This window comes from Sturnira hondurensis, unplaced genomic scaffold (assembly GCF_014824575.4).
Source record: "Sturnira hondurensis isolate 20B ecotype Veracruz unplaced genomic scaffold, ASM1482457v3 Scaffold0015596, whole genome shotgun sequence".
In the NCBI taxonomy this organism is placed as follows: Eukaryota; Metazoa; Chordata; class Mammalia; order Chiroptera; family Phyllostomidae; genus Sturnira; species Sturnira hondurensis.
In genome coordinates this window covers 10,773,746-11,304,042 of record NW_028088227.1, presented here as the reverse complement: position 1 = coordinate 11,304,042, position 530,297 = coordinate 10,773,746, and the positions used below count along the sequence as shown (strand labels likewise).

At 42.0% G+C, this 530,297-nt stretch overlaps 4 protein-coding genes, 1 long non-coding RNA gene and 1 pseudogene across 12 annotated transcripts; 3 read left to right on the top strand and 3 right to left on the bottom strand.

Moving 5' to 3' along the window:
• Positions 1-133,104: 133,104 nt before the first annotated feature.
• On the bottom strand, positions 133,105-241,260 carry FOXO3 (forkhead box O3). Of its 4 annotated transcripts, none has more exons than XM_037065002.1 (4): positions 241,138-241,260; positions 237,636-238,386; positions 148,021-149,456; positions 133,105-135,475 (listed from the first exon to the last, which is right to left on the bottom strand). In XM_037065002.1, exons 2-3 carry the CDS (start codon positions 238,251-238,253, stop codon positions 148,056-148,058), a joined length of 2,019 nt encoding a protein of 672 aa, XP_036920897.1. In that variant the 5' UTR covers positions 238,254-238,386; positions 241,138-241,260; the 3' UTR covers positions 133,105-135,475; positions 148,021-148,055. The 4 variants fall into 4 exon arrangements, with proteins under 4 accessions (XP_036920897.1, XP_036920894.1, XP_036920896.1 ...); XM_037064999.1 differs by lacking the exon at positions 241,138-241,260 and adding an exon at positions 239,479-239,662; XM_037065001.1 differs by lacking the exon at positions 241,138-241,260 and adding an exon at positions 238,517-238,626.
• On the top strand, positions 239,792-241,057 carry LOC119000152 (uncharacterized). The gene is made up of 2 exons (XR_005069253.1): positions 239,792-240,288; positions 240,655-241,057. It is a non-coding gene; the product is annotated as an uncharacterized LOC119000152 (long non-coding RNA).
• Positions 241,261-271,414: 30,154 nt separating the features above from the next.
• On the bottom strand, positions 271,415-463,604 carry AFG1L (AFG1 like ATPase). 4 transcript variants are annotated; one of them, XM_037064995.1, is made up of 13 exons: positions 463,273-463,604; positions 427,769-427,992; positions 413,852-413,903; positions 406,759-406,860; positions 402,208-402,338; positions 388,915-389,014; positions 372,496-372,554; positions 333,158-333,240; positions 305,410-305,480; positions 305,053-305,153; positions 277,642-277,782; positions 274,438-274,551; positions 271,415-272,014 (listed from the first exon to the last, which is right to left on the bottom strand). In XM_037064995.1, exons 1-13 carry the CDS (start codon positions 463,406-463,408, stop codon positions 271,886-271,888), a joined length of 1,443 nt encoding a protein of 480 aa, XP_036920890.1. In that variant the 5' UTR covers positions 463,409-463,604; the 3' UTR covers positions 271,415-271,885. The 4 variants fall into 4 exon arrangements, with proteins under 4 accessions (XP_036920890.1, XP_036920892.1, XP_036920891.1 ...); XM_037064997.1 differs by lacking the exon at positions 277,642-277,782; XM_037064996.1 differs by lacking the exon at positions 406,759-406,860.
• A 22,434-nt stretch (positions 463,605-486,038) lies between these two features.
• Positions 486,039-528,744, top strand: SNX3 (sorting nexin 3). 2 transcript variants are annotated; one of them, XM_037064992.1, is made up of 4 exons: positions 486,044-486,362; positions 521,335-521,430; positions 526,521-526,645; positions 527,994-528,744. In XM_037064992.1, exons 1-4 carry the CDS (start codon positions 486,201-486,203, stop codon positions 528,097-528,099), a joined length of 489 nt encoding a protein of 162 aa, XP_036920887.1. In that variant the 5' UTR covers positions 486,044-486,200; the 3' UTR covers positions 528,100-528,744. The 2 variants fall into 2 exon arrangements, with proteins under 2 accessions (XP_036920888.1, XP_036920887.1); XM_037064993.1 differs by lacking the exon at positions 526,521-526,645 and having other exon boundaries at positions 486,039-486,362.
• LOC119000328 (40S ribosomal protein S27-like) lies at positions 495,011-495,820 on the top strand (annotated as a pseudogene).
• On the bottom strand, positions 508,759-510,190 carry LOC119000326 (ATP synthase F(0) complex subunit C2, mitochondrial-like). The gene is made up of 2 exons (XM_037065302.1): positions 510,112-510,190; positions 508,759-509,390 (listed from the first exon to the last, which is right to left on the bottom strand). Exons 1-2 carry the CDS (start codon positions 510,188-510,190, stop codon positions 508,888-508,890), a joined length of 582 nt encoding a protein of 193 aa, XP_036921197.1. The 3' UTR covers positions 508,759-508,887.
• Positions 528,745-530,297: the final 1,553 nt, after the last annotated feature.

Genomic DNA, 530,297 nt, shown 5'->3' with positions numbered 1-530,297 from the left:
AGATGACTCAACTGTTCATGAAACACCTGTGTTTATAAATTTCGAGGAACATTGGTGTCCCAGATCCTTGCTTGTTGGGTACTTGAGGACAATTATTTGAAATATTTTAGAAATCATGTTATTCCCCAAACTATGATAGTATCATGTGACCTCCAAGGGCAAGAGAAATAATTATTGAGTATGTGGAGGAAAAACAAAACCATTTCATCTCTTCATTTAAAATTCTTTTATTTCCATAAAAATGTTAAAGTTGTGCTAAAGTACACATAAAATTTAACATCCTAACCATTTTTAAGTGTATAGTTCAGAGGAATATTTTTTTTAAAAGACCATTTAATGTCTTGAGTTTATCATATCTATTCTCATATAACTTTCTAACATGGAGACTTGTGAATTTTCTAGCAAAATCAGAACTCTTTAATATGCTCTCTGAGGAACTGTTAGTTAAACTCATTACCGAGGCAGGGTGACAAGGTGGCCTACCTTCTGTTTTTGAACATTGTAACAAATGAAAATGATGCAAGAAATAAAGAGAAACACATTTATGATGCAAGCCACTTAATTTTCCATTTTTAACCTCTAGCTAATTAAAAGTAGTAGGTAATGTTTAGTGGGTCTTGCTATATTCAAAAGGAATTATGTGTCACCTATCACATTTTTAGAACTTTTATTATGGAATGATCCCCATGCGTACAAAGTGAACAGAACAGTAGAATGAGTCACCAGCTTTAACAATTATTAATATTCTACCATTCTTGTTTTTATCTGTATTTCTCCCCCCCTACCCAATTATCACAATTTTTGCTGTTAGTTGCTTTGTGTAACTTTTACATATTAAAATATACAAATGTCAACTGTACAATTTAGACAAATGAATACTTCCAAGTAAACTATATTCCTATCACAATACAGACATTTTCATCTCCCCAGAAAGTTCCCTTATGTCTCTCCCTAGTTGAGAGACGTCCACTGTTCTGGTTTTTTTTTCCACTTTTATTTTGGCCTGTCCTAAAAATTAACATAAACAGAACCATACTTTTTTGAATCTGTCTTCTTTCACTCTACATAACGTTTGTGAGGTCCGTCCATGTTGCTGAGTAATTCTTTCCTTATTACTGCTGACCAGTGGCCCATCGCGGCCACACCAGTTCTCACAGGGGGAGGACCACTGCCAAATGGCTCGTACTGTCTGGTTCGTGGACACTGAGTTGTTTCCTGCTCCCCCATAACCCCCTGCCCAGTTTCAGCTGTTGTGGGTGGGGGGGGAAGTGCTATGAACATTCTTGTATAAGCATTTTTTTAATGGATATGTGCTTTCACTTTTTTTGGAATGGAACTGCTAAGTGTAAATGCAGCTCTCCATGAATCGTATGACACGGTCGAGCCATTTCCCAGAGTGGCTGCCCGACTCTGTAGTCAACGAACAGCATATGAGAGTCCCAGGTGCCCCACGTCCTTGCTGACATTCAGCTTTATCCATCTTTTACATTTTAGTCCTTCTGGTGGCTCTTTGTGGTTTTAATTTTCATTTTCCTTGAGGGCTAATGAGGTTGAGCCCTTTTGTTCGAATGTGTTACCTTTTGAAACAAATTTGGTTGTTCATTTTTTATTGTGAAGGTGGAGGAGTTATTTTATATATTCTGACACAAGATCTTTGTCAGATACACATTTTGTGAATATTTTCTAGTCTGCGCTTTGTCTACTCATTTTATTAATAATGTCTTTTGACAAGCAGAATATTTAATGAAAGCTAATGTAATAATTATTTTCTTTTATGATTATCACTTTCTGCGACCTGAGCAGTTTTTGCCAAATCCAAGGATGTAAAATACTATCCCGTGTTTACTTGTACATGCTTTGTGGTTTTAGCTTTGGTTCATATCTATAGTACATCTCAAAGTAATTTTTGTGTATTATATGAGGTCAAGCTCTGTTTTCAAAATATGTACATCCAGTTATGCCAGCACCATTTAAAAAATTCTTTCCTGTTCCCATTGAATTACTGCGGCATCTTTGTGAAAAATCAGAGGACTGTACCTATTTCTGGATTCTGTTTTGATTGCTATGTCTGCCTTTATGCCAATACCACACTGTTTTTATTACTGTAGCTTTACAGTGTATGTTTTTACATTGGCTGTGGGAGATTCCTAAAGCTGCCATAGCAAATTGCCACAAACTTAATGGCTTAAAAGCAACACACTTACTCACTGAGTTTTCTGGAGATGAGAAGTCTAAGGAGAGTGTTAAGGGGCTAAAATCAGAGTGTTGTCAGGGCTGCTCCCTCTGGAGGCTCCAGAGGAGAATCCATTTCTTGCTCTTGCAGCTTCTAAAGGCTGTGGGTGTTCACGCGCTCAGGCTACGGCATTGTGCTCTCTGCTTCTGATATCACATCAGGCTCTCTGGCTCTAACCCTACTGCCCCTCCTTTAAGGACCCTCATATTCACCCTGCCAGAGGATTATTGAGTTAAATTTTTTTCTATCTTATAATCATGAAATCTATTGATCTTCAACTTTCTTTTCTGCTAATGCCTTTGTCAAATTTTGGTATCAGGGTTAATGTTGGCCTCCTGAAAGAAGATTTGAAGCAGTATTTCTTTAGAAATATAGAAATACTGAAGTATTTGTCTAATCCTTTAGACAAAGGATTTTGTCTAAAGTCAGTGCTAATTTCCAGAAACTATGTATATGTTCCTTTATTTGGCCAAAGAGACTTTGCAGGTAAATTTAGGCTCTTGAGATGGGAGAACATCCTGGGTTCCTCTGGCAGGATTTCAGCCACCCCTGAGCGGGGCCCAGGCTGGGAAGTTATCTAAAGCAAAAGCTGCTGTAGATAGGCCTCACCAGGGTAGATTCTTGTCTAGTTTCTCTTGGCCTTTGCTTATTCTTCAGTGCTTTCTAATAGCCACTTGTATTACATTTTTTTTCTCCAGATAACATAATTATTATTTGGGAAAGCTTGTCTAACCAAAGTACTCTCTCACTGTTGGCTATTATTTTAGCATACTTTCAAGAGATTGGGAATTACATATTGAGAAACTCAACGTCACCCGGATGCTCATATCTGGAAACTAGCTGTGTGCAGGACAATGTACAGCACACTTTGGCTTCAGCACAAAAATGGTGCATGGAGTTTATGCATCTTCACAAGGGGCCTCCCCTTGACAGCTGCGGCTGACACTTCCGTTCCCATCTGCAAGTGACGCAGGACAAAGCAGTCTGCAGCAGGTGGCATGGGCCATATAACTTTGGAGGGGTGAGCAGTGAGTACCCCACATCAAACCCCTTGGCACAGCCAGCCAGCCACCAGCTCAGAGCCTCCAGGAGGAGACAACACATATGGGAGTGATGTCCGAGGCCCGAGGCCGCTGGGCCAGGAGCGGTACCTGCGCACACACTGTATACACCAGAAGCAGGCGGGGTGGGCAGAGCAGTGCTTTTAAGGACATAGAATTCCAAGCATGAAACCAGTGTTAACCAAGTTTACATTTGACACAAGAGGGAGGGTGAGTGATAGAAACAGAAGGAAGAGAAAGTATTCCTATTACTTTCATGTCTGAATTTCCTAAAATAACTTCTATTGTTGGTCCCCTTTATGAATTAAGATTCAGGCTTAGAGAGGCAACTGACTTAAGTGACTCCAGCATGTTTCATGTACCTCCACGATGATATTATAAATCACAGGTGGCAAACACAGGCCCCCAGGCCGAATCCTCCCCTCCACCTTGTTTCATCCCGCCCAGCATCTTGTTTCTACCCAGCAGCAGCACCGAGCTCCTTGCTCCTAGTTAAGGAGTAGTTACACAGTCCTAAAATTGCATTCGGCCCTTTGAAGGCACCCGCAAAACTGATGTGGCCTCTGATGAAAATGAGTTTGACACCCCTGTTATAGAAGTGAGAGGTCAGGTAGTTAAACCCTTTGCCTTTGATGGATGATAAAGCAGTCACTGAAGACATGCAAGGGACACAGAGAAGTTGCCATTGTTTAAAAACTCTAAGTCTCCTCTACACACTCAGAATCTATTAATCAATCAATCCTCCAGTCAGTTAATTAGAGTTTTAAGTGGGTTAAAAAGCCACTCTTAAAAAAATAAAGCCTATTCCTGGGAGGCTTATATATCAGTCATGCACATCATTGTATTAATTATTTTACTTCCATGGCTTTCCTCCTAATGGCTGAGAGAGAGATGTGTCATATTGTTTCTTTCTTTGGAAAGGGAAGAGAGGCGACTGTAGAGCCAGGGGACTTGGCAGAGGACCCTGGGGGAGGCAGGGTGGGCTTTAGGAACCTGAGAATATCATGGTTTCTGGAAGGCAGGAAGAGGAAAGATGCCAATTTTCAAGAATATATCAAAGCCTCTTTTGCCTGTTGGGGCCTTCTGAGGTCCTTTGCGGGGGCAACTCTGACCACGGTGACTGCTGTTGCCTGGCCCGCCTGGGGCGCTGCTGCCGCGGGGAACTTCCTCTCCACTGGGCCTGCCTTCCTCCCAAAGCTAGCTCCCCCCACCCCCCTCACCCCCCCACCCCCCCACCCCCCCCACCCCCGGTCGACGCAGGAAAATAACTCGTTTTGTAATACATACAAATGCCAAATCAGTATGTCGTATGCCTGAAACTAACATACTATGTCAATTATACTTCAATGAAAAATCACTATAAAAAAAGAGGAAGAAAGGGCGTTGTGCTTATAGACAGCTGAACCACACAGCCCTGACGGAGGGCTCTCCTGTGTGCTACGGGCTTCAAACACGGCGGCTACCGCAGCAGGCAGTGGGCTAATTCTACACAGAGAGCGCCACGGAGAGGCAGGGTGCAGTATCTGGGATGCGGACACTAAGGGACTAGGTTTTGATTTCAAACACACTGGGAAATTGGTAGTCAATCGTGTTCCCTTCTTTGCTTGGGTCCCCAGGAAGCTGTGGACCCAGATCCAAACTCAGAGGCTCAAGAACTTCTGCCATGCGTTTCTGTGTACTGACTTTGTCCTCGTCTTTATCGTACTGTTCCACCCATGTTTTTGCCCTGTCACTGTGTTTTGTTTGCTATTGTGCAGATTTGTATAAAGCCAACTCGAACCCTTCTGGGAGTAAGGTAGTGAAATAAATAAGTAAGGCCCCTTTCGGATTATCTTTCAATAACAGCCCGAGTGTTCCTTGATAATTTGGCCAGCACTGGAGCTGTTTGCTGACCTTTTCAAATGAGTTATGGAGAAGTCACAGCCTGACTTTTAAGAAGGAAAATACAGTTTTAAAAATGTGCCTGATGCTCTCCTGCCCAGCTCAATGCCGAGTCTCCTTTCATTTTTTTTTCACTCCCTCCTATCCAGGCCAAACTGGTCTGCTAGACTTTTTACAAATTCTGATTTAATAACTCTCCAAGTTTATAAATGGAGTCAATTATCTTCTAACTTTATAAAAGTTAAAATTGGAGAAAATAAGAAAATTTGATGAAACATTGTACTCCAGTTTGACAAAATAATTAAGGCTTAAAACAAAAAAAGAAGTGATGAGATTAAAAAGTGGGTTTATCTGTTAGGTGGTAGAATTCTGATCCCCGTGGCTTCTTACACAAGTACACAGACAACTTCCACAAACACTTCTGGCATAATTGTCTTATCACTGTCATTATAAAAAATTTGACCCACCATCAAGTAACACATATTTATCAAGGGTTCAGGATGTCATTCTTTTTTTTTTTAAATATAATTTTTATTTAATTCTTGTTCAAGTACAGGTTTCTGTCTTATAATCCCAACCCTGCCCGCCCCCCACCCCATCCTCCCCGCCTCCCTCCCCTTTCCACCCCCCACCCTTAGTTATTGTCCAGGTGTCTTTTATACTTGTTCATGTGAGTCCATTCCCTTTTCCCCTATGATTCTCTCCCCTCTCCCCTCTGGGCCCTGACAGCCTGTTCCATATTTGAGTGTCATTGGTCGTATTTTGCTTGGATGTTATTCTTTGCACCCAAGAGATTGCAGAGATAAGGAACCCCAGTTCTTGCCCTCCAAGAGCCCACTATGTGAGGCTGGGAGGTGGTGTGCGTGGAGGATAGACAGCCAGTGAGTAAATACATGTACTGTGAGACAATGAATGGACACCTTGAAGAGGGATGAACATTTGTGAATGCAGAAGAGGGCCTGGTTTGGGGGCCAAGATGAGCGCTGGCTTCTCTGAAGAAGGTTGTTTCCACGTGGGGAACCATGAGAAAGGACCGGGGAGGCCCCCCGAGGGCTGCCTTAGCGATCCTTGTGGTTAGGGTAGAGCTGTTTATTCTCGATTTTGCAGGAAGGGAGGAGGGGACTGAAGATCTGCCACTGGAGAGCGCTGTGTTTAATCTGACAGCAGAGAAATTTCTATTTCATTTTATTCAGACACCAGATTGGGTTTTGTGACAAAACCATAAAACTACTAAAAAAAAAAAAGTGGAATGAAAAGTGTAAGTCCTGACTTTATACTCCTGCAAACTGATAATGAACCAGTTTCCCCCTGAGATATCACGGCCTTGTTTTGATTTTACAAGGTACATAAATAGCTTGAATCGCAGAGAGAAGTAACCAGAAGTCAAATAGCATACTCGGGAGGGCAGTTCCTCTGAGCCAGGCAACGTGACATTTTAACCTCCCTTCTTTCATTTGGATTGCCTTGGGTCCGCCCCCAAGAAGGGTGCTGACATTTTAATAGTATCGTTACACAAGAAGCTTCCTTTGGTTTTACCGAAGTTTCCCTCTGACTTGCAGCTTCCCTGACGAGACCAAATTCCCTGTCAGGCTTAGCCCTCGAACTAACTTATTCCTTCACTTCTCCAGCCCCTAAAGTTGAAGAAATGAGATACCTCTAATTTCTCTTTTTGGTTTCTATTCTGAAGTTAAATCTTCTGCTCTTGTTATATTATTGATGCAGCATTTTATGTCTCCCAAATGCCTGCATGGCTTTCCCGTAGAATAATGCCTCTATTAGCAAAAAGGGTCATTCCAAGGACAGTTTCCTCAGCAGACATTTTGTTAGGAAAGGGAAAAATAACAGAGAGGTCGAGGGGAGATAAGCTATGGAACTAAGGCCAGGAAGCCTGGTGGAGAGAAATCATTAAACGAGATCTAAAATGTTGTCACTTGTATCATAATGTATATATCCAGGAGTCTCAAGGTCGAAGACAGGCAAGGCAGGGACAGATGTGAGGAGGAAAAGGAGGTAGTCTGCCTGTGGCTGCGGAAGTGAGAGCCTGAAAAAGAGGCACAAGTTCTTCCTCTCATTGCTTTGGCTCTCTCGAGCCAGGCCCCGTCCTGCTGGGCCACCCTGATTGCGGGAGCAGAGGGCTCTCAGGCTGGGGCCCCCCGTCCCAGGGTTTCTGAAGGGCCAACCCCCAACACAGTCCTGGACTTTGGAAAGGGGACAACTCCTCTCTCACCCACTGAGACCCAAACTCCTGTGAAGGAGAGAAGACCCTTTCATTCTGGGCAATGCCAGAAGGCTTACAGTACAAAGCGTGGCACGGAAACATTTTGATGAAGACTGGTGAATACGCCTTCCTATAGCCAAAGGCGGCTTCAGGGAACTGGAGACTCACACAGAGGTGGGCTATTATTGAGTGAGAGGGGGGGAGAGAGGGTGAAGCGGGAGGAAAGAGAGGGAAAGAGCGAGAGTGAGTAAAGGAGCGTTTGGAAAGTGGAGAGTCTACAGCAGAAGACAGACCTGGAAGGCCTCATGACTTTGGGGAGTCACCCTGTTACCTCCAGTGACACCAAGACAGGGCAAGCTATACCTGGAGTAGCCTGGGAAAGGCAGTGCTGGGTCACATGACCCCTCTTTGCTTTGTCATATAAGGTCACCCATTTATTACAGCTGGCAGTGTTTCAGCATGGGAGCTTCCACTGGTCTTTCAATCCCCCAGTGCTCTGAGGGCTGACCGCTGTGCTGGCGGAAATGAGGGTGTAGGCCCAGGCACCATCAGCCCTTCTTTCATGCGGGAACCGCCACACCAGAGCCCACATCTTGTCTTTTCACCTTGGTTTTGCCACAGAAGGAGCGAATGTATTTGCCATGCAAGCAGAGTTTACGTTTCTTCACCATTTTTCTGAGGGAGGCTCCATAACCAGTCCCGTATCTGCTGGCCATCCAGACCTTCTGGTGTGTTCAGCCACATCTCTGCAAGCAGACTCCAAGCCCAGCAAGGAAGTGACCCTCTTCGTTGTAATGTTGACCAATTGTATAAATTGACTTCATCCCCAGGGCATTAATTAAGCTAACATACAATTTGTTATTTTTTAAATCACTTATCGGCCAGAGAGTCATATTTCAATCATTGAAATAATATCAAACTGAGTGTGAAAAAGCAGAAATTGGGCACATGTCCATTTCAGGGTACTGCATGTGGGCAGGGTCAAGATGAAATTCTCACTTCTATTCAAGATGCAGGCGTAGGTAAACATAGCTCACCTCCTCACACAACCACATCAAAATTACAACTAAAGTATAGCACAACCATCACTCAGAACCATCAGAAGTAAAATTGAATGGAAGTCTCACAACTATGGAATTAAATGAACCACATTCATTCAGACTGGTAGGAGGGGCAGAGATGTGGAATGGGTTGGTCCCACATCCATGTGTGGTGGACACAAATTCAGAAGAGATGTCCTGAGAGCTAGGAGTCCCAACCCCACACTAGGACTCCCCACCCAGGATTCCAGTACCAGGAAGATAAGTCCCCTTATGGTCTGGCTGCAAAACACAGTAGGGACTGAGCCGGTAGAAGAAACTTCTGGAGTCCAAGTAGTTCCTCTTAAAAAACCCACACGTGGACTTACTCAGACTCACTCCCTCTGAGCTCCAGCACCAAGGTAGCAGCTTGAAAGCCACCAGTGGCATCCAGGGAGGAACTGGTGTCTGGCATCAAGGCCAGAGCTGGGGGACAGCTTTCTCTCAGACAGAAAGGCAGGCAGAGGCCATTGTCCCTTTGTTGCTCCCTCCCCCTACATAGCCACAAGCCAGCAGGTGGGTGCTATATCTGAGGTCCTATCAACCTAGCTAACATTGCTTGCCCTGCACTGGAGACCCCAGAGACTCTGTCCCACCCAACTTACAGGCACACCCAAGCTGTTAACCAGGACTCTACCATATGCATGGCTGGTCTTGGCTCAGGCACCACAACTTTCTAAACCCTATTAAATAAGCAACAGTTGACCTCAGTCATGCCCCCACACCTGTACTTCTTGCTAACTGGCCCTTGGCTTGGCACTAGCAGTAGCCAGTCTAGGTTCATAGCATGGATTTGCCTGAATCTCTGGGTCATAAGGCAGCTTCATTTTTAATTTTTTGAGGAAACTCTGTCCTATTTTCCACAGTGGCTACACCAGTCTGCATTCCCACCAACAGTATGCAAGTGTTCCCTTTTCTCCACATCCTCACTAACATTGCTGATTTATTGATGGTGGCCATTCTGACAGGTGTGAGGTGATATTTCATTGTGGTTTTAATTTATATTTCCCTGATGGTTAATGACATTGAGTATCTTTTCATGTATCTATTGGACACCTGTATGTCCGATACAGGTGTCCGATTTATTCTCTTCCTCCTTGCAGAAGTCTGTATTCAGGTCCTCTGTCCATTTTGTAACTAGATTGATTTTTTTTGGTGTTGAGTTGTATATGTTATTTATAAGTTTTGGATATTAACTCCTTATCAGATGTATAATTGTCAAATGTTCTTATACTCAGTGAGTTGTATTTTTCTTTTGTTGACAGTTTCCTTTGATAAATAAAACTTTTTACTTTGATGTATTCCTATTCTTTTATTTTTCCTTTGTTTCCTCTGCTTGAGGAAATATATCAGAAAAAATACTACTATGAGTAATGTCCAGGACTTTACTGCCTATCTTTTCTTCTATGATTTTTATGGTTTTGAGTCTTAAATTTAAGTCTTTAATCAGTTGTGAGTTTATTCTCATATGTGGTATTAAAAAGGTGACCTAATTTCATTTTTTTGCATGTATCTGTCCAATTTTCCCAAAACCATTTATTAAAGAGACTACCTTTATCCCATTGTATGTTTTTGCCTCCTTTGTCAAAAGAATGTATATTATGCTGCTTTGGGGTGAAATGCTCTGGAAATATCAATTAAATTCATCTGATCTAATGTGTTATGTAAGGCCACATTTTCCTTGTTGATTTTCTATCTGGAATAGAAATGGGCTGTTAAAACCCCTACTAGGACTGTATTACTGTCAGTCTCTCCCTTCACATCCATTAAGATTTGCTTCACATATTTAGGTGCCCCTATGTTTGGTGCAGAAATGTTTATGAGGGTTATATCTCCTTGTTGAATTATTCCCTGTATCATTATGTAGTGTTTTTCTGTGTCTCTTACTAAGCCTTTGTTTTAAAGTCTATTTTGTCAGATTGGGTACTACTACCCCAATCTTTTCATTTCCATTTGCATGAAATATATTTTTCCATCCCTTTCTAGTCTGTGTATCTTTTGTTCTGAGGTGGGTGTCTTATAGACAGCATATATATGGGCCTTGTTTTCTTATCCATTCTGCTACTCTGTGTGTTTTGATTGCAGCATTTAAGCCATTGCATTTAAAGTGATTATTGATAGGTATGCATTTATTGACACAGTATTCTTTATAACTATTTTATTGCTGTTGTTGTTGTTCTTCTTCTTCTGCTGCTTCTCCTTTTTCTCCTCCTACTCCTCCTATTCCTCCTCCCCCTCCTCCCCCTCCTCCTCCATCTCCTTCTCCTTTTTTAAGATGACCTTTTAACATTCTTTGTAATACTGGTTTGGTGGCAATGTACTCCTTTAGCTTGTTATTGTCTGGGGAGATTTTTATTTGTCCTTCAATTTTAAATGATAGCCTTACTGAGTAAAGTGGTTTTGGTTGTAGGTCCTTGCTTTTTATCACTGAATATTTCATGCCAATCCCTTCTAGCCTGCAAAGTTTCTTTTGAAAAATCAGCTGAGAGTCTTATGGGAGCCCCCTTGTAGGTAACTGTGTCCTTTAGCTTTTAAGATTCTCTCTTTTTCTTGAACCTTTGACACTTCAATTATGATATGACTTGTTGTGGGCCTATTTGGGTTCATCTCGTTTGGGGCTCTCTGCACTTCCCGAGCTTGTGTGCTTTTTTCTTTCACTGGGTTAGGGCAGTTTTCAGTTATTACTTCTTCAAATAGGTTCTTGATTCCTTTCTCTCCTCTCCGTCTAGTACCCCTAATATGTGGATATTGTTACATTGTATGTTGTTCCAAAGGTCCCTTAAACTATCCTCATTTTTAAAAATTCTTTTTACTTTATGCTGCTTTAATTCAGTGTTTTCTAAGTTACCTTGTTTTCTGAATCATTGAGGATTCAATCCCCTGCTTCATCCAACCAAGTGTTTTTTCCTTCTAGTGTATAATTTCAGATATTGTATTCTTCATTTCTAATTGGTTTTCACTTATGGTTTCTATGTCTATTTCTATGCTGCTGGCTCTTTGTTGAAATTCTAAGTTCCTTGATGTTCTTTTTTATTTAAGAAAAACTTAAAATGAACTTTACAATGCTAATTAACCTTTTCCACTGTTTGGCATCATCCTAGTTCCTATGCTCTGTATTTCCTCAACAACAATTCACACTGTTTGCCTATTGATCGCCTGTAAATCAAACCTTTTATAGCTTATTAAGTCACACCAGATCGACAAGGTTATTTCCACAAAGTCAGCGTTTTGGACAAACATTGTTTTTCCTTCTTGTCTGTCAGCCTCAGAGATGGAAAAGATTTCCCCGTGGAGGGTTGTGGACATCAGAGAAGACCATGTTTAAGGTTCCAGGCTAAATTTAGCCCTCTAAGCTGGTTGTTATTCCAGAACTAAGTGTGGGCTTACCCAGCTGAATTTTAAGCTGAGCCCCATATTTCCCTCTGTTTGGTTTTATGTTCAGAAGCATTTGGTTCTGTCACCAAAATTATAAAGAATTTTCTTGTGGTCTTTCAAGTATGTTTTAACCAGTGAGGGTGAGGACAAACGGCCTTGTGTGGATGAACATGGGAGTTTGATTTGAAGGGACCTGCCTGGCTAGTAGAGGACATTTTCTGACCCAAGTTAATTGTCTGAGACCAAGAAAGAAGGAAGGCCATTACTAATTTGCATTTAGAAAGATTACTACTGTTTTATGTCATTTATTCTTCAATAAAACTGATTTTTTTAAGCCTACAGTTTAGAAGCACTTTCAAAATTTGCAAAACTCTGAGCCTAAGTACAAAACAGTATACATAGTATGTTACCATCTATGTAGGAAAATAGAAAATATGTTTGTATTTTCAAATTATATATCCAGAAACATTTACAAGGACTGGCAATGCTAATTGCCCCTGGAGAAAAAACTGCAGGGCTGAAGGCCAAAGGATCATGCTAGAGTTTGTTCCTTTGTACTGGGATTACTTACAATTTTATGCTTTAAAAATGTTTTATTTGGACAGTGCATCTAGTACATTGACACGTAAAATCATGGCTTCATTATTTCATTATTACCACAGCAGTTTGTAATGTAACACCTTCCTATCAGAAACACCAGGGAAGAGCAATCAAAAAGCCACAAATGCATGAGAAGTTAGTTATCCACAGTGAGTTCACAGTGTGCACAGGTGCACACTGACACACTTCATATTTTTAGCACATAAGTATACTAGTTTAGTTTTAAAAACAGAGTATTAAGTTAAAAGGCTGGAAGCAAATAAGCCAAAATATTAATAGAACTTAATTTTACACCACGGGAATAGGTGTCACTGCTATTTTCTTCTTTATATTTGTGGGGAATTAAAAATTTTGAATTTGAAGTTTTCTCTTAAAAGTAGATTTTAACTGTGCATTTTTTAAAAGAAGTATCTTGAGACTTCTGGTCAACATGGCACCATAGGTAAATACAGCTCACTTCCTCACACAACCACATCAAAATTACAACTAAAGTATAGCACAACCATCACTCAGAACCATCAGAAATAAAATTGAATGGAAGTCTCACAACTATGGAATTAAATGAACCACATTCATTCAGACTGGTAGGAGGGGCAGAGATGTGGAATGGGTTGGTCCCACATCCATGTGTGGTGGACACAAATTCAGAAGAGATGTCCTGAGAGCTAGGAGTCCCAACCCCACACTAGGACTCCCCACCCAGGATTCCAGTACCAGGAAGATAAGTCCCCTTATGGTCTGGCTGCAAAACACAGTAGGGACTGAGCCGGTAGAAGAAACTTCTGGAGTCCAAGTAGTTCCTCTTAAAAAACCCACACGTGGACTTACTCAGACTCACTCCCTCTGAGCTCCAGCACCAAGGTAGCAGCTTGAAAGCCACCAGTGGCACCCAGGGAGGAACTGGTGTCTGGCATCAAGGCCAGAGCTGGGGGACAGCTTTCTCTCAGACAGAAAGGCAGGCAGAGGCCATTGTCCCTTTGCTCAACTCTCTCCCACACAGTGCCAGCAGGTGGGTGCTATATATGAGATCCCATCAACCTGGCTAACATCATTTGCCTCACCCTAGAGATCCCCTGAGGCTCCATCCCACCCAACATACAGGTCTACCCAGCTGTTAACAGTGGCTTTTCCATATGCATGGCTGGTCTTGGCTCATGCTTCACAACTTCCTAAATCCTATCAAACAAGCAACAGCCAGCCTCATTGAGTCTCCAGCACCTGTACCTCCTGCTAAGTGATCCAGCCCTGGCACTAGCAGTAGCCAGCCTAGGTTTACAGCATGGATTTGCCTGTGTATCTCCAAGCCCAGCACAAGTAGCAGCCATCTCAGATTGCTTTATAACTCATGCAGGGGGACTCAGGAAAAACACGGGTGGGAACTGACCTTGGCCTGCACCACTTGGGAAACCCAGAGCCTATGTACCCAGTAGACAGCTATAGACCACAGGGGACTACCACCAATCTGGCCCTGCACAGCTGATCCTCCCTGGAAGAAAAGGGTATAGGTTGGTGATCGGTGGTCAGTGGTCACGGCCAGTCCTTGCAGCTGACTGGCCTGGGTAAATCCCTCCCATTGATCTGCCAACAGCAATCAAGACTCAACTAGAAAAGGAGGTGTGCTCAGCCCACATGAAGGGTGCTCCCTAAGTACCCAGGGTAGGTGACAGGGGAGACTGTGCCACAGGACCCTACAGGACATCTACTACATTAGGCCACACTACCAAGACAGGAAGTCCTAGCAGCTCTACCTAATACACAGAAACAAACACAGGGAGGCTGCCAAGATGAGGAGACAAAGAAACATGGCCCAGATGAAAGAACAGATCAAAACTCCTGAAAAAGAGCTAAACAATATGGAGATAAGCAATCTATGAGGTGAGGAGTTCAAAACACTGGTTATAAGGATGCTTAAGGAACTCAATGAGGACCTCAACAACATGAAAGAGATCCAGTCAGAAACAAAGGATACACTAGTTGAAATAAAGAACAATTTATAGGGAAACGACAGAATCAAATCTATGATTTGGAATATAAGAAAACAAAAAACAACCAATCAGAACATCAAGCAGAAAAAAAGAATCCCCCCTGAAAAAAAAAACAAGGATAGGATAAGCAGCTTCTGGGATTACTTCAAAAATTCCAACATTCACATCATCAGGGTGCCTGAAGGAGAAGAGAAAGAACAGAAAACTGAAACTCTATCTGAAAAAATAATGAAAGAAAACTTCCTTAATTCGGTGAAGGAAATAGACATGCAAGTCCAGGAAGCACAGAGAGTTCCAAACAAGATGGATGCAAAGAGGCACACTTCAAGACACATCATAATTATAACGCCAAAGATTAAAAATAAAGAGAGGATCTTAAAAGCATCAAGAGAAAAGAAGTTACTAATCTACAGGAAAGTTCCCATAAGACTGTCAGCTGATTTCTCAAAAGAAACTTTGTAGGTTAGAAGGGATTGGCAAGAAATATTCAAAGTCATAAAAAGCAAGGACCTACAGCCAAGTTTGCTTTATCCAGCAAAGCTATCATTTAGAATGGAAGGGCAGATAAAGAGCTTCTTGGACAAGGAAAAACTAAAGTAGTTCATCATCATCAAACCATTATGATATGAAATGCTAAAGGAACTCACTTAAGAAAAACTCACTTAAGATCAAAACTACAAACAATAAAATGGCAATAAATACATACTTATCAAATGAATCTAAAAAACAAACCAAGCAAACAAGAACAGAGACAGAATCATGGATACTGTAAGTATTTTGACGATCGCCAGATAAGAGAAGGGTGTGGAGGTATGGGTGAAGAGGTGAGAGGTTTAGGAAGCACAAATAGGTAGCCACAGAATAGCCATGGGGATGTAAAGTACAGTGTAGGAAATGGAGTAGCCAAAGAGCTTATACACGTGACCCTTGGACATGAACAATGGTTTTAGATTGCCTGAGGGAGTGGGGACTGCTGGATGGAGAGAGGCAGAGTGGGTAAAATTGGGAAAACTGTAAAAGCATAATCAGTAAAATATCATTAAAAAATAAAAAGCAGTATCTTATACAGGAGGATGGTAAAGCAATAACATAGCGGCAATTCTCTGTGTTCTATATGCTGCCTCTTATAAGGAGCTTCGGGAATTCTCCTCGTTTTCACATATAGTTGTGTATCCCATGCGACGTTTTAGTCAGTAATGGATCACACGTACAATGGTGGTCCCTTTAGGTTATAACAGAGCTAAAAAATTCTTATCTCCTAGTGAGGGCACAGTAAAATTATTGTACAGTGCATTAGCTCACATTAACTCCTGTTTGTTGTGATGCTGGAGTGAAGAAATCCACTACACTAAGTCCTAAACAACGACGGCACATACCGTCATGTCCAGTGTAGGCCACTCGGTGATCATAACAACCAACCATGTTACTGGTTCATGTATTTACTCTATTGTACTCGTCATAGTTACTTTACAGTGTGCTCTCTACTTATAAAAAGGAACTTGCCATAAAACAGTAGATGTGCTTCGTCACCCGCAACCTCATACATCTTGTGTTTACCACGTCTCTCACCAGCATCGTTTTTCTTGTGCTTGATTTAATCTCACGTTGTTTTGTACAGCAATGTGCTGTACAGGCTTGTAGCCTAGGAGTGGCTGCACCACATACCCTCAGTGTGTAGTAGGCTGGACCATCTAGGTCTGTGTACATGCACTCTATGATGTTTCCACAACAATGAAATTGCCTAAACATTTCTCAGAATGTATTCCAGTGCTGAGAGGCACATGACTTATTTGATATCATTAAGCAATGACTCATATTTGCTCATGTCTCATCTTTAGATAAGCTCATTTCAACTCAACAAATGTTTACTGAATGCGTATTATGGGCCTTTAATGGGCTGGGTGCCAGGGGTACCAAAGGACCTCCATAGCTCTGTTTGTGTGGAAAATACTACCCTTTCTCCAAAAGTTTTCTGAAGCACAAAGACTTTTACATTGATTCAATGCTTTAAATAAAATACTTCTCAGTCATCAGCATTTCATGCTGACTCCTTCTGAAGTCTTCCTCCACAGGATTATTATTTCTGGTACCTTGCTGGAAGGAAGGAGGCTGGACAGGATAACCTTCAAAGGCCGTGAGTTTTTCTCTTTTACTGGTCTAGCCCTATTCAACAGCATAATACCAAGACCAAGTGACGGCATGGTAAAGAAAAAGATAACCGTTAATCTAGGAAGCTGGCAATCAAACTCCTTAACAAACTAAGCACAGCATTTTCTACTTCAGCATGTTAACCTCCAAGGTCAGTGCAGTGACTGTCAGTAACTCACTTTAAACTGTATCTATAATGGGACTAACCAACAAAAGGAACTTGGTAAACAGAGATTGAGGTAGAGGACGGGGATGAACACAGGTGAGAGAGGAAGCGTTGATGAGAGCCATTCACAGAAAATGTTTGAAGGCAGGGAGGGGAGCTTGGGGCCTCTGGGGATCCAGGCTTCACAGAAAGAGCTTCTGTTTTACAGTGTCCCCATTGAGGCTGTCTGGAAGCCCTGTTGAAACCTGTCCCTTCATCTTGGCAGAATGCTGGCCTTCGCAGAGTCAGGCCAACTCTGACTTAGTTTGGGATAGTTGGTAAAGCAGGAACCTGGAAGTAGAAAATAGAAAAATGACTCTGAGTCACTTGAGTGGTTTTCTTTTTACCTGTACTATACAAACCCTGACCCTTAACACACCTTTTTAATGCACTCTTGACCATGACCTTTAAATACACCCAAGCCGTGCCAATCCCTCCATCCATTAGTTCTCAGATTGAAAGCAGGGCACCATCTACTCCTGGAGCAATCATTTAACTGCCAACTGGCTCCGCAGCAAACCACACTCTGCAGTCTGTCTGAGCCCTCAGGGCTGTTCAGGAGTCACCTGCTCAACCTACAAGCTCCCTCTCCTCATCAGAAACATTTCCCACATCCTCCATTTTGGCTCCTTCTCTCTCAAGGGGTGATCTCATCTCCTTTTCCACTAGGGGAGGGGCCATCTGTTGTGTTTTAGCTCCCTCAGTTTCCCTTCTTTGTATTCAGGAATGGTCCTTTCTTCCATTTCCTTTTGTCAGAGATAGATTCTAGGATGACTTCCAATAATTCCTGCCTCCTCATATTCGGATCCTTGTGGAATCTCCCCTCTTCGGGTGTGGGAGGGGCCTATGACTTGTTTCTAACCAATACAATATGGCAAAGGAGATAGCAGTCCTGTGATCACATGACAGAAGGTTGTAACTTCGTCTTGCTAGCAGGTTTTCTCTATTGACTCTCTCCCTTTCTGGCTGATAGAATAACCCACCACTTGGAGAGGCCTACTGGGCAAGAAACTTGGGGAAGGCTCCCGCTGACAGCTGACAGCCAGCAGGGGAATGAGACCCTTAGTGTGATAATCCACAAGACACGGATCCTGCCAACAACAGAGGAGTGTGGAAGTGGATTCTTCCCCATCCAAGCCTCAGATGAGGCCCCAGTTCTGACCAACTAAATCCTCGACTGCAGCCTTGGGAGAGAGACCCTGAAACAGAGGACTCACTGAGCCATGCCCAGATTCCTGACCCACAGAAACCGTGAGAATGAAGGTGTTTGTTTTCAGTCTCCACATTCATGCTAATTTTTACACAGCAGAAGATAGCTGATACACTCCTCATTCTCTCCTTACTCCAAAATAATAAATGTCTCTCCAATCCCCTTCCAGTTCTCTGTTCCCTCCACACCTGTGCTTGACCCTACTTCTTTCTCTCTCTTTGAGGTTATTTCTCCAGATTCTGAGTTCCTTAAATCCACATCTCCACCCATGCTGTACACACATGCTCACAGTGGGGATTAATACACAGCCCTGCTGATCATTTTACTTAAATGCATTACCACCGAATACAAGTGCTGGCCTGATGTTCTGATTATGTTTTTCTAGTTTCCTTATTCTCCTAGGTCTTGTGTTCACAGATTTTCCTCCCTCCTTAAAACTCCAATGTCCCTTCCCCCATTCTATCTTTGAGCTGATGATCTTTGCTTCCTTTTTCTCCCTCTGGGAAATAAAAAGTATCAGGAGAGAACATACACACATAACACCCACGCACACCCACCACTGCATCTGCCAACTTGCCTGCACCTGTGTCTACACACTCTGCTCGCCCTCTTGTTTCTCTGAGCTATGGACCGGAACTGGATCTAAGACCAGTCTCTCTCTCTGTGCAGTCGATCCCACTTCCTTTCACCTGTCCATGTCCAGAGCGCCAACGTCCCTGATAGTTCTCCTGCGTCATCAATTTGCCCCTCTAACGGATTCTTTCCAGCAGTATAGAAACATTATAATTTCTCCCATATTAAAAAAGAAAATATTTTCTTGGACTCACATCTCTCTCTAGTTACCACTCCACGCTTCCTACTCTTCACCACAAAGTTGTTCCCAACAGTTGCTTAAACCCACTGTCTCTGATTCCTCTCACCTAATTCTCCTTTGAACCTCCTCAGCCAGGCAGCAGCACCCACTTTCCACCCCCAGGACGCTGCTCTCTTCAGGTCACCCATGACCTGGCTAAACCCAATGAATGATCCTTACCTCACTTGACCCTGCAGTAGCAGGTCCCCCTCCTTTGAAACCCTTGCATCACCTGTCTCTGGGACACCGTTCACCTCAGCTTCTCCTCCTTCTTTCTCACTGACCACTCATTCATTCTCCTTTACTGAGTGACCCTTTTCTCCCTTGCTTTCAATGTTGGGGGTGGGGGTGCTCCAGAGCTCAGTCCCGGACTCTTTTTCTCTGCATTTAAGTTCCCATGCAATTTCCTCCCTTTTCACTACTGATTTGCTGAGAATGCTCGGGGTATGCATTCAGCCAGGATCACTCCCCTGGGCTCCAAGCTCACAATCCAAACCACCTATGCTACATTTCCACTTGGGTATCTAAGGGTATCTTAAAATTGTCACGTCTAAAAGTGACCTCCTAACCTCTGACCCCAAACTGCTCCTCTTGTATGGCTCCCTTTCAGCAACGTCCAGTTTTTAATTCCAAAAGCCATGGAGTTACCTTGACCCTTCTCTTTCTCTCTTATGTCACGTGAAATTCATGAGTACATTATGTTGGCTGCACCTGCAAAATATAGCAGGATCCAACCTCTTCTCATCTCCTCCACTGCCATCATTCCAGCCCGAACCTTCCATCCCTATTACTGAAATAACCTCCGTAATGTTCTCCCAGCTTCTGCCTTTGCCCTCACTTATCCATTATCAATATAGTAATCACATTGGTCAGTTTACATTACACCTCTAATCAAACTTCAGGAGCTGCCCATGTCACTTAGAATGAAAGTCGAGGTCTGCTGATGAGGCCTTGTGTGATCTGCCCACCACCCCTGTACCTCTCATTATTCCTGTGAACCTTTCTACCACTGACCCCCAACTCATTCTGCCCCAGCCACACGGACCTCCTTGCCATTCCTCCAAACACAAGCATGTTTCCACCTTGAGGCCTCTGCCCTTTCCGCTTTCTCTGTCTGGACTATTCCTCCCTCGTAGACACAGCTATCTCGTACCTCTTTAAGGACTTATGGTCACATGCCCTGTCCTCAGCAAGGCCTACCTTGACTTACCCTGTTGAAAATCACAACACCCAAAGCCAAGTATTTGTTTTCCTTCTTCCATGATTTATTTTTCTCTTTATAGGATGCACTCTTTATTTCACTTATTTGTTTTGTTACTTGGCTGTTGTCTGCCTCCCACCTTAAAACATAAACTACTTGAAGGCAGAGACATCTGAACACTTCTTGTTCACTCCTATATCATTAGTGCCTGGCACATAGTAGGCACTCAATAAGTAATTGTGGAATGAATGTTCTGGTTGACAAGCGCTTAGCCTTGGTTTGGAGGTGACTGTTAGGGGTGGTGGGGACAAGAGGGAAGCAGAGAGCTCATGCTGCCACTCCCCGCCCATATAAGGGACTAATAATCTTTATCTGAATGAGCTCCCCATCTGTAGCTCTGATTTCCAACTTCCTATTTCTGGTGCCCAATTAATATGTCTATGATAAACGCAGAATGCCCATATTCTGAGTTCATGCTCCATGTAGTTCTCTTTTTATTTTTCTCATCTCCGAACGACCGGTCATCCAGATGAGAAACTGTGATCCATTACACTGTGCTAACACGTGCTGAGAACCAGTCCTGGGCCGCCCAGAAGGCTGGGTGCTCATCTCTCAGGGCAAGGCACGCGGCCCCTCCTCTCCAGGAGCCAAGTGTGGTGCAACAAGCACTGTGATAGAGAAATGCAGGGCCTACTGTTATTTTTTTCCAAAGGGCAAATGTCTATTTTTTATGATTATTAAAATGTTATACATGTATTATAAAAATTCGATTAAGTAAATAAATGAAGTAGGAAATGAAAATTACCTATAACCTCACATTCAAGAGAGAACGGTTTTTTGAACAAACAAAACAAAAACAGAGTGGTGGAAACAGAGGCTAAAGGGATGGTTGCCGGAGGGGTGAGGTGTGGGCGAGGGGTGGGCACGGTGAGGGCAATAGAGTCAATAATGCTGTGATAAGCTTGAGTGAGAAACACTAGAATTAGTGCGGTGAGTACACCGTGAGACATAAAAGTGTCAAATCATGATATTGCATGCCTGAAACTAACAGAAGCAATAACATTGTGTACCAACTATACTTAAATTTAAAATTAAAAAAAAAAGAACTGTTTTAACAGGTTGGTGTGTATTCCTCCAGACATTTTTCTATGCATATTTAAAGATAGCCAACATTTATTGAATTCTTTTTATGGACTAGATACCCTGCAGTGTGCTTTAAGACCAACTAATTTTAACCTCGCAGTGCTCCTCTGAGGTAGGTACTATTAATATCCCCATTTTATAGACAAGGAAACTGGGGTTGAAAGAGGTCAAATAAAACCCCACCGGTGGTAAGGTGTCTGTCTGTCCAGGCAGGCTGACTTAGGCTACGTGCCAACATCGGGGGCTGACAACAACAGAGGTCTGCTTCTTGCTTGTGCCGATGGACTGCGTCAGCCTGTTCCACGTTGTCTGTGTTCCAGGACCAAGATGAAGCCGAAGGAGCACCCTCAGTCTGGGAGTGAGCTGATCATCCGAATAGGAGGAAAAGACAACATGGCAGAAGCAAACGATGGCTCTTGAACCATCTACTCAGAAGGGGCAAACCTCATTCCTGCTCTGGTTTCCTTAGCCAAGCCGGTCACATGACCAGCCTGGTGTCAATGAACAGGAAAGAATAACCTTCCCTAGGAAGAGACAGTGAATATTTTCAAGACTAACACAATCCACCAGGAGTGCTAAACTCAGATTTTTAACCCAATCTGCCTTTAAAGCTTAAAAGCTCAACTACTATGCACATATATATTTTAAACTTAAAGGTAGGAACTCTGCTCACATGGTCAGATAACCTCCACTTAAATTATATATATATATATATATATATATATATATATATATAAATTATATATATGTACACAATTTATTTATTTTTACAGAGAGGGGAATGGAGGAAAGAAATATCAATCAACGTGAAAGAGAGCCCCAACCAGGAACTGAACCCGCTGAACCCGCAATCCAAGCAAGTCCCCCGACTGGGAATCAAACCAGCGACCTTCTGCTTTGTGTGACAACATCTAATCAACTGAGCCACACCAGCCAGGGCCACATAACCTCTTTTTAATGTAATATACACTGGACATCTTCTTCTGTTTGTTCAAACAGACTTGGAGTATTCTTCTTCTTCTTTTTTTTAAGGTCGCAGGCTTTTGTGTGGGATATCCACCCTTCCACCTGTTGAAATCCTCCTCATCCCAAAGGTCCAACTTGGAGGACTCACCTGGGGAAGGACTGCACCTCTCTACACCCTGGGTGCATTTGGTGGACGCTTCCCTTCTGTGCTGTCCGTGCCTTGTCTCACAGGTGCTTGTGTGCACACCTGTTTCCTTCCCAGGTTTTGAGCACCTTGCAGCAGGGATGACGTCTACTGAGAGATAAAGATTTTTGCCCTCCCATGCCTGGGCATGCTTGACAGAGGTGCGATACTGCCTGCTGATTGGGCAGCATTGCGGAATTATCCTCTCTGCTCTCTCTGTTAGTTTCTCTCTGTCACGTTTGTTACCTGTGCCAGTTCTTTTGTATTATTTACATTTAGTGACCCCTTCAGAATTTGTGCAGCATTTGTTGGTTAAAGGGGTCCTCAAATGGTTCTGCCTTCTCACACTTGTTAAAATTCCAGCAGCAATAACAACGTTAGGGAAACAAAATGGCACATAGGTGTTCATACTGCCCTTCTTCCTCCTTAAAGGAAGACTATTAGAGTAGAAACATAACCCAGATAAAATAATTGTTCTAAATTCTTATTGTGACCAAATTTTTCCCTCTGCTCTCTGCATCAAAAGTTACTGAATGAATGGCAGTCTTTAAAATGGAGCTGTCGAAACCGTGCTGGGACGCAGGCCTAAAGCAGCGCCCGGCTGCCAGGAGCATTTGCTCATTATCAGAGAGGAGGGTCTTGCCATATGTACAATCACACACAGCACTCTCTGGGTTGAAAGGCTCCCTTTCTGGTGCCCAGAAGGTTTCTTTTTTAAGAGTGGCAAGTAAAAACAGATTCCTAATCTGCATCGCAAACAGGGGACACCAGGCTTTGAAGGAGGGCCCTTCCCTGAGACAAAGGCCATGGCCATCTGGAAGGAAAGCCACCCTGCGAAGCAGATCTGCCGCGGGTTCTACTACACTAGAGTGGATTTGCCCGGAAACAGGCATCTTGCCATTATTAACTTACTCCGTCATTAGCAGTAATCAGTGTGTCCTCCTCATCTAATTCTTATTGAGCACTGTGTAAGTGGCGTTGCACAGCCTCTCCACGAGAGAGCCTAAGGACAAACTGCAGCCCTTCTGTCCCCAAGCCAGCTTTGTCTACGGGAGGTGCTTTGGAGAGGGCGTGAGCAGAGCCCAAAACAGCCAAGACTGAGACAATTTTTAAAAACATGCTAAGAGTTCAGGTGGACTATCAAGTCCTTCATGGTAAGAAGGTGCTCTCAGGGGCCTTACCCACCTTCCTCGTGGTCTGTTCCCTCCTGGGCCCCTCAAAGGCATGACCAGATTTCCGTTCTCACTCTGCATTCTGTAAGGCTCCCCAGCCTCAGTGCTCAGAACCTCCTACCCCAGGGACTCAGGCTCGGCTGTGACAAGCTCTCTGCCTGGCCTCAGGGGCCCTTATCACCACTCAGCATGCCACTTCCCGTCACGCATCCTGTGCCAGCGCTGTGTCAAGCTAGTCGGACATTTTTCAAAATGTCTTTAGCATCATTTCCTGAGTCTGAACATTTGCTCGTGCTGCAAAACGGCATCCAAGCTGAGAACTCTCTTTACAAGTTTCCCACAGGGTTATTGGGACCACAGACTTTCAGAGGCAGAAGCTAACGCTTTTCTCTTATCAGTGGGAGAGAGACTGCCCAGCTTTCCTGTGGAACCCAGCAGTTTGCAAACCAGAGCGGGTCTGTGTGTTTTTATCTAAGTAGAAACCTACTCTTCCAGTAAAAAGAAAAAAAATCATGTAAGAATTACCCTCTCCCCACATAATTTAGCATCAGATCATGGTGCACAGCCGTTCCTCCTTTCTCAAGGGCTGGGAGGGGGCAATGCGGATGCACTAGAAGTGTGGCCCGGGGCACAGGTCGTGGGCCCGTTAGTCTCTGCTTGGCCCCAGCCCAGCTCCCTGTGCATAATGCTGCCTGACAAGATTGCTCCTTCCTTCAGCCTTTGTCCTAACATTTTCAAGCCCCACTTGCTTACATCACCCTGGTTGGATTTAAATAGCTAGCTGTGCCATGTTCTCCTGGATACAAACCACCCATTGGCCACCGCCCCACCTGGCCTCTACCTACTGAAAGGCAGGAGGTAGAGCTTTGGGGCCAATGGCTGCCAGAGCTCAGCTGCTGCTGGAGTCCAATGGGTTTTCTGTCACTACGGAAGGGAAAAAATACAGAGGCACGAGAGTTCTGTCCTGTGCATGGCAAGGCTTGCCTGCCTGGGCAATGAACTGCATTGTGCTAATTTTTACTATGTCCTGGGCATAAAAGGAAACGATAGTGCACATCCTTTGTTCCCACTTGTTGAACCGCAAGCAAATTATAAAATCAAACTCAGTGGCTAACTGATGGAGTAATTTTAACTCAGAGAAAAAAAAGAATTAAAAGATGGATACGAGATCTCTGGAAACTGCAGTCTTTCTCTCTTCATTTTAAGGGCACGTTAGCTGCGTCCTTGGGGCAGTGGGATGTGGCGTAAATGATCGGGCGGAGTTGAACTACATCACATGCAACAACGAACACTTAATTATTCTAGTGGGTTTTTTAAGTAATAAATTATGAGTTTAGCAGTCTGCTAGGCTGCAGTCATCTTCAATAAAAATTCTTATAAGAAAACGGATCTAAGAGAAAACTGAGGAAGGTCAGAGTGAGACTAATATAACCCACTGGAATCACATCATTCTAGAATTTTAACTAAGTAAGTGTAAAAGCACCGGAGAGCCGTCTACACGAACAATAGGCTAAAACTTACTAGGCTGTGGTTAATACTGAAATCAGTGTTCAAAGGAGAACTAGAAAACCGTATGTGTGCAACCAGCAAGAAAAGGGAGCTCACTGGGAGCAGGGTCTGGAACAAAGAGAACCCTGGCTCCCTATTCAGAAAAGCATCACTAAAATTTTTGCAGAAGGTATGAGGTCTGTGATAAAGTGCAACAGAAATTATACATATATCTATCGTACATACACATGCCTTTACAAAGAGATTAAGTCACCATCAGCTTAGAGTTAAGAATACAACTGAAAGCTCATTCCATTTTATAAGAAACAAAACATAGCCCTGTGAAGTCACTTACTCATATGGCTGGATACTTGGGGTGGACTCCACATGGTTTAGGCAGTCACTTTTTAGCTCATTCACATCTCTTTCCAGCTCTCATACCTTTTCAGGCCAGGCCTGGGTACTCTCATGGTTTAGGGTCAAGCATGCCAAACGATTACCATATTTTGCTGTGTATAATGCACACCTTTTTGGCCCCATTTTTAAAAAAGATTTCATTTACTTATTTTTAGAGAGAGGGGAAGGGAGGGAGAAAGAGAAGTAGAGAAACATTAATGTGCAGTTGCCTCTCATGCACCTCCCACTGTGGACCTGGCTCAAAACACAGGCACGTGCCCTGACTGGGAATCGAACCCTCAGCCCTTTGATTCACAAGTTGACACTCAATCCACTGAGCCACACTAGCAGTCAGGGCAGCCAAAATTTTTGAGGGGAAAATAAGAATGCACATTGTACATGGGTAGTACTAATTCTGTATCTATATAAATATTTTTAATTCTTTTACTTATGTATTAAAAGTGTAACTCTAAAAGGCAATAACAATATCTGTATGCAAAATAATACCCTAGAGTACGATAATACAAAAATCAAGTATCTAAATATAAATAACTAAAACATGGAATTAAAAATTTTATGGAAAGATTTTTTCCCTGAAAGTCTGGGCCCAAAATGTGGGTGCGCATTATATGTGGCAAAATATGGTATATTCAGGAATACACAAGTGAGGGGTTAGAAAAACAATCCATGTTGGACTTCGTTGAGCCCACTAGATACTACACCTTTACAATCCTAGCAACATTTGAATTCAGGCTCCCATGTCTTAGAGTAAAATCAGATAAACTCCTTATTCCAGATCGCTAATACATAAACGAATGAGCAACTTTACACGTTAATGTTTCCTAAATGAAATGTGATTGTCCTTGCTGAGGTGTGATAATGCTGGGTACAGTGCTAGTTACATTATTCTTTATACTTTTTGTTTATTTAATCTAGTTCATGTCTTTTAAAGTGTGCATACCATTTGACCCAATGATCCTACTTATGTAGAAATTTATTCTATAGCTATGCTTCCATACAAGCATTGTTTGAAATAAAAAAAGACTGCAAACAACCTAAAAGTTCTTTAAAAAGAACTGGTGTGGACACTACGCTGTGGCCACGTGGGGAAACTACGCTGCTCATCATGAGAAACAGGCAGCACCGATGGGGGCAGACTTGCCTGGTCCACGACACATCATTAAGAGACAAAGCAAGGAGCAGAGCTGAATGTTCAAAATTCTGCCGCCTCTACTTTTTTTTTTTTTTGGAAGGAGTTTATCTCTCCACAGCTACACCCCATTCACTCCCCTGTTTCGCCCCCCAAATAAAAAGCAAGGCGGCGGCCTCCAGAGAGGGTTGGAGTGGCTGGGGGACGGAATTTGCTTTTAGTAGCATTGCCAGTGTCTTCCGGTTTAAGTCAGCTTTATTGACATACCATTTGATGAGTTTTGATAAATGCATGTTATACTCTTGGATTCTGTGCATGTATTACAAAAGATAATTTTAGGAAAAAAATACCTTTTTGAGCAAATTCTTCAGAAGTTTATGGAGTAAAGTCTTAATGTAAGATACCTTCTTTGGTCTAGGAGCCAGTAGCAGGAGGTGGCCACTTTGGGAAGATGAGTTATTCTGATCTTTCCTGAAGGTAAATGTCCCCCATCGTAGTGAACCGCCTGGAGAGGTATGAAGGCCCAGCCTGAGGGTGGGGGAGGGCAGTGGCCAGGAGAAGAGAGAGCCAGAGGTTTGAATGCTTTTACTTCTAGAAGCTAAGACACCTTCATCTGTGCTATGATTGGAGTGGTTCTGTTTTCCAAAATTCTCCCGTCAAAGCCTAAGCACCAAAGTGACGGTGGTGTCCGGAAGTGGGGCACGTAGGAGGTGATTGGGCGTCCAGGAGGTAGTGGGGGTGGAGCCCTGTGATAGGATGGGCGGCCTTATAAGAAGAGACACCAGAGCTTCCTCTCTCTGTTACGACGTGAGGACACAGCAAGGAGGTGACCTTCTGCAACCAGGAAGAGAGCCCTCACCAGAACCCGACCAGGCTGGCACCCAGACCTCAGATATCCCACCCAACAGAGCTGTGAGAAACTAATTCTGTTGTTTAAGCTTCCCAGTCTACGGGACTCTGCCATGACAGCCCGAACAGACCGTATCAACATTCTGAAATGCTGAAACGCTGGCCTATGGCCCAATGTTTTCAGACTCCTCTTAAGGCATTAATTTATGAGAATTAGTCTGTGTGCTCTAATGTATAACCCATGAATTAATAACAGTAAAAGCCAGTTTAATGTTCTGATTGTACCTCTGTCGCCTTAGGAGGTCCACTTTGATTTCACCTCAAGTAGTGTGAAGTTTATGATGTTGACTTGGTCAGAGTACTTTGGCCCTCCTCACCTCGGAGGCCTTATGAGGGACAAGCAGCAAAGTAGGGAGGATAGGGGCAGAGTCAAGGCAATGAGCTGGGAAGGCTGCAGAGTGGGACGTGGTGCATTAATTCCATCAGGGAGAGGCAGGCTAGAAGCCAAATGTGTATGAAGAAGGGGCCGAAGACACTGAAGCGGGAGGAAAGAAGGAAGGAAGGAAGGAAGTGGGGGAGGGAGGGGGAGGGCAAAACTATTGCCTAAGTGCCAGTGGGATTGTTAAAGTAAATAAAAGGTAAGGTAAACCTAACACTTAAATTAAGCAGAGTTAACATTTGTTTAATCTGAGCCTTTTGACAGTATGTTTAGAAGCATTACATGCTAGGCAGATGGGCAGAAGCGCTGCTCCAGGAATTCCTGAGCATTGAGAGGACAGCCCTCCGCACCTTCGGGTCTCCTCCCATTCACGTGGTGAAGGTCAGTGACTTTCCTGGTGAATACAGTCCCACCACCACCTAGCTGTGCACCGTGAGCACTTAACTCTTTGTGCCTCATTTTCCTCAACTATGAAACAGGTCTAATCTAGTTCTTCCCTCACAGAGGTACTGTGAAAACTGAATTTCATATTTATTATGTGCATATGTGTTAATAATATACAATAATGTCAGGCACACAGAGACCATATAATATATATTAACTACAATAATTATTAATATCACTCAACTACTTAGGGTTTCCCTACAGCTTCCCTAAGGCTTCCCCATTTAAAGTAGGTAAACCTGAAATTGTTGAGTGATATGAACAATGGGATCACCATTTTGCCAATGGCTCCAGCATTCTCTGCTCTGGGGAGTGAAGACATGTACAACAGTGGGTTGCAGATAATGGACTAATTAATGTTGTTTAATAACGATGGGATCTGTTCTACATTCTGGTGGCTGTTCAGTGAAGAAGCTTATCCATGGAAATGCCTGAGTACACTACACACTCAGGGATACTGGTCACTAAATGTGCTTACAGGAAAAGTCCCATTTCCTGTTACAATTACCAGTAGAGAACAGATTCATGAGAACAGCCTGGTGAGAGCAACACGTGCCGTCACGCCCCGAGCCTGAGGCACCTCCACCTTTAGGAGACAAGAGTGTCCCCACCAAAGGCAGGGTCATTCCTGCATCAATGCACTGAATTCTTCCAATGAACTCATCTATCTTATGTGAATTCGATTTAGAGAATACTGCCAGACAGAATTAAATATATTTGTTTGAAAAATTACAGAGAGGGTGTATTTAAAACAGTTCCATTTTGATTGAATCCATTTTCTAAGCCTTTATCTTTTCAGAGTTCTAGAGTCTTTGTTAGAGGGTGTGCCTCCCAGGTAGACTTTGCATTGTAGTATCTGTTGCAAGAAAGGGTCCTATAATATTTTTTTAAAGATTTTATTCATTTATTTTTAGAGAGGAAGGGGAGGAGAGAGGGAGAGAAATATCAATGTATGGTTGCCTCTCATGAGTCCCCTGCTGGGAACTGGCCTGCAACCAAGGCATGTGCCCTGACTGGGGATTGAACCACGATCATCTGGTTCGCAGGCCCGCGCTCAATCCACTGAGCTACACCAGCCAGGGCCAGAATGTTTTATTTGGGACCTCTGATAGCTGTCCAAGAGGACTGCTACAGAAGAAAAGTACGTGAAAAATCACCACAAACATTTCCACAAGCAATTGTTCCATCCCCTACCTGGATGATTTATTAATCTGTGTACTCTAGGGTTATCAAAGTTACAACAAAGGGATTGTGATGGGACCTCACCAATGAAGAGATCTCAGGTACTGTATAGGGATAATGTATGTGATGTCTTCGGTACTGACTTAGATTCTTATGTAGCAAATGACAGTCCCTCATGAAGCACCTGCCATTTATCAGGCTTTGCACCAGGCACTTCATATACAGCATACCACTGGTTCTGGAGGTCAGTGTTGAAGGGGTTACTTTTATAGGTGATGAAACTAAGATGCCGAGAGATTCATTGAGGTTAGAGTAAGGTGCCCAGGTCATAACTGTTTAATGGCAAAGCTGACATTTGAACCCAAATCTGGTTGACCTCAAGATACATGCTTTTGCATCCTACTGACCTATCAGTGCCAACAGGTAAAAAGTGTGATGCATGTGGTCTTTACCCCACCACCATTTTTAGAGATATTTCCTTAGCATAAATCCAATCATTTAAAAAATACTTATTTAAAAAAAAACATAGCCACCTTAGAGATCATCCTCTATTTCTAAAGGATATGATTAGAGAAGGCATAGTGCCTTCTTTGTGGAAATTATTCCCCTAGATGAAATCTCAGTCTTCCTTCTGAGATTTAATATTCTTTATGAGAAGAGTTAACTCCCTTACTTTGTATGAGGGTAGGAGGTGAGGGTGGGTAGGGCAGAGGAGAGCAATGGGGGAAAATTGGAGATAGCTGTATTTGAACAACAATAAACAAAAAATCATTTTTTAAAAAGAAAGAAACCCAGTGTAAAGAAAGATGATCTGAAAACATGCAGACTGTTCTTATGTTGGATATTTGACTGATAAAATTCTCTCCATGAACTTTTACAGAATTCTCCAAAAAGAAAAAAGCAAAAATTACAACAATGAACTAGACTATAGAATGGAAGAATAGCCAAAATACAGTTCACAATGAGATTTTTTTAATGACAGAAAATGAAGAGAATGAAAGAATAAAATAACAAAGTACAATATTTACAGAAGTCTTAGAAAAAATACTAGAGCAAATGCAATATTCAACTAGGTAATAGCTGAAAATATTCTAAAATTAACAAAAAACCCCAAATCCTCTGATTGAAGAGGCACAACAAACATCAACTACAATAAATCAAACAAACCTCAGATACATATGGTAAAACTGTGTAACCTCAAAAATAAACCTTAGAACAACTTAAAAACAACCTGTAAAAAAAGACACATTGTCTGCGAGGAAAATTAGACTCAGAGTTGACATCTCAACTGCAAAAATTAAGGCCAAAATAAAATACAAAGCTTTAGATAGGAAACCATCTTAAAAACTGCTGGCCTACAGTTATATACCCAGTTAAATGCTCATTCATCAATAAGAGTGAAATGAAGACATTTTTGGACAGGAACTGAGAGAGTTTCCCACTCACAGACCTTTATGAAAGAAGTACAAAGGGATGTACTTCAGGAAATAGAAAAAGTTAGCCCATGAGAAAGAATTTACAAAGGAATAAATTAGCAAAGAACAATCTGCAAATAAAATTAGGAAAACAATTACATTTATTACATTTACTAGGATAAAATAATAAACTATTTAGGAATAAATTTAACAAAAGTACAGAACTTGTACTCTAAGAATTATAAGACATTATTTAAGGAAATTAAAGAATTCCTAAACAAATAAAAAGACATCCCATGCTCATGGATCGAAAGACCTAATATTGTTAAGATGGCAATACTCCCCAAATCACCTAGATTCACTGTGATGCCTGTCAAAATCCCAGCTGACTTTTTGTGCAGAAATTGAGAAGACGATACCAAAACTCATATGTAAATACGAGAGACCCAAAGGAGCAATCCTGAACAAGAAGAAAAAGTTGGAGGGTTTACACTGCCAGATTTCAAAGTTTATTACACAGTTACAATAATAAAGACAGTATAATACTGGATTAAGAACAGGAATATAAATCAAGGGAATAGAGCCCAAAATTAAACCCTACATTTATGGTCAATCTTTTTAAAAGATTTTATTTATTTATTTTTAGAGAGAGGGGAAGGGAGGGAGAAAGACAGGAAACATCAATGTGTGGTTGCCTCTCATGCCCCCTACTGGGGACCTGGCCTGCAATCCAGGCATGTGCTCTGACAGAGAACTGAACCAGCAACACTTTGGTTCACAGGCTGGCACTCAATCCACTGAGCCACACCAGCCAGGGCTGAAAATATCATGTTAAATGAAAGAAGCCAGTGACAAAAAAGCATATTATGATACAATCTCATATCTATGAATGTCCAGAACAGACAAATCAATGGCTATAAAAGCAGATTAGTGATGGCCTAGGGCTGGTAGGATTGGAGGAAAACAGGGAGTGACTGCTAATGGGTATGAGGTTTCTTTGGGAGTCATGGAAACGTTCAGAAGTTGATTTAGTTAGTGGTTACACTACTCTGTAAATACATGGAAAACCACTGAGTTATAAACTTTAAATGGGTGAATTCTATAGATGTGAATTATGTCTTAATACAGATGTCTAGAAAAGAAAAAATGGAGAGTAAAGAATTTGATAAATATATAGTCAAATTGAAACAAACATTGAATGTATGAAATAATAGGATTAACAGGAGTTATGGAAAAGATGGAACTAAATAAAATACTAGAAATAATAATATGTGACAAGAGAGAATGAATGATTACAAAGTATCCCACAGTTCTTAATTCTGTTTAAAAAGAAAGCAAGGGATTGATTAATCTAGGAGACTGTTGAATGGTACACTTGCTAAATTTAAAAGTAAATATGCAAAAATAGAAAAATAATCATTTGAAGAAAGAAAATTGATCAGTTCTATAGAAGGCAAAAAGAAGAAAAAAAGAGCAACATGGTGAATGGAAAGCCTAAAATAAGATTAAAGAATAAATTCACTCCAGAATGTAATTACAATCATGGAAATAGACTAAATTCACCAGTTAAAAGGCTGAGACTTGAATTTAATTTAAATAGATCTAACTATATGTGGAGTTTTTTTAAATTGTACTTTCTAACCATTTGTTCCTAGTATTTAGGATGAAATTGCACTTGAATATTTTTCATTGTCTTTTTCCTGACTTTAAATGGGATGTTTCTAGGCATTCTGTTATTATGAATAAGATTTAGGCCTTTAAATAGATACTCTTTTACAGATTATAGGTTTTTCCTTCTATTCCTAGGTCACTAAGAAAAAATATATTCAGAATGTTAAGGAAAAATAGCTGTCAACTTAGAATTCTATACAGTTAAACTATCATTCAAGAGTAAGAATGAAATAAAAAGATATACCATTTATTACACTATGAAAAAAAACTATATGATGCCTAGAAATAAATCTAACAAAAGATGTGAAAAACTTTCATGAAGAAAATTCTAACGATTTATTGAAAGACATAAAAGATAACCTGAAAAAATGAAGAGATATAACATGTTCACACGTGGGAAGACAATAGCTTACGATCAGTTTTCCTACATTCATACTACACATTTCATAATCCTATTAAAAAGCCCTGGGGAGTTTTTCCCTGACTGGGATAAGCAGACCACAAAACCCATTCGAAAGAGTAAAGGGCCAAGAATAGCTAAAAACTATTTTGAAACAGAAAAAGAACTGACTGTTACAGATATCAAGCCTTTTCACAAAGTTATAGTAATTAAAATACTCTGGTATTGGCATTTGGTAAATAGATCAATGAGACAGATTTCCTGAAAAACCTCAAAACTCTAACCTATAAACAGAAATGTGGAACATGACAAAGGTGATATTACAAATCAACAGGAAAAAGTGACTACTTCATAAATGGTACTGTGGCTATTTGTCAATAATATTTTCAAAGGGAAACATTAGATTCATACCTCATAGGGTGCACAAAAATAAATCTCAAATGTGCTAGTGGAAAGCTGTAAGCATTTAGACAGACAGATATATAAATATATATCATATATATATATCATATATATATATGACATCCTAGAGGACACAAAGCAAAAAAATTATTACGGAAAAAGAAAAAATCGAATTGCATAATTTTGTTGAACTTCTTACTGGCCAATAACATCAATTAACAAAATAAAAAGACAATCCCATGCTTGAAGAAAATATCTGCTACCTACATTTCCAACCAAAGAGAAATCCAAAATACACAATAAGTTCCTAAAAATAAGCAAAAAAAAGGGGGGGTGGTGGTGGGAGGAACAACCAAACAGCAAAGAGTATGAAAAAGCAATTAGCAGAAGAGGACTTTTAATGGTCAATAGAAACATGAAAACGTGGCTGACTTTACAAGTAGTCAAGGAGATGCAGATTAAACACAAAGATATTATTTCACACTTATTAGAGTAAAATGAAAATATTCACTCTGACAATACCAACATTTGGTGAAAACGGAGAAATGAAAACGTTTATCTGCTAATAAGGGGGAGTGTGGAATGATACAATCACTCAAGAGAGCGTTTAGCAATGCCTGGTAAGGTTACTGCATAACCTACGAGCAACAGTTTCTCCCTTATGTGTCTAGGAGTTCCTAAGAGACACAAAAAGAATGTTCTTTCCAACACTCCCTGTAATAGCTGAAAAGTGGAAACAAGCTAGCTGAATTTAGGAGTAAAATGGGCAAAGAAAACTGTGGCTTATTTTGGATAAAATCCAAAACACATAGTGATAAGCTGAAAGGCTGCAAAGGAAATATCTATACATGTTATCTACAATATATAAAATTTAAAATAAATGAAACAATAGTACATATTATTTACTAATACTTTAAAGACACCGAATCTTCCTGGTTGTGATTCACATTTCCAAGGGGTAGAGAGAGTCTCCTAATCCAGATGTCCTAATACTACAACACCTAGCAAGTTCCTTGAACTTATGTTTCATAAATAATAACAGATTTTTTTGAGAATGATCGAGCCACTAATGAGAACTCAGAACCATTTACGTGCTATGTACAAAGAACCTAGACATCTGGTGTGTTCTGCTATCTGTGCCTCCCTCCTCCTCACTAAGGAACTGCTAAGAATGACCCTCCACCACGGGGCTAAGAGAACGGTTCTGGCCCAGCCCTCTCCTTCTGCAGGTCTCAAGTGGTTCTTCCTCACCCAGCCGCTGTGTGCTGAGAAATCCCTTCTTGCTCCAGATGTGTACATTCCTGTGCTCCCTTAAGCACTCATCGGAAGTGCAGGCTGGCACCCCAAGTTTTATCAGCTGATTTCTATAAGAGACTCCACAGCCCAGCTCTGCCTCTCTGGTCCATGCCCAGGGCCTGTCCTTGTGCCTATTCAGGGGGCGCTGCTGCCCTGAATGGACTGAGCTTTCCTCTGGGAGCTGCACTATCGGACAGGAGGCCTTCAAACTCCATCTGGCTTAGAGTTACAGAACTATAATCCTTCCACACACACACACACATATGTACACAAGCACACATTTCATATACACACATTTATATACACATACATACACATGCACAAACTTGGACACACAGAAACACACACCTACACCACTCCCCTTTTCTGAAATAGGAATCAGGGCTGCTTTATCACTCAAAATCCAATATTGTATAGCTATCATGTGGCAGATCTGATTTTATAATGGAAGGCTGTGGGAATAGCCGAATTTGCTATGCACAAACACACAGACCTCAAACAGCAAAGGACAAGTGTGTGACACCATTGGAACCACTATAATATAACAGACCCTCTCACCCAAGCTCAAGTCCCCTGAGTTTTCTTTTTTGCTTTGGGAGCAGGGTTGATTCTATTATCCTCTTCAGTTCTCATGCCATTATCCCTCTCTAGTTTATTTTACTTTATTATAATAATTTTCCCCATTGCGCCTGATTCCACTCTCATTTCCTCTCCCTCCCACTGCTCACAGGCATTCGCTGTCATGTGTTTGATATCTGCCCAGCCATCATTTAGCCTACTGCGTCTCTACTAGGGTGGCACAGCAAATGGTGTTTGTCTCTGATTCATTACGCTGATTCCTTTTTATTAAGCAGCCATAATAGATCAGGTGCATGTGGGACTGGCATCTGCTGGAGCACCTAGCAGACAAATGATGGGAACATCTGTTTGCTGTGACGGCCGGTCCAGAGCTGTCTGTCATNTTTGATATCTGCCCAGCCATCATTTAGCCTACTGCGTCTCTACTAGGGTGGCACAGCAAATGGTGTTTGTCTCTGATTCATTACACTGATTCCTTTTTATTAAGCAGCCATAATAGATCAGGTGCATGTGGGACTGGCATCTGCTGGAGCACCTAGCAGACAAATGATGGGAACATCTGTTTGCTGTGATGGCCGGTCCAGAGCTGTCTGTCATATTACTTTTTCGTACAAAGAACGTGGCTCATAATATTGCACTCTAATGAGGGAAAATGCCCTGTAAGTTGGGAAAATGCTCATTTGTCACGAATGCGTTGAGTGTGTCTGTAGGTGACTGACCCACGAAGACGTCCTTCAATGCCGAGACTGTGTCTGGCTGGCTGGACCCCACCTGCGGGTGCCCCTGGACCCTGGCCCATAGGTGGCAGTCTCCCTTCATCATGCCCGGACTGCAGGCCTCAGAAGGACAGTCTGTCATTTCGGTTTCTTTTGCTCTTTTCTTTCCTAACATCTAATGTTCCCTACACTCAGCTCCCCCCACCCTCCCCGCAGACAGGGTAGAGGCCACCCGACAGGGGTGGGCAAAGGGCACAATAAACTTTATCTGGAATCAAAGTCAGAGGGCCCAGTTGTGCCCACCTCCGGGCCCTGTAAGTGGCCAGGAGAACAGTCTTTCACTCTAAACAGAAAAGAAAGCCTTCGCAAACTGTCGTGTTTTTCAAAAGCAATGATGCAAGTATTTCTCCTCCTGTCCTGTCTTGCCCCACCCCTCTCTGCTGATGCATACCCCGAGATTTGGGGTTGATCCCTGGGGGTGGATTGTCGTTGGACCTTCTCCCCCAGAGGTGCCCCAGCCCTCACACAGCCCCTCACACAGCCTATTCGAAAAGACAGGCAGAGATGAGGGACGCGTGTGCATGTGCGTGTGTGTGCCTGTGCGTGTGAGAATCCTCCCGCTTGCTTCTGTGCAGAGAATTCTAGATGGGGAGTCAGAGGAGACCAAGAGAACAAGAAAGGGGGCACCACCTCTCTCCCCTGCCTCCTTCCCCACGGCCCCCACACTCAAGGGCAGAAGGCAGGTGGAACAGGACCTCACCAGAGCCCCTTGGGAAAGCCTGCCCAATGGGCTTCTAATCCACCAGCGCTGCACGTCTGCCCCCCCCCCCCCATTTATGGAGCCAAAGGGAGCTCCACAGGGTCAGATTGCACAAGGACTTGCTGGTCTGTGATGCCAAATGGAGTGGTTCATTAGCGACTGCAAAAACCGCCTCAACCAAAACTGTCAAATCCAGTGCTCTGTGTAGGTTTTGTGTATTCCACTTGAATTAGCAAGTAGAATACCTTTCTAATCTTGTTAACTCTTGGATTCTGAAAAGCACTTCCCCTAAAAAAAAGGGCTCCCTTGTCTGTGCTGAAAGAGGCTTTCCCTGCTTCTACGCGCTTCTCTGTCCCAGAGCAGAGACCTAACTAGATGTCCTGTCCTGCTTATTTCCCCAGAGGTGGGTAGGGCTCAGAGCCCGTGGCTCAGGCTTTGGGATAACGAAAACAGAGGATGTCCATCAGAGGTAACCAGTGGTCAGCCTCTTTGAGAGGGGGCCAAATTCATGTTTCTCCAAAGGACCAGAGCCTAGGGTACATGGAGTATGTGTGTGTGAGGGGGAGGGGAGCAGCGGGTGGTTGTGGAGGGGGGTGGAAAGGAGGGAATGGATGTGAAGGGGGTGGTGGGGACAGTGGAGGAGCTGGTGGAGATGAGGGGGGCGGGGTGAGAGAGTAGAGGGAAGGTAGAAGAGACCTGGCAGAAACGGGTTCAAGCTGGAACTTGACAGAGCGGTGGCCCTGACGGGCAAGCATCTGCCACCACAAGGAGACTTCTGCTGTGACACTGTGTGGGGTGTTTGGCGGCTCTGTGGCACACACCTGGAGCTACTGGGTGTGTTCTGAGGAGCCACAGCTGACGTCTTCTTGCTAGGCTGACTTGAGGGGAGGCCCTCCAGTCTAGCTGGGTGGTACGCAGATGCGCCTGGTGGCGGGGAGCCTGGGAGGGGGCAGCCAGCGAGGAGCACACACCCACGAGGGAGCTGAGGTCACCTCACCTTCAGCCCTGGTTATTTCTGAGGTGGGAAGACCTGGTCATTCATGAGACACACTCTACCAGAAAGGTCTCAGCGGCCACATTAATTCAAGACCCAGGAATCATTAGTTGAAACCAATATTGTAAAGAAACAGGATTTCAAGTTAATTTCTGTCAAGTGGATCTTAGTTGATTAGAATTCCAGGACAACTGACATTCTGCATCGCCCACTGTACACCAACATGGGGAATGGATGCAGAGGGTCTGATGACATCTTTCTTCTCTGTAGACTCTTTCCTTCAGAAAGCTCTACAAATTCAGATTTTCTTTTCTCACATGGAAGAAAAAACAACAAAACCCTGCCTAAAAGCACTACGAAGTCCTCAAATCTATAAAATAAAGCCTCAGCAGGACGTTTAAATTCTTCTGGAACAGGAGCCCAGCAGGCCTTCCCGCTCATCCCCCACCACTGACGTTTCATTAGACTCGTCCCAGTTCTTCCTCAAAGACAAGGAGCGTTTCCACACCTCCCCTGTCCCTGCCGTCCTTCGGCCTGGGTGTCCTCCTGTCCCGCTCCTCTCATCCAGATCCTGCGTTCTCCCCGGGCCTCCGATCTCACTTCATGAGGCCTGATCCATCTAGAGTCAGTTAACCAGCCCCGCTCTGTGCCCTCAGGGCCCTGTGAACCTCCGGGGCACCTTCCGCACACACAGCCCTTCAGCCGGCTGTGGGGGCCTGGGCCTGGGCCTGCCTTTCTCCTCCACAGCCTCCGGCTTCCCACGCGCACCAGCCGTGCCTCAGTGTGTCTCCTTGTGTTGCCCAATTAGTCGGTCTCGACAACAGTTGATAGAACCTGCAGTCAACTCTGTCAGCTTGTAAAAATAGACACAAATGTCAGGGCTAATCCCACCCCATTCAGTGTAAGAGGTACCACAGATTTACTTTTAACAGGAAAAAAATAGTAATTTAAAACTGGAAGTGAATTAGCTAATTAAGAGAAAGACAAAGAATGTTCAGCCTCTCTGGAATTCAAAGAGTTGTTTGTGAAAATAAGGAAATGCCAAATTTGGCAAATCAAATTAACAAATTTAGAAGAAATTACAATGGTCATTGTTGTCAGAGTCACAGCGAGACACACGTCCCCAGGGCTGCTGGCAACGCAATCAGGCCGGCCTCCCTCAAGGCAATTTCACAAAATGTCTCAGGAGCCTTAAAACCTCCATTCACTTTGATTCAGTAACTCCAGCAAAACTGCAAGGACACAAGCTGTGATGCAAATGAAGAGCCATGCTTATTACTGCGTTCGTTGTAGCCGGCATGATTTATGATGCTGCAAAGCTGATCATAACCTAAGTATCTAACAACATGGAAATGGTTCAATAAATAACGGTGGATCTGTAGAACAGTTGCCATGCACCAAGATGACTTTTAATAATACTTATTAACATGGGAAAATGCATATGATATCATAGTAACTGAAAAATAACTTATAAAACTGAACATGTATTAAGATCTCAAATGTGATGTTACATACACATGTGTGTATACACATACATATATGTACCTTTATATGTGTATATAACCTGTTCTATCTAATATGACAGCCACTAACCGCATGTGGCAATTGAGTACTTGAAATGTGTAGCTAGTCCAATGTGAGATACGCTGTAAGTGTGAAAAATATATCAGGTTTTAAAATATTGATAACATATGGAATGATATTTTAGACATATTTGGTTAAATAAATTAGTTTGTTAAAATTCATCTCACCTGTTTCTTTTTACTTTAAAATGTTGCTACCAGAAATTTTACAATTGCAAATGTGACTCACATTCTATTTCTACTGGACAGTGCCGTGTTAGGCAATTGTATTTAAAAAAGAAGAGGAAGAAAATTGCTAGTTGAGGTTATTCCGGGGTTTAAGAATCACAGGTGATTTTAGTTTTGTTCTTCAGAGTCCTCTGTGCTCTCTGTTGTCTCAGCGAGCACATGTGCCCAGCATTTCCCTTCTGTGGGAGAGCCTGCTGCAGCTCCCAGCCTGGTGTTGGCGGCGTGCATGGCTCCCTACGCTTTTCTCCATCACACTTAGCGGCTGAAACTACATGCTGACTGCTCTTTCAGTTCATGTCCGCCTGCTCAGCAGACCAGAAGGTTCATAGGTCTGGGACCCATGACTTTTTTGCTCACCTTTGTGTCTCCAGCACTTAGCTAAATACCTAGTATATAACTAGGTATTTAGTAAATACTGGTTGGATGAATGAGTAAACAACTTCAGAAAAAGGATTCAAAGCCAGAAAAACCCAAATCACTACAGCTATAAAAGCAAAGTAAGTCATCGCATGAGAGAAGCCGTTGCAAACTTTGGTAGAGGGATGGGCAGGAGAGATTTTGCGGTTGCTGCAGGCCTAAGATCTGAGGCAGTGCGTGCAGCTGATCAAAAGCCTCAGCTGCCGAGCTCTGAATCCTTCCAGTCGGGAGGCAGACTCTCCAGCCCAGCTGCCGCCAACCTCTGCAGAGAGAGTAAGGCACACCCACTCCAGCTGGAGGCAGGACTCTTCTGGCTGGCGGGCGGCTTTAACTCAAGAACTCCTATTGGCCTTGTCCGAACTTCCTTCCCTCTCTTCTTCTCAGGGGTCAGTATGTCAGCACCACCTGAGGGCTCTCCCTCCTGCCTGGGGCTCCCTCCCCATTTCCCCCAGTAAATCACTTGCTTGCCTACTCTTGTCTTGGGGTTTGCTTCTCAGGGAACCCAAACAATACATTTGCTTCCAAAGTTTAAAAATATACATTATTTACTCTTTGGAGGGGCAATGCATGCATACTGTACAAAATTCAAACAGGACATTTAAAAGGAGGATGGACTATCAAAGGAAAGTCGCTCTCACATCTTTTTTCTCCAGGCACTCAATTACCTACTAAATTCCCATTTCTCTCCCAGAGGTCAATCTTTGTTCCACTCTTCCATTTTATGTGTAAGTTATTCTCCTACACGGTTTTTAAGACATAAGAGTATGTCTTGTCTAGACTTCTACGACTATATACATTATGCCTCCTTGTTATGGCTCCGTAGCAGTCCTTTCTATTTGACTGCTTCTTCACTGATGAACAGTTAGGTCCTTCTGATCTTCTGCCATGGTTATTGTGCCATTGTATGTTTCTCCTCATTCATGGACAAGTACATCTGTCCGTGAACTCCTAGAACTGGACTTACAGGGACAAAGGGTTGAGCGATGTGAGATAGTCCTGCTGAAACAGACTCTGCAGAAGTTAGAGCCATTTGCACCCCCACTGATGTGACCTCACACACTTGGCAAAACAACATCTCGTTGATCTTTTCATCTTTGCCCATCAACAAATTAAAAATGCCTTGCTCTTATTATAATCCAAGTTGAGAATTGTTCATACTTTTAAGAATTATTTTATTCCTTCTCTGCGAACTGTCTGTTCACATCTTTTGCTCATTATGCTACTGGATGCATTTGTTCTTTCAAAATTGTGAGAGTCCTCTTCACTTCAGGGAACTGATGTTTCAGCTGCGATGTCGATGTATTGAAGTGCTAGAAATTTCCCGCTTCCAATGTGACTCTGTCCTTATTCTGTTATGGTGTTTTGTCAGAAAGAATTTTTTAATTTTGAAATTAAACTTATCGTTCTTAATAGCATCTACATTTTGAGTCATTTATATAGACCTTCATTTTGAGATTTTTAAAATAATTCCAAAGATATTTCTGAAAATAATTTTTTTACTTTTTAAATATTTAAAAATATATCTCCCATGTTTTCTTCTGCCTGCTGTCCTTCCTTCCTTTTTTTAAAAAATAATTTTACTCTTTCTTCTTCTATAATTAATTTTGGTGTAAGATGTGAGTCAGAAATTTGTGGGAGAGACTGACTAGTTATTAACCAAAACCACTTCCCCTCCTCTTGGACACACAGCTAGACTGTACCTCCCTCTCCCCTGGCAGTTAGTTGTGGACATAGGACTGAGTTCTGGCTGATGAAATGTGATGGAGAGTGATGCGACCCTCCTGGCCAATCTCTGCCAGTCTGTTCACCATGAAGAAGATTCTGGGACCTGGAGCAGTGCTGTCTGATAGAAATAAATGTGAGCTGTAACAGTGACACGTATATAAGTCATTTTAAATGCTCTAGTGGCCGTATTAAGAAAAAGCAAAAAAAAAAAAAGGTGAAATTAATGGTAATCATAAACTTTAACCTGCTATATCTAAAATATTATCATTTTAACAAGTTAACACTATAAAATGTATTAATGAGATGTTTTACATGCTTCATGCTATGTCTGTGAAATCTGGCGTGCATTTTATACTTACACCCCAGCATTTTTGCCCTGGCCAAATTCCAGGTGCTCAGTTGCCATGTGGGGACAGTGGCCAACATATTGGACAGTGTGGCTCTAGAGAATGAAGAGTTAGCATTCATGAATGACTACGAGAAAGATACTGGTACAACCAGTATCAGCCAATTGTATTTAACATGCACAAGAATCAACCTTAACTGTTAAATCATTGAGAACTTGGGGGTTATTTGTTAGAGCACTTGCCATGACTGTATATAACTAATACAGGTCCCTATGCTACTTTTTTCAGATGGCTTTAGTCCCCTTACACCCCCTCCCCCCAGCAATCACCACACTGCTGTCTGTGTCCATGAGTCCTTTCTCCTTTTTGCTCCATCCCTCCACCCCTAACCTCACCCCCAGCTGTCACCCTGCCCTCCATCTATGAGTCTGTTCCCATTTTCCTTGTTAGTTCAGTTTGCTCATTAGATTCCATATATGAGTAAAATCATGTTATCTCTATATAGCAAGCTTTTTAAATAATTTTTTATTACTTATAATAGATTTTAGTTGAATCTCTTAAATTTTTCAGGAAAACCATATTATCTTCAAAAAATAATAATTTTAACCTTTGAAGTTTTCATGAATCTCTAGTGTTTCCAATACATTATGAAATAATATTGTTAACAATACATATTGTTATCTATTTTCTGACTTTAATAGAATTGTTTCTGTTATCCTGAATTAATATATCAATATTCAGAGCTAATATTGGGTTATGATTTGACTCACTTTTGGTGCCATTTTGCTGGGTTTTAGCATCAATGTTATACTGGTTTCATAAACTAAATTCATACTTTTGATTTTTTCTTCATTCTAAGATAATTTAAATAGCATTGACATTACAAGTTCCTTAAAAATTTTGCAGAATTTGAGAAACTATGTAGGCCTGTTGTTACTTGAGGATTAGTTCATTAATAACATTTTCTAATCACTTTATGTTAATTGATCTGTTTAGATTTTCATTCTGTTCTGACCCATTTTGGCAATTTATATTCCCGAGGAAAATATGTGTTTCGCCATTTATTTGCATAGGCATAAGAAAAGCAGCCATTTCTGATCCAATTTCATTTTTCTCCAAATGTGTGGCCTTGTGGTGTCAGGATGGCTCCTGACATCACATCTCTGTCTCAGGGAAGGAAGAGAAGAGGAGAAAACAAAACACTACACTCACAACTCCCCCACTGACTTCTGTTTATATCTCACCAGCAACGACTGTGTCATGTGCTCCCTCCCCCAATTGCAAGGGACACAGAGAAAGTGAATGTCTAGAATTTCTTGGCCTCAAAGTAGACTTCAGAGCAGCAGGAAGAAGAGAACACCTGAGTGAGGACTTGCAGGGATTGGAAGAGCTGCATGTGTGTCCTGGAGAAGATGGGAGTTTAGCATGTGACAGTGTGAAGGGACTGGGGTCACAGTGTCAGAAGCAGGGCCCCTGAAACAGCCTTGGAAGACCAGAGCAAGAACCATGCTCTTACAAGTAACTTGGGTGATGAAGATCCGAGACTGGCGTGGCCAGGGAAGTGAACACTTGCCCTTCTAGTCGTCCAGCATCTGCCTCTTCCCTCACGGTAACCACGCCCTAACTCACCGTTTAGGAGCTACTACTAACCCTGTTCTCCATCTGTGGATTTCTGGAGGGGCTGAATCTGCCCTGACCCCCAGGAATTGGGAACCTGGCCTGGGCCTAAGCTAATCACTCCATCAAATTTCCCTAGGCAAAGTGATTGGTTTAGGAATGGGCAGCAACCCAATGAGAGCCAATGACATTTTCCCAGGTATTCTGGGACAAAGACACTCTCTTCTTCAGGGTGTGGACCTGGAAGGTATACAGTCCTGAGAGCTGCTAACAGTCATCTGAGGGTCACGAGCCTATTTAAGAATGGCTTCAAAATCCAACAACTTAGATTTCCCTTCACAGAAGAAGTAACAGAAGGCATAGCAGTTACTTTTGCAGATGGTATTGATTGGAGTAGGGGCGTGAAAAAGCTCAGTGTGCTGAAAATGTTCTACATCTTTTTCTAGGAGGTGGCTACATGGGTATAGACCATATGTAAATATCACTGAGCTGTACACTTAAGTTTTGTGCACTTTGTTATATATGTATTATATAATAACTTATTTTTCAAAAATAAAAAGCAAGTATCTGTATGGAAGAAGGCTTGCATATAGGATACTCAAAACTGTTCAGTAGGGACTAATTTATATATATACAGGTTGGGAACAAATATTCATTGAAGCTGGATGGCCTGTAAACTAATCTGGCCCTTCTGTTAAAAAAGGTACTATTCAGTTCAATGTGGATGGTATTTTGCTGAGCATCTGCAATGTGTTCTGATGTTATGCAAGGTGCTGGGGATACTAAAATGACAAAGCTGCAGTTTGTGCCTCAAAGGACTTACAGTCTACCTGGGAGACAAGCTGCCAAATAACATGTATGGTAAGGGTGAGGGGGAGGGTCCCACAGGAGCACAGATTGGGATGTCTGACCCTCTCTGGTGTGTGGTAGACTGCCATAGGTCACAGCAATCGAGTGTTCTCTTCTGCCTGCTACCGAGAAATCTTAGCAAGGGTAGGGGCAGGAGTAGCAGGAGGATGGGATGGATTTCATTTCCTCCTCCTCCTCATTTGCCTTTCCTCTCATTACCTCGTTAATAGGACAAGAGTCAGATGATCAGACAGCTATTTAACTTGACCGTGTACTGCTATGATTCTGAAAAAGTCTCTTCACCACTCTGAGTCTCAATTTCTGCAACTGCAGATGGGGCTTACAATGTCCACCGTACCCTCTTCCGGGCAATACATCTTTCATAAATCATATAAGAGAGAGAGGTAGGAGGATGGCAGGCCTGGGGGCTGCACCTTTTTGGATGGCTGTTGAATGGCTGTTGAGGTTCTGCTAGAGAAATCTTAAAATGTAGGTGGGGCAGGGGGGAGTTTCCAAGCATTTCAATGATTGTGAAGGTTAAGTAAAATATTTTGAAAGTGTTTATAGAATCTGAAGCTCTCAAGAGATGCTGAATTGTATTTGGGGACCCAGACAGATCATTGTAAAGCTCTTGTTTGACTGCAAGTGTTGTTTGTGTATAACACTCTTTGAGGGTTTCCACCCTAGGGAACAAAAGCACAAAAGTTTCACTGAAGTCGTCTGGTTTAATCCTCTTAAGAGTTATTGAAGCCTCTTTGAATTGCTCCAGAAGTAGTCAAGTACCTCCTTAAAACTGGAGGCCCTTTCAAATTTTCTTTCTATTCCTTGTTCTAATAAACCCACTCAAGCATTCCTGCTACCCATCACTACTACCCATACAGCAGCTGGAGCCAGAGATTTTGTCCAAGATTATGTACAATGCCAGAAGGGGCCGGACAAGGATTTTGCCAGAATGCGCCCTAACTCCACATGGCCAGAGAGCGCTAAGACTGCACAATCACGAGGGAGACAGGCTGTAAAGCACACAAAAACCACAGATTTTGATTGCATCCTGCAGGAAGAAGAGAACAGTGTCTGAGTAAGGACTAGACACAAAAGAAGTGGCAGGCTTGGAAAGGAAATCAGAAAGATCAGCTCTTAAACTGGTGCTGGTACATAACCCAGGACTGAACTCCTGAGGCTGAACACCTCGATGACCTTTGCCTATGCAGAGACCATAAGTGTATTCCTGACTTAGTGGATGTTCAGCTGGGCTGATGGTTGGGGCGGAAAGGAACAGATAGACTTAAGAGATGACCTGGATATTAGGCAAATAAAATTTGTGAGTGGTTGAATGTGAAGCATGAAGGGTAAAAAAAGAGTCAACTATGGCTTTGAGTCTGGGGAACTGGCAGACAAAGGGACATTCAGGTGGGATGATTAGGAGTTCAGTGTGTAGTTTAGTTGGAAGCCATAGTAGGTCAGCTATGGAGACCTTATTAGAGATTTTATAGTGTGTTGCGATTCCTTAATAAAAAATGTATGGGAAAGCCTAATAGAATTTCCCCATAAAATGTAAGCCAGTAGAATGTTTCTTACAGAAACATTCCTTTAGACATAGAACATAGGCTACTAGACACCTTTCCCCAGTTTTTCCTTACTAATGGATCTCTAATTTCGTCCGAGGTAGCAGTGAACTAGACTCAGTATTTCCCTATTTCCACCTCCCCTGCCAGAGGAGCATGGAATGAAATCTAGCCAATGAGACATAAGTGGAAGCTGTTGGGTGGGACCCAGCTAACTGGCACGCACGTTTTGCTCCTGGCCCTTCTACTTTTCCACTTCAGTGTCTACCTGACAGCTAGAGTTCCTACAGCCGTCCGAGTCTGATGGCCATGAGGATGGGAATCACACGCTCAGGCTGGCAGATGGAAGAAACCTGGGCCCCTGGTGGCCCTGGGAAGCCGCCACACCAAGCCTTGGATACCACCCTACAATTTCTGTGCAACATGAGAAATAAAGCTTCTAATATTTATTTCTGTCTCTTTTCAGGCTTCTGTTATTCACAGCCAAATGCAATTCCTTGTTGATACACCATCATCTTAAAAACAGTGAAAGACCTTCCATATCAGAATAAGTTTGAGATTCACAAAAGAAATAGCAAGAATAAGGCATTAGTCCCTGATTCAAAATAATAACCACCAACCCTATAAGCATGTCTATCATTTAAAAAGCCGAAAGGAAGCCTTTAGGAGCCTTGTGACATTCGTCACTTCTAACACAGCCCCTGGCCTGCTTGGACTTCGTGTCTAAAAGGGCAAGAGAACAGCAAGACTATCAGTATGAACTTAAAACTACCTACATGTACTTTTAGTGCCAAAGAGTCTAAGAAATTCAAAGAACATCTGGGCTTGTGGTGGAATTCTGCGAAAACACACCAACTCGTAGCAATCATATCCTAAGAAAATCACAGTTGCTGAGGGGAAGGAAGAAGGTACTAGGTGCCCGCATCTACATCTCCCTCTTAGCTCCCATAGTTGTTTGATTGAAAGCTAATGTCAGAAAATGGATGCTTCAGACCTGGCTCTACCCTCATGCCCAGCTCCAGCCAACCACCTGGCTGGCCGGGCCTAATGCCATTCTCCATAAAATACTCTCTGATTGGTCCAGCCCAATTTCTAAGTGAGTTCTTCCCCCAACCCCTCTGAGGGATGGAGCAGAGTCTTTTCTGGGGGATGGAGGATTTTGTTTATTTTTTAATTTTTTGAGTGGCTCAACATATTTCTTTCTTTACTTATTTTTTCACACATTTCTTTTTGGTTTAGGAGTGCACCCCTATAGGTTTGGCGGGGGCAGTAGCAATTCTCAGAGCAAAGGAGACTGGGCTGGGTGAGGGGAGGGAATAGAGACGAAACGCAGCTGTGGACTATTAGGAACACATGGGCCAGGTGTGTATGCTGGAGCTCTTTTCCTAACAAAATGCAAATGCACCCTTCAGGAAGGTACCTCAGCCAGAAGCCTATCTGGTTTTATCCGGAAGATATGGGCCTCATTTCTACAGTATTCTCAGCCTAAGAGAGCAGTTTCATTTTGCCAATAACTTTTATTGATTACCTAACTAGTTGTTTGGAGGAGAAATTTCTTTTCTCCAGGTTAGTTCAGCTAATCTATTAGATAACTGAAAAGGGAGGGGGACCTCAAAAAGAAAAAAAGAGAGAGAAACCTCAACCTTTAATTCTACAGCTCCCTTGAAGAAAAAAGGATACCACCCCCCCCCAAAAGGCAAGTTCAGAAAGTCGCAGCTCACCTGACACCCCCAAACAAACCACACACTCAAAGGTGGGCCTTCAGAGGAGCTGCCTCTGAATTTCTTCCCCACCCTAGAGTTTTTGGTACCTCCATGTCCTCAGCTGTGGAATGGAAATAAAACACACTCAAAGTCTCGGCAAAGCAGCATTTTTATCTCCGGGCATGTTCAGAGGGACAGCGGAGCCCGGAGACAGACCCGAAGTCCGGTGAAGAGAGAGTGCAGACAGACGCTTGAGCCCCTACCTGGGATTAGTGGACAGCGCGTGCTGATGACTTTCCTTTTACGGAGCATTTAGAGTGCGCCTCACACACATTCTCTCATTTTCTAGATTGCTGGTATCAGTCAGGTGACCCTCCCTCAGCTCCAGTCCCCCACAGGGCAGGAGCCCCGTGCCAGTCCCTGCCAGGAGTTCAGGCTGCTGTGCATCCAATGAGAAGGCACTCACCACCTCTCAAGGCCTCCCACCCCCACTTCCACAACTAAACTCTGTGTCCCTTAGGTCCCACTCATGGGCCTAGGCTCCGGCTCGACAGCTCCCCACGTAGGTCATGCACTTTCTCGTCCTCCTGACAATTATGTGAAGATCACCATTATGTCCCCCCACTGAGCAGCCAGTGCCCTTACAGGCCACATAAATGATTTCCCCACCTCTTACCCTGGCTCCAGTTTGTCAGTGACCCTCTGAAAGAGCCCAAGGCTCACATGTCCATGCATGCAAGCTCAAGGCAGGTCCTTCCAGGCCCTGCATCTCTGTTGGTAGAGCCCATTCTTGCAGTAACTTTTCTGTCAACCGCTAAACATATTGAGCCTCCAGGTAACTAAAACTCATAAATCTTTCCTGGCCCAAACATGTGTCTTTAGCGTTCCCAAACTCTTCACAAGAGTAAGAAAGATGTAGACCAATAACTAGCACTGCCACTCGTCCAATTATTGTTAACCCAAGTCCATGTCTGTCCACTTGCCTTAGAGGTTTCATTCCAGTGTTCTAACCAGCCTAAGACTTTCTAGAAATCTGTTCCGTCATTTGTCATTATTAGCTACAGTCTCCAGCTTTGTGGCATTCACAGACTTGATAGGCCAGTTTGTATTTCTTTATTCCAATCACTGCTACATTGCAATAAAAGTCAGCTGTGTATACCAGGAGTTGAGCAGATGTGATCAAATTTGTCTTAAGAAGGGTTTGTTCAAGGTCACATGACAGACTTACGTAGTGGAGCTGGCACTGAAACTCCTGAAACCCAGGGTGGAGATTTTCCCACAATGCCAAGGGGCTGCTGCCTGGAATGCTTGCCTCCCCCAGGGCCTGCCACACCCAAATGATGTTCACTGCCCACTCCACAGGCAGGGTATCTACACAGTTTTCAGGGTGAAAAACTGTTTATGATTTTGTGTTGACCGACACAGAGGACTGTAGTTGCTTTCCACTCACTTAACTTCTAGACTTCAAGGGTCTCTGACGGAACCCAGCTAGGCCCTCCCCCTCCACGGACCTCCCTATGCCTGCCCAGCTCACCACAACGGAACAGACCTGGTATGACCCAGGCATTATGAGACTCAGGCCTTCGTGCCCTTCCTCCATGTTTGATTCTTTCACCTGCTTTGACAAACCATTCAGCTTCCCGGAGCCTCAGCTCTCTCACCTGAAATGCGGACCATGCCACCCTAACTTACAGGGTTGACTTCAGCACCAAAGAAGAGAACGAGTATAAAGAATTTGTGAGAACTCTCCAAAGCTTAGTGGAGCACATTAGTATTATCAAATGGGTACAGAAAACTCCAAAATGTGTCAGTACCTAAAACTCATTTTTATAGCAGCTCATTGTATCCTAACTTACTTATTCATTTCTTTCTCTTTTTTACATAAAGTGCCAACAAAAACCAAATATTAAGAATGTTTGTAGGGAGAGCACTGAATAAAAATCAACTATGCAATGTTCTTTAGTCGCCTTGGCAGGGAAGTGATACACCTATTAAAACACACCAGTCAGGGCAGGCACGTACTCTGCTGATAACCCCAGCAGGCAACGACCTTGGCACCATGACAAGGGCAATATTTTCAAATGGATGAACTATTCCTGAACAAAGTGTCCAGTGTACGAGGAATAAACAGGCCTTTCATCAACCAAGCCTGTGTGTTTTCTACTTCCAACAATCTTTCCCAGAGACACTGTTGGGTGGAGCGGGGGACCAGGAAACAGCACCTCTCAGCAACCTGCCCCGTCTTGCTCATCCCTCCTTAAGAATCCTGGGACCGAACAGACCTCCAAACCTCCACGCATTCTTCTAAAGGTTTCTTGATTTCTTGCCTGCACTTCTTCAAAAGTAGAACTCAATGCTGCCCATTGCTGTCCTGGGCATACCTCAGGGTATTCCTGGTAAGAGAGCCAGTGCGGGGTCAGATTTTCCCACAGGGTAGAACAGAGTCCTGGGGCCTCACGAGCAAGAACCTGTGCTGGAAACTCAGATACAAAATCAGCCAGTGTCTGCAAGGCCAGCTCTGTAAGAGGGTGGACGAGTGTCCTCACACAGTCCAAAATAGGGTGCATGAGAGGCTCTGAAGACAACATGCTTGAGACAAAGTTTTTTGGGAGAGCAGGAGAGGACTAAAGTCACCAGAAATGAAGTGCACATGCAAGAATCAGCGGGTAAGACCTAACCAGGGCCAGGGAAGCTCAGCTGGCCCATTTAGGGGCCATTCTTTCACTCATTCCACAGATGTTTTGTTTTTTATTGAATGTATTGGGGTGACACTGGTTAACAAAACACACAGGTTCCAGGTGCGCAGTTCTACAACACATCATCTGAACACGTCATTCTAGTGAGATTTGATTGAGCACTTACTGTGTGCCTAACATTGTTCTATGTTCTGCAGACGCAGAGCAAACACGGCAAAGTCCTGCCCTCCTTACATTCTGGTAGGACTAGGCAAGCAATACACAAACAGGTAAGTAAATAGATAGTGTGCCAGGTGGTGATAAGTGCTAAGAGGCAGAGGGAGTAGAGATGCAGGCGAGCTTGAGTTTCTATCAGGGAAGGCCACACTGTTTTAAGTGAGTGTGACCAGAGGTCTGAAGGAAGTATTTAAGAGGGGGAGCTACTTCTATCTGGGCAAGTGTGTTCCAGGCAGGAGCACACTTGAAGCAGCAAAGGAGATAGTGTTGCAGGAAGGGTGCAAGCCCGGGAAAGAATCAGAGGAGACAGGGTGAGAGAGGTATTGGGGAGCCAGCTCACGTGGGGCCTGAGAGCCATTTTAAGGAGTTTGGTTTCAATTCTGAGTGATCTAGGGAAATACTGTGTGTTGGCAGGAACTGGGGCCCTGGAAAAATGAAGGAAGGGTTGGCAAGAAGAGCAAGATAATCTGATTTCCATGTGTAAAGATCTGGCTGTTTCCTGAGGACAGAATGTAGGCAGGAAAGAATGTGAGCAGGAAGGCTGCTGGGAGGAAAAGGCAACAATCTAAGCAGGAGACGGTAGTGTGGCTTGGACCACGGCAGTAGCCGTGGAAGGGTAAGACGAGGATCTGGATATCTGTAAGGCAAGACCTATGAGTATGATGATAATGGAATGTGGGAAATAAAATACAGAGTCAATATGAGTCCATGGTTTTGATGTAAGCAATTGGAAGGATGGGAAAGATTAATACTTTTCTGAGATGGGAAAGATTACAGGTGAAGCAGAATTAAAGGCATCAGGAGTATAGTTTGGCTGTGTTAGGTTTGAGGTGACTGTTAGGTGCTGAGTGGAGGTGTCTAGGAGACAGATGGACAAGCAAGTCTTGAGTCCAGGCTAGAGATGTAACTGGGGAATCACCACTCTACAGAGGCATTTAAAGCCAAGAGTGAGGATGATGTTAGCAGAGGGGCAAGTGCTAATAAGAAGGGATGCAGGACTGAGCCCTGGAAAGAGCTCCACAAAGGAGAATTAGCAAGGTATATTACACCAAGTTTAAGAATTTAAAAAGATAAATAAAAGAGGCCTAAAGAATGTATGAAGAAGAAGAACAAACTTCCTGGGCTGGAAGTCTGGCTCTAAACTGTGCGTCATTTTTCTCATCTGTAGCACAGCTATTCTCCAGCTATGCTTTTTCTCCTCCTACAGCATTCCCAGTATTTTGTGATATATGCTAGCATGAAACAATGGTAGTTGTCATATCATTTTAACTATGTATTGGTTACCTGAGTAGTATGCTATGATTTGATTCTGTTTTTATATGTTTTTCATTTGCTTTTCTCAGAATTACAAATTTGATGTTAAAAAAAAGAATGTGTGAAGAAAATGTCTCAAGAAGGAGCCACCGGTCCGCTTTGCCCAATACTGCTGTTTGGTCACGTGTGGTGACAACTGAGAATTCACTACTGGGCTTGGAAACGGGGAGGTCACCGGTAATTTAAGTGAGGCAGACTTAGTTCTGTGACAATCCCCAAATCACTGACTCAACACAATAAAAAGCTTATTTCTCGCTCCTGTCACAGTCCAATTGAGTGTTTGGTAGACTGACTTCTGTGTGGCACTTGAGGTACTCACCTCTCTCCATCCTCAGTGTGCGGCCTCCGTGGGCGCCTTGGAAAGGAAAGGGGCAGCCCGCCTGAAGCACCCCCACACCCCTTCCTCAGACGCCCAGCCCGCCAGTGGCACATTACCCCCTTCCCGTTCCTATGGCAAGGACTAGCCACATGGCCTCGTTTATATGTAAAGAAATTGAGAAACGGCATTACGATGTGTGCCCAGAAGAGGAACGTCTGGTACCGCCTGGCCAATTTCTGCCACAACGACCTCAGGAAGATCAGTCTGGGGACAGAGGGAGCAAAAGACTGACTGAGGGGGTTACGGCAAAAAGGGAAGGAGAGGAAGATGGTAGCTAAAGTGAGATTTGGAATCAAGAGATTTTTTTTTTCATTTTGTCTCCAGTTAGTTTGTATGACAATGAAAACACTGTCCAGTAAACGGGGGAAGGTGTGATGATGAAGAAGAGGGGACAACCACTGGAGAGGTGTCCTTGGGTTGGGGGGGGAGAAGAGGATCTAGCTCAGAGCATCCTAACTTCACGGTGCACAAGAATCACTTGGAAAGCTGGTTGAAACGTAGGTGCCCATGTCCTCCCTGAGATTCCAGTTCAGCAGGTCTGGAGAGGGGCTGTGGGGCTTGCGTTTCTGACCATCTTCCAAGCGCTACTGCTGCTGCCAGTCAGAACTGAGCACCACACTTTGAGTACTGCTCATGGAAGCCTGGGGAATCGTCCTGCACTGAGGGAAGGCAGAAGGATAGGCACGGATGAGGGTGGGCAGTGGGCATGGTGTGGAGGCACAGAGCATGTCAGCTGGTTGTTCTATCATCTCAGGGAGTCAGGAATCGAGATCGTCGGCTGAGAGTGGAGGGGGGAGTTGACAGTTTGAGGAAGGAGGAGAGAATAAGAAATCATTGTCTGGGAGAGTACGTGGGGTAGGAAAGTGAACTCAGAATGGTAGGCCCACATGGCAGCTATGATATGAACTTTAAGACTGGGCAGCCACCCCCAGCTGTGCTGGTGCAGACAGAGTGAATAGGGCATGGATGCAGCAGGGGCCACAGGTGCCAGGCAGGTGCAGTGAAGGGAGGGGTCGCAGGGAGCAGTACTACCTGGCAGGATGGTAACAAGGGGCCACAGAATCTAAGTGGGTAAGAAGGGCAGTGAGGTCTTGAGGGTGGGGTGGGTGAAGAACAGTGAAAAGGTGGTAGATCAGTTGACTGTAGATCTCAGTGAAGTGGACGAATCATGGGAAAGAACAGAACACTGAGCTGGAAAAAGGAATTGTGACCGAAGAGTGGGGTATTTGAAATTGGGATTATGGAGAGAGTGTGATTGTTGGTATAACAAGCAAAGTCAAGAGCATCGCCATGGGTATAAATGCCCAAGATGCCATAATAGACAAGATCACTGGAGCAGAGGAAGTCGAGGAACTGGACGGCTGCGTGTGCAAAGGATCACGTTTGTGGATGGCGAAATTACCACGGATTATCATCAGGAGTGTTGTTGAAAGCTTACTGAGAGCTATTGTTTTCAGACCCTCCTTACAGAATCTAGTGCTCCAAGGAGGGCGAGACATTCTGAAATATAAATTCTGGCCCCCAAGCAAAAATTCCCCCATGAGTCTCCTTCTGGCACTAATTGCAAACTAAACAGGTAAAGCAGCAGGGACTGGCTGGGGAAGAGGCTGGGCCAGCAGAGAGGAGCCTCACACTAGCCGACCGGTGTCGGCCTCCAAAGCGCCCAGCTTTCCCCGGCTCTTTCCCTGCCTAATTCGAAGAAGTTAAGGGTGATGGCGAGATGCTGAGACACCTGAGGTGACTCATCACAGCCCGTGAATGCTCATGTCTCTCCACACGTCTAATGTGGACTAGGAGGCTGCTAGTTTGGGGTGCCTTAGATTTCATATTTAACTACCGTGAGTGTTCTAGTGCAGAAAGACTAAATATAGACTTCGAGTTAGGAAATCTAGAAAGAATAGCAGAGCAGCGTCGATGGTTAGGGCTGGAGGAGCCGTGAATTGGAGTGAGGGACACTGGGGCAAGAGGGTGGTACCTTAGCCCGAGGACCCCACTCTGTGACCGGGGTGTGTCCAGAGAGAAAACAGCCACTTCAATACGTGATTGAGAACAAATACCCTTCCTCCATTACTTGCCTGAGCAGAGCACAGTTCTCTGAGTCCTCACTGGGTGGGAGCCGCACTGACTTCTACCCCCAGCGTGGAGTGGTTCCTCTCTCCCCTGGGTCAGACCCACTCCTGAGGCAGCAGGGGGACCAGACTCCCTGCTGTCTGCTCCATTTACCCTCCAGGCCTGAGGATCCACACACCAAATGTGACCACTTCCCCTGTGTAAGCAATCGCTGCACATCAGCGCGGGGGCGGGCGCAGGGATGGGGAGATGGGTCAATACTCTGACCACATGAATCCCGTCTGGGACCTTCCACTGGGATATGTAGCTGTGTATGAAGCAAGAGCTAGAGAAAGAAAGAAAGAGAGAGAGAGGATTTATATCCAAAGCAGTCTGTAATTATCTCTGGGGAGTTGGGTTATAGATGACTTTTCCATTTCCTATTTTCTCATCTGTATTTTCTAAAAGGAGTATGTGTGACTAATATATGTGAAAAACTCCTAATAAATGTGTTTTGTTGTTAATAACACTTAGTTGGATGAGTTTGCCTTGATGGTGGGGTGGGGCAGGGCGGGGTGGGGGGCACACAACCATATGAGACCAATCCAGGCAAAGAGCTAGAGACTCACCCTGCACATAATTAGAGCTGAAATCCAGCTCTTGGGGTGCAACAATGGCAAGTTAAGAGTTTGGTGACTCATTGGTGGCATTGCCTGACAGGCATGCCCTGCCACTTGCCCGCTTACAGCACCCAGAGCCCTAAAACCGAGAGGATGGAGAAGACAAAGTGTGGACAGAGGTGGCGGTGTTCTCAGAGGGACAAGACACTTCATGTCCCCTCCAGTCTGTGATTCTCTGTCTGGCCCAGATTGTGTGGACTGGAGTGTCCACATGAGACTGACCTGCTTATGAGCCAAGGGCACATTCCACTGCTGCTGGCCATCATAACAAAGGGGGGACTTGGGCCACCTTGCCTGAAGCAGACTTCATTTCGCCCACCTGGTCTGGGTTGTCAAATTCCAGAGCAACACCTTGAATGCCACATTAGCTTTGACCAAAGGTTTGAGGTCAGGTTCAAAGTCCTGTGGTCTAGAATAAACACACGATGACTTCAGTTCAAGGGCAGGCACTAGATTAAATAGTTAAATGAATAAAATGCATCTTTGGACATCTCCCTAAAAGGGAAAAGTGGCTACTTTGCACCAGGGCACCTCACTTTGTAGGGTACTGGGCAGGTACGGGCAGGTACAGGTACAGTCCTTCCCCATTGAGTTCCTGTCCCACAGGGCTCGCTCCCTGGACAGGCTCCCTGGTCTGGGCAACTCACACACATGCTGAGCTCAATGTGTGCACACCTCTCACCATGTTGAAACTGTATCTAAACTCGGGCCTCTTTCTAGAAAGGTATGGCCTTATCAAATAAACAAAATGCTAATGAGAAATTTTAGATTGACCTATAAGATACTAGTAGAGGAGAATTTGGGGCATAGGATGGAGGTCAGGAGTCCCCCTTAAATAATAACACTTTAATTATACTTTAAATGTGTGTCTTTCAACAAGAGTTGACTTACTGGAAGAATAAGCTACCTTAAATCCTTTAGGAGCAACAAGAAATTTTTAAATGAGAAGAACAAAGGCAGGAAGAGAAAAAAAATACAGAATTAGTAGAATGAAGGACTGATTCTTAGAATATATATCCATAGTCTTTCATGTGTTTTTCCTTCTCCATCCTTTGCAAGGGGGAAGATGATATTTAGCCCCACGAGAATGTGCTTCAAGTCTTAGTTTTAAAATATTATTTTCTAGGACAGCGGTTCTCAAAGTATATTCCAGGGAACCCTCAGGGGTGGGAGTGGGGGTTTCCAGCCCATTTTAGGTGATCCTTGAGGTCAAAACTATTTTCACAGTAACAAGACACAGTTTGTCTTTTTCACCCAGGTGACATGACTGCGTCAAAAAAGATTCTGTGGTCTAACAAACTTAGCAAACGCTTTTAGACTCTTGGAGAATTTATAGTGCCTATTAGCATATTAAAGGAGCTGAGAAATTCTGTAGTAAGAAAAGAAAAGAAAAACTGTTTAACTTGGTTTAATATAACGTCACAAATTTATCTGACCACGGAATTTATTTTTGTTTTCATCAGTCTATTTAATGCCTGTTGCTATCAGGGAAGTGTTTGTTTGGGGAAGTGTTCTTCTGGGGGTAAGATACTAAGCCAGTAATCCTCTGGCCAAGGAGTTTATTAGCGATTCCTAAGGTGGGCCCGAAGTAAATAGTCAAGGACGGGCACTAGTACGCCAGTATTGTGCAGCAGTCAGGAAGAGAGCCAGACTGTCTGAGTTCAAATCCTGGCTCTGCCGTTTACTAGCTGTGGCTTTAGGCAGGTTACCTAACCTCTCTACTTCCTAATCCTCGTGCATAACACGGGAAAGATTATACACACACACACACCATACACTGATGCCTTACACACAGGAATCACTACATAGGAATTAGTTATCACCTACTACTGTGCCAAAGGTGCTGGACCTAAAGCTAGTGGGCCACTAGCTCGTGACACAACCTGAGGCAGGTCACCTCTCTGCCGCAAACTTCAGTGTGCCCATGGGCTGAAACAGAACATGACACGAGGCAATCTCTGAAGCCCCTTCTAGGGCTGACAGTCTCTGATTCCACACATCCCTGGTGGAAGGTGGCACTAACCTGGAGCGTAAGAGAAAACACAGGAAGGTAAAGGGTGGTGGGTCTAAGAGCCCTCAGGGTCTGGGCAATATCAACAAGGGCTAAGAGGATCCCCAAAACAGAACAGTTGACCATGGAGGACAGGGTTGTCTGGTCTGGAGCTCTGCCTCCCACCACGCCCGCTTCTTACTCCCCCCGGGTGGGAAGGAGAAAGAAAGTGGGGGCTGCTGTTCATACCACCACCTCCTCCTCCACGGCCCCTCTCCCACTGCACCGGCCGCTTGAACGAGGGCCTGGCTGCAGAGAAGTGCAGGCTCCTTAAAAGGAGTTAAGAGCATATGAGGCTTTCAGCTCAACGGGCAGTTTTCGCTGCCCTCTTCTTAGGACCCTTTCCATCACCCCAGCCCCAGAGAAGCCTTTTGGACACCTACCCCTGAGCAGAGACCACGGTGGCTGCCTCTGTAAAAATTCCTCCGACGTGACTTCACCACAGTTGGGAATGAAGAGAGCGCGCAGTCTTAAAAAACTGATAATGTCTACACAAGAGAGAGCTTTGAATTGCTGGCAGCTGTCAGCCAAGGTAGACGCGCCCAACATACTGCTTGTGAGGCTAAATTGGGAATGTTTGAAGGCTTGGTTTTGTGCTTAAAAAAAGCAAGTAGCAGCTCAACCACCAGATGTCGGAGCACTTGACTACGTGGCTTGTGGACCTGGCACCAGCAATGCCTTTGCAGGTGACCGCACCTCAAAGAGAGTGATGACCTGCTTTCCTAAAACTGCTTCTCGGAAGGGAGCCCAGTGACTTTCCTGTTCCACTTGCACTGAAGAGGTTGAATTTGGGAATACCAGAAAGCATCTCTCCTAACTCAGAATGACTCTGGGGCTTGTCAGCAAAAAAAATTTCTGAGAACTGGGGCTTCATAAGAGCTCGGCTCCCTGTAACTAAGGCCTTTGAGTAATCACTGGACTTCTTTCTAAACCTGCTTTTTAATCTGGTGTATCAGAAATTGCTTTTGGTTACTAGTCACAGAGAACTGACCACAGTGGCTTAAATGCAGAGGTTTTCTTTATGGGTTTGTTATGAGAAATGCACACATGGATAAGTACCAGCCTTGGTTCAGTGGTTCAAGTAGTTAATGAGAATCAAGAAAATCAGGGCTGAGTCTTTGTGATTCCTCTAGTCTTTTCTTCATGGTCTCAACCTTGCTGTTGCAGCCCCAGCCATTACATACATCCATACCCCAAACCACAGAAGGCAGACAGGGTGGAATGGCAAAGAGAGCTTTCGCAGAAGTATCATCCAACAACGTCTGCTTTCGTCTTCTACAAGAAAGGCATGGAAACATAGTCTTATCACAGGGTCCATGCCACCTAGAATAACACTGGGACTCTGTTACTGAAAGACAATGGATGTCGCAGAGGAAACTAGCCCGGGCTGTTTGGGACTTTTTAGAGAGATGTGTTTAGACAAGAAGTTGCTGCCTAGACTGGTCTTTATGGGAGAGCTCGTTATATGAAAGAGCAGACATCTGAGGGAACCTCTGCTGACCCATGACACTGACTTCCAAACCTCTCTCCGAAAGGGGCAACACTGGCTCCCATCCCAGCAGAGCCCCCAGCTCCCAGCACAACTTCCTTAGGCAGGGAGAGCATTCAGAAAACAGGGAAATCTCAAAAGCAGCAGGTTCTTTTTGGGATCAAGGGCAGTGTGCTCAGCACCTCACACTCACACCTGAGTGTGAGCACTAACTCAGGAGGCGCACGGCCACCACTTTGTGGTGGAGTTGCGGGGGGGGTGGGATGGGGGCAGCAAATGAAGAAACATGGGAACTTGACAGTCAGAGAAACTGCTATTTGCATTACCCGCAACATTCTTATGTTGAAACCTAGTCTCCCCATGTGTGGAGGTGGAGGCCTCTGTGAGGTGATTAGGTCACAAGGGTTGAGCCCTCAGGAATGAGATTAGTGCCCCTGTGAAAAAAGGACACCAGAGCACTCTCTCTGCCCTTCCCCTGAGGGAGGACATAGCAGGGGGACAGCCGTCCAGGGGCCAGAAAGCGACTCTCGCCAGACGCCAGACGCGGACTCTGCTGGCATCCTCATCTTGGACTTTCCAGCCTCCAAAACTGTGAGAACAATTTTCTGTTGTTTATAAGCCACCCAGTCTGTGGTGTTTTTGTTATAGCAGCCTGAACAGGCTGACACAGAGGCTTGGGGAGTCAGCGCCAGGCACAGAGAAGGAAGTGGTCGCCACCACCCATGGTCGCTGCCACCAGGACACATAGAATGTGTCAGACATTCCATAGCTGAGAACCAAAATACCAACTTCTATCGCAGCAGGGGAAAACCCTCCCACTGACGAAAGAGGGGTATTTTGTCCCGGCCTTTCTTCCCGGGCTGTCTTTAGATCCGGGAGCCAAGTGCGCTAGCAGGACAGCTGCACTCTACAGGTCACAGGAGAGGGAGACACAGAGTGCGGGAGAATAAGAGTGGCTTGTTTTGTCCTTAGGTCTACACGTTTCTAACTGCTGTCCTGTGCTTCCTGCAGTTACCGTGTGCTCGCAGATTTTAAAATCACAGCGAACGCCAGGCTGAGCCGCTGTGGAAGAACTCCCCGCTTTGTTCGTTTTCCAGCGCTCCCCATCAGACTGCTCTCTCCCCTGCACATCAAGGCCACGGCCCCTCTGCCTCAGTGGCAGTGAGAAGAGCCCGTTTTACTCTGGTGGGAAGCTGGGAGAATTGCAAACTGACCTCTGAGCTTTGGGTAGGTCGTGAAAGTTTTAGTCACGAAAATTACTTTTTCCAGTGGTTAGATCTTTAAAATCCTGCCTCTGTCTAGTGGCATCTTTTAATCATGCAGATTATCACAGGCATACCAGAGCAAAGACTGACGCCATCCTGTCCTCGGAAGAGGCCAATCACCTGAGAAGGGATCCTGTAGTGAGGCTGGAGGCAGGCGACCTGAATCCAAACCCTGCTTCCGCCACTTACTCACGGTGTGAAACCGGGCATGTTGTTTAACCAGTCCGTGCCTCGATTTTCTCATTGGTGAAGCGGAGCTAATAACACGGAGGTGTTAGTATGAGGGGTCTACTTCCGTGTTCTAACCCTGGAAGGATTCAATGAATTGACCACCATAAACTGGTTAGTGCCAGGAGCAAATGCCAATTAGCATAATTAAATAACTCACCGCACATAATTGTGTACTTGTTTACCCATGTGGTTTTTAAGCATTGTTCCTTACAGACTAAGTCCTGCAGGGACCTGCAATATGTTTGCCCCGTTAGCTGCTGGGCGAACAAGAGGCCTGGGGCGCCACACACTTCTCTTGGCCCTGCACTGGGCCTGCCCCGCATCAGCATCCTCTCCAGCACACAGAGCAGGTGTGCTGGCCAGAGCACAGTCCCTGGCTCACCGGCACCCAACAGGAGAGGACCGAAGAGAGACCAAAGGACAGCACAGAACTGAAGGGGGCAAAAGATGTGTCCTCAGTGCAGAGCTTCTCTTTTTACTTTTGGGCAAGTCTGGTGGGGTAACCTGACACCGCAGCAGTCTATTCGAGTCATCCAATTATTTGTGCATCTGTTTGAAAAGCAGCCTGCTCTTGGGGACAGAGACGAGCGAGCAGGGCTGGCCCAGTTCCTCATGACACCAAACAAGCTAGCACTGCTTTTGGGAGCCCTGCCCAGCGGTCTGGCCTTGGAGGAGCTGCCAGCTACCCAGAGAGAGCTGGCCCTTTTCCATGTAATGAGATTGACCAAAAAAGAACAAAGTTGCTCTCGACACCTGCTCACCCTCTCACAGCTATGAAGGCCAAGAGGGGAATGGGTAACTGCAGACCACAGACAATGAAAGAAAGAGGGAAAAAAAATCAGCAGCCCTTAGTGCAGCATCTTCCCTACTATCTTTTCACAGGAGGGGGTCAGTGCAGAGTTGCCCACGCCTGGGGGGCAGGGGGCACTGGGAAACAGTGGGATGGCTCCAAGGGCGGCAGGTGGGAAAGGATGGAGGGATCTGGGAAAGCAGCCCCACAGAAACCTCCCTTTTGTTTGATCTAGCTCAAAATGGGTTGCTATGACTTGCACCCATTCTCACTGGTAATACGTTTTGCGAGAAAACGCAGTATGGACCCCTCTGCACGAGCAGAGTAACCTGGTCACATTTCAGAGGAGCTGCAAGGTGGCCTCAGGGCCTCTCACAGCCCAGCTCACAGCTGATGGGGCCTCCGGCCTCACCTTTGTCTACTTTGTTTGGCCTGAACGCCCAGGCAGGGCCAGCCTCCACAGAGCTGACGTGAAAGAAGTCACGGAAGACAAAAAAGACAAAGATACTGTGAAAAGGGGTGCTTATGATCACACCTGACTCTTCATTCACTGTTGTAATCACATCCCTAGAGGCTGCCATGATATTTGTAGGAGGCGCTCCTCCAGGTACCTGCCCAGCTCAGTCCCATGGGGATGGACAAAGGATGGCTGAGTTCATCCTGTGTGCCCACCCACATTCATGACTCATCAGACTAGGGGTGAGCCCTGGCCCAGGCTGACCCCATCTGAATTAGGACTCAAGAGAAAAGTCTGGGCTCCTGGCTTGAATGGAGGGATTGTAATCACAGGGGTCATGGGTGTCACGTGTGGTCCTGCAAGCCAGAATGACAGAAGGCAAACTGCAGGCAGAGAGAAAATTGAAACAGGTAGATACTCAGAGAAACCCAATGGCGGCTGCTGCCTGGGGTCCTGGCTCTTCAGATGCCACTTCTGGATCCAGCCTCACTTCCTGCTCCTGGTTTCTGAGAGGTTTCAACTCAGTGCCTTCCTTTCTGCTCCCTTACTGAGTTTCTATTACAGGCATGCCAAAGAGCTTCTGCGAAGGCAGTGGTTCACAGTTTACGGAACACTTTCACATGTTTTCCTGTTAGGATTTTGTTTCTCACACCGCTCTAGGAAGAAGGCAAGGGAGGTATCATCATCTCCATTTTATGGCCAAAGAAGCGTAGGCGATGACCGATGGATGACAGGTCAAGGTCTCCCAGGCAGAGAGGCGGTCTAACCTAGCCCCAGCTTTGCCTCCACCCTGCCCCCTTGACATCGGAGGTGTGCTTCCAGGAAAAGGACCCCTGGCCCAGGTATAAGCAAAAGAAATCTGCTGCATTCCTGAGCACAATCAGATATTTCAGGAGGAAAATAGGAGTTTCTGCTTGATCATTAGTCGCCACACCTTCAAGCCTCCGTTAGCAGGACCACGCACGCGCCTAACTTTGAAAACAAACTACGCACAGAGAGCAGAATGCGGAATGGACTTTTTGGTGGAGAATCCTCCTTCTTGTAAAAACATGTGAAGCCTGAGCTATTATATTATTTTGACGGTTATTGTACTGTACTTCCTTCTCTCTCCTTCTGTAAACGATGGGCAGATGCGTTACGGTTCTCTTCCTTGCCCTTGCCTAGTCCCCACTTTGACGTTCTCCCCCCAAAGGAGAGTAACTTGGAAACTGGCGGTATCCCCTGATGGCATGTGTGTGTGTGTACACAAACACACACGTGCCTCATGAATGCCATTTTTAAAAACAGTTTTACTAAGATATTCAGACACCATACAATTCACTTGTTAAAATTTACAATTTAAACAGCATGGTACTGGCATAGAAACAGACACATAGGTCAATGGAACAGAACAGAAAGCCCAAGAATAAACCCATGTCTACACAGTCAACTAACATTTGACAAAGGAGACAAGAACACACAGTGGGAGAAACACAGTCTATTCAATACATGATTTGGGGGAAATTGGACAGATATATGCAAAAAAAAGTGAAAGTAGACCACCTTCTTATACCATATATTAGAATAAACTCAAAATGGGTGAAAGACTGAAATATAAGACTCAATATTATAAAAAGTCTAGAAGGAAACATAGGCAGTAAAATCTCAAACATTTCTCATAGCTATCTTGTTTCTCCTCAGGCAAAAGAAACAAGGAAAATTTTAAAATTGGACTATACTGAAATAAAGTTTTTGTTCAGCAAAATAAGCCATTCACAAAATGAAAAGACAACCCACTAAATGGGAAAATGTATTCATCAGTGATACACCTGATAAGGAATTAAAATCCAAAATTTACAAAGAACTTATACAACTCAAAACCAAAATAACTAAACAATCCAGTTAAAAAATGGGCAGAGGACGTGAACAGACATTTCTCCAAAGAGGACATAGAGATGGCCAATAGACACGTGAAAAGATGCTTAACATCACTAATCATCAGAGAAATGCAAATTAAAAACCACAATATCCCTTCATGTGTATCAGAATGGCTATTGTCAATAAATCAACAAATAGAGTTGATTGGCATTCAAGCATTGGCTAGAATGTGGGGAAAAGGAGCCCACCCTTCAGCACTGTTGGTGGGAATACAGACCGGTGCAGCCACTGTGGAAAACAGTACGGATATTCCTCAGGAGATTAAAAATGGACCTGCTTTATGACCCAGCCATTCCATTCTGGGCATACATCCAAAGAAACCTGGAACACTAATTTGAAAGAATAGGTGCACCTCTATGTTTATTGCAGTGTTATTTACAATCACCAAAATATGGAAGTAGCCTAAAGTGCCCAGCGATAGACGACTAGATAAAGAAGATGCAGTGCATATATACACTGGAATATTACTTGGCCACAGAAAAATGACTAGATCTTACCCATCGTGACAGCACGAATGGATCTGGAAGGCGTTATGCTACATGAAGTAAGTCAATCAGAGAAAGACGAATACCATATTGTTTCACTTATATGAGGAATCTAAAGAACAAAATAAATGAACAAACGAAACAGAAATAGACTCATAGATACAGAAAACAGATTGAGGGTTGCCAAATGGGAGGCAGGATGGGGGTCTGGTGAAAAAGGCGAAGGGATCGAGGAGCGCAGATCGGCAGCTACAGAACAGTCGCGGGATGGGAAGTGCAGCGGAGGGAGTACAGTGGACCACGCTGTAACAACTGTGTGTGGCGCCAGCTGGGTGCTGGAAATATCAGGGGACCACTTCGTACAATAGATGAGTGTCTAACCAACACGCTGTACACCTGGAATGAATATAAAATAATATTGAATGTAAACTGGAACTGGAACATTTTTTAAAAGAGTAAAAAAATACAATTTACAGTTTACTGGTTTTTGGTGTAGTATACTGTTTTTTAAACTGTGGTGATATGTATATAATATAAAATTTGCCATTTAACCATCATTGGGTATAAAATTCAGTAGCCTTAAGTCCATTCACTGTGTCGTCCCATCATCACCCCTGTCTATTTTTCACCATTTTTTGAACGTCCTCACTCTCTCCCTCCCTCCCTCTCTCCCTTCCTCCTTCCCTCCCCCTTTCTTTCCTTTTTGTGTTGAAGGAGCCAGGGAAGCCCAGCCCCACGCCAGCCTGGTCCTCCCCTTGCAAGCAAGTCCCCTCATTGCCTCACTTCACAGCCCTGTTTAGAGGACACGGGCCAAACCTCGAAGGCAAGATGTTGACCTGATCACACATGCACCTCTGCCTGCCCTCAGGTCTCCGCATCACAGAGAAACATCCTCTTCTGGGAGGGTCCCTGGTTGCCAAGCTCCCCTGCTGAAAGGGGAGCTGCCTGAGAGCAGGGCTGTGTGTGCTCGGTCTGAGCCCCTGACCTGGCTGCCAGGCTCCGCAGGTCCACAGATGCCCTTGGGCCCTGCAGCTCTCCCCCGCCGTAGCCTGGACACAAGCACCCACTCCTCAAGCCACCTCTCTCCAGCTGAAGGTTGAATTCCAAATATTTTCTTCCTCTTGATCACTTTTGCTGCCTCCTGGCACTTCTCACTCGTCCTAACTGGTGTGAGATAACCTTCTGGAAATTCAATCCAATTGGATGTTAATATGAACTCGGCATTTTGATGCTCTCCCTTATAGCTGGGGAGGGGGCAAGGTGGGTCCTGAATGGGTGTTAAGTGCTGGATCCTTATTTCTGGGCACTGGCAGCAGGTACCCCCTCCTATAATCCACTCAGGGAAGAAGAAAAGGAGGAAGGATGGTGGGTTTCCAGAAAGGAAGACACGATTCTCAAGTGGATCCTTAGGCGGTCTCTACGCAGGACTGACTTATGAACCTGTCTGGCAACTGCCAATAAACCCCATCTCCTCCCCGACCAAAGCCACCTTTGGGGATGTCACCACTGTCATTCATCACGCATGTGGACAACAACAGCTGAGTCTCCTTGTGAGGATCTTTTATGGAATTAAATATGCAAGCCTGACAGCCCCCCAAGGGGGAGGTCATCTCCCTTGGTGTAGAATGGCTTTTCTCCGACTCTGAGTGATGGCATGCTGTGGCTAGGTGCCTATATTTTGCCTTTCAAATACTAAGTAATGAATAGGGCATATCTCATAATGCATCTGCAAGTATGTAGCTATTCTCATACTTCAGTGGCCTTTAAAATATTATCTGCCAACACGTGGACTATGTGCTAGTATGCAAATTAGGCGAAATAAAGGGAGTTCTTTGCTCTTGAAAAGTCATATTTATAAGGTTAACGAAATGGGTATATTACAGCAGGGAAGCAAGGTTAGAATGCAAGACTTTTAATGTAAGAGTTGGCAACGATGAAGATTCTCTGGTGTTTTCCCCGCACGAGATCAAAACTTTCATCCGTGCTGAGGTTACTGAGATGAAAAGGATTCCCGCAAAATCAAAACATGTAGAATCCTACTTCAGGAACAAGGCAGACATTCCAAGTTGAACGTGTTTGACTGGTAGTGACAAGAGCAGGAGCAGTCTTTTAAAAACATGACTTTGCATTTAAAAAAATCAAGTTCAATTAAATATTTCAGTGAGTTATCCATTTAAGACAGGAAAGTGGGCACCTTTATTTGGAGGATAAGATGGAAAAGACCAGGAAAATTCACTCTAATAAAGGGAAACACACAAACAATGGGAAACACTTACACACACACATGCATCTACACCCTTTCTAGAATGATGAACTACTCCATAAACAGACGGGGAAACAGTTGAACCCAGTCTGGTCAAAAACTGGGATGTTAGGAGTTAGCAACCATTGTGACTGTAGGGCACCACCCCGATCCTATGCATGTGTCTATTTAGTATTAAAATAGAAGCATAACTAAGTCTGTACTTGCTAAAGAATCAGATATCAGCGAAATATATTCAACACGAAGACAATCACAATGATTAAGCTATCAGTAATGACTCCAAGGGCACATCAGGATCTTACACAACTTGGGACCCCTGTCACAAACATGAAGTGATAACTGTCATCATAGCCACGCACCAGTGCTCAACGGCAGAGTTCCAACGGGAAGGATGTCGGATTAGGCAAATCTGGGTGTTCTGGGAAGGTTTCAGGAGGCCAGCCTTGGAGGGGCCCCCCAGCACACCGAGAAGAGAGCTGAGTCCAGGCCAGTTTTGCTTCCCACTGGGCACACCTGTGCACGGTCCCGGGTATGGGGTACATGCTGCGTAAGTGTTTGCTGAATAAGTATTGTGAGTGAATAACAAAGTCAAACTGAATTTTGTCTGTTGATAACTTCTGCTGATGCCCAAAGCTGAGATGAGTAACAAGCGGTCCCATGTTCTGAAGAGAGATGCAGCTTCCATCCCAGCAAGACTTGTTGAGAATGGGTCAAAATAAGAGCTATAAATATAGATTTGGATGGATTGTACTGAATTTCTATCAAGTACTGTGCGTTTGCTTTCCTTTCCTCTCACTGGGGGAGTGCTTCTCAGACCAATGGAAATGGCTCCGAGAGGACTGCTGTGAGCGTGGGGAGTCGGCCGACCGCATGTCTGCTCTGCTCAGGTCTTGCATGTCTGCTCTGCGGCCGCTGCCTTGGGGAACAAAGCTCTTGGGCAAGACCTGCACTTCCAGAGCCTGCGGGACAATGGACCCATATGGCCTTCCTAAGGATGGGAACTAGACTTGGGTGTTCTTGACAGGACCAGCCAAGGGCCCTGACTGCCAGGGAAACGTGAACTTATGATCATTGCTGTGGGGGGTATCCCATTGGCACTGGAGCTGAAGGAAAGTTGTAAGAGTCCACCAGAGAGGGCATCATTCCAAGTCCAGGCTCTGCAAGGCCCTGGCCTGGGTTGGGTGGGTGGGGTCTGAGGAACCCGCTGAAGCCCCTTATAAGAGAAAGAACCAGTGCCTGAGCATCTGCATTCAGAGGACACTGAAGGCTAGATTCCAGCAGACCTGGCTTCTTGCTCTCTTCCATCCTGCCTTAGGGAGTCAGAAGCAGCTAGTGAAAGGCAAGAAACGCAATAATAAAAGATGGCAGTGCAATCTTTTCATGTTTGGATCAGACCTGAGCTGCAAGGAGTGGATTAGCTTTGCACTTGATGGGAAATAATTTTAAATGTATTTTGGAATGAGTTTTTTTTAATACTCCAAGATGAGGACAGTCCCTGAAAGGGACTGAATAGTTATGGGATCCGCCTGAGATGTTGACCAGCGAAAGATCAGGTAGAGCAGTTTAGAAGGGCAGTGATGAGAGAAAGGAGGAGGAAAAAATAAGCTATTTCCTGGTTATGTCACACCAGGCCCAGCTGAATGAAAGAAAGCATGCATGTACAAATGGATGAAAGAAATCACTTCTGTGTAACTGGTTGGCAATGTGGCCACTGATCCAGTGCCCCCTGCTTACCCTACCTGTGTCAAGAGTCCAGATGACATGCTCCCCTTAGCTGCAGGCAGGTGAAACCTCTCCACCAGCTTTGGGGTGTGGCTGGGCAGAGTCACTGGGTCAGTGAGTCAGGGGAGGCTGACCTGCCATTCCTGACTTCTCCCAGGTGTACTGTGGGTTGATCATTCATCACCACCTTATCAAACACTGTAAATGCTAAATGTTACTTTGGCCCCAGTAAGTAACGACTTTCAGTGGGCGAGTTAGCAAAGTGCCCAGATGTGACACCGCCCTATGTCTGGAGTGCTCTGGGCTGCTCAGGGCACACCCTGGACAATTGGCTAAGAAGATGGTAAGTACAGAATGTCTCCTCCTGGGGTTCTGGGTGTCATGGAGACCAAGCCTGTGGGTGAAGGGTGAATGGTTTCTGCTCTCACCATTTCTCGCTAGATGAGCGCAGTGTGGGTTCTTGCAGTGGGGCCAGTGAGATTCACTTGGCAAGATCCCTTAAAATCCTGCCCTTTGAGTGGAGGGCTCACAGTGGTTCCCACAGCAGCATCCCTGTTTTTCTTTCGTAACCCAATTGCATTGCCCTGGAGCTGACCCATCACTTGTCTGTCTCTTCTGCTAGAGCAGGAGTTTTCTTTTATTTGTGATTCTACCTATGTGCTGGGCAAAAGAGACTCTCAACAAATACTGGCTCAGAGAATGAACTTGATTGGCTCTGATGGGGCTTCCTAAGCAGGTGGAGTTAGGTAGCAGGCCATTTTCCAGAGGGAGCCCTGGAGTACAGATCGGTAGTGTGGTTCAGCCATGGTCCCAGATGAAGCAGGGTGAGGGGCCTCTAGGAATAACCGCAAAGCCACATATCTCTGCAAACACAACCACAAGCTAGTTGCCTGGAGGCCAGGGCACCCTCTCAGAGCACAGGGCCCTAGACCATCAGGCCACCACCTCTGCTTCATGGCATTTATAGATCACCAGATGGTTTCCCAGCCATCAGCTCTCTTACCCTTCAAGGCAGGCCAGAGGGAGGTGGACCAGTCATCATCATCCATATTTCACAGGTCCAGAGAGGCTAAATGATGTTCCCAAGGGTGCCCAGCTACTCAAGGGGGACATATGATGACCTCAGGTCATGTGACCCCCAACTCTGTGAGTTTCTCACCAAACCTGGTCAGACCTACCAAATAAAAGCACACAGGACCCCCTTTCCGTTGCAGCACAGTGTGAAGAGAGATGTATCTCCATTTGCATGCATCCTGTCGAGGTTCCTTCAATTCTGCCCTGTAAGGGCTCACGGGGTTGGCAGTGCTCTCACTCCTGGGAAGAGCCATGCCACAGTCCCTCCCACTGGGTCCCCATGGTGGCCTGGAAGCCTGTCACAGAATCCAGTTCCAGGTGGGCCTCCACAGCGTGTGCTGCACCTGGGCAGGATGGATTGCTGAGAGGCAGAGGCATCTCTGGAGCCAACACACTTGCCTCACTGGAGAAGCCACCGGGCCAACACTGTCACACCTCACTCCACAGTGTCAGCTGCCAAGTGAGACCAGCTGCACTCTTCCCTTGGGCCTCTGACCCTCAGTCTATCATTTCCATGGGCCACAGCCAATCTATCCATTCTCTTTGGAGGTGCATCTCAGCACAAAGAAAAAAGGCTTGTGAAATTTAGCATGCTGGGGGTCTGATTTGCAAAGTTGGGAACAGAAGACAGAACAACGTTCAAGGATGTGTTCAGATCGTTAAAAGAAATGCCACAAGACGTCTTTCTAACGTTTAGCTGGCATCACCTTTTAATGTTGACACCAGCCGGGTGCTGAAGGTAACAGGCCGCGCACCGTCAGATCTTGCCCAGTTAATTTCTGAAAGTAAATTTAGGGGCAGAGCCTGAAATTACTTTTTTTTAAATGACAGAGCTATTTAGGCAGACTAAATGTGGCAAAAAAAAAATAAGTAAATATAAGTTCAGAGACTTTGATTTACCAAAACTCATTTTCAAAGCAAGAGGAGACATGAAAGGCAAAAAATTCTACTAAAATTCAAATAGTTTCCAAGGAAAATTCCTGTAACCTTGAAGAATAATAAAGGCCCATGGATATATTTGGAATTTCTGAATGGTAGGACTGTTTCCCGAGAGCATTTTAAACATCCCAAGCGAAAAAATGAGAACAAGGCCGAAATTGTTTGGTAAAGAGCAAAGAAGTCCTTGGTTTAAGAAAAAACGAGGGAGACACTTAAGTCAAAAACACTGTTAGGGGCTGGAGTTTCACATGAAATACGAACAACGGTAGCTTTTTGCCAGAAAACTCTTTACTCAGTGTCATAGGCCAAGAATGTATACTATAATCATCTACTTTTATTTTATTATATGAATCCTTACCTGAGAATATGGTTTTATTGATTTTAGAGAAAAAGGAAGGGTGGGGGAGAGAGAGAGAGAGAAACATCGGTGGGAGAGAAAAGCATCCATCAGTTGCCCCCATACATGCTTTTGCCGGGGATGGAGCTCACAACCCGGGTATGCGCCCTGATCGGGAACCAACCTTGCAGCCTTTTGATGTATGGTCCGATACTCCAACCTACTGAGCAACCCAACCAGGGCTATAATTATCTATTTTTTAAATCCATTTCATGCTGTCTTGCAACCTACGAGTTTTCCCTGTGTATTTTGGACCCGCCCCAGGTGTCGGGGTGGGGGTTCGCCTGCCAGGCACGCAGAGCCCAGCCCCTCTTGAGCCAGCAGGACTCCAGGCATCATGGTTACCGGCCCCACTTCTGCCCAGATCCCTGTCAGTCTTGAGCCAGTTGGGTGTCTCTGCCATTATTATTTATTCCCTCTGGCATTTCTTGAACCCCCTCAAACCTCAAAACTGGACACTCCCCTGTACCCTATGGGGGATACATGTTGGAGGGAGGTACATGCCTGTCCTCAAGTTGTTTAGACTCCATTGGCGTGGACAAACGTTACGTGGAGGCACAATAACAGCCAGTATCATCCAACAAACATAACAAAGCCCAAGCACTTTGTAAATTCTAAGGAGAGAACATTCGCTTCCATCCGAGAGGGCTGGGGAAGACTTCCTCACGCAGAGGCACTGCAAGGGAAAGGTGAGGGTGAACTGGGGATTGAGAGAGGGGGAGGTGGACACGGAGGGACACAGGCCCTGGAGCCTGGTGCCCAGGACCTCCCCCACCCTCATGTTCTCTGCTCCTGGGACCAAACATGCACTGTGAGGCGGGGTTGAACACCATCATAAGGACTCAGAGTTGATTCTGGAGGTAAGCGAGAACAAACCACTGGGAGCAATGAAATTATGAAGTGTTCAGGGACCCATGGCTGGGCTCGAGGGGACTGAGAAGCCTCTGAAACTGCATATATTCCTGTGCTCAGGAACAGTATGTGCGGGCGAGCACATCCGTAGCTTTTTCTAGTTTCTCAAAAAGCCTCACAGCTCTGAGGCCAAGTTCCGAGGCCATGCTAGAGGAGAGTCTCACCGCCGCCCTTCTCCCAGCTCCCCATCCACATCCCACACACAGGGCACCAAAGACACCTCGCACACTCCCTCTCCTGGACACAAACCAGCCATGAGAACAGAGACAGAGACTGGGGGGGTCTCAGCCTTGCGGCCCCCTGGTGCTCCTCTGGGACCGCCCTGTGTTATTGAATTTCCAAATTACCCAGGGTTGTTTATTTATACCACATTTTAATGTCAAATGCACAGAGAATTGCCGAGAAACTTCTGCAACAAGGTTCAGATTTCGAAATCTCCCCCTTTGGCAACATCACCTCAATTGTTTAAAGCAAAGCAGCAAACTCTACTCACAGTTTCCCGGTCACCACAGGCTCCTCCGGTGGCTCCGGACCAGACCCTCTGTTCTCGGCCTCACCACCACCAACCAGCCATCGAGAGAACTCCACCAGGCCTTCTCAACCTTGTATTTAGTGAGAGTCAATGTGGCCTCCTCCCCTTCACCTCACTCCTCTCGCACTTTCCTTAGTGGCCAAGCTGCAGGGCCCTTGGTCTACAGACCAGCAGCAGTGATGGAGTTTTCCAGAACAAAGCCCAGGCTCCACCTGAGATTAATTTTACAAGCCCTGCTTTATCACAACCACTAATGGTTGTGGCAAGGGCCCTCGGGCTGCTCAGGAGAAGCCCTGTGCCTCTGGAGCCGAGGGTGCTGCGTCTCCGCCCCAGGGGCTCCTGGGGGTGGGAGCGAGGTGCCATGGAATCTGGGGGAGGTGAGGGGAGCATTTGTTGGATCCAACTCAAGCCCCTTGTGAAGACTGTAGAGAAAAGGACCACACATAATGCAGCTTCCAGATCGGTTTGGCTAGTTTTAGAAGTATGAAGTCTAGAAACCCAGACTCAGAGATGAGTCTTTCTAGGATTTAAAACATGGAAACTCTACCAACAAGCATTTCTTACTATGCGCCGAGTGCCGGGTCAGACTCAGAGACTCAATAATGTGTGCCATCTGTATAATTTCGTCACCTGAGCCTCACTTCCGCTTGCACCCCAGTAGCTGCCTTTCCTCTCCCTCACCTGACTGTGACCTTGTGAGGCGTGGGCGCCCCAGTCACCTGTGGATGCCCCTCTCCCACACAGGCTCACCGTGCTGGCTATGGGTCTTGCGTATAGAGCGTGTTTGTGACTGCGTGCTAAAGAGAATTTCTTGTTCAAATGTTTGTTGAACTCTCATTATGTACAAGACTCTGCATCTAGCCCTGAAGACAGGCTTGGATAAATGAAGCCAGGTCCCGTAGTCCAGAGGACTTCATAGTCACCACAAGCATGAAGGGAAGAGCTCACATTTAGGGGAAATGACCTCAGAACTAAACAAAGGAGGAAGTAAACAAAGGAATGGGCATAGAGTGGTTCTGGCAAAACTGCTTGATTGGCAGGGCAAAACGGCTCAGGCCACCTGGGACTTGGGCAAGGACTTGGTCTACTTACTTCCTCCCCTTTTGGTAGCACCAAAGGGAAAAGACAACGGCATCCTGCCCCACACCCCACCTTCACCCCGCCTACCCACTCCACCAGGAAGGAGAATGTGCCTGGAAATGAGCCCCTGACCCTCTTCTCTGCCATCTCATCCCATCTCTGGCAGCGGGGACACTCACCGCTGTGGCTTTGCACAGGAAAACAGAAAGGCCAGGACACCCCACCACTAACACAGGGGGAGGGTGATTTGCAGGGAATGTTCAGAGGTAGAACAGCAAGTTTTTAGAACTTTCCAAAAGTTACACACACACACACACACACACACACACACACACACACAGTCTATTTATCTATCTACCTACCCAGCTGTCCATGTATCTATTTGCCCACCTACCTATTGCCCTTTCCACTTTGCTTCTAGAAGTAAAAATAAAGAAAAAGGAGGAATAAGGATTTATGGAATGGGAGGAATTGGGCACAGTGGGGCGGGGAGGGGGTGGGTGAAGGGGTTCCTGTTTTAATACAAACTGTAAGCCAAGCACCATAGCTCTCTCTCCTCACACTCTTTCTGGGAGTACACCCCACTTTGGTCTGCTTACAAATGCCCCTGGGTTTCATGAGAAAAATAAAACAAAACATGTATTACAAAATCTGTATAATTCCATCTAATTTGAGTTTGAGTAACTCATCAGTCCTACACTCATTGCCATGCCCCACCGCCCCCACCCCCCGCCTCTGCCCCGCTTTCTAATTTTAGACTAAGAGCATGGAACTCGACACCGGACTGTTTCCATTTACCATGAAAGGCATGTTTCTGCACAAACAGCTGGAGGGCAGGCTGGGAGACAAGTCGGAGACCGGCCTCGGAGAGCGTGGGCTCTGGGCTGGCAAGTCTCTGGAATTGCCCGCCATCCCAGCAGGAGGCAGGAAGCACTGAGAACGAATATGTGTTCTGGCTTCTTTCAAATGAAATGATTTAATTTTAAGAGTTCCAATTCATAAAATAGCCCCAGCTAATTTTCCAAGGAAAATGAGCATATTTTGTTTTTCTTCATTCTTCAAAGAATATTTGAGCTGTGAAAAGAATTTATACAGAATTTCCTTAAAAGGCATAACTGGGCAATGTTCCCAGGACCTTATAAAGAAATATAAAGGGGTGAAAAAAGCAAGTTTAATAGGGATATAAACTTTTTTTGTGATTTAAAAATTAGAGATCCGTTTACCCCCTGTGATAATCACAAATTTTAAAAAAACTAGAAAAAAATTCTTCACATGCTGTAGTCCATTAATATAGTTTTATAGAGTTAGAAGCTATCTCAACAGAAGAAAAAGCAAAGTTTTCCATTCTGAAGCTGACATTTTTATATCTCCATGGGTATCCTCTTTGTCCAAACTGTAGGTTGGGTCCTTTTATTGCCCCATATGCAATCAAATTATCAATATGTCCCTTTATGGTCATCGTATAAGAGGAAAGTCAGCAAACATTCTCAATGTAGTTTTAAAAAATCACAGAGAACACCCACCTGTTCAGTCCTCTGGTCACGTGGCTCTCACCTGCCCTCCCCGTCCATCACCTGTCCTCTTGTGGGGCAGCACGTCCCCTTGTCGCAAGCCCCAGGCGTTTACTTGACCTGCTCGCTTTTCCCTTCCAGGGCAGCTACTTCCAACAAAGAGCACTTTTCTCCCCCTGGGACCAGATCCCGGGCAAGGCACAGTCTCCCCAACTTTTACCTTCTACCTCATGGCTCAAAACAAGCAAGTTGGCGATCAGTACCCCTCTAATTTAAAGAGTTTACTGCTAATTCCTCTGTGGAAATGGATGGTGGGCACTGAAAGTAACAAGCACAAGGAAGCTGCAAAAGCTTAAGGAATCTCCTGGGCTCTCCTAGGCATTTTCCTGATTGGCCTGACTTCCTTCTTACGTGGCCTCAAGGAGCTTCTCTCAGTTGGTGTAGGATGTTGGGCAAACCTGTAGACGTTGAAGGCCAAGTTAAATTTGATCTGGCTTCTCTGCTGGAAAAACTGACCAGCAGAATTCTTGGCTATTGTCTGAGGTGCACCTACCCAGGATGCCAGACACAACCACTCCTCCATCCCGTGCCCGCAGCAGACTCGGCTCAACAACCACAGATCTGCTTCCCAGTGAGCCTGGGCACTGCCCCAGAGTCCTTCTTAACAAAGTGTTCTGAGTGGCCACTGGCAGCTCTTCACATTTGGCATGGAAGTTGGACTTATTTGTCATTCCTGTACTATCTTGCCTCACATTCTGGGTATTCTGAATGGGACACAAACATCAGCCAGTGACAAAGGTTTTCTCCACCTTCCAGTAAAGCTTGGCTTCTTTGCCCCTTGTCTTAAGGAAGGGTCATCCAACAGACAGCCATTTGGCCTCTGTGCCCCCACTCCCCTGCCAGGGTGTGTCAGCCCTGAGGTTTACAGCAAATCCCAACATTTACCCAATTACAGGCATACCTTGGAGATTTTGTGGGTTCAATTCTAGACCACCACAGTAAATCGAGCATTGCAATAAGTGGGTCATAATCTTTTTGCTCGTAGAGTGGCTAGCCTTCAATTTGTAGAAGAATACAACAGCCACGAAGTACAATAAAGCTAAGCGCCATAAAATGAGGTATGCCTCCGGTTAGTCCACACAAATTAGTCAGGGGCTAAATACCCGCCTATAAGAAATTCGAGACACTTGGCCTGATGCAGAATGAAAACCTGTTTCTGATTTAAAACTCTCCATAGTTCCTGATGCACAGTTGTGATGCGGATGGAACAGTTTATTCAAGTTAATAGGAAAGGCAGGTGCGCCCCCTTCTACTGGATCCTCATCAGAAGATTGATGAACCTGAGGAGTCGGGCTCCTGGCAGGTGGGGGCATTGGAGGAAGTGACTAAGGTGGTGAGTTTCCTTCATGGTCATGTCCTCCACTGAGTTTGTTTATGGGGCACTTGGAAGAAGTTAAAGCAGAGTGTACACGTTCGGTTGATATTTTTTTATTGTTGACATTATTACAGATGTCCTCAATTTCTGCTTCTTTGCCAACCTCCACCCAGCCCCGCCCTCCTCCCTGACCTTCACCCCAGTGTTGTCTGTGTCCATGGGCTATGCGTATATGTTCTTTGGCTAATCCCTTCACCTATTTTCATCCAGTTCTCCCCACTCGTCTCCCCTTTGAGATCTGTCAGTCTTTCCATGCGTCCACGCCTCTGGGTCTATTTTGTTCTTCAGTTGATTTTAATGCGGGCAGGTGGCTGGGTTGTGGAAACTTGGAGAGATTTGCTAGTGGCTACCCCACATCCAGGTCCTGTTGGCGCTGCTATGCTCTGACACGGCTCACACAGGGAGAGCCCTCTGAACGCATCAGTTTGAAGCTGCTGGGGGAAGGAGAGCGTTTCTCCTTCGTGAGCACGTGGAAGGATGGGCGTCCATAGTCACATGGGGGTGTGGTTTGAAAAGGAAACAGAAACAGCCTTTCTCTCCACTCCTGAACTTCCCTTTGTGCCACCAAGTCACAGAATTGAACCATGGCAGAGCTCTTGGGTGGAAATGAGGTCACGATGTAAGAAGAGAGCCATAGATCGAACAACGTGAATCACCCACAGGTTTCTCTGGCTGCCTCGGGAGTTTCAGCCTGGGGGCGTGGCTGAGTTATCAAACATCTGACCCGTGAGGGTGCCTCGGTGTTATTGGATGGACCACCTAGATGTCCTGGTATTTCCAGAGCCTTGGAGTGTTCAAATTGTCTGTGATAAGCCCAATGCTGTCTCCCTTGTATCATAAACCAGCTGGAATGAAGTTAAAAGTCGCCACTTCACTAGTGGCAACCTGCGTCCAGAATTAAGGCATGTTTCTGATGTAAAACACTCCATAGTTCTTGAAGTTAGTTTAGACTTCTAAATACAATACTCTCTTGGCCACATCTGATTAAAGACTAATTCTAGGCTTCTATGTTATCACCTGAAAAAAGTGCTTTGGACTATTTTTTATGATAAATATCTACATGTTTGTATAGCTAAAACCATTTACCATTAAAAATTTTGTGCAGCAAATGTGTACCACATAAGGATTTCAGGTGAAATAGTTTACAGATGAAAAAAGAAAAAAGTTAAACATACTCCTCTCTTAAAGTAATGCCTGGGCCTAACTTCTCTAGATTCTATATATTCCATGTATTTATTCCAAAATATGTATTTTGGAATACATGGAATATAAAGTGTATTTTATGAAGTGTATTTTCTACACTTTAACTTACTTTTCTTTCCATTTCCAGACAAATAATTTTATTTAAATTCAATCTGAACCTAAACCTCAGGCTTAGGTTCATAATTCCAGTGTGAAAGAAAGATCCTTCTAGGCTCATCGCCATTTGCCCGGCCGACATGATTGACACACCCTGTGACTAAGGAGGGCCCAGTCTTTCCTGTTCCGGGTCACTGGCCCCTCCCTCACTGACCCCTCAGGTTTTCTGAAATGGCTCACCCCCCTTTTTCTTCAAGGACCCCTGCCCTCACTGCAAGTGATCCTTTGAAATTACTATTTTAATGGATAAAAATAGAGGGAAAAATGAACTTCCCCACCGAGAGGAGTCTTCTCAGCACTTCCTTAACAGAAATACCTCCACCTTCACTCTGAAGCTCCTGAGGACTTGGAACCATTCCAGTGGCTCATGCCTTTCACCTTCCACCATCCTGCCCCCCATTCCTGGACAGCATGAAGTCCTGACCAGGAGACCCTGCATCCTCTAGGCTGAGCTCTCTGTCACATGGGTCTTGAGTCTCCAGAAAACTTAGCATTTTTTGTCCTTTGGTAAAACAGGAAGCATAAGAACAAGAGAGATGTACTGAAGAAAGAATCCCAGGCAGTACATTCCTGGTTCTGGCCCTAACTCCCTCTGAGGCATTAAGGCCACATCCCTTATCTCCAGTTTCACTTCCTCATCCCTCACAGGAGGTGTGGTGGGACCAGAAGACCTCGAGGCCCACCCAGGTCTAGCAGAAGAGAATCTACCCTCCCTCCACAGCCCCAGAAAGTGGCCTCCACAGAACTGGCCCTGAGTGGCCGGGCTGGCAGAGTGGCAGGTCCTGCTCCATGAATGGGGCAGGAGGGGCAGTGAGACGGAAGGACAGAATTCCAGAAGTCGGTGGGGCAGCCAGCTCGCACTTTTCATAAAAGGGCAGTTAAAACAACAAGGAGGGAGAAAAGACAAACACTGCATGACCTCACTTACCTGTGGAAGGTAAAAGGACAAGCTCACAGAAACAGAGGACAGATGGTGGTTGTCAGGCGACGGGGAAAGAGGTGGAGAAAATAGACGAAGGTGGTCAAAGGTACAAATGTCCAGTTTAGTAAGTCCCAGGGGTGCGATGTACTGCATGGTGACTGTAGCTAGCAATACTGTATTATATATTTGAAAGCTGCTAAGACAGTACATTTTTAAAGTTCTCCCCACAAAAATAAAATGTAAAAAGTACTTATGTGAGGTGACAGGTGTGTCACTAACCTTTTTGTGGTAATCATTTTGCAATATTACATATACAAAGCACTACATTGTAACCTTAAACTTACACAATGGTGCATATCAGTTATATCTCGGTAAAGCTTGGGGGGAACGACAAGGAGAGACATTTGTATGGCACTTCCCAGTTTAGAGAGGCCTTCGCTTACATTACCTCATTTAAAAGTGGAGAAGCACTGTGAATACAATCACTGTTTTACAGAAAATGCAACAGGCTCAGAAGCTACATGAGTTGTCCATTGTCACATGGCCAGAAACAGTACAGCAAAGCCTACAAGGCTTCCGGGATGGCCTCCTAGATACCTCTTTGACCTACCAGGCCCCAGGGTGCCCTACCAGGCCTCAGGCTGCTTTGTGGGAACAATTATTTTTTGGATACCTTTTTACTCTAAATTTGCTATTACTCCTGTTGTGTAATTCCACTCATCAAGCTTCTTACCCCGTCCTTGCAATTCAGTCTGCCCTCTGTCAAAACGTGTGGCTCTTGCGAGTGGGGGAGGCAGGCCACACAGTGATAGCTGCCTTCCCCACCCCTGGGAGTCCTGGTGCGAGACACGTATTCACTAGGATTTAAAGGGGGCAGTAGAAATAGAGCAGCATTTTCTACCCTTAAGAAGTACGTCTCTCCTGACCAGCATGGCTCAGTTGGTTGGGTGCCGTGCCAGGAAGCAGAAGCTTGCCGGTTGGATTCCTGATCAGGGCACAGCCCGTGTCACGAGCCAGGTCCCAATCGATGTTTCTCTCTCACATCGATGTTTCTTTCCCTCTCTTTCTCCCTCCCTCCCCCTCTCTCAAAACATAAAATAAATATTTTTTAAAAGTATGTCTCTCTGTTTATAAAAGCAAATGACAATCCTCAAGCCCCTTTAACAGGTGTCAGTATTCTCAGCCAGCGCAGCGGGCAGCTAGTGAGGAGCAAACCTTTTCCAGAACAGGAAATTCTGTTCCAGAACAGACTTGAGAATACTCTTGCCCCTCTGTGTGGCAGACGAGTTTCAGTTTAAATGATCTTCAATGTTCCTTGAGTATGTCCGAACGAAATACAAGCTATATATGAAATTTACTAAAAACATGTTAAACTTTATGGCTCATAGGTAAGTGCCTGGTTTTGCTGAAACTATATTGCCAGTGTTGGATTACACGAGATTTAGTGTGAGTCTGCCTTTGTGTCTGCCTTTGACCTTCAGGATGCCATTAGCAGAAGGTGCCTGCACAATAGGTATGTGGTGGGAGATGGCATGAATGACTGCAGGGCTTTCTGGCCCCTTCAGGTTGCCAGACTCATACTTAACCTGTACTCTGCCAGGAGCAACCCCTGAGTGCCAGCCCTAACTGCAGCTAGCGGAGACCTCTGCCTTTTCCTCTCAAAGCTAACGTCCATGTCTTGCTGGCCAAGGCCGGCAGGCTGTTTCCACCACACGCTCTGGGAGGCCCGCGTCTTGCACCTGCCCAGGGGCACTGCCTTCGCAGACACGAATGCAGGCGCAGGCCCTGGAAGAGCCCAGCCGCACTCAGGTCTTGGTGGACACCCAGATGACTCAGAAGATGCTCCTGTAATGGTGGGGTGGGGGCAGTGTCATTAGCGCAGAAACCCAGTACCAGTACCGCACTGACCCGTCACGGAGCAGCGGTCAGGCGCAGGGATGCCACGCCTTGGATTACAGTCCTACTCCTGCTCTGGAATGACAAGTCACCACCTAACCCCCTGCACATCGGTTTCTTCATCTAAAAGATGGAGACGTTAAGAATGCCTGCTCATCACACCCCGTAGGATTGCACCCAAGCAGCAGTTTTCAAAGTGTGGGCAGCATCAGCAGCCCCTGGGAAATTCTCTAAAAATGCAAATTCTCAGGCCCCACTCCAGACCCATAGAATTGGCAGCTGTGATTCGTGGCCAGAAATCTGTGTTTGAACAAGCCCCCAGTGAGCACGATGGCCCTGAAGTCTGAGAAGCACCGCAGAGCGCAGAGAGGCCCGATGCCCACACTGCCTGTGCATTGCCCACCCGCACCTCACTTTGAGAATCACAGCACTACCAAAATGTTACTCACTCTTTTAACACCCAGGCTCCCACTGAAACACAAATACCCCTGAGGTGAGCAACACTTTATGCTTTAAGGGGTATTGCTGTTCTCAACAAGCACAGCGGGCAGTTAGCGAGGAATAAACCTTTTCCAGAGTAGGGAGTTGGAGTTGAATGCCCTTGCTCCTCTGTGTGGTGAACAAGAAACCAGGAGGGGAAGGAGGAGTGGGGCTGGGAGCCACACGGACAGGGTATGTTCCCGCGTCTGTGTACCAACTACATGACCTCGGGCAAGCTACTTAAAGGGCATCCTAACTATGACCATGACTTCTGTGGGGTCATTGGGAGGACTGAATGACACAACACATGCAAAGCAGTCTGCGAAATGCGCGGTTATAGGGATTCAGTAAGTAATTGCCCATCACTAGTAGCAGGGTGTCCAGGCCAATGGAAGCCACCTCCCAGCACCTGTCCTGCCTTGCTCACTGCTCCCCCATCCCATCCCATTCCATCCCATCCTATCCCACCCACCTATTACTGTTTTTATTATTGTTATCACCAAAAACATCTTCACCCCTTCTGGCCCAGCACTTCCTGACCTTGGGCTTAACCAGCCTCTCCAAACTGGGGAAGGTTAACCACCAAGGAAGGGGAGGGGAGGATTTCCCGGAGGCGGCACTGGTGTGGGCCTCATTTTGAAGCCTGAAAGACGGCAGACAACCAGAGGAACAAGTCCTTGCTCTATGTCCACCCCCTTCGCTGCCTCGGGGGTGTGGCAGTGCAGCAGGGGGCGGAGGCGGGGAGACAGGGGCCGCAGCCTTTGTCCATTGTTCACCTCTGGTGGGTTGGGCCCACCCTGATATTATCTCTCAAGTGGCTCCTGGCACCTGTCTGTCCAGGTTCAGGCCTCTAAGATGGGTCACCAGGGCTTGGTTTGTCTTCCCTGGGATGACTCAAGGCCTGCTGGCCAAGAGTCACCTTCAGCTCCCCTCCCGGTAGTGACAGAGGTCAGATTCTTTCTGACTTAGCAAGGGCACTCCTTGAGGCTGCCTTTAGTCATCTGTCCATGGTGACTAAAGATGTCTCCTTTAATGAGCAGTGAGCCACACACCCTGCCCCCAGAATGGGGGTGCGGTGGCTTTCTAGGTGGCATGTGAGCAGGGCTGATTTCACAATGGCCAGCCCACAGGTGAGGGGCCAAGGGCAGTCTGGGCAGGACATGGCCTTGTGGACCTGCTTGGTCAGCCCTCCCCAACCCTCCCAACCAGGCTGCAACTCCTCCACACCCCACCTGCCCAAACAGCTGAAGGGTGGTGCTGCTGCGGGCATGGGCGGCAGAAGAATCGAAGAGCTGGGATACTGAGCGCCGATGATTCCTGACCCAGCCCGGATGAAGCTGCAGCTAGGCCAGGTGTTGCTGGACCACGCCTGCCCCATCCATCCCTCCCCTTAGAGCCCTGGAGAAGCCTTAGCCCCGTGCCGTGACCACAGCTTACACGCACCTTCGAGCAATGTCACCCAGCCAGTCTGAACTTTATCCGTGTAGCCCAGGACAGTTAAGGCACGTGTCTGGGTCACATGTGGCAAAGGGAAGGAATTTAAATTTGATTTCATGAGGCCAACTCCAAAAACCCATCAATTTTCTACTCCATTGTTGGTTTCATATTTTTTTAAAAAAACAGAGTTTCGAACATTTAAAGAGAATATCAAATCCTATGGGCCTCTCTGTACTATATTTTCAACTTCCTGTGACTCTATAATTATTTCAGAATAAAAAGTCTTTAAAAACCTGTATGGGGCCCCAATACAGAAAATCTACCAATGAGCTATAGCTGTGAGTCGGGAGAGCGGCCCCTGCTCTGGGGGCTCCTGGGCTGGGGCTTCTGTTTCTGGATCTGGTCGGTCCCACAGGTGTGTGCAACCTGTAAAACTCAGTCAGCCGAACATTTAGGATCAGTGTATTTTCCTAAACAAACGGAGCAGGAAGAGGGGTTGGGGTTTGCTCAGCTCGTCCCACCCACCCCCCACCACCTTAAGCTTCTGGCACCCATGCTTCTGTGCAACGCAGTCTGGGGTCTGGGCCCTGACTTCTCCTCCCATCACAGACGCAGCTGGGGCGAGGCCCTCGGCTCCCCAGGCTCTGCACTGACCATTCCATGGCCATTTCCCATGATCTAGATACACACTGTCCCCTTCAGTTCAAAAACATCATTCAAACGGGTGTGTAGAGGAGCTTAAGCCTGGATGTGGATGGCACCATGAAAGGACGCTGAGTAGAAGAGGGGACAGCAGGCTCCGGGTCTCCCGCAGAAAAGCCGTGGTCTCCGCTGGGGAAGGGCAGCCTTACACTGAAAGTACAAACTTAGAATGAGGGGTTCCCAAAGGACACTGAGTAAAATATGTGTGTGTGTGTGTGTGTGTATACATATACATACATATATACATACACACATATACATATATATGTGTGTATGTATGTATGTATTGGCATGCCTTAGCCGGGCTGTTTCTCCCTCATGCTCGGGGGATATGGTTAACATTTTTCCCTTTAATACACCAGTTAGTTTCCTCTGTCACCTGCCCACGACTGTACTTGGAATCAGCAGTAGCTGACAACACACAGCCAAGGGCAGAAGTTAGCCCAGTGTGAGGTTAATTGGACCAAATTGAAGCCATTACAGTTTAACAGATCCCCTCAGAGGTCTATGGGAGGAATGTTTACGTGGGCTCCCTCAAAAAAGTTTGGAAGTGAACTTGATCTTTACTCACAGCAGCGAGAGGCCCCCTCTTTTCTGTGTCAAACAGCCATGCCGCAGGCTGCTGTTGGATGAAGCCATTAGACAAAGGAGGGTCTTTTATGGACTCCTGTTCCTGGAAGAGGCTAATCCCTGGGAAGTTTAGGAAACGATAAAGACAGTGAATCCAACCGATGACCCGCCCACCGAGGAGCTGAGGGGAGGGAGGACCAGGCCTGGAGCTGTCAGTGTCTCCAACTTGGTGACCGGCCTTTCTGTGAAGTTCTTTCCAGTTCAGTAACAAACACTCCACTCAACCTCAAGGGAAGTGGAGTTTTGTTTTACTGAATTTCCAGGCTAAGAGGAAAATTCATTTTTGATATACCCTTTGTCACCCACCATACAGCCATGTTCTCTGTGATTCCAGGGCTGTCTCTGCCTTGGGCCCCCTCCTCAGAGGGATAAAGACAGGGAGGTTCCAGCTGGTCAAAGCACAAGTAGCCAATGGCAACAATTCTTCTCTTATTATGAATGCCAGGCCCCTTAGTCAACATTAACCTAAGGGTTCCTGTAGCCAGGATGGTAACAGCACGGTCCCTCTGGCTTTCTGGACATTGGTTTGTTGGGTACAATTGTGGGAGGCTTATTGGCACGCTAGAATTTTTCCAGAAAAGAGACCAGCATGGTAAACCTTCTGGGAGCTACGTGCATTGAAGAGAATGGCTGTGTGCAGCCAAGAGAAGAGAAGGCACCGGGCTGGGGCGTGGCTGCCAGGGAAGAGCTCTGGCCTCAGCAGCGTGGTTCCACACCGCACTCCTTCACAGGCTTTCCCCAGGGAAACTCGGATCTGAACACGGCATGTACTGTGAACTCACTCAGTGTGCACAACAGCTTCATGGGCTCCTAACTCATCTCCCCCTTACAGATGTCCCTCTCTTTGGGACATTGCCCAAAGGCACAGGGCTATCAGCGACAGAGCTAGAATTTGAACCCAGCCTTCTCACTAACCCAGGGTTCCTCAGCCTCAGTACGATGGACATTTTGGGTCCATTTGGGCACTGGACTTCGTATCTGCCCAGGGGCACCCTCGCCTTAGATATTGTTTGATTTTTAGCATTTCCAATATTTTCTAATTGTATTTTCATTTGCCTCTGTGCCCCAAAAGTCAGAAGCCATAAAGCAATGCCGACTCATTGAGGCAAATGCTGAAGAAAGGCCTGGGTTTCACTTAGCACTTTGCATGCACATCCTAAAGTGCTAATCCTCACAATAATCCTACTGAGGTAGACACTTTTATGCCCACTGTACACAGGAGCAAACTGAGACTTGGGAAGTTTAACAACTTGCCCAAGGTCATAGCTAAGAAGTAGTGGAGCCACGATGTGCAGCCAGCTCTGTCAATACCAGAGTCCCCATGCTTTTGGAAGGAGCAGAGATTAGGGCACATAGATATAAGCTCACAATAGGCACACAATATCCACAGTGACACACCAGGACGTGAGAAGCCTAAGCTGGAGGCTGGGGGCAGGGACGGAAAGTAAAAGAACTGCTGCCTCCCCCTCTGGGTAGACAGCTCAGTGTCACAGGCTGCGGTGATGGTGATGGGGCTGAGGCAGGGTTGAGGAGCACATTTGGGAGCTGTGAACGTGTGCCCCACCCCTTGTCCAGCTCAGGCCCTCCTGGTCCTCTCTGTCCTGGGCCACCAGCCTCTCCTATCTTCACAATGTCACCTCCAGTGCCCAGAGCAGTCTATTGACGCCGTCAGTCTGACTAAGTCACTCCCCCCACTCTAAATCTCCCAGGGCTGCCCTTCTCTCAGAGTGGGAGCCCACGTTGTCCAAGGCAGACTCAGGAAGCCCTCCTGGCTCCTGACCCTGTGTCCTCCACCTCCTACTCTCATTCCTCCTTGCTGTCCTTGAAATTCCATGCTTTTTCTCGCAAGCCAAGCTCTTCACATCAAATCGAGCTTTTGAATAGGGGGTTTGTGAGTGCCTAGGTCCTGCCACCCTTCTTCATGGTTTGAGCCTCAGGGGTGCAGTCATCTCCTCCACGATCTATCCCTTTGCAGGGCCAGCACAGTGCCTGTTACATTGTAGGACTCAGCTGATAGTTGCTGACTGCGTATTTAACAAGCATGTAATTTATGTTCTCATCTAAGTCACTGATGAAAATGCCAAGTAGAAGTGGGCCAAGGCGGGGGCAGGTGGCCGCCAGTGGACATTGACCTCCAGGTGATGTCAGGCCTTTAGTCTGCACCGTCTGGGTCATTCAGCCTCCCAGTGCCATCCACTGGCATCTCCACGCAGAGCGTGCACCTCCACACCTCCCAATCTCCTTCGACGAGAGCGCCTCAGACACCTGCTTGCTCACGGGTCCTTCAGCCCGTGCCTACACATTCCTTTATGCCCCAAGCCACAACCCTTTATAAAAAGGAAAAAAGCCTGATCCTGACAGCCCTTCCTACCTTTTAGTGGTTCCTCTTCCTTCAACTTTCAAGTGTCAGTTATTTTGCTGCTTGGTGGTCTGACCCTTAGGAAGCTGGGAACAAGCTCCAAACAAAGGGGTCCAGGACAGGTACAATTTTTCTCAACTTTACAAAAGTACATTGACATTCAATACACTGCAAAAAAATAGGATTGCACCAGTCGATGCTTTAGAGCAAATGTTTGTTCTCATAAAACCATCACCACAAGCAAGATAATGAACATTCCGTGACCCAGGATTCCCAGTGCCACGTGCAGTCTACCCCCCTCTCCACCCCACACTGAGGCAGCCACTGTCTGTGCTCCCTCCCGATAGACCAGTGTGTGTGCTTAAAAACCTCGCATAATGGACTCAGACATAGGTATTTCAGGGGGAGTTGTCATGTAGTGATTTTAAGATTCGCCCGTGTTGTTGCATGAAGTGATAGCTTGTTCCTTTTGAGCTGAGTGGCCTTCCCATATATGTATCTATCCCAGTTCCTTTATCCATTCACCTGTCCAGAAGGGTGGACATTTGGGTTGTTTCCCATGGGGGACTATTTCAAATAAGGCTCCTGTGAACATTAGTGTGCAAGCCCTTCTGTTGACATGTGCTTTCAGTTCTCTTGGATGGCTGGGTCACTTGATAGATACATATTTAACTTTGTAAGAGAATGTCAAACAATGTTTCAAAAATAGTTGTATCATTTGGCATTTCTACCACAGAATATAATTCCACTTGCCCCACAACCTCACCCGTACTTGGAATGGTCAGTCTTTCCAATGTTACCCACTCTGATAGGGGTGTTGCAGTATCTCCTCATGAGTTTAATTTGCATTTCTCTATGAGTAATGATGTTGAATGTCTTTTCATGTGCTTATTGTGTATTTTTATGTCATTTGTCATAAAGTGTCTGTTCAGATATTTTGACCATTTTTAATTGGGTTGTTTGTCTTTTTAAAAATTTAGTTATAAAAGTTTTTTATATAATCCAGAAACAAATCCTTTATCAGATATATTTGCAGTAAATAGTTTTTCCAGATTGTGGCTAGCTTTTTCATTTTTTGATCAATGTATTTGGGGGGCAAAAGTTTTAAATTTTGATAAAACCAATTTATTTGGTTTTATCAAAACCAAATAAATGGCCACATGTCATTTATGTGGCATGTTGAAGAAATCTTTTCCTAGTTCAAGGTCACAAAGACTTCTTCCTACACGTTGCTCTAGTTTTAGGTTTTACATTTAGGCCTATAGTTCATTTCAAGTTAATTTTTTTATGTGCTGGGAAGTAAGGTTGATGATCATTTTTGTAATATGCAGTATTCAATTGCTTTGCACTATTTGTTGGAAACTTTCTTTTCCCCCATTGAATTGCTCTGGTGCCTTTATTGCAAACCTATTGCTATATGTATGAGTGTATGGCCAGATTCCTTATTTTGTTCCAATCACCCACACATCAGTGTCTTTGCTACTACTCAGCTGTTTTGACCACTGTAGCTTTATCAGGTCTTAAAATCAGGCAGAGTTTAGTCCTCCAACTTTGTTCTTTTTAAAGTTAGCTTTGGTTATTCGTTGTCCTCTACATTTCACATATATTTTAGAATAAGCTTGCCAATCTTTATGAAGGATCTTCCTAGGATTTTGATTGAAAACATGGTGAATCTGTAGATTAATTTGGAAAGGATACTGAGTCTTCCTATCAACCAACTTACTGAGGCTTTCCATTCAATTATGTCTTCTTTAATTTCTCTCAGCAATGATTTCTAGTTCTCAGTATGAAAGACGTGGACCCCCCTTACTAGATTTATTTCTAACTATTTCATGGTTTGTGGTACTATTATAAATGAACTTGCATTTTCAAAATTTCACTTTCAAAGTGTTTGCTGCTAGTACATAAAAATACAGTTGATTTTCTTATAATAATTTTGTATCCCGCAAACTTACTTAATCCATTCACTAGTTCTGTTAATTATTTTGTAGATTCCTTGGACTTTTAGATGTAAACAATTATAACACCTACAGATAGGAATAGTTTTATTTTGTTCCTTGTTGATCGTTATGCCTTTTATTTCTTTTTCTTGCTTGATTACAATGGAGAGGAGCTCTAGCACAAAATGAAATAGAAGTGAAATGGGCATCTTTGCCTTGTTTCTAACCTTAGAAATCTTTCACCAGTAAGTATGATGCTAGCTGTTGGTTTTTTGTAAATGCCCTTTATCAATTTGAAGAAGTTTCTAGTTTTTTTACTTGGTGTCATGAATGGGTGCTGAATTTTATCAAAAGCTTTTTCTGCATTGACTAAAATGCTCAGGTGGTTTTCCTTCTTTACTGCGTGTTTACTTCTTTACTGCGTGGTTTTCCTTCTTTACTTCTTTACTTCTTTACTTAGTCCATTCAGGCAGCTATAACAAAATACCAGAGATTCAGTAGCTTATAAACAACAGAAATGTATTTCTCACAGTTCTAGAGGCTGGCAGTCCAAGATCAAGGCACCAGCAGATATGATGTCTGGTGAGAGCTCACTTCCTCACTCGTGGAGGCTGCCTTCTCCCTACATCCTCACAGGGCACAGAAGGGATGAGGGTCTCTTTTTAAGGGCACTGATCCCATCATGAGGGCTACCCCTTCAGGATCTGATCACCTCCCAAAGGCCCCACCTCCTAACACCATCACACTGGGGGTAGCTTTCACAGACAAACCCCTGAAAGGAATCCACAGGCCGCGGAGTTTCCCAAACACGTTTGATTTCAGATCTGTTTCACAAGTCGCTATCTCTTTGGTTCCAAAAGGACAAACTGTTGGAAAGCCTAATGCAATTTTACTTATATCTCAGTGGCACATTTTGAAACTTTCACCCCCTAAATAAAATTTTTTTTTAATTCACGGCCTTCCATGGAGCCCAACCCACAGTAGGCTATAAATGAGTAGCTTTGTATTATTGTTAGGTATGATTATCCCCATTTTACAAATGAGAAGAAGCCTGGGCTAGAATGCTAACCATTTCATGCATTTCATCTAAGTTAGTCATTGCAACAGTCTTCTAATATAGGCATCATTATCTCCATTGGATGGCAGTGGAAGGAAATTAAGTGACTTGCCCAGGGTCACATAGCTAATGGCACAGTAAGAAAGGCACTGGGGAGTCCGTAAGACGGTCATCTATCTGAATGCCTCCATCCACCCAAGGTGAGCTGGTCATTGGGACAGAAATGGACTGCGACGCAGGTGCCAGCTCCTCTAGGAGCACAGCACCAGGCAGGTGCCACTGACTCACCCCCACCTCCCCTCCCTTCCGGGTGGGGCTTGGCGGGAAGAGGAATGAGTGTGTAGGTGCTGCGAACTTTGAACTTCCTGAGCAAGAGGACTTTGTTTTCTGGAGAGGCAAGAGAGCGTGAGGACCTTTTGTCTCCCAGAACTGCGATTCTGGGCTCACAAACAGGACAGCTTTCAGCCTTGTAAGCCTTTTTGCCCAGCCCTTGTTGGCCTTTCCACTTAGATCTGACTAGCACATTTAGGAAGGAAGGAGGCAGAAGTCCTTCACTCAGAAGTTCGCCTGAATAATCTTAACTGCCCCGGCCCGGCCCAGTCTTAAGCTGAATGAGAGCGGCGAGAGAGGAAAGCCCACACCTTGAAAATTCAGGAAATCGTGGGTGAAGGAAAGTGAGGAAAATGTTAACTTGACATTCAAAAATCAGGAGTTGTTCATCAGGTGGTTACTCAAGTGTATTAATTGGCAAGTAAGTGCCAGGGTGTGGGGAGGAAAAGACCTCGCCAGAGGAAGCTAAATGTTACTTAGTAGTGATCCCGCTGAGACACAAAACAGACACTATCCTCAGATGTTTGTAGATGCGACTTCCAGTGTAATTTGTGGGTGCCTGGGGAACTCAGTGTGCCTTTATTTTGAAGGTGCTGAGCATTGCCACACTAGTTCGGGTTTACTTTTGAATGTTTCCATGTCGGGCAGGGGAGGGGAGGGACAGGCAATAGGTGTTAGCTTCCCAGCGGACTGATACTGTTTCTTTCTTAGCTATGAAAACAGTTTAATAAGTCACCTTGGGTCCAGTGGTCCACACACCAAATAGGATAAGGTGATGAAAGCAGCGATGGAAATGAAAAATTAGTCAGAGATTGCAGAAACGGACCTATAAAATAAATGGCACCAAAAGTCCATCTCAGCAGTTTTATCTCTGTAGGGTTCTGGGTCCACCTGGGATCCGATGGACACAGACACGAATGCACACAGCCTTTGTGAAGCTAAGGAGCTCGCTGCCCCACTGTGGCCCCACCTTCTGGGCATGCAGAACCTAGATTAAGAAACCCTAATCTTGGCATAAACCAGCTTTAAACTGGCAAGTGGCATCACGAGTCTACTCTTGAGTTTGCGATAATTAGCCAAGACAACTTTCAGAGCTATCTTTGGGACTGCTCCAAGAAATCATTTCATTTAATCATCTGCACTAGTCTATTAAATATTGGCTGTTCTGAAAAACTGGCCTGCAACCTGCCAATACCAGTGACTTATTGCAGTTGATAAAAGACAGTCTGGTTTGGATCCCATTAACCCCTCTCTGGCTGTGGAGCAAATATTGAACACGGGTCTGGTTTAATGAGGTAGGGTTTGGGATGAGATCTTCAAACGCCACCAACTATTGATTCCCAAGGCATTGTTTTGTCTTTGGCAAAGCACACAGCAAGACAGGCTGTGGCTTTGCTGTGCTCAGTTGGTGCTTCCCCTCCACTCCCAGGCCATGGACCTCACACGGGCTGTCCCCAGGGCCAGCCTCTGACCGTGAAACTGGTGAGCTTTAATAACGCATCACAGCTCTGGCTGCCTTTGCATTAGTTCAAGGAGCGATGGACAGAGAGAGGAAGACACTGACCAGCGGCGGAGTCTGTCATACCCACACGAGGAAGGCCCTTCTCCAGTCCTTCCTTCCGACGCTGCCCGGCCACTCAGGAGCAATGTCCTCCATCTCGGAGCGTCATCCTACCTGGACCAGTTCCTCTGCCTGGGACCCAGTGTTTTCTGAACCAAGAAGGGGCTGGGAGGGCTCCTGGCCCAGTGTATGTGGTGAGTCAGGTGAACTGGGTTGGATGAGTCTGGGAAGCTGAGGGTCACTGTGACCGTCCCTCACAACGGCTCCCCTCAAGGACCAGAATCAGAGTGGCTGTTGGGAATCTTGGCGTCCTTGTGAAGACAGTGGCTTGTGACCTTGTGTTTAGGGCACAGGGACTGAAGTCCACACCACCAATTGTTCATTCACACGCCAACTCACGGTAAATCAGATCTCACCTCACTTTAGTCTAGATTCTGGTCCACATAAGCATGTCGGGTGATTTTTAGGAAAAATTAAACAGTGAAAGCCCTGGCTGGTGTAGCTCAGTGGACTGAGCGCAGGCCTGTGAACCAGACGATCGCGGTTCGATTCCCAGTCAGGGCACATGCCTGGGTTGCAGGCCTGTTCCCCGCAGGGGTCAGTTCCCAGCAGGGGATGCACCAGAAGCAACCATACATTGATGTTTCTCTTCCTCTCTCCTTCCCTACCCCTCTAAAAATAAATAAATAAAATATTTTTAAAAAAATTAAACAGTGAAAATTCTTAAAATTCAAAAAACTATATCACACACCTCATTTCCCACCCTCTCCTCCCCTTGAACTGAGGAAGGACCTGAGTCCTTTACCTGGGGAATCAGTCACGCCCACCTAGCTGGTGATACAAGAGCGTCGGCCAGGAGCCTCCGGTTTAAGCTTTAAAAAGAGAAGTGACTGACTAGGCAGGTCGGGGCGGCAAGGGGACAGAATGAAAGAATGGTTGCTTTGGTATTAACCGGACTAAGTCTTAATATTGTCTAATTGCAGCAGGTATTTCCTTTCATCTGGCTTCTTGTTTCTCAAAAAAATCATAATGCTATAATGCTTCACCCAGCATTTCCATTAAGACTAGCAATTTAAATCTATTTCCAGCAGTCTGAATGGCTGTTTAGTGTAGGCTCGGTGAGGTTTCTTTCTATTCAAGTTTTTCTGGAAAATACTTAAAATGAGAGTTTAAAGCACTATTTTATTGATAGCTCACTAGCAAAGAGGAGGTAACCGCTGGAGTAATTTTTGGAGTCCAGAAGCCACCTTCACCCCCGAACTCTCCTTCCACAGACTTCCCACGCTGCCTCAACTGCTTCCTGGCACGCTGTCCAGGAAGCACCTCCAGAGGCGGCTAGGCGCACTGGAAAGGGAATAGCCTGGGCGTGAAACGAACCGACTCAAACCCTAGCTGCTCTACCACTGGAGAATTACGTAGCCTGGTGGAAACCCAGTCTCTCTCTACAGAAAGGAGTGCACGTGCATTAGTCGGGGTCTAAATACCAACACTGAAGACAGATGAAATCAAATGATACCTAACAGTTCTCAATGCACATTGGTTTCAGGATTAGGAAAACAGCAACTTCTGAGGATATAAGACAGGAAGAGTTTAATGCAAGGAGTTGATCACACAGGTGATGGGAAAGGTTAAAGAGCCAACCAGGGGACCATGAGGTGACCCAGAGATGAGCAGTGGCAGGAAGGACACAGGGAGGAGACAGTTCTCCAAGGCCAGGCACCAAAGTCACCGGAAGAAAACCAGGCCACAGCAGGGGAGCTGGGGTCAGGAGACAAGGCAGCTGCTGCCAGAGACAGCACCCAAGGCCGAGAAGGAGAGGAAGAAACTCCCTGTTTCCTCCCACCCACCAATCTCTTGCAAAAGGCTCTCCTAGGAGACACCTGGCCAGCAGCCTGCTGACTGGGCATCCTCGAAAGTGCAGCCTGCAGGGCCTGCTCTCTGTCACGCAGGGCAGCAGGGAGGCTGGGCAGCAGGCCGGAGGGCGAGCAGGCCCAGGCCCAGCACCGGAGACTAGACAGCCTGACCCTGATGCTGGCCTCCCCACACTGAAGCCTCCACTGGGCTCAGGGTGGTGTCCTGGCTGCAGGCCTCAGGCATTGCCCTGCTCACTGTCACGGCCCTCTGTCTCTCTACACTGACTCTACGCTTAATAGACTGCCCTCCCTCTTTCTAAGCAACGCCATGCTCCCTGGTGGCAAACACAGGGCCCTGCTCTAAGCCCATCCTGCGGGGCAGCAGTAGCGTGGGGGCAGACAGGCCTCCAGGGCTAACAGACGCAGCGCTGCCCTCAGGCCTGAGCTGGGGCGTGCTGCTCTGGGCCTCTCTCTGGAAAGGCCAGGGTTCCAAGAGACAAGGGGAACTGGCCACCCACTCTCCCCCCATTACCCCCTTGCTCTGGGTGTGCAGGACACCCAAATTCCCAGGGCAAACAGCCCGGAACATGTTTGCAGGGCCGACTGGTCTTTTCCCCACCTGTCCTCCAGGGCAGACCAGGCCCCCAGTGCGAGCACTTTTAGCCCTCAGGGACGGCGCTTTGCAGGGCAGTGGGAAGAGAAGGGAGGGCTGCGGCTGTGAACACAGCTTACACACCACACGAGTGGTGTGTCTGCACACCTGCATGTGACAGCCCCTCGTGGCATCTGGGGTGTGAGAAGAAGGGGGATAGGCTGCGCGCCAGGCGCTGGGGGTTAGGGCCGTCTCCCCACATGCCACAACATTCTGGCACAGAATTTCAAGGAGTTCTAAAATTAAACCTGGCCTTCCAGGTTGTTATGAAGGTGGAACTGTTGAGTTATGAGGATGGAACATATTTTTTATGTAGCAGTCGTTACCTTGATGTGTGACCTTCATGAATCGGGGGCTGCCACTGGCACTCTCACCACAGCCCCGACGCTTGTCAAGGGTGGGCCTGGGCCAGACTGGACTGGTTCTTGAACCAGATGCTGGGCTCTGAGCGGAGGCGGCTCAGGCAAAGAGGGGACAGGAGGAGGTCTAGGTACTAGATGCCCACAGGCCAGTGCTCCGTCCCCACCCGGCAGAGCTGAACCTGGCAGCTGCAGCCCTCCAGAGAGAACGCTTTGCAGGACAGGACATCCTCTGATACTTGTAAATGAGCATTTACGGAACATGGGGAATATGGCAGACTTTGTCCTAAACACATTCAATCCCACTGAAGTGGGTAACATCGTTATCCCTGTTTCACAGAGAAGCAAACAGACAAGGAAGTTAAGCAAACCTACTCAAGGCCCAGCCGGGACTCAGATCTGTGAGTCTGATTCTCAAGTGGGGCCCTTCACCGCACCCTGTACGGCCTCCCCCAACCCCGTGAAAACTGAGTGTGTCCAGGGTTTCCCTGAGTACTCAGGGGACACTGACCCCACCCCCCAGGCAGTGAGGGGCCGCAGGCTGCTATTCTCCCAAACATTTAACAGCAGTTCTCACAGCCCATCTAAGCCTCCTCTTTTCCTGGCAGAACATTCCATCTGCTTGCTTTTCCTCACATGACAGAACATCCAGGCTGCCCTTTAGTGGAGTCCACTCATCCTGCTTCAGGTGCCTCTCTGGAAGTGTGGCACCCAGACCTGAAACCCACGTTCAGGTCGTCTGACCACGCTGTGTGAGCAGAATAATGATTTCTGCCCATCCTGGTCACACACGGCAAAGACAGACCCTCACCGCAAACATTGGTGGAGCGTCTACTCTGTGAATGGGAAAGCGCTTGTCCTCGGAGCGTACCGAAGCAGACGCACGGGGGGCAGCTCATTTGAACGAGACGTGGTGAGTGCCAAGAGGAGCAGGGGTAGTTGGGCTTTCGAAAGGGCCCCGCCCAGGCGGAACCGCTCGACAGTGCACGGGGCACAAGCCGATCTTAAAGCACGCTCAGGAATCCACGGGCGCGCTAGAGCAGGAGGAAGTGGAACAATGCACGCAGGGTTGTGAGGTGTGCAGAGACAAGGCGCATTCCAGAATCTGTCAAGTGACTCGCTGCTGGAACACACCTGGGTGTGATCCTACCGCAGGACCTGGTCGCAGGCAGAGGGGAGCCGCGGGCCTCTTACCATGGCTTGATTCCTATTGACTATATGGTACTTTAAGTCTCCTAAAATCCTTAAGTTCTTTTCACCTTGTGTCATTGATTTATTCCACTGAAGTCCAAAACTCTTCATTTATCCCAATTAAGTTTTGCTCTAAGAGATCACGACGGTTATTTCAGTCTGCCTGGCCCCTGCTTCTATAACCAGACCAGTACCCTCTCCACGTTGCCTCCTCTGCCCTTTGTGCTATTGACAGAAATATCCAGACTAGCAGGCTCAGGCTAGAGCCTTGCCGCCCGGCCCCACAGACTTCCTCGGAGTTACCTCTTGTCGTCAGCGCTCCTCGGGTTAGGTATTCAACTGGCTACACGCTCTTCTAAATAAAAAAGCACGTCTAGCTCTCACAATTTTCCAGTTGCATCTATGAGAAAGTCACGAGGGACATTATCAGCTGTTTGACCAAAGTCCAGAAATACCACATCATCGACATCTCCCTGATCTACCATCCCAGCAACCCCATGAGAAGAGGAAATGAGGGGTGACCGGCATGACTTGTTTTGAGTAGGCCCCTGTCGCTCTGTACTGACCCGTGTTCCTATTTCTAAGGAGTGCAAACTGTTTTTTTAACAGCACCCACTATCATAGACCAGCGTGGGTATAGTCTGCAGAATCCAAAGTCCTCTCCTTTTTGTAAATGAGGACTTTGGCTCACCCAGTTCTTTGGGGCTCTCCCACATTGGCTACGGTCTGTGAAAGATTAATAACCGCCACGGAGCCAGGCGAGCTCCTGCGCTCTCTCTGGCCCCGGTCATGAAGGGCACCCGGACTCACTTCCATCGCCGGCAGGCTCCTCTGCAGGCTTCTCACCAACCTTGGGCTCCGATTCCAACTCAGGAGGGTTATTTTTCCCTTTTAGTCCAAAGATCGCTCCTGAAAAAGAAAAAGACGACAGGAGTTTGGTGCTTTGTGTTGCGGGCTACAGTTTGAACTTGATCTGGTAAGTACAGAAGTCACTGAAGATCTTTTGAAAAAAGGAGTGACATGATCCTATTTTAGGTGAAGAGTTTTCACATTTTGACTGTTTCACATCATTAGCACATTGCTCTTAGCATCAGCATTTAACACTAACAATTGCCAATAAGCATGACAGGCAGTGCGAAATACACCAGCTAAGGTTGATCAGTTTATCTTCAGTGTGAGGCAGAAGGGGGAAGTGGCTATGAGTCAGATGAGGACTCCAACAGACCTGGCTTTAAATACCAACTCCATCATTTAAAGTCAGGAGGCCTTAAACAAGTACCTCACCACCCCTGAGCCTCTGTTTCTCATCTGTAGAATGGGAATAATAATTTTACCCACTTCACAGGGTGGGTGTGAGGATGGAGATAATGAATGTAAAGTGCCTGGTTCCACTGACTGCATAAATGCTTAATAAGAGGTCCTTCATCGGAGTCCTTTGTCTGTAGAGGTTATGGTCACCTTGCAGGATTCCTGAGTTCCCCAAGACCAGGTCCAGACACCTGGAGCAGCCTGAGGAGAGGGGCAACCCCCAGATGTGGGCTCCTGGAAGCAGCTCCCCCCCAGACCTGGACGTAATTCCTGCTTGTGGCATGCCTCTGTGCAGATGGCCGCCCAGGCCCCAGACCCTGAGGGACCTGCAGGGGAGGCTGGCTCTGAATTCCTAGAGTCCTGATCTTCCTCCACCCTAATTAGCTCCACCTGGGTACACATTTTGTCAGGAGTTGCGGGGTTAACAGCTGGAAAAACCGGTTTTTAATATGTGCCCTCAGGAGTTAGTCTGGGTGATTCTTCAGTGGAGACTGGAGCCTGTGTGGAGGCTCCAGGCCCCCAAATTGGCATGTGTCCCAAGGCCCTGCCTGAGGTTCTGGCTGTTTCCTGCACTGTGGCCCATTGCCTCGCACACACCTGGGCCGCCCCCACCCCCAGCTGTGGGCGTGTGGAGAAGGAAAATGAACTGTGCCTAGGAAAGCATGGTTGGGGAGGCACCACCCCCCTCTCCAACCTACTGTAATCCCAACCTGCTCCCAGGTTGGCCTTCCCGGGCTGAGCAAAATGGCTGGGGTAAGAATGCACAGCACCACTCTGCCTCCTGACCTGGGAAGGGTCAGTTCAGGCCATCAGCTGATGCTGGCCAGAGGTAACCACATTTTCCTTCACTCAACACCTTTCCACCCAGATGCCCAGTTATTTTGTTGCAACATGAGTTCTCCCATCAAAGCTTCCACCCTGTCAAGAGTCCCCTAACTTCTCAAACACTAATGTAACATATTGGGCAAAATGCCAAGGGCTTCTACAGGATGACTCGAGTAGCCCTCACTCTGTGTCTGCAGTTGGGTACTGTTTGACCCCATTTTACAGATGAGGAAACTCAGGCACTGGCAAGCTCATGTACTTTGCCTGCGACCACATAGCTAACTACTTGGCAGAGATGGGAACTGAACCCTTAAAAGCTTGGTCTGCACTAGATTCTGTTTCCTCTCTTGTGATAGAAACTTGGGGACTTAAGACACCTGGCAGCGAAAAACCACCAGCCCCTGGGCCCCAATTTATTTCCTCTGTGGGCCTCGTCCAAGTAAAAATAACCCCAGACTCTCTAGTGACTGGTTAATTCTGACTCCTAAGACCTCCCCTGTTCGCACTGCCCTTCTCCATCCTCCCCTTGAATCCAGGCAGCAGCCGCAGCTCTTGACCACTGACACCTTAACTCTTTTTTAAAAAATTGTGGTAAAAAAATAAAACATGTAACATGAAATTTACCACCTTAACCATTTTAAGTATATGGTTCAATAGTATACTCACGTGGTTGGGAAACAGATCTCTGGAACTTTTCAACTTGCCAATCTATAACCACACCCATTAAACACACTCCCCTGTTCTCCTGTCCCTTAGACCCTGGAAACTACCGTTCTTCCTCCTGTCTCTCTGAGTTTGACTTTTCCGATACCAAACGTAAGTGTAACCACTCAGCGTTTGTCGTTTTCTGACTGGCTTCCTTCACTTAGCATTATTAGTCCTCGAGCTTCTTCCACTTTGCACCAAGTGACTGGATTTGCTTCCTTTTTAAGGCTGACATCCCATCACACGCACTGTCTTTCGATTACCCATCTGTCCCTCCATGGGCACTTGGGTGGCTTCCACCTCTTGGCTATTAGGTTGCTGCTATGAATGTAGGTGTGCAAACACCTCTTTGAGACCCTGCTTTCAGTTCTTTGGATACAGACCCAGAAGTGGGAATTGCTGGACCACACGGTAGTTCAATTTTTGAGGAACCTGCACACTGTTTGCCGCAGAGGCTGCACCAGTTTACATTCCCACTCACAGGGCACAAAAATGGTTTCTCCACATCTGTGCCCACACTCGTTGTCTTCTGTGTTGAGAGTGGCCATGCTGATGCATGTGACGCGTGGAGCCTTAACTCTTGAGCACGAAGTCCTCCACGGACTGACCGGACAGGCCTCCCCATGCCAGGATGAGACTCACACGTGGCAACCGGAGTTCCCCTGACATCTTCCCCTGTGGCCAAAGAAGCCAAGTGATTCTATCTGATGGCTGGGGACCTGGAGGCCGGTTTCAACTCAGTCTCAGAGAATCCCTGAGGAGCCTCCGCTGGCTGGGCAGTGTTTGCGGGGAAGTGGGTGCTGAGCAGACATTGATGACCGGAGGATGTAAGCTCCGTGCAGGCAGAGACACTTGCCTCGGTCATCTCTGCATCCCCAGCATTTGGCACATAGTTAGTGCTCAGTTTGTATTTGTCGAAAGAGCTAAAAAAAAAAAAAAAAATGGGTAGCTTTCTAACCCTGCAGAAAGCAGTCCTTCTAAGCTACTGTAGTCCATTCTACAATGGAGGCCCTCCGCAGACTGCTGGAGCCACCTCTGGTGGCTCCCGCACTCTTCCGTGAGTGCTGCCCCTCTCTCCTTGCCGGAGCCTTGTATATCTGGCTGCCAACCTCGGGCTGTTCCTGTCACTCCTGAGTCTCCAGAATGACTCTGGGCTTTGTCTGTCTGACGGTGCTGACAAGGAGAGAGTTTTAAAAGTCTGAGAAGTGCTGCCTCAGAGGGAGGTGTGGGCGGGCTGTAACACAAGGTTAGCTTTCAATCGGGAAAGAGAAGGGCACCTCTCCTCACTCCTCACAGGGGAGATTTTAAGGATCTCGGCGCTTTTTTGTGCCAACACTGAGATTTTGCGGTTCACCGACCCCACCCCCAGACACAAAGACACTTTGGTGGGGAATGGGAATGAGGGGGGTTCAGACTGATACAGACCCAACAAAATTTGTTTCCCCCAGTGGGGTACAAGGAGAGGGCAATGAAGGGGAGGAGCCTTTGGGCCAGCCCCAGTGCCGCACTCTCTGTCACAATCTGTGAGAATTCAGGGAGAAAACTCCTACTGTGTGTGTGGGACTGTTCTGAGTGCTTTACACAGAATAACTCATTTAACTGTCCCACTGATCTTGAGAGATGTGTAGTGATGTCATACCCATCGTACAAATGGGAAGATCAAGCTCCTTAGACGTTAAGTCACCTGCCCACAATCACAGAGTTGGCTGGGATTTAGATCCAGGCATGTGCATTCAGAGTCTGGGCTCTTACCTGTGAGCTATGCTGGCTCTCTTAGTCATTTATCAATTCATTTGTTAATTCAACAACCACTTATAGAGCTGACTGTGGCAGGTACCAGCCCCTCAATGAACAAAACACAGGCCTCACCCTCCAAGGCCGTCAGTCTATCACGGATGCTCCTACCGCAAGCCCTGTCTGTGAGACTGAGTCAGGGAACGTCGGAATCCAGACCCACAAGTGGTCAAACCAAATTCAGATACAAGGGGGACATCCCCCCAAAGTGGAACTATCTCCTGAAGGCAGGCTCCTTGTGGCACGAGCTTCCCCCGCTAGGTGAGCATTCTAAGAACCCATCTGCATCAGTGCACCAGCTGGCATTGTTGTGAGAGACTGAGTTCAGCTACAGCGAATTTTATTTGAAGACTCCTCAACACGTTTGCCCATTTCATGATGAGTGATTTACAAGCACACCTGAGTATTCGGCACCGTGCTGTGTATTCAGCAGTTTTTGACCAAAAAGCGGCATGATCCCCATGCTCCCACCCCCCATTCACCCGACTTCTCCCCTATTTTTTTGTTTGTTTACCCAGATGAAATAAGTCTTTAAACAAAAACGTTTTGCTGATGTGAAAGAGGTGAAACAAAACCCAGAAGCACTAAAAGGCAAAATCGACGAGTTCAAAAACTGTTTGAGCAGTGAGAGAAAACATCTGGATACGTACATTGCATCAGATGGAGAGTACTTTGAAGGTGACTGAAGTTTAAACGTGTAAGAATCAATACACAATTTTTTATAAATGAATTCCAGGTTTTTATGGGTCCCCCTTGTACAAAACCAAATTAGTGATTAAGGATCCTAACAAACTATTTCTAGGAGTCAAAATTTTGTCTTCTTTAAAGAAAGCAGCTCCAAGTGTTTTACAGATGCCATGGGCCCTGGGAAGGGGGTTGAGAACATCGAGGCAGGGCTCACCTGCCTGCCAGAGAACCAAGGAAAGCAGAGACTTCCTCATGAAACTTCAAATGAAAGCATTAGCAATACCAACTGAAATTAGTATCAGCCAGGTTCCTGCACTGGGGCCGGATCAAAGGGGCTTCTGAGACAGCGCTCAGCCTCTCTGTGGAGCCCCCCGGAGCAGCGCTGCCTCGTCAGCTCAAATAAACCCTGGGCTCTGAGTGGGCACCTTAATAGCCAGAAGGGTGAGCACCGTGCAGCCCACAGACACCCGGGACAGAGGTTCAACACTTCTGCGTGTCTGCGTGTCTGCGTGTCTGCGCTCTGCTGGTGCTGCCATGGGGCAGTCAGAACACCAGCCTTGGTTTAATCCAGGCCCGGGGCCCATGCAGTGAGTCACCTTCGACCTTTCAGTCTCCACATCTATAAAACAGGACTAGTGATGAATAACCGTACCTTCTGGGTGAGGTGGATGTAAGGGTGGAAGGAGAGGATCCTGCAGAGAACTTGGCACTGGGCATGGCCCCCCAAAATCATGCGTGTTAGCTATTGTTATTAAATGATCTTATTGTGCATTATCTGCAAATAAAGTTACCATTTACAAAAGTCACTGCATTTAAATAAACGTGCAATGGGCACTTCATAGGAGTGTTTTTCCCTCATTGCTCGAACTTCGAGCATCACCCCATCAGACGCGTCATGAGGCTGGGCCCATACCTTCATTTTTCACCACGGCCATAGCAGCAGCACCCACAAGTCCCAGCCCAGTCTCTGTCCAGTTGCTCACACCTCCTCCCTTCAACCCTGGCTTCCATCTCCATTTCGCAGCTTCAGAATTGGAGGGCTTTGCCCACCCCACTCCTCTGGACTTCCAGTTCTGAGGTTAACTCCCCCCAGAAATCTGACTTTGGGTGCAAGTAATTCAACAGGGAAGTGTTCCCAGAGGTAACCAGTAAGGAGGTGGGAGAAAGAGAGCAGGGAAGGAGAGAAGCCAAACAGGGGTGCAGCCTCAGCAGTCTCAGAGAGGGCGGCTTTAGACTGACCCAACGGGGCCGCTGCACAGGCACCAGAGTTATCCCTCCCTTCCTGACGGGAAAGGAGCTTGAAGTGTTGATGAGGGAAGGGCAGGCAACAGGGGTCAGAGGGCCCTGCTCATCTTTACTCCCAGTGACCTACTTGGGGAGAGCCGTGTTCCCTGTTGCCATGACAGTATGTTCTGTGGGTCTCAGGGCCTCATTCCCAGAAGGAAGATACCTCTGCTAGGGACTCAGAGAGCACCCTCTATGGCAACCACGTGGTCACCTGGGGGCTCCTCATGCTGGTAGATCATCAGGCAAAGAAAGGAGCTGCCATGCTGGCTAGCACAGGCTGATCGTTAACAGGAGGCGTGGTCCCTCTGCCCTGAGCCCAGAGGGAGGGCGTGAGGAACTTGGCAGTTCTAGGTTACTCCCATGCACAGTGTCCACTGTGACCTGGCAGTTACCATGACCACACCATGATGACCAGGTCCTCGGCCAGGACTGCGGGCTGGGTCACGTCGACTGGTAACCACCAGGCAAGGGTGAGGGTAGAGGAGGTTCTGTGTGTATGGGTTCTGCCTCCAGACTAGCTGCAGCAGTTAAGGGCTATGAACTGCCCCATGACCCCTGCCCTTGTGTGTTTTCCCATACCGTGGCCAGTCCCCAGCATGAAGACTCTGCAACAGGATGGCGTGAACTTGAACGTGGGATGCCTGGGATGATGTCTGTGCTTGGCCGGATCCTCCCAGATCCCCTTTTCTGGTTTGTTTCACAGGTGGCTTCATGGGGTGGCTTGTGCCCCAGCCCCACTCCTGAAACCGCTGTCTTAGGTCGAGGCCCCCACAGCTGGCCCCAGAGTGACATAAGGACACTAGTGGGGACTGGCGGGGACTGGGCAGGGCCTGGGAGGAGTGCAGGCCAAGGCTCCCAGCCAGTGGCCTCTGCCTGACCCTGAGTGCTCCAGCATGAGGTCTCCCAGCGTGAGGTTCTCCCTCCTCATAGCCAAACCAGCTCCAGGGCCCCCGGGGGCTTTTTGGGCCAAAGCACCACAGGGCTGATTTTGGAATTGGAAAGCCCATCAGGGCCTGTGGTGCACAACAATGGTAGAAATGATCAGGGGACAATGGGCTCTGGCATTTGCTGTTACCAGATCTACTACACAAATGCTCTTGGAGTTGCTTTACTCCCCATAAGAATGAATTGCGGTTAAAAAACGGAACCAAGAGAGGATAGCAAGCCTGTTCCAACAGAACAGATTCTTTTCCTTCTACCGGAAGACCACGGGTGCCTGGCCTCACCTCTGAGGGCTGGGGAGCAAGGAAAGGCTGAGGCACAGATCTGCCCTCCCTAACGCCCCCCCCCCCCCCCCCCCCCCCCCCCCCCCCCGGCTGTGTAGAGGAGAAGCCACCTGTGGACTTTTGAAACCGCAGCCCAGCATACCCCCAGGAGGCCTATTATTACAGGGGAGAAGGGAAGTACCTGCCCCTGGAGATTAGAGACTTGCGAAGTCACTCTGAACCCAAGAAGTGAAAAAACAAATCAAAATAGACAGAGAATTGGCATGGACAAGTTCAAGACTCGATTTATTTCTTCAAATTACACTTCCTTAAGTTTTGCTTGGGCTCAGAGTTGTTTGCAAGTCAGGCAGATTTCCAAGGGTCAAACACTGCTCCGAGAGCAGCTGCACTCGCTGGTTCATTCATCGTGCCTTTCTTTCCACACACGTCCAGGAGATTCCTGCTCCATAATCAGGCCCCAGGCTGGTGACATAATCAGGCACAGGGTTGGTGACAAAACAGACACAGGCCCTGCCATTGTGCAGTTTACGGTTTAGCAGAGGGGCGATCGCTAGATCAATAAATACACACATAGATCTGGAAGTACACATGGAGATGGGTGTTTTGAAGGAAAAATGTACAATGCCAGGAGAGGGAGGAGCAGCGTGAAGGAAATTAAAGTGTCACAGAAGATTGCTCTGAGGAAGTGGCATGTAAATTGAGGTTCACAAAATGAGTGGGAGTTCAACCCATGGAGGGAAGGAAGGAGGGTGGGGGTGGGGTAGCCTTCCTGGGCAGAGAGAATAGCCTGTGCCAAGGCCCAGAGTTGGGAAAGATGGGGGCCAACCTGAGAATCCAACGAACCTGAACGTGCAGACAAACCGAAGCAGCAGCCTAGTCTCCCCGAAGGACTGGAACAAAGCCTGGAGTGTGCTCCTTTCTGTACGTGTGCGCTGGGGGTGGGTTTCAGGAAGGGATGGAGCCTGAGGTGGTGACAAATGTTAGCCCCCAAAACTGCTCTGGGTAGGAGACTCAAATCAGTCCAAAACGACGAAGCTTCTGATTAAAGACAAGGCAGAGGAGTCTCAGCTCTTAGCAGTGCACAGCCCCAGGGGCCGCCACGCACACTGCCATCTCTGCGAAAAGTGAGCACAGTGGGCAGGGCACAGCCCACGCAGCTGCAATGAGTCTGGAAACAGAGAGAGTGGGAAAGAGGCTCTTTGGAGCAGTCAGTAAAACGGTTGAATCATTCGGGAGAAAAGAGGAGGTTCACTGAACAGTTGAGCTTTTGTTTTCTGAAGAATCTGGAGGCCAGCGAGGAGAGACAGCAGAAATGGGAGTGTGAGATGTGCTGAAAAGAGATTCTTTTTTTTCTAGAACAAAAAATATTGTTGGAGCTTTCTGCTAAGTGGATAATATTGAGTAAAACAGGTGAGATCCTACCCTCATAACGCTTACAGTCTCATGGGGGAGAAAAGACTAATTTAAATCATATAAAAACAAGTGTGTGACTGTAAGTTGAGAAGAGGCATGCAGGAGAGGGCCATGGGTGTGGCTGAGTGCGTGTGCCAGGGCCCCAATTAAGTCCGGGTGTGTGTCAGGGCAGCTTCCCTAAGGAAGTGGTATTTAGGTTGAGATCTAAAGAACAAGCAAAGGTCACTTAGACAAAGGGGGTAGAGTGGGGTCAGGGCGAGGACATTCTAGGCTCTGGGAATATTCAACGGCCCTGTGGCGGGGACACATGAAGAAACAAGAAATCAGGTGACTGGGGCACAGACAACACAGAGCAAGGAGAAATCGTTGAAAGGTTTAAACCTTAAAGGTTAAATCTTTAAGGTTTAAAGATTTAAACTTGAATTCTACCTACTTGAATTCTATCCTACTCCTCCACGGCAGATGGACAGAGGGGGCAGGGGAACAAGCAGAAAGAACAGTTAGGAAGGCCTGGAGTAAGACAGATAAGAGCTCATGGCGGCCCAGACCAGGGTGGTGGCAGTGGGGACACAGAGCATGGGACAGGTTTGAAATATAGTTAGGGTGGGTGAGGGGTGTATAACAGGACTAAATGGTAATGGAAAAAGTACAATAAAGATGAAATGTTCTTAAAATGAAATATATTTAGGGTGTAAATTTGGCAGGAAGTTGTGCTAGACTAAATGCAGAGCAGACTCTGAGAGGAAAGATTCATTTGATGTGAACTCCAAGAATACGTTTACCTGATAAGATGGACTTCCCATGGTCAACCAAGGGCCTGAATTTTATAAATAATAACAGCTTAGTGGCCATTTGCTGATGGGCTCCTCACACACTGTGCGCCAGAAAGAACCAAAGCCTGACCTCTGAGCTTCCGCATTATGTTCTGCTTGTCTATCCGTGGATCAGCGATGGAAGTGGGGTGGGTGGGGGTCCTGATTTTGTCTTTATTGATGCCAGTGGGCTGAGATCTGCCCATTCAATTGTTCAGTCACGACTGAAGATCTGCTCTGTAACGACCATTCGGGGCACATAATCATAGCCCATCAGAAGTGTATGGATGTGGATAGTTATGCATAAAATGAACCCGACTGTGAACCTGGGCAGAAACTTTCCCTCTAAAAGGTATTATCCTCCCCTCTGTCCCTGTGAAACACAAGTTCAATTGCTGCCTGAGTCTGTGTCTCCCGGGCTGCAGCCCTTTTGCTCAAGTAAATGCTTTTTATTCTTCATTACAATATAAAATTAGTTTTGGTTTACAGGGGTGTGAGCGATGTGAGGGGAACAGGTATCAGAGTTTCCGCCTTGTGGGGCTGAGCGGATGCTGGACCGTTCATCAAGTTGGGGTCCCTGGAAAAGATCTCGGTAAGGAATGAAGGGCACTCGTTTTGATTTTAGATGCTTGGGACAGATTGAGTTGGAGGTGCTCTTAAGACACCCAAATGGAAGCAACTGGATGAATAGATCTGGGCTTCAGGGGAAAGATCTGGACCAGAAACATCAGTCTGGGAGTCACGGGTTTTGAGGATTATTGAGGTCTTGGGCATGGATAAAACCACACAGGAAGAATATGGAAGTACAACACAAATGTGTATAAAGACATGACTTTGTCGGTCAAATTTGTTTGGAAAACGCTGGGTTAAATGTACTTAAACCTCGCTGCAGCGCTTCTCAAGGCCTTTAAAAGACCAGTGAGTGTTTGTGTTTCTAGAGGGGGCCAGCTAAGGAGCCCTGGGAATCTCTGAAGGCAGAGATACCTTAATTCAGAGATTCCTAAACTTTTCTGGCCACAGGCTCCTTCTCTCCCAGCACCTCTTACTGCCCTAGACCAGTCTTTCTGACAGTTACCGTGTTTTGCCGTGTATAACACACACCCACATTTTTGGCCCAAACTTTCAGGGGAAAAAAAGTCTTCAATTTTAATTTTTAAATTCAAAGATTTATTTATTCAATTATTTACTTATTTATATTTAGATACTTGTTTTTGTATTATAAAGGAATTTTAGCACTTATTTTTGAACATGTTATGGTAGGAGAAATTATATGTAACAAATAATTACACAACACAAGAACAGATACAAGGGTATAAGAAATTTTAATTAGCCCTGGCTGATGTAGCTCAGTGAATTGAGCGTGGGTCTGTGAACCAAAGGATCATGGTTTGACTCCCAGCCAGGGCACATGCCTGGGTTGCAGGCCAGTTCCCAGCAGGGGACTCATGAGAGGCAACCATCCACTGATATTTCCCTCCCTTTCTCCTTCCCTTCCCTTCTAAAGATAAATAAATAAATAAATATTTTTTAAAAAGAAATTTTAATTAGCACTACCCATGTATAATGCACGTCCTTATTTTTCCCTCAAAAGTTTGGAAAAAGTGTGTGTTATACATGGCAAAATATAATAAATATGGTCACCAGAGCACTTTTTTTCCTCTTTGAAAATAAAACCAATAGCAATAATTGGACAATGCATCGCACTTGACTGGGTGTTTTCATATCACTTCTTTTTCAACTCCCCAAACCACCTTGGTGGGGTGGTCTTAGCACCTCCACTCAGAGACAAGGATCAGATACCTTGAGTGGCAGCCCCAATGTTCAGGGTCTCACAGATGCTGAGGGACAGACCTGGCACTAAAGCCAGGGACCACCAAGTTGCCAACTCCAAAATCATGTTGTTTTATGACCCTAGCTGCTCCCATATACAAACACACAGTCCTTAACAATATTATTAATTTAATAGTAGGGAGGCCAATGCTTGGATCCTCAGAGCCTCCAACTGGTAGCTGAGGAGCCTATGCTTCTAACATTCCTTCTCTTAATAAGCTAAGCATGGTACACTGAGTTAGACCCGAGGGGGCCCACAGGGGAAGCATGTGGCTGTCCCATGGAAGTCAGCTTTAAAGCCTAAAGCCATCCCCCTATCATGCCAGCTTCTCCTTAATATTCAGTTATGGGTTTAACCCCCCCAAATGTATCTGAAACTTTAAAAAACATACTGATGATTTTAATCTTGCATTACCCCTTGGGATAATGAGGTCTATGGGTTCATTGTTCCTGCGGTAAAACCTTCTTCAAGCTTTTATGTGTTGATTGAAAATTAGGCTGTTGGAAGAAATAAATTTCTCAATTAGAGAGAGGATTATCTTTAGAGGTGAGACAAGCCCAGACTACCTCCTAACATTAGCACAGGGCTCATCTTTTCTGAGAGTTAAATATGTTCCTGTTAGTGATGTCTTTAAGTGATGTCTGGGAATTTCTCTCCTACTCTGTTACACAGGTATACAATGAACACCTCTTCATGGCAAAGAGGTGTGCTGGCTGTAGCAGGAAAACACACACTCCCCATCAGGATTTTTTAATTTTTTTCAATATGTAAAATTTTACTAAATTATAGTGTATATTCAGAAAGATACACAAATCATAAATTTTTACAAAATGTAACCTGCACCCAGATCAAGAAATAGAGTCTCATCAGCTCCCTCGAAGTTACCTGTGCGGCACCTGCTCTCATTCCTAAGGTAAGCGGTGTTCTGACCATGTATTAGTTTCCTATTACTGCTGTTACACAGTCCCACAAACTGAGTGGCTGAGAGCAACACATGTTTATTCTTACAGTTCTGGAGGTTGGTGATCCAAAATCAGTCTCAGGGAGCTACAGGCGATGTGTCAGCAGGGTGCGGTCCTTCCAGGGTCGCTGGGAGGGAATCTTTCCTCCCCTTTCCCTGCTGTCAGAGGCCACCGGCATTCCCTAACTCCTGACCTCCTTTCTACAGCTTCAAAGCCGGCATCACGGCATCGTTTCTCTCTCCTCCCTACCCCCTTCTCTCTGACACTGATCTTCCTGCCTCCCTCTTATCAGGTCCCTTAAAATCAGATTGGGTACACCTGAATAATCCAGGCACGGTCCCCATCTCAAAATTCTTAATTTAATCACATCTACAATATCTCTTTTACCATACAAGGTTCATCTGAAGGTTCAAGGGTTTAGGATGTGGACCACAGCCTACTATTTAGTCCACTACACACCCTAACATCATAGATTCGCTTCGCCTGGTTTCGAACTTTATATACATGGGAACATACACTCCTTTAATGGTGTCTTCCAATTTTAAAAAGTTTTGAATTTCAGAGCGGTCAAATTTACCCATTTTTTGCTTTAAGGTTAGTGCTTTTGTGTGTTTTTAAAGAAATGTTTGCCTACCCCAAGTAATGAGGGTATTTTACTTCCTCCAGCTGGTATATTGTCTCACATGTACTTTAACCTGGAGTGAACCTAGACTGAACTTGTGGGTGGTGTGATGTAGGTACCATGAAGGTCCCTTCTGTCCTGACATGGATGCACAAGTGATGCAGCCAGACTGTGCGGACACTGTCTGTACTTCGCAGCCTGCACTGCCACTCTGCATCACTCACAGACCTGTCTCCGTGCCGTGCCACACTGTCTCAACTACGGGGGCTTTAAAATAAATCCAGGTAACCACCAGCACGAGTTCTCCCACTTAGTCCTTCTCCGAGATTATCCTGGCTATTCTTGGATTTTTGCACGGTCGGGCAGATTTCAGGATTGGGTTACCAGTTCCTTGGAATTTGTGTGGGACGGCGATGCATCTGTAGGTCATTTGGGAGAGCATGTCTACGACTGAGTCCTCTAACACCTGAACGTTTGTTTGGGTTTCCTTACCTTGGCTCAATAATGTTACTCTTTCTGCACAAAAATGCTTCAAATCACCCATTGGATTATTCCTAGGAATGTAATGTTTTTATACTATTATAACACGATAATATTATTTTAAAAATTCATTTTCTAGTTTTTACTTTTTTAATTTTTTATTTGGCTTCATGTCTAATTTTTATTCTGAAATGTAAAGCTCCTCTGAATTCAAGTACAGCTGACACACAATATTGTATTAGTTGCAGGTGTAGAACATGGTGAGAGTTCACATCTATACACTTTACAGAGAGATCACTGCAAAAGGTCCACTAACCATACAAAGTTATTTGGTATTCTTGATGTTATTAATATTCTGTATGCTGTACTTTTCATCCTCATGACTTATTTGTAAGTTTGTACCTCTCAATCCCCTCAACCTTTCTGCCCGCCCACCCGCCGCCAGACCGTCTGGCAATGATCTGCTTTCTGAATCTATGTGTCAGTCTGTTTTGTTTGTTCATTTCTAGCTTTTTTGGATTCCGCACCTAAGTGAAATGAGACAGTATTTGTCTTTCTCTGACTCAGTTTCACTTAGGGTGATGCCCTCTAGGCCTCTCCACATTGTTGCCAATGGCAAGACCCATACCTTCTTCCCGGCTGTGGTGTATTCCAGTGCGAGTGCGCAGGCGCACACACACCCACATCTGCCTCACCTGTTCATCTGCTGAAGAGCGCCTCGGCCGCCTCAGGAACAGCTACTGTGAATGGAGCTGCCGTAAACAGAGAGGTGCACACACCTTTTTGAATAGTTCCACTTCTGGGGTCTTCTCTGAAGAAAAGCCCCAAGAAGTGGAGTTGCTAGGTCCTTCTTTTGTCTCTTGTTACATAGCTCTAATTTCTGTTTTCAGTGTACAGAAATGCAATTGATTTTTATATTGATCTTACCTCCAGCTACCTTGCCAAATTCATTTACTGATTTACATAGTTTGTGGATTCTTTTCTATTTTTTTCTCTATAGCTTTATCTACATAAACAATATTTATATACACACACATTCATATATATTTTTATGTATTGTCCATGATGCTAGTGAATAATGGCAGTTTTCTTTCTTTCCTTTTTGTCCTGATACCTGTTCATTTTTCTTGCTTTGTTATATAAGCTACAAACCACCAGTTCAATGTTGAATAAAGTCATGATAACAGGTATTCTTGTGTCATTTCCAAACTAGGGTGATTATGCTGTTTGCTATGGACTTATTTATAGTGACCCTTTATAGGTTTAAGAAAGTTCCTTATATTTCTAGTTTGCTAAGAATTACTTTAAAATCATGAATGAGTGTTAAAAGACATTTTATAAAAATGTTTTTCTCTGTTTCAATGATCGTAAGATCTCTTTTATGCTGTTCGTGTGGTTAAAGTACATCAATTGAATTACCTTAGTTTTTTGCTTTGAAATAATTTTAGACTTACAGAGAGTTGCAACAATAGTACAGAGTTCCCTTATATCCTACACCAGCTGCCTCTAATGCTCATTTGATATAACCATAGGACCATTACAAAACTTCAACAATCAGCACTGGTATAATATTTTTAACTATACTATGACTTTGTTCATATTTTTAAAACTTCAAAAAATATTTTATTTATTTATTTTTAGAGAAGGGAAGGGAGGGAGAAAGAGAGGGGGAGAAACATCAGTGTGTGGTTGCCTCTCACACATTCTTTACTGGGGACCTGGCTCACAACCCAGGGATGTGCCCTGACTGGGAATCGAACTGGGGACCCTTTGGTTCTCGGGCCAGCACTCAGTCCACTGAGCCACATTAGCCCAGGCTTTTGTTCGTATTTTATAGTTTTTTCCACTGATATAAAAAAATATATATAGCTTTTCTTTTTCTGTTTCAGAATCCCATATTGCATCCAGTTGTCATGTCTCCTAGTCTGCTCTGATCTGCGACAGCTCCTTAGTCCTTCCTGGCCTTTCGTGACCTTGACACTTTTGAGGAGCATCAGTCAGGTACTTTTTAGAATGTCCTTTAATTTGGGTTTGTCTGATGACTTCACAGGATTCAATGGGAGTTTTTGTTTTTGAGAAATGTACAGAGACGACGTGCTTCTTCACAGTGCATCACACTGGGGGTGCGTGACACGCCTTACTGCTGGCGACAGCATCCTCCATCCCTCGGTTAAACTGGCATCTACCAGCATCAATTGAGTTTTGAATGTCAAACTTCCCTTATACTCTTGGGATAAACTCAAATTTTTCTACTATATTTTCATATATTTTAAATGATATTTTCAACAGGTCATTTGCATCTATGTCCGGGTGAGTTTTGTCTGCAATTTTCTAATTTTCTTTCTTCTAATACCTTTGTCAGGATTTGGCATCAAGTTCATGCTGGCTTCATGAAACAAGGCAGTGGCTGTTCCCTGTTTATTCTTTGAGAGAATTTATGCTTGTGTAAGGTGTGTTGCTCTTTCTTCCCCAAATATAGGGAAAATTCATTGATGAAGTTACCTGGGCCTGGAGTTTTCCCTGAGGGAGGTTTTGCATCATAGATTGAGTAGATATTCGACTACATTCCTATTCGTCCTCGTCTCAGTTCAGCAGTGTCTTTTTCAGAGAACCCACCATTTCATACTTTCCAATGTATCGGCAGAAAGTTCTTTATCTCTCTCTGTATCGTCTTTGTATTCTCTCCCCTCGCCCAAGGATTCTCTTGTAACATCCGTAGGACCTGTGCTAGGTGCTCTTCGCTCCTGGGAGTGATGCTGTTTTCTCACGTTTGTTTCAAGAGGTTTGCAAGAGGTTTATCAATATTATCTATCCTCTATCCTTTTGTAGAGCCAGCTTCTAGTTTTGTTGATTCTCTCATTGTACGTTTGTTTACTGCTCCATTTATTTTCTGTTTTTATCTTTATTACGCTCTCCCACTTTCTTGGGTTGCATATGCTGGGCTTCCCACCCCCCACTTTCCTGAAACAGAGTCTCCCGTGACTGAGTCACAGCCTCTCCCCTTGTCTAACACACTCACTGTGGCTGTAAATAGCTGCCTGCCACCCAGAGCGGCTTTTACCGAATTCCACATGGGTTGACATGTTGCCTTTTCACGATCATTTAGTTAAACCATTTCCTCACGCTTCTTTAATCTACAGATTATTTCAAAGTGTATCACTTAACTTCTTGAAAGGTTAAGATTTTTTTAAGTGTCTTTTGTCATTGATTTCTAGCTGAATTATACTGTGTTCATAAAACTATGAATTCCCCCAGAGAATAGAAAAGAAAAGAACATTTACCATGCATTTCATAAGGGCAGTTTAACCTTAATACCAAACCAGACAAAAATATTATGTGTGGGGAGGGGAGGAAGAGAAGAAGAAGATTATGACAATCCTCTGGAGTTTGTTCAGGTTTGTTTCACGGACCAACATATGTTCAGTTTGGGTAAATGCACTGTGTGTGTTCACATTTTAGAAGAGTATAGCTGGTGGGCAGCGTGGTTGGTTAGAGGGCTGTCCCAGCGGGGACGGGGACGAGACTCATCCCACCAGGGCTGCGGGCCTGATCAAGGACCAGCCGGTGAGTGCATATGTCCAAAAGTGGAGCAACGGACTGATGTTCCTCTCTCTCTCTCTCTCTCTCTCTCTCAAAATCAATAAATAAAATTTCGAAAGGGCATTCTGCAGTTGTGCGCACTATTCAGTAAATGTGAATTAGGTCCCAGTCACACTTGTTAACTGGTTGTTCAAATCTACAATGTGCCTGTCCTTTTTTCCTGCTTCTTCTAAAAGGGGGTGAGAGCAGTGAGAGCTGTATTAAAGTCTTTATTGTAATTATGGATTTGTTTCTTTTCCTTTGTAGTTCTGGTCAATTTTTGCTTTATAAAATTAGAGGATGCATTATTAGGTACAATTTAGAATTGTTATATCCTTCAGATGAATTGACATTTTTATCCTTATGAAATGTGCTTCTTTGTAAAGCTACTTGCCTTAAACATTATTCTGTCTGATATTGGTGCAGACAAACCAGTTTTTATTTTTACTTAGTTAAAAATGCATTTTTTTCCTTTTCCTTTTATTCTTTTTGTATATTTGGGTGCAGCAGTGTGTTTATTTAGAATCCAGTCTAGGAGGACTTCCGCCAAGATGGAGGCATAGGTGGAAACACTGTGCCTTCTCCCACAACCAAGTTTGAATAAAACAAAGGTTTGGAGAAACAAAGACACAACCAAAGGACAGAAAATTGAATTATACGGAAGTCCGACTACATCTAACCGTTCAACGGGGACGGTAAGAGGGGCGGAGCCANTCATACATAACAGGTGTGAACAGACAAAAACATTATGACTCAAGAACAGCTCAAAGCCCCAGAGCCTATAATTCTAAGAGACCAAGAAATAGCCAACCTTTCAGATGCACCGTTCAAGATACTGGTGATCAGGATGCTCACAGAACTGGTTGATTTTAGTCACAAATTAGAGGGACATATGAAGGCTAAACTAACTGAAATGAAGGGAAATGCACAGGAAACCAATAGTGATGGAAAGGAAACTGAGACTCAAATCAATGGAGTGGTCCAGAAGGAAGAATGAAACATCCAACCAGAAAGGCATGAAGAAATGAGAATTCAAAAAAATGAGGAGAGGCTCAGGAACTTCCAGGACATCTTTAAACGTTCCAACATCCGAATGATAGGGGTACCAGAAGGGGAAAAGAAACAGCCATGAGTGGAAAACTTATTTGAACAAATAATAAAGGAGAACTTCCCCAGTCTGGCAAAGGAAATAGACTTCCAGGAAGTTCAGGAAGCTCAGGAAGTCCCAAAGAAGTTGGACCCAAGGAGGAACACACCAAGGCACATCATAATTACATTAGCCAAGATTAAAATGAAGGAGAGAATCCTAGGATCAGCAAGAGATAAGGGGACAGTCACCTACAAAGGAGTGCCCATCAGACTGTCAGCTGATTTCTTAAAAACAGACCTTACAGGCAAGAAGGGGCTGAAAAGAAGTATTCCAAGTCATGAAATCCAAAGACCTACAGCCAAGACTGCTCTATCCAGCAACACTTTCATTTAGAATGGAAGGGCAGATAAAGTGCTTCTCAGATAAGATCAAATTCAAGGAGTTCATCATCACCAAGCCCTTATTATATGAAATGTTAAAGGAACTTATGTAAGAAAAAGAAGATGAAAAATATGAACAGTGAAAGGACAACAAACTCAGTTATTAACAACCACACCTAAAACAAAAGCAAACTAAGAGGACAGCTAGATCAGGAGTGGAACCATAGAAATGAAGAACACATGGAGGGTTAGAAACAGGGGGGTGGGAGGGGGAGAAGGGGGGAGAAGGCACAGAAAATAGCATAGATGGTAGGTAGAAAATAGATAGGGGGGAGGGCGAGAATAGCGGGGGAAATATAGAATCCAAAGAACTTGAGACACGTGGTTATAAACTAAGGGGGGCAGAATGGTGGGGGAGGGAGGGTGCGGGTGGAAGGGATCGAAGGGGGGGTATAGAACAACTGTAATGGTATAATCAATAAAATATATTAAAAAAAAAAGAATCCAGTCTGATAATCTTTGTCTTTTAATTACAGTACTTAATCTGTTTACATTTAATATGCCCCCTGACATATTTTGTGTTTAAATCTACCATTTTATTTGTTTCCTAGTTGTTACAATTGTTGTTTTCTTTCCCCCTCTTTCTTCCCTTCTTTCAGATTCATCAAGCATTTTTCCACTGTGCCATTTCCCTCTTCTATTGACTAGTTGTTGATTCTTTTTTATCCTTTTGTTGGTGACCCTGGATGTGAAGGTTACAACATGCATCCTTACCTTACTGAAGTCCAATACAAATTAGTGCTTTTTTCAATTCCCAGGACGTGAAGGACACTGGGACACTTTCACTCCTTTTTCCTACTTCTTATATTTTCTATATTGTTGCATGTTCTAATTCTACATGTATTCTAATTTTCTCAAGATATTATTTTAGTCTTTCATAGTCAGTATTAATTTAGATTTTCCCATATGTTTATGCTTTATAGTGTTCATTCCTTTCTGCATGTTCTTGCTTCCGTCTGGGATTCTTTACCTTCTACATGAAAAACTCTGTTTAGTTTTTTTCCTTCAGTGTCTGTTGCCTAGCTGTAAATCACCTCAGTTTTTATTCAGCTAGAAATATCTTTATTTCACTTTCACTTTTGAATGATACTTTCTCTGGGTATAGAATTTTAGGTTAGCAGTTATTTTTTTAGCCTTTTAAAAATATTATCATATTATCATTTTTTGGCTTCCATTGTTTTTGTTGAAAAATGAGAGAGAAACATCAATCAGCTGTCTCTTGTACACACCTGGACTAGGGACCGAACCCACAACCCAAGTATGTGCCCTGACCAGGAATCAAACCCGCAACCTTTCACAGTTTATGGGATGACACTCCAAGCAACTGACCCACACTGGCCAGGGGGTGAACTGTAGGGGTTTCTGCCAGAAAAACTGTAGTGATAATTTGAGACTCTGGATATTGTAATCTTCCTCCAAAGAAGGTTTACTTTGTTTCTGGCTGACAGTTCACTAAAAAAAAAGTATCTTCTTAACCTAATCTGAGATTAAACTGATCCAAATCTGAGTTTCTGTCTCTGTGAGCGCTGCTAGTCTGCTTTCAGGCTTGCTGTACTACCAGTGTGCAGTCCTCCAGTGACCCAGCTGGAAGACCGGGATGTTGATGAGGACTCCTTTTGGAAAGCGTTGAGCCCCAGTTTTTATCTGCACAGCCCCGTAGAACAGCCAACAGTCCCGCCCAGCATCTCTGTATGCGTTCAGCATCAGCATCAGCACCAGCACCAGCACCAGCATCAGCACCAGCATCAGCATCAGCATCAGTATCAGCACCAGCATGGTGGGGAAAGGAGCTGCATGTGTTAAGCCAACTTACCTGTCTGTGTGTCTTTTTTCTCCAGCACCTTAGACCCTATCTTAGTAGCTTTCTGTTGCTTTCAGATAAATGTTTCTCACTCTTAAAAAATTTAATCTTTATTGTATTTTTCTGTATTATCATTTAGTCCCTTTTAACTCCCTCCCCTCAGCCATCACCACACTGATGTCCATGTCCATGAGTCCTTTCTCCTGTTTCTGCCTTTTAAAAAATACAGCATTTTCTCATTGTTCTCCGATGCAGGATTGGCCTGATGCCAGCTAGTCCATGCAGACTATAGGCAGAAGTTGTCCCTGATGGAGTTCATAACTAAGAACTGCTCTATTTTATCACTCTGGGTTCCTGCCCTTGAGAAAATTTGCTTTAAAACTCTGTCCCAGCTGCCATAATTAAAAAAACAAAAACAAACCTCAGTCTCAAAAAAAATTAATTCCTTGGGTATCATTATTTTTCAAGCAATATCTTATCATATCAACAATAATAACAACTAACAGTTTTATTGTTTATTCTGGACCCATACCCCAGCATCTTTACATGCATTAATTCATTTAATGGGATGCAATAATGTCTAACGCAGTCCATATTCCTCAGTCACAGAATGGTGAGCCATGGGTGAGCCATGGGTGAAGATGACATATAATTCAACAAACACAGCCAGGGCCCAACTAAGAAAAAAAGCTTAGACATTATCTAGGCCACCAGATTATAGGGAACACACAGGTGAGAAGGTAATTTATTGCACACGCCTCAAACTACTTCCCTACTAGTCTTTTTCAAGTGAGAACTCCTAAAATAAGTCAACTGACAGCAAAAGACTAACAATGAGCGAGTTTCCCTGCTACTTGTGTGCTTCCTAGTGCAGGTGATGAAATACCAAATGTAAATACTGGACAAGAAGTAACAGGAGGAGAAGAGAGAACAACCAAGGGCTATGTCCACTGTCCCTGGGTGTCAAGAATCAGCTTTATTTGAATTCAGCAGATACCAATGATTGCAGATGTGGGTCATGCACACGGATCAAGGGACAGATATAAGGACAGAAAGGGGGTGATATGGAATGGATGGTCCAAGACCCTGCCAGAGAGAAGTAAGGGGCTTGTTTCGGCTCTTTACACCAAATACCACACACAGAGCACAGAACGTGGCGATCCCAAGCCAACTTCAGCTCTCAGCCAGACACTCCCTGGGGCCTGACACTCCTTGCCCTTTCATACCCCTCAACCTCGACAATAAATTGAGTGAGTGGCATTCTTGCTGTTGGATGGAACTCTATTTAGCTTCTTCTGTACTCCAGTTTCATTTCCACCAGTGCAAGCAGTCTGGGGTGGTTGAAGCCTAGGCCATAGAATAAGCCTGCCTCAGTCCAAGTCTTGGCCCTAATTGCTACCTGGGTGACCTTGGGCAAGTTATTTAACCTCTCTGAGCCTCAATATCCTCATTGTGAAAGAGGGATGATGATAATAATAGTTATCGAGATGCTGTGTGATAATGCTAGTGAAGTGTTTGGCAATGAAATAAAAGCAAAATAAATGTTGGCAATGGCTACTGCTTCATTTAGGGGCCTGCCGTGTACAGGAAGGCCTCATGCTGTTCCTACCTATCACGTTCCTCATTTGAGAGGTGGCCTCAGGAGTGTTGTTGGAGAGGAAGGAAGAGGTGGAAAACACAGGGGCTTCCTTGGTTTCACACCTTTAATCCAACAAGCACAGTGCCCCTGAGGCCTGCATCTACTAGATCTGTTCGGAGAACTGTTGCAAAATGTATTCATGTGACTGGTCATCAGCCAGGTTTCCTGTCCTCACTCCTCCCTGGGAGGAAATTGGTTCTATTTCAGAGACATCAGAGATCTCCACTTCCCCCACCCATTCCCCTTCAGAAATACCAAGGCTGGGGCAGCCTTAGGCTAACCAGGCACAGACGTCGCCCGCCCAGTCTCGTGATCAGGAGTGCTCCTCCGTGAAGTTCAGGGGCCTCTGCTCACCCAAATCTCTTCTCAGTAGAGTATGAAACATCAATTATTTAGCTCTAAATGTGAATTGAATTAATGTGTCTTATCCAAGTGAATTTGTAATTTATGTCACCCTTCACTCTGGAATGAAAGGCTTGTGTCCCTACAAAATCAAGGAATAGCAAGAAGGGGACATATAGCAGATAGCCATCCTGTGAGTCAGACGACCCCCATCCCCACTTCTGCCTCTCCTGTGTGGCTTTGGGTAGTTTATTTCTCCTCTGCTGCCCTCAGCATCCTCACTGAAGGGTCTCAGGGGTCCCAGCTCTGAAAACTGTCTCTAGGCAAGTGGTTTCAGTCGGAGGCCCTGGGGCAGGCCCGGAACTCCCTGCCAGGCATTCACAGTCATCCCTTGCCCATCCTGAACTTTGAACACACTCAGTGTTCCCTGTCACCTGCCCCTCCCCCAGCCCCATGTGTGTCCCCCACCCTCAGCACATGTCTCTCCGGAGCCAGGCTCTGAGTGGGGGTGGTAGCCCAGCCCCCAGTCCAGCCTCACTGTGCAGCCCCCTGCCCCCCCTTCCCCTCCAAATCCCCATTTCCTGTCTAACAGATTTACGATGCGGTTCAAAGAAGGAAGGATGATATAACAGCTTCCCGCCCCCTCCCTCTCCCAACCGACTTATTGGAAAAGCCAGTTGAACTGGCTGGGGGCCAAGCAGTTTTGTCCTCCAAGGCCTCCCAAGTGTAAAAATACTCCAGGCCCCAGCCCTCCCGACTGTGACAAGGCGTCAGCGCCCAAACCCACTGGTCAGGCTTTGCTCGTGGGTGGGAAGGAGGCAGCCCTGCCCCACACTGGAGTCTAATTAAGTACTGAGGGAATAAACCATGGGCTTCAATTTTAGCTTTAAAAATAGTTCGGGCCAGGATTCCTCTCTCTGGTTTGAGCTATGAGTTCGATGTGTCCCCCTGCACCCGGGCTTCGAGAGGAAACTCAGCGGGGAGGAAAGGACAGGGCTTTGAGGAGCAGAGGGACCCTGTGGAGGCTCGGGGTACAGAAGCCAGTGGGAGAAGCAGACTTCAGAGGGAGGGAGGTTTGAGGCCAGGGGGTGGATTATTCTGCACCCTCCATCCCTACTTGACATCCTGGCCCTAGTGCACTGGCTCTCCCCCACAGCAGGACATCCAGGGGTTTGGGGTCCTTCTGAATGTATCTCCAGAGCCCCATGAGGCCAAGAATGCTAAGCTCTGGCCAAGGCTGAGGTAATTCCCCACCAAGATAATAGAATGCACATCACAGTTTTGTGCATAATCAGGCCTCTTGGGCAATGAGGGTGAGGAAAACATCAACAAGTGGAAAGAAGAGCTGCAGGTCAACTGAGTGTCTAACTGGCTGGCGTTGACTCCCGAGCCTCTTCCTGCCCACCTTCTCCACGTGGAAGGAGAGAAGCCAGCCTGCTGAGACACAGGCAAAGAACAGCTCACCGGACCAATGGAGGTGAAGGAGGGGGCGGTCGGTGTGAACTATGGGCTGTCCAGAGGGTCATCAGATCTGCCATGCGGGTTAACTCTGCAGTCACTCACTCCATTCGAACTCTCACACTGTATCATCCTTACCTGTCATTAGACCATGGTCAGGGGTTCTATGTTACCTCCTCCTCTTCCCATTACCCAACATGGAGCAGGTGCCTGGCTTAAATGTGTTCCTTTCTGGGCACTGCTTTGTAACATTCAGCTCTGAATATGCTTTATGTTGCTATGAACACCCCTTACCTCTGCATCAAAGGGGCACAGTCAAGAACAAGCTAAGTAAGTTTGTGGACAAGCTTACCCCACCTGCCTTCTGCATACCTGGGCTGACCCAGAGGGGATGGTGGGACTGGAGTGAGGCCTGGCAACACTGGTGGCTACGAAGACCAATGTCACGTGTACCTAACACTAAGCCAGTACTCACTGCTCCTGGGGAACAGTCAGAATAAAAAGGAAGAAGCTCAAAAGAAATCAAACTCGAAGGGCAAGAGTAAGGGCTCCTACCCGACAGTCCTCTGGGAGAGTTTTCCCAGCAGAAAGAGTTCCTAGGCAGGTGGCTCCCTTCAGCTCCTTCTTCTCCGGATTCATTCAATCAACTCCACCAGCGTGTTTGAGCAGCTACTGCAGCTGCACGTGGCAGGTGCAGCGGGGGCACGCCAGCCAGCAGCACCAGTAATTACAACAGTGATATGTTGGGGAGGGGACAAAGGGCCGAGGGAAGCCGGGCAGAAGGTACCTTTGGCTGCCTGGTGGTCATGGGAGACTTCCCAGAGCCAGTGAGGGGGACTCAGGCCTGCCTTTTCCAGGCCCACTGTCCTGCTTCTCTCTCTCCTCCAGTCTGGCAGCTCTGCCTGGGAAAGGGGCCCTGTGCTATGGGAGACAGGCTGTCAGAGAGTACGGTTCATTCTCCAGAGCACCTTTGGCACCCTGGTCTCCTGCTTTTCGGCTTTCAGGTGCCTCTGCAGGGCCCAGCTGTGCCTAACACGGCAACACGGCAACAGGGCAACACGGCAACACGGGGGCAATTAAAACACTGCTGAGAAGGGGCAGGGGGCGAAGGGGCCGAGGAGAAGCACCACTTTACCCTCAGGCCCCACCCTGTGGGTAACTGTCTCAACCCCTAACTGCGCTTGTGGAGGCACAGCTCAGTGTGGCCAAGCCACAAAGTCCCCACTTGGAAGATCCCATTTCCCAACCACCCTGGCCCAACATCAATAGCTATACTGCCCCACAAGGAGGGGCAAGCCATTTACTGCAGAACCACCAGCATCGAGGCTCAAAAATCAAGTTCAGATATGAAGAACTTCCCTCTGGAATGTAAAACTGAGCTCAGAAATAAGAAAAACAAAGTTTCAGCCCAAGTTTCCTCCAAGGAGACACCCTCAGTGCCCCTCCTCACAGCTGCCTAGGCCTCCTTCCTGGGCTGACCCCTCATTAGGAACTAATGGTCCCCAGCTGTGCCAGCTTCCAGGCCTCTGCCTTAACCCCTTGGTTTCCTCTGTTGCTGCCAGAAAAAAATTAGCGCTGAGAGGCAGAGGGCGCCCACTACACGGAGTCAGTGCTGTGCACATTGTATGGTTTCTCCTAATAAACCAAATTAGTAATAATTGCCACCAGGATGCCTTATGCACTTGCATTATTAGGTCTTCTGTCACCTCTCAGCTCTGCAATAACACAAGGGGGTAGGAACTGTTCCACCCATGCAGCTAGGGAAGGAGAGACGTGATTTCAACTTGGGTCTGCTCTCCTTTGCCCACCCTATCGCTTATTTTGAGCAAGATTTGATTCTCAAATGTGCTTTGTTCATCTGTAGAGGTTTGAATACTTTAAAGCCAGACTATTCTAGGTTGAGAATGGAAAGAACCGGGTTTTCTGCCCAACCAGGGAGGCTTGTTGACCTTGGACAACTACCAGCTTCCTTGAGCTCCTACAACCTTACCTTCAAAATAGGGCAAGTAAAAATATCTGCCCTCTTCCCTCCTGGGCTTCTTGGAAAATCAAATGGAGCCAGTTGGGCAAAAGCATCGTAAACTTTTTTCATGAGGAAGGACAATGACACCCGACAACTCCCCGCAGGACACAGAACATTCCACGGGCAGAGAAGCACACCCAGATGCTGTCAGACTGAGTTCTGGAGCCTAATATTCCAAGAGCCTTTTATTTCCTTTGTGACACACTTGAGTGGACAATAACCACCCAGGGTAGGTGGCAGGGGTGTCCAACCTGCGGCCCAGGGGCTGCGTGAGGCCCAGGATGGCTATGAATGTGGCCCAGCACAAAATCGTAAATTTATTTAAAGCCTAGGAGATTTTTTTTAGATTACGTGTTGCAGTGTATCTAATGTGTGGCCCAGACAACTCTTCTTCCAGTGTGGCCCAGTGATGCCCAAAGGTTGGACACCTCTGCAAAGGGCCCAGGGCCCCGTCTGCAAATGATTTCATGGATGTGGAGTTATTTTGGTTCAGGAGTTTAGCCCACATTTTGAGGCCTACTATTAGGCCTTTCCTTACTGTACAGAAATTAAATTCTTTTGTGAACAGGCCTTTTTCATGCTTGTTATTTCCACCAGTAAAATGGGGACAATTTGCAGGTCTCCTGCTTCATAGCAGTCTGAGATGGGAGGACATCGGGTTCATGTTGGGGGCCCTACGAGGTGTTACCTGTATCCACGACCTGCAGGCTGCAGCCCAAGCGTCTGTTCCCGTAACCTGCCATCTTGGAATTCACTCAGTCTCTTCGGAAGTGGTAGCTTCACCCTCGAGGGCATATTGTTAAGATGGCACTTTGTCTTTCTGAAATCCTTGCGTTTTCTCACAGAAAGAAACCCGGGGCCAGAGGCATGACTTTCTTTGACAACTGTAATTCTGAGCTCTGGAACCATTCAAAGAGAAGACAGAGTGTGAACCTGGGTTCAAATCTCAGTCCCATCACTTACCGTTTGTGAGATTTAGGGCAGGTGTAAAATGGAGCTGATAACTGTATTTACTTTGCAGAGGTACTGTGGGGTTTGAGAGATAAATGCCGAGGCATTTTTTTATTTATTTAGATTTGATTTTTTTTTTAATGAGAGGGAGGGGCAGGGAGGGAGTGAAGGGGGAGAAACATCAATCGGTTGCCTCTCATTCGCGTCCTGACCAGGGACCGAATCAGCAACCTAGGCGTGTGCCCTGACCAGGAATCGGTTTATGGGATGACGCTCCAACCAAGCCACACTGGCCAGGGCACATGCTGAGGTATTTAGAGGTGAAGCATCTCATGATGCTTCAAAAAGTTGGCAAAAATATATATATACATAAATATATAAAGCTAACATGGCAAAATGTTAAGAATTGTTGAATCTAGGTGATGGGTATATGAGTAATCACTCTTTCAACTTTTCTGAATGTTTGAAAATTTTCATATTCTTCAGGAAAAATAGACAATACTCAGGGGCCAGCAGAAGTAATGCCTGCTTGAGTGTGGTTGGCAGAGTAATAACATGGGCGTCGTAATTTATAGTTTTAATTTGAACATTTCACCTAAAATGTCATAGGGTGTGCTTGAGTGTGGTACTGTGTTACAGAATGGCATGCTTATGATTTTGTAATAAAATGGGGCGTTCTCTGTGCCAGACCCCGTATGCCGGACCAGTGGCACAGTGCCTGTGACTCAGAAGGTCCTAGCCGGTCAGAGAGAAGGAGGTGAGGGGGACAGGGCAGGGGCGGGGCAGGGGGAAAGGGCTGCAGGCTGGTCCAGTGCAAGAACCCAGAGAATAGTGAGGCAGCTGAAGCCAGGGACCCAGGAGCCCTAGCAACTGCCATCCTTAGAGGGTGTGGGTGTGAGAACTGCCCTTCATACTCCCATCTCCAGAGCATCGGGGTGTGGGGAGGTGTGGGAGAGGGGTGCCCCACTCCAGTCAGGAGCTCCTGGCATGTTTGTCTCCTCAGGGTTCTGCGGAGAACCCACTGGGCCACTGCCAGGTGCTCAGGCCCTCTTGGTAAGGGTGGGAGACATGGTAGAGACCCCATAGACCTCCAGATGGTTCGCAGTTGACAGAAACTCCGAGCCCCGCCCTGACATCCGAGAGTCTTGCTCAATGGCTGTCCTGAGCACCGGAGTGTAAATGAACAAGGAAGAAAGCCATGAGGCCTGCCCTTGAACCAGGCAGCTGGCCCCCTTCCTCAGCCCATGGCTAGACCTTGGGGTTCTTCCAGATCCAGTGGCATGAATCTGACCTGCTTAAAGAGAACACAGTTGTTTCCCATTGCTGCTGTCACAAATCACCGTAACTTAGTGGCTTAAAACATCACACATTTATCCTATGATTCTAGAGGTCAGAAGTCCAGAATGAGTCTCACTGGACTAGAATCAAGCAGGACTGTGTCCTTTGTGGAGGTCCTCGGTGAGATTTCGTTTTCTCATCTTTCCAGAGGCTGTGGCCCTTCCTCCCTTCGAAGCTCCCCTGTCCACCTCACAATGCCATCTCTCTGTCCACATGCCTCTGTCCCCTTCTCCTCCATCAGGGACCCTTGGGATTACACTGGACCGATGATCTCTTACTTTCAAGTTCTCTAAGAAGCAACCTGAGTTCCCCTGGCTTATAACCTAACACACTCAAAGGTGCTGGGACACGGACATCGTCTGGGGGCTATTATTCTGCCTACTACTGAGGATGCTCCTAAATGGATGAGTATTTTTACCCTTTGCTCCTGGGGATTCTGAAACGTTCAAGCACTATATAATCATGGACAACAAAGGCAGAATTTTAAGCCCCATCAGATTCTGACTCAGTACCTCTGGACTGGACCCAGGGAACTCAACTTCTAGCAAGCTCCTTCATGCCCTCCTGATACATAGGATCCAAGGATCACGTTTTTTTAAAAGTCTGCTTTCCTTGGTCTTTGGGTCAGGGATAGGGGCTGCATTATAGAAATCCAATTACAAACCTGTAAGCTACAATAGATGGAGCAACTCCAATGTTCTAACAAACATCACCGAGTTTAGCAAGCATTTGCCACGTGCCAGATTCTGTTTTAAGCGGGGTCCATGCACTACCTCATCTCCTCCCTGTGCTACCACGACCAGGTGGGGGTATCAGCATCTCTGTCTTGCAGATGAGAAAGTGGAGGCACCACCTAAGGTTACACAGGCCAAGCCAGACGCCTACCCATCTCCTTCCCTTTTTCTAAAGCCCGAGTTTTTGACCACCAAATCCAGCACAGGACAGGCACACAGTAGGCCCTCAATAAATATATGTTGACTTACAGAGTGAATAAACAGGTGTGCATTTTGTACTCATTCACCCCAATCCTCCTAAGAATCCCGAAGGGAAGTGTTATGATTGTCCCGAGGGAGGAAACAGGGATGGAAGCTTGGAGGGCACGAGGCCCCTCACTGTGTCTCCCTCCAAAGTCCACGCGCCTCTCACTGGCCTCACAACCAGTCGTCCACGTGTTCTTACAAAGGATATTTTTCTCATCATGCATTTATTATAAAAATATTTAGTGCTATAAAAGTTAAACTGGCTTTGAGTTCTGTAGTTACCAAGTGGCTTCTATCAACAAGAGCCTAATTGCATCACATCAGGCCCTGGTGGCGGCTCCGCCAACAGGAGGAAGGTTATTATCCTCCCCCAAAGATGGAGCTGGGCAGAGCCAAGGCTGGGGGAGGTGGCAGGAGCCTTTACACTCAGGGAGGTATGCAGAGCAATGAAAAGCCTCAAACCACCCAGGTACATTCTCTCTCACTCAGTTCTTCTGCATACACCTAGCAGGGCCACAAGAGTGCCGTGGGCCAGCACACGGATCTGCTGAGGAAATGCCATCCCGCCTATCCCGAAGACAGAAACGTCAGAGGGCTCCCTCTCTCACACACACAGCCACCCACCAGGTGACAGTTTCACTACGTGGGCGGCTTCCAGCCCATCACCTTCCCTGAGCCCTGCAAACCAGCAGTAACTTGCCCTGGCCTTGGACAGACGCTGGAGAGACTCACTGTAATGCCAGCCACGGTACAGGGCTGACATCTGTGCTGGGCACACCACCTCCTCTGCCACGGACACGGCGGAACAAACCACTCTCTCCCCACTCCCCGCCACACCCACCTCCTGATCCTTCATTTGTCTCCCTGCCACCTTTTCCCCTTCTCCACGTCTTCAGTGTGTGGCTTTGGAAACCTGGGGCAGAAGGGTGGGTTTCAGCAAGAAACCAGGCATCTGGAAGCTCGCTTTGGACTGTGCCTTTGTTTCCCTTCTGGAGAATGAATGTATCAACACTTGCTACCTTCCTGACTCACGGCAGCATCTGTGGTTCCGATACTTGCTTTGTGGTCCGTGAAGTGTGTGCCCCATTTCTGGGCTTGTCATGACAGCCTCGTGAAGCACAGTGTTTAAGAAGCAGACTTTGCAGATGAGGAAACTGATGCCCAGAGAGGGAAATGACTCACTCAAGGCCACACAGCGTTCAGTGGCAGAGCTGGGACCAGAAACAAGTCTCCCAACCTTCTCTGACCGGGACACTGGGGTTCTTTGTGCTAACAATTGTATGGCACACAGCACAGAGGACAGGGACCTCGAGTGTGACGTCTGCCAACAGATCATGAAGGACATCAAAGAAAATGAGGAAGAACCTTAATAAGGTGGTTACCTTATAAGCTTAATTGCTATGCAACCTAATTATACTGACAGGGCTCATCAATGGGTCAAACTTGATGCTTTTATAGGATGAAAAGCCAACACCCCCAAGAGTGTGGGCCCACGGCTGTGTATAAAGAGAGAGGACTTGGGAGAGGGCTAACTGCGAACTCACTGGTGTGTGCAATGCTTCCGGGGAGCTCAGGGGACCCTCGCAACCCGCAGTCCGGGCAGCCTCACTCCCACTTCACAGGTGAGAAAACGGAGCTGCAGAGAAGTGGACTGACTGGCCCGTGGCAAGGCTGGGTTCAAACCAAGATCGCATTTCAAAGTTGCGTTTCTCTCCCATAGCGCATGATCCTGGCTCCCCAGACACACAAAGGGCTTCTCAGTGAGATGACTTGGTTTCCTTTTCTGTCACAGCCCACCTCCTGGTTTCTGTGCTCACTAACGAGAGGCCCTCTTCTACCCCAGCTGCCAACCAGAATGGCACGGCAGAAGGCCGCCTTGTGGAGTGCTAGAGCTTTTTCTTTGGAGGAGCACGTTTCCCCCACTTTGGGGGAGAAGCCAGTGGACCCTCGGGTCCCCGAGCCCCCAGGGAACAGCCCTGTTCAGCAAACTGGAAGCTGCCCAGGGGCACCAGTGGGGCAGGGCCGGCTCAGGAGCAGCACGGCCCTCCCCGTGCCCAGCTGGGCCACCCTCCAGCTGGTTGTGCAATCTTGCTATGAATAGGTCTAGGTGTGTGGTTTGGTGCCAAAGAGACCAGACTTGTTTCCTTTGGGTGACAACTCCCCTCTGGAATTCTGGGAGGTGAGGGAGTGCAGCTGTGAGGTCAGGCCACTGACCCTGAGGCTGGGCGGTCCAAGCTGGTGGCGTGAGGGGAGGAGCCTGAGGCCAGACAGGATGGACAGGTTGGCAGCATGTCTCTTCAGCGTGCTGGCACAAGGATGGGTGTTCAACTTTGAGCGCCCAGGGCTCCTCCTCCGTCCCTAGCAGTGCCCAGCTGCCGAGTCCACCTCCTAAGCCCCTCTCCCATCCCCCACCCCTCGCTCTCACCAGGTCCTCATTACCTTAAAACAAAGGAGCTCAGAGAGAGGGACAGGGGAGAGAAAGACCTGCAATTTCATTTTTAAAACATTAAAATTATGAGGCTGTGGGAAGTCAGAGATTCTCATACTGTGTTGGTGTTGTGAGTTGGTACATTGGAGGGCAATCTGGGCAATCTCTATCAAAGCTGGAATTGTACATACACCCCCTGACCCAGCAATTCCACATTTGGGCACTAACCCTACAGATTCTTGCACGTGTGTGTAATATAAAGTTATTTACTGCAGTGCTGCCGATAACAACAAACGTTTAGGTAAACAATTCAGTGTTCTGCGTCTATCCGTAGGGACCCACTGGTTAAATGACTATGACACATTAGCACAGCGGAACACCACGCAACTAGAAAAGCATCTCCTCCATATGTGAGAAAGTCATCAATAAAGCAAGATGCCCCACAGGGTGTATGATGCACTGTTTGTGTAATAAAGGGGGGGTTAGAATCTGGATTTTTATTGATTGTAGGTGTATGAAAAATTCTGGAAGGACACACAAGAAACTTTGGAGTGGGAGGAACTAGAGAACTAGACAGGGATGGGAAGGGAACATTCCCTGAGCATATATGCCTTCTGGCTTTTGAATCATCTGAAGGCATTATTACCTTTCAAAATATCAAAAACACAGTGCAACAAAATGAAGATACTTCTGAAAAACATTCCATAATCCAACTGCTAGACTATAATGAATATATCCCATGCAAGGACCCCCTTCCTACTCAGGGAAGTTACCCAGTGGGTGAATCTTGGCCGGAGGGAGCCCCTGCTCCCCTCCTGGAGTGGGCCATGGCTACTGATGCCCTCCCACCAGCTGGGGCTGGGCAGTAGGCGGCTCCAGCGCTCTCTGACTGTGAATGTGGACAGAACGACTGAGGAATACTTACAGATTATTCATGGCAGCAACACTGAGGTCCCGAGTCCATCGTTAAAAAGCCACAAGTGTCCGGGACACAATAATTATTTCAATTTTTGCACTTTACCTCTTAGTACCTCTCTCCAGCCATAGTTTACCCAGGATGCTCTATTTCCACCCTGCTTTTAATTTTTTTATATCAATATATAAGGTTATAAGAGCAATAGAAAATCAGACTTCTGAAAGTGTAAACAATGAGTGTTTCCTATGCAAATGGTTTTCAGAATTATTGTTTTTTTTAAAGATTTTATTTATTTATCTTTAGAGGGGAAGGGAAGGAGAGAAGAAGAGAAATATCAATGTATGGTTGCCTCTCACGAGTCCCCTGCTGGGAACTGGCCTGCAACCCAGGCATGTGCCCTGACTGGGAATCAAACCGCGATCCTCTGGTTCGCAGGCCCACGCTCAATCCACTGAGCTACACCAGCCAGGGCAGAATTATTGTTTTAATAGACATAAATTTCTTTGTTCTGATTAGGTATTTCCTACACTATGATAATCAAGATGTTAACAGAAGAAAACCAAGGAAACTGAGTTATGAGGGCACAACTGGGCAGCACTGTCTGTCCTCCAGAGTCCTCGTAGTCAGTGGCTGGAGTCCACTTGTGACCTCCGCTCGGGCTCCCCAGTGCCCTTCTTTCCTATGGCTCCTTACCCCCTCCAGTCACAGCAGGGGTGGAGTAAAAGCTAGCCTTCCCACTTCCGCTTTTTTAAAGCTACATTTATGAAAGTAACACTCCCACTTTGGCAAATTAACATAGTACACCAGGTGGGGCTGAACGTTCAAGTCTCTTCTCTGTCCCCCAGCCTTCACCATTACCAGGTTTCGTGTGTGTGTGTGTTCTTCCCTCTGGACGGGGACTTCGGAACTTGCCTAGAAAGTTACAGGGGTGCTGAGTTATGAATTTCTCAGCTGTGGGGGCAGCCTGTAGGGCTGAGACCTGGCGCAGCTTATGCATGTGTTTATATGGTATGCCATATAAACATCATCATTTTCTGTGGGCAATACGTTGCAAAAATAGTTCTAAAATAACCATAACTTCTCATTTCCTCAACATCCACCTCCACAGCGGGCCAAGGGCCCTTCCCAGGGACCCACTCCGATTAGATCTGTCCCACTGGCTTCTCCAGGCAGACGGAGCAAGCTGGTCTGGAATCCTCTGGCAGCTTCTCCCTCTTGACTGACTTCTCACCTGTTTCCTCTGACTCTTTGGGCCCAAACAAGCTCACTGTTCCTGGAATATGTTAGAGTCTTTCCTGCCTCCTGCCTTTATCCCCGAGATTCATTGCTTCAGCTGTAAAGGCCCAACTCGTTTCTGCCTTTCAGTTCCAACGTTCACTTCCTTGGTGCTACCTGGGCTGACTCCTCTGTTTCGCCACCAAACCCTTGGCAACATTCACAGGATCCACTCACTCAAGAACTCGTGCCTCCAGCCCCTGGCCTGTCTTCCTGGGTCATAACGGGGTGCAGCACATAGTAGGCGCTGATGGAATGAATGAACAGAGGATTCAGAGGAGGGCCTGTGCCCATATAAGAAGAGTATTGAGATTCTTCTTCCCCGAGTGGGAATGGTGATGTTTTTACTGTTCACAGCAAGTCCTCAGAGTAAGGAGGCAAAAACACAAGGTTTTGAAGCCATCGCTCTGGGACAGGCGCTGGGCAGGCGCGCGCACGTGCACACACCTCTGATAGCTTTGGGTCTTATATTCTGCTGACAGTCTTCTCCTAACATGGAGGAGAAAAACCCAGGGGGTAGGACCCCTCTTCTTCCAGCTCCAAGTGTGTCTAGGTCTTGGAGGCCCACACTGTTGCTTCCCTCTGATGGAGACGGAGGCAGAGCTGGAGTGGGTGGGCCCTTCCTGAATGCTCCCCTCTCCACCTCCACGCTGCAAAGTCCCTGCTGGTCCCCACCACAGGCCCCTCCCACAGCTACCCTGTAACCATCCCTACCTTTCCATGTCCCGGGGGAGGGTGTGGAGCATCTGGCGGGTGGTGGCTGTAAACTCCACCTTCTTCCCCACTTCATTACCATGTTCCAGCCTGGTGTGGGTGACTTACTTGGCTGATACACGTCACGTTCGCTGGTTTAAAGGTTTGCCTTCATTAGGTGAAATCTGCAAAACCAAATCCCTTAAGGAGAGATTAGTCCACATTCTTCCTCTCTCAAACATGAAAGAGGCACAGGGGCAGGGAATGTGTCAGAACTGGTTCTTTATTCCTGGAGGAGCAGCGGGGAGCACGCACCTAGAGTACGACCCCCGGAGGGCAGGGCCCAGGTCCTAGTTCTCCTGGCGCCCAGCACACGGGGTCTGGCCCACGGCACACTTAAGATCGACTTATTAAGAATTGATTGTTAAAACTGATTCGTTTAGTTTTTACCTGGTTTGGGAGCATTCTCTACTGAGAATCTTGTGATAGCTAATGTTGAATTTCCATCTTTAACCTTTAGAGAGACAATCAAAATTGGGAAGCAATCTCAAAAGAAATGTTCTCCCGGTTGGCTTGGGTGTTAGAAGAGGGTGAGGTTGCGCCTGCACAGGCCGTGAAAACGGCGGTAAGGACCACCTAATGAAGGCACGTCTCTCCGCCAATGTAGATGGTATCCCAACAACAAACTTCAGTATCTTTTTTACCTACTTGATCTGAAATAAGAGTCCATCATGCGGCTTGGGGTTCTGGAACCAATCCAGAACCCCAATCCTAGGGGGTTTCTAAATGCTAGACCATTTTATAACATGTCTATTAAAAAACATAACCCAGGCTACTAGAAATAGTTGTACGATAGGGCGGAGTCCCCCTAACTTGACTGAGAGCCCCCCCTACACTTACACAGAGGGAATATTTATGCTGTTCTCACCAGGTGCCTGAAGTATTGTGTCTGACTTTCAATACGCAGGTGGGCACTGCCCATGGCCGATGTTGACTGGCCGGGCTCACGTCAGGACTCTCATTAAGGCCAAAACTTTGACAGTGCAAAACCTCCGACACTCTGAAGGCAGAGAATCTAAAACTTGCCTCCCCACTTAACAGCTCCTCCAGGCCACGTGACTCAGTGCACACCAACAGTGGCCACCAGCCACCATGAACCACGCCGCAAATCTGCTTGTATTAAATCGGTGGTGTGTGGAGGTCAAAAGGGAGCCAGAGAAAAAGTTCGTTAGCTTTGTTGAGTTTGAGATGTCGTGACAGAGCCGCTCAGCCTCGTGCCTCTCCCAGCATGCCTGCGAAGGCCTTCCACGGGAAGACCCCCGAGATAAACTCCGCTTCACCTCTGGGGTTAAAGAAAGGGGGAGGGGGAACAAAAGACTTCTTGGAGTAAGACAGAGTGTTCATTGATGCTTTATTTACATGCGTCACCATCTCTTTTACAAACTAGGTTACTGTTTTAAATGGGATACACAAGGCAATATCTACAAACACCAAGGGAAGTTAAGTACTGCATCTCTATTTCATTTGGAAAGGGAAAGATTCCCAAATCAAACTGGCTTTGATTCTTGAAAAGAAAGTCGGCAGAGTTAATTCATGGCAACATACGATTGGACAAAATCCTCGGTAAGAATGCAATGATAGTATCCGCTTTGAAAGGAGGATGAGGCGCTTCGAACCAGGGTACTGACTGCTTGACTCCTGGGTGTTGGAATGTGGCCATGCACCGTATTTAATCCTAGTTGTATGGGGTATGAGCAAGAAACTGAAACAGATAAGACTGTTTTACAGATACTGTATACAGATTTTCCCCATTCATGCAACTTTTTTTCTTAAAAAAGTTCAACGTGTGAAGCCAAAATGCACAATACATTTTTGAAAATATGAACTAATTTTTCTGGTCCTCCTTCACACCTGTTTACATTTCCCATGTACATAAATAATGTGCTAGGACAAGTATCCAAGAGAAGACTGATTGCCAGGCAATGAGATAATTTTAGAGAAATAAGTGACCAGACACACAATTTTTAAAAGCAGCCACACAAATATTTCTGAAGTGTGGCAGAGGCCTCGTCACCAATCATTTGTCAAAGAAAAATACATACAAATAAGATTAGACAAGAGGAAAATATTTCATTCACTCAGAATGCATAAAATATTATCCATGAAAGACTTAGATAAAAAATAATACACTCTCTTTAATTTCTTGGGCATCCGCTTTCAGGTCCTGTCAGACTCGGCTTCGGGAGGACTTCTTTCCCCTGCAGGGCCCCGCCTCCCCCGAGCTCCAGGAGAGGCTGGCTTCTTCGTACCTCTGAGCCAGTGATTGCATTTCTGTCAAAAAATTTGCTTTTGTCAATTTAAAAAAAACCCCGTTATGCCTAATCATACAATGTTCCCCAAATACAGCCAGAAGAAGGAAATCAGAGTGCATAGCTGTCAGGGTGTTGCTTCTGCATTCGGACAGGGGGTAACGTTTGTATTTCCCCCCGCCAGCCTGTGGCTTCAGCACTCCAAATGGAGGGCGCTGCTTGGCTTCTTTTCTCTCAACAGTCGTAAGAGATTCAAAGGTTCCTTATTCTTTAAATGGGAGGTCCATTAGGCAGCAGTGAAGTCTGTGCCTACCGTCTTTGACAGGTTTGGAGACCACCTGAAATGACACCCTGAGAGTGGGCATGTCTGCCCTGAGCAGCGAGCCCAGAGGTCCTCTCCCCGGGGAGGGGAAGTGACACACAGGCGAGGCCCAGACCCAACACCAAACACATAGAGTCCACCTGTACTATTACATGTGTATGCACAACATTCCTGTTGACAGGAAAGAAACTTCTGAAGTTTTTACACATGTGTTTCAGCAATCATTGTATTACAGAGGGTGTGCCACGGGAGACCGACCTCAGCATCATTCACAGTTAACGGGGTTCATGGAACCTGGCGGTCAGGGCCTGCACCAGGACAGCAAAAGCCTGTGACATATCATGCTTTCCATATCAGTCAATCTTCCAATTTCCCATCAGAAAGTGGAAGGTTCCCTAAAGAAGCTTATTTTGAGGCCAAGGGCTGCCTCAGGTAGCTCCTCTTTAGAATGCAAACACGAGAGCAGCCAGGCCCCAGAAGCTACTAAGCATTCTGCTGAGATGCTTCGATCAGAAAACTTACTTCGAGGAACCCATGACACTCAGAACTCCACATGGTGGCTAACAGTGGTCCTTCCTGAAAACAGATCTCAGTATGAGCAACAGAGGGCTCAGGGGAACCTCTGTCTAGTGTGCCCACTTTAGAACCTGGCTGGTCTAAGGTACCCTGGCCTGTGGGTGGGTGGCCAACTGAGCAGAGCCAAGCATGACAGAGGGGCTGCTGTGATCCTGCACGAGCCTAACTGTTCCACTCTGACCCCTCCTGGGACTGATGCTGGCACCTGACTTTACCCTGACCTCAGTGCTCCAAAAAGTAAAAAAAAAAAAAAAAAAAAATCACCTGGCTGGTGTGGCTCAGTGGCTTGAGTGCCAGCCGGCGAACCAAAGTGTTGCTGGTTCAATTCCCAGTCAGGGCACATGCCTGGGTTGCAGGGCCAGGTCCCAAGTGTTGGGGAAGTGGGGGGGGGGGGGGTGCGGTGCTCAAAAGGCAACAATGCATTGATGTTTCTCTCCTCCTCTTCGCCTCTTGAAAAATAAATACGTAAAATCTTTAAAAAAAATTCAAAGCACCTCTTGCCCTCCATTTTCTGTTCTGAGCCTGCTTTGCTCTCTATTTAGTCAGTCCCTCCCCCAGGTCCTTTAGATTAAATTATAATCTGATTCTGGAACATTTTGTAAGACATTCTGCCTGAAATCTAACAAACACTGGGAGGTGGGGTGGGGTGGAGGAGAGAATAAACAAGATGTCACATGTCTGAAAGGGATGCAACATTTGAAGTTGAAAACATTTGAGGGTTGGTTGCCTTTCTTACTCCCAAAGTAGCTCCCAGGGTCTATAAAACTAACTGCGAAGGCAAAAAGCTAGTTTGTTAGTTTGCTCGTTTCTTTGAGCTCAGGAGAGAAATTCTCAGGGCCCTCCTGTTGGAAGCATTTTGGATTCTCCTTTGTATCCAATACCCCCCATCTCCACAGGCCGCTGCTGCTGTCTCTGAACTACAACTCCACTCAGGGCAACATCGCTTAGGTACCCAGAGAGGCAGCCCTCTCTCACCGATTCTGGACAGTTCTTGTGTGAAGCAGACTACCAAAGAATCAAGGAAGTGGCTAGCATCATATAAAGAAATATAGTAAGCAAAAGTCTGTCTCACTGACAAGCAGACCATGTGAATAGAATATATATTTAAAAAAATTATACATACTTTTAAAATGAACATTATAAACTTGTAGCAGTTTAGAAAGGCGATACGCTACGTGTCTACTCTAACCACAACTGCACAACAATTTACAGATTCAGCAGAAGGCAGGATGAAATCAATAGGGCCATCGCTCAAACACGACAACCCAAGCGAGGCGGGACAATACCAAATGGAACTCTGATTATGCTAGGAGCTGTTATCACCACCAATATTATTACCCCCAGAGGGATTATAAAGCATGGTGCACGAGGGGGCCCTTGGGGGCCGGTGGCGAGCGCAGGGGGTCAGGCGGCACGTCTGTGTTGGTGGAAGGGAGTCAGTGCCCACTGCACGGTGCGGGCGCCAGCGAGAACTCATGCAGGGAGGTCTGTGCTGAAGTACTAGCCGGTGTTCCTAACGTCCATGCAGAATGTTCCATTTTTGTACTGTACATGATAAAATATATTTATACATTTATATGCCTAATGCATTTTACGCAAAGAAAAGAGTCTTCGTACATCACTTTGGAGAAGTATGCATGTGCTGTGCTGATCAGAGCATCGTCACACCAGTTTCACATGTACCAAAGGTGTTCCCAACTGGTCTGTCTACTGAAGACGGTAGTAGTATGATCACACGTTCCAGGTTAAACAGAAAGCACCTATACAGCACCGTAACTTTTTGAAAACAAACAAAATGAAATCCATAGAAGCAGGAAAGTAGGGGGGGAAGTCCAAACTGCCCCATCTTGTACTCCACTGTGCCACTGGTACAATTACAATCTATGATTATAATTAAAAAATCAGTTTGCTACTACTGCCTCTCACACACATCTAGTAGATCAGATTATACACAGCAAGGCTGAAAGAATCAGGGTGTGTCTTTAGGAAAATGGTGAACTTAGAACTCTCTCCACATTGACTTGGGTTTGTACTTGTCACAGGTTTCTCACTGTGGACTTAGTGCTCACCTGCAAGTTCATTTTTTCTGCAAAGCAAAACAGGACTTTTTTTTCTTTTCTCCCTAAAACTAAATCCTTCAGTGGCATTTGGCAACTAGTGGACAGCTGAGCTGATTTCTTTCCTGAAAAGATCCTAATTTCTAACCACCACAGCATCCCTGCTCCCTGCATTAGCTGAGGGGACCGGAGGAGGACATACACTCCACAGACCTGGCCACTGCAGACAAGGTGCTGGGGTCTTGCCCCAGGCCCCCGACTCAGAACTGAAACATTCTGAGTGGGGGGCCAGATTCCATTTGCTTTGCCTGTGCAGGGTTCAGTCCCAGCCTGGTTCTCGTAGCAAACAGTTGTGCCATTGTTCAGTTCTTAGACAAGAATAGTTTTCTACTAAACAGAAAAAGAAAGAGCATCCCCCTCCAGTTTATGTAATTGTTAGTTTATGGAGTTCCACGGCTCAAACCCCTGTGATGCCCAAAGCCAAAATGGTAACTGGTACAGTGTCCTTCTGTTTTTAAATCTGCCAGAGGAAGAATGGTTAACATTTCAACAGAAAAATACCGCAAGTTAATGCATGTGGAAAAACTCAGAAAGTCAAAGGAAAACAAACACAAAACACCACTTAAAACATCCCATACACCACTGCCATATGCAAACACCACGCAATTGCCGACGGGGGCCCACGGTGTGCTCTGACGGAGGGTGGGTGGTGCTGGCAGGACGCTGTCCTTGGCTGGCAGGTGGCGCATCGCCCCGCACAAGGGAGATTTGCATACTTTAGATACAGAGTTCTGTTCCAAGGTAAGTACTTCACCTGGGGTAAGGGGCCATTAACAGTCTCTGCTGGGTCAGGAAAATGGCATGGGGTTCACAAAGGTGTTAAGCTGTAAACGGTATCACTGTCCACTTGTTGAGAGCAGATTTGGCAAAGGGTTTTCTCTGTAGGTCTTGTGTCAGTTTGAGGGTCTACAGAAGGAGAAAAGAAAAGCAGAGACGGTTAAGGACATTCAAGTGGCAAGAGGGGCAGGCACCTCACAGGGACATTTCATCGGCCTCCCATCTCCTCCCCCCCCCCCTCCTAGCCAAGGGCACCATCAATAAAGCTCCTCTGGCCTCACCAGCTTCAAAGGTCTCAAAGCCTAAGGACAAAGCATGCAAGTCAACTTATCTTATCTCTCTGCTTGATTACAAAATGCTGTCAAAGTTAAAGAAGCTCAAAAGAGGTTATTCACTTCGGGAGATTAAACAAGAGAAGCAAAATCAGGGGTGTTTTAGTGGGCCCTTTCGAGTTAGGGACCCCTAGGATGCAGGTGGGATATTGCTCTAGATTTTTGGACCAGGGATTTCCTGGGAGACAGGGCTTTTATGTGAAAACCAGTGAAGTGGTCACCCTAAGCGAAGGAGCTGTGCTCTCTGGTTCTCTCCCACTGGCTACATGGACTGACTTTGCTCACCTGCTTTCCACTGCTGCCCCAAGAGACATGACATAGCCATTCCCCACAAGGCTTAACAGGCCTACACTGCTGGTTGGGGTCATCTTGACTTCCCCCACTAAAAAAGGAGTAAGTAATCTCTAGGTAGGATGTCTTAGGACTTTGCTTTTTTATATTTAAAATCTGCAGAGGAAAAAATTACATAATACACTCATATGATAAACAACCACCTCTCGTGAAACAACCCTTTAACAACGAACAACATTACTGTTTTGCCTGTAAAGGTGTTCAGTGCCGAGGCACACCAGAGCTCCTCTCGGAACACCTCTCCCCCACAAGTCTTATCAGACTCCATGTGACCACTGAGCCTGGAAAAGTCAGAGGATGCTTTTAAAAAGTACAGTTGACCCCTGTGCAACATGGAATTTAGGGGTGCCAACGCCCTGGCATAGTCAAAATCCACATTTCACTTTTGACTCCCCCAAAACTTACCTACTAAAAGCCAATAACATAAATAGTAGATTAACATAGAACTTGTAAGTTATATGTATCACATGTTGTATTCTTAAAGTCAGCTAGAGAAAAGAAAATGTTATTAAGAAAATTGTAAGGAAGAGAAAATATATACATGTATTTTATGCACCCATAACATAGCTTTTTAATTCTTTTTGAGATTTCTGGGCTATCTGTAAGTTTTTTCGAATTGTAGCAAATTTCCAAAAATGTTTCCAATATATTTACTGAAAAAAAATCCACCTATTACTGGATCTGTGCAGTTCAAACCCATGTTGTTCAAGGGTCCACTGCAGAGGGACGGACAAGACAGGCCCCCGGACAGAGGACCTTTTGTTCATGGAGACGGTGCCGGCTGTCAGGGCAGGAAAAAATGGCTCCAGGCCAAGAAATGGATACAAAAGTGGTGGTGAAGCAACATGAACTCCCGATCTGCCCACCAGATAAGGTGAACGAGTCATGAAAAATGCATCAATAAGCTCTCCCGCACACATGCGGACATCTGCTTCCCCCTCTCCAGAGGAGACAGCATCAGGAGGCGCACACGGGACTTCCACAAGTCCACCTGCGACCTCCTCTCTGCTGAGGCCGTGCTGGGTGGCGGTCTCACCTTCCACTACCGACGTTCAGGAAGAGCGTGGCGCTTGGTGTCAGTCATGCTACACAGCCGAGGTCATGGCTACTCTGGTTATAGCTCTAAATATGAGAGCTGAGGTTGTTTTGCTGGCAGCAGAGACAAAGCAGGAAAAGAAGCCCCTTCTTCTCCCATCCCCAGTATTTCCTTTCCCAGGATGATGGATTTTTTGGAGCTACACTTGCTTTGCAAGGGTATGAGACCACGTATCCTGGACCATAAAAGAGTGGCCTGTTGATTTCAGAGGGAGAAAGGCTAAACTGGACGCCAGACCTCAGGACCTGCAAGGACCAGAGCCTCCAAGAGCCCGTGCTGTTCAGCACCTCCACCCTGGACCCCTGCGGCGCGGACGAACCGGGGTGCAGAGAGGCTTCTTTGAAGGGGATTTGGTTTTTTCCTCCACAATAACACTTAATAAACCACAACCTAACACCACTATGCAATTAGTCATCAGGGGACTTTGGTCCCCAACTCTCGATCCTGACTTACTGAGCGCGCCAAGGGAGAAGCGATGAAGTATTACCTGATTCAGACCCCATCCCCCAGTTCCCATCGGTGTTAATTATCCTGCTGTGGAACTAGGATGGTGACACACTTCTTCCACAGACACACAGGCCAAGCACACAGCTTGCTCTGATGCTGGGGCCGGCTCAGTGTAGGAAGCAAGGAGGCAGAGGGCACTAGAACCCCCCCCCCGCCATGCCATCATTCTAGGCAGAGCAGGGCATCAGCCCTGAAACCAGGGACAGGAGGCCTGCACGGGGCAGTCTAAAGCAACAACCAGCAACAGTCCCCAGGCCAAAGGCCAGTCTCCTCTTCAAAAGGCCCAGAATCTTTATGAAGTGTCGTGGTTAAAAAGGAGATGCACTGAACATCACTTTTCGTTTCTGCACAAAGGACTTGGGGGCACCTGTGGCACTAAGTCCCAGAACTGCCCCAGAGTCTCACAGACACGCTTCTCATCTCAGGGCTGGGAACCCACCTGTGCCTAGAGCTTACGCTAGAGAGGCCCAGGCCCAGGCCCGGGCCTAGAGGCAGCTCTCAAACAAAGTTTTCACAAAAACTCCTCCACAGAACAAAAAGGCAACTTGTTTTCTCTGTGATGGAGGGCATACAGACTGTAAAATAATGTGAAAACATATAGGAACAAGTTAGGTATCAAACAGAACAGAACTATCCTTCTAAGAGGAAAACCAGAATCATCATTCATTAGGAAGACCTTATGATAACAAATAGTCATAAGGAAGGCAGCCGCTCACCTGCCCTAGATTTATAACCAGTCTTTGGGAGTTCAATGTTTGCACGTTTATCTGACTCCACCAAGCACCAAAGAACAGAGGGAGCAGCACATGGAATGAGACCAGCTGCTGAGATGGGGCCTTAATGATACTTAGGTTGGGTACAAGTCACACAGACTTCAATGAAGCTCTCGCCATTCTTACATTGTTCAAAGTAAGATGTTTTAGTTAACTGTGAGGTTTATGTATATATGCTAATGCCCTGCTAAGTTTAAAAACACATCAGATTAAGCAAAACTTGGAAGGAAAAGGAAGCACACAGCTGAAGGGAATTACAGCTATCACTTTACAGTTACTAGGCAACAGGCCAACTAACAGTAAATACGAAAATGTCCCGTCCCATCAGTGACTTTCATTAATAGGGAGAAGGGTCCCTCCTTCCCCTTCCTTGCCCAATAAGTAAGTTTGAAATCAGGCGGTGATGCAAAGAAAATGAAATGGGGAGACCGAAGGACGAGGCCCATTCTAAAACTGCCTGTGGATGCTGTCATCTGGTCTCTGGTGAAAGTAAGTCCCTCTATAATCTTGGCATCTGTACAGAAGACAAGTTTCTGCCTAATTAGCAACACTAAATCACATGATGTTCTGAGAAAGGGCAACGCCTCCAAAACTCTACACAAAACATAACAACCCCAATCAACTTTAATCTGGGAAGAAAAACATAAATGTTCCCACTGCTGTCCTCCTACGACATGGCTCCATGGTGACAGACTCGGAGTTCGAGGCAGCGTTTTTATCTTCCCGGCAGAGAAGAAAGGAACAGGACCTCACCACCAGATATGTCACGGAAGGAAAAGAGCCAGTCGGATGAAACGCTCCCGTCCACAAACCCAGGACGGCAAGCCACTGCTTTCCTGGCTAAAACGAAAGGATGTTCAGAGGAGAGAAGGCCTGAAAAACCAGCTCAAAGTGAGCGTAAGGGCAACTGAAGCCAAACCCGCTGCCCCTATGGACGTCCAGGGAAGAAAAGGAAAAACATCCGCGGTCACACAGTCTGAGGGGAAGCCTCACTCGAGTTCAGAGAACAGGGGAGGGTTTTGAAGTATGAACCTTTATTTCTGCCCCCGGGGACACAGCCAAGCAGTGCCTGCCTGCCTCCAACTCGGCTTTGCCCCAGGGGGATCTAAGGGACATCCAATTCACCATGAGCCACAGCCATCTGCCAGCTCCCACCAAGGCTTTTGTGGCTGATGTCACCCCAGGAAAAACAGCATTTTGGGGGGTTTTAGGTCAGCAGCCACATCTATTTCTGGAATGGAAGCAGTTCCCTTGGAGGTCACCTTCACAGGCCAAACTTGAAGCAGCTCCAGAAAACATGCTCACGGACACAGCACGGACCGGCTTAATTCGGTAATTTGTCAGTATCCTCCAGGTTACTGGAGGAAAGGCAACAGAGAATTCAGGGAACTGCATGAAAACCAGCCTGGCAGTCACTGACAGCAAGGGCTGGACAATGACAATCCCGCCTCTGCCTGTGATGAGGGCCCCGCAGAGCCACCCTCCAGGACTGCCAGGGAGGGGCGGCTCCAGAAAAGTACAATTTGCAAGTGCCGTCAACTTGCCAGTTTAGACAGCAAAATGTTCACGAGGGAAAGAGACCAGGTATGGAAGTTCTGGCCAGGCTGGAAGCCAATTCGTATTCTACTGAGGAGCCTCCCTAAAAGGAAAATATAACCACCTCAACCAACTTGAATCTGGGAAAAAACCTGTAAAACGTCCCTGCTGCTGTCCTGCCAGGAAACAGAGCCTATAGGTTCTAGTGCTTTCTGATGGGCAAGGAAATACTCATGAAGAAGGTGAGGATGTTACAGGGAAGTTTAAAATAAGCTTCTTGGGGCAAAAGGTGATGCGAGGAAGATACTGCAAAGATCCTTGGCGATATGCACTATTAAAAAATAAACCTTAGTTTATGTAAAAGAAAAGCTTGTCGTGTACAGGTCAGTTCTTTCTGCTCTCTCCCAGTAACTTCTGGGCTTTTCAACGGGGCAGGGGAAGCTCGTCTGTGAAGGCGGGGGAACAGGCCTCTAGAGAGTCTTTGCATCCAGACGCATCCAGGCCTAGATGTAGCGGGGAATGCCCGCCCCTCCCCCCAAGCCAGCGCGGGCGCTGATGCCGTGAGGATGAAGCACAGGGGGAGAGGTGGCCTCCTAGGCTTCACCTCTGGGGGACAAAGAACAGAAATGACCTGCACAGAGGCACTGACTTTCCTGTTGCTTAAACTGCAGAAATTACTGATGTTACAATAAGCTTAACTTAAGAATGTCCTACCCGCCTTTATGTTGGAGCAGGAATACATCCACCAATATTTTTTGTGTATCCAGAGTTAAATACGCCGTTTGACATGGCAGAAATATATGTATTAATCTACTGTCAATAACAAAGCTGCAGAGATTTCATATTTTCTTACGATTCTTACATATTCAAACCACACAGAATAGCATGTGAAGTTTCTTACTATGTTCTATGAAAGAACCATTTTAAGGGCAAGTGCCTTTAAGGACACTGGGATCCTCTCTGGACTCCTGCTTACCGAACCTTCATTACAACACCCCAAGCCTTAGCGGGCACAGGCCTGTGTGGTCAGGCCCCGCCATGCTTATCCAGGCTTCGGGGACAGGCCCTCCTGGTCCATAGGTCAGGTGCAGTCACACTGCACCTGGTTCACTCTCCCCACCCCTGTGAATCATGCCACACGTGCAGCCCCACCTTCCCCAGGTTGTCCTCCACTAAACTCCTAAGCCACTCATCTGACACCTAATCACACAGTGCCCAGAATGGTTCCTTTCTCATAGACATTAAGCTCCTGAAATGCTGAATTTCTTGAAAACAGAGCCAAACCTTCAAGCCATGTCCAACAGTGATGAAGCACCAACTATTTCAGTAGCACTGTCTGAGGCTCGGTATTTGCCCTCAAGAAGCATATATTCTAGTCTGGGAAACAAAACTGTCTTGATCCCAAGTGGCCTGCAAAGCTGAACTACAGAACAGCTGTGCAATAAATGTTGGCTGACTAAAGGAATGAACCATCCTCCTGAACAGCTCTTCTCCTCTGCAACCAAATACCACCCTCTCGGCATTTTAGGCCTAATCACATGTACTAAGACTTGTCTTATTGGAATCCAGGCAGACACCTACTGCTTGCGGGACAAGACCTATAATTTTAATGTCTTTTTCAGGAGAAGGTGGTTCTAACTCCAACAAAGTTTCTAAAACTCATGAACCTTCCTGAGGATCAATACAAGGCACAATTTTAACATTCAACTAATTTAATCTAAAAAAATTAAAATATTAACTTCGATAATTTAAAATTGTAATAGTATTTAAAAAAGAATGTCTTTTCACAGCCTTTCTGTATACCCCACCATACACACTCTTTATTACCAGCCCCCAAGTTAAGAGCCCTAACTCTCAAAATGCTGTCCTCGCTGAAGCGACTCCCCATTTACAAACAGAAGGGAACTCTAGTCCAGGAGGAGGTGCTTAGTTAGAGCCACAAACCAGGACCTGAAAATCAATGTTTATGTTTGCTGGCTGAGGCCCCATCGCGTGGGACCCTACACTGCATTTACTGGCTGGAGGGGGCAGGGAACTAGCCCAGCAGTCACCCCTCCAGGCTGGGATCTTTAGGACCCTAGGGGCTTGGTGCAAGTGTGGTCAAGAAACAATAGCCACAAAACAAGGAAAGGAAACCACGAAGGGACTGAAAGGAGTGACATAAGGACGAATTGAGATCAACAGAGAGACAAAGGACCGTCCTGATGTCAGCAGCCTGGCCAAGAGTACAGAGGTATTTGTGCGGCACGCATGACCCCTGCCTCCCTACTGTGGGGTCCCCACCCCAGCCAGCAGGGCAACCTGGACAGACTGGGGCTGGGCAGGGAGTGCTCTGGCTGGAGGCACTCAGGAGGCAGGCAAAAGGGACACTGTCCAACAGGTCTCTCAGTCAACATGTATTTTCTGATCATTTATAGATATGTTAGGCTGGTCATTTCTAAACACATGAATGACCAATGAAAGTCCCAATTAATTACAGTGGCATGGGTACAAAGGGAGGCCCAGTGGGTTTCAACCTTAGGATGACCTCTGGCCTTCTCTTCTTGGCCATTAATTTCCCCCAAGGAGTCAAATCAAACACTCCACAAACAGGACTACTTTAAAAAAAAAATCTTATGGTCCAAAATTCTCTCACAAGAGAGAAAAGAAAGGAGAGAGAAGTGGAAGGGATGGGGGATGAGGGAGGACATGCTGATAAGCAAACCTTCAATCAAGCCAAGACTGGCAATTAAAGCTTTATTCTTCAGGGGCACTGAAATTACTCTCGGAGACCTTCACGACTAAGTAATTCTCATCCTTTAATGCACGAGCGTTGCAGATTTTAGGGGGGAAAAAGGTTATTAGAAAAAAAAAACAATATTGGGGGGGTAGGGGGGCTGGAATGGGAGTAAAAGACAGAAAACTGTTCTTGAACAATAATTAAATAAGGAAAAAAAACACCCCAGTATCTAGAGAGTAAAGTCCACATCTATTAGTGGGAAGAGAAGAAATGCAACAAAACCCCTGCAGCCGAGGGCGCAGGAGCTCTGCACAGAGTGCTGCGTGCACGTCAGTTCCAGGCTGGTCCTGCTTCTGATGCCGTGAATCAAAAAACCCTTTCTCTTCAAGAAACCACAGGGCCAGGGTTCGAAGGAAGCCCCTGAAGATCCTGCCCTAGCATATTGCTGAAAAAGGTCAATGGCCCTCTTGAGAACTGTGCATTCTTTGCCTTTTCACCCTTGATTCTTGCTGAGTTTTTGTATGCCCTTGTCATACACACAGCTCTTTCTCAGCCACAGAGTGGGTGCTACTGTTGGATGGGCTGCCTGGCACGATGGCAGGCCCGATGTTGGTGCAAGTGCTCAGGAAAAGCCTGAGCTCATCAAACAAAATTCACTTTTGAGTGAAGTGGGTGGCCTGCAGTGTGCTGGGCACAGGGGGTAGAGGTCAATAAAATAGGGGTTCCTGCCCTGGCCAGTGCAGGTCCGTTGGTTGGAATGTTGTCCCGCAGACTGAAGAATATGGGTTCAATTCCTGCTCAGGACATGCACCCAGGTTGCAGGTTTGGTCCCTGGTCAGGGAGCGTACCAGAAGGCAACCAATCAATGTTTCTCTCTAAAAGCAATTTTAAAAAAAAGTCCTCAGAGGAGGACAAAAAAATTATTTTGGAAAAACAGGAGTCACCTCCCTTCAAGAAATGCATGGCCTGGTAGGGACTACTTGTCATAGAGGAAAAAGTGCCTTGCATTTGAGGTTGAAGCAAAGGACCCAAGGGTGTGTGGCAACCTTACTACGCCTGGTTTTCAGGCACAACATTACTTTTGAATGTCCTATTCCATGATCACATGGTCTCTCTCTGGGGGATGAAAACATAGGCCCTAGTACAGGAGTTCCAGAGTTCCATGCTCATAGGCCAGAGTTCAGACTAAATCCAGATGCCGATTTCTGTAAAAAGCCCACAGGACACTTGCTTTAACTTCTGCTTCATTTCTGGAGCTGGTTCATCACAGCTGGACACAAGCCAGCCACCCACTTCAGCTCACTGTCTCTGGGGCTCTGCTCTGAAACATTATTTATAAGATGTTCAATATTGAGCATTATGAACACTCTAAAAAGAGCATTTAATGGGAGCTTAAAGTTTATAAGAATTTCCACTAGTAATTCTGGTGAATTTCACCCCATTTATTGATGCTTCACACAAGCTCTTTGACCAAAAGAGACCTTCTAGAAAGCAACTTATAAAAGCAACCGCTTCAAGTAAAAGGCACGCAGGCTCTGTCCCCATGATTAGCAGGCTGGCCAGAGGTGACCACAGGTGCATTCAAAACTCTCATGCCCAGGAGAAGCAGCCTTCAGTGCTAGACGCCCCTGCTTTCTGGGATCAAGTACCAGCTTCTGCACAGAAAACCCCTTCTCACAAAGATCCAGACAGCCATTCTCTCCGTGAATGACACTTCAGATCTGGGGCTTAAGAATAGAGGGCCCTGCAGATGCAGAATTCTTGAGGCTGGCTTATTGTAACCAAAGACTAGACTATAGTTACAATGCAAAAACCAGAGTATATCCTCCACGTAGTATGCACAGGTTTGTATCCACCGTGCGCTATAGCCCTGACAGTGAAATACCTACAGCAAGAAGAAAACGTGACGTGAATGGCCTAGATAGCCTGTATTTGGTTAGAATTAGTCCTGTCTCCCAACATGAATATTTAAAGACTCACAGCATTCAAACATAAGTCCAAGTACCCAAGTACCCAAGATTTGCTCTTTTTGAAACAGAGCCTAAATATAAACCCTAAATGGCCTCCAGCCCTGGCACCCGCTGTTTCCACCTGGTTCACCACCGTTTCTTTACATTTCCTATCATCATCACTCCCTCTTACCAGGGCCCTTTCACAGACAGGATGTTAGGCTTCAGGTGTAAAATTCTAAGTACACTGTACCTTTAAACTATGATTTTGTCCTCTTTTGACAAACAAGAAACCTACAATTCAAAAAGATTCATTAATGATGTGACCATTGGCAGAAACAGAAAGAAAACTACCCTTTTCCTCTCCATCCAGGCTCTTCCTGGTTGATGTTTTTCCAATCCCTACCATAAAGTAGTTTAAAACAAAACTAAATACTGGACTGCTTCCTAATGGGGGTCTTCAAATGCCAAAGGATGAAAATGAATGAAAGAGCTTGTGAAATCAGGAATCTTTCAACGTAAAAACTACAGCCAGATTGATGCTGCTTTCCGAGGGCAGACTCGTCCAACTCCGGAGGGCTTATTAGATAGAAGCCCAGCTCTGCAACCCCTGCACTGGCTCACGACATCTCTGCTGCCAATCTGTGCATTTCTTCACCAAGTTTTACGAACGCCTGAGAGATGACAATGCCCTTTACACCCCAGTAGCTGGCACTCACATAAAGGTACATGTTTGTTTTTTTTTCCCCCAGATAGATCCACAGGTTGAAAGATTTTACATGGTCTAAAATAAATGACATATGAAACGACCAGCCCTACAGAGAAGCATCTCACCACAGTTCTCCAGCAAGGCTATCAACTGCTCTATTAACTCCGTGACTAGACGGCTCCAATTCAAGGTCACATGACCTTCAGTTAGCAAGTCAGGAAGTGAATCTGGAGAAGACCACGAGTTCTGGTTTAAAGAAGGCCTTACAGAACAACTCCGGGGGATGCCTGGGTGCTTAATTTGGGTGAAGTGAAGTCTGACGTTGTGACCTCAGACCTGTTTTGTGAATTTAGAAGAGAATCTTCAATAAAGTGATGGCCACAGGATTGAAAGTAAAGACAATACTTAGGCCACACCTCTTGGCTGTGAAGAGGAGCAATTCATTTCAAAGCAAAATGGAAACTCTAAACTCAGAAACAGACTTTCTCAGAGCAACCCCCTCCTACACTCCCCAGTCCTTATGATGTTCCTTCTCTTGCTCTGGTCACACATTTTCAGAAAAATTTGGTGACTTTATGTTTTTAACTGAAGAAATATCTTCTCAGAGCTACCTCCCCCAAAATGTTCTTGGAAAAAGGTAACTGAATGACCCTCAAGTTCCATTTGAATGTAATAAATGTGTTTTTTATTATCAAAATAATAATTCATTAATGTTTTAAAAACTTAAATACTTGTATCTCCCTTAAAATACTTTTACACAATCTTTTAGAATTATACATACACGAGAAAGGTCTGCTATTTAACTCCAAGGTAAATCTACACTGAAAAAAAAAATCAGACAAAAACTGATAGTACATTTTCCTCTGAACTTAGTCTTTCTAATAAAGCAGAAAGCGGCCTCTTTACAACGACACCAGAATTAAAGCTTGTGTCTTTTGAAGCTGGAATTGCGTTCCTCTTCTTAAAGGAAGACAAACTGTTTATTCTTCTAAAAGCCGAGTTCTGCTATGAACTGAACCGGCTGGCACAAAAGTGTTTCATCCTCTTTAGCTTCCATTACAGTCTCTTTACTATCTCAGTGGCTATTAAATGACTGAAGACAGATGTCTGAGTCCCATTAGAGCCCTGCATATGCCTGGGAGAGCTGGGAGCCTTTAGCTTCGCAACACTTGACATTCCCCTTCCCTCGACTCCTGATGAGCTGGAGGGAGCTCACCACAGGAGACCCTTGTAATTCCTTCAGCAGGGCAGGAGGTTAAACAAGGCTCAGGTTCTTATGCTTTGAATCCCATTTTTCCCTTACACCATTTAAAGGGTATAAGAAGCTTAAAAAAAAATCGGCTGAAGCACAGAGCAGAGCCCTTCACCATGGAAGGGTCCATGGGTGCAAGCCTGTTAGCAGAAGACCTCAGGGCTCATCTTACTTCTTGAGGAGGTGAATTTTGGGAGAAGCTTGTCTATTTTCTGCTACCCTGGCTCCAGTTCAAAGCACTTCCCAGTTTTTACTATGCAGATGGAATTATAGAGAACTATTATGGTTTAAGCCATTCAAGAAATGTGGATTCTGAGTCCAGCTGTGTGACCCTGGACAAACCATTTAACCTCTCTGAGCTTCCTGCTTACTCATCTGTCAGTCAGTACATTAACCTAATCTATACAGTACACATTTCAGCCCACTGCAGCTTTACAGAGCACTTTCACATACCTCAGTGCATGTGATTCTTGCAATAACCCTGTAAAGTTAATAGGGACTATCAGCCTCATGTTATAAAATTGGAAATGGAGGCCCAGGAGTTAAGTGACACACTCTCAATGGCAGCCAGAGAGCAGAAGGGGACAGAACACTCCACTTCTGATTCCAGTCAAATGCTTTTCTTATCACATCATGTTGCGTGATCTTTCTGATTCCAGCACTATTAAAATGCCACAATTGGAAAGTCTCTGTCACTGTTCACAGCCCATGTCACTCTGTTTGGAATCTGACGTCATTCATACATTGGGGAACATGAAGCACATGAGTAAGTGCTCTTACATTAAAAATTGTTTCCAATTTAATTCTTTTGCTTTTAAATGTTTAGAGGCTGAACACTAATAAAGATGCTCAGTATTATGGTAAAAAATCTAACAGATCTTGCTTCTGATGGAAATAATCATGTATAAAAGAGTCCAGAATACATATTCTACAGTTAAATTAGAGTACCTGCAAATCATTACTTTAATGGAAAGAAAGATAAGATGATGATATTGAAAACCGACAGTGAAGGTGTTGGACTTGAGAGTGTAAGCAAGTCCTCTGCCTGGGTCCTTAACCTTGATGTTTGTGTGAGCTAAGGTCTCCCCTTCCTCCCCTTCCACCCTTCCCTTCTATTCTCATCTATCCATCGAGTAAGGGGACCTGTGTCATAGGTTAGCAAGGGCGACTGGACACAAAGAAGAATGACAGCTATGAATGTGTTCCTTTTTACTGGCAATAAAATTCCTGGGCTGTCAGCAGATTCTGGGGAGGGGCACCTGACAGCCCTGTTTATTCTGCAGGTCAAACTTGGAGATGAACCAGTTGGCAGCCATGTTACCACACATCACCGCTGCACGGTTTGCAGTTTCTCAATGTGGAGTCAAGTTCAAAGTACTGGTAAATAAAAGACAGCCTCCCCCAATCACCCCCACTCTGTTATGATTATGCCATAGCATTGGGCACTGACCTGCTTTGCCCACTTCCCCTTTCCTCAGTGATCCTTCAGCCTGGCACCCAGCTCTGAGATGAGGCCTGCTTAGCACCAGTGAAGCTCCCCACGTTCAAACCAACAACATTCTGTGTGGAGATGAGGGAATCAAAGTTAAAATCCAACCCATCGGCATCCATGAGTTCACTACGAATAATGGAGTCCATGTCACATTCCAAGCTCCCATTGAACATGTCCAGGTCCAAGTCGCTGGGGAACTTCTCGTGGCCCATGACGGAAAGGTTTGCACTTGTTGAGTACAAGGAGGAGCCTGAGAGAGAGTCCGAGAGGGTTTGCATAGACTGGCTGATGGGAGACTGCTGCTGGTGTTTGGCTGACCCAAGGCTGCTGGAGTCGCTCAAGCCCATGTTGCTGACAGAATTCGACAAGGCACGGCTGCCACTGAGAGCACCCTGGGTTTGGTGCTGGTGGTGAAGCAAGTTCTGATTGACCAAACTCCCCTGGGTAGGCTGGGCGGCAAAGGACATCATTGGGTCATTGCGAAGCATCACGTTCCGGCGGGAGTTCTGGGCAGACACAGCGGTGCTGGCCTGAGACATCAAGGGGTCCGACTGGGTCATCATGACATCGCTGTGGCTGAGTGAGTCTGAAGAGAGCAGGTCCTGGAGTGTCTGGGTAAAATAGTGTGACATGGAAGAGAAGGTAGCTGGCTTGTTCTCTTGGATGGTCTGCATGGGAGACTGGCGCAGGGAATTCAGAGACGAGGGGCCAAACACGCTGCTGTTATAGGAGCTGGTTGGGGAGCCCAGGCCAGAGCCCTTGGTGGTGTATGGGAAGCTAGAGCTCCGCTGCATGAGCCCACCGGTGGGGGATGGCTGAGACGACGGGAGTGTGATGTTGTCCAGTAGGTCATCCATGAGGTTGTCAGCCAGCCCATCGTTCAGGTTCATGGTGCCGGCCATGTCGGTCAGCCGCGGCAGCTCCACGGTGCACGGCTTACTTCCAGAGGGCGAGAGGCTGGCTGAGCTGCTATAGAGCATGGGGGAGAGCGGCGCGTCATCATCCTGGACATCATCTAGCTCTGTGCTTGCCAGGATGGGCGACAGGCGGCTACTGACTGTGCTGGCATTGGAATTGGTGCGCGAGCGAAAGTCCGTCCATGCGTCCAGCTCATCGCTGCTGCGCGATGTGGGGCTACCAGGCCACTTGGAGAGCTGGGAGGGACTGTCGTCTGCTGACTCTGGAGCTGTCTGCAGGGCTGCTTTCTTCTTAGCTGCGCGGCTACGACTCTTGGTGTACTTGTTGCTGTTGTCCATGGATACAGCCCTCCGCCGGGGCGCCTTCCCACTCTTCCCTCCGTCGGGGTTGATGATCCACCAAGAGCTCTTGCCGGTTCCCTCGTTCTGCACCCGCATGAACCGGCTGTGCAGTGACAGGTTGTGCCGGATAGAGTTCTGTGGAGAGAGAAGAAACACAGAACATGAGCCAGAATGGTCCAAATGCTAAGCACCAAGAAGGAATAATTAATCAGACTAATTTTTAAACACTGGCATGGCCCTCCTTGGCCTGGAACTAAATGATGTTATAAATGGCAAGTTCCATATTTAGAAGGCGGGAGATGGTTTCATATTCAGGAGATGCTGGGAATGTCTAAGTTCACTGACACTATTTTTCACAAATTCCTGTTTTGTTATCCTTTCTGTAATTGTATTTCCTATGCTGAAGTTCTCGTTTGTAATTTATTGCCACACCACTTTCCCCCTGCACTTTGCAACAGCCCTCCCTGGTTTTCTAAGGGTAATTAATCACCTGGGGGCTATTTTATTCTCTCACGGTCCCCTCCTCCACCAGTGTAGAGGCAGCACCTACACTTCTTAATCATCTCTAATGAACTCCGAACTGGTGTGAATTCTCCCCTACGACTCTATCTCCTCCAGCTACAAGTCACATCTGACAGGTGTAAGAAAAAAACTGTAGAGTAGGATCCGCTGAGTTGACAGAAGTAGGCACGACACTCCCCGCGCAAGGAGATGTGGTCTGAGCACAGCAACTTCCTCCCACAGTGCACAGCACGGGGAGGAGGAAACAGAGTAACCATCGTGGAAAAACCCGACAAAGGTTATCTCCGCCAGATGATCATGGGCGACACCGACAGGGATATCATGCTGGAAACATCTACGCTTGATGTGGTGTGATGACAATGCGGTCTTCCTTCCCAAATCCACCGTCCCGGTCCAATCATGAGAGGGACATCAGAGAAATCCCAATTAAGGGACATGTAACGAATGCTTGCCCAGAGCCACAAGGAACCTAAGGAGTGTGATGACTAAATGCGGTGTGGTGCCCCAGGTGGGATGCTGGAATGGAAAACGCACACTGGGTACAACAAGGGCAATCTGAATAAAGCACGGACCCTAATTAATAATAATGCATTGCTATTGGTTCATTAGGGGTGACAAATGTACCAAATCTACACAGTATATTACCAACAGGGGAAATGGTGTTGGGCATATGAGAGCTCTCTATACTAGTTTTGTAACTTTTCTACAGATCTCAAAGTATTCTGAATTTAAAGGTTTAGTTTTTTTAACAAGAGAAATAGGGCAAAATATCCCCAAACACTAACGATTATGCCCATCTTGCAAGAACTGCCCTGGCTTGGTAGGTAAGCCCAGCTGACAAGGATGACCCACATCCAGTTTCATCTCTGTCACTGACCAAGCATGTGACCTGAGCAAATCATTAACCGTCTGCAGCAACTTCAGTTCAGCCATCGTAACACCCAAACTACGCCCCCTGACAGGGATGACGTAAGGGTGATTATATGATAATACACTTCCGGAGCCTGTCAGGCGACCCAGGCAGGGTGTTCCTCCTGGTTCTATCAGGTACAGAGTCCTCGGTGGGACACCACCCGGTGCTGGCTCATTCTAACCTGTAAAATGCCTCACGGACCGTAAAAGAAAGGAGTGGGCAGTATTCTCCACATCTGAAACAGTACACGCAGGCCTGATGAGTGGATATTTACAGAATAAAAGGCATTGGCTGATGCTATACATTAGATATGAACAATCCTAAATGTTATCCTAGTTAAAAAAAAACTGGCAATCACCAAGTGTATTTATGTAGAGGATGCAAACACATGTGTTCTGCCAAATGTTTTTAAAACACAACGTCAGCAGCATCTACCATAATAACCCAAAACACACACAGTGTTTCCCATGCAAGGAGGACCCACAGTTTAGGCTGGGCAATGAGCATCAGCAACCACGGGTCATGAGTCAGTATTTCTACCCCGGCCATAAAGACACAGTTGAGAAAAGTACACATGCTGAGTATCTGATGAGACAACTCTGCCCAACCGACTATATATCCTGCTTCCCTTTCACTCTTATGGTTTTTAAAAGAATAATGACATGTCTACTAATGATTCAGAAAATACATTTCTCTAAAAAGGAAAACACTTTCTCAATAAAATAGATATAAAGCATGCTCTTGAAACTCATTCTGCAGGGTTAAAAACCAGGTCAGTGCAAGATGGTTCTAATACTGAGTACTCAGATGAAGGGATATTTAAATAAAAACATGAACTCGAGCTTCCAGGTAAAAGCACAAGCAGGCCCCGAGGCTTTGTGAGGGCAGCCTGGACCCCGGCTCAACCACTCCTGCCCTGGCCAGACCCCTTGGCTGCGGGAGTTTGAAGAGTTCATACCAACACCCAGAATCAACAAGCAATCGTACATACCCAATTATCCCTCTTTTAAAAAGCATTTAGGGAAACAATCTCTTTTGGATTGCATTTGTAGTTTCACCAATTCCAAATCAACTGGGAAAAATGAAACACTGTACAGACCTCCAAAATGTCCTATATGGATTTTCTAATGATCACCTATCACTGCAACTCTCAACCCCAACAAATGCACAAGAGTAATTCTATAAAATTACAAGCCACCGCCGGTTAATTCTTGGAAACAGAAATCGAGCTTCTGTAAGGGCACCTGTGAAGGGGCTGGGATCCACCCCCCAGGACAAGAACCACAAGAAATTGGGGCCCAGGCCCCCAACTGCAAGGGTGAAGAACCAACACTCTGCCCGATTTCAGCACGCGAGATACTGGGTCACTGGTTTTAGGTTTGTTGTCTCGAATCCTCACAATAAACCTGCAAAGCTGGTATCAGTGCCCTCAGGATATGAAGTCTCAGGCTGAGAAATCTTAAATAACTTACACACGGTCACACAGTCAGTGTCTCTAAGAACCCAGACTGAAATCTGCTTTCTCAACTCCAGTTCGATGCTTTTCCTTGCAACCTTTCACAGGTCTATTGCCAAGTTGTTCAGGGGTCACCACTTCCCCTGTCTGTGCTGACAATGAACGAAAGAAACATTTAAGAAGGAAGGATACGAAGGCACAATCTTATTATTGTACTTCTGTTTATGAAATAGTTAGGGGTAATAATCTGACAGGTCTTTCCTCATTTTTTTTTAATTTAAAAGAAACTATTTCTGAAGAGCAACCTGAAAGGGAAGGCTCACTTGAGAGTCTGTGTCCATGTTTCTTCAGAGTTGGCCGTCATATTCATTCTTAGGAGAAAACAACCCAATATTAACCAGCACCATACAACCCAATGTTAACTCGCCTTGAATGTTGAAGCAAAACCCAACGTATTACATGGGTGATTAGCTTCTGTGTCCAATCTTTGCTCAGCTCTTCTTTTTAGGGGTTGTCGGTAGCAGAATCCACTTCCTAAGGCATACGGCCCACACAGCACTCAGCACTCAGACAGGCCCTCCCAGCTCCACTGCTAAGACAACACAATGAACACTGCACTGCACCTCCCCCCCCGCCCCCCCACGGCCTCACAGGCCCCGGGCCAGCCAGCCCTCCACTTATAAAACCCACACTCTGATGGTGGGACACTGACAAAGGCCAACAACTGAGGCCCCTCCGTCCATTCCCCATTCCAACACCCCCCACCCTGGCCAAGGTCAGACACCAGACATGTATACTGATTTTCTTCACAGGTCATGATTCAAATCATTAGCTTCTCTCCCTCAATTTTGGTGAAGCACAAAAATGTAAATAATTAAATGCCAGATAAAATGTCAGAACTGCAATATTTTCCCAACTTCCCTGACAACAAAAACTCCCCAGGGTGAAGAAATGGTATTTATGAAAACAGACAGACTAACTGGAAAATTCTCTTATGATCTGTAGTTTAAGTTCTCTTAAAGACCTTTAGGGTCTGTAAATTAGCTTCCAATTTACTGTGTGCATTTTAAACTATAAAACTACCATTAATAAGATTCTATGATTTTTCCATTAATTCACATATCATACCAATATTCCAAATTTCTAAAAGTTTAACCAGTGTGGGGGCTGGGAGCTGAAGGTGAAGGAGTAACGCTCTGATTGCACTAGACCGAGTTTCCTAGTCACATCTCCCGTCCGTTTTGAAATCCCTTGTGAGGCCAGGCGGTGTTAACTGGCCGCAGCACTGTCAGTGTGCTTTCCTCCAGGCTGAGGTGATAAAGTAAACACTACCACCCAGGACTCCCACTGTCAGAATCGCTGAGGCTATTCTGTCACTACACTCACTTTCACTACAGGAGCAAAGAAGCTATTGCAGCCTCAACCCCAAACCCTGTGAACAGTCCTGGGTATTTAAATCCACTGCTAGGAGCCCCAGACACTGATGAATTGCAGGAAAGCAAACGTCTTCAGGAAGAAACTTTAGCATCAGGGACAAACATGCCAGCTTTCCTCCCAACTTGGGCCCAAAGATACAGGGAACCCTTAAAGCAAATCTATCACAATGTGCCTGAAAAAGGAAAAAAAGAAATAGCAATACCCTTCATTTTATTTTTATGTCAATCATATCTTTGACTAAACCATTTACACTGAAGCAAGGCCCACACAGGTGCAGAAATGCTGTAGGGGTGGTTAATTAGTAATGAAACAGGCAACTCTGTGTCCTGTGTGATTGCAGCTGCAATTGGGGGCCGATCCTTTAAGGAGACGTGTGCATGCAGCAGGAGTGTGGGGGAGGCAGCAGGAGGGAGTGCACACGTCCCAGTGCTGCTGACTCTGGTGGTGTGGGCCTGGAGGGGCCCCTTTGCTTCACCCTCCTGGAAGAAACTAGTATCAAGGTAACTGTCCTCATCTTAACTTTTCTTACTATCCTGAGGACAGTTTTCTACTGCATGATACATTTACTGCTAATGCTGAAGTGCATACAGTCACCACATAGATGGCACTGGCTGTGAAGACACAGGGACCCAAAGTAGATTAGATTAGGTATCGGAGAGAAGCTGCCTGGAATGAAAGAGTATTCCATCTTCACAAAGGAGTTTAAGGTGGCCAACCAAGGGAGGGAGGCCGGGTGACTCTGGAGGAAGATCACAGGCTTTGCTCTGAGCCAGCTCCTAGTCAGGATCCAGGCCCTGGCGTATGTCTTGTGACCTTGGGCAAGCGACTTAACTTTGGTTGGCCAAAGTTAAGAAAATGGGGATAAAAGCACCCTCTCTGTTACACTCTAGGGTCTCTGGGAAGATTAAATGGAATTATGAATGCAAAGTACTCATCCGTGTGCCAAGCCCAAAATGCTCTCGACTGTCTGACCCCACACACGGAAGCAGTGACACCACAAACACTCACTGTTTTCCTAGCATCATATACTTGAAGCCAAAAGGTGAGAGGGTGGCTCCTTCCAGGAAAAGATTTCTAACTCTGAAAAATATTTCAAAGGTGCTGTGCCAGCCGGGAGTAACTGGTAATTTCTAACTGTTGCTACCCTATGTCAGCCCCAACCCTTTCCCAACCATGTTTACCTTGTGCAGACTGTCCACTAACCCAGACAGCAGCTGCATGTGCTTCCCCGGGAACACAGAGAGGGTTTTGTCTGGAGGCAACATGTGGTATCAATTTATCTTTCTCAGCAACGACAACAAGGAATCCACTGAATTTAAAAATAAAAAGGGAGTTGTGTAATTTAACTCTTAAAGGCCTGTGCCTTTTTTATTTTTTTTAAGACAGCCTCTCCCCGCCCCCTAAAAGCAGTCAAGTGAGAGTTACAGTTGCCTGCTCCCAACCCAGACCCACTGCTTCCTCCCGCCCGCCTGCAGACTGCTGGCGTCTCCCTGGTCTGCACCAGGAAGCTCAGCGGAGACTGTTGGCAAGGGCTGCCTTTGCATGCTGTGCTCCCCTGCCCTGAACACAGGACCCTCATTTGAAGGAGGTCTCCCTGCTTTGACTTTGGGCACTGACAATTCAGAAAGAGACTGCCCAATGCCTGTAACTACATGCATGTGCTGAACTGCAGAAGAGAAAGGTCACGTGCCAAGTCAAGTCCAATGGTAACTGCAAGTCACAGGTAACAAGGAACGCCGGGGTGTGGTGCACCATAGCAAAGCAACCCCATGATACAGCTTTAGGAGAGAGTCTGGGAAGCTCCAGTGTAGCATGACATGTTCTTTCACAGGCAGTTCCCCAGGAGAGGCCGTGGTTTCTCTTAATATTAGTTCTGCATCCTGCTGCCCACTCAAATCACCTGGGGAGACACCAAACACTTTCCCCCACACTCCTTGAGATTCTGATTCAATTGTCGTGTGGAGGGCCTGGGCAGATGGGCATTTTCAAAGCTTCTCAGTTTAGTCTCATGTGCAATTAGAGCAGAGAACCACTGGAATGTCCCTCTCCCATTTCTAGTGACCGAGAATCTGATGCCAGTCTAATGATTCCCAGTCTCTCCTGGGTCTGGTGACACAGCACAGGTGATGTTCTTTGCGTCCAAACTTCCACCAGTTAGAAGCTAAGGGTAAGAACTGGGCTCAGAGATTGTATATGCCAAGTAAAATGGACAGTTAGAACAATTCGTCAGATCACTGGGGTCCAGTGATACTTTTTCTTTAAAAAAAAATAAGTAAAAGGCAAGGGGTAGGGGGCGAAGCGTCTTGGACCTTGCACTGTCTAGCAGACAGGCACCCGTTCTGCCCTGTGCCACCTCTCCACCCAGCATGGATCGGCACGGACAGCAGAGAGGATGGGCTAGCACAATCACTGGTCCCTGTAATTTTTCAGAGGCCTCTCTGAATTAGCATGCAATCTTACACAATCCCTTTCATAGACTATCCTGCATGCAAACCCCAAAAGACTGGGTAAAAATAACCACTGAAAAAGCCATAACCCAATCCTGAGGTACTTATTAGCTCCCATGGTTAGGAATACAGCAAAGTATTACTTCATGAACTTCCCTGAGAACCAAAGTACATATTCAGAGAGCCTCAAGAATGAAAATAACAACCACACTATTTCTCATTCCTGGATTGGGCAAAGCACTGCCTCACTGGGCTCAGTGCAAGGACCCCGGGGGCGGGTGCTGCAAAGGCCTCGATTGGCACCACCTGCGGGAGCCACAGGACGGCTGGTCCCAGCCTGCCCCTCTCCACTACGTTTTTATCTACTCTGGGGCCGGCTAACTTGTCCTTTAAAAGCAAGTATATAAAGTATCATGGTATGAAACAGACTTGAAACAAGAAAAGTTATTATTTCTAACTATATGAAATACCAGCTATAATAGCCAAACAAGCCTTTCAGACTCCGAAGAACACTTAAAATAAACACTCACATAAAAGATTGCACAATCGACCCTGATGTGTAAGACAAGTTCCAGGCTGGCTCTCAGTCTTATCCTTGCCTAAAACACTAAAAGTTTTAGCCATTAAGGGAGTTATTTAAAAAAGATGATGTTCTAAAATAAATACTGTCGGGAACTTGGCTCAAGGATTAAATTTCCAACTACAAACAAGATTTCCGCTAAATTTGCTGACAATAATCCTCTACTAACAGAGATCTCCTTTGAAAACTAGTATTTGTTTCAAGTTTTCATGCGGTAAATGACAAGTTCTGGCCCCTCATTAGGAGAACGAAAATAATCATCATCTTGTGACTAGCAGAATGAACCCATTTGCTGTCCAAACAAAGTGAGACACATGAGGCTTTCTTAGGAGAGGAAAGGCTGGGCAGACAATCTGTCCTGCCCCAACTGAAAGAAAGAGATCCTAGGTGGAAAGAAAGTTCTCTTAAAGAGCTCTCACTCTATTATAGACAGTTTTGTTGGGTTTTCCAGTGTGGGCTTTATTTTCGTATTAATTTTTTTTTTCATTTAGCAATCTTCTTTTCAAGCGCTTCCACAGCTGTTTCTGCTCTTGGAGGGCAGGAGGGAACATTCCATTCCCCACGGCCAAACCTGCACTTCCGGCACACTGCGAACCCTGGCAGCCCCGCAACCTCTGCCCACACCCACTCCCTGCAGCACCCTCCCCTCCCCCTACACCCTCCCACTTCCAGCCCAACTTCCTTTCCCCCACAGACGGAGGAAGCAGCAGCTAAGGACTTGAGATCAACGGAATCACAGTCTCCAGAAAGCAGGCTAAAGCCGCAGCCTTTGTCCTACCCCCTTTCCCCAAGCTTCTTCCTTGATTTTATTCAGTGTTTCTCCTTCCCAGAAGGGATCAGCAAACACATGCTATTCAAATTCCCCCTGAAGACCTCGATGGGAAGATGTACAAAGTGGATGCTTCAAAAGGGTTAAAAAGCCATGAAATTACAGAACAGTGTTAAAGCTGATCCTGCAGAGTAAAACAAAGCAGGACACATACGGTTTCATTATTAACAAAATTTTCACTTCGATTTTTAAAAATAAATCTGCAAGCTCTCCCAGTTTGAAAACTTGTGGGCAAAAACGGAGAGAATAAAAGCACACGGTAAATCTACATCCAGAATTCAGGACTGCATCGGAGGGTTTTTCATTACTTTCATGACATTATGTAAGTGACAAGGGTAGGAAATGCAGTAAAAAGTAATGGGGAAAAGTGGAGAGGGTTATGAATCCTAGCAGCTTAAACTTTACAGTTAAAGAAATTGAGGACCAAAGAGTTACATACCTGAATTCAACCAGCTACTAAGTGGCAGCTGAGCTGAGACAAACTCAGACCTCCAGACCTTGAGGTGTAACAGTAACAGCACTCAGCATTAACACCAACATCTAGGTTACCGTACTGACTTAGAAGATAAAGTGCAGGGAACACAAAGGGTGAATAATACACCCCTTCCATCCCTCCGTTCACCTTCAGTCTGCCTTGCTTTATAACTTGAGAAACACTGAATGCCTCCTCTACCACATATTAAACTCTTTAAAACCAGATACCATATCTTCTTATAGCTTTAGCACCTAGCGTGGGGCCTGGTACATAGCAAGTGCTCAAGAAATATGTGTTCCAATCAAGGGATTAATGGGAAGGGGGCAGCAGCTGAATGATACTTTTAAATGAGATGTTCTAAAACATGAGCCTGTGACAGATCCTCACGAGTGAAAATGGAAGAACGCTTTCACTGTAAGCTGTAAAGTAGTAACTAGGTCGTTTTAACTTCAACTATACAACCCAATTTCCAAAACCGAGGTGATGTGGTCTAGTAAGTAAGCTTCAGGTTCTCCACAATAAGAGTGGGGAAGGGCAAAACGATGGTGTGCGGGCCACATGGTGGAAGCAAGGACTTGGCAGAACTATCAAGCGTCCATCCAGGGTAAAGGGCTGATTCCCTTCCCATCTGGGTAATGAGGTTGGCCCAGAGCCCTCCCAGGCATACTCAAAACCACAGATAACACATCTCAGTTTAAAGTTTCCTCCAAGCAAGCGCATAGGGAACAAGAGGAATACAAAATAGAGTCTGTTTCACCTGCAATCTGAAGGAACTTAATGTGTTTGGTGCCTACCAGGGCCAATGCTCCGAGCTTGACCTATCTAATCGTATTTTATTTTCATGACAAGCCTGTGGGGAGGAAACTGAGGTGCAGAAAAGTTAAGTAACTTGTCTAGTAGGGGTTGGTGCTAGAAATCAAGCCAGAGGCCAACTCCAGAATCAAAGCTCTCACCACTGCACTGTGTCCCTCTGAAGTCACCCAGCTGTCTAAGGAGAGGTACCATTAGTAGGCGACTAGGCAACAAGAACCTTTAACGACTACAACAATCGGTTCCCGAATAAATGTCCCCACCTCTGAGTCTCTGCACATTGCCCTGAGGATTACCAGAGGGAGGGAGAAAAGGTCGAAAAAATGATGAGCCATGAAGCAAGCCTGGTTGGAACCAGATCATTTTTTAGAAATAAAACTTTTTTTTTCTCAGACACACCCCAAAAGGGACACCACTGGCAGAGCCTAACTTAACCTGGGATCACCCATTTTAGGGAACGACCAAACAAGATTATTGCCACAAACTGTTAGGTGTCCAGGCCTTCCCCAGTGGCATGCCTGGCACCTTCTGTGCACAGGGAGCCCCGAGCCGGGACTGAGTCAGGCCAGTATTACCTGACAGGCCCTCGAACAGCTGGCAGCGTGCTATGCGTCCTCCAGCCAGAGACATCAGGCGAACGTCTGCTCTGGCCGGGACCTCGCCATTATGAGGCTTAATCTGAAACAGGAACTTAGCTCTATACTATTTAATATATGTAATTAGTTTATTATTGAGCCAGAAAAGATGAGCTTGCTTTAAAACTATGTGAATTTTAAAATATGATGCCTCTGCCTGCCAACTGACAGCATGACCGGGGTGCTTCTGTTTAACCTCAATCAAAAACTCTGGTAGAAAATTGCTCTAAGGCTACATATACATGTGATTTTATTATTTGTCTTCTGGCATTAAAACACGCAGAAACAGAAATCACTGACAATGCAACACATGAAAGGGATGAATGTGGAGGTGCTGAGTGGGTGGTGGAACAGCCTCAGAGTTTGACATCTGAAATCCAGGAAAAGTGCTTTTTTCTGTTCTTAGTTTGCAATCCCTTCCTTCAGATGAAATTCACTGGCTTTAGCATCACACATACAAACACAACTGTTTCCAGCTCTTCTGATGTTATGGCTCAGAAAAAATGTTCTTTTTTGTCTTGTTATTTCAAGAGCAACTCATTTCTTTTTGGTAGCTCTAAAATATATGCCAATGTGTGGGCACAGTCATACACGGGCCCACACCCTGGAAAGACTGGGAGGGTTGGAGGCACATTTTTCCGGCTAGGGAAGGAAGAAGTTTGGGCTAGCATTCACAAAACAGGTAAGTGTGTATGCATTTGGAAGTAGGCTATCTCCCAAGTGTCCATGTTAATTATACTAACAGCCATCAAAATCAAGGTGTTAGCAGTGAAAGAAACAAAGAAAGTAAATGCCACGTAACTGAGTATCTCATGTTGGCTACTGCAAACAAAACGACTGATAGACTTTCTCTTTATGGGAATAAAAAATACCCAAGTCAACTCTGCAAAATGACCCAGGCCTACAGAAGCCTCCAGGCCCCCATGAAATTCAGCTACTAAGAAGCCTGCTGAGGAAACTCACCTGAATGTGCAGCAGCATTTCACTCTACTGGTTTTGCAAGATTTCTTCTTGTTTAAAACCACAGGAAGCAAAAGTAGCTGATGACCAATACAGTGATATTGCTAAATGCCAAGTGAACCAGCCATTTATTCCAGGATACTCTTGAGTGCCAGTTACTCACACAGATGAGCACCAGACAGCTCAAAAGTCCACATAACACAATCAAATAAGGAACAGAGAGGACGTTTCCAATGACTAAAGAACCAGACACTCTGTTTTTCTGAAAACAAAGAACAAACAAACAAGAAACTTACACACACATTCATTGAGTCATTCAGACACTAGCACATTTCAATTTATAATTTGGATGATCCCAAATGTGCAAGTTAAAACTAGCACTATTCTCCAAACTATAATGAATGAAGAAGGTTAAAGGTGCATGAGACAAATGGATTTTTCTAAAGGAGGTGACAGGACCGCAGTATTTTAGTACTAATCTGTACCGGGCTCTAATCTGCATTAGGTATGCTGCCAGGTAAGCTCCAAAGCTCTTAAGAGATGGGAAGCACAAGCATCAGTATTGTAACATCTCTCACCCAAAGGGCAAGAATAGTCACACATGAGACTATAGGAGCTGAATATACAGCAGGACCAAGAAATTCCTGTAACTGAGAGTTTTGAGGGATAAAGGAATTTAGGAGACAAATCTTTTAGGCCCTGTTTATGGCTGCAGAATGCTTTTGGAGACAGAAGGGCTTAAGAGGAAGAGATCAAAGTATGGTGGAATTGTGGGTGGGGACAGGGAGCCCACTCCTCAACCAGCAGGGTCACAGTGCTCCAGGACTCAAGGGCCCCCACACACTAGCTGCCAGGGATTCCAAGACCGTTCCGAGGACGTAGGAACCCTGGCTTTATGGCTGCCTCCTTGGTTGAATCTGACTCAGCAGGTTTGGCCCTTAGATTTTCTCCCTCAACTTCTGGAGCCTACGTTTCCAACTCTCTCCCCTTAGCCAGGTTGTTCAGTTGCTAAAATAGGGTGTGTGTGTGTGTGTGTGTGTGTGAGCGCTCAGCACAACAATGCTGAACAAATCACTGTACATAGGGGACCCACTGAAATCAAATCCTTCACACACAGACGAGGAGAGAAAACACACAGGAACAGATGTTGCTAAGCCATTCTCAGGCTCAAAGGTAACTTCCAGTAACACACTTCCAACTCTGAGGCATTATGTGGAACAATATTACCCTATATTAGCTGTTTTTCCAGAAATAAGTTAATCAGGCTCCTTCAAAGAGCCCTGACCTCAGCAGTCTTCCCAAATAAGAAAGACATCTGAGTCCTGATGTTAATCTGTGGTTAGAAAAATAAGTCACGCAAACTTCTTACAAGGTTACCAAATCCAAGTTGGGAGATAATTCTCCAAGGGTCTCCAGTGTTTCTGCACGTTTTGCAAGCAAAGGACTAATGGTCCTCCATCCTGGACTATCTTTCAAGGTTGCTTGGCATCTGCATAGTGAACAGCCTTGAAAGATAGGTGTCTCCCTCTAGAGCAAAGGGCAGATACGCTTTTTTTCCTAATACAAAAGATTAGGACCCCTAAACTCAGGTTTCCTCTCCTGAAACCTGTCACACTCGTGGGACCTGGGGGCAAGGAGAGAACAAATGCGTAATATGCTGCTGTTAGTGCTGCCTGCTGTGACGTGGGAGAAGGAAAAATTCCTTTGCCTTTCACCCAAAAGCTTCATTGCTAGTAAAGGTCAAATCTCAGACCCTTGCACTTCCAGACAGTCTACTGCCACTGGACTTCCCTTAACTGCAAGAGATGAGACTGGGCGAGTCATCGCTACCTAGCTTTTTCCTCTACCTCTACAAAAACGAGAAGGAACACAAGATAATGGGAAAGGAGGAAGATGAGGTCACAAGTAGGAGAGGCAGAGACATTTTGAATGTTCTAACCTGGCTCTGATGAAGACCCATAAGGCTTTGTGAAAACAAACCATTCATAAAAGGTGGTGGCAGGGTGGCAGAAGAGCTCCCTGACGCAGTCACTTTGCAGTGTTTCATCTGAGTCAGTCACCACCTCTTTCAGCTGTTGCTCAGTGTTGTGCTTTGCTTGTGAAGAGCAGAGCTGAGTGAACTGTGCGTGTAGGTTTGTCTCTTCTTGCCTTTCCCGCCTACCAGACACAAGAGCACTCCACATTACGTCCACCCTCTCCATCTCCCTGCCCGTTGTGCAGTAGGCCTCTCTATAACATTTGTTGTCTTTCCACAGGATCCAGACCTCTGCTATGGAACCCTGGGCCATTCTCAGGGATGACCTCTCCTTGGTTCCCTTGACTTGCCAATGGGCTACCCCAAATTTAACCCTGGTACAAATGCTTTCAAGGTCTTCCTCCTTGCCAGGAGTTCATAAAGACAGCACTTGGTGATTCTGTTGCTGTCCTGTGTGAAAAGCCAGGATTCCCTCCATTTTAGCTCTCCCCCACACACACTGTCTTCATTCCTCTGGCAGTATTTAGTGGCATCATTCCTCTGGCAGTATTTAGTGGCATCAGACCTTCAAAAATGAAGACGGACCAGGCGGTTCCCATGAACCAAGAGCAAACACATGCATGTACACATTTATAGACTCTCCAAGTTCCCAAAAGGAGAGAATTAATTTTCTAGCTCACAAAATATGAACCAGCAGACTCTACTATGAAATATAAAAACCTTACAAGATTTCACGCTCTATACTTTCTAACCAGCAGACTCTACTATGAAATATAAAAACCTTACAAGATTTCACGCTCTATACTTTCTAACCAGCAGACTCTACTATGAAATACAAAAACCTTACAAGATTTCACGCTCTGTACTTTCTAAGTACCAGCCAGACGTGTTCTTAGGTACATAGGAAATTGGTATTTTCTTCTCCCTCCCTTTGCCTCTTGGATAACCTACCTCCATTCTTGGCGAAAAGAGGCATGTATTTACTATACTGTTCACATGCACCTACAGGCCCCGCGCTTCTGGAATGGCACTGGATTGCTGCCACATGGCCAAATGCTGTGCTCTTTGAGAAATAATGATCAATTAGCGTGCTATAAAACAGGCCGGCTGTTCTACTCTGCACACGCTGTGTGGTATTCTGGCCCCCACACACAGCAATCTTTCTTTGGTTCTCTTCACATCAGTCAGGAGCTTACATTAATGTGCTCTGATGCTATTTGTGGACATACCTGGAACAGAATGCAGGCATCCACGAGTGAATCAGTCAACTCACTCGAATGGTAGGCGCTCCAGATACTAATATTTTATGGTGACCCCAGTCTGGGCTGGGTGGCAAAGGCTGTATGAAAAAGGAATGATTAGCAATAATCTGCAAGCAATCAATTTTTAAGGCTTTAGTCTAGGGTAGCTGCCAAAAACCTCGGCAAAAGCCATCATTTAAAAAACACCATGTCAAGTGACAGTGAGGTATTCTTACTACATTAAATAGGTTCTACTTTGTCTATCTAAACTTATAAATAGAAAAAAAATAGTGTAAAAATAGAAAAAATAAACATTTAAAATGTAGATACTACTTGGGCATTAAAAATGTCCTATGGCTCTTTGTCTCTCCTGACAGCTCTTTTACGTGGTACTATGTTTGGTAATGATTATTAAAATATTTCTAGGGGAGAAAAAGTGCATAAAATTATGAAGAAATCACAAGTTCACATAAGAAGAAGAGGGAAGCATTAAATAGTAAAATAAAGCACAATTACATCTCTTTTTGTATGTTGACGGTGCCTGACACATGGAAGACTCTCAATACATTTTCCTGAGAGGATAAATGACACTCCCCACCTTATTTTCTCTTTGGAACTAAACTATGCTGAATGAGGTTAGCGTCTGTAATTCAGTCCAGGAAGTCTAGCATAAAGAGGCAGACACTCTCCGTTCCCAGGTTCTCCATCTCCAAGGAAATCTACCTTTTGCACTGAAAAGTCACGCTAAATAAAGTATCAGATGTAAATAAATTAAGTTGTCTGCCTTGAACTTCTAAAGCACCTGAAAGGCCAAAGTGTGGATTTTATTAATCAGGAAACACACTCATGCTTCATGTGGACTACACAATTTATAACTGAAGAAAGTATTAAGCGGGTAAAAACTTAAAAAAAAAATAGTAGCCCTGGCCAGGTAGCTTAGTTGGTTGGAGCATGGTCCAGTCCACCAAAAGGTTGTGGGTTCGATTCCCAGTCAGGGCCTGGACTGCAGGTTTAATTCCTGGTAGGGACCCATAAAGAAGGCAACCGATTGATGTTTTCCTCTCACACTGATGTTCCTTTCTGTGTGTCCCTTCCTCTCTCTCTCAAAGAAAATTCAGTAAACATACCCTTGGGTGAGGATTAAAAAAAAAACAAAAAACAAAACCTACTGATACTAAAATTGAACATAACCTATAACTTAGTGCTACTCCATTGTCCTCCTCTTCCTTATTAACACAATGTTGACTTTTAGCTTGGCACATAGCAGCCCAGAAAGTAAGTAAGCGGCCTTCCTTGAAGAGGTGGTCACGTGACTTAGTTCTGGCCAAGAACATGTAAGTGAAGGAATTCCATGAACTCTCGGGAAGACTGTTTAAAGGCAGCTGCAAGATGCGAGTCCCTTCGTTCTGCTTTCTTCTTCCCGCTGGCCTACGTCGAGATAGATGGGCCATGAAGACAAAACTGCCTGCTAAGGCAAGGAAGGACCCCCTCCAGAGCCTTCAGGGGGAGCACAAGCCCACCAACCTTGTAATTTTGGATGTCTAGCCTCCAGGACAGTAAGTTTGTATTAAAAAACAAACAAACAAACAAACCCACTACCAGCTATGGTGGGGCAGATTATAGGAGACGGATCCTCAATCACTCCTTCAAGTGGCCGTATCAGGCACGGACTTCTTTTACATGAAAATAATTCATAAATTTGGGCTTTCTGTGGTATGTGGCCTAACCTAATCTGAACTGATAGACTCACCAACTCTATTTTTAGTAATTAATCTTATTGACACACTCTCTCAACTTTTGCACATATGAGAGTGTAACAAAATACCACTGACTACAAAATTTCAAATATTAATAATGGTAATTATAGTTTTCTAATCACATCAAGTAAATAGTGAAAGAGAAACATCTGGCAAGGAAGGCCCTTCTGCGCCTGTCTCCCATCCACCTTGATGCCTGTGTCACCAGGCCCTGCGAAAGTGCCCCTCACGGAACGACTGCCTGCCCTGGGCACTGCCCGTGTCACAGGCTCGCAGGGTGCACAGCGATCCTCCTGGCCCCCAGGTTTTAGAAGTTCTGATGCAGAGGCCACTAAGGACAGGGACTCAGGAGGTTTGCAAGCACATCTGTGAAGAGGCTGTGTTCTACTGAGGCTTTTAACACTCCGTCTTTTGAGTCAACCTGGATTTCAAGAGAAAGAGCACTTCCGGGGATTCGCGTGAGATATAAAGGAAATTGTAGGAAAGATGGCTTGGAGATACACGTGGTCTTTCCCAGGAATTAATTTTATGGTACAGGGTACAATATACAGCTATTTCTACCAATTGTGGGAATTATGCCTGAGCCACTGGCTTAGCAGTAATTTGCACAAAACTATCAGAAATAACATCAACAGCCAATGAATAAAGAATGTCTAGAACACCCAAGTGACATAACCTGGACAAAGGCTTACTTACGCTCTTCTAACTGTGAAGCAATGGGAAGTGAGGGGAAAGTAAGAGAGACGTAATGACATACTGGTCTCTACTCAAGCCCAGAGCATCAAATCCAAAAAATAAATATGCTGCCCAGTAAGAAAACCGACAGTGTCACATCTGGACACTGTGGGATAGCATCCAGTAAGAGTATTTTTACAAAGTTCCACACTCCCACTGAATCAAATTGTGGACAGTTATCCTTCCCTAAAATGAGTTTCCAGCAATCAGGAAATGAGTAAACCAAGAACTGTCATCAAGCTACTCCAACACTCTAAAAAATTAATGCCATACAAGAATAAAAAGTTTATTGTATTAAGATACTATATAATGGTCTCCATTTTTCATGTCCACAGGCTAGATACTAAAAACTCTGTCTATGAAGGCCTTGTGGACAGGGCAAGATGATGTATGTTTAACTATGCTGCCTAACTGTCGACAGTTAAGAGTGAGCATGCTGTGGAGAAAGCCCTGCACATCCCTAATTAGGAAAGTACTTGCTGGGTTGTAGTCATTGACTGTTGGTGAGAACAGGGCCACCACTCCCAGGAGAAGAAGAAAAAGTGGGCAACTGATTCAGAGGAAAGGTGGTTACTTAGTAACTGATATCTTACATACATTTTACTGACCTAAACTGGTGTGGAATAAAAAGGGCTTATTTCAGAGTTTAAACTGTCCCTTTTGACTTCCTGATATGCTATGAAGTCCACCCCAAACACTTCATAAATAAATCTATGCAGTCTGGGACCGGAAAGGACCCCAAGGGCACCAGCCCCTGCTAGGGGTGAGCCTGCCCGGCCAGGACAGCCAACTCTTTTGGTCTCTCCCATGAATCCCCCAGCACACAGACTAGCATCCCAAGAAACTCTTTTTCATTAAATTACATCCACACTACAGGAAACTTTAAAAAAAGAAAAAATGCTTCAAACCACAAAAAACATTTTATGGACTAAGTAGCTTTTTTGGAAAGTGATTTTAGTTGATTAACATTTTGTCCTTAGGTATAAATTTCCTACATCAAGTCCCAATTTCCTTTTGCTTAGGGGTTTAAGCAAACCACCCGAGATGCTACTAATGATGAAATGTGATTAAATAATTCAAAGATATCATAAGGAAACTAAAATCAACTAAAACAATTCTATCATACCGAAATACTGAGTTTTTGTCTCTAACCCATAAGAACATGGTAGGGCCGAACAGATATTCGCTGAATAAATGTGTGAGTGAATGGGATCCATTAACTTTGTAGAAAAACCCAACATGATGAGGTAAAATCATTCAAACCAATAGAAAGGCTGTTGGAAGGCATCATGAACTGTATGATTAATAACCCAAATTTCATTATCTACTAATTGTAGATATGAAATTCTGATTAAAAAAAACAAACTGATCAAATGTCCGTAACATACTATATAATAGATGCTATAAAGTTCACATAGTTGAAAATAAAGTTTTTTTTAAACATCAGGATAAATGGAACTACAGCCACAAGAAATACTGACATTTTTGTTACTGATGAAGCGTATCTCTCAGAAATTATTTAACATGGGCTTAGTGTCCATAAAAATACAGTAGGCTGCCTTTAAAGCATTCAGTGTGGCCACAGACAGAGGCCCGCCTGGCGGGGGAGGAGAGGCATCCCCACGTCAATCCAGCCTGTCTGTAAGCATTGCTGCCCAGTGACGACACCTGAAAAACTCTAACGCCTCCCGTGCTACAGCAAGGCTTCCCCAGACTCGCACGTGCTTCCAAGCCTCAGCCCTGCTCACTCTCACACCACCCCCCCCACCTTTCTTCTCCAGTGAAATAACCTGCTTGCTTCCTTCCAAAAGTCTCCGGGAGCACAGTCTCTCTTCCTCCAACCCTTCTTTCAAATTCCAACTTGAGACTCACTACCTGCAGCAAGACTAGCTCCACCCCTATCTATCACTGCTGTGCACCTTTGCATCCAAAGGCAGGCACCCCATGTTGAAAACCAGAACTGTCTTACGTTGGGTGCTTTGCAGTTGTATGCTTCTCTGTTTGATGTTGCCATTTCAAGGAGACTAAGCTCTGAGACCAAGGAGTAAGTTTCCTTCTCTTTCTGCACCTCGCAGTGAACGGCACAGTTTGGTGCATGCAGCGTGGTGTTCAATAAATATTTATGCTAAGGACTGAGACCACAATGTATTGACCATCCAGGTACTGTCCTCTTAAAATTGATGTGTACTTTTCAGGGAGAGTTAGTCCACACTTAATTTAGTCAAATTAAATAAAAAAGAAGGTACAGTACTTGCAGTAGCCATATTTGTGTGTTCATTGGGGGGGGGGGGGGGCGGGGATTTGGAGGAAGGTGCGCAGGGAGTGTTAAGCTCAACCTGAGAGCAAACGAGAGCAAACTCAAACATTCCTGATGGAGGTCCAGCTCCACTTGCTCCTTTCTGAAGGGCCTCACATTGCTGTCAGCTGGGGTCACTGCACCACATTTAAGCAGGTTTTTTTTTTTGTTGTTATAACTCCAAAGTAATCTTTTTTTTTTTAAAGATTTTATTTATTTATTTATTTATCTTTAGAGGGGAAGGAGAGAGGGAGAGAAACATCAATGTATGATTGCCTTTTGTGCGTCCCCTGCTGGGAGTTGGCCTGCAGGGAACTGGACTACAACCCAGGCATGTGCCCTGACTGGGAATCAAACCGAGATCGTGTGGTTTGCAGGCCCGCGCTCAATCCACTGAGCTACACCAGCCAGGGCTTAAGCAGGGTTTTTTGTTCCAGGGCCTGCCTTCTAAGAGCAGTATACACAAAATAAAATGTCTCATCTGCCTTTCTCTTATTTTAGTCCAAGTCACTTGTGACGAACACGCTGAGCTTTCACTTACAACACCATATACTTCATGAAATTGGAGAGGCAAAATTTTGGAAAAAGTCAAAAAAGCTAATGCTTGAATGAACAGTGTAGCTACAGTTCCCTTTCCCTTCCCTGCACCCTCTCCCCCCACCCCGGCCCCCCGTGAGGAGATTAAGCTTTGCATGTGAAAGGAAGCAGGATCTGAGCCTCGGCTGCCCGGAGAGGTGGGATCTGAAGGACACCTTATCCCCTCTCAGGTCAGAGGTGCAGGCTGGTGCTGGCTCCAGGTGTTCCCCTGAGAGAAAGAACAGGTCCTGAGGTCGCCTCTCCTCCCGGTCATTAATACAGCAGGCCTCCCGTCACAGACCTGGATGTCGGCACAGCCTCCTTCCCCCGGTTCAGACAGTGGGGACACAGCAGTGGGCGAGGACTGTGGAAACGAACACCCTGGACTTGTCAGCCTGGACAAGGGGCCATTTTTTTGGCCCTTTTCCTACTGTCGACGGGAATAACTTTAGGATGAGAGAAGTTATCGTATTTCTTTTTGCTGTGTATAATACACACGCACGTTTCTGTGTGCATTACACACAGATTATATCCGTGGCATGTGATCATTATGCCCATGCAGAATGTGTATCTTTATTTTTCCCTCAAAAATTTGGAAAAAAAGGTGTGCATCATACGTGGCAAAATACAGTACCACCCACCTTTTCTAAATACACCAGACCTTTAATCTGAAGAAGTAAAAATCACCTCTAACAGCAGTAATGTGTATACCTTGCTGAGCTGGCTCTCACTGCTCCTCATCCCGACCACACGGACCTATTAGATTATAGGCCCAAAGCTAAGAACCCGAGCTCCACAACAGAGCCCCACAACACCGGGGTGGTGAAGAAACCTGCTGTCTTCCAGGTCAGGGCAGCAGGACTGGCTGGAAATCACAGCCGGTGTTCCAGGAGTTCCTTATTTTTGACACCACCTGAACAGAATCCCAAAAGGTCACGGCTGGAGGGGCCTTCAGACAGCGCCTCGCCCTAAGGCGTCATCCCAGATGGAACACCAGTGTTCCGAGAACTGACCTGACCTGCACAGAGTCACGTGCTCTTAGTTAAGTGCGGGCAGGGCCTGTGCCCAGGTGTCCTGGCTCTGACACGGAGGCTTGCTCCTTCCCCTACACCAGTGGTTTTCCAATCTTATCTTCAGCAATACAATCTTTTTCACAAATTCATTTTCCCCAAAACAATGAAATTTCCCACAAGCCCAACCTTCCTCAGGGACTTGCAGCCCCTCTGAAGATCTCTGGCGTCCCTCAGGAGAGTCTGTGAAAACTACTGCTGTACACCACACACCATAAAATGCCCTAAGGATGTGTGTGTTGGAAGAAGGGTTAAATACAAGCAAGCATAAAATATTACTGAAATGTGGAAACCAGGGTAAAAGTTGCTCATCTCAATCACCCTACTTTAACCATTGGTGAAAGTTTGATATATTTTCATTTTTTCCCCTAAGAATAGTTGTTTTACAAATTTGAAAACAATTTTGTCTTGTTTTACTGAATTGCATTGGGCATTTTTTCTTAACAAATTAAAATTTTACTAACACTCATGAGGATTTCAGGATGTTCTTTTTGATAAATGGCTACCTTTAGAAATATGTCAGAAAACTTGGACATTATAATCATTCAGCCTAAGTGAGGGAGGAAATACTTTAATACAGACACCAAAAATCTACTGACGAGGAGACAGAAAAGACCAGGATAAGAGGAAAGGACATACTTCGACTTCCACGTGAGGAGAAAATTTCAGGGGATACACAGATTGCCTGTGTCTTGCTCACCCCCAACTGGGGACCTGGCCTGCAACTCAGGCATGTGGTCTGACTGGGCATTGAACCAGGGACCTCTCCATTTGCAGGCTGGCACACTTGGTCCACTGAGCCACAGACACCAGGGCTAATTTCAGGGGAAGAAATGCTAAGAAAATTCTTGGTCCCTAACCTGTGTGGCTCAATTGGTTGCGTGCCATCTGGCAAAGTGAAAGGTCTCCGGTTCAATTCCCGGTCAGGGCACATCCCTGTGTTGCAAGTTCGATCCCCACAACACGGTTCAGCGCAACAGAACCGTGCCTGGCGCCCAGAATGCCCTCACTCTGCAGAAATCTGGACCTCCCCCTTCATTCCCGCATGTCAGTCAGACTTTGATCCATTCACAGGGCTGCTCATTTAGAACAGTGTGATTTAAATCAAGCAGTTCAATGTGACTGCCTGGGAGGAAGCTGCAGAGCTTCCCTTGGCCTGGGGTCCTGTAACTTCTCAAATTCTCCCAGGAACATGAAGTTAGTCCTTCCCAGGAACAGTGCTCTGGTGGGTGGCTGCCTGTGTGGGTGGTCTTTACCTCCCGTGGCTTTTCACCTGCCACACACCAAAGGAAGGTCCCTTTCAAGTGGTGGGTTCACTTCAATCCTCATCCTCACAGACTTCAGAACACGCCCTTGGAGATCTCCACCCCTACTTAAGGGAGTAGGCCATTTTCCAGGGAGCCCGGTGTTGAAGCTCTGGTGTTGAAGCTCTGGTCGGGTCTCCTAGGCTCCTCCTTCCTAAAACTCTAGGATACCAGCACACCAGTGTTAAAAGTAGAGTTTCTGAGATGCTCAGTCTCCTGCCGCATATAGCCCTTCCCCAGCTCCATGTGGGCTCAACACAGGGTTTGCTCTATAAGCAGAATATTTAACCCGTAAGGCACATGGGGTTTATCCTTTCCCTGTGTTAAATGAGTTCTCTTGAGCACAGGAAACAATGATCTCCTATTGAGAGGTTTAGTGAAAAAATAAAAATACCAAAGACATTAATATCTCACATCTGTATTCCCCAAGACATCGAGTTAATGTTTTACATGTGCATACTGCAGATGCTCCCTACCCCCCGTATCTATAAATATACTAGTCACACACAGAATGGGATAGGATTACTCCCATCTCCGAGTCTTCCTCCCCAGAAAGAGTAGGTAGGCGAGGCACAGAGGTGCCAGTCATGTTTGGAAGGAGGCCATGAACCAGGACTCAGAACAATCTGTCTTCTCACTCCCCAAACCAAGGGCTTGCCTTCCTAGGCTGACAAGATTACCACACCAACAGCTAATCAGGAGTAGAAATAGCTTTCTTTTTTGTCTGAGAAGTCTTTATCGAGAGAACCAGTTACTAAATTATATACAAAAGCCGTACTTTTAAAAAAGCTCTTTTTCTTGTTGTCTGTAAACACGCAAGTCATTCTAACTCACTCATCCCCCATGACTTAGCCCAAACCTTCTGATGAGGCAACAGGTCAGCATGTTCCAGAAAACACTGCCATAGCTAACTGCTTTTAATTCTGACCCCCTTACCTCCATTCTACTGACCCATAGTGGCTTCTCTCCTATGAGAGAGGGGGCTTCTGACCCAACCCCACGAGGGCCCACATTTGGTCACCCCTGCTGCAACCTGGACACCAGGATGTGCGTCTCGAACGGGGCAGGCGGGGAGAGAGGGAGGCACCTCTCCCCGATCCTGCAGCTTGGCTCCCGACATGTCTACGAACTCTTCTTGCTCCAGAATCAGAGCACTTTATTGTTCATTTTACTGTGATATATTTTAAGGAGACAAAAATAAATTACATGGAAGATAACAAACACCTGCATACCCACTGCTCAATTTTAGCAAATCTTAGTATTTTGCCATATTTGCTTCAAATAGCTTTCTTTGAAAGAAAGAAAACATTACAGACACAGGTAAAATACCCTATGTATCCTCTGTTTATTCCACTTCTCTTCCACCCTCCTCATGGGTAACCACTGTGCTAAAGTTAGTATTTATTATTCCTGTAAAATTTTTTACTACATGAGTACATATACATAAACAATATATAATAATCTTTGAATGCTTTAAAATTATATAAATGGTACCACACTGTCTATAATGAAGCAACTTGCTTTTTCTGCTAAATTTTTATAAAACTTTCTTAGAGTTTCAAACATATGCAAAAGTTGAGTGTTATTATAAATCCCCACGAACTCATCATCCGGCCTCAGGACCAGTCTTATTGTATCCATACACAGATTACGTCTGTCCGCTACCATGCATCTCCCTACAGACCCCCAATCACTCTGAGACAAATTCCATGCATGCAAAACTTCTAGAGGTCTAGTTTCTACTGAGCTGTCTGCCAAGGCAGAAGGGGAAAAAAGCAAAAACACGACCTGGCTTCAGCCACCCTAGGCATGAATTACAGCTCAAATCATTAGCAAATGGATCCAACGGGGCAGAAAGATATGCCAGCGTTGGTCGGGGCCCCGTAGTGGAAGCATGGCACTGTCCTTTCCAAGTGGCTTTGAGGCAGGTAAGAGGTCACGGCTGAACTTTCCCACTGCCCACTACCTTCAACCCCAGCTCAGTCTTATCTCTGAATACCTGAACTGCTGAGCAGAATATCCTCCAGAGGAAGACAAAATCCCATCCTCACTTTCCTTCACATACTCCGTACATGAACTGCATCTCTCAATAAATTTACACATACATAACAATGGTAGTTGCTAATGTTTACGAAGAGCTTTCTTTAAGCCAGGTTTTTTTCCCCCCACTAACTTTAACAAAATTTAACAAATGAGGAAACTGTGTGTCACATAGCTAGTAAGTGGAACCACATTATTAAACATAAGTGGACCAGTCCCAAGGCTCACATACAACACACAACAACCCACACTGCCTCCTTAGCAAAAGGACCAGTTCCCAGGGGAACACAAAGCCCCATACTTGTTGAATGCTTGGAGGCAATCAAAACTGTACTAGCAAGTCATGTGATAGAAATCGACGGAGTAAGTGAGCCGGACTGAAGGCTGTGTGTGGACTGCTCTGGGCAGTTAGTTCTTAGCTCTATGCCATTCAACTTTCCCTCGTAAGAGCTCACAAATTGACTTCTGTGTAAGAAAAGTAAAAAACAGTACAAAGGTAGACAAAAGCCATTCATTCACTAGTCCAACTACCCCTTCAACTTTACCCTCAATGGCCACTTCTAGCAGGGAACCAGAAAGGGTAGATCCTGCTCTTAGTGCCCCCAACACGTGACCTTCTTTTATCTTGAGAATGTGTCATCACAGCATCAAAGGGCTCATTGTATTGCATGCACAAAGGGGGGAAGCACTGTAATGACCTAACTATTTGACCTTCTTCATGCAGTAAATGCATCAAAGCTTGGTCCATAACAATTTTTTGTCATTTATAATAGAAGCTGGATTTTAAGAAAGAAATGACATTTTTCTTTTAAGAACAAAATCCAGAATTTTTCTCAGCAGCTTTTTAGGCTGTATATCTTAAATGTTGTGTTCTTCATAAATACAACACAACTTTAAAAAAATCAGCAGATAAGATAAATCCTTCTATTTGCCAATTCGGGCCCCCCATGCAGTCTCCCCACTCCCCAACCCCCTAGTGTCTGAGTCAAAGTCCCTCATCCAAGGTGGTTTTCTCACTGTGAATATACTACTTACTTGCAATTTCCAAATAAGAGTTAACACTACTGCCCAACACTTCAGTGTATTTATCCAGTCAGTATTTATTGAGCAGAGCAACCAGCACTGTGTTAACTGTTGAAACACAATAGTGAACAAGATACTCCTCAGAGAGCCTTTTATTTTGCATAGACAGAGGAATTTCCTCTTTTGTTGAAGTTCTTGAATTATGAAGCTTCAATTGGGAGGACATTTTTTAAATATTTTATTCATTTATCTTTAGAGGGGAAGGGAAGGAGAGAGGAAGAGAAACATCAATGTATGGTTGCTTCTTGTGCATCCCCTGTTGGGAAGTGGCCCCTGCCGGGAACTAGCCTGCAACCCAGGCATGTGCCCTGACTGGGAATCGAACCGTGATTGTCTGGTTCACAGGCCTGCGCTCAATCCACTGAGCTACACCAGCCAGGGCTTTGGGAGGACATCTTCTAGCTGAAATTTTATTTCCTCCTGGGAATACAAAATTTACATGTAAAAAACTATAATATGGCAACATTATTTCAACATTTTTAAAAATAGTTTTATTGTGGCCACATGAACAGTTTTAGTTCCAGCTTTATTCTTGATAAAGTATAAACTTCTCCATAACATGCCTCCAAAAGAAAGGAAAGAAGGAAAAAAAATGCTCAGGTGTCCCCTAGGCAGCTGGGGCCCTCACACTGTCCTCCGTTCCGGTGCTCCCACTTTACGTGGGTCAGGCAGGAGCAGAAGGAGAACCGGAGCCAGTTGACACCAGTGAATTGCCAGTTCAAACGTGGTGCCAGCATTCTCTTTTACCATGAACTGCACTTGCCTCTTGTGTGTCTCACTGACTAGATATGGGAAGTTACAGGAATGTCTGCGGGTCCTCTCCTGACCCAGGTCCACTACAGAAGGCATTTAAACCAATGTCACAGTACCTCAAACAACACAATGCACAGTGGGCTATTAGCATAGAGAGAAAAGGCACTCAAGAAAGAATTACACGGAATATAACTGGTTGAGGAAAAGCACAGCTGCTTTTGCACAGGAGAAAGCACTACATTTCTATTAACTTTTTTTGAGTGCTAAAATTTCAAAGGCTTCCAATCTCTCCTGATACCAGCTATTTACTGACTGGCTAACTCTTGACCTCCTGAGCCCTGGCAACACATCACTGATCCTCTGCTGCTGGTCACAGTCGGCAGCCAAAACAAATTTAAGGCAGCTGGGCCTATGCTATGTTCCTCTCTGGTCCCCAGAGTGCCTAGCATGGTGTCTAAACCAGACTCAGTGTACACTAATAAGAATTTTTGTTTAATTAAATTAAGGAGGCTTTCCTTGGTGTGAAGCAATGTGAAGCAAAACAGCACTGCACAACTCAGAAGGCTGAACCTAAGTCCAATCAAGCCTCCAGAGCTAATTTCTAGTTGGGGAAATTGAGGCGATAGAGGAACAAGGTAATGACACCAGGAGAAAACAGATACATCGAGAATGTGGGACAGTACACAAACAAGGAATCCCAGTTTCTGCAAGTCACCAGCATGAAAAAGAGAGGGGGAGGGGCCTGGAGACGGCTCTGGCTCTTCATTAAAAGAGACAAAACCTCCAAATCCCTGTGTGGACCTTGTCCAGATTCTGATTCTAATAGAACTGTTAAAACAACTCTTTTTTCACACAATTAAAAGATAATTTTTTTACTAAACTGGTCATTAGATGATACCAACAAACCATGGTAATACAGGTGGCATAAAGGCACAGTGGTGTCAGAACACGCCTAAGCTTTCCAAGGAGCACCTGAAATAACAGGCGAAATAACAGGCCCAGGGGTTACTTTAAATTTCTAAAGAAAAAAAAACAAAACAAAAACAAAGGGGTAGATCATGTAAATGAGGCAAAATCTTGATAGCTGCTGAATATATACTCTATTCTTTTGACTGTTCGCCTTTTCTTCATAAGGGGCTCAAACCAATTACTTTTAAAATACGTTATGCATAAACTAAGCACATCTTTCCAACGGTCTCTGGCCCTATTCTCATACTTATCAGTACTGCAGTCTGAGTCAGCAGCATGCTCGCAGACCCTCACACTGCAGACACCGATGGATGGGCACAGGGCAGTACAAGGGGCGAGAACGTCAGCTGTTTGACAGCTGGCAAGAGTCCCCTCAACAGTCAGTACCTGAGGGAAGGTCTGCTCCTGAAAACAACCACAAATGAGACACGTTCGCTTCAGAACGGTGTCATCTGACAAACAAAATCAGCTTTCTTGTCTCATTACCTCTACTAAATATTTTCTGTAAGGACAAAACTTCTACATACTGTCAAATGAGTAATAAAGAGTAACGATGTAAGCAGTATCCACCCTCAGACAGTCTCTTCAGCAGCCCAGGGGCACAGTTCCCACACCAGGAAGGACAGTAATAAATAGTAATAAACTGTCATTCTATATGCAGTATCCATCCTTAGGCACTGCTTCTGCAGCAGACCCCTGGTGTGTTTTCTATACTAGAAAGAACCTGGGACCCTAGAAGCAACTCTGAATGAGAAACGCGGATGAGAACAAAGTGGACGGACGCCGGCAGGGCAAGGGAGCGTCAGAAACTACTGCACTACAGGCACAGGGCCATGCTTCTCATGTGTTCATCACCTGAAGATGCTTGAAGATGAGTCCTACCTTATTCATTAAAAAACCCCACAAACCCTAAGAAAAGCACATAAAAAGTACATTTTTCACCTATTTAATGTCTTCTGTAGGAAAAAAAAAGTGGTTTTTAAAGACTATAAAATAATCATTTAGAGAGTAGAAAAATCCTAGACCATCCTGTCTTTATGTAAATCAACATGTGCTCTCTTTTGCCCTCTTTTTCCCCCACCTCATTCCCAAGAAAATAAAACCCCAAACTGTGTATGGACTGAGGAACTGCTTATGGACCCAAAGTGTACATGACCAAATGCGTGTATAAGTCAGGTCCCTAAAAGGGAGTAATGCCCGATTCATCTGCAGGCAGACAGATAAGACAGACCCATTTTCCTTCCTTACCAGTCTGCATCGTCACTCAGAGCTCACAGACTAAACCCCAGCAATGGGGGACGGTGCTGGTCTTGGTGGCCGATGCTCTAGGTGCCCAGCACATACCATGGGGGTTGGCAAACGTAGGTTTACAGTTTTGTGTACTAAAACAGAGTTTATTCTTGTATTGTTATTTATTCTTGTATTGTCATTTATTCTTGTATTATTTTCCTTATGAACAACTATAAGCCTACTTTTGCCCACCCCTGTATACATTCTAATGAATGTATCCAGAGTCCTAACTACTTCAGTCTTCTGTGTTCTCAAAATCAGAAGCACACAAAAAACTTGATGTCTATGATGATAAACTAAGTTCCACAGATTTAGTTTAAGAAAGCAGTATGCTTTCATATACTTCAAAAAGACTGCTGTCTGAAAGAAATGGACTTGGGCACTTATATATGCCTAAAAACCCCAACAAACCTCTACCCAATAGGAGGACTAAAGGATCCTAAAATTCATGATTATTTTATGCATTCTAATCAATTAATTAACAGACACGGCCTTTTTGTAATGGCTCACTGAGAAGGAGGACAATGATCCTTGGAGACAGTGGGCGAGAAAAAAGGAAGAAAGGGTAGCAGAGCTTGAGAAAGTCCAACAGACCTTTTTCACCTTCTTTTTTAAAGTGAAACAAGTCCTACAGTTAGTTACAGAGAAGTGCTCTAACTCAGAGAAAGGAGGTGGAAATGTACAACTAGGTGAGCCAAAGACAGGTCTTAGTCACAAGACCAGGAGAGGTTGACCATTAAAAGACACACAAAGCTGCCTTCTACTGCTCCCTCTCCACTCGAAAGCACAAAAAGTTCAGGCATTCCCATCAGACACACAAATGCCCAAGCACTCCCCAGATCAACCAGGTCCCGAACGTCACTCTGGACACCCAAAATGTGTGTGTCATTACCTTCAAATTCCCTTGAAAGCCATTTGACACACCCAAATGTGTGCCACTCTGGACACCTCAAATTCTCTTGGTGTCATTACCTTCAAATTCCCTTGAAAGCCTCACAGCCACAAAGGCATACCCAGGACACTGTCTCCCTCAAATCAAAAGCATCCCCTCCTCCACCCCCAATTCATCCACAGTGACCCTTTCGTCTCGCCTGGTCCCTGGCCACCCCTACCTAATACCCTCCCTGTCTTCTCTGGGTTGTTCCCTGTTCTCTATTTTCGCCATTCTGCCCCCTTTCTCCCTTCTTCCAACATGCTCTTCCTTCTTTTTCCTCTTGTCCCCTCCCCTTCAGTCCTTTCTCACCCTTTGTATGACAATGATTCCTACTCCCCTTGCCCAAATTTCATTGGGTACCTACCCCTCCTCACCTGTCCACTCTGTACCTGTAAGCGGGTTTCCCTGAAGCCACCTGTCATGTGTGACCAAACCAGAGGAAGCGCTCTTCCCTGAGAAAGGGCCAACATAAAGTTTAAATCAAATAATATTTTAAAATTTACCATGTTAAAAAATTTTAAATGTCTTCCAGGATGACTCAGAAGTAGTAAGAAGGTCCCCAAAGCTTAAGGTGGGCTTGTCCTATTTCAGGGCAAGAAGTACAGAATCTGTATCATCAGGCAAATGTATCTAAATCAATCTCCTGGCCTGTGTTTCTAATCTTTTTATCATGGGCTCACAGTTAAGGCCACAGGGATTTACGGATGAAAAAAATCTCTTTTCACGGGCTTATTATCTAAATTCCTATCAAAGGTGCTTAAAGATAAGTGCTACTTTGGTCATAAAAAAGCCTGAGAAAAGTACATAAAGAGCAGATACCTCACTTATTTAATGTCTTCTGTGGGGGGCGGGGGAGTGGTCTTTTTAGGATTATAGAATAATACTGCTGAAAGAGAGGTTTCACCTTGAAGGAAAAAAATATTACGAACTAAAGCTTTTATCTCCTCCTAATCCCCTCTGAAAAGGTGGAGTTGAACACTTGCTTATAACATCATCATCCTCTGACTTCATGAAGCCATCAAAGTACAACACGCTGGAGAAGACAGTAAGAGGAGCGAAATAAGCAAAAACCTCCCTCCAAAAAGAAATCTCTCCCTCCCGGCAGCCCTCCACCTGACTGCCCTTCCTATAGAACTGAACTCGGGAAGGCCTTATCCGGAAGGCCCTTCGCTATCTACAAGGCAACTTTCTCTCTCCCCCTTAAGAGTGCTGCCCGCTTCCTCTCCTACCCTCTTCACACTTGATTGTTGCTGGTGATTACTACCATTACCACCACGAACAGTGATAGATAAGTTTTAATTTACTTTTTGCTGGGAACTTGATTTGCTGGGAACTTTTTGCTGGGAACTTGATTCCAATTGTGGAATCCTCAATTGGTATGTACCTGTGAATAATAGGGGTGCTTGCTCAAGGTTCTCAGTGGGCAGTCAAGCAGTTCTGATTGAAACCCAGGTCTGTCCTAAGGCCCAAACTCTAAGTTGTGACATGACCTTAAGCAAGAAGGATCCTGCCTGCCTGCATCCCAATTCCAGAAGTTCAAAGGCCCCTAGAGATCAACCAGAAGACCACCAGCACCCACTGTGTAAAAACTTTGTACCCTCCCAAAGTTTCTCCCACCCCTGTCCTTGCCTGCCAGTGCCTAGCAGGGGAGGAGAGCAGTGTCCTCCCCACCCTCCCACAGTTCTGTTCTGCTTCTTCCTAATTACGACGGCTGGTAATGTGGGTTTAAACCCTTTCATCACCAAGGAACCTGCTTAGAACCTGATGAGACTTCTTCCTCCTACTTGTCCCCACTCACGCCCTGGATGAAGCAAATGAGCCCAGAGAATCACACACCAAGCCACACAACTCCATGGTGAAACGCCACTCTCCCTCCCCACCCTCCCAAACCTTCCGGGTGACACCCCCCTCAAAGGACAGCCAAAATGTCCCATGCAACTGTGGATTAGCTGTTAGAATGCCCCTGTCAAACTCATGTATTATCTTTGTTAATAATCCAATATGCAAGCCAGAGATTTCAAGTTCATACAGAGCTACTGGAGGAGGGGAGAAGAGTACATGAAGGTAATTCTGACATTTTTCTTGGCATGGAACAGGCCTGATAATAAACACATATTCTGAATTTTTTAAAATTGATTTTGGATAGAGAGAGGGAAGGAGAGGGAGGGCGAGAGAGAGAGAGAAACATCAATTTGTTGTTCCACTTATGTACAATTCTTGTTACGTGCCCTGACTGAGGATCAAACCCGCAACCTTGGTGTATCGGGACGATGCTCTAACCAACTGAGCTACCCAGCCAAGGCCTGACACATAATTTCTACTAAATAGTAGATTCTCAAACTGAAAGCAAAAATAGATGACTAAAATATGCAATAACTTCCCATATTTCTGTGGAAGGAGAACCAACCAAATTTAGACCAAGGGGCAAGGATCACATAGTAAGAATAAGTTACTGCACACTGAGCAATCGGTCTCCGCCAGGCTCTGTGCTAGATGCTTTACAGGCATTTCACTTCACCTTCACGATCCTGTGCAGTCCTTACCATGAAAAGGAAACTGAGGCTTAGGGACTCTACCTCCAAAGTCATTACAGCACTTCCTGGGGGCCACACTCCACTCTCAGCACTTTGAATGTGCGTCAGTTGACTGATTTAACCCTCACAGCAGCTCCACCAGGTAGGTGAGCAAACAGAGAGGCTGTCATTAAACCACATGCCCCAGGCCGCGCAGCTGATAAGGCAGAGTTTAAACCTGGATACTTAGGCTCCAATGCCTGTGCTCTTAGTCATGAGCTATACTGCAAATATACTCCTGGGGTTTTTATTTGTTTTGTTTTACTTGTACCTATGCATTTACTGCTGCTATTTTTCCAACCAGACTGCAAGCTCCAGGAAGACAGGGACCACTTTTCACACCCCACGCAGCAATCAGTACAGTGAACCAGCTAAGGCAGAGAGTCATCAGTAAATAACTGAGTCTGGTGCAACACGTCGAGGGATCTGCCTGCTGGGAGCATCTTGCAGCACCACTGCCTTGGCACAGACTCCGGGCCCTCGCACCTCAGCAACACCCAGAGGCCCCTGACCAGCCTGCGTGCGTCCATCTCAGGAATAAGTGAAAGCAGACTGGTACATGCTGAAAACGGTCTAACACAAAGACTGGATTCCTTTACCTGCCATTCCCAAAACTCTGAAGAGCAACTCAAAGGAACTGGACTGGCACATCCTGCCCCATGTCCGTAAGACCTGTACACCCTCCTTCTTGCTAGACCCAGGAGTAACCCCAGAAGCCACCATCGGTCAGCATGTCAGCATGCAAAGGGGCACCTACCATCCACCCCTGTCCTACAGCATAAAGAACCAACCCTTTGGTCTGACATTCAAGGCCACTTGCAGGCTCCAGCCTACGTTTTAGCAGATGGGTTCCCCCATCTATACTCTTACCTGGGGCTGCCACTGCTCAGTCATTTATTCCTTTGACAACTACCCACCACGTATCAGGCTTTCTCTTAGGGGCTGGAAATACAGGTTGAACTAAAGACACAGAGTCTTTGCCCTCATGGAGTTCATCCATCATTATTTACCCAAAGAAACTCTGGTCATTATTCAAGGCTCAGCGCACATGGCACCTCCCATTGAAACCTTTGGAAATATCCCTTGTTTGAAGCACAAATCTGGTTAATGGTGAGTTCTGTAAGAGTACACAGATTTTAAAAATTAGCTAAAATCCTAATAAAAATACTGGAATGGCCAATTGGGGAACAAAAAATTCCAGACTAAGGAAAGCAATATTATCTTCGCAGGACACTGACTCTGAAATATGCAGAATGGTAAAGGTTTAAAAAAAATAAAAATCTGGCCCTGACCAGTGTGGCTCAGTGGGTTGGGCGTTCTCCTGCAAAGTGAAAGGTCACCGTTGAGTTCCTGGTCAGGGCTCATGCCTGGGTTGTGGGTTCCGCCCCCCCGTTTGGGCATGTATGAAGCCATTCTCCTTCTCTCTCTCACATCAATGTTTCTCTCCCTCTCCTTCTCCCTCCCTTGTCCTCTGTCTAAAACGAAATAAATATAATTTAAAAAAATAAAAATAAATCCATGAAATCAATGACTGCTAGGAACAACAACAAAACCCGACAAGGCAGAGAACCCTGAACCACTGTGACTTATGAACTGATTTTATCCTCACCTCCCTGGCTATATAGTCATTCTTTATCTCAAAAATCAATGGCCTGCATGTCTGTTTCTGAAATCTGTATTCAAGTCATTAAGTAACCTAGGCCCCTGGATTAAAATAAAGAGGAGTGCCTTAAGGTAGTGACAGGTATTCCAGAAAATTGCTGGGAGGACAAGGTGCTGGAAGTATCTGGGCTGGCAAAACCAACGAGTTCTGACACCTCAGGAAAGACAGCTAGCATCCTCAGAGATTACACTGTTTCCCATCCAAGTACTACCCAGGCCCAAACCTGCTTAGCTTCTGAGATCAGAGGAGATCCAGCGCGTTCAGGGTGGTAATGGCCGTAGACGAGATTACACTGTCAACAGTGATTTCAACGCTACCCAGGCCAACTGATGCACCCTACCTACCTTTTTCCTTCTTTCTTTTTTCACTTAAGGACATTTTTTTCACTACTTTTAGAGAGAGAGGAAATGAGAGAGAGAAACACTGATACGAGAGAGAAGCATCAATTGACTGCCTTCTCAAATGTGCCCAGACCAGGGATCTAACCTGCAACTTTTTGATTATGAGACAATGCTCCAACCAACTCAGCCACACGGGTCAGCACCATACCTTACCTATTTTGTACCACAGGACAATAAGGGGATTACACAGAAGTGCAATTTTCAAGTAACCATCACTTACTTCTCAATGCCAAAACATTAAAATGTTAGCCATTTTGAACGACTGTACTAGGCGTAAGTTTAGGGGATGTCCAGGGTCACACTGTAGTGTGCTCCTACACTAAACAGACTCAGAATTACTTCCTCTCCTGCAGGCCTGTTCAGAGCAGCTTCCTCTCCCCACCCCCAGCCCTACCTCCTTCTAACCAGCGGTCTACCTAGGAAGAACTGAAAGGAAAAGCAGGTAACTAAGATTATGCAACACACCAGCTGAATTTAGACATAATTCTAAGTCAGTTCACTCTGGCCTCCCTTACCAGGAGATAAGAGGCAGGGAAAGAAACCCTAATACACTAAGGACCTGTGGCAGGGGAGGCAACCCCCCCCTCCCCTAGCCATCTCAGCATTCTGTAATCTCAGTTAAGCAACCCAGCACACAGTAATGCCATTTCTATCTTCAAGATAAGGTAAACGCGTTGTTCGCTCACCCAAGATTGCACAGCTGGCAGTCGGCAAGGTGGAGCCGCGTCCCAGCCTTCTGACCCCAGGTTGCTCCAACCTTGCATTACAGCAAAGCTGAGTCACAGGGCTTCAAGGTCTTGCCACAGGACCCTGACACAGGCAGGAGAGCACAGAGTTCTTCCTGCCACAGCTTCCCAGGGGAGGCTTCTTTAGTTTTAGAGAAATAAATCTTTTTGCCATTATATGCATCTTTTACAACTTAAAATTTATGGGTTAGTGCAAATGATTAATGCAATGAAGAAATGCAGACAAGTATCGCGTACCAGCCACACAGATGCACCTCTAGCTGCGGTCCTGTGAGCAATCTAGGATCTTCACTGGTCAACAGCAATAAACCCAGAGGACAAAATTAATTGTTAGGGCTATGCAAAAGGGGAGACCACTTATCTGATAACCTAACGGAATTATTACTTGAATCATTACTTTAAGATTAAACAATCAAGCAAACTCATCACAAAGCATGGAAATGTTAAGAAACTGCAGTTTTCCCAGGAAACTAAGTAACAATTAGTAAGAAAGCCATGACTGCAAGTACATGCTGGCTCGGGAGACACAGTTTTATCAACACTCCCGCTTAAACTACAGCAAACACCAGATGAGATGCTTAATCCTATGCACATGGCATGTGCCTGGTGAATAAACTTTTTACTGAGTCTTAAAAAATGTCAAGTCTCTACAAAGATAATCACGCACACAGAAAACAGCAGCACCCACTTCCACCCGGTGAGGATGCACTTGTGAGCTCTTTCGCCTCCACTTTTACGTACAGAAATATAAAATGCAGGCCAAGTTTTGTCAAATGCAGACTGACTTTAATTTTTGGCATCCTGATGATTTCCTTCAAAAATGAAATGGCAATTTAAATTCTTATTTCCAAGCCCACATATGAGATGTGCCCTGTAATTACAAACACTCTTCTCTAAAGAGCGCACTCATCCTGGACCCAGGACTTTATTCTTGCCACTGTTTATCAGCCACACAACCTATTGGTTCCAGAGATGTGATAATTTCCCCTTCTCACTTTGAAATATAATATAAAACTTAATCCTCACTTGTGCTTCCTTGAATTTGTGCCCAAACAGCTGTATCTTTCTAGAGCAAACCAAGAGGATATATGTATTTTTTAACTATTAGTCTATCCTAAGAAATGTCTCATCAGAATAAGGAAGAATCAGAAAATTCTAAATTTCATCACCCACAGGCTTCTAATCTTTCAGCTGAGACACAGGGAAGTCCTTGGGAAACCCCAAGTTACAGTCTGGGTTTCCCAAGACTGACTATGGCCTTGCTCTCGAAGCATGAAAGAATTCCTCAAAACATTCCCAAAATATCAAACAGGTTCATGGGAAGAATAAAATTCCCTCGTCTCCGCTGCCCCAACACTATCCTATTTATGATGTTTTCATCACAGTGTACACACAGTCCAGATGTCAGAAGCTGGTGGCACAAGCACTCCTACCTACCCAAAAAACAAGCTCTTCCACAACTTAAGTCCAGGCCCAGGGATCTGCAAAGGGGCTGAGCCAGTGTCTGTCCGGCCCAAACCCGAACAACCCTGAGCTGTGTCTGGGGAGGATCCTGGAGGCGGCAAGCTTCTCTACCCAAACTGAGGTGAGACATGAAGGAAAGATTTACATGTTCAGGTGGGCTCGCAAAAATCTACCTGCCACAGAATCTTCTACTTGCCCACAAAACATCCTCCGACTCCCACCCACACTCACCAATGACCCAGAAATCCTGAAAGAAGCCATTGTATAAGTTCATCAGAGAGGGCTCCTGAGGACTTGCAGGTCCAGGACGTCTGCCCTGAGCCTTCCAGGGGGCTAGCCTGGGGCACCATGGGTTTCTCCCACAGCAGATGCTGGAAACCCCTAGCAGACTCTGGTCCATCTCTGAGGCTTGCTACGGTCCTCAAGCGCATCCAGGATGAGAAAGGGAGCTGTGCCACAGAGCAAGGGGAGGCACACAGCGCCTGGCCAGGCTCAGGCCTCCTTTTTGGGCTCTCCCACTGTCCTGGTAGGGGCCCATTTCCAACTCTCCCCCCACCACCCTGAAGGCCCTCTTATGCACGATTCTAGAACTCCAGGGAAGCAAGTTTCTGAAAGAATGCCTGAATGGGACACAACACACAGAAGGCCATTTAAATTCTTATTTCCAAGCCCACATATGAGATGTGCCCTGTAATTACAAACAGGGCAGACATCACACAAAATGAGTCACTTCATCTACGTCTGCTGCTGGTGCTGCTGCTAGCCCTTGCTGCTCCTGCTCTGAGTAAGCTAAGCAGGTGGCCAATGGGTGCACATGGGCTCCACGGAACCCGGACTCTAAGATTACCACAGCCACGGGGACGGAGCAGCCCAGTAAGAATTGTTGCTGCCACACAAGCTGGCCCCTTCCCTAGAGGAGAGGAAAGGCTCCCCCCCATGTCTACGTGCTTATGGGGAGAAGGGGAAATACCAGGACGGGGGAGGAAGGAGATGTTGCAAAGGAAACAAACAAAAACCCAAAAGGAGTAGGGGGGCGGGGATCTCAACTGCACCATCCTCAGTGATTCCCCCTGGGGCAGGGGCTCTGTCCTCTGATTTGATCTCAACAGAAATTATCTGGATAAGACCCATTTTCCTTCTCCTGGCTGATTTAAGCAAACGCTCAGGTAATAAAGCAAACCCCAAGACAGATCCCTGGCTCTCTTACTCTCCAAGAGGAAAGCAAGGGGAGCTGCCATAACCATTTCTCAAAGCTTCAGAAGCCTCCACTTTCTTCCCAAATCTCCAGATCCTCAGTGGTATTAGGACCACAACCACCCCTGGTATCACCTAAATGTGACCAAAAGAGAACTCCATTGAGCATATCCTACCACTAGGCCCTGCCGACCTGGCAAGCACATAAGTGGCCTGACTTACAAAAGATAAAGACCTCTTGGCCTTAATTTTCTCTCCCACACATTATAAAAATTGGCTCGTACCCATGTCGGGCTTAAGGCCTTGCACTACTGACATTGGATCTGGAGAATTCTTGGTGGGGACTGTCCTGTGCAATATGATACACTCAAGAGCATCCCTGGCCTCTACCCACTGGACTGCAGTAGCGGCTCCAGGTAGTGGTGCACACGCATCCCCATCCATGTTGAGAACCACTGGCTACAGATATCCACCACCTCTGCACATGCTCTTTGTAAATGTCCATATTCTTGGAAGGAGAAGAGAGAAATGAACTGCTGCAAGCTACTGAGATTTTGGTGTGAATTAATCTTTGCTGAGAGATAAACAGCTGGACAAGGACATGATTACATGGAGAGGGCTTGACCTCGGCAGCAAGGGCTGAGGCTGAGGTTGGAGTGGGAACGGAGAACACTGCTGGTGGGAAACCCACCACAAGAAGAAACAGCTAACCCACCATTCACAACACAGGGCTTGAAGCTGACTTTTCCCCTTATTTATGAGGGAACAGAACCCAATTCAAGCCGGTCTTCTCCAAGGAATAGACCTTATACTGTAAGAGCCTACAGAACCTTAGAAGGACTGAATCTCACCAGACATCCATGACTGAAGGGTCTAACTGGACCTGGCCAATGAAATGGAACCCCAAATACCAGCATTTTTGCCTGAGACATGTTTCTAGAAGCACTTGACAAGCAACTTGGTGGCCCACGCAGAAAATCTGGAGTAGGGGAGACACAAGCCTGTGATGTACAGTGATGCTGTTGGTGGCCTCACAGCGACTCAGGGCCACATGGAGAAAAGCAACCAACAATTATCATTCTAGGAGATGCAGATGATATGAAAAAAAAACCCATGATTCCTACCTTCAACTTGCTGACAATCAAAAGCTGGAGAAAGAAAAGATTAACTGCACATTCATCAACATCCTCACCATCTAACAGCAGCAGCTAAGATGAACTGGAAGCTTATAATGTGCCAAACTCTATGCAAAGCAGCACTTTACAGCTAATTACCTCTTCAATCCTTTCAGAAACCCTACAACCTGAGTATTACTATTTCCATTCTGTAGTTGAAAAAAACTGAGGTTCAAAGAGATTAGGTGACTGGCAAAGTCATATAGCCGATGAGTGGTGGAGCTTGAATTCCAGTAGGTTCCTCTAGTTCCAAACTCCTGCGTGACCACTGTGCAACGCCGTTCTAAAGGTAAAGGCGACACTGCAGGAGCTGAAAGGGCCAGAGTGCAGGGAGTTGGGAGACCACTGGGTTCTCAACAGAAAGTCAAACACCGGGGCTGGCAGAGGGGAAGAAAGCAGTGCTTCCAAGGCACAGTTCTTTACAAATTAGCTCCATGTCACCTCGCAGCCTAGCCAGCTAGTCGAAATACTACTGCCCACAAGGGAAACAGCCTTCCCTTTAAAGGACTCAAAGTTGGAGTGAGTGGGTGCTCCACACAAGCACAGACAAGGCCCATGAATACTCCTTTTTCTTCCAAGGGTGAGTATCACCCTCTCTATTGGGTCTAAAACTTAAGCATAGTCTTTACTACCCGTCTGCCTAGGTCAGTGACACTTCATCTCGAATCATGGACTCTTCTGAAAGACCACTGAAGCTACACACCCAGTTCCCTGAAAAATGTCCATGCGCGCATCCCTTGTGTAACGTTTTAAGGACACTTTGAAGGTTTTACACATTACAAAATTGGAAGGATGTAAACACCTCATTTCGGACTAGGTTTGGATTTCACTTTTTTAGGTGTTTTAATGATTCATCTACTCCTTTCAAAGTGGGTTTATACCAAAGAGAAACTGGCCAAGATGGTGAGAGATTAATCATTCCACCAATTCAGCGATGCTCACTGCAATAGTTGAACATCAAACACCACACATACACTTAATTCTTTCTTCTGGATGTTGCCTTGTTATTTGTATTTTGAATGTGACTCCTGCCATGGCCTTTAAAATGACGAAAGAAAGTCCTGGTTTGGCTGGATGGCATCTGATCCCTTTGCGACTCAAAGCAGCAGCCAGCCAGCTGGCCAACAAGGCCACGGGCTCACTCCCGTGAGCAGGGGGCTCCAGGCGTCACCCTGATGCCCACCCACAGCCTGGACGAACTGCTGTTCCTCACAGGCGACTCCTAGCTTTTCAGGTGGAGCAAGGACACACAAGCCTGGTTTCCCAAGCGCCTGCCGGTGACCACACTGGTTTGGTGATTAACTAGGCAGCACAGGATGTGCCCAATTACGCATTCTATTTTTTTCCTATCTCATTTCATAAACTCCAATTTCACAAGAACATAGACTCTCCATCTAAATAAAATGATCCAACTTGAACAACTGAAATACTAGTCCTCAAAATCTTTTTGGAAGTGAGAGTATACCTAAGACATGATTTTAATAAGCATTTAAAATTTTTTGGTTGTGCTCTTTGAACATTTTAAAAGTGCCTACATTTTGAATATTGTGGTCACAGGCACAGGGAGAGAACCATTTTCCGAGTGTTAGTAATAAACACTAAGCGATAAAGACTCCAGACAGGTCCTCTATCAAATAAAACAATTTTATCATTAATAAATTAATTTTGTCTTCTCCACTCCAACCCCAGATTAAAGACTACAATTTGAAATCTTTAGTAAGAAGTTACCAACAAAAGTTGCTCTTGAAAAATAGAATTCTTATTATAAACAAATTATTAGTTCTTTCCAAAATAAATAAATTGGTGCTTTCGTCCTTGGCTTCAAGTGATCCCAGCACCACCAAAAAAGCACCATGTCCTCAAATATGCACAGCTCCTTCCATCTGTCAAGTACTATGGGGAGAAATACAGAGTGGCCTGTCTGCAAAGAGCAAGTAACTTTGGTTTTCAGGGGAAATGTCTGTATTCCACATGCAACAAACCGAGCCACTTAAACCACCACCTATTTTCCTCCTAAGGAACTGTCTCCCATGTGAAAAACAGGACAGACAAAAAACCATGTACTGCTAACTGTGTTGAGGATGAATGTTTCACACATACACAAAATCAAAAGGCAGCACGAAACCACGTACGACCTCTAAAACAGGCCCCAGTCGATCATGCTGTGTGCTTCTGGGCTCCTGAATACAAACACGGTCTGATTTTCTGACACCAAAAATATAATGAGAGGATGTAATTAAGGTAAAAATCTTACAGAGGACACTGTTCAAACTGGTTTAGGAAACGAACCATGCTCTCCAGCAAGGAATGCAATTTAGCTATTCTGCTCGAAGCGGGATCTGTGGAAATTCCCTGTGACTCCTAGCAAACTTGCTCCTGTAATTTAACTTGTAAGGAACCCAGGCAGGGTTTAGAAAATGAGGCCCCAAGAAGTTGGTGACATGTCTTAGCTTGGCATGTACGAAAGACTCATTTGTCAGGCTTTGCAACCAAGCTTAAGTGAGATTTAGGAGTAAGACACGCCAAATTAAAACTCTTAAGGACCATTAATCACACCCTCATGACTTCAGATACAGCAATACAACAGATGCTTATGTAGGTCTGGTCTTTATTCTTAATCAGAGGTATTAGCTTCCTACTGCACCAGCCTATAGGAAGAATTGTTTCCAAAGTGGGACAAGCATGGTTCAGCCCATTCATTATTTTCAGTAATTAAATAATACAGATACGGCTATGAAACTTGCGTTATTCTTGGACACAAATAAACATATGGCCAGTAAGGAAATGAGATCAACTCTGCAGCTGAGAATACACTATATTCCACGTCCAGTTTCTGAATGTCAGCGTTTGGGAGATAAATCCAAGAATCCAACTGGTAACCAGAACTGGAAGATTTTTTTTATTTCATTTGTTTGGCATGCTCCAACTGTTGAGAAGTGCGAATAGGGAGAAGCAATGCCTAGCAAAGCACTTAGTACCCAGTGGGTATTTATTAAACATTACTCGGAGGACTAAAAGGATAATCATTCAAGCAATGACTAACATACTGAAAATCCAGGTGTCTCTTTCAAATCACAAACGCCCCAGATTAGTATCAGTGAGTGAAGACACCATGTCTGTGCTTTTTAGGCAGAAAGCTTCCTGCCTTGGCCCCATGGTTACACAAACTCCTTTTCCCCTCCTTGTAACAGGCTCTGCTTTAAACAGTGAACACAGAAGGAGATTTGGGCACTGACATCACATTTATCGTGGATAGCTCTGACAGAGTAACAACTGGACAAAAGATATAAAACAACTGTTTTCCAGACATTGGATAATAGGCAGCACGGAACCTAGTTCCTGAGAAGAGAACAACAATCGAGGCAAGCCCTGCAATTCCCTGAACTTATCACCAGAGGCAGTTTCCATCCCGCAGCACCAAGAAGGGGAAGCTCGGAGCAGGCAGGCCATGCTGAGTTGAAGGGGCGGAGGCCAAGACAGCTGGTACCGGCAGGGCAGCACACGGAGAGGAGGGGCTGAGTTCTGATCTGTGTGGTTAGGGGGAGAAGCACCAGAAAGCAATTCATCCAAGAATTCCCAGAGTTCACACAGGGCCGGAAATATTTTGTTTCCAAGAGCAAAAGTGGAAATAACTCATAACACACATGGCATCAGACAAAAGCCTCAGAGAAGCATCACCTTAGTATTAAAGCCAAGTCATCCTGAAACCAATGGCTGCTCCGGACCCACCCCAACAAGGTCTGACAGCGGCTTCGAAATGACTACTTCCCAGTAACTTAACTGCATGCCAGAACAAAGTCCAGCACTATTTAAAGGACTACGACAAAATCCAGCACCCAACAATGTGTGTCTGGTAGCCAACCAAAAACTATCAGGCATGCAAAGCAAGAAAAAATTATGACCCATAACCAGGAGAAAAATCAACCAATAAAAACACACTCAGAAATAATACATGGTCAGCAAACAAGGGCATTAAACAAGTATTACACTGGTGTAACATCTTTGGAAAACAGTTTGGCAGTTCCTCGAATGGTCAAACAGAGAGTTACAATATGACCCAGCAATTCCTCCTGAGTGGAGCCAAGTCCTCACTTAATGTCATGGATAGGTTCTGAGACTTTAAAAACAGCATACAATAAGACTGATTTTAACACAGGTCAATTGACATGAACAAGAGTTAAATTCCTAGACCTCTCACCAACACAATAACAAAGTGACATAGTCAGGGACCCAGGTCAGAAAATAAAGGTACTGTGCCTCTGACATGTAAGTGGAACACTCAAGAGAAATAAAAATATATGCCCATATAAAACATAAATGTTCGTGTCAGTTGTATTCATAATAGCCAAAAAGTAAAAGTTATCCAAATGTTCATCAACTAATGAATGATTAAAATCGGTATATCCATGTAATGAACTATTATTCAGCAATAAAAAGGAATGAAGTCCCAATACATGCTACAACAACGGATGATGTTGTTGGAAATGTTACACTAAGTGAAAGAAAACAGAAAAGACCACATATTATATGATTCCATGTATATAAAGTGTCCTCAACAGCCAAATCTATAGAAACAGAAAGATCTTTCTGGGTTGCCTGGGCTAGAGGTGAGTGAGAGAGACGGGGAGTGACTGCCAGTGGGTACGAAGTCTCTGTGCAAGGTGATGGAACTGTTCTAAAATTACACTGTGGGGACAGCTGTACCAGTTTTCTCGAAGTACTAACAACCAATGGTTCACACACTTTAAAGCTTAGCAAACTCTAAATAGATCAAATATTTTTGAAAACACACACACACAAAGGCACACCACATCAAAACTAGTGATCAAGAAAAAAAGGAAAAGCAGTCAGATAAAAAGATATTAATTAAAAGGAATAAAGAGAGACTAAGAACAAACTGCTTTTCAGAAATTATGCAGGACAGAAGACAACAGAGAAACATCATTAATAAGAGAAAGGGAAAAGATATCATCCTAGAATGCTACACCTTTCAAGAACAAAGATAAAATACTTTACAGACGAATGAAAGCTTCGAGAATGCACTACCAGCAGAGATGCAGTAGAAGTGTTAGAAGAAAGTTCAAACAGAAAGAGAATGGCACTAGATTTTAATTTGAACAAAGGAATGAAGAGCTGGAAATGGTCCACATACAGATAAATATAAAGGTTTTTTTCACATTTAGCTAGAAAGCCAGGAATAGAAATAACAGGGATTCATTTAACTGACAATAACAACTTGAAAGAAAACAGAAAAAAGAGTAAAAGAGATAAAGGACTAATAGTACAAATAGGAAACTAATAACAAGATGGCAGAGTTAAACCTAAACAAACTACTATTATATGAAATAGTCTTTTTGTAAAAACCTCCCAATTAGAGGCTGAGATTGTCAGACTGAACGGAGCAACAACAAAAAACAAAATCCAATGACTGCTGTCTGCACGCACCCAGGCACTGACAGGCTTATGAATGTACAGTAGGAGTATAAGGAGAGAAAAAGATACACCATACAAACACTAATCAAAAGAAAGTTGAAGTCACCATATTCATACCAGCTTTTATTAAGGTAGATTTTAACAAAGAATATTGCCAAGTTGAAGAGGGAGATTCCACAATAACAAAGGAGTCAATGAATCAAGAGGATGTAACCATCTTCAATGTTTATCCACCAGTAACAGAATTTCAAAATACATAAAGCAAGAACAGAACTGAAAAGATAAGTAGACAAATCCAAAATTCCAACTGGATAGTTCAAAATTTGTTTCAAAGTACCCAATAGAACACAAAAGGAAGGTGACCAACTAGATATACTGGATAACAGGCATTTATAGAACACACCACCCCAGAGAGCAAATACACATTATTTTCAAGTACACATGAAACATTCACCAAGACAGACTGTATTATAGTCTAAGCCATGAAGCAAGTTTTAATATATTTAAAAGGACTGAAATCACACAATGTATGGATTAAGTTAGAAAACAGTAATAACAAGGTGATATGAAAAGACTTCATGGACTTGGAAATTAAATAATTCACTTCTAAATAAAATATATGTCAACAAAGAAACCACAAAGTAAATCAGAAAGTGTTTTTAACTGACTATGAAAACACTGTTGGATGTGGCTAAAGCAACTGTTAACAGAAAATTCATAGCATTGATTTTCATATCATTCATAGCTTTTTTCCTAATGTTTAGATTATATGAATGTTTACATTAGGAAAGAAGGAAGGTGTCAAATAAGTGATCTAGGCTTTCATCTAAGGTTACCAGAAAGAGAGCAAATTAAACCCAGAACAAGCAGAACAAAGTAAGAATTATTTAAGGGAACTAAAAACAAAAGCAACAGAGAAAGATCAATGACACCAAAACTAAGAAAAAAGATAGAAAGAAAACAAATCATCAAAATAGGGAATGAAAACAATCACTACAGATCACATATATATTAAAAGAAAAATAAAAGAATATTGTAAGCACCTTTATGCTCATACATTTGGCAACTTAAATAAAATGGACAAATTTCTAGAAAGATACAAATATCAAAACCCACCACAGAAAGAGCAGAAAAGCCAATAAAGAATTATATATAATAAATATAATGATTCAGTAGTTAAAAAACTCACCAAAAAAAAACCCATAAAAAACCAAAAAACAAACTCCAGGATGTGAAAGATTCACTACTGAATCCTACCAAAAATTTAAGGAAATGATAATACAAATTCTACCTGAACGCAGAAGAGGGAACAGATCCAGTTTATTTTATAATACCACCATTACCCTGATACCAAAACCAGATGAAGATATTAAAAGGAATGTACATGATCAATATCTCTCATGAAGATAAGCACAAAAATTCTTAACCAATTTTCATTAACTTGAATCTAAAAACACACAAAAATTATCTTTGTCCGACCATGTGGGACTTACCCCAGGAATACAAGGTTGGTTTAACATCGAAAATCAACCAATATATTTTATCACATTAATAGTCTAGAAAAAATCCACATGATCATCTTAATGAATGTGAAAAAAGCCTCTGATAAAACTTCATACCCATTCACAAATTTAATAAAGAAAAATAAAAGTACTCAATAAAGGAATTAAAGAAATGTCCTCCACTTGTAAAGGGCACATACAAAAAATTTACATTAACATCATACTTAACAGTGAAAGATTAAATGTTTTCCCTTAAGACAGAACAGAGAGACTCTTGCTCTCACCACTTCTATTTAATGGTGTACTAAAGGTCCTGGGGGGCATATGTGTGTGTGTAAATACACACACAGTGCCTATATATATACATATGTGTATATATGTACACACACACACATATGAAAGACAAAGTTCTCTATTTACAAACATGATTATTGAAGTAGAAAATTCTAAGAAATCTATACAAAAAGTATTAGAATAGCTGAGTTTTGCAAAATTGCGAACGATAAGATCAATATACAAGAACCAAATATATTTCTACATACTAGAAGTAAAAAAATGGATACTGTAATTCTAAAAATACCATTTACAATTGCATCAACTGACCCTGGCTGGTGTAGATCAGTGGATTGAGTGAGGGCCTGTGAACCAGAGGATCACGGTTCAATTCCCAGTCAGGGCACTTGCCTGGGTTGCAGGCCAGCTCCCAGAGGGGACCCATGAGAGGCAACCATACATTGATATTTCTCTCCCTCTCTCCTTCCCTTCCCCTCTAAAGATAAATAAATAAAATCTTGAAAAAAACCCCAATACAATAGCATCAACTATGAAATACTCAGGTATTAATCCTACAGAAGATGTGCAAAACCTGTACTCTGAAACATATGAAACATTGCTTAAAGAAATTAAGAAGACTGGACCTAGAAAAGTCCAAACTATTTTGAAAAAGAACTAAGCTAGAAGACTTACACTGACTGATTTTGAAATTTACTATAAAGCTACAGTAATAAACACAGTATACTATTATAAGAAATTTATGAAGATTAATAGAGTCCAGAAATACATTAAGATGTCAAGATGATTCAATGAATAAATGAACAATATACTAATATTGATTCCAAATGGATCAGAGGCTTAAAACTGAAAGCTAAACTATGTACCTTGTTGGAGAAAACATAGGAAAAAATATAACTTTGACCTTGGATTACACAAAAACTTCTTAGGGCAGAAAAAGCAGAAACAAAACTTGACTAAAACTTAAAACGTGCTCTTTAAAAGATACTAAGAAAATGAACAATCAATTCACAGACGAGAAAAACATTTTTGCAAAATTTATTTCGGAAAGATTTGTATTCAGAATACATAAGAAACTGAGTAGTATAAATACAAATATTTCTGTTTTTTAAAAGATAAAAGATTTCAGAAGACATTTGACCAAAGAAGATACACAAATTATAAATATGCACATGAAAAAATGCTTAACAGCATTAATTAAGCAAACACAAACTCAAACTGTGAGATACCCACCATTACACATTTAGACAGCAGGTAAAGTAAAATGACTGACAGTCACAAATGCTGAAGAGGGTGGCGAGAACAGCTAGAACTCTCAGACACAGCTGATTCTGCAGCTGGTGGTTCGGCCATTTCTTCTAAAGTTAGGAAAACTGTCCATATTACCCAGCAATCCTGTTCCTAGATGTTTACCACAAAGAAATGCAAAAATATACTCCTAAAAGACTTCCACATGAATATTCATAGCAGCTTTATTCATAACAGTAAAAAACTGGAAACAATGCAAATGTCCATCAGTGGATAAAAATATTGTACTGTATTTATATAATGGAACATTTATATAATGAAATATTTTTTAACACTTGAAATGAATGAACCAGTGATAAAAGACACAGATGAATTTCAAATGCACTGTGCTAAATGAAAGGAGCTGACTCAAAAGGCTAGACATACAGTATGACTTCATGTAAAATTTTAGAAAAGGCAAAAAGCAGCCCAGAGGTTGCAGGGGGGCATGAGTGGAGGGAGGAGACTGAAAAAGGGGGGCACCAGAACACTTTTTATAGTGGTGAAAATGTTGAAATGATTGTTTTATCATAACTGTGGTGTCACACAATTGTACACATTTATCAAAAACTAAATTTTCCACTTAAATTAAGTTGTACTGCATTCAAATTATACAACTCAATAAATTTGATTAAATTCTTCCACAGGTGAATTTTTAAAAAAAAATCACCACAGTTCTGATTTTTAAAGTGAGAGAAAACTTTAAATATTTTACTGTAAAATTATCCAAATGCTTCAAACATCAGGATTGTAGGAAGACAGTCCCCATATTCTTATTCTTTGCTTTACAAATTGGTGGGGCAGCAGGAGGGGATGGCGGAGAAGGCGCGGACAGGAACAAAAGTGCAGGAAAAGAAAAACGTGGAGATTCTCTGAATTGTTTCAACTGCATTGACATGTGTTCAGATTCGGCCCAACCCCTACCCATACCACTTACTATAACTATTGGTAAAGACCACAGAATAGGAATGTGTTCTCTCTCTCAAAAATCAAAAACCCCACACATGCACACACACACCCCAGTATTTTCTCTATTCTTTTTTTCCTCTTTGGCTTAGAGGCTCAACCTGTTACGCTGAGAGGTCCAGTCTCATGATTCTCATTTTAAGAATAACGAATCTTCTACTGAATTCTATTGTCTTTCTTGTGGGGCAAGTTTCCCCGCAGCTAATTGACTCTAAGTTCCTGGTCAGGAGTCCACAGTTAGAACCTAAGCAATTCCTGCAACTCTTAGATTCAGTCCTTTTAAAATTATAAAAATCATAACTGTAATATCAAAGAATACTAAAAATTTTTAAGGAGAATTCTCCAACCAGTGAATAGTTACATTGTAAGTCCATCCAATACCTGCCCTATTAAAGTAATAATTTAAAATGATAATTATAAAGCCTATGTACAGATAAAAACAAAACACAACAAATAAAGAGCAAAAAATCTCTCAATACATATAAACGGCTCATGTTCATATGACCACATTTGCAAGGAACTCACCTAAATTAAGAGGGGTTATAATAGGGTTCTCCCAGTTTTCTTTTCAGAAGTTTATGAATGTGGGTGTGCGTCTGTGTGTGTTCTAATCGAACATGTGCATCTCCTGAGTTTAACAAAAGGACTCTCGCATAGGCAACAAGCAGCCCCGTAGTCAACAGCTAGGTTCACTCGGCATGGTACCAGCATGACATAGTATGTGCTCTGTCAGGCCCTAAGCTACACCTGAAGAACCTGCAATGAGGTGCATCTCCACCACAGGGGTATGACATGTAGAGACAGGTGAGAACACAACTGCCTTCCAACTTCAGAGGTCACATCCTTGGCCCAGAAACACAAAATACTTAGCCCTAAAGATGATCCGTATTGTAGTATAAAGAGAGAAGCAGTAAGAAACAAACTCACTCGGCTCCCTGGTACTTCGCCTCTTACCTGTCTTCTTAACAATAACGCCTCTAATCTCAACACTGTATTTTCATTGCCACCTTGAAAGACGTAAACAGGGCAGACAGTATTCTGACTAATTTTAAAACTAAACAGATCAAGACCCAGAGCTTTACAACTTTGCTCAAAGACACTCAGGTACTAAGTAGCTAAACCTGGACTAGCATCTGGGCAGGCAGTCCCTGGTGCCTCTCCAGGAACGTTGGGCACTACCCTCAGTCAGCACAACCAGTCCCGCCCACAGCCTTCTCCTAGGGGCAACTCCTGAGACCATCAGTCTCATCCCTAGGCATTCCCTGAAACAAAACCTTCTGGAAGTGACGTGAGGATCCACCATTCATTTGGGGAGAAAGGCTAAAAATAGTCAGGCTTAGAGATAATCCACTTACTCAGCTTACCAGTTATAAACCATCTCTTTACTGAATGTGAACTACAGTAGACTGATCTTAAAGACTTTTAAGAACTAACCTCCAATAACCTTTTCTGCATCGTGTCCTCTAGTAATTGTCCATTTGGATGGAGGCAAAGTCTTGAGGTCTGCCTGAGGAACCTCTGCAGCTGGGGGAAGCGCTCTGGCTACCTTGGCATTAGCATAAGGAGCCATGGGCTACAATGTGGAGCATTAAATGTTTAAGCAGCTATCTTGAAGTTGAAATAAATCTGTCCAAGGAATTCTCTGACCCTGGGACGGTAGGTGTAAAAAATTTTTTTAATTAAGCTTTTTATTTTTCTTCTCTTTGAAAATAGCATATTTCTCATCACACTTTTAAGACTGACTCTTTAGAAAGACTAAAACCTATGAAAGTACCAAAGCCAAAAAAAGAAATTTTAAATTGCTTTCTACTTATAAACATACTGGAACAGTTTTCAAATAAACCCAAAGACAGCTAAAAGGGATCCTAAATGGTACACTCTGTTCAGAACCGACAGAGTTGGCTAGCAGGTAGGGTATTTGGTTTCCTGATTTCTGTCACGGTGCTTCTGTTTCTGGATTTTGTTCTTGATAGAGAAATTGCAGTAGCATCAGAAAAGGGCTGGGTGTTGGGTTTTGTTTTGCTTTGTTTTTTTACCCAACAGGTTCTGAAAAGTTCTTTGAGAATCCTTATACTTAGTTTGGATTGTTTCTCTGGTGCATGCGCCATTTCCCTCCAGGGGAGGGAAAGCAGATTCCCAGTTAGAATAAGCCCCTTTGGTATAACTACTTGTGATGCCAGAAAATAGGTCTGTGGTAGCCAATTCTCAATCACCTTTAGGCAGGACTGTCAATTTACCCACGTATCCAAGGGGCTGAACTAGAGATCTCACTCAACTCATGCATTCTACAGGTGATTCTGAGTATGAAACAGACACTTAAGCTTTACACAGAGAAACTTCACGTGATCTCGAGGACTGGGGGTATGCAAAAGAAGTTCTACATGATTCCTGATGGATAAAATGAAGGAACTGCACTACAGTGTCTACACATCTTTCAACTACGACATCCTGTGGTCCCAAGGTCCTTGGAAAATGACCGCAAACAGGACCAAACTAAAGGGCAGGCCTGCCCTCAACTCTTCAGATGCTGCTGTGCTAAACAGAGGAAGTGGTAACGACTGAGATCCATCCATTCTTCTAGGATAACCCACTAGTAAAAAATATGTACTTAAGTGCGTGGCATGTGGTAGGCATCACTAAATAAACATTTATTGAGAAAATGAACAAATTTCTTCCTTTTAGCATCTGTAGGTAAGACATACAAAGAATTTAATCTGTGAGCCCCAAAAGGAGGCTTATATCTGACTATGTGTCAGGGTGGAAGAAAAATAAGAATGTGGGCACTCCCTTGGGCCTAGGAGACAATTCATCCACCATTGCCTGAGCATCTGAATAGAGCAAGACAAACGGGGTCTGAAACAAATGCATTGTCTAATTGCATTTTCAAAACATCTAATCTTACCAGAACTAGTGAAGCAAGTTTCTGATGAAGAGAGTAGAAATTATTATTGTTCTATAGCACTGGGTTGGCCAAAAAGTTCATTCGGTTTCCCCCATAAGATGGTTTGTGTATCGCTTAGTTGTCTTCAACTGCATTTGAAACGATTTTGTTAGATTGTATTGTGACAGCTGTCATATCAGCATGCATATAAAAAAACTTACCAAAACTGATGAGTTTTTGAGTAGCCATTTTAACATTGAAGATGGAAGAAAATAAGCGACATTTTCAGCATATCATACCCTGTTATTTCAAAAAAAAAAAAGGCAAAAGCACAACTGAGACACAAAAAAACATTTATGCAGTGAACAGAGGAGGTGCTGTGACTTAATGTGTCAAAAGTGGCTTGCGAAGTTCCGCACTGGAGGTTTCTCGCTGGACGATGCTCCATGGCCGAGTAAGCCAGCTGAAGTTGGTAGTGATCAAATCTAGACGGTAATTGAGAACGGTCAACCTTCTACCACGCCAGAGATAGCCAAATGTCCAAATCAATAAAGTTATTAGTGAAAATGAAAAATGTGTCTTTTATTTTATGGGAAAGACCATACAGACTTTTTGGCCAACCCATTATCTCAACTAGGGATAAAATCTTTCCTCTCCTAAGTACGGTGCACCCCTTTAAGTATAAAAGACAAAACACCAAAGTTAATAATTAGAAAATCCAGTCCTAATTTCTGTGAGTCTGAGAACCAATGACAACACCTTGCTCCTAAATATTCTAATATCCTGGGGTGGGGGTGGGGGGTAATTTGTTTTTTAAAAATAGCAAAACCGAAACTGAACATGGGCACTTGCTGGTTGAACCGGCATCGCCTTCTTCAACGTACTCCTGTTGAGCCACCCTGTGGGGAAGGACGTCACCCCCACCTGCCATGTCACAGCAAAAGGTAACCAGACACACCAGCGGCCTGAGAGCCAGCTCTTAAAACAGTTGTAGGACTAACAGGTGTTAAACATGATCAACACACACATTTTAACCATTCAGAACACGCAGACTAAGCCCGTGGTAAAGCCCTAGAAAAAGACCGTTGGCTCTCTGGCTCTCTGGCTCTCTGAACTTGCCTGTCGACAAGGCTGCTTCCTGGGAAGGGGAAGAAAGGTGTTAATGGGGTCTCCTCAATCCCAGGGTGGCAGAACTGTACAGACACATCAAATGTGAGAAGACTTCTTTTCCTCCTCTCCTTTTGATTTTTGTTCTACCAGTGGTATTGCCACTGTGCATCAAGAACCCAGAGAGTTTAGTGTGAGGGGGAGGAACATCACAATTGCAGAGGCCCGATTACTATGCAGAGAACGCCACCCTACCAGACAGATGTGCCAATGAACTGCCCTTGGGAAGAGGAGCCAGGGTACAGTTAGTGGTGGTGAACAAAAGGGGTGATGTACTGTGGAATTAGTTTCAAAAAGAATTCCTCATCTCCAGATAAGGGCTGGAGCAACAATTAGTCATGAACTGAGATGAACACCTCTGACAACCAAAGAAGAGACTCTGATCAGGCTTCTGTCAAACCGAGTGGGTTGTTTTCTGGCCTGGCCCCACCTCTTATAAATTTATAATTGTCCTGCTTCAGACCAAAGGTGCTTCGTGGCACAAACCGTCTTACTTTGCTTGTACTTCTTACATTAATATATCCAAAACATTTCACCAATGACAATTTGCACAGTAATTAATTATGAAGTATCACACACTCATGTTACAAGATAAAACTTTTTTCTGGTCTTCAGAATGACATGAAAGTACCACATTCTACAAAATATTGGCACCTGTGACTTTTCCCTTCAACCCAACTTTCCAATTTCCTGCCCTACCTCTTCCTCATGCTCCATTTCCAAGCTCGCCCCCTCCCCTGTCCCAGCCTGGTCTCTCATTTCATCCAAGCAGGTAGTCAAAACAGGAACACCCCAATATTCCTTATGCTTAAGTACACCAAACCAATCTCTTTCTAGGGTGATTCCAATCATCCCTGAACCATTTGTGAAATTAAGGTAATTTGCTCTGAAATCCTATCCCCTTTATTTACTACAAGTACCAGTTTGGATAAGTTTTTTTTTTAAATGTTATTTATTTTTAGGGAGAAAAAGGAGGGGGAAAACATCAATGTGTGATTGCCTCTCATGCACCCCAACAGGGGATCTGCCCCGTAACCCAGGCATGTACCCTGACTGGGAACTGAATCAGCAACCCTCTGGTTCACAGGCCAATGCTCAATCCACTGAACCACACCAGCTAGGGCCCAGTTTGGGTAAGTTTTTAATTGATCTAAGCCTGTTTCCCTGTCTGAGAAATGAGAAATATTATATATAAAGGGCCCAGCACAGTGTCTGATACACAGTGTGTGTTCAAAAAATGAGCAGTAGGTAAACAAAAGGATCCCCATAATAAAGACTGTGACTATGAACTTCACTTACCTTTTGGCCTACATGACATCTTAAACTTAAAAATAAAAATTATAAAGTCAAGAGGCTATGTCCCTATAGTACAGCATGAAAAAAAATCTACAAAACAGAAGCATCTGGTTTTAAGTACCCTTTTCTTTGGTGTCATTGAGCCGTTATTAATCCATGGGTGAACCACGTCACAATAAAACGGCCGAAGTCTCAAACTCACCACCCACTCGTGACTTCAGATGTGGCACGTGAGGCATCTCCCCAGGGATGAACCAGAGGTAAGACAATTCTCCAGGTACTAAGGGTCCAAACCAAACCAACAAAAGGGCAATGACAAAACAAACACTCAGAAACTTAAGGGAATCTGAAACATCCAGGCTGGCTATTTAGGGAGGTGGGGGGGGGGGGCAACTGAATTCACAGGCTATTCGTTTCTAGCAAAGACCCTAAACTGTAACAATAATTTGTCGTGGTGAATCTAAACTGTAACAATAATTTGTCACAATGAATATGAACTGACTATTCACAAATAGGTCAATGTTGAACATAATATTATGTAGTATTAAACTACAAGACAGTTTTAGGACTATTCACTCACTCCAGGCAAAGGCCCCAAATCAACAAGAATATAAAATGTGTTGGAAAGTTCTCCCAGAGCCATACAAAGGTATAATAATCCACAAAAACTTAACTTGTCACTGAAAAGGACAAAGGAATTTTTTTATTTTCACCGCATTTAATTTTACCAGGAATATACTGTTGTCTTTCAGTTCCTCTTTATCACTTATGATATTCACCATACTTCTAGATTTGCATGAGCAAAGCTTTCCTGAAATATATATGCAATAAATCTCATTTGTTGAAAGTATAAGTTCTTACATCTGCTAGTACCTCAATAAGCTAATTTTGCATGATGCTGACTTGTCTCCTAAAACTACTCAGATTAGAATCAAACATCACCATTTTAGTCAATGCTGCTTGCATTTCATCATCCTCAGTATCATATTCTTTCAGAGTAGCTTAAATCACCATTCCTAGCCAATTTCACAGTCAACGATTCCCTGGGGGTGTCATCGGATGGCACTAGCATAGAACCAGACACAATCTCTTCTGAAATCATGCAGCCTTTTGTAGCACAGGTAAAAGAGAAAACTACAATCTTGAAACACAAAAAGAAAAAAGAATCTTACATTTGGAGGAATGTGTGCCATATTCAACCCAAAAAATAGAATTCTACCCAAGATTTATTTATCTCAGAAAATAAAAATAAATACATTTCCCAAGTTTTGATACTTCAGTCTGGTCAGGTCATTCCTGAACTCCTGACAAGTGCAGAGTTTGCAAGCTACCCTGACACTGACAATTGACCTTGGCTTCCTCGCAAGAGAACTGAGTGTGGCAAGCAAGTGGCGAGGTACAGGGTTTGATGAGTTCTCAAGTTGAGGAGCACTGAGGTATGACTATACACAAATATTTTTTACCGTATTTTATTGCTTCAAAATCACTGCCTAGTCACACAGAGAAACGCTGAAACACTTTACTGGAAGGAAGAGCGGGGGAAAAAGTATCTTACCAACTCTGCCTGCTCTCAACAGTTCCACTAAAAGACCGTACTTAACGACCATCTCTCAAATGGGCCACTACACTGTGTAAGACACACATGCACTCTCACCTATACTGTTTATTACATTAATTAGCCTTTATGTAAAGCAAGTCACCTCTCGAAGGTTTGTTTTTCTTTAAGGCTTTCTTTATGACAGCCCACCCTTGCCTACTTCTCCTGGATACGGCACCATGGGAGACAACACACAGGAATCGAAGGACTCAGTGATTTCTTATAATTCTCTGTATCCACCTTATGCCAAATCCTAGAAGCTCTACAAAAACCACTTCAGCAGAGTCACAAACTTCATGCAAAAACAAGATTGTGATGGTATCTCTGTTATTTTGGAAGATTTTTCTTAGGCAAAGTGGGGCTAGAAAACTAACAGGCTTAAGTACATGCTGCTACAAGGGTATGACAGAAATGTACAAATGTACAAAGATTTTTAAAGTGGGTTGGCAAGGGTATGAGAAATGAGCACTTTCATACATTGCTGGCAGGAGTTTAAAGTCTTTCCTGAAAGAAAAAAGAGAGATACTAAAGGAAAAAGTAAAGCTTTACAGTTCTGCATACTCCGAGGCATCGGGTTCACTCTTCTGGAAATAAAAGACGTACATTAACACTTACCTATAGGATTCTCACCAGTGATATTTATAACCACAGAAAAACTGGGGTGGGAGTGGGAAAGAGGGGTATAACAATCCATCTAAAATTAACAAACTAAGTAAATGGCATGCTTATTTCACACAATAAAACACTATTATACAATGAAATACTATGCCATCATTCAGGTGACATCATTGGTCATTTATTCTAGAGAAATGAAACTTATGGTCACACAAAAGTTCATAGCAGCTTTATCCAAAATAGCCAGAAAGTAGAAACAACCCAAATATTCATCAACTGATAAGTAGATGAAGTGTAATATATTCATAACGGAATACTACTCAGCAATGAATAGGAACTATTAATATGGGTAACAACTTGGATAAGCCTCCAGGGAACTAGGCTGAATGAAAAATGCCAATTTCACAAGGTCACATACTGTTCAATTCCACTTATTTAACATTCCTGCAATGAATAAATTATAAAATGAGAGAGCGGATTAGTGATTGCCAGGGTTCAAGGTGGACACGGCGGAAAGAAAGCAGGTACGACTATAACAAGGCAACAGGAAAAGCCCTTGTGCTGAGGGCAAGGCCCTGTGTCTGGACCACCTGTGTGGGGACCTCAGGGTGTGCACTGTAGTTTTGCAAGATGCTACCACGGGGGTTGGGGGGGGAGCTGCGTGATGGTACAGGAGACCTCTCTGTATTATTTCACACAACTGCATGTGAATCTACAATTATTTCAAAGTAAGGTGTTCATTTTTAAGTCATTATTATTTCATGACATGGAAAGTATCTGTAATTCCACCCCTTTATGAAAATTAGTTAAGACATAGGATCACAAGGTTCTTGATGATTAAGGGAGAAACCAGGTTTAGGAATAATACATAGTTATTCCTAAAGCCAAAGGAATAATACTTACAGTCAAAGAAACAACCAGCATATAATCATGATGCAATGCTAACAATAAACTAAAGAACTATAGGTAATTTTCATTTTCTTCATTTTTGCAACCTGTAACTATCAAATTTTCTTCAGTGAACACGTATAGTTTAATAATAAAAGGAAATAAACTTTTAAAGACTTGTATCTATGGAGAACCAATTTGTGTTCAGTTAGTCCTCCCAGGTAACACAACTAGGTTTTGTCAAATAGTCTGTTATAGTGAATGGCTTAAAAAAACAAAACAAAACTGTTAACTACTTGCGGTAACAGATGTTACCACAAGTTAACTAAACTTATTGTGGTAATCACTGTTCAATATATAAATATATCAAATCATCCTGTTGTATGCCTAAAACTAATACAATGTTATCTGTCGATTATATCTCAGTAAATAACAAATAATTACCATGGAAGAGAGGGAGGGAGGGGTAGGGAGGGAGAGAGGCAGGTGGGGAGGGAATGGCTTAACCCTCAGAAATCTTGAAAGACAGGAAAACCTAGTAGCAAGTCGGCTGGGCAGCAACTCAATTTTGCTCAGAGGGCTGATACAGATTTACATGGGTCTTTAAGGAAAAAAGCCAAGCCATCCATCCAATGCTTTCTTGTCAAAATTTGGCTACATTTAAAAAATAAGCTTGAAGGGACAATCCATGTCCACAATCAAGCACAAATGGGATAGAAAGAAGAAACTGGAATTCCCACGAAGAGCAAGACAGCCCTTAACAGAGACAGTCACATAAGTGGATAAGAAATGAGCTTACTTCTCAGTTAGTTATTTCACAGCATTTCAAAGTCTGTAAGTCAGATTTTAATGGACTGAGTTGCTGGGTTTTTTAAAAATTAATTTTAGAGGGAGATGAGGGGATGGAGAGAGGGGGAAGGGGGTGGGGGGAGAGACAGACAGACGGACATCAATTTGTTCTTTACTTGTTCATGCATTCCTTGGTTGTTTTTTGTAAGTACTCTGACCGGGGATTGAACATGTAACCTTGGCATATGGGATGATACTCTTACCAACTGAGCCACCTGGCCAAGGACTAAGTCGTTTGTTTTTTAAAGGAGGGTGGGAGAAGGGTTTTAGAAAACAAATCCACTGAACTGCAATCAAAAGTTGGCACACTGATGCTTTCTGTGGCTGATTCTCCAGAAAAGACGAGAGTGTCTTTGCAGAAGCATGCCATTCCCACTGGCTTCCAGGGCAAGGCATACACATACTGTGCGTGAGGTTGTAATGCAGAGCATTACGAACAGCCTATAACCTTGAACTATTTATGCTGCCTTACAAGTCAAATACTGAACATTATTCAAATAAAAATAATTGTATTCAAAACATAAATCCACAAATGACAGCTGTGACATGTATACACACATGCACCTACTGCAGGCATAGCTGAGCGCACAGGTATGTAGAAACTAATATATATTTCAGTCCTGGATTAAGAAACAAAGTTAGCATCTAGCAGAACTGTATCTTTCTCTTTTATATAAAATTGCCCTGTCTTAAAAGAAAATCTTCATTAAAAAAGGTTATGTCTTTAAAGGACATTCACAAACCTGTTTCTACTCAAAAGGGTCGTTTACTTATTAACTGGAATAGTAACAGGGTAAAGGAAGTGGAGAACAGGGAACAAAAAATAACCTGTACTCGCAGTTACTCTGGTCTAGGAATAAGCAATCGGGGTGCATACCATTTTCTAAGAACTTGGCTTACATCTCAAGTTTCTTATATAACGATGGTTGGTGATTATCTTACTAATTACATCTAAAAAGAAAGGGGAGAGAGAAAGAACATTCGCAGGCAAGAAAGAAATCCCTTCCTGGCCATCATCAAGAAGCCAAGGGTGAAAGAGACAGAAGATCAAGTGGAGGTGGCCCCTGCCTTAGGCTGGAAGTCCCCAATCCCCACCGGCCCCAGTAACAGGAAAGGAGACTAGCAACCATCCTCATTTTGCTATATAAATCTGGTTGGCATTCTTGAAAGCCATTTGTCTGCCAAACCAATCTCACAAATGGGAGCCTTGCCAGAAGGTATTCAGAATTCTTTCCCTAAATTTGTTTCCATGATGGTGAATTTCCAGTAAGTCAATCACCATACAGTGTGTGACACTCCCCTTCTCCCCCGCCCCACTACCAAATCTGGACAACCCCAAACCTTTGGGATTACGCTTCTGACTCCAGTTCTACTTGACAACTTTGTTAAAGAGAGAGATCCAGATTTTCCAGCAAGTGGTTCAGAGCAATGGGGGCAATGCATACCAGTGGCTCTTTTCTTTGCATCCTGCTTGTGGTTGCCTCAGTTCAGTTAATCACTCAGCAACTGCTTGGTAATCCCCTGTCATCCCCACCCTACGCTGTTCGAATCAGCAGAGTTGGGTAGCAACAAGTCAGCAGAAGTCAGCCAACCCATTCTCCTCTGGGGCTGAGGTGACTCAAGGGACTATGAAGAAACTGCTGAAAAACACAATTCCAAGGAAGACTGCTTCACACTGAGAGAAGCAAGGGGGACTTTCCCTCCCTGAGCTAGGGAACACAGAAGAGAGGATCAAAAAGAAGAAGATAAAGATTAAAGCAGAGAAAACCTACAATTGTATATATTATGAATTTCATGGAAACCAATCCTTAAAGGAAAACACATGCCTCACCATACAACTGGGAACCTCAAAACTCCATGAGGGGAAATTATGTTTATATTTTTTACTATGTTTTTTCTTGCTTGCTTTAGTTTGAAGGCTCTCAAATTCTAGCCTAGAATTTATGGGTTTAGAAGAGGTTATTTAACAAGCATGGATGACTATAAGTTTCAGCAAAGGAAGCAGAATCACTAATTTTAAAAAGCAAAGCATGAATTCTAATTTTAGTACCTCTTTAGTACTGTAGTAGGTGGCATGTGATGGACTCTGTGATACATCTCTAGAGTCAGGCAGATCTAACTGCTTATTAAAAATTAGAGGAAACATGAGGTTTGTTCCAGAAATAGCTCCCTGGCTATTGCACACACTGTGAGGGAGTCAGGTCTATAGTATGAGCCACCAAAGCCTATTAAAACTGCAGAATAATTGTGTTAAAAAATCCTTGAAACATATTAAAGTATGGGGTATCTAACCAAGAGAATGCTAGGCTCAGGGGACGGATAACAACGCATAATGGAATCATAGTACCCCTCTGCTCTGAACTGCCAGCTTAAATTTAGCCCACAGAATCCCTGATTTCACATAGTCATTACCCAGAATGGATATAAATACCACAAGGCAGCATGAAGATGTCCTGATCCAATTAAAAACAGCACAATCATTTCATTTGATAAGAAAGCAATTTCTCTTACACGAGCGTCCTCACAGCTGAAAAGAAAAATGCCTCCCACATTCAGAATTACAAGCAATCTTTCCTGCCCAAGCCTATTACCCAGACAGCCTGGTGGGCTTCTGGATTAACAGGAACAGAGAAGTTGAAAGAGTACACCTTTAGGGGGGAAACTGTTTTAATGGCTCAGCTGGATACTCTCAGGTCTGGCTCTCTTTCTCATCTAGCCAAGAATTCACAGTCTGTGAGATGTAAGTCTCTTAACATTGTCCAGCGACATCACCCATGTCCTAGCGTGTCCCCTTTGGGACAAGTAAAGATACAACTGCATGACCTAGTGCAGAGTCAGGCAGAATGATAGGGAACTGGAATGTTGAAATACCTTATTTTTGGCCCATTTATGTAAAATCAATTCCCAGAACTACGAAGGTCGTCACTAAAAAAGTGGAATGACAGGTTGGCATGTGAGCACCAGCAGACCCTTCAGAATACGTGGTCCTCCAGAGGCCACTGTGCTTTCGTGTGTGCCCAACCCAGAAGCTCCCTCGGCACTTGCTGTGAACAGAAAAGCAGGATGTATCCCACAGTCTTGGAAGCAGGAGACGTCAGAAGGCAGGTACTATAAAATTTCTTTCATTATTCCTTTCCTTTCTAGAGTAAATAACCAATCTTTGGGATTTTAACAAACTTGTCTTCCTTCCAGAAAGACATACTGCCAATACAGAGATCAAATAATGAAAGTTACAGAAACTATAAAAAGTTACTTAAATGATTGCAATGGAAGGACAAAAGGGTCTCCAGTGCCCAACAGCTTTTGTGTTTTGTTTTGTGATCCTCACCTGAAAACATTCTTTCATTGCTTTTAGAGAGAAGGGAGAGAGAGAAACGTTGATGTGAGAGACAAACGTCAGTCAACAGCTTCCCATACGCACTCGGACTGGGGACTGAACCCGCAACCTAGGGAACCGAACACACAACCTTTCAGTTGCAGGACCACACTCCAACCAACTGAGCCACACTGGTCAGGGGGTTTTGCAGTTTTTTTTTTTTTAGAAAAACAAAAATCTATGGCACCAAAGTTTTTCTATATCATTAAATTCAGCTTAAGAATTAGAGAGGTGACATTGATCATGGAAAGTGTTTTCACTCTTCTTCCTTCTTCAGAAATGCTTCCAGTATTCTTGAAAACTCAATTTGCAATACTCATCATTACCTAAAAAACACTGTAAGTTCACACCTCTCACAAATGCAACAAAAATAAGCTGAAGGCTTTTGGCCTCAACAATTCTTGGCTTGATAAGAGTTTGCATAACCTAGCTGCTTGGGGGAGGGAAGAGTAGGAACAGTGGAACCCACGCCTCTAAAAAAAATCACTCCAAATCTTTCCTTGAACACAACAGTAAAATACCAGGAGGATAAAGAGAATTATTAGTTCTTACTAGTATTGTTTGGGAAAACACCATGAAAATTCCTTGGACCATGAACATCACCATAATCAGTGTTCCTGACACCCATAGCCCACTGTCACACACGTTCTGAAATGGTTTCTATACGCACATGAAGGGAGAGAGCTCCCCATACGCACACAAAACCGGTCAGGCGAAGCCCATTCCTATCTCACAGCACACGGGCCAGGGGGACTCAGTTTGGAAACTGCTGGAGCCCTGCCAGATTCAACAAAGCCAGATTCGGGGATGAAGCCCATCTGTCCTGACCTAACCTGACAAGGTCACTGCAACACACCAAACCCAGAGTCCCAAAGGGCTTCTGGGGGAATGAAAGACCGGGGCCTTCCCTGGGGAAGCAGAGCCCGAACCGGCCATCTATATTCCTAGAGTTTAGTTTAGAAAGCAGTAACGAAAAAGCAACATGGCCCAAGCCCGAAGAAGGGCATGTCAGAGGGATGCCAAAGTGGCTGAGGTGGGGAGGAAGGAAGGAAAGTGCTGAATGCCTCTCCACTCCCAGAAACCCCTGCAGAACTTGGATGCTGCTGTTGTGGTCCATGAGACTGTTCCGTACCTTCATTCTATTAGTGAGAAAACAAAACCCCAGCAACTTGACAGCTCTGTTTATTTATTTGGCTTCTAAACCTTAGGAACATAAAGCAGGCTTTTGACTTTCTACATCTCTCCCAAAAAGGGGAAGGAGGAGAACAGGAACTCTCCTTTTTTCCTCTCTAATGTTTCCCAAACCTCACCTGTTTTCATCTTTTTATAAACATGTGGCTTAAATCAATCTAAAAATCTCAAGCTGGCCTTTTACCCTTCACTTCTAATTAACCTGCTACCATCTTTTGGGGGAGGGAAAAGCGAGAGAGGGGGAGGAAGAACATCAGTGCACAACTTCATGCTGTCTCGTTTTGTTTTGTGGTTTTTAAAGAAAAATCAGTTAACAAAACACATACAAACACAAAACCAAAAAAATGTCCCAAAGAAACGCATGATAAAGAAAAAATATTTAGTTCTCCCTGATCTTTCCCTCAATTTCTAGCTTGCCTTAGGCACATTTAACCTTCAGATTCAACCTTTCCTCATCTTTCACGCTCATCTATTTAAAAACATTAAGCTCTAAAATATCTACACACCCTATTTCACAATCAACATCTTTGATAAACCAGGAAATAAAAGAACATCTTGTTACTATAACGTGTAATCCTCCCATCTAAGAAAAAACACTTGTACCAAATCCAACAAACATGATCCATTAAGAACGAGCTAGTTTTTTTCTTAGAGGACAACTCTGGCTATGAGGTCTGTCCAGAAAGTATCTAGCCACGTGCTATGAAAGAGAGAGACATGTATTGAGATAGAAGATACAAGAAACACTGTACATAGGCCAATGTCGTCTCACTGTAGGCACCCCCTTCAAAGTAGGCACCTTGGGACCTCACACAGTTCTCTCAGCATCTCTTCCACTGTTCAGAACACTGCAAAATCCTTTGTTGAAATAACCAGCAGCTACCCCATTGTATTTTCCCGAATCTCATCAACAGTCTGAAGTTTCTTCCCTTTCAAAGGTGATCTTAGTTTTGGGAAAAGCCAGTAATTTCTGGAATCCCCAGATCAACTTCTAGTTCTTGCATTGTCAGTTGCTGATCTTTGTTGATTCCAGCTGTACGTGTTCAACATTCTCAGGTGTTCTGCTTGTTGCAGGCCTTCCAGAACCTGGATCACTGTCAACAGATTCTCAACCATCTTTGAAGCATCTGTGCCATATTTTTATTTGTGCTGCACTCATTGCATTGTCCCTGAAAGTCCTCTGAATCATCTGAATAGTTTCTACAGAGGAATGTTCAAGCTTAACACAAAATTTGATGCATACTCATTGCTATATTCGCTCAGGCATTTTGAATGCAACAGCCACACAGTACACATGCTCGTTCAGTGGTGTCTACCACCCCCACTGACTACAGTGAAATTGTTACTGTTCATACACATGCATTCCAGTCCATTTTCCTTGGCTGGCAGATTACATCAATGTCACTCAAAACATTCTTGTTACATTAACAATGGCCAGACTTTTTCCAGGTATACCTCATATACATGGAGGACTTGAACTTTAAAAACAAACACTCAACAATATTCCCACTACCTAAAGGTTCAAATTACCTAGTAAATTACACATTTCTAAGCAAGCATCCATTTCTCTGTGGACACACTAGAAAAATGCCCTCTCTGATTTCTAATGGCACTGAGATTGGAGAGCAATGAAAACACTAGAACCCTCCTCCCCCCCTTACCCCCTGAATTACTCCAGGCAGGGACCATTCTCAGCACCCTCTCAACTAACGGCTTCTCAAAGACTCTGAAACCACAACAAATGTGCAACCCGAGGCACCAGCTGGCAGACAAATGCCAGCAGCAAAGTTCATGGCACGCTCTGTCGGTGTTCACACAGATGCTTGGACAGGTGTGCAAAGCCACCACACGATCACGTGGGGGACACACACCCTCCCTCCACCAACACGTACACCCATGCTTCCATTCCAGAAAACCATCAATGCGTACCAAACCTATTTCTTGAAAAAATAATTTCAAGTGAATTTAAAGCACATTCGTGCATACTACTAACAAGGAGTCTAAGTTCCTAAAAGGCAAGAATTTCTACTACTCAAATCAGGAAGCAAGGAGGAGGGCAGAAGAGCTGGAGAAGTGTAAGTAATTGAGAATACAGGCATCACACAAGGAATGTGAGAGCAAAGGGCCTAGCCTACGGTGCTTAAAAACTGGTCATTGGACTATTTGTTCTTCAAGTTACACAAAGAAATCCAACCATAGCCTTTTATAAACTTTCCTTTCTTTTTAAATCAACTTTTTTGAGGTATAATTTATAAACCAAAAAAATGCACCCATTTTAAGCATACAATTAGACGAATTTCTGACACATTTATACCAGTGTAACCACCACAATTAAGATACAGAACATTTCCATCTCCCCAAAAAGTTTCCTTCTGTCCTTTTTGCAGTCAATCTCCCCCTACCTTCACGGCCCCTGGCAATCATTTATGGTTTCTGTCACTGTGAGTTGGTTTTGCCTTTTCTAGAACTTCATACAAATGGAGTCAAATAGTATGTACTCTTCTTCTGCACAATTCTGAGGTCACCCATATTTGAATTAGTGGTTTGTTTCTCTTCATTGCTGAGTAGTATTCCCATTGTATCAGTATACCAACATTTTCCTTTTTTTTTTTTAAATAAAAAGGTGGCAGTGGTTAACTTTAAAACATGTACATAAACTTTTAAAGAACACTATTATTTCTTTCTTTCAAGGTAACTGGAAGCTGAAAGTGACTGTATAAAGAGACAATCCCCAAACCCTTGGCCTCAGGAACACAAAGTTTTCTTTTGTTTCACCTTCCTATACAATAAAACTTGTTCAATCACATGGAAAGAAAAATGATAACCTGAGATTTTTGTTTACTGCCAACTCAAGATGTTATTTCAAGCTGCTGAAGAACTATGAGGAAACTGTATCCAAGCACATTTTCATGTGCTGCTTCCTGAATGCCTGACCGACGTGTGAACTTCGGGGCTCCAGGGTGACACAGTTCCGCTCCTTCTGCTTTTGCCTGATGAGTCAGAATTTTGGACCATGCTGACTCCTACCACCAGAAGGAGGTGACGGGTCTGCCCCTGAGGTGGGGTTGCCCGGAGAAGTCCTGTTCATTAAGCTAACTGTGCAAATCATAAGGCCTACTACCATTTCCAAGGAATATAAATGGAGAAACACTGTTCTGACAGATAAAAAGGGCACCCCTCACATGCTACTCAGCATCAAAATGCTTGCATCTCTGCCACAGGCATGGTTATTCTGGATGTAAACGGACTGCCCATTATGGAAGGTCTCCCAGTGAGTCCAGTTACACCCACTATGGCCTGGGAAACTCATACCCCAGAAGCAGCAAAAAGAAATCTCTGTACCCTGCAAAATCTTTGCAGCCCCCAAAGGCCAGGCTCCAAGCAGGTCCATGTAGTCGTCACAGAGGCAGGCAGCAACATCTTCTATCTAGAAGGGCACGCAGTGCAGAGCTGATTTTCGGACCATTCTGCGCCCACCACCATTTCTGGGCCTCGGTCTCTCCTATGGAACGAGGTGGCTGACCCAGAATGAGCTCCCATGTTCCCTTCAGTCTAAACGCTGTAACACGAGTCTCATTTAAAAAGCAACGAATCCAAGACTAAATTGAGAAAAGGTACATATGTTTTGAACCAAAACACAATGTGTGAGCATGGCATCCAGAATTCTGATAAAAACATCAGAATTCAATTTCAATTCTCCATTCATAATTCTTGCCCATTACTTTAAATAAGTACTTTTGTCTATCCATTACCTCTTTCCTTCCTTCTAATTTGACTAGTATCCTTTTTTAAGAAAGGATTTAAATTAAATCCTGTTAATGAGTTGCAGCCTTCACATTTAACGATGTGCCTGATTTGTCTGAATATTAATGTTGAAAAGTTTTTTATTATGACTTATTGTACATAACATGATATCCTTTGATTACAAATAAGTATCTTTTCTAGAGGGTAAAAAATGTCCTTGGGGAAAAAAATACCACTTGATTTTTTGCAACAGTTTCAGCCTCCGCAACATGCTTTTGATTATTCATGAGCTTGCAAAGGATCACTTAAGCTTGGCTAACACTCAGTATAAAACAGCTTTTTTAAACACTTGGAATTAGAAGGTCTTAGACTCCACATTAACCAGCACTGTGTCATTCAAGAGCCTCCTCAAGTTCCCATAAGCACCTAAAGAAAGCATTGTTTTCCCAACTACTATACACCGGACCTGGTGCAGTACCGCCAGCCACTTGGGGCTCTAGCAAGATCTACCCCCTCCCTGACTCCTCCTCCTGCTCTTCAAGTTAACAGCAGCTAAGGTGGAGGTGGCACCACTGGGCTAGAATGCAGGGTCTGCACCGGAATGTGGGGAAAGGGGCATGGCTGGGGAATGAATAATGCCAGCGCGCAAAGAAAAGCAGCCTGCCACAGGGATGAAGTGCTTTCCAAGACAGCCAGGAATGGTGGTGCAGAGAGTGGACGCTGGCAGGAGAGCTTGTGCAGGCACTCAGGCCACAGGACTGAATGTCCCCAAAACTTGGAGAGGAAGTAAACAAGGATCTGGCTGCACACGTGCTTGTGTGGCCAGGTCCAGTCTCCCGACCCAGTCAGGGGGCACTTACAGCACGGGGCTCCAGAATGTGGGCTGCACGTGACCAGGAAAAATTACACAGGCCAATTTAAATACAGCCTCTGTGTCTCTCTACCACTTAGACTTTCTTTTTATTTTCAAAAAAATAATCTTCTGAATAAGTTCAGTGAAGCTGTAACATGGAAAATATCTGTGTGTAGAACAGTTTGCGGGCACCACGGTGCCATCCGTTTTACTCCTCAAAACACGTTTGGATCAAACTACCCCAGCCCCACTGGACCAAAACCAGGCTGTTTAGGGTGAGGAAATATTCCCAGGAAAGTCAAATTTCAAACGTTCCACTGCAGAACCTACCACACTATGCTTACGTAACAAATGTTAAGGAACTGAGATATTATCATTACTTTCCATAAAAAAATCATTAAGTATTCCTGCAAACTTTTCCATTTTCCAGTCACAGAACAACGAACTGTGTTCTTATCTTGTTCTGTTTGCTTAATTGCAAAAAATAATCCCAGCTGAGCAGAAAGCGCCCTGCTGAGGCTCCAAGTGAGAGGGCAAGGCCCCAGTCGGGCTGTATTTTCTGCTCTCCGGCAGGCCACACTCGGGAGGCCCAGGTCAGCATTTCCCAGCCAGTGGGACGCTGCATCCTGACTCACCGCAAAGACACTCCCTGTGGGCCCCGATGTTCTAAGCTTCCACTTAGCCTCTGCCTTTGGGAGGATGAAGGAGGAGACTGGGAGATAGAAGGTAGAAGTGCTGACCGGAGGGAGGAAGAGAAAGCTCAGTTTGTACCTCTGCATACAAGTCTCACTGGGTGTAAGTACATTCTCGTAAAGCTAACTGTAACTCAGTTTCTGAAACCTGGTTTTTGAAAATGTAACAGCTCATTAATGAAAGAAATTTTTAATTGTATAACAATCTCAGATTATATCTTTTTGTGCATCTTAATTTTTCAAATCGTTTAGCTTAAGAAAATAATGTTCTATCCAATAGCCCATGCAAAAGAATCAGCACACTAGCAAAAATAAGCCCAAGTGCAAAAGAAAACAGGAACTACAGTCAAGAATATATGTCAAAGTCATTTACTGAAAAAACAACTCACACCTATTATCTCCACCTTTGTTGAATTTATCAATTTAAAAATGTGAAATAAAACATATTTTTTAATCCTCACCTGAGGATGTACTTTCTAGTGATTTTAGAGAAAGAGGGAGGGAGGGAGGGGAGAGGGTGGAAGAGAGACAGAGAGGAAAAGGGAGAGAAATACCAATGTGAGACAGCAACATCAATCAGCTGCCTGCTGTACGCAGCCCTACAAGACTGAACCAGCAACCTAGGTGTGTGCCCTGATCAAGGTTCAAACCTGCAATCTTCTGGTTCACGGGATAATGCTCCAACCGAGTCACCCAGCCAGGGTGACATAAAACACGTTGAAATGAGGTCACAAGCAATGCAAACGGTTAACAGATTGTCACAAGAACTTAGTTTATCTTCATTTTTAGACGAAACCTTACACATAGAAGACAGGTCCCTTTTGCCTCACTGCAAACAGGAAGTACTAGGAAGGACGGCAGTGAGACTGGTGAAATGCTAGATGGGGGGGGGCCCTTCTCCACTGCGTGTCCCAGTTAATGTCACTAGTTTGACAACACTGAGTCATCTCAAATGCAGGAATCCGTAAGTTTTCTATAAAAACATTTTGTGCTATGCAATACAAGTGGTCCAAAGGAAAGCTCCAGGTTCCAGAACTAAATGTACCATCAGGCAAGTGGACGAAGTACAGATAACCTCTGAGAGAAATTAAACATTTCATCTAGACTTTCTGATGACAATGCAAAAGCAGGAGAGTACATTGTACTTCAAACAATGCCTGGTCTGTTTGTCGAACACAGAGAGGCCTAAAATGGATGGGGAAAAAGGACAGGACTGAGCCAAAGCTCTGACTTTAAAGGCAAAGTGTGGAATCTGTGTGCACAAACATATAAGTATGTGTTATTGTACAAACTGGCAAATGTACATACCACAGACGGGCGCACAAACCTCCCAGTGCTGCAGGACACCCAACTCTACCAACCCCACCTCTAATGCCCTTCAATGGGAGCACCTCACTCCCCTGAACGGTGTGGGAGCCAACCCTGCCCAGGAAGCAGCGGTCTCAGGGCCCTCTATCTACCTTCCGGAGGCGAGGAGGAGGAGTGGCCACACGGGGTCTGTCTTTGCTCTGCCTCTCAGCAGCTGGGTGAGCTCTGGCCCACTGGATACACCAAACGCCTACTGGGAACCAATCAGGGGCCAAGCCCAGCTTTGAACCTCAGTTTCTTCAGCAATTAAAAAGGAATAAACTTTATCTTCAGGTTTATTGTGAGGGTGGTACTCGAAAAATGTTAATCCAATTTCCTTCCTGGCTCCCTAGCCCCTTTGCTGAGGCTGACTTCATGAGAACACATTCAGTCTCTCCTCCAACTCCTAGTCCTGTTAGAGGCTACAGACCACACCAACACACTTGTGCGGGGCCACACATGGGCTCCCGGGGGGCTCCCTAAACCCCGCCCCTTCTGCAGAGCCCCTCCTGGACTACTTCTTCGTATAGGCAATTCCTTATACCAAGATTTCTGCCTTCGGGTCACCCAGTCTCATTCCTCAGTCCCCCACCCCAGCTCTCCTGTCAGTTTTCTTTGTTGGACTGCCCCAAGAACCTAATCCAATTGCTTCATCTGTAAATCCAGGTCACTTCCTAATCTGGAGCCATGCACACCCAACCAAACTCCTGGTATGTCAGAAAAGATTTATAAAGCTAGACAGACAGACATAGATGTGTCAGGAGAAAAGAACCCTCGAACAGTCGGACTGGCTCATGACCTTAGATAACCAAATTTCAAACATGAGAATGTCATCTATTAGATCAGTGTCCTCTTGATGATATCCTAAGAGCAAGAGCTTCTAGGTAACAGAAAAAGCCAAGCTCCTTCTGTGAAACTGATCCGTTTTTATTTAAAGGCAATTACACATGTGGAAGCTGATCTTATGTCCCTTTTTGCTTCAGCGGCTACGAACTCGAGAGCCAAATGTGTGGCCTGATCTAGCACCTGTCAAGCACTATATTGTCCTCACCCTTAGGCTTCATCCTTTTATACTGCACACATTTTTTGTACACTGCCATTATAATATAACAGGGGCACAAACATAAACTTGAAATCTACATCGTAGGCTAAGGTGGTTGCTTTCTCGTAAGCTTGTGTCCATCCAGGAATGGCAGATCTGTGTTGGGTTTTAGAAATAATAATGTTAACAAGGAGCCTTCTGAGGATGCAAAATGGGAACAAGGTAGGAGCACAACTTAGGTCCATGCCTCTCCCCCATGTACCTTTGAAGGACGAGTAAGGGCAGAGCCAGAATGAAGGGCACAGATGGCCGGGGAAGCACAGCCCATCACTCTGTGGAAGGCAATTTTGGATGATAATGAGTCCAATGTGTATTTAAAGTGGTGTAGATTTTCGGTTGGCTAAAACCTAGGAGTCGACAGACTAATAGAATAATAATCATGATAGCTTTTCCTAAGGCACCCTGAATAACCTTAGAAGCACTAATGGGAGGTAAAAGGCATTGCTAAATTGGAGAAAAGTGTGGGGCACACACTGCAGAGGCTTTCGGCTGTCCTGGGAAGAGAAGCCCAGCCTCGCTCTGCTGAAATGCTGAGGAACTGCAAAGGGCACTTCTGGAGAGTGATGGAGCCATGGACTCACTGCTGCTGGGCTCCCAACTCAACAGTCAGTAGCTGGTCCCCAGGCCAAATGGCCTGTGAGCCCTGAGCAGCTTTATGATCCATCTGGCTTCATTTGGGCATCTCCAGCAGAACTGAAACTCCAGGTGGGAAAAACTTCTGCCCCCAGGAGCTGGGGAAATAAGATGGCAAAGATTCTTCATGACTTGAAGACTTTGGAAATAGCAATGCCTGATGGCCTCAGAACAGGTTTCCCCAAGCCATGTGCTACTTTGGCATGCAGATTATTTTGAGCTGAAGGCAATGGAGACCCTGCAGGCTCACAGAAACTTCTGCCCCTCCCGTAACTACCTATAAGAATCTAAACTGAGGGCCTTGCCCAGAATGGGAATTATCACCAGTGATAAACTTTTATGACCTACCTGGAGTAGGGCAAACTTCTAGTTACTGAACATCTGTCACTTATTGTCCTGCAAATGACCTTCCTCCCTTCCCCCTGAAGCCTGAGGTGCCTTACCTCATCCCTTAGGTCAGAATGCCACACTATACCTCATTTTAACTTTCTGTCTCTGAATCTTTCGTGTATGTGGGGTCTCGGACTCTCTCAGATATGTGGGGCTCCGGTATGTACGTTTGTAATTAAATTTGGTTATTTTCTCTTATTAATCTGCCTTGTGTAGATTTAATTAGATCAGCCAAAAGAACTAGAAGGGCCGAGTAAAAGTTCTTCTTCCCCTACACGGCAAAGCTAGAGCCAATGCCACAGACTGTGAATTCAACTTCTCATTTCCAAAAGGACAGCTCTGTGACCTCGTGCAAGCTACCACGTCTGAATTTCACCACCATGATATAAAATAAGATCCCTCCCTTCTACCTCTCATTAGAGTGCTACTGAGGCTGTTCAGGGGACCTTGGGAAAAGCCATTATTTTTATTATTCTATTAGTCTACAACCTCCCAGGTTTTAGCCAAAAGAAAGTCTAAACCACATGAAACACACATTGGACTCAGTATCATACGAAATTGGCTTTGCATCCTAGTAAATGTGTTTCCAGATGGCAGGACTCTAGGTGAAATCATCAAAAGACTACATAAGTGCCACATAGCATTACGTGCCTTCCACTCATTAATTCACCCAACACTCTGCAAGTTCGAGTGAGCCAAGTTATCTCTTTACAAAAAGCAGGCTCAGTATTCTTTCACTGTTACACAAACAAGTAACAAAGCCAAGGCGAAAGGAAGGGCAACTCCCTCCTCCCTGTACACTGCAATCTATCCAGTGGGGTTCTGCGTTTTATCATTTTTCCTTGAGGGTTGCAAAACTTCTACAAGGAATCCTTTGATTACTGCAATATTTTCATCGACACTAGAAAATTTAGATACTATACTGTCAGGAATTTCCTTATCAAAGGTGAAAATGACGAAGGATGGGCAGAAATACACACCAGGATGCACACACAGCTCTTCATCAAGTCTTCCATTCTTTACAAGCAAGGTAGGCGCTGGGCCCTCCCGAGAAATGCTGCAAATTCCTGTGTCCCCACCCCTGTCACCCGCTACACGATAAACTCACCGAAGGCAATGCCCACTTCTACATCCATCACCGCCTTCCAAGCATCACCACACAGGGTAATGTAAATGCAACAGATGAATGAATGATCATGGCTGTGGCCCAGACAGCAATTCCCAAGCCCTGCCCCCAGATGATCACATCATGTGAGCCCTGGGGTTAGGCCTGGACTCCGGCCCAGGCTACAGAAGCATGTACCACCGCCATCAACCTGCTGCTGAGGAACCAGAGCTTCCAACCATTTGTGTGACGAAGAAAACTTTGTTCACAGGCGTTTTATTCATATAACTTGCTGTATTTTTAGTTCACCTTTAAAGCACATAGAGATGAATTCACAACAGCATTAGAAATCCCATTTTACAAACCCGAAGTCTCCAGGTAACATTAAAAGTGACCAGAAGTAGCACATTTACTCTCAATGCCAAAGCCAAAGAAGTTGCTTATTCCAAAGACTACCATGCTTCTCCAATGCCTACAAAAGGGCTTAGCACTTTCAATCAGACTGTCACAGTTACAGAAAGCTGCTTTAATTGGGATTTAATTCCCAATAGGAGATCCAAGTCTACCAAACAGTACTTGCTGTATGGACTGCCCAGAATTAAGACTGGTAGAACTGTAAATTTCCCTTGCAATAAACTGCTGTCAAATAAAGCCATTGATCCAGCTAACTGTGCCCACTCCTCTGGCACAAAGTAAATAATTCTTGGAAACATCCCCTGCAGTGTATATAACTCTTTCCTAAAGTCACAACCTCAAAGTTACAACCACTCAGGAAACCCAGGCCCCAACATTCTGGGGTACAGTGATGGGGCCTGACACTTTGCCCCCAGCTAACCCTTATTCCAGACTTAGAGGTTGTATAAGGCAGCCTTCTGGCAGCCTAAGGGTGTCTCCCACAGGTACATTTCCACAGACTGTCTCCACGCTAGCCACCACCAAGTAAAAAGCCTTGCTCTTCCCTGGAGAATAATGCAGTGGCGCCTGAAGTGAGGTGCGTGTCCAGGCAAGGGTGGCTGTGTTCACACATCTTCAAGACAGAAGAGTGAATCTCCCTCCACTGAAGTGGTGGTGGCCTCTCACTGTGCACTTTCAAGTAAGCCCCTCTGCACCTCTCGACCTTAACTTCCTCATCCAGGCAATAACAGGTTAAATCAGATACCACCAAGACATTCAGTTCCAGAACTCAGAGGTTCCATCGTCAATTCAGTACTAAATTGCTTCTCGAGTTAGTCCTTCCCCTAGAAAATCCCTCAGGATACAGGGCCCAGGTGAAATGGACAGAACACAGCAGCACGCGCAGTGGGGCTGCGGAGAAGGGTGGTCTAGGTGTTGAGAGTCAGGAGTACTGGGTGGGCAGATGTGAGGCCAGTTACACTAACACAGGTAGTCAGACTGAGGGGTAGACTGACCTACTGCGGTATTTTTTCTGGGTCAGACTCAGCTTTCCTATCTTTATACACAGAAAGAGAAAATAAAATACCAAAAATCTGCCCTGAAAAGTATCTCCTTAAAAACAAACAAAATATACGCACATATATACACATACATATATAGATATACACACATACGCACCCTTTAACATCAGCTAGGAGTCACTTACATCTACATGACAAAACACCAACTGACCAGCACCAAGTTATACAGGACAAATTATCTTACAAACAGCTCCGTTATTTCTAGTCCTTTTATGACATCTCTATTTACATGCAGAATGTAAAATTTTCACTTAAAAAAGTCAAACCTCTTTTAAAAACACTGTCAATGACTGAGTAAAGAGATGTTCCTGAGTTCTTACAGCCAGACACAAAGAGCCCGTGTGGCTCTCGGGTGAAAACCGCCTCCCACTAGAACACGGGCTGGGAACCTGGGACTTCTCAGCACACGCTTCCCCTTCACTTCCACTCACCGTGAGTCTCAGGACGAGTCACAGGCCTGCTGGGCCTGCTTCCCACATCTGGAAAACAAGATGCTTAGGACGATCCCTATACTTAATCCAAAAGCAACTGGTAGGCACTTACTTAAGTGACTAGTAAATAAATGGCCTATTCCAAAATAACAAAGCAAGAAGGTTATTTCCCCTTTTTCTCTGTGGGGGTTAAGAGTGTAAGGAAAAACATTTTGTCCCTATGTGAGAGTTAAAACTCTCTTTACGTAATATTCCAAAAATAGCCGAGGTTGTTTTTAGGGCTTTTTCTTGGAGAGTGCACAGCCTATATTCTGAAGTATTGGGAAAGTTTTATCTTTATTGTTAATCTTATAAAAAATGGAGACACTTTTTATTTTTCATGCAGATGAGAAATACCAGACAACCAAGCCCTTTTAACAGTCTTGGCAGTAAGCTGCAGATGAATTCTCATAAAAGGGTGATAATGGAGAAAAGATGAACGTGCAGTTTCCTATTTCTTTCTCCTCATATCTTTGCCCCCCAAATGCGGGGGATTTTGGGAGATTTAGTTTACAGACAGAATGCCTCTCCCATTTTGACGAAGAAGAAATTATCCATAATTCTAAACTTTTTGGAAGACACTATCAAAATGCAAAATATGATTATAATTTTTTTACTATTCCAGAACCCCAAAATAACTGCTTTCTCTTCTTTTTCCTTCCAGAGTAAGAACTGCCATGGTTCACTTTCCTCCCCCAAGTGTCTCAATGGTTCCATGGCAGAGACTGAACGCAAACTGTCTGCATTGTAGTTATAAAATGTGCTCATTAATGATGCCATTTAACTGCAAGCACGTATGTGTTGTTTGATAAGGCTCTCTGAATACATTACGTCATGGTGCAAATGTCCTAAATCCAGCCGTCGCCCCTGACATTCCCTCACAATCGCACAACCACCGACCTCCAGCTTCTGCCCGGTGTTTCTCCTGGGCCACCACCCAGTGCTGCAAGGTCCCTCTCTGCCAATCATTCAGTCCCCCACGTCCCCCACAGCTGGCCTCCTCGGGATGCTGCCATCATTCAACACCAGTTCGTGCCAGTGCACCTTCTGAAACCATTGCACGCCATGTCCTGAGCCTCAAAGTGTGAGGCCGACCCAAAGAAAAGAATGAAAGTGAGACCTAAGTGACCCTGTGGCTTCTGAAACCAGCGCAAGCACAAAGTGGCTGTTCACCCAAAGGTGGTACACAATTAGGCTGCTTCCACTTGCACGGGGCAGAGAAGAGAGGGAAAGCAGGGACCACAGGGAAGTTTAAATGCAGTTCAGAGTAAGCGTATCCCAGTATCTCATTTCTGAATCTGCAAAATACAGCCTGGGCCACCTTCCTCGGAACATACATCTGCTTTGCCGCCTGGGGAAACAGCAGTTTGGAGAGTGCCATCCTACAAATAATTACACTTCACAAGAGTGCAAGGCTTTTTAAAAGCCTTTTGTGTTCAGTGCGAATGTTTGTCCACAACATAACCTCAAGTCTGTTCTTTATGGGTTTTGAAAGAGTGACAAGCCAAATAGAACACCTCTGTCTTAATTTTAACAGACCATGCAAACTCCCCTCCTTTCTTTTCTTTTAAACCAAAATGAGAGTTGTGATAGAACAGCCCAGTGAGGTCTTAGGCAGTAGTATAAAAGCAAAATTCCCTAAAGCTTGAATAAATTAGTAAGTTTAGAGTTTATTTCATCAAAGTAGAGATACACCTATTCAGCCATGTCACCTCTATCTCTTACCAACTGCCCGGCTTTGGCTAAGTCACTCAAACACACTGCACCAGTTTCCTCATCTGTAAAGACGGAGAGCTAACAGCCGTAACAGCTCTCAGCAGTGTCTGAGGCACATAGTGAATGATCAATTAACAGCAGCTTTTAGTTAAAGCCATGGGCATGGTGGGTAAACTGAAGGCTGTGACTACACACATCACACCCGTCTGTGCCAATGCAGAGTGCAAATACGCTGGCTTTTGCCCTTCTGGTGGGGAGGGAATAAAAGCTTCCACTTCAGCTACAACGCTTTCCAACTCAGCATTGTGCAGAGGTCGAGACACAGGGACCGTCTTCTCAAAACCAAAGCCCTCTTCCGCGGCCTCCTACAGGGGATCTTCAAAGAAGGTGAGCAGACAGACGTCCCTCATCACCTCTTCAGATCTGGGCCACAGGAGCCGAGGACTCGGATCCCTCTGATCCTCGGGCTGGAAGCCAAGCCTTCTGGACTGCTGGAGGCAGGCTTTTTCTTATGAGCCTCATTGTTCTTAAGGTACTTTACTCCTCTGGAAATGCCTCCTAGATACCAGGTTTTTCCAAGACACCCTCCCCTTTGTGTCCCCGAAATAGGCAAGCAATGGCCCATCCTTTTGGAAAACCAAAATGGAAGTGAACTGACCTGTTTATACGTGTCACCTGCCAGCAGCAGCCACAGTGCAAAGCACCCCATCATCCTAAGTACTTCAAGCTCCCACCAGCTGCATCTGACTGACTTCTGGTCTTAACAGTCCCTAGTCCTCTCCTGGTGTCCAAATTGAATGCCGTGTGCGGTGTTAATGGCACAAGACACAGGTCTCTCCTCCAAACTCGGCCCAGACGTAAGTCTCCCAGTGCAGCTTACCCCACCAGTGCAGTAACCCTCTGGTGTCCCAACACCTGGACCTGCTGCCTTCTCGATCCTTCTCAAGAACCTCTGTGAATCTTGGCAGAGCGATCTGCCTGCCCTCCCCATTCCCACGAAGAAACCCCTCTGGAGCACAGCACCCCGACACTGTCACCTCGGACAAGACCTCATGCAGGAAAACATAATGCTACTAACAGCAGAAGAGTCTGTAATCCAAATTGGGTGGGGTTCTTTGTTTATTTGGTTTTTAATGTGTCAGATATAAGAGTATTTATGAATCTCAGGCAACATGCTGAAGCAGCTGCTAAGAGGTCCCGAAATGAACTTCCAAGTCCTGGCCAACCCACTGTTCTTTGCACTATTTATATGCCTGAAGCCATCAGCTATGTTTGATATGGCTGATCATGAGGCCCTGCTTAATGGACTACAGAATCCAATGGTACCGACAAGCAGCGATCACTTGTTTTGATCTTTACCTGGCTTCACCTTGTGGTGGGAGAGGCCGTGTGCCTTTCAAAAGCCTGAGCCAAGACGGATGCATCCCCTCACCACGGCCTCGCCTCTGACCTCATCGGGAGAGCTGCACCACTTTCCCCTTCACTTCACTCACCCTCTCACGCCGATTACACCCAGCACATTTTAATCTTATCTTTCTCCCACATGTCCCGTGTCCGTCTGTGGATGAGTCAGTACGACTACTCCCGTCTGATGCTGGTCTGAAAACTAAGGAACATTTTCCAAAGACCAAAACAAACAAGGGAGGGGGAGATCGGAAAACAAAAAGATCAGCTAAACACAAAGCCTTGAGCGCGCTATATGCACTAGGACAAGCACTTGACTTCCTCTGTGCACCTGAGCAGGTCCTTTACACCCAGCAGGGAGGCCAATACCCTTACCCTGCACAGAAAGCTCCAGAGCAACAAGGATCTGTGGGAAGTCCAGAATACCCAGGGGGCTGGGTCTCTGTTACATTTCAGCAGATACCACCACAGCTTGGCGGTTTACCTTTGCCCACTCTTGTCAGGATTCTGAAGCTAAGATGGCATAAGAATTTTGATTTTTGACTCCTAGGCTGTCACCCAAAGAATTCCAGACTTAGCAAATGACTGAAAGCAGTGCTACTTGAACTTCAACTTGCAGCAGAATTACCTGGAGGCCTTGTTATAGAGCACAGATGGCCGGGCCCAAAGCTCTGCATTCCCAACAGCTGCTTGGATGTTCCCAGGCGATGCTGACACTGCTGATCTGGAGACCACACTCAGAGAAGCATGGACTTAATGCACCACACTCGGGCAGACCCTGAGCAGACTGCACAGAGAGGAGATACTAAGTTTACGTGTCTCGGTTTTCAAGTCTTACACAATGACTTGAAATAGCACCATCTCTTCTTACAAATTCCTGAAAACTTCAAAATAAGTTAACTGGGGTCCAGTGAGACTAGAAAAACAAGTGGGAGTTTGAAACTTAAAAAAAACCACACACACACACACACACATTCATTTACAGGAAAGGAAGTACAGAGGAGATCCTAGATAGTTTGTTAAGTACTGATGCCCCTGTCCTAGAAGCCAATTGTTCTTTATTTTAAATTTTTATTTATTGATTTTAGAGAGAGAGGGGAAGAGGAGGGCAAGAGAGACGGAGAACAGGAGAGAGGGGAGTAGAGAGGGAAACATTCATTTGTTGTTATACTTACGCATTAATTGGTTGATTCTTCTATGTGCCCTAACTGGGGATTGAACACACAGCCAACTGTTCTTTTAGATCCCACATTGACAGTGCTCCTTCTTATACGGAGCTTCCAGGGACCAAACTCCACCTTGTAATCTTCCCATGTAGGAGTGTGGAAATACAACCAAAAGTTAACACAAAAATAGTTATGACTTCCACAGCCAAGCTCTCATTTTTCTAAGACAATAGTTCTCAACCCTAACTATACATTGTAATCACATGGGAGCTTTAAGAATATAGATACCCTGACCCCATACCTAGAGATTCTGCCCTAACTGGTCGAGGATGGGACTGACTGTTATAGACACACGTGTTTTTTAAAGCTCACTGGGCAATTCTCAAGCGCAGTGACTCTGAAAACCACTGATGTAGGAGAAAAGTCACAGAGAGATAATAGGTGGAAGGGAAAGAGAAAAAGCCTTCTTTACTTCTGATAATGTCTAAAAAACATAACGGAAAGAGAAAAGAATGGCAAGCAACTGGGAACAACTAGGACAAGAGAAACTGAAACTCTTAAAGTCTGAGATTGATCTAAGGATCAACCCAACATCAGAAGTCCTGGACTCAGCCCCGGTTGGTGTGGGTCAGTGGACTAAGTGCCAGCCCGGGAACCAAAGGATCGCTGGTTCAATTCCCAGTCAGGAGACATGAATCCCAGTGTGGGGTCAGGTAAAAAGCAACCACACACAGATGTTTCTCTTTCTCTGTTTCTTTCCCTTCCCCTCTCTCTAGAAATAAATAAATAAAATCTTTGAGAAAAAAAGTCCTGGGTTCAAAATCAGGAATAGCTGATCAAGGAAGTGCCCTCATTTGTCAAAGACCTGGTAGCAGATCAAAGACCTATGAGGAAACCCTTTCAACACAATGTACTGGGGTGTTTTTTTCCCCAGAAGAGTTAATAACTAGGAACTTGAGGCAAAGAGCTGTAACTTCTCACAAATGAATCTTCTAAAGGTTCAACTTTGAAATCATGTATCAGAGAAAACAATAAAATGTATCCCTTAGCAAAATTAATTTTTTCTTTCTTTAGAGGGAAGGCAAGAGGAAAGAGATGGGAGAAGTAGTTCTCAGAGCACCTGGTAATTGAAACTACCCTCCTAGTAACCACACTGACAAGTGAGTTTTCAAAGCTGTAAGATCACATGATACAGAAGATAAAATGGAGATGGTATTATTTTCTTCTCTTCCTTCTTCAGCAGCACAGATGCATGAAGTAACAAGCTGGGATAAACGTTTGAAAGCCTTATGATCCTGTTTAAGTCAGAATGATGAACACAAAACAAACCGGGGACTCTCAGGGCAGGTAACATAGACACCAGGTGAAATGACCTCTGCTCATACAAACCAGGTAAACACAGGGAGCCCAGGAGAAAAACCCAGAGGCATTTCCACTTTGTTAATAGTTTAAAATAATTCATCAATTCAAAGTTTTTATTTGATTAGAAAACTAAACTGGACAAATCTACATCTTAAAAAATGGGAATTTTTAAACAAAAGCATTCATTTGTCAAGTAATGACTTTAAAATTCATTTGGAAGACATTAGCATTCACTTGCACAAGTTCGCTTTCCTAATAACACATGGTACTTCACTTACTCAGTAGTAACTGCCCACAAACTGGCTCAAAGCATTTTCTGACTTTGTAAGACTGTAGGAATAAACACACTCACTCAATGGTGCCTACAGCCAAGTGCCAAGTTTCGCCTTAGCAACAGGCATCAAGGTAAAAAGTGGTGAAGCCTAAAATGTAGCCCAAATGACCTAGACTTTCAGCCTGAAATAAGGGTCTTCGTGGAAATGGGGGACATGGAAATAGGCCTGATTTCCAAAATTCAGTTCAGCAGAGGACATGCATCTATTCAAAAAGAAGGAGGTAAGCTTATCTTTATTGGACAGGATTGGAGATAGAAGGTCTGATCTAGGCCACTAATTTCAAGAAAAGTGTACTAGCTCACCCAGGAAGTTCTCTCTCAGGAGCTTCGGAGCCCAAGTGTGGCAAAGCAAGCACACTCACACTGGTATCACAGCGCAAAGATCCCTTTAACATAATCAGGCTTACGACATTGTCAGAGCCCATTCCAAGCTTCTCGGGGTTACACAAATGACTCACCGAATCTAACTGATCATTATTCTTTTAAAGAAGTTCATAAGAATGCTTGGATGCAGGGTTCCAATTTTAGTCCACAGGCCATTGTTTATCTGAACGACAGGTATATTCACACATGGCAAATTAATCTGTTAACAGAACTGTACGCCCTTCTTGTTTTTGGCCAACTGGGGGGTTGGGGTCAGGGTGGGGAGTGACCCAATACAGACGAAGTCACAAATGTAGGAGCGTTAGACTAACGAGTCCATCGTGTGGGAAGGAACGCTGGGAGGAAGCCCCAGGACAGCTCTTGTGTGAGGTGAAAACTGGAAGAGCTGCAGCGACACTGAGTTTTAAAGCAGGTAAATTTGTTTTTAGGGATTTCCCAACATGAAAGGTTGTAATGGAGAGACTGAGAGAAAGCATTTTACTTTATAAAACCATTAAATAAAGTGTTATATTGAGTTTCTGAAATACATAAAATAAAAACAAAAGAGATAGAGAGGAAGGCGAGCCAGAGGCTTTAAACATAACTCAGCTCAACTTAACATGAAATATGAAACAAAGGCAGTTATCTAGATAATTTATGATGAAAGAAATACCATTTTAAAAATCAATTATTAGGACAACTTAGGGGAAAAAAATCAGTCAAGACTTGAATTATGTGCGTTAATGACTTAACTATCCACTGGATCTTTCTAATGCACTACCAGTTTTCAAAGAGACATCTCACAAGCTATATTGGATATAACTTTATGCTGCCCTTAAACTCAGGCTCACGCCCCGATTTGTGCCTTTGGAAGTCCACTGTGGCCACCACCACCTCCTGCTGCACGGCCTCCAGCCCCACCCCCTCCCCCACACCACAGCCACCCAGTTATCAGGCGGAGCAGCTCTGCCTGCCCCCCATTTATCACGGGGGTTCAGTCCCTCTTCTGGACGCCATCCAGGCACTGCTCACCTATCTACACTACGAAACTGAGAGTTCTGAAATTTTCTCCAACGCACACATGAGGTTAGTGTTCTGCCGGCCACATTTTATCTTAGGGCACAAAGGTTCTGCATTCCCATGGCCAATTAAAACCATTATTTTAGGTCCTACTCATACATATTTTTACCTTGAAGACAAAAGCAGTACTCCCTTCAATAGAGATCAACACTTGAACTCGGCCAGCAGCTTACATTATGCAACATTTTTTGATTCTGTCTTGTTGGCAGCCTGCCTTTAAAACCTAGTAACTGCACTGCAAAGAGCCAACCACCTCACAAAATATTTTTAATGCCTTTAATTATGAGATCTGATCTGGCAGCCAAACTTCTGCCAGAGACTTCTTGTAAATTTCTTCCCCCGAAATCCATTTTTCTTGGTGGTGGTGTTGTCTCCATTGACCTACCTACCTGAAGCCCATGGAAGCAGAGATACCCTGTTCTCCTAAGTCCGACTTTCTTGAGACAAGGGTCTGACCCAAAGAATTTCCACACACAATGCATCACTCCCTTAGTTCTAAGTAATACAGTCTGTACCTGACCCACATGTAAACCATCACCAAGTCAGTGACCAAACAGAAATCAATCCCCGAACCAGCAGGTTCTGAAAGATTTCTAAAGCCACTCCCTCTGCTCCCCCACTAAAAGCCCAAACACTGACTCAATTTTTATTCGTTCATGCAAAAATCAAGGGAAGGAGCCTAAACCACGGGCCCAAGTCCACTTCCCCACCAACACATGAGAGCTGTCAGTCACCCTGAGTCAGCCACATGTGGAAGATAAGCATTCAAGACAGTATTCCAACAGATCGACGTGAGGATTTGTGGCAACATATGTAAAGAATGTGGCACACACAATTTTTAATTGGAAGCTTTTTAAAAAAATTACAAAATTCCAGTTATAAAATAAACAAGTCACGGGATACAATGCACAGTATGGTGACTGTAGTTAGTAACACTGTATTTACATAGTTGAAAGTTGCTATGAGAGTAAATCTTCAAAGTTCTCATTGCACACACACACATGCACACACACAGATCTGAACCTGGGCGGTGATGGGTGTTCACTAGGAGCTGAGGGGACTCCATTAAAGATTCTGGATTAGCCTCACTACCATCAGCGATAATATGAACCTGAGAGGGCTCCATCTTCTCAAGCCCTGACAGGAACAGGGACAGGGAATTCTTCTTTAACGCCATTCTTCCACTGAGGACCCTAGACTCTTCTCTCCCCCGAAAGGACTAACTGTTCTAGACCAAAGCTGTCACCCAGACCCCATGGCCTTAGTGTGAATCTCAAAGCCCAAACTCCACGAGGAGAGCCACACCACCAACTTCCCAAACTAGGCCAAGAAGAAGAAATTCAATATGGGGAGTGGAGAAGGAGCCTAGGAGAAACTGTAGTAGAACTGGGAGGAAGGGAAAAGTTCTAAGAGTTCTAACTAGGAAATCAAGGAGAATCAAGAATCACATCATCCCCTTTCGGTGTCAAGCCCCAGAACAAGGCTAGCCTCGTGGGCTGAGGACATCGTGACCCAAAAGCAGTTCCAAGTACCAGACACACCTTTTTGGTAGACACATCCCTCACTCTCAAGGCTCTTACACTGTACTTGGGAATGCACAGGAGTCCCAGAAAAGTGACAAAAGAAACAGACAGGAGTCAAGGGTGGGCTGGGTAGGGTAGAGTGGACAGAGCAGGCTTTTCCAGCAGGGTGAGCCGGGGTGCTGATGGGGAATGCAAAAAGAGAAACACCACTACTCTGTGCCAGCTGGCCTAGAGGAGGGGGAGGGGCGCAGAGGAGAGCAAATGAAGTAATAGTTTGCAGAAACGGCGGCACTGCCACCAACAGCTGTGAAACCACAGTGGTTACAGCAGACATTACAGAAGAGCAGTGCTCTGGGCTCACAAGGACACACTTAACTCTGTCTCCTCACCTGTAAACTAAAGGAGTTAGAACAGCTCTAAGGTCTCCTTTAGTTCTGAACTCGAGGCAAGCAGCAATGCAGGTGAGTTGTTTGCATCAGGGCTCATACCCACTCCAGAGGGAGGCTAGTCCTAAACCTGGCCCCTCCCGGGGACACAGAACTGGAGACCCCAGGTCAGTCCAGGACCCCAGTGTGCTCCAAACTGGGTGGATCTGGGGAAGCTGCAGCTCTCCCAAACAGGCCCAAACCACAGCAGCCATGTCACCATGGCCTTGCAGCTCCAAAGCAAGCTGAAAACAATCTGCAGAGAATTAAAGGCCAGCCCCAAGCCAGAGCTCAACACCCACTTTGCCATTCGCAGAGCTGAAGCACCAGGGAAAGCAGAAGTACACATGTGAAAAAAGGCAAAGAGGATGGACAACAATGACAAGTTCACACAGCACAGATTTACATGTTTATTTTCTGTCTTCCCTCAACAGAATGGAAACTCCTGTGAACTGGAACCTTATTTGTCTTTGCTACTACCTAGATCCCTGGGGCCAGCTGAATACTCTGCACACAGTATACCTTTCATAAATATTTGTTGAATGAATGAAATGGCATGTGCTGCAAATGGGGAAAAGGGTTTTTTCCTCTTCCCAATCTTTTACTCATACACTGTACCCCGGATGTATAATGGCCACTGACACACACCTACCTGTATGTGTACCATCCCAAGTTGCTTCTTAAAGAAGCAAAAAGCCAAAGTGGATCTTCAGAACCCCTTAATTTGTGCAACAAGAAAAGTGAGAGGAAAAAAGCGAGCAGTCAAAAATAGGATTGAGTCTGTTCCTTACAGGCAAAATGGAGTGAGTATGAAAAAAAACCCCACACTCTCTCCAGTCCTGGGAATCTGATGCATCAGCAATGGGTGAGTAGGATACCTCACCAGAATGCACGGGCCTAAACAGTCTTACCTTTGCATTTTTAAATCGACATCTTTGGATGGAGTCTGCTGAACTTCTCCAGAGTGAGTAAATGACCTTTTAGTGGGACAAAGCCTCTTTATTAATTTTCCAAATAAAAATATCTTGCACGTTTTAAGAAGGAATCACAAGTAGAGTATTACGAAGTTTAACTACAAGATGTTCTTGTATGGTGTCATTCTCTCAAAATAGAACTCTCCTAAAATCTCCTAAAAATAAGTCTGCATAGTTTCATTTCATTTTCTAAGAAGGAGACAAACATATCAAAACAAACGGCTTCTTTATTAAAGAAAGAGTCTCTCTGCTACACAGGGCTCGGAGATCAAAGTCTAAAGGGCCAATTTCTTCACTTCATAGGTCGATGACACAGCTCTGAAAAGAGGAAAAGCAGTCCCCCTAGTTTAATGCTGCTGTAGGAAGAGGAAGTATGTTAGCTGAGAATCACTGACGATGACAGTACTGCAAAGGAAATTACAAAATAGCATTTTGGCAACATGGGCGAAACAGAAGACAGATTCCTCACACATGACCATAACTGGCCCTTTGGTGAGTTACTACTAAGGTGACTGAGGTCAAACTTATGAGCCGGGAGGGAACTGCGACAACTTTATCACTTTGAAAATTTAAATATGTATAATTTTTAAATATAAAAGTTGCAGTGAAAATATCACTTTCTTAATACAGTATGGTGAAAAGAACATGGATGCATTAATCTAAAAAACTAGAACAGTGGGCACATAAACAAGCTTTATGTGGCAGGTCAGCCCTCACCTCGGCAAGTCGAGCTACAAGCACACGTTCTCATCCCAAGGCAGACTCGGTCTGCTAAGAACCACCCTCTGCAGGAGCAGCAGCCAAAGTCGTCACGGAGTGTGCTGCGTTTGTGAAACTGTGGGCACCTCCGCAGAAACCTGTGAGCGCCCAGCGTCTCTGTGCCCGGATCCAGGGGGAATGCAGGTGTATGCGTGTGTGCAGGAAAGTACGGGATCAACGGGCCTTACAAGGTGAACTGTGGAGTCCTAGAGGTGTGCCCAGGACAGGAGGAACTGAGAAAACTCACCAGTTTAGTTAGGGGCACAGTTGCAAGTGAGCTTAACATGAATTCAAGGAAATGTAACCTTTTCCCCTCTTAACCACATCTGATTATTCATTTCTACTTTAATGCCCGAGGTGAGGGAACCTGTGAGACAGCTGCTGCCCCAACCACCACCCCCCCGCCCCCCGTACAGTGCGCATCTGGCAAACCCAAGTTAACCAGGAACTTCCTCTCTCTGTTAACATGCTCTCTTTTTCCTGCCACATTTATCACTCCATAGTTCCCAGCACAAGTCCTGTTGGCACTGGGCAGCGACACAAACATGACGCACTCACTCTGCCTCCACCTCCACCAACACTCACTTGTCTTTCTGGTGCTGAAGTAATAGCCTAGACATTTTTAGACTGAGAGGCAAATACGTTTTTCAGGAGAGCAACTGCTACTTATGTCAAGGCTTCTTATTAGTTAGTAAATAACCTTTTAAAAAGATCAATTTAAAGAGGAAAACAGTGTGATTAAGAACAAAGACCCCTAGAACTGCGGCTACTAATTACCTCTGTATTAACTAGCTGTGTGACTTCAGAAAAGCCATCAACTTGAAGAATCGGGTTCTTCACCGATACAAAATAAGGGGGTGGAACTAGATCAGCAAATCTCATCCTGGCTGTACATTAGACTCACCTGAGAAACTACAAACACTAATCCACAGAGCAACACAATTAAATCAGATTCTCTGGGTAGCAGTATTTTTTAAAGGCTCCCAGGTGGTTCTAACATGCAACCAGGCTTTCAGACCACTGGTCTCGATTCTGATTCTCCAAGGCCTCTTTTCTAACTCGTTCATTTTATGGTCTTAGGGTGATAATTCTGGTTATAGGCTCTCATAATGCAATGGTCCAAAAAGCCACAAAAGAAGTAAGGCCTAGACCCTACGTACTGTGCCTAAGTGCACACATGACCAGGAGACATTAACCCGAATTCTAGACAATTTTTAGAGGTTAAATACCCAAATGCGTAACTCAGAATGAAAGTAGTGTGGTTTAAATGTTCACGTATGCTCCCAAAATGACTAATCACAATAGGAATCAACTCTTGAAACCTGGACACATGAACGTGGGTCACAATTAGCTCCTGACCTCTCTCTCCCTTTTCCTCTTCTTCTGCCTCCACTAAACCACAAGCACAAATAGGGCTGGCTGTTAGTCATAATCGGAATATGAAACCAGCCCCAGTTTCAAAGGGCCTTCTCCATCACCACAGGTTTGGAAGTTTTTGCACAGCTGCATCTTTTGAGAAAGGTCGTCTTACAAAAATTCTTTAACTAAATTATATCTTTATCGTCTTTAAGAATTAGTTATATAATACTCAGAAGTGGAATTCGTGTAAAAATTCACAGTAAGCATCACTAAATGCATGTCCTGTAAACATACTAAGGCTTGAGAGTTTCAATGTACAGTATTTAGTAAAATTTTGGTTAAAGAGAAATAAGACAGCAGAGAAGGGAAAAAAGAAACTGAGACCAAAAATTGTTTAGGGCATAAAACCACAAAGTTTATGACTAGGCCCAAAATCTCTATTGCAAATCCTGCAAGCTACATGAAAATAGAATTAGCCCAGCCTCAATTTATGGTTACTTTTGATAATATCACTTTCTCACACAAATCTTTTTTAAAATATCAAATGCTCTTAAACTGTTATTATTTTAACTACAGGCACAACAGCAAGAAATGCTATTTGTGAAATAAATTACTTTGTAATCTTAAAACTCATAGGGAAGGTGAAAGCCCTGCCTACATTAACTTTTTCAAGTACGTTAAAAGTTTCTAACTTTAACAGAGTCTGCACACCAAAGTCAGAACATGCAGGACTAAATTTCAGGTGTGAGGAATTTGAACGGTATTCCAAACCTCCACCTCTATCTCCTTAGAGCCTGTACACTGAAATTAACCCTTGCTATCCACTGGGAAACTCGGTTCTAAAAGCTGTCACATCAGTACTGCTCTGAAACAGAACTTAGCCTTTCTGTAAAGACCTCTCATCTCACACAACTGTCATTCCTTTGCAAAGGAATAAGATTAAATCAAATGTAACATTCATAATGTCAGCATTTGTTAAAGGAAATGAAAGAGACTCGTGGAATAACATAAATGCAAACATTTTGCTTTTAAAGTTTGTTTAAACAAGGCTGAAATCTAAACAAGGCTTCTCCAATTCCAGCTACAAATTTTTTTAAGGCACTTATTTTTAAGCAAATTAAGACAAACACTAAATTCTTTTGCTTTTCATGCTTCAGTTCTTCACTAAGGTCAGACTTTTCTTATTTTATACACCTACTGGAACCCAGAAAGATGCAGGGCTCCACAAATATGATAAAGGAAGAGACGGGAGGAAGCAACTACCTCTTTAATAATTAAAAAAAAAAGCTAATTGCAAAGAGAAGCAAGTGATAAGCAATTTCTATCTCCAACTGCAGGACTCTCTTTCCCCTGGTACTGACACACTGATATCTTGGGGGACAGGGCCAGGAGGAGCAAAGCAGCTGGGTATCAGCAGGGGCACAAGAGCTAATCTCTTTGGATGCCCAACTGCAGGAAGTCATTACATCATAGGCCTTTCCACACCTCTCTCCCTACCACGTGTCCAGTGCCCCCAAGAGGCTGAAAAGGAACAGTAGAGAGCCTCTCTTCAGGTTCACTTATTGATAGAAACCATTACAGCCTAGCCCTGCCCCCAAACCTCCCTCTCAAAGGCCTCAGTGAGGCACCAGGCCTCCAGTCCTCCACATCTGGATCCCACCTCACACAACGCTCGAGTCCAGGCCTCAGTCAGAGCAGCAGGTGCGGTCCAGGCTGCACAGAGGTGGCAGAGCTGGCCCGTTGGAGGCTCCAGAACATCTCAGAGGCCACTGAGGCAGATTTACTTAAGAGACATCTCTGAGAAATAATGTCAACAGAGAGACGGCCAAGAAAAGGTTTGCAGCCACTGCTTTTTCTAATGGTATCTTTATGCCTGTGGGAGTTAACACCCACCAGCCTGAAAGTTGGACCCAAGGGTCTCTTCCAGCTAGTGACAACACATCATGCTCCTGGAAAACACAAATCCGACTCCTCCCCCCCAAGCCCCAAACACCCCACTGCCCCTCACTCCACCTGCAGCGCCTTGGACACACGGCCACTATGACTTCTACTCCAAAGTTGGCACCGAACCTACCTGCTCTGCGATGTAGGTTCATCAAATGCACTCCTGTCCGTCCGTCTGTCCTTCCCCTGCCGCAGTCCCTAGCCCCCTCTGCGAACCTGATCATGCCTGAGACTTCCCAAGGAGCCTCCTTTCCCCGTGCCGTCCCTCCGCAGCTGTCCCCAGGTACCCCCCCCCCCCCAGAGCTCATACACAACCCCCAAACCCTAACAGCAGAGGCTCTATGCCAACCCCTCTCCTCCACGCCGAGAGGCGCGCACCGATGGATCGAAGGCATCTCGCACTGCGCAGGAGGCCCGGCGGGTCTCATCGCCCGCCCGAGGTGGGTACGCACCTTCCAGCCCGCAGAGCTGTTGCTGTCGCCCTTATCCTTGAAGTAGGGCACGCAGCGCACCATCCACTCGTAGATCTGGGACAGAGTGAGCCGTTTGTCCGGGGAACTCTCGATGGCGCGAGTGATCAGGTCGGCGTAGGACAGGTTCCCCCAAGCGTTCCGCCGCGACGAGCACTTCCTCGGCTGCCCGGAGCCCCCAGCCGCCCCTGGCTGCGGCGGTGGCAGTGGCTGCTGAGGCTGCAGCGGCGTCTGCGTTCCCCCGCTCAGCGCACCCGCCGCGGCAGCTGGTCCTGACCCCGGGTCCTGCCCTCCGGGAGCCAGCAGCCGGGCCGAGTCCTCCAGGAGCAATCCGGCGCCAAGGGTGCTGCTCCCACCGCCGCCAATCGCCATGGCCGAGCTGGCCCTACCACCGCCTTCCTCGTCGTCTTCATCGTCCTCCTCCTCGGGGATCATGGAGTCAGCGGCCACCTCCCCCGAGGGTTTGGCCGGGCTTCCCTGGAGCTCCGGCCTCTGCAGGGGCCATGTACAGGAGCGCGGCCGGCTCTGAGGCTCGAACTCTGGGTCCAGTTCCACTTCGAGCGGAGAGAGCGGGGCAGGGGAGGCCGGCGCCTCTGCCATCTTCGCCGCCCTCCCGCGGCTCGGGCTCTCGCACTCCCTTCTCTGCCCGGGCGGGGTGCGGCGGGGGAGGGACGGGGACGCCGCGATGGCTAGAGCTCCCGGGCTCCGCCGCCGCTATTGCCGCCGCGGCTGCCTGGGGAAGCACAAGAGGAGACAGAAGGAGAGTTGGTTATCCCGGGCTGAAGCCCAGTCCTCCGAGAGTCCTCACCCGCCGCCGCCGCTGCCGCCGCCGCACAGCGCCCGCCTCCCAGAATCAGGCAGACCTGGAGACGTGCGTCCCGCGAACCTGGCGCAGCAGACACCGCCCCCTGGCCAGGCCGCTGGGGAGACGCGGGCGAATCCACAGGCTCGCACGGGGCAGCCCCCTCCCCCAGCCGCCGGCCAGATCCGCAGGTCGCTCCTGGGCTAGGTGGTTGGGCGGGGACGAAGGGGGAGGGGCGGGGCGGGGGAGGGGCGCGGCCCGCGCCTTTAAAGCGGGCAGCGGCCAGAGCCGGCGCACCCCAGCCGTGGTCGGAGCCCAAGCTCCGTCGGGCGTGCGTTTGTTTATGTTTCGCTTGGGCCCGTTCAAGAGCTTCCCGCGGTGTCGCCGTCAAAGTACGTGGCGTCTTCGGGTGCTCTCCCCTTTCTCACCCCTGCCGCCTCCGCGGCCCCCTGTCACCAACCCCCCTCCTAGCGGAGGGACGCGAGCCCGGGCAAGGCACGGGCGGCTTCTGTCTCCCCTCTTGGCCCAAGGGCCGCCAGGGCGAACGTGAGTTGGGGCGCAGTCGGACCCTTGTCACTTCCATAAAAAGAGAAAATACGGGAAGGGGGACAAGCAGCTCAGAGAGTGTTCGCAAACGGTCAAGCCGAGCAGAAACGGTTACTTTAGGGTTTTGTGTGGTTTATTTTCTCACGGACATTCTGCCCTCCACCCCTTCCCCTGTAAAGGACGGGGGGAGGGGGGGAGCAAGTCGGAACACAAATCTTCCAACAGGTCGGGAAGCGCTAACTCTCCCGGGCCGCCAGAAAACCCGGACCGGTACGTTCATCACCTCCTTGCTCCGGCTGCTGCCATCTTGACAGTTTCCCCCCCTTCGCTCAAGTCCTTTAAAAACACTAGCGGGAAAGAAGAGGGGCGCGCACACCGAGTCACGGGGAGAGAAAAGGGAAGCGCCTGGCCCAGCTCGGAAGCAGATCCGGAGTCACCGGGAAGGTGGCCGCCCCGCTTCACAGCTCCGGCGCCTACCTCTGTTCCTTCCCTTCAGGGATGAGGGGGGAGGACGCACAATCCCGCGCGGGCCCGGGGCACAGCGAAGAGGGGGCGCGCGACCTCGGCGAAGGAGAGGCGCTTCGGCAGCCGCCGCAGCCCGCCCGAGGAACCGCCTGTCAGCTTGCGCGCCGCCGCCTTCCACATTCCTCCTCCTCCTCCCTTCCACGAGCAGGGCGGCCGCCGCAGCAGCACAAAGTTATAGACACACGCAGGGTGCCTCAACCTAAGATGACGGCGGGCGGGTCCCCGCCCAGGGGGAGGGCTGGGCGTCCGGCCCGGGTGTGCTGGTGTCCGCGGGTGTGTGAGTATGTGCGCTCGCGTGCGCGCCTGCGCGGCTCGGCTCCGCGGGGCTGTCGGCGTGGGTGTCGGCGCGGGTGTCGGCGCGCGCCGCGGGCAGGACTGGGCGGGCTCCCGCAGCCGTCCCCGCCGGGCTCCTCCCCCTCCCCAGAGCCTCAAAGACAACAAAGCGCAGCGCTGGTTCTGGAGAAGAGGGAGATGGGCGCGCAGAGCTCCAAACGCTCGACGAGCGCTTTGGAGTGGTCTCCGTGACTCGGGGTAGGGTGCCTATCACGCCGGGTCTCCTGCAAGCGCGTCTGTCTGCTAGGCTCTGGACCTGACCAGGTGTCCGGTTCCCATTTAGAACAGGATACCAGGTAACACCCGAGATAAGATGCTGACCGCAGATGACAAGGGTTACCAAGGCGTGGAAATACTGACAAGCGAAGATGTTGGTGCCTTTAGGACCTCGATAAGCTGATACCCTCAGATTTGATCGGGCACCAAGAGGTTTGCACTGAGTCTCACCCAGGACGCTCGACAGCAACCGTTTTTTCACTTTTCATGGGAGAAGTGTAACTGACTCAAAAAAGCAAATTATCCCCCCATTCCAAAACGCAAGAGCAGATTTTGAACAATCGTGAATGGGGAATCATCTTACTTTAATTTGTAAATGACTGCAAACATCTAATTGGGCATTTTGACTTTTTGTTTTGTTTTGTTTTAAAGAGCCACCTTTACAAGTCTTTATCCAATCATCAGTGCCCATATCATTCATCTATGTACTAAGAATAGGCTACGTGCTACGTGCACACCAAAACACTATCCATTTTGGCTTATAAAAATCTTTTTTTTTTCTCCTTTAAACCCTTCCAGGTCACTGGAGATATCTCAGTGTCTACAGCTGGGCCCGCACCACCCTGATACACAAAAAAAGTCCAGCCAAGCTACGCAGAAGTCCGCCCACTCGGCTAACTCCGAGCTCCGGGCTTTGCACGGGGCCCGTCACTCAAGTGACGCGTGGCCCCGCCCCTGCACCAAGCTAGTTCGACGCGTACAAACAGATGATGTCATTGTATCCGCACGCGCGTGACCTGGGAGCTCTAGACCGCGAAGCCATTCGTTGCGCCGCCTAGTCGTCAAGCCACGCCGAGCGCTGACTGGCCGCGGCTACAAGTCTCCAGGTCCCAGACGCCCCTCTCCGCCCCCCGCACCTCCCCAGAAATAATAAACAATCGAGTAAAATTCTAAGGAGGGGTGGAAGGGAGGAGGAGAGAAACCGTAAGCCAATCCTCCACGCGCGGATGGAGGGAAAGTTAATAGGGGGACCGGGGTGGTGACGGGTGGGAGAAAGCAGACCTGGGGCGATGGGTCCCGACGCGGTGAGGTGTCATTGGGGGAGGAAAGTTGGAGAGCACTCTGCGGGGCGCGCCCAGCAGCTGAGGGTGGAGCTAGGTCCCGGGAGCTTAGTGTTTGGAGGGTTCTGGGACTGCACGCGGCCCGCCGAGGGGGAGGAGCCTGAGCACCGCCGGAGCGGCGCAGGCGGAGCGGGCTGACACGTGCCGGCGGAGGGCGGGCGCGCGCAGCCCAGGCTCGTCCACGGCGCGGCGCGCGGCTCTGGGAGCCGCGCTAGCTTGTTTACTGGCGCACGTGGGTGTTTTTTTAAAAGAAGACTAGTGCTAGATGCACAGCAGAGTGGTGGGAGCTTGGGACAGCGGGCTGTGGCTAGGGGACGCGGCCGGGCCTGCTCCACGGCTTCCCAGGGCGCTGCTCGCGAGCCATGGGGGCTATCCACACTGCGGGCTTCCCGCGCAGTCGGCAGCTCGGGTCCGGAAGCCTGAGCGCAAGTTCCGCGCTCTGCGGGATCCTCAACATAGATTACATGTTCCCGCAGCGGAACACTGCCTTCTTTAAGCCCAGCTCAGCCCCCTCATTCAGGTTCGAGGAACAAAGCCATCTTCTTCTCTTCGACCTGGAGGCTGTGCCAGACCAGACAGCCTGGCCACCGGTCCCAGAGCAAATTTCACAAGCTCACATACTCACTAGCACCCAATAGAAACTTACCCAATACTGTATATAAGATCTCTTGTATTACCCTGGCCACGAGGTGGATTTTCATCACCCTGCATGGTTTGTGCCCTCCCTCTCTTGCCCCAGTCGGTTTGTGAATGTCCTTGGCTTACAGTTCTGCATACATACAAAAACGCTTCTGCTACTTGGAGTTGTCTTTAAAGGGGGGATTTATGGAGAACGGGCCTCTGCCTGCTTCCTGGGGTTGCTCTCTGTGAGAGGGTCCTCTGTTCTCATTGTGGCCCTGCCCTGCTGAGGAGCCTTGAGTTTGCATTTGGTTTATGGTATGGTGGTGCGGACCATGCTGTGCCAAACGACTGTCTGCTTCAAGTGCCCATGTGGTGGGCTTGGAGGGGGCTGGGCATGGGCGTGTGGGCAGCTAGAGCATATTGCTTGGAGACTGGTGTTCAGCAGCATTGAAGGGAGGCCTAGGCTTTACACCCAGATACTGCCTAAAATCCAAAGAACTTTGGTTGCTTCTTTTAAATATTTTAACGCTGTAATAGAAATCCACTCTTTTTCTTCTCTAAGTCTAAGCAATCTTTTGTCATTAAATCGAAGACGTAGGGAGAATGTTTGCATTGGCTGAGCTCTTGGTCATTGGATTTTCACATGTCATGTCTGTTTTCAGAATGCATATTCCAAGGGCATTCCAAAAAATGGGAGAGTTCAAGGTTCAGTCGATTAACTGAGTTCATTGTGACCCCAGGGGCATGATACAGCCATTTTTTTTCAAAGAGCTTACAGTCTTAGTTGGGGGGAATAAGTATTAAATTCAGTATTTCAAGAATTTAAAAACAGTACAAGACTAATACAAGAGATCTTGTGTATAATATTGGGTAAGTTTCTAGTGAATTGTGGTTCAAATGGATGTGGCTATGCACATTCAGGTTGGTAAATTTGCATCTTGCCCAAACGATTTACCTGTGTGATTTGTCCCCATGGCATACCTTTGAAAATTCAGAGGTTGAATGTCATTGATTGCTCTTTTTCCTAAAGTTGTTTTGCTCTTAAAGGCCTCCCTGGTCCTTTTCCATGTCTTTCCCCCACTTCCCCCCACCCCTTCACCTTTTTAGTATAGGAAAGCTGAGTAAGTTAAGGTTTCAAGAAGTAATGCCATCATGACCTTTGAGGTAGAATTTTTGGTAAAAACTTCCCTCACTTCTTACCTTATTTATTCCTACAGTTTAAGGTTGTAATTATCCACCCCATTTTGTAAATTCAGTCACAGGAGGAACACAGATTTTTAAAATGTTCCATCTGAACAAGCTGAGTAAATTCACCTTTTCAAACATCTAATTCTGAAGGGACTGGTGGTGGATGGCTCTGCCACTGAGGGGCCACAGCTCTGAGCTTGTGTCCCTGCCTGGGCCTCCCTGCACCTGGGCCAGCTGCATACTCCCTCTGACCCCAGAGCCCACAGACTAGGGACCCAGCATGCTGCCTGACAGCAAAGTGCTCAGTCGGCTTCTGTGTCCCTCTCAACAATGAAGACAGGAAATGCAAATGCAGTAGAACCCTCCAAACAAATACAGGGTGGGGCAAAAGTAGGCTTACAGTTTTCTGCATGGAAAAATAATACAGTAATTAATAGTACAAAAATGAACTCTGTTTTATGTGCTCACAACTGTAAACTTACTTTTGCCCCAGCCTGTAGGTGATTCAGCAGAAAAGAAAGGAGGAGCCCCGATGGTCACGTCTACAGCTGCTCCCCTTCCTTTGTCTGATACCCTCATTAGTGCCTTCCTCTGATTCTCCACTTTTTAGCAAACTATATGGAAAACATACTTATTGAACATGGTACCAAAGAGCCTGAGCTTTAGCTTGCCTTTCAGGGCATTCCAGGCAGGTTTCATCGCCATCCTTTCCAAGAGTGTCTGCGTCTCTTGTCTTTGCTCTTCTTTGCCTCCATCAGGCATGAGAGGCCCTGGCAGAGCCTTCCTTCTTGTGGGGAAGGAAGAAATTTTGCTCTACTCTTCTAGGTTCTTTCAACTGGTCTAATAATTAAACCTACATGAGACGGATTAACAACAGAAAATAACCAGATTTACTTACATTTGTATGGAAACCCCACATGTGTGAGAGGTTACAAGACAGGGAAAATGAGGTGGATAAGCCATCCAGAGCTGAGGATGAAGCCTGGGGCTTCAGCTCAGAGGGAGGTCCTTCTCAGGAGATAAGAGCAACTGTTCAGCAGGAACTAGAAGTTTGCCCTGCCCTATAGGTAGGTCACCAAGTTTATCTCTGGTGATAACTCACTCTCTAGGCAAGGCCCCCAATTCAGATTCTTGTAGGTAGTTAAGAGAGACCCCCTAAACCCACCGGGTCTCTCCACGCTTCAGCTCAAAATAATTCACATGCCAAACTAGCTCTTGAGGAAGCCTGTTCTGAACCCCTTCTGCCTCCCCCAGGTCAATATAGTAATTGTCTCACGGTTTCTTTGGAAGGCAGTTCTGTGTATTTACAGGCAGGAAAAAGTAGAGGATCCAACAAAGGTTGAAGATTTACCTGAGAGGGAATTTCATAAACAAGAGAAAGTGTGAAGGAATCTCTATTGTGGTGTTACGGAGATGATGATAGCTAACTTATTTGTCACTTAATACGTTCCAGTCCTAAAACTGAGCACTTGCTTTGCAGCAGTTCAGTCTCGCCAAGACCGTGTTAGACAGGTGCAGTAGTGCTAAAAGATACAAAGGTTAAGAATTCAGGCTCCAAAGTCAAGTCTGATCTCCTCACTTACCAGCTGTCTGACCTTGGCTGTTACTTAACCATTGAACCTCAGTTCCTCATTCGCTGAATGAGAATACTTTCTCGGATTGTTCAAAAGTTTGGGTCAAATGAGATTATGAATGTTAAGCATTTGGAATCAGAATACTAAGGAAAGTGCTTTTTAAAATAGTGATACCTAGGCTCCATCTTAGATAACTTAATTAGAATTTTTGTGTTGTCTAGCATTGATTTTTCTTTTTCATGTTTGCCAGAGAAACCTAAAGCAGTGAAGGTTGAGCACGCTGAGCTAGAGGTCTCTCCTCTGCACTCTCCAATGTCTGTGCTCAGCTATGACTCACTGGCTTCTGCTTAAGAATGGTGTTAGAGCCATAAAAAACTACACACAGAGGGGCAGCTCCTGAGCACTTAGCATCTATCTCACTTGATCTGTGAAACAGGGACCCAGGCCTCTGATTTCACAGGGTTCTGCCCTAGGGCACAAAGTGAGTGGGCAGACCCAGGATTTGAGAGGAGGCCTGTCAGAATCCCAGGCCTGTGCTCCTCCCCCGCCCCCCACACCAACTCTCCAACAGATTTTCTTTAGGAGCACACAGGAGCCCAACTACTAGTCCAGCCAGTCAAAGGCTGGTGCTTGTCTGGCCAAATCTTTCCCATCAGGGTGGGTTTTTTTGGCTGTCTCTCATGTTCGTGAAAGTTTTTTGAGTCAACTGCCACCATTTAAAAAGATTTCAGCTAAAAGCCAGATTTCGAACTCTTCTTGAGAAATTAGAAGATCTGACAACACCAGCAACAGTCGGCTGGGATGTGCTCTTGTGTTCCCCTCCTCATCCCCAGCCTTCTCCCCGCATTTCTGTGTCCTGATTAGTCTCTGGGCATTTGGCCTGGCCGCCCTGACTTGGTCTTCCACCTCCACAGTGGCGTGCTAGAATTACCTCACTGCAGTTTGCAAGAAGCAACTGCACGCCTCTCCCAAAGTCCTTGTTCAGTGTATCAAACTGAACAAAGGAGCTTGAGATGGACCATTGTGGGAGCATTTGCCCTGCAGATAACGGCAAATGCTAACAATCAAGTCTTTTCTTTCTTTCTTTCTTTCTGACAGTCATTTGGCCGGCATACCATTGCCCTACTCCCTTCAGCCACTTTCTGATTTTCTGAGGATGAAGAGTTGTTCTGCATAGGGAGTGAAGGGAACAAAAGCACTTGAGAAACTGATACAGGGTGCAGCCTAGAGGGGGCCCCCAAAAAAGATTTGGAATAATGGGGTCCTGAACTCAAGATGTCTAGGAAATATTAGAAAGACATATAAGATGTCCTCACCCCTTCCCCCTCAGATGTGAGTTGGGGGAAATGACACGTGGAGCAGGAACATGCAGGGTTGTTTTGTACAGCCATAGCCTTGCAGCTTATCCATGGCATGGTCATTTAAAGTATCTATAGCTTTTGGCCGGTTGCTTAGATATGTTAAATAGTGGTGGCCATGCTCAGAGCCAGGGGGTGGAAAGGGACTCCCCCACAAGATCCTGAGGCAGGTCCCCCAAGTTACTGCACCTGCATAGGAACTTGGAGAAGATTGGCTCCATGACGTGGGGCCACCCCTGCCCAGATGCATGATGGTGGCCCAGTAAACTTGGAAGGATACAAGAGTGCTGGCAAGAGTAACCGAATGTGGGAGGAGTCGGAAATGGGGCTGCAGAGGAGGATTGGCGTGAGGATTTAAACCCAGACTTGGCAGCTGTTGAGGAGAGATCCATGGGGCTTCGCCAGAGTGGGGACCCCCGCAGCCATGTAAGAAGAGAGAGAGCCATGTGCAGCTCTGCAGAGAGAACCACGCGGCTTCTGGCAGAGTGGAGACCCCCGCAGCCATGTGAGAGAGACTCATCATGTGGCTTTAGTAGGGGGACCACCATGCAGATTTAGCAGAGAATCGCTACTCGGCTTTTGGCAAGAGTTGCGACCACCCCCTGCCCCCCCCCACCCCGCAGCTTTGGTGGAGAGAAGAACCATGTGGTTTTGGCCAGAGTGGGGACCCCTGCAGCTTTGGTAGAAGAGGACCATGCAGCTTTGGGGTGCTCCCTTTGGCCGCATGGCCTGGGAAGCAGGAGAGACTTTGCCTGAAAGGAGGGTGAAAGAACTCTTGCCAGTAGGCCATGAGAAGGTGCCACATGGCTTTGGAGTAATTAGAGATCCTTCCTGGACGGGACACAGCTGATGGTGCCAGCGGCCTGTAACACTGACACCTACTTCTTTTCTTGAGTTACGTTACCCCAAATTAGGGCAGGGGGAGAAGGAAGACTGTGGGTGTCTGCGGGTATCCAAAAGGACTTTGATATCTTAATGAAGATGTTAGGTCACTACTTTAAGTCTGTATAGCATTAAATAAACATTTCCTTTCTTTTTCACAAATCTCTGGCATTGAGAGACATCTTTCCTATTGGCGATGAACACTCAAGCCCAGTAGGGGGTCCTTTTGGCATTAGTATACCGTCCTGGGAGGGGGGTGCCCTCTGTTCTGTAACAAAACTGGGACTCAACTCTGCTTAGCAATTGATTATGTATTATCTAATCTTGTTTTTAAAGTACTTCAATTTAATGTGGTGGAAGAGATACCCAGAACAAACCTCATGCTGAAAGCTAAAGCTGGATAAGATTTTTTTTTTACTATTTTTTAAAGTGAATCCTTGAGCTACCAAGAAAGCAAGACAACCGCAGAGACCGATAACAAAGTTAAGGTGGGACCTCCAGGAAGTGAGCCAGCTCCTAGAAAACCCACCAGCATCAGGGAGAGCTTCCGCTTCAACAGGTGTGCAGAGGCCGAGAGGCCGAAGAGAAAGCCTCCGGGGGTCCACAGTCATGAACCTCTTTCAAGATAAACTGGTGCAGCCGCTACGGGAAATAGTATGGAGGTTCCTCAAAACGTTAAAAAGAGAATTACCATCTGACCCAGCAATCTCAATTCCAGGTGTATATCCAAAGGAAAAACAACATCTCAAAAAGATCCCTCACTTCCGTGCTCACTGCAGCCTTGTTCACAACAGCCAAGATGTGGAAACAGCCTAAGTGTCCACTGAGGGGTGAGTGGCTAAAGAAAACGTGGTGTATATGCAATTTACTCAGCCATTAAAAAAAGAGAGAGACAAATCCTGCCATTTGCAAAAATCTGGATCACACTGGAGGGTAGATAAGTGTGCTGAGTGGAATAAGTCAGAGAAAGAGAAATAGTGTGATCCCACTTAATAACTGGAATCTAAAAAAGCCCAACGAACAGAAGCAGAGGGCAGGTTGGTGGCTGCCAGGGGCCAGAGGGTGGAGAAAGTGGAGAGACGTGAGTCACGGGGTACAAATTTCCAGTTAGAAGATGTATAAGTTGTGGGGATTTAATGTATAGCATGGTGGTTATAGTTAACAAATACTGTAAATATAGACTTGAAAGTTACTGAGAGAGTAGATCTTAAATGTTCTCACCGTATACATATAGAAAAAAGGTTACTATGTGAGGTGACGGATGTGTCAATTAACATTATTGTGGTAATTTATATATATATATAATATAAAAACATACATTGAATAATCACATTGTACTCTTTAAACTTACAGTGTTACATGTCCACTATATTGTAATAAAGCTGGAAAACAATTTCACACAAAACAAAACATTTCTATATACGAGATCTATACGAAAACAACCGTTCCCATAAAACTGGGAGGGGCTCCAATGAGCAGGTGTAAAGATGAATGTGAAATTGACCTACTGTGCAGAAGAGGACTCCCCTCCCCAAAATGTACCTGTCTTGATCCTGAGACTGAATGGGAGAATTTTTAAAGGATATAGAAATCTTCCTTGAAAGTTCATAACTATGAACTTGTGGTCCACATGTAAGATTGTGACCAAAATTTATGATACCATGGAATTACAAAAACTTAATGAGTCCAAGCCCAAAGTGTTGATGGTCCTGAGCCTCGGCCCCCAAGGACTCCCACAGACAAAGCTTCAGGAACAGGAGTCCTTCTTAGAAAACACATAACAGACAAAAAGCAACATTTCATAAGAGCAGATAGAAACAAAAAGTAAGGCCATCCTTTTAATATATTGGAAAGTTATTGAGAGTAAACCCTAAAAGTTCTCATCACTAAGAGACATTGCTTTCCTTCTCACTTCTTTTCTTTCTATGGAATTTGTATGAGAAGATGGGTGTTAGCTGAACCCTCTGTGCAAATCACTTCACAGTAAGTGTGAGTGGAGCCATCACACTCTTTGCCTTAAACTTATACAGGGATTTCAATTATTTCTGGAGGCCGGCGGGGTGGGGGGCATGGGGAGGAGGGAGTAAGGTTAAACACACGAACATTTGGAGTATTTTAATAAGCTCACACAGAAAATAGTGTGCTTAAAATATATCAAGGAATAAAAGATCAGCTTGAAAAAAAGAAGCTAGGCACAGAGCGTATAAAGTACATCTGAGTAGGTGAGAGATCAAGGTGTACCATACTTCTTATTTCTCTTTAACTTCTTCTTCCCAAGAAGATTTTAGGTCCTTGAAGACATGGGAGCCAGGTATTGTTTGCCAATGGAAAGAAGCACTCAGCTCTTTTTTTGAAAGCCTGCAGTAAAAATTGAGTTTGTGACTACATTTTGGAAACCTGGTTGTAAAGTCCGACAGAGTCTTTCCAAGGGGAAGGAAGATGCGAAGGCAGCATTAATGCAGCCTGGCCGGCCGGCGGACTACAGTGACAGCACGTGGCTTCCATTTCTCATCTTGGGAAAACCTATGAAGTGAGCATGTGTCCATGGCCACTTATTAGAAAATCTATTTAAAATGCCCAGGAATTGGAATCTTAAATATAAATTACTTTTAAAACATTGGTATGGTACTTAAAAAAAATCAAGGCCATACAGAACCATTCATTACCCTTCAGAATATATTGCATCTCCCTGGTGCCACTTGCGTGTCCACTAATGGTAAAGTTTCCTGGAGCAGTGTGAACTAAAGCTCCCACAGGGTGTGTTTGGGGGCCAAAGGGACACTGAATCTTGATTATTGTCTCTCCCACATTTATGCCTGGAAAGAGAATAAACCTGTGGAACAGGAGGATGACAGAGAAAATGTAAAGTTTGGCACATTTTACAGGTCTCATGTAAACAGTTTAAAATCCTTAAGCTAGATGTGAAGCCCATGCCTGTGTTACAGCAAACCCTGGCATGGAGAAGTACCAAGTGCGGCTACCACAGTCGCTATGGGGATGGTGTGTTTGAGTTGGACAGTTAGCAATGGCTCAAACATCTTAGACGAAAGTTTCTCCTCTGTTGGCTGAACTTCTCTCAGTGCAGGTTCTGGTGGAGCCATTTCTGGGGACCTTGCAGAGTAGGGGTCCTAGTGCCGTTAGTGGGACCTATTTTGTGAGCCCACTCGGCCCACTCCAAGAGACGGCATTCAAGGAGCCTGGCCTGTGCGCACCTAGCTTCTCACCAGAGAATAAATTCTGGGTGATGGTTCAGTCACTTTCCTTAGAGGGTAGCTTGTCTCCACGTGTTGGGCAGGGCTGACCTTGCTCCTTTCCCCACCCTCTGGAGCAGTTCACATTCCCATAATGCCACATCTGTGTCCTCTAGGGGCCACTTATGCTCATTTCTGGAGAGAGCCGATGACACCAGAATGGGTGGCAGAATCACTAAGACATATGCAAGGAGGAAGGGTCCAAGCCTCCAAACGACGAGTTATTTTATGAAAGCATAACATCGGAACCTCACACATAACCCAGCATTTAGACTCAGGCCTTTTGCAATTTCACTTCTCAAATGTCTGACTTGAAAGCTTTTATTTTTAATATTCAAAAGGACGTTTATAAGTTCTGTATTTTGGAAACACATAATGAGGCCACGTGAATTGTTCATAAAAGCTCATGATCTTTGGGGCACCTGTCCTGTTCACCTGTTCAGGGAGCTCACCAAACCCAGTCCCTTTCGGTCAGGCCTCCTGTTTGCTACAGAGAGCAGAGCTCCTGCTGGAGCTGCTGGGGACTTTGCCAGCCAATAAAAAAAATGGGGTTAGAGTTGCCTCCCTTTTTTACTTGTTGTGCCATGAAAAAATAACGTTGAAGAGTGGATGGGTTGCCATGACAACCAGCAGGAAGGTTTGTGACCCACATGGAGCCTAGAAACAGGAGAGAGGGGCCTACATGGGCTGGCCTTTCTCCAGTGGACGAGCCATGAAGTACAGAGCCCAAAGTGAAGGTCACTGGCCTTCAGAAACACTGAGAGCACTTCCCCAGACCTGATACCCCTCTGGGTTAAGTGGCGAGATCAAGTGTTTCTTGCTGAACAGAGAATTAGGATCTGGGGACTTCATAGCCCCAAGGATTCTATGAGGCCCCATCTGAAGGAAGTGGGCGTTTGACCTGTTTCCCCCACTGACTCAATATTATCAATAAATTATCCTCTTGAAACTAACTGATTGCCCAAGTGAACAGTTAAAATTGCATTCCTTTCTCACAAGTACAAGAACTAGTTTCTCTGTGTATGTTTTAAATTAGCACCCCTCCACTTTTCACGGTTGTCATACATTAACATTGAAATTAGGCCAGGTTAAAAGTCGCACGTCATTGTCTAATTTCCAGATTCAGAAAACACTCAGAGGGTGAGAATGTTGGATGACCTGGAAAACACCTCCCGGGGGGCTTTAATGCGGCCACACCTGACGCTGCTTCGACCTCTCATGTATTAAAAGCAGCATTGATGGACCCTGAATCTTTCAACATGTAATAGGAAACAAAGACATTTAAGACATTTTATATACCCATATTTTTTACTTGTCCTTATCTATGGGGCTGGTACTCCTACCTCCTTCTTCAGCAAATACTTTCTTTTTATCAAGAAATGTAACATGCTTACAGAAAACCACAGAACAGTTTGTGTAACGGCACAGGTTAGTGAATGGTTACTAAGAAACATCCATCTAACACCACGTCAAGAATCAGGACATTACAAGCAGCATACAAATCTCTGGTCACTCCGTGTGTCCTTCCCCATCCAACCGCCCCCTCCCCCTACAAGTAGTCACTCCTACCTTTTGCAGTAATCAATTCTTTATTTTTTTTACAGCTTGCCACCTATGTTTGTGCCCCTAAACACTGTCACTTGGTTTCGCCCATCTTTGCTCCCCATATGAAGGGTTCGCACTGCATATGTGACCTCCTCTGTGGTCTTCTGCTCTCTTGCTTCCCTCTCGTCCTGCGGCTTCTGGTTGCCAAACAGTAGTCCATTGCGTGAGTAGTTACCAATCTCAATCCACACAGAGTTACTTTATCTATTCTAAACTTGATGGCTAATGGGGATGTTTCCAGTGTAAGGCAGTTGTGAACATTTTTGTTCTGCACGTTCCTGGGCATGTGTACCTGAGTTTAGTGCACACTTAGTAGAGGAATTTCCAGGTCACAAGCATGTTTGACGTCCACGGCACTGAACTCCCGTCTGTTCCCCAAAGTGGTTGTACAGTTTGCACTCTCACCAGCACTGCAGGAGTGTGCTCCTCATTCACATTCTCACCAGCACTTGAGATGGCTGGATTGTTTAATTTTTTATTTTCTTTTAGTGATGATGGATTTCAACTGGTTAGATTTAGTTAAGATGTATTAAGCACCTGCTAGGCACTTCTCTATATGAAAGGTCTGGCACAAATCCCCTATTTAATGACAAAAGCATAAGCATGTAATTCTGTAACATAACAATACCACACTCAAGCACACCCTATGACATTTTAGGTGAAATGTTCAAATTGCTGTGCATCTCCTGAGAGACATTCACTACAAAGCACACCCCAGCAGGCGTTACTTCTGCTGGGCCCCGTATTTAACCATGGTTAGGTCACAACAGCTCTACAAAGCAGAGGATGCTCTCCGCACGGCATAAATGCACAAATGAGGTACGTGAAGCCACAGCCTGGAGGTTTCCTGGGTGACGCCCTGACAGAGCTGGGACTTGAGCCCAGGGCTAGCCGACTGCCCAGACCAGGCTCTCTCCACATTTCTCCACAATCTCCATCCTGATCTCTGTTTATCTTCACTGTCACCAGCTGGCTGGGTGGGGGATGTGCTGTCCATGGCCCACCGAAGGCCCTCAGGGGGGACCAGGCCCTGGCTCGGCCTTACACACACCCTGCTTTGGCTGACAGAGTTCACTGCCCAGAGAGAACATCACAGGAGGCGACACAGCACTAACCCAGCAGAAGCACATTTCTTGTTGCATAGATCCCTTCTAAACACTCCCAGCAGGTTTGTCCTGTCCCCCATACTGCCCAGAAACCCGCCTTCTCCTCCTCCTTCCCCATCAGCCTCCGCCCTTTCACAATGGGGTCTCCCTGCCCACACTCTGAGCTACTTGAGGATAAGATTTTGTTTGAATCCCTTTAAAAAAATCTAGGTTGGCCAAAAGTGAACAAAGTTGCAGTTATGCAGAATGAGTGACTTTGGCGATCTACTCTCCAGTACGGCCTACAGTTAACAATGCGGTAGGGCATACTTGCTGAGATGGTGGGTCTTACACTGAGTGTCCTTACCACAAAGGAAAATATTTTGATTAAAAAGTGAAAGATGGGGGCGAAGTGCATTTTTAGAGGTGATGGATGGTCTTGATTGTAGTGATGGTCTCATGGGTACATACTTCTCTCTCAACTGATTGTATACATTACCTACGTACAGCTTTTAATATGTCATGTATACATTACCTATGTACAGCTTTTAATATGTCAATTGCACCTCAATAAAGTGGCTAAAATAAGCGAACAAAAGAAAAAAAACTGGATATTGAGTGCCCAGGTCAGGGCTCGCCACGGCTCTCCGCTGCGTCCTCACTCGCCCGGGCCGCTGGACCTTCCCGGGTTTGGGTCTCCTCAGCAAAAGGAGAGGGCCAGCCTGGAGTATCTCAGAGGCACTCAGCAGCCCTAGCGTCTGTGTCTGGGTTGATTTCTTCAACAAGCACTTATCTAACACCTTCTGTGTGCACCCCTTTACAAACAGGGCTTCGGGCTCACAGCACTGGTACTCGGACAGAGCGCCAAAGAGCTGTTTCATTTGCCCTTTTTACAGGTCCGTGGGTATTTTTTGTTTTTTCATGGTGTACCTATTTTTAACCATTAGATTTAGTTTGTGTTTTTTTAACAGGAGCCATCTTTGCTGTTTTCCTACTAGACTGGAAGCTCTGTGAGGCCAGGGGCTGTGTCTAATGTGTCTTAGTACCTCTGGTACAGAGTAGGTATCAGCACCAGTGGAAGGAGGGGGGGAGGGATGGGGGAGGAAGAGAGGGAGGGAGGGGGAGGCAAGGAGAGAGGGAGGGAGAGAGGGAAGGAGGGAGAGAGGGAAGGAGGGAGGGAGGGAGGAAGAGCAGAAAGGAGTGAATGGGGGAGGAAGGGTGAAGGGCAGGAGAGAAGAAAGATGGATTGATCTCCGGACTCTTCCCATACCTGTGAGATCACTGAACAGGAGACCGCCGGTGTTCACACCACAGCCCCTGTCCGTGCAGGGTGCTGTTAGTAGCAGGCTCCAACCTTCTACTGAATCAGCAAATCATCAGAGCTACGCAATATTGTTATTTTTATTGAAGCCTTTTGCAGGTTCCTGATATAATCATGGCCTTGAAAAAGGATGCCAAGTACTCCTGAGTGTGAAGAAGAGAAAAAGTATTGTAATAAAGTCATCACACTGATTTGGTGTCTCACCATAGCCAATCTACTGTTCTATGAGTTCCTTATTTCTGCTGAGCTGGTGTTACTGTGAGGCACCTGCCTTCTGTCAGTTTTCTCGAGTGCGTTTTAGGGGTTCCCTTAAGGAAGGCTGACTTTCTTCACGTGGGTCCAGCTCTGGACCCTACCAAACTCCCTGGTGACCTGTAATTTAGGATGGATACGGCCCAATTACATTTCTTCCCCTACTTGCCACCACATCCCTAACTTGAATGTGTAATACAGAATTTTATTCTGTTCAACCACATTCTGCCATGCTTAGCAGGACATTGTCCTGCACACAGATGACCGTCCCTCAACTCTTAGAAAGAAGCCCTGGACTTCTGACTTTTCCCCAGGGGCAGGGGCAGGAAACAGACTTGCCCCACCCCGCCCCATCAAGCAAAGTCTGACCACTGGCTGGTCTTGGAGCATCAGGCTGCTGATTTATTTTTCCTTTACCACTTCCTCTAAGGTATGCAGGGGAAGAAGACAAATCTCCAGGTAGAAAGGTGAACTCCATGTTCAAAGCCGTGGAATGAGCCTGTCATAGAGCCAGAATGACTTCAGGCGAAGTTTCTGTCCACAAGGTTTGCATTTCTCCAGCCAGCTGGGCCCCGGACGGTCCTACCAGAAGGCCCCAGGCACTGAGCCCCCAGACAGCCACCGGCTCCTCTCAGATGCGGGGCTCGAGTGTTCTGGGACAGCTGCCAGCCACAGGGGATCTGGCCTTCACCCTGTTTCGGTGGGGGAGGGCAGCGCGGACTGTCCTCAGTGCTACACTGGGCAATGCCATGCCAATGCGGAGTCAAGGTCCTAGGGTAGAAGGACAGGTGAGAAACCAATACCCACCATTGTACTTTTGCCCCTTTGGCTTCCTGGGGGGCTGCTGGCGTGCCAGGGCACAGCGCCAATTATAGCGATCACCTTCCCTTCCTTCCCCTTTGCCCCCGGAGTCCTCAGTTACCCAGCAACCTACTGCCTCTGGAGTTGCCCCTGTGACGGAGGGCACTGTGTCAAGTGCCAGGTCATTGCCTGCCGGGTCCCCAAGCCCAGTCACTCGGTGCAGTGGTGATGCCAAGGCTTGGGGCCCACCCGGTGCTGGCCCATTTCTGAAAACTAGATGATAGACTTCGCAAGGGCAGGGATGTGTCTTGGCTTTTTCCCTTCCTGGGTTTACAGGAGCTGGGACAACGGCTCTGCCCAAACGCTCGAGCCATTGCCTGCGCCCCGAAGAACAAGATCTCACACTTGCAGGCATCACTGCTTCCGAATGGTACTTAGGTATCCGGCAAATACTCAGCATTGTGAGTTTTTTTTTGTGTGTGTGTCAGTGGCTAATAAAGTAGAGCCACAGGCATGGGACAGGCCCTGGCTCCTTCGACACAAAAGAGCCCTCGTGGACAGAAAGGCTGGGCACAAGGTGTCAGTGGCCCTTTGGTATCTGACTGATCAGGATGCTCCCCATTCCGGACCCTGGCTTCCTTTTCTGTCGGGTAGGGCTCGGGGAAGAGGCCGGCACTTTCACATCAGCACAGGGTCCTGTGTCAGTGGGTGACGGGCTCCATGTCCTCACGCTTCCGCCTTAGTGGCCTGTACCTGTTGTCACAGGAAAGAGTTGGCTTGGGGAAAAGTAATCCATTTGTAAAATAGGATGAGCTATATAATAGAGCCTTTAAAATGTATTCTGGGTTTTGTAACCACCACCACTACCCTCGTTCTGATCTTGCATACCGTTAGCAAATGGAGTAGTTGCTGAAAAGTGAACCAATTTCCTCAGAAACAAGACCCACGTCTGGAGCACTTTCCTCCCGAAAGAGCAACTTTTTTCAGTCTTGGAAGATGAAACCAGGGCTCGCCAATGGAGGCCTTGGTCAGTGTCCCGGCCCTTGTGTGCCCGAGTGAACTCTGCACTTGACCAGGCAGGGTTGGTCTGCTTCGTGTCCTGGGTCAAACACTCTCCTAATCCCCCCGACACCCCCTGGCACTGCCATCCCTCCTGGAAGGGTCTGGGCGATGCTGTTTGACATCACCTTCTCCGTGGGGGTTGCATGGGTGGTCATTAACCCCCTTGCTGGGGGCTCCCCACTCTTGCTGCTGCCATCACCCCCTGGATCCGTGCAAAATGGCCCCCCGCGGGCTCTCAGTCACACGCAGGGTCCACCAGGCTGCCCTCCACCAGCCGCGGCTGGGCTCGCCCTTTGATTGAAGCCTTCTCGGGCCTGCCAGAGCGCAATGCCGCCGACACCCCCTTGTTCCAAAGTTGTTTTGTAATGACGATGTGTCTTGAATTCTATTTCTCAAGTTCCTTTCATTTGAACCAGCAGGCTTTCTCCAGTGCCCATTCCAGAAACACGGGCTCTGACGAAAGAAGGGTTTGTTCTCTGGCCAGATTTTCCAGTTTCCCCAAGAGCCAGTCTGAGACTGCTCCCGACAGGCACCTGGAGGACAGCAAACCCCTGGAGAGAACGTCCTCACCAAGGCCAGAGCACTCTGCCTTCTCCCCTAGTCCTGTCATCCTAGTGACTCCGGGGTCTTCTGCAGCCCGTGTGTAGTGCAGGGTCAAGACAGAAGGAGGTTTGGTGAAGTTTCAGGAAGAATTTCCTGATCAAAGTCAAAACAAAATGAATCCAGTTGGGCTGTTACAGCTTAAGATGCCGACAACAAATAGTGCTATTTACGAACCAGGATGAAGTTATTTCCTAGGAGGAGAAAGGAGCCCAAGTGTCTGACCAACAGCCAGAGAAGGTGCCCTCCCACCACGCTTCCAAGGCAATGAGGTGCTTTGTCAACCACGCAGACGTCAAAGTTTCCCACGTGAGGACAGCCATGTCCTCAGAAGAGGGTGGAATTCAACACAAAGGACTAGAAAGAGACAGTCTATAACTGCCACAGAGATTACTTGGATCACCAGGAACATTTGCCGTCATCTCCACTGGGTTGTGGGAGGCTCACCAGGCAGGCACCCCCTCATTTCTAGGGGCAGATGGAGGCCAGGAGCACCAGGCTGGGTCAGAACAAGGCTGAGATCTCAGCCTCAGCTACTGGCTCCAAATCAGTCCTTTTCAGAATTCTCCCTTCAGACAAAATGTCTTTTGCCTCTGCCTCTGGCACCTCTTTTAAGAAGCAACCCTTTCTGGAAAGGGTCTCTAACTCAGTTGTGTCAGTATCTTTCTTTCTTTTTTAAATATATTTTATTGATTATGCTATTACAGTTGTCCCATTTCCCCCTCTTCATTCCCCTCCACTTTGCACACCCCCTCCCACCCACATTCCCCCCTTTAGTTCATGTCCATGTGTCATAAGTTTTTTAGCTTTTACATTTCTCATACTATTCCTGCCCTCCCCCTGTCTATTTTCTCCCCACCATCTATGCTACTTATTCTCTGTACCTTCTCCCCCCTTCTCCTCCTCCCACTCCCCTGTTGCTAACCCTCCACATGATCTCCATTTCTGTGGTTCTGTTCCTGTTCTACTTGTTTGCTTTTGTTTTAGGTGTGGTTGTTAATAACTGTGAGTTTAATGTCCTTTCACTGTTCGTATTTTTTATCTTCTTTTTCTTAGATAAGTTCCTTTAACATTTCATATAGTAAGGGCTTGGTGATGATGAACTCCTTGAACTTGAGCTTATCTGAGAAGCACTTTATCTGCCCTTCCATTCTAAATGAAAGCTTTGCTGGATAGAGCAATCTTGGCTGTAGGTCTTTGGATTTCATGACTTGGAATACTTCTTTCCAGCCCCTTCTTGCCTGTAAGGTCTCTTTTGAGAAATCAGCTGACAGTCTGGTGGGAACTCCTTTGTAGGTGACTGTCCCCTTATCTCTTGCTGCTTCTAGGATTCTCTCCTTTATTTTAATCTTGGCTAATGTAATTATGATGTGCTTTGGTGTTTTCCTCCTTGGGTCCAAGTTCTTTGGGACTCTCTGAGCTTCCTGGACTTCCTGGAAGTATATTTTCTTTGCCAGATTTGGGGAATTCTCCTTTATTATTTGTTCAAATAAGGTTTCCACTTGCTGCTGTTCCTCTTCCCCTTCTGGTACCCCTATAATTTGGATGTTGGAACATTTAAAGAATCCTGGAGGATAAAAAAATAAGCCTCTCCTTATTTTTTTGAATTCTTGTTTCTTGACTCTTCTGCTTGAATGCTTCTTTCTTCCTTCTTGTCCACACCATTGATTTGAGTCCTAATTTTCTTCCCATCACTATTGGTTTTCTGTGCATTTTCCTTCATTTCACTTAGTGTAGCCTTCATTTTTTCATCTAATTTGCAACCAAAGTCAACCAATTCTGTGAGCATCCTGATCACCAGTGCTTTGAACTGTGCATCTGATAGGTTGGCTATCTCTTGGTCACTTAGATGTATTGGCTCTGGAGCTTTGATCTGTTCTTCTGTTTGAGCCTTTTTTTTTTTTTTTTTTTTGCTATGGTCCCACCTGTTACATAGTGAAGGGTGGAGCCATAGGTGTTCACCAGAGCGGTCAATCCAGTGGCCGGGTCGTGACGCTGTATGTGGGGGTGGGGTCAGAGAGGGAACAATGGCGCTTGCTCCACTCTCTCGGATTTCAGTCCCTTCCCCCACTTCCCACAAGCAAATTGGGCCCTTCTGGTGCTGATTCCCTGGTGGGTGGGCTTGTGTACATTCTAGGACCCTATGGGTCTCTCCAACAAACTCTCCTGTGGCGCTGGAAGTCTCTCCCAGCACCTCAACCCCCACAAGTGTTTTCAGTCTGTGCTTTTAGCCTTTATTGCCTGGTGCTGGGACCCTGGGTTGCGCAGGTTGTCTTGCTGTCCATTTTCTTCTGTTTTATCTGCATGTGAATGTGTGACCGTGGTCAGCCAGCCGCCTTGCACGCCTCACTGGGTCTGCCTGTTGCCACCCTACACCCGGAGTCTGCAAGCTGAGGCTTCACCTGCGTGCCCGGGTCCACCAGCCACCACTTTTTCCTGCCACAACCCCTCTCAGCTGGCCGCCAACTTCGCCCTTCTACTGGTTTGGATGAATGGTTGTCAGACTTCCAAACAGTTCAATTTTCTGTCAGGTCTGGTTGTTTTTTGTTTCTAAAATTTTTTTGTTTTTTAAATATATTTTCTTGATTATGCCATTGTGGTTGTTATCCTTAATTTTGGTTGTGCGAGGAGGCACAGTGTGTCTACCTACGCCTCCATCTTTCTTAAGTGGAGAATGAGGTCGGCATTGGAAGCAATTCTGACAGCACCCCACAGTCCACAGCCCCCAGCCTGCCTGGGCATTTCCCATGTGCCCAGAAGGTTCTGACCCTGGGCGGGTGGGACATGCAAGGTGCACCTGTGCTGATTTTCCTAGGAAAACAGCTTTCCTCTACAACTCTCAGGGCACGTGACTCACCATTTGTGCACTTTGTCACAGTGAAGCAGGCCACACCCAGAAGCACTATTTCACAGATGGAGAGAGGCAGAGAGAGAGAGAAAGAGAAGCAGACACACACACACCTCCCTCTTGGGTTACTTACCTTCACTATCAAACTTCACAGCATCTACTTGTTTCTCTCAGCACCTTTTAATGTTTTACAGGGAACTCTAGATAAAATAAGTATTTCTCTCCACACTAACTTACCCAGAAGGACAAGTTGGCCAAGGGCTGGCAGGTTGTGGTTTCCTCAAGGTGGGGCAAACATCCTCTACAGAGCCTGAGGGCTAGGCCTTTGCTGGTGTTTACTGAGCTCCTTCTGCCACCTTGTGGCCATGAGGCAAATGTGCATGCAAATGTCAATCTCCACCTCCCACATTCTCTGAACAACCAGTTTCTGTCCCTTACAATCCACACACTTGAGATAGAAGCCACAGGACCCATTTCTCATTTACCAAAGACAAGCGGACCCTGAGTTTTGATGAAAGAAAAGGAATAGATGTCAGGGAGGCAGTCAATAAACGTATACCACCCTATTAGTCTCCAAATTTTAAGGATGAAATTAAAAAAAAATGTAAATAAGCTTTTATGTTACATTATTGTATTTATTAACAGGGTTTTAAAAGCTTTTTGCTGTCAAGATTGTTACTGGAAATGGTAAAGAAACAAGCGATCTGGTTGAAAAAACAGGGAGAGGAAGTGAGTAGACATTTTTCCGTGGAAGATCCACAGATGGCCCATGAGGGCATGAACAGGGGCTCAGCATCACCATCGTCAGGGACAGGCAGAGCCAAACCACAGTGAGACGTCACCTCGCCCCACCCGGCTGGACTGACCACTAAGGCAGACCCTCAGACACCACCGAGGGGGTGGAAAACTGGTGCAGCCCCTATGAAAAACATGTGGGAAGCCCCTCCAAAGCTTAAAAGTAGACCTCCCATGTGATCCAGCAATTCCTCTTCTGGGTATTTATCTGAAGAAAACAAAAACACCAGCTTGAAAAGATATGGAAAAAACCCAAGTGTCTATCCATGGATGAATGGATAAAGGGTGTGTGTGTATATTTAGCCATAAAACACAACGAACTCTTGCCATTTGCAACAATACAAAGCAACTCGAGGGCATCATGCTACGTGAGACAAATCAAACAGAAAGGCTAACACTGTGATCTCCCTGATATGTAAAATCTTAAAGCAAAAAGCGACACAAACCAGCCTCAGAGGTACAGAGGATAGACTGGCAGGGGTGGGAGTAAGTGAAATTGTGTAAAGGGGTTGAAAGGTTCAGACTGAAAGGCAGTAAAATATGGGAGTCCTGGGGACGCAATGCGTGGTGCGGGGGCCACAGTTGACGACACTGTGCTGTACGTTTAAAAGTTGCTTAAAGAGCAGGTATTAGAAGTTCTCATCACGAAACAATATTTTTATAACCATGTATGGTAACGGGTGTTAACTAGACTTATTGTGGTGATCATTTGCAATAGATACAGATATCAAATCATTAGGTTGTACATCTGACACTAATATAATGTTAGATGTCAATTATAGCTGAATTTTTAAAAAGATCATGATTGGAGCCCTGGCTGGCGTAGCTCAGTGGATTGAGCACAGGCTGTGAACCAGAGTGTTGCTGGTTCAATTCCCAGTCAGGGCACATGCCTGGGTTGCAGGCCAGTTCCCAGCAGGGGACTCATGAGAAGCAACCGCACATTGATGTTTCTCTCCTTCCCTTCCTCTCTCTCTAAATACAAATACAAATTTAAAAATCTTTAAAAAAATCATGATTGGAAATGCTTTACTCTCTTGAAAATCTTAGGCTAATACTTTATGATTCAAAGGCCTAGTTTTAAATTGATTTTTATACTTGGCTTTAATGGCTGTTATAGTGAAACAAGATACTGAGATCTAGACCCAACCTAGGAAAACTGTACTAATGGCAGCACTTGCGATACCAGTTTTTCAGTTCTGCCCACCATTAATGCAAAGTTTTTCCTTCTCCTTCTTGACGCCAGAAGGTATTTAGTTTTATTTTTTTAAACAGATGAATCCTTAATTTGAAGGACTTTAAGACTTTACGTTTTGTAAGTGTGTCAATGAGGACATTTTTATAAATGATTCGACAACACTTTTGGCCACACATCACATCATGATGCAATATTCCCAGACAGGCTTCACACGTGCTCTTTATAGCAGTAGTTAGCAGGGCCTCTTTCTCAGTCTTGTCAAAAACCATCACCCAACCCTTGAAGGTACCGATTATTAAAATACCTGTAAGAAAAAGGACTCAAGGACATGGACAACAGTGTGGTGATTGCTGGGGGGAGAGGGGTGTAAGGGGACTAAATGGTATTGGAAAAAATACAATAAAGTTTTTTAAATAAAATAAAGTACATCTTTGTAACATATTACTAAACCTCTAATCACTGGAAAGACCCTCGAATTTAGAACAGTTAAGGTTCTTTCTTGTTTGTTTGTCAAAGGAGAGCACCCAACTCCCCGTTAAGTCCAATGGTTCTCTTGGGCACTTAGCTGTGATTAGTCTGACACCCGCGCAAGGCACAAAAGGTGGCCACGGCGCCCTCTACCCCGCACCATGTCATTTACAAAAGACCCTCTCATTTAAAACAAGCCACCTGAACTGCGGGGATTCACAGCTGTCAAGTGGACGACGCAGGGCGACACTGTCTAGGCCTCCCCCTGGTGGCTGCCACCACTGCCAGAGCCCCGGCCACAGGACTGCGCAAGGAGCCAGCCAGCCGGGAGCTGGCGTCCCTCGTTCTCAGTCGTTCTGTCCTACGAATGCGGCACTCGGGCAGAGGACAACTAGAAGCAAAAGGCGAAGCTTTGCCTGGCAGTGGACAGACAGATGCAGGCTGTGCCTGAGACAGGTACGAGGGCCCCTCTTCCCAGCCCCGCAACCCAGGAGCACAGCTTCTGGCCTTGGGGCAGCGCTGAAGGGGCTGAAACGCAAACTGGGGACTGCTCAGAGCCTGGGAGGAGAAAGCTCTTCCTGAGCCGAGTGACCAGGGGGCCCACAGGTCACTAGAGGCTGCAGCTCCAGCTCAGCTCCGAACAAGGAGCTGAGCCCCAGGCCTCTCCAGAGCTGGTCACACCAGTTCCCGCAGGAAGGAGGACCTGCTTCAGGAGGCCCTGGAACCTTCTAACTTGTGCTGGGACAACAGCTCTGGTGTCAATCCCCCACCCTCTGCTCCGTGCCCCCGGAGTCCTCTCCCACACTCACAGAGCTCCCCGTCTTCCGACTCTTCTCAGAGCAGGCTGCACCCCAGGTGGCCACACACAGGGCTTCCATTTTGCCCCAAACTGAATGTTACCTCATCGTGGTTTGAGAATAATTATTGTGCTGTGAAATCTGATTATGTTAGTACCACAAAGGTATGAGCAATTATCTTTAATTCTACATACTACATTACTCTAACCACAGACACCAACGTGTTCTTTAGCAAGTGAATTTAGTATTCGGCATGTTACCAAATTTGGTTCAAAGTATGATAGGTGATTAGTGCAAAAAAGGGGGCATGTTTTGATGACAGCAACTACACTATAATCCTTGTATTTGGGGTTCTAAAGATAAATTGTTAAGTCCGGGAGGATCAAATATAGCCCATTTCTCTCTGAACATTCAGAAGAATAACGTGTCAGGCATCATATCCCCTCTTGTGAACGTGCAGAGCCCTCAGTCATTTCCTCCGGTTTTCACACTCTGCCCCCTGTCGGTGCTCTTCCTGCTCGGAGAGGCCCCTGGGCAGTGAGAGGCCTCCCCGAAGCACACGGCGGCGGTCGCGCTGCTCTCTCTCTGCCGTGTGCTAAACTCCCCGGCTGACCTGAGCGCACTTGGTGTTCCCAGAACACCCGGGCAAGCTGCCCCGTCGGCACTTCCTGTGGCATTGTCCTGGTCTGGGCCCCAGAGATCACGGGCCCATCCTGGCGAGAGGGTTCGTCTGAACTCAGCTCACTGCGCCGAGCTCCTCGCACAGAACACATAGAGAATAAACGAATGTGTATCTGTCTACTGTTCTTAACAGTTTTATCGAGCTGTAATTCCTCTACTATAAAATTCAACCACGCAAAGTGTTCAGTTCAGGAGTGTTCAGAGAGTGGTGCCATTACAACTACAGGTTTATTCCAGACCCCCTGACCCACCCCCAGAAAAAACCTCCTACTCACCCGCAATTACTCCTCGTTCCTGCCACCACGGATTGGCCTCTTCTGGACATTTCACATGCATGGTCTTTGTGACTGGCTTCTTCCATTCGGCAAACGGTCCTCAAGTTCCATGCATGCTGTAGCATGTATAAGTACTTCATTTTTAAAATGCTGAGCAACAAGTCCACTGTGTGGATTTTCCAAGTCAGGTGGACTCACTCACCACTGGTGGATATTCGGTGGTTTCTACTTTGGGGGCTGCTGTGAACAATGCTGACTATAAAAGTTCACGTGCAAGTTTTCGTGGGGACACATGTTTTCATTTCTCTCAGGCTGTGCCTAGGAGTTACGCAGTAACATCGTGTTCGACATTTCGTAGAACTGCGCAGCGTCCTTCCCTGGTCGCCCCACTGCCATTTTCGGCAGTGATGTATGAGGGTTCCAACTTCTCCACACCAGTAGCCGTGGCTGGCTGTCTCTGTGACTCTAACCATCTGGTGGTGTGAAGTTGTATCTCATTGTGGTTTTTTATTTGCATTTCGCTTATGAGTTATAACACAGAGCACTTACCTGTGCCTACTGGCCATCTATATCTGTACATCGTGTAATCAGATTACAAAATGTCAGAGCTTCGCAGAGAAGGCCAGAGAGCAATGTTAAGTGATTTGCCCTCAGTTGGGTGTGGTTAGCAGCATCAGCAGCGTCTCAAACGCACCCCTGACTCCCACCCACTGCTCTGTTCTTGTCCCGGTGACCAGCTGCGCCAGGTCCCCACCCCACTGGATGAGTGAAGTGACTGGATTCCTTACAAGTTCAGGGTGAGCAGGTGCTCCGGTGGGGCTCAACTTCATGCCCTATCTTTTCTTCTTTGGTTGGATTGCTTTCATCTCTGACAATGGTTTTCTCTGGGTGCAAACTCGATGCTGGAGCAGATGGATTTTATAACTTGAAGCTGCTTAATGTTTTAAACAAATGGTGGCTGAACTCCAAGTACAGATAATTTGAAGCAGCTTTCCTGGCCACTCGAGTGCTAGCAAGATTGGGTGTAAAGCTATAGGCAAAAATTAAACCTGCCCACCTAAAGTTTGCACTGTGACCAAGAATACACGAAGTAAGAAAGTGCATTTAAAGTCAAAGAATGCGGCTAGAGCGCCTACAGGGGCGTGGGGTTGGGAGTAGAGACAGGCGGATGTTTCTAGGCCTCCTGGGGACACACCACCTGGATCCAGAGATAAAGCTGAAGAGAGAAGCCATTCTTTGTATCAATTCTCAGGGAAGAGCCAGGTCCTCAAACAAAAAACAGAAATGAAAAGAGCTGGTCTGGGGGTTGGCTAGAGTATAGACTATGCTGTAAAAACAAGCATGATAAAAATCCCGCAGCTTATCAGAATGGAATTTACTTCCTGCTCACGCAACTTTCTCTGTGGGTTTCCTTGGGGGCTCAGCATTGCAGGCTACTTTTGCCTTGGGTGACGGCTCTGGGTCTCCTACGGTGAGAAGAGAGATCTAGGGCTCAAACCAACAAGTGCTTCACCTCGGAAGTGACACGTCCTGTCAGTTCTGCTTAGAACCCATTGCTCAGAACTGGTCATGTGACCTTGCGTCACTGCCAACAAGCCAGAAGTATGATCCTCCTATGAGCTCGAAGGGAGAGGAGAAGTGGACCCGAGCAAGCCCTGAAAATGCCCACCCGCGCCAGAGAAAGGGGTGCTTTTTGGAACTTGCTCTCCCCAGAGAAGCTCTTGGAGCTATCTGCGTGCCCATGAGGGTGTCCCTTTGTGGGAGTGGATACAGCAGGTGAATGGAATGTGGAGGGGGAGCCGAAACAAAGGAGACATATATGCTGAAGATGACCAAGTTCAGTGTTATTAGCCAGAGTATCTAAATAGGTCCCAAGTGTTTTCTGAGTTTATTATCTGTGTCCCCAAACATGAACAAAGTCTTTGGCTTAGCTAAGATTTGGGGAAACTCAACAGGTATGGCTCATCCTTGCCTGCACCAGACTGTGGAGATGGTGATATACCAGGGGCAGAAGAAGACCGAATGTTCTGGACACAGCTGATGCCTCCAGTCCTGAGAGTCTCATTCACACACCAGTCTTGGAGATTCTGTTTTTATATGGACTTAAACTAGTGCACTTTTCTTAAAGAACAATATAAGCAACATACAGATTCTCCAATACCAACCACCACAATTTTTAAAGCTTTTACACCATTATATTCCTTATAGCTTCTAAGGGAGTGCTTCACCATGAGAACCACTTAATGCTTATTCAATACATCGAAGAGTGAACAAGAAGAATGAGAACTATCAACAAGCTGCCATACTTCTCAGGCAGGCTCATTCTGTAAGACTCCGGAGTCCATCTGCAGGCCTAAGGTGGCTCACAAGACCTGGGACACTCCAGACTTGATTCAGGTCCTGCAGAAATAACCCAGGCCCCAAGTGCCAGGATCACATTGGCCCGGACTGCTCCTGTGTCCAGACTGTTGGACTCGCCACTCACTCCCCTGACTAACCATCCTCCAAGTTGCCATCCACACTGATACTCACTTGAACTGTCTCTCAGTCGTGCATCAACATGGTTCTGATGTCCACCCCTTCTTTTCTGGACCAATTCACAGAGCACCGGAACTGTCTGAGTGTTTGCAACAATATCAGTATCATTGCAAGAAGATATTGCAAGAATAGAAGACAGGAGTGAGATCAGTACCATTTCAGACACACTGAGTTTGAAGAACATTCCAGAAGAGAGATCCAATGGGCCGTTGGAAGTACAGACCAGGAGACTGGGAATACACGTTTGGGGATTCTTGGCATTGGGGGTATTTGTAGCTGTGGAGATCAAGGAAGGAATGTGAAGACAATATGTGTCAAAGTCCTTTCTGTAATATCCACTGTTGTTTTTATCATCACCATTTTAAATGAGCCCAAGAAAGAACTTAGGAGGCGAGAAAAGGAAAAAGGAGCCGAAAGCTTTCCAAGAAGGAAGAGGTGAGAAGCAGGGGCAGAACCAAGTATTAATTCTGGAAGCACGAGCAGAGAGAGTGTGCAGCCGCGGGGCAAAGTGCTCAGAGCCTGGGAGCAGCGGCGAGGCCGGGGCCCAGGTCTGGTTCCCGGCTGTGTTACCCACAGGGCCTTCCTTTCCTCATTCCCTCGTTTCCTCTAGGAGGTGGTGGTAACCACACCTCCCTCAGAACTGCTGTGGATGAAACGACAGGGTAGAAGCAAGGGCTTTGTAAAGAAGGTGCTGCTGGTTTAGCTATTCTGTTGTCAGTGGGGGTGGACAGCGAAGGCAGGAGAATCTAGAGGAGGAGGAACAGAGGCCAGAAGGAGAGGACCAGGCACCTGGGGGGTGGGACGGGGCGGCACAGCGCAGCAGGGCAGTGGGTAGGTTGCCATGGAGTCACCAGGCCCCAGGAGCCTGTGCTCCCTGGGAGGTGCTCTCGGGTGAAGTCTGGACACCCAGCTGGAGGCCCAGCTTTATCTACTTATTGGCCATGTGGTCACGACCAAGGGCTCCTAATAGGTGGCTGTCAAACACTGGAATCCCATGTGTGCATTCATTCACAAGGACTGACCGTGGGGCCCCACATATGACCAGTTGCCTCTGACTCCACTGGCACGGGAGCTGGGCCGGAAAACGGTGCAGCTTCGACAAAGAACCACAGTTCATTCAACCCTGTGATGTGCTCGGACCTTTTCTTCTGTCAGGTTGTCCCACTGCCCACAAGATGGTGCCCTCTCTCTGCAAAATCTCTGATGTTCACCAAACAGGAAACAATCCATTTTCTCTGTAACCCTGAAAGAATGGATTTGAATTTAACAATCTGCATAGCATCTCATTAAGCCAGAATTCAGTATCACCGGTGTCCAGCCATTTAATGTGAGTGTTGGCTCGAGGAACCTAACTGGGCTGGGATGTGTCTATTCTTTGGCATTCCTCAGGGGCTCTAACAAACAGCAGAGTAGGCTCTCACTGTGACTTATCATCACCATTAGTATCAACAACAACCGACATTCACTCAGTCCTTTACCAGTTGCAAAGTGCTTTCTACCAACCATCCTCAGAACAACTCCATGAAATGGGTATTGTTCTCATTTGTAGATGAGAAGCAGCTCAGAGCACTTGTTCAAGGTCACAAAGCGAAAGTTGGCAGAACCAGACCGTGAGCCCTTCTCCCCCTACCGCACTTGGGCCCGGAGAGGCTGGCAGGGGTCAACCGCTGGGGACCTGCAAGTGCAGCCCCGAGAGGGGAAACGCCTCAGGGCCACCGCTGGACGGCTTCCTAAGCAAGCAGGAAAGATGGACAGGTGTCCTGGAGGAATGTCATGCCGTCGGAGACAGCAGGTCAGTGGACAGGTTGGACTGGACTGAGTGGCCAGCTGAGGGAACATGTGGGAGTTTCTAGTGCAAAGGTGTATACAGTTGGCAGTCACTCAACAAGAGGGCAGATCTTCATTACTGTTCATTTCCTGGTCCAGGAAAATGAACTGCTGTGCCGGTGGGGGGGAAATGAATGTTAATTCTGCCTTAGGAAAGAGCTGCACACTCATCTCCAGTGGAAATTCTTTTCTATACCAGCCAGTGACACCTTATGAGGTTAGTGGATCTGATAAAGATCATTTATTGACAAGATCGCTTCCAGACTTGCTGCCACACGGATTCCCGCAGTCAGAACGGAACCCAGGATTCAGGGCCCCGTCCCTCGGGGTGTCTGCATCCCAGACAACGGGGCTGCAAGCGTAGGTTCGAGTATGTGGAGCAGGGAGACAGGCGTCAGGACAGCAGCAGGTACACAGAAAGCCTGAGAGATGCATATTCTGACCATTTTATTACCGACTGTTGTAGCTGCTTTCTGTGCCTCCGCTTCCCCATCTGTAAAGAGGTGGGAACAGTACCTGTGTCACAGAATGGTTGTAAGGATCAAACAGTGTATTTGTAAAGACCTCAGGCCCCACGCCCAACATGCAGTAAGCACTGTGTTTCTTCAATGTTAAATACGTGGGTATGAGCATATCCATTCATACATTTTACAAGGGAAATTTGAATTTTTTCCAAAATTCCAAATAATTAAAAAATAATGTTATTTGTACACTTGTAGATACAGGAAATATACTTCACAAAGATTAAGGTATTGCCTTATGATGCAAAACTGAAACCCTGCTGAAAATGCACACATTTGATTAGAATGGTGCCGTACCCATTGCCTTTGGGCCTCATGACTCTGCTTTCCCTTCATTGCCCCTGATGGCAGACAAGCCCGTGCACACCTGTCAACACGCCAATACAGGCAGCAGCACGGGGGTTTATTTATTTAGTTATTTTCCATTTTTTTGTTTTTAGTCAATATGTATGTCTACAGAAATAAAGTATAATGCAGCGGTCAGATTTTTCTTTGTCTTTGTTAAAGTTTTCCATTTCCTCCAGGTGATTTCTTCCAGGTTTGAAAATTAGTGTTCATTTCACAGGGTGCCCTTGGCATTTTCCCGACGATAAGGACTTCGCCTGGGTTTCTGGGTGAGGGAGTGTTGCATAGCGGTACTCAGCTCAGACCTCCACCCTCAAGTATAAATTTAAAGCATTCACACAAAAAAAGCATTAGCTCTGAGAGATTCCGTGGATCCCTGGAGAAAGACTGGAATGCTGAGAGTGTAATGAGGCAGGACTTGGAAGAGAAACACAAGGATTGAACATGCTTTTCAATCTAGGGGTCATTTTTTTCACAGCCCATTTCGGCATTAATTTTCTTTTAGTAATGGCTACCCGAGATTTCTGTGTGCTTTTCCTCTGTGTGCGGGCTGTTTTGAGGAGATGGGGGTAAGGAAGTTTCATTTTCTGCCACCTCCTCTGCCCTCCCGGAACCTGGGCCAACACATCCAAGCCTGCAGCAGCCCCGCCTCCCTGCAGAAACCAGCTCAGAAAGCCCTGCCAATGTGGCCTATCCCCCTCCCCGTCCCCAACCCCACCTCCAGCCCAGGAGCTGGTGGGAGACCTAGGGGCTGGGATGGAAGCAGGGATGTGATCCAGGCACTCGGGTGGAATCTAAACTACAGTTTTACCCTACAGACACAAAATTTTAAAAGAAGTTTAAGTTCTTTAGCAGCAAAATTATGGAGCAGCTACACCGAGAATACCATGGCCTTCCATGCATTGAGCCAGGACCCTAACCAACATCGCATGATGGTTTCCATGGAAACATGACATTCTAATTCTAAATCCCTGACCTCGAATTAACTTTTGCCACAGAACTATTTCACATACACCCAACACACTCAGGGACAGTTCCTGCTTCCATCAATCAGGCTGTCCATCTGTCCATCCACTGTCTTTTTATGAAGGTACAGCATAACTGCCACAGAGATATGAAATGCAAAAAGCTAAGATTGGAAGAATAAAGTTAAACATTTTTTGTCTATTGAGTTCAAAGCAATGGTTCTGTTTCATACTCATCTTCACTGAGTTTATCTTCTTTTTTTGTAGGGCTGGTGCGGTATAAAACACACTACAAGTTTTGTAAACTGTGACTCTCAGGTGAAGCTACTTAACTTTCCCAAGCCTTTGTTTCCTTATAGATAAACAGAAATTATTGTACTGATTCCCTACAATTAATTTTTAGCTAAGAGCATGTAAATCTCCAGAAATAGATTTGGCAATTATTTCTTATCCTTTCTCCCTCTTAATCTATCTAATCTCTTTTTGAATTCACTGCTTCAAGTCAATAAAAAATTTTAAACCCCATTTAAGTTTCAGAAGCTGTGATTTAAACTTTTTTCTATACTTGGGTTCCCTCTCTATTTATCTGCTCGATTTAGATCAATGTCCAAAACATACTAATGTGAAAAGATCACTAACTTACAGATTAAGTAGGTCCAGAGAGCCTCCTTATGTTGATGGTTGTGTTGATGCTCTTATCTGAACACATTCACCTGTGCCTACCTCCAAAAAAGATCTGATTGTCACAAGACTTTGTGGATTTCACTTTTTCCCCTTGAGCAGAGATTTAGACTTTCCTAACAGATCCAACCAAGATTCTTTCTGTAACAACAGTTGCCCAAGTCAGATTGTACTTGAAGGAGTCAGAGAGCGACCTCAGTGAAGGACAAACTGGGCTTTATTTAAGTAGATGCATCAGGTGTCCTTCAGTAGATGCAGACAGGTGTCTGTCTCGTGGCAGCAGCAGAGGCAAGGGCGGGGAGTGGCATTCTGCAAGCAGAGCAAATGCGTGTGAGGAGAGGGCGGGGCTGCTGTCCAGTGGGGTCCTGCTCCCTCCCTCTGCTGCTGCGTGTGTCCAGGACCCTGCCTCCTCTGACACTCCCTCCCTGGTCCCCATTCCTGGCACCTGTCCTGTTACTCTCAGAGTTGGACCTGCCTGTTGGTTGGAAGGATTCCACGGTGTCACCATCCTGTGTTTTCACACAATGCTGTGTCCGCTGCAGATCATGCCCTGCCTGCCAAGCTTGACCTCGGGGTAAAAAATACACTCTCTGTTGGGAGAAAACCTGAAGACCTGGGAAATGTAGCACAATGTACAGCCCTCTCCGCAAATCACATGTATAAGCCCATATTCTAAAGAGTTATTCCCTGTAGTTTATAGCAGGATCAGAATGCTTTCTTTGCTTTGACTTGAAAGGCAGTGTTTTTTCCCTCCTCTCAGAAAAGATGTGTTTCTCTCAGACGGCAACGATACTGCCAACACTCGGGAGATGTCCAGACACCCAGCGTTTCCTGTGTGCGTGTATTCAGGGTTCGTTCAGGTGGCTCCCCATGAAGCCAAAGGTCTGGTCCTACCTTCATCTTTGGGAGTGCTGGTTTTACTTTATTTGGGGTGCAGAAATAAGGCTAAACAAATAGGCAAAAGGTAGACCTATAGAAATGGCTTTAACTTATTAATTAACTCCATCTTTGACAGACATTTTAGATAAAAATGGTCCAGAGGACAAAATGCATAATTAATGATCAGAAAATGATTCTTTCAAGTCCCACAATAAAGAGTTCTCCCTGCAGTAATCACTTGCCCAGTGTTTCATTCATGCACAAGTGATCTTCACTTCTTGCTTCTGTCCCCTTCATTCCAGTACTGTTCTGTCTGCATTTCGGTGAGTCGGGAGACCGTGCGCTGAAATGCAAAGGCTTCCTCTTCTCCGGTAAACATGGACAGACCTTCTGCCGTGCCCTGGTGACCAAAACCGAGAACCCAGCATCAGTTAGACCACCACCAGATAGAAAAGAACGTCTTTCTCCAAAAGTGCATGCCAAAAATAAGTCAACAGCAAACAGCAGCAGTTCCGGCAAATTAGAAAGAGGCTCACGTGCGTCCGCACAGCCTGACAGACAGGGCTGCGCTCACTCAGAAACAGAGACCACGCAGCTCCTCAAGAGCATCCGTTCACACTGCCCACGACACCACTTGGATGGAAGCATTGCTCTTAGAGAAATCACCATTTCAAAAGACCACAGCACGTGGGTTTATGAGCAGCTATTTATTTCCACATGTAGGTATAAGTAATCATATTTTCAAAGTTTTCTTTTTAAAGAGTTACTGGTCCCATTTTCCCAAACTTCTGAGAAGACATCATTTCTCCTCGGGTCAATAAAGAACTGCTTCCTCATTCCAAATGGCCCTTACCTCTGGGGTTGGAAGAATGAGGCACCCCTCTCATTTGGAAGGTGAGTGTTTATAGAGAGTTTTAAAATTTTGGCTAGTATTTCTTTATTACATTTATTGGGGCAACACTGGTTGTTATTATTATATACATTGCAGGTGTTCAACTTCACAACATCTGTGTACTCTATGTGTGTTTCTCTCCTGCAGTCTCGTTTCCTTCTGTTACCACATTTCTGACCCTCCTCACCCTCTTCCTCCTCCTCCCAGAACCACCACACTGTCCTCTGTATCTCTGAGCTTGTTTTCTGTTTATCGATTTGTTGCTTTTGTTTTATATCCCATATAGGAGTGAAATCATACGGCTCTTGTCCTTTTCTGTCTGACTGATTTCACTCGATATAACACTCTCCAGATCCATCCAAATGTCACATATGGCAATGCTTCTTTTTTTAAGGCTGAGTAGTATTCCACTGTATAAATGCACCACATTTTCTTTATCCAGTTGTCCACTGAAGGACACTTAGGTTGTTTCCATGTCTTGGCTATTTGTGAATAACGCTGCAAGGAATAAGGGGTATATATATCTTTATAAATAAGTATCTTCAACTTTTGGGGCTAGATACCCAGATGAGAGACTATTGGATTATAGGATACCTCTATTCTTAATTTTTTGAGGAACCGCTATAGTGTATTCCATAGTGGCTGCGCCGATGTACATTCCCACCAGCAGTGGGTAAGGGTTCCCTTCTCCCCATATCCGTTCCAATACTTGTTATTTCCTGTCTTATCGATAACAGCCATTCTGACAGATATGACATGGTGTTTCATTGCGGTTTTGATTTGCATTTCCATTATAACAAGTGGCACTGAGCATCTTTTCATCTATCTGTTGGCTATTTGTATGTCTTCCTTGGAAAACTATCTATTCCAAGTCCTCTGCTCATTTTTTAATCAAATTGGGTTTTTTTTGTTAAGTTATATAAGTTCTTCATACATTTTTACTTTTATTGCCTTATTGGAGGTATCATTTGCAAATATCTTCTCCCAAGGGTTTGGTTGCCTTTTTTGTTTTGTTGATGGTTTCTTTTGCTGTGTAGGAGCTTTTTAGTTTGATGTACTCCCATTCATTTTTTTTTCTTTTACTTACATTGCCTTTGGGGTCAAGTTCACCAAAACCTCTCTGAGACCAAGTTCCATCAGTTTACTGCCTATTTTTTCTTCTATGTAGTTTATTATTTTAGGTCTTCCATTCAAGTCTTTAATCCATTTTGACTTAATGTTTGTGGATGGTGTCAAAAAGCACTGACTAAAATTTCAATTGTCTACAGTTGAAGAATACACCCTGTGATACTTATTTATATTTATACATAAGAAGAAAATGCAGTCACTTTTGGTTGACCTGGGATAAATCACCAAATCCCAAGTACCAGAACTGGCTCAGCATTGGCTGAATCCCTCTGGGGTGGCCCAAGGGTCTGGCACCCACAGGGTCTGCATACATGTTCATAGAAGGGGGCTGGGAGAAGAATCATGGGTTTCTTTTTAAGCCAAGGGCCTTGCTAAGCACTCCATGGTCTTGGCATAGCCAGCCCCCATGCTTGGACATTATACTCCTAGGCTTGGACACTATACTGTGTGCTCTACAAACCGCTCAGACATGCAGAAAAGGCTGCGCGTTGTGGCTGAATAAGCCAAGAACCAGACACAGGTGGCTGGGTGTCCAGCTCTGGGCTGTCAGTGAGTGGTACGACCACATGCCCATTACTCCACTACCCTATACTTTGTTTCTGTCAAAAGCAAAAATGATTACTGAGACTGTAATTCTCTGTATTTAGTGATAGTGAGCGTAAGTGCTATGCCAGCTTAAGAAGAAAGCAGCGAATCAACAGTTAAACATACACTGCATTCCTTTTTCAAAATGTAGCCATGTATCAAACCAAAACCAATTAAGCTGTTTTATAATAAAACAAGATCATGTTAATATCAACTACCTGGCTCAGCCCCAAATCATCCATCAGTATTCTGTTTTGCTCCAACTCACTGTCACGCTGCTGATGCAGAAATAAGCTGGATAAAGGAGTCGACGCAGAGCAAATTATGCGCACCTGAAACAAGGGAAAATGATAGATGGTGTTGCTCCACACATTTCGTAAGCTGAAGGCAAGAACAAATCTCTCACACAACAAAATTTTGTTTGTCACAACATGGAGCTTAGATTTTGCTTTTAAAATGTTCATATTTTTTCTAATAGTTTGTATCTGTTTAAAGTGATACTTTTAAACTACACAGTACTTTTCAAAATATTTCCATACACCATCACATGCAGTAGGGAGCAAAGGTTTTATTGGGCAGCTTCAGGCCTGCAGCACGGTCTCAGCTCGAGAAGCCAGACCCGATCTTCCGGTTCTAAGCCCGACAGTCGTCCCACACCTGAGGCTGACGTGCACACCTGGCTGTTGGGGGCCCGTCTCCGGGTGCATCAGAGACCCTCTCCAGATGCACTGTGCGCAGGCTCCCACCTGCTGGGTAGGGGATGCTAAGTCCAGGGTGCCCTCTGATTATACCCTGAGTTTCCAGAACCTACATGGATATCAGTATCCTGCCGACACTCTTCAAAAAGACTAAGTTTTCCATTAATATTTCTTTATTATACAAGTGTTTGAGTGAGTGGGCATATGTGATAATCATATGTTGGAAAGAGTTTTTCTATCTTTATAAATTTAATGTCCACTAGTTTAAATACAAAATAGACTCTCCTTGGTGTTTAAAGAGTCTTGAATTTATTTTAGGATTCACAGCTATCATTTTAAAATCATTATTTAAATAAATATGCCAATAGTTTAAAACAATAAATTGACATTTGGGACTAGTTTTTCCATATCCAAATGGCCTTCCATCTCCTTTTATAAGTTCTTTTAATCAAAATGACACTTTCTTCATTATTTAGATGGGAACACCCTTACTTCACAAATTTCTATGACTACATTCTAGAATAATGTCTATTTAATGCTAATTTCTAAAATGAGATAATTTTGACTACTCTGAGTGTGTGATTAAGTTAACATAAATGTCAGGAGAGTCCATCACATTGCCAGATAAATCTTGTATTCTCTAATTAGGAGGTGAGACAGTGGGCGTTAGGTAGGGTTAAGGGATGGAGATCACAAACTTTCTTTAAGTTATTCCTAGCTAAGGGATTTTAAAAAGTAAGAATTCATCAATTCTACACTCAAGAACCACCTACTAATGCCCCTCTCCCGCTTTCTTCTTGGATCATCAGCCTTCTAAAAACAAGAGTGCCGCCTGGCTGGTGAAGCTCAGTGGATTGAGTGCAGGCCTGCGAACCACACAATCTCGGTTCGATTCCCAGTCAGGGCACATGCCTGGGTTGCAGGCCAGTTCCCAGCAGGAGACTCACAAGAGGCAACCATACATTGATATTTCTCTCCTTCCCTTCCTCTCTAAAGACAAATAAACAAAATCTTTTAAAAAAAATAAAAACAAGAGTGCCCCCTCCAGGATCCATCCCTTTATTCCACTCCCACCTCCTGTTTCCATATTTCTGAGCAGAGTCTCTGGGTGAGTGGCCCTGGAGACTCTGGAGTCATCCCCCGGCTCTGGAGTTCTCAGCTTCCGGCCTCTCCTGACCGCTGACCCCAGCACGTTGGCCCCACAGGAGTGCTCGGCAGCCTCGAGGCCACTCACTGATGCAGCCCCTCAGCCCTGTCCCGGAGCCCTGCTGGCTGCCCTTCAGGCTCAGGCCCAGCTCAGGGGCTTTGCTGCAAACTCCCCACCCTGGTGACGCTTGTCACCCTGGATTAAAGTTCAGCCACCACTTCTCAGCATTGTATGATGCACTGAAGGAGCCTGTGAAAATGCAGATTCCTTCCTGGCCCCACCCTGGGTCCTCCTGTGCTGGACGGGGTAGGCTCTGGAATCCAGAGCCTAAGTAGCCCAGCGGATTCCGATGCAGGTGTTTCTCAGCAGGACCTCCTGGTGTCGCCCGCCCCACAGCCGAAAATCAGTCAGCTCTCCCCCTAGACTCTCAGGGCACCATCTGTCCAAAAGACCATCCCACAGTGGTGACTTCATGTTTAGTTCTGCGGACATTTGATTAAGGCGTCTCTGACCCTAAACTATAAATTCCATGATGGCAGGAACCCCATCTGGCTTTGCTTGACATTGAACCTCTAGCACTTAGCACCAGGCTTGGTATGACAGAGACGGCTAAGGAACAGAGAAAGGAAATATTAAAGTCTCAGCTCTGCCTCCCAGAAGATTCTGGCATTTCATCCTCCCACCAAAGTCCCTTCAATTTTAAAATCACTGCCCTATCTACTTCTGTATAACGGTAAAGTGATAGTTAAACTAACTCTAGTTTGACGTTGTACTTACATTCTCACTGTCCACACCCATCTGCAGACACATACTGCCAACTGTCGCTCACTTTCTCCGAAAGCTCACTACACGCCCCGTGATGTTCTAAGCACTTTACATCTTCATTTAATCCTCATAACAGCCACGCGACGTAAGTCCCACTGTTACTTTTTCTACAGAGAGCAACTGAATCTCTAGAGGTTAAGCTGGTCTTCAAGGTAGACAGCGCAGCCCCAGGGCCCGCTCCTTAACCACGAGGCAACACTGGGTCTCATGAAGGGACAGGGGCTCGGCACTTCAGGCTAAAACACGTGGCTGAAACACCCAACCTGACAGAACAGTACTAGTTACTAGGGTTTCTGGGCCACAGGGAGACAGACAATACTGGGGTGGTTCTTTAGATATTCATTCATTGGTTCATTCATTATTTTATCAGTTCTATCAGTTACTCACACAACAAATAATTTATTGAGCGCTCAGCTCAGGCGAGGTATTGTGGTGTACGTCACCACAGATAGAGCCCACAGCGTGACGGAGTGGTGGAACCACTGATACAGCGGAGAGTCACTGGCACTGCTACTACCAGCACTTACACGGCACTGAGCTTGTGCCAAGCGCTCTTTTAAATGCTTTACATGGATTAACTTATTTTGTCCTCACAACTCTCTGAACTGAACATGTTATCACCCCGATTTACAGATGAGGGAACTGAGGCACAAAGCACCCTGGTCTAGGTGGTAGACCAGGACTCCAGCCCAGAGGTCTGGCTCCACAGCCCCAAACATGCAGGTCTGGGAAGATGCACATTACATCCTTACCTTGAAATCATAAAAGTTATCAATGAGAGTTATGAATCTTCGAGCCTGAGTCCTTTTTGCCATTGTAAATTGTGGAATGTTTCGCAAAAATACTGTATCAAAATTCTTTGATAGTTCCAAATAGTCACTGGCTCCAAGTGGCTGAAATTAAAATGAAGTAAAAGACAGAAAATTAAAATAAGCCAATTCTGGTTGCTGTTGGATGAGCTTCATTAGAAAACACCTCTTTTTGTTGCTGTTGTTGTGATGTGCCCCGGGTGGTAGCTCTGGGGCAGCTCGCCCAAGCAGGGCAGTCTTCCGCAACAGGCTGAGGGTGGGGCTCCCTTGGGGGCGGCAGCGGAGACAAGCGCAGGGCGGGAGCAAACGGGCATCTCCAGCGACCGCAGTTGGTAACTTGTAGGCCCCCACCCGACATCCAGTCTTCACTCTTTTTATTTATATGACATAACTTTAAACATGCCCTAACAAATCCTTCCAGGGCTCAACCACAAACAGCCACTGTTATTAAATAGAGCCACCTTATAATGACATGCTGAATATTATGTCACCATTTTGAAATAAGACTATGCTCCATTATGAAACTCATCAGAAAATATTTTCATGTGAGCTGAGGTACAATTTCTCAGGTGAATGTAGGAGACACTGGTAACCTCTGTAGCAGAGAACAGGGGGATTTAATGACCAGAAGCAGACCGAGACCTCGGCGTAACGTGGTATTGCATGCTGCCACCGCTTGATTCAAGGGGGTTACAGGGCTCAAGGTCTGCAAAATCACTCACAAAGATGCCACCTACAGATATAAAGTGCTTGTTCCTGAAACGTGAATTTAACCCACACAAATTGTGAAACCATCTGCACGCATGCCCTTTGGGGTTAGGAACATTCCCAGGAAATGCCATCCCGCCTTGTTATGTGGGGGGCACCAGAGCCTAAGTGGCCAGATCTCCTGGGAGGTCTCTCGGAAAGCTCCTGGCTCCTCCTGACCCACCCTGGTGCTGGGGCACAGGCACTAAGCCTCCTCAGTTTCTGGCAGAATCCATCAGTGCTTTCTCGCCCTGTCCAGAAATGTCCCCCACACTTGGGAAGCCATTAGCATGAAAACTTCAGAAATGCAGACAGGCATAGCTTCCTGGGAGAATGAGGGAGCTGTGAGGGGAGCATCATCCCCACCTTGGGACCCATTCATTTAAGCCCACCACTACCCTAACACCAGTTGAAAATGGTTACCCTGAGAAAGAAGACTCCTCACGGAACTCTGGGAGGTAAGAGTAAACCAGAACTTCTCAAGTCCTGGAGAAGTGGTTCCCTCAAGGGACAGCAATTCTGCGGAGGAGGCTGCAGTTTGGAGACCTGGGACAAAGAGGCAGAGAACCAGAGAGAGCCCCAAGAATTACCTGACTCCTCTTGAAGTCTGCTTAGAGATTTTCCCCATCTCCACTCACCAACCAGATGCCAAATGGGGGAAGAAGGAGATAACCTTGCCTTTCCCATCTCCCTCCCTTGCTGAAGCACTTTAACCTCCAGACCCAAGTGCCTGACCTTGGCTGGGTCTCCCCAGCTTACCTCAGCCACACATTGTCTTAAGAGGGTGTCTCTCTGTGTGTGTATGGTTGGTTTAAGCTTGGCTCTCACACAAGGAGACCTTGCTGCCAAACCTGATATGGACCAGGAATGTGTGTTAACAGAGTAGCTAGGAACCAGGGCTTGACACTGCTTAGATTTGAATCCTCAGTCTGTTACTTACAAACTATGTGCTTTTGGCAAGGTATGCAGTCTTTCTGATCCTTGGTATTCCCATCAGTAATACGGGAATTTGACTTTTATCCCACAGGATTTTAAATGAAACAATGCATGTAAAGCATTTAGCACAGTGCCTGAGGCATACATTAATAACCAGACCATCTTGGCTGTTTTGAACTTTTACTATTTTGAGCTTAAAAGATTAGGTTCAGTACAAATGAGCTGAGGATGTAAAGAAGTGTCATTTGCTATGGGACCAGTTAGTGCTGCTCCACCACCTTAGACCCTCAGTCAGCCTCTGCACATTTCTCCGTCCTCAGAGTCACAGCTGGACCAGGTGAGACTGTGGAACCCTCACGTAATGAAGGCAATCACCAAACACAGCACTGTCATGGCGAAGAGGGTAACCCGCAACACACCTCCCATGCTCTGAGGGTGGCATGCACTACTTTTTTGAGAGAAGTTAGAATTTAGTGTCTCATCTTCTGTAAAGAAAATACATGTAAAAACTGTAAAACCTCATCTTCAGTATGTAGTTACGTATAATTAAGCCCACTCTTTATGCACGGACGTGATTTCTATCAGTGTAACTACATGCCCAAAGAGAATCATCATCAGAAGTGCACTAAAGTGCCGAGGGCAACTGAAAATCAGAATTTTGCCCACTCAGCTATTTTTACAAATTATATACTTTGACAGTAGGTTCTGCATTTGCCATTACATTAGCAAATATCCCTTTCTTTCATATCCCTAACAAAATTATGTGCTCAATCACAAAAGAAAAACTGAGCTTAATACAGTTGTCTATCTCCTTTAGAAATGATGGTCAGTGGGGAGAATGAGGAGTCAGGGTTCAATGGACACAGAGTTTTAGTCTGAGACGATGGAAAGTTCTGCAGACGGATACTGACGAGGACTGCACAACAGTGTGAGTGTACTTTATGCCACCAAAATGTACACTTAAAAATGACAAATATGGTAAATTGTATGTTATATGTAATGTTACCACAAAAAAATGAGTCATTAAAACAAGGAAAGGTTATTAATTGACAAAGAAATTCCAATCTGGTCCATGGAGTGATAGAAATATTATTTTTTCTTTAAAAATATGAGAAGAATGAAATATATTACTCAAGTCTTTTCCCAAATCTGCTCCACTGAGATTAAGATTAATTTTAAATATAAAAAAGATTTGTTTGGCCCTGGCTGGTGTAGCTCAGTGGATTGAGTGCAGGCCTGCGAGCCAAGGAGTTGCTTGTTCAATTCCCAGTCAGGGCTCATACCTGGGTTGCAGACCAGGTCCCCAGTGGAGGCCACGTGGGAGGGAACCACACATTGCTGTTTCTCTCCTTCTCTTTCTCTTTCCCTTCCCCTCTCTCTAAAAATAAATAAATAGAAATTTAAAATAAAAAAATAGTAAATATTAAAAGAGTATGTTTTCTTATACTGATTTCAATGCTGAGTTGTCCAAAAAGGGACAAACAAACTTTCAGGATTGACTGGTGACAGATCGGGATTTCTTAGTCCGAAATACTCTTTTTCATTAATTGAAATAAGTTAAACAGTTGTGGACAAAAATATAGAAGAGGCTTTGTTCTTCGACTTCCGGTCATGTGACCTTGAGTAAGTCTCTCTGAACTTCCATGGCCCGCATCCCAGGACCTGTCTCACAGGTTTGTCCGGAGGGCTCAATGTGTTGACTGCATGCAAAGTCTTAAAACTGGAGCTGTCACGTGGGAAGTGCTCAGAAAGTTAGCTATTAACTTACACATTCATGTGAGAAGTACCTGAAATGACATGCATACACACTATTGGGCATACAACAGACAATGAATAGTAGCTATTCTTTCATTAACTATTAAGTAACCTTTTCCTCAACTCATGAAACCCTGCAGGCTAAGCAAGAAAACAATTCAATCGATTCTAACCTGCCTCTGCCTTTGCGCAGAGAGGTGAAAGCTGCTCCCTTCGGTCCTTCCCGCTCTCCCTAATCCACCGAAATTTCTGCCAGCCTGGCACATCAGCCTTCCATGAAGTCATACAAAGAAGACAGAAACAGCTTCTGCCACAGGCCTGCTCCCTCCCATACGTCTTTTGGTGATACCATTTGTAGGGGAAAGCCCAAGGTCCCCGTAACGAAGAGCCCTAGAGCAGTACACGACCCACAGAAGGTGGTTAATATGTGCTGAATGAATTAGTGAGTCAACGTGCAACTAAAACATACCATAGCCTGGGGGGCAGGCTTGCCTATTCCTTCTTTTAAACCTATTTGCCTCAAAAAATATTTGAAACACACACAAAAAAATCACACCTTTTCTTACTTGGCCCAAATGCCCCACTCCAAGGCAAGCCTCTGGTGGGTATCCTACTATGCATGGGGGAAAACGTCTAGAAAGATATAGAGCGAAATGTCAACATAGACTATCTTTGGGTAGTGGAATAAAACATGAATTTTGTTCCTTTGTTATACTCATTTGATCCTCCCTCTGCCCCCAGTGTGTTACTTTTTTTTAAGATTTTATTATTTATTTTTAGACAGAGGGGAAGGGAGGTAGAAAGGGAGAGAAACACCAATGTGTGGTTGCCTCTCAAACTCCCCCTATTGAGAAGCTGGCCCACAATCAAGGTATGTGCTGTGACCAGGAATTGAACCAGCAACCCTTTGGATTGCAGGCAAGCACTCAATCCACTAAGCCACACCAGCCAGGGCTGAACTCGTGTTACTCTTAAATAGCAAATACAATGATGCCTTTCTGGAAGGGCATTTTTATAATGGGCATCTTATCATTTGTGTCTCATCTGTGTGAGATCATAGTATCAGTTTTGACATGGACTATTTTTTCCTTGTTTTCTTATTCTACAAAAGTAGGATTTTTTTTTTCAGGGACATTTAAAAAGAAAATCAAACATAAGCTGAACACATATTTTCTCCTTTAAAGTTTGACAAAAGAATTAAGGATTTGATATTTGGGATGAAATTTGACTTTAGTTATCTAGTTATAGTCAACTAATGATTCTTCACTCCAGCATAGCCAATGAGAGGGAGGGGAATTAACGGCATCCTCTCCAAATAGTTCGTGTTTGGTTCTTGCAGCCAAGCATCAGAGTTCCCCAGATCAAAGGCCGAAGTAACACCAAAACCCATGTCGCAGCCCCACCGACGTGTTCCCATTTATATCGTGTCTCCATCCGAGCAGGTTTCTCCCTGTAGCTCAATGAGCAGAGTGTTATCAGTGCCCTCTTTCCGCCTCATGTCAGACAACCTCCAGTCCACGGTGCATGTGCACCGCTTTTGCTCTCTTCTTCCCCTTCTCCTCCTGGACTCCAAAGGAACCTAGGTGAAACTTCATATTCTCTGTTTCTTTTATTCTACCTTTTGCATTATCCACTCTGCCCCACCTCCTCATGGTTCATTTTGGCTAGTTTCCTCCAACCTCCATTTCTAAGTCCATAATGTTTCCTTTCAGCTGTGTTTTATCTGCTCATAAACTCATCCACTGAGCTCTAAATTTTGGTTATTGTACTTCACATTTTTAGAATTCCTATTGGTTCTTTTTTCAACACTGATATATCTCCTTTTATAGTCTCTAGATCCCTACAGTAAAACTTCCAAGCCTACCTCTTAAAAAACATCTTTCAAAAGGTAAGCCTAGTTGTTTAAAATACAGACTCATAATTTCAGTATTTGGAGTTCATAAATTTACTGTTGATTGTCCCTTGTTCTCATTCACAGTCTTTCCCCCTCATACATTTGGCTATCTCTGTGTATTAAATTTTATCTTCAAAAAAATACTTGTAGAAAAAAATCCAAGTTCAAGGTCTGAAGTATTCTGAGCTACTCGGATCACACAAGGTTTTGACTTAAGTCCACAAAAGAGCTGGTTTCCTTCTGGTTCACACTCGATTCCTAGAGTGCAATCCTTAGGGCTCCATCAAAAAAAAGAGGCAATTCACTAGGCAATTGACCATCCTTGGCTGGTCCTAGTCTCTGACTCTTGTCCCACTAAACCCAGTGAGATTGCCCAAAGGAAGCTCAGCTCAGCCCAGCTCACTGTTTTAAGGGGTATTGCTAGGGCTCACCAATATCCACATTTTCCTCTACGTCCTGGGCACAGAGAAAGACTATATTCCCAGTTTCTCTTCTGCGTTTAGGTATGGCCATGTGATCAAGGTCAGGCAAGTCGGCTGTGAGAGAAAGTGACATGCATCGCTTCCAGATCCAGCCTGTAAAAACATCCCACAAAGAATATTCACTCCCTTTACTCATCTGCTGGCTGAACTGACCCTTAAAGGAAGGTGGAGGCACAACAGGGATGAAGCCTGGATCTGTGGGGACCACATGGGGCGGAGTTTCCCGGCCAATCTGCACTGGATGATGATAGGAGCAAAAAAGCCCTGTGCATTTATTAAGCCTCTAAGACTTGTTTGCATGTTGTTTGTTTCAGCAGTTAGCCTATCCCAATACTGATTTCATCCAGCCTCCTTCACTGTCTAACTAGAAGGTTGGTGCAAATTACAGAGAAAGAGTCCACCATTACTGGAGGTGGAAGACTCCCTAACACTTCTTTTCGCAAAAGATGTTAACTATCAAAATTTTCTCTTCAAATCTTCTTTGCATTATCATTAAAAATTTTACTCAGGAACTGCATTTAGCCATTTCCAGCATCAAGCCTGATTTTTAAAAAGTTATGTTTACGAAGGCAAGTTTCTCATTATGATTCTGAGAAGATTTATTTAAAAGTTTTGTTCAAATTCAATATTTGGCTTACTTTAAAATGTTTTTATAAATTTATTTTTTCTTGTGACTATATAATATACAGAAATATAATAAATATTTTCAGCAAACCCCATACAGATGCTATCATTTCTGGTGAGTGACATCCTGATCACTATGACTGATAAATTAATACTAATCTTGCCCTAGGACTCACCCTACCTTTCTCTAGCATTTCGTAAAGATGTTTGGGGCATTCAAATGTATTCACTAAAAAATTATTTAGAAAATTATGGCAACTTTAAACCCACTTATATTGTTTTTGGAGAAATGAAGAATGCCTAGATGAGGCCATCTGATTACGTAAAGCTCCAATTGTTCTTGGCTCCTCATCCCACGCCCTTTGGATTGTGACTTTTCAGCTCTCCCACAATGACATGCAGCCTATTCCACCCAAGTCTTCAATCTGGGGTGGCCTTATAATTTACCACAGCTAAAAGAGTGAGGCAGAAGAGACAAATTTCCAGTTCTGAGCTCAGTTCTCAAGAGGCTTTGCATGCTTCCACTCACTCTGTTACAACACCGAGGCTGTGCCGCCAGAGGAAGAGAGAACCTAAGGAGGACAGCCAGTTGTCTAAGCTGAGAAAGCACCCCAGGCCAGCCTACAGCCATCTGGCTCACCAAAGCTGATGGGAAAATCCAACCAAGATCAGCAACGCTGGCTGCAGATGCAAAAGTGGGCCCAGAAGAGACCCCAAAACTTCCCAGATGACCTATAGATGAAAGCACTAATAAATGCTTATTTTTTACCTGTGGCATGTGAAGGAAGAGCTAATTAAATTGTTATTTTTAAAACACACTGAATTTGGGGTGTAATTTGGTATGCAGCAATAACTAACTAAAAAATTGTACTTGCTACAGAGATATTTACCTGAAATAGCCCATAATTTTAGAAGTCATTAGCACATCCAGCACACGTAGAAAAAATGATCTAGCTTTTATAGCAAAATACTGGTTTTATATAATTGATAAACACATGGAAACATATAATCATTTATTTTATATTTATCTTTATAATCAATTTGGAATTTTTAGAAGAAAAAAATTATATACCATCCTTACAGAATGCAAGAAGACCCAACTGAGTAAAAACAGATAGCTATAGGGAGAGAGCAAGTTAATATGAAAATGAAAGTGGATGAGACAAGCATTGCCTGCAATAAAACTAAAACTATAAGAGTATTCCAACAAAAAAGGGATAAAAATTTTAATAAAGAATCTGTGGAACAAAAAATAAATAAAATGTATTAGAGGCTAATAAGTGAAAAATATAAGCTCACTATTAACCAAAGAAAAACAAAAATAACATTTTTCAGACAGCAATTTTGCAAAGAAAAACAAAGTACACTACTCAAGTCCGGCAAGCATGTAATGCAACATCTCTTGCCGCTCAAAGAATAAATGAGTTCAGTTGTTTGGAAAAAATGTGTTGGGTTGTATTAAGAGACTTAAAAGGGGTCATAAACTTGCCCCAATCATTCCACTTTTAGAAATCAGTCTATAGGGAATGATCAGAAACTCAACCACAGGCTACACACAGGGACCATTCATAATTATGTGAACCAAAGCGCAACTTTAGAATTCAACAACAGAGGAATGGTTCAAGAAATTATGGCACACTGATATAATAATATGCTCCCAACAAATAATGACGTTTATGAAAAAAATTTATATAGAAACATGATAAAAAGATATATTAATGCAAAATTATAATTGCATTAAGGTATCTATTTTGCTCAAATTATACATGTAGGGAAGAAGTTAATATATAAAAAATGCTAACAACTGTTATCTTTCAATGGTCTGAGTAATAGAGGTATTTTTATGATCTTTATTTTTTAGAGTTTTCTATACTTTCAAAACAAGAGAGAAACAAAATATGTTATGACAGAAAAAAAGAGTAAAAATGGAATGATGCTGCAGTGAGAAACAATGATGATCAGTTGGTTCCAAACAAAGTATACTCTTCGTTGGCGTGTTTTGGCTATTTAGTCTCCTACATCTTCCCGAATAATAATGAGGAGTGAATGTGCAAAATATTCAACATAAACGCATATACTAAACAGCTTGAGGAGTCACGAATCTACTTAAACTTGCGGCTGCCTCCCTCTTATACTCCAGTGTCCAAGACTGAGTCCCAGAAGGGTCCGTGCTGTCTTGCGTCTTTCTCAAGCACCTAGCACAGCCCAGGAAACAGTGCTGCGTAAGACAAGATTGGTGAATAAATGAATATACTATCGCCCTCTTCTTCAAAATCAATCGTAACCACTGAATGCTTAATACGTACAAAGCACTGTGCTAAATCCTACAAGAACTTTGCAAACACAGAGAAGACACATTTCTCTACTCTTGACTTCACTAACACACACTAACTTGCATGTACATGATACCTACTGCAATTGCAAACATTTGTACTTTTTTTGCATTAGTTAATCCTCCTACATAAGTAAACCATAGCATAAGACACTTTTGAAAGCATAATTAGTATTGTAAATTCATGCATTGTGTCCTATGAATAATTAAAGCATATGACTATTTTTGAGCACTAAATGGCACTCCAGTTAGTATCATCCTTGAGTATGTTATTCTAGCTCAGAATTCAAGGAGCATTATCTCATGCAGATTTTTATGATAGATAATGATGATATTCTCCATCTTTCTACCTGAGCAATTAAAAAGTTTAATAGTCTTTGATGTGGCTGGTTGTCAGAATAATTTTCTAAGCAAGAACAATTAAAATCCACTTATTTGATAGTTTGTGCATTCTCAACTATTGTTTGAAACTCTTTGTTTCTGTGGAAACCTGACGAAAACTTAAAGAACTTTAAATCTATAATGAGTTTGCAGAGAGCATTTGTTTTCGTTAATTACTGAAAGTGTACAGCTGGATTACATGTAGCACGGTTACTTCACTAACAAACTTTCAGGAAGACAGAGCCTGCCTGCTGTCTTCTTTCTCCTTTATGAGAAATGGCACAGCCGTCCTCTTCAGTGAGACCCTGGTGCCAGGAGTGGGATTTCCTCAATGCCACACCAAGGTGAAGTGCGCGAGCTTCACCACCAACTGCCTTCTGCCCTGCCATGAGCCGCTGATCCACTTCAGCGCACACAAATGAGCTGTCAGCCTGAATGTCTTTTTTCTCTGCCTGGCTAATGCTCGTTCCGCCACCATTATCTGAGCTCAAGTAGGATGATTATTATTTCAAGCGCTGTCTAGATTATACTGTCCTAAGGGTTACTCTTTATCTGCATAGACTCCTCTTCATAAATTCTTTGTAGTGATACCCTGATAGCTCCTCATTAAACAAGTGTGTGGCATCTTGCTTTGTTTGCACAGAAATGACAATACCTCCCATCCTAAGGAGAATTACCTTTTAATAGAAAAACACATGCTTGAATGAAATCAGAATGAATGTATCCCTTTCAAAACAAACTAAAAAGATGGCAATTGATGTTAAAGCAATTTACATGCACCAAGTTAATAAAGCTAATAATTAGGAAAAACAGGGCACTGAAATGTGTATATTTGTAGAGTAAATCATTTCCCAAGATGGATCAAGTCATACTGCATCTTAATATGAGCAATCTCATTAAAACGCAATCTGTAACACACAGTTGGGGAATATCTTGCCTTTCCAGAAACTCTCACACATTCTATTTCAGAAGGTGTTTTCTGCTGTGCTGTGGATAAGTTTTACTGGTTGACTTACATATTCTCAATGGCAGGAGGTTAGTTCTACCCAAGTTCACCAGATCTTTACTAAACTCTCTATCCCCTCTGTGGCCAAATAATAATGGTTAATATAGTACTTGTTGCAGGGGTGTCATTTTATTTGAACAGAGAGTTTTTAGCAATAATGACTCAACAAGGATAAAATCAATATAGCAAAACAGAGGCAAGTGCACCCTTTCCCCACCCCTATTTCACTAACTTTGTATGTGTAATAGATCTCCAAATTCTGGAAATACCTAATTCTGGAGGTTATGTAACTGGTAACTGCCGCAAAACATAAGCCACATTAAACCAGATCTATTGAGTGCTTAATGTGGGAAAAGCACCATCCGTGCTGGGGTTATTTGTAGAAATACTTCCAGTTCATCTGGGAAGTGGAAAACCCCAACGATTAGCATGACAACATTTGACTTAACGGCCTGCACCATGGAAAGTCAAAATAAAAAGTATGAGGATAGATTAAAAACACATAAAAACACGTTATTACTATTAAAATAAAATTATTGTAATGGGTTATATTAACCACCTGGGATTGGGTAAACCAGACTATTATTTGTTAGGCAATTAGCTAGTATCCGGTTGTTTACCACACAGCTAACATTTGAGGAGAGTCGAGAATTTCTCTTTGGAAATGGGATAAACTGTTGCCAACCATACCAACGAAATCAACAGCAGTGAGTGAGTTTGCATGCTCAGAACCTCAGAAAGACTGCAAATACTTCTGGAATAGAAAACCCTGCTTAGATAGTTTATTTAGCCTAAGTTTTTGTTTTAATGACAGTGTGAGGGAGAGTCAGACAGTAGCCTAGAGTCCATGAAAAAAGAGGACTGCATCTTTGTTCGTAAAGCCGAGGGAAAAGGGCCTTGTAGCTTCTCACACAGACATTGGCTAACCAAGTTCTGGAATCTGTTCTCGCAGGATTATTCAACCTAGCTACACCTGTTACTTAGTTCTTATAGTGTCTAAAGTTTCTGAATGAGGTAATTAGAGGTTTAAGCTTTAGATTTTATATGAAGCCACAGGGAAACTTTAGATTGCTAACTTTACTCATGGCTCCCTTGCTAAAATCTGTTTAGCATCAAGCCAGTGTAAGCAAACCAGGTTTAGAGACATGGGAACGACACTGTAATGCACAGCGCATTACACTGAACTCTCTGCTCAGGGATTTTCAGCCTTTGCATCTCCTGGCGCACAAACTAATTACTAAAATTCTGGGCACACCCCCCCCAATTTTTTTTTTGCTGATCTGACAGAAAAAAAATAGGCATAATTTTGATTTATTCGCAGCGGATGGCTATTGTGTTGGCTGTTGTCATTTTTTAATTTGACAATCTAAGGGAAAAGAGGTCAGTGCCTCTGACTAAATAGTTAGGTACTGCATGTTTGAAAAATTCTTGTGGCACATGGTTGAAAATTGCTGATTTAGCCTAATAAGAGAATTCATATTCTTCATACTCCAAAACACAGATTGCAGGGTGTTTTTAAAAAATATGCAATATACAAATATATGTGTGTGTACATAATTGTTTCATTAGTTAGTTTCTTTAAGGAGTTTTTGCTTAGAAGGTATTTAGTTTAACGTGATCCTCCACTGTTAATAACCATGCTATTACTATTAAAATAATAAAGAATAAAAATTATTTTAGCTTCACACAGCTAGTTCTTTGAAATGACTAATCCAGACATTAGCAATCCAGCAGACACTGAAAGAAAAATACCCCTTCTATTGCTAGAATTATTTCACAAACTCATTTATTAAAATAATTCTGTAATAATCCCCTTCTAATTTCCACTGGAAAGGGAATTTTCTTCCATAGTTCTAAACAAATAGCCATTTAAACATAATGCCTCAGACATTTTGGTATCTGACTGTACAGACTACAGAAGGAAATAATGCAGCCAAGACTAAAATGTTTCCATCCTTTTATTCTATATTTTTAATATAATGATTTTAATAGGAATGTATATGGTAATAATGAAGTAATTAGTAACAACATGATTCTACCAAAATCACTGAAACCAGTAACCAGAACTTGGTCATTAACCTGACCAAGCCACCCCGAGCATCCCCTCTGTCCAGGGCAGTATTCGCTACCTCTCCGTGGGAGGAAAGACATAAATGTATGTGGCCTTGAGATCCATCTAGAAGAAGTTTTGAAGATCACCCACGTGGTGCAAGATGAATTTCTACGCCCTCTGCTGCTGGTCCTGCATGTGCATTTGCAACAAAAAGTCAGTCAGTTTCCTTTTCCTTTGGAAACCAAGCTAAGAGGCATGAAAAGTAACAGTTAGGACACTATAAAGGAAGGAGTGAAAAGGCTTTAGAATAGCAAAGAACTTATTTTAAGTTTCAGAATGAGGATTTCTGAACATGTTAAACTCTTACAAATGAAGAAATTTTGTTATTTTTGTTTTGCTTTTCCTTATGACAGTTCACTGGGGACAAACGAAACCCTTTTAGACTCGGGTATCTGAAAAGCCTAATTAGAGTTGGAAAAGAAGTGTGAATCAGTTATTAGTCTTCCTCCTACGCTTTTGCTTTCCAAATCATGGAAATACTGGGTGAAAATGCTAATTCATATTCTAAAGATATTAAAAAGTGAGTCAGAGCAAGGTTGAATGCCTCTCTATGCTGCTGAATAAACGAAGGGCCAAACCCTTCAAAGTGAGTAAGACCAATAGAATTTTTCACTCCATTTCCTTGCCAAAAAGATGACCCTGAATTATATGCTGCCCAACTTTTATGAAAAGATTCAGCTTTCATGAATGGATTGAATGTGAGTTTATCCAGTCTCTCAAATTTTTAAACTATTTCTCTGGATCAAGCCAAAGAGTGAGAAAAGCTTACTTTGTAAAGCACTCTTTCATCCTCTGTAGCAGATGTGTCAGTGAAGTGTCCTTTGTCATTACGCCCCAGCTAGGATATAAGAATCCGTACATACAGATGTACACTGCCAGAAGGAATGGTTGACAAAATTACCTGCTGGCATCTTCCAAGAAGTCCCATCACGAAAGGCCCAGGGGACGTTTTCAGTGTTTCTACTGTGCTTTTGATGCAACTACACTAGGACCTCCGCTCTGGTTCCTTCCACTGACTTCGGTGATAAGATTTTCCAACCTCTCCCTCATCTTTTCCTTTTTTGATGTCATTTCAGGTGATTTCACTGATTTCTTTAGGCTCCAAATTAACACATGTCTAAAAATCACTGCCAGGTCTATAACTTCAGTCCTAAATTTCTAATCTTCAGTCCTGGATGGTCTATAAGCCCCCTTCTCCTGCCTCTGAAGGTGTTTCCCTTAAGGGTCCTGCCATTCCTCTGGTCATCCGAACTTAAAGTGTCAGCACCTCAGAGCCTGAGGTGGCCTTGGCCCTGAAACCTCCCTACATCCAATCCTATAGGTTTCTCTTCTAATCATTTTGTTCTATTATTTTAGAGGAGAATTCGGAGCTGAAATCCAGTCCATGCTCTGTTTGCCAAGCCATGCTCCCTGGTGGGGGGCAGTGTGCACCTAGAGGAAGGGGCACGCCTTAAAGGCACATGTGCTCACTCAGCTCCATGCCCATCTGGAGGAGTGGTTGTATCTAATGCACACAAAGGCTCTGCACGTCGTACCCACAGTGCCGATCTCCACATCTTTGCCATGGTATCCTGTACAGATATGTTTCAGAAATAATGACCAGGTTGCTGATGAAAGGTCTAATCCAAACTCACCCACATGACATGCAAGCCTCTTCGCGCTGACCTCGACCCGCCTACCCCGCCTGTCTGAGCACCGCTCTTCTGCATGTAACCTAAGTTTCATCCGTGACTCTTAAATTTTCTGGGAATGGAATTCTGGATTTTCAGGGTTGCCTTCACTTTTAGAACTTTAAAGATGTTGTCGCACTGTTTTCAGATCTCCATTGCTTCTGATGAGAAGTTAGTCTAATTAATCATATTATTACCCTGGCTGCTTTGAAATTTTCTTTATGTTTGTTTTTCAGTAGTTCGACTATGGTGCACCTATGACTGATTTTCTTTGTATCTGTCTGAGGTTTGTTGAGCTTCTAAAATCTGTATATTTATATCTTTTATTAAATATGAAAAAAATCGGTCATTATTTATGGTTTAGAAATTCCTACCCATTCCCTTTCTCCTTTTCTTCCAGGCCCCTGATGATGTAGTTGGACTTCTGATAGTTTCTCATGCCATGAGGCTTTTTCAAAACCAGTCTTTCTCTCTCTTATTTTTCAGGTTGCATAATTTTTATTGACCTACCTTCAAGTTCACTGACTCTCCTGCCATCTGCAATCTGGCATTAAGTATATAGAATGAACTTTAAAACGTTCAGGTCTAGAATGTTTAACTTTGTTTTAGAATCTCCATTTGGTACTTTTACACAGTTTTAATTTCTTTTCTAAGACTTCCCATTTGTTCATTCTCAGTATAACTCAAGGTTATTACAGATATCAAAACTACTTTAAAATTCTTGCCTCTAATTCCAACATCTGTCATCTCATGATCAGTTTCCATTGATTATCTCTTCTCTTTTAAAATGGGTCAGATGGGCCTGTGTTTTCACATGTCTAGTCATTTTGGATTGCCTTCTAGATATTGCAAATGATGTTGTGGAGACTTGGGATTCTGTTATATTCTAACAAAGAATATTAATTTTTTGTTACTGTTGCTATTTTAGCAGGTTAATAACTTAGCCAGCTCCATACGCTAAATTCTGTCTCCTCTGTAATGAGCACAAACTGAAATCTGTTCAATTATTTTTAGCCTTCACTGTGCAAAGGTAGTTTGCAGGTCAGTCCAGAATTTGGGCAGGTTCTATAAAGAATTTTGGGCTCCTTCTCTGTGGCTCTCTCCTTTCCATTTCTCCTCTGTTTTCTAGCTGCTCTGGTCCCTCAAGCAAGGAACAGTTCAGATTTCTACTGACTTTTATATGTCCCATATGAGGCCAACTGTAATATCTGTTCTCAGGCAAAAACCAAAAACCAACAACAAAAACAACCCTATAAAAATCAGAAATTCATTAGTGTCAATCCTTTCTTACAAGTGTTGGCTATATTCCACTTTCTCCCTGTTTTTGTTTGCGCAACATATAGCAACCAAGACAGTGCCTTCCAGATAATTAGTTTTTTTACTTTGTTCAGAGTTATAGTTGTGATCTACAGGAAACTTAGTCAAATAGGATCTACTCTGTCATTAATGGAAGTAGAACCCTCCTGAGTCTTCACTTCTCTGATTATACTCTTTAATTTCCTACCTCTGTGTCCTTCCTAACAACAAGCCCTCAGAGGAGAAAGAGATCCCTAAAGTTGCTCTCTCGATGTCCTATTCTTAGAAATGATGAAAAAGCCACCCCTCACAACCTCCCCCTCTCCCCCACACCAGCAGACACTCCAACGCTCCAGCCTGCAAGGCCCAGGTTCTGATTACTCACAGCATTATGGTCAGACTGACCCTGCAGTGCTCACTATAATCTGCCTCGTATTCTACTGATCTAGGTACTGACCACATTTTCTCTTCTAAATTAAGACTGTGTAAGTGTGGAGACTGACTTTTATTGATCTTCATACCCCCTACAGCACCGAGAACTATGCCAGCTTTCCATTAAGTACTCAGTTGAATGAGTAGGGAGTAGTGCCATAAAATATAGAAAAGGTAAAGCTTTCTCTGTTACCCTGCATAAAAGGTAATTTAAACAAATGGGTAGCCTGTTGGTTTATTTAACTAAATTTCCTTCCTGAAAGGAGGGCATTCCCAAGAAGACATACTATTTGCTGATACACTGGAACATACCAGTGAAAGCTACAACCTTTCCTAGAGTGTACTGCCCCCATTAATCTTTCTAAAACATGTCTTACATTATGTACCACGTTCCCGCTCAAAACCTAAAATGACTCTGAAGATCATGGTAGGAAGTCTAGTTTTTACAAAGTATGTATTTGAGATTTTCATTCTTAATTCCCTTTTCTCTCCAACATGTGCTCTGCTGTCACTAGGCAAGTATGTTCTGTTCCTCCTGAAACATTTGGTACTCAGCTGCAGATCATGGTTGAAATACCTTGTCTGTTCATCTAAATTCTACCCACCTTTCAATGTCAAGACCGGTTTATTTCTCCTCCTTAAATCTCATGTTTCCTCTGAACCTTCCCAGTCCTTACTATCCTTACACTTAGTTCCTGATGCACTCATGGTATGTACTTAACTAGTGAACACAGCTCTTTAAAATATGATGTGGACCCTGGCTCGTGAGGTCTGCAACATTGTGCATGAGATACGAAAAATTCACAGACTAACGAGTCCTGTGGAGGAAAAGGGATGGCATGGCTTCTCTCTCAAGAGGAGAAAAAGCCTCAGAGCAAAAAGCCTCAGAGCGCCTCTCCTCAGAGCACCTCAGCCACTGTCTCAAGAGGAAAGCACCCCAACCCTTGCCTTGACAGGCTTTTATTGGGTTCAATTTGCACAGGAATAAAGTTCATCAATCATTGTCAGGCAGAAATGATTAAACAATAGATAACATTCAAAGAACTCTGAGGGCTTAATCTGAGTCTGTGTCAGATAGTTAAAGGGCCATAAAATTTTGGGAAACAAACTCACTTACTGCTTGGTCCCTTATTATTTAAATTGAGGGTATCAGCAAAGCAGGTTTCACAGGATTGTATGCATTCTATCTTAGGCCTGATCGGCCTAGGGAACCCACCTTTTCCAGCACAGGGCTGCATCCACCACCAGCACTGTTTCAGGCTTAGGATGAGCAGGAGAAGGTGTGAAGGTGTACAGATCTTAGCACACTTCTTCTTCCCTTGATACCCTCTGGGAATCACTAGGCACTTTCGCCCCGAAGACAGGGACCAGACATGCTTTTAAAACATTCCAGTTAGCAGCACAATGTAAATATATTCACAGGAAATAAGAGCCAGTTTTCTCCCTTAGAGAAGCTTCAAGAAGCTGAGTCTGAGAAGTCCGTGCCTTGCAGAGTTTAAAAGCTGTAGCCACATGCTGCAACACCCAAGGAGCTATTCTTGCCCTGGTTTGGGAACAGAAGCTGAACAACCCTGTCCAACATCACAGTGTTTCTTGTACAGGAAACTGCCCATATGAAGGAAGTAGGAAGGTATTCTCAGAACCCAGTTTTTCTCCATTCCTTCTGATTCTTCCTCACCCTACTTTTCATCATGGAAATGACCACATTTATTTCTAAGTGGCCACAGTTTTCAAATTTCTAATCTAGCCCTTCTTTTATGAGTATTTCTCTAAGTCTTCTTTTTCCTTTAAAATAATGAAATACAAAACACACATATATATATGTGTGTTTTGTATTTTAGCCCAATATATAGCTATTTCCCTGGAGGATATGAACCATCATTGACAATTAGTAAAACCTAATCCTTCAGTTCAACTCCAACCTTGCAGAGAATTCTATTTTTCTTTTATTTACAAAATTTCAGAATAATTAAATAAATTCAGGTAAAATTACTAGTATAGCCCTGGCTGGTGTGGCTCAGTGGATTGAGTGCTGGCCTTCGAACCAAAGTGTCACATGGTTCAATTCCCAGTCAGGGCACATACCTGGGTTGTGGGCCAGGTACCCAGTGGGGGATATGTGAGAGGTAAACCACACAAAAGAGGAATGTTTCTCTCCCTCTCTTTCTCTTCCCTTTCCCCTCTGTCTAAAATAAATAATTAAAATTGCTAATAAAAAATTACTAGTATACATCTTATGTTCTTAAGTCATATTATGGTAGAGGTCAGTTAGGAAGTTTTTTTCCAAAAACCTTTCTTATAATATTGAGGGCCTATATAAAACAGTCTAGGTCAAGGTATGTACATTGAAATTTCACATCTAACTGCCTGTATCTTATGTTCCTTCTCACACAGTCAACAGCATTCCCAAATTGGCACTGCAAAGCAACTGAAAAACCAGAGTTTGTAGGAGCATCAGGATTGGTTTAATTGATCGAACAGATAGATGACTTCCAAGGTGCTTTTCAAGACTATGACTATGAATCTTTCCCTTAGGGGTTGAGTAGGAATGTGGGCAAGAAAAGAGAGGACAAAAAAGATTGAGGGCTCATTTTTGACACTAGATTCACATTCCTCCCTACAAGAATCTGACCCTTTCTCTACTGATCTCTGTTCCATCTCACTTCTGCTCTACCTGTGCTGTGCTTTAGCCCAGCTGGCTGCCTGCCTCATCTGGACACAGTACTGTCAGAGAGCAGCATATTGGAGAAATGGCCACCAGAGATCAGCAATGCTGTGGGGAAGGCAAAGGACCAAGGAGATTCGTGGGCTACCTTAGCTCTAGTGATGAATGCCCTTATTCCCTGATGAAAATCACCACTGTTGGCATCCAAACATCAACAGACTTGACTCTTGGCCAGACAGTAAAGATAAAAGCTATACATCCTTTAGTACAATATTTATTGAGAGTGTAGAAAACACAGGGCATAAACCAGAAGCAGTTTCCAACAAGTAGTTTCATTTAGAATACATCAAATGAAATAAAGCATAAAACAGAAAGCTAAGGGAAATTCCTCTTAGCAACTCCCCAAGAGATACTGTTCAGTACAGTTTAAGTCTAATGATATATAAACTATGATATAATCAAGATTAATAAACAGATGAAGGCAAAACGTGTATGTGATGTACCTACTTTCCTTGAATACTAAGAACCAAAGAAGAAAGCTAATGAACGTGAAGTTGACAGTGAACAATGTGTAGACCCATGCATATGCATCAATCGATATATTTTTTTGCTCAGACTTTTTACAAACACACCTGGCCACCTATCATTATTTTTATGACACAAATAACAAACTACTCTTGCAAATAGTTGCTTGTGAGCACAGTTATCAGTTGAGGAAACAATTTTCTGCAGGTGTAAAAATTACACTTCTCAATAAGGAAGATTTAGGTATAGTTGGTTTACTCATTAAGCCTTTAGAATTCTGTTTTTGCCTGCTTTCTTTGAATAGGATTCTTTCATTTTGGTCCGTAAAAGTTAACCCTAAAGCAAGTGGTTCTCAAACCTTTTGGTTCAGGATCCCTTTAAAGTCATATTGAGGAACCCAAAGAGTTTTCTGTTTATATAGGTTATCTCTCCTTACATATACTGTGTTAGAAATCAAAATAGGAAATTTAAAAATATATTTATTAATTTAGCTGAAATAAGAATAATAGCCCTGGCTGGTATAGCTCAGTGGATTGAGTGCAGACCTGAGAACCAAAAGATCACTGGTTTGATTCCCAGTCAGGGCACATGCCTGGGTTGCTGACCAGGTCCCCAGTAGGGGGAGTGCAAGAGACAACCACACATTGATATTGCTCTTCCCCTCTCTTTGCTTACCTTTCCCTCTCTCTAAAAATAAATAAAATCTTTTTTTAAATTTTTTTATTTTATTTATCTTTAGAGGTAAAGGGAAGGAAAGAGGGAGAGAAATATCAATGTAGGTTTGCCTCTCGTGCATCCCCTGCTGGGAACTGGCCTGCAACCCAGGCACGTGCCCTGACTGGGAATTGAACCACGATCCTTTGGTTTGAAGGCCTGCTCTCAATCCACTGAGCTACCCCAGCCAGGACAAAATAAATAAATAAAATCTTTTAAGCAAATGATAAAATCATTACATATAACCCATCAAATGAACATAAATAACATTTTAATGAAAATCATTATATTTTCCACAATGAAAATAATTTAGTAAGAAGAGTGCAATTGTTTTGCAATACCTGGCTTAGCAGAAGAGAGCAGAACTCTTATATCTGCTTCTACATTCAGTCTGTTGTGATATGTTGTTTTGGTTGGAGTATATAAGAAAACCTGACCTCACACAGAGACACAGTTGGAAAAGGGGAAAGTATTTTAGTAGCCTTATCAGATGATGGTGGCTATTCTTTGCTACATGAAAACTCAGTAAGAACTTCCTTCTGAAGAGCACACTACGAAAAGATGGGGAAAAGAGTAACTTTACAGTGGAGAAACCAGACAACCACGACCTAAGACCAGTGTGTTAACATCAACAGTGATAAGTCAGGTTGATGGTACATACTCTTGATATGATGTTTGAAAATAGTATTTGACCTATGGGGTCTTCCTCCCCAAAGCCCATAATTTCTGTCCAGTCATGAGAAAAACATCAGATAAACCCCAGTTGAAGGTCATTCTACAAAATAACTGACCAGTACTCCTCAAAACTGTCAAGGTCATCGTAAATAAGGGAAGTGTGAGAAACTGTCACAGCCAAAGGAACCTAAGGAGACATGATGACTAAAGCTAATGTGAAATTCCAGATGGGACCCTGGGACAGAAAAGGACATTATGTACAAATGAAGAAAATCCAAATGAAATAAGGACTTAAGCCAATAACAATATATCAATACTGGTTCATTAATCGTAACAAATGCACCATACCAACGTAAAATGTCATTAATAAGAAGCTGAATTTAGGAGGATATGTAAATTCTCCACACTATTTTCTTCAATTTTCCTATAAAACTGTTCTAAAAAATAGTCTATCTTAAAATTGCTTAAAACGTGACAAAAATTGTTCTTAAAATGTTAAGTTGCAAAGTAGAATCTATAATAATATCAGTGCATTTTTAAAATTCTGTTATATTAAAACTCTATTATACTTTCTTGTACTTTAAATGGATGTTTTGTCATGTATGATTCTGCAATGGTTGTTAGAAAATATTGGTTCAATGAGTTATGTAGATCTTCCAAATGCTGACATGTTTAATTATACAATGTCAACATGTTGCATTTGTTAATATCACCATCAATCTTACGAGAAAAAAATGCACAAAAATTGGGAAGCTGTCAAGTTCATGGTGGTGGCAACAAGCGTTCCAAATTCTAATTTTCCTTGTTTGCTCAAATGTTATCACTGGCAACAACTACTCTTAATTGTTCTTAAAGGAACAGTCTTACTTCGTTCATTTGCAAGAAAATGTCTGTTGAACACGGTGAGGAAATATCTGCCAAGCCTGAATAGCCATAGGTTGTCCCTCATTCTTTCAGGTAAAAATGGCATTGAATGCAAACAGTGGCTAGTTCAGCTAGCAACTCAAACGATTGCACAGGTGCCTTTCTCAGGACTACCACTGTGCTCGATATACAGCCGAAGTGCTTCATGTGTACTTCCCTCGTGAAGAATATTAAGAAGTCACATTCTCAAGGGTTGCTGTTTAACAGTTAATCATTTTTACTGCTTCTTCAATGACACTGTTAAAATGAAACCATATTTTTTTTACAACGATTACATGGGCAATGAAGAATACAGTATGGCTTAGTGCTGCTGCCTTGATTCTGCTAAGGCTCCAGCAATTTAACCCACCATTCCTTTTGTACCATTATTGCAAATGTCACCATGGTGAAAAAGGCAAAAGTGACCTAGTATTATTAGAGAGTTTTGACCTCAAGGACTCTTGAGAACCACTTACTTAAACAACTGTATTTCTGACTTCTCCACTACCCTCCAGCTGTGCCCAGGAACCATGTCAAGTTACGGCATGGAAACCTAAAAGCTCACGTCATGTCCACAGACATGAATCTGCTTCACTTCCCTTTTACCACGGCTCTCATACAGAAAGAGCAACAGCGAACTGGGACCACCCAGACATACTTTCCCTTACCTGTCCACAGTTTAAAACAGGGCTTCCCAACCTTTTTCACATCATGGCAGGGAGCAAACATGGTAACATTTTTATTAAGGAGTAAAGGAATGAGGCTGCCTAAGGCTTAAGGTCCCCAGCCTGGAGGAAGAGGCCCTATACAGCCTTTAGGAGGTTGGAGGGGTCAGCAGCTGTGCCCATGCCCATGGGCTTGCCAAGGCACAGGAGTTGAACAGTTCTGTACTAAGGCTCTCAGGACACCTGGGGCTCTCAGACTGAATCTCTATCCCATACCCAGCTTCATGCTCCACGAAAGGATCAAAGTTTATTTAAATGTGCAAATTCACAACGTATCTGATTGTATTTCATTGATAGAACCAGAATTATATTAATGTAATTTGATATAATTAATGTAACTTGCTGTAACTTGTCCAGAACACTTTCAAATACAATGTAGTAAGTAAAAGCAGTCTTATTCCCCAGACTATCAAGAAGTTCAAAACCTTGGCTTTGCCACTTACTAGCTGTGTGATCTTGGGAAAGTAACTGAAGATCCATCTCTGTGCCTCAATTTGTCCACCTATGAAATGGGGACAATAATAGTATCTACCTATTTTAAGTATAAAATGAGTTAATATAGTAAAAAAGTGCTTAGAATGATGGCTGGCAAGTGGTGATGTTTGCTGCTGTTACTATCCTGTGGGTACAGGGTCGCCTGACTGGGACTGCTTCTCTGAGCCCGACAATGTGAAACTGCAAATTTACAAAGAAAGAGAAGCCCAGTGACACCAACAAGCTGCATGCTAACCCGCAGGGCTCCCCATCTGGGGTGACACGCTTGAAGCAGGCAGGGGACAGAGGTGTGCAAGGAAAGGAATGTCCTGGCTTTTTAGTGTACTCATGGCATACATCAAGGGTTTATGCTCAAAACCTTCTCTTCCCTCTCAGGACACAGACTAGTTTCCACCTAATGTATAAGTCTATACACATATTATTTTCCTTGGGAGCAGCCCTGGTGAAAAAATAATCATGACAGACTATTAGCCCATCCAAAGCTTTTTTTCATGCTGGTGTCAGGAGTTGGGGTTGGATGGGCCTGGGGCTTCAAGAGCCTCCCAGAGCTGGGACTGCCGCAGACACAGCTTCTTTACCTTGGGTTAAATATTTTTGTTTTGTTTTTTTTTCTTTACTGAACATTTTTTGGCAAGTACTTAGCAAGGTTCTTAAAATCATTATAACTAATTAAGAGGTTAGGTTACATCTGAAGCTGAATGATTTCAAGAGTCTCCTTCATTTAAGTATTCAATATCTGCATTGCCACAGTTATAAAGTTGCAAAGAAATACAAAGTTATCATAACAAGAAAACAGTCGCAAATGAACTGACCCTTAAAAGTAGCCTGTCCTCAAACATCCCTCACAGCCCAGTGCTAGTACCTAAGCCCAGCCATCAGGTCGGTATTTTTGGCAGCCACTCTGTGCGTGTCTGATGTAGTGAACGTCACACAATTACAATGCAGATAAAAAGCAAACCTACCCATGCAAAGTCACTGACCAATGAAGATCTTGCCAACTTGAGCAAGAAATCAACAAAACTTTAAATGAAACTAACTGAAATATTCACAAATTAAAAGATTTTGAAAAAACTCAGGAAATCCTTAAAGCTTTTTGTAAAAACGATTTTCTATTTAATTGAACAACCAAATCATGAAGTGCAAGATTTACTAATTTATCAACTTAAAACTTTGTCAAGAAAGTTATGCCAAAAATAAATAGTAATTTGGCCCTGGTTGGGTAGGTCAGTCTGGTTTCATTTAACAGTGTCATTGAAGAAGCAGGAAAAATGATTAACTGTTAAATAGCAACCCTTGAGAATGTGACTTCTTAATATTAGAGTGCTGTCCTGATACATCAAGGTTGTGGGTTCAATCCCCAGTCAGGAAACTTATAAGAAGCAACCAATGAATGCATAAATAAGTGGAACAACAAACTGATGTTTCTCTCTTTTTCTCTTTAAAAAAAAAATCAATCAATAACATTTTTTATTTTATTTTTATTTTTTTTTCAATTTTTTATTTATTTTTCAAGTACAGTTTTCTGTCTATTACTCCCATCCCATTCCACCCCCCATCCTCCCCCCTCCCTCCCATTTCCACCCTTCTCAGTTGTTGTCCATGTATCCTTTATATAGGTTCCTCTAAATCCCTCCCTTATTTCCCCTGAAATTCCCTCCCCTCTCCCCTCTGGTCACTGTCAGCCTGTTCTCTATTTCAGTGTCTTTGGTTATATTTTGCTTGCTTGTTTGCTTTGTTGTTTAGCTTCCTGTTAGAGGTGAGATCATATGGTATTTGTCCTTCAACACCTGGCTTATTTCACTCAGCATAATGCTTTCCAGTTCCATCCATGTTGTTGCAAAAGGTAGGAGCTCCTTCTTTCTTTCTGCAGCATAAAATTCCATTGTGTATATGTACCATAGTTTTTTGATCCATTCATTTACTGACGGGCACCTAGGTTGCTTCCAACTCTTGGCTATTGTAAATTGTGCTGCTATGAACATTGGGGTGCATAGGTTCTTCGGGATTGGTGTTTTAGGGTTCTTAGGATACAATCCCAGCAGTGGAATTGCTGGGTCAAAAGGCAAGTCCAATTTTAGTTTTCTGAGAAAATTCCATACTGTTTTCCATAATGGTTGTACCAGTCTGCAATCCCACCAACAGTGGACCAGAGTCCCCTTCTCCCCACACCCTCTCCAACATTTGTTGTTTATTGCTTTGTTTATGATAGCCATTCTCACCGGTGTAAAGTGGTATCTCATTGTAGTTTTAATTTGCATCTCTCTGATAGCTAGTGATATTGAGCATCTTTTCATGTGTCTCTGGATCCTCTGTATGTCCTCTTTGGAGAAGTGTCTGTTCAAGTCCTTTCCCCATTTTTTAATTGGGTTAGTTGTCTTCTTAGAGTGAAGTCGTGTGAGTTCTTTGTATATTTTGGAGATTAAACCTTTGTCTGAGGTATCATTGGCAAATATGTTTTCCCATACAGTTGGTTGTCTTTTTATTTTAATGCTGTTTTCTTTAGCTGCGCAGAAGCTTTTTATTTTGATGAGATCCCATTCGTTTATTCTTTCCTTTATAGTCCTTGCTCTAGGGGACATATCAGTAAAAATGTTGCTGCGTGAAATATCTGAGATTTTCCTGCCAATGTTCTCCTCTAGGACTTTAATGGTGTCATGGCTTATATTTAAGTCTTTTATCCACCTTGAATTTATTTTGGTGTATGATGTAAGTTGGTGCTCGAGTTTCATTTTTTTGCATGTAGCTGTCCAGTTCTCCCAACACCATTTGTTGAAGAGGCTATCTTTACCCTATTTTATGATACTGCCCCCTTTGTCGAATATTAATTGACTGTAGAGAGTTGGGTTTATTTCTGGGTTCTCTATTCTGTTCCATTGGTCTATGTGCCTGTTTTTATGCCAGTACCAGGCTGTCAATAACATTTTTTAAAATAAATAAGTAGTGCCCTGGCTGATGTAGCTCAGTGGATTGAGCACGAGCCTGTGAAACAAGGGTCGCCAGTTCGATTCCCAGTCAGGGCACATGCCTGGGTTGCAGGCCAGGTCTCCAGTGGGGGGCACATGAGAGGAAACCACACATTGATGTTTCTCTCCCACTCTTTCTCATTCCCTTCCCCTCTCTCTAAAAATAAATAAATAAAATATATAAAAATTTACATTTAAAAAATAAATAAATAAGTAGTAATTTGTTCACTGCTATTCTAAGGAATTTATTTCATAGTGCTATTATAATCTACATTTTTGTCAAATAAGACAAAAATTACTTACTTTTATGTGTTATTTTTATTTTTCAAGATAAAGTCCCAACTAATCTTCTTCCCTACTGCCTCCAAACCACAGACTGAAGATTTTAGTCCCTGCTGAGCCACCTTTTCCTGGTACTAAGTCTCCCAAAGTCATGAGCACATTAGAAACACAGATAAACACTGTATTTTTTATCTACTCAGTATGTGCTCCCAGAGACTGTCTTTCCCTTACTACTCCAAGATACAATGGGTCTGTCCTTCCCACGTCTTCACCAGGACCTTTCTGTGGAAGGAGCAGGGGCTTTATCTTTTGGACACACAATATTTTTCTCAAGTTTATTTTGCTGGCAAAGTACGTAAAATTTAAATGCAAGCCTTAATAAAATGTTGTCTGGAGATACTGGGTTATAATGACCTTGAAAATGTTGATCCAATAGACCTGGCTGGTGTGGCTCAGTGGATTGAGCGCTGGCCTGCAAACCAAAGTTTCACTGGTTCAATTCTCAGTCAAGGCACACACCTGGGGTGTGGGCCAGGTCCCCAGTAGGGGGTGTATGAGAGGCAACCAAACACTGATGTTTTTCTCCCTCCCTTCCCCTCTCTCTAAAAATAAATAAATTAAGTCTTCTTCTTTAAAAAAAAAAAAAACCGACTGATCCAGTAAACATATGAAGGGTCTGTATCAGCCAGATGACTTTTACTAACAGAGACTGACATTATCACCGTGTCAGATGATCCTAAACCTTACTGGTTTTTAAGTCCTTTATTTCTATAATAACAATTGTAAACGGAATTCATCTCATTCATTTCAAAATGACAAATGTACATTGGTTACAAGTAATTAAGTCACTAGCTAGCTTTTACGAAAAGTAGTCATGAAATGGAGGGCAGGTATAAACGAAGACTTCTTCTTCTCCTTACTGAAAAACAACTGTTTTTTAGTTACCTAAAAGTCAAGGCAAATCAGAGATCAGCTAGAATGAAAATTTATACAAAACAATTGAGTAATTATGCCTAAAGGTGTGTGTAATTTGGTTTTGCTTTTCTCAAGATTTACAGTCAATAAATATATTGAACATCCATTAAGTACTGAGAATTTCAGAGTTTTAAAAGACAGAACTCATATCTATAATGAATGTGCAATCAAGGTCTTTCTCAGTTATATGAACGGGTGTATATATGTATATTTTTCTCTGTTGAATATGTCTGTTTTCCACAGAGATCACGGTTATAAATGTCCATTTTCTTTGATGCTGGCACAAACAGGCCAGAAAATACGGTGATAATAGATGGGTAATAAGAATGAGGAACAGAAGTGCTGTTCTGTTCCTCATTCTTATTCCTCTGTTCTACGTGTCATTCTTCCTTGAATCATGGTAATATTACTTCGATTTCCTCCCCCCACATACTAACCTCACCTCAATTAAAAAATAATTATTATTATCTTATGTTTCACTTTTATAAAATATTCCTAATGCTGATTTTAGTTTTGTTTCCAGCAATAGTTGACAGTTCTCTCTATATTTCTAATTTTTGTATTAGAGTCCAAGTGCAAATTTTGTGCCAATACCTATACAAAGCACATGGCACATACAGATAAGTATTTCCCTTAATGAGACTTTTAAATCAGTCCCAACTCTGTGAATAGTATGTTAAAATCTGAAACAAGCAGAGAGGAAAATATGAAGTGTTTTAACACGTGAAAAAGGCCAATGAGTCTGGACGTGTCTGGGTACTTACTCTCTCACACAGTTCTTCGAACGTGCAGTCGGCCACAGTTCCACAGGCTTTATTCAGGCACAGCTCTCTGCCTTGCACTTTTAGAATCCTCGGTCTAGTTACTATGGGAACATGAACAAAGACTCAATCTTGTCTGGATAATTACTATAAAATTCATCTCTTACAGATAGGAAATGCATAGCTTGATGAATAATAGCACATGATTCAACACATAAATTAGACAAAATGCTGATACAATGACTGCCACTTGAGCGTGGCATCAACCCATATACAGCAATGGAACTTATTAATTGGTCAGTGGAGATTGGGCATTGTGTTCTAAATGTATTCTCTTTCAAGAGAAATTAACTTACGTACAATCATTTTGTTTCTGAGCCAGCTCATCAAACAACTTATCCATGACAGCCTCCACATCAGCTTCACTTGTGCTACAGTGAAAAGAATAATAGAATATGAAATTAATAACACTTGAAGCCAACATCAAACAGCTGCTGGAGCCTGCTTAGCTTTTTGCCCATAAAAAAATAGAACAGGATGTTATGCTCTAAATACAAACATTAGATTTAGAATACACTTAAAAGCAGAGAATATTAACTCTCAGGTAGATGATTTTGCCTTATTTGCATACACTGAAAGACTTCTGCGCTTCTGGCTGTTTCCAGTAATGAGACGATACAGTCAGAGTAAATCCATTAATACTATGTGTACACAATGAGAAGAAAGGCTTCTGGCTCTCTCTTGCATGCAAAACAAGAGCAAATAGACAAGGCAGTCAAGCATCCAGCAAAGTGTCCTTTGAAATCTGTACTGAGAGGCTACGTGTGAAATTAAATATTGAAGCTGCTTTTTAAAAAAAATCAAGTCAAGCCACTGACTGAGAAGATCAAGCATCCAGAATTAAATTACGAGCTTCGAAATACCAACTAGATCTACACATCAATAATTTTATCAGACTTTGAGTAGAAGGGCAATTATAAACCACAGAGTTTCTCTCAAGAGTGTCCTGGTTGAAAATTCGAGAAAACTCTCTCCATCTGTGATGCCCACCATTGCAGCTACTGTGCAGTTAGTCTTGTCAAAAATTCTTTTGAATTCTAATCAAAAATCACCATATGGTTTAGGGAACTCACATATATAAATGTGATAATACTATGGTCTTTTTTCCCCTCTCACTTTTTTTTCTAGAGGAGTTGATAAATTAACAGTCAATAAAATAAAATAACTGGCAGAAGAAATAAATGTTTAAAAAAAACTTCAAGTGAAAACAGAAGTTTCCTTCAACTTCATCTACATACAAACTTAGAATGATCTGCCAATATGCTTAATTTTGACACACAAATCACTCTTATCTAGGTGCAGAAGCAAATCAAACTCAATTCTGGACATCCATCTTAATAAAATCTTATTGAAAACTAATATGGTAAATTATTTTCTCTTTAGATTGAGCTAAAACTAAAACAAACTAATATCTCCCTAGAGATAATTATCAGGGGCAGGCATTTAACATACAAACACTTAATTCTTCAACTGTTCTACAACAAATGCTTTTAAAGTACAACAAAGCACACAGTCATTATGAAGGGTTTGGAACTGTTATATTCCAAGTAATAACCATTCCACCTCAAGGGATCTTAAGAACACTCTTTGCAGTCCTGGCTGGTATGGCTCAGTGGATTCAGTGTTGGCCTGCAAACTACAGGGCTGCCAGTTCGATTCCCAGTCAGGGCACATGCCTGGGTTGTGAGCCAGGTCTCTGATGGGGGGAGCATGTGAGGAGCAGCCGAACATCGGTGATTTTTCCCTCTCTTTCTCCCTCCCTTCCCCTTGCCCTAAAAATAAATAAATAAAATTTAAAAAATACTACTTGCAATGCTTAACTTTGTAGGGGGTATGTTATTTGACTTATATTAAGCCTTGTACAACATTTGAACAGAACCATATTAAGACAATAAAAAGACATTACAGAAAGAGTAATTATAGAGACAAAAAATAATTTTTTATTCTTGTTTATTCTATTACAATTGTCCCCTATTACAATTTTTCCCCTTTGCCCTCCTCCGTCCAGCCCACCCCCCCACTCCCACAGTCCATCTCCACACCATGGTTCATGTCCAAGGATCATTCATACATGTTCTTTGACTACTCCCTTCCCCTTCTTTCCACAATTCCCCATGTCCCCCCTTTCCTCTGGCAGCTATCAGTCTGTTCTCTGTTTCCATGCCTCTGGTTTTGGTTTGCTCGTATGTTTCTTTTGTTCATTAAAGTCCTCTTATAAGTGAGATCATATGGTATCTGTCTTTTGCTGACTAGCTTATTCCATTTAGCATAATACTCTCCAGTTCCTTCCATGCTGTTTCAAAGGGTAGAAATTCCTTCTTCTTTCTTTGTGCTGTATAGTACTCCATTGTGAAAATGCATCAGTTTTTTAATCCATTCATGTACTGATGGACACTTAAGCTGTTTCCAACACTTGAATATCATAATAGCCCTGATATGAACATAGGAATGCATAGGTTCTTTTAACTTGGTGTTTCAGGATTCTTAGGGTGTTATTCCCAGGAGTGGAATCTCTGGGTCAAAAGGCAGGTTCATTGTTGGGAACTGCCCTGCCTGGTTTCAGAGGCTGTAACCCCCCACAGCTAAGGCTGAGTAAAGAGACCTTGGTACCATAAGCCACTGAGGAGTCAAATTATGTTCCTGGCAGGGGGTGCAGCCCCTGGTTAGCAGATGACTAGTTAGCCAATAATGGGTAAGATTCCTCAAGAGAGGGATGACCTAAGACAGGCATGGTCATGAAGGGGCCCTCAGGGAAGGACTTGGGGCTATAGAAAAAGGGGGTGACGGGCCCTTGTCCCTCAGCTTTGACATAGCCTGAGTCCTCATTCTATCTGCAAGAAGTCTCCTAATCTCTTGGCTGCCTTACTTTACCATCCTCCCCTGCCCCCCAGTTAAGCCTGAAACAATGACAGAGGGCAGTCTAGCCCTGGGCAGGAACAGGGGGTTCCCTGGGTGATCAGGCCTAAGAAAGAATGCATAAAGTCCTGTGAAACCTGCTTTGCTAAGAATGCCCTCAATTTTCTGATAAGGGTCCAAGCATGAAATGAGTTTGTTTCCCAATTTGCATGGTCCTTTACCTAACTGACCCTGACTCAGAATAAGCCCTCAGAGTTCTTTGAATGTTACCTATCATTGCTGCCTGACAGTGATGAATGAAGACCTTCCTTGAGGTAATGCTCCCTGAAAAGCAATAAAAGCCTGAACAGGCAGGGGTCGGGGTGCCCTCCATCTCAGAGAGTGGCCGTACTGTCCCTTTTTCTCCACAGGACTTCTGTAGTCCATGTGAATTTGTTCGTCTCATCCATAACATACGGACCCCGCTGGATGGAGTCTGCATCAGGCCATTCTTAGTTTTCTGAGGAAATTCCACAGTTTTCCACATTGGCTGCACCAGTCTGCATTCCCACCAACAGCGTACTAGGGTTCCCTTTTCTCCACATCCTCTCCAGCACTTGTAGTTTGTTCATTTATTAATGATGGCCCTTCTGACAGGTATGAGGTGATATCTCATTGTGGTTTTAATTTTCATCTCTCTGATGGCTGGTGATGCTGAGCATCATTTCATATGACTACGGGCCATCTGCTCTGCATGGCCCATAGAAGCGCCTGTTCAGGTCCTTTGCCCATATTTTAAATTGGAGTGTTTGTCTCCTGGTATTGAGTCATATGAGGTCTTTATATATTTTGAAGATTAAACGCTTGTCAGATGTATCACTGGCAAATATGCTCTCCCACACAGTCGGTTCCCTTTTCATTTTGATGATGATTTTTTTCTACCTGTGCAGGAGCTTTTTAATTTGATGTAGTCACACTTGTTTATTTTTTCCTTTATTTTAAAGGTACAAAGGTGCCCTGGCTGGTGTAGCTCAGTGGACTGAGCACGGGCTTGTGAAGCAAAGAGTCGCCAGTTTGATTCCCAGTCAGGGCACATACCTGGGTTGCAGGCCAGTTCCCAGTAGGGGGACACAGGAGAGGCAACCACACACTGACATTTCTCTCCCACTCTGTCTCTTTCCCTTCCCCTCTCTCTAAAAATAAATAAATAAATAAAATATTTTTTTAAAAGGTGCAAAGGAATCACACAAGCCAAGGTAAACGTCAATACCCATGTCATGCATGGGCATGTTTAGATGGCTTTGCCAGCATCAGTCTTGGTTAACTCAGTGGGAATTGCCCCCATTCTGCGGTGGTGGTGTGCGCATGCACAACTGTTGGGGAAGTGAGCTACTTTTCAAGAGATACAGAAAGGAGAGAGTGATGCCAGCCGCCCCAGATGTCTGCTGGCTTTCAGAAAGTTAACCTCTCCTTAGGATAGGCATGTTGCCCAATATGGGGGGAGAACTATATTCTGAAAAATTACCAAGACAGAAGACACTTACACTTCTAAAAGCATGTTTGGTGAATGAACAATAGTTTACAAACTGCCTTAGTGGTGATTTCTTTTCTACTCTGTGTTCTAATACACTACAATATTCAGATGTGGCCACTAGACTTTAACATCATCTATGAAATTCCTATATGTAATTTCATTTATGGTGGCATTATATGTGAAATTACACAATTATTTTTATTATAACAGTATCCTTATAAGAATTCTATTACATTATCATAAAATGTTACCATAAGTTACAACACATAAAATAAAAAAATTTTATTGGTGTTAAGTTGCCTTAAAATTAATATTTATAAAAGTATTTTATGTAACATACAAACAATTAAACAGACTCATCTATGTCAACTTCCAATTTACCTCAGGAAGTAAGCTCTATTGCTCTATTGCTCAAGCTTTATTCCTTTCTGGGGGACAGAAATCTTATCTTCCTATTGTCTTACGAGCAAAGGAGACTAGTGTGTATTTTGGTTTCATTAGATGTGTCTATACTGATATAAAAAAAATAAAGATACCATGAAAGGAATCCTTACCAGAATTCCAGGAACAGTGTATTCAAAATCCCTTAACAAATGACTTACAAGGTAACACTAGTGTTCCCACACTCCACTCAGATTTCACATTTCTCTACTAAAGTGGATTCATCAAAGTTCATTAACTTTTTTATGGATGAGAATTAGAAAAGTAAAAAGAAAAATTAAAACTTACCTACCTAGATTAGCTTAAAAGATTAAGTTCATTATCCGGGTTCATATCTGCATTAAACATCTTTGAGTAGGTTTGTAATTCTAGTGAAAATTTTGGATGATTCTTAACTAATTTAATGTGTCACACAGGGAACAACTAAAGCGCTAACATTTGTTGAGCAAGTATTAAGTAGCAGTTAATTTACCTATACCACTTCCACGTCACCAGCTAGTATGTTATTCCATTTTTACAGAAAATAAATTCAGAGAATTAAGTCAGTTAATCTATCTCGATACACAAAAATTTAAGTTATCTGCATCACAGAAAATATTATAAATAAAATATATAGCATATTAAACCAGGAACAAAGTGGCAACATTTATGGCATTCAATTAATATTGTTAATGTATTTAAAAACTCTGACAGATAAAAAAAAATTGAATACCTCAAGAGAAAACCTATCAAAGGATCCAAACAGGCAAATTGCATAAAAAATGCAGCTCAATGGGCAAGAAGCATATGTAAAACTGTTCATTTTTTACTAGGAACAACAAATGTGAAGTAAAACCGTAAGATGCCATTCTTTCATCCAAAATAGCAGAGACGAGGGAAAAGATAAAACACTCAGAGTAAATGTAAATATGGAGAAAAAGAACCCCCTTCAAACTGCTGAGAGGGGTGTATGAGCTCTCAGGGCAACTAGATAATAGTAATAAAAGTATTATAAACATGCATTTCACATCACTAGTCATTCCACTCATGGGCATTTTACCTATAAAAATAATAATGGTTAATGAGTATAAGGATGTTTACTATAACACTCTTAACATAATAAAAATTTTTAAAAGAAGTCAATGCCCAGCAATGGGGAATTTGGTGAAGTCCATTTGCATATAACCATACGATAGGGTATTATGCAGTTTTTGAGTGCAACTTTTCCCTCTTGTCCTGGAACTGCAAATAAAGACCCAAAGTTGATGGCTGTAAGTGTTAAGTACCATCAAATTCTAAAGAGCACCACCAATGAGGCACCATTAACGGGATCCAGACACCCACCCCAAAGGTTAAGTGATGAGGGGAGCCAGCCCTACTGGGAACCACCACCCTCCTCATCCTGACGTCACAGTGTCTTTATAGAGCAGGTACAGAGGATCAGGAGTCACTGGCCTTCATGTCTAGGATTTGTGAGGAGCCTTTTGCCTCCTTTCTCCTTAGGAAAGAAGAGGAGAATTTGCCCTCCCCAAAGGCAAGTGATGTGGGGAAAAGGTCCTCTAAGAGAATCACTTGGAAACATTAGGGGAATCTGGAGGAAAAGAAGACTGGTATTGCTTCCCTTAGTTGGATGAGAAGAACTTCAGTAGGTTAAGAAATCAGAACGTGGAAGGAGGGATGCTGAGTCATGACAAAACAAAGCAGTTCTCACCAGAAAACCCTCTAAAAATTTGGCACTACTAGATAAACTTAAAGATACAAGTAATGGCTCAAGCTAGAAACTCTCTGAAAATAAGACAAAGGCAGTTCCTTCAATTCCCTACCTTTGATTGGACAGCCAGATTCCTGTACCTCCTCCATTCTCACCATCGGGGACAGTTTAACAATGAAGAAAGGGGGAGAGATACTATACTGGAAACTTATATATTAAACAGTGAAACTAACTTCAGCATCCAGATCCCTACCAGCCAAGCATCCATCCCAAGAAGTAGACAGAAAGATTTGAGGAAACTGAATAGACAAAGAAGGACTTGCTGATACTGACATTTGGTGGGGGGAGGTTCTTCAATGTAAACCTGACTAGCACCTATTACTCCCAAATGATGCCCACCAATTAATAAAATCGTATATTGTACACAGAACTTGTAATAATTAATTAGGTTTTAATTTTAAATAATTAAAAACGTTTAATTATTTAAACGTTTAATGCTTCATTTAATGCTTCATTCTTAAGTGTGAGTAAACAACCAAGTATTTCTGGATATTTAAGTAAGCCTCTGGGGTAAAAGATAAACATAAACATAAAAAAAAAAGCAGAAGAAAGGATCTTGAAGGAAGCAAATAAAAAATAGAGACTAGGAGGGGGAAATTACTCTAATATGCCTAGAGAAAGGAGGATATTGCATCCACTAAACAAAGAAGGATGCTATAAATTAATACAACAATCAGTGCATAGGAAAGATCTCTAAAAATGACTGCTAGATAAAAATAATTCAGGAAATGAACTGGAAGAAAAAGTTGAAGTAATCTTTCAGATATTGGAGCAAAAAGACAAAGAAGATGGAAAATAGAAGAGAAAATAAAAGAATCAGAAGATCAATCCAGAAGGTTCAATATCCATTCAGGAGTTGTAAAATCTATGGAGAAATAGGAAGAAAAAAGTGAAAGAAAAATTAAGTTTCCTAAAATCGAAGGACCTGATTTTCTATGTTGAAAGAGTCCACTGAACTCGTAGCACAAAGAGTGAGGATGAAAGCTCCATTCCAAGGCACATTATCATAAAATCTCAGGAAATCAATAATAAAAAAAGAATATCCTAAAAATCTTCAAGAGGAAAATCCAGGTCAAATATAAAAGGTCAACAATCATTCACAGCAATTTACTTTGCAACAGCAATAATGGCAACTTTTCGATGGCAATAATGGAAACTTGAAGATGATGGTATATGTCTAAAAAATTCTAAGGGAACATTATTGTTAAACTATCCATGCCTAATCATACTATGAATCAAGCCAAATAAAGGCGTTTTCAGACAGATAAGCAGTCAAAAAACATATTTCCCACATAGACGTCTTAGAAAGCTACTAGAAGGTGTGCTTTATCACAACACGGAGAAGGGTTCTATTTCCAGTAGCATCAGATAAGCTCCGCCCCAAACGGCCTCCTGCTGAGAGCAGCATTAAACTGGACAAAATATAAAACAGGTGACCTAAAGGCATTACACAGTGAATAGGCAGATTCTAAGGGGAGCTGACACTAGGAAGAGGGGAAAAACATTTTATAGCTTTTAGATTGAAGACAGCAAAGTCAGTACTGCTCGCTCATTATTGGCACATAAAAATGGAACTGATTTCTGGATATTAATTTTTATATCTTTCTACTTTGCTGAATTCATTTATCAGTTTTAGCAGTTTCTTGGTGGAATCTTTAGTGCCCTCTATGTACAGTATCATGTCATCTACAAATAAAGGCAGTTTTACTTGTTCCTTCCAATTTGGATGCCTCTTTTTTCTCCTTCTTGTCTGATTGCTGTGGCTAGGACTTCCAGTACTATGCTAAATAATAGAGTTGAAAGCAGGCATCTCTGTCTTCTTTCTGATTTTAGGTGAATACTTGTAGTTTTTGCCCATTGAGTATGATGCTGGTAGTGGGTTTGTCACATATGTCTTTTATTACATTTAGGTATGTTCCTTCTATTCCCACTTTGCTGAGAGTTTTTATCATAAATTGGTGCTGAATTTTATCAAATGCTTTTTCTGCATCTATTGATAAGGATCATGTGGTTTTTATCCTCCATTTTGTTTATGTGGTATAGCACGTTTACTAATTTGCAAATATTGTATCAATCTTGCATCCCTGAAATAAATTCCACTTAATCATGGTGTATGATCTTTTTTGATGCATTGTTGTATTTGGCTAATATTTTGTTGAGAATTTTAGCTTCTATATTCATCAGGGATATTAGCCTGTAATTTTCTTTCTTTGTAGTGCCTTTATCTGGTTTGGGAATTACGATAATGTGGCCCTTGTAAAGTGAGCTTGGGAGTCTTCCTTCCTCTTGAATTTTTTAAAATAGTTTGGGAAGGAGAGGTGTTATTTCTTGGAATGTTTGGTAAAATTTAACTCTGAAGCCATCCAGTCCAAGGATTTTATTTGTTGGGAATTTTTTGATTACTGCTTCAATTTCACAAGTTGTAATATGTTTATTCAGATTCTCTGATTTTTCCTGATTTAGTTTAATAAAAGAGTACAAGAGGGATAAATGGCAATGGAAAATATACAATAAAAAATAAACTATTAGAAAATAAATGAAGTCAGTATTGCTCAGGGCAACAAAAAATCCAACAGAAAACTCACAATCCTTCTGGTTTAATGAACCAGAGGAGTGTGTGTGTGTTGGGGTGGGTAGGGGAGGGGGGATGTCACCACACATCTGGAAAATCAGGGGCAATCCAGAACAAGAATTTCCAAGCTCCCAAAAGATATTAATTAATCTTGAAAATTCTTGAAATCCTAAGTTAGTCTGTATTTATTTCAATATTCTGTTTTCAAATAATGAGTGTCTGTAATAATAAACAGTGAACCATTTTTCTGTCATAGAACTATACTAAAAGTTTCAGCAGTTTTCTGTAAAATGACAGTATAACATTAAATTCATGGCTTATCACTATTAAAACTAGTATGTTATGATAAGATTACATGTTTTAACAACACATAAAAATGATCTCTACCTGATATAGATTTTCATAGTAAAAAAATTAAAAGGAAACATTAATCTAAAATAAATTCAAAATACAATTATTTTAAAATTTAAATACCACAAATATTTACTATGTAAAAATTATTTTTAAAATTAAAGGTTTTTAAAACACAAGCATTAATTACCTTATCTGCCAGTCCTGATCTTGGCTGGTTGACACACATTTCACACAAAGAAAATGTCATTTTGAAGACACTGATCAAATCATTAACAGTGTGTCCCAACTCACTCTCAAGTTGAGCATTAGGGTACATATTGCTTCATATAAGCTCATTTCTTTAATTAATATGAGTTAATTGGCTCATTTACTTTATATTACCTCCTTAAAGGCCCTATTTCCAAATACAGGCACATTAAGGGGTTAAGACTTCACTTATGAACTTTGGAGAGATGCAATTCAGTCCACAGCAATGAGCATTTGGATAGTTTATAGTTTGGAGTTTTATGAACAGTGCTACTCTGAACATTCTAGTACATGCCTTCCGTAAGCTGACGTATACGTGTCCGTTGGACGCATTACCAGGGGCGGAATTGCTGCTCCCAGGGTAGGCCTATGTCCCGTGGAGCAGACGCCGTCAGACTCCCACAAGGGCGCGGCAGTTCACTCGCTCACCTGAGTACACGAAGAACTCCGCTGTGCCACATCCTTGCCCGCTTTTGGGATTTTCTACCTCTTCCATTTTAGTGATTTGGTAAATGCATCATAAATTATTTTAATGTAAGTTGCCTCAAATTGTTTTGAAAATGAGTGGGGCATAAAAATACCTGTATGATTTAATTAATGCACTAGTTAATCCAGAACCATTATCTTAGTAACATGTCATGGTATATATAACAATTGTAAATCCATGTTTTAAAAACATTTAGGATTGCTTGACATGTTTAAGTAGGAAATTTCAAGAATACAACTTCACTGTAAAAATTTCAGCCAGAGAAATAATTTTAGCTTCAAAACAGGGAAAACGTGGTGTTTATATCAAAGAAAACTGGAGCAACTGCACTGAGTCTACAACACCAGTGCCCCCTGCCAGCCTCCCAGTGACGCTGTCGGAACACATGGCAGCACTGCCTCACAGGAACACCTACACCTGCAGTGCGCTCATGCCTGTGAAACCCTGAAAAGGAACCAGGGTGAGCTAGTTTTTAAAAAAATTTAGTGTGCGGGACATAAGCCCTAAAGTCAGCAATAGGCATATTCAGGAAACAAAGGTACAAAAAACACACACGTGGATCTGGATTATAAAAAACACAAAAGTGATTCAAATGACTCAAATTACAAAGATAAAGGACCAATAAAATTTGAAGGGACAAAACCTAGTGGTCAACAGCAGTTGCATGAAAATGCTACAGCCAAAAGTGGCACTAAGTTAAGTATAATTTTTTCTGTGTAAAAGGAAGCTATATTCAGGGTTTTCTTTTGAGGCTACAAGAATACCATGTCACAGAGCATGGAAGAAAACGTTCTATTCAGCTTTGTGTGGCCCCACTTTAACCACAAAGAGGGGCATCTTAAGGAAGGGGGGCTTGGGTGCCATCAAAATGAGGAGGAGAAAGCAGGAATTAAGCTCAGATGTTATGACTCATATCCCCTTTCCTTTCGTGAGGGGCGACAGAAACATAAGCTCCTACAACTGAATACTGATAGAGAATTTAAGTGACTTCTTTTAATTCTGGGTAATTGCTCCTTTGGTGAGATGCTACTGTGTAGGAGGCCTTTGTGCAGATAAGAAGCAAAATAGAAAATCTGTCCACAGATAATCAAAAGTTGGCCGCAGTAAGAGAATTAAAGTCATTTCTGAAGAAGAAGCAGAGTCACGCTTTTCATATGCTTCTTGTTGGGCGGCAGGGTGTAGGGGGCCCACGCAGAGCACAAACTCCTTTTCCTTTGTAATTCCGTGGTAATAACCACCCATTTCATTGCTTCCATCACCTTTTGTTAAGCTCAGAAATGCAGTGGAGGGGCAGGTTTCTATTTTCTATTGAGTAATACCATTGTGTCTTTAAGTCAGAACAGCCTTGGAATCAACCACTATTTTGTTGCCAGGAAATTTAATTTGCCATTACCTCACAAAAGAATACTGTGAGTACAGTACCCTGGATTAAAAGCCCAATTGCTTCGGAAGTATGAGAATCATAATTTACTTTTCCATATCATATTAGTTAATAGAGAGGAAAGTAACCAGTCATTTCCAATTCCTTTGAGAAAATTTCTATAGCTGAAATCAGGCATTCAACATAAAACTTAGACTGAAAAAATAGAACACGTCAAAAAAAGACCTTATTATTGCTGGATCATTTGAAATTCTCAACAAAAATTTCAAACAAGTGGAGGTTTCTAGAAGAGGGTCACACATGAATTTAAATGGAAATTAATTTCTTGAAGAACCTCCCACTTCATTAGGATTGACTCAGGGGAACAGAATGCTACCCACACTTTGCCCCTTCATCCCTTTTTAAAAACCAACAGCTTGTTAAGGTATCAACAAGTAGAATAGGGTTGGCTTTCCTTGGTCCCTCTCTCTCCATGTTCTCTATTCCAGAGAGCCAAAGTTGATTCAACGAGGGAGAAATTTCCCCTTCCTCTTAGGGCTCTTGTGCCAAATTTCCCTGGCAGTGAGCCTTCTCACTCTGCTGATTCCTTGTGCATTCATGCTGTACAGCTCTTTGTGCTCATACCAAACATAATCTGGGGCTGGAGGCAGGTCCAAGATTAAGTTGGTTTACACTTGCCTTAATATAAAACAGACTTGGTTGCATTTCAAATCCTGTAGGCTTGTTTTACATAACGGAATCAGTTGTTAGGATGGATTTTGTCCTAGTATTTATCTTCTTCTTAATCACTGAAAGGCTTCATTGACTGTTCAGAGATCCATTTCAGTCTCTAAATTTCCCACCCTTCTAATCACCAGGAGAGTAACTCACCTAGTTCCATTAATCTTGACCTGTGTATAATACAGAAAGTGGGACCTAGCACCTTTTGCTCTCAAATTCCAGACCTTCACTCCCTCTCTTCTCAGCCCCAAACTCCATATAAAATTTCTATCAAATTTATTTATTGTATCCCCCCCCAATAAATCAGTGATGTAATACATAGAATTGCAGGTTGGTAGATCCAAAATATATTTCTCTTTTCATAAAATTTCAGAAAGGCTATAGTGATTAAAGATTTTCACTAGAAAAGATAAAAAAAGCTAGGAAATAAGAGGCTCTAACTCCTCTTCAGGCAAAGATGGTCACATCTACCTGGGAAAGAGAAGCCAGGGAGTTTTAATAGATTCAAGAAAAAGTATACAGCAAGTAATGAAAAGACTGGGACTTTTGCCAGATAAGCTTTTCTAATGTTGAAGCTTGACCTATAGTTATAAATGTGATCTATTTGAAGATGAAATGATAAGAAAAGAATTGTAAGGAAATATAAAAACTTTATTCTGTACTTTCATAAGTCTAAGTATACATGTTACTTACCCATGTACATATTGTGTATATAGCTTATTTACACTCCATTACACGAGTACAGCCTTGCAGCTGAATACTTTGTCCCTGTGTTCAGCTAGAAATGGCAGGCCAGCTGCATCCCAGTGCTGGACGGCCTGCTGGAAAACCGTCACTGTGACATGCTACTGTCAAATGACAGTTCAATACAGAAACAGAAGACAGAAGTCGTGCAGAACTGACTGATAGAACCTGATACTGAAGTGTATACAAGATGAATTGCTTTGGCTGCTGTGCCACTTTTTAGGTGGTGTTTCAAAGAGTTTCAAAAACCCTTGAAATTAATTTTCATTCAGTAGTCCTTGAGTTAACATATGATTAACAAATATTTAAATGTGCATCTAAAATATGTCAAATAGGATATTTTCGTGATTTTAACAGACAAACAGGATATAAAGCAGACTATGCCCTACAGGATATAAGGCAGAAAACTCTTTCTCTTACTAATACGCAGTTGTAAGTTTGTAATATCACAGAGCCTCTCACATCCGTAAACTATCAAGAGGTGTTCTTAGGAGAAGGACACTACTGTGCATCTACGTTTGAGAACAAACTGCAGTTCCCCCTACCGCAGCCTTTTCCCTATAGGTGGCCTTCAGAGTACAGATTTATTACCCTTGCAACAAACAGTGCTTCATTCTGAATTTGAAACACTTCGATGTTAATGAAACTTTATACTTTACACTTCTTATAGGGATAAATACTTCACTTAAAAAATACATACTGAAAAAGTCATTAACACAGGGAGATTCAAGATGATAATGGAGCAGGTAGAAGCTACACTCATCTTTTCCAAGAACTAAACTAAAATATAGAGCAATTAACCTCAATAACCAACTGAGGACCAGATGACGAGAAGTCTTATAACCAAGGATTTACAGAACAAGCCAAATAGAGATTGGTAGGAAGGACAGAGATGCAAAAAGGGCTGGCCTCACTCCCACATTTGGTGGCTAAGATTCCAGAGGAATGTCTCAGCTGTGGGGATTCCCTCTGAGAAGTGCAGGATCTAAAGCCCGTGCTGGGATCCCCAGCCTAGGGCACCAGAGCTGGGAAGAGGTGCCCACATACTATCTGGCTGTGAAAGTCAACTGTCTGCCAGAAAGAATTGGGAGTCTACTAGAGAAACAGGCAACCTCTTAAAGGGCCAACACAAAAAGCTCATTCACAGCCACTTACCCTGGCTCTGGGGAGGGCAGAGCAGACTAGAGTCCTGGAGGAGAGACTGGGGTTTGTGGCTCTGGGAAGAGAGCTGAGAGGACAACTGCCAGGACTCCCTGTGCTGAGTCACTGTGCTGCACTGCAGATGCCATCTTTCTTGGGTGGAGCATGTCCCACACATGGCATCAGCCCAGGGAAATGCAAGAGCCCCACCCTCTGGTCTCCCTGTCAACCTACCCTGCCCAGTCTCCACCCTGCTAGAGTCAGCTGTGTGGACCAGGGTGTAGAGGTCTAGGCAGACTCGGGATGTCAGTAACTGAGTTGTGTGTCTTTGAGGCAGAGGCCATTCCCCACCCCCACTGTCCCACAAACCTGACTGGAGCCTCCCCTCATGGGAGATCTGTTAAGCCCACTCTCTGGAGTCCCAGCTGGTAGCCCCACCCTCTTGTTTCTTGGTGGCTTCTCCCTGTTGAGGTTGGAGAAGAATTGGGTACAAACTGAGTTGTGTGACTCTGGGGCGGGGGCCATACCCCCAAACTCTCCCAAGCCTGACCAGCACCTCCTCCTCTCCCAAATCTCAATGAGCCCACACTGCCAAGATTGGGCTTCTGGCAGAACCTGGAACAGATTGAGCTGTGTGGCTCTAGGATAAGAAAAAATTTTCCCTTATACACCTGACCATGGCAGAGCCTTCCCCTCACATGGCCAAATCTTGGTCTGTTTGGGCCTAAAAAATTCTGTTGATCTCACCCTGAGGTGAGAGACTTCCTGAGGCCTGGCCCCATCACAAAGGGGTGTGAGCACCAGTAGGTGGCAGCCAAATTTGGAATACTCTGGGACACTGCTGAGTGGCCACAGACCTAGCACTGGCACTGAGCTTGAATCCGTGTAGATATGGTGAAAACTTCTTGCCCTTATCTGGAGATTCACTGAGAATGTACTGAATGAAAATTAATACTGCCAGAGGCTCTTTCAGTGACTGAGCCTAACAGGCAGCTGGCAGGTGGAGGCGGGCAGATGCAAACCTTGAGGGTTCCCAGGGGCTTTTGCTGACCTGCCCTTTGGCCCGGTACTGATAAAAGCCAGGTTTGGTGTGCAGTTTGGTCCTTTCCATGCATAACCCAGGCCCAAGAGAAGCAGCCAAATACTGTGGATTGCTTTGTAGCATTAAATAGGTTGCCCAGGGCCAGTCACAGGCAGCATCTGATATTGGTATGCAACAAAGTCCCTCCAAAGAGGCCTCAGAACCAACACACCCAGTGGCTAGCTTCAGATGACATCAGAGCAAGATCCAATAAATTTCACAAGTGGTACATCCTAATGGAGATCTCAGCAGGCATCAGAACCCGCTAAGGCAAATTCTGCTTCATGTGGTTACACCTACACAGTAGCTCATACACTATGGTTAGGGTTGATCTTCACCATCAGCCTGCTTGAGCACTGATCACAAATGGGCCAATATCAATTAAGACTCAATTTCAACAGAAAAGCCCACATAACCCACCCAAGGGATATTCCTGGAGCATCTATCACAGGTGATCAAGGAGACTGTGCCATGGAATCCCACAGGAGACCTACTACATAAGGCCACCCTATCAAGACTGGGAGTCACATCAGATCTACCTAATACATAGAAAGAAACACATAGAGGCAGCCAAATGGGGAGACAAAGAAACATGCTCCAAATAAAAGGACAGAAGAAATATCCAGAAAAAAAGAGCTAATTGAAACAAAGGCAAGCAATTACCAGACACAGAGATCAAAACAATGGCTATAAGTATGCTCAAGGAATTTAGGGGAAGAATGGATGAAATTAATGAAAACTTTAAAAAAGAGATAGTAGCCCTGGTCAGGTTGCTCAGTGTGTTGGAGCATCATGCCATATACCAAAAGACTGCAGGTTCAATCCTCAGTCAGGGCACATACCTAGGTTGCAGATTCAATCCCTGATCGGGGCACGTACAGGAGGAAACCAATCAATGGCTCTCTCTCTCTCTTTCTAAAATCAATAAACATCCTCAGGTGAGGATTAAAAAAGACACAGTAAGCACTAAAAATGGACATAGAACCCATTGAAAAAAGAAATGAAGAATACAATATCTGAAATGAAGAATATACTAGTTAAAATAAACAACAGGTTAGGTGAGGCAGATGATTGAATCAGCAATTTAGAAGACAATAGCAATTAGAGCAAAAAAATAATTTTAAGTAATGAGGATAGTTTAAGAAACCTTTAAGACAACATGAGGCATAGCAACATCTGCATCATGAGAGTACCATAAGGAGAAGAGAGAGAGCAATGGATCACGAATCTTAATGCAGAAATAATGACTGAAAATTTCCCGAATCTGGTGAAGGAAAAAAACATACAAGTCCAGGAAGCTCAAAGAGTTCCGAACACAATGGACACAAAGAGGCCCACACCAAGACATATCATATTTAAAAGGGAAACAGTAAAAGACAAAGAGAGAATCTAAAACACAGAAAAAGAAAGAATTAGTTACCTACAAAGGAGCTCTCATGGACTGTCAGATGATTTCTCAACAGAAACATTCTAGACCATAAGTGGAATAGTCAAAATACTAAATAGTACCTACAACCAAGACTACTTCACCCAGCAAAGGTATCATTTAAAATTAAAGGAGAAATAAAGAACCTCTAAGACAGAAAGTTAAAGAACTTCATTTCCACTAAATCAGTATTACAATAAAGGTTAGAGTCTTCTAGAAGAAGGAGGAGGAAGAGGAAAAGGAGAAATAAGAAAAAAGAGGAAGAAAACAAAGGAACATAGTTAGAAAAACGGCAATGAATGTATACCTATCTATAATCACTTTAAATGTAAACAGCTTGTATGTTCCAATCTAAAGACATAGAATAGCTGAATGAATAAGAAAATAAGACCCATATATAAGTTGTCTATAAGAGACCCACCTCAGAATGAAAGATACACACAGACTAAAAGTAAATGGATGGAAAAAGATATTTCATGCAAATGGAATGGAAAAAAGCTGGAGTAGTAATATTTATATCTGACAAAATAGACTTTAAAACCAAGGCTATACAGTAAGAAACAAAAAAGGACACTACTTGTTGATAGAGCAATCCAACAAGAGGATAGAACCCTTGTAAATATTTAGACACCCAACATAGGGGTGCCTAAACATATAGAAAAGAATCTTGATGGACAAAAAGGGAGAGCTTGACAGTGATATGGTCATAGTAGGGACTTTAACACCCCACTGACTTCAATAAATAGATCTTCCAGAGAGAAAAATGAACAAGGAAGCAGCAGCTTTAAATGACACACTATATCAGATGCATTTAATTATTATCCTCAGAGCATTTCACCCCAAAGCAACAGAATATACATTCTTTTCAAGTGCACATGGAGCATTTTCTAGGATAGACCACATGTTAGGACACAAACCAAGTATCAATAATTTAAGAAGATTGAAATCAAGCATCTTCTCTAACCATAATGGTATGAAACTAGAAATCAACCACGGTGTGGTGGGGGGGGGGGACCGGAAAAACATACAAAGTCATGGAGGCTAAATAACATGTTACTTATCAATGAAATCAAATAACAAGGCAAAAGATACCTTGAAAGAAATGAAAATGAGAACACAATGACCCAAAATCTGTGTCACAGTGAAAGCAGTCCTAAGAGGCAAATTCATAGCATAACAGGCCTACATCAAGAAACAATACAAATCTCAAACTAACTTTACATTTAAAGAAACAAGAAAAAGAACAAGAAGCAAAACCCAAAGTGAGTATAAGAAATGAAATTATACAGACCAGAGCAGAAATAAACAAAACAGAGTCAAAGATCGATGAAACCAAGAGCTGGTCCTTTGTAAAAATACGCAAGATTGACAAACCTTTAACCAGACTCTTCAAGAAAAAAAGAGAGAAAACTCAAATAACGAAGTAAGAAATGAAAGAGGAGAAATGACAACAGACACCAAAGAAATATGAGAGATTGGAAGGAAATACTGCAAAAAATATATATGCCAACAAATTGGACAATATGGATGAAATGCATTCATTCCTAGAAACACACAATCTTCCAAAACTGAATTAGGAAGAATAAGAGAATCTGAATAGACAGATTACACCTAGTGAAATTAAAGCAGTAATTTAAAAAACTCCCAACAACAAAAGTCCTAGACCAAATGGTTTTTCACAGGAGAATTTTACCAAACATTCAAAGGAGAACCGACACCTCTCCTTCTCAAATTATTCCAAAAAACTCAAGAGGAGGGAAGACTCCCAAGTTCATTTTACGAGGCCAGCATTAGTTTAATTCCAAAACCAGGATAAAGACATTACAAAGAAGAAAATTATAGGTCAATATCACTGATGAACATAGATGCTAAAATCCTCAATAAAATATTGAGGACAACAGTGTGGTGATTGTGGGGGGGGCACAGAAATTGGTGGGGGTGGACAAGGGTATGAAGGAATAAATGGTGATGGGAAAAAATTAATTAATTAATTTAAAAAATTAAAAATGGTACAGCTGCTTTGGAAACAGTCTGAAAGTTCCTCAAAAGACTAAACAAAGTACCACACCCAGAAATTCCACTCCTAGTTTTATACAAGAGAAATAAAAATTTAAGTCCACACAAAAACTTGTACATGAATGTTCATAGCAGTGTTTCATACAAAAGCCAAAAAATAGAAGTAACCCATATGTCCACCAACTGGTGAATGTATAAATAGAAGTTGTATATCTATACAATGGAATATAATAAAAATGAAGTACTGACACCTACTACAACATGGATGAATGCTAAAAACATTATGTTAAGTAAAAGAAGTTAATCACAAAGGACTGCATCTCACTATAATTCCATTTATATGAAATATCCAGAATAAGCAAATCTGTAGAGACAGAAAGTAGATCAATAAATTGCCTCAGCTGGTTATGGGGACAGGGGTAGATGTGGGGAGAAGAAGTGATGGCTAAGGGATACACAGTTTCTTTTGTGGGTGAAAAAAGTTTTAAAATGAGTCATGGTGATGGTTACCTGGTTCTGTGAATATACTAAGTCATTTAATTATATTCTTTAAATGAAGAATTGTATGGCATGTGAATTATACTTCAATAAAGCTGTTAAAAATAAAAATAATATCCTTATCACCCTTGCAAAGTTAACAATAATTCTCCAATATCATGACATATCCAGTTAGTGTTAGCATTTCTCCAATTCTTCCACAGTTTTTGTTTTTGATCTTATAATTTGTTTGATTCAGGATCCAAACCAGCTCTACATACTGTAATTGGTTTATTTATATGTTCTTCTTTTTCTTTGACTTTTATTAGCATTTACTTGGGGCTGAATTTACCCCTACGGCCATAAGGTTTTTGTTTCTTCTGGGCCTTTTCTTCTGTGCAAGCTACTTTTCTGGTTTAGAACAATCTGCTCTTTTTCAGGAAAGATCTTCTCCATGTGGCAGCGAGCTCGAAAATGGGTTCATCAGCCCATGGGCTCTGTAAGTTCTTGGGAGCTTTGTTCACCTGAATGTGCTCAATGACCAGAGAATCTACATTTAAACCCTAAGTTCATCATTACCCTGTGTTTTTAAGCAAGGGCAGCAAAAACTCTGCACTCTTTTTTGAGTGACCTGCAAGTGTGACAAGTGTGTCCAGCTGCACTGTTTGGTCTGGGCACAACTATAGACTCCACCTTGTAATGACAGAATAGGACACATTGCTGCTGTAAAGTGACATCCTTCTGATCCTTGGTGGCTCCTGGATACACATACACTTGACTGCCTGGGTAGTTTCACGAGTGTTCTTAAAGTACATGCAAAGCTTAGAACCTCTTTTTTTTTTTAAAGATTTTATTTATTTATCTTTAGAGGGGAAGGGAAGGAGAGAAGGAGAGAAGTATCAATGTATGGTTGCCTCTTATGAGTCCCTTGCTGGGAACTGGCCTGCAACCCAGGCATGTGCCCTGACTGGGAATCGAACCGTGATCGTGTGGTTCACAGGCCCGCGCTCAATCCACTGAGCTATGCCAGCCAGGGCTGAACCTCTTGATTTGCATGGTTTTGTAGGGTTTTCTGGGTTAAGTGAATAGCAAACCATTTCAGAGGTCACCTTAGGCCACTTATGAGAAAAGGTTTACATGATTTTTAAGTCTCCTTTAAACTCTAGGTTCCCTCTTTTGTTTATTGTTAAAGAAGCAATTTATTTATGTAATTTTTTAAAATACAGACTTCATTTTTATTAATATATTCCTCTGATGTCATTTAAAATATTCCATTGCCCCTAATATTTCCTACACATTGATCAAATTCACATTCCATCTCTGCTCAGTTATTGAGGAACTTAAAATCATTAACTGGATTCAAATTATGAAGGGCTTGCAAAATGGTGGTATTCTAGACTATTCAAACTCTTTTCTCAAAAGTGGCCTAAGGTGACCTCTGAAATGGTTTGCTATTCACTTTTATCTATAAAACTTCTATAAATATCCCCCATCATTTTTTGTTATACTAAGGATTAATTCCTTTAAGACAGAAAAAAACACTTGATTCTTTCTTTTTACTTACCAGTTTTCAAGCTAATGGATTGAAGACCCATGTTGAAGTAACAGGACCGAGACTTACTCTCCTTTCTTAAACAACTAAAAACTCTCTAAAATATAGGAAACAATGGTTTTCAGATATTGGATATCAGAAAGCACAGGGCAATGATCCCGAGGGAAGGGAAACAAATGAGGTGAGCTCCAATTTACTGTCTGATGAGAGTTTCTAGGCTTCAAGGAACCCAACCAGATCCCAATGGCCTCTGTGAGATCACAAAACAGAATTCAGAATTTGCAAGGTAGAGTACTAAAATGAGAGCTATACAGAGAGAGAATAGACAAAACCAGAAATTTTGACACCTGTATCTCAACAATTGACAGAAAATGTAGAGGAAAAATCAGTAAGAATACAGGAAACTTGAACAACACTATTAACCAGCTTGACCCAAATAACATTTAAAGAAAAATCTACCAACAATAGCAGAATATATGCACTTTTCAAATGTACAAGAAATGTGATCCAAGATACACCAGATTCTGGGCTGTATAATAAGGCTCAAAAAACTTAAAAGACTCAAACTATAAAATGTTATTATGATTCTCTGATTACAATGAATTAATTTGGGAATGGTAACCAATAGATATATAGAAAAATCACCAAATGTTTGGAAGCTAAACAACACACTTCTAAATAACCCGTGGGTCACAGAATAAATCACAAGGGAAAACATGACATATTAAAATGTATGAGATACAATGAATGTAGTATTTAAAAGAACATTTATAACAGTAAGATGTTTATGTAAGAAGAGGGGAAATGTTTAAAAATCAAGGACTTAGGTTTCTATCTTTAAAAACTAGAAAATAAAGAGCAAATTAAATCCAAACTAAGAAGAAGGTAAATAATAAAGTGTGCAGAATTCAGTGAAATAGAAAAAAGAAAGCAATAGAGAAAATCAATAAAACCAATGTTGTTTCTTTGAGAAAATCAACGGAATCAATAAAACTCTCACCAGATGACTGAAAAAAATAGAGGATTTCGTATCTTTAAAGATTATTATTATTATGAAAAATGTAACACATAAAATCTATGTAGAGATAATAGTATAATAAAGCCTATAATATCAATCACCCACTGAATACATGTCCCATCTTTTTTCGCCTACACCTTCCCTTAACTCCCCCACACTGGATTATTCTGAAGCACATCCAGACACCATATTATTTTATCAGTATATATTTTAGTTTATGAATATCATTATCTCTTAAGTAAGTAAATCTGTATGTTCTGCATCATGATACTAAGAAGGAATAAAACTTAATCTGTAAATATCAAAATGCCCCCAATGGTCTTCCTCCCTCTCCCAGACTGAAAAACTGGCCAGATCAACTGCTTGCACCTCATGAAACAAGACAATGTCTCTAATTGCCAGAGGCAGAGATTCTGTCCCTTGCTCTGAAGAACTGACTTCAGGAAGGCCCAGGGTCTAGTCTTGATGAAGGATGGTAACTTGACCTTAGGTGCCTGCTGACTGACAGTAAGCAGTCAGGCATGTCCTAGGCTTTGCACCTGGTAATGGAACCCAGTGAGCAGGCAGGCACACAGCTAGACTCTCCCCAACTCAGCCGCCCAAGATGCAAAGGTGACCTGATGGGATCCTTGTCCTGCTTTTTTTGTCAGCTAATGAACAATCATGGGCTAGAAAAACAACTTTAAGTGACAATACACTATGCTGTCTTCTGTATCCTCTGCTGCTAAATAAATTTTGTATCCTCTAACTGTGTGGTATTTCTCTTTCAATACCATTACTGCTCCAATTGTGACACCATGCAAATTAGTGTCAGAAATAGGAATGCTATGAATATAGAAGTCTCTAAAAGATACATGAGACAATTCAGGGACCTGAAGGGAAAAAGAGCTTGGCGGTCTATAACTAGCTTAAGTTCACAGAAAACTTTTTTGTAGACGATGAGAAATAAATTATTTCAATGGGGTATGTATACAGCCTGCTAAGGGCTATGAATGATCTACCACAGGCTGTCCAACCTTTCAGCACCTCTGGGCCCACCGGAAGAAGAGTTGTCTTGGCCACACATTAAATATACAAATACTAACGAAAACTGATGAGCAAAAAAAGGTCCATGATTAATTTTTTGTGATAATCGCCAGCACAGATAAGCAAAAAAGTCCTTACATAATAACCCTAATTTTGTAGTGGCCCTTTTGATAATCTTTTAAAATTGTCAAGCTGGTCCCAAGTTTGTGATCACTAATACAGAAAATGTATATATCTAAGTAATAAAACTTAGTAATAAACTAATGTTTTAAGTAAATTTATGATTTTGTATTAAGCTGCATTCATAGCCATTCTGGGCCCCATGCAGCCTGCTAGCAGCAGTCTACTAGACCCCTGCTCTAGTGCATGCAACTAAAACAAATTACAGTATAAAAGGATGGGGGCTAGACTTCATTGTCAAGTTGCTTCTGCTGGCAGACGTTTCAGAGGTTGGTTCTTCAGTGGGAAATGAAACAGGAAATGATGGAGCTGGTACCCTAACTGGTAAAAAACTAAGACTCAAAACTATAGATTTCAATGTCTGAGTCAGAAACCCCTGGAATGGGGATTCTGCTGAACCAGAAGATGGCAACATTCCAGGCAGAAGACAGATCTCTGCCAAAGTTTAAGGTAGAAGATATAACAATTGAACTACAAAATGTCTTAAATTTTCATTGATCTGTTTCTCTCAGTTGAGAGTGGAAAAGTGTGTGTAGGGAAAATCACAGACAGGAACAACATGTTTTTAATTGTGGGAAGTACATTTTAGTTTGTATGCGCTCCAGGCTGTGTTTTCGCAGACCTTGTAAAACAGAGCCATAACTTTGAAGCTTTGTGTTTTTGCCAACAAACATTTTTTTACTAGTTCAAAGATACATTCCCAGGGGTGGTTTGCTATTTGGAATAGTTGTTTCCCAAGTGCAATATTGAGAATACTTAAGACAGAACAATTGCTGAAAGAAAAATTGGTAAAAGTATTTAAGGAGAAACTTTTTTTAAAATGTGTTCTACCTGGCTGGTGTAGCTCAGTGGATTGAGTGCGGGCCTGCAAACCACATGATCATGGTTCGATTCCCAGTCAGGGCACGTGCCTGGGTTGCAGGCCAGTTCCCAGCAGGGGACTCACTAGAGGCAACCATACATTGATATTTCTCTCCTTCTCTCCTCCCATTCCCCTCTAAAGATAAATAAATAAAATCTTTTTTAAAAAATAAAATAAAATAAAATAAAATGTGTTCTAAAGATGGATAAAAGTCTACTTTATTAGCCAGGTTAAAGAATATGTGAACTTGGGGGCTGTATCTGAAAAGTTGTAACATATTTTTCATCATTTTCAGTATGAGCCATAGTACCCAAATACATGGAATTGAAATAGCCTTGAGACAATTTAACTGAAAAATGCATTCAGATGTAATTTTGTGAAGTGCTAGATGACTTCTGTGACTAGGAGCTAAATGAAGGGAAGGAAGAAAGCCTGGCTTCTTAAAGGTCCGAGGACTGCCAAATGCACCTGCTGGGAGACGTGGTCCTCCTTGGGACTCTCTCTCACCTACGCATCTTGGTGAGTCTGCCAAGAATGCATCTAACCGTTTCTCAGGTTGTGTTTGTAGTAAAAAACCTTGAGGGATGAGGCAATATCTACCTTGAGACACAAAGCAAGCTTGCTACCTCTAGCTAGAAAACAGGACATTCCCCAAACTTGAGTTCCTCTCCTACAACAAAATTCACTGCCTATGCAGGCATCCAGCTAAGCCCTCAGCAAAACTCACCATCCCCACCCCAATGGGACTAGGGAGCCAGGAGGGAACCACCATAACATGCTCTCTGAGGCTATGCTAAAGATGAGAAGCTCGTATGTGAGTATGACAGAGTGTTTACATAGGAACCCTCCCCCCATCCCCACTTGCGGTTCCTTCAACAGACTTAGCAGCAAAAGGAGGCTGTGTAACTCAGCTCCTGAATGACAAAGGAAAATGAAAAGCAACAGATAAAGGGTGAGTCCAAGGTGACCTGAGGTCCTCTTCCCAGGAAACCATAACCTCCACAGCAGTGACAAGGAAAATGGCCTGGAGCAAATCTGATATGCCCCTCAGCAGTGGTGCTCCCTTGTCTGAAGAAGATGCTCATTGATATGTAAAATAATAGCCTCTAGTGCCACTAGCCCCCAAGCAGAGAATTAGTATGAAGGAGTTATATTTTCTGGAAGGCATGGATGGGGCTATTAGGCAAATATCAGGCAGTTCAAAATAGATTACTGGTCCAAGCCCCCATCCAATCAATGGAAATGGAAGCCCAGTGCTTTGTTGACCTGTCTGAACTCAGGCAAACTATATTCCTCACACAGGGATACTTACAGAGCCCAGTCCACCAAGCAACCAGCAAGTAAATGATCTGTGCTCATCTCTGGGAAGACCAACCATGGGGTTACAGTAGAATGAAAACATGGGGCACTCTAATCTATGTAACAGTTTGGATATCTGTACTCAAGCTCTCAGTGGCTTGTAACTTGCTAATTTAAATTCTCCGAGACTGTTTTATATGAGTTTGAAAACTTCTTGGGATAGTCTAAAAGCCATCTGCAACTTATTTACAAAGGTACTTGGGGATTTCTAAATTGATTGTGATGCAAAACTGCAAATGAAATAGATTAGAAACAAATGTACAATGCCTTGTGTGAACCAGATGTTATAAACCATAGAGATTTTTCCACATCAACTTTTGGGGTAGTTTTAAAAAATCTATGGTAATCATGGATATTCTTTGAATTGTGTTTGGGGACATTTTTAATTGGTTTTGGAAAATTAGGCTGATAATATACTGAGTTAATGAATATTTCTATTTAGTTAAAGATCATATATGGGATTTTGCTTATATGAATTCTGAGAGTACCTGATGTTTCCCCAGAGGGAAGCTACCAACTTTTTCTTTTTAGGCCCCTAGTGTGCTAGTGAGATTGACATGGGGGTAGTCCGGATTTGCATATTCAGGAACCAATTCCAGATGTTTAAGCAGAGGGTAATAAAATAAACACACGTTTTAATGGGGAAATATATAGCATAGCACATTAAAATCTGTTACAGGGAACAACTAATGTTTTTCTGTAAGAACAGGATAAAAAGAAATCTAATTAAATCAGAAATTAATACATAAACAAGAAATTTCCTTCTACTGTCATAAAAGGAGTTCTTTTCTATCCAAGGGCCCATGTAAAACAATGAATTATATCCCTAGCACCCTGTCTTGGTATCTAATATTATTCTCACGCTTTTCAGATGATTTATTTTAATTCCTAATTCTCCCTAGGGGCGCCTTACCCTTTGGACCGAAGTGTGCCCCCAGGTTCGCTCTTCTTGGTTACCAGACTATGGGGAAAGCCCTTTTGATGTTAAATTTGTGACCAAATCTACCTTCCTTGAGGATTACATGAATTTACATATATTTTAAGAAAGCTGTTCCAGAGTTTCATGGACTCAGATGTCGTCGGAGTTTGTTTTCTTCCAGTACATGTTTTAAGCACAACCTGAATTTCATTGTGTTAGAACTGTATTACTTTTATCGGGAAGAGGAAGGGGTAACAAAGACAGGTCAAAGAGGAAATGTCTGTGCTCCAAGCAAAAGCAGCCTTTCCACCTCCTGCCAGTCCACCACGACCTCCCTAGCACCAGGAAGCAAATACCACGCTCCAGACCCAGACCACGTCTTCACTTAGGGGACTTCCCATTAGGAAAATGCTTGAATCCTTCCACATACAGGTACGCTTTGTGAGGAAACAGGGAACAAGGATTACCTTCTTTGAAAAATAAAGAGAATAATAATAATAAATTAATTTCTAAGTACCATACATCTGGAATATCAAGAAATAAGTAGCTGAGAATCAGAAGAGTCTGTGAACATCAAAAGAATAAAAAGTCCAGAAAACACAAACGTAAAAGAAACTGCGGGTTGGGGGAAGTCTAAGTTAAAGCAGAAAAAAGTGCTATAAGGGTTTTTTAAAATTATAAAGTACTTTAAAGACAAAGTACTTAAGGGCAGATGAAGAACCTCCTATAAATAATCATCAGAATCTGAATAATAAACTGAAATAGTCCCCTTGGTACACTGTAAAGTATGCAATTTTAATTACATGATTTTTCTGGCTAATTTCTGCTTCAAAAACAGTAAAGTACTTCTGCTTCCAAGGTGGCAGAGACAAGAACTTTTCTGAACCTCTCATATACTCACTGTCATCAAAATTTAAATGAGCAGAAACATGCCTTAGAGTTAAATCACAATTAGCCCTTAGACCAGCAATTTTCAACTGGTGTGCTGCTAGAATTTTTAAAGCATGAGATACCTGACTCGTGTTTTAAGGCACTGACCTCTTCTCCCTTAGGTTGTCAAATTAAAAAATTAGAAGCACCAATATAACAATAGCCATCTGGTGTGAATGAATCAAAATTATACCTATTCTTTTGTCAGATGAGCAAAAAAAAAATTTCTGGTGTGCTGTAGAATTTTAGTAATTAGTTTACATGTGCCATGAGATGAAAAAGGTTGAAAATCGCTGCCTTTGACTTATTTGCTGGGAACCTACGATGTGCCAAACATGGGTGGAAACATGGGCGGCGTACACGAAACAGCAGTGCGCATCTGTAAAGCACTTTTCCGTTTTCAGGTTCTAAAATACATATTTTACAACTACACTTGTTTTTCAGCATTCACTGCTCATGCCAAAGACATGTATTATTTATAAATTGGTCCACTCAGGAAAGTTTTAGCCCTTAAAAGACAAAATGTATCCAGTTGTACTTGTGTATATAAATTTTACATAGTTATGCATGGAAGTCAATCAACAATGATAAATACAAACAGATTATCTGACAAAATAAAACAACTATTTTCAGGGAACAGAAATGGAACATTTGTCAGAATATGTCTACAAATAATTAATCACTTTAGCACAATAAAGATATTTTCTTATTACTAGAATGTCTTATAAGAGCATAGTCATTACTTTCTAACCATCTGTCATCACTCCTCCCCAAAAAGCTAATTAGGGTTTCATCCAATCACACATTATAAATCATGCAAATGCGGATGGCAAAAAATGCAGTTTTAAGAAGTTAATATTATTTTGTATTTTAAAAATCACAGGCTTCAAAACTAGCCTTTCATGATCTAATAATTACCCTGCTATTTTTCCCCATCCTTTCCTGATTATTATTAGATAGTAAATTCAGGAAATTTAAAAAAAAACAAACAAACTTACAGGTAGTAGAGTTTTCCTGCAGCAGGAAGTTCCCTTTTCCGGTAATCTACCCCAGAGTCTAACTGGACCGTGTCACAGTACTCCTGCACATCAAACACATAAAATATATTTTAAACAAGTTATGACTTAGAATTACAATCTTCCTACCCTCCTATCTTTTTCATTTTTGACATTTTTCTCAACAAAATAATGAGTTTAGGACAAAGCAATAGAACTCAAATAAGAATTATAAAACTTGAATATTAAATATATAGCAAGCCAAAAAAATCAGTTTAGAAAATTAAGATTTGCAGCATGCCTTCCTGAAAGTTGCTAATAAAACAATGCTGTCAGCAAATTCCCCATATAACTGCTTTATATTTTTTATGTTCAAGTCATACTGTTTATTTTTTACAGTTTTTTAAAATTTATTGTATTTTTTCCATTGCCATTTGTCCCCCTTACACTCCCCTCCCCACTGCAATCACCACACTGTTATCCATGTCCACGATTCCTTTTACCATTTTGCTCACTCCCTCCACCCATAACACCACTACCAGAGCTCTCGGCCTGCTCTCTGTGAGTCTCTCTATGTCGCTTGTTAGTTCAGTTTGCTTATTAGATTCCATATCTGATTGAAATCATATGGTACTTGTCTTCCTCTGACTGGCTTATTTCACTTAGCATAATGTTCTCCAGATCCATCCACACTGTAATTTTTTTTAAAAATCCCAATTTCTATTACCTGGAAGTAAGAAGCTGGAAGCTATCAAAAAGAATAACTCATGGGTCTTAATCATCACAATAGCGAGATACAGGTTAAGCTAGTTGGGCCAGAACATTAGTGTCCACATTTTAAACCAGATGATCATACTCAAGGGTTGCAATATGTACAAAATCTGTCCAGAAGGTATCCAGCCATGTAATACGAAAAACAGAGACATTTATTGAAGAAGATATAAGAAACACTGTACAGCCCTGGCTGGTGTAGCTCAGTGGATTGAGCACAGGCCTGCGAACCAGAGGATCACGGTTCGATTCCCAGTCAGGGTACATGCCTGGGTTGCAGGCTGGTTCCCTGCAGGCCAACTCCCAGCAGGGGATGCACAAAAGGCAGCCATACATTGTTGTTCCTCTCCTTCTCTCCTTCCCCTCTAAAGATACATAAATAAATAAATAAAATCTTAAAAAAAAAAGAAACACTGTACATCAGACAATGATGTCTCAGTCCCCTTCAAAGTAGGCATCTTGGGACCTCATACAGTTCTCCCCAATTGCCATCAGCTACCCTGTCATATTCTCCTGAATCTCACTGATGGTCTGAAACCTCTCACCTTTCAAAGGTGATTTTAGTTTTGGGAAAACCCAGAAGTCACAAGGCACCAAATGTGGGCTGAAGGGGGCTGAGTCACCCAGGTGATTTGATGTTTCACAAATAAACTCTGCACGAGAGGTAATGTATGAGTGGATGCATTGTCATGATGAAGCTGCCAATCACCAGTTGCCCATAGCTGCAGCTTTCTGAATCATCCCAACAGTTTCCACAGAGGAATGTTCAAGCTTAATACAAAATGTGATGCAGATTCATTGTTGCTCTCCTCATTCAGTCATTTTGAATGTGACTGCCACACAATATACATGCTCACTCATCGGTATCTACCACCCCCCTGACTAGTACAGTGAAGGTGTCAATGTTCACGCATATGCATTCCAGTCCACGCTCCTTGGCTGCCAGGTTACACTAATGTGGTACAAACTATTCTCATTATATTAACAATGACTGGACTTTTTGCAGACACACCTTTTGCACTTCCCTTCACTTCTAAATGACTGCTACTGTCCTTGTCCTTCAGTTCCCTCTCCAGCCATCAAAGTCTTCAGAGTTCTTTCTGCAGTGAACACCTCCCTTCAACCTGAGTCATCCTGTGCCACTGATGTTCTCTCCTCCCAATTACTCCTTCCCTTCCATGCCCCCCTCCTTAGGGTGCTTATGTGCATGGGCATACAACACACACCCTCTAAAACTCTTACTACAACTTTTGGTCAGCTGACTTTATTTCAGGGGTACAAATATCAGATAGACAGAGATAGATAAATCCAGTCCAGTAAGACGATGGTGAGCAAGGGTTTTGGGGACAATTCAAGAAACATTTACAGGCTAATCTTTTTGTCTTCATTCGAAATGAAAATTGCTTTATGAAAATTCATGAGGAAAAATTGTATTTTAATAACTTCACTACTTTTATTAATGAAAAACTGCATTTTGGAGCCAAGGTAATTGTAGTGAATTGCAAATGATGACTGCAATAATCTCTCCATCCCAGTATGTGCCATTGACATTCCAACCATTGAGAAATGATGTCTGTGCCCCACACCCTTGAATCCTGTGCTAGGGTAAAATAGTGTTATGCAATAATATCCAAGGTGACATTCAAGGCTGGATGGATGTCACCTACCTGTTGGCTGGAATGCTTGCTCTGGAATCCTGAACCATCAGGTAAATATCAAACTGCCTGGAGGTAACCATGCCACAAGAGAGCTTAAAGCAGCCCATGCAGAAAGTTACCCTGGAGAGGCCCTGAGGTGACATGAACAGAGAGGTGTCTGACCAGTCCCCAGCTGTTCTAGTCGTAGCCACCATGGTACTGATGGAGCCCAAACTGCCAGCTGTTTCTCAAATCCCTGACCCACCAACACTGGGGAAGATAACGAAGTAATATTTCTTACACCTCTAAATTTTGTGGTCATTTGTTACATAGCAATAGATCATTAGAACTATCTTGGCACATTTGAGATACAGCAACATCACTTCTCCCTGAAATTGCCTCCTGGGTTGTATGGCACTGCTAGGGCTGAGTGGATGTTTGTCACCAGCACCAGAGGGAACAGACTGGACACAGCAACAATGACCACTTTCCCTCCTCCCACACTGCAGCTGCTAGTGGCTCAGGGAAGTAAAATAAAGTGACCACCCATCCCCCTGGGATGGAGGGGTTTCCCCCAAGACTGAGGGGTTTTCTGGATGTAGGACTTTTAGTGCTAACACCAGGACAGCTCTGGACAAACTGGGACAGTTAACCACCCTAGAAGTAAAGACCCAGAAATCTTGGCTGGAAGGCTGGAGCAGATACAACATTTTGACTTATATAGTTGACCCTTGAACAACAAGGGTGTTAGGGATGCCAATCCCCTGCACAGGTGAAAATCCACATACAACTTTTGACTCCCCAGAATCTTAACTACTAATAACCTACCATTGACTGGAAGACTTACACATAATATAAACAGTCAGTGAACACATATTTTGTGTTATTTTTACATGCTGTATTTTTACAATGAAGTAGACTAAAAAATATTAAGAAAATACATTTATAATACTTATTGAATAAAATCTACTTAAAAGAGAACCCAGTTCAAACCCGTCTTGTTCAAGGATCAATTATATATTAGAAACTGTGAATTTGATTCATATAAAATAATCTCCAAGAAGAAGCTGGTCTTCTGGGAAAGCCTCCGAAGCTGAGCTTTTGAACTTCATGTGTGAAGAACCACCACTGAACCTAACAGTCATGCCACCCTATAATGCCTGACCTGAGCAGCCAGTCGGCCTCACCGTACACACAACCCTAGCTCACCGTTCTAAGTTGCTCAAACCCACTCCCCAGGCCTCACTCTTAGGACTTGGACCCTGTAGTTCATCTCATCAAAAACAAAAACACTTTTGCCCATATAGATGCATTCCACTCTCCCCTTGCCTCAGAGGATCTGTAGAAAATATAAAGGTATAGCCATATATCTCTCTCCTTGATCTTGAGTAAAGTACTAAAGTACTGGGGAAAACCATACTTTCTCCCCCTTGCCCACACTATAATTGTGGGTGGCCAGCCATCCAGTACAAAGAAAGGGAAGGCACTTGCTTAAGTAGCACTTTATTCTCTCTCTCTCTCTCTCTGTCTCTCTCTGTCTCTCTCTCAGGGAGATCTGGGAAGTCTGTCCTGGTAGAGGCCAATTATTCATAAGCCACCTATGCCACAAAGAATATAATAAATATAACTTAAAAAGTATAGCAATTTGATCATACATTTCCCCAGGTTCTCTATTTCTTTTAAACCATAATTTATCTTATATGACTCAATATTCCTAATTTAGTTAAAAATGTTTCTCTTGGTTTGTTTTTTTTTTTTGGTTTTTTTTTTTTTTTTGCAATTAAAACAATAAGGTTAATGGAAGTTACACAAGCTTCAATTTCACTTTCTGGGTAACTTACTTTCCTCTCACATGAGTGATTAAGCCCTGCCAAATGATTGCATTTGTACATTCACTAATCACCACCAAGGAATACCTAATCAGCAGCAAAGGAACTGTAACCAAAGCCCTTAAATGTTAGCTCTTAATTGTCTGAAAAATACTAACACTCAGTTTATATTTTTAAAGAAAAATAAACCTCTAATTTTCAGATTTTATTCCTTTAAGCTAGATTCTTCAAAACACTTTGCAGAAGGGTGGAGGAGGATGAAGGCTAGGCCATTTCCAAGTTGAGAATGAATCTAGTTAAAGAGGTATGGTCTCTACGTAATTTCCTAATTTGAGGGATATTACAGGACCTGTGACCTCTTATCATCATCCAATTCAAATGTGTAAAACTAATCAACCACCAAAGAAAATGTATTTTAAAATAGTTTATGTATGTATACAAAAGACAAATACAATTACACAGCCCAAAAATGAAATTAGGAAGTTTGGGGAAGACGTGGGGGGAAGTTAACACACCCCTGGGAGCACACTTAAGAGTCAAAGGCCTTTGACTGTGGAAAGAAAAATGTACTACTAAAAGAACCATATTCCAACAGTTTACATTTTCCCTAAGACCTATTGTGTATATTTTTAGTGATTCTGAATAATATCATGAGGGTGACAACAATGATGTTGATGATGAAGATAGAAATAGAAAGAAATGAAGATGAAATAGAAAGAAACAGAGAAGAAAAGATAAATTGGGATGTTATATTCATAGTTCTAGGCTTAATTCTTTTTGATATCTTAAAAGTTTTATATGTGAAATAACTTTAGATTTAAATACAGGAGATATATGCTGCATACTGTATCATTTTGCTTGCTAAGAATACAATTTTATGTGTAAATGGCAAGTAAGAGTACAAGAAATACACTGAACAAAAAAATGTGGAAGGCTGGGTGGAGGTGCTTTCCTCTGGAGGCAGATACAGTTTCAGGTAAACATATTCACGCAGCTATACATTCTAAGGTACCTGTTTCAGCCTCATTTAAAACCACCATATGCTACTACTTTTAAGCTTAAGCAATGATATATAAAAATTCAATGCATAAACTTCTGTATATTTTAAACTTTTTATAATTTAAGTATAAAAATACAAAAAAGTACACAAATTATCAATGTCCAGCTCAATCGAGGAAAAAAGAACATTACTATCTTTGAATCTTAGTAGCTTTTCCTACCTCCCCAAAGGTAATTAGTATCCTGATTCTAGCACCATAGAACTTTGCCTGTTCTGGGAGCTTTATCTGAGTGGAATCATACAGTAGATACCCTTTTGTGATTGGGTCCCTTCATGTTCGCGGGATTCATTCATCCACGCATTGTATATAGTTGTAGTTTACCGACTGCTATATCATATCCACCATGTGAATATACAACAATTTATTGATTCATTCTACTACTGATGGACATTTGGGCTGTTTCTAGTTACTAGCCCTTTCAAATAATGCAGCCACAAAACATGATTTTACATGCCTATGTTCTTGTTGGATATAAATATACACAGCAGAGTAACTACTTGACTGTAGGCTAAGAGCATTTGCTCAGCTTTAGTAAATATTGCATTTTCCAAGGTTTGACTGTATAATCTACACTCAAACCAGTACTGTATGAGCATTCCTAAGTATATGTTTGGTAATACTGGCCTTTTCAGTCACAGGAACTCATGTGTTAACATAATATTTTTATAAATTGATTTTCAGGATGATACTAAAGATGTTCCATATATTTCATAAATATATTACGTTATTTTATATGACAAAATGTTACATTTATGGCTTAATAAGTCCCCTGAAAATGTATTTATTTTGGATCAACCTAACGAACATTGAACTCTATATGTCAGACACTTACGTGGTCACTGGAGATAAAATAATGAGTAAGATATAGCTTTAGCTCTGACAGTCTGATAGAATTCAGACGTTTGCCTCAAACTGCCATCTTCTTCTGCTCCCAATCACACATAATTTTTCAAAGTTGATTAAGTCCTCTGCCAGCTGCCTAAGCATGTGATTTTAGCCTGTTACTTAACCACTCTAGATGTTAGCTTCCTCCTCCATGAAACAAAGGAATTGAATCATGATCCCTTTCAGCCTCAAATTCAGAACACTACTGCTGAAGCTCTCTCCCGCAAGGGCTACGGCCGTCTGACTTCTGAGATTTAGAGCGGACCCCAGCCTCGGAGTCTACCGCAGGCCGTCCCGGCCCCTTCACTTTCTTGTCCATAACCTATTCCAAAGTAAATAAAAAAAAAAAAAACTTTCCCCACTCCACTGCCTTACTCCTACTTCCCAGCTACCCCAGCCGTCTCTCTCACTTACCTACACCCTATCACCTTAGTAGGTAAGGTCTGAACCCAGCAGTTTCAGAATTTTGTCAAGCAGTTTCAGAAGTTCTCTTCTTTTCCAAAAAGCAGGAAAGGAAGAAATTTAATAATTGCAAAGTGCCTATTGTATGACTCAATTATGCTAGACAACTGACTTGAATTTATCTCATATAATCCTCAAAATAATCATATACAGAGAACAGTAATCATTTTTTAATTCCCATTGTGCAGCTAAGAAAATTTAGGAAGATTTGTTTTGTGTTTATTGAAATCACTGCCATGGGCTGAACTGTGTCCCCTGAAAATTCGTATGTTGAAAGCCCTAACCACCCAGTACCTCAGAATGGGACTATGTTTGGAGATAGAGCCTTTCAAGAGGTAATTAAGTTATATATATACACACACACCGTACTTTTTGGACTATAAGACGCACTCCCCCCAATTCAGGAGGGAAAGGGGGCTGCGTCTCATAGTCTGAATGTAGCTCACCTGGTTCGCTGTGGGTGGGGAGGCGGCAGCCATGGAGCAGGGTCACAGGAGGCAGGAGCAGGGTCACCACTGCATTTTCCTCCCAAATTTGGGGGGGGCGTTAATTCTTATAGTCCAAAAAATACAGTATATATGTATATATAATTGTACATAACACATACATTATATATATATATATATATATATATATGTATATATGTGTATGTGTGTGTGTGTGTGTGTGTGTATATATATATATTCCACTCACTTAATTCTCTCAACCATACTATCAGGTAGGTGTTACTATTCCCGTTTTATAGATAGATAAGGAAACTAAAACACAGAGAAGTAACGTATCAATTATCAGAGAGCTCAAAAGTGGTTCACTTTTGAGGGATTTAAACCCAAGCATTTTGGCTCCAGGGTTGAGGTTCTTAACCACTTTGCCATATTGCCACCAGACCCCAAGGTACATTCAAGCAATCAGGACTTTTACTTAGATATAGAAGGCAATGCAAAATTCATGTGGGCTCATTAGGAAGTTCTTGCAGTCCTGTAAGCCTGCTTAAGAAGGCCCCAGCTGTGCTGTGCCCTGCGCATATGCTAACCAAACAAGGCCTAGTCTTGACAGTTACCTTGAGAAGCAGCTATGTTGCAATGAACTGATTTGTTTACTTACTTACAACCTAACCCATAGAAAAATGAAAAGGAGCAGTTTTTTAGACTTTATCCAGCTGTATTACACTGCACATAACAAATGGGAGGTTTTCCTTTAACGACTGAGGCAGAAGAAACAGATTTGGGCTTCAAGCCTGTAAGTTCCATGAGACAAGGATCACGTCTGTGTTGTTTATCACTGTGTCCCAGGACCTAGCACAGTACCCAGTACATAGTACATAGTAAATGCTCAGTAAATACTGGTCAACTGGATTTATAATTAACAAACTCATTTGTGTGCAAAGCTTAGGTGTAAAGCAGTATGTTAGAAACTATAGTAATAAGGCAACCAGTACAGTCCCTTTCCTAAGGAGCTTTTACAACAAAATGGGAACTGGTTTGACAGGGTTCTTGCTAAAACTGAACTCAGAATGGACACACGTGGACATGGCAGGCCAAAGCTGAGGCCAGCAGAGAAGAGGACTCAGAGGAAGCTAACTAAAGAATAGTCCAGGAGAGTCTCTGTTAGAAACCAGCTGAGACAGAAAAACTCATCCAGGAGTTCTATCCTCTTCCAAGTCAGAGTTTCATCCCAAGGCAGGGTATCCTCATGACAAAAAGATGAAACTTAGTACATTTCCACACCTATAAAATGAAGGTCCTGAACTACACCGACCTGGCTGATTATACCCACCACAACCAATCCATCATGTCTCATACAGTTTTTTGGTGAAACATCAAATCACCTGGGTGACTCAGCCTCTCTACAGACCAAATTTGGTGCACTGCAACTTCTGGCTTTTCTCAAAACTGAAGTCACCTTTGAAAAGGAAGATATTTGAGACCCTCAGTGAGATTCAGGGAAATAGGACAAAGCAGGTGATGGCAACTGGAAGAACTGTGTGAGGTCCCAAGGTGCCTACTTTGAAGGGGACTGAGGCGTCACTGTCCTATGTACAATGTTTCTCATATCTTGTATCTTCTTCAATAAATGTGTCTATTTTTCTTACTACATGGCTGGATACATCCTGGACACACCTCATATTTGTCTAGAGTTATTCTGCTCATAGAGACAGAAGACATGAACTCAGGTCTGCAGGCCACGTGCCTGTCCCCATGACGCATCCCTTCTATGTTTAGGACAAGATATGGAACAAAAGTTCAAAAATTCCACTACCTGTAAATATTTTAATAATTAGGATTTTGTAATGATTTGTTGCTAACTTAATATGTACAAGCAACATCCAATAAAATTCCCAGAGACCATACTCAAAAAGTGTACATGATTTCTTGTCATTTATTTATTAATACTCTACTGTGATCTATAAATGTTGATGTGGCTTCTTAAAAAAATATCATCTTGCTATTTGCAAATTCAATTTCACCATTTAATTTTCAATGTTATTTAATACACAATTAAAAAATAATTTGGCAAAACCTAACGAAGCTTTAATTGCACAGAACATTTGACCTAGAATCAGCACTTCTATAAAACTATCCTACAGAAACACTGACTCATGTGACTAAAAATACATTTGTAAATAGGTTTTGAAAAGCATTATTTGAAAAGTGAAAAACTAGGATAAACCTAAGTATACAAAAAATAGTTTTAAAATGGTAGTGCAGCTATAATGTGAAATATGAAGCAGCTATTTAAAAAAACAAATTATATCTAATATCAAAAGACCTCCAGGATAGCTTCAAAGGATAAAAGCACAACTCAGATTAAGAGGAAACGATTATCTTATTAATTTACAACAGAACAAAACTACATATTTAGGCTGGTTAGAGATGTGTATGCATATAAATGTACAGAAGAATATTTGAAAAGATACACAGTAATTTTTCCAGCTTTCTATGCGTTTACCTTTTTTAGATTTCACATATAAATGATATCATATGGCATTTTATTTCTCTGACTTATTTCACTTAGCATAACCCCGAAGGTCCACCTATTTTGCCACAGATAACAGGATTTCCTTCTGTCTCATGGCTGGAAAACATTCCATCGTGTGTGTGTGTGTGTGTGTGTGTGTGTGTGTGTGTGTATCTCACATTCTCTTTCTCCATTCATTTATTAATGGACACTGAGGTTGTTACCATGTCTCAGACTTTGTCAATAATCATGCAGGTATCTCTTATCTCCTTCAGCCACATAGTCCGAAGTAGGATTGCTGGATCATATGCTAGTTCTATTTTTAACTTTTTGAGGAACTTCTTTATTGTTTTCCATAGTGGCTACACCAATTTACAGTCGTACCAACAGTGTGGAAGGTTTTCCTCTTCTCCACATCTTCCCCCAGTACTTGTCTCTTATCTTTTTGATGACTACCATTCTAACAGAGGCACAGTTATATCTCATTGCGGTTTTGATTTGCATTTCCCTGATGATCAGTGATGATGAACACCTTTTCATGGACCTATCTGCCATGTGCATGTCTTTATAAATTGTCTGTTCAGTTCGTCTGGTCATTTTTTGGTTTCCTATCATTGTATTGCTGTATATTTCTCCCTTCATATCTGTTATTTACTTAATATATTTAGTTGCTCTGATATTGAGTATTTATATATTCTTGATTGTTATATCTTTTTAATGAATTGACCTCTTTATCATTATTATATAATAATCTTCTTGCCTTCTGTTGCAGTTTTTGACTTAAAGTCTATTTGTCTTATATAAGTATAGCTACCTCTGCTTCCTTTTGGTTTCTAATTGCATGAAATACCTTTGTTCTTTTCCCTTACTTGGAGAATATGTGTCCATAAAACTAAAGTGAGTCTCTTATAGGCAGTATATAGTTAGGTTGTTGTGTTCTTTTTAACCCATCAAGTTGCTCTATGCCTTTTGATTGGAGAATCTAATCCATTTACATTTACAGTAATTATTGCTAGGTAAGGGCTTATTAATGCCATCTTATTACTTGTTCTTTGGCTGTTTTATAGTTCACTTGTTCCTTACTTCCTCCCTTGCTGCCTTCCTTTTGTGAACAGATAATTTTCCATGGTGATGTGCTGTGATTTTATCTTTTATGAGTCTGTTATAGGTTTTTTCTTTTTATTGATTATGCTATTAGAGTTGTCCCAATTTTCCCCCTTTCCCCCAGCTCCCCCACTCCCTCTGGCAATCCCCCCTCCTTTGTTTATGTCCATGAATCATGCATGCGAGTTTTTTGACAACTTCATTTACTATACTTTTTCTTTCTTTTTTAAGATTTACTTTTAGAGAGAGGATGTGTGAGAAAAAGAGTCTCATGCACCCACTACTGGGGACCTGGTCCATAACCTAGGCATGTGCCCTGACTAGGAATCAAACCAGCAACCATTTGGTTCACAGGCTGGCACTTAATTCACTGAGCCACATGAGCCAGGGCTCCTATACTTGCTCTCAACACCCCTCTGCCTATTCTGTACCTACCAGTACAAGTGTACCAATACAAGTACATATTCTTAATCCCTTTACCTTTTCCCCCATTCCTCCAGACCCCCACCTCACTGACCACCATCCCAATGTTCTCCATATCTTTGATTCTGTCTCTGTTCTTGTCTGCTTAGTTTGTCTTATAGGTTCAATTGTTGATAGTTATATGTTTATTGCCATTTTAATGTTCATAGTTTTGATCTTCTTCTTCTTCTTAAATAAGTCCTCTTAACATTTCATATAATAATGGCTTGGTGATGATAAACTCCTTTAGCTTTACCTTGTCTGGGAAGCACTTTATCTGCCCTTCAATTCTTCAATAGCTTTGCTGGGTAGAACAACCTTGGCTGTAGGTCCCTGTATCCCATGCCTTTGAATACTTCTTGTTAATCTCTTCTAGCCTGCAAAGTTTCTTTTGAGAAATCAGCTGACAGTCTTATGGGAACTCCCCTGTAGATAACTAACTTCTTTTCTCTTGCTGCTTTTAAGATTCCCTTTATTTTTAACCTTTGGCATTTTAATTGTGATGTATCTTGGTGTGGTCCTATTTATATACATCCTGATTAGGACTCTGTGCTTCCTGGACTTGTATGTCTATTTCCTTTACCAAATCAGGGAATTTCTATTATCTCTTCAAATAGGTTTCCAATTTCTTCCACTTTCTCTTCTCCTTCTGGCACCCCTGTGATGCAAATGTTGAATGCCTGAAGTTGTTCTACAGGATCCTTACACTATCCTCATTTTTTGGATTCTTTTTTCTTCTTGCTGTACTGATTGCATGTCTTTTTCTTTCTTATGTTCCAAATCATTGATTTGATTCTCAGCTTTATCCACTCCACTGTTGTTTCCCTGTAAATTGTTCTTTCTTTCAACTAGTGCACCCTTTGTTTCTGACTGCATTTTTTATGCTGTTGAGGTCCTCACTAAATTCTTTGAGCATCCTTCTAACCAGTGTTTTGAACTCCACAACTAAAAGATTGCTTCTCTCTATTTTGTTTAGTTGTTTTTCTGGAGTTTTGATCTGGTCTTTCATTTGAGCCATATTTCTTTTTCTCATCATTTTGGCAGCCTCCCTATGTTTGTTTCTATGTATTAAATAGAGCTTCTTTGACTCTGTGTCTTGGTAGCATGGCCTAATATAGTAGGGTTCAGTGGCACAGCCTCCTCTATCTCCCAAGCTGTATACTCGAGGTGCTCCCTCCGTGAGGGCTGACTACTCCCTCCTCTTATAGATGAGTCTTGATTGCTCTAAGCAGATCTATGGGAAGTATTTACCCAATCCAGACAGCTGGTAGAACTGGCCATACCCCTGGCCAGCAACAACCTCCCTCTGTGGCTTGTAGAGGTGGTTGGGTGGTGCTCTGACATGGTCCGTAACTGTTTGCTGTCGCACAGGCTTTAGGGTTTCCTGGGTGGTGCAGGCCAAAGTCAGCCTCCACCTGTGTTCTGTCTTGGGGCCCCTTGGCATAAACTATAAAGCAATCTGCAGATGGCTGCTGCTAGTGCCGGGCCTGGGGCCACTGAGCAAGAGGTACAGGGGCTGGGTCCAGCTGCTGCTAGTTTAAATGGGTTTAGGAAGGTCCAAAGCCTGAGCCTAGCCCAGCTCTTCATACGGAAAAGCCACTGTTACCAGGGTGAAAGAGTTGCTTGGGTGGGCCACAGATTGGATAGGGCAGGCACTTAGGTAATCATCGAGGCAGGGCTTACCACGTGAACCAGGCTGATGGCAATTCAGATATGGTGCTGCCACATTGTGGCTCTGTGGGGGGGAGGGCTCTGAAAAGGTACAATGACTGCTGTTGCCAGTTCTCTCTGGGAGGAAGCTGTCTCCCAGCTCTTGCCCTCTTGCCAGACACTTCAGGTCCTCCCCATACGCCACTGGTGCCCTTCAAGCTGCTACCCTGGTTCTGGAGGCCAGAGGGAGTGAGTCTGAGTATGTCCATGTGCACAGTGAGGCCCTTTAAGAGGAGAGGCCTGAGAATCCTGCCATTTCTTGCACTGACCCAACCCCCATTGGTTCTTATAGCCAGAAGTTATGGAGAGTTATCTTTCCGGCACTGGAACCCTGGGCTAGGTGGTTTGGTGTGGGAGTGGGTCTCTTGCTCCAGAGATATCCTTCCATTTTCTATCCACCACACGTGGGTTCGGGACTCACTGACTCCAAGTCTCCATGTCTCCATCCCTCCTATCCTTCTGGATGAATGTGGTTTCTTCAATTCCTTAGTTGTCTGACTTCCATACAGTCAATTTTCTGATGTTCTGAGTGATGGCTGTTCTATATTTTAGTTGTAATTTTGCTGTGGTTGTGCAAGGAGGCAAGCCATGTTACCTACACCTCCATGTTGACCAGAAGTCTGTCTGCTGAACATACTGTAGAGTTTGGTTTCTGGTTACTGTGAGGCTCACACATAAAACAGTCTACTTTACACTAGTAATAGCTTAACTTCAACCACACATGAAAGCTCTAGTTTTTTACTACCTCTCCTTTTCTGTTTTTTCCTATTTACCTATTGTTATATTGTGCATATATTAACAAATTATTGTAACTATAATAATTTTATGGAAAAACACAATAAAAATACTCTCATCCTTTAACCTTTATAGCAGACTTATGGGTTGAACACACCTCCACATAACAGTGTGAGTATTCTGACTCTGACTGTCTTTGACTTAGTTTGAAATATAATTTTTGGAACTTACAATGATGTGAAAGCAATACATATTATGAGAAAACATACTTCAAATTTTGGATTTTGATCTTTTCTCAGGCTAGCAACATGTGATACAACACTCTCTTGTGATACTGGGCAGTGGCAGTGAGCCGCAGCTTCCAGTCAGCCACACAAACATGAGGGTCAAAAACTGATACTGTCCAGTGCACTATGTTGCCAGCACTTTTTTTGGATTTTGTGGTTTGTTTCTTCAATTCCCATCATGTCTACAAAATGCCAATCTGTGTCTACTACTTTTGGTAAGAAAAAAGAGGAAGGCAATTACTCTTGGGATAAAACTCAAAATAATTGCTCAACTGCAGAATAATGTAAGTGTTCTAATCATATTTAAGGTAAGCTAAGCTAAGCTATGATGTTTGGTAAGTTAGGTGTATTGAATTTATTTCAAATTAATGATTTTTTCCAATTTGCAATGGGTTTATAAGGATGTAATGCCATCATAAATTGAGGAATATCTGCATGTAGTTTACCTTTGGCAGTTTATTGTATAGGGTTCTGTTTTCATGTTATTAATTACTGTTCTTTTATTTCAGTTTAAAGAATGTCTTTCATCATGTCTTGGAAGGCAGATCTAGTGATGATAATATCCTTCAGCTTTTGTTTGTCTGGGAAAGGCTTTATCTATACTTTATTTCTGAAGAATAATTTTGCTGGATAGAGTAATCTTGATTGATAGTTTTTTTTATTTCAGCACTTTGAACATATTCATCCCACTTTCTCGTGGCCTGTTTCTGCTGAGAAATCTGCTGAGGTATCTTATGGAGTTTCCCTCATAAGTTGCAAGTTTTTTTTCTCTTGCTGCTTTTAAGATTCTCTCCTTGTCTTTGCTTTTTGACAATTTTATAATAATGTGTCTTGAAGAGAATTCTTCAATTTTTTTTGATGACCTATAAGCTTCACGAACTTAGATACCAAATCTCCCCCTCAGATTTAGGGTTCTCTGCCACTAAATAAATGTTCTCTTTAAATAAATGTTCTTCTTCTTTTCCCTTTCTTCTCCTTCTGAAACCCCAATAATTTACAGATTGTTTCTTTTGATAATATCTCATAGATTATATAGGCTTTCTTCACTCTTTTTCATTTTTTTCTCTTTGTTGTCCTCTGAATGGGTAATTTTAAAGTTCCTGTCTTCAGTCTCACTGATTCTTCTTGATCAAGGTTGACATTGATGCTCTATTGCATTACTTTTCCATTTCATTCATTGTATTTTTCAGCTTTGGAATTTGTTTAATTCCTTTGTATAATTTCTAGTTTTTTCTTAAATTTTGCATTTTGTTTATTGTTTTCCTGATTTTGTTAAATTGTGTTTTCTTATAGTCATTGAGTTTCTAACAGCAATTCTGGATTCCTTATGGGGTAAATTGCAGATCTCTGTATCTTTGGGGGTCAGTTACAGGAAGATTACTGTGATCCTTTGGTGATGTCATGTTTCCTTGATTGTTCATGTTCCTTAAAAGTTTTGCATTGCTGTCTTCACATTTAAGTGGCAGTCACCTCCTCTAGTCTTTACAGTTTGCTTTCAGGAGAGAAATACCTTCCAAAAGCCCTGCTAAGAATTCCAGAGAATAATGAGAATCCTGAGGTTTTCTTAGACCATCTATGGATACACCCGCTCCACAATTCTTGCTCCCTCTTGTGGCAGAATTCTTAAGCTTCGATGCTTTTTCTTGTTCTTGCAACACACGGGACCAAGTGCTGACAGCTTCCCTTGTTTTTCCAAAAGTGGCACTAAAGCTCAAGTTTGTGCTTTCTGCCCCGGCCAGAACATGCTCACTAGCCATCTGCCAAAGCTCACTCTTGCCATCACCATCAGGAGTGCATAAAGGGCACCAGCTGCAGAGGATGAATGTGTGAGGCACATGTCAAGCTGAGGATGCCCTTTGGGAGAATCTGGGTAAGATGTCCCCAGTGGCTCATGAGCAGGCTTCTTAATGGTCTCCATTAAGCAGTTAGTAGGATCTTCTTCCCTTTATTGCCCTCCAAGAGTCCTATCTATTTCTCTCCCAGCCTCTTCCTGCCCTCCAATCATACAACTCACAATTCAGAACTCTGGATGAGGCAAAAGAGAAATGAGCATCTTTGGAAGCATCCCAGACAGCTGGGAAAGCCAAACGATCACTCGCATGCTCTTACTTTGCCCCACAGGAGAAATAACAGGGCAAAAAAATCTTTCTTGGTCCTTCCTTGTGGAATTACTAATGTGAGTGAAGTCCAACTGTTCCCCTTACCCTCTCCAATGAGTCCAAACTTGTTTTCTTTTCCTCCAATAGTGTGCTGAAACTCTTTGGGTCAAGTCCAATTGTTCCTCCTACCCTCTCCGATGCATCCAAATTTTTTCTCTCCAATGGTATGCTGAAACTTTTGCACTAGAAACCTCAACATTCACAAAAGCTCTCTCGTCCTTGGATGATGATGTAAGATAGTGTTTTCAGAGGCTCCCAGTCCGTGGCTGAGAGAGGCTGGAGCTGGTTCATAGGCCACTGCAGGGTTCACAACCAGGACCAAGGTCTGTATGCATATTAACTGATGCATGGGTGGGAGAGCTTCCTCCTGGACCTCTTGGTGTACGGTGCTGGATCCAACGACTCCTACAAAGACTTGTGTCTGTGGATGGATGCCAAATTGTTGTGAGTGGTGGAGGGACACAAACAAGAGATCTTATTCAGCCATGACACTGATGTCACTCCTCCACGTTAAATGTTTAACAGTGGCTACTCCTGAGGAGGGAAGTAGAAATGAGATTGGAATGGAAAGCAGGAAGAAATGGGGAAAGGAAAAAGAATGAAGGGGAAGCTTTTGATATTTATTATATATGCATTTATGTAATGGTTGGGTTTTTTTAACCTAGCAGGAATTCATTTATCTCAGGAAATTTTATAAAAGAAGACATCTCAGAGAACTCCGTGTATTATCCCCAAATAGTAGGATTTTGAAAAAGCTTATAGCTGTCTTGCTGATATCATAACTATCATACAGTTTCAGTTCTGTCATAGCAAACAGAACTTAAACTAATATTCTATCCTCCCACTTACTTTGTGCAAGAAAGCCATAGCTCTCATTCCTGAGGTTAAAAAAAGAGAAACATAGTAATACTATATCACAGACTGGAAGGAAGTTGATACATGTACCTTTTAAGAACCTCTTTTATAACCATGCTACCAAACGCATAACGGCAGCTCCTGCAAGCTTTCGCTTTCGCCCACAGGAGGAACTGTGCGATACATCTCCGCACTGACGGGAACCTCTGCCATATGTGCAGCTTTACAAACTCCATTGTTTTTCAAAATACAGCAAATTTATCCATAAGATTTTTTCTTCTTCTACACAAATAATCAGAAGTAAACAATAATTTTTTGTCTCAAAAAATTATAAACATACTGTAAATGTATAATGTATATGATTCATTGACACTATAATCACAATTTCTGGAATAAGAAAAGAAAAGCTAAATTTCAATATAATGTTTAGCTTAAAAAATAAACCATCTAGTTCCAGACACCTCACTATTAAGACTTTTAGTATCCAGAAGAGTGTTTATAAATACTGTAAACTCTGGTTCTGCTCTTTCTTCATTGTATTTGCTCAACTTTTTGTCATTTCACTATTCACTGGCACTTTAATCTGAAGATGAAAAGAAGAAGAGAAAGAAGATGAATTCAGTAAATCTTGCAATTTATTCTAATCTCTGAGCTGAAGAATAAATGTTAAGCTATTAGCTAAAACAAGGTTTGGATGTCACTGTATTTAACTTATTGTGAATGACTAATGGTAGATTAATAAGGTAGACTATGCCTTATGAAAGACAGAGTTTCTTATGATAAAAGCAATTGAGAATATAATTAATTCTACCCAAAGACTACTAACATATACGTATAATGAATATGCAGGGTTAAGTGCACACACACACACCTTGTACAGCAGAGTTTTGTGGAAAGAACGCTCAATGAAAAGCAGGAAATCTGGGTCCTAGACCTGGCTCTGCCACCAGCCGGTCAATCTGAGGCAAGATGATCTTAGGCATGAGACTCACTTTCTTCCACTGTACAAGAAGGTGAAGTTAATGTTTCTAAGGCGCCTCCAAACTCTGACACCCTGTGAGCACACACACACTTTTATTTCCAGGCAAGGCTGGTACCCACTAGCACACACCAGGATGGTGTGGCTGATTGTTCAGCATCTTTTCCGACTGGTCTGTCAATGCTGTACTAGTTGTTAAAAGAGCCTGAATGACCCTCCTTACTTCCAGGCACTCCCCAAATGATGAATGTCTAACATATGTAACTCTTTGTTTGCATTCTACCTTTTGCATACAATAGGGATATTCCTCATTGTTATACAGACCCTCTTAACTTCTGTTTATAACTTATAGAGTCCAGTCCCTTTCCCACTACCTTTTTCCCTTCAAAAAGAGTTCCTATATACTCCTTGCTCTATACTTTTCAGAAGTTATTCTGAACTTATTCACAACTTCTTTAGTTATATGTCAGATAACTTCTCTCACATTCACTGAAACCATTTTTAGCTTTCTTGTCCAGTTTTCCCAGGAAAATCTCCACTTATTTTAGTGAAAAGCAAAACAAAATAATAAACATGATTATTAAACCAAAGTGATGGCAGTAATATGTCAAAACAAAAAAACAAAAGGTATAATAAAGTTTCATCAACCTCTGTAATTTGTCAGACACAGGAGTCCATTCCAAATTCACATAAACTTTCATTTTGTTCACTCATTCTCCACAATCACCATCATTACAGAAAATAGAACACTTATTTAAAATTTATGGTTTTAATTTAATGTATTGCTGCTGTATATTATTGTTAGCATTGTAATCGCCCAACACAATCACTCCTTACTCATTCTATATTGTACAATCTTTTCTATACCATATTGTAATTATTTGTCGGTTTATCTGTTTCCTCTACTAGAACATCCTGATTTCCTTGATAGCAAGATTAACCTCAGGACACCAGTCACCACTGTAACCCCAGTGATTACTCACTTCATAAATGCATGTTGAAATCTGACTGTTGCTTTCACTGTTTATCTTACAAAGGTAAGACTCTTGAGCTACTTGAGGTGGTTAGATTCTTGTAGAGCAGCTAGTCTAGGACTTGAACACCACATTTATAACAATCTTTGGGGGAAATCTGTCATAGTTCAAAAGAAATTATTTACAAGTAAACTTCTAAAACAATCTTTTTGAAAATTCATAGTATAAGAGCCATAACAATCTTGTAGTGGAATCCCATCATTTACAGATGAAAAAGAAATATAAACTCAAGCAATTCAAGAGACTTGCCCAGTCAGTGACAGAGTCCAGATTGCCTTTGAAACCTGTTATTTTTCTGCTATCTCACAGAAACCACATAAATATCTATGATGTGACTGTGGTTTCTTCTTCTTTCAGTTGTTAAGAATTTTAAAGATGTATAATATTTTAGACATTATGTCAGAGTTTATTCAGCCAATCAATTATATCTTTATACTATATGAACTCTAACAATCATTATTCGTTATTGGGTGAGGAATACACTATAAGGACTTTCACATGTCTTTACAGACAAATTACAAAGTTCACACTTTATAAAAACGGAAACAAGTTGAATACAAACTACTGACAGTAACAGAACATTATGATTATGTACTCAGAGGTCCATCCACATTTTGTTCTTGCTAATTTTATACTTGTGTGTATATTTGAAGAGGATATTGTTCTAACAACCTATGCATACTATGTAACATTGACTTAAAATGGGAGTGTAGAATACTTCAGTCAATAGTAAAGGATATACAAAGTATTTTATTCCAAGAACCCCTAATGTACTATAATTTTGAAAGGGAGAAGCTAAATTCCCTACAGCAGAAAAAGATTTCTTAGATGTCTTGAAGCCTCAAAAACTTAGCCAAACTATTGTTCAATGTGCAAAGGGTTTGTATCTTCATGCTCAGATGTTGTTGAAACAGCAGACTTAAAAGAAATAATGTCAATGAATCCTACCAAGCACTATACATGACCTCTGGGGTAATTAGCAATCATTCAAAAGCAACAAGACTAAAATGTTCTATTCTTTATTACTGTCAGCTCTTATCTTGATCAGCATTTTAATAAAGATGGTTCGTTTCTAAGACATTTTCATGAATCAGTCATAATTACATTCTGACATGCAGTGAATAGTAAAGCAAAACTAAATATCACTTCATCAACCTTTCTAACCTTTATGCAAGTATTAACTGTAAATAATTTTTACACAATCCTACAACAGGAAATCTGCATATTTCTTAGCTTTGTACATACTTTGCCCCACATGAATTTCCTGTGACCTATACCTGAAAAACACAATCAGCCATAATTATCCAGTTTTGTGAGATGTTCAGGTGTTGCCTTTCAGAGTTCAAATCAACTTCAAGTATAAAAGGCTACTTTATTCTACAAATGGCACAATATGCAAAATGGGTTAAGTAGCCAAAAGCATCTCAGAGCGTTGTGGCTTGAAAGAAGTCTACCCGGAATCAAAACGTCAGAATAAAAATACACTAAAGCAAAGCAACCGTTACAAAAATAGATTCATAGATTATACATTAAGGAATAGGTCACTGATGACTACTGCAGAAAGTCTTATAATTAAATGTGTCAAAAATATTGGTTGGAAGGAAATCTGAGTACTTAACTATGTGAAGGGGAGAGTTAAATATATATATAATTCCAAAATAACTGATGGAAGAGGGTGAAAGTTTATCAGAAATATAAAACTTACAGACACTATTTTGATATTGAAGATAATTTGTAAGTTGTTTTAGCCTCCCCACACCAAAACACATACTTTACTTTCAAGTTTTGAAACAATTAATTTCTCTTTAAAAAATATTTTAGTCAAAGCAAACATGATTCAACCATCAGAATAAACTGATACTGCATTTTAGGGTGATATATTGCTTCAGGTCTTAGAAAACTTCAAAATAAATACAATGATTCCTCAAGAATAATTTCTTGACTTCCAAGGAGTCACAGACTATACACAGACAGCTAAGTTCCCAAACCTGTATTTTCACTATGTATCTCAAATGAGTAAAGTTTATAGTGAATCTACTGAGTGATATTTTTAAACAAACTTATTTCCATTTAAAAACTACAGCGAGATAGGAACATATTTGTGAATTTCAATTTGAAAATAAGTTCTTTCAAAAACCAGTCTAAAAATCACACCTTATATGTTTCCTCACACATTTTATTACAAAACTTACCAGAATGTTACTCATCTGAGACAAAAGGGAATATAACAAGCATCTTTTTCACATGGATTAGAAGTACAAAAATGTATGTCTTTTTGTGATAATTTTTCTTTAACACTTCTATAGCTTTCTTGATCATTATTCCTTTCTCTTATTGGAGATGCAAGCAAAAAAAGGAAAAGAAGTGTTAATTTAAGAAAACAGATTTCCCAGAAAGAAAAAAAAACTGTGATTAAGATTTAAACAAAAGCTAAAGATGGCTTCCTCTGAGCACTGATGAGGTCCGCTACCTCATTACTAACAACTGAAAACTTGTGATGCATTTTGTTTCAAGAGAATCCAAAAGTCCCTGCTATAAAGCAGACGGGGCGGGGGGGTGGTGCAGAGTCCATTCAGTCTTTCTGCACCACAACCATTATGTGAGAAATATAAAACACTGCCTCTGTGCTGCCAAGCCACAATGACTCTTCCTACATCAAAGGATTTTCACCACTCGGGGTTTTTCTTCAAAATTTATTCAAGCTAAGGGCAGAGAGACAACAATTCATACACACTAATTACGTCTAATTATCTATTCCCTTTTCTGACCAGCTTCGGCCAGTGTTATTTGCTATCTGGATTTCTCACAACCTCCCTCTGCCCTGTCCATCCAGCCCAACAGTGAAGGCTTTGAAGAAAACAGTTGTGGCTTTTTAGAGTTTTCACAATATAGAGTTCAAGCAAATTAAATAATTATTCTGTTAGTTTTGACACATTTATGCTTTAAATATGAGGGCTCCTTGGTTAATTTGGCAAATTCCTCACATCTCTTCATGGTTGGAATCATAGTAACACCCTCTCCTACAGGAGCTTCTCCTCAAGCTTTCTTTTCATGATCTAAATGAAACGTTTATTGGATTAGAGTTCTTCTCGGCAGACCTTCATGGTGGCCCGTGACAAAGAGCTTAAAAGTTCTATTAATTGGCTTCAGTTTTCAGGGAGGGGAAAGGGAGAATTTTACTTCACACTACAGCACTAGCCAAGAAAACTGCCATGTGTAATTATACTAATTCATCTCATGAGTCAAAAAACAACTAACTCATATTTAAGACACACTTTCTTTAAATCATTTTTGTCATCAAACAATTGATTTCTTGTAATTTAACCCAAAGTAACTATTATTCTAAGGGAAAAGAATTGAAGACTTAAAGAGTACATATTTTATAAGCAAAGCTTGCTACATTCCAGTTCGATACAAATATATAATGACATATTGTATATATAATTATTCAAATACAGATTATAAATTACATATTGCATAGGAAATCTTTATTTTCATTTTGTGTAAGACAACTAGAAAATTTTACTTTAAAAGGCATATGCCCATAATTACTTTTCCATACAGAGCCCTAATACTAGATGTGCTATTCCAGTATGAAGAAAGACAAGAAATACATTTTAAGTCCACACCACAACAACTTTTATTCTAGACATTTAGTAATTTCAAGGACACAGCACAAAAACACCATCACAAAGTTTAATGCCTATTACTGTAGCCAAATTTCTTATATGTTTTCTCAAACATATATGAAACAGAATAGCTTACGAAAATATATTCTTCAATTTATTTAGCCTAAAACTTGGTAATTATAAGAATGTTTTACAAGAAAAAAAACACTTATTTTTATTTTAAAATATTAATGACTATAATTGGAACAAATGCACCAGTGGCTTGTGCGGGAGAGCCACAATCCCTTTCAACTCAGGAATTCAGTCTGCTACTTTTGTTCTGTCTTTTGCCTCTTTCAATCTTAAGTATTAAAAAACCAACACACAAGTGAAGACACTATCACACTAACAAGGGTTAATCCCTGCTGGGCTAACTCAGGTGACAACACAGTGGAGGTCAGTGGCGCTGACACTGACCTCAAAGACTGATTCTGATTATTTAGCCCTGTGAAAGCTCTAGTCTTGGAAGTTATAATGAACAAACTGACAAATCGATTTCACCAATGGAATGAAAATTGCTGCAGGAAAAAAATGGCAAATACACATTCAGCAAGTCTGTTCATCTTAATGCAGGTGGCTATACAAATGCTGAACAGTAAAGCATCTAAGGGTTATAAGCAATTTTTTAAAAGTTTATAACTACACAGATCACGCCATGGTAATATTCTCAGAGAGTTTGCCATATGTATAACATTCCTTTGAAAAAGTTCCTCAGGAAACAAAAACACAAAGGCTAATACATACCTTTTTAAGTTTCAGAGAAAGAATACCAAACAGCTCCAAAACATTAACAACCAAGTAGAAGAAATGAAGTCATTAAATAAACTCTAAGCAAATATTATAAAAATAGTAATAATAACAAAACTGTTACTACCTTAGATTATGAAGTATTTTTGTATATTGCATATTTAAACCTAACAGGTGATAAACCAAATCAGATTGTGATGCTTTGCAAATGGACTGACTCTTTATCAGAGAAAAAATTTGTAAGAGTTAATGCTAGTATCCTATTTTTTTCTAACTTCATCATCTACTGGCATTCATCAAACAGAAATTCTACTGTAGAATGCACTGTCAGTTATTTTTGACCAACTGACTGCTATCATTTCAGTAATCTATTTTTTTCCTTTTTATTGAAGTTGTTGGGGAGATACTGGTCAACAAAATTATACGGGTTTCAGGTGCACAATTCCACAACACATCATCTGTACACTGTACTGTGTGTTCACCACCCTAAGTCAAGTTTCTGTCCATCACCATTTATCCGCCCCCCAGCCTCTCCTCCACCTCCCCCCAGACCTCTCCCTCCGGCAATCACCACTCTGATGCTGTGTCCATGACATTCTCTCTCCCTCTCTTCCTCTCCCCCGCACTCTCTCTGCTTAGTCATCTATTAATCATCTAATTAATTTAATTTTATGCATACTTTTTAAAAAAACTTAAGAAAAAGCTTGCTAAAATGTTATTGTGAATAACAGTTAAAGTGTTATATTACTGATAATAGAATCGATCACTGCATAGCAAAAACACACTATATATACAATATTGCAATGGAGGCAATTATTTTAGACTTGTCCATACTGTTAAACTGATTAAGAAAATTGTAATAGCCCTGGCTGGTGTAGCTCAGTGGATTGAGTGTGGGCCTGCAAACCAAAGGAACAAGGTTCGATCCCCAGTGAGGGCACATGCCTGGGTTGCAGGCCAGTTTCCAGCAGGGGACGCACAAGAGGCAACCATACATTGATATTTCTCTCCCTCTCTCCTTCTCTTCCCCTCTAAAGAAAAATAAATACATTTTAAAAAAAGAAAATTGTAATAGTTAATGAAATTCACATGGAGAATATTTTTTAATTTGAAAACTATGAAGAGCATTTATCTTTCTCAGGGTTTGTTATGGAATGAATAAAGTTGGTTACGTAAGTGTAAATGATAGCATGAACAGAGAGAATTTTATCTACCTGTTCAAAATATCATGAACTGCTAGAAGTCAGTCAAAGGACAATAGCAATGCTTGGCAGGAAAACCATTTATCAAGAAGGCCAATAATAGTAGCCAGTTGAAATTAACCTAAGAAACTATCCTGATCAAAATATCAACTGGTCCTCTTTTCCTTTCAAACACAGTAATTTCAAATAATGTTTATACCATAATGAGATTATGTTCAATGTACGAGGTCTGTCTGGAAAAAGTCCAGCCATTGCTATATAGTGAGAACAATTTGTGCCACACTGATGTAACTGGCAACCAAGGAAAGTAGACTGGAATGCGCATGTGCTAACAATGACGACTCACTGTACTAATCAGTGAGGACAGTATATACTGTTGAGTGAGCATCTATACCATGTGGTGTTATGTTCAAAATGAATAAGGGAGTACAGCAACAAATCTGCATCAAATTTTGCATTAAACTTGAACCTTCCTCTGGGAAAGCTACTGGGATGGTTCAGAAAGCCACAGCTACAGGCAACTGGTGATGTGCAGTTTTATCTTGACAACGCACCCGCTCATGCATCACCTCTCATGCAGAGTTTTTTTGGAGAATCGTCAAATCACCCAGGTGACAGCCCCCTCTACAGACCAGATTTGGTGCCCTGTAACTTCTGGCTTTTCCCAAAACTAAAATCACCTTTGAAAGAGAAGAGATTTCAGACCATCAGTGAATCTCAGGAAAATGTGATAGGCAGCTGATGGTGACTGGGAGAACTGTGTGAGGTCCCAAAGTTCTTACTTTGAAGGGGACTGAGGTCATTGCTCTATGTACAATGTTCCTTATATCTTCTTTAATAAATGTCTCCATTTCTCATATCACATGGCTGGGTGACTTCTGTACAGACTTTGTATTTTATTCAATGAATATACACTTAAGACATGTTATCCTTCTTTAACTTAATATTTATTGTATTTTTTCCAATGCCATTTAGTCCCCTTATACACCCCTTCACCCAGCAATCGCCACACTTTTGTCCATGTTCTTGAGTCCTTTTTCGTTTTTGCTTTAATTCCTCCAACCCTTACCCCCAACTAGCTGCCATCTGCTCTCCATCTATGAGTCTTATCTCTTTTTTTTTGCTTGTTAGTTCAGTTTTTTTCAAGGATTCCACATAGGAGTGAAATCACATGATGTTCGCCTTTCTTTGACTAGTTTATTTCACTTTGCATGATGTTCTCCAGGTACATCCATATTGTTGCAAAGGATAAAATTTTATTCTTTTCTATGGCTAAGTAGAATTCCATTGTGTAAATGTCTCATAGTTATTTTATCCACTCATCTATTAATGGACACAGGTTGCTTTCATATCTTGGCTATTGTAAATAATGCTGCAATGAACATAGAACTGCTTATATTTGCAGATGACATGACACTGTACATAAAGAACCCCAATGATTCCACCAAGAAACTACCAGAACTGACAAACGAAGTCAGAAAAGTAGGATACAAAATTAATATCTAGAAATCAGTTGCATCTTTATATGCCAATAACAAACTAACAGAAAGGGAAATCAAGAACATAATTCCATTCACAGTTGCTTCAAAAAGAATAAACCCCCTAGGAATAAACCTAACCAAGGATGCACAAAACCTGTGTGCAAAAACATTTTAATTTGATGTAGTCCCATTTCTTTATTTTTTCTTTTGTTTCCCTTGCCTGAAAAGATATCCGATTTGCTAATACTGTACCAACCTTGAATTCCTGGAATAAATCCACTTGACCATGGTGTATGATCTTTTGATGTAGGCTATAATCAGTTTGCTAACATTTTATTAAGGATTTTAGTATCTATGTTCATTAGGGATACTGGCCTCTAATTTTGTTTGTAGTGTCTTCATTGGTTTTGGAATTGGGATAGTGCTGGCCTCATAAATGAGCTTGGAAGCCTTCCCTCCTCTTGAATTTTATGAAATAGTTCAAGGAGACGTGTTAGTTCTCAAAATGTTTGGTAAAATTCACGTTTGAAGCCATTCGGACCTGGGCTTTTGTTTGTTGGGAGTTTTTTTATTACTGCTTCAATTTCACTAGGTGTATTTGTTTACTCAGATTCTCTGATTCTTCCTGATTTAGTTTTGGAAGATTGTAAGTTTCCAGGAATGTATTCAGTTCATCCAGGTTGTCCAGTTTTTGGACATATAGTTGTTCATAATATTTTCTTACAATCCTTTGCATTTCTTTAATGTCAGTGGTTATTTCCTCTCTTTCACTTCTAATTTTATTTACTTGGGCCGTCTTGTTTTTCCTGATGAGTCTGGTTAAAGATTTGTCAATCTTGTTTGACAAACCAAGAGCTGTTCAAAGAACCGGCTCTTGGATTCATTGATCTTTTGTATTATTTTTTTAGACTCTATTTCCTTTATTTCTAATCTGATCTTTATCATTTCCTTCTTTCTACTAACTTTGGGCTTTGTCTTTTGTTTTTTTTTTTTTTTCAAATTCCTTTAACTATAAAGTTAGATTGCTTATTTGAGCTTTTTCTTACTTTTTGAGATAGGACTGTAATGCTATGAATTTCTGTCTTCAGATTGCTTTCCAGTCTCCCAATTTAAGATTCTGGATTGTTGTGTCCACGTTTGCATTTGTTTTAAGGTATCTTTTGATTTCTTTCTTGATCTCGTTGTTGACCCATTCATTGTTTAAGACATTTTACTTAGCGTTCATGGCTGCATGTTTTTCCAGTGTTCTTCTTGTGATTGATTTCTAGTTTCCAAGCACTGTGGTCAGAGAACAGGCTTGATACGATTTACATCTTCTTAAATTTATTGAGACTTGTTTTGTGTCCTAACATAGGGTCTATCCTAGAAAACATTCCATGTGCACTTGAAAAGTATGTATATTCTGCAGCTTTGGGGTGATATGCTCTGAAGATATCAATTAAATCCATTTGATTGAGTGTGTGGATTAAGGCCACTGTCTCCTCGTTGATTTTCTGTTTGGAAGACCTATCCACTGAAGTCAATGGGGTGTTAAAATCCCCAACCATGGCTGAAGATGTGAAGATCTGCATCATATATTCAGGTGGTCCTATGTTGGATGCATAAATATTTACTAGTGTTATATCCTTTTGTTGGATTGTTCCCTTTATCATTATGTAGCGTCCTCTGTCTCTTATTTTAGTCTTTGTTTTAAAGTATATTTTGTCAGATATAAGTACTGCTACCCAGGTTTTTTTCTTTCCATTTGCATAAAACATCTTTTTCCATCCATTTACTTTCAGTCTGTGTGTATCTTTCCATCTGAGATGGGTCTCTTGGAGGCAGTATATATATGGATCTTGTTTTCTTATCCATTCAGCTATCCTCTGTGTTTTGGTTGGGTCATTTAAGCCATTTATATTTAAGGTAATTATTGACAGATATGTATTTAGTGTAATTTTATTGTTAGACTATTTTCCTCCAATGTTTTTTTTTTTCTTTCTCTTTTTCTTCTTCTTAAAGCAAGCCCTTTAACATTTGTTGCAGCATTGGTTTGGCGTTAACAAACTCCTTTACCTTTTTATTATCTGGGAAGCTCTTTATTTCTCCTTCATTTTTAAATGATAGCCTTGCTGAGTAAAGTAGCCTTCGTTGCAGGTCCTTGCTTTTCATCACCTTGAGTATTTCATGCCACCCCCTCTTGGCATGTAATGTTTCTGTTGAGAAATCAGATGACAGTCTAACTCGTGCTCCCTTGTATGTAACTACCTGCTTTTCTCTTGTGGATTTTAGGATTGTCTCCTTGTGTTTAAGCCCATTTTAATTATGATGTGTCTCAGTGTAGACCCCTTTGGGTCAGACTTGTTTGGGGCTTTCTGGACTTATGTGTCTTTTTCCTTCACCAGGTTAAGGAAGATTCCAGTCATTATTTCTTCAAATAGGTTGCTCATTCTCATCTCCTAGAACTCCCATTAAGCAAATCTTGTTACGCTTTATGTCATCCAAAATGTTTCTTAAGCTTTCCTCTATTTTTCAAATTCTTTTTTCTTTTTGCTGGTCTGCCTGGGTGTTTTTTTCTTTCCTGTCTTCCAAACCACTGATTCAATCCTCTGCTTCATCTAACCTACTGTTCATTTCTTTCAGTGTATTATTTATTTCAGATATTACATTCTTCACTTCTGATTGGTCCTTTTTTATGGTTTCTATTTTTTTTCACACCGTTGAGCATCCTCATAATCATTACTCTAAACTATTTGATAAATTGCTGCCTCCATTTCATCTAGTTTTTCTTCTGGAGGATTCTCTTATTCTTTCATGTGGGGTCTGTTTCTTTTTCTTCCCATTTGGGCTGCTTCTTTGTCTTTGTTTCTATGTATGAGGTAGATTTGCAAAAACTCTGGTGTAGGCCTTTGTCAGAAATGCTTATGACCTGCCCTGGTGAACTTGTTGAGCCATCATACACAGAGTGTGGCTCCCCCTGCTGGCCTACCTAGGCAGAAAGAACCAGACAGCTTGCACTGGCCAGCTTTCATCAGCACCAAGCCTGAGGGAGGGTCAACTGAAGTCTCACAGAGCACCTAGAGATCCACCTTAGTTGTTAATTTAATGGATGATATAGCCTCAAAATATAATCAGAAGTCTGGCTTAAGCTCCAGGGTATGGAGCAGAGTAATTCCTGTGAGTGGTATTATTGCTTCCCCTAAGGCGGATGGCATTCAGAGAGGAGTGCTCTGCCTGAGAAAGATGGCTTCTGCAGTATGGAGAGTGACTTAACACAGGGATCCTGGTGGCTGTTCCTTCAGTTCTATCCCCAAAGCTACCAATCCCAGACTCTCCTCAAGCGACTCTAGTCCACTCTGCCCTCCCTCTGCCAGAGCCCAGGGTAAATGGCTGCAAATGAAATTTTGTGTACTGGCCCATTAAGAGGCTCTCTGCATCTCCTGCATCTCTCCCTGGCAGATAGAAACCCTGCTGCTTCACAGCTGGGTGTTATCTGGGTTCCTTTCAGGTCTGGTGCTGTAGGCCGGGGAGCCCAGCTTGGGGTTTAGACCCCACACATCTCAGGGAGAACCCCCATGGCCACTGAATTATCCCTTCAGGACGCCAGCTGCCACCTGTGGGAACCCAGCAAACCCTCTGACACCTCCTCCACACTCCCTACCAGTCCCATTGGGTCATGTGGCTTCTGCCACCTGTCCGTAGTTATAAGGCTTCGCTGCAGCTAGTGTTCAGTTGGTTTTTCAGGGTGATCTCTCTACTGTTTAGTTGTAATTCCAGATTGGTCCAAGGAGGAGGTTAGTGTAGCTTTCACCTATTTCTCCACCATCTTGGAGCCTCACTATAACTTCTTTAAGTTCTTTTCAAATATAGAAAAGCTTTACTTGAAAAAGTCTCCCATTTCCTGAGTTAGTTCTTCCAAAGTATATTCTCCATGTGCTTCTACTTACTACTTTATGTCTACCTCTTCTGTCTGCTCTTGCTGCTTCCTTCCTGCAGCGGCCATTCCCTTCCTTTTAATAAGAGGCTCTATACATAGGACCTGTGTTTAATCTATTTTGCTTTCTTGCTGATTTCTCAACTTTGAATATAGGTAGTCCTATCTAGGTATAACAAATTCCTGAAAAGGTGGGCTGAAAATTACCTACAAAATATTTTTATTATAAAAATAACACAAGATCAAGAAATCTTAGAAAAGACTAAAAAAGAAAACTTAAATTGTCTATAATCTTATTATTTAGAAGTAAGTTCTGTTTACATTTTGGGATACTGATTTCCAGTTCTTTTCCATGCATGTCTATTACTTGCACAGTTGAGAAAGTAACAGATACACTCTTGCATCACATTTTTTCCACTCACATTATCTGGGAACATTATACTACATTATCAAAACTGTTCTGAAAATATCATTTCACGTAAGTAAGATATATTCCCTCACGTGACTGTACCATCATTCACTTAACGATCCATCCACACATGGAAGAGAAAGATGTGCCCATCACTTTTGTATAGTTAACCTATTCATATTTCTGTATTTATGGGGAAATATGACTCTGAGTTCCTGAATTACAAAAAAATCCTGCCTTCTTCTTTACCATTAACTACTAATAAAGAGACCTATGCTTTTGGCCAAGGCCGAGTAGTTGCAACTCATTTCTGCCTTCCTGTGACAGAGCACTAAAACACTGGACAAAACATATAAAACATCAGATACAACACAATAAGTAGCAAAGGACAGCAATCCCTAAGATGTGGAAACTCTATCACACACGCAAACATTACATTTTCCCTGTCTTTCTGTCCAGAGGGAATTTCTATGCTGAAGCTGAGGAAACAGCAATCAGAGTTCTGGGAAGCTAAGGCAGTTGGAATCTGCATGGTAGAGTTCAGTACAGGAGGAAGCTATACAGAGCGAGAGCTCCAGACATGAGAGCACAGTGTCTATCATCTTTGGCTGAATATTAAACTGCATGTGCACAGGGTGAAACTCCACAAGACTAGGCAAAGAACAGTCCATGCAAAGCTGGGAGATATCAGTGGTCTGAACTGCCAGAGTAGAGAGACTTCAGTGAAACATATGGGGATTCAGCAGAGAGCCTAGAAGGGTCACACCCAGAAGAGGACTAAAATAGTCCTAGAGTAAAAGCTACTTCAGACACCCTAACAAACCTGGAAAACAAGCCTCGAAAGAATCATGATAATCTGTAAGAAATGTAATCACATGCTGAAATAAAATTCAACAGCCTTAAAGGAAGTAACAGGGACTCAATGCAATAATCACAATCTCCAGCATCCAGTCAAAAATTACTAAACTTGAAGCAGGAAAATAGGACCCACAACCAGGAAAAATATCAGACCATAGAAACAAAGCCAGAAATGACTGAGATGATGGAATTAGCAGACAAGGACTTCTCCTACACTGACTTCTGCTCTGTAAAGCAACATACTTTCCCTATTCCTTCTGTTATGGACTATTTAAAATCTAGAAATTAAATACAAGACAACATAAGAAGATACTGAAAAGTGGAAGGAAAGAAGAACAGCTAGTGACCTCTATACCTTAGAAACAATAGACAGGTGAGTTCTCTGCTTTTTCTTTTGACTCGTATACACCAGACTTGGAACCAAAGAAGCCAGCAAGCCAGAAATGTCAATGGACACAGAAAAATGAGGCCCCAACAAAAGTCTGCTCTGTTTAACCAAAGGAACAGGAAAATGGCAGTGTAACTGCAGCAAACACCACAAACCACCCCCCCCCACACACACACACACAAACAAACAAACAAACAAAAACCCTGGTAGCACGGCCACTCTTTCCAGCAAAGGCTGAGCAGAGCCTAGAATTGCACTTTCACAGGTTGCAGTGAAGCACCCTCACACTCCTGCCAGGGTAATATCAGTGAAGGCTATGTAGGAAGCTGAAACTTTGATCCCTGCTAGCCAATAATGAGCATCACCCTACCCCCATGATGTCTGTGGAGATGGGAACCCCTCTCTGCAGTGATAAGGGGACCCCTGACTCAGGTGTCAATGGAGGCTGAACAGGGAACCTGGACTTTCACTTATATCTGGAAGTAATGAGGTGGTGCCTCTTGTTCTCCCGCCAGAATAATATCAAAAATAGCCAGTTAAAACAAAAAGTTTAAATAAGATCCACAAAGAAAATATACAAATGGCCAATAAGAACATTAAAAGATGCTCAACATCACTAATAATTTGAGAAATGCAAGTCAAAACTACAGTGAGATATTTCACACCAATTACAATGGCTATTATTTTTTAAAAAGGAAAAAAAGAACAAATGTTGGAGAGGATGTGGGGAAACTGGAACCCTTGTGCATTACTGGCAAAAATGTCAAATGGTCCAGCAGCTATAGAAAACAGAATGACATCTTCTCAAAAATTAAATGTAGAATTACTATATGATCCAGAAATTCTGTTTGGGTATATATGCAAAAGAACTGAAAACAGAGACTAAAACAGACATTGTACACAAATGCCCACAATAGCATTACTCACAAAAGCCAAAAGATGGAAACAATCAGAATGTCCATCAACAGATGATTGGACGAGCAAAACTGTATAAACATATAATGAAATATTATTCAGCCTTAGAAAAGAATGAAATTCTGACACTTGCTACAGAATGAATAAACCCTAAAGGCAGATGATAAGTGAATTAAGCCAGACAGAAAATAACAAATATTATATGATTCCATTTATACTAGATACCTAGAAATGACAAATTCTTAGACACCGAAAGCAGGATGGCGGTTACCAGGATTTGGGGAGGGGGAGAACGTGGACTGATTATTTAATGAGTACAAACTTCCAGTTTGGAAAGATAAACAAGTTATAAAGATGGGTGATGGTTGCACAACGATGTGAATAAACTAGACTGTACATTCAAAATGGTAAAAATGATAAATTGTATATGTATTTTACCACAACAAAATATTGATTAAAAATAAGGTAACAGGGCAAATCATGAAAATGTCCAAGTTTCAGTTGAAAATCACTCATACCGAAAACCATGGAGACTTCAAACTGAATACACCAAGACAATCAATAGATACCAACACCAACATGAGAGGAGATGTTAGAATTACCTGATACACATTTGAAAGGAGACATGATAATAATGCTTCAAAGGCAATTATGACTATACTTGAAACTAAACAGCATTATTACTTAATAATAAAATTGGTTAGAAAAAGTTCCATTCACAGTCCGGGCCAGTGTGGCTCACTCAGTTGAAGTGTTGTTCCATAAACCAAAAGGTTGTGAGTTCAACTCCCAGTCAGGGCACAAACCTGGGTTGCGGGTTCAGTACCCAGATGGGGTATATATTAGAGACAACCAATTGGTGATTCTCTCTCACATCAATGTTTCTTTCTCTCTCTCTTTCCCTTCCCTTCTCTCTAAAACCAATAGGCATGTCCTCAGGTAAGGATTTTTAAAAAAGAAAAAAAAAGAAAAAGTCCCATTCACATGCAATATTTAATAAGTTTAAATCTGTATGCAACTTATAATAGTCTCCAATGATTTAAGGTCAATGACAAAATTACAAGAAAAATAGGCAAATTCACAATCCAAGTGGAAGATATTTTCAATAAGCCCCTCAATAACTGATGGGGAAAATATATAAGAATAAAGGTGTGAATGGCATTTAATTAACAAACCTTACTTAATGTATATGTTGTATTTGATATATATATATATATATATATACACATATATATGTGTGTGTATATATATATCACACAACTATAGAGTAGTCATTACTTTCAAGAACACAGAGAATATTTTACCAACACTATCCACATACTGGGCCATAAAACAAATTTCAGCAAATTTGAAAGGACTTAAGTCACACAGAACACATTCTCTGACCGCAGTGCAATTAAGCATTTGCTAAGAAAATAGTAATAAAAACATAATGACAAAACTCTCATAGGTTTAGAAATTAAGAAACATACCATAGATAATTCATAGGGTAAAATAGGTATCACAATGAAAGTCAAAAAATACTTTGAACCTGACAGTGAAAATACTAAATATCAAAATTTCATGGATACAACTATTTAAAGGAAATAAACAGCCTAGACAAGAAGGTTTAAATGAGATAAAAATTAATTTCAAAAAATTAGGAAAAAACAGCAAAATAAACACAGAGAAAGTGCTAACCTCAGCAAAACAGTAACCTCCATAGTTAACAGGCAGTATAAATTATATGTAAGGACTGGTTTTTTGTTTTATTCTGCTTTGCTTTTTTCAAGGATTTAGTCTGGGGATGCTTCCTAGTGGAAATGTACCCAAGCATGTTTCGTATCTTTTCCAGTCCTGTAACTTTCTTTCTTTTTTTAAAAATAAATTACAATAAAATATATATAACATAAAATTTATCATTTTAACCATTTTAAGTGAATAATTCAATGGCATTAAATACATTCACAATGTTATGCAACCATCACCACTATCCATTTCCAGAACTTTTCATCATCCCAGACTCAGCAATAACTATATTACTGTATATTTCCCTCTCCTCTCAGCCCCAGGTAATATCTGTTTTATTCTGTGTCTCTATGAACTTGCCTTCCATAGGTTCCTCATATAGTGACATCATATAATATTTGTCCTTTTGTATCTGGCAGAACTCAGCATGTCTTTAAGGTTCATCTATAATGTAGCTTCTGCCAGACACTCATTCCTTTTTAAAGTAGAATAATATTTCATTGTAGAACTACATCACATTTTTATTAATCTGTTGATGGATTTATGGCATTTACTAGCATATGAGTCTTCGTCATTCCTAGTATCTTATGAAAATACTGTTTACTAATAGATTATATGTTTTTGTTAGTTTTTAATACTATGAGCAACAAATCACAAGTTTTTGTGAATAACAAATGTTGTTTGTGAACAACAAATCACAGGGGTGAATAACAAATGTGTTATCACTAGGTTTATAAAGAAGAACATAGGCCCAGGTTGGTGCAGCTCATGGATTAAGCACAGGCCTGTGAACCAAAGAGTTGCCCTTTCAATTTCCCAGTTAGGGCACATGCCTGGGTTGCAGGCCAGGTCTCCAGTAGGGGGAGCGCGAGAGGCAACCACACATTGATGTTTCTCTCCCTCTCTTTCTCCCTCCCTAACCCTCTCTCTAAAAATAAATAAATAAAATCTTTAAAAAATAAAATAAAATAAAGGAGAATGTAAATAAGAAATGGATTTTACATTGTATTGTTCCCCCCCAAAACTTCTATCTCGCTTATAATCTCTTTTTATTAAACTAAGATTCTCTATTTGTTTTAAGATTGACTTCTACTATATATTTCTCTCACATGGCCCAAAATTATACATTGACACTAACAAATGAGAATAGGCAAAATACCATTTACATTGATATGATACAACCTTTCTTTACCACAGAAACTTCATACACCCACCCAAAAAGCTCCAGGAAAGCCAGCTCTACTGCACACTTCATCAGACTGCTATTTTGTGAAAGTCTTTTGAATAAATGAGATCTTTTATATCTTTTCCCATCCAATATGGTATTCCCATGAAATTCCAATCATGAGATTTCAGTTCATGTTCAATTTCAAATTGTGCATTACTTATCTCAGTTTTTGTTTGATTCCAAATTTGGACTATTCATCTATTTGGTTTTCTTCTTAAAAACAAAACAAAACATTAAGGGTAGGATGGGAAAAAGTTAAATTCAATCTGGTTAATTTAGTTGACTATTAATAATGCAATTAGGTACTAAAGTATGACAAATTACTGGCCAAATATACATACATTTTTAAAAACTCATACAGCTACTAAGTTCCCTGAGAACCTTTTACCTTCTTTCATTCTGTGAACATCTTCTCTTTATATTTTGTGTCTTTCATGCTATATGAAGACACTATATTTAGTACCTATTCCTCTCAGTCTCATTGTTTATAGATGGGCATCTATAAACACCATATCACTCTGGGTCCCTGGAGTGGAGGAGACACTGCAAATCTACCTTCTCCCATATACAGAATATGCACACAATGGAAAAAATAGCTAACAGCATAATTTTTAAAAAGTACTTTTCCCTACATCTATAAATACCTCAGAGAAATTAAAATCCTCTGGGAACCTAAAATTGGTCAAGGAAACAGATGTTTGAATCCTCTAAGTATAGCACAGGGAATAAAGTTTGGCACCAACAATCGCAATTAGAGTGTACTTCAGAAAAATTGACTGTATCTTTGAAATATTTGAAGACAAAATGCTTTTACTACTCCATCTTGGTAAGAATATTTAAGATTTTAGGTTTTTTTAAAAAAAATACAACATTATCCTTTCTCCAGATGCTATTATGAACTGGTAAAAATTATGTACCTAAGAATTATTGGAATTATATTCTGGTACATAATTATATAATTATGCTTCTTTTGGGTAGTTATTGCATTTTGCTTTCTGTTACAGGTATTTGTGTACATATTGGATGACCAACTATATTTTAAATGACTTACAAACAAAATAACATAGCCTACTTCATTATTATATGATCCATTATGCCTTATGCTGCACTTTGGACATAGTAGGTTGTCAATAAACACAGTTGCATTAAAAAATAAAATACCTAGGAATAAATTTAAACAAGGGTATAAAAGACCTGTACTCAAAAAACTATGACACTGAAGAAAGAAACTGAAGAAGATACAAATGTGTAGAAGCAAACACCATGATCATGGATTGGAAGAATTAACCTCATTAAAATGTCCATACTCCCCAAGGCAATCTACAGATTCAGTGCAATTCCTACCAAGATACCAATGGTGTAAAATTAGAACAAATACTCCAAAAATGTATATGGTACCACAAAAGACACCAAATAACCACAGCAATCTTGAGAAAAGAACAAAGTTGGAGGAATCACACTACCAGATATCAAACTATATTATAAGATCATAATAATCAAACAGAATGATACTGGCATAAAAACAGACATATAGATCAATGGAAGAGAATGGAAAACCCAGTAATAATCTCATGCTATGGTCAATTAACACTTGACAGAGGAGGCAAGAACAAAGGATGGGGGGCCCCAAAATACCTGGAATTATCTTCTGAAGGGCAGGCCCCTTTTAGTACAGGCTGCTTCAGCTAGCTGAGTGTTCTAGGAACCCATCTATATAAGTGTACCAGCTGGCATTGCTGTGAGAGGCTGCGTTTGGCTTTGGTGAATTTTTTTTGAAGACTCTGTCAATACATTTGTCCATTTCATGATGGGTGATTTACGAGTGTACCTGCCTACACTTTGCTGAGTGTTAAGCAGTTTTGAGCAAAAACGGCATGACCCCCGTGCCCCATCCTTCCTATTCACCAGATCAGACCCGAGCTACTCTTTTTTTGTTTTCCCAGATGAAAAGAAGCCCTGAAAGGAAAACATTTTGCCAGTGTGGAAGAGGTGAAAAAAAAACAGCAGAAGCACTAAAAGGCATCAAAACTGACAAGTTCACAAGCTGTTTTGATCAGTGGGAAAAAAGTCTCTATAGGTGTATTGCATAGTGGCGAGTACTTTGAAGGTGACTGAAGTTTAAGCATGTAAAATAAATAAACAAATTTTTAATAGATAACTTCCGGTATTTTGGGTAAAGATAAAGTCTATTCAATAGATAGTGTTGGAAATATTGGACAGACACATGCAAAAAAATAAAACTAGACCACCTTCTTATTATACCATACACAAGAATATACTCAAAATGAATTAAAAATTTAAATGCTAGACTTGAAACCATAAAAATCCCAGAAGAAAACATAGGCAGTAAAATATTGGACATTTCTCGTAGCAATATTTTTTCCTGATAATACCTCCTTAGGCAAGGGATACAAAAGAAAACATAAACAAATGGGACTACGCCGAACTAAAATGTTTTTGCACAGCAAAAAAACAATCAACAAAATGAAAAGACAACCTACTAAATGGGAAAACATATTCACCAATGATACATCTAACCAGATGTTAATATCCAAAATGTATAAAGAACATAACTCAAAATGTATAACTTACATAACTCAACACCAAAAAACCAAACAATCCAATTTAAAAAATGGGCAGAGGACTGGTGCAGCTCAGTTGGTTGGGTGACACCCCACAAAGCAAAAAGCCCCTGGTTCAATTTCCATCAGGGCATATGCCTGGGTTGCAGGCCCAGTCCCCAATTAGGGGCATGTGAGAGGCAACCAATCCATGTTTCTCTCCCTCCCTTTCTCCCTCTTTTCCCCTCTCTCTAAAAAAAAAACAAAAAACTCAAAAACAATGGTATGGTGATTACCAGAGGGAAAAAGTCATGGTTAGCGGGGAGTAGAAGAGGATAAAGGGGGGATAAATGGTGATGAAAGGGGACTTGACTTAGAGTAGTGAACATACAATATTATATACAAAGGATTTCTTCTAGCATTGTACATCTGAAACCTATATAACTTTATTAACCAATGTCACCCCAATAAATTCAATTAAAAAATAAAGTAAAATATGGAAATGTTGAATAATCATGTAAAAATACTTAACAGTAAAAAGGTAGGCTATTTTATTTTTAATAATCCTGTAATGAAGACTATTTTCAAATCTGCAGTGATGATACACACAAATATTTAAACTATTTATGTGCCTCAACTTGACAGAATTTCATGATAACTTGATGGCAATTACATTTAAGTAATATTTTTGTAATAATGTTACTTTAGAATAACAACTTTAATAGTTAAAAAAACATGTTAATGTCCATTAACATGAAGGAAACAGGTATAATAATGATTTTTTCAGAAATCAATGTATAAGTTTAAATATTCCACTATAATATTTATGAACAGGCTTCAAATTAAAATTTATAAAATGCAAACTATAAAATGTTTCAATTAGATAACAATTTAGTCTGTATTTTGTATTTTTCCTGTGTACATATTAATGAACACTATATAGAAAAGATTATTTTCTCCTTTAGTGTGTTTTACTACTACCCAAAACATCTTGCTTGAATTAAAAATTTTGCTTGAGCCCTGGCTGGTGTAGCTCAGTGGGTTGAGCGCAGGCCTGCAAACCACATGATCGTGGTTAGATTCCCAGTCAGGGCACATGCCTGGGCTGCAAGCCAGTTCCCAGCAGGGGATGCATGAGAGGCAACCATACATTGATACTTCTCTCCCTCTCTCCTTCCCTTCCCCTCTAAAGATAAATAAATAAAAAATCTTTTAAAAAATTTTTGCTTGAATGCTATACTATAGCAATCTTATAAAAGCCCTCGATTATCAATCAATATGACATTAGTCAGTGAACACAAGTAACTTGCCTCACCTTCAGGACAGCTATGAATGGTACAAAGTTAGCTCTTTGGAGTCCGTTTTTATAGAGATCTGAAAGGAAAAAATTAGTATTAGCTTTTTATTTAGTCTAAATCATAATGTTAGCTTATATTTTAGCCTGACAAATAAAGCTTTGTACTGATAAAAAAGATAAAGGAGCATAAGAGGAAAAAAAGAACTAAAACTGATTTCTATTCTGGTACTACAGAAAATTCATTGTATTCTTAATAAGAAAAAACATTAACGATCACAGAAAAATCAAAAGTCATTCAACCAAATTAGCTTTAAATGATAATTAAAAGCAATAAAAGAATTTGAAATACATCACAAATGATCATAAGTAATAACCCATCACAATTATATATTATAAAGTATTTAATATTTGAATATGTAAAATTTTACTGGAAAAGGAATCATATTCTCTTTTTCTCAACATGCAATAAACCTTCTCAGTATACAATTAAAAGTATGTAATAAGATTAGCCTTTTTATATTAGACTTTTAAGACAACCCATCAATAGACAGAACTATGTGTATATCTGCATCAAAATGATCTATTTCACAATAAGATGAAAGACATTAAGACCAATTTGCTTTAAAAGAAGTTATCTAAAAATCAAAACTCCATTCTAAAGGCTGTAGGTTTAATGCAATTACATATCATAAACAGGTAGTGACATTTTACATATATGTATATGTCACAGTGTATGGTCATACACATACAAACACAAACATATGCACATGTATTGCCAAGAGCAAACAAATGGAAAGAAGCAACAAATTTTGAGCTTTGCATATTTTTTCTTTTAAAATGGAAATGGAATATTGTTTCAAGAGGTTGAAATTTTATTACATACAAAACATTCCATTTAAAGGTTAACTCTATAAAGTAATGAGATTTTTAAAATAGAAGTATTTATAAAAATGGGAACTGTAAAAAGTTTTCTCAATAATAAAAGACACAAATTTGCTTTATGTGTCTCATATTTTTCTTAAAGTATTATATTATGGGATGCTTTCTGCATTCCTTTGTTTAGAGAAAATTTGATAACTAAGAAAGACTTCAACTGCCACATTTACTTATGGAAATAAAATATGGTCATTAGGAAACATTTATTCTCTTTAGAAAAATATTCATCATAACATCATTATAGTGAAGAAAGTATTTGCATAAGCTTTGGTTAATTAAGGACTAGAGGCTCTAAAGCAGTTACATTTAAAATTTTTACTTAGGGATATTATAAAAGGTAATAATGCTGACCAGGATGTAAGGATTTCAAATTCAAAATGAGATCTCTTCTTTTTTATAAGCAATAACTTGAATAAGTAAAATAAGTTTAAAGTTACGTGTTTCATAGTCTTCCACAGTTACCAAGCTGCTGGGAAAGAAAAGCACTGCTATATGGTAAGAGTTGATGTCCATGATTGTCAGTAAAGGGTAAAAATTGAAAATAAAATAATTTTAAAATCACAATGTTTATAGCAGCTTTATTCATTACAGCTAAAAACTGCAATTTTGTTTGTTAGACAAAAACTGGAGGCAATTCAAAAGTCCATCATTAGGTAGATGGATAAACAAACTGTGAAATATCTATAAAATGAAATATGACTCAGCAATAAAAAAATAAACTTTTCATACACAAAGACACAGATGAATCTCAAAATAATTATGCAAAGTAAAAGATGTCAGGTCAAAAAAACATGAGAACATAATGTGTGATTCCATTTATATAAAACTCTAGGAAAAAAAGCCAACTAATCTACAGTAACAAAAAGCAAATCAGTGGCTACCTGGCAAAGAGGGATGTGGGCCATGGATGGCAGGGAGAGATAAAGAAAGAGATGAGAAAAGTTTGGGGTGTGATGGAAATGTTCATTATATATTCTTTAAACTTTATTTATTTTCAGAGAAGAGGAAAGGAGGGAGGTACAGTGGGAGAGAAACATCAATCAGCTGCCTCTCCCATGCCCCCTTCTGGAGACCTGGCCTGCAACCCAGGCATGTGCCCTGACTAGGAATCAAACCTTTGAACTTGAAATTCACAGGCTGGCATTCAATCCACTGAGCCACACCAGCTAGGGCTGCAATGTTCACTATATTGATTGTGGTAGGTAATGATTTCACAGGTATACACATATGTCAATATTTTCAAAATTGCATCCTCTAAATATGTACATTTATTGTATGTCAATTATGATTTAATAAGTGTTTTGAAAATTTACTGGGAAAAAATATACTCGACATTAATGGACATCAAAGAACACAATGTTATAGAATTAAAACTAAGATATTACACTAATGAAAGTTTATCTATGTTAAAGGTAACCTTTAGTCTTACTCATGGAATTTTTTTATGGATATATACATCTCTGAAATGTAATGTAATGAGCATGCAACTTTTAGTTGGCTAATGGCAGAGACAGATGAAAAGGCAAACTGGTAATATTTTTTTAAATCCTCACCTGAGGACATGCTTATTGATTTTAGAGAGGAGGAAGAGAGAAAGAGGGAGAGAGAAACCTCAATGTGAGATGAGAAAGGGCACATACCAGAGGCAAACATAGGTTGCCTCTGGTATGTGCCCCAACTGGAGACAGAACCTGAAACCTAAGCATATGCCCTGACCACGAATCAAGCCTGCGACCTTTCAGTCTGTGGGATGACGCCCAACCAAACTTCACTGGCAAGGGCCCACTCGCAGTATTCTTATTTAAAAGATTTCCATTCATCAGTAAAGTTAAATAAGAATAAAAATGCTCTTCTTTCTCTCTGCTGCGTAGAATTCCATTGTGTAAATGCACCATAGTTTTTTGATCCATTCATTTGCTGATGGGCACTTAGGTTGCTTCCAGCACTTGGCTATTGTAAATTGTGCTGCTATGAACATAGGGGTGCATAGGTTCTTTCGGATTGGTGTTTCAGGATTCTTAGGATATAATCCTAGCAGTGGAATTCCCAGGTCAAAAGGCAGTTCCATTTTTAGTTTTCTTAGAAAATTCCATATTGTTTTCCATAGTGGTTGTACAGTCTGCAACCGCACCAACAGTGCACTAGGGTTCCCTTTTCTCCACATCCTCTCCAACACTTGTTTGTTGATTTCTTTATGATGGCCATTCTGACCGGTGTGAGGTAGTATCTCATTGTGGTTTTAATTTGCATCTCTCTGATGGCTAGTGATGCTGAGCATCTTTTCATATGTCTCTGGGCCCTCTGTATGTCCTCCTTGGAGAATTGTCTGTTCAAGCCTTTTGCCCATTTTTTATTTTTTATTTTTTGTCTTCCTGGAGTAGAATCGTGTGAGTTCTTTATACATTTTAGAGATCAAACCCTTGTCCGAGGTATCATTAGCAAATATGTTTTCCCAAATAGTTGGTTCTCTTTTCATTTTAATGGGAGAGCAAGGATGGAACTGGAGAGCATTATGCTAAGTGAAATAGGCCAAGCAGTGAGGGACAAATACCATATGCTCTCACTTTTAACTGGAACATAATCAACAAATGAAAAAATAAAACAAAATATAACCAGAGACATTGAAATTAAGAACAATCTAACAATAGCCAGGGAGGAAGGGGGAGGGGGCAGTGGGGAGAAGGGTTTTTAGGAACTACTATAAAGGACACATGGACAAAACCAAGGCAGAGGGTGGAAGCAAGGAAGAGAGATGAGTTTGGCGGGGGTTGCAGAGTGAGTGGTGGGGAGAAAATGCAGACAACTGTAATTGAACAACAATAAAGTAATTTTTTTTTAAAAAAGTAACAATGCCTTTAAGTCTCTAAGATTTAGTTTTTAAAGGGTTAACATTTTTTAAAAAAAAATAAGCCTTTACAAGGTATGTAATTCAACCTCTATGCTCAGGGAAGTATTTTCTAAACAAAATTCTAAACTGAATTCATCTTAAAAACCTTTAAGATTTTATAGGACACTTAAGTGAAAAGAACTGTATTCATTAAATTGAAGAGTTTTTTGCAATTCAAATAATATGGTAATTATCAATGCAATAGATCCATTTCCTGAAATGTTATTTAGCTAACAAAATTTTTAATATTCGTTGTTTAATATTATTTTTCTTAGAAATAAAGATTCTATAATATGTTTATATCAACATTTGTCATTATTTACTGTATGCTATTTTAAAATTCAGCATAAGTTCTTGACCACATTTTTTTAATGCTCTCTGAACAGAGCTAAAGGAGCGCCTGGTATAAGATAGAATAGTGAAATTATGAAACATTCAGTTTTTGCGTTGGGTATAAGGACCTCTACATTCTCCACAGTGAATGACTGTAATAATACTTACAGATGAAATACATGCAAAGAGGATTTTTTATTTAATCTTTATTGTATTTTTTCCATTACCATTTAGTCCCCTAATGCTCCCCTCCCCCCAGTAATCACTACATTGTTGTCCATGAGTCCTTTTTCCCTTTTTGCTCAATCACAAAGAGGATTTTTAAAGTAATTACAAGGGCCCACAGAAATACTTTGGAAATGCGTATGGATATGTAGATATTTTCCTTAAAAATCCAAGTGTCAAAACCATCAGGGTGAACTAAATGCTTATTTATATAAATACTTATCAGTTTAGAGTAAGGAAAACATTTCAGACAGGCAAGGAAAAGGAGTTTCCCTATAAATGAATACAAAATAATTATACACCTTCATGAACCAATTTGATTTATCCTCCCAGAGATTGTTCTTTTATGGAAGATATAGACATACAGATGGTCAATAGACATACAAAAAGATGCTCAATATCGCTAATCATCAGAGAAATGCAAATTAAAACCACAATGAAATATCATCTCACACCTGTCAGAATGTCTGTCATCAATAAATCAACAAACAACAAGTGCTGGTGAGGATGTAGAAAAAGGAAAACCTGACCTCCGGCCAAGATGGAGGCGTAGGTGAAAACACTGTGCCTCCTCGCACAACCAAGTTTAAAGACAACAAAGTTTTAGTAACAAAAATGTAGCCAAAACACATCAAGTTGAACTGTATGGAAGTCCGACAACAATGAACCATTCAGCCAGACCAGTAAGAGGGGTGCAGTCAGTGGCTGGCGGAGCGGGGTAAGGCAGGAAAGATCGGCCAGACCAACCTAGGCATGCAGGCAGCGGTGGGCAGATCCCAGGCGTGGGGTGGCAACAGGCAGACCTAGTAAGGGAACAAGGCAGCTGGCTGATCACGGTCACACATTTGCGCGCAGATAAACCAAGCGAAGGAGTGAGCAGTGAGACAGACCGCTCAGGCTAGGACCCCAGAGACAGGAATTAAAGCCTAAAAGCCCCAATTGGAAAAACTTTCAGGGTCAAGGTGCTGGGAGAGGCTCCCAGGCTCACAGAGAGTTTGTTGGAGAGGCCCACAGGGTCCTGGAGGGTGTACAGGCCCACACACCCAGGAGCTGCCACCAGGGGGGCCAGATTTGCTTGCAGGAAACAGCAGAGGGGATGGAAATTCGAGAGAGAGTGGAACAAATGCCATTGCCCCTCTCTGACCCTGCCCCCACGTACAGCATCACAACCCAGTGACTGGGCCGCCCCACCCTGGTGAACACCTAAGGCTCCGCCCCTCATACATAACAGGAGCAAACAGACCAAAACATTATAGCTCAAGAAGAACTCAAAGCCCCAGAGCCAATACTTCTAAGTGACCAAGAGATAGTCAACCTATCAGATGCACAGTTCAAAATACTGGTGATCAGGGTGCTCACTGAACTTGTTGATTTTAGTCACAAATTAGAGGAACAAATGAAGGCTAAACTAATTGAAATGAAGGGAAATGCACAGGAAACCAGTAGTGATAGAAAGGAAACTGGGACTCAAATCAAGGGAGTGGACCAGAAAGAAGAAAAAATGACCAAACAGAAAAGAATGAAGAAACAAGAATTCAAAAAAATGAGGAGAGGCTTAGGAACCTCTGGGACATCTTTAAACGTTCCAACATCTGAATTATAGGGGTATCAGAAGGGGAAGGGGAAGAGGAAGAGCAAGTGGAAAACTTATTGAACAAATAATAAAAGAGAAATTCCCCAATCTGACAAAGGAAATAGACTTCCAGGAAATCCAGGAAGCTCAGAGAGTCCTAAAGAAGTTGGACCCAAGAAGGAACACACCAAGGCACGTCATAGTTACATTAGCCAAGATTAAAATGAAGGAGAGAATTCTAGAAGCAGCAAGAGATAAAGGGGCAGTCACCTACAAAAAAGTACCCATCAGACTGTCAGCTGATTTCTCAAAAGAGACCTTACAGGCAACAAGGGGCTGGAAAGAAGTATTCCAAGTCATGAAATCCAAAGACATACATCCAAGATTGCTCTATCCAGCAAAGCTTTCATTTAGAATGGAAGGGCAGATAAAGTGCTTCTCAGATAAGGGTCAAATTCAAGGAGTTCATCATCACCAAGCCCTTATTATATGAAATGTTAAAGGGACTTATCTAAGAAAAAGAAGATAAAAAATATGAACAGTGAAAGGACAGCAAACTCACAGTTATTAACAACCATGCCTAAAACAAAAGCAATCTAAGAGGACAGCTAGATCAGGAGCAGAATCATAGAAATGGAGATCACATGGAGGGTTAGCAACAGGGGAGTGGAAGAAGAAGGGGGGAGAAGGTACAGAAAATAAGTAGCATAGATGGTAGGTAGAAAAGAGACAGGGGGCAGGGCAAGAATAGTATGGGAAATATAGAATCTAAAGAACTTGTGACACATGGACATAAACAAAAGGGGGGAGGAATGGTGGGGGAGGGGTGTGCAGGGTGGAGGGTAATGAAGGTGGGGAATAGGACAACTGTAATGGCATAATCAATAAAATATATTTTTAAAAAAGAAAAAGAAAAAGGAAAACCCTTTTGCACTGTTGGTAGGAATGCAGACTGGTGCAGCCACTGTGGAAAGCAGTATGGAAATTGAACACAGGCCTGCAAACCACACGATCGTGGTTTGGTTCCCAGTCAGAGCACATGCCTGGGTTGCAGGCCAGTTCCTAGCAGGGGACTCATGAGAGGCAACCATACATTGATATTTCTCTCCTTCTCTCCTTCCCTTCCTCTCTAAAGATAAATAAATAAAATCTTTAAAAAAATAAAGATAAAAAAAATAAAATAAAGAGAGTACCTAAAGAAGAAAAATAGCTATTTAAATATTTGTCGTTACAACTACTACATAGGTTCAAGACTGAAAATAACACAAGAACGAAAATATGTTCACAGGGCTATTATCAACAGGGTCTTTGGAAATAATGGCAAGTTTCTACCTCAAAGCCTGTTCCCTCTAAGCCACCCAAGGAAAAATCACCCTGTCACCCTCTGCCAGATCAGTTCAAAGTTGCACCAGGAACCTCTTTTCCCCGCCAAAAGTATCATGAATGTAGGTGGCTTAGCTGGTCTCCAGTCACTGTCCAGCTTCAAGCATCTTTGCAGTCTGTGCCCCCAAGGCTCTGCTAAGAGGCCTGCACTGGCCACCATTGTTGGCAGGCCCACTGGCAACCACTGACAGCCCCCCACAGGGGGCAGGGAAAGAACCAACTGACTTTTTTGCTTTCTTCACTCTCCCTTTCAAAAGTCCTCTCCCAGAATCCCATGCATGCCAGAAAGCCAGTGGGAGTATCCAACTTTCCAACTAATGAGGGCCAGTGTTGGCCACATTTGCCTTTGCGCCTCTTGGGGCAGCCATGTTTAGCAAGGGAGTCACCCATGTGCAGCTCAAACCCCTCACCCACTGGAGCAGGGGGTTGTCCGCCATTACACTCCACACTGGTCAGCATCTTCTGGACCTCTAACCTGCAATTTATTCTGTTTTTATTGAACAACAGGCACCACCACCCACCCAGATGTACAAGCCAGAAATTTAGAAACTGTCCTTTTCCATTTCAACATCCAACCTAGATGAAAGTGGCAGGGTACTTGGGATCGGTACCAGGTTAATATCAGCAGTGCCAAAGCTAAGTGCCACCACGCAGCAAGCATTGTGCAGCCTGCAGCATCTGCATCCTGAGTCCAGACCATCACTGATGGCCACTACATAGGATTTCACAACCACCAGCCCTTCCTGTGCAGGCTGCTTTGGTCTGCGGTCATCCTGCTCCACATCTCTGTGCTGCTGGGCAGTGCCCTGTCAGCCCTGCCACAGCCCACATGCCCTCCACCCTGGTGCCCCCCTCCTCTGCCCTGGCCCACAGGCTAGGGACCCTGCCGCAGTTCATCCTGGCTTTTGTGACTGACATGCATGTGGCAGGTGCACTATTACGTGGGGCTGGGATGCTCTGCAGGATGCCATTCCTTTAGAACCAGGCCACATGGGATGGGCTCTAAGCCAGCAGTAGGACAACATGGGCCCCCAACCACAACTTGCAGGTAGTCCTAGGTTTCTGCTGGATTCTTGTCTGGCTCTGGCCCTTTCTGACCTCCCAGTTGCCTGGGGACAGAATCAGCTTCCAGCACACAGCTGTTGTGGGACTTACAGCTTCCTGACTTCAGGAAGAACCAGAGCTGTACAGGGAGGGGAAGCAGGAAAGGGGGCTCATAACTCATTTCAGTCCCAACTGTAGCCTCAGGAGGAGGCGGGGTGATAATTAATGTCTGCTTTCAGCAACTCCAGCCCCATCCTTGTCCTTGCCCCTGAACTTCTAGTATCGAGTATCTAGTGCTTGTACTCCTAGTATCTAGAGGTTGGGCACTGGGACTCCGCCTCTATCAGTAACCCATGAGTGCTCAGCCACCCTAGCTGCCCCATTGCCAGGTTAATAAAACACTCACTTGGTTCCTGGCCTCCTCCATCCTTGTGGGTTTCTGGTCCCTCACTATTGTCCAGATTCTTCTGATCATCATGTCTAGGAACCTCAAAATGTCTGAACACATGAGAGGACGGAGCTCTGCCTCCTGTGGCCTTGGTGGGGTGAGGGTGGGGGACCAGCAGCCAAGGCAGCATGCAGTAACTCAAGGCATGAGAATCTAACATTCTTTCCCAGCTTCAGTGCTTTCTGGTTAAAAGCATTGCCACAATTTCATTGAACCTCTCTCCAGCTAACCTAGTACACTGGGCAGCACTTAGGTAGGTAAAAAAGCAAAGCTCTGAGAGTTGATGTGATAAGATCATTAGGTAAGTAGATGGAGAATTCAGGATTTGAACCAAGATCTTTGTGTTTTCTCCTTCATCCTTGCACAGCTAGGGAGGACAGTGGAACAATCAAGGCAGAGAGATCAGATGCAGTGTTCAAGCATCTATGAGTGGCACTACACTCCTCTGTGGGCTCTTTAGGAGCTTCTTAAAACATTTTTATTTAAATATAGTAGCTAGAGTTAAATGTAGCAGGTTTAACACATGCATTTATCTCTGTTTTCTCTTAAAATCTAAAGTTATAGTAAAAAAATAAAAAAGATATAAATTTACCAGGAGAAAAAAATAGGGAGACAGCAATAAACCAAACAGCCTGGCATTTTGCAAGATGTAAAGTAAATGGAGGCTCATTTACTCTCTTAGCAGAGAAGTAGAAGTTCAAATTAAGTGTTCCCAGAAGGAGGTCCAAGAGGCAGCCAAATAGTGCCCCAGAACCCTGGAGAGGCTCAGGAATTTCACCAGCACCATGGAGAACAAGGTTTGGGGCGCCGACACTAGGAACTAATCCAAAGTCTATGGGGAGCAGATAGGTTGCCCCTTCTCCCAGGACTGACCCCAAGCCTTGCAGCCAAACAGCTACCCCTCTGGGGTAGACGTGGGACTATTCCAAAAACATCTGGGTCTCAGGAGCACTGGAGAAGTAGGGCTGAGGGGCTAAACAAAAATAGGGTTAAGTGAAAGTCTGCAGACGCTGCTTGGGTGGTGGGTCCTCCAGTGACATGGCAGGTTTGTCCCCCAGTAACCCTCAGAGAAGCCCACCCGACTGGCAGGTTCTGCCCAGGCTGAGAGGTTTGAGCTGCTATGATTGTTTTCCCCGAATGGCATGCTCTATTACTATTGTTTAACTGCATTAAGAACTTGGTGTGCCTGGCACTTTGTGCTTCACATGAGCATTGGCAGACTGCCTATTGCCTCCTCTACTTTATCCCTTGCCCTTGAGAATGTCTTGTTTTCTTTATTAAATAGGAGATGAAAGAAAATATTTATAAAATAAAGAGAAACAACACCCTCCCACCCTCACTTAAGAAACATATACCAATTCTTTTGAGGTCTCTGCTGTGTCCATCCGTGGTAGAGGAAACACTTTAAAACACTGTCTTAATCATTCCCTGGTTCTCCTTTGTAATTTTATTACATGTTTGTATTGGTTTTGCATGTTTTTGAATTTTATATAAATGGAATCACACCACTTTTATACTTCTGTGACTTGCTTTTTCATTTACTATTATGTTTCTGAGATTTGTCCAAATTAATACATACAGCTATATAGTGATCCTCGGAATATACAATTTATATTTTCTATTTTATCCCACTGGCTATTTTATCTACTGCTGTGTTTAATCACCTAAGATCTATTCTTGGTCCTTGCTCTTCCATATAAATGTTAGAATCAGCTTGTCAAGTTCCACCAGTTAAAAACCCCTTGAGACTGTGAGCGGAACTCTCTGAATCTATAGTTCAGTTTGGAGAAAATCAACATCTACATGAAACTGAATTTTCCAGTTCATGAACATGGTGTGTTTCGCCATTTCATCTTTTCAATAAAGCTATATACATTTTTCTCATAGAAAAATCCAAGCTATAATCAGGTGTTATCCATTTAACTCTTAAATGTTATTCAAATCCACCCTCTCCATATACATTGTCATCACTCTATAGCAGGATTTCTCAACCCAGGCATTACTGACATTTTTGACTAGATAATTCTTTGTTTTGGGGAGAAGTCCCACACATTATAGGAAGCTTGGGCAGAATTCCTGACCTTTACCTACTGGATGCCAATAGCAGCACACCCCCCTTTGCCCCACCTAGGTGTGACAACGAAAATGTCTTCAACGTTGTCAAACATTGCCTGCTGGGCAAAAGAAGTACCCAGTTAAGTATCACTGCCTTATACCAAGCTATTGTCATTTCTTGTCCAGGGTCCTTCAATAGCCACCCAAAATGTTTCCCTGAACCCACCAATCACGGCTCCCAATCCTGTAACCCGTCTCCACACTACAACCAGAGTGGTATTTCCAACTCCAATAGTGTCAGTCCCTGCTTAAGACACTTCAGTGGCTTCTCATCAAAATGCAAAATGCTTATGAGTGCTTTACACAGTCCGCTTGCACTTCTCCAGGTGCACCTTGTACCTCACTGCATCCTGGTCCCTCCTTCCCTCCACGCCAGTCACACTGGATGCGCTTCAGTTTCTCAAATGAACCATTCTCTCTTCAGCCACTGGGCTTTGCCTCAGCCCTCTGCTGGGGAGCCTCTTGTAGGATTCCTAGAATAAGTGTGATTTTAAAATAATAACCACCTATCTGGACTCTAGATTAAAATCTGTGAACTAAAAAAAGTTTAATGCATTATGATGGTTGAAAAGGGGACACTCTTTATCTGTGACAGCATAGATAAAGATTAGTGATGACCAACAAGGTGAAAAGACAAGGGACAATGTGTTAATAGCATCACAAAACCCAGGCTCTAGATCCTATCCTGCTACTCACTAGCCACAGAATGTTTTTAATTTATATACAATTTCTGGGGAGTGTATAATTGTATCAGTTTAACATATGCAACCACCACCACAACCAGACACAAAACAGTTTCATCACCCCCAAAGATTCTCCTGTGTTGCCCCTTTGAAGTCAAACACCTCTCCGCTGATCCACTCTGTAACCTGTAGTTTTGCCTTTTCCTTCATCTATACTTAATCTGAGTTTTATTTCTATACCCATACAATTATTTCTATTTCTATTTATGTAAACATATATTATCTGTATATATAGACATGCCATCTTCTTTATATTATAATTTAAAATTATATTCATATATATATATAAAGATATACCATCCTTATGTTAAAATATTCAATTTTTATGATAATCCTTTGCTGTGGCTAAAAATCCTGATGTAAGACAAATGTCTCTTCTATGGCTTATATTTAGAAAAAGCTTTAAGTTTGTAGCTAATGACCAGTTTTTACAATTCTGCATCTTAAAATTTCAGCCTTCTCCACCTTCAAGGGTGGCTCCACCTTGGATTTCTGCATGCTACGTTGTCAGCAGGCCTGTGATTCTGTTCACTCCTACAAAGCTCTGAGCTCCAGAGCGTCCTTACCCTCGCCTGTGGTTGACGGTCCTTGTTTTACCACACCGCCAAAGGCGGACAGCCAACTGCAGTTTTCATTTCAACAGTCTTTGCTAAAGGGGAACGGGAGGCAGGGGGGCATCCCAGCTTGTTCTAGTACCATGCTATTTACGAACATAGCTTGTCACTGGATGTCTAAAGGCAATACTGATGAAACTATTAAGGAAACAAGTCAGCTAGAGTGGAGTCAAGCCTCACTCCCACCTAGATAGATGAAGCTCACTGCCTTGGCTCATAGGGTTGCCACACCAGTAAATCACAACAATTCTATACATAGCCTTATATAAATTTTAACAAGTGCATCTGACAAAATCATTTATAATTCTCTTATAGTATAACAAATCAGAAATAACTACAGTTGTTTGACTAACTGGATCTAAAAGTATTAATTAAGGAATTAATTAAGATCTCCCTAAAATTAAATGATATCTTCCTAAAAGCAAGATACTACAGGGGTCTCAACTTGGTTCTCCTTTATTTATACATTTTAATTAATGGATGGCTAAAGGTATAGAAGTATGATTACTACGTTCATAAATGTCATAGCAGAAATAGCTAAAAATAATTTGATAAAATTATATTTCAAAAAGATACCAACATAAATCAATTCAATAGAACAAGGTAGACCAACTAATACACTGAAATGTAATGGGAAGAAAAATCAACTATACAAAGAATGGGAGAGACCTAGTCTCACAGCAGTTCAAATAGTAAAACACAGGTGAATTAGACAATTACAAATTCAGTTCTGCCATCAGTGTGACATGCTTATGTAAAACAAAACAACAGACTTTTATGTTGCTCTTTTCAGTTTCACAGATAAACTCCATGTCACTGATTCTAATAGTCAATTCTCCACCTCATTTTCAGCCCCTAGCAGCATGTTAACAAGGGTGATCAGCCCTCCTTTTTGTACCACTTTCCCTTTCCTGGCTTTACATTCTCTTGGTTCTCCTCCTACCTTGATAACTGCCTTTTCCAGCTTCCTTTAGGTGTCTCCCAAATTTCTATTTTCAGTCCAAACCTTGCCATTGAAATCCAAACACTTACATGCATCTGCCTCGTCATTACAGAAACCCCCACTTTCACCTCCCAACCCAAATCTACTTCTCCTGTAGTCCTCGCCATCTCCATCCTTCCTACTGCTCAGGCCAAAGCCTTCAGTCATATCCCTCTGCACCCCTCCCCCCATGCCCTACATTTATTCCATTACTAAATCCTTTTGGCTCTGTCTACAAAATATATCCATAATCTGACCACTCTGACCACATTCTCTGCTCCATCGGCTCCCCTCAGGATGGCTGCACTCATCTCCTAAGCAGTCTCCTTACTTCCAACCTTGAAACCTCAATCAACCCCACAGTCTATTCTCAATACTGTAGCAAGAGAAATCCTTAGAAAATATGCATTTATTCGACACTCATTCAAAGACTATTTACTGAAATCCATCTTGTGAAATCCACTAAGGTAGGTGCTTAGAATATATCTGTGAAGCCCTGGCTGGTATAGCTCAGTGGATTGAGCGCTGGCCTGCGAACTAGAGGATCGCGGTTCGATTCCCAGTCAGGGCACATGCCTGGGTTGTAGTCCAGTTCCCTAAAGGCCAACTCCCAGCAGGGGATGCACAAAAGGCAACCATACATTGATGTTTCTCTCCCTCTCTCCTTCCCCTCTAAAGATAAATAAATAAATAAAATCTTTAAAAAAAAAAGAATATATCTGTGAATAGAAGAAATAAAACTCACTGCCATCACAGAGATTTTGTGTCCTGGAAAGGGACAAAAAGCAAACTATAAATATAATCAATCAATAAATTATATTTTGGGTTTCCATAAGAGCCACAGGGAAAAAAAATAGAGCAGGTAAAGAAAGCAGTACCAAAAAAAAACCAGGAAAGGGTTATATATTCAAATAGGGGATAAGCCAAGGCTTCATTGCCAAAGTAACTTTTCAGAAAAGGAAAGACCTGACGGAAATAAGGACTTGCAGATATCTAGTGGAAGACCATGCCAGGCAAAAGATGTTAACAATAAAAATGCATAAAATAGTACTTTTGATTGACTGTCAGATGACCACATGATGACCTGAATAATACAAGATTTTAAACTTATTTTTATGTAAATATTACTTGTATTTTACTTTTTTCATTGTATTTTCCATTAGTTTATCCCCTTCATATCCTCCCCCCCAGCAACCACCACACTGTTGTCCATGTCCCTGCGTCCTTTGTCCTTTTTGTTCCATCCCTCAACCCCTAACCTCCTTACCCCTAGCTGTCATCCTGCTCTCCATCTACGAGTCCATCCCCATTTTCCTTGTTAGTTCAGTTTTCTCAGTAGATTCCACAGATGAGTGAAATCATATGGTATTGCCTTTCTCTGACTGGCTTATTTCACTTAGCTTAATGTCCTCCAGGTTCATCCATACTGTCACAAAGGGTAAAATTTTCTTCTTTTTATAGCCAAGTAATATTCCATTGTGTAAATATCTCATAGTTGCTTTATCTAGTCATCTATTGATGGACACTTGGGCTACTTCTATCTTGGTAATTATAAATAACACTGCAATGAACATAGGGGTGCTTACGTTCTTTAGAATTAATGTTTTGGGTTTCTATGGACATATTCCCAGAAGTGGGATAGCTGGGTCTAAAGGCAGATCCATTTTTAACTTTTTGAGGTATCTCCATACTCCTTTCCATAGTGGCTGCACCAGTCAGCATCCCACCAACAGTGCAAAAGGGTTCCCTTTTCTCCACATCCTCATCAGCACTTGCTGTTTGTTGCTTTATTGATGATGGCCATTCTGACAGGTGTGAGATGGTATCTTACTGTGGTTTTAATTTGCATTTCTTTGATGATTAGTGATACTGAACATCTTTTCATAGGTCTCTTGACAATCTATATGTCCTCTTTGGAGAAGTGTCTATTCAAGTCCTTTGCCCATTTTCTAATTGGGTTGTTCGTTTTTTTCTGGCATTGAATTTTATAAGTTCTTTATAAATCTGGATATTAACTCCCTGTCAGATGTATTAAAAAATATGTTCTCCCATTCTGTGGGTTGTCTTTTTACTGTGTTGATGGTTTCTTTTATTGTGCAAAAAGTTTTTAGTTGAAGTAGTTTCAGTTGTTTCTTTTTTCTTTTATCTCCCCTGCCTGAGGAGATATATCAGAAAAAATATTGCTACAAGCAAGGTCCAAGATTTTACTGTCTGCATTTTCCTCTAGGATTTTCCTCTAACACTTAAATGTTTCATCCATTTTGAAATTTATTCTTGTGTGTGGCATAAGAAGGTGGTCTAGTTTCATTTTTCTGCATGTATCTGTCCAATTTTCCCAACACCATTTATCAAGTAAAGTATCTTTTGCCCATTGTATGTGCTTGCTTTCTCTATTAAATATTAATTGACTATGAAAGTGTGGGTTCAGTTCTGGGCTCTCTACTCTGTGCTATTGATCTATGTGTCTGTTTTTATGTCAGTACCATGCTGTTTTGATTACTATGGCCTTCTAGTATAGTTTCATATTAGGTAGTGTGATTCTTCCAACTTTGTTCTTCTCAAGATCACTGTTGCTATGTGGGGTCTTTTGTGGGTCCATATAAATTTTTGAAATATTTGGTCTAGTTCTATGAAATACATCATTGGTATCTTGACAGGAAGATTTTAAGCTTATTTTTTTTAATATTACTTATATTTTGCTTCTTAAATAATTTCTTAATAAAACTACAAGTGCCTTTTAGAAATAATTAACAAAGTATTAGAAACTACTTATCACTTAAGCTTATGAGCTTTAAGCCTTTTTTCTAAAATGTAGTTAGGAGTTTTGCCTTCCATTTCATTGAGTTTCTTTAATGGCTCATAAAAAGCAGTTAGGAAGGCCTGAGTTTTTTGCTATACAGGTAGGACTAACACTCAGAAAAAGAACAAGTGCATTAAACACAGCAGATCACCTGGATCTAGCTTGCAAGGAATATAAATATTTTTCAAATACAAATACTGACTGGTTTTTCAAATTAAGTCAATTATAAAACTAATGGTAAAGCAAAGTCATCAGATTTATTAACACAATAAAATAATTGCAAAGCTATGGATTTTTAAAAGTTTGTGAGTTCCCACCTAATTGGATGAGATTAGCACAATGGTTTGTTTTTACCTTCCGGTGGCCGGTTGGATGTTGCCACAACGACGACCCCATTTTTGAACAGATTTTCAAAAAGCTGTTTCAGAATCATGGCATCAGCAATGTCAGTGACCTAGGGATAACAACACATTTGTTTTATTTTAATTTCACTTCTGTTCTAACAAATTTGCTAATGGCTCTTCTTCTTTTTTTTTTTTAAGAATGAAAGTGAATTCCAAGAAAAAAATTCTAATTATCATCATGAACAAAAGAGCAGATAATTAAAAGCATAAAAAACTGTATAGTAGTTTTTTAAACTTTACTCTGCTTTTTTGCAAGCCTATCATTTCTACGCAAATTATCAAATGGTTCTTTATTAACTTCTTTTACAAACTACAGGTGGAAAGCACACATAATTGTCCTAAACATTTACCAAGTCTAATTAATTAGAACATGACCAACTCCCTCCTCCTACTCCCATCACAGCCCACCTCCTCCGGAAAAAAAAAAAAGAGAGAGAGACAGAAAAAATACACAGACTGTAAGAGATTTCTAATACCTTTCTGGCAAAGGTCTCTCAAAAGGTGACTTTAAATGGTCATGGAACTTTAGAAATAAGGACAAGTAGCCAGTGAGACATAATCAGCTGCTGTTGAAAATAGAATGATATGACATAGATACTATTGTGCAATTGTTGCACAAAACAATTCAACAGATGGCCCATCACAAAAATAAGCAATTTCATTGTTCTTTTTAAGTGCCTTCTATTACTGTCCATGAATAATTAAAAGGCACTGCAGTCACTTCCAGCACAGCCAGCCTCTCCTAACCTTTGTAAACATAAATATTCCTTCTACAAAAAAAATAAAAATAAATAAAATATAACAACTTACAAGAATGGTTAACACAGTACTTTAAAAAAACAACTTCTACCCCTGGCCTGGGTAGCTTGGTTGGTTAGAGAATTAAATACTACCCCAAGGTTGCAGGTTCGATCCCGGTCAGGGCACATACAAGAATCAACCAATGAATGCATAAATAACTAGAACAACTATCTCTCTTTCTCCTCTCTCACTCCTTCCATCCCTCTCTAAAATCAATAAACAAACACATTTTTAAATCTTTTGACAAAACGAAAAATGCAGATAAAACCATTTAAGTATAGAGATACATAACTATTGATCTTTTCTAGAATTATTTTTTAAATGCACAATTAACAAATAAACTAAATGATGACTTTTAAAAATCACAAAGAAATACAGAGATTAAGGAGGGAAGTAAGTTGACTTAAAAAATAAGTGTATAGCAAAGACTGAATTAATCATCATACCCTCCGTTATGAATATAACATGGGTTTTAGATATTCTCAATGTAGAAATGTTTTGATCTTTCTTTAATAACACATTTTAGATTTTAGTAATCTCAATATATAACACATTTTAGATAATCTCAATATATTCATAAAATATGTCATACAATATATATCACATTGTTATTTTTAAATCAAATTAGAATACATAGAAACTAGTGGAATTCTTTCAAATTAGATCAAAATACTGTAAGTTACCAACTAACTGGTTCTAATACAACTAACAACAACCTGCATTGGACAGGTCTCAGTCACTTTCTCTTTATAGCTGATATCTAACTCAAAAGTTTAATTATTTCCTTTCCATTTGAATAAAACAAAACATGACCAGGATATGGGAATATGCAGATCGTTTTTTCTGCCTCAAGCTATAACTTAAAAACATAAACTGAAAACCTACTGAAGGTTCTTATATTAAAAAAACTTCAGGAACTTACAAAATAGTGATTAAAATGAAAAGGAAATTAGTACTGATATTAATTAATTTGGAGCTTAGGATCACTGTCAAATTTTGCTTCCACAAAAAAACACTCACAGAGAAGGCCCTTTTCAAATGCCTAAACACCAGCGGAATTTCTGATGAGAGGACAGAACAAGCTTGCAAATTTTAGAAGCAACTGCACTTTTAAATTGAATTCCCAATACACTGACTTTTAAAAAGAATGATATCGTTTAAAATTCACCAAATTTTAGAGACTAAAAATGGTCATTTGATTATTTCACTGATGCTTTTGAAAAAATTTTAAATAAGCATTTGCGCCAAGATTTAGAAAACTAAAGGGACATTTAGCATATAACACAGTGCAAAGGTTTAAAGAGAAACTTAGAGAAAGCAAATAATAAAGACTTGTGGTTAAATTATCGTTTGTTGTTTCTGTATTGCAGAGTGCTTTTGCTCTGTAAGAGTAAATTAACTCGGAGAAGCTGTGGCTAATTAATAAAGCAGGAGTCACTTGGTGTAACGGGTGCCAATGTATACTCTTTTGATCTGTCCCCGCACTTGTTCGGCTTTGCTAGGGAACAGTAATTTTACAGTATAAGTGAACAGAAGACAACTGGCCACAGATTCTTGAAGAGCGGGCTTTTTCAGCACCCAGCATTTCATTACCACCAGGAACAAAAGAGAAGGCTACAGATTACCAATAAGGGTAGTCTGCTAATACAGAGCGTGGAGACATTTCATTAGCATTAAAGAGAAAAGATTTTTTATGACCTAGAGTTGCTTTCCATTATGACTCACTTAAGTAAAAAGAGAAAAAAAATCTAATGGTTAATTTACATGTGTAAGTGCTTGAGTCTCAGTCATTCCACTGATTGGTACAGTGCCATGTAATGAGTGACAAACATAAGCATGCATTATCAGTAATTAGTATTAGCACAAAAATAAGCACCTGTTTTTATTAGCAGTTTTTAATAGCCTTCCTGTTTTATAAAAATGGGCAAAACTATTTTTTAAATGATATTGATAGCTTACAGAGAATTTTGAATGATATTCTGCTCATCAGAAAACCTTTTTCTTTTTAAATCATATTAGTAAAACATCTATCCAGTGTCCCTAAAAAAGAGACAGGAAGAAATAATATTTTAAAAAGTAGCTTTCCTTTAGTATTCTGATACCTTCAGAATCGTTTTTTAGAAACAGTTTCATAAGAGATATAAACATTCAACGAGGGCATAAAGAAGACCCTAAAGAAAACATTAGAGAAAACCTGTCCTTTTTATTTCAGCAACTAAAACACATAAAAACAACCTATCTAGACAAATTCTCAAACAAAAGAATATACCTAATACCGCAGGTAAAACTGAAATACTACACTAACTAAAGACAACCAAGCTAATGAGGAATATGATTTGCAGATATAATCCAAATGCTACCAAAACATAGTCTTAAAAATACGTTAAGGTCAAGAGCATAAAAAAAGACACAATAGGCCCTGGCCGGCTGGCTCAGTTGGTTCGGGTTCATCCCAATACAACAAGGTTGTGAGTTCAATCCCCAGTCAGGGCACATACGAGAAGTAACCAATGTATGCATAAATAAGTGGAACAATAAGGCAATGCTTCTCTCTTGCTCTTGTGGGTGCTCTCTTCTCTCTTCTCTCTTTCTCTCTCTCTCTCTCTCAATAACACCACCTAAAGACTGATAATAACTAGTTAAGATTACTAATAGGATTCAATTTTAAAAGTGAAGTGGTGATTGTAGATATACTGTCATTAAGATTAAAGTGCCTACAAAATTCTTTTCTAGTAAGTCAGTAATTACACTAGGTTACACTAATTACACTAGGTTTAACAGGCTTAAGAATAATTTTTAGGTTCTATCATTAAAAACATCTACTAAAAGTCCACCCAGTCTAAATCTGTATGTTTCAAAACATAATAGGAGATTTCATACACCAAGGAGAACATAGAAGACAACTGTTATACTACTAGTGAATAAGAACACTGATAATGTGAGATAATCCTTTTATCCACAGATAATGGATTCCAAAGTTATTAGCTGAGTAACCTTGGACAAGTCACTTAATCTCCCTGACCCTTAATTTCCTCATCAATACACGAATGTAGTACTTACAAAACTGTTATGATAAATATAGTAAATCCTCATGATATGTTAACTATAATTATTACCTATGTATAGTATGTATGTTAGTACAATGCCATAGTATTTATATTGAGCTATATAGAATTTTAGCTGTAGATATAATGATATAGAGCATAATAAAGTAGTTAAGAACATAGACACATAGAAAGTACTAAGTACATAGTAATTACTATTATACAATACACATAATAAAATGTAAGCACTCTATTAAATAAATGGGCATTGCCTCAAACAATTTATAAAAGATGGCTTTAGTTAGTAAGTAAACAAACATGGAAAAAGTTCAGCCATTATTACTTAAAGGAATATGCATTAAAACAATGAGATACCTTCTAAATTAGACAAAAGAGTTAAGATAATTCAGAATGTTGACAGGAAAAAATGTGGGTTGTTGCTATATATGAGGGAAGGGGGATTTAGTTGGAGGGCCACTTCAATAGTTATCCTACAGTACTGGGGTTCATTTGTACATTTATTCATTCACTCAGTATTGCATTTACTCAATCTCAAACACTCTTCTAGACATTCAAGATACATCATTAGCAACATAAAGATTCCTGCCTTCAAGTTTACATTCTTATGGAGAAAAATACATAATGAACAATAAATATAATAAGTAAATATACATGTTAGAAGGAGATATATGTCACAAAAAAGGGGGGTAAAGGGCATCGGTAGTGCAGAAGTGAATGGAAAACTGTGATCTCAAACGGTGTAAGGATAAGCCTTGTTAAGGAGCTAAAAATCTAAAGAAGTGAGGGTTACACTGATGGGCATCTGGGGAATACCGTTCCGTGCTCAAAGAATGTCCAGTGCAGAGACTCTGCAGGTCTGTTCTAAATTGTGTGGTACTGTGTATTGGAGTGCTGGTGCAGCAATATCTGGGGTATCCTTTTACCCTCTTGATGTTTAGAAAAGGGATACAGAATAAGACTAGTGAATAAGAACACTGATAATGTGAGATAAGAAGATATCTGAACTTGTAATAATCCAGTTTTGATGTGCTGGAGTTGCTTCTCAAGGACCAGCAGAAAACCATCCAGGATATCAAACCTAGGAAACCCAGGCTCTGCCTGCTCAGTGATCACATCAATCCTTAGAGGACACACTCTGGCCATATACTTTCACTTTCTCTGCTGCTTTTCACCAATGGATATATGCAGATATTGGCCTTTTCTTGCATGCAGTGATAAATTCCAAGGCTCAAGTTTGGGATTGTAGAGGAAATAAAAGAGGAAGATCATTAACATTTTTTACTCTAGGACATTCAGGTCAACTTGCTCACGGGAAAAGGGTCTCTTGTGTTGTCAACTCTAACATACCAGAATGCTACAGTAAAATTTGCAATCAAATAAAAGCAATCAATTTGGTGTTCAGTATTGTTTTACAGTGTCTGCATATATTTCCTTCAGAGCCCTGGTGAGAAAGGAACATTTGGTAAGGCACCCACTATTAGCTACAGTTCCTTAATCTCTGAAGAAAATAGGAGACTGGAAACAGTAGGGAGCAATGAGTGAGGCTGAAAATATAGGAGATAAAGTTAGAGAAGACACAGGCAGCCTTGAGCAAAGGAAATGATACCGACTTACATAGCATACTATTTTCAGGTCCCTCTTAGTTTAAGCCCTTTTTAGTTGGGTTTTCTGTTACCTGTAGCCCAAAGCACCCTAGTAGATACCTCATCTCTTTGCTTTTCTTGGGCTTTAGTTCATCAGGTAATTCTCCTTCCACTGGAGGTAACAGATTTTATATTAAGGAAGGTGACAGTACTTCTATTTAGGCATCTTTTGTAGATCATAGGGGAATCCCTTTTGACAGAGAAGATAGGAGCAAAACATGAGTTGGAAGAGTTCCGTTTCAACAAGTCTCTGTTTGCAAGAAACAGGAGATTCAGCTAAAGACAACAGGTTTACTTGAGACTCTGGATGGGAACAGCACTGACAGCACATCCTGGGAACTGGAGCTTAGCCTGGGATTAGAGACAGCTCTGGAGAGCTAGCACGCCTTCCCTTAATGTAATTCAGTTACTTCCTCTGTCTCTTTGTTCCTGTCTCTTACCAAGTGAAAACTTCCCTCTGTGCCTTTAGTTCAAAGACATGAGGAAGTACAAGATTGACTTAAACCTCAAGCAATACCACACAAGTTCAAGATTGTTGACAAGCTCGTGGACTAGCTACTACAGATAGGATGACCAGACATGGTCTTTATGACTGTGAGACAGATAAGGTTCTGTGGTATATAATAAAGCTCTCTACCGAATGCGTAGGTGAGTGAATGAACATCAAACCAACTCTTGATGGGGCAGCGATGATTTACCACATCCGCTTTCTCTGTTAGAAAGCAGTATTTTATATAAGTAAGGCACCTGTCTCCTCTTTGATCTCCCTTATACTTAACATGTAGCTTGAAATATCCCTTTTGCTGGTTGCATTCGTTTTGCAAAGCTCAGCTCATTTAGAACATCAGTATCCTGATAGTTGCTTTTTTTCCTTCTTCCCAACTGTGTATCAACCTCCTGAAATCTGAACTAAACAGAGAATGCCCAGAGCAACCAGATTTCTGTTACGAAGTCACTATCAGGGCAGCATTATCACTTTCATGGGACTTAAGTACTTTTACCCTTGTGAACACCTTCCTCAATTAAAAATAAATTAATACATACACATAAATTATAATTTATTAGTATGTTGGTACAAGGCAAATATAATACACATACAGACAGACAGGCTGGGTCAATTACTAACATATTCACTTTTTCTTCAAACTTTAAAAGAAGTTAGAAGAGAGTTCTGGCCAAGATAGGGGCATAGGTAGAAACCCTTTGCTTCCTCGCACCAAAAGGAGGATAACAACCAATCTAAAATCAATAAACCACCAGAAGTGCCAGAAAATCAAACTGCATGGAACTCCGACAACCAAAGAATTAAAGAAATAGTCAACCAGGCCAGTAAGAGGAGTGGACGGAGAGAACCAGTGGCAAGGCAGCGGACCGTGGGGGCAGGGCTGGCTGAACAGGAAACTGAGACTCAGAGCTGACTGTAGACTGCGGCGGGGGGTTGCCCGGATGGGAGAAACTCCCAGTCTCACACAAAAGTTCCTTGAAAAGTGAGCTTCAACAGAACAGGTAAGCTGCATTTTGCCCTCTCTGGCGCCTCCCCCACAGAACAAGCCACAGCGCAGCAAGGAGGGTTGCCCTGCCCTGGTGAATACCTAAAGCCCCACCCCCTTACAACATAACAGGTGTGCCAAGACAAAGAAATAGAGCCAAAATGAAAGAACAGAGCAGAACTCCAGAAAGAGAGCTAAGTGATGAGGAGATAGTCACCCTATCTGATGGAGAGTTCAAAGCTCTGGTAATCAAAATGCTCACAGAACTGATTGAGCTTGGCTGAAAAATGAAACAACAAATGAAAGATACACAAAGTGAAATAAAGCAAAATATTCAGGGAACCAACAGTGACAGGAAGGAAACCAGGACTCAAATCAACAATTTGGAACAAAAGGAAGAAATAAACATCCAACCAGAACAGAATGAAGAAGCAAGAATTCGAAAAAATGAAGAGAGGCTTAGGAACCTCTGGGACAACTTTAAATATTCCAATATCCAAATTACAGGGGTACCACAAGGAGAAGAGAAAGAGCAAAAAAATTAAAACTTTTTGAACAAATAATGAAGGACAACTTCTCCAATCTGGTGAAGGAAATAGACTTCCAGGAAGACCAGGAAGCACAGAGAATCCCAAAGAAGTTGGACCCAAAAAGGAACACACCAAAGCACATCATCAAGTTACCCAAGATTTAAGATAAAGAGAGAATCTTAAAAGCAACTAGAGAAAAGGAGAAGGTTACCTACAAAGGAGTGTCCATAAGACTATCAGCTGGTTTCTCAAAAGAAACCTTTCTGGCAAGAAGGGGCTGGAAAGAAGCATTTGAAGTCATGACAAGCAAAGCTATGATTTAGAATGGAATGGCAGATAAAGTGCTTCCCAGAAAAGGCCAAGTTAAAGGAGTTCATTATCACCAAGCCCTTATTGTATGAAATGTTAAAGGGACTTATCTAACAAATTGAAAAAGATCAAAAACTATGAACAGTGAAATGACAACAAACTCACAACTATCAACAAATGAACCCTGGCTGGTGTGGCTCAGTGGATTGAATGCAGGCCTACGAACCACACGATCGTGGTTCGATTCCCAGTCAGGGCACATGCCTGGGTTGCAGGCCAGTTCCCAGCAGGGGACACACAAGAGGCAACCATACATTGATGTTTCTCTCCCTCTCTCCTTCCCTTCCCCTCTAAAGATAAATAGATAAAATCTTTTTAAAAAATAAACCTTAAAAAAAGGAAAAGCAATGAAAACAAAAAGTAAGCAAACAACTAGAACAGGAACAGAATCAGAGAAATGGACATCACATGAAGGGTTTTCAGTGGGGAGGGGAGGAATGGGAGGAAAAGGTACAGGGAATAAGATGCATAATTGGTACGCATGAAATAGATGGGGAGAGGTCCAAATGGTATAGAAAACGGATAATTCAAATAACTTACATGTACAACCCATGAATATGCGCTAAGGGTGAGAGAAGCTGGAGGGTTGGGGGTACAGGGCAAAGAGGGGATAAAGGGGAAAAAACTGGGAAAACTGTAATGGCACAATCAATAAAATATACTAAAATTTTTTTTAAATTAAAACATTTTCATGGGCCCCTAAACGTATCATGGACCCCAGGTACTGTGACTATTGTACCTAATGGGTGATTTGGCCCTGCTTGCTACTAATCCTCTCAGGATCTCCTTTGCACAGACAGATTTTCATTGCTTCCCAAACCAAAATAGTCTTGCCAAATGCTCCTCATGTCAATATGCCAATCAATTCTTCGATTGTTTAAAAGTTATATATTGAAGTTAATAATTTTTACATGCTACATAGGAAATTCTAACATTTTACATCCCTCATCTATATGATGAAGATAATAATTACTTTGCAGAATTAAATGAAGTACGTAAAAATGTTTGTAAACCACAAAGTATTTTATAAAAGTCGGATAATCATATACTTAAAAGTTTTGTAACTTCAGTACCTTAATCCAAAATTAAAGTGTGCTGATTCAATTTTATTTTGAGCCAATTCAAGAGACTGACAATGAGAAACCATGAGAGATGGCCTTCAGTGATTCATCGGTGACTTTTGTTGTTGGAGGCACATAACCAGTAACTGGATGCTGCTTTGAGAACTAAATGACACCCTTTTCCTTCTGCAATACTACCCTGGTGTACTTAGTACACTTCTTCAGAGTAGCAGGGGAACATCTTTTTTCATAAGCCTTTCTTTTTTTTTCAATTAAAACTTTACTATATTTTTCCCATTACCTTTTAGTCCCCTTATACCTCCCTCCCCCATTAATCACCACACTGTTGTCTGTGTCCATGAGTCCTTTTTCCTTTTTGCTCACTCCCTCTACACCCTAACTCCCCACCCCTACTAGCTGACATCCTGTTCTCCATCTATTAGTCTGTCCCTATTTTCCTTATTAGTTCAGTTTTCTCATTAGATTCCACATATGAGTGAAATCATACGGCATTTGTCTTTCTCTGACTAGCTTATTCCACTAAGCATAATGGTCTCCAGGTCCATCCACAAAGGGTAATATTTTTTCTTTTTTATGGCCAAGTAGTATTCCACTGTGTAAATGTCCATAGTTCTTTTACCCACTCATCTATTGATGGAAACTTGGGCTACTTCCATATCTTGGTGACTGTAAATAATGCTGCAATGAACATAGGGATACTTATATTCTTTTGAATTAATGTTCTGGGTTTCTTTGGATATATTTCCAGAAGCGGGATAGCTGGGTCTAAAGGCAGGTCCATTTTTAATTTTTTGAGGTATCTCCATACAGCTTTCCACAGTAGCTGCACCACCTGCATTCCCACCAACAGTGCAAAAGTGTTCCCCTTTCTCCACATCCTTGCCAGCACTTGTTTGTTGATTTATTGATGATAGCTATTCTGACAGGTATGAAATGGTATCTCATCGGGGTTTTAATTTTCATTTGTCTGATTATTACCAAAGTTGCGCATCTTTTCATATGTCTATTGGCCATCTGTACGTCCTCTTTGAAGAAGTGTCTATTCAGGTCCTTTGTCCATTTTTGAATTGGGTTCTTTGTTTCTTTGGTGTTCAGTTTTGTAAGTCCTTTGTAAACTTTGGATATTAACCCCTTATCACATGTATTGGCAAATATGTTCTCCCATTCTGTGGATTGTTTTTTATTTTGTTGACTGTATCCTTGGTTGTGCAAAAAGGTTTTAGTTTGATGTAGTCCCATTTTGTTTATTTTTTCCTTTTGTTTCCCTTGCTGGGTAAAATATAGCTAATAAAAAATGCTATGAGCCCTGGCTGGTGTAGCTCAGTGGATTGAGCACGGGCCTGTGAACCAGTCACGGTTTGATTCCCAGTCAGGGCACATGCCTGGGTTGCAGGCCAGTTCCCAGCAGGGGACCCATGAAAGGCAACCATACACTGATATTTCTCTCCCTCTCTCCTTCCCCTCTCCTCTAAAGATAAATAAAATCTTTAAAAAAATTGCTACAAGCAATGTCCAAGATTTTGCTGCCTATGTTTTCTTCCAGGATTGTTACAGTTTCAGGTCTAATACTTAACTCTTTGATCCACTTTGAATTTACACTTCTGTGTAGTGTAAGAAGATAGTCTAGTTTCATTTTTCTGCATGTATCTGTCCAATTTTCCCAATACCATTTATTGAATAAACTAGCCCATTGTATATCCTTGCTTCCTCATCAAATACAAAATATTAGCAAACCATATATAGCAATGCATCAAAAACATCGTACACCATGGTCAAGTGGAATTTATTCTGGGAATATAAGGTTGATAACAACATTCACAAATCAATAAATGTGATTCACCACATAAAAAATGAAGGATGAAACCACATGATCCTATCAATAGATGCAGAAAAAGCATTTGATAAAACCCAGCATCATTTATAAAAACTGTCAGCAAAGTGGAAATAGAGAGAGCATACCTAAGCATAATACAGGCCATATATGACAATCCCACCGCCAGCATCATACTCATTGGGCAAAAACCATAAGTGTTCCCCTTAAGATTAGGAACAAGACAGGAATGCCTGCTTTCAACTCGCTTATTCAACATAGTACTGAAAGTCCTAGCCACAGCAATCAGACAAGAAGAAGAAATAGAAAGCATCCAAATTAGAAAGGAAGTAGTAAAAGTGTCTTTATTCACAAATGACATGATTCTGTATGGAGAACCCCAAAGATTCCACCAAGAAACTACTAGAACTGAGAAATCAATTCAGCAAATTAGCAGGATACAAAATTAATATATAGAAGCCAGATGCATCTTTATATGCCAATAACTAACAGAAAGGAAAACCAAGAAAACAATGCCATTCACAACTGCTTCAAAAAGAATAAAACCTCTAGGAATATACCTAACCAAGGATGTAAAAGACCTGTACATGGAAAATTATAAGACACTGAAGAAAAAAACTAAAGAAGATACAAATAAGTGGAACCACATACTGTGTTATGGATAGGAAGAATTAACATCATTAAAATGTCCATTCTAACCAAAGCAACCTATAGATTCAAGGTAATTCCTATCAAGATTCCAATGATATATTTCAAAGAACCAGAACAAATATTCCAAAACTTATATGGAACCATAAAAGGCCCCACACAGCCAGAGCGATCCTAAGAAAGAAGAACAAAGTTGGAGGAATCACAATACTAGTATCAAACTGTACTACAAGGCCATAGTATTCAAAACAGCATGGTACTGGCATAAAAACAGACACATAGATCAATGGAACAGAATAAGAGAGCCCAGAGATAAACCCATGCCTTTATAGTCAAATGCCTTTCTTTTAAAGACCTTTGTACTTTTTTAATACAAAGGGTAGATGTCAGGCTATAGTAAGATGACTTAAAGGAGAAGTAAAGATTCCTCTTCCCCAAATGGTATGGTGTTACACCACTCCTAGCTAAAATGCTTCTTCTCCTCTATAATAAATGAAGATTGTTGTTAGCTATGTGGATTGAGTTGCCTCATTTGGGATAAAGGCATCCTGCCACATCATATTTCCACTAACCCAAGTTTTTAATCACAAAAGAACAAGAAATAACTCATTACCAATTTAAATGCATCATTTCAGAGAACATTAAAACTAGAGAAATTCTAAAATTCAACCAGGGCAATTCTCTCACTTCCTCAGGAATATGAAATGCGCTATGGGAATCACCCAGGATCTACCAAAGAGGGAACACATATGAACATTAGTTTCCTACCTTTGAAAAGTTCTCTGGGCCTTTGTTCTAGGCAATCAGACTCAGGAGTTCCTGCACTCAGCTCCAGAAATATTTTTCAAAAGCTTTGGTGTGAAGCTCTATTTTTAAGCTTACATTCAGTACTTGTGGATATTCCTATTTTAACTCCAATAGTCAGTTGCTCTTATGATGCTTTCAGTTGCTCTCAGTTTCTATAATGCTCTTGAGCATTATAGAACAACAAATGACTATGTTTCAGATCTAATAAAGAAAGAAGTCAAAGAGAAAGTAATTCTTAGTCTAGGGCATCTATCACTACTACCACTACCACCACCACCACCACCTCCCTGGACATGATGCAGGAGACAGAATAAGCATAAGATATATACAATATGGCATTCGACTTCATCCTATATTTGCTCTTGTAAGAAATAAAGACCAGTAAATAACTTACTGCCAACTTACAGTCACAATTTCAGAGACTCCTAAAACTAGAAGAAACTTTAAAAGTTCAACTAGAACAGTTCTTTAACTTCCTCACATATAAGTTAGTTGTGAGGCTTAAATGAGACATGTGAATCATATAAAAGCATTGTATAGCAATTTAAAAACTCAAACATCTTTAAAGGCACATTATTTTGTAATGATCACATTATCTACATCATGGTGTTGGGGAAATGTGAATCCACTGACTAGATTATCAGGGTAGGCAAACTTTCCCTATGAAAGGCCGAACAATAAATATTTTAGGCTTTGCAAGCCACAAATGGGCTGTTAAATTTTCTTATTTTTCTTTTTTAATGACCCTTTAAAAATATAAAAATTACTCTTTTCCTCACTGGTCACATAAAGGCCGATGGGCCAGATTTGCGGGATTTAAACTGGAGTGTGCCAACTCCTGAACTGGATAGTAATGTTTAAGTCATAAGAGATAATTCAAATCAATTTATAAAACAGTGATAAAACCAGAAACAGACTTTAAATATTCACACTTCATTCAGTATACCATTCTATATCCAGAAACACCGTTACCTTACCTGAAATTCATCAAAACATAAGAGACACGCCTCTTCGCTGATTTCCTCGGCTATAGGGGCTATTGGATCGTATGATTTAGCCATGAATCCTGGTTTCCTTTTTGGCAAATTCTGTTTAAGGCGATGAATTCCTTAAATGGATAAAATTAAACACAAAATCAAATATTGTATTAATAGTACTTTTTAGACAACCAGAATACATTTTTAAAGTCTTTAAATAAATGAAACTTTAGTGTAAACATAAGTGTAAATTCCACATACAATCTAATGTGATTATTGAAATCGGTTGCATTTTCTCTACCTCAAAATAAGCTGCTTACATATTATTATATTCCCATGATTATAAGAATATTTCAGGGTCAATCCATCTCTACTCTTCAATCATTTTGGAGATGACAAAGTAATACACCAGATGACTAGATGGTGACTTGATGGACCAACAAATCAATCCTAGTCCTGAGAATTTCAAGGATACATGCAAAGAAGGTAGTCCTGCCCTATGTCTGGCATATCTAATCAGAATGTTCTTGTCTGTCGCCTGATACACTAAAGATAGTCCCACTTCACTTATTATATGTTTAATTAATGCTGAAAGTATTATAAGAAAAGCACAATGTTCCTACCCTGAGGAGCTTACAATGTACCTGACAGACAAATAATGCAGAAATAACATAAGAACACTAACAAAGCAATAAGGCATACATACAAGTACAAACTGAAAGCCTAATCAAGAATAACTTCTTTTTTTTTTCATTAAATCGACTGGGGTGACATTACTCAATACCACTATTTAAGATTCAAGTGTACAATTCTATAGTACTGGGTTGGCCAAAATGTCATGTGGTTTTTTTTTTTTGGTAAAATAAAAGACACATTTTTCATTTTCACCAATAACTTTATTGATTTGGATATTTTTAGTAGTATGTCAGCTATCTCCCACATATATAACACTGACTGTTCTCAATTACTGCTTCAGTTTCATCACCATCAGCTTCAACTGGATGACCTGACCGTGGAGCAATCATCCTGCAAGAAGTCTCCAGTGCAAAACTTCACACTGAACTTTCAATGTTTGATCAGTCATGGCACCTTCTCCATACACTGCACAAATCTTTTTTTGAGTTTCAGTTGCATTTTTACCCTTCTTGAAATAATAAGTCACAATATGCCAAAAATTACTTATTTTCTTCTATCTTTAATATTAAAATGGCTCCATAAAAATACACCAATTTTTTAAACAAATGATGATAGGACAGCTGTCACAATACAATCCAACAAAATTGTTTCAAATGAAGTTTAAAAACCACTAAGTGTTCAGAAAAACCACTAAGCCATCTCACAGAAAAAAACAAACAAACTTTTTGGCCAACCCAATATATCATCTATATATTGCACCGTGTGTGTACCACCCAAAGTCTAGCCTCCTTACATCACCATACTTTTGACCCCCTCTACTGTCTTCAGCATCACCCTACCTACCTTCCCATCTGTTAACCACCACACTATTGTCTATGAGTTTGTTTGTGGCTTTCTGTTTATATTTCACATATGAATGAAATCATACAGTTCTTGTACTTTTCCATGTGACGTATTTTTCTTAGCATGATACTTTCAAGAACCATCCATATTGTCACAAATGGCAATATTTCATGTTTTCTTATGGCTGAATAGTAAAGAGTGACTTCTTGAAACAGATGAGTTTTAAACATTTCTTATTGATCCTTGGCAGAAACAGAATGCCTGACCTTCATATAGTAACCTCTGTTCTTACATTTGGAAGTACTGCTTTATCCCTAGGACCAACCCTGGACACATTACTAATTGCTTTGACACAGCACAAAACAAATAAAATCTTACTTTAAGCAAAAATCTATTATTTGGACTTCTGGCCAAAATGGAGGCATAGGTAGACACACTCGCACAACCCAAAGAAGGACAACAACAATTTAAAAATGAAAAACAATGAGAACTGACAGAAAATCAAACTGTACGGAAGCTGGACAACCAAGGAGTTAAAGAAGAAACATCCATCCAGACCGGTAGGAGAGGCGGAGACAGGCAGCTGGGCAGAGAGGACTCGAGACAAAGCAACAGTGGAGGAATGGGGCAGGCCAGGAGGCGGTTGGCAGACCCAGCAAATTAATGGATTGTGGAGCGGGGCTGGCAAGGCAGCAGCTGGTAGACCAGCAAGGTGGCAGTGGTCCCACAATCATGTGTGAATAAACCAGGAGGAACACCTGGGGAGAGAGACAGACCGCACAACCTGGGGTCCCAGCGTTGGGAAATAAAGCCTCAAAACACTGACTGAAAACACCTGTGGGGGTTGAGGTGGCAGGAGAAACTCCCAGCCTCACAGAAGAGTTCATTGGAGAGACTCACAGGGTCCCAGAACATACACAAACCCACCCACATGGGAATCGGCACCAGAGGTCTCACTTTGCTTGTGGGAAGCGGCAGAACTGAAATCTGGCAGAGAGTGGAGCAAGCATCATTGTTCCCTCTCAACCCCTTCCTCACATACAGTGTCACAACCCAGCTACTGGGTTGCCCTGCCCTGGTGAACACCTAAGGCTCCACCCTTTATAGTAGCAGGCACACAGAGACAAAAAAAATGGCCCAAATGAAAAACAGATCAAGGCTCCAGGAAAAATAAAACAAGGCCATGAAAAACCTATCAGATGCACAATTCAAAACACTGGTAATCGGGATACTCACAGAATTGGTTGAATTTGGACACAAATTAGATGAAAAAATGAAGGCAATGCTAAGTGAAATAAAGGAAAATGTACAGGGAACCAATAGTAATGGGAAGGAAACTGAGACTCTAATCAAGGGAGTGGACCAGAAAGAAGAAAAAAATGACCAAACAGAAAAGAATGAAGAAACAAGAATTCAAAAAAATGAGGAGAGGCTTCGGAACCTCCAGGATATCTTTAAATGTTCCAACATCTGAACTATAGGGGTGCCAGAAGGAAAAGAGGAAGAGCAAGAAATCAGAAATTTATTTGAAAACATAATGAAGGAGAACTTCCCCAATCTGGCAAAAGCAACAGACTTCCAGAAAGCTCAGAGAGTCCCAAAGAAGTTGGACCCAAGAAGGAACACACCAAGGCACATCATAATTACATTAGCCAAGATTAAAATGAAGGAGAGAATTCTAGATGCAGTAAGAGATAAGGGGACAGTCATCTACAAAGGAGTTCCCATCAGACTGTCAGCTGATTTCTCAAAAGAGACCTTACAGGCAAGAAGGGGCTAGAAAGAAGTATTCCAACTCATAAAGTCCAAAGACCTATATCCAAGATTGCTCTATCCAGCAAAGCTTTCATTTAGAATGGAAGGTCAGATAAAGCACTTCTCAGATAAGGTCAAGTTCAAAGAGTGCATCATCACCAAGCCCTTATTATATGAAATGTTAAAGGGATTTATCTAAGAAAAAGAAGATTAAAAATATGAACAGTAAAATGACAGCAAACTCACAGTTATTAACAACCACACCTAAAACAAAAAACAAAAGCAAACAACTAGAACAGGAACAGAACCACAGAAATGAAGATCACATGGAGGATTATCAACAAGGGAGTGGGAGGAGGAGAGAGGGGGAAAAGGTACAGAGAATAAGTAGCATAAATGGTAGGTAGAAGATAGACAGGGGGAGGTTAAGAACAGTATGGGAAATGGAGAAGCCAAAGCACTTATATGTATGACCCATGGACATGAACTAAAGTGGGGGAATGTGGGTGGGAAGGGTGTGCAGGGCGGAGGGGAATAAAGGAGGAAATGGAACAACTGTAATAGCATAATCAATAACTATATTTTTAAAAGAAGAAATCTATTATTTAAATTGTTGTTCAACTACAGTTGGCCCCATTTTCTCCCTATTACTCTCCCCTTCCCTATCTGCCCCCACCTCCTACATTCAATCCCACTCCTTGTCTTTGCACTCTTGTCTTGTCCACTGGTCCTTTACATGTGTTCCTTTGATGACTTTTCCCCTTTTTTGCCCCATTATCCACCTCCCTCCCCTCTGGTTATGGTCAGTTTGTTCTTTATATCCATCTCTCTGGTTCTGTTTTGCGCACATTTGTTTTGTTGATTATGTTCCTCTTACAGAGGAGATCACATGGTATTTGTCTTTCACTGCTTGGCTTATTTCACTCAGCACAATGCTCTCCAGTTCCATCCATGCTGTCGCAAAGGATAGAGCTCCTTTTTTCCTTCTGCTGGGTAGTATTCCTTTGTGTAAATGTACCACAGTTTTTTGATCCAATCACTTACTGTCGGGCACCTAGGCTGTTTTCTGCACCTGGCTATTATAAATAGTGCTGCTATGAACGTTGGGGTGCATAGGTTCTTCTGAATTGGAGTTTCATGATTCTTAGGGTATAATCACAGCAGTGGAAACTCCAGGTCAAAGGGCAGTTCCATTTTTAGTTTTTTGAGAAAAATCTATTTTTTAAATATTAAAGTATTCAGAATTTTTAAAAATAAGGAAAATTATTTTGTAATGTTTGCTCACTTAAAACTCATTTCTCCAGATAATTAACTTACTTTTGTGAACGTCTAGCATGAAACCATGAAAATGAACCCGTTTTTTCCTCTTCATTTCCACATAAGCATAAAACATGTCCATCACCATTGTTTTGCCTGTACCTTAAAAAAAAAAGGATACTATTAAACAGTATGTACTGATTGCTCTAATGATTGTTCATTAGCTTTAGGATAATGAAACCACACTCTTCTACTGAAAAGCTTAAGACTATGTTACTTTTTTAGAAAGAAGTGTTTTTTTAAATGTTAATCCAGCTAAAAATAAAATATTACTTTTTTTTAATTTCCTGTTTTTAGGAAATACAACATTTAGTCAATATAACAGAGGCTATTCCCCTTCCTACCAGAAAACCATGTTTATAAACCGGCAAAAATTATACATTATTCATTCTTTAGTTTCTCTTCCAAAAAGCACCAGTATGAATAAAATAATTTCATTAATTAAATACATATTTTGGGACATCATTAAGTGTGAGGAACTATCTTAGGCACTACGGGAAAATTCAAATATGAAAAATAAAAAATAAAGATTAGTATCTAACATAAATACTGAAAATACATAATAGAAGTAGATTAGAGCTGGAGGATTGCCAGTTATAACACTTTTTCAAAAATCTGAGAATATAAGTCTTTCAAAATGAGGCCTACTTGAAGAAATTCTTATACAGTCAGCCCTTGTAATTAGATTATCTAATTTTCAACACTCGGGGACCTTTTAATCACTATGATTGCATTAGTAATTGAAGAGTCAACTGCTTGGGCATTTAACGTAGGCAAGCACAGAAAGCCTTATCCCTGGCGAAACGGGGACAGTGGCAGTGCTCAAGCTGGGCCCCCACCAAGCTGTCCTCGGCAGGCCAGGCCCAGTTGTGCTGTCCCTCACCCTCCTGCTTTCTCCAGCACCTCCCCACCCACCACGGTGCCCATGTTCTTCCTGTAGGAGCCAGAGCTCAGGAAAAGAGACCTGAGTCTTAAATTTGGGGTGGGGAGGCATTCCTCCACTCCATAGATGACTTTGGGCCCACAACGTCTGAATTGCCAGAAAGTTTTTGTATATGAAAATACAATTCTCTACAGAGATTTTTTCATGATGAAACCATTTAGACTGAAAAGTAATTTTTTCAAAAATATCCAGTACAATATCTCTTGATATAGTGAGTGGCAGCAGATTTTAAATCATTACATTTACTTAAAAAAGTAAATCAATAAAGTTTCAAATTCTGCTGCATAAAGCACAGCATAGTGATAGATCCAGAAGTCATGAATTATCTAACCAAAAATGTGGATAATATATATTTGAAGTAACCTTTGGGCTCTTTTAAAAATGGACTTAAAATAGTCCTGGCAGGTGTGGCTCCATGGATTGAGTGCTGGCCTGCAAACGAAAGGTTTGCTGGTTTGATTCCCAGTCACTGCACATGCCTGGGTTGGGGGCCAGGTCCCCAGTAGGGGGTGTGAGAGAGGCAACCACACATCAATGCATCTCTCCCTCTCTTTCTCCCTCTCTTCCCCTCATTCTAAAATAAATCAATCAATAAATAAAATCTTTTTAAAAAATGGGCTTAAAATATAATGACCATTATATAAATAAATTACTAGAGATAAAAGAATAAGATTAATAGATTAGGATACATGCAATTCAACCTTCTAAATATCAAAATCACCATAAATAAAATTAATATCCTTATTCATTTAATCAGTATATTTTTACTGAATTCCTATCACATGTGGGGCCCTATTCTAAGAGTTTAGAATATTCTAGTGAACAAAATTGATAACAGTACCTGCCCTCAAGGAACCTGGAGGCTTAACATTATATCTTTTAAGATATACAGAGATATTAAAAACTGCATTGGGCACTTTTGTCCTAAATCTTTTCCTTCTGAAAAATTCTCTACTTAGTATAACACATGAGGGTGGGCCACTAAAAACACCCCACTATCCTATATACTGTGATTGGCCCTCCCATGGGCATATGACCCAATTAGGTAAGGTTCTGGGCGGGGGGGGGGGGGGGGAATTAATATGGATTCTGAGAATCAGAATCATCCTTCTCCTTTTTTCCCCCCTTCACCTAAGGACATTTTTTCACTGCTTTTAGGGAGAAAGGGAAGGAGGGAGAAAAAGAGAGAGAGAGAGAGAAAGAGATATCGAAGTGAGATAGAAACATCAGTCAGTTGCCTTTCCTGTGTACCCTGATTGAGGATCAAACTGACAACCTAGGTATGTGCTTTGACCAGGAATGGAACCTGTAACCTTTTGGTGTATGGGACAATGCTCCAACCAACCAACCCACATCGGCCAGGGCCTGTCTCCTCTTAAGAGGGCAACCTAGAAGATCCCAGGAGACTTCTTTCCTATAACATCAAAAAATTCTTACCAAGAATGAAGCCAATAATAGGAAAGTAGAACCAAAAGGTGAAGGAGAAGGGAAAAGGAGGGAAGGAGAAAGAGATCCCTAAAATATTATTTAAGCTCAAATCTCTACTAATGGCTGAATCAGATCATTACCTGATTTCACAATTAAACCAACTGTTAAATTCATCCCCTGGTTCAGCTAATTCAACTGGCCAGGTTTTTTTTTTTCTCCTGCAACTGAAAAAGAGTACTGAATGATACAGAATTAACAGGTGGGGGAAGATGATCAATTGCAAAGAACATGAATATTCAAATGACACCAAAAATATAAATACCTTTAAACATATTTTTAAAAGTTTAACTCCATCAGAAATAAAAGAAATACAAACTAAAATACCAATGATATACCATTTTTTACATTGGTGAGGACAGAGGGGAATTCAAGTAAAACACTCAGGCTGAATTGGGTTAAGAGAGATCAGAATTACAAGGCAAAGAACCAGAGAGGATGAAGCTATATAATGAAAGAGCTTTGAAACCAACATGAGAGTACTTTTAAGTCTGGTTACTTGTATGTAGAGTAATATTCCATGATGTGAAGCAAAGAATGGCTACCAGGAAGCTATAAGGTGAACAATTTCCAGTTGTTGTATGTATTCAATACCATATCTCTGGAAATTATAGACACCATCATGGATTCTTGTAGTAATAGAATTGTTCAGTATGTTGATTATGGTGGTATATACATAAACCTACACAGGAGATAACTGTACACATGCATGAGTACAAGTAAAACTAGAGGAATTTGAGTGATTTCCATGAGTTATGATATTTATACTACAGTTCTACAAAATGTTACCTTTAAGGGCAGTAAAATAGGAAATGTCAAAATACATCACAAGTAAGGGCGAGTTTTCTTTCATGGAACTATTTTTCAGGTGGGTAGGGGTGTGTGTGCCCTCGTAGAGTGAGTCAGGATATAAAATATACTTCAAAAATCATTCAAAGCCATTGCAATAAATTATGAGCTTTGGATGAATAAAGACTGCCTCTGCTTTTATTCATGTTTACACCACCAGAAACGACACACTGCCTGGCACAAAGCAGATGCTCAATAAACACTTGTCAAGTAAATGGAAGGATGAGGACAAAAGGTGTTGAAAGGAGGTAGGGAAGAAACCAACACTACTTCACAATTTGCTTCAGTCTCTACAGAATCCGTAATAAAACCTCATATATTTCTTAAGAAAAGATTCTTGCTAGAGAACTAATATGAAAAACCTAAAACTCTTTTATGTTCTAACTTTCAAGCCTCTAGTTAGGAAGCCAAAAACGACTTCAAGAGCTACCCACCCTGCTACATGGCATCCTTTTCACAGGTGACCCCCTACAGAAGGAGCCATAGTAGTGTCCTCCATCATGGCCTCCAAACCCAACGGAGTTCTGCTTCCCAACTCCAACCTTAAAATCAGCCTACCTTTCAACTGGTGGAAATTATCCCTGTGAAGAAGGTGAGGTTAAACCAAGAGGCTACCAGAAAGGCACTGATAAACAAATAGGACTGTTTGTTATCTGCTACAATACCATCACCACTGCAGTCTGCTAGTCAAAAGCAGAAACCCTGTTGTAAGAAAGCCTGCTGCGGGGTAAGAAGGAAGCCACAAAATACTACCATAGCATTAGGCTCCCGCATAGTTTGTGCTAAGTATTTAATTAATGAAGACATTTTTTTCAAGATTGAACCATGATGATAATCCAATTTATGTCTCAACTCTACTGGGGTTCCCTGGATGGAGGGTTACCTCCGTCAATCATGGTTACCTGCGTCAATTGTCTCAACGTGTCTACAAAGAAAGGGAATACAGTTGAGTGGGCATGACGGAAGGCACGCCAGGTACAGGAATAAGGAAGAGGGCTCGAAGAAGCAGACATCCTCTTTCCCATCACTTCTTAAAATGTAATACCTATTTCCCAAGTCTAAAAAAGGGAAAAAGTACTCTTTACCACATTGTGAGGCAGAAGACCATTTTCAGCAGTCAGACCATCGACATTCCAGAAAAATGTCCACCTCACTCTGAAGGGAGGCACCGTTATCATCAAAGACCCCAGAGCACCCTGCAGAGGGACCTCAATCACACCAATGCAGAACTCAGCCCCCACGGAAGGAAAACGAAGAGGCTCCTGGCTGACAAAAATGGTGGGGAAATAGAAAGGAATTACCACTGTTCACACATCTGCAGTCGTGCACAGAGTATGATCAAGGGTGATACACTGGGCTCCCGTTACAAGATGAGGCATGTGCACACTCACTTCCCCATCAATGTCATTACTCAGGAGAATGGTTCTCTTGTTAAAATCAGAAATTTCTTGGGAAAAAATATATCCACAGGGTTCAGATGAGATCAGGCATCGGTTGTTTAGTATCTCAAGCCGAAAACGATGAGTTGATTCTTGAAGGAAATGGCATTGAACTTGTATCAAGTTCAGCTGCTCTGATTAAGCAGGACACAACAGTCAAAAACAAGGACATCAAAAAATTTTTGGACAGTATCTATGTTTCTGAAGAAGGGACAGTTCTGCAGGCTGATGAGTAAGGTCTAAGCTGTCCAGGTATACAGAAACAGCAAGATGCCAAATTAATGACTCCTCAAACTTCTTCACGATATTTTAAAGATGCAGTAAAAGCCATGTATTGATTTGTGGGGCTGGGTAGGAGGATAGTAAAGAATAAGAGCTTGTAAAGCCACTCTGAGGTTATCTTCCTAGCCAGAGAACCTCCCAAAATGAGAATCCGACCTATCATTTAGTACCTATTTTGTAAGTATTCTAAACTAAACTGAGTATAGCCACCAAAATGTTCATCTCACTTCCTATTTCGGAATTCCTTCCCCTTCTCCTCTCTACATTATAAAGATGTTCCTAACCAAAGGTTGCCACACACCCAGCCTATGTAACATGTTATCACATCTCTTCTAATTCTTTCAAGCATTCAGAGGAATAACGTTTACTGTACATACTTCCCTTCAATTAGTTAGAATATGGCTGCATTTTTCAAACTGAAATCCAACAACTGTCATGTTTTTTTTAAAAAGTCCTTTTGCAGAAGTAGAAGTTGATCTTTACTAACCATCTTCATATATGGTAAAAAGTAAGAGGAGAAATAAAAACATTAGTTTTGCAATGACTGAGCATGAAAGTGAAGGGATAGGAAGTGTATGTTCTCCAAAGAGGCCAACAAGATCTGACAACAGGATGGGATCTGCAGGCAGTGCCCCAGGGCACAGACACACAAAACTGATCACGCACACCTGGTATAATGATTTAATGCTTTTAAATAAGAAGGACGCACTCAATGGTGTCAAAAATATCAGTTAGCTAATGAACTAAGGGAAAAATAGTTTGGCTTGTTTCCCATTTTTAAAAATCTATCAGATTCAGGAACTTGAAGAGTTTCAGGGGCAATCTCCATCATTCACTTTTGTGATCTAAACAAGTCTCTTTTTATTAGGTTCACTAAATCTGTAAATGTGAAACAGGAACTTAATGGCATTCACACACAAATCAGAAAAAAGGGAGGGCCCTCTTTCTTCAAGATGAGAAAGTAAACATTTAAAGTTTTATATTTAAGGCACTATAACCATTAAATATATTACTAAGATAATAACTTCTGCCACCACTCCCTCATAATGCAAATGTGTTATGGCTACAGGGGCCTGAAGCTTTTTATAAGTCCAGGACCAAAATGATCCCTCTACATGTATGTAGAGGGATCTAAATACATGAGAGTTTTTAGTATCCCACTAAAGAAATGATTGGCAAGCAATAAGGGCAGGTAAAGTAAGAGCCGCCTTCATCACATCAGTGAATGTGGTAACCAGGGAGAGGTTTAGATCTAGAAGGATTTGTTTGATAGAAATGGAAAGTGGAAAACAGACAACTTCAGCAAAAATGAAGTCAGAGAAGAAGTAAGATACTAGTTGATTAGGAAAATCTAGAAAGAGACAGCTCATAAATTCTCCACGAAAATATGAGTCTGTACGTCCAAGATATAGAAATGGGAGACCAAGGGAATACTACCTACCACTTGTGCATTAAGAGTATCCACTAATAAGGCCCTGACTGGCGTAGCTCAGTGGATTGAGCGCAGGCCTGCGAACCAATTGATTGCAGTTCAATTCCCAGTCAGGGCACATGCCTGGGCTGCAGGCCAGTTCCCACCAGGGGACCCACGAGAGGCAACCACACATTAATATTTCTCTCCTTCCCTTTCCCTCTAAAGATAAATGAATAAAATCTTTAAAAAAAAGAGTATCCACTAATAACTAAATTGAGGACAAGGGCTTATATTATGAGTAGAAATATTAGTGGAAAGTAAAAGTGAAAAAGAACAGCTTTTTAAAAACTATACATTAAGCTAAAGCTAACAGCAGTGAGCAACAAGATTCTGAATTATCTAATAACCTACCTGTATATGATTTCCTTCCCCAAGATCAACTCACTTTATGCACTAAATATTTGTGCCCTAACATGCTAATACTGCCTTAAACTACAGGTACACCCTATGAGAAGTAAAAGTGCAAACTAAGATAAGTGCCCTCTCCTCCCCCTATTTTACTTTACCTGATCCTACTCTCTTGCTGGTAGTGGACTGAAGGATGGAAATGGAAGTTATCTCTAAGCAAAAGCTGGGAAACTTACTGTTTGTACCACCCAAAACTTGTTTTAACACACTTACCAACATCTCCATAAACATAGAGGCCCTTTGGAGGTTTGCTCCTTGAAAAAAGCTGCAAATTAAGAACAAATTATAAATCTCTTACATGGAAATAATTAAATATCATCATTTACATAGTGTTCCTAACTGTGCTACACACGGGGCTGAAATGGGCTATCGCACACAATACAAAACGCTTGATGTGTAAGCCTGGGAAGTCTAATGTAAGTTTCAGCACAGGAGGCAAGAGTCATAGTACAGTCCAGAGCAAGAGCTCTGAAGTCACAAAGTTTATATCCCCTACACCATTTGCCAACCATGTAATCTTCCTCCTCTTTCCCAAACAGGCTCTCCAAACAATGGGAGCCTAGCTCATTCCCAGCAAGCGATAGATTAGGAGAATTTTTCTGGAGAAACAAAATGGTCTCCAGATTGAAAAAAAAAAAAAAGACTCAAAGGCAGTTAGGTGTGGGTTTCTCCCACAGAAGGAGCTGGCTCCCTACCAGATCGAGTTAAGCATACCATTCAACCAGCATAAGATGGACCTTTCAATCAGCCCATTAGTATCTGAAAAGATACTAAAATGAACTGACAACCTAGACGCCTGGTTTTTAAAAAATCTTCAAAGATGAAAGCTGGAAACCAGACCAAATATGCAGGGGCGAAAAACTCACAGGAAACAGAGACCACACAGACAGCAGAAGAAATCTTCAAAAATAAAACCCTAATCAATATAATTAATATGCTGAGAAAAATAAGAAAAGCTATTAAAACTGTAAAGCAAGAACAAAACGCAATTTTAAAAAGAAACATTAAGAACAAAAGAGAGCACTTTGAAATTTAAAATATGGTAGCAGAAATAAAATCTCAGAGAAAGGTTTAGAAGATAAGCTTGAGGAAATTTTCCAGGATATATAACAAACAAACAGCAATAAAAGATGAAAAATATAAGAAAATTACAAGATTAACTCAAGAGCTCCAACATCTGACAAGAAGGAATTCTAGAAAGAGAAAATAGAGAAAAAAAGAGAGGAGGAAGTTATCTATGGAATAATGCAAAAATTTTTCTCAGAACTAAAGAACTTGATTTCTAGATTGGAAGGACAGACTGAGTATCCAACACAGTGAGGGAAGACCCATATCAAGTTACAAACCTGAAATTTCAGAACTCCTGGGGTGTAAAGAAGATCCTACAAACATTCAAGGGAATGGAAGAAGGAGGGGGGCAGGGGGAAGAGACCACAAACAGATAAAGACTTTGAATGAATTTTAAGGAAAATGATTTCTAACCTATCTAACCTACCCGTCAAGTGGGAAGATGGAAAACTGACATTCCATACACACAGGATCTCAAAAACATGGCCCCAGCAGGGCTCCAGGAAACACTGAGGATCCTGGGAAGGAAGCGGGGTAAGTTGGAGGGTTGCTCCAGGACCACAGTGGCACAGCAGGTCAAGAAAGCAAGTCCAGACCAAAACAGGAGTGGGAAGGGCTTCAGGAAAGAAACAAAAGGGAACTTCTCTTTACCTTATATTATTGGGTGGCTTTACTAGTGCTTAGATGGCTTTGACTTCATTTGATACAATTTTGTTAGATTGTATTTTGACAGCTGTCATATCAGCATGTACTTTTTAAAAGCTTATCAAAATTGGTAAAATTTTTGCATCCATTTTAATATTGAAGATGGAAGAAAACAGGTAAAATTTTTGGTGAATGATGCTTTATTACTTTAAGGAAGGTAAAAACATAACTGAAACCAAAAAACGATTTGTGCAGTGCATGGAGAAGGTGCTGTGACTCATTAAACATATCAAAAGTGCTTTGCAAAGTGTCTCAGTACTATTGACATTTTGGCCAAATGATTCTTTACTGTGGGACTGTCTCATGCACTGGAAGATGTTTAGCAGCGCCCCTGGCCTCTACCCACTAGAAACTAATAGTAGGAGAAAGCCAACATACTCAAAATACCTGAATCAATAAAGTTATTGGTGAAAATGAAAAATGTATCTTGTTTTATAGAAAAACTTAATGGCCTTTCTGGCCAACTCAATATATCTGGTGCTGGGTGGGTACTAGAAATATCTGGGGGAACATTTTGTAAAATATATGATTGTCTAACCCAACATTATCAACCCAGATAGCCATCCTGAACTTTGTTCCAGTTAGAAGGATAACCTTTAAACTCTGGCAGTCCCTAGACATGTGCGCAATAAGCCAAAGCACTGTTTTTGCCATGTATAATGTGCAGCCACATTTTTGTGAGCATTACACACGGGACTATCATACCCATTATTATACCTATGGTAGGTGGTCACTATACCCATGCATAATGTGCATCCTTCTTTTCCCCTCAAAGTTTGGGCAAAAAAGTGCACATTATACAAAACAAAATGCAGTAAATGAGAGAAGAGTTTATTCAGAGAAAGTAAAAGAAACCAAGGTTATGCCATTCTGTACCAATAAGAGCACTCATATTTGGGCAAAATCTAGAATCTAGTACACAATGCTGTTATTTTTAAGGTTTTAGTTAGTTAGTTAGTTAGTTAGTTATTGGGAAAGGAGGGAGAGAAACATGGATCAGCTACCTCTTACATACCCCCAACTAGGGAACCGGCCTGCAACCCAGGCATGTGCCCTGCATGGGAATCAAACTGGCAACCTTTTGGGTTGCAGGAGCATTCAATCCAGTGAGCCGCACCAGCCAGGGCAATACTGTTGGTTTTTTATCACTCCAACCTGCCTCAGAAACCTCTCCTACTTTTCTGATTGCTCAGTTTTCTCTACTAAATCCAGCCCCTAGGGACACCAGCATGTCCCTTCCAGAAGAACCTTCACTATGGTTTACACAAAAGGATATGCTTTGCTTTGACTTTGCCAGCTGGATGCCTTCCCTGTGCACACTAACTCTCCATCTATTCTTTCTTTAAAAATACATTTTATTGGCCCTGGCTGGTGTACCTCAGTGGATTGAGCGCGGGCCTGCGAACCAGAGAATCGCGGTTTGATTCCCAGTCAGGGCACATGCCTGGGTTGCAGGCTGGTTCCCTACAGGCCAACTCCCAGCAGGGGATGCACGAAAGGCAACCATACATTGATGTTTATCTCCTTCCCCTCTAAAGATAACTAGATAAATAAATAAATAAATAAATAAAAAATAAAAGAGTAAATTTAAAAATATATATATTTTTTAATTGATTATGCCATTACAGTTGTCCCATTTGCCCTCCTTTGTTCCCCTCCACCCTGCACACCCTCTCCCCCCAATTCCCCCACTTTAGTTCACATCCATGTATCACAAGTTCTTTAGCTTCTACATTTCCCAAACTACACTTGCCCTCCCCCTGTCTATTTTCTCCCCACCATCTATGCTACTTATTCTCTGTACCTTCTCCCCCCTTCTCCTCCTCCCACTCCCCTGTTGCTAACCCTCCATGTGATCTCCATTTCTGTGGTTCTGTTCCTGTTCTACTTGTTTGCTTAGTTTGCTTTTGTTTTAGGTGTGGTTAATAACTGTGAGTTTGTTGTCTTTTCACTGTTCATATTTTTTATCTTCTTTTTCTTAGATAAGTCCCTCTAACATTTCATATAATAAGGGCTTGGTGATGATGAACTCCTTCAACTTGACCTTCTCTGAGAAGCACTTTATCTGCCCTTCCATTCTAAATGAAAGCTTTGCTGGATAAAATAATCTTGGATGTAGGTCCTTGCATTTCATGAGTTGGAATACTTCTTTCCAGCCCCTTCCTGCCTGTAAGGTCTCCTTTGAGGAATCAACTAAGTCTCATCTCTTGATTCAGTCTTTATTTGAAGCATCTGCTATGACCTGCCTCCTGCCAAGACTCTGATACACACCCAACCCCTAAAATGCACAGAGGCAACATTAGACAAGCACGTGAAAATGTGAACATGAATAAGTTTCTCCAGTGACCAGTGTAAGATTTGTCAGGTTACTTGTATCTTAGGAAAGTTATAAATGATGATACCGATCCTGTGATTTTTAAAAATTTTTATATATTGATGTTAGAGCAGGGAGAAGGGGGAAGAGAAAGAGTGAGACTCGATTTGTTGTTACACATATTTATGCAGTCACCGGTTGATTCTTCTATGTGCCCTGACTGGGATCAAACCCACAACCTTGGTGTATGGGGACGACACTCTAACCAACTAAGCTACCTGGCCAGGGCCTAATGGGTTTTTGATGAGTCCAATGACACTACATTGTAGATTGTACAGATGATAAACTTAAGGATGATGTTGGAAGATCATGGTAACCTATCACCTACCTCAGCTAAGCATGAAAGACATAGCCAAAGGGTAATGGAGTTGAACCCAAAAGAACTGGTACAAATTCTGATTCTGCTATTTACCAGCTATGTGCCTCTGGGTAAGTCACATCAACTCTACAACCCTCCATTTTCTTATCTATTGGGTGTACGGCAGAGCACAAGGGAGTTCCCACTCACTGCCTGCTTCTGCATGCCTAATCACAAGACCCATTCGCTTACAATGAGGACTGAAAACTTCACGTGCTTACTGATAACTGCTTCCATCCAAACTCATGGACCATGAAAAAAGAAACATGCACCCTTTGACACACCCTTCTCAAAGGTCTGAACAACACTACTGTACACTCAAGATATTTTACAACTAAAACTCTACACCAAACAAATCAAGAACACATTCAAAAACATATAGCACAATTTCAAAAATAGTCCATATGCTAAGCCATAAATGAAAGATCAATTAATTCCAAAGAATCAATATACTCAACCGTAATATAATAAAATTAGAAATAAAAATAGAAAATAGCTAAAAAATAGAAAAATCTCACACTAAGATACTGACCTTCCCATCACGTTCACCCAGACATCTGAAGACAGCTGAGAGGCCTGCAGAGGGTACCCTCTCACCAATCCTTCCCACTGCCAATAACTGTTTCTCTGGTTAGTGCACTCTCTTTCTCTGCTATGATGCTCTAAAACCTTCTCAGCTCCCTTCATGCTAAACTACACTTCCCCCATCACTTTCAGCACATGTGTCCTACCTCTTTACAGAGAGAAAACAGAGGCCCTGGGTTGGAACACTTCCCATTTCCCATATGAACTTGCAGTTGCACCCATATCTTCGCCCATCCTTTCCTCTCTTCCTCCTGTGACCAAGGAAGACCATTCCTCTCCCAATACAACCTTCTACCAATTTCTGGATCTCAGCCCCTCTCCTCCACCTTCTCGGGAACTATGGTTCATCAAATTAAATTTTTCACTTCTCTTGTACTCCTTCTCATTAACATCTTTAGAGATGTCTTCCTATAAATGTATTTTTACAGCCTTGAAATATAATATTTTATAAGCAAAACATAAACTCAAAAACCATATGGGAAACAATAGATACATTAAAAAGAGTGGAGTTAAACATTTCTGTGTGGGGAAAAATGTTAAGGAAGATAAAAAGACAAATAAACTGCAAAAAAGTAATGTTTATTATAGACAAGAACTTATTTCCTTAGTAAACAAAGAGCTTTCTTTTATAAACAATAAGAAAAACAAATACAAACTGCTTAAGCATATAGAAAATACTTAATACATAATAAAAGACACGTGATTTAAAATAAGAATGAAACACCAGCATGAAAAAAGTCTAAAAGTCTCAAAGGATCCAGTATTATCAATGATGTGGGCACAGACAGGCTCATAAACTGATAAAAATGTGAACTGCTGCGATCTTTTTTGAGGCAATGTGGCATTGTTTATCAGAATGCAAAGTACATATAGCATTGAGCTGAACAATTCCTTTTGTAAAAATTTATCCTACAGGGGTACACACACACGTACACAAAGATGTGTCAGCATACTCATATGACAGAGTACTACTGAATGGCTGGGTATTCATATGAAAAAAATAAAAAGAAGCTCTCATAAGAAGAAGAGACTTCGATGTGGGATTGTCTCCTAGGCACAGTGTTAAAGTAAAAACAAAAACAACAACAAAAACAGGAGTGTGTATGCTGTGGACTCCCTGTATACAAAAGAAATGAAAATTTCTGGAAGGCCCTACAAGAAACTGTCAACAGTGAATGCATCCTGAAAATAAAAAATTACCTTTAGAGTTGACTCAGTCCTTGCACAAACCTACTACAGAACATCTTGAACCTGAGCAGAAACGTGAGACCTATTGTCTCTCTCCAAAAGTAATTTTCAATTCTCTATATTAGTTTCAAAAAATTGCTATTATTTAAGTCATATACTTTGCCCAAATGGAAATTTTATACAATATTTCTCAGAAGTGTTTTATAAAGTTTACTTAAATTTTAATCTTACTGAGTAAATTATTTACATTTTATGATTATCTCTAGATAGTAAATGTTGCATTTAATTTAATTAACAGTCCCTCACTACAGAAACAATGCAGAATTGATGTAATATTGAAACTATTATATGACAATTAGGAAATTGGACACATTTGAAACAGCAAAGCCATGCAAAGCCATTTTATATATCCAGAGCAGTATCTTATTTTAAGAAAAGGTGAAAATAACTTGAATATATTTTTAATTGGCATTTACAAAAACAACATGTTGAAAAATTTGTTTTAAACATAGTGATACTGATCCTTCTCAGGAACAAATAGTTAATACATATGAAGTTAACTATATAAATTTGTACCATATATATGCCCTGGCTGGTGTAGTTCAGTGGATTGAGCACAGGCCTGCGAACCAGAGGATGGTGATTCGATTCCCAGTCAGGGCACATGCCTGGGTTGCAGGCCAGTTCTCTGCAGGCCAGCCCCTAGCAGAGGACGCACAAAAGGCAACCATACATTGATGTTTCTCTCCCTCTCTCCTTCCCCTCTAAAGATAAATAAATAAATAAAATCTAAAAAAAAAATAAAAATAAAAATATATAAATTTGTACCATATATATTTTGTGGGTTTTATATTGTTAATTTTGATGTTTATAACCACATGTGGAATCTAGTCCTTCAAGAGTAAATCAATAATTTGATTCATAAAATTTCTTCATGAGAGTCAGAATTATAAATACCGAGTGAGGCAATAATGTAAAACAGAATAAACTTACATCCTTTTTGAGTGGCCATTCAAAGACTGTTCTCATATGCAGTTCATGACCACCTGAATTTTTGTACTTAATTCACTGAGTTATAAATAATAGCTTACGACTGTTCTCTCCACTGAACAAGGTATCACTGAAATGGGAAGCCATTCATCTTATTCACATCTGTATCCTCAACTCCTGGCATGAAACCTCGCACACAGTGAGGACCAACTCTCCTTTTGCTGAATGGAATTTATACACAATAATTCAGAGTCCTTGATAAACAAAGAATTACACATTCTATCTATGATAGGTGCTTCTATAAAACTAAAAGTCATTTGTTTTTCCCAGCTATACAATGGAACTACCTTCCTCAGTGTTGGGAATGGCCCTGCCTGGTTTCAGAAGCTGTAACCTCCCATGGCTAAGGCTGAGTAAAAGGACCTTGGGACCATAAGCCACTAAGGAGATAAAACTTACCCTCCCCACAGGGGCACAGCCTCTGCCTCCTTTACTTCACCCTGCTTGGCCCCTGCAAGATGGCTGGATAGTTGATGACAGGTAAGATTCCTCAAGGGAGGAACAACCTAAGACAGGCATGGTCATGGAGGGGCCATCAGAGGAAGACTTAGGGGACTATAGAAAAGGGGTGATGGACCCTCCCCCCTCAGCTTTGTCATAGCCTGAGTTCTCATTCTGTCTGTAAAAGGTCTCCTACTCTCTTGGCTGCCCAGATCCCCCACCTGATTCAGACTGAAACAATGCAGGAGGATGTACAGCCCTGTGCAGGAACTGATGATTAGGCCTAAGAAAGAATGCATAAAATTCTGTGAAACCTACTTCACTAAGAATGTCCTCAATTTAAATAATAAGTGTCCAAGCATAAAATGAGTTTGTTTCCCAAAGTGTTATGGCCCTTTGACGCCATTCTATCTGACCCTGACTCAGAATAAGCCCTCACAGTTCTTTGAATGTTATCTATTCCTTGATCATTACTGCCTGATAAAGATGGATGAACATTACGTATACTCCCTATATTCCTATGCAAACTAAACCCAATAAAAGCCCTTTGAGAAAGATGCTCAAGGCCTTTCTCCTCTGAGAGACTGGGCAGCCTTTCCTCCCCAAGCGGATCATGTCTTAGTAGACTTATTCTCATCTGAAGCAGCCAGGAGAGCTTTGCTGGACAAAGCTCCCCCAAACATCAGTGCTGAAAATAATAATAATTTTTAAAAAACAACTAACTAACCTGTTGAAATATCTCACAATCACACTGAAAATATTTTGACTATGGAACATTATAAACAGGCTAAAATAGAGACAATATCGAATACCTGGTTACCTATCACCCAGCTTGATCAAATCTTTATCTTTTAACATATTTCTTCCAACATTTCAGTAATAAAACATTAGGTACAGATGAATCCTCAACTTGTGCCCTTCTTCCTAGGAGTTAACAACCCTGATTTTGAGGGTTTTGTCCCCATGCTATGCAACATTCTATTTTAGAAATACCTTCTGATTTACTGATCAATTTTTGTGGTCTCCATGAGTTATCCCCCCAAAATAGACTCTACTTTGTCCATTTTTCTATGGTTTGTTAACTTTTTCCTATTACTTGGTAGGAGTCCTTTGTATATTCTAGATAGCCATTGTAGCCAGCTATTTTGATGTAAATATTTTCTCCCAGTCTGTGGTCTGCCTTTTCACTTTTCTCTGGTGCTTTCTATTGACTAGAAGTTTTCAATTTCAGTATAGTCACATATATCCCTCTTTACCTTTATAATTCAGGCTTTCATATCTTGTATAAGAAATACTTTGTTTTCCTAAGTTCATAAAGAACTTTCCTCTGTGTTTTCTTCAAAAAGTTTTACTTTAAATTTAGTACATTAATTCTATAGAATTTATTTGTTGTTTAGATGTAGGTACCCAACTTTATTTTACTTTCAATATAGATAATCAATTGTCTCATCTCTGCTTATTAAATAGTCTTTTTCACACTAATTTTAATGCCAACTCATTCACATTTCAAGTTTCCATATATGTGATGGACCACTTTGTTCATATAATGGAACAATGAATAAAACAGTTCTGCTGACTACAGGCAGGAACATATAAAGAGAAGTAATAGGAGATCATGTTGGAAAGCTAGACTAGGTATAGTTCAAGTAAACCTTAAATACAATTAATGGTCTCCTACCAGTCCTCAAATTTAGTCAGGTAGCAGTCATCTAGAGTAGAGGTCCAGTTATGGCCTGTGAGCCCAGTCCAGGCTGACACCTGTTTTTGTAAATAAATATCTATTGGAATACACTTATTTATATATTTCCTGTGACCACTTTGACAATGGCATAACTGAATAGTGTGACAGAAGTCATATTTATGGCTCCCAAAACCTAAAATAATTTCCCATGTTGTCCTTAACACGAAATATTTGCTGACCTTTCACCCAGAGACTTAGGTAGAAACTCAGCATAGACGCCACGGTACCATTGCCTGTTTATGAGCTATACAACTCTGCTGCCATAACCAAGCAGTCAGCTCTAGTTGATAGTGGCAGATAAATTCCAATCGTAACATTACAAAATGGGGCTCTACCCCTTGCTTCAAATTTATTTTAAGGGCTTTATTTAATGAATTGTGTAATAGATAATGTATTATTTGTTTAATACATTATTGAAATTATTTAATTAATAATTTATTAAATTCATTTAAAAGGACTTATTCTCATTTATAGTGATGGCATAATTTCACCTTTGGAACCATGACAAAACCTAAGATGTAAATGACTAGATTGGCTAATTATTCTGGAGTCTGAAGCAGGGCCCCATACTTGTTTCCCATTTTTAGATTTTAAATGAGTCTTTGGCATGTATTAGTTCTCAAAAAACAATGTAGTTTGATCCCCAATCTCACTTCCTTTCAGACAATGCTGTCATTGGGTTAGGACATAATGCTTTTGCTTCAGCTTTCATAAAAGCTTGACACAAGAAACATTCATTTAAAATTACTTCTGGTCTTTAGCAAAACTGGAGCTATAGACATTGTGCATTTTGTACTCAATGTTGCTTCCAATCTTCCAGGATAAAATTCCAGATATCAGGGAAGCTTTCCCTAAATCACAATGCTCAACTTACTCTACCTACAGGGAATGTCAGTTCCAAGAAGAGGAATGGAGGAAAGATGCTCACGCCCTTAGCAGGAGCGGTGAAGGGAAGAATTGAGGAAGAACCAGCACATTGCCTAGAGGCCCTTCTGAAGACTCTTAGATAACTAACAAAAGGGCTTCCCGCATCTCCTGAGAGAAAAGTCCACAGCCCAAATTCCAGGAACCCTACTCACAGTTTCCAGGTGCTAGGACCCAAGACAATAAAGCATCAAGACCTTAGGTTAGCCGGATTAAAGGCAGGGCAGTTCTTGTCTACCTGCTATATGCATTGTTCTTGGGAGGGCAAGGAAAGGTATCTAATTAAAAAATAGTGGGATATATGAAGAAATTGGAAATAATAATTTCTCATAGGGGAAGAAAATAAAATATTTTGTGGAGAGCAGGAGAAAAAGGGAAGGAATTTGTGACCCCTGCCCCTTCCCAGGTCTCTTGGGCAATGATTTCTCCCCCTAAAAGACAAAAAGGCCTGGCAATCTGTGTACCTGATTAATGGAAACAGCGATTTTCAAAGTAGCTCCACACTCCACTTAATTCTCTCCCTCCCAGACTCCAGAAATGCTTGATTTGGCTATGTAAAAGCCATTCTAATTATAGTGATTTACATGAACTACTAGCATTTATGCCTAATTACCTCACAGAACAATAACAATTACGCATATATTAAATGTGTAGATTAACCTGGTTGTAAGTCTTATTGATAACAAAAGTAAAGTGTTCATATATACTCATTCTTCATAGTTTGTTACTCATATAGCATGGTCATCTGCTTGTAACTTTTTGAAATTTTTATTAAAGAAAATCTTGTTATGTAGGTAGGTGAAAGTGGCCAAACAATCTGCCACCAATTTTATCACATTAATTAATAATTTTGGCATTTTGTGAAGGTGTATTTTATTTTAATTTTGCAGCTTAGCTGTACATAAAGTTTCTTAGTACAATGAATGTTTAAACATCTGTTATTAAAAACAAAATCAAATGTTCATAAAATCATAGATTTCATTTATCAAAATTATAAATTGTATAAATAAAGTTCTTCTATCACTGAAAAAACATTTCCTTTTCTGATAATAGGCATACAACTGTTTATGTTTTAGAAGAAATAGGTCTGTGGCATCTTTACAATCTTCAAAAACTAAAGCTTTGTAGATGTTTTCCTCAAATTACATTAGACAGTTGGGTCACTTTCACTGTTGAAGGTCTGGTGGGTTGCCCTGCCTGGTGTGGCTCAGTTGATTGGGTGTCATCCCACACACCGAAAGGTCACTGGGTTCTATCCCGTCAGAGCATATGCCTGGGTTGCGGGTTCGGTCCTCAGTTAGGGCATTTACGAGAGACAACCAATCAATGTTTTTCTCTCTCACACTGATGTTTCTCTTCCTCCCTCCCTTCTCCTCTATCTAAAAATAAATAAATAAAATATTATAAAAAATGGATTTGGTGGGCTGAAGAAATTACAGTAGGACAAATACTACCACAAAGAGATTGATCTAACAACTAAACATTTATTCACATATGCATTAGCATTTAATAAATATAAGCTTTCATTAGATACATTGGAAACTACCTAACATGTCCAATCTCCTTACATAAGATTACAACTTACACAATAAAACCAGGGTTATTTACTAGACAGACCCAACAGAGCCAATTCAGAAATCAAAGGTGGAAGTGTGGGAGAACACCCCTAAAAAGAGTCAAACAATAAAGGATAGCCATCAAAAGGGGTAATTCATCATTATTCCCTATAACCATTATGCTGGGCTAGTTGACCACAGTGGCTATCATACTCCTGGTCTACATCTGAGGGGAACTGCCATGTTTACAAGAGACCTGTGTGGTAACTTATGCAGAGATCCAACCTTTACACTGGCTGGTAACCTCTGAAAAAACCAGTGTGAAAGCTGGACCAAACACTGATGAAGTGATTGGTTGGCTCATCAAATTCTTACTTGGAGATTTAAACAACAGATATAAGTTGGTAAAACAAATAGAAGTGAAAATGGACATGGGGATAAAGGAACAAAAGAGGAAGAGGAGTGCATGAATGGAAGAGCACTGGAGTAACTAGTACCTGCTATGACGGCCTTCAAATCAGCAAAGCTTTCAGAGCCACTGATTCTGTGGGTTCAAGCTCCTTAAGGCCTGGCTTTGTGGTGAAGACACCCTTTGCTGCTATTTGCATATGTAGTCTTATACTGAATCTCCATTTCTTTTTGTAACCTAAACAAACCTCCATTCCTTTTAACTAAAAGATATTAACATGATAACAGCTTTTTTCTTTATATAAAAATAAAATTTTAATTATATTCTCAGTGCTTTTTAAAAAGTAGAGTTACTTTCAGTTTTTAAATAAAGTACCACAAACACTTGTTATACAGTACCTTTCTTCTAAAAACCTTCTACTAAATGAGTATTTGTATGGCAGGGGCAGGGGCAGTGATCTGGCCAATTAAAGGAAAACCAGTTTCTTAGATTAAACCATATTCTAACTCATTACTATTACTATCCTTCATAATTTGAAGATGACACCACTGAGAACATTGAGCTCTACAAGCAAGGAAATAGGAATTTTCCTGTAATCTTAAAAATATTAGTAGAGGCTCAAAGCTGAGAATAAGGGGAGACAAGTGCTCCTACACTCTTAAGAGAGGCACTAGTCATATCTACCCAGGAATTATTTAAAAAGAGAAAAAAGGAAAAATCAGCTCTAAAACCAAAGTGGAACTGAAGAAAGTCATTAAGGTAGAAAGCTGTTCACTGGGTAAGAAATGCTGTGGCATTTTCCCAGGATAAACCTCATACCAAGTACAGGGGTACCCAAAGAGAAGCATCTAAAGAGATGAGGATTGAGTGCATAATAAGACGGGCAGGATGCTGGCTTAGGTGAGGAAATCCATAGTCAGCTATCAAAGTAAGGTGTGGAAGAGTTCATGGAAGAAGAACTTGACACATCCTCAGGATCAAGGGAGAATACAGAACAAAGACAGAGACTGGTGCCTACTTCTCTCTGCAGAAGTCCAAGGGCAGGAGGCTGACTATGCCATAGGAGTTGGGGAAAGATGTTATGTTATGCTTCTTGTGGCCTAAGTGGACACCATAAAAGGTGATCTGGCTAGAGCTTTCCTGAAAGGACTCCACCCAAGAAGGCCAAGTGCAAGTCCAAAAGGGTCCCAGTAGAATGCAGAGGTGTGGGGTGTTCTGCCAGAGTCCTAAGAGGTCAAAGAGTGGAACACTGGGAAGGTCCTCAGGGAAACCCCAAACAAAGAGCTAGCATGTCAACACCAAAGGCCCTTAACTGGTCACTTAAGACTCTGCTATTTCACTCTAATCTTCTACCCCTCTCATTCTGAACCTAGAGAAGCCAGGCAGGCAGAGAAAGGAGGGGAGAAAGAACAAATTACTCCCCTTCTCCACTGCTGATCCTGGGCCATGCCTAAGCAAGAGAAAGGGGAAGCTTAGAATGGAGCAGAAGTTTTCATTTTGACTGGACAGCATCCATCATTACCTAACCATGAAGCAATTTGAATCCCCCCAAGGCAAAAAAAAAGTTATGGAATATTGAGAGGTCAAATATGGGGATCCAACAGAGCTTATTTAAAGAAACTGGTGGGAAATCAACAATCTGTTTCAGGGTTGTACCTGACTACATTTAATCCATTTTATTAAATGTTTATGCTTTTAACTGTTTAATCTTTAGCATCACATAAACCTCACCTTTGAAAAAAGGCCTTCTGCCTCTATACTGTATCCTTTAAGGTCCTCATGCAATTTCTGCAAGCACTGTATGACTCTTCTTTGATGTTCGTCGTCCTTTAACTCACGAGCTTTGATCAGAAAGTCATAGTGGTCCAGAGGTCCATGGCAAACAGCCAGAGCTTTCAAATAAGCTTCTGTAGCCGCAGTTGGAGGCATACTCTCAAGTGTCTGAACTGTATAGGCTATAAACGAAAATATATACACAATTTCAGACTTTCTTAAATGAAGATATTTCATAGTGCTCTACAATGTTTAATGATCACATTAAAACTTTTAACAGTTATAAGAAATATATTGAGCAGTTACTGTAAATGTCATTTTCATTAAAATATTATAAAACAATTTTGCACAACATATTTACAGTCATCTCATTTTAATAAAAGGGAAGAAATCCAAACCCATTAGGTTATCATTATAATCCTTCTAGAAAGTCTAACCTGCTGTACAGTCTCTGCTTTGCCTCTGCTCCCTTAAACGAGCCATCTGAGTTCATCAGATCTTCCCCACAGCAAGGTTTTGAGTCAAGCCTAATTCTAGTTCTTGAGTACCAAGGCAGAGATATGGAGACTAGTCACAAAGGGTTCTCTACTGCATTTTTATTCTCTATCCAAAACCACACAACACTGAGACATTACTACATGATTCCAGCCCCCTGCTTATGAGATTCCTTCTCTTTGCCATACCTTTGGGCTGAACACAAATAGCTGGGACACAATAGTGTCCAATTCTAAGCAGGGTGGTGTTATGATCCCTTTTTTGGCCTTCCTGGGAAAGAAATGATTGGCCACGATAAGGCCCAATGATAACTGCATTCCTTATCTGGGGTAGTAGGTTCAATGAGTGGGTAACTACCATTTTTTTCCATATCTTTTTATTTTTTATTGTTGTTCAATTACAGTTGACTCAATTTTTCCCCCATTGCTCTCCTCTTGCCCACCTGCCCCCGACTAGAAGCAAGAATAAACAGCAGTAAACTGGCGCATATTTTTAGAAAAGGATTTTGCATGTTTCCTTTGTTTCAATATGAAAACTACTTTAGAATAAAATTAATAGTCCCAATGTTATTCTCATCTTTTTCCCAAGAGAAAAAATTCTAAATAAACTATGAACACCAGGGCTATGGCAGGGCTATCTTCTAACAGTTGTTCTCCCTTCCTGAATAGAAGTTTTAGCTGAGTACAAGCCTGCCCCACCAAATATTCCATTTCCTGACCTCTCTTACAACCCCAATGGCCACGGGACCAGCTCTAACCAATGGGATGTGAGCTAAAATGTGTGCAGCTCTGCCACATGCCCTTAAAGGGCAAAAGCAACCTCCCCCTCACCTCCCTTTTCCTCCCTTCCCTCTGACTGGACTGAAAGTGCATGAGTGCAGCTGGAAATGTCAACCCAGCAAGGAGAGGCACGCAGAATGCTGACAAAGCAAAGTTTTCCAACAATGCAGAGCTGCCAAACCAGCTCTGGACCACCTGCTTGGATTTTTTATGTAAAGAGTAATAAACTTCTATCTAACATTTCAAGCAGTGTATTTCAGAGTGTCTTTGTTACAGAGGCCTAACTGCACCCTAACTAATGGGGGGCTTTCAGCCTGCAGAAGAGAACCAAAGAGTCTCCCGGAACCTTGGGCCTCACAGGACCAGGAACAAGGCTTGGGTTCAGTGTAGAAACTGGAGGCCTAATTGAGAATTCTGTGAATGTTTCTAGCAATTTGAGACATTTACAAGTAGAGTATAAGAAGAAATATATTTCGTGTTTGTCCACAGTCCCTAGCACAGGGGTCCTAAACCCCCAGAATTTTCTGAGTCTCTTTTGTTATCATAACGAGCACCTTCCTATCACACCTGAGTTATGCTAGTGAGGAAACTCAGGGCAGGACCCCAAGATAGCTTCAGTACAGGGCTCATCCCCAGAAAGACCAGGTATAGAGAGGCTCAGAACTTTCATCTCCACCTACTCACCCCCTGGAAAGAAAGTGGAGGCTAGAGATTAACACTCCTGAGCATGGGATTTCAAAAGCTGATGAACACAGAAGTGCTGCGAAGGAGGTATGCCACCGCAGGGCAAGGAAACTCTTACCCCTTGCCTTGTACATCTCTTCCATTTGGCTATTTCTGAATTGTCCTTTATAATAAACTGGTACATAAGTAAAGTATTTTTCTGAGATCTGTGAGACATTTCTTGCAAATTATCAAATGTGAGGATGAGAAGTTACGGGAACCCCTGAATTTGTAGTTGGCCATGCAGAAGTGTGCATAGCCTGGACAGCCCATTGCAGCTGGCATCTGAAATGGGACCAGTCTTGTAGAACTGAGCCCTTTTAACTTGTGGGATCTGATGTTACAACTCAGGTAGTGTCAGAACTGAACTGAATTGTTGGATACCTATTAGCACTGAAGAACTGAGAATCTCACACTATAGAAAATGCTCTTTTCCACCCTCTCCTTTAATTTTCTGGAGTCAACCAGGTAGGAAATCCAAGAGTAACACTAATCTCCTCCCCACTCCATCCCACAGTCTCCTTCCCTAGCCCTCATCCAGGCCCTCAACCGGTCATCAGCGCTACTCAATTGTACATCCTAAGCACTCTCAAAACTATTTCTTTCTCCCCTTCTTCATACTACAGTACCCCAGCTAAGACTCCATTATCCCTAACTTAGCCTCCCTGCCTCTGATCACTGCCTGGCCCAAATTTACCAAGACCACAATCTCTAAAGTCTCTACAATCAATTACAGGAATGATCTTGCTAAAATTCAAATGTGATTTTCTCATTTTGCTTGAAATTCAGCTCATTGTTTAAAGGAATGGCTTTCAAACATAATATTAACAGTAGCACCTATTTTACATACAAAACCTTCCATGGAATCCTAAATTTTTAAAAGAGAAAAGTGGGAAGGGGGACATAAAGTCATACCTTCTTCACATCTCTCATTCCCATACCCATACCACCCCAATTTCCAAAGCAGCCCCTGAACCCACCTTCCCACCTTATAGATCACATTAAGTATGAATAGCATGAAAAAAATTGTGTGCATGCCTGAGACTACTCCCCTTAGAACAGCCTGCTTGCAAAGGTGAGCCCTTGGCTGGGAACTTGGATTCCAAGAGGGTTCCTACCATCCCCAGAAATGGTAAGTGTTATCCACTGGGCATAAATGTCTGTACCATGAACCAGCAATGTGGTTCATGTCGAACACCTAGGTTCCTTCTACAAGTCTAGAATTTTAGCACATATTGGGTAGAGAGGCCTATGTTACCGCCCCCCTAACCCTAGGCATTGAGTATTTAGCCAACTTCCCTAAATACAAAACATTTCACACCACTTATCACATTTTGTTGCTGAAGGAATTAAGCACATTCTTTCTTTGTGACTGCACTGGGAGAAGACTCTTGGATAGATGCTTGCACCTAATTTTTTCCAGATTTTGCTCCACATGCCTTTTCCCTTTACTGATTATGCTTTGTATCCTTTAATCAATCATATCTATGAGCCCAACTATATGGTGAGTCTCGTGAGTCCTCTAAATCACCAAACCTGAGGGTAGTCATGGGAATCCCCAGCAAAGACAGTATCCTCATCCTGGGGTTCAAGGAATCCACATAGGGCCCCAGCCCACATTCCAGACCACTGTCTCTCTACTCTCCAAAATGCATTTGTTGACACAAGAAATGACTGAGTACGTATCACATGTAATAGATAATGTAATGGGAAATAGGGAGAAATCAAAGGTTTTTTTTTTAAGTGGAGGTAGAAGAGACAAAAATATTCCATCAGTAATATATTAAGATTAAGTGGCAATAGTAAGTAAAATTAATTTGTGTACCGAGAGACTACTTATGAAACTGGTTATTCTAAGTGGTAAATATTAAAGGCCCAAATTAAAATGGATAATAGCAGAAATTAGAATTATTTTGTCACTATAAGGTTCTTACACTATCTGAAAGTCAACTTGGGTCCGTTGTAGATTTATATCAAAAAGTCTAGGGCACCTACTAAAGAAAGATGTTTAAAAATGATGTTTAATTGATATGCTAAGAAAAGAGAGAAAATGGAATCACATAAAATGTGCAATTAAAACCACAAAACAGGCACCTCTCTCTCCCCCTCTCTCTAAATCACACCTGTACCATTGCCCCACTCCTACCCCAGGCACATCCGCTCTGCTTTTCTCTCTCCTAAGCTCCAACGGCCCTTCTTCTGCCTCTGTAACTTGTTTCCTGAGTCCACACAGCCCAGCGGGCTCACTTCTTCTACCTCTGTGACTTTCTAAGTAAACTTTTGCTTGTATGTGGGGGGAAAAATGCAAAATAGAAAAACAGTAGATAACAAAATAGGAACAAAGAACAAAAGCAACAAATAGAGAGCAGTAACAAATATGGTAGATATTAACCCAACTATATCAATAATTACTTTGAATGTCAATGGTATAAAACACCAGTTAAAAGACAGATTGTGAGACTGGACCCTACTATATGCTATTTACAAGAAACCCACTTTAAATGTAAGACATATATAGATTAAAAGTAAATAGAGAAAATATACTATGCCAACACTAATCAAAGGAAAGGAGGAGATGTTGCTATATTAATTTCACACAGAACAGAATTCAAAGCAAGGGAAGTTGTCAGAGATAAAGAACGACATTATATAATGTTAAAGAAGTCAGTTCTCTAAGAAGACATAATAATTCTTAATACATATGCACCTAACCACAGCCATCAAACTAAACTATGTGAGGCAAAAAACTGATAGAACTATAAGGAAAAACAGATGAATCCATTATCATAGTTGGAAATGTAACACCCCTTTAGCAGAAGTGGACAGATCCAACACACAGAAAATCAAAAAAGACATAGTTGAACTTAATAAAATCAACAAATTGGCTATAATTGACACTTACAGAACACTTCATCCAACAACAGCAGAATCAGCAGAATACATATTCTTCTCAAGTTCACATTCACCAAGACAAACCACATTCTGTGCCACAAAACACAACAAAGGTAAAAGCACAGGAATCATAGAATGTAAGCTCTCAAATCACAATGGAATTAAACTAGAATCAGTAACAAAAAGACTGGGAAATACTAAAATATGTGGAAATTATATAACATAACATATGGGTCAAAAAGAAATCTCAAGAAAAAATGTAAAAATATTTTGAACTAAATAAAAATAAACACAATTATCAAAACTTGTAAAATATAGAAAAACAATGCTTAGAGGTAAGTTTATAGCAATTAATGCATGTATTAGAAAACAAGAAAAATCAATCATCTGACTTTCCACACTAGGATACTAGAAAAAGAAGAGCAAATTAAACCAAAAGTATGTAGGAGAAAAGAAATAAGAATTAAAGCAGAAACCCAAGACATTGATAATAAAAAAAATCAATACAGAAAGCCAATAAAACCAAAAGCTGGTTCTTTGAAAAAATCAGCATCTAGCCAGGTTAACTAGGGAAAAAAGAAAAAGAACACAAATTACTAAAATCAGAAATGAAAAACAGACATCACTGTAAATCCCATGGACATAAATAGGACAATAAAGGAATACTAAAAACAACTCAATCCACAAATCCAATAACCTAGATGAAATGGCCAAATTCCCTGAAAGATACAATCCACCAAAACTCACAGAAGAAGAAACAAATAATCTGAATTGGCCTACATCTATCAAGGAAATTGAATCAATAACTAATAACCTTCTAAAACAGAAAGATCAGTCCCAGATGGGTTCACTATTAAATTCTACCAAACATTAAAGGAAAAAATTACAAAAATTCTCTACAATCTCTTTCAGAGGTTAGAGGGAGAAGGAATACTTCCTAACTCATTCTATGAGGCCAGCATTACACTAATACCAAAATCAGACAAAAACATTACAAGAAAACTACAGACCAATATCTCTCAAGAGCATAGATGCAAAAACGCCGAACAAAATACTAGCAAATCAAGTCCAACAATATATGGAAAGAATTATACACTATAAACAAGTGGGATTTAACCCAGGAATGCAAAATCATTCGAAAACAATTCATGTAATCCATTAAATCAACAGGCTAAAGAAGAAAAATCACATAAAAATATCAATAGATGCAGACAAAGCACCTGACAAAATCCAACACCCATTCATGATTTTTTAAAATGTCAGTAAACTAGGAATAAACTAGGAACTTCCATATCTTGATAAAGAAATATCCACAAAAAACATATAGCTAATATACTTACCAGTGAGAAACTAGAAGCTAAGATCAGGAACAAGACAAGGATGTCTCCTCTCATAACTCCTTGTAAATATCATCCTAAAAGTCTTAGTTAATGCAATAAGACCAAAAAAAGGAAGTAAAAGGCATACTGAACAGGAAAGAAGAAATAAAAGTATCTTTGTTCACAGATGACATAATCATCTACATGGAAAATCCAAAAGAATCAACACTCTTGGAACTAATAAGCAATTATAGTAAGGTTACAGAATACAAGGTTAATATACAAAAATGGGATTCTAAATTAAAAACACAATACCATTTATATTAGCAGCCCTGCAAAATGAAATACTTAGGTATAAATCTAACAAAATATGTACAAGACTTATTAGAAGGAAAACTTCAAAATTATGATGAATGAAGTCAAAGAGGAACCTAAAAATGCAGATATATTCCATGTTCACAAATAGGAAGACTCAATATTGTCAAGATGTCAGTTCTTTCCAATTTGAGCTATACATTAAATGCAATTCCAATAAAAAACTTAACAAGTTATTTTATGGAGACCAACAAAATAATTCTAAAGTTTAAATGAAAAGGCAAAAGACACTGAACAGCCAATAAAATACTGAAAGAGAAGAACAAAATTAGAGGACTAACACCACCCAACTTCAAGACCTACTGCAAAGCTACAATAATCAAAAGAATAGACAAATAGATCAATGGAACAAGATATTGAGCCCAGAAACAGACCCACATTAATACAGCCATTGTATGAGCAAAGGTAATACAATGGAGCAAAAATAATCTTTTCAACAAATGGTACTAGAACAACTGGACATCCACCTGCATTTTAAAAAAAACAACTGGACATCCACCTGCATCCATCTAGGCACAGGCATTTCACCCTTCACAAAAATTAACTTGAAATGAATTACAGACCTGAATGTAAATCATAAAACTATGTAACTCCTAGAAGATACCCCAGGAGAAAAATAGAAGACATCAAAGAAACCTTGGTGTATAGTGATGATTTTCAGATATAAAACACCTAGATATTTCAGATATAAAACACCTAGATATTTCAAGGCACAATCCATGAAATAATAATTGATAACCTTTACTTCATTAAAATTAAAACCTTGTGCCCTGGCTGGTGTAGCTCAGTGGATTGAGTGCAGGCCTGCGAACCACACGATCCTGGTTCGATTCCCACTCAGGGCACATGCCTGGGTTGCAGGCCAGTTCCCAACAGGGGACTCATGAGAGGCAACCGTACATTGATATATCTCTCCTTCTCTCCTTCCCTTCCCCTCTAAGGATAAATAAATAAAATCTTTTTAAAAATCCATTTAATACAAAACCTAAAAAAAAAATTAAAACCTTGTGCTGCAAAAGACAATGCCATAGTCTCATCAGAGGACAAGCCACAGACTGAGAGAAAAATTTGCAAGAGATCTAGCTGATAAAAGGACTGCTATCCAAAATATACCCTCCCCCCCAAAAAACTCTTAAAACTCACAAGAAAAACATCTGATTTTAAAAATAGGCCAAAGCCCTTAATGGACACCTCACCAAAGAAGATATACTGCTAGCAAAGAGGTATATGAAAAAAATCTCCAGGTCATACATCTTTAGGAAAATGCAAACTAAAGCAACGATACCACCACACACCTATCTGAATGGCCAAAATCCAGAATGGTGACAAATGCTGGCTGGAATGTGGAGCAACAGGAACCCTCACCCACTCCTGATGGGAATACAAAATGGTACAGCCACTTTGGAGGACACTTTGGAGGTTTCTAACAAAACTATCACAATCTTACACAATCTTACCAGGTGATCCAGGAATTATGCTACTCAGTATATACCCTAAGAAGCTGAAAACTTATGTCCACACAAAAATCTGCAGACAGATGCTTATAGCAGCTTTATTCATAATTGCCAAACCTTGGAAGCAACCAAGATGTCCTTCAATAAGTGAATGGATAAACTGGCATATCCAGACAGTAGACTATAATTTAACACTAAAAAGAAACAAACTATCAAGCCATGAAAATATATGCAGAAAACGTAAATGTATACAACTAAGTAAAATAGTGAATTCGAAAAAGCTATATACTATAAGCTTATATTTTCTAATTACATGATGTTCCGGAAAACTGGAGAAAGTAAAAAGATCAGTAGTAGAAAAGGGGGAATTAGGGAGGAGGGATAAATAGACAGAGCACAGAGGATTTTTAGGGCAATGAAAATATTTGATACCATAATAATGGATACATGTCATAATACATTTGTCTGAACCCATAGAATGTACAACACCAAAAGTGAACCCACTGTAAACTACAGACTCTGGTTAATAAAATGTGCCAATGTAGGTTCATCACTTTCAACAAATGTACTACCCTGGAAGGAGATGTTGATAATGAGGCCTTTGCAAGGCGGGGGTAGGGGGGTGATAAAGAGGAATCTCTGTACCTCCCTCTCACTTTTGCTGTGATCCTAAAACTGCTCTAAAAAAAATAACAAAATCTTTAAAGAGAGAGAATCAGTCAGGCAAGACACTCCAGACTGAGAGATTGGCCAGCATAGGCCTGGATAGCAGCTGTATAAATTGAAACACAAAAGACTTCTCAAAAGCTGCACTAAATTAAATCTGTTATTACATCAGTGTACACAAATTATGTGATGCTGCTGCCATATTATTTTGATTTGTATTAATTTGTCTTATTGTACTCCACATGGACACTGGGAAAATGACATTCTGAAGATCCATACACGAATCTACACACATAAATGGAAGATTTGAAAGGCCCCAAAAGTCTGTGCTATTCTAGTACCTCAATATTATCCTTTATTTCACTACTTTTTCCTAAACTCAATTTTAGAAAGATCCCACCAAACTCCATAGCTGACTTGCTATAATATTTAGTCATTATCATTATGTCTTAGAATCTTAATAATCAATTATAATAACCTTCTAGATAGCATTTTTAAAAGTACTTATAATTCCCCCAAGGAGGAAAAGTGAGTTTCCCCCAAGGATTATAGTGTATTTTTGATTATTTCAATTTCCCAATATTTTTTTTGAAGTAAACATAACCATAACATTTCAATGTCTTCCCTCATAATAAAACAAAAGAACTCAGAACTGGCTCACTTGGGCCTCTGTCTTCTTATCTCCTCCCAGTTCAAAATGCTGGCATGTCCTAACAGCCAAGTCTGCAGTTGGGCTCAATGCATTCAAGCCTCAGCACAATATCCTTTGCAGTTTTAGCCATTTTCCAGAAAATTGGCTTAGTCTGCCCACCATAGCCTCTCTGCTTCCTGTCATAAGGCCACTTTCCCTGGGCATACAGACATCCCTTGCCCTTCTTGCCCTGTGTCACTTTGGGGGTTTAGTACTTCGCAATTCTTACAGGAAGTCCAATAGGTTTTAGGGCCATATACCAGGGTCACTGTGTTTCCAGGGTCACTATTAGCAAGAAAAAGAAGTAATATCCCCCACTTTTTAAGTTTTCATCTTAGGACAGAAGTTTAGAACAAAAAACTGAAGTTCTGCAGTGTGTGTTAATATGCTCTACTTAACAAATCTCACTACATGAATCAATAATATAATAAACCACAACTATACTTTTTCTTAATGCCACATGGTAGCCTTAAGGCAAATAGAAGAGGCAATTCAACAGCACAAGTATAAAAGAAATTTTTAAAGGCAAACTGTCACTAATAGCTCTAAGAAGAACTGTTATATACAAAAGAGTTTTTTTAAACAAGGTCTTGACACAGGGTCCACCTTTAGCAGCCTTCTGAAATTAAAAGCAAATACTATGTACGTGTACTTGAGTATTTTTTCCAGGACAAGATCTCTAAATATACTACAGTCTCCTTCAGATTTGTAATCGAATTTTTTAACAAACACTAGTTAAGAACCACTATTTTAAAAAGAACTGTCAAAACTTAAGCGTTTTAGAAGGAAAGCCTATTAATAGCAGCTCACATTTATTGAGCACCTACTGTCTGCCAAAAATAGGTTAGGAAATTTAACATAACTATTTTTATTAATCCTCACAATAATCCTAGTATACAAATAACTAAAAAACCCATGGATAAATTTGTTCATTCATCACTCACTAATGTTTGTTGAGAATCATCTATATCTCAGGTACTATTCTTCACCAGTGAAAAAACACTGAAAACAAATTCCTTGCCTCGTGGAGGCTTCACTCTAATCAAGCAGAACAAAAAAATTAAATGAAGAAGCAAGAAAGAATCAAGCAGTGATCAGTACACTGATGAAAACACATGATATTCTAGGGCCTCTGACCAACAGCATGGACACCCCCAGGGAGCTTAAAAGAAATACAGACTTGCAGGTCCCACCCCATGAGTCTGAATCAAAACTTGTATTTTTAGCAAAATACCTAGGGGCTTCACATACATGTTACAGTATGAGAAACACTATCTAGGGAATGGCTGGGAACTCCTACAAATTATGAGGAAAATACTTCCTGTGAAAGTGACATTTAAGTTGACACCTGATTGCCAAAAGGAGTCAGCTCTGAAGAACTGGGAGAACATCCCAGGCAGAGGCAAGAGCTCTGGCAAAACCGTTAAGTAAAAACTGAAAAAAGCTTCACATTTCTGAGGAAATAAAACAAGGCTTATATGGCTGATTTAAATGAATAAGGTATAGTCTGCCACGAGATGAAGCTGGAAAGGAGAGCCAAGACCTGATCATGCAGGGTCTTACACAACATGGTAAATACTGTGGGTGTTTAAAGTAGAATAATGAACAAGTGAAAGGCTTTGATCAGGGACGTGACCTGATTTATCTTTTCAAAGATTACCCTATAGCAAATAAAACGGTAGGAATGCAAACTAAAAGCAGAAATGGGTGAGTTGTATGGTACATGAATTATATCTCAATAAAGCCATTATTATATAAATTTTTAAAGTAGAACAGAGAGACCAATTAGGAAACTATAAGTCATGTTAAGAGAGGTTTATAATTTGGACCAGAGAGTTGGGATTGCAGGTTACATAAACAGACCAGATTATGTAGCTAGTAACAACAATTGCTAACCTTTACCAAGTGCCAGGTACTTTTCTAAGTACTTGACCTATATTCACTCATTTGATCTTCACAACTACCCTATGAGGCAGGTACTAACATTATCCCTACTTTAAAACTTAAGAAACTAGCCCTGGTTGGTGTGGCCCAGTAGATTGAGTGCTGGCCTTTGAATCAAAAGGCCGCTGTCAATTCCCAGTCAGGGCACATGCCCAGGTTGCCCCAAGAGGCAACCATACATTGAGAATTCCCACTTTCTCCCTCTCTTCCCCTCTCTCTAAAAAATATCTTTCAAAAAAAAAACTTAAGAAACTAAGGCACAGAGGGGTTAAGTAACCTGTCCATTTCCCATAGCCAGGTAGTAGCAAAGCCGGCATTTGTACCCACAGGTACGGAGGTAGGATGTTACAGTGGAAGAATTCAGGCTCTGGAGTCACACATACCCTCTGAATCCATCTCCTGACTCCACCATTTGACTCTTAATCATAGTAAGGTTCTCCTGGGCACATGACCACCATCCTAGCAAAGATGTCTAAGGGAGAGTCAGCTTCTTCCAAAGCTTCCCCAGATTCTCTTCAAAAGGTGACCAGGATGGAAACTCATTACTTCCTGCACTTGGACTTTCAGGTATCAAACAGGGATAGATGGACTACTGCAAGCATCTAAAGAACATGAGGGCAAACGTTGCCACATGGAGGACAAATATATTGTGATGGTTAATTTTATGTGTCACCTTCACTGGGTCATGGGGTGCCCAGACATTTGGTCAAACATTCTGGATGTGCTGTGAGGGCGTTACTGGGTGGATTAACATTTGAGTCGGTAGACTAAGTAGAGCAGGTTACTCCATCTAATGTAGGTGAGCCTCATACAATCAGCTGAAGGCGTGAATAGAACAAAAGGATGACCTTCCTGTAAGAAGGATCTCCTCCTGCCTGACTGCCTTTTAAGCTAGGAAATCAATTTTCTCCTGCCTCTGGACTCAGACTGAAACATCTGTTCTTCCTGGGTCTTGAGCCCGCTAGTCTTTCGACGAGAGCTACACAGGGCTCCCCTGTTTCACCACCAACTCTCCTGGGTCCTGACTACAGATCTTGGGACTTACCATCTTTCATAAATGCGTCAGCCAATTCCCTTCAATAAATGTCTTTCTAAATGTTTACATATCTGGTTGGTTCTGTTTCTCTGGGGAACCCTAATACATATGTCATAAAGCTTAACTGTACTAACACTGTTTCCATAGAGCCAGAGTGGTAATAACACAGGGGATACATGACCTTTGTGTTCTTGAGTGCTTTAAATTGGAGTGGATTTCTAATTCTACACATAGGTAGATAGTTAAGAATACCTTAGAGATATTTTTTAGAGACTTACACAAAATGGTGGACCAGATTGTTTCAACAGAAAGTAAGCATTTTTTCCTTTTAAGAAATGTTATTTTAAAGGTTTCATTCATTCTTAAAGTTTTTTGTTTTAAACTAGAGGTTAAAACTTTTTGAGAACACATCTCCAACTTTATACTCAAAATCAGTAAAGATATGGTTTAAAGTGAAAAAACTTCACAACTTGTCAGTAAAGTGGGATTCAGCTCAAAACATTCTGTAATGATTACTCAGCTTAAAAATATCCTATGATTAAAGAAAAGAACTGAAGATATGCCAAGACGACATATGATCATACAAATTAAACAGTTTCCAAGGTAAAGAAGACCATTTTTGCATTATTCATTCCTAAACAGTTGTACACCCAGAAATATTCAATATTATTTGTGACGAATCTACTTCAAGGCATTATGTGTGTTTACTTCAATAGAATAATTAAGGAAGTTACATGAAATCAAGAGACTACAAGAAGTAATTATATAACCCAGGAATGCTATATGCTTTATGTTCATTTTCACAACTTAAAGTTTTCTTTGAAAACTTGAATTCATTTGAAAATTCATGAGAGACAAAATTCTGGAAGGTAAAGGAAAACTAATAAATGCCTACTAGGTACCCAGTGCACGAACAGCACTTTCTACACATTACCTTTACAAAAAAAACTTTTTGAGGTAGATGTTATTATCCCTTACAAATGAGAAAACTAAAATATCTTAAAGGGTTAGGAAATGTAAGTCTTCCAATATAAGAATGGCCAGGTCAGAGTCTGAAATTAAGTGATCTGAGAAAGTCACCCTCATTAAAACAACCGTACTACTATGTGTTGCAGCCAAGCAATGGAAAATCAAAACACAAACCTCTCATATGTTGCAGCCAAGCAATGGAAAATCAAAACACAAACCTCTCTCAGGCCCTCTCATTTCAAGTATTCAAGCCTCCTGGAGCCACCAACAACCTGCTCCTCTTGACTCTCCATCACCCTCGGGCCCTGCTACAGCTCTGCCCTGCCTGCACTCTAGGATCAACCCACCTCTGCACTCTCCCAAAACCCACCAGCAGCAACAGCTTTTCTATTAAAACCCCAAAGCTGAAGTATTAGAGGGAAGAAATTCCTTTCCATGTAAATCTAAAAGCCCTTATATCTCACATAGTTGGCTTTTAAGACTTTTGACAAATGTTGGGAACCACCCTGCCTGGTTTCAGAAGGGACATACCGCCCTGCCTGGTAACCGCCTAATGGCTAAGGCTGAATGAGAGACCTTGAGACCCTAAGCCACTGGGGAGACAAAGCTTATCTCCTTGGCAGGAGTACCGCCTCTGCCCACTTTACTTCACCCTGCCTGGCCCGCAGTGCATGACCAGTTAGCCAATGACGGGTATGATTCCTCAAGAGAGGGATGACCTAAGACAGCCACAGTCATGAAGGGGACATCAGGGAAGACATAGGAGACTATAGAAAAGGGGTGATGGACCCTCACCCCTTGGCTTTGTTATAACCTGAGTCCTCATTCTATCTGTACAAAGTCTCCTAAACTCTTGGCTGCCCGCATTCCCTACCTGATTCAGACCTGAAACAATGCAGGAGGGTGGCACAGCCCTGTGGAGGAAATGACGATCAGGCCTAAGAAAGAATGCATAAATTCCTGTGAAATCTGCTTTACTAAGAATGCCCTCAAGTTAAATGATAAGGGACCAAGCATAAAACAAGTTTGTTTCCCAAAGTTTTATGGCCCTTTGACGTCATTCTATCTGACCCTGACTCAGAATAAGCCCTCATAGTTTAGTTCTTTGAATGTTATTTATTGTTTAATCATTACTGCCTGACAATGATTGATGTTACGTATACACCCTGTATTCCTATGCAAACTAAACCCAATACAAGCCCATTAAGAAAGAGGCTCAAAACCCTTCTCCTCTGAGAGACTGGTCAGCCTTTTCTCCCCAAGCAGATCATATCTTGGTAGGTTTAGTCTCATCTGCAGCAGCCAGAAGATCTTTGCTGGATGAAGCTCCCCCACAGACAAACTAGATTTATGTACACCCCTTTGAGCTATTAGAACAAAACATTAATATACTTGGCACTAAATGAAGACATAGTATCCTGGCCCTCGAATATGAAGGGGACACAAAGGTGGGAGACAAACCAATGCGGGACCATCATCATGATTCAAGATGATGCTCATGTGCTATAAAAATTGAATGAAACTACTGACATAAAACTTAAGTGAGGTGTATTTAGGTTCAAAAATTTAATTATACTGAAAAGAATCTATTTAAAACCTATTTAATAGAAGAATTCAAAATGCAATGAATGATTATAAAGCATCTATAGGGTGCAAGCTCTGTGCTAAAAACCTTGAAAACAACCAGTGATGAGCTACACAGACCCTGTAATTGCATTCAAAATAACATTGTATGTCAACTGTAATTGAAAAATAAAAAAATATTTAAAGTCAAAAATACTGACTGCACTGGGGGAGAAACAAACAACTGGATAAATAATCTGAATTTAAAAAGCGGTATACAGGAAAGGGTTGCTATGAGATCACTGAACCAAAGCTAACAACACACGCCAGGGAGTTAAGGAAGGCTACTCAGAGCAAATGAAGTTTCAGCTGAGAGCAAAAGGACATACAGGAGTTTTGCAGGGAAGGAAAGGAAAGAAATGCATTAGCCTGAGAGAAGGCTCTGAAACACAAAAGTATGACACACTAAAAAAAATGAAACAAGTTTGGTGTGGCTGAGATATAAAGTGGAAGGCAAAGAGGGGTAAGAGTTGGCTTAAGTACAATATAAAGGAACCAGGTAACATAGGGTCTTACAATGAAATACAGCTTGAATTTAATCCTGAAGGCAACAGAAAGCTTATGACTTATTATTTTTTAAGATTTTATGTATTTATTTTTAGAGAGAGGGGAAAGGAGAGAGAAAGAGAGAGACAGAAACACAGATGTGCAAGAGAAACATAAGATTGGTTGCTTCCCACATGCTCCCAACCGGGCACCTGGCCTGCAACCCAGGCATGTGAACAAGCAACCTTTGCTTTGCAGGACAACACCCAACCCACCAACCAACACCATCCAGGGCCACTTATGAGTTTTAAAGAATGCAGTGGTTTGATTATGTCCCTCCTAAGCAAAGAAGGATACTGGAAAAAAATTTTAATCTTTCTAAATACTACCAATAACCATCAGAAAATACAACAGAAAAAGGGAAAGGATCTCACTTACAGTTACAATAGACCTATGTAAAAAAGTTAAAATCTTTCTCAAAGGCACAAGTAAAAATTTGGAAAAATAGACACACTATGTTATTGGAAAGACACAATATTATATATAACACTGCCAATTTTTCACAAATTAAATACAGTTCCACTAAAACCCTAATCCAAAGTCCTTAGAAAATCATGAAGAAGCAAAGTAATTTTATTTTCATATTTGCCCATCAAATATGAAAATCCAAAACACTATGATTAAAAGATCAATGAATAGAATAGATATTCCAAAAAGAAGTCTTTATAGAAAAATATAAAATAAAAGAGGAAATCATATCAAATCTTATCACTGTTCTTTTCTCTTAGCACCATTCTTTTCTTTTGTCGCCCAACTTGTAAATTATAAATTTGTTATTCATCTTATGTCTGGTCCTCTCAACCAGACTGCAAGCTGCAAGATGGAGAGCACCATACCTGTCTAATCCACTGCATACCTGGCACCTACAGTGCTTCGCATATGATAGGCAAACAATAAATATTTGTTACATAAATGAACTAAGCAATAGGAGGCAACAGATTACTCAACAAGAGACATTTGGACAGACATTTGGAAGACAATTTAAAAATTAGATTATCCTCTCATATGATTTATACATACCAAGATAATTTCCAGATGGTTTTAAATTGTAAATATACTTTAGAAGACAATCCAACAAACAAAAAAAGTACACTGGAATATTTATCTGGTCCAGAAATCTGCAAACTACAGCCTGCAGGCTAATCAGCCATGCTCATTAGTTTATATATTGCCTATGGCTGTTCCACCTACAATACCAAAGCTGACAGAAAAGAGAGCATGGATGATCTGGCAGAAACCTGCAAGGCCAAAAATAAATAGTACCTGGGACTGTACAGAAAAGGACTGTCAGTACCTCATCTATTCTCCTAACAGGTATGGAGTAGAATTTCTAAGCCCATCCATCCCAATCACCTGTAAAACTCAGACTTAACGAATCCCAATTAAATCCCAGTAGGAATGGATCAAAAACCTAAATGTAGTATCATTAGTCATTAGGGAAATATATGCAAAGCCGCCAGGAGGTAGTACTTTACATCCAACAGGATAGTGATAATCAAAAAGACAAGAATAAGTGCTGGAGAGGATGCTGGGAAACAGTGACAGTTCCTCAAGAAGTTAAATGCAGTTACCACATGACCCAGCAATTCCATTCTTAGGTATACAGCCAAGAGAAATAAAAATGCATGTCTGTACAAAAACTTGTACACAAGTGTTCACAGCAGCATTATTCATATTAGCCAAAAAGTGGAAACAAACCAAATGTCCACCAACTGTTGAATGAATAAACAAAATATGGTAGGTACATCCATCCATCCAATGGAGTATTATATAGCCATAAAACAGAATTAAGCACTGATACATGCTACAACTTGGATAAACTTCAAAAACCATTGTATGTGAAAGAAGCCAACACAAAAGACCACATATTGTATGATTCTATTCCTAAGAAATGGCAAGATTAGGCAAATCCAGAGAGACAGAAATAAATTGGTGGTTGCCAAGAGCTAAGGGCAGTGGGGTGTGCAGGAGGAGGGGAATGGATAGTGACGGCTAATGAGTATGGGGTGCTATTTGGGGGGTAAAAATGTTATAAAATTAGATAGTAGTGATAGCTGCACACCTTTGTGCAGATCATTTTTTAACATTTGTTGCAGTCCAGTATAATAATGTCTCCCTGCTGGTCATAGCTGAAATTTGCCTGTAGCCCCCTTAAAAAGCATGAGGTTTCCCAAGCTCAGGGTTCCTCAACTGTGACACAATTCTGGATGCAGGCATCCACCTGGGCTGATTTCTGCATTGCCTACAGAGGGCTCAAGGGGCAATGGTAACAGAAGCAAACATAAAGCTCACGTTCCCTGTTGGGCCATAAGTAATACAATTATTTGATCCAGCAATTTCATATCTTCTGCCAACATCCATGAAACTCAAACAGGTGAACATGTTATCTTGCAAACAGGGTAAAAACCTCAGATCCTTCACAATACTTAACATCAAAAACTATAATCAATGTGTAATCAAAAATTTTTTAAATTTAATCAGATATTTTAAACTCTTCATACTAAGTCTTCAAAATTCTGGATATATTTTTACACTTAGAATATATCTCAATTTGGAGGCTAACTTTTTATCAAAAATACTTAACCTGTATTTGAACTTCATAAAATCTACAGTTGAGGAATTAGATCTACATTCCTAAGTCATCTGAAAATACTTCGGTTGATAATGAGGGAAACCAGAGATGTGTGGGACCAGGGTGTATGTGGGAAATCTCTGTATCTTATGTTCAATTTTGCTATTAATCTAAAACTGCTCTAGAAATAAAGTCTATTAAAAATTAAAGTTTTCCAATAGCTGATTCAAGTACCCTTTTTAAAAATTTGTATTTGCTAATTAAAATTAAATAAATTTAACATTTTAGTTCCACAATCATATTAGTCACATTTCAAGTACTCAGTATACACATGTAGCTAGTAGCCATGGACCAGACAGTTCAGGTCCATTCAATTTTGAAAAGAATGAAGTTGGAGGACTTATACAGCAAGATATTAAGACTTACAAAGCTCGAGAGTTAAGACAGTGTAGTATCAGTACATGAATAGAACCAATGGAACACAACAGAAGCCCATATATGAATGTTCACTTGACTTTTGTCAAAGTGCACTGCAGTAGCTTGGGAAAAAAGATCTCTATTCAAAAAGTGTTCCTAGGTCAACAGGATATACACATAGAAAAATAAATCAGTCTTGACCCCAACCAACACCATATGCAAAAAGTCCAGACAGATCATAGATCTAAATGTAAAAAGCTTCTAAAGGATAATTTAAGAGTGCCTTCATGACCCTAAGGTAAAGAAAGATTTCTTGAATAGGACACACACACACATACACACAAAAGACTAGATGGACAAGCCCTGCCTGGTGTGGTTCAGTGGCTTGAGTAGGGGCTGTGAACCAAAGGGTCACTAGTTTGATTCCCAGTCAGGGCACATGCCTGGGTTTCAGGCCAGGTCCCCAGTACGGGGTGCATGAGAGGCAAACCACACATTGATGTTTCTCTCCTTCTCTTTCTCCCTCCTTTCCTTCTGTATAAAAATAAATAAAGAAAATTTAAAAAAATAACTAGGTGGACTACATTATAGTCCACATTATAGGGAGAAAATATTTATAATCTCTGCATCTGACATAGGACTCATATCCAAAATATATTATGAAGAACTCCTATAATTTATTAAGAAATAGAACCCAGCAATTCCACTTCTGGGTATTTATCCAAATGGAAACAAAATTACTATCTCAAAATGATATTTTCACCTTTCCCCCCAACACCGCCCCAAATTCACTGCAGCATTATTTGTAATAGCTAAAACAGAGAAACAACCTGTGTCAATCAACAGGCTGTTGATTACCATTGGAAGTAAAAAGCTAGTAACTTGGAGGGTACACAATGAGAACCTCTGGGATACTACAAATGTTCTATTTCTTGATTTAGGTTGTAGTTACACAGATATATTCCCTTTATGAAAATTCAGTAGGCTTTACACTTTTCATGTGTGCACTTTATTAAATAAATCTTTTTAATTCAATTTATTGTGGTGCCATTGATTAATAAATTTATAGGTTCAGGTACACAATTCTATGATACATCCTCTGTATATAATATTGTGTGTTCACCACACTGAGTCAAGTCTCCTTCCATCACCATTTATCCCCCAACACTGTCTTCTACCTTCCCCACCCCATTCCCCATTTCCCTCTGATAATCACCATACTGCTGTCTATGTCTATAAGATTTTTTTTCTCCTTAATCCCTTCACCTTTTTCTCCCAGCCTTTCAATGCCCCTCCCCTCTGACAGCTGTCAGTTTGTTCTCTATCTACGAGCATACTTTAAAGTGTACTTTTAAAATAAAAATTAAGTTAACAGAAATTGTCTTTTCTGTATTTCCTACTATGCACATATAGTATTTTATAATTTTTATTTTTATTTATTGATTTGAGAGAAAGAAACATCAATTTGTTGATCTACTTATATATGCATTCATTGGATAATTCTTGTATGTCTTGATTTGATCACTAACAACTTCAACTGATCTACCCTACCATGGAGCATCACCCAGCAAGAAATCTCTGGCAAGAAAGTTCACAAACCACTTCAACATGTTCGATCAGTCGCAGCACCTTCTCCATACACTGTGCAAATCCTTTTTTGCATTCTAGTCCTAGTTTCATCTTTCTTTTCTTTTAATTTGTTTTAATTGTTGTTCAAGTACAGTTTTCTGTCTTTCACTCCCACCCCAGCCCATCCCAAATGTTTTTACCTTTCTTGAAGTAATAAAGTATAATATGTCAAAAATGTTGAGCTGTCGCAAAACAATCTAACAAAATTGTTTCACATGAAGTTAAAGACAACTAAGCACACTAGAACCATCTTACAAAGAAAAACAAAACAACTTTTTGGCCAACCCAATATTATGCCTAGGAAAAGATTCAAGATGAATTGCAGAGAAGTAATAGAAAAGCTCAAATTTCAGACTACTTAAAGAATTTTCTAACATTTAGGTTAACCCCAAATTGGATAAGATGCATCAATAAAAATTTTAAAAAAACAAATACAGCAGAAACTACATGCCCATCTGACATCTGATTACATGACCCATAAGTCCTCTTCAGTTCTAATATTCTATGATTCTGTAAAATGGTATCTTTATATCTAGCTGCACAGTGAATAATTCACAACTACTTGAGTTCCTCTGAAAATAGTGTCCATAAACGGTATCTTACTAAATAAAGATATTTTATCTCAGTAGCCCATTTCCATACCATAAATCAAATTTCAAAGGCTTTCTTTGAAACGTCATGAAAAAATCAGTAATTTTTATTTTCTAAGAACCTCTAGATGTTCAGAATATTGAGACAAAAGGTGGTCACACCCAGAAGAACAAAACCACCCTTGGTTATCTACAGAGGCCTTTGTACAGTCTTAGAAAAATCAGAACTGCATTTTCCAGACTACAAAGCACTGAAATCAAACTGAGCCCTTTTCCATTGTTAATATAAGTGAGTCCACCCAGTTAAAATGCTTTAGTAATTCAATATAGAGTTGAGTTCATTCCGTTTCTATTTACTGACCAAAATCTACCACTCTAGCATTTCAGCATTAATATTTCAATTACTCTTAGCATGGCCCACATTTATATAACATTTCTTATAATTTTAAAAGGACTTTCTTAAATAATAATCTATTTCAGCCATATAAATGACATGTAAAAATGGTGGTTAGGATAATTAATCTCATTCTACAGGTGAGAAAACGGAAATACTAAATTAAAGGATTGATCCAGTAGTATGGAATGAAACCAATACCAAAATCTAATCTTTCCAAGTCACATTTTATTATTTATCTGGTATCCCATATGTTTACCAGTCCTAAAATAAAACTGATGAAAATTCAAGTAACAGTTAAGGAATAAAAAGAGCTTCTTCTTCACAAAGATTGTAGCCATAAAGAACACATGCTCCGTTAAATGAAATAAAAACTATATAAGAAACTGAGATTTCCAGTTTAAAATGTTTACCCAACTGCTGTGAGAAAAAGGCACAAACAGAAGAGCACATTTAATATTTCTAAAGGGCTGGATTAAAATTTCAGCTGTAAACTTCATTACTGTAATTAGATTTTAATGCATATTGATTAAACACCCATTCAAATACTGTGTTCACAATTATTCATGAGTTTTTTGTACATGTGTTGATTTTACCAAACTGTGAACAGTGGCCACTGACCAGAAATGTTCTCCTACAATGACAGAAGCCCATGCTAAGGTCGTAGGCAGTCTGTTTGTGCTCTCTTATGTTCTAACCACACCTAAAAATAAATATTTGGCTGGTTTTTTGAAAACTGCAATGGACATCAATGACCCAAAAAGTCAGACTTAGCAGTAACATTAAAGACCTATATTTGAGCCAGTGATGAAAAAACAAAGTGCAATAGAAGAAAATCAAATCTTAATTAAACTCTTTCTTTAGAAAAACAACATAAGCCATCATCAAGGAATGCATCACAAGATGATTTACTTTATTTATAAAAGGCTGATTTAGGAGCTTTAAAAGAGTGCTTTTGAATTAAATAGAAAATTTATGAAAATTAAAACTAAATGCTTGCTGGTTATCATTCTTTTCCTTTAGAAGCTAGTTAATCTTAAAAGTGCCAATACATATAACTTTACATCAGGAAAAAAATAGTACTTTCAATTTCATGAAAACAAATCAGTAAAATACTGCCTAAATATCTGAATAAAGCTATTCTGAAATAATTATAGGTATGGCCTAGCATACAAAGTAACTCCTTAACATTCATCATGTTCATATACTATTTAATAATGAGATCTGTGGGCTCTATTTTCCTTCAATAGACAAAGAAAAATAGCATCTATTACACATTCAGATTTTCATTTATTATTCAATATAATAAATGAATATTTAATATTATTTGATATAATAAATTTATTATTCAATTCATTATCATTATTCCTAGCAGTCTTTATGTTCATTTATTTTATAATTTATACCCTCACACATATATGAGAATTTTCAAATGGAATCCTACAGGAGTTACATTTAAGATATAAACTGCATTATGAAGCTATGAATAAACTAAAAATTGTTGAAAACTACCATACCTGGTAAAAAATTTGGATAGATAATGTATTGAAACAGTAACTTCTAGGATAAGCTGGATGAAGAAAAGAAATAAAAAGGAACAATCAGGACAGCGAAAGAAGTTATGGAAAAAAGGATCCTGGAAATTAAAGTAGGGGTTACCTCCAGTGGGGCAGGTGTAAAATGTGACCTCAGTAAAATGTGACCTTTCTTAGGCAAGAAAGACAAAACACAGCAGAAATAGGAATATTCAAAAGGCTCTGAGGAAAGAAATTAGAACAAATCTTAGTCACAGGTCTGAGAAAATATGAGTGACCTGGGAAAACAAATGTTACATATAGTCGAGCTGAGGCTAGATGACCTTTTGTCAGAGACTTTATAGAACATCTTACTGCACTGGGCCCAAAGGCTGAACTGCCAGTTTCAAGAACCTTGACATCCATTATCTCTGCAGGACATTTTGTGAAAAGACAAATACCAGACAGCTATATTCCATTTAAATACTTATCATTTACTTAAAGAGAATGAAGCTCTTGAGGTATAAAGCAATGATAATCAACAGTAGATCAATAATCTGTTTCTAAACCTTTAAAGTTCTTTTCCATCAGTTCTAGTCTTGGACCCACCCTATTCCATCTGCCCCACCCTCTACCCCACAACTACATCTAGGGCATTAGCTATGTTTATATAATAAGTTGTACTAGACTTAAAAAATTAACTGAAAAAATTTACCATGAAGTTAGGCATGAACTTTTTTTTTTCTAATATAGTAAGTGTTAATGGAGATTCAAGAAACAAAGTTTCACATATCATTATTCATCTAATTGGGTAATAAACATACAAAGACCATTTTCTAAACCACTAATCCATACCATGAATAAATTATACCAATCCACATGGCTGAGGTGTAGTTAGTTCTATTCATATTAATACCTAATCAAGGGTTCCAAGATGGCTGCATAGTGGCTGGAAGCTCCACCCACTTGCTCCCAGCCCCAGACTGGTCTTGCAGCTAAACCACAGAGCAATTGACTCAAAAATCCAGCTGAGTGTGAGTGACAGCATGTGTGAGTGAGCATGTGCACATACAAGTGTGTGTGGGAGTGTGTGATTGCCTGTCCGCCTGAAAGGGCACTCAGGGACAGGTAGCCTGGGCGCTCCTGGCAGAACCACCTTCACTGCTGCAGCCGCCACCCAGACCAGCACTTCTGGCTGCGTAGATTTGAAGCGGGAGCCATTTTGTGTAAATTACAATAACCTCCTTGGGAAGAAGCTAGGGGACTGGCCGCTCTGCCCTCCACCCCTGGCAGGGCCCCATACCCCACTGCTGCTGGAAACCAGGCTGAGACGCACTAGAGGGAGTGGCGCAAGTGCCCCGCCACCATCCCATGTTATAGTTCGGCTACTGGACCCTTCCTTTCCTTTCCCACCCCATCAGGATGATATGAGACTTAAAAGAATACTATGCATACAGGATATAATCTATTGATTTAGGAAAAAGGAGGAGAGGCATTGGTGTGAGAGAGAAGCATGGAGTAGGTGGTCTCCTATAGGTGCCTCCACTGGAGGTCCAACCGACACCTAGAAGCTTTCTCAAGACAGAGGCAGTTGTGGTAGGTATGGAGCCCCTTAGTCAGCCAGATGGGGAAAGTTCCCACCAACAAATGCACCAATAAAAATCAGGACCCAAATACAAAAGGAGAGTCCACATAACCCACACAAGGAATATCCCTAGAGCATCCAGATCAGGAGATCAAGAAGTCTGCACCACTGGGTCCCACAAGACTCCTAACATAAGAGGCCACTCCACAAGACAGAGAGTCAAAGCAAATCAATCAAATACATAGAAACAACATAAATAAGTATAAAGGACACATGGACAATAATTAAGGTGGGGGGCGGAAATGGGAGGGAGGTGGGGAGCACCGGGGGGGCAGGACAGGGAATATAAAACAGAAAACTGTACTTGAATAAGAATTAAATAAATTTTAAAAAAATACATAGAAACAAACACCAAGAGACAACTAAAATGGGAAGACAAAGAAACAACCCCCAAATGAAAGGAAAAAAGGAATCTCTAGAAAAAGAGCGATGTGAAATCAAGGCAAGCAATTTATCAGAGATTAAGTTCCAAGTAATGGCTCTAAGGATGCTCAAGGAACTTAGTGAGAACTACAGGAAACTTAATGTGACCTACATCAGCATGAAAAAGGACAGAGAAACCTTGAATAAGAACAAGTTGGAAATGAAGAAGCAACATCTGAAATGAAAAAAACACAATAGAAGGAATTAAAAGCAAACTAGATGAATCAGTGACTTGGAAGACAAGGTAGAAAAAACAGTCATTCAGAGCAACAAAATTTAAAAAGACTCAAAAAGAACAAGGATAGTTTAAGGGAGCTTTGGGACAACATGAAACATAACAATATTGGCATCATAGGGATACGAGAAGAAGAAGAAGAAAAGGAGCAAGGGATAGAAAACGTGTTTGAAAAAAACAATGACAGAAAAATTCCCTAACTGGTGAAGGAAAAAGTCATACAAGTCCAGGAAGCACAGAGGGTACAATCAAGATGAATCCAAAGAGGACCACCCCAAGACACATTACAATCAAAATGGCAAAATTTAAAAACAAAGAGAATATCAAAGGCAGCAAGGGAGAAACAGCTAGTAACATAAAAGGGAGCTCCAATAAGGCTATCACAACAGAAATACTACAGGCCAGAAGGACTGGCACGAAATATCCCAAATAATAAAAAGCAAGGACCTACAACCAAGACTACTCTATCCAGCAAGGCTCTCATTTAAAATGGAAGGTGAAATAGATTCCCAGACAAAAGAAGGCTAAAAGTGTACATCTACACCAAACAGTACTGCAAGAGATGCTAAAGGAACTACTTGAAGGAGAAGAATAAGAAAGAGAGAGAGAGAGGGAGAGAGAGGAACACAGGTACAAAGGAAAAAAAAATAGCAATGAATAAGTACCCATCAATAATAACCTTAAATGTAAATGGATTAAATGCTCCCATCAAAAGACATAGGAGCACTGAATGGATAAGAAAACACAACCACCAGATAGGCTGTCTACAAAAGACCCATCTCAGACCAAAAGATATACACAGACCGAACGTAAAGGGATGGAAAAAAATACTCCATCAAATGTACATGAAAATAAGGCTAGGGTAGCAATACCTACATAAGACAAAAAAAAGACTTCAAAACAAAGGTCATAACAAGATACAAAGAAGATCATTACATAATATTTAAGGGAGCAGTCTAACAAGAGTATATAACTCTTATAAACCTATATGCACCAAATATAGGTGCACCTAAATATATAAAGAAAATATTGGAGGACCTTAAGAAAGAGATAGACAGAAATACAGTCATTTTAGGGGATTTTAACACCCCACTGTCAACAATGGACAGATTTTCCAAACCAAAAAAGCAACAAAAATATTGCAGAATTGAATAATACTCTAGATCAAATGGGCTTCATTGATATTTACAGAATATTTCACCCCAAAGAAGCAAAATACACATTCTTCTCAAATGCACATGGATCATTCTCAAAGACAGACCACATGGTAGGACACAAAACAAGCCTTAACAAATTCAAGGAAACTGAAATCATATCAAGCATTTTCTTGAATCAGAGTGGTTTGAAACTAGAAACCAACCTGAAGGAAAAAAACTCAAAAACATTCAAATACATGGAGGCTGAATAATGTTATTAAATAATAAAAGGGTTAACAATGAATTCAAGGAAGAAATGAAGAAATCAAAAAGTATCTAGAAACACATGAAAATGAACACACAACAACCCAAAACCTATGGGATACAGGAAAGGTAAAGAGCAATACAAGCCTACCTAAAGAATATAGAAAAATCTCAACCTAACCCTACCTCTAAAAGAACTAAAGGAACAACAAGAACAAAGCCCAGAGCAAGCAGAAGGAAGGAAATAATCATGATCAGAGCAGATTTAACATGACTTAGAAACTAAAAAAAATAAAATAAAATAAAAATTTCAAAGGATCAATGAATCCAGAAGCTGGTTCTTTGAAAAGATAAACAAAATCAACAAACCATTACCCTGGCTGGTGTAGCTCAGTGGATTGACCACAGGCCTGCAAACCAGAGGACCGCGGTTCAATTCCCAGTCAGGGCACATGCCTGGGTTGCAGGCCAGTTCCCTGCAGGCCAACTCCCAGCAGGAGACACACAAAAGACAACCATACATTGATGTTTTTCTCCCTCTCTCCTTCCCCTCTAATGATAAATAAATAAATAAAATCTTTAAAAAAAACCATTAACCAGATTCATCAAGTAAAAAAGAGAGAGGACCCAAATAAATAAAATCAGAAATGAAAGAGAAGTAACAACTGATACTATAGAAATACAAAAAACTGTAAGAAATTACTACAAACAACTATATGCCAAAAAATTGCACAACATGGGCAAAATGAATACATTTCTAGAAACATGCAATCTTCCAAAACTGAATCAAGAAGAAACAAAAAACCTGAATAGACTGATAACACTAGCATCAGTGAAGCAGTAATCAAAAACTCCAGGTACACAAAAGCCCTGGAACAAATGGATTCACAGGTAAATTTTACCAAACATTCAAAGAAGAACTAAGACCTATCCTTCTCAAACTATTCCAAAAAATTCAAGAAGAGGGAAGACTCCCAAACTCTTTTTACAAGCCTGTATTATCTTAATCCCAAAACAAGGTAAAGATACAACAAAGAAAGAAAATGACTGGCCAATATCTCTGATGAACATAGATGCTAAAATCCTCAACAACATTCTAGGAAACCAGATCCAATAATAGATTAAAAAGATCATATACCATGACTAAGTGGGATTTATTCAGGAGATGCAAGGATGGTACAATATTCGCAAATCAATAAATGTGATACATCACATACACAAAATGAAAGACAAAAAGTTACATGATCCTAACAATAGAGCAGAAAAAGCATTTGATGAAATCCAGCATCCATTTACAATAAAAACACTCAGCAAAGTGGGAACAGAGGGAGCATACCTCAACATAATAAAGGCCACATATGACAAACCCACAACCAACACTGTACTCAATGGGCAAAAACTGAAAGCATTCCCCCCAGATCAGGAACAAAACAAGGGTGTCTGTTTTCACCACTCATATTTAATCTAGTACTGGAGGTCCTAGCCACAGCATTCAGAAGAAGAAATAAAAGGCATCCAAATTGGAAAGGAAGAAGTAAAGCTGTCATTATTTGCAAATGACATGATAGGGTACATAGAAAACCCTATAGACTCCACCAGAAAAACTATTTGCCCTAATAAGTGAATTCAGCAAAATAGCAGGATACAAGTTAAATTCAGAAGTCAATGGCATTTTTGTACACCAACAATGAACTACCAGAATGAGAAACTAGGAAAAAAATCCCATTTACTATAGCAACAAAAAAATAAAGTAGCTACGAATAAATTTAATCAAAAAGGTAAAAGACCAGTACTCAGAAAATGACAGAACAATGAAGAAGGAAACCGAGGAAGATACAAATAAATGGAAGCATATACCTTGTTCATGGATTGGAAGAATTAAAATGTGCATTAAAATGTCCATACTACTCAAAGCAATCTATAGATTCAATGCAATTCCTGTTAAAATACCGATAGCATATTTCACAGATCTAGAACAAATACTTCAAAAATTTATGTGGAACCAAAAAAACAACAACAACAACAACAAAAAACCCTGAATAGCCACAGCAATCTTCAGAAAAAAAGAACAAAATAGATGGGATCACAATACCTGATATCAAACTATACTACAAGGCCACTGTAATCAAGACAGCCTGGTACTGGCATAACTGACACATAGATCAAAGGAACAGAATAGAGCACCCAGAAATTAACCAGGTCTCTATGGCCAATTAATATTTGACAAAGGGGGCACAAACACACAATGGAGTAAAATAACCTGTTCAATAAATGGTGTTGGGAGAACTGGACTTGTATGTGGAAAAAAATGAAACTAGATCACCAGCTTTACACCATACACCAGAATAAACTCAAAATGGATAAGAGATGTAAGTATAAGGTGTGATACCAGATAAATACAAGCAGAAAACATAGGCGGTAAAATTTCAGATATCCCATGTAGCAATATTTTTGCCAATACATCTCCTAGGTCAAGGAAAATAAAGAACAAAATAAACAAATGGGACTACATCAAACTAAAAAGTTTCTGCCCAGCTTAAAAAACAACCATTATCAAAATGAAAAAGGAACCTGCTGTATAAGAGAACATTATTTGCCAACAATACATCCGACAAGGTTTAATCTCCAAAATATATAAAGAATTCATCCAACTCAACACCAGGAAAACAAACCACCCAATTAAAATATGGGCATAGGACCTGAATAGACACTTCTCCAAAGAGGACAACAGATGGCCAATAAACATATGAAAAGATGCTCAATGGCACTAATCATCAGAGAAATAAAGATTAAAACCACAATGAGATATCACCTCACACATTTTAGAATGGTTATCATCAATAAATCAACAAAGTAACAAGTACAGGTGAGGATGTGGAGAAAAGGGAACCCTAGTACACTGTCAGTGGGATTGCAGTCTGCTGCTGCCACTGTAGAAAACAGTACAGAATTTCCTCAAAAAATTAAAAATGGAACTGCCTTTTGACCTGGTGATTCCACTCCTGGGAATATACCCTAAGAATAATGAAATACCAAGTGAAAAGAACTTATGCATCCCAATGTTCATAGCAGCACTAGATACAATAGCCAAATGCTGGAAACAGCCTAAGTAACTATTAGTACACGAATGGATTAAAAAACTGTGTTATATTTACACTGTGGAATACTACAACACAGCACAAAGAAAGAAGGAATTCCCATCCTCTGAGACAGCATGAAAGGAACTGGAAACTATTATGCTAAGTGAAGTAAGCCAGTCAACGAAAGACAAATACCATCTGATCTCACTTATAAGAGGACACTAATGAACAAATAACCCAATGTGCAAAACAGAACCAGAGGCACAGAAACAGGGAACAGACTGACAGCTGCCAGAGGAAAGGGGGGACATGGGGAATGGTGGAAAGAAGGGGAAGGGATTAGTCAAAGAACATGTATGAATGACCCATGGACATGAACAATGGTGTGGGAATGAACTATGGGAGCAGGGGTGGGGCTAAATGGAGGAGGGCAAAGGGGTAAAAATTGGGACAACTGTAATAGAATAAACAAGAGTAAAAAGATAAATCTGAAAAAAATAAAATACCTACTGAGATCTCCTATGTAAAAGCTTTCATTTAGAATGGAAGGGAGATAAAGTGCTTCTGAGATAAGGTCAAGTTCAAGGTGTTCATCATCACCAAGTCCTTATTATATGAAATGTTAAAGGGACTTATCTAAGGGAAAAAGATAAAAAATATGAACAATATGAACAGTAAACAGACAGCAAACTCACAGTTATTAACAACCACACCTAAAACAAAAGCAAACTAATCAGGAGCGGAACCATAGAAATGGAGATCATGTGGAGGGTTAGTAACAGGGGAATGGAAGGAGGAGAGGGGGGGGAGAAGGTACAGAGAATAAGTAGCATAGACAGTAGGTAGAAAATAGATAGGGGTGAGGGCAAGAATAGTATGGGAAATGTAGAAGCTAAAGAACTTGTGACACATGGACATGAACCAAAGGGAGGGGAGGGGGTGTGCAGGGTGGCGGGGTATGAAGGGGGGGAATGGGACTACTGTAATGGCATAATCATAAAATATATTTTTAAAAAATAATAAACAAAATAAAATATCTAACTGAGATCTCCTATGTACATGTACTAAATAAAGAAGAGACCATGGCCCTGGTTAATGTGGCTCAGTGGATTGAGTGCAGGCTTGTAAACAGAAGGGCTCTGGTTCAATTCTCCATCAGGGCACATGCTTGGGTTGCAGGCCAGGTCCCAGTTTGGGGTGTGCAAGAAGCAACCAATTGATATATCTCTCGCATATCAATGTTTCTCTCCCTTCTTTCCCCCCTCTCTAGAAATGAATAAATGAAATCTTTTAAAAAAAGAAGAGATTGTGAAGCTAAAGGTAAATATGAATCATCATATAACATTGAGATTCAGGGCACTATAATAATAAGTAACAATAAGATGTGATACCATCTTATGACAATAATAAAATGTCATATTATCTTACCCCCATAAAATACATTTAAATTTTAAGACTAGTTTAAATAAAATCAAATTTCAGATATGCTAATTTTCAGTTTCAGAAAACCTAGAAACATTTTCCTCCTTGGCTTCTCTCCCAATTTTCCTATGACTTAACTGTGTTGGGAACCACTCTGCCTGGTCTCAGAGGCTGTAACCCCCCCATGGCTAAGGCTGAGTAAAAAGACCTTGGGACCATAAGCCACTTATCGTCCCAGCAAAGGCGCAGCCTCTGTCCTTTACTTCACCCTGTTTGGCCCCTGGAGGATGGCTGGATAGTCAATGATGGGTAAGATGCCTCAAGGGAGGGACAATCTAAGACAGGCAGTCTCAATGGGACCATCAGTGAAGGACTTGGAGGACTATAGAAAAAGGGTGATGGACCTTCACCCCTGGGCTTTGTTATCGCCTGAGTCCTCATTCTGTCTGTGAGAAGTCTCCTAATCTCTTGGCTGCCTCACTTCCCCCAACCTGACTTAAGCCTAAAACAATGCTGGTGCAGCCTGTGCTGGAACAGGTAGTTCCCGGGGCGATCAGGCCTAAGAAAGAATGCACAAAATCCTGTGACACCTGCTTTGTTAAGAATGTCGTCAATGTAAATGTTAAGCGTCCAAGCACAAAATGAATTTGTTTTCCCAAAGATTTATGGCCTTTGTTGTCTATCTGACTCTGACTCAGAATAAGTCCTTATAGTTCTTTGAATGTTATCTATTCCTTGATCATTACTGGTCACCATTGACAGTAACTGATGAGCTTTACCTATACACCCTGTATTCCTATGCAAACTAAACCCAGTAAAAGCCCATTGAAAAAGAGGCTCAAAGCCTTTCTCCTCTGAGAGACTGGTCAGCCTTTTCTCCTCAAACAGATCATGTCTTGGTAGGTTTAGTCTCATCTGCAGCAACCGAGGGAAACTCTGCAGGCAGAGCCCCTCACATAACTGTTTTTCAACAAGGTCACATTTCTGCTCATAAAACATCAGTTTCCTCAAGCACTCATCCTTAGCCTTTTCTCCTTTTCACTCTACAAATACTCCCAGGCCTGATCTTCTATTCTTACGTCTCTCAACACCTCAAATTTCTTTTTTCAGTCTCAGATATCCATATTTCCTACAACTAACTATTTACCTGGAACCATCATGAACACCTCAATTTTAACAAATTCAAAATGGATCTCCCCCTAAAATGCCTCTGGCCTTTTTGTTTTGTTTCTTTTGATAGACAGATGGCAATGCCATTAATTACCCAAACTAGGAAAACTAAATTTATCCTAACTCCAGTCTTCCCTCATGTCCCCCAAAGTATGTCAATTCTATCAAAGCAGTGTCTCTGAAATCCCTCCCTTGCTGCCCTTATCTACATCTTCATTAAGGAAGTAATTCAGGCCCTAACTGGCTCTCCCCTGAACTACTACAACTTTCTTCTAAGTAATTATCCAGCTTCCAATATCCCTCCAAGCAGACATTCTTGATCTGTTTTTCAGACTGCTACAAGAATAAGCATGCTAAAACACATCTGATTACTTCACTTCTTAAAAAACCTCCAACAGCATTCCACTGAACTTAGTCATCTTTGCACACTATACAGGACTCTTCTAACCAGATCCCAGCCCACCTTCCAAGCTTCAACTCTAGCTGCTCTCACTGGTAGACCATACACCAATAAGAGCTATATAAAGCTCACTTCTATACTTTTGCTTAAACCACCACCCACCCCAGCTCCAAGTGGAGCTGCTGTCTCCTCTGTAGTCCTATACCACCACCTCAGGTGGGTCTAGATCATTGTGTTATTAATGTCCATTGTTATGGTAAGAACCTAGTAGAATAGCATGGTTAAGTTTGTGGTTCTGGAGCAAAAATATCTGGGTTCAAATCCCAGTTAGGTAGCCATACCTGTTTATTCATCTATAAAACAGAGATAATTTTATGTATCAAGTTTTTATGAAAATAAATTATGAGAGAATGAAACTGCTAGCCGACTGCCTGGAACAAAGAAATAGCTCAATAAATGTTAGCTATTATAATTTCATGTCCCTTCCAAGACTGTGAGCTATTCAAGGATTGGAATGAAATTTCATTCACTATCCCCCCCACACTTAATACCAGACTTCAACTGAATTGGCAATTTTGAGGCATTTAACACCCACAGCATGGCCACTCTTGATACCTAATAAAATGCTTCTCCTTAACTATCTGGAAGGTGAATAAACTGCTACATTATAATGGAGATATACTTAAACCTAAAAGTAAAATTAGGTATATATATTTAAGTACATAATTTAAATATAAATGTATATAATAAATTTAAATATAAACATAAAATAAAAATATTTAAAATACAATTAAAATAAATATTTAAATATAAATTTATATATAGTTTCTATAAATAGAACATATATTTAAAATTTTCACTTTCAGTTTTTTAATAATCTTACTAATGGACGTACACATATATCAAAATGGAATTCATAATGTATTTCCTACGAAGTTTAAAGTTAGGCAATCAGATAGGTGGTGATTTGGATGAACAGCATTTTAGGACCCTTAATGTTTTCATAGTTCAGTTTCCAAAATGTCTCAGAGTCACACCTATCATTAAAGCTTAGATGAGGCATTAAAAACAAAAATGCTTTCCACTCTCTCTTTCCCTTTCCCTATTTCCTTGTTTTAACATTAAGTCAATGCTTCCCTCACACCACACTGTAATAAAGAGTAGACATGAAAGATGAAAAAATGGAGATAAAATACAAAGAGTAAATAACAAAAAATGCTAAAATAACAAAAAACATAAAAAAACTTTTAAAAGGCACAGAAAAATTTGTAAATGAGACTCTAAATACGAAACACTTCAAATTAAATTTTCCATTGATTTAAAGAGAGGAAGGAGGCATCTTCATAACTGCATTTTCATAAATCTTCACACTCAGCTATTTTCAAATATAGAAGGTAATATGAGTACAGGTTTACAGCATAGCCTTTAGGGTCAGATATTAAGCGCAAATACAGCCTTTACTTGAACCCACAAGTTCTGCCACTTAATTAGCCATATAACTTTTGCAACCTTGGATTCATCAACCCAAAATGAGGATAATAAGAATTAGATGAGATAATGTATGTAGAAAGCACTTAGCTTATTGCATGACAAAGAACAAGCACTCAGTAAATCTCATATGTCATTATGATGATTTTCCTTAAATTTTACTTTTAATAAATTATGGTACGTGCATAGAATGGAATTCTATTTTAACCATTTAAAACATGAGACAGTTCTGTACTTATTGATATGGAATTATTTCCAAAATATACTAAATAAAAAATAAATGAAAAGAACAGAACAGTGTACAGTATGTTCCACTTCTACTTTTTATGCAGATATTTATATACATTTATATTCGTACATACATAGAATGTCTCTGGAAGAACACATATGCAACCACTATTACAGGTTGCCTCTGGGGATGAAAACTAAGTGGCTAACAGGTAGAAGGGGAAGAGTCTTAGATTGACTGTACTCCTTGCACCTTTTGAATTCTGTATCATTTGCTTTTATTGCCTATTCCAAATATTAAAGTTTATAGGATGATCCAAACCTTATGCTACCCAAATATTCCATTATAAAGTGGATTATACTAGACTTTGCAGAAACACCTAAGGTGACTTAACCATAGTTCTGTACTCATTTCAAATCTATTGAGGATAACAGTCAAAGACTGATAGAGCTTTTGCTAAATTAGCCAATGAGAATCAATTCAGATATATAATAGAGGGTTCTTGGACATGGAAAAAACTCTAAGTATATGGAGAGAAAAGGCAAGAATAACATCGTTCGTTCATTCATTCATTCATTTAAAAAACACATCTGCCCACCATACACTGTGCTAAGTGATGAGGAAACAATGACACCTAGTCCTTGCCTTTGAGAAACCCACAGTTTAGTGGGAATATATGAATAAAACAGTAATATTAGCACTCCTGTGGGCTTGGTTATTCAAGGATATGTGCATTCATTCATGAACACATAACAACTGAATGAATGAAGCAAGCCCGGTGAAAAAAATATACCCCACTGAAGCCTGTAGTGACTTGAAAATAATCTTATAATCTACCCTTCAATCTGCGAATGCTTGTGGGAGTGCGTTCTCAGAATCCCAAGAACCAGAAGTTCCCCCAGGGGTTCCAGGCGTGGCTTTAGATCCAGTGCCTGTTCACCAGCCCAGAGAGCTTGGGAAGGCGTAGGATGGAAGGGTTCCCGGTCCCAACCCTACAATAGCATCCCTTATAGCCAGGTACTCCAACAGCTGGGCTCATCAGATCTTAGCTCTCTAACAATCAGGACGGAACAAACTCTGGGGCGAGCTCTGACCTTCAAAATGGCACTGGGCTAGCTCCCATAGTGCTCAGAGCTCCTTCAAACACAGACAGTAACAGAAGGGCAGGAGAGATTGAAACTAACTCCACTCCAGAGCCCAAAAACCGTGAAACCAGGAGGCAGCTTGGGGGGGAGATCAGGACGGAAGAGTGACTGACCTAATCACTTCCCCAATCCTAAGCAGTCGACTCGGCCGACTGACCAGTCACTGGTCAGTCACTGGTCATGGCACAGTCACTGACCTTTCCAAAAGGGGTTCCCAGGGGCGGTGGCCGGAGGGGTGAAAGCAGCTGCCCAGGCTCTGCACCCAACACATCTCCCTCTCAAACGGCTCTGCACTAATCGCAGGGTAACCAAGGGCGACCAGGAGGCCGCCATTTTGAGCTCCGTACAAGGGGAAGAAGAGGAAAACTTTTTTGAAACCCAGTAGAGAGACGATGGCACAGACACATTCAACTGCGCTCGCGGAATGCTCTGCCCGAGAGAATGAAAAACAGCAGCCCAGGAATGCGACCTCCTGTAACGAGGAGGCGGTCCGGATGCCTGTACCCTTCCGTCCTTTCGGGCGCAGTCAGCTGGGACTACGACTCCCAGCATGCAGTGCGAAACGCCGGGGGCGGAGCGGGGGGCGGGGCGGGGCGGGCAGCTCACGCTTTGATGAATGGGGCAATTCTGCGCCCATCGCTCGGAGCTGAGGAATCCGAACGTTTTCAAGAATTTAGAAATGGGGTGTGGCGTGTAACCACTCCTGAGCCTTTCAGTTGGCGTACCTGACCGAGATTCCGAAACCTAAATAAAATGTGGGTGACTCAACGGGCCCACATTGTAAGGAAATATTGTTACCTGGTCACACCTCCCTAAAAAGTAGCCCCATTTTTTTTTCATTTTTTGTCTCCAGCGCCCAGCTCATCTTTGGCAGAGTACCTGAAGTGTGTTCCTATCACTTTTGTTTCCTGTATAAGAATAGCATATATCATTTTCAGTGTGTTATACGCCCAAATGTTTTGAAAGAATTTACAAGTGACGTGGGAAAGCCAATGGCCTGAGGTAAACAGTGAGTGGAGGGAGTGGGCATGGGTTAGTGTATCCGGAGAAAACTTTCTACGTGATTTGCCCTGATTGTATTAAACAAAAAATGTTTTGAGGCACTATAACGAATGTATTGGGAATTCAAATTAATGTCCAGAAGAGGCGGGCAATCCAGGAGGGGGGTGAAGAAAGAGACAAAAGACTCTACTAAGTGTTGTGGAATCAGTGAAAGAGGACTTTGGGAAATCTAGCTTTACTTTTAAGTTAATATGAAGACATTCCAAGAACTCCGTGTGTGAGCTCAGGCAGGCAGGCAAGGAGTCTGAAGTAAAGGAGAAGACCAAGTTTCAGATTTGTGGAAACCGAATGAAAAGACTTCAGTAGAAAGAGTTCTAGCAAGTTAGGCCATTGGCCCGCAATAGAAGAGTGATTCCAAAGAAACAGGAAAAGCAGAGCACAGCATGGTATAATGATTTAGAGACCTCACTACTAACTGCCAAGTCATTTATGAAAAAATTATTTTAATTGTATCTTTCAAAATAAGTTCATTTACACTTATTAGATGTTTTCTATCCTTAATTTTATTGTTTGATATGACAAACTATTGCTCCATGCTGTGGTGAATTTGGGATTTTTTTAGATTTATTTCACTTACTGTTACTTGTTTTTGGTGTGACACTTTGTGAAACACCTTTCAAAAGATCAGAGTGTTTCTTTCTTGACTTACATATTAATTATACTCAAAAGAATTTCTAGATACATTTTTTTGCACTGGGAAAACAATTCCTTACCTTGTTCAATAAAAATGCTTTGTATGAGAGATTTCAATAGCTTCCTAATTATGAAAGTGACATAAGTACTCATGGATAGTTTAATGTCAAAATTGGCAGGAAAATCTAAAGAAAATTTTCATATGCTGTGCAAGTGGACAGAAATGTGGCAAATGAGCTTTATTGTGTACAAGTATAATGTAATATATACAGAAATAACTTAGGTTACATGTGAATAAGAATTCTCTGTGACCAGAACACTAATTAAGTAGGCATTGTAAACTATTTTATTAAAACATTAAATCTGTGCTCCCGCTGTTCCTGTAATTGCTAAGACAAATTTAAAAAAGTAACCCTAAAGAAAATTTTAACATCATAAGAATAGAAACAAATCAGAAAGCATTATCTTGTCTTTATTTAAAGATCTCCATAAAGTGCCAATTCTGTCATCTAATCTCAGAGACAAAACCAGACTGAAAGTACACAGAGAAAGAAATAAAACAAACAATAAAGGAAGTGGGAAAGAGTGGTCAGTGGAGAACAGGAGTCAGAAGATGTATTTGGGTTCTGCTTTTGTCGCTAACATAGACTCTTATTTTCAGTTTTCTTCCGAGAATCTACTTGGTTCATTTCCTCATGTCCTTACTTTGTTAGGATACCTTCCCAGGTAAGGCCTTCTCAAACTACCTATGGAGAAATTCTCAGTCACGCCCAGCACACCTTTTCCTCCTTCCCAGCTCTATTTTCTCCATAACACTTACTATCATCTGGCATAATAAACACTTTATTCAATTTATTAACATATCTGTTCTTATTACTCTTTCTGTATTTTAAGCACATGTGAACAGGGATTTATGTCTGTTTTGTTCACTGATGAATCCCCAGAGCCTAGAATAATGCCTAGGCTCAAAGATACTCAATAAATACTTGTTGGATGACTAAATGAGCAATCTCAGGAAAACTACGAAGTTTATTATTATTGTAGTTTTTCTGCAAAAAAGCAGAATACCTGCTTCATGAAATCAGTGATAATGCTTATATTTTGAGCCCATTTTAAAGATGAACAACAATACACTATTTTAGTATCACAGAAGTAACTGGAACATAACCAAACAGCCCTTGTTTACCAATTATTTACTTATTCATTTATTTGCATTATACATGTTTAATTGCATTTCTTCTGACTTAACAAAGAACACTTTAGAGCTGTAAGAAATATGATTCATATGAAGACAGGTAAGGAATGATATGTCAAATATCTACCTTCTAATTCCAACATTTGTATTTAAAGATCCCAAACCAAAAATATAATTTAGATTAATTTCTACAAGTTGAATAAATATGTTTAAGTACCTTATGAACTATGAAAAATATAACTTCAAAACAAGATATACCTATTTCAATAATATACATTTGTGTGAAGTATAGAGAGATTTTGTTGCAAGCAGTCTATTCCTTCTAATAAGTAAGAATTATATACTTGCTAACCTTGTAACAAATGTTACCACTTTTTTACTTTACTGAAACATTGTCTGACTTGTAACTCAAGGCTGTCCAAAGACAATATTTGAAGTCAAGTTCAATGCTCAAATCTTCATTTAGTTTCTTTCTGCATATTTTCACAACAGATTAAAAATAACTGGTTCTTTTTGTTTTCCAGTTTTGAATATCCTTTTCTTAAAAAAAATTTTTGAACCCAATGACAATATGTATGTATTTACCTACATATTTCCTCCTTAAACATTTCTTACCCAAACGTTGGATGGGGAGGGAAGGCTTTTCTTACATAATTTCTCCACATTTCCTTTCTGCCACCTCTCTCTTAAAAATAGCAGCAACCCCAAACTAATTCTAATCTACTCCAAATCCACATGCGAATTTGTGACTTGCCAGCCATCTTCAGTTAATTTCTTTTCTTCATCACTCAGCTCCAATCTTTTACCAGATAGGATTAAATTATCATCTTCTTTTCTTTTTTTTAAGATTTTATTTTTATTTATTTTTGGAGAGAGGGGTAAGGAGGGAGAAGGGGAGAGAGAGAAACATCCATGTGATAGAGAAACATCAGTTGCCTCTTGTACACATCTCAACCAGGGACCAAACCTGCAGCCCAGGAATGTCCCCTGACCAGGAATCAAACCAGCAACTTTTTGCTTTGCAGAATGATGCCTAACCAACTGAGCCACACTAAGGGCAAATCTATCATCTTAATATGGCTTCAATCCATCTACTATCACTGGATCTTCTTCCTTCTGTCTTTCCCAGGCTGATACAGGCATCTCCTAACTGGCTCTGCCTCTTTCTCCTTGCCTCCATTCTGCTACAAGAATTGTTTCCAAAAATGTGATCTATTTGACCACACCCTATCACAGATTCTAAACTTTGAATGCCTCCCTACTGTATACAGAATGAAATACAATCTCTTTGTTATGGACCTTTAGAAAATCAAGATCTGGCTCCTATTTACTTTACCATCTCATATCACTCAAGTCAGCAGTTCACAACCTTTTTGGCCCTGGGGCCCCATCTCATGGAAGACAATTTATCCACAGACCCAGGGTTTGGGGGAGACAGTTTCAGGATGATTCCAGTGCATTACATTTATTGTGTACTTCATTTCTATTATTATTACACTGTTGTATATAATGAAATAAATATACAGTTCACCATAATGCAGAATCAATGAGAGACCTGAGCTTGTTTTCCTGCAACCAGACAGTCCCACCTGAGGGTGATGAGAGACAGTGACACCCAAAGTGTGTTGCTTATGCCCAGTCTACTCCATACTCTCACTTTGGTTGTTATCATTGCAGAAAACCCTGCTCCACAGAGATAGGATGTTGGAAATGGAGGCAGGCTTTCAGTGCTTTTGTGGCCATCTCAGGATATTCCATCTTTAATCCAGAACATACAGAGACTTAAAGTTGTCTCAAACATACTGCTAAGGCCACCGTCATTCACGGTCTCAAACAGTCGATGCTCTTCCAGCACAAACAAAATCGATTCACCTGGCTTATTCACAAACGGGTCACAGATCCATTGTTTCCCACTCCAGAGATCTTTGTGGTTGGAAAGTAATGCTCAGATTCTTTGAACGCTGAGATAGGTGATCATGCACCAGCTGGGAGAAAGAAGGCCCAGGCTCAGTCTCTTTCAAAACCTCTGCTAATGTTTGAAACATGTCAAAAATCCCACTGTTCACACATCACCTCCGTAATTCCAGTGCGACTTTGAACGCAGCCACTTTATCTGCCGACTTGAACACAGTTGTCATTCTCCCCTGAAGTGACAGTTTTTCATTGAGCAGGGTGAGTATGTCACACAAGTAAGCAAGTTTTGTGACCCATTCTGTGTCACTGAAATGTCCTGCCAGTGGTGATTCTTTTTCTATTAGAAATCTCTGGAGCAGCTCTTGTAATTCAAAAACTCTGGTCAACCTTTAGAAATAAATCTTACCTCTGTGTATAAGAGAAGATGCATGTGCTCTGCATCCATTTCCTCACAGAGCTGCACAAATAAGAGACATGAGTTAAGGGCATGTACTTTAACGTGGCTGGTAATTTTAATCACATCCTGCAAAACTTTGACTTCAGGGGATTTTGGGGGGCGGGGAGTGGAGGTATTTGATTTTTCTTTATTTTAATTTTTCTTGTATATTTTATTGATTATGCTGTTAGAGTTGTCCTAGTTTTTCCCCCTTTTGCCACCCTCCACCTGGTACCGCCCTTCCCTCTAGCATTCCTTCCTTTTTCATGTCCGTGAGTCGTGCAAATAAGTTCTTTGGCCTCTCCATTTTCTATACTATTCTTAACAACTCCCTGTCTATATTGGACCTACCATTTATGCTTCTTATTCCCTGTACCTTTTCCTCCATTCTCCTCCTTCTCCTCTCAGTTGATAACCCTCCAAATGATCTCCATTTATGTGATTCTGTTCCTGTTCTATTTGTTTGCTTAGTTCCTTTTTGTTTTTGTTTGAGTTCAGTTGTTGATAGTTGAGAGTTTGTTGTCATTTTACTGTTCCTAGTTTTTTGATCTTCTTTTTCTTAGGTAAACCCCTTTAACATTTCATATAATAAGGGCTTGCTGATGATGAAATTCTTTAACTTGACTGGCTGGGATGCAATTTATCTGCCCTTCCATTCTAAATAGTAGCTTTGCTGGATAGAGTCATCTTGGATGTAGGTCTTTGCCTTTCATGACTTGGAATACTTCTTTCCAGCCCCTTCTTGCCTGCAAGGGTTCTTTTGAGAAATCAGCTCATAGGCTTATGGGAACTCCTTTGTAGATAACTCTCTGTTTTTCCCTTGCTGCTTTTAAGATTCTCTCTTTATCTTTCCTTTTCATCACTTTGAATACTTCTCTCTTTATCTTTAAGCTTTGGCATTTTGATTATGATGTGCGTTGGTGTGGTCCTCTTTGGGTCCAACTTGGTTGGGACTCTCTGTGCTTCCTAGACTTATATGTCTATCTGCATCACCAAATTAGGGAATTTTTCTTTCACTAATTTTTCAAAAAAGTTTTCCATTTCTTGCTCTTCCTTTCCTCTTTCTGGAACCTCTATGATTCAGATGTTGGTACATTCAAAGTTCTCCCAGACTTTTCTAGGCCTCTCCTCATTTTTTGAATTCTTGTGTCTTCTTTCTGTTGTGGTTGATTGTTCATTTATTCCTTTCATTCCAGATCACTGATTTGAATCTCAGCTTCCTTCCCTTCACTGTTGGTTCCCTGTACATTTTTCTTTATGTCACTTAGTGTAACCTTCCTTTAAGTTGTTGCCATACTCAACGAGTTTTTTGGGGCATCCTGATCACCAGTGTTTTGAACTCTGCATCTGATAGGTTGGCTATCTCTATTTCATTTAGTTCTTTTTCTGGGGTTTTGTTCTATTCTCTCATTTGGGCCATATTTCTTTGTCTCCTCAATTTGGCAGCTTTCCTGGGGTGTTTCTGTGTATTGGGTAGAGCTGCTTTGACTCCCTGTCTTAGTAGCATGGCCTGTGCAGAAAAGGCATCTGTAAATTGTGTGCAGCAGAGCTTTGGTAATTGTGAAGGTCGGGGCAACCTGCTTCACCACTCTGTGGCTGTGTGTGGAGGGGTGGGGCTTGGAGAAAGGTCAGTGCTGCTGCCGGACTTCTGGAGGCCAGCTGGCCACTAGCCCTACTTCCAGTTACCTCATCCACCTCCTATATGTGATTCATGCCTGTCCTGCTGTGGGGATTGCATACATTCTAAGACTGTACAGGCCCTTCAAGTGGCAAAAATCTGGTATTTTCTTCTGCTTCCCTAATCCTCTCTTATTTTTTACAGCCAGAGGTAATGGAGGTTTATCTTCCTGATGCTGGAGGCTATGCAGCCTGGCCTGGGCCTTGGGAGGGATTGCTCCCTCCCAAGGTATCCCTCCTGATTTTTATCCACCAACACGAAAGTGGGACTTTCTGTTCCACTGCTGCCGCCACCACCTCTCCACACTGCACTGTGTCCCTCCTATCCATGGGGATAAATGTGGCACCTCTAAATCCTCGGTTGCTGGGCTTCCATACAGTTCAGTTTTCTGACAGTTCTAAGTGTTGTTTGTTTTTGAGATCTGGTTGTAATTCTTTATATGGTTGCACAAGGAGGCAAAGTGAATCTACCTATACTTCCATCTTGACCAGAAGTCTCTCAGGTGCCATTTTTCAGCTAGCCAACATTTCTCTATGGATGACACAGTGCATAGACTCACATTAAGAAGTGACCTCTTTCACTGAAGTAGTCAAACTAGAAAGCTATCCAGTCAGGGCAGGCCCTCTGTCCGTGCATACACCAACACAAAATGACCGATTCAGTTTTCCCGGTATGTAGTCACTCAAAGACTTGAATGGTTCAGCAGCAGTGGTGCTGGTTGACAACAAAAGTGCCCATAACATATCCTCAAGCACATCCACCTGAAAAACATATCTCACAAAAACGAGTATTGTTGCCTTGTCAATATTCATAGACTCATCAACCTGGATTGTGTACCACAGTGACTCATTGGTCCTCTCTAACAATTGTGCCTCAATTTGCTCTGCTATTTCACCAGTTCACCTAGTTAGGGTGCTAGCTGAGGAGGAACACATGCCACCTTTTCAGCTGCCTCTCTGAAAAGTTCATGACAGCTCCAAGATGGGGAGGAGGTAGATACACTTTGCCTCTACACACAACTGAAAGAAGGGCAACACGTTTAAAAACAAAAAACAACTAGAACTTCCAGAAAATTGAACTGTATGGAAATCTGACAGCCACGGAGTTAAAGAAGCATTCATTCAGACTGGTAGGAGGGGTGGAAATGGGCAGCCAGGGTGGAGAGGATGCACAGCAAGGTGGCAGCTGGAGGACCGGGTGGGTGAGGCAGCAGCTGGTGGTCCCACATTTCCATGCAGATAAACCAGGAGGAACAACTGGGGATGATTCAGATTGCACAACCTGGGGTTCCAGTGCAGGTTAATAAGGCCTCAAAACCTCTGGCTGTTAAAACCTGTGGGGTTGCAGTGGTGGGAAAAACTCTTAGTCTCAAAGGAGAGTTTGTTGGAGAGACCCACAGGATCCTAGGATGTACACAAACCCACCCACCTGGGAATCAGCACCACAATGGCCCCAGTTGCTTGTGAGTAGTGGGGAAAGTGACTGGAAGCTTGCCAAGAGCCAAGCAAGTGGGATTGTTCGTTCTCAGACCCCTCCCCTACATTCAGACACACAACACAGCCAAGTGGGTTGCCGCCTCCTGGAAAATAGCTAAGGCTCCACCCCTCACAACATAGCAGGTGCATCAAGACAGAGAAATATGGCCCAAATGAATGAACAGACCAAAGTTCAGAAAATAGAACTAAGCAATGAAGAGATAGCCAACCCATCAGATGAAAAAGTCAAAACACTGGTAATCAGGATGCTCACAGAAATGTTTGAGTATGGTCACATAATACAGGAAAAAGTGAAGGCTATGCAAAGTGAAATAAAGAAAAATATACAGGGAACCAATAGTGAAGGGAAGGAAACCAGGACTCAAATCAATGATTTGGAGCAGAAGAAAGAAATAAACATCCAACCAGAACAGAATGAAAAAGCAAGAATTCAAAAAAATGAGGAGAGGCTTAGGAACCTCTTGGACAACTTTAAACATTCCAACATCTGAATAAAAGCCATGCCAGAAGGAGAAGAGCAAGAGCAAGAAATGGAAAACTTATTTTAAAAAAACAATGAAAGATGCCCTGGCTCTGGTGTGGCTCAGTGGATTGAGCACGGGCCTGTGAATCAAAGGATCATGGTTCAATTCCCAGTCAGGGCACATGCCTGGGTTGCAGGCCAGTTCCCGGCAGGGGACGCACGAAGGGCAACCATACATTGATGTTTCTCTCCCACTCTCCTTCCCTTCCCCTCTAAAGATGAATAAATAAAATCTTTAAGAAGAAAAAAAACAATGAAAGAGAACTTCCCCAATCTGGCAAAGGAAATAGACTTCCAGGATGTCCGGGAAGCTCAGAGAGGCCCAAAGAAGCTGGACCCAAAAAAGCACACACCAAGGCACATCATAATTACATTACACAAGATTAAAGATAAGGAGAGAATCTTAAAGCAGCAAGAGAAAAGGAGACCGTTATCTACAAAAAAGTGCCCATAAGATTGTCAGCTGATTTCTCAAAAGAAATATTACAGGCAGGAAAGGGCTGGAAAGAAGTATTCAAAGTCATGAAAGGCAAGGACCTACATCTAAAATTACTCTATCCAGCATGGCTATCATTTAGAATGGAAGGTCAGATAGAGTGCTTCCCAGAGAAGGTCAAGTTCAAGGAGTTCATCATCACCAAGCCCTTATTGTATGAAATGTTAAAGGGACTTACCTAAGAAAAAGAAGATCAAAATTATGAACAGTAAAATGACAACAAACTCACAACTATCAATAACTGAATGCACCCCCCCCCAAAAAAAACCTATGCAAACAACTAGAACAGGAACAGAATCACAGAAATGGAGATCAAATGGAGGGTTATCAGTGGGAATGGGGAGGGGAAGAATGGGGGGAAAGGTACAGGGAATAAGAAGCATAAATTTGAAATACAAAATAGGGGTAGGTTAAGAATAGTATAGGAAAAGGAGAAGCCAAAGAACTTATATGTATGACCCATGGACATGAACTAGGGTGGGAAATGCTGGGGGTGGGTGGGGGCCTGAAGGGTGGAGGGAATAAAGCAGAGAAAAAGATGGGGCAACTGCAATAGCATAATCAATAAAATATAATTTTAAAAGTTTATTACACATGTCCTTAGCATCAGGCAGGATCAACTGCTCGCCAGTAGTAAAGGGTTTCTTTGCTTTAGCAATTCGATTAGCCACAAAGCATGATAATTAGCGCAGACACATTTGAAGTAGTGACCTTCAATAATTGCTTCTGTTCTTTGTGTTCACGTTCTTTTCTTTTGAAAAACTCCACAGACTTGTCTTTTAATGCAGGATGCTTGGTTTCCTGGTGACCAAGAGTCACCAGGACCAAAACTAACGCAGTTTTGAATGTTTCATAGTGTAAGACGATGCAACCAGGCCCCGCCCTCCCCCAAAGAGGGATTTGTAATGGGGTCCAGATCTCAGGGTGTCCAGGAAATATTAAAAATATAGGGTGTCCTCACCCCCACAAGTCTGAATTGGAGGATGGAACATGTGGAGCAGGGCCATTGAGATTTGTTTTGCATAGCAGCAGTTTTGCAAATAACCTCTAGAATGGTCATTTGACATATCTATAGCATTTGACCTGTTTCATGGATATGTTAAATAATTGTGGCCAGGCTTTGAGCTAGGGAGATGGGAGTGACTTCCACCCAGGATGTAACTGGGAGGCAACTTCCCCTGGTTTCAGAACCTGTGTAAGAGCTTGGAGATGATTGGCTTCACGTCACAGAGCCACACCTGCCGGACTTATTATGGCAGCCCAGAAAATCTGGAAAAAATTCTGGAATGCCAGCAGGTGTAGCCGATTGTGGGTGGAGTCAGAAATGGGGCTGCAGGGGAAGATAGGCGCTGGGATTTAAACCCAGCCGCAGCAGCCATGACAAGAAGAACCACGTGGATTTGAGTTTCTCTTTGCAATGCAGCATAGGAAGCCGGAAAGCAAGCTGTAGCAGCAATGCAGAGCTCTCTCTTAGCAGTTTGGAAGAATGCAGGAGAGATGCTGCAGGAAGGAAAGGGTGAAAGGACTCTTGCTGCTGGGCCACGAGAAGGTGCGATGTGGTTTGGGATTAAGAACTGAAGATCCCAGTGACACAGCTGATGGTGCTGGGAACTGAGGGAGGCCTGCTAGCCGAGCACAGATTACTGGGAAGGACCAGGGCCTAGCTGAGCCACAGACATCTATTTCTCCTCCTGAGATATAATATCCCTGACTGCGCAAAAGGAGAAAGGAATGACTGTGCGTGTTTGTGCGTGTTTTAAGGGACTTTGGGATTTTAATGAAGACATTAAGTCGTTACTCTTAAGTCTGCATGACTTTTGAATAAATGATTCCTTTCCTTTTCATCAATCTCTGACATTGAGAGCCATAATTCCCTGGTGGTGGGCAAGGCAAACCTAGTACAGGGGGACCCCAGGAAAAGGGAGGGGTCCATTCAGTAACATTGTGCGACCCCTTCTCCAATCAAGGAAGATCATGGGAGACTACATGTGTAATAGCTTTAAAGTAATACAACTACTTGTACATGTGCAATAAAAGCCCACCAAAACTAGCCAGGAAGGATCTGCCCTATAAGAATAGAATGGACCTGCAGCCCTTTAGGTCAATCTCTGCTTAGAGATGGCCTACTCCCATGTTCTCCGCTATTAATTCTGTGTGTTCAGTTCCATTAATTGTCCCTATCACCAAGAACCTGGTGACCTGTGCCCACCTGTGACAATGGCTGTTTTGGATAGCCGGTTGTCATATACTACACAAGGCAGGCTTGGAGAATGTGAATCATCCATTGCAATGAACCTACTGTTTAAGTTCATTGTATAGTTTGTATAGTTTATTGTATAGTTTAAGTTCATATAGTTTAAGGACTCTTGGTATTTTCTTTTAAATGCAGCTTTCTTTTTGTTGGCAGTCTTACAGTTTTCTGCTGTCTCATTATTGGGCCTTTTCCCCTTTTCAAATAAGCTCTCCAGTGATGTTTGATGTTTGTTTTTTATTCATTTTACCTAGGGTTAGCATGTGGACTTAACCCAAAATGCGACTGAGACAAGTGAGCAATGTGAGAAAGAGGTGCAGAAAACCCCCCAAAATTATTTTTAGATCTTCAAGAGACTTGAAAGATCTTCTGATTTTAACCCAGCCATTCTACATGTTAGGACTCAAAGATTCGGGAGATAAAGTAAGTAACTTTCCCAAAGTAACATAACTACTACTCTTTCTTGAAGTTAACTGAACAGTAATAGGGACTGGAAACTCGTCTATTCAATGAGCTAGTTTTTTAACAACCCTTAAAACGGATGTCTGTCTAGACAAAAAGTAAACCATGCCACATAGAATTTTGATTGCCACTAAATGATGGTCATAACTAATCTAGTTTTTTGGTTAGTAAGTTGGATTTGAAGCAGTACATTTAGGCAATCAAATAGACTGAATGTTTTTCAGTTCTATAGACTTCTTATTCTGAGGAATCAAAGTTGGCCTAAAATGCTTCCAATCTTCAAAGCTCAAAAATGAAATGATAAAAGTACATGAGCTCATTTGTTTGTAAGCATTAGTACTTGTACCAGGGGACTACACGCAGTATTGGCCATGATTTGGCTTAGACCTCAATGGAATAAACTGAGTGCTGTGTTTTGTTGTTTTCAAGTGGACATCGTTGGGAACTACTCTAGTTCGTTTTAAATCAATTCAGGCGAGTTGTATTTGCCCAAGTTGACTAGTAACAAAGATGTTCTCAGTCTAGACTCTCTAGATCATAAAACCTGAATACCTTTTAGTCATGGGACATATCTACTTGAAGAAGGATTTATTATAAAGTTGAGTGTCTTCTGTGAAAACCACGACTGGGGAAAACTAAGGGACCAGATGAGAACAGTGGCAAGACCTCTAATGTCTATACACACCAAACGTAAGGGCCCAATTTTCCCAGCATGTATCTCACTTAGGCCCAGAAATCGTCATCAACTTCAAAGGGAGAGATGTGCATCCACAGATCCGAGTTTGCAGTACCCAGGGCTTACTCAGCGGGAACACATACTATAATTTATGGAGCCAGGCTTCATTTCTTTAGTCTAAATCAACTCAGCTGGATTTTGAAGCTTTAGTTCTTAGAAATAATCAACTGTCCCTTAAAATATCAAATCTTCTTGGCTTTATTTCACACATCAATTCTGTTCATTACCTATGATAAGCCTATGATAAACCATTACCTATGGTTTATTTAGTTTTATAGATTGATATGCAAGACATGTAATATAGAGCTGTATGCTAGACTACTATGTATCTTTATAATATCAAATTACCAAAACTTAGCCTGGAAGTAGTTTTATGCATAGCAAAGAGAAAAGCAGTAGGTATAATTTCCTATTTTGTTGTTGAACAATTTTCTTAAAAATGTAATTCTGTTTACAAGTACTGTTTTTCAGGTTTAATTTGACGCTTTACTATTAAGTAAATTATCTTTTAATGTAATTACTTTTATGTAATAATTACAGTCTTGAAAGTCTGCAAAGTGATTAAAGGGCATTTTCTGAGAAATAGATTTCTGGGTTTAAATTATGCAATTTTTCTGCTTATAGTTTTGGTGTTATATAATTTATTATTATTATCATTATTATTATTACTACTATTAAATACTTATGAATTAGCAGGTATAAAGTAGACCTTTACAAATAAGTGAGACTTGAGGTCAAAAATGTTTTTAATCACAGATTTTAAAAGTTGACATAAGTATATTCCTGTTATCTTTTTTAAAAGCATTTATTAGTTTTAACTCACACTAGCATGTTATACACATCAGCACCTGTGCCCATTTAGCAAAGAATTTCAGTACAAATCACTGTGAGTTGAATAGACATCTCTAAGAAGCATTACAATTGTTGCAATATTTTTAGAAACTGAAACAAGGAAATAAACAACTTCAGTAAAAGTGATTTAAATAACAAATAACATCTTTATAAACAGCTTATCTCCTTGAGAACAAAGAATAAACAAGGAGACAAGAGGGTTTTTTTTTCCTTCCACTATTAAAGCAGATCACAATATGAATGGGTGAAATGTCATGAATAATTGGAGAAAATCACAGAGTAATCTTCGACAAAAACATCTGATTTATTTAAATTGTCGTTGTTTGTCTTATTAGAACCTTTATTTAACCTTGTTATCCACAATGCAGTATTCAAGCTAGTTTATCAAAAATGTACTTTGGAACTAACCATATTTTGAAAAATTTGACTTTCTCAAATGCAAACTATGGTAATATAAATCTCCAGTGTCAGCTGTTTTACATGGGACCTAAATTAATTGACATTGCTGGGGTGTTTTGGCATCTCTGGGCCACAAGTGAAATACATTGCAACATGTAATCACAAAGAAATCTCAATGTTTTAAGTAAATTTACGATTGTATGTTGGGCCATGTTCTTAGCCATCCTGGGCTGCATGCAGCCCGTGGGCTGCAGGTTGGAGACCCTGTGTGAGTTTTAGACTGAAAATGCCTCTGAAAACCAATGTTTTGAATCTAGAACACCAGTAAATAAATCAAGTTTTTGAAACATTCTGTCAATAGATTTAAGTTCAGGTTTCTTGTCAAGAGGATCACAGACTTCCCATGATCCCAGTCATCTAGACACAACATTCATTCAATGTCCTCTACTCACAAACCCAGCCAAACACCACCAGGCATTCCTTAACATAGCATTCAAGGCCTCATCTTGTGATTTTTCATCCATCTTCTTTCTCTTTTTTTCTAGATAAGATTATTTCCCTATTAATTTCTATGTAGATTGTAGGTATGTCAAGGCTTACCTATGTGTCTGAGACTGTTCTAAATGCTTTAAAAATATTAAGTCTTTCAAGGCTTATAACAATGCCATGGAGTAGGTTGTGTCATTCCTACTTCATACCTAAAGAAATTAAGGCACAGACAGGTAAAGTAACTTTTCTAGGGTTATGTAGATACTAAGGAATCTGCCCATCTCCTCTACCAAGCCCTGATTAAATAGAATTGATTTGCTCACAGTATTGTCTTCAACTTAGGTATATTTGTATAAATATAAAATTCTAGCCAAGAGAAATTTAACACAAATATAAAACATAACTGAATGGCAATATGTAAATTGTGCTAGCATTGTGGATAATGGATAAGAGAGATCAGAGAAAATAGGCACCATGGAGATCTCCGCAGTCTAGCATTACCTGAAGCTAAGATTTGGCAGGGGGGAATGAAGGACAGATGAGAAAGAAAGAAAAAGAAGATGACTCATTGTAGGTGAATCATAAGCTCGAGTGATTTGAAAAATAATGATACCAAAAAGGATGTAAATATTGGGAATAACTTGGGGGTAAATGGGATGAGACCGATTTGAGACGTGTGAGTCTGAGTTAGTCAATAGGACAATAAATAGAAATAGTGGATGTGGGCCTGTGTGAGTGTGTGGTGTGACGGGTGGCAAACATTGTGGTGATGTGCCTATACTCAGAGCTGAAGTGAAGAATAGATTTGGGAGCATTACATGCTTAGTGGATCCAGCCTTGGACTAGCAGGCCTGTCAGTCTCTCTACCAAACCAAACACACAGGTTCTGGACAAATACATATCCTATGAGGATGTGTTCCCGAATGAATAGTTAGAAGGGCCTGATTCCTTTGCAAATACTACTATGAAGCAAACCTGATATGCCTAGGAGTATACACCTCTGTGGTTAAGGCCTTTCACTAGAACATTAACACCAATCCACACACACCTGTCAGGCCCCTCATCTCCCAATTCATGTCATGGTGCGCTTTGCACACCAACATCCTTCTTTGACCCAGCATCTCACAGACTTCCAGGCTGAGCAGTCCTCAGTTGGTTAGTGCAGTGTTTCTTTGGGTCAAACCAGAGAAATAGGGGGACCTATTTCTCAAGTCCATTCACTTCTTTGCATTCCCACTGCTATTACCTTAGTTCTGCCAGAGTGATCTTCTAACCTGAAAATCAGATTAAGTCACTCCCATTCAATGGCTTCCTTCAGAATGTCTTTAGATAATGTCCAGAACCATTAGTATGGACTGTGATGCCCTTCATGGCCTTGGCCCTCTGGCATTTGTCCTTGGCATATTTTTCTTTCATTCCAGTAGCACTGAACTAAGTCTTTCTGTCCTCTGAGCTTCTGCAAGTGCTTATCTCTATCTCCCAAACATACTTCCCACACACAGGCACACCCAAACCACAGGCACTTTGTGTCGGACATCAGCTTCATGTCTCAGTTTTGTTGGTGCTTCCTTCTGGAATTCTTCTCCTGTTACCCCCAAGACTGGGCTATGTGACCCTCATCACACTCTACAGACATGTCTCTATGATCAGACTGAAAGATTCTGATAGCAAAAACGGAATCTTGTTTACCACTGTCCCTCTTCTCCGTGTTCCCTCCTGCCCTAGCACCTATCTGGCATTCCTGAGATTCTCTAGATTCTTGCTATTCAGTGTGTTCTGGGACCAGTAGCACTGGAGTTAACTGGAAATGCAAAATCTCAGTCCTCATCCTAAAGCTCCTGGATCAAAATCTGCATTTTTAGGTCCTCAAGTGATTAATATGTACACTAATGATTGAGAAACTCACCACTGTACTTAACAGTAGTGGTTCTTTGCTCCAAAAGTTGGTAATCCATTTTTTTGAAAGAAAGTATGTAGTGCCTGGTTACCAGTATTCTCCAAGCTGAGGACTTGTTTATTTTCACCCTGATTCAGGTTTACACTAACCTTGCCTGGCATTACATGGTTGAAATCAATAACTCTGCCTGATGTCAGAGTTCTTCTATCTCCAAAGGAATCCTGTGTCTCCTTTTTTCAGAAGTCAAACACTTGACTGGGGACAGCCATGCTCACTCATGGCTGGATTGACTCTCCCAGACATCGGATTCAATGTCATCTATCAGAGGAGTCTCTCTTCTCCCAGGGATGGATCTGCCTTATATCCCTGATGTCGGAGTATTTTCTCAGCCTTTGACTGATGTACTCAGCATTTGGCTAGAAACAGCCCATGAAAAATGTAGCCTCAGAAAAATTCAGTAATGAATTTCAGGGCACGGCAGCTGAGGCCATAGGTTGTATTTCCTGAAGTGGAGCTCTAAGAGGCACATTTTCATGGCTACCACAAAAAGAAAGAAGATATAGGAAAAAAGGAGTAATTGATGGAGAAGAACCTGAAAAAAGCAAGATAGGATGGCTCTGATTTTGATACAACCATTGGCTTGGCACTACCTAATTCACCAATACAGAAGAGGAACTAAATCACAAAAAATATAACATGGGTAGGATTTTGTGTATTTTGGAAAGAAATTTTGTAAAGGATCTCAGGGTGGGAAAGACCGCTCCAAGGGTGATCATGCATGCCTAGAACCCAATCTGCTCACTGAGAGTGAGAGTCAAGTTACCAGAAGGCTTATTTTGCTGAATGGGGCAAGCTAGCAAGGCCTGGCTAGCTCCTGGGAACACGGTCCCTTCTTTAAATAAAACCGTGAACAAAAATACAAATAAATCAGTATGAAGATGTGTTCAACTAATGTACAGGCCTCTGAGAGACTCCAAACTCAGACTGTCCAGGGAGCAACCATGTGCTGACTTCTCCCTGACCGTGGAAGTAGAGGAGTTAACCTTTGAGAGGAAAGAGAATATTTGATATGCCACTAGAATAGATTGAATCATCTCCAAAACCGGATACTGGAATTTCATTTGGTGTCTAACAGTTCAGTTCTGACACTAACTGCCTGGAGTTAGCACAGACCCCAAATTTAAGGACTCAGTCTTATAAGACTGTCCCTACATTAGACACCAGCCACAAATGGGACGCCTAAGTTACCTACCCACTTCTTTCCAGATGACTGCAAATTAGAGGTTCATACTCATGACCTCTTCCCCCTCAGATTTGATAATTTGATGCTGGTAAAACCTATACCAAAGGGAATTTTGTAGTATTTCATAAATGCATATATCCTTTGGTCCAGTGATTCTTCTTATAAAGACATTATATTCAAGGTTATTCTTGCAGCATTGTAATAGTGAAATGCTGAAAGTGAAAGTATATCACCCTATACATATTCATCAGTGGGGGACAAATTAAATTATGGTATATCATGTAATGAAGTACTTTGCTGCTATACAGATGCGGATCTATCTTCAAGATACTATTAAGGGAAATAAAGTACAAAAGTGTATCCTATTAACCATTTCTGTTAATATATGCATACACATACATTTTATATGCTAGAATTTTTCTGGAAGAATCCAAAAATACACAAGAAACTGGTAACAGTGGCTGTCAATACAAAGGGGAAGTAGATGGCTAACAACAGGGATGGGAGGCAGATTTTTCAATGAATAATCTAAATGCATTTTGACTTTTGAATCATGTAAATGCTTTATTTAAAATTAACAAGCAAACCACAGTGTTTATAAATAATTCCCTCAATGCCAAATTCGAAAATTCCCACACCTTCAAAAGCTGGAGTGACCCAGACTTGCCTCACACTCTCAGAAGTTCTGAGGGGGATGTTGTAAGCTGTTGGTTCAGTGGTGAGGAAGGAGATACTGAGCTTCACGGTTTTTACTTTTCATTGTGTTGCATGAAGTGGGGTGACTTGCTGAGAGTAAGAAAAAGGGGTACAAATATGAGAAAAGGAGGGGATAAAATAAGAGATTACTGAGGTATGCTGAAGGGTCAGCTGAAGCTGGAAACTGTAAATTTGCAAAGGTGTTAGCTGGTTTGGGAGTTTCTTTGGGGATGCTCGGAAGCCATGGAATTGGGGTTTAGTCAATAGGTCAGAGAGTGAGAATTGAAATGCTTTGAACTGGGAAGATGATATAAAAGTGGCCATATTTGGCGCATGAGAAGTTTCCAAGTCTGCATTATGTTTGCCACGATTCCAGAGTCTGACTCTTTGGAGGTCCAGCTATTTGGTTTAATCATTTTCCTCAGAGGTGATCAGGCCTGGGAGAGTGATGCCTTAGTCAAACTCACAAGAGACTGGTTGGTAAAACAGAACCTCCACTGTACAAATTTAAAATGAAAATATAAACCAACTGCTCCCACAAACCAACATCTCCTTTTGACTATAAGAAAGTCTTTACAGGAAATGACCATTAGTATCAGCTAACTGTTCAGTGATTTCAGAAAGAAGATGAATCTCAAGGACCAAAGACATCGAGCTGTGATCACATAATCTAATCAAGAAACACAACTCTCAAGGTGCCCACAGTAATACAGGCACATTGACAAATTACTTTTCTAGAATTTGTCAGAGAGGAAAACATAAAATTGGTTGTAATTTTCTTGGTAATATCTTAACCCATCCTTACAATATGTTCATGTCTCCTGATCCCTGCCCCCACTGTGACTGCCTCAGTGTTAACAGCCTGGTGTGTATCCTTTCACACAGAATATGCACATATAAAAGTACAAAACCCACAGGGTTTTGTTTATTTACCAAAATGGAACCATACTACGCAGATTATTCTGTGACCTTCACTGACCAATGCATCATGGGTATTCCTCTTGTAATTCTAATAACTAAAAATAGTTCTAATATTCCAAGAAATAAAAACAGGACTATTCTACTTGCTCAAAATATTATACAATTTTAATATATTATATACAAGCATTTTCTTACAGGCTATTTACAGTTTTTGCCACTACAAATAGAGCTGTAATAAATATACCTGTACTTACATGTGGAAGTACTAAGGCCTCTTGCAGCAAAAGTCAGATTTGGGGATCAAAGTGTCCTGAATATTTTTAATTTTGCTGAATAGAATCAAATTACTTTTCCCAAAGGTTACAACAATTCAGACTCATGCCATCAAAGTAAGAGTGACTGTTTCCCTACATTGTCCCTAACACTGCATGCTACTGTTCTTTATTTTTGCCAATATGGTAGAAAATAGTTTTTCATGTTTGCTTTAACATATTTATTTGATTAGTGAGGTTGAACATTTTTATGCTTATTATGCATTTGAATTTCTTTACCTAAGAAACAGCATGAAATAGTGTTTAAGTGTATAAATTGTGCAGCTAATTTTGCCATTTTGTTCCAAGTGATCTTTAAGTTATTTGGCCTCTGTGCCTCGGTTTACCCATTTGTGAAATGGGGACAATAGTGGTATTCACTTATAAGATTTTTCTGATTTGATGTTTATTATGAAAAAAACATGTAAAAGAGTACTTAATTTCTTTGCCTATTTTTCTACAGGGTTCACTTTTTCTTATCAATTTATGGGAGTCCTTTTTATATTAGGAAAATTAGCTTTTTACTATTCTATTTGTTATATACACATATAGTTCCTTCAATTTTTATTATGCTTTTTACTATATAATTTTTATTGAAAATTCAAGTACTTAAATGACTTTTTCTTTATAGCTTATTTCCCACATTGCTTAGGAAGCACTTTCTTATTTGAGGTTATACAACTTTCCTCCTATCTTTTTCTTAATATATATATTTTTTATTTTTAAATCTGGAATTTTTTTCATAATGATATAATGGAGGAGACCATCTCTGTGGTCCCCTCTATTCCTATGTTTGGTGATCTGCAACTTTTTCCTCTCATTTCCCATAGTCTCAGTAAGATAAAAAATACCTTATTGGACATCCAACTGTGTCAACACTGTCTCCCCAAGGAACTGAAATGCTTCTTGTAATATATCACATTCTCTACTGAGATCTGTTTCTCTACTCTATTTTACATAGAGCCAAAACCACACTCTTATTTATAGTGGTTTTTATAGTAAATTTTAACATTTGGTAAAGCAAATCCCACTTTAATATTTTTTTTAGTTTTGTAATCTTCTTGGTCATTCTCCAACATATAAACATAAAAAAAATCTTGTCCAGCACTACCTACCCACCCAAGGCAGAGGGGAGGGTAAATCAACCACACTGGGATTCTAATTATAATTGTCTTATTAATTTTGGATGAAGTGACATTTTTCTGATATTAATTCCTTCTATTCAGGAACAAGGACCCTTTTATATGTTTTAATTTAAGGCCTTCATTAACAATTTATAATTTTGTTCTTCTAGATCCTGTTCCTTCCCTCATAAGACTTTTTTTTTTTTAACTTTTGGTCAGTGTTTTGAATAGGATATTTTTTCCATCTCCATTCTAACTACACATTTCCTAGACAGAGAAAAGTTTTAGATTAAGTTCTTCACTGTTATTCAGCCACTAAATTCTCTAGTTAATTCTAGTTGCTTATTCTTTTTGTATTTGTCTAGGAATACCACCCAAAACATGAAGCTAAGTTTTTCCTGATGTTTATACTAGGAAGCTCTTCTTTAGGCTGTATGACTGCTATGCTGCTTGTTACGCTGCTCTCCTCTGTAGCTGTCTTCTCACAGTACTACTGCCTGTTGCTACCGCCTGTGGCTGCTCTAACATGGCCTACAATGAATGAGGCAGAAGCTTTTTATAAAAATACACCATGATTGTTTTGTTCAGGTGTTGAGGATAACAATACAATACAGTGTGGTTCCTGGTCTCTTAAATTCAAAGACATCTATACTCATTTCGTGAGCTCACTGCTTTAACCATACCAGTCAAGTTCTCATTTGGTCTCTTGCAACAGGAGACAGGCCCAGCAGGGAGTCCTGTCTGGGGGTACTTACTCTGATATTACCCAAGTATATTACTTTGAAAGAGATATACTCAGGGAGGACTCCCCTGACCACACTGTCTAATGAGCTTTTCTCAGTCACCATCACATTATCCAATTTTATTTTCTTTATAACACCAATCATATTGGCAGGTAAATTATTTATTAATAATTATCTTGTCTCCCCCAAGATATATTAGACTATAAACCCGATGAGATCAGAGAATTTCCATGTCTTACCCTTATCCCTCTAGTATCTAGAATTGAAAATACCTAGTAGGTTTTCAACGTTTGATGAATCAATGAATGTTGAGGGATTTTTTTGGAAATAATCATATCACATTTAGGTAATTTGTGTATTTCAACTGTTCTTAGTGTTATTAGGAATGGTTGCTAGTGATCTGGACAATTTTCCATTTTAAGGGATAGATCATTTACAGTAAGTTGGTTTCTGAAACAACATAAAAAAATTCAAAGACTTGAGGAAATCTGTAACATTGAGGGGACTAACTGTCCAGGCAGGAACAGAAATTTATCTTTCTACCTCAACGCTCAAAACCTGCATTCACTACAGATTAACTATGTTGTACTTTTACTTTTCATTTTTTATAAAGTTTTATCTGAGTTTCATTTCAAATGCTGTAGAGATACATTTGCCACTTTTTAGGTTTTTATCTAACCAGGACTATGGCAAATGAAAAAAAGTTGCGGACCACCCAAACATAGGTCGTTCAAGGCAGGTTTCACCCTACCTACGATCTATCATCTTGTTTCAGAGGGCCCAACAGTCAAAAACGGTTTGATCTTAGTGCTGTGATTTCGCAAGTTTTCTTTATCCCACTGTCCTATTTTACGCAATTTATTAAAGCAGACATGTGTCTGGTGCAACTGTCAAAGTTGGTGTCAAAATTACTGAGGAACGTTTAATAGTTATCTCGAAAGGCACATTCAGTGGTTCAAGATGAGACGGTGAATAGGCTGGCATAGAGTTAACCGAGGCAGTTTGTTTCACTAGCCCGCAAACCTCTCATAGCTTGCCTTTTAAATACTGTCCTCGCAGTTGCAAACGGCGCTAAATCAATTTCATCATTCTCCCCAGGGCTCCAGGCCCAAAACAACACAGGACTGGAAACACCCGCCCCCGCACCCCTGAGTCCTGCTGCACCCCATCCGCATTCCCAGGGAGACGCACTCGCCCGGTGCATTGTGGGCGCTGTAGTCTGGCCGGAACCTGCTCATGACTACAAATCCCGTGACATTACGGCCCCAGGGAGGCCGCCCTGCTCCTCGGCGGCCTCGGCCGGGCCCCCTGAACCTGGAGGGCGGTGCCCCTGCGAGTCAGCTGTCTCTTCCCTGGGCACACTGGGCGGAAGCCGGGGGAGCTGGGGGGAGGAGCTTCGCGCGCACGCGCAAGGTGAACGCCCTCCCTGCGTGCTCGTTCGCTCAGCTACCGCTGCGCGCGAGCCCGGTATCCCCGCGGCGGCTGCCAGCAGCAGCGGGCGGCGGCGGCGTCGGTGAAACTCGGCGGGGTTGAAGGGAGCCCACGGGGGTGGCTGCTACAACTGCGAAATGGCGGAGACAGTGGCGGACACCCGGCGACTGATCACCAAGCCTCAGAATCTGAACGACGCCTACGGGCCGCCCAGCAACTTCCTTGAGATCGATGTGAGCAACCCTCAGACAGTGGGGGTCGGCCGGGGCCGCTTCACCACCTATGAAATCAGAGTCAAGGTGAGGCCATATTCCCTCTCCCCTCCCACCAGTGAGACCCTTCCGGCTGTCCTGGGTCGCCCCAGCAGACCCAGAAGCGGATTCCCTTCAGGCAGCTAAAGCAGCCCAGGCCAGGATTGGCCGTCTGACTCTATAGGGCAGCCTTGTCCACGGGCCGGGGTCGTGGGCCAAGGCTCCTCTTCATGTAGGGCTTGGATGGGAGCTGCAGACTGGCTGAACCCAGCTCTGGCATTTGGAGAAGGTGCTCGAAGAACAGGGCGTGGGTTGGGTGCCGCTTGCCCTTCAACCATCTGATCTGGGAATGACATTTGAGTTGGAAAGAGGTAGATCTTTCGAGAACGCAGAACCCAGCCCTTCAGGAAGGGAGGTAGATGTTACTGAGATAAGGGGGCTTGCGCAAAGTTGGAGCCTTCCCGGTTTTCTTTTCCTAGACACTTCTCCCAGAGGTAGCCGAGCCAGGCTGGTTGCTTCTGGCTCTTCCCAAGCCACCAGACTAAGCTTGTTTGTACACTTTTCTGAACAGAACGTAATAGAAGTTCATAAAAGCCTGACAAATTTGGTAGGGCTGAGCCAACTGAGACAGTGATTGGAAATGATTGACCTTAGCATTCTGGATCGCTGGTGTCTGAGATGTAGGGAGTGTTGCCTACCTCACAATCCAGAACTACTGCACTTTAACAAAAGCCTATTCAGTTAGGGATCTTGCTCCATTAATTTCGAGATTTGCACTTCACTGAATGAATGAATCAGCTGAAGTAGAAACACACTTGTAATTTTATAACCAGTGTTTGTTGGCAATAAGGAATTCAGATGATTTGAAAGATGGTAATTGAGAATAGTGCTTCACTTTCACTGTGTAGTTCATCCTCATGTGTGGAATTATCTTTAAAAATTAATTACATAAAATGGATCCAGCTGTTAAAGATGACAACAACAAATTATTTTATTAAAAATTAAGCATAATAATTTAGAGTAATCAAAGTTTACATGACAAGTTACTATTAACATTTAAGAGGAATAATTTCTCATTAACTTACGCACTTTGTGCTAAAGACAACGTGAAATATACTCTCAGCCATTTTTAAGTAATAGTTCAATAGTGTTAAGTATATTCATAGTGTTGAAACCTACACACTTTTAAAAAATTATTACGTAGTGTTGCTAAAAAAGTTAACCTTCAAACTTTAGTTTAAGATATGACACTAACAGTTTAATGATACAAGCAACCCCTACCTCCCTACACAGACATGTAAAATGTGACCCATGTAACCAGTCTTGCTACAGTGAAACTGAAAATCCAGGCTCCATTGTACATAGGGAAGTACTTTACCACCTAAGCCTAGTGAAAAACTGGGCCTTTAAAAAAACTTTTGCAATGACTTTGGATTGCCTTAAGTATATGGCATATTGTTGACTAAAAAGAACTTCCTCTTTTACCCTTATTCACCTTCCTTTCTTTTGCTGAACAGAACTTGGTATTCCTGTTTCTAAATTTCCATAGTTAGTACTTCCTGTCACACAACTGAAGTGGAATCTCCTGCCTACACTTCCTTCCTCCAGTTAATAATTTTGTGTTTATCTTGCTGAGTGCCTTATATTAAAAAGACTAGTCTGTTAATTTAATTGTTTAAAAAATATATCCGGCACTCATTACCAAACAGCTGATGTGACACTTAAAAATAAGTTGTGTTTATGGTGTGATCATTTGCATTTTAAAGGAGATAATCTAATCCTTTTTAAGTTACAGAAATAACAAGGTGTACATGTACACCAGTTTGTATTATATAAAACAGTTTGTTGGGTGTTAATGACTCTCAATCATAAATGCAGGTGCCCTATAAGAAAATGTAATTGGGTTTTTAGTTTGCTTAACATTTAGTTTGCTTAACAAAATGCCATTGTGGTTTCTCTTAATATGTAATGTGTTAAAATTCAGGACACTATTTAGTAAGATATTAGGTCTTATTTTAAGCCGCAAATGGTTTTTGAAAGTAATTAATCGTGTCAAGCAGAATGACCAGTGAGATTTGAATAGGTAAATCATTTTGTAATTGTGTTTATTGCTACTCTTCTGAACAGTTGCTGCTCTGCCAGGCCCCTATGCCCGCCTTTTGCTGTTGAATTTGTCACGTGGCCCTTTTACATTCCAGAATTTGGACCCTTAAACTTTCTTATAGTTACTCTTTAGTTCTGGTCTTGAGAAAAATGTTCAGTTTTATAGGATCTGATTGAAATTATCCTAATTCACAGAGTAATTTTATCTAGACGGCACTTTAGAATGCAAGTTTCTCAATCTCCATTTATCTTTTGGTGTGAGCATAGTGTTTAAGACTATTAGAATCGCTTGATTAGTATCTTTGGGCTTTTGAAAATAATTGGTAGTGTTAATGTTTTTAAAAATTGTTCTAATAGGTAGGTACAGCAGAGAGCACCATAAATGATTAAAGCTTTAGGAAAGCTCAGGGTCTAGAATTTTTTTGGCATATTAAAGAGAAGTCTAAAGGAGAAATTCAGTTACCACTTATGAAGTTTGTGCTGTAATGTAACTTTAATTTTCTGGAGATTTTATTTAAAGTGTTTAAGTAAACAACTGTTTATAGTTGTTTATTTAAACAACTGTTTTGCACAGTAGTGAAGTTAAGGATCTTTCTGGAGCTCTGACTTGAAAGACTGGATTTATTGTTTATTAGCAGAGTTAAGTACGAAATCTAAACTTCACCTTCCCATGGTAGAAGAGGTATGCCAATAATAGTACCTACCTCATAGGACTAAGTGAGATAATGAACATAACTCTCTTTAGCACAGTGACTGTTATATAACAAGCACTCAGAAGTTACCTCTTCTCTTTTTTTCTTTCTTTAAATATTTTCATTGAATTTATTGGGGTGACATTGGTTAATAAAATTATATAGGTTTCAAGTGTACATTCCATAACACACCATCTGTATTTACAACATGTGTTCACCCTCAAAGTCAAGTCTCCTAAAGGTTACCTCTTTCTAAATACAGATATCTTCTAAATTAAAAGTCAGTGAACAGCTATATTTACTGTGTTAATGTGCAGGTGAGTCACTAAAAGGGTTAGATTATCCCACCAAGAAGCCTACCTGGTGTGAAAGCATATGAGGAAAACCTAACAAAGAAAAAAGGAATTATCTTCTTGAGGGTGGGCCCATGTATAGTACAGGTTTTCCCTACTGAGTGACTATTCTAGGAGCCCATCTGTATCACTGTACCAGCTGGCGTTGTTGTGAGAGTCTGTGTTCGGCTTCAGTGAATTTTTTTGACCATTCTTTCAGTGTGTTTGCCCATTTCATGATAGGTGATTTGTGAGCACACCTGCCCACGCCATGTAGAGTGTTAAGCAGTGCTTGGCCAAAAAAATAGCGTGACCCCACTGCCTAACCCCTCCTATTTACCCAGTCTCACCCTGAACAATGTTTTTTCTTTGTGTCCCTGGCTGAAAGAAGTCCTCCAAGGGAAACATTTTGACAATGTGGAAGAAGTTAAGTAAAAGGTAGAATTACTAAACGGCATCAAAATCAACGAATTCAAAAACTTTTGAGCAGTGGAAAAAACATGTTGATAGGTGTATTGAATCAAATGGAGAGTACTTCGCAGGTGACTGAAGTTTAAATAAATACAAAATTCTTTGTAAATAAATTCTGGGGTTTTGGGGGGGTCCCACCCCCCTTGTATGTGGTACTTTAAAAAGCCATCCTGCCCTGGCTGGTGTAGCTCAGTGGATTGAGTGCAGTGGGTCACTGATTCAATTCCCAGTCAGGGCACATGCTTGGGTTGCCGGCCAGGTCCCTAGTGGAACCCTTGTGAGAGGCAACCACACACTGATGTTTTTTTCCCTCTCTATTTCCTTACCTTCCCCTCTCTCTAAAAATAAACAAATAAAATATATTTTTTTAAACCCATCCTGTTTACTACTTAATCAAGTAGGGTTTTTTTAATGTTTCACATTTTTATTATATTTCGTGTGATTCCATATGGAAAGTTTTGATGCCATTTAGAATGTGGGAAATGACACATTAAAGACAGAAAATTTTAAATATGATATTCCATATTTTAAGGTATTATTGCTCCTATTTTACTGTACTAGTATTTTTTCCAGGTTTATTGAGATAAAATTGAAATACAACATTGTATTTGTTCAGTGTATATAACTTAATGACTTGTTATATGATATATTGTGAAAGGTAACCACAATAAGTTTAGTTAATATTTATCATCTCAAATAATTATACAAGTAGCCTTTTGAAGTTGAGGCATATGTAAAAATAAAGGTGAATAAAGTTTGCTAATAAAATTATGACGAGAGATGGTTAGTAAAAGTAACATCTTCATAGTGTTTGTCTTTCTGTGTTGGTGATTTTTCTGAGTGAATCCTCTAATTTTTAAAAAATATATATTTTATTGTTTATATACTTTTGATTTTGCTATTATAGTTGTCCTTTTTTTTCTCCCCATTACTACCCTCTGTCCTGTACACTCCTCCCATGAGCATTTCCCCCCTTAGTTCATGTCCATGGCTTGTACATATAAGTTCTTTGGCTTCTCCTTTTCCTATACTATTCTTAACCCACCCCTATTTTGTACTTACCATTTATGCTTCTATTCCCTGTACCTTTTCCCCCATTCTTCCCCTCCCCATTCCTGCTGATAACCCTCCATGTGATCTCCATTTCTGTGATTATATTCCTGTTCTAGTTGTTTGCATAAAGTTTTGGGGGGGTGGGGGGGTTCAGTTTTTGATAGTTGTGAGTTTGTTGTCATTTTACTGTGCATAATTTTGATCTTCTTTTTCTTAGATAAGTGCTTTTAACATTTCATATAATAAGGGCTTGGTGATGATGAGTTCCTTGAACTTGACCTTCTCTGAGAAGCACTTTATCTGCCCTTCCATTCTAAATAATAGCTTTGCTGGATAGAGTAATTTTGGATGTAGGTCCTTACCTTTCATGACTTGGAATACTTCTTTCCAGCCCCTCCTTGCCTGTAAGGTCTCTTTTGAGAAATCAGCTGACAGTCTGATGGGAACTCCTTTGTAGGTTACTGTGTCCTTTTCTCTTACTGCTTTTAAGATTTTCTCCTTATCTTTAATCTTGTGTAATGTAACTATGATGTGCCTTGGTGAGTGCTTCCTTGGGCCCAACTACTTCAGGACTCTGTGAGCTTCCTGAACTTCCTGAACTTCCTGGAAGTCTATTTCCTTTGCCAGATTAGGGACGTTCTCTTTCATAATTTTTTCAGACGAGTTTTCCATTTCTTGCTCTTCCTTTTCTCCTTCTGGCTCCCATATAATTTGGATGTTGGAGTGTTTAAAGATGTCCCAGAGCTTGCTATGCCTCTCCTTTTTTTGAATTCTTGTTTTCTCATTTTTTTTGTGGTTGAATGTATTTCTTTCTTCTCCAAATCATTGATTTGAGTCCTGGTTTCCTTCCCTTCACTGTTCATTCCCTGTATATTTTCCTTTATTTCCCTTTGTACAGCCTTCACTTTTTCCTCTATTTGCAACCATACTCAACTCAGGATGTGAGCATCCTGATTACCAGTGTTTTAAATTCTGCATATGATGGGTTGGCTATCTCTTCATTGCTTAGTTCTGTGTTTGGAGTTTTCATCTGTTCTTTCATTTGGGACATATTTTTTTGTTGGTGCTGGGGTGGAGCCTTAGGTATTCACTGAGGCCGGGCAACCCACTTAATTGTTGTGGGGCAGAATGTGGGGGAGAGGTCCGGGAGGGAACAATGTCACTTGATCTCTGCTGGCTTTCAGTCACATCCCCTGCTACCCACAAGCAAATTGGGCCCTTTTGGTGCTGATTCTGGGGTGGGTGGGTGGTTTTGTATATGTTCTAGAACCCCATGGGTTTGGTCTTTTCCATTGAACTCCTCTGTGAGGCTGGGAGTGTCCCTTGCCACTGCAAACCCCACAGAGTTTTACAGCCAGAGGTTTTGAGGCTTTATTTCCCTGTTCTGGAACCCTGGGTTGTGCAGTCTATATTGCTCCCCAGTAGTTCCTCCCGGTTTATCTGTTTGCATGTGTGGGACCCCCTGGTCCGCCAGCCACCCCATGCTCCAACCCCAGCCTCTTTGAGCATCCTTTCCCTGCATCCTTTCCACCTGACTTCCTGTTTCCACCCCTCCTACCAGTCTGGATTAATGTTTTTTCTTTAACTCCTTGGTTGTTGGATTTCCATACAGTTCACACTTCTGACAGTTCTGGTTATGTTTTATTTTGAAATTTGTTTTTCTTCCTTTGGTTATTCAAGGAGGCAAAGTGTATCTACCTACACCTCCATCTTGGCTGGGAGGATTGAGTCCCTAATTTTTCATTGGAAACCATTAATATTCGGATTGAGAGCTGAGGAATAAATTAATTTTAGACTTGTTTTTAGGATTTATAAGTATGTTTTTATTAGAGAGCCAAAATAATATTTTGAACAGTCAAGGCATTTTGGTGCCAAAGGACGTCTGCACAATAAATGGGGCTTTTTCAGTTGACCATGACATGTTATGTAATACACATCTTAGCTGCCAGCTATGACTGACTTCCAGGATCTCTGTCAAAGAGAGGTTTGTGGCCAACTTTGAAGATTCTTACCTAATGCATCCCTTAAGAAGGGGGGAGGGGAGGCAGTGGCAACTAAAAGGAAGTCCTGTTATATCTGAGTTATTACGGACTTAATTCTATGTTGTTCATTTTAACAGATTAGGGAACCAGAGCACAGAGGTTGTCTATCATGCAAAGTAAGTTTGTTTCATTGTCTATAGCTTCCTTTGTGTGTGAGAGGGGAGCTTTGCACGCAGGGCCTTCCGTCCGCCATGGATGAGAATAAGTCTACCAAGAAATGATCTGCTTGGGGAGGAAAGGTGGCTGATTTCTTAGAGGAGAAGGGCCAGGAACCTGTTCCTAAATGGGCTTTTAAATTGAGTTCAGTTTGCACAGGAATACAGGTAAAGCTCATCGATCATTGTCAGGAAGTAATGATCAAATAATAGATAACATATAAAGAACTATAGGGCTTATTCTGAGTTAGGGTCAGTTAGCTAAGGGGCTATACAGCTTTGGGAAACAAACTCACTTCCTTCTTGGACCCTTATCAGAAATTGAGAACATTCTTAGCAAAGCAGGTTTCACAGGATTTTATGCATTCTTAGGCCTGATAGCCAAGGGGAACCCACCCTTTCCAGTAGAGGGCTGCACCGCCCTCTGTCACTGTTTCAGGCTTAAGTCAGGCAGGGGAAGTAAGGCAGCCAAGAGATTGGGAGACCTCCTGAAGACAGAATGAGGACTCAGGCTATGTCAAAGCCAAGGGGCGAGGGTCTATTACTCCCTTTTTCTATATAGCCCCCCAAGTTCTTCTCTGGGGGCCCCTTTGTGACCATGTCTGTCTTAGGTCATCCCTCCCTTGAGGAATCTTACCCATCGCTGGCTAACTGGGTAGGTTCGGGGCCAAGCAGGGTGAAGTCAAGGGGGCAGAGGCAGCACCCCTGCCAGGGAGATAAGCTTTGTCTTTTAGTAGCTTGATGTCCCAGGGTCTCTCACTCAGTGTTAGCCATGGGGCGGGGTACAGCTTCTGAGACCAGACAGGGTGGTTTCCAACACTTTTGGTTCCTGTATCTTGCACTGTAAGCCCCTAGAGGATAGGGTCTGGTCATAACTACCCTTGCCTAACACCTGGCACTGTGTTTATCACATAGTGATACTTATGGATGGGTGAAGTTTAGGAAGGTTAAGTAACTTGCCCAAAGTCTCAGCTACTGAGTGGGCAGAACTGGGATTTGAATCTAGATTTCCTGACCTTCAGAGCCCATATTTATACACTCGTTGTCATTGGACATTCAGAGTACCTGAGGAGCTTTTGAAATCATGGAGATTTTCTTTTTTTTTTCTTGGGGGTTTCTCTTGTAATTGGGAAATTACAGGTGGGACCTGGGAAGTGGTAGTTTATAAACCACCCAGCAAGGGCACTTGATTGATCTATGCAGCAGCTGTTCCGGATTGCACTTGCTCTCTGTGTTTGAGAAATGATAGGCAGCAGAGAAGTATGAGGAAAATACTATGGAGTCACTATAATTGGTGGCCTTGATGGGATTGAAAAAGCCAAGTTCTGTACATAAAACAACAGCAATAACAAAAGTAACCCATTCTGACAGAAGAGAGGAAAACCAGTGACTTTTACAAGAGGTAGAAAACTTTCCCGAGCAGGAGGCTGGGGCTCAGTTGCTCAGTTGGTTCAGGAGTCCTCCCTTACTCCAAAGTGTTGTGGGTCCCCGGTTGGGGATGCTTCTCTCTCTCTTCCCCGCCCCCCTCGCCCTCTTTTCTCCCTTCTTCCATCTTCCTCTCTCCCCTCTCCCTCCTTCCTCTCCTCCATTCTTCCCTCCCTTCCTTTCTCTCTCTGTAAAATCTGTAAAAACATATCCTCGGTGAGGATTTTTTTAAAGGGTAGAAAACTATTTTTTGGAGGGGAGGCAATTATACTTTGATACTATATACAATAGATACTATCTGAAAGCATGCCAGCCCATGCAACTTAGTTTGGGGGGAAGAAGGGAGCCATTGACTATATTCAGCCAAACCAAAATTTTTTGCCTGTCTTGCACCATCCATGTCCATATTCTTATTTAATAATCATGGAAGTAAGCCAAAAGTCAAGAAAAGATAAAATATATATCCATTTAAGATATAAATCTTTATATTTTGTTAATGTCTACATTCTACAGCTTTAAAGCATTCAGTCCTCACAGGGATTCCGTGTAGTAGAGGTTTTCCTCTCCTCACCTTCATAGTCCTGCTTATGAAAGAAGGAGGGAGAGAGGGAGGGAAAGGAAGGAGGAAGGGCAGAAGAAAAGGAAAAAAAGAGGCACTGAACTGTTATTTTTAGATACTTTGATGTTTGTACCATACTCTGCTTCCATATAAGCAGTCAGCAGTTTTTTGAATATACATGAGGAAGATGGTGTCAAAGAAAAAGCAATACTATAATCTTGGAACTGCTGTGTCCTACTTCTTTAAAGAAATATTTAACTTAGGAATTTGGACATGGTAGTAAAGTGTAACATTGACTACAACTTGTTAGAAAAGTTGTATTAGAATGTAGTCTTTCTGACAATGGCAACCTCCCCAGGACAGCAGGCCTCTCACTAAGGATCTCCTTCATTCCTCTCCAGAAGAGAAGAGGAAACTTCAAGCAGCTCCTGGTACAGAGCCCCGATTCCTACTTCTTGGATGTGAAATGCCCAGGATGCTATAAATCACCACCATCTTTAGCCACACACAAACGGTAGTTTTTTGTGTTGGCTGCTCCACTGTCCTCTGTCAGGCCACAGGAGAAAAAGCAAGGCTTACAGAAGGATGCTTCTTCAGAAGGAAGCAGCATTAAAAGCACCCTGAATCAAGATGAGTGGAGAACTATCCAACAAACACCTTTTGGATTTAAAAAATGTAGTTTGGTCTGTTCTCACAGAAGCTTAAAAAATATAAGCAGAGTTTATTAATTTTTTAAAGTATATTTTATTGATTATGCCATTATAGTTGTTTCATTCCCCCCCTTCATTCCCCTCCACCCCCTCTCTCCATTACCCCCTTTAGTTCATGTCCATGTCACAAGTACTTTAGATTCTATATTTCCCATACTATTCTTGCCCTCCCCCTGTTTATTTTCTACCTACCATCTATGCTACTTATTCTCTGTACCTTCTCCCCACTTCTCCTCCTCCCACTCCCCTGTTGCTAATCCTCCATGTGATCTCCATTTCTGTGGCTCCACTCCTGATCTAGCTGTCTGCTTAGTTTGCTTTTGTTTTAGGTGTGGTTGTTAGTAACTGTGAGTTTGCTGCCCTTTCACTGTTCATATTTTTTATCTTCTTTTTCTTAGATAAGACCCTTTAACATTTCATATAATAAGGGCTTGGTGATGATGAACTCCTTGAATTTGACCTTATCTGAGAAGCACTTTATCTGTCCTTCCATTCTAAGTGAAAGCTTTGCTGGATAGAGCAATCTTGGCTGTAGGTCTTTGGATTTCATGACTTGGAATACTTCTTCCCAGCCCCTTCTTGCCTGTGAGGTCTCTTTTGAGAAATCCACTGACGGTCTGATGGGAACTCCTTTGTAGGTGACTGTCCCCTTATTTCTTGCTGCTTCTAGAATTCTCTCCTTCATTTTAATCTTGGCTGATGTAATTATGATGTGCCTTGGTGTGTTCCTTCTTGGGTTCAACTTCTTTGGGACTCTCTGAGCTTCCTGGACTTCCTGGAAGTGTATTTCCTTTGCCAGATTGGGGAAGTTCTCCTTTATTATTTGTTCAAACAAGGTTTCCACTTGTTGCTCTTCCTTTTCCCCTCTGGTACCCCTATAATTCGGATGTTGGAACACTGGAATGTTTAAAGATGTCGTGGAGGTTCCTAAGCCTCTTCTCATTTTTTGAATTCTTATTTCTTCATTCTTTTCTGGTTGGATGTTACTTTCTTCCTTCTGGTCCATTCCATTGATTTGAGTCCCAGTTTCCATTACATCACTATTAGTTCCCTGTGTATTTTCCTTCATTTCACTTAGTGTAGCCTTCATTTTTTCATCAAATTTGTGATTAAAATCAACCAGTTCTGTGAGCATCCTGATCATCAGTATTTTGAACTGTGCATCTGATAGGTTGGCTGTCTCTTTGTCACTTAGAATTATTGGCTCTGGTGCTTTGAGTTCTTCTGCTTGAGCCATATGTTTTGGTCTGTTCGTGCCTATTACATCTGAGGGGTGAAAGCTTAGGTGTTCACCAGGGCGGGTCAATCCAGTCACTGGGTTGTGACTGGGGGTGGAGTCAGAGAAGGAGAAATGGCATTTGTTTCGCTCTCTTGGATTTCGGTCCCCTCTGCTGCTTCCCACAAGCAAATTGGGCCCTTCTGGTGCTGGTTCCCCGGGTGGGTGGGCTTGTATACATTCTAGGACCCTGAGGGTCTCTCCAACGAACTCTTCTGTGAGGCTGGGAGCTTCTGCCGACACCTCAACCTCTGAAAGTTTTTTCAGTCGATGCTTTTAGGCTTTATTTCCCGGTGCTGGGGCCCTGCATTACATGGTCTGTCTTCTCACTGTTTTTTCACCTGGTTTATATGTGAGTGAATGTGTGTCCGAGGTCAGCCAACCACCTTGTGCCCTCACTGGGTCTGCCTGTTGCCACCCCATGCCTGAGATCTGCCAACTGCCTCCTGTGTGCCTGGGTTGATCAGGCAGCCACCGTTTTTTTCCTGCCAGGACCCCTCTCCACCGGCCACCGACTGTGCCCCTCTTACCAGTCTTTATGAATGGTTCGTTGTTGTCTGACTTTGGTACAGTTCAATTTTCTGTCTGTTCTGGTTGTGTTTTTGTTTCTAAATCTTTGTTGTCCTTAAATTTGGTTGTGTGAGGAGGTGCAGTGTTTCCACCTACGCCTCCATCTTGGCCAGGAGTCCAGAGTTTATTTTGCTCACATGAAGAGGTCTCACACAATGCATGGCTGATATTGTGGTTAACAGCCTCCAATATCATATCCACATGATATGTGCATTTCCCTAGCGAAGGGAAAGGGACATTCCTGCCTACTGCCACATATACCACAAAGGAAGCTGGAAGATCTAGTCTAGTTGGGCAGCCCTGTGAAGAAAGGAAGAACAGACACTTTGCTCTGCTTTGCCACAGTAGCAAGTAAGTGATTGGGATTGGCTTTTTAGGGTGTGGCTTTAACAACATTCTAATCATCTCTCCTAATTCTTTCTCTTTTTTGCTGATGTCTGAAATTTAAAGGTTTCGAGAAAGTTCACTGGATTTGAAAGAAATAAAATTGAACATACATTAGTTTTGTTCATCTTCAGTGTGAATGAATTTTTATCCCTTCCTGAGAATTAATTTTGATGGGTAGTAAAAGGAGATAAGCATGAAGACATGCTAAATCTGACAGGAATATATCTGGGGTTGAGTTGGGTTAGAGGTACTGGAAGTAGATGATTAACATTTTTGTTGTCATTGGCTTCAGTGGCTGTTTAAAACTATGTAGGCATCTTTACTTAGGTCTAGCATTTTAGTTGGTGACATTAAATGATGGATTATGTCATTTGAGCCACCAAAATATGTGATATCAGTGTCTCGACCAAAGAACCTTCGGAAGACTGAAAATATAAAATTTTTATATTTTATATTTTTATAAAATTGTTTTGTGTCTCAGAATATTGGAATGATCCCTTTGTAATTCTTTGGCTCTAGATTTGAGTTTTGTCACTAATGTCTCTATTTGCTTGGCTTTTCTAAAATTATTTCCATACCTGCCCCCGTTACCTTGTTTGCTTTCTGTTTTTCCCATTCCTGCCTTGGTGGGTGAGCTTCTTTATTGTGAGTTTGGGAATTCTGGTCCGTACAAAGAAACAAAGGAGTCTCAAAGCTTCTCTCCTTGAGTCTAGTTCTGAGTGTCTCAGTCTTGTTTTGCCTTGGCATTATTATCTCCAAGTGGAAACAGAAGTACATAAAAAACTTGTTGGCTAGGCATTTATGTATCACCAGGTCTTTGTTTAAATTTATACCCCCAAATTTCTCCCATGTTATATCACTGAGAACATTCTTAAGACACTGAGCCTAGAGCAGCAAGGCAGCAGGGGGGCAGCAAGCTGAGGGCTTTCCTGTTTTTCTAACATTTTATTGGAATACAGCACACTTGTTTGTTTACACGTTATTTATGACCACTTTTGCACTAACGGCAGAGTTGAATAGTTGTGACAGCCTAAAATATTTACTGTTGTGCCCTTTGTGAAAGTTTGCCAATCCCTGGTCTAGAGATTATGAGGCATAATGGAAATGAAAAACACTTGGCGAGTCTTAATTTCAAATGATTGAGGAAATGGTAGCTAAATATAATACTGCTAGTTAGTTTTTTTCCCCTACATATTCATCAAATACCAATAGAATTTTCCAGCATAGCCCTATTGCCGGGTGCTGAATGAAATCATTAGACACCATTGGTTTCTTCTGCAGAGACAGAATCTAACTTTGTGAGTTACTCGATTACATCTACTAATATTAAGGCCAACTGCAAGGATTTTCAATTTAGAAAGCTTATGTTCTCACCTGAAGCCTTTTGTAAATGTCTTTGAATAACTTTAAAGACAAAAAATTGCTGCTGATAAAACTAACAGGCAGCTGGATTATGGTGCTGTTGGGGTCATCATAAACCAGTGGCAAATGAAAATGATGCCCGACAGAATTGACTGTAATCAGTTCTAGCCAGCATCATGGTTTACATATTTTCTAGCCCAGAAGTAATTTCTTATACCATATCACCACTAACATTTTATGTTCTTAGGTGTAAACTCTCTATATAATATGGCAGTATGCCATTATTAAATGATCTCTAATATTTAAATTGGTTGAACTACTGACATGGGTAAGTTTAATGTCTGGGTTATAGAAAGGGGTGAAGTTGAAAATGAGAAACTGCAATATTAATTTGTCATTGTATTTTTTTTAATTCTCACCCAAGGATATGTTTACTGATTTTAGAGAGAGGAAGAGGGAGAGAGAGAGAAATATTGATCAGTTGCCTCCTATACGTACCCAACCAGGGATTGAACCTGCCACCTAAGTATGGGCCCTGACCAGGTATCAAACCCACCAACTTTTTGGTGTATGGGATGATGCTTCAACTAACTGAGCCACACGGCTAGGGCTGTGATATCAACTATTAAAATGGGACAATATAGTAAAGCGATAGAATTTTTATCTTAGTTTAAAAGGGCAGAGGTTGTTGATATGAGGGGGAACTCAAGAAAACAGAATTTATTTATTAAAAATTGTGCATTTGTTCTTACATGTTTAAATATCGGTCACCTTCAGAGTACTCTCTATTGGGTGCAATACAAGTATTAAGACATTTTTTTCCACTGCTCAGTTTCAAACTCATTGATTTTGATGCCTCTTAGTGCTTCTGCTATTTTTTGTTTCGCCTCTTCTACATCAGCAAAATGTTTCCTTTGGATGGCTTTTTTAATCTGGGGAAACAAAAAAAGTTGCTCAGGGTAAGATAAGGTTAACAGGGAGTGTGGGGCACTGGGGTCATGCCATTTTTGGTCAAAAACTGCTCAACACTGCATAGTGTGGGCAGGTGTTCTCGTAAATCACTTACCATAAAATGGGCAAACACATTGAAAGGGTGGTCGAAGAAATTCACTTGGAACATTTTAAGTTGTCCTAGAGGCTGCTTCAATATCCTTATTTTTTGGATTTGTTTTTCTTCTTGTTCTGATTGGCTGGTTTTTGCTTCCGTATGTTCCAAATCATTGATTCGATTCTCAGCTTCATCCACTCTACCACTGTTTCACTGTAAATTGTTCTTTATTTCAGTTAGTGTATCCTTCGTTTCTGACTAGATTTTTTTTATGCTGTTGAGATCCTCACTAAGTTCTTTGTGCATCATCATAACCAGTGTTTTGAACTCTGCATCCGATAGGTTGCTTATTTCCATTTTGTTTAGCTCTTTTTCTGAACTTTTGATCTGTTCTGTCATTTGGGCCATGTTTCTTTGTGTCCTCATTTTGGCAGCCTCTCTGTGTTTGTTTCTATGTATTAGGTAGAGTTGCTATGACTCCTTATCTTGGTAGCATAGCCTGATGTAGTAGGTGTGCCCTCTGTGTGGGCTGAGTACACCCTCCTGTAGTTGAGTCTTGATTGCTATTGGCAGGTCAATGGGAGGGATTTACCCAGGCCAGTCAGCTGCAACAACTGGCTGTGACCACTGACTACCAACCTCTGCCTTCCATGGAGGATCAGCTGTGCAGGGGCAGGGTAGTGGTGCTGTGATGTGGTCTGTAGCGGTCCACAGGGTGTGTATGCTCTAGGGGTTCCCAAGTGGTACAGGACCCACCTATATTTTGCCAGGGTCACCCTGCCTGAACTATGAAGCAGTCCGAGATAGCTGCTACTTGTGCTGGGCTTGGATAGCCTAAGGTGAAGCCAAGCTGTGAATATAGGCTAGCTGCTGCTAGTGCCATGCCTAGGGCCACTTAGCAAGACTTATGAGGATTTAGGTCTCATGAGGCTGGCTCTTGCTGTTTGAGAGGAGTTAGGATTTTGTGAAGCCTGAGCCAAGGTCAGCCATTCATATGGAAAAGCAACTTGGGCCCGCCCATACGTTTGGCGGGGCAGAGTCTCAGGGGATCTCCGGAGCTGAGGCAGTATTAGCCAGGTTGTTGGAGTCTCAGGTATGGTACCAGCCTTGGGGATCTGTAGCTCTGTTGTGGGGAGGGCTCAGAAAACAAACAATAGCCTCTGCCCACCTTTCTGTCTGTCACCCATCTCCTCAACCCCCCCTCCCATCTGGCAACCCTCAAAATGTTTTCTAGCTATGATTCTGTTTCTGTTCTGCTTGTTTGTTTGTTTGCTTTTTAGATTCAGTTGTTGATAGATATGTATTTATTCCCATTTTATATTTCATAGTTTTGATCTTCTTTAAAAAGACCCTTTAATATTTTTATATAATACTGCCTTTGTGATGATGAACTCCTTTAGCTTTTTCTTGTCTGGAAACCACTTTATATGTTCTTCGATTTTAAATGATAGCTTTGCTGGGTAATCTTGGCTGTAGGACCCTGCTTTTCATCACTTTGAATATTTCTTGCCAATCCCTTCTAGCCTGCAAAGTTTCATAGATAAATTGGCTGACATGGGAGCTCCCTTATAGGTAACTAACTGCTTTTCTCTTGCTGCTTTTAAGATTCTCTCTTTATCTTTAACATTTGGCATTTTAATTATGATATGTCTAGGTATGGGCCTCTTTGAGTTCGTCTTGTTTGGGACTCTGAGCTTCCTGTACTTATATGTCCATTTCCTTCACCAAGTTAGGGGAGTTTTCTGTCATTATTTTTTCAAATAGGTTTTTAATTTATTGCCATCTGACTGGCAATAAATGGAAGCTACTGTTTAACCTGTTTATCATTTTGACTTTTATTCTGAAAGATTTAGAATGGGATTTTCTTTTCATTTAGTCTGACAATCTCTGCTTTTTACATTTCTTTTTGTATTAAACAGATATTTTCTAAGTGTTCCATCCTAATACCTGAGACTTTTTTTAAAAAATTATTTATTTATTTTTAGAGGGGAAGGGAAGGAGAGAGGGAGAGAAATATCAGTGTATGGTTGCCTCTGCCAGAAACACAAAATGTACCGTGTATCCCCTGCCAGGAACTGGCCTGCAACCCAGGCATGCGCCCTGACTGGGAATCGAACTGCGATCCTCTGGTTCGCAGGCCCGCGCTCAATCCACTGAGCTACACCAGCCAGGGCTTGAGACTTTTTAACTTCTTTTTAAAAATTAATAATATTGTTTGATCTATGAATTATTGTATACTTAGCTTTTCACAGTGTACTTCAGAGTAATACTAACTTAATTCCTCTAAAATGTAGAAACTATGGCCCTGGCTTGTATGGCTCAGTGGATTGAGTGCCAACCTGCAAACCAAAGGATCATTGGTTCAATTCCCAGTCAGGGCACATGCCTGGGTTATGGGCCAGGTCCTTAGTAGGGGGCGTGTGAGAGGCAGCCACCCATTGATGGTTCTCTCCCTCTCTTTCTCCCTCCCTTCTCCTCTCTGAGAATAAGTAAATAAAACCTTTTAAAAAATAATAAAATATAGAAACTTTGCTCCTGTATTTTCACTCCCCGTTCCTTTATGCTGTTGTCAGGTGTATGACACCTTTATGTGAAGGTAATCCTACAGTTTTACAATTGTTTTATGCAATTGTCTTTTTAATCAGCTTAGAGAAGAATGGAGAAAAATGTATTTTTTATGTCTTATGTATTTACCTAAGTATTTACTGCTGCTCTTTGTTTCCTCGTGTGTATACCAGTTACCATCTGGTGTCACTTCAGCATGAAGGGCTTTTTTGTAGTTCTTGTAAGGCAAATCTACTTAGTATGAATTCTTGCAGTCTTTGTTCATCTGGAAATGTCTTAATTAATCTTTATTTTTGAAGGATACTTTTGTTGGCTGTATTAGTTTTCTGTTTTCTATAGCTGCATTAAAAATTATTAGAAATGTAGCATCTTAAAATATTACCTCATCAGTTTCTGTAACTCAACAGTCTGGACGTGGCTTAACTGAGCCATTCATTTACTGAGCTCTCACAAAGCCATCAGTGTAGGGCTGTGGTCTTATCTGAGGCTCGGGATTCTTTCTTGGCTCACATGGTTATTGTCTGTTCATTTTCTTGCAGCTAAAGAAATAGCCTTCCTCTTCAGACTAGTGGGAAAATTTCTTTGATCTCACAGAAACTAAAGCCCACTTTTAACCCTGCTAAGGTCATGGTAAAAAAAATTACAGTAGAGTCACATGTATCCAAGAGATACATTCATTACTAGTATGTGCTAAAATGTGAAAAAAATTAAAAACACTGCAAATGTGCGTTTATTTTTAAAAGATTTTATTTATTTACTTATTTTTTGTTTGTTTTTTAGATTGTATTTATCCTTACAGGGGAAGGGAAGGAGAGAGGGAGAGAAATATCCGTGTATGGTTGCGTCTCGTGCATTCCCTGCTGGGAACTGGCCTGCACCCCAGGCATGTGCCCTGACTGGGAATTGAATCACGATCCTTTGGTTCACAAGCCTGCGCTTAATCCACTGAGCTACACCAGCCAGGGCCTAAAATATTTTATTTATTTATTTTTAGAGAAAAGGGAAGGGAGGGAGAGAAACATCACTGTTGGTTGCCTCTCAAGTTCCCCCAACTAGGGACCTGACCTGCAACCCAGGCATGTGTCCTGACTGGGAATCAAACCAGTGACTTCGGTTTGCAGGCTGGCACTCAATCCACTGAGCTATACCAGCCAGGGCCAACTTTGCCTTTATGGTATTTATATAACAAAATACATGATTTTTTAAATTTACAGTTACAATCTAGAAATTTTTAAACAAAGAAATATAAAAACATAATAAAACATTTTTTCAAATGATGGAAACATGAAGATTGCTAAAAAATTCAACCAAAAACTGTCTTTAACATTAATTAATCAGAGTCTTCAATAACTGGCTTTGCAAAATGTTTGTAACAGACATTGCAGACAGTATTGCTGTGCTCAAGTCATAAATATTTTTCACAACCCTTTAAAAACATTTTGAAAAGCCACTCATTTTGGATGCATAACACCTAACATTTTTTTTTTTTGTTTGTCAGGGGAGCCATATTTATGTCATTAGAAATTCCTTCAATTTGCATTTGAAATTGATGAAGTTTCAGATGTAAAAGCTTATGCACACTTGTAGAGATTTCTGAGGACCTTTTTATTTGTTCTGGCACTAACTGCTTTATGAGATTTCTAATAAATACTCTGCACTTTATTTTCATATACAGCATATGATTAACTGAGCATTTATTCCTGCAATACTCAAAATTGTATAGAACATAATACAGATCATCTTCTGGTGCTCCTGATCATGTTATATATACCTATCATTTGGTCCACAGTGTCAACTCCTGACTTTGGTGGGTTGTAATATTCTATTACATCAGGCTTTTGTGAATCTAAATTTATGGCATCATTTGAAATGCATACATGAAACTAAAATTACGGTTTTTTTCCCTTTGGGGGTGTGTGAGATACAAGTGTGCACTCTGCGCCAAAAGCAAGTAAGTTGGATTTTTCGGGACTGTTTTTAGAAGACACAAATTCAGAGGGGAGTTGGGGTTTATTATAAACAGTACCTAAATATGAAAGTCACTTCTTTTTCAAGTAGGAGATAAGATTTATATCACTGAGCCAGGTAACTGCTGCAATGTTACGTCCTGATGAGTAAATGGGTTCTGAACGTCTCTTGATTATTTCTGCTGGTTTGTTAGTAATCAAGTAAAGACCTTACTTACTGTCATATTTCAAGATTTCTGGGCTGCTTACTGTCATATTTCAAGATTTCTTGTGTAAAATACTTTGGAATCAACCATAGCAAAAACTTCTACACCATATTTACTGGGCTTGGGTGGAATATATTGGCTAACCCCACATTTGCCTTTAAATCCAGGTAACATTTTGTTTATTGTTACATTGTGTCCCATAGAGTAACACAATTTACAATTTTCTACAAATGCTGAGGAAATGTCTCTCACAGCCACTATTTCTCCACTTTCAGGCATTATGAAGTGGGTTAGTTTGTCATCAAACCTGATAAAATTACAAATAAATCTAAATCTTTTGTCAAGATAGTGTAAGTCTACAAAGTTCAGTGCCGCCACTATCTGTAGCCGGTCAATCCTGCAGATTTAGCCGGTTGCTGGCCATGTTAACCAGGTAGATGTAAGAGCCCTAAAAATGCTTTCAGTTTGGTTTTGTCTATTTGTCTAGCAACTCTTTCCATGAAAACCAGCTCAGATAGAATTGATGTGTTTATTTGAATGTAATAAAGTTAGATCTAAAATATCATTTATGATAAAGCAAGTGCCGAGTTTCAAGTTCAGTCTTGGTATTTTTGGTGTTTGGCCGAACTGATAGAAGTTGACACAGTGTTTTCTGTGGCTGTTTTCTAATATGTCTCCTTACTGGATTTTTCTTCCATTTTGATTCTTTGTCCTTTAAAAAAAAAAAAAACATACTTTTCATTCATGTCAAATTCACCTTCACTTTCTTCACTAGAAATATCTTGCTTGGTGTCAAAATCTTCTGAATGAACTTCTACATAGTCTTCATCTTCTAAATCACTTTCATTTTCACATTTGACTCTATCATTCTCATCATTGGACTCAAGTAGCATTTGAAAGGGAAGAAATTTCAGACCGTCGATGAGATTCAAGAAAATACAACAGGGCAGCTGATGGCAATTGGGAGAACTGTGTGAGATTCCAAGGTGCCTACTTGGAGGGAAGCTGAGGCATCATTGTCCTATGAACAAATGTTTCTTGTGTCTTCTTCAGTAAATGTCTCTACTTTTCATGTTACATGGATGAATACCTTCTGGATAGACCTCAGATACACTCTTTCACAGGTGACTTTAGTTTTGAGAAAAGCCAGAAGTCACAGGGTACCAAATCTAAGCTGTAGTGGGGGCTGAGTCACCTGGGTGATTTGATGTTTTGCCCAAAAAACTCTGAATGAGACCTGATGCGTGAGCAGAAATGTTGTCGTGACCAGTTACCCATACCTGTGGCCTTCTGAATCATCCGAATGGTTTCTACGGAGGAATGTTCAAGCTTAACGCAAAATTTGATGCAGATCTGTTGTTCTACTCACACGTTCTGAGTGCAGTGGCTACACAGTACACATGCCTACTCAAGGGCATCTGTTGCCCTCCCTGACTAGTACAGTGACGTCATTGTTCACGCATGTGCATTCTACTCCACTCTCCTTGACTGCCAGGTTACATCAGTGTTACACATACTGTTCTCATTATATTAATAATGGGACTTTTTAAAGAACTTTAAGCATGTTAAGAACTTCCACCACTAAAAATGGTATAGCTATAGTTTGAACCTTAAGTGTCTCTCTAAAATATAATCATAATGTCTCTAACCTTGAGTTTCTTAGGCTAATAGCCCTAGCTAGTGTGGCTCAGTGGATTAAGCGGTGGCCTGTGAACCAGTCACTGGTTTGGTTCCCAGTTAGGACACATGTCTGGGTTGCAGGCCAGGTCCCCAGTTCAGGGCGTGCAAGAGGCAACCACACGTTGATGTTTCTCTCCCTCTCTTTCTCCCTCCCATTCACCTTTCTCTAAAAGTAAATAAAATCTTAAAAATATATATCTTAGGTGAATGGAAAAAGACAGGGACTTTAAATTCTTCATCTATATAGTTGAACATCTAAACTTGAAAACTTGTGATACATAATGGTGTAAGCAGCCATAAAAGTATACTTGAAAACACTTTCTCTTACCTTTTAAAGCCTTTAAGCCTAAAAGATTTTGCATTCATGCGTTTATCATAATAATGATAAGTCATTATCAGGACAAATCGTGTACTATCTTACAAAAACTCTCCCCATGGTATTCCAGTATCCTCAGTCTCTCTCCTTCCCCCGACCTGTCCTTGTCAGTTTATAAAGTCTGTTACGTCAGCGACCCTGTCCATATACTTGGTCAGTGTTCATGGTAGATTCTCAGTGAACACCTTTCATGCTGTATACTTACTGGCATTCTAAGTAACATCAATTTATTGGCTTATGAGACTTCATAATTAATGTTTACAAATGTCATGACCTAAAATATCTTCTTTACTATACTTGTGTGGTTTGGGGGCTAGAGGTGAAGGATCTGAAATGATTTCCTTTTCTTACAAACCTCAGAGGAAAGGGCAAGGAAGGGGAATTATGAGGGGGAAAGGCTAGACAAAGTACTTAGAAGTGATCTTAAATTATGAGAAAAAAATCCAGAATACCCTGCTCTCCAGCCCCATCTCAAACACTGATTGTACTTGACAGTTAAAGAGTATAGGCTGCCCAGAAATTTTTAAAAATTATACCAACCTAGTTATTAATATATTGAAACCTTTGATGACCAGGTGCAACTGCTTGTGACCTGTATTCTCAGCCTTGATTTATTACGAGGATTCTTACTATTTCTAGTAAAGATTTTGTGTTAGTGATTTGAGTACTTTCAAGTTATTAGAACAATAATCATTCTTTGTGGATTTATGAAAGGAATATAGTAATGGTGCTGGTAGTCAGTCTGTAAACTTAAAGTGTGCATGTAATATGTTTAATGTCGTCGTCCAGTTGCTCTTATATATAGCTAATTACTCTAACTAGAAGAGAACGGAGTCGTTTGTTTCTTTGCTTATTCCTTCCTCACCCAAGGACATTTTTTCATTGCTTGTTTGGGGGGGGGAGACAGGAACATCGATGCAAGTAAGAAGTGTCAGTTAGTTGCTTCCTGTATGTGGTCACATTGTACATCGGTTTTCCAAGTAGTAGTTCATTCTTTGAAGAAACACCTCAGCTTCATTTTTTATAATATAGGTGGCAAATTATTGCATACTATCTTTTCCTAGAGGTTTATTAAATTACTGTAGAGAAAGCAATTCAATCAGATTATAAGTTTTATTTTCAAACTTTTGTTTAGAGTAGAAAACCTTCAGTTCAGCTCATGAGCTTCTCAAATCATGAAGGGATACTTCCTTTGCTGAGTAATCCAGAGTCAGTGATTTTCTAGGAGCCTCTGCTACTCAGCTCATAGTCAGGAGTTGAAAAGGAAGCAAAAATCTAAACAGCAAAGAGTTTAAAATTTTTAAGCTCAGTATACTTTTTATATAAGAAAATTCGTCTCTGTACTTTTTATTTTAAAAATTGTAAAATTTCTATATATAGTATATTATATATAGCATAAAAGGGATATATACACATATATATGTATAAAATACTGTGTGTGTGTGTGTGTATATATATATATATATTATAATTAATACAGTATTTATTTGTCTTTCCTCTGTCAAACCCTGAGCCAACCACTTTCCCCAGGCTGCCCAAGGAGGTATAGGAAAAGGAACGAACATACAGGGCAGACAAGACATGGGAGGAAGACCTATGGGAGCTGGTGATGGCTCCTTCCCATGGCGAAGAGAATGAGAAAAGCCACCATCAGGCAAAAAAGCCCTGTGGCCTCTGAGAGGGCCAAGCCCAGTATGGTGTGCGAGAAGAGCTGTTGCTTCAGAGAAGAGCTTCCTGGCCTAACCAGTAATGAGCTCCCAAACACAGTCCCAAGTCCAGCCCCAGAGCCTGCTACCCCTACTGTGGCAGTCCTAGTCCCAATGAACTCGGCTGCTGTGTCAGTGTCCCTTGCAATGGTGCTGGTTTGGAAACTGCAGCTAAAAGTGAGTGAGGTCAGAGGATATGGGGCTGCCAAGCTGCCAAGGCTCTCATCTGTCAGTGACTCTGTTCCTTTCAGCACCACTGCAGGTAGTGACCAGCTCAGCAGCTGAGAGGAGCTCCTGACCAAGGTGGGGGTGGACACAAACTTGGCACAGGTGTACACTTTCAGGGAATGGGGGGCTGTGGCAGGAGAGCTGCTCCCAGTGTGGAGAAGACCTCAGTCTGTTTCTCAGTCTGTTTCTCAGTATAATTCTCCCTAATCAGGTGACTGATTCAGTTATCTATTTCTGTGTAACCAATAACTCTTAAAAGTTGGTGGCTTAAAATAACAATTATTCACTTTATCAGTTTTGCTGTTTGGTCAGGTCTTAGGAGGAACAGCTGTCTCTGTTTTTCTTTATATTTGCTGGAGCAGCTTGACTGGAGCTAAAAGATTTATTTTGAAGGTTACACAATTGCATGGTTGGCTGGCAAGTTAGTGTTGACTAACACCTGGGAGCTCAGCTAGGGCTGTTGATTGGGTCCTGAGTTGTCCTCCATGTGGATAGCTAGACTTTGAACAGAATAATGGTGACTAGGTTCCAGAAACAAAATTCTTTTCTTAAATGTTCCATGAGGACAAGCCCCAATTCACAGGTGTTTGCTTATATACTATTGATCAAAGGCAGTTATATAGTCAAGTCAATACTGGAGAGGAAACAGACAGACAGACAGATACCCAGAGGCATGGTTTATCATAGGCCACCAAAGTAATAGCCTGCTACACTTAGGCACCTCTTCAGTCTACAGCAAAGTAGCCTCTCAGACATTTTAAAGCCTTAACATTCATAGCCATTGGCCCAGTAATTTCGCCTTTAGGGGTCTGTGCCAAGGAGAGTATATGAATTCCCTGGCTCTGTATCAAGGTTTCATCCAGCTGTCATCCATAGTGTTTTGCCCAGGGTCAGAGAGCTGGTTAATGCAGGAGTTGGGGTTAAAGTCAGATCTTCAGGTTCCAGAGCTTTGCGCTTTGCCATTGTACTCACACTTCATCTCATGTACGCCATCTGTGCAATCATGTTAACTATATCAAATGAGAAGCTAAAAATATAGGTATATTTAGCCAGAATAAAATTTGTTTATGTATGAGTCCAAAAGGATATTATCAAAATGAAATCTTGACAAATGAACATACTCTATTTTAATTTTTTAATTGCAAGGATACTTTTTATGAACATACCATACAAACTTAACCTAATATATCCCTATATATTTGTTTTGTATCTATTTCTACTCTGATTACTGGAGTATAGGTTTCTAAACAGTAAAGGTCTGTGATGGTAATGGTTGTAACTGCCCCCCTTATTTTATGCTGTAAATATATCTCTTGAGGGCATTTGTTTTAGATCCCTGTAGTTATATGTGCCTAATACTGTATGTATAGGCCTTTAGAATACACTTAATAAATAGAGCTTATTAATTAATATTCTTTCATTGGTTTCCACTTCAGAGTTCTACTTTAATAAATAGAGCTTATTAATTAATATTCTTTCATTGGTTTCCACTTCAGAGTTCTACTTAAAGTGACTTTGCATCCCATTTCCAGTTCAGTATTCTCAGTGTGGTTACTTCCAAATTGCTATCCTTGAGGAGGTAAAAATACCTATTTGCACAGATCTGTCCCCACTAATCTAGAATCACTTGCTGATCATCAGATTCCTGACTACCAACCCCTCCCCCCTGCCCCCGTGGCCCCCCTCCCCCGCACACCTCACCAGTTCTACATTTGGTGGGTCAAGGACAGTAGTTCTTGCACCTTAGAATNTACTGTATGTATAGGCCTTTAGAATACACTTAATAAATAGAGCTTATTAATTAATATTCTTTCATTGGTTTCCACTTCAGAGTTCTACTTACAGTGACTTTGCATCCCATTTCCAGTTCAGTATTCTCAGTGTGGTTACTTCCAAACTGCTATCCTTGAGGAGGTAAAAATACTTATTTGCACAGATCTGTCCCCACTAATCTAGAATCACTTGCTGATCATCAGATTCCTGACTACCAACCCCTCCCCCCTGCCCCCGCGGCCCCCCTCCCCCGCACACCTCACCAGTTCTACATTTGGTGGGTCAAGGACAGTAGTTCTTGCACCTTAGAATCGCCTAAAATTATTGATGTTCAGATTCCATCCCAGACTGATTTGAATGCGATTCTTTAGGAGATAGTGCTTGGGGTGTGTAGGGGTAGGTGGGTGTTTCAAAACTTCTGAGGCAATTCTTAGAAATAGGCAAATCAGGAAGATATAGGAAATAGTTTTGCACTTTTAAAGTTGTTCTGAAAAGGTCTTAATAGGCAGTTTTCTTTCAGCAGAAGTCTTTTGGATTGTGTACATGTTCATTAACTAATATGAGTGAGTTTTTCCTTACTATAGAATTATTATTGCACAAGTCCATTAAAGGTTGCTCATTAAAAACCTTGCATGAGCTTGTAAATGATTCTTGTTGCCAGTTTCACAAATGAATATGGACAAAGGAGAAAGTATATGAAACTACTTGGTTTATACATTAAAGCAGTTTAGATAATTTCTTCTCTACAATTATACCATAAAGAATACTTCTTTTAGAATAACAGGAAATTGTATCACTGGAAGGCCCCATATCCTTATTTTTAAATAAAAGGGAGAGAAAGAAAAAGAAAGAAAGAAAACTGAATACCTTGGCTTAGTAACAATCTACATTTCAAAGGTTCACCAGACTAAAAGCTTATTCTTCACTTAAATGACTTCTCCCCAGACATATTTAGAGTTCATCTAGGTTATAAACCATATCTCCATTTATTCATGCTGTTCCAGATTGGGTAAAACAAGTATCAAAAGTACTGAAGGGAGAGGTAATAGCTTAAGCACTTCTCAGCTTATCCTTTATCTCTAGATGTAGATATTTGGAGAAATGCAACCGTTTAATGAGAACTGTGGTGAGGCATCCATTTACATCTCTTAGGATTGACTGAATAGAGCATGGTCTATTGAGTATACTTTTGATGTCGTTGCCAGTCTCTTTTTTCAAATGTACACGTGACACTATCTGAAGAAATACTAGAAACACCTAGTAAACATTTTTTTAATATCTATTGTTAAACTATATTCAGGCGATCACATTTTGAGGCTTGGCTTTCTGCTTGGCTATCAGTGATAATCGGGTTACATATAGGGTATCTGTGAGCTGCTGACTTTAATAGGTCAGCCTATGTAAGTGTAAGACCCAGCTTTTTGGAGACTACTAACGTGGCAGTTTCCTCTGCTTAGATAGATGTGAAGGAAGCACTTGTTTTAGGGCTCCGTAACATGGTTTCAAAAATCTATTCCTTTGTCTGTAATGTGTTTGGGTTCCTGATGATTTTATGCCATGTGATTAGTAATACTTTGTGGGAAACAGCTGGTTCTCCCTTATATAAATAACAGTTTAAGGATATCAGGCGTACAGACCTCATAACATTTCATCTCCTTGGAGTTTTGTTTCTGATATAAAACAAGTGAACAGCAACAAAATAATATTGAACAGTTGTCTCCAGATTTTTAGGCTCGTTTTTTTCTAGTGTTCTGTACTTCCCAGGTATCTTTTGTAAACAGTCTATCACTTTTTCATGAGCCACACAAAATCTATGCACATAAAAAGGCAAGATGCACAGAAGCTTGAGAATTGCCATGAATTTCTCGTAGGGCAAGTGTAAATATCCATGGCTCCATTTTATAGCCAGAAAGACTATAAATCTTCTGATTCTGCATGTTCGTACTGTATTTGGCAAACAGAAGGGATTTCCTGCAATCAACCAGCCTCTCTCCTAGTGACTAAATCAAGCGAATAACTACCTAAAAATGTGATTTTTCCAAGAAGCAAAATTTGGGGTTTTTTTTGGAGGGGAGGGTTTACACTTCTATAAGTTTTAAATTTAGCTGGGTAAATTTCAAATGGCTCTAAATTTTATTTTGAAGGGTAGGTGCAAGAATAAGAAAAACTTACAATAAAGAGGGAAAGAGGTGACTTAGGAAAAACCTAGCTTACCTAATCATAACCAAGTGATCCAGTAATAGGAGAAACTGACATCATGTGCCTTCTGATGTGATGCACTGAGAAGGCTTCAACATTCCTGCCAAAAATGCAGGGCATGAAACTGGCCATGAGGAAACAGACAAACTCAAATGTATAATGTATTTCAAATGTCTGGCCTGCACTCATCAAAATTGTCGGTGACTCGAATGGCTAAAAGGCAGGATAGCTGTCCTGGATTAAAAAAAGACTACAGTACTAATTAGGGAAGTGCTGATTCTTAATGGGATTCTGGGTTTTAAGAAGTTACAAAGGATACTGTTGGGACAACTGGTAAAAATTTAATATGGGCTATACGTCAACATTAAATGTGCTGTATTTAGTCCTTGTTCTGTGATTATATAAGAGAATGTCCTTAGGAAATGCATACTGAAGTGTACTTAGTTGTGAAGGGTTATGATGTCTACAGTTTACTCTCAAATGGTTTAGCAAAATTAACTATATAGAACAAAATATAACAACAGTTGGTTAAGGGTATAAGTATAGTATTCTAATAATAGAACTTTTTGCTAAGTTTTAAAAAGACACAATATGGGTAGTGTAAAAAACACAAAGACATAACAGACTTATGGTGCAATTATTGGGTGACAGGTATGTATATTATCTCATTTCATCATTGCAACTGTATGAAATAGGATTATAAGAATATGACAGTATTGTAAATCTTATTTATTTTAAGATAGTTGTCTTTTGTATGATTTCCCAAGTAGTAAAAAAGAAATCATCTAGGTTAGTTTAACTTTGGAATCATCTGTTTTCATACACATTCACACTATTATTTCCAGTTTTAGGTGAGCAAATTGAGAAAGAGATTACCATATTTTTAGGACTATAAGACGCACCTTAGCGTAAGACACACCTAGGTTTTAAAGGAGGAAAATAGAAAAAAATTTTGAAGAAAAATGTGGTAAAATATTTAATAGCCTTTGACCTCACTCCACCACCCCCCTTTCCACAGCGAGCCAAGTAAGCTGCATTCAGACTATAAGACACAACCCCCTTTTCCTCCCAAATTTGGCGCGGGGGGGGGGGGGGTGTCTGAATAATACGGTAACTTGCCCAACTCAACTCACATAGCTGAATGGATTGCTGGTAATTTGACCCTACACAGAGACTGAGCTTTTAACCACTATAATACAGGATATTAGAAAGTATATAGTTTTATACTGAAGGAATTAATTTCTGAGATTTGAAGGTAAGAATGGGAAAGTTATTAGGGTCAGTAACTTTGATTTTCTTCTCCTGTACAAGAAATAGTATGACTGACCATGTAAAAAGTTTTGTTAAAACAATATATCAAAAATAATCTCAAATTTGATTAAAGTCTCCCATTTCTTTATTGAAGCATTATTTTTCATTATTGTTTTTTCTGTTGTTTTTGTTCTCTATTTCATTGATTTCTGCTTCAATATTTCCTCTCTTCTACTTTTGTGTTTAGCTTGTTTTTCTAGTTTCCTAAGGTGGGATGTTAGATTATTCATTGGAGATATGCCTTTCTATGTGTTCTGTATATTTATTTGTCAGGTTATTCATCTTTATCTCTCATTGTCTCAAAGTTCTTTACCTTTTAATGAAGTTATCTCTTTGTTTTATGTTGTAAGTATTTGTCTACAGTTTATTCTTGTTGTTTCAACTTTGTTTTTTGGGTGTACAGTATTTTTAATCATGTAAATGTAACTTTTTATATACTTCTCTCTTAACCTCACTGACCTAAGCTTCTTGAGGGCCAGGACATCTTATTATATCCCCCACCTTACCCAGCACTATGCCCTGTTATGGATGCTTCCAAACTGATGATAGTTGAATCCTCCTAAAACTATAGGAAAAATTATTATCCTTACTCTTCGTTCTTTAAAAACCAAAGTGAACATTTTATGTGTTAAACAAGTTGAAAGTGACCAATCATAAGAGTTTGTAATCAATGGTGATAGTTCAGTGACTTAAAAAACCTCCACATTTTTCACTTGTATTTTGATCGGTTTGAATTGAAATTCCTTATGATGGTAAGGAAGACATTAACAGACAAATTGACCACTCTAAATGTAATGAGCAAATAATGTTAAAAGTATAGCTGTCTTCATATAAGGAGAAATCATAGCCAGCTGAGAGAACTAAATAAAAGAATTTTCTTAAACTAACCATGATCCTTTTTTAATGTGTAATCTGTCAAACTATTAGCTAATCGTAGAAAGGATTGGATTTTCTCCCTCCCACCCGCCCCCCTCTTCTATTAAAGTGAATGAGATATAATCATGATTATGTCAAAAGTTCAAAAGGGAAAATGGAAGGTAAAATGAGCTGGATTGGCATTCTTCCCCCAACATTGTACCTGTAAGCTTGATATGTTGTTTCAGAGATTAACTTTATAGACTTCCGTGCCCAGAAGTATGAAAATTCTTAGGGAACACTTTTCACAAGCTTGATCTTAACATATTGAATAAAGAGAGCAGCTAATCCCTTTTGTAAAGTAATTTGAGAAGAGGGAATTCAAAATGTAAAATCTCACCTGCAGAAAACACTCAATTCTGTAAAGGCCTTTCTATCTTTAGACACTTACAAAGACTTAATATTTTAATGCGGAAGGGCGAACTTGGTTAAAAAGCCAATGGGTGAAATTAGAGATAAATAATCCAGTGCTTTCTTTCTGGGAATTATCATCCTGCTCTCCAGGGGACCTAATTTTATTCCCTGTGGGGAATGAGAATACCTCTCTGTACAGCAAGCCAGCATCTCTAAATATAAGCTTGACTTCTAGTATAATAAGAGTCTTGTTAGGTACAATTTGCTCTTGGTCATTAATACAATGAACAAATGTTGTGGTTACCTGGGAAAGAAAATTCAAGTGCTTTTAAACCTCTTGTGAGATTTGGTTTCATGCTTGAAACCTATACAGTGTTATGCCCAATAGCATCTGTAGAAGATTCCAAGCTATAAGGTATACAACATAGAGAAGTTAATACACTTTGGAAAAAAATTAGAACAGAAAAAAATTATTTAAATTTAAGATTCTAAATAAAAAGCTTTTCTTTAGCCGAATGACAATTACCGGTGGCATTAAGTTTAACAAATGATTGGAATCTTCTTATGAGTGAATTTTGTATAATAATGATGTTCCTGTGGACAAAATAGGAAGCCAGCGTTTCCTTCTAGTGGCACTTTTCTTTTCAGCTGTAAGAGTGTTTTTAGTTCTACAACTAGAAAGATTGAATTAAAGGACAAAATATAATCTCAAGGTATATACGGTTGACTCTGGAATAATGCTGGGGGTTAGGGTACCAATCTCCCACACAGTTAAAAATCCACTGATAACTTGACTCCCCCAGAACTTAAGTACTAATGGCCTACTGTTGACTGGAAGCCTTACCAATAGCATAAACACTATTAACATGTTTTGTATGTTATATGTATTATATGCTATATTCTTACAATAAAGTAAGCTAGAAAAAAGAAAGTTTTAAGAACATTAAACTACATTTGCAGTACTTTATTGATGCCATTAAGTTTGTCATCTAAGTGAATTCTCTGTCAGTACCTACATCAATATTGTCATGTATGATGTAAAACACTGTAGATAATTACATGTATTATACTAGTAATTTAAAAAAATGAAAAGATACTGTGAAAAAGAAATCCATATTTATTACAAGTATAAAGATTAATGCATTGATAGCCAGCATATGTGATTGCTTTATAGTAGCCTAGTGTAACTGATACAACAGGAGGCAACTATGAAATGATTACAGTAGCACAGTATATACTATAGTTAATTTTATGTAGTTGTGGCTTAATCCTTACACTTGTTTACATTTCTCTTGACAGCCAATATTTCCATGTGTGGTCTGTGTGTGTGTTTTAATTTTTTATAATATAATTGTGTACGTTTTATGGTAGTAAATGGTAAAACAGACTAGTATTTATATATTTAATGCATTCATAATGTGCCTAACTCTTAATATGTTTGATATTTCTAGGCTACATGGTTAATGAGTGAAGTCTTTTTCTTTTAAAGTATATTTTATACATTGTGCTATTACGGTTGTCCCATTTTTTCTCCCCTTTATTGCCCTCCATCACAACCCCCATCCCACCAGCATCCCCCCAGCATCCCCTTAGTTCATGTCTGTGGGTCATACCTACAAGTTCTTTGGCTTCTCCACTTCCTATACTCTTCTTAACATTTCCCTATCTATTTTGTACCTACCATTTATGCCTCTTTTTCTTTGTCCCTTTACTCCAGTTCTCCCTGCTCCCTGCTGATAACCCTCCATGTGATCTCCATTTCTGTGATTCTGTTCCTCTTCTAGTTGTTTGCTTAGTTCCTTTTTGTTTTTGTTTTAGGCTCAGCTGTTGATAGTTGAGAGTTTGTTGTCATTTTAGTGTTCCTAGTTTTGATCTTCTTTTTCTTAGATAATTCCCTTTAACATTTTATATTATAAGGGCTTGGTGATGATGAAATCCTGTAACTTGACTTTGTCTGGGAAGCACTTTATCTGCCCTTCCATTCTAAATGATAGTTTTGATGGATAGAGCAATCTGGGGTGTAGGTCCTTGTCTTTCATGACTTTGAATACTTCTTTCCAGTTCCTTCTTGCCTGCAAGATTTCTTTTGAGAAATCAGCTGGCAGTCGTATCAGCTGAGCACTCCTTTGTAGATAACTGTCTCTTTTCTCTTTAGGATTCTCTCCTTATCTTTAATCTTGGGTAATGTAATTATGTGCCTACGTGTGTGCTTCCTTGGGTCTAACTTCCTTGAGACTCTGAGCTTCCTGGACTTCCTGGAAGTATATTTCATTTGCCAGATTGGGGAAGTTCCTTCATTATTTTTCCAAATAAGTTTTCAATTTCTTGCTCCTCTTCTTCTCCTTCTGGCACCCCTATAATTTGGATGTTGGGACATATAAAGTTGTTCCAGAGGTTCCTAAGCCTCTTCTCACCTTTTTGAATTCTTATTTCTTCATTCTGTTCTGGTTGAATGTTTATTTCTTCTTTCTGCTCCAAATCATTGATTTGAGTCCTGGTTTCCTTCCCATCACTGTTGGTTTCCTGTATATTTTTCTTTATTTCACTATGCATAGCTTTCACTTTTTCCTCCATTTTGCAACCATACTCAGCCATTTCTGTGAGCTTCTAAATTACTGGTGTTTTGAACTGTGCATCTGATAGGTTGGCTCTCTCTTTGCGCTTAGTTCCACGTTTGGAGCTTTGATATGTTCTTTCATTTGGGCCATATTTCTTTATCTTGGTGCATGTTATCTTGCAAGGGACAGAATCTTAGGTGTTGGCTAAGGTGGGGGCAACCTACATCACTTTGTTGTGGCGCTGCATGTGGGGAACGGGTCCAAGAGGGAACAATGCTGCTTTCTTGGCTCTCGACTGGCTTCAGTCAGTTCCCACAAGCAAATTGGGCCCTTCGGGTGCTGATTCTCAGGTGGATGGGTTTGTATATGTTCTAGTACTCTGTGAATCTGTCCAATGAACTCTCCTGTGAAGCTGGGCATTTCTCCAGTTGCCACAACTGCCACAGGTTTTTACAGCCAGAGTTTTTGAGGCCTTCTTTAATCACATTGGAACGCTGGGTTGTGCAGTCTGCCTTGCTCCCCAGTTGTTCCAATTTATCTGCACACATATGTGGGACCACCAGCTGCCACCTTGCCGTACAACCTCTGCCCCTCCTGCCAGTCTGAATGAATGTTTCTTCTTTAACTCCTTGGTTGTTGGACTTCCATACGGTTTGATTTTCTGGCATTTCTGGTTGTTTTGGGGTTTGGGGTTTTTTTTTTCAAATTTGTTGTCCTATTTTTGGTTTTCTTTTTGGTGGTTGTCCTCCTTTTGGTTGTACAAGGACGCATAGTGTATTTACTTACACCTCCATCTTGGCCAATAGTTTGGGTTTCTTTCAAATCATTGCAAATCTCAAAAAAAAGTTTCCAGTGTATTTATGGGGGGGAAGCCACACCTAAGTGGACTTGTGCAGCTCAGACCTCTCATTCAAAGGTCCACTGTAGTATTAAATAGCATTTTCAGTATGATATGGCATTATTTGTGTTAGGTCATTTCTGTCCCTTCCAAATTTTGTGATACTATATGTATTTTAAAACCTATTCTTATTTAATTAAAATTATTGGGGTGACAGTGGTTAATAAAATCATGTTTAAAGTGTACAGTTCTATAATACATCATCTGTATACTATATTTTATATTTAACATGCAAAGTAAATCTCCCTCCATCATCTTGTATTCTACCCCCTTTACCATTTACTACCTCTCCCTAACCCCCTTTCCCTCTGGTAACCACTGTCCTGTTTTCTATGTCTGTGAGTTTGGGGGGTTTCTTTTTGTTTGTCTTGTTTGTTCATTTGTTGTTTTCAGTCTTATACCCTAATTTATTTTGCTTAGCATGGTATCTCAGGTTCTCTGTTGTTGGAAATGACAGTGTTTTATCTTTTCTTCTGGCTGAGTACTATTCCACTGTATATAAGTATCACATCTTTATCCAGTCATCTATCAAAAGAAACTTTGGTTGTTTCCATGTCTTGGCCACTGTGAATAATGCTGCAGTGAGCATAGGGGTACATATGTTCTTATGAACAAATTTTTCAGGTATCGACTCAGAAGAGGGGTTGTTGGGTCATATGGTAACTTCATTAATTTTTTTGAGGAACTTTCATATTGTTTTTCACAGTAACTATGTCCGTTTACATTCCCACAAGCAATGAATGGGGGTTCATAAAATCTATTTTTGATGGTAAAATTGTGATGCCACACAGCTTTGGCTAATTGTCATTAATCATAAACCATTTTTCATTTGACTTGGTAATATGCATTCTGTTTTTTAAAGATCATTAAAAGGTAATAGAGCCCTGGCTGGTGTAGCTCAGTGGATTGAGCGCGGGCCTGCGAACCAGACGATCGCGGTTCGATTCCCAGTCAGGGCACATGCTTGGGTTGCAGGCCAGTTTCCGGCAGGGGTCAGTTCCCTGCAGGGGATGCACCAGAAGCAACCATACATTGATGTTTCCTTTCTCTCTCCTTCCCTTCCCCTCTAAAGATAAATAAATAAAATATTAAAAAAAAAATCATCTCTAAAAAAAAAAAAAAGGTAATAGAAATATTCTTGTTACTTTTAAGTTTAAAAATTGACAGAAGTGATCTTTGCAATCTTGTAAAGAATAATCTCTGGCCCTGGCTGTGGTAGCTCAGTGGATTCAGCGTGGGCCTGCGAACCATACAATCACAGTTCAATTCCCAGTCAGGGCACATGCCTGGGTTGCAGGCCAGTTCCAGGAGGGGACTCATGAGAGGCAACCATACATTGATATTTCTCTCCTTCTCTTCCCCTCTAAAAATAAATAAATAAATGAAATTAAAAAAAAAACACATGTAACTTGGGCTTCCTTGCTGGGGGTTTCTTTATTAAAAATTAAAAAAAAGAATAATCTCTGAATAAAAGTTTTCTTCCGCTCTGATGTAACCTCAAAGTCCTGGGTATTGTGTTTCCCATTCTTAAATTTGCCCTCAGTCTATAAAGCTGTGGACCTATGAATCTGATGTAAAATGCATGGCTCCTAATTTCCTACTTCCATTGAGTGATTTTTCTGGCATTTTTAAAGATCATTAAGAATATGCAATATAGTGGAAGAAATAATACCAAAATATTTTGTATTTTATTTCAAAGTAGTTAAGGTCTGTTTCTCCACTGAACATTATATATTAAGCTGTTATCTAAATTGGATCATGGCTTTATCTTCATCCCTGCTCAGTTGACATTTTTACAGGTCAGTGCAATAGAAAAAATGGCCTTTGTTTATGTAACTAACCTCAGGCAGAACAACATCCAATAGCATATGTGCTAACTTTCATATTGAAAGTTTTACTCTAGTGTAAATAATGTTTTTTAATAGTTAGCTAAGTTTTATTTTGTTAAAGGTAAAAAAATGACACCTTAATAACTTTGATTTTCTATCTTAAGGTAACCAGGCTTGCCATATCATTAATTTAGCACACACATCTCACCCCTCTTTGTTCTGAACTCCCTGTAATATGCTTCAACTTAGGAGTGACATTTTTTGTTTCAGACAAATCTGCCTATTTTCAAGCTGAAGGAATCTACTGTTAGAAGGAGATACAGTGACTTTGAATGGCTACGAAGTGAATTAGAAAGAGAGAGCAAGGTAAGAATTATATGTAATGCAACTTTGAAGCAAAACTTTCCAAATTTCAGTATAAAATTTCTTAGGAAAATTACCTTGCATAAAATGAATAAAAGTAAATATGATTTCTCCTTTTCAAAGAGTTCGGTTTTACCTTATTTCATGCAAGCTGGATGAAGTGTATAGTTTTTCTGTATAATTATCTTCCTTCTTTTGTGTCCCAATTGAGGCCTTTGCTGACTTACACTGGGATGACACTTCACTTACTATTACTTCCTTTCCCTCATCTTCCTATTCCACCTTCCCCCTCCATACCCCTAGCCAGGATTCTTTCCTCAGCACGTCTCATGGGTCAGTGCATTTCCAGTATTTTTTACTGACTCATAATAAATACACTTTTCATCATCATACACTTACATATAACAAAAGTTTATAGACTAGTACTTAGCTTACTCTGTGTGATACATGCTGATACTCTTCAGATTAGTGTTTTTAAATGATGACCATGATCTACCTGCAATTTGAACAGAGTCAAGTACCCCGGTAAGAATTGTCTTCTCTCATAAGCTTTGGCTGCAAAATAAATTAGAGCATAGTCACACTCTAATATCCCTATTTCAGCTCTGTATCAGGATAACATCACAGAGTGCAGTGTGCCCAGAATGATGAAAAGTTATTTTTTGACTAGAATATAGTAGGAATAGGAGCTCGTAAGTAGGTTAAGGGGTAGCTTGTGCTTATTTCTGAAGCATAATAAGAAAGAATGGAAGGAAAGTTCCTAACCAGATAAATGGGGCTAGATACAAGAGCACATATGCCAGTCATTGCATTCTGTTGAAATGTAAAAGAAAACCATTTTATTCATAAAATACTTAAGAATAAAACTAGAACTGTAAGACCCATGTAATGAAAACTTAAAACTTCACTGAAAGACAGAAAAAGGCCTTAATAAGTAGAAATACTACATTCTTGCTTTGGAATATTCACTTTTGAAGATGTATTTATTTTATAAACATTTGAGAGCTCAGACTGTGTGTTCTTTGAGTAACAGAGCTGTGAACAAATTAATGTCCCCAACTTTTATGGTGCTTACATTCTATTGGGTGAGTTTGGGTGCTGATAAAGGGAAGGCATTTGGTTTTGTGTTTCTTTTTTGCTGTTATTATAATAATTTTATTTTATTATTATTATTGCTAATCTGTATGAAGTTGTGTTGCTCTTTCCTTTTTTACCTTGTCAAATTATTGTTTTAGGATAACTCCTAGTTATAGAAACTCTGCACCAAAAAATTTGAAGTTTTACCTCTTAGATTGGGTATAATTTGTATTACTGATGTTTACTATTTATATTTCTCCTTGTTTTAATTGTTTACTTCCATCTTTTCTCTGTTTTGGTGTAAGATAAGGTTCCAGTGAAGTGGTTGGTCATTTAACAGATATTTAGGCTTCTATAATATGCCCAGCTTTTATCAAAATAACCATAAGTAGTCTAAAAGAGAGTCCTTGATTTGAAGGCATCAATAGGCTAGATTGGTGGTTCTTCACAGGGACGGGTGGTTTTGTCAACCCCATTTACTGAATACAAACTCCTTTCTCCACTTGTCAACAATTTTGTGTTTGTTATGAACTAAATTTCCAATAAACACATTGAACAGTTTTTAAATTATTTTTTTTAAAGATTGTATTTATTTTTAGAGAGGGGGAAGGGAGAGAGAAAGAGAGGGAAAGAAACATCAATATGTGGTTGCTTCTTACACGCCCCCCCACTGGGGACCTGGCCTGCAACCCAGGCATATGCCCTGACTGGGACTTGAACTGGTGACCCCTTTGCTTTGCAGTACGGTGCTCAATCCACTGAGCCATGCCAGCCAGGGAAGTTTCTAAATTCTATGGCATTCCACTAATCTATTTGCCCTTCAGAACAGCCTGAAGATATGTTCTGATGTCTTCAGGTACCTAATATATGTTGCAAATAGTTTGATTATTCTTGAGCTTTATTAAATTCTAAAGTTCATATATAAATCTGCAAGTTTATAAAGACCCTCATTAATATTTTTGTTCGAATTTTATTGATTTATAAATAAGTTAGGAGATATTGCCTTCTGTCAAGTCTACTGCTAAAATGCTACCTCTAAGTGAGGCCTTCCTTTGACCACCCAATATGAGAATATCTCTCTTTTAGTTTAAACTCCTAGTTTAATTTTTTCAAGAGGACATCACCATCTGAGATATTAAATATTGATATATCTCACTATTTTATTGTCATAAATAGGAGTGCTACTCGTGGTATCTAGGGATAGAGACCCGGGATGCTATTAAGCATTGTGAGTGCACAAGAAAGCCTCTTTCTACTACAGGGAATCATGTGGGAGTGCTGTGGTTAAGGAAACACTAGGGTAGAAACCAAACTCATCTGTAAAATAAGTAGCTCACTGCTATTTAACACTGTTCAAAAATAAATGTCTGAGCCCCAAATAATTCCCAGAAGATAGGAATCAGTATAAGTTGACCCTAGAGGATAGTCAGGCTTTGAAGGTGAAAATTTGGGGTGTTCCTATAGTGTTGGAAGAAATGACTGGTTTGAGAAAAGATAGGATAGCTGATTTGGGAGAAAGGTAACGTGCTTCTTAGCCTAGGAAATGGAATAGTGGTGACAAGTAGTTGTTGATGATCTTGACATCACCTCACAAGTAGGGAAGCCTATATGCAGGTGGTATGGGGTGGAAGAAATGGATAACAATTTGTATCTGACTATGTCTGAACATTGTTAATATTACGTTTCTTTATTTTTTAAGTATATTCTATTAATTATGCTATTACAGTTGTCCCATTTTTTTCCTAACCCTAACCCTTTGTTCCCCTCTGCCCTGCACCTCCCCTCCTACCAGCTTTCCCTTCCACCCCTTAGTTCATGTCCATGGGTTGTACATATAAGTTCTTTGGCTTCTCCATTTCCTAAACTCTTATTAACCTCCCCCTGTCTATTTTGTACCTACCATTTATGCTTGTTATTCCTTGTACCTTTCCCCCCTTTCCCCCCTTCCCCCTCCCCACTGATAACCCTCCACATGATTTCCATTTATGTGATTCTGTTCCTGTTCTATTTGTTTGCTTAGTTCCTTTTTGTTTTTGTTTGAGTTCAATTGTTGATAGTTGAGAGTTTGTTGTCATTTTACTGTTCCTAGTTTTTTTATCTTTTTCTTAGGTAAACCCCTTTAACATTTCATATAATAAGGGCTTGCTGATGATGAAATTCTTTAACTTGACTGTGACTGGGATGCAATTTATCTGCCCTTCCATTCTAAATAGTAGCTTTGCTGGATAGAGTCATCTTGGATGTAGGTCCTTGTCTTTCATGACTTTGAATACTTCTTTCCAGTTCCTTCTTGCCTGCAAGGTTTCTTTTGAGAAATCAGCTGACACTTTTATGGGAACTCCTTTGTAGGTAACTGTCTCCTTTTCTCTTGCTGCTTTTAAGATTCTCCCTTTATCTTTAATCTTGAGTAATGTAACTGTGATGTGGCTTGGTATGTACTTCCATGCGCCCAACTTCTTTGGGACTCTCTGGGCTTCCTGGACTTCCTGAAAGTCTGTTTCCTTTCACAGTTTAAAGTTTTCCTTCATTATTTTTTTCAAATAAATTCTCCATTTCCTGCTCTTCCTCTTCTCCTTCTGGCACCCCTGTGATTCAGATGTTGGAACATTTAAAGTTGTCCAAGAGGTTCCTAAGCCCCTCCTCATTTTTTTTTTGAATTCTTGCTTTTTCATTTTATTCTGGTCGAATGATTTTTTTCTTCCTTCTGTTCCAGATCATTGATCTGAGTCCCACTTTCCTTTCCCTCACTGTTGGTTCCCTGTATATTTTTATTTCACTTTGCATTGCCTTCAATTTTCTCTCCATTTTGTGACCATACTCAGCCATTTCTGTGAGCATCCTGAGTACCAGTGTTTTGAATTCTGCATCTGAAAAGTTGGCCATCTCTTCGTCAGTTCTGTTTTTGGAGCTTTGATCTGTTCTTTGATTTGGGCCGTATTTCTTTGTCTCAGCGCATGTGTTATCTTGTAAGGGCCAGAGCCTTAGGTATTCATGGGGGTGGGGGACCCATATTGCTGTGTTGTGGCACTGTATGTGGGGAAGGGGTTCAAAGGGAACAGTGCAGTTTTCTGGGCTCTCACCTGCTTTCAGTCACTTCCCCCTCTACCCACAAGCAAATTGGGGCCTTTTTGGTGCTGATTCCTGGGTGTGGGTGGATTTGTGTATGTTCTAGGACCCTGTATATCTCTCCAACAAACTTCTCCTGTGAGCTGGGAATTTCTTTTGCCACTGCAACCCCCACAGGTTTTTATACCCAGAGGTTTTGAGGCTTTATTTCCCTTCACTGGAACCCTGAGTTGCATGGTCACCCTCCCTCCCCAGTTGTTCTTCCTGGTTTATCTGCTTGCAAATGTGGGCCCACCAGCTGCTGCCTTGCCAAGTGTCCTCTCCACACTCTGCCTGGGTCTACCCCTCCTGCCAATCTGGATGAACGTTTCTTTAACTCCTTGGTTGTTGGCCTTCCATACAGTTTGATTTTCTGGAAGTTCTGGTTGTTTTTTAGTTTTTAGATTTGTTATTATCCTTCTTTCGGTTGTGTGAGGAAGCAGAGTGTATCTACCTATGCCTCCAACTTGGCCAGAAGTTCCCTACGTGAATTTTTCTTTATTGCATTGAAAGTTGATTTCGATCTCTACCTTTCCATTGTAATAAAGCATTGTCTTCCTCAGGTGACATCAGAACTTGTCTGGGGGGCATGGTAGCTTTTATCTCAGTATTTTTTTCATGTTTTCTTCACTTGTGCTTTGCTAATAAGTCCAGGAAAAATGATAATTAAGCTAGGGGCCCAGCTATTGAGGAGAGTTGTTCTGATCAGCTCTTTTGTGTTTGGTTAACTTGCCTCCAAAACATTGAATATTTTTTTCAGTGTCTTTTATTGACTCCCTTTTATATTTAAACAAGTTTGACAGAGGGATGGCTCTTATAGTGAGGATATACTTTTTCTTGATTTTGTGATCTATAGATGTCCACAACTCAGCCAGCACGTTCGAGAACTTTCTTTCCTTACGTTGTTTTAGGTTGTAGTTCCCCCACTCCCTGGGAAAGCATTTTTGCGTCAGCTTCCTTTTAGAGGAGATGATGGAATATTTGATGACAATTTTATTGAAGAAAGGAAGCAAGGGCTGGAGCAGTTTATAAACAAGTAAGTTTTTTCTGTTTTTCAGGGTGTGAGAGTGGACAGTGCTCTAAGATTATCTTATGTGACTGCTAGTAATTTTGATATTAAGCTAAACTGTAATATTGCTTTTCCTTTTGTCCATTTCCTAACTTTTTGTATCATTTAAGCGAAGTAAAAGTATATAACAAGTTAAATATCATGTGATAAATATTAACACACTTGAGTGATTGAAATGAGTATCTTTGTTTTGACCTAAGTTGTGTATGTATTTGGGGGTTTTTTTGGTTAATTTATGCAAATTACATTTAAAATTATAGCACTTAAAAAGACTGTTTTACTTGTGATTCTTTCTGATTTAAGGTATGTTCTAGTATGAACAATAAAACTTACAGTATCCTTGAAATCATTTTGTTTGATTGCAGATGGAGGTATTATCAGCATGTCTTGTAAAATGTGCACATTTAAAATTTTCATGGCAAAATGTATTCTTTTGGAAATGTAAGAAGATGGGGCTATCTTTTACTTTAGAAACTCCTAAGATCAAAGCAAAATTTGTAACTTTAAATTTTATTTCCATTTAAAATACAGGCATTTTTAAAAAGGTAGGTAGTGATAGTTATACCAGGGAAGGGTTCACTATAATTAAGTATTGGCTTTAAAATTGACCAAATGAGGTCAAATCATAAAGACTATGGTTGTGTGAACTATTTATTAGAAGCACTTTAATTTTTATCTTTGAAGATCTGTGCGTGGTGGATAAACAGAAAGAAAAGCCTTTTTTGTTGTTTTAGACAGCCTTCATTGTCTTTTTATGTACATACTTTCCCTTTAGAGAAGGCAGTGCTAAAGTAGATGTTTTTAAATTCTGAAACAGAAGTCTGTTTGCCCAGTCTGATCTTGTGTTTAGTCTAATGGAAACCTTTAAAATTTTTAAAAGCAAGCAACCCGTCCCCCACCCCTGCCCAAAGAACCCTGTGTACCTGTACCTTCTACTGTTTGGGGCTTTCCTTGAGCTCCAGGGCATTTCTAACTCTAATCCTGTATCTTTTCCTTCTTTAAAATGGATTTTTAGAGTCAGGAAATATTTTACTTTTAATTTTAAAATTAATTTAAGTTTCTTATAAATGTACCATCTAATAGGTAAAGAAGCTAACTGGGTACATATGCCAGAAGCAGTGCAAAGCTCGTGATTGAATGTTTTCTAAATTATCCTTGTGAACCAAAGGAAAGAGAATTTACTTCAAGTTGGTAAAGCATAGATTTATGGGAAGTTCAGACTAACACTTGTTATTACTAAATTGTTTGTGTTTCCTAAACTTAAAATATGTGTTTTTATAAAATATTGGACTAAATTTGTCTGTTTTATTCCTAGGGTCGCTGGTCATCCTCTGGCACAGAATGAACGTTGTCTTCACATGTTTTTACAGGATGAAATAATAGATAAAAGCTATACTCCATCTAAAATAAGACATGCCTGAAACTTGGCGAGAAGGGGAAAAGAAACAAACTTTCTGTGACTATTAATGATTCGTATGCACCAGTGAAGAAGTTCTAACTTTTAGCATGCTACACAGAAACTGGTATATCTTGCCTTTAGTAATACTAACACTCATATGCTCTGCTTCGTTTTGTTTTGTTTGGGCAGTTGACAAGAAGTTAATTTGCTTTAGTGAAAATCCCTCATTCCAGCCTTTCTGTATAATGATGCTTCCTTGCTGTTCTAACGTGGTACACTCTCTAGCCTCACAAAGTTGTTATTCCAGCATAAGCTCCAGTGTCCCCACTAAAGTTACTGATCTGACCTTATCTGCACAGTTTTTGTGTCCTGTTTGCTTCTTGAATAACTAGGATATTTCTCTTACCGCCTTTTCATATGTGACGTCACTTGACCCGATTTGTGTGTAGGAGCACCGCACCGTCGGTTGCCGGCCCCCTGCACATAAGACACCGCTTGTATGCTGAAAGTATCTCCCTGCAGGCTTGTAATGCCCTGCACATAGAAGACCAGTGAGGGAAATCTTTATATTCTGTATAAGGACAAAATCAAATTTATATACTAAAATCATTTGTCTAAAAATTTAAGTTGTTTTCAAATAAAAATAAAAATGCATTTCTTATATGTACTGATTGTGTTGCATCCAGCTTTTCTTCTTTTATGGCTTTTCTACTTAACTCACTTGTTGAGAGGGATTATTTACTAATTATATACTTCTCATTCCTGTAACTTCAATCCTCTTTAAACAGTGGTGATACCAAATATGCCACCACCCTTTGACTGGGGTATTTTCTTTTAAACAACTAAAGAAGCGACGTACTAAAAAAGCATTCCTTAAGGCTTGAGTCGTTATAAAGCACTTTGTGTATTTGAAAAATGCTTTATAATCTCAAGTCATTCTTTTTATAAAAGCTCTTTTAAGATAATCAGTGCCATGCCTCCTGTTATTTAGAGGAATATTTTCTAGCTCATCTGCATGACTTGCTTAAACAAACTTAGCAAGGGTGTAATAACTCCTTTTTTAGTCAACAGATTCATGCTTTCTCTCTAATTTGCCTTAGGGTGGTGGCAGTCCTGACCCTCTTTAACCAAGGGAGAGGGACACAGGGTTCTCCCTGACTGGTGTGATAAAAAATGAGAAAATACATGCCTTCTTGCTGCTTAACCTGTGTTGTGGCCAGAACTTTGCAGCCAGAATGCGGTCTCTTGTTTGAATTTCACAACATGGTGCTTTGGGGACCCACTGTGACCTGGAGTTAATCCCCAAGGTGTAAGGTAAGGAAGGTTTGTCTGCCCACACCAGAATGTCACCTGGAGACAGGTCAGTCATTTGAGAGGAAACCAGCTTAGATCTTGGCCAAACTAGGATGTCCACCAAGAAAATTGGAAACCATAGGAAGAAGTCAGAGCTGCTTTGTAATAAGGCCTTAGTATTTCACAGTGCCATAATACTGGGCCTTTCAGTTATTGTGTATTAACACACAATGCTAAGCAAGGTAAATTTTATTTTATTGAGCCAGCAGAACGAAGTCCAAGTCTGTCAGTTTTTGGTCTTCACAACTAAGGAACGGTAGCTCTGCTAACAGCACAGTGCCTCCGAAAGCAGCGGTTCCCAACCAGGGGTGACTTTTCTCCCTGGGGATATTTGGCAGTGTCCTGAGACATTTCTGCTTGTCACAACTAGAGAGTGACGCCAAAAACCAGTGGGCAGAAGTTAGAAAAGCTGTTACATCTACAATGCGCAGGATAGCTTCCACAACAGAAAAATGCCAATAGTGCTGAGGTTTCCACTCACTATGGAATTTTTCTGATTTTGGTCACTTAAATATGAGGGAATAATGTGGTTTCAGATGAGTTGTACTGACCGTGCTTACTTCTAACCCCTACAGTTTCCTAAGGGCAGGTGTACTCTAAGAAAGCTGAAGGCTTTAAGTTAGGTGAAAAGTTGTTCTATTCCAGATAATATGTTTCTGCCAGGGAAGGTAACTTCCCAGCGTTGTATATCAACACTGGAAGGAACTAAAACCATGGCCTATGTTAAAACTACACTTTTAACCCTGTAGAGTAAAACTGCAGGGGCTGTTAACTCTACGCATAGGAAGATGTTCTAGAAGCCCTTATGAGCCTTCCTAAAAGATTACTAGTGAATTTGGCAGTGGCTTATGCAGCACGAGTTACAGG

Bases quoted from the DNA above. Each gene is read 5' to 3' on its own strand.
- FOXO3 (XM_037065002.1), bottom strand. From the start codon at position 238,253: ATGGCAGAGGCGCCGGCCTCCCCTGCCCCGCTCTCTCCGCTCGAAGTG. The intron at 149,457-237,635 runs GTGCGTACCCAC...CTCTCTCCACAG, and splicing joins ACAGCTCTGCGGGCTGGAAG to AACTCTATCCGGCACAACCT.
- AFG1L (XM_037064995.1), bottom strand. From the start codon at position 463,408: ATGGCGGCCTCCTGGTCGCCCTTGGTTACCCTGCGATTAGTGCAGAGC. The intron at 427,993-463,272 runs GTCAGTGACTGT...TTTCGTTTATAG, and splicing joins TGGGAACCCCTTTTGGAAAG to CCTATACAGTTCAGACACTT. The intron at 402,339-406,758 runs GTAAGTTAATTA...TATCCATTTAAG, and splicing joins CATGCTAGACGTTCACAAAA to GAATTCATCGCCTTAAACAG.
- SNX3 (XM_037064992.1), top strand. From the start codon at position 486,201: ATGGCGGAGACAGTGGCGGACACCCGGCGACTGATCACCAAGCCTCAG. The intron at 521,431-526,520 runs GTAAGAATTATA...ACGTTGTTTTAG, and splicing joins AATTAGAAAGAGAGAGCAAG to GTTGTAGTTCCCCCACTCCC. The intron at 526,646-527,993 runs GTAAGTTTTTTC...TTTTATTCCTAG, and splicing joins CTGGAGCAGTTTATAAACAA to GGTCGCTGGTCATCCTCTGG.
- LOC119000326 (XM_037065302.1), bottom strand. From the start codon at position 510,190: ATGGCAAAGCGCAAAGCTCTGGAACCTGAAGATCTGACTTTAACCCCA. The intron at 509,391-510,111 runs GCAAAACACTAT...AAACAGACTGAG, and splicing joins AACCAGCTCTCTGACCCTGG to GTCTTCTCCACACTGGGAGC.